Raw genomic sequence first — 576716 nt, forward strand, 5'->3', positions numbered from 1 at the left:
CTACCTCATAATCCGATCTCTCTGACACTCAGCGGGAATTAAGCACTTACAACAATACTATTGGGTTTTAAATCAATGGAACTGTTGCTTGTTGGTATTTGCTGTGTTGTGAAAATTTGAATTGCCTGTTTAATTGTTCTCTGAAAAGAAGGGTTTTGTTTCATATGTGATTTCCATAGTAACGGCCTCAGTCTCTCTGGACTTTGTCGTCATCACAGAATACTGAGGAAATTACTGATATGCCGACCGTGTTATCTCCCAAGAGAACTCTCCTCCGTTATTGTCACAGCCGTGTGACTCCCCTCCTATAGGCAAAAACTAAAACAGGAAGCGCCCATGCTTAGGTCTATCCAACGCTGGTCTGACCAATCGGATTCCACGCTTCAAGATTGCTTTGATCACGTGGACTGAGATATGTTCCGGGTAGCCTCAGGTAACAACATTGACGCAAACGCTGACTCGGTGAGCGGGTTTATAAGGAAGTGTATAGGATACAGTGGGGAGAACAAGTATTTGATACACTGCCGATTTTGCCGATTTTCCTACTTACAAAGCATGTAGAGGTCTGTAATTTTTATCATAGGTACACTTCAACTGTGAGAGACGGAATCTAAAACAAAAATCCCGAAAATCACATTGTATGATTTTTAAGTAATTAATTTGCATTTTCTTGCATGACATAAGTATTTGATACATCAGAAAAGCAGAACTTAATATTTGGTACAGAAACCTTTGTTTGCAATTACAGAGATCATACGTTTCCTGTAGTTCTTGACCAGGTTTGCACACACTGCAGCAGGCATTTTGGCCCACTCCTCCATACAGACCTTCTCCAGATCCTTCAGGTTTCGGGGCTGTCGCTGGGCAATACGGACTTTCAGCTCCCTCCAAAGATTTTCTATTGGGTTCAGGTCTGGAGACTGGCTAGGCCACTCCAGGACCTTGAGATACTTCTTACGGAGCCACTCCTTAGTTGCCCTGGCTGTGTGTTTCGGGTCGTTGTCATGCTGGAAGACCCAGCCACGACCCATCATCAATGCTCTTACTGAGGGAAGGAGGTTGTTGGCTAAGATCTCGCAATACATGGCCCCATCCATCCTCCCCTCAATACGGTGCAGTCGTCCTGTCCCCTTTGCAGAAAAGCATCCCCAAAGAATGATGTTTCCACCTCCATGCTTCATGGTTGGGATGGTGTTCTTGGGGTTGTACTCATCCTTCTTCTTCCTCCAAACACGGCGAGTGGAGTTTAGACCAAAAAGCTCTATTTTTGAATCATCAGACCACATGACCTTCTCCCATTCCTCCTCTGGATCATCCAGATGGTCATTGGCAAACTTCAGACGGGCCTGGACATGCGCCTGCTTGAGCAGGGGGACCTTGTGTGCGCTGCAGGATTTTAATCCATGACGGCGTAGTGTGTTACTAATGGTTTTCTTTGAGACTGTGGTCCCAGCTCTCTTCAGGTCATTGACCAGGTCCTGCCGTGTAGTTCTGGGCTGATCCCTCACCTTCCCCATGATCATTGATGCCCCACGAGGTGAGATCTTGCATGGAGCCCCAGACCGAGGGTGATTGACCATCATCTTGAACTTCTTCTATTTTCTTCTATTTTCTAATAATTGCGCCAACAGTTGTTGCCTTCTCACCAAGCTGCTTGCCTATTGTCCTGTAGCCCATCCCAGCCTTGTGCAGGTCTACAATTTTATCCCTGATGTCCTTACACAGCTCTCTGGTCTTGGCCATTGTGGAGAGGTTGGAGTCTGTTTGATTGAGTGTGTGGACAGGTGTCTTTTATACAGGTAACGAGTTCAAACAGGTGCAGTTAATACAGGTAATGAGTGGAGAACAGGAGGGCTTCTTAAAGAAAAACTAACAGGTCTGTGAGAGCCGGAATTCTTACTGGTTGGTAGGTGATCAAATACTTATGTCATGCAATAAAATGCAAATGAATTACTTAAAAATCATACAATGTGATTTTCTGGATTTTTGTTTTAGATTCCGTCTCTCACAGTTGAAGTGTACCTATGATAAAAATTACAGACCTCTACATGCTTTGTAAGTAGGAAAACCTGCAAAATCGGCAGTGTATCAAATACTTGTTCTCCCCACTGTATGTTGTACCCACTGTGACTATTAAAACCTTCCCTAACCAGAAACCGTGGATTGATGGCAGCATTCGTGCAAAACTGAAAGCATGTACCACCGTATTTAATTGTGGCAAGGCAACTGGGAATATGGCCGAATACAAACAGTGTAGTTATTCCCTCCGTAAGGCATTCAAAAAATCAAAGCGTCCAGTTAGAGACAATGTGGAGGTTCAATTCAATGGCTCAAAGACGAGACATATGTGGCAGGGTCTACAGACAATCACGGATTACAAAAAGAAAACCAGCCCCGTCAAGGACATCGACGTCTTGCTTCCAGACAAATTAATCAACTTCTTTGCGCACTTTGAGGACAATACAGTGCCACCGACGCGAACCGCTACCAAAGACTGTGGGCTCTCATTCTCCGTGACCGACGCGAGTAAAATATTTAAACATGTTAACCGTCGCAAGGCTGCCGGCCCAGACGGCATCCAGAGCCGTGTCCTCAGAGCATGCGCAGACCAGCTGGCTGGTGTGTTTACGCACATATTCAATCAATCCCTATCCCAGTCTGCTGTCCCCACATGATTCAAGATGGCCCCCATTGTTCCTGTTCCCAAGAAAGCCAAGGTAACTGAACTAAATGACTATCGCCCCGTAGCACTCACTTCTGTTATCATGAAGTGCATTCAGAGACTAGTCAAGGATCATATCACCTCCACCCTAGAACCACTTCAATTTGCTTACCACCCCAATAGGTCCACAGACAATGCAATCGCCATCACACTACACACTGCCCTGTGCCTTCTGGACAAGAGGAATACCTATGTAAGAATGCTGTTCATTGACTACAGCTCAGCATTCAACACCATAGTACCTTCCAAACTCCTCATTAAGCTTGAGTTCCTGGGTCTTGACCCCACCCTGTGCAATTGGGTCCTGGACTTCCTGACAGGCCGCCCCCAGGTGGTGAAGGTAGGAAACAACATCTCCACTCTGCTGATCCTCAACACTGGCGCCTCCAACTCAATCATCAAGTTTGCAGATGACATAACAGAGGTAGGCTTGATTACCAACAACAACGAGACAGCCTACAGGGAGGAGGTGAGGGCCCTCGGAGTGTGGTATAAGGAAAATAACCTCTCACTCAATGTCAGCAAAATAAAAGAGATGATCGTGGACTTCAAGAAACAGCAAAGGGAGCAACCCCCTAGCCACATCGACGGGACAGCAGTGGAGAAGGTGTGAAGTTTTAAGTTAGTTTGTGTACATACCACCGACAAACTGAAATGGTCCACGCACACAGACAGTGTGGTGAAGAAGGCACAACAGCGCCTCTTCAACCTCAGGTGGCTGAAAAAATGTGTCTTGTCACCGAAAACCCTCACTAACTTTTACAGATGCACAATCGAGTGCTGCCTGTCGGACTGTATCACCGCCTGGTATGGCAACTGCACCACACACAACCGCAGGGCTCTCCAGAGGGTGGTGCGGTCTGCACAACGCATCACCGTTGGCAAACTACCTGCCCTCCATCAAGGACAATAACCACCCGAGCCATTGCCTGTTAACCCTGTATCCATCCATCCATGCCACTTTAAGAATGTTTACATATCTCACATTACTTATCTCATTTGTAAATAATGTATACTGTATACTACACTATCTATTGCATCTTAGCTGCTCTGTCACTGCTCATCCATATATTTATATATTCTTATCCCATTCCTTGACTAGATGGTGTATATTAGGTTTTGTTGTGGAATTGTTAGATATTACCTGTTAGATACTGCTGTGCTGTCAGATCTAGAAACATAGGCATTTCGCTACACTCACACTAACATCTGCTAACCATCTGTATGTGACCAATTAAATTTGATTTCATTTCTTTCATTGGTCTACTTTGAGCCCGCCTACCTAGCTTTGATGCTATATCTGAACTACAAATCCACCACTTATCACTGGGAAAGTCCTTTTGATATGATTGATGTTTCATGAGAGCCTCTCAAACATCTCTCCTTCCTTAGAACATACATTACTTTCACATGTACAGAATGATGTTTTAATGGGGATAACTGGAAGAGGAAACCCATGGAAAAGGTTCAGACATTTGATCTGGAAAGTACTGACATATTTGCAGTAATGTGCAATTTGTTGGTAAGTATATAACTGTGTAGTCTGTGTGAATTTTCATACTCCAGTCACCCAAGTCATAGACGGCAAGCGGTACCAGAGCACCAAGTCTAGTACCAAAAGGCTCCTTAACAGCTTCTACCCCCAAGCCATAAGACTGCTGAACAATTAATCAAATGGCCACCCGGACTATTTACATTGAGCACCCCCCCCCCCCTTTGTTTTTACACTGCTGCTACTCGCTGTTTATTATCTATGCATAGTCACTTTACAAATTACCTCGACAAACCTGTAAGGACTGTAAGGAGGAGTGTCTTAAATAGGATGCATAAGAACTGTGACGTCTGAAATGTTTTGCTGTCTGATTTCAGCTGTACAGAACCTTTGGGAAGAAAAAACGTGGTTAAAGCTTCTCTAGTATCCGTGGGTTATTTTCTCTGAAAAATAAGAACCTAACAATATACAGTACCAGTCTAAAGATTGGACACACCTACTATTCCATGGTTTTTCTTTATTTCTACATTGTAGAATAATAGTGAAGACATCAAAACTACGAAATTACACATATGGAATCATGTAGTAACATGTAGTAATATTTGTTATATTTGAGATTCTTCAGAGTAGCCACCCTTGGCCTTATGACAGCTTTGCACACTCTTGGCATTCTCTCAACCAGCTTCATGAGGTAGTCGCCTGGAATGCATTTCAATTAACAGGTGTGCCTTGTTAAAAGTTCAGTTGTGGAATGAATGTGTTTGAACAGATCAGTTGTGTTGTGACAAGGTAGGGGTGGTATACAGAAGATAGAAAAAAACAAGTCCATATTATGGCAAGAACAGCTCAAATAAGAAAATAGAAACGACAGCCGTCATTACTTTAAGACATGAAGGTCAGTCAATACGGAAAGTTTCCAGAATTTCAAAAACCATCAAGCGCTATGATGAAACTGGCTTTCATGAAGACCGCCACAGGAAAGGAAGACCCAGTTACATCTGCTGCAGAGGATAAGTTCACTAGAGTTACCAGCCTCAGAATTTGCAACCCAAATAAATGCTTCACAATGACCAAGTAACAGACACATCTCAACATCAACTGTTCAGAGGAGACTGCATGAATCAGGCCTTCACGGTCGAATTGCTGCAAAGAAACCCCTACTAAAGGAAACCAAAAAGAAGGAGAGACTTGCTTGGGCCAAGAAACAAGAGCAACGGACATTAGACCGGTGGAAATCTGTCCTTTGGTCTGATGAGTTCAAATTTGAGATGTTTGGTTCCAACTGCCGTGTCTTTGTGAGACGCTGAGTAGGTGAATGGAGGATCTCCGCATGTGTGGTTCCCACCGTGAAGCATGGAGGAGGAGGTGTGATGTTGTAGGGGTGCTTTGCTGGTGACACTGTCAGTGATTTATTTAGAATTCAAAGCACACTTAACCAGCATGGCTACCACAACATTCTGCAGCGATACTCCATCCCATCTGGTTTGCGCTTAGTGGGACTATCATTTGTTTTTCAACAGGACAATGACCCAACATACCTCCAGGCTGTGTAAGAGCTATTTGACCAAGAAGGAGAGTGATGGAGTGCTGCATCAGATGACCTGGCCTCCACAATCACCTGACCTCCACCCAATTTAGATGGTTTGGGATGAGTTGAACCACAGAGTGAAGAAAAAGCAGCAAACAAGTGCCCAACATATGTGGAACTCCTTCAAGACTGTTGGAAAAGCATTCCAGGTGAAGCTGGTTGAGAGAATGCCAAGAGTGTGCAAAGCTGTCATCAAGGCCAAGTATGGCTACTTTGAAGAATCTCAAATATTAAAAATATTTTGATTTGTTTAACACTTTTTTGGTTACTACATGATTACATATGTGTTATTCTACAATATTGAAAATAGTAAAAATAAAGAAAAACCCTTGAATGAGTAGGTGTCCAAACTTTTGACTGGTACTGTACATTACACATTTATGATTGCTTTGATTGGTTTGGAATTATTGGTTTGATGACTTCTATAGCTTGATTTGAAAAGGATCACCATCCTTGTTTATTGTGCTTTGTGTACTGCTGTATCGCTATGTGCGGGTGTATTGGTATGTCTAGTTATGATGGTGAAAGTGTTTCTCTGCTGTCACTGTAGCTGGCCTGTCCTTGGGGAGTGTACCTGCCTGCAGGTGTTTCAGGAGGAAGCAAGGTTACATTGAAGAACCACTGGGTGACCGATCTGTCATCTCTCTGAAGATTGAAACACCTGCTGGGCCTAGGGAGGGAAAAGAGATCTTCAGCCACACGCACAGGCACAAACACAGGCACATGCACACGTGCACACACACACACATACATACCGGTTACCTCTATTGTGATAATCCTCAACACTACAACTTCAGAGATATTCACGCAAGTGAAATGAAACAAAATGGCACCCGAAATACATACATAGTGAGATGATGTAGCATGCTGGGCCTGATGGGGTGGAAGCAGGGCACAGTGGAGGGAGGAAAGTAACCTCTGACCGCAGCCCGAGGCGGGAGGCTGTATTTCAGTCTCTTCGCTCTGTTTCCTCCATCCCTTCTCTCAGCACTTTCTGTCTGTCCATCACTGAAGGGCAGGACCTGACTCTGGAATAGCTTCCCTCCGTGTGCTACCTACTGTCCACAGAGGGTAAAGTGTGTCGTATGATGTATGCACATGCAGCCACACAGACAGGGCCCAAAGCACACCTAAACTACAGGAGCTCACACCTATATCCTCCAGCCTCACAAAACCAATACATTTCCCCTCCAGCCATATGAGCCATGACCTACCAACATCAACCAACAACCAAACAACAACACATCCATTCAGAGCCACTACCAAGAAGCATTGCCACAAAGTCATGCTGTTAATGTAGCTAGATATCAGGGTGAGACTTATGAATCACATGATTCCACAAATAGCTTTGAAGTTATTTACTTAGCACATACACTCCTAGAAAAAGGGTTGTAGCAACTGATAATGTAATAACTGCCAATAAGGTAATAGCTGCTAATAATGTAATAATGTTTGCATTTATAATGTAATAAATACTGATAATGCAATAAATTGCTGAACGCCTAACGTAATAAAGTTTTCTGTATAATGTAATCATTATTACATTATGCATTGATTATTAACCACATTATGAAGTGGGTAAAACCTTTTTCATGAATATTGTAATAAATGTTACCAATAATGTAATAACAACCCCAAAAAAACAGATTTATTTTATTTTTATGCATATCAAGTGTCATGCTTCAGTAATACACATACTGACTTTACCAGTAATATCAAGACTTTCAATTGACACAATTAACACCCCAATGCCCATCCACAAACCCTCCCCCAATATAATCAAACAAATGCTTCACCTCCTAAGTTGCTGTTTACTGTTACTGTTAAGAGACAATAGCCTTTGAAACAATTCAATTGTTATGAAAAATCTATTATTTAATCAAATATGTTTCAACACCTAACAATCACAGTTTTATTCATCAAATTTGGCACTATTTTAACTTGCGCTCAAATCTTTAATGAATGAACAAAAATCTTTAATGAACAAAAATAGTAATCTTATAAAACACTTAACCAAACTTTGTGCCACAATTCTTACAATTAACTAAAACGTTATCCATTTGGGGATTTGGAAAAAACTAAAATGAACTAAAACGTTATCCATTTGGGATTTTAACAATCACTTAATAATCAGGTATTCTATTTTATTTTCTATCTTTTATTCTTATAGCAGTGTATCAAATAAAATATACTTTTTAATGAACTGGGCTGGAAAAATACAAACATTAAATGATGTGCAAGAAAAAATATCCATTTGAGGTTTTCTGTTCACTTCTTCCAATAGTCCATTACTTTGTATTGACCAAAGGCTATGTGCCTGAACACAATCCAGGCCTTCATCCAAGACTTCATTAGGTTGTCCCACCCAGACATTAGTCTGGTTCCATCTCCACTCTGTAAGGCAAAGTAGCTTGGTCAATCCTGGAATAATGAGTTAAACTCCTGTTGAATATTTTTGTGATCATTATAATTTTGCTTATCACATGACTGCAAGGTGTGTCTTCAAATCAAATTGAGTTTAATTTTCTCTGATGACACTGAATGTTTTCATGGTCAGAATGGAAGTACAATAGTAACCCCCCCCCCCCCCACACACACACACACACACACACACACACATTGCAATTCTATTGTGCCCATGGATGCAAATGCAAAGTGTTCTTCAAGTGTGTGAGACTTAAAAGGACCCCCCCAGAGGAAGTTGCCGCCACTATTTCAACATTGTCCTAGAGAGGAAATGCACGTTTAGGTTCCACCTCCGAAGAATGACGAAGGCTACTTATACATATTCACAAATTGGGTGTGGAAATTTCCACGTGGTGTTGATAAACAAATAGGGCACTGACAGCTGTCTTGCTAACCTTATGTAGCTGGCTAATATTATATGTTGTTGCTGTTGTTTTTTAACTACACTGTATTCAAAAGATTAGCCAGCTGGCTATGGAGCTGGATTGATTTAGGGAAATCTTCTCCACAGATGGAAACCACTGGCTAATTTTTGACTTCGCCATCAATTATTATTTTCTACAAAGTTTTGGCATCGTTCTCAAATTGCGGCCGTGAATCTGTCATAGAAATAGTTAAAAATAAGATGAATCTCCGGTAATATGTATAACTATTGAAATATAGCTGATATCCGTTTTTCTACATTGTAATGGACACTGCAACCTTTGGTAGGTAGATCATGCACGCTGCAAATGACATGCAACTAACTATAAGTTCCTTGAATTTTCATTATCTGGATAGACACTTGTGGTTTCTAGCTAACATTACACCAATCAAAGCAGTGGAGCCTGAAGTGAAGCAAAACTTTAGAGGTCCAAACCATTCACCTTGGGAGGTCGGGGGGAGGGGGTTTGCAAAATGCTATCATATCACGCAATTATACCATTTATCAAATTATCAGATGTATATATTTTGAATACAGACTAGCTAAAAACAATTATGGAATTATGAGAATTTTCTGGGGGGAAAAAGTGGAGGTGCAAAAACATAAGTTTTTAATTTGCTCCACGGCTTTTTGGCTCATCTCAATCGCAAAGAGGAATATCTTTGCTGCTCTTTTTGACGAATAAACAATGCCACGCAGGTGGGTGGTAACATTCAAATAAAACCAAGCCCTGAAACAAAACGTAGGCTGAAAATAATTTATAGGAAAAGACAACAAATTCACACGGATTTGCACTAAGTGGGCAGTTAGGATTTGTCACTTAAAGCCCAAATATATCATACTAAAACAATAATGGCCATCATCTTTCAGCTCAAATATTTTTTTCTACTGGTGTTTAATATGCATGCCATTGAAGAAAGAGAGTGATTTTAGGTTGTTGTTACACTGTTGGTTTAAGTTATTACACTATTAATGAAAAAAAAACTATTTACCCACTTTATAATGTAGTAATCAACACATAATGTAATAATTATTACATTATGCGCAAAAGCTTTATTCAGAATATTTATTATAAATCAATTCAATCCGACCTCAGTAGATGGACTAATATCCGATTTTCTTTAACCGGCAGAATATCTATTGTTATAATATTTCCACGGCAGAATTTGTAGTTCAATGCTTCCCATGTCTCCCCCGTCTGGCTATTGAGATAAAATCCATAGTGCGGTTTCAAAATGGCAAGGTAAGCGATCCCAAATCAAATTTACGAACTTACAAAGAGATAAAGACGTAGTAGGACTATCTGTACCAAACTTTCAATTGTATTTCCAGGAGCTAGCATTTCGCCCCATGCTAAATTGGTTCAGACATCATTCTTCCACCGCCTGGCTGAGAATAGAAAGTAATATGGTGTCTCCTATTGCCCTGGAAGGGCTGGTCTTCACTGATATATCCATATAAACAATGTAAACTACGCTTTGGTCCTATTATTACTTACACAATCTCTATTTGGCGCAAAATTGAAAACAATGTTATTGGTAATCAAAATGGCACACCCATACTTCAATATTTCCTTTTGCCATCCTCACAATCTGGAGGATGGCCTTTTACATCCCCAAATGTTGCAAATGTGGAATCTGTACCTTTGCCGATATCATGGATAGTAATGGTTTGAGAACATTCCAAGATTTGAAATACACATACACATTACCAGGCAACTCCTTGCTGTCCTATGGAGTCCCGTGGGAAACCCAACTACCGAACCATCCAATGATGGGATTTATTAATAAATTCTCTGGGCTCCCAAAAGGACTAATCTTTATAATATATAAACAACTTTTCAAAAGCTCATATTCTGAGCTAGCCATTAAAAAAGTTTGGTCCACAGATCTAAGTGAATCTGAACAATCCTTAATTGACATTTTTGTGTGAAAAATATGACCTTGGCATCCAGTAATCTGAACCATCAACTTATACATGTTAAGTTTGTTCACAGACTGTATTTAATACCAAGGAACTGTTTTACAATGAAATGAGCCCCAACTCCCAACTCTTCACTGTGTCCCCTAAGTCAGGTAGGCACGTTCCTTCATATGTGTGAGTGCCCTGCATTTAAATGCTTCTAGGACACAGTTACAAAATTCATTTCGAAATGCATGAATGTAAATATTCAATGCTTTTCATCTAGTGCCTTCAGAAAGTATTCACACCCCTTTATTTTTTCCACATTTTACACGTGTTACATTTTACACGTGTTACAAAATGGGATTAAACTAAATACTCTGTAATGTCAAGTGGAAGAATTTTGTATTTATTTATGGAAAATAAAACACTAATATATCTTAATTACAATAGTATTCAACCCCATGAGTCAATACATGTTAGAATCACCTTTGGCAGCGATTACACTGAGTCTCTCTGAGTAAGTCTCTAAGAGCTTTGCACACCTGGATTGTACAATATTTGTCCATTATTCAACTTGGTTGTTGATCATTGCTAGACACCCATTTTCAAGTCTTGCAATAGATGTTCAAGCCAATTTAAATCAAAATTGTAATTAGGCCACAGGAACATTCAATGTTGTCTCCATAGTAGAGTGCATTTGGAAAGTTTTCAGACCCCTTGACATTTTCCACATTTTGTTATGTTACTAAACTAACATAACAAACTATACTATACTATACTATACTAAACTATACTATACTGTACTATACTAAAATTGATTAAATAGTTGTTTCCCCTCATCAATCTACACTCAATACCCCATAACGACAAAGCAAAAACAGGTTTTTATAATTTTTTGCAAATGTAATAAACCAAGAAAAACTGAAATATCACATATACAGTTTTCGGACCCTTTACTCAGTACTTTGGTGAAGCACCTTTGGCAACAATTACAGCCTCGAGTCTTCTTGGGTACATCTATATTTGCAGATCTTCTCAAACTCTGTCAGGTTGAATGGGGAGCGTTGCTACACAGCTATTTTCAGGTCTCTCCAGAGATGTTCGATTGGGTTCAAGTTCGGGCTCTGGCTGGGCCACTCAAGGACATTCAGAGACATGTGCCGAAGCCACTCCTGCGTCGTCTTGGCTGTGTGCTTCGGGTCGTTGTCCTGTTGGAAGGTGAATCTTCACCCCCCAGTCTAAGGTCCTGAGCACTCTGCAGCAGATTTTCATCAAGGATCTCTCTGTACTTTGCTCCGTTCATCTTTCCCTCGATCATGGCTAGTCTAACAGTCCCTGCCACTATAAAACATCCCCACAGCATGATGCTGCCACCACCATGCTTCACTGTAGGGATGGTGCCAGGTTTACTCCAGACGTGATGCATGGCATTCAGGCCAAAGAGTTCAATCTTGGTTTCATCAGACCAGAGAATCTTGTTTTTCATGGTTTGAGAGTCCTTTACATGCCTTTTGGCAAACTCCAAGAGGGCTGTCATGTGCCTTTTACTAAGGGGTGGCTTTTGTTTAGCCACTCTACCATAAAAGCCTGATTGGTGCAGAGATGGTTGTGCTTCTGGAAGGTTATCCCATCTCCACAGAGGAATTTTGGAGCTCTGACCATCGGGTTCTTGGTCACCTCCCTGACCAAGGCCCTTCTCCCCCGATTGCTCAGTTTGGCCAAGCGGCCAGCTCAAGGAAGAGTCTTGGTGGTTCCAAACTTCTTCCATTTAAGAATGATGGATGCCACTGTGTTCTTGGGGACCTTCAGTGCTTCAGAAATGTTTTGGTACCTTTCCCCAAATCTGTGCCACGACACAATCCTGTCTTGAAGCTCTACGGACAATTCCATCAACCTCATGGCTTGGTTTTTGCTCTGACATGCACTGTCAACTGTGGGACCTTTTCAAATCATGTCCAATCAGTTGAATTTACCACAGGTGGACTCCATTCAAGTATGTTCAAGTCTCATAAAAAAAGGCACTGAATACTTACGTAAATAAGGTATTTCTGTTTCTTATTTTTAGTACATTTTCATCTCTAAAAACCTGTCATTATGGGGTTTTGTGTATAGATTGATGAGGAAAAAATTTTATTTAATCCCTTTTAGATTAAGGCTGAAGCGTAACATAATGTGGAAAAAGTCAAGGAGTCTGAATACTTTCCAAATGCACTGTATATTTGGAATTGTGTTTTAGGTAATTGTCCTGCTGAAAGGTCTCCCAGTGTCTGTGTAAAGCAGACTGATCTACGTTTTCCTCTAGGATTTTGCCTTTGCTTAGCTCTATTCCGTTTATTTTTATTAACAAAAAAAACCTCTCTGGTCCTCGCCGATGACAAGCAAACCTATAACATGATGCAGCCACCACCATGCTTGAAAATATGAAGAGTGGTACTCAGTGATGTGTTGTTTTGGATTTGCCCTAAACATAACACTTTGTTTTCAGGACAAAAAGTTAATTTCTTTGCCACATTTTTTGCAGTGTTACTTTACTGCTTTATTGCAAACAGGATGCATGTTTTGGAATATTTTTATTCTGTAAAGGCTTCCTTCTTTTCACTCCTTCAATTAGGTGACTTTTTTGGAGTAACTACAATGTTGTTGATCCATCCTCAGTTATCTCCTATCACAGCCGTTAAACTCTGTAACTGATTTAAAATCGCTACTGGCCTCATGGTGAAATCCCTGACCGGTTTCCTATCTCTCCATCAACTTAGTTTGGAAGGGCGCCTGTATCTTTGTAGGTACTGGGTGCATTGATACACCATCCAAAGTGTAATTAATATCTGCAACATGCTCAAAGGGATATTCAATGTCTGCTTTTGTTTTTATCCATCTACAAAATAGGTGCCCTTCTTTGCGAACCATTGGATGGTCTTTGTGGTTGCATCTGTACTTGAAATTCACTGCTCGATTGAGGGACCTTACAGATAATTGTATGTGTGGGGTACAGAGATGGGGCAGTCATTTAAAAATCATGTTAAATACTATTATTGCACACAGAGTGAGTCCGTGCTGTATCCAAGCTGTATCACAACCGGTCATGATTGGGAGTCCCATAGGACGGTGCACAATTAGCCCAGCATTGTCCGGGGTTGGCCGCTGTAGGCCGTCATTGTAAATAAGAATTTGTTCTTAACTGACTTGCCAAGTTAAAGGTTAAATAAAAATGTAAATAAATTAAATGCAACTTATGTGACTTGTTAAGCACATTTTTATTCTTGAACTTATTGATTTTCATTTTAAATTAATTTGTAAACATTTCTAAAAACATAATTCTACTTTGACATTATGGGGGTATGGTGTGTAGGCCAGTGACACAAAATCTCAACTTAATACATTTTAAATTCAGGATGTAACAACAAAATATAGAAAAAAAGTCAAGGGGTGGCATGTGAATACTTTCTGTACTATGTTACTTAATGATGATAGCACCTTGAATCTCTCAATTAATCAGACACGTTTACTGCTAGCAGGCAGCACTGCTGCAAAAAAAGATGTTGGCTCTTAGATAGCAATCACCTGACTCTCTCAGAATTCAGCAGTGGATACAGTCCTGGTGGGGGGTGGTTGTATGGAGACATGTTGGGGGAATGGGATGGGATGGGAGGTTGGGGTGGAGGCTCAATTTTTGTTTCTTTTGCATGCTGGGTTTACTGTTACTTTTTGATTCTCTAATACGATCATAATGATCAATACTTTATATTTATGTACCTTTTTTAAATGTTTTTTATTTTGAGTGGCAGCCAACATTAAAATGCGAACTGAGTATGAGATTGTATACGTTTCTGTAGCCCCCAAAAGAAATAGAGATGTAGTTTAAAAAAATGTATGTATTATATTATTGGCAATGTATTACATTATCAGCATTTATTACATTATAAATGTAAAAGTTATTACATTATTATCAGTTATTACATTATCAGTTGCTACAAAGGTTAAAAAAAATGTACATGGAACCCAAAATGGTTATACCTGGAACCAAAAGGGTTCTACCTGGAACCAAAAAGGGTTCTTCAATGGGGACAGCCAAAGAACCCTTTTGGATTCGAGATAGCACCTTTTTCTAAGAGTGTACAGTTCCATTCCCTCCCATAACAGATGAGAGGAGATGACAGAAAATGTCCATACGAAAGTCATGAATTGAAAGTGTATTCATTAAAGCATACACTAAGATAGATATCTTTCTTATGATAACATATGATATAGCCTTTGATAATATTATACCTTTCGAGAGTTATTGCGTGTGATGGCGATAAATGGGTTATTATACTCTACATTTGATAGACTATGTACATGAAATGTTCAGTTATGTCACATACTAAGAATGGAAGGTAGTAAACCGAGAGAGAGTATGGAGAATCCTTCTATAACCTGCATTTCCACTATTCTAAGATCTTGGTGCTGTAACTCAAACCATTCACACTAATATAACTTAAACTCAAAATGGAAACAGAGTGCCCATTTATCAGACTAGTTATCTTTTCATTTCAGATGTATTCTGGAAGAGAGGAGAGGGGCATACATTCTTAATATGTTCAGTGATGTAGCTAGCTAGTATCCTGTTGGAAACATTTAATGGGGGACCCAGTGAAGATGCTAATAGCTGGCTACTGTGTCTATATTGTGGTTCTTTCCTTAATGCCTCTCAGTCAAAGTGAAGATTCAAGCAGCAGGGAAAGCAATTAAATATCCAGTGGAAAATAAACGTCCCCTCTTGTGACTATTTGCATATCACTTACTTGACTATACTGCAAAGATATATCTCTCTCTTAAAGTACCACGGAAATCTCTCAGATACATGTTGCACTTGCCACCCAATTCCCGAAAGAGGGAATCAATTCTTTTGTTTTTCGAGTTAAGCCATTGTATCAAATCATTGGGTAAAGGTAAAAGCAGTCTTTTTAACACGGTTAGGGAACAATAACTGCTTCTCCGGTGCTATTGTCTGTTACATCTGAATTCCTCCTGTTATTGAGATCTGTGGCTGCTGAAGAGAGGCCAGAGGCAGAGAGAAAGAGCGGTGGTAGGTAGAGAAGGCCATTGTCTGAGCTCCAAACTTCCATTAAAACTTACAGTTGAAATGGATGTCCTCAAGCTTCTCAATAGGAGATTTTGCATATACAAGTAAGTTTAAAATCCTTCATTTAAATGACATTTCTTATGAAAGGAATCATCATATCCTGGAGTGATTCACTTCTGTCATGAAGAAGAAGTCAGTAACATGAGGCTCTGGGTTTGTACTGAGGACGTGAGATGAGAAAGTGCAATAGTGCCCCCTGTGTGTATTTTGCGGTACTGCTTCATGCATCGTCAATATGACTCAATGGTGGTTTATGATTAATGCAATACCCTTACTATTTATGCAATATCCACTGAGGAATACATATGTACTGCGGGAGAGAGAGCACTACAGGCCTATCTGGGCATTGTCTCTGTTCTGTGACCTTGTCTGTGATAAGATAGTTAGTCTGGCCCCAATATGACTACAGCAAGCTGGACTTGCCTACTCCAATATTCTAAGAGTCTGTGTGTAAACTGTGTACCATCTGGCCAGTAAGACTAGTGGGTAATTGGGCATCCAGCAGCAACACAATGTATCACTTTGACTTCAAGTGTGGTCTCCATGGGCAAACCTCAACTCACAACCCCTTACTAGTTCACCTGTGACAGCTTGGATAGATAGACACAGTTCAGTGTTGTTCATTTGTAATAGACATAACCTGAAGTGCACACTGAAACATAAGCCTCTAGGGTAAAGTCCTATTCCTCTAATAAGCAGCAACAGCATTGCTTTCTGTAAACATGTCAGCAGCATGGGTGCTTGGTGTAGAGGTTGTGACAACACTGCTGGAGGTAATGTCTTACGTCCGTGAAGATGCTCAGTGGGGGGGGCCTACCTCTTGGTATATTTGCACCAACAGACACCGCAGTGAGAACATGCATGTTTAGTATTTGTATGTGATCGCTGCGGAAATTGAACCCATAACCTTTGGCATTACTAACACCACCATCTTACCAACTAAACACACAGGACCATGGTGGTCGAGGTTTACATGGTGCTGGGCTTTAGTGTGAGAATGACAGAATGGAGATGGAATGTGTTTCAAGCTGCTGCTAACCTCTCTAACCTCTCCCTTGGTGACCCTGATGCCCCCCTGCTTCGCTACCAGACAGGGGTAAATTGATTCACAACAGCCTAAGAGGTGTCATTATAGATTACCATCGATGTTGAACAGTTCATGTTGTTGATGTTAGCTCAATCTGGGAAAAGGGGATAAAAGTTAAGGGAGGAGGGAGGGGGGGGGGGTCGATCGGGAAAGGGTGGTTCTACTGTCTCAGAGGTTGAGGCTATTTTCTGACGGCAGACTCAACGAGGTAGAACCTGACATAGCACCTGTCATACCAGGAGACAATTGTGGCATACTTAAGGGGCGATCAGCCTTACACTTTTGGCAGTTGATAGTACCCTGTTATAACCCTGTTATGACAGGTTATAATCCTTTTAAAACCCTGTTATGAAGCCTACCATGCTTCATATCCCCCCATAAATTGTGTATCATCATCATAGCTATAGCTTTGACTGACACACACATAGTGCCCGCCTACAGAGATCAACCACAATATTTTCTATGTATAGAATCACTATGCAGTAATGAGTTTTGCATCCACATGATTGAGAGTGGAACAGTTGGTGCGACAAATAATATTTTGTACAGACAAGATGTCATCCCTTCCTCTGGCAGTGTGTGTAAAAGCAAATTAAAGGATAAAGAAAAGCTCATCACTATAGGTCTTATCATGCTTGAGAGTTCTTACAGCGAGACACGCCAGCATCCCAGAAACAGGACTGACATACTCTCATTTAAGTGAGGTCCTGCGCCACTGCTTAAATGTCATTCAGCTCTTGGTTCTGTTTCAGCCCAGCATTTGGTCGGTCAGTGGGAGATAGTGTACAAAATAGCACCGGGATTCAAGCATTTAAATATTTAATCATTGTATTTCTCTCCGGTGCCCAATATGTTTCTGAAATAACATGTTTAAAACATGATTTTTTATAAATTATCACAGTAATTTATTGATATCCGGCTGTGCATCGAGGAGACCTATTTGTGTAACTATGAGCCACTCTCTCATAACCAAAACATTAAATACAGATGAATATTAGGACCTGCCAAGATAATACAGTTAATATATGTCTATATTATAAACAGAATGTCTATAAACCCACCATTATGCCATTGAATGTATTATATATTTTGACTAATAATATAAATGTTTATCCTGAGATATACTCACTAGTCTACCCTATCTGCCCCACAGACGAGAGGGGAAAACACACATTAAAAAACATTTAGAGAAAGAGGACAGCAAAGTCTAACTCCACTTCCCCTGGGACATGCATTCACTCTGTTTAGTTGGTTGGTTGATAAGTTGGACGTCTGTGTGATTGCTCCTTTGCTATACTGTAAGAGTGATTTCTAGTCTGATATACAGTCAGATATGTGCTGTATCATTGTGTCTAGTCCTTTGAAGACTCTGCATCACCTGAGACGTGTATTCAATCTGTTATAGGTTAGTTGATAAGTTGTTTGTTTAATCGTTCATTTTCTACCCACAAAAGTGATCAGATAATACAGGGACAGTAGGTGCGTTAGGTCCATTTGGAGTAATTTAATCACCTGAGACATGTATCCAATCTGTTATGTTGGTTGATGAGTTGTCTGTTTAATTGTTCATTTTCTACCCATGCAGTAAGAGTGATTACCAGTATGATACAGGTGCTCAGAGTGTGTTCTTCCAGGATAAGATGGATGTCTGGTCCATTTTGAGAACAGTTCATTTTTCATCTGCATATGATGCGACTATTCTGACTGTCCATCCATGCGTAATCCTCCTCACACACAAATAAATAACTTCCTACTTTGACAGGAAAACATTTGATGTGTCTTTGATGAAAAAGTAAAAAGTCAAATTTAGTTGGTATAAAAGGCATGGGTATGGTATGGGCCCTGATCAAAAGTAGTGCACTACATAGGGATTAGGGTTCCATTAGGGATGCATCCTGAGTCTGGCACAGGAAATTACATGTTCCTCCTCTCCCTCATTACAGCGTCAGCGACATCAGACGTAGGAAACCTGAATGTGTATCACGCTGCTAGCTTAATTACCCATCTTAATTAATGTGTCCTTTACTCTAAAGACATCTGGGCCAGAGTGACACTGAAATGAGAACTGTAAATTAAAATGCTGCTGCTATTCTATTCTCACCTAGCAAGGCTGTGGTGGGAAAGGACATTGGAGTGAAGTGTGGCCATGATATTTTATTCTGCATCATTATGATGAGTGATGCACACTGGACACTTTGACTAGATTGGTTTGAAATTAGAGGATTGTATTCAGCATGTAAATGCTGGGGCCTCCCGAGTTGCGCAGCGGTCTAAAGCACTGTATCGCAGTGCTAGAGGCATCACTACAGACCCGGGTTCGATCCCGGGCTGTATCACAACCAGCCGTGATCAGGAGTTCCATAGTGCGGCGTACAATTGGCCCAGCGTCGTCCGTGTTAGGGGAGAGTTTGGCCGGGGGGCTTTACTTGGCTCATCGCGCTCTAGCGACTCCTTGTGGTGGGCCATGCGCCTGCAGGCTGACCTCAGTCGTCAGTTGAACCGTGTTTCCTCCGACCCTTTGGCAGGTGTTAAGAAGCGTGGTTTGGCGGGTCATGTTTCGGAGGACGCATGACTCGACATTCGCCTCCCGAGACCATTGGGGAGAAAAAGGGGGTAAAAATATTAAATAATAAAGATAGAATGTAAATGGTGGATATAGGAAGATGTACTGTCATGATCAGTGGAATGACATGATTTTGACCTTATTGTCTGTAGGAACATGTCAAATTATATTTTCTTTCTTTTGTCAGGTCATAGGCCTGAAAGAAGAACTGTTCCTCCCTACCGTTAGCCTAAGCTCAAACGCTACATCCCAAACCGAGTACTCCGTTCTGCCACCTCTGATGTCTTGGCCCTCCCACCCAGCGTACTCCGTTCTGCCACCTCTGATGTCTTGGCCCTCCCACCCAGCGTACTCCGTTCTGCCACCTCTGATGTCTTGGCCCTCCCACCCAGCGTACTCCGTTCTGCCACCTCTGATGTCTTGGCCCTCCCACCCAGCGTACTCCGTTCTGCCACCTCTGATGTCTTGGCCCTCCCACCCAGCGTACTCCGTTCTGCCACCTCTGATGTCTTGGCCCTCCCACCCAGCGTACTCCGTTCTGCCACCTCTGATGTCTTGGCCCTCCTACCCAGCTTCCCCCTCAAGCTAGGACACTGACTTTGCTGATAGCTACTTTATTGAGGAAAAATTTACTTACTATGACTGAGATATGTGGCTGTCCCACCTAGCAGTGGCGAACCCCCCCTTCAGCGCCCCCCCACCACCATTCTGCACTAACTGTAATTTTTATTCAGACATTTAGAACACAGACAAATAATCATAACATTTAAAATTATATAAATATAAAAATATATTACAAAAATAAGACTCATAAATATCAAACAGAAGTACCAAAGACAAATAGAAACAAATGTGTTGATTTGGCACTCGAGCATCAATACATTACCCATCGCCCAACACTGTCAACCAAGAGTCAAGACTAAACCAACATGTTCCATCTCGGACTTCTGAGTGGGAGAACTTCCTAGGCAGTAGCCTGCCTAGCTCACAAACTAGAATCAGGGCACCCACTCCGACAAGGTTAATTGACCCACAGTCCCACGCAGTGACATGATATCATTGACGTGATATGCAAATGAGTGATAGAAAACCGATCGCGCAAATGTCACCATTCCAATTTTTTGGGTGCGGGCGCCCTGTGCCGCCTATACCTAAATCTGTCACCTAGCTATCTTAAGATGAATGCAGTGACTATGTCGCTCTGGATAAGAGTGTCTGCTAAATGACTAAAATGTTAAATGTAAATGGGTATGCATGGGGCTAATGTACGCCACACACTACACAGAGGCCTGGCAGTGGTAACAGATGAATAACTCCAATGCACTGGTTTCTTCCCATCCTCAGTAGGACCATATGCCTGTGATAGTGGAGAGCATGGCAGTATGTGAAGGGAGACATTTGAGAAAGATTATACGACAATGAATGGTTGCAGAGCTCTGACAGCATCCATGGTAATATGCCAACCAATCTAAACTTGTAAAGTGATGAAATATGTGCTTTGTTAGCTTGCCTCTTTACTTTGGTGTGTGTGCTCGTGTGTGTGCAGTGTTTGGTAGGTTACTTTCTAAATGTAATCCGTTACAGTTACCTGTCCAAAATGTTGGATTACCCAAACTCAGTAACGTAATCCGATTACTTTCCCTTAAAGAGGTGTAGGTTAACGTTTGTCATGAATCTTATTCTGGAGGCAGCTCTGCAGAGTGGGCATTGCCACAGTGGGCACTGCCACAAAGTCATAAAACCCTAACCTGCTAACCCTCAGAAATTTTTACAATACAGACAATTTTGACTTTGCAGCTGGCCCATCAAGCAGAAATCGCTGAGTTCTGCATCAAGGACAAAACTCATCCCAATAGACATCAACCTGGTTAAGAGGCATTAGAAGACAAAAAATGTATATACCAATTGAGGGACATATTGCAGGATAAATCAATGTTAGAGTTTACATAGCTGACCATAAATGGATGTTTTAATTTTAATTTATGGGTTGGTTATGTAGGCTTCTTCTAACCCATTACGTTCTACTACAGATAATATGATTAGATTAATCTTTACATAAAAATAAAAATGTCCGATTTCCAGTCATCCCAATTAATTTAATAACCCTTGATCTTCAAGAATAGGACTTGGAAATATAGATTAGCCAAATTGTTTTACCTGAGCATAACCTAAAAACTAAGGACTTACTTGCCTACTCTGTTGTTTATGATTTTGTTGACATGGAGGACTGATTGGGCTCATTGCTTCGAGTTGAGAAATAAATGCAGCTCTCGGAATGGCATGCTTTGAGCACTACCGAAAAGTGCTATTTGCATTTTAATCATTAATGCCATTATGCTACATTTGCTATAGGCCTTTTGTTTACATTTTGGTTGGTGACACTTTGATATCTTGATAATAGCTGTTTAAGTATCAAAAGTGATCGAGTGTGAGCATGTGTCCCTTAGGCCTATGGGCTTTTTGGTTTTATAAGCACAAATTAGATTGAGCAATAAAATCCCCTCTTGTGGACACTTAAATTAAACTTGTTTTTGACCGTATGGAGCACAATACCACGGGGGAGTTTAGAAGGTAGGAACTCGGTCAAACTTTTATTCCATAGGCTGGGATCCACACTATGCAGCTGTTGCAAGAGCGTATTTTTCACTGGCTGTCCGCTGGGGTGTATTCATTATGCTGGTTCTGTTGCAAAACATTTCATAGAGGGGAATTTCACTCTGGGGGAATCTGGGCTTGAGAGCCACTGGACATCTTTCAGCGATTCATTGCTAAATATATAAGTTGACACATTTTTTCCAGTCTCTGAAAACCTAGAACGTGTTTGGGCTGGTGCTTCGTGCTCTGGACACTAACATAATCCTTTGGGCAAAACTGAAAGAACTGACCAGACCGCACTGGGTTAAAGTGATTGATATCATCAACACGAATTCAACAATGGAGCATTTTCTATGTTCTATTAGCTATATGGTGACATTCAAACAGAATATAGTGAGGCGCATTCAAAACAAAGAGTTGGATTTAGCTAGAAGCTCAGCTACAGCCGATGCCAGCACCAAGAGGGCAGATGACAAATACGGTGGCTAGCTAAGTAAGTTATTTTTCCTGCAAGCCACCTTGCTAGCTAACTTTAGTTCATCTACTGAAACCCATATTGTGAATTCCTGGTTAACATACTACGTTCTGTTTGCTAATTTAAGTAACTAGGTAGCTAGATAATCTAGCTAAATTAGCTAAACAACTACAGGTAGCCATATCTATGACTATAAATAGAAGAGGTTTTATAATAGGAGATCTATTATATCTCCATTATAAAACATCTTCTTTTGTCATAGATATGGCTACATCTAACCACCTGTAACCCCATAACACAAACACTATCCAATCCATGTTTATGTCACGCTTAGTGTAAATGTAGTTATCTTAGCTATCACATTCATCATTGCTACCAACCAGTGGCGACCCATCATTCAGGGCCTGTTTTGCATATTATTTTGGCATTAATATGTGTCACATTTTAGTTTGCAAACAATGTAAAAAAAAAATATCATTGAGTTAATAAAGCTGCATCCAAACTTGGTCTCTTTTTTGCTTTCTTAAGGCAGCTCCAAAATGCAGGTGAATCAGGCTAGCTCGGAGCGTAGGGGTTGGTAATGTTCTCTAGTTGTGCCGTGATTGGCTCAGTGTTCTGTCACTCATGGGGACACTACGTCACTGCAAAATCTAAGGGTAGAGCTCGAAAACTCAAGCCCCTTGGGTGCTGGCATAGAGTTACATTAGAAGTGCCCATCCAAGAAGGCTCCGTCATTGGCCACAGATAAAATTATGTAAAATCACATTAAATCTACAGTAGCTTTGATTGGACGGATCATACCAACATCATACTTTCTAAATCTTAGCTAGAAAACTGGCAGTCATCATCATGAATCAAGTCGACAATCTAATGGCAAATTATTTTCAATCCTTGTCATATGAAGAGAAATAATGAAGAGATATTATAGATAAAACGTATTGTGCTCATCAGCCATTGGACATAAACATTACACAACAAGTTGGAAATCGCAAATTCAACAATGAGTGGTTTGGAAGGAATCAGTGGCTAACTGCAAGCATTGCAAAGTAATCACTAGCCTGCTATTCAGTGGAGTGGGTGTGTGGTCCCAAATCTGGGTTTAAGGGTCTCTTTTCCAAGTTTAAAAGGACAAACATTCAACATTGGCCATGCTGTCAATCCAGCATTATTTCTGCCATGCTCAAAACAACTGGAAAGTCAGAACTGGGAAATATGACTACAGTGCGTTCAAGACAACTGGGAACTCTGGGGGGAAAAAACTAGCTCCGACTGGGGAAAATATGTTTTTGACGGTCATCCAACTCGGAATTGCAAGTCAGGAACTTGGGCCTCGTATTTTACTTTTTTTTTGACAAAATGATCAACAACTTACATCCCTACATCAAACATGTCTAACAAAACAAAGGTATAAACAACCAAATACATATACATATATATACACATACAGTACCAGTCAAAAGTTTGGACACACTTACTCATCCAAGGCTTTTTCTCTATTTTTACTATTTTCTGCATTGTATAATCATGTAGTAACACAAAAAAAGTGTTAAACAAATCAAAATATATTAGATTTTAGATTCTTCAAAGTAGACACCCTTTGCCTTGATGGCAGCTTTGCACACTCTTGGCATTCTCTCAACCAGCTTCACTTGGAATGCTTTTCCGACAGTCTTGAAGGAGTTCCCACATATGCTGAGTACTTATTGGCTGCTTTTCCTTCACTCTGCGGACCAACTCATGCCAAACCATCTCATTTGGTTTGAGGTCGGGTGATTGTGGAGGCTAGGTCATCTGATGCAGCACTCCATCACTCTCCTTCTTGGTCAAATAGCCTTTACACAGCCTGGAGGTGTGTTGGGTCATTGTCCTGTTGAAAAACAAATGATAGTCCCACTAAGCGCAAACCAGATGGGAGGGCATATCGCTGCAGAATGCTGTGGTAGCCATGCTGGTTAAGTGTGCCTTGAATAGGGCCTCCCGGGTGGCGCAGTGGTCTAGAGCACTGCATCGCAGTGCTATGCTGCGCCACCAGAGTCTGGGTTCGCGCCCAGGCTCTGTCGCAGCCGGCCGCGACCGGGAGGTCCGTGGGGCGACGCACAATTGGCTTAGCGTCGTCCGGGTTAGGGAGGGTTTGGCCGGTAGGGATATCCTTGTCTCATCGCGCTCCAGCGACTCCTGTGGCGGGCCGGGCGCAGTGCGCGCTAACTGAGGGGGGCGGGTGCACGGTGTTTCCTCCGACACATTGGTGCGGCTGGCTTCCGGGTTGGAGGCGCGCTGTGTTAAGAAGCAGTGCGGCTTGGTTGGGTTGTGCTTCGGAGGACGCATGACTTTCGACCTTCGTCTCTCCCGAGCCCGTACGGGAGTTGTAGCGATGAGACAAGATAGTAATTACTAGCGATTGGATACCACGAAAATTGGGGAGAAAAGGGGATAAAATTTAAAAAAAATAAAATAAAAAAAAATAAAAAAAAGTGTGCCTTGAATTCTAAATAAATGACAGACAGTGTCACCAGCAAAGTACCCCCAAACCATCCCACCACCTCCTCCATGCTTCACGGAGATCATCCGTTCACCTACTCTGTGTCTCACAAAGACATGGCCAAAGACACTCATCAGACCAAAGGACAGATTTCCACCAGGCTAATGTCCATTGCTCGTGTTTCTTGGCCCAAGCAAGTCTCTTCTTCTTATTGGTGTCCTTTAGTAGTGGTTTCTTTGCAGCAATTTGACCATGAAGGCCTGATTCACGCAGTCTCCTCTGAACAGTTGATGTTGAGATGTCTGTTACTTGAACCCTGTGAAACATTTATTTGGGCTGCAATTTCTGAGGCTGGTAAATCTAATGATCTTATCCTCTGCAGCAGAGATAACTCTGGGTCTTCCTTTCCTGTGGTGGTCATCATGAGAGCCAGATTCATCATAGCGCTTGATGGTTATTGCGACTGCACTTGTTCTGCTTTGACTGACCTTCATGTCTTAAAGTAATGATGGACTGTCGTTTCTCTTTGCTTATTTGAGCTCTTTTTGACATAATATGGACTTGTTCTTTTATCAAATAGGGCTATCTTCAGTATACCACCCCTACCTTGTCACAAAACAACTGATTGGCTCAAACGCATCCAGAAGGAAAGAAATTTTCCTATTTAACTTTTATCAAGGCACACATTTTAATTGAAATGCATTCCAGGTGACTCCCTCATGAAGCTGGTTGAGAGAATGCCAAGACTGTGCAAAGCTGTCATCAAGGCAAAGGGTGGCTACTTTGAAGAATCTCAAAAATATTTTGATTTGTTTAACACTTTTTTGGTTACTACATGATTCCATTTTTGTTATTTCATCATACAATGTAGAAAATAGTAAAAATACAGAAAAACCCTTGAATGAGTAGGTGTGTCCAAACTTTTGACTGGTACTGTATATAAATAAAACAAAAAAATATTTACAAAGTAATTGTAAAACATTTTGAAATTCTTGCGCAATTGTATTCACTCAAAAAATTATAATGATTCAGGAAGATATTATTATTCACTGTGTATAATGTCTTAACAAGATTATTAAATTCAATCAAAAATATTTGTAATTTTGGTATAGAACTCTGGAAGTTTCTGGCAACAATAATAAAGTATAAAGTATTTGGCAACAAGAATAAAAAAATACACAATCATTTCAATGGTCTTGTTATTATTACAATAGTAACATATTAATATCCTTCATATAAAAAAACATGGGTAGTGTTCAAAAAGGTAAATAAGTATTCTGCAAGGTTTTTCCAAAAATCTATAATTAGAACAAGTGAGTCAGATTGTCACCTTTTTTCGCAGAAAACAAAGATATCAACAAATTGACAGCATAAAATTACATGGATATACAGTATCTTTTGTAGAATCTTAAAGTGCACTTCCTTCAATGTATTATGTATGCAATATTTGTAAGGCATCAACCAAGCTTTTTTCCAGACAATGTCAGGAATAAGCATGTTCCAGAAAAAAATTGGTTCCGTGAATGGAAAATGTGTCTTATGTATTTATTACAAGATTTTTCAAGTAAGCCCATGCCTTCCAAGTTGGGTTCTGGACAAGCTCTGTGATCATCACCAAAGCTAAGATGAGTTTTCATTAGTGTAGTTAGACCAGTGGGAAAGGCTTTGATCACAGAAATAAACTCTAAGTTATTGGAAACTCATTAAATGTTATAAATTGTTCATATGAAAGAATATTACCACTGTTGTCGAAAACATCAAGAACAAAGTCAATATTCCTCTCATGCCAGCTAGGGTAGACCAATTACTTATTCCTTACAATTATGTCTGAATTATTGCACAAAAGCTTTATGTGGGGAAAAGTTGTGCAGGAAACATATTTTCCAGGACATTAAAGCCTGTTGGTGAAACCTAGCCAATTTAGCGGGTAATCTTTCAAGAATATAATTACATTTCAGTAAAAATTGAAGACCTAACTTATTAAACACAATGTTTGGAATTAAATACCAATTGATATTGAAAGTGTTATTTACATCAACAAAATCCAACACTTCCAGGCCTCCGTCAGATATTTTATTTGAGAGGACTGACTTTATAAGGTTGTGAGAATAATTTTTCCAGATGAAGTCAAGAAAGGTCTTGTGGATCTCTTTACAGATAGAGGGATTTACAAATAAAGATAATGAGGGGTACACAAAGCGACAGTCCCTCTGCCTTGGACAGAAGCACTCTCCCAAGTATAGATAGATCCATTTGTAGCAAATTATTAAATATATTCTTGGTTCTTCTTAATGTTAGGAGAGAAATTCATATGCTGTCTGACTAATTGTTTTTTTGATAGATGTAGTCCTATTAACACAGTCCTTTACAGGAATATTTTACATTTCTTTATCATCAGAGTCATATAAGCATAAGATTTGACATTTAGAAATGTTCCTTTTTAATCCAGATGCAATAGAGAATGCAGTGATAGCATTAAGGGCATGGGTGACCTGGTCTTTGTTTTTTAAAGAGTAGTATCGTCAGCCAGTTGGGAAATTTAGATTTCTCTGTTAAAAATGGATAAGCCATGCAGATTTGCATTATTCAGAATATCTAAGGATTGAAGTTTCACTACCAAAATGAATAAAAAGTGCATAATTGGGCATCCCTGTCGTACACTTCTGTTGATACTGAATATTTTGGATGTATTAAGGTTTACTGTCACAGAACTATTTATATCTTTGTAAAACATGCGAATGACTTTGATAAAAATGTTCACAGAAACCAAAAAGTTTAAGAGGCCGAAAGAGAAATTCAGGTTCAATTGTGTCAAAGGCTTTACAGAAGTCCCAAAATAAAACAATTGTGTCAAAGGCTTTACAGAAGTCCCAAAATAAAACAATTGTGTCAAAGGCTTTACAGAAGTCCCAAAATAAAACAATTGTGTCAAAGGCTTTACAGAAGTCCCAAAATAAAACAATTGTGTCAAAGGCTTTACAGAAGTCCCAAAATAAAACAATTGTGTCAAAGGCTTTACAGAAGTCCCAAAATAAAACAATTGTGTCAAAGGCTTTACAGAAGTCCCAAAATAAAACAATTGTGTCAAAGGCTTTACAGAAGTCCCAAAATAAAACAATTGCATCTGAATAATCTAAAAGGTCCAAGACTAAACGAATGTTGGAATTTATGTGACGGCCCTTCATTAATCCTGTTTGAGTCTAATTTATGATGGCAGCTATTCCTTTCTTTAATATTTTGGCATAAACCAGAGCAATCAATTTGTAATCCATATTTAATAAAGTAATTGGTCTCCAATTATCAGGCTTCAGAATCAGTGAAATAAGGCCCTGTTTCATAGAGGAGACCATTTCACCATGTTCAATGCAATCTTGAAACATATTAAAAATAGCATATTCTAGTAACTCCCAAAACTGTCTATAGAATTCAACTGACAGGCCATATGGGCCAGGGGATTTCCCTTTTTTCATTGAATTCAGAGCCACTCTAATTTCTTCGATTGACACAGGTGAATTGCAAACTGAGTGGAAATTGTCCTCAATTACAGGGACATAATTCTGAATGTGGCAAATGTAGCTTTCACAACCATCTTCCTGAAATTGTGAGTTGTAAAGGTTTTCATAAAAGGAATTGACAAATGTTGATATTGTAATGGGATCTTTGCATAATACATCATTCATTTTGAGTGCCGTTATAGATTTTCTTTTGCAGTTTCTCTTTTCAAGTGCAAAGAAATAACTGGTGTCTTTCTCCTTCTTCAATCCATTTTGCTATTGATCTGACAAAGGCACCCTTTGCCAGATCTGTGTAAAACTGTTCTAATTCTAGTTTAAGTTTCTAAAGAAAGATAATCTGTCTTGTTCATCCATCTTTTTCTCTAAGGTGCTTCAGCTCTTTGCCACATTTACTGGCTACAACTCTGACTTAATATTTGAAGAATTTCCAACTACTTCCATGACCCAAGATCTTTTGTTGCAAAAATGTCTTTGGCTAACGATTTGACGTTTCCAATGAAAATAGGATATTTAAGAAGTGTGTTGTTTAATTTCCAATATCCTTGAATACCTTTCGATTTTTAGCAGCTTGTGAATTAATGGATATCGAATGATGATCAGAAAAGGGATCCAACTGATGATCTACATCTATAACAAATTGCAACAAAATCGGGGAAATTAGGAATGGATTAAGTTTTGATGGTCAAGATATAACCCTTTGCATCCGGATTGAAATAACGCCAGGCATCATCAACAGAGAGATCATTGCATAATGTTGTGATGATATTTCTATTTTGAGAGCTTTGAGAGGAAATAGATAAGCAGAGTCAGCAAGTGTTTCGTTAAAATCCCGAGAGAATTATTATTAGTATTTGTTGCATAAATCCTGTAATTTTCTGGTAAATTGGGCAAAAGGGTCTTATTTGGAGCATGTGAGTTATGTCCATACACATTACAGATGATGTTGATGTTGTCAAGTTGATGTTGTCAAGTTTAACAGTTACAAGGACCCATCTCCCATACTGTGAAGATGTGGATTCTAGAATGTCACCTTTAAACTTGTGGATAAGCGTCAAAACACCAGCAGAATGGTTTAATCCATGATTGAGATAGGCCCTGTCTCCCCACTGTGACTTCCAAAATGTCAAGTCACTTTCACACAAATTAGTTTCCAGGAGGACAAAATCTGCGTTACTGCGTTAACAATATACAAATAAGGCTTTCTTTTTTGTAAGATCTCTCAAACCCGTAGCATTCAGCGAGTTGTAATCAAACTCCTGCATAAAAAAGAAAGACACAAACTAGACAGATGTAGTAATGTGAACTATAAAACAAACGGTAAATCTTGAGATGGTTACTCCGACAGAAAACTACGCTCAGCTGAGGTAGCGGTGGTTAACAGTATAACAAATCCTTTCTTTTCTTTTTTTGGTTGGCAAGTGTTCATAAATTGTAGTTCGAACGACACATTTACTCGTGGCAGTACAGTAAACCTACTCTTGGCAGTACTCACAGTTCAAGTGTGGTTCATGTAATGTCACCAGAGTTAACCAGTAATCTTTCATCCTTCTTTCTTCCCTTGAACCCAGCCTTCTTTACCTCTTGTCGAGCCTTCTTTATAAGTGGCCACAGTTCCTCCCTGGCAGTCTGATCCTGCGGTATCAGAGCCTCTGATGCGGAGCTTCTCATCCAGAAATGTATTCCCGTTGGCCATTTTCCAGATGATGTCCCTGTAGTGGCGCATAATGAAGCACAGTGTTACGTGGGTGTACTGGATGCGAAGTCAGGTGCAGGAGAGCAGAGTATAGTAACAAGCGCACTTTAATAACGTTCCACATATAAAGCACTAAAAACATACAATGTGCTCAAAAACCGGAACATAGAAAATAAAGCGCGTAACTAAACCACATAACATCCAAACAATTACACACAAAGACATGATGTGAAACAGAGGGCTAAATACATGTAGATGATTAGGGGGAATGAAAACCAGGTGTGTATGGAACAAGACAAGTGTCACGTTCCTGACCTGTTTTCTTTTGTCTTGTATTTATTTAGTTGGTCAGGGCGTGAGTTGGGTGGGTTTGTCTATGTGTGATTTTCTATGTTGGGATGTTTGTGTTCGGCCGGGTATGATTCTCAATCAGAGGCAGCTGTCAATCGTTGTCCCTGATTGAGAATCATACTTAGGCAGCCTGGGTTTCACGTGTGTTTTGTGGGTGTTTGTTCCTGTGTCAGTGTTTGTGCCACACAGGACTGTTTCGGTTTTGTCACGTTTGTTGGTTGTTTTTATATTTTGAAGTGTTTTGTTGACTTTCATTAAATAATGAACACTAACCACTCTGCGTTTTGGTCCTCTCCTTCTGTCAGCGAGGACAGCCGTTACAGAAACACCCACCACCAAAGGACCAAGCGGAGTGGAAAAGGGCAGCGACGGCAGCAGAGACAGACACAGGAATGGACATGGGAAGACGTCTTGGACGGCAAGGGTTGCTACACATGGGAGGAGATCCTGGCTGGAAAGGATCGCCTCCCATGGGAACAGCTGGAGGCAGCGAGGAGAGCAGAGGCAACCGGAGAGAGGAACCGGCGGTATGAAGGTACGCGGCTAGCACGGAAGCCCGAGAGTCAGACCCCAACATTTCTTGGGGGGGGGGGGGCACACGCGGAGTGTGGTAAAGCCGGGTAGGATACCTGAGCCAACTCCCCGTGCTTACCGTGGAGTGAGAGGGCGTCGTACTGGTCAGACACCGTGTTATGCGGTAAAGCGCACGGTGTCCCCAGTACGCGTGCTTAGTCCAGTGCGGGCTATTCCACCTTGCCGCACTGGCCGGGCTAGGTTGGGCATCGAGCCGGGTAAATGTAGCTTTCACAACCATCTTCCTGAAATTGTGAGTTGTAAAGGTTTTCATAAAAGGAATTGACAAATGTTGATATTGTAATGGGATCTTTGCATAATACATCATTCATTTTGAGTGCCGTTATAGATTTTCTTTTGCAGTTTCTCTTTTCAAGTGCAAAGAAATAACTGGTGTCTTTCTCCTTCTTCAATCCATTTTGCTATTGATCTGACAAAGGCACCCTTTGCCAGATCTGTGTAAAACTGTTCTAATTCTAGTTTAAGTTTCTAAAGAAAGATAATCTGTCTTGTTCATCCATCTTTTTCTCTAAGGTGCTTCAGCTCTTTGCCACATTTACTGGCTACAACTCTGACTTAATATTTGAAGAATTTCCAACTACTTCCATGACCCAAGATCTTTTGTTGCAAAAATGTCTTTGGCTAACGATTTGACGTTTCCAATGAAAATAGGATATTTAAGAAGTGTGTTGTTTAATTTCCAATATCCTTGAATACCTTTCGATTTTTAGCAGCTTGTGAATTAATGGATATCGAATGATGATCAGAAAAGGGATCCAACTGATGATCTACATCTATAACAAATTGCAACAAAATCGGGGAAATTAGGAATGGATTAAGTTTTGATGGTCAAGATATAACCCTTTGCATCCGGATTGAAATAACGCCAGGCATCATCAACAGAGAGATCATTGCATAATGTTGTGATGATATTTCTATTTTGAGAGCTTTGAGAGGAAATAGATAAGCAGAGTCAGCAAGTGTTTCGTTAAAATCCCGAGAGAATTATTATTAGTATTTGTTGCATAAATCCTGTAATTTTCTGGTAAATTGGGCAAAAGGGTCTTATTTGGAGCATGTGAGTTATGTCCATACACATTACAGATGATGTTGATGTTGTCAAGTTGATGTTGTCAAGTTTAACAGTTACAAGGACCCATCTCCCATACTGTGAAGATGTGGATTCTAGAATGTCACCTTTAAACTTGTGGATAAGCGTCAAAACACCAGCAGAATGGTTTAATCCATGATTGAGATAGGCCCTGTCTCCCCACTGTGACTTCCAAAATGTCAAGTCACTTTCACACAAATTAGTTTCCAGGAGGACAAAATCTGCGTTACTGCGTTAACAATATACAAATAAGGCTTTCTTTTTTGTAAGATCTCTCAAACCCGTAGCATTCAGCGAGTTGTAATCAAACTCCTGCATAAAAAAGAAAGACACAAACTAGACAGATGTAGTAATGTGAACTATAAAACAAACGGTAAATCTTGAGATGGTTACTCCGACAGAAAACTACGCTCAGCTGAGGTAGCGGTGGTTAACAGTATAACAAATCCTTTCTTTTCTTTTTTTGGTTGGCAAGTGTTCATAAATTGTAGTTCGAACGACACATTTACTCGTGGCAGTACAGTAAACCTACTCTTGGCAGTACTCACAGTTCAAGTGTGGTTCATGTAATGTCACCAGAGTTAACCAGTAATCTTTCATCCTTCTTTCTTCCCTTGAACCCAGCCTTCTTTACCTCTTGTCGAGCCTTCTTTATAAGTGGCCACAGTTCCTCCCTGGCAGTCTGATCCTGCGGTATCAGAGCCTCTGATGCGGAGCTTCTCATCCAGAAATGTATTCCCGTTGGCCATTTTCCAGATGATGTCCCTGTAGTGGCGCATAATGAAGCACAGTGTTACGTGGGTGTACTGGATGCGAAGTCAGGTGCAGGAGAGCAGAGTATAGTAACAAGCGCACTTTAATAACGTTCCACATATAAAGCACTAAAAACATACAATGTGCTCAAAAACCGGAACATAGAAAATAAAGCGCGTAACTAAACCACATAACATCCAAACAATTACACACAAAGACATGATGTGAAACAGAGGGCTAAATACATGTAGATGATTAGGGGGAATGAAAACCAGGTGTGTATGGAACAAGACAAGTGTCACGTTCCTGACCTGTTTTCTTTTGTCTTGTATTTATTTAGTTGGTCAGGGCGTGAGTTGGGTGGGTTTGTCTATGTGTGATTTTCTATGTTGGGATGTTTGTGTTCGGCCGGGTATGATTCTCAATCAGAGGCAGCTGTCAATCGTTGTCCCTGATTGAGAATCATACTTAGGCAGCCTGGGTTTCACGTGTGTTTTGTGGGTGTTTGTTCCTGTGTCAGTGTTTGTGCCACACAGGACTGTTTCGGTTTTGTCACGTTTGTTGGTTGTTTTTATATTTTGAAGTGTTTTGTTGACTTTCATTAAATAATGAACACTAACCACTCTGCGTTTTGGTCCTCTCCTTCTGTCAGCGAGGACAGCCGTTACAGAAACACCCACCACCAAAGGACCAAGCGGAGTGGAAAAGGGCAGCGACGGCAGCAGAGACAGACACAGGAATGGACATGGGAAGACGTCTTGGACGGCAAGGGTTGCTACACATGGGAGGAGATCCTGGCTGGAAAGGATCGCCTCCCATGGGAACAGCTGGAGGCAGCGAGGAGAGCAGAGGCAACCGGAGAGAGGAACCGGCGGTATGAAGGTACGCGGCTAGCACGGAAGCCCGAGAGTCAGACCCCAACATTTCTTGGGGGGGGGGGGGCACACGCGGAGTGTGGTAAAGCCGGGTAGGATACCTGAGCCAACTCCCCGTGCTTACCGTGGAGTGAGAGGGCGTCGTACTGGTCAGACACCGTGTTATGCGGTAAAGCGCACGGTGTCCCCAGTACGCGTGCTTAGTCCAGTGCGGGCTATTCCACCTTGCCGCACTGGCCGGGCTAGGTTGGGCATCGAGCCGGGTGTCATGTACGCAGGCCCGAGGAGACGCACTGGAGGCCAGATGCGTTGGGCCGGCGTACATGACACCAGCCTTACAAATGGTGTCCCAGGTTCGCCAGCATAGCCCAGTGCGGGCTATTCCACCTCGCCGCACTGGCAGGGCTACGGGGGCCATTCAACCAGGTAAGGTTGGGTGGGCTCGGTGCTCAAGAGCACGTGTCCTCCTTCACGGTCCGGTTTTTCCGGTGCCACCTCCACGTACCAGTCCTCCGGTGGCAGTCCCCCGCACCAGGCTGTCTCTCCGTCTTCTCTATCCAGTTGCTCCCACCTGTCCAGCGCTGTCAGAGCCTTCCTCCTCTCCAGCGCAGCCAGTGTCTGAGCTGCCTGCCTGCCCAGCGCTGTCTGAACTGTCTGCCTGCCCAGCGCTGTCTGAACTGTCTGCCTGCCCAGCGCTGTCTGAGCTGCCCAGCGCTGTCTGAGCCGCCTGCCTGCCCAGCGCTGTCTGAGCCGCCTGCCTGCCCAGCGCTGTCTGAGCCGCCTGCCTGCCCAGCGCTGTCTGAGCTGCCTGCCTGCCCAGCGCTGTCTGAGCTGCCTGCCTGCCCAGCGCTGTCTGAGCTGCCTGCCTGCCCAGCGCTGTCTGAGCTGCCTGCCTGCCCAGCGCTGTCCGTCTGTCCCGAGCCGTCAGAGCTGCCCGTCTGTCCCGAGCCGTCAGAGCTGCCCGTCTGTCCCGAGCCGTCAGAGCTGCCCGTCTGTCCCGAGCCGTCAGAGCTGCCCGTCTGTCCCGAGCCGTCAGAGCCGCCCGCCAGACAGGAACAGCCAGAGCCGTCCGCCAGACAGGATCCGCCAGAGCCGTCCGCCAAACAGGATCCGCCAGAGCCGTCCGCCAAACAGGATCCGCCAGAGCCGTCCGCCAGACAGGATCCGCCAGAGCCGTCCGCCAGACAGGATCCGCCAGAGCCGTCCGCCAGACAGGATCCGCCAGAGCCGTCCGCCAGACAGGACCAGCCAGAGCCGTCCAGCCAGGATCCGCCAGAGCCGTCCAGCCAGGATCCGCCAGAGCCGTCCAACCAGGATCCGCCAGAGCCGTCCAGCCAGGATCCGCCAGAGCCGTCCAGCCAGGATCCGCCAGAGCCGTCCAGCCAGGATCCGCCAGAGCCGTCCAGCCAGGATCCGCCAGAGCCGTCCAGCCAGGATCCGCCAGAGCCGTCCAGCCAGGATCCGCCAGAGCCGGCCAGCCAGGATCCGCCAGAGCCAGCCAGCCAGGATCCGTCCCTCAATCCGGTGCTGCCCCTCAGTCCGGTGCTGCCCCTCAGTCCGGTGCTGCCCCTTAGTCCGGTGGGTTGGGTGGGTTTGTCTATGTGTGATTTTCTATGTTGGGATGTTTGTGTTCGGCCGGGTATGATTCTCAATCAGAGGCAGCTGTCAATCGTTGTCCTTGATTGAGAATCATACTTAGGCAGCCTGGGTTTCACGTGTGTTTTGTGGGTGTTTGTTCCTGTGTCAGTGTTTGTGCCACACAGGACTGTTTCGGTTTTGTCACGTTTGTTGGTTGTTTTGTATTTTGAAGTGTTTTGTTGACTTTCATTAAATAATGAACACTAACCACTCTGCGTTTTGGTCCTCTCCTTCTGTCAGCGAGGACAGCCGTTACAACAAGACATATGAAAAAGGGAGCGGCGATGGCTAGAAAGCCGGTGACGTCGATCGCAGAACGCCACCCGAACAAGGAGAGGAGCCGACTTCGGCGGAAGTTGTGACACACATGATGACATTGCGAGGGGTCCATCAGATCTTCATTTCCCAAGTCGATGTACCACGTCGATAACGTCTCTTAGCTTGTCTTTGATGCACGGAGCCACCTTTCCTAGGATATTGATGACGGCTTCCCTAATGTCCTCTCCCTCTACCTCTCTTACACCTTGGATTTTCAGATTCCACCTTTGAGAGTACCGTTGAAGTTCAGCTACATTCTCATAAAGCTCATTATTTTGGGATTGCAGTTTCTTCAGCTCGTTCTCTAGGAACATTATATTTTCCTTGTTCTCACTCACAACCGTGTGAAGCTGACGGACAGTCTCGGACAAATTATCGATCTGTTTCTTCCGTTGCCCGCTCTATGATGGACACTTTGGAGAACGTGGCGTCTTGTTTAGTAGTCAGGTGCTGGATTGCAGAGAGAAGTTCAGACATGGAAATGTCCTCTTTCACACGAGGTTGCAAGGATCTCGTCCTGGTCCGTCTTGTTCTTTCTGTTGCTTGAGCTTGCGGCATCTTGTTTATCCATGCTGCTCTGGATCTTGTCATAGCTAGCTAGCATGCCTGCTGTCTTCTGTGAGGCTTGGATATTCCGTTTTCTATTGTCTTTCTGTCGAGTTCTTCCCATTCAACTTGACAAAAACAAACTCTAAACTTGCCAACTGTAGCTTAAACAAGTTATTGTTAGTATTAGCTTTCAATGTAGCAAGAAACTAGACTGTTAACCACCTAACCCGCAAAGTTTATTGAACAAGCGAGAAAACACTCCCTCACACAGCGACACCATCTTGGCCTCCTCGGGCCTCTTTCACGAGGTCCAACCTGAAGATCACTGACGTCATCATGATTAAAGCTTCTTTTTTTTCCCAAGTTCCCAGTTGTCTTGAAAGCACCGTAAATCCAGAGAATGCCAGACTTTGACCATGAAGGACCGCCGCGCCACCTTCCTGTTCAAGTGAGCACAACAGGGTGATTCCAAAATCGTCTTGTGTGCTGCTGCATAAATTTTGTAATATGCCAGTGAGATATGTATACTGTAGCTAAGAAAGTAATAAGTGTATGTTGTGAAGTAAGCTGTTAGCTGTTGGTGGTGCACATGTAGCCTATAGCCTGTTTTAGAGAAGTACATGTACATTAATCATTGAATATTGTCCGCTTAATGCCCCTTTTATTTATCCTACGGTTCTGACTTGGTGTACAGGGAAAATACTGTAAGAACGGCCCATATTCTGTCGCTGTACATTTCAGAAGTGCTGAACAAACAGTTATATTGACTACGTCCGTCCTAGCTCGCTCATTAATGTCTCAATCGGAATTACAGATTCCCTCTTATCCGCTTGTCGTCTACTTATGCCATAGTTTGTACATCTCAATTGTCAGTAGAAACCACATTTGTTTAAGAAAGTCAGCCATTTCAGCATATTTTCTTAAAGGCATTAACTGAGTCTGAATGAACTGTTTCGCTGATAGCCAGGTGTAGCAGAGGTCAGGTGTTGGGACTCTGCTGATGAGACAGCTTTATGTAGAAAAAAAACTATGGTATCACATCACTTCTCCGCTGTCGTCGAAATGGATTCCACATCAAGTCAGCCAGAAAATCCCTCTGATAATCTTTGGTCACCATAAGCATCATTTTTGATAGCCACAAGTCACTGGCAGCATCGGGGTAAATCTGTGGTAGGTAGAACGGTGAAATAACAAATGTTCATGCTTATTTGTAATTAGCACAGCCAGTCACAGAACATCACACGGGCATGACAACAAACGTTAGTGAAAAACATTTTCAAAAAAATCGTGCCCACAGAAGTTCTGAGATTACTGTGTTGTTCGTTCGAAGTAAACAACGCCATTATCCAAGTTTGTGGGCACGCCCCATCTACCTAGCAGGGCGGTGTCTGCATTCACTATGAATGCTGGACTTTGTGGTTCACTATGAGCAGCTGAATACAAAGGAAGTCGAAACTTCCCTATTCTACCAGTGAAATGAAAATGCACTCGTTCTAGCTCGTGGTTTGGATAATTTTGATGTTTATGACAAAAACAATGTTGTTAATGCTGTATACTGTAGTAATGACTATATTTCGTGGCACAGCCAGGGTAAAATTTCCCTTTAAACGTAAGCAATCTGAATAAATCTGTGGGGGACCTACCTGAATTTGCTGTTATCCCTTTGGTTCTTAAATTGTAAATGCTTTCCGTAACTAATACACCCTTGGCCAGAAAAACAATGATTGATAGTCAGCCTAAACTTCTTAAATTTGACCATTACTGGTTTAAAATACACATAGACCTACATTTGTGACCAGCCATCCACAACAACTACAATCAGTAAGGCGCAAATAGCTAAATGAGAGAGCAGCAGTGTGATTCACATCAATGCGCTGTAGCCTAGATATCAATAATCAACTTGGACTCTGGAGTAGACGTGACATTGGAAATTCAGGACACTCCAATTAGTATGATATGTTAAGTTTCGTGTGGTACGTATTTGTGGATGTCCATCATCCATTTCATATGATATGTTACAAATTACCGTACAATATGTTATAAATTGCAATTCGTACAACATGTTACGAATTTGCTAAACTTATTATATTTTATGATTTCCAATTTGTTGCGGCTAACTTTGGCTAGGTGGCTAACATTAGCTAGGCTAGGGGTTAGAGTTATTGGTTAAGGTTAGGAGTTAAGTTAAAGGGTTAAGATGAAAGGTCCTCTGTTTGGTGGATCTGCATGGTTTTGGTACCGGTTCTGACCGACGTTTTCACTAATAAATCAATCTGTGGACACTGTAGATCAAAATGGCTTGCATTGAGCGATAGCCCTGGTTCCCACGGACACAGCAGTATATTTTCTGAGCATGTGTGATGTAGGATGCTTGTTCGTTTTGTTTGGTGAGTTTCTATTCATTAAAAGATGTGGAACTCTACGCACACTGCGCCTTGGTCCAATCATTATAACGATCGTGACAGAAGATCCCACCAAAAACGGACCAAGCAGCGTGGCCAGGAGGAGTGGACATGGGAGGACATCCTGGATGGAGAAGGACCCTGGACGTAGGCTATCGCCGTCCAAGGGAGCAGATGGAGGCAGCGAGAGAGGAACGGCAACGATACGAGGAGTTAAGTCAACAACGGAAGCCCGAGAGGCAGCTCCAAAAAATTATTGGGGCGGGGGGCACACGGGAAGATTGACAGAGTCAGGGTTTAGACCTGAGCCAACTCCCCGTGCTTCCCGTGGGGAGCGTGTGACCGGTCAGGCACCGTGTTATGCGGCCCGGTGCTTTCTGTGCCAGCTCCTCGCACTTGCCGTGCGAAAGGGAGCATCCAGCCAGGACGGATTGTGCCGGCTCAGCGCTCCTGGTCTCCAGTACGCCTCCTCGGACCAGGATATCCTGCACCGGCTCTACGCGCTGTATCCGCAGTGCGCCTTCACAGCCCAGTACGTCCTGTGCCACTTCCCCTCACTCGCCCTGAGGTGCGTGTCATCAGCCCAATGCCACCTGTACCGGTCCCACGCATCAGGTCTCCAGTGCGCCTCCACAGTCCAGTACGTCCTGTGCCTCTTCCCCGCACTCGCCCTGAGGTGCGTGTCATCAGCCCGGTACCACCAGTGCCGGCACCACGCATCAGGCCTCCAGTGCGCCTCCACAGTCCAGAACTTCCGGCGACAGTTCCCAGTCCAGAGCTTCCGGCGACAGTTCCCAGTCCAAAGCTTCCGGCGACAGTTCCCAGTCCAGAGCTTCCGGCGACAGTTCCCAGTCCAGAGCTTCCGGCGACAGTTCCCAGTCCAGAGCTTCCGGCGACAGTTCCCAGTCCAGAGCTTCCGGCGACAGTTCCCAGTCCAGAGCTTCCGGCGACAGTTCCGAGTCCAGAGCTTCCGACGACGGCCCACGGTCCGGAACCTCCAACGACGGCCCACGGTCCGGAACCTCCAACGACGGCCCACGGTCCGGAACCTCCTGAGACGGTCTACGGCCCGGAACCTCCTGAGACGGTCTATGGTCTAGAGTCTCCAGCAACGGTCGGCGGTCCAGAGTCTCCAGCGACGGTCTGCGGTCCAGAGCCTTCAGCAGGGGTTCACGGTCCGGAGCTTCCGGCGACGATTCCCGCATCAGAGCCGCCATGGAGGATGGCGTATCTGCTAGCGGAGTGGGTACTTCGCCCCGCACCGGAGCCGCCCCCGGCGGTTGATGCCCACCCGGACCGTCCCCTATTGAGTCAGGTTTTGCGGTCTGAGTCCGCACCTTTGGGGTGGGTACTGTCACGCCCTGACCATAGAGAGCTGTTTATTCTCTATGTTGGTTGGGGCGTGATAGTGTCTAGGGTGGGTCATCTAGGTGAATTGTATTTCTATGGTGGCCGATATGGTTCCCAATCAGAGGCAGCTGTTTATCGTTGTCTCTGATTGGGGATCATATTTAGCCATTTAGCCATTTCCTCATTGTGCTTTGTGGGATCTTGTCTACAGATAATTGCCTGTGTGCACACCAGTAGCTTCATGTTTCGTTTGTGCTTGTTCGTTTGTTTGGTGAGTTTCTATTTATTAAAATATGTGGAACTCTACGCACGCTGCGCCTTGGTCCAATCATTATGACGATCGTGACATCAACCCCTTGCTATGAAGCCCCTGGTGCAACCGATTACCTTCAGAAGTCACATAATTAGTTAAATAAAGTCCACCTGTGTGCAATCTAAGTGTCACATGATCTCAGTAGATATACACCTGTTCTGAAAGGCCCCAGAGTCTGCAACACCACTAAGCAAGGGGCACCATCAAGCAAGCGGCACCATGAAGACCAAGGTGCTCTCCAAACAGGTCAGGGACAAAGTTGTGGAGAAGTACAGATCAGGGTTGGGTTATAAAAAAATATCAGAAACTTTGAACATCCCACAGAGCACCATTAAAAACATTATTAAAAAATTGAAAGAATATGGCACCACAACAAACCTGCCAAGAGCGGGCCGCCCACCAAAACTCATGGACCAAGCAAAGAGGGCATTAATCAGAGAGGGAACAAAGAGACCAAAGAGATAACCCTGTAGGAGCTGCAAAGCTCCACAGCGGAGATTGGAGTATCTGTCCATAGGACCACTTTAAGCCGTACACTCCACAGAGTTGGGCTTTACGGAAGAGTGTCCAGAAAAAAAGCCATTGCTTAAAGAAAAAAATAAGCAAACATGTTTGGTGTTCGCCAAAAGGCATGTGGGAGACTCCCCAAACATATGGAAGAAGGTACTCTGGTTAGATGAGACTAAAATTGAGCTTTTTGGCCATCAAGGTAAACGCTATGTCTGGCGCAAACCCAACACCTCTCATCACCCTGAGAACACCATCCCCACAGTGAAACATGGTGGTGGCAGCATCATTCTGTGGGGATGTTTGTCATCGGCAGGGACTGGGAAACTGGTCAGAATTGAAGGAATGATGGATGGCGCTAAATACAGGAAAATTATTTTGTAAAACCTGTTTCAGTCTTCCAGAGATTTGAGACTGTGACGGAGGTTCACCTTCCAGCAGGACAATGACCCTAAGCATACTGCTAAAGCAACACTCGAGTGGTTTAAGGGGAAACATTTAAATGTCTTGGAATGGCCTAGTCAAAGCCCGGACCTCAATCCAATTGAGAATCTGTGGTATGACTTAAAGATTGCTGTACACCAGTGGAGCCCATCCAACTTGAAGGAGCTGGAGCAGTTTTGCCTTGAAGAATGGGTAACAATCCCAGTGGCTAGATGTGCCAAGCTTATAGAGATGTACCCCAAGAGACTTGCAGCTGTAATTGCTGCAAAAGGTGGCTCTACAAAGTATTGACGTTGGGGGGATGAATAGTTATGCACGCTCAAGTTTTCATTTTTTTTGTCTTATTTCTTGTTTGTTTCAATCCCCAAAATAGTTTGCATCTTCAAAGTGGTAGGCATGTCTTGTAAATCAAATGATACAACCCCCCCAAAAATCTATTTTAATTCCAGGTTGTAAGGCAACAAAATAGGAAAAATGCCAATTGGGTGAATACTTTCGCAAGCCACTGTACAAACAGCATGATCACTTTGATCGTTGTTGCTATAATTCCTTCTCCCATCTTCATGCTCTCCTCCTCTCACCTTTTCCCTTCGCTTGTGGACTTCAATACGCAACACATCAGCTGTCAGTGACCAGGCAAAAAAATCTTTCCAAGCCAAACCCTCATATCATAATCACTTTGAATATCAATATCACAAAAAGGTCTCCCCCCCCAAAAAAAATTCACATTTCCTTTCTGAATTTAAAAGGAATCCTAGAAGAAATCATCTAGTAATCTGATTACAATATTTTTTTTGCTAGTAATGTACCTAACGAATTACACCATTGTGACATAGCTACGCAGCTCTGAAGCCTCATTCACATTACCCATAAGCACTTAGTTACGTTGTGCCGGATGTTATGCATTTCAATGGGGACGTCCACAATGGAGTGGAATCGCAAAATCCCCTTTAGTCCAGCCGGAGTCCGTGGAAGAACAGGAAGTTACCAAACCACAGACGAAGATGAAAATATGTGGTTTTCGTTGATGGCTTTATGGGATTTGATTTTATTTGGATCTCTTTTAGTCCCCATTTGGACTAATCTTCCAAGAGTCCTTAAACATTAAAATACAATTTATAATACAAAAACATTTTCACATATAACACACTATTACAAACATACATAATATACTAACATAATGACCCAATAAATACTCAATCTAAAAAATATTGATTCTTCATCTACTCTAGTCCCACAACATTTCTATGTATTATATTTAAATATTTTTAAAATAATGTTTAAATTTATATATTGAAAGGTTTCTGGTTTGCTCAGTTGATTTATTCAATTTCTTTATTGCTCTAAATCGAAATGTTATTTTGCCTATTTCTCTTTTCTGTCTGGACAACGCATAGATGGTGGACAATCTATTCCTAGTATTTACAGAATGTCTGTCTCTTACCAACTGAATACTGTTGTGAATAGAACTTGGCCGTTTTAAATGATTTATATTATGAAATAAAATAAGCATGTTTTTTCCAATTATCTTGTCGATTGATAACCAACCAAGAACATTGCACATGACTGCAACAGAATTACCATATCTCCACCTTAAAACAATCCTTGCTGCTTTGTTCTGTGCAATCTGCAGCCTCCTAACTTCACTTGATGATGCATTTTCCCAGACCACAGAACAGTTCACCTGACTCTCAATTTTTCCTGGTAAATATTTAGCTATCCTTCTGATTATGCATGCTGTTTTAATAATTGTTTTACATAGATTAGTTATTCGAGACGACCATAATAAGCAGTTGTCTAGCTGCACTCCCAATAGTTTGGTTTCTGCCACTTCTTCAATTTGTACTCCTCCCATACTTAATTGTATCTTTGGTTCATAACTTTGGTTTTCTTGGTGTTTAAAACAAGTTTGTTCTGGCAAACCCACTCCCTGATATTCTCCAAATCTCCTTGTAAAGCTTGCTGTACCTGTTGAACTGATTGTCTTGCTGCATAAATTGTAGTATAATCTGCAAATATAGTAGCTTGAGTTTCAGCTAAGGCATAGGGAAGGTCATTGGTATATATTCAATAAAGAAGGGGCCCAAGGCAGCTGCCCTGCAGTATTCCACAGTTTAACACATGAAGGGTAGAAAATGAACCATTGATATAGGTGGACTGTTTCCTGTCAGTTAGATATGACTGTACCCAATTCAATGCTACCTCCTTAAAACCATAATGATAGCTAGCAACTTGTAAACAATTACCCATTCCTATAAGCGAGTATTATGTTAATAGTAACAGCCAAAAGCGCACCTCCTCAAAATTCCCAACCAACACATCTCCGGTATGCATTCTCAATTAATTTGAATGTGTTGACAGTTGGAGAAATTGCTTGTGCTGCACTCAGAATTCAAACAGATGAAAGTCATCTGTCCAATATTCTAGAACACTGCTGTGTATTGAAAGGAATTTCAAAATGGCACAAGACACCCAGAGAAACCGTTTCTCTTATCAGAACTCTGCCACATGCAATGATTGTATTCTAGATTAATGTTTTCCAACAGAGTGATTCTCAAGACATATTTCACAATCCAATGGGTGTTTTTGTAGACAAGTAAAAGTCTTTACATAGACTTTTTTGAGACGTTTCAACTAAGATAATGTTTTTAAAGCCATGCTCTGGTAGAGTGTTCTGGAGGGCCTTCTCTACTGGGATTCGAGTCTCTTCTTCCTAAAAATGTTCCACCACAGAGCAGAGAGTGTTTTTAGAGCCAAACTGCACTACAAAGAGTATTTCCAGAGTCTCGCAGATTGCCTGGAGCCTGTGAAGGGTCTCTCCCCCTCAAAGAGATTGGAGAGTGGCAAAATCTCTTCGGAGTCTATGACTGGGAGTTACAAGGTTATGTGAAGGAAAGGCTGTCAAAAACACAGGATATGATGTAGCATGATCTGTGTGTTTGATGTGTGTCACAATGATCAGAAGTCATGTACGTGACAGACTCTCTCCTCTCCTAGAGAGAGAACAAGAGAACGAGATCGAGTGTTGGACAGACAGACAGGCAGACAGACAGGTTGGAATTATCATCATCCATCTGTCTGAAGCCTCCCTCTCTTCCATTTTCCCTCCATCATCACTGAAGCATGTGTCATCTCAGATGCAGAATTTTGTACTTTCAGCTCTCTTCCCCCCCCCCCTCTACCACATACTACCAACTTCACTCCCCCAATGCCTCCCTCCATCTACTCCTCTAGTTAATTGTACAGTCGCTTCCCCCATCTTTCCCCTTTCTCCATATCCACCTGTTTCCACTTGTAGAGATGCTATTCACACATTCATGATAAATGATACACCTCTACGTCGATTCAATCACGTCTGAAGATGATTCAATCTACTGTTACATTCAAAACTGGCCTCTGAAAGAGCATCCTGTGTCTCAAATGGCACCCTATTCCCTACATAGTGTGCTACTTTTGACGAGTCATTTATGGGCCCTGGTCAAAAGTAGTGCACTATATAGGAAATAGGGTGCTATTTGGGATGCAACCATGTCTCTCTGCCAGGTTTTATGAACCAGTACCTGAGGGAGTTGGGTCTCATGTTCCAACCACTATTTAATGAGTTCATTAAAACAATCCTTCACTCAGTTCTGATACATAGCTTCTATCACTGTCAACACTTTCAAAATATTCATGTTGGTGTATTTGTCGTGTAGACTAGAGGTTTGTAATGATGTATCTTCTAGTAAATGCACATACCTGCTTTTAGTCTGTTTAATTTTAATTAGTGTGGCAGATTTGATGTCCTTCACACAGGCACTGAAAGAGAACTGGTAAACACAGCGCCAGTTCCCGAATTCAGATTTCTTTTTTTTAAGTACAGAGCAGAACCAGCAGGTTACTTTCCTCCCCAAAGTTGGAGAGAACTGTGAGGCTTGTTTGAATGCATGCACTGCATCACCGCTGCCTGGCCCTATCCCGTATCTGCTACAAATAATATTTACTCAGTTATGATACACTGCTTTGAAAATACCCTCCATAAGTCACTCTTGGCAGCACGTAGTTGTTTGCAGTGAGAGTCTGAATGTAGTTTATCGCTCGACTCATCAGCAGGCGTCCACTCTCCACTTTGCAGCTGGCATGGGACTGTTGTTGTGTGTGAGTGTATCGGTCTGACTCGCTCTCTGGGGTTGGTGTCAAAAGCGTTACAATGTGTTCAAATTCAGATAAGCATTTCTCTGGTACGGTTTACAGACCGTGGATGTTTTGAATCAGGTTGAAGATTTGTGTTCTTTCACGTTTCCATTTCTCAGGGTTTTGGGCAAGATGGAGAACGAGACCAGAGCTTGCAAAGGGTGTATAAAGAGGCCTGGAAGCCAAAACATCACCCGAGAGAAAGTAGGTTCAGCCTAAGTATCTTTGCAAATAAATATTGTATCATACTAATAAATCAGAAAGACTCTTATCTTTGTCTTTAGATTCAGTCTTTATCTTATCAGTTAAAACCAGTCTACAAACCACCCGAAATAAACGAGAGCCCAGTGTGAAAGCATTCTTATGAACCATTTCCTTGGAATGTCTCATTTTGAATAGACATCCCACTGGGCACAGATGTCAATTCAACGTATATTCCACGTTGGTTCAACTTAACTTCATTGAAATGATGTGGAAACAACGTTGATTCAACCAGTGTTTGCTTGGTGGGAAGATCCAACTGCCATAGTGGCAGTGCACAGATAGAGCAGTTTTGCTCTACTATGAAGAAATTGCCCTTTTGATTGGTGCCGTTTTTTTTATTTGCTAATTACTTTCTATTTTATTTTTAGTCTGTTTCTCTTTTGCTAATGCAACAAATTGTCCATCGAATTGCCCATCCAACTACACTGAACAAATATGTAAACGCAACATGCAACAATTTCTAAGATTTTACTGAGTTACAGTTCATATAAGGAAATCAGGTAATTTAAATAAATAAATTAGGCCCTAATCTATGGATTTCGCATGACTGGGAATACAGATATGGATATGTTGGTCACAGATACCTTTAAAAACAATAGTAGGGCGTGGATCAGAAAACCAGTCAGTATCTGGTGTGACCACCGTTTCAAGCAGACCACCATAGTCCCTGTGCCTAAGAACACAAAGGCAACCTGCCTAAATGACTACAGACCCGTAGCACTCACATCTGTAGCCATGAAGTGCTTTGAAAGGTTGGTAATGGCTCATATCAACACTATTATCCCAGAAACCCTAGACCCACTTCAATTTGCATACCGCCCAAACAGATCCACAGATGATGCAATCTCTATTGCACTCCACACTGCCCTTTCCCACCTGGACAAAAGGAACACTTATGTGAGAATGCTATTCATTGACTACAGCTCAGCATTCAACACCATAGTGCCCTCAAAGCTCATCAATAAGCTAAGGACCCTGGGACTAAACACCTCCCTCTGCAACTGGATCCTGGACTTCCTGACGGGCCGCTCCCAGGTGGTGAGGGTAGGTAGCAACACATCTGCCACACTGATCCTCAACACTGGAGCTCCCCAGGGGTGCGTGCTCAGTCCCCTCCTGTACTCCCTGTTCACCCACGACTGCATGGCCTGGCATGACTCCAACACCATCATTAAGTTTGCAGACGACACAACAGTGGCAGGCCTGATCAACGACGAGACAGCCTATAGGGAGGAAGTCAGAGACCTGGCCGGGTGGTGCCAGAATAACAACCTATCCCTCAACGTAACCAAGACTAAGGAGATTATTGTGGACTACAGGAAAAGGAGGACCAAGCACACCCCCATTCTCATCGACAGGGCTGTAGTGGAGCAGGTTGAGAGCTTCAAGTTCCTTGGTGTCCAAACACACCAAGACAGTCGTGAAGAGGGCACGACAAAGCCTATTCCCCCTCAAGGGGAACTAAAAAGATTTGGCATGGGTCCGGAGGTCCTCAAAAGGTTCTACAGCTGCAACATCGAGAGCATCCTGACTGGTTGTATCACTGCCTGGTACAGCAATTGCTCGGCCTCTGACCGCAAGGCACTACAGAGGGTAGTGCGTATGGCCCAGTACATCACTGGGGGCTAAGCTGCCTGCCATCCAGGACCTCTACACCTGGCGGTGTGAGAGGAAGGCCCTAAAAATTGTCAAAGACCCCAGCCACCCCAGTCATAGACTGTTCTCTCTACTACCGCACGGCAAGCAGTACCGGAGTTCCAAGTCTAGGACAAAAAGGATTCTCAACAGTTTTTACCCCCAAGCCATAAGACTCCTGAACAGGTAATCAAATGGCTACCTGGACTATTTGCATTGTGTGCCCCCCTCCAACCCCTTTTTTTACGCTGCTGCTACTCTCTGTTTATCATACACTGCTCAAAAAAATAAAGGGAACACTTAAACAACACAATGTAACTCCAAGTCAATCACACTTCTGTGAAATCAAACTATCCACTTAGGAAGCAACACTGATTGACAATAAATTTCACATGCTGTTGTGCAAATGGAATAGACAAAAGGTGGAAATTATAGGCAATTAGTAAGACACCCCCAAAAAAGGAATGGTTCTGCAGGTGGTGACCACAGACCACTTCTCAGTTCCTATGCTTCCTGGCTGATGTTTTGGTCACTTTTGAATGCTGGCGGGGCTTTCACTCTAGTGGTAGCATGAGACGGAGTCTACAACCCACACAAGTGGCTCAGGTAGTGCAGTTCATCCAGGATGGCACATCAATGCAAGCTGTGGCAAGAAGGTTTGCTGTGTCTGTCAGCGTAGTGTCCAGAGCATGGAGGCGCTACCAGGAGACAGGCCAGTACATCAGGAGACGTGGAGGAGGCCGTAGGAGGGCAACAACCCAGCAGCAGGACCGCTACCTCCGCCTTTGTGCAAGGGGGAGCACTGCCAGAGCCCTGCAAAATGACCTCCAGCAGGCCACAAATGTGCATGTGTCTGCTCAAACGGTCAGAAACAGACTCCATGAGGGTGTTATGAGGGCCCGACGTCCACAGGTGGGGGTTGTGCTTACAGCCCAACACTGTGCAGGACGTTTGGCATTTGCCAGAGAACACCAAGATTGGCAAATTCGCCACTGGCGCCCTGTGCTCTTCACAGATGAAAGCAGGTTCACACTGAGCACATGAGCACATGTGACAGACGTGACAGAGTCTGGAGACGCCGTGGAGAACGTTCTGCTGCCTGCAACATCCTCCAGCATGACCGGTTTGGCGGTGGGTCAGTCATGGTGTGGGGTGGCATTTCTTTGTGGAGCCGCACAGCCCTCCATGTGCTCGCCAGAGGTAGCCTGACTGCCATTAGGTACCGAGATGAGATCCTCAGAGCCCTTGTGAGACCATATGCTGACACATGCACATTTGTGGCCTGCTGGAGGTCATTTTGCAGGGCTCTGGCAGTGCTCCCCCTTGCACAAAGGCGGAGGTAGCGGTCCTGCTGCTGGGTTGTTGCCCTCCTACGGCCTCCTCCACGTCTCCTGATGTACTGGCCTGTCTCCTGGTAGCGCCTCCATGCTCTGGACACTACGCTGACAGACACAACAAACCTTCTTGCCACAGCTCGCATTGATGTGCCATCCTGGATGAACTGCACTACCTGAGCCACTTGTGTGGGTTGTAGACTCCGTCTCATGCTACCACTAGAGTGAGAGCACCGCCAGCATTCAAAAGTGACCAAAACATCAGCCAGGAAGCATAGGAACTGAGAAGTGGTCTGTGGTCACCACCTGCAGAATCACTCCTTTATTGGGGGTGTCTTGCTAATTGCCTATAATTTCCACCTTTTGTCTATTCCATTTGCACAACAGCATGTGAAATTTATTGTCAATCAGTGTTGCTTCCTAAGTAGACAGTTTGATTTCACAGAAGTGTGATTGACTTGGAGTTACATTGTGTTGTTTAAGTGTTCCCTTTATTTTTTTGAGCAGTGTATATGCATAGTCACTTTAACTATACATTCATGTACATAATACCTCAATTGGGCCGACCAACCAGTGCTCCCGCACATTGGCTAACCGGGCTATCTGCATCGTGTCCCACCCACCACCCGCCAACCCCTCTTTTACGCTACTGCTACTCTCTGTTCATCATATATGCATAGTCACTTTAACCATATCTACATGTACATACTACCTCAATCAACCTGACTAACCGGTGTCTGTATGTAGCCTCGCTACTTTTATAGCCTCGCTACTGTATATAGCCTGTCTTTTTACTGTTGTTTTATTTCTTTACCTACCTATTGTTCACCTAATACCTTTTTTGCACTATTGGTTAGAGCCTGTAAGTAAGCATTTCACTGTAAGGTCTACACCTGTTGTATTCAGCGCACGTGACAAATAAACTTTGATTTGATTTGCCTAATGCAGCGCGACACTCCTCCTTCGCATAGAGTTGATCAGGCTGTTGATTGTGGCCTGTGTAATGTTGTCCCACTCCTCTTCAATGGCTTTGCGAAGTTGCTGGATATTGGCAGGAACTGGAACACACTGTCGTACAAGCCGACCCAGAGTATCCCAAACATGCTCAATGGGTGACATACAGTATCTGGTGAGTATGCAGGCCATGGAAGAACTGGGACATTTTCAGCTTCCAGGAATTGTGCACAGATCCTTGCAACATGGGGCCATGCATTATCATGCAGAAACATCAGGTGATAGCGGTGGATGAATTGTACAACAATGGACCTCAGGATCCCGTCACGGTTTCTCTGTGCATCAAATTGCCATCGATAACTGCCCATACCATAACCCCACCTCCACCATGGGTAACTTGTTCACAACGTTGACATCAGCAAACCACTTGCCCACATGACGCCATGTCTGCCGGGTACAGTTGAAACCGGGATTCATCAGTGCCAGTGGCCATCGAAGGTAAGCATTTGCCCACTGAAGTCGGTTACAACGCCGAACTGCAGTTAGGTCAAAACCCTGGTGAGGACGAAGAGCACGCAGATGAGCTTCCCTGAGAAGTCTTCTGACAGTTTGTGCAGGAATTCTTTGGTTGTGCAAACCCACAGCTTCAGCAACTGTCCGAGAAGCCGGTCTCAGCCGATCCCGCAGGTGAAGAAGCCGGATGTGCCAATTGCACGCTCCCTCAAAACTTGAGACATCTGTGGCATTTTGTTGAGACAAAACTGCACATTTTAGAGTGGTCTTTTATTGTCCCCAGCACAAGGTGCACCTATGTAATGATCATGCTGTTTAATCAGCTTCTTGATATGCCGCACCTGTCAGGTGGATGGATTATTTTGGCAAAGGAGAAATGCTCACTAACAGGGATGTAAACAGCACACAAAATGTGAGAGAAATAAGCTTTAGGAGGACTGGCTAATTGTAAGGCTGGAATGGAATGGATGCCATGGAGTCATACATGTGGTTACCATATCTTTGATGTGTTTGATACCGTTCCATTTATTCCATTCCAGTCTTTACAATAAGCACATCCTCCTCCCACCAGCCTCCACTGCCCAATACACGTGTAAATATTGGACTTTAAATTTTGCCTTCCTATAATATACTTAAACTAAGCCATTTACTTTATGTTCGTATTCTTCTATTTTATTATTTATTATTGTTGTTGCATTGTCGAGAAGGAACCTGCAAGTAAGCATTTCGTTGCATGAACTTTTAACTTTTTCCACATTTTGTTACATTATAGCCTTATTCTGAAATTGATTAAATATTTTTTTCCCTCATCAATCTACACACAAAACCCAAGAATGACAAAGCCAAAACAGGTATTATTTACTTATTTACATAAATATTCAGACCATTTGCTATGAGAATCGAAATTGAGCTCAGGTGCATCCTGTTTCCATTGATCATCCGTGAGACATTTCTACAACTTAATTGGAGTCCACCTGTGGTAAATTCAATTGATTTGGAAAGGCACACACCTGTTTATATAAGGTCCCACAGTTGACAGTGCATGTTAGAACAATAACCAAGCCATGAGGTCGAAGGAATTGTCCGTAGAGCTCCGAGACAGGATTGTGTCGAGGCACAGATCTGGGGAAGGGTACCAAAACATTTCTGCAGCATTGAAGGTCCCCAAGAACACAGTGGCCTCCATCATTCTTAAATGGAAGAAGTTTGGAACCACCAAGACTCTTCCTAGAGCTTACCGCCCGGCCAAACTGAGCAATCGGGGGAGAAGGGCCTTGGTCAGGGAGTTGACCAAGAACCCGTTGGTCACTCTGACAGAGTTCCTCTGTGGAGATGGGAGAACCTTCCAGAAGGACAACCATCTCTGCAGCACCCCACCAATCAGGCCTTTATGGTAGAGTGGCAAGACGGAAGCCCCTCCTCAGTAAAAGGCACATGACAGCCCGCTTGGATGTTTGCCAAAATAAACTTAAAGAACTCATAGACCATGAGAAACAAGATTCTCTGGTCTGATGAAATCAAGATTGAACTCTTTGGCCTGAATGCCAAGCGTCACGTCTGGAGGAAAGCTGGCACCATCCCTACAGTGAAGCATGGTGGTGGCAGCATCATGCTGTGGGGATGGTTTTCAGCTGCAAGGAATGGTAGACTAGTCAAGATCGAGGGAAAGATGAACGGAGCAAAGTATAGAGAGATCTTTGATGAAAACCTGCTCCAGAATGCTTAGGACCTAGTAGTGTCATACCCAAGAAGAGTCTAGGCTGTAATCGCTGCCAAAGGTGCTTCAACAAAGTACTGAGTAAAGGGTCTGAATAGTTATGTAATGTGATATTTCAGTTTTTTTTTTTTTATACATTTGCAAAAAGAATCTAAAAACCTGTTTTTGCTTTCTCATTGTGGGTATTGTGTGTAGATCGATGAAGGATAAAAACAATTTGATCAATTTTAAAATAAGGCTGTAACGTAACAAAATATGGAAAAAGTCAAGGGGTTTGAATACTTTCCGAATGCACTGTATACAATGTGTATTCCATAAATACGACTTATAAAACTTCAAACATGTTGCCTCACTTTTTTTATTGTTGTTTAGGGAGAGCTTTTTCACTTTGAACACCTGCTCCATTAAAGGTCTGTGCATGGCCCTGCACAGTGATGACTCATGTTCGTCATCTGCCTCACAACAGAGAGAGCGAGAGAGAGAGAGAGGACAAGTTGAAAATGTAAAGCCTCTAAGCCATCAAGAGTCCATAAAGCCATGATTAGTATGGGGCAATAAAGTCAAGGCTCTCAAGGTTTTGCGTCAGTGACTCAAAGAGTGCTCTAACTTTAGTGCTCTAACCTAACTGTTATTTAGTGCTCTAACCTAACTGTTATTTAGTGCTCTAACCTAACTGTTATTTAGTGCTCTAACCTAACTGTTATTTAGTGCTCTAACCTAACTGTTATTTAGTGCTCTAACCTAACTGTTATTCAATAGTAATTTGCTACTTTGTGCTCAAACTTCCGTTGGTTTCACTGTGTCACACCATTAATTCCATCCTCAGGCAGTTTTACCATCTCTGAGAGCTGCATGATGCACATCCAGCATTACTACATTAGACTGCTGTTTCTGCTCTTCACTGAGCATGTGCATTCCCCTCTGGAACTCAATTACTGTCATTAACCACGTTTCCATCCACAGTTTTTATGCGAGTAAAGTCATACCGTAAAAAAAACAATCATGAAAGTTGCGATGGAAACAGGAAGTTTCAGAACAATTTTATGTTCGCCCCTCCCCCCCCCCTAAAGCAACATTCTGCACTAACTGTCATTTTTATTCAGACATTTGGAACAACACTAATACATAATCATAACATTTAAAACTATATAAATATAAAAATACAAAAATAAGACTCATAAATATCAAAAAGTAGTAACAGAGACAAATAGAAACAAATTTGTGTTGATTTGGCACTCGAGCATCAATACATTACCCATCCCCCAAGAGTCAAGACTAAACCAATTTACCTTTGTGGTGTGGAGACTGGTTTTATATTATTCTTAACCATTTCGCACAAACTAGAAAAAGGCCCACGCGGTGACATGATATCATTGACGTGATGTGCAAATGAGCGATAGAAAACCGATCGCACAAATGTCACCATTCCGATATTTTTCGTGCAGGCGCCCTGTTCTGCCCCCGGCAATATGCCTCCCTGGGTGGCTGCCCATGTCGCCTATACCTAAATCCGTCACTGTCGATGCTTGACTGCCATTTGACTAATGAAAATATTCTCGCTCTTATTCATAATAATCTCATCATGTAGACTAGCCTACCCAGTACTCACACAGCCTGCCCGCAGAGTATCTGCTAGGTGTTTGCTAAAGTGCATGTGTCAAGACCAGAGTTTAGGATCATTTGCTATTAAATGACAAAACTATCGGTAGAGTTGAAAATAATTTTTATCCGCAACATGTCTAATTTGTTTAAAAAAACACCACTGGTGGAAAAATGCACATACTTACTTTATGCGGATTTTAGAATATTGGCATGAAAATCTGTCCCCAATCGGATGGAAACCTAGCTGCTGTAACAAACACCTTGTGTGTCTATGTTGGTCTATGTGCTAGTGCATCTGTGTTGGTCTATGTGCTAGTGCATCTGTGTTGGTCTATGTGCTAGTGCATCTGTGTTGGTCTATGTGCTAGTGCATCTGTGTTGGTCTATGTGCTAGTGCATCTGTGTTGGGCTATGTGCTAGTGCATCTGTGTTGGTCTATGTGCTAGTGCATCTGTGTTGGGCTATGTGCTAGTGCATCTGTGTTGGTTTATGTGCTAGTGCATCTGTGTTGGTCTATGTGCTAGTGCATCTGTGTTGGGCTATGTGCTAGTGCATCTGTGTTGGTCTATGTGCTAGTGCATCTGTGTTTGGCTATGTGCTAGTGCATCTGTGTTGGTCTATGTGCTAGTGCATCTGTGTTGGTCTATGTGCTAGTGCGTCTGTGTTGGTCTATGTGCTTGTGCGTCTATGTTGGGCTATGTGCTAGTGCATCTGTGTTGGTCTATGTGCTAGTGCATCTGTGTTGGTCTATGTGCTAGTGCATCTGTGTTGGTCTATGTGATGTGTGTCTATGTTGGGCTATGTGCTAGTGTGTCTGTGTGCGTGCATGTCCTTCTATCTAAACCAAGAAGAGCGATTACGTTTTCAGAAATACAATTATGTCAGACACTTCCATTAATCTGGTCCATTGAATTTGAAACATTCTATAATTCAGTTGAGTGAGAGAGAGAGAAAGAGACGGACAGAGTAAGTGATGGGAGAATGGATGATTGTAACGATCTTCTTCATCTGAGGAACAGGAAATATCGGACCAAAACGCAGCGTGGTAAGTGTCGATGTTAATTTATTATAACCGAACACGAAAATACAAAATAACAAAGTGAATGTAAGAAACGAAAATCGAAACAGTCCTGAAAGGTGAAACAACTACCCACAAACCACAGGTGGGAAAAAGGGCTACCTAAGTATGGTTCTCAATCAGAGACAGCGATAGACAGCTGCCTCTGATTGGGAACCATACCAGGCCAAACACATAGAAATAGAAAACATCGGGGAAAAAACATAGAATGCCCACCCAAACTCACGCCCTGACCAAACCAAAATAGAGACATAAAAAAGGAACTAAGGTCAGGGCGTGACATTGATCTTGAGGAGGAAAACTATGTCAGAGGATATGAGGAGAGAGGAGCTTTTTTCCTCAATCCTTTATACAATATTGATATTACAAAGTAAAGTACATTGAAAAAATGTAAGTTCCACCTGAACTATTGAAAAAGCTTGGTAGAACTGGATCAGTGACAGTAAATCTGTCACAGCAGTTTCACAAGATGCAGATCATGTCTGAGTTTTCATATAACAGATGCAGAATGAAACAAGCAGAGTTAAATCTGCAGTGGCAGCATGCTGCAGTGGTGCAAACTGTGTGTAGGCTATCTGTAATTACTTTGTGGCATAGTAGTGCAATAATGAATGAGGTTCAGGTGTCCTCTCCACTCAAAACCCAGTTACATCCTAATCAAAACAAACCCAGTGTGTACCACTTGCTTGGGGGTAACTTTGTTGGCTCCTGCCCTCCTGTCTGTGCTGATGTTGTCGTGAACAACATCTTCCAAAATCTGAATTATCCATTCATCTGCATGTTTTAATGCCCGACAACTAGCCTAGCGGGGACACGCTAACGCAAACAAGCCTCCCCTCTGTTTCAGCTGGTTTATTTGGAACAGGATGCGATACGGTATTAATCCCTGACACACACAAACACACATAGGGGGCCTGCACTGCAGCTGTGGAAATGAGTTATGTATTTTTTGAGGTGGAAGGAATCAAAACTCAGCTACAAATTAATTCCACACACAAATTAATGACTGTGAACAGGAGGGAAGCGGGGAGAGCACATTCTCTCACTCAGTGTCACTTTCCTTACCCTTCCCTTCCAAAACACACACATTTACACAATGTACATATATTTACACACACACACACACACACACACACACACACACACACACACACACACACACACACACACACACACACACACACACACACACACACACACACACACACACACACACACACACACACACACACACACACAGTCAAACACCTCCAGGGTCCCAGCTCTCCAGCAGTGATACTCATAAACTACTCTGTTAAGAGAGCTAACTGACAAGCAGTCCATCTCTCTCTTTCTCTCCATCCCTCCCGCCCTACATTTCTCCACCCCCCCTCCTCTGTTTTTTTTCTCCATCCTTCCCTCCATCTCCCTGTGATCTGTGGGCTGTAGAGACGGGAGGACTGGCTGCTCCATTTGCTAGTCTTCTCTCCCTCTCTCTCCCCTCCCTCAATCTATCTCTCCATCCCTCCTTCCAATCCGTGGGCTGTAGAGACTGTGGACTGGCCGCTCTGCTTGCTACAGGCTTCTCTCTCTCTCCCTTCCCTCAATCTCTCTCCATCCCTCCATCTCCCCTGTGATCTGTGATCTGTAGAGAGGACTGGCCACTCTGCTTGCTACAGGCCTCTCTCTGTACCCTCCTCATTAATGAGAATCACTTCTCTCCTTCCCACAATCCCCCAGGAGTTTATCTATAAGGGTACAATTCATCCTGCAGCTTGTTACTGGACAGCCAGGATCTTAAAGCTACAGTCTGGGATTTGGGGAACTGTTCAGGGGTCTTTTCAATTCTTGATATTTACCCATTGATTCTTAAAGAATATGACTTAGAAATTCCTCATGAGCTTAGCACAAGTGTATGTCTTTATCACAACCCAAAATATAAATTATTACTCCATTGTTTACAAACAGCAAGAATGTCAACAAACAACGTATACAATGTATAGCTTCAAAATATGATCAAAACTGCCTCTTGGATGTCATGAACTGTCCCTCATTGCACCTACAGCGCTGTATATGGATTTGAGAGATGTTATATTTCCCTAGCCCCATCCTTCAGATGTATACCAAAAAAAGTGTCAGGGAACCCATTTTGTTGTTTTTTTCGAATCTAGGACTGTAGCTTTAAAGAAGATCTTTTCACAAACCACCAAACAGAGCGCTCAGCTCAGAGCACCACACAGACTGACTGTTGTCCACAGGGCTCCAGTTGTTCATTTCAGCCCTTCGGAGGTGCTCTTAGAGTGGGTCAAACTCCATCTTAATGTCAACTGCACAGCAAAGCCATTGGAGAAGAAACATTTGACTGAGGATCAGCGACTGAGATTGATCGGGCTAAACTAGATAATCTAATCAACTAGCAACTCTCTCTTGATAAAACACACATGTTGTTGTGCTCCATTGCATCTCCAATGAGGACATGCATTTTGCCTTGCCTGTGAAAACAATAGTAGTTACAATAGGGATTATATTTATTACTACAGCATCACCTGCAGACCGTATTGAGTAGTAAAGCACAATTTATAGTAGAGCGGCTAGTAGTCACCCCGCTCCTCCGCTCTCTCCACTGGCTTCCAGTTGAAGCTCGCATCCGCTACAAGACCATGGTGCTTGCCTACGGAGCTGTGAGGGGAACGGCACCTCCGTACCTTCAGGCTCTGATCAGGCCCTACACCCAAACAAGGGCACTGCGTTCATCCACCTCTGGCCTGCTCGCCTCCCTACCTCTGAGGAAGTACAGCTCCCGCTCAGCCCAGTCAAAACTGTTCGCTGCTCTGGCACCCCAATGGTGGAACAAACTCCCCCACGACGCCAGGTCAGCGGAGTCAATCACCACCTTCCGGAAACACCTGAAACACCACCTCTTTAAGGAATACCTAGGATAGGATAAAGTAATCCTTCTAACCCCCCCCCCCCCCCTTAAAAGAGTTAGATGCACTATTGTAAAGTGGTTGTTCCACTGGATATCATAAGGTGAATGCACCAATTTGTAAGTCGCTCTGGATAAGAGCGTCTGCTAAATGACTTAAATGTAAATGTAAATGTAGTAGGCAGATTTTAGCGGAATTTCACCCACAGCTAGGGTAAGCCTGACTAATATTTGGTATGTGAACAAGGACAATCTCTCAGACAAAAATGTTCAACCATATTAAGCAGTAAAGCCCCAGTGATTAGTCCTATTTAGCGTGTGATTGAGTTATTTAGATTTTAAAAAGTAATAATGGTAAAGGAAGTCTCAAGTGGCGGTGCAGGAGGAGTGAGACAACATGATGGCTGTGAAGTGACAGAACGACCGCCACGGGAAAATGACCAGCAACATGAACTTCACAGTGCATGCAGAAACACGAAAGAGGATCATTCGCTCTAATTATCCTACAGTCTTTAACAGAGGAGCTACATTTCATTATCTACGCAACAATTCATTATCTACGCTACAACAGGCAGCACACTACTTTATATTACAACCCTCCTCCTCTGTCAGAGTCAGACCACCACATATGGTGACCTTTATCTTAAAAAGAGGGCATGAAGTACTGTACTGTGGCTAAAACATCACAGCAGCTCAAGAAGCCAGCAGATGTTTTGGACAGACATGTTCTCATTTCTAAAACATCACAGGGGCTTAAGAAGCCAGCAGATGTTTTGGACAGACATGTTCTCATTTCTAAAACATCACAGGGGCTTAAGAAGCCAGCAGATGTTTTGGACAGACATGTTCTCATTTCTAAAACATCACAGGGGCTCAAGAAGCCAGCAGATGTTTTGGACAGACATGTTCTCATTTATTACTCACAAGTTATTACTCTGTTATTTACTCCATTACTAGTCACAGTGACTTTCTCACAATTTATTACTCTGTCATTTACTTCGTTACTACGCAGTGACTTTCTCACAATTTATTAGAAAATGTGAAAAAGTTCATACATTTTTCAAACACCGACAGACGTGAAAAATAAATAACAAATATACATTTCACCTTTATTTAACCAGATAGGCCAGTTGAGAACAAGTTCTCATTTATAACTGCGACCTGGCCAAGATAAAGCAAAGCAGTGCGACACAAACAACACAGAGTTACACATGGGATAAACAAACATACAGTCAATAACGCAATAGAAAAATCTATATACAGTGTGTACAAATGTAGTAAGATTAGGGAGGTAAGGCAATAAATACGTCATAGAGGCAAAATAATTACAATTTAGCAATTAAACACTGGAGTGATAGATGTGCAGAAGATGAATGTACAAGTAGAACACGTATGATTCTTGGTGATGGAATTCCCCCTGTTTTAAATTCGGTTCATGCTGAATGTATATTAAAGTAGGAATATATTAAACAAACAGGGCTTAGGCCAAACAGTCACAGAACACTCTGCATCCACCTTTATTCTGTAGCAGTGGCACTACTTCTTTATGCAGTGCTACGAAAAGCAAAACACTCACAGCCCTGGCCAGACAACACACTCTGGATCCAAACATCTGCTGTTTGAATGTGGGGAGAGAAAGGGAGGAGCAAGACAGAGAGAGAGAACATCACATCAGAAATCAGCTCAATGTAATTGAAGAATCCATAGACTTTAACCACTTCTGGGAAAATTGGAAAACACTAAACAAACAACAAAACGAAGAATTATCTATCCAAAATGGAGAGGTATGGGTAAACCACTTCTCCAATCTTTTTGGCTCTATAATCAAGTTAATTTTTTATATAGCCCTTCGTACATCAGCTAATATCTCGAAGTGCTGTACAGAAACCCAGCCTAAAACGCCAAACAGCAAGCAATGCAGGTGTAGAAGCACGGCAAAGAACAAAGAACAAACAGCCAAAACATATACATGATCAAATACAAATCTTAGAATCAACTTTTAAAGACTACCAGAGCCCATTGGATTCTCCAATTACCTTGAATGTGTACTACAGGACAAAATAAAAACCCTCCAACCCAAAAAGGCCTGTGGTGTTGATGGTATCCTCAATGAAATTATAAAATATACAGACAACAAATTCCAATTGGATATACTAAAACTATTTATCATCAGCCTTAGCTCTGGCATCTTCCCCAATATTTGGAACCAAGGACTGATTACCCCAATCTACAAAAGTGGAGACAAATTTGACCCCAATAACTACCGTGGGATATGTGTCAACAGCAACCTTGGGAAAATCCTCTGCATTATCATTAACTGCAGACTCGTACATTTCCTCAGTGAAAACAATGTACTGAGCAAATGTCAAATTGGCTTTTTACCAAATTATCATACGACAGACCACGTATTCACCCTGCACACCCTAATTGACAAACAAACAAACTGAAACAAAGGCAAAGACAAAGTCTTCTCATGCTTTGTTGATTTCAAAAAAGTATTTGACTCAATTTGGCATGAGGATCTGCTATACAAATTGATGGAAAGTGGTGTTGGGGGAAAAACATACGACATTATAAAATCCATGTACACAAACAACCGGTGTGCGGTTAAAATAAGCAAAAAACATACACATTTCTTCCCACAGGGCAGTGGGATGAGACAGGGATGCAGCTTAAGCTCGACCCTCTTCAACATGTATATCAACAAATTGGCGAGGGCACTAGAACAGTCTGCAGCACCCAACCTCACCCTACTAGAATCTTAAGTCAAATGTCTACTGTTTGCTGATGATCTGGTGCTTCTGTGACCAACCAAGGAGGACCTACAGCAGCACCTAGATCTGCTGCACAGATTCTGCCAGACCTGGGCCCTGACAGTAAATCTCAGTAAGACCAAAATAATGGTGTTCCAAAAAAGGTCCAGTCGCCAGGACCACAAATACAAATTCCATCTAGACACCGTTGCCCTAGAGCACACAAAAAACGATACATACCTTGGCCTAAACATCAGCGCCACAGGTAACTTCCACAAAGCTGTGAACGATCTCAGAGACAAGGCAAGAAGGGCATTCTATGCCATCAAAAGGAACATAAAATTCGACATCCCAATTAGGATCTGGCTAAAAATACTTGAATCAGTTATAGAGCCCATTGCCCTTTATGGTTGTGAGGTCTGGGGTCAGCTCACCAACCAAGAATTCACAAAATGGGACAAACACCAAATTGAGACTCTGCATGCAGAATTTTGCAAAAATATCCTCCGTGTGTCACGTTGTGTATGTAGGTGGCAGGGAAGTCAAGCGCAGGAGAATCAAACTTGGTATAAATGGAGTATTTTAATAACTTAAAACACAAACTCCAAAACCAAAGTCCATAATAAAATAAATGTGGGTACAAGAACCCGTCGTCGCACACCAATCCATAAAACATGAACATAACAAATAACAATCTCTGACAAGGACATGAGGGGAAACAGAGGGTTAAATACACAACATATAATGAATGGGATTGGAACCAGGTGTGTAAGAAGACCATAAAAAAACAATGGAAAATGAAACATAGATCAATGATGGCTGGAAGACCGGTGACGTCGATCGCCGAGCACCGCCCAAACAAGGAGAGGCATCGACTTCGGCAGAAGCCGCTACACCGTGTACAACGTAAAACACCAAATAATGCATGCAGAGCAGAATTAGGTCGATACCCGCTAATTATCAAAATTCATAAAAGAGCCGTTAAATTCTACAACCACCTAAAAGGAAGCGATTCCCAAACCTTCTATAACAAAGCCATCACCTACAGAGAGATGAACCTAGAGAAGAGTCTCCTAAGCAAGCTGGTCCTGGGGCTCTGTTCACAAACACAAACAGACCCCACAGAGCCCTAGGACAGCAACACAATTAGCCCCAACCAAACCATGAGAAAACAAAAAGAGAATTACTTGACACATTGGAAAGAATTAACAAAAAAACTGAGCAAACTAGAATGCTATTTGGCCCTAAACAGAGAGTACACAGTAGCAGAATACCTGACCACTGTGACTGACCCAAACTTAAGGAAAGCTTGGACTATGTTATGTACAGACTTCGTTGAGCACAGCCTTGCTATTGAGAAAGGCCGTCGTAGGCAGACCTGGCTCTCAAGAGAAGACAGGCTATGTGCACACTGCCCACAAAACGAGGTGAAAACGGAGCTGCACTTCCTAACCTCCTGCCAAATGTATGACCATATTAGAGACACATATTTCCCTCAGATTACACAGATCCACAAAGAATTTGAAAACAAACCCGATTTTGATAAACTCCCATATCTATGAAATATCAGTGTGTCACGCCTGCTCCTGCTTTCTCTCTCTGGCGCTCGAGGGCTGCCAGACTGCCCTTCATTACGCACACCTGTCACCATCATTACATGCAGCAGCGCTCATTGGACTCCTTCCCTTTGTTGATTGCCCCGTCTATAACTGTCTGCTCCCCCGTTTGTTCCCTGTGTCTGCATTAATGTTGTTATGTGTTCATATCTAGACGCTTTCCTGTCCTGAGAGAGAGAGAGAGAGAGAGAGAGAGAGAGAGAGAGAGAGAGAGAGAGAGAGAGTCAGAAGAAAAAAAAAAAAAATACATATTTTTTTTATTTTAGACTACCATTTTCATACAGTCAAAATGACCGTATTTTTGTTATTTTGTCAGCTCAGACCAGAGGGATGCACAACACAACAGATCCATCAAGTAGCTCATAACACCAACTGGGTCCGAATCTCCCTACTTCGGCTAAGGTAAATGAACAGACTAGAACAGACCCCACCGAATCAGCATAGGACCGTAATTAAGAAGGGAAGTACATTTTTCACCAGGTGACAGTGGAGCGATTAAGGCTGGCTGCCAGATAGTGCTTGAGGTGGCTGGCTTGTCGACCCCCGGCTGAGGCCATAATGGCTCCGAGAGCCTGGGAGCCGCAAACAAAGGTAGAGAGAGGATGAGGAACAGTTATGTGATTCAGTGCCACAACAAGAGTCTTACCACCAGAACAAAGTCTCCCTCCATAGACTATGGGGGAAGAGTGATCAATTGGCCTGAAAGGACAAGGTAAACAAAGTGAGGGTTAAAGGTTTGGAAAGCAAAGGCACTTCCGTTCAATAATCACTGTTGTTGGAGGAGCAGGGTGTTTTCAAGTGGTGATTTTTCACACGTTAACTAAATGCATGAACATAGTTGTTTGGGTCTATTCTATCTGGCTCTTTCTACAAACATTTTCCCAGCCTCACAGGTACTTCTCCACACTGCCTCGCAGTTTATAATAGGGGAACAGAGTACCGAGAACAGAGATCTATCCAAATCACATAATCTGCTTGTGGAGATCCATTCAAAAGCTATTTGATTTTATTTCACCTTTATTATAACAAGGTAGGGGGGTTGAGAATAAGTTTTCATTTACAACTGCGACCTGGCCAAGATAAAGCAAAGCAGTGAGACAAAAACAACAACACAGAGTTACACATAAAAAAACATACAGTCAATAACACAATAGAAAATTATATGTACAGTGTGTGCAAATGTAGAAGAGTAGGGAGGTAAGGTAATAAATAGACCATAGAGGCGAAATAATTACAATTTACCATTAACACTGGAGTGATAGATGTGCAGATGATGATGTGCAAGTAGAGATACTGGGGTGCAAAAGAGCAAGAGGGTAAGTAATACTATGGGGATGAGGTAGTTGGGTGTGCTATTTACAGATTGGCTGTGTACAGGTACAGTGATCGGTGAGCTGCTCTGACAGCTGGTGCTTAAAGTTAGAGAGGGAGATATAAGACTCCAGACTCAAGAATTTTTGCAATTCATTCCAGTCATTGGCAGCAGAGAACTGGAAGGAAAGGCAGCCAAAGGAAGTGTTGGCTTTGGGGATGACCAGTGAGATATACCTGCTGGAGCGCGTGCTACAGGTGGGTGCTGCTATGGTGACCAGTGAGCTGAGATAAGGCGGGGCTTTACCTAGCAAAGACTTATAGATGACCTGGAGCCAGTGGGTTTGGCGACGAATATGAAGCGATGGCCAGCCAACGAGAGCATACAGGTCGCAGTGGTGGGTAGTATATGGGGCTTTGGTGGCAAAACGGATGGCACTGTGATAGACTGCATCCAATTTGCTGAGTAGAGTGTTGGAGGCTATTTTGTAAATGACATCGCCGAAGTCAAGGATCGGTAGGATAGTCAGTTTTACGAGGGTATGTTTGGCAGCATGAGTGAAGGATGCTTTGTTGCTAAATAGGAGGCCGATTCTAGATAAAATTTTGGATTGGAGATGCTTAATGTGAGTCTGGAAGGAGAGTTTACAGTCTAACCAGACACCTAGGTATTTGTAGTTGACCACATATTCTAAGTCAGAACCGTCCAGAGTAGTGATGATAGTTGGGTGGGAGAGCGCGGGCAGCAATCTCTATAGGGCTAGATTGAACAATTTACACAATCCACAAAACTGAAATAGGAAGCCGATTCTAGATTACATTTTGGAAAGGAGATGCTTAATGTGAGTCTGGAAGGAGAGTTTACAGTCTAACCAGACACCTAGGTATTTGTAGTTGACCACATATTCTAAGTCCAGAGTAGTGATGCTAGTCGGGCGGGAGGGTGCGGGTAGAAATCTCTATAGGGCTAGATTGAACAATTTACACAATCCCCAAAACTGTACAAACAGATCATGAGTGACCTGCCCAGAACAAACAAGGAGAAAGAAAAAACAATGAAAATCAATTTTCAACCACTTAAAAAATCTCTACAGTGGGGTGTGATGTATAACTTAACGGTGGATTGGTTTCCAAGGCAACCAGCATTATCTGTCTCTTTGATAGGAGCTGGCTGGCTGGCTTCTGTCTATTTGGTACAGGAATGAAACTCACCTGAGGCTCTCGGCTGTTTAAAAATAGAACGCCATTAGAAACCGTATGCAGAACCTGCCGTGCGGGCGGGAGGTGCTCAGAAAAGAAAAACTGACGGCGCCACAGTCAGAACACCTTATCAGATGTTAACGTCAATACACTAGAGTCTCAGCTAGAGAAATAGGGTGATGACTCAAAAAATAATGGTCACTTTCTTCGAACAGCTGTGCTACTTTTCAGACCAAAAGGCAAAAGGCAGAAATAACAAAGTATAGGTATTATATTATATAAAACACAATTTAGACAGAAAAAGTAATGAGAGGTGCTGTACTGTACGAAAAACAATAGAAAAGTTATGTACAACTAACACTCACCTTGCAGCAATAAGATAACAGGGATTTGTTTGCCACTCACTGTTCTGATATGAGCAGGAAGTATCTGATAGACTGCCAATAGACCAATAGCTGTTAAGAAAACACTCCCATTCCTCAGAGGAGACCTGAGCTCAAAAACTTTATCCCTGGCCAACATTCCACAACAGCCCTCACCTCCACAAATGTAAATCCTCCCAAAATAACCCTTTCCTCTCTACATTTAAAACATTTTGCCTCACTGAAGAGAAGCATCATATTTTTCACCTAAAAGCCTTAAAACTCTCAAATTAAGATAAAGTAACCTGGGGAGTATGGTTACCTCCCAAATGGCACCCTATTCCATATGGGCTCTGGTCAAAAGTAGTGCACTATATACGGAATAGGTTGCCATTTGGCACCCTATTCCCTATGGGCTCTGGTCAAAAGTAGTGTACTATATAGGGAATAGGTTGCCATTTGTATTCTTCATGCAGCCCTCTGATGATGCCTGACATGAGACAGGGACATGGTCACAAGATTCAGATTAGAACCGCACACATTGACTGTTCTTATCCTAATATTAATCCTGTAACTGGCTGTGACACAGTACACAGTAGACCTGCAGTAGATTACCCAAGTGATCAACCCCCCACTGCCACGACACAAAATCCTTGCCCAAAATTAGTTAAGGATCAAGAAACTCAGGCATTTAAAACTGGTAGTTATTCTCTGTGACAAAACCCACAGACCCAACGAGACTTGCTAAACTCTATTCCAAGGTGAAAAGAGCACATGGTCTGGCAGCTCATCTTTTAACACTTTATGTCTCTCCAGCTACAGCACTGTGCACAACGCAGCTGTCTCCATCACTCACTATAGGATATTACTCTTTGGCTGATGATGTAGATCCATCACACATTGTACATAGCCTAATGTATGGATTCATTTAGTTAATATTTCAAAACACACTGAATGCAAACATGCAGATAGTGTTAAGCATTTGTAGCTTTCCCTGTCCTCCTCATTTCACATTGAGCACAGTGCTTTATTCATACAACTGTTATGCTTACCATTGTGTCTAAGTGCAAGATGGACATCAAATGGACATTGTTCTATGAAAAAGCTAGCAAAAACGACATCGTCAACTAGAGCTGAAAAAAGCAGTGTAGCAGCACAAAAGCACACAAGGGTTTTTCATTCTAACATCCCTCCCTGATACTGTATTTCAAATGGTAGCTCAGATTATCCACACTTTTCTCTGCTATCCAACTGCCACTATCCTGACTTGGTGTCTCAGCCCAAGTGGTCAGAGCAGAGGATAGGCTACAGTACCCCCGGATCACATGGCTCAGCCACTGTCTTTGAATCCCATCCAACCAGACAGACTCAGCCACTGGGTTGTAGCTGTGTTTGTATCCAGGCTGCTGGCTGCATGCGGGGACCAGTCAGGCCCAGGCTTTGTAGTAGGAACTGTCAGAAAGACAATGGGAACATGAGTAACTCCTACACTCTGCCTGTCTGGAGCTGCCCTTTGTGTAAAAGGGACAGTACTGCCAACCTACTTCAGCTGGCCAATACTACAAATGGAATAGGATATTCATGTCTCTCTTTCTCTCTTGGGTAATTGAAGGCCTGTGTGTATGCATGTGTAATGCTAAGAGAGAGGTAATAGACACAATTGAGAGTGGTGTGTGTGTGTGTGTGTGTGCGTGTGCGTGCGTGCGTGCGTGCGATGCTGGGTGTAAGTTATGCATGGGGAAAATGCACATTTGGAATATTAATGGGTTATATAAATTCACTGCCAAAACGTGTGGCCCAGGAATCCATTTTACTAAACACAGATAGCTGCAGTGCTTCAATACAGCACCATATGATGTGTGCACTTCATTGGAATGTTTGCTCGGCAAATAACATTATTTCTGGGAACACTTTGATACTCACAGGTAACATAAGACCATAATAGTGTTCCATACCTTACATCCACACTCTCTCTGCTAACATGTTGGTGCTGTAGCACTTTCCCACTTACAGCTGTAAGTGGAGCTGATCTGAGTGCCTCCGCACGCAAGGGAAGCCGGTTGGGTATAGTAAGGATGGATGATAATGGGTGGTACAAGTCGAGGAAACGGTAGCCTTTTATAGTCACAATCCTCCTGTTGCCATGGCACTGTCTGCAGGTGATGTCTTCATCGTTCTGTAAGGTCTCCAGGAGCGTGTAGCGCAAATCTGTTTTTATTCCTTTTAACCAGGGAAGTCACATTGATATTGATATATCCTTTTATGGTGAGCCCTAATTTGAAGTGTGACCTAACCCTATGGGCCCTGGTCAAAAGGAGTATGCTATAAAGCTAATAGGGCACAATATGGGACATAACAAAAATGAATGTGTGATGGATCCACCAATACATCAAATGGACATTGTTCTATGAAAAAGCTAGCAAAAACGACATCGTCAACTAGAGCTGAAAAAAGCAGTGTAGCAGCACAAAAGCACACAAGGGTTTTTCATTCTAACATCCCTCCCTGATACTGTATTTCAAATGGTAGCTCAGATTATCCACACTTTTCTCTGCTATCCAACTGCCACTATCCTGACTTGGTGTCTCAGCCCAAGTGGTCAGAGCAGAGGATAGGCTACAGTAGAGCTGAAAAAAGCAGTGTAGCAGCACAAAAGCACACAAGGGTTTTTCATTCTAACATCCCTCCCTGATACTGTTCAGCATATACAGTGCATTCGGAAAGTATTCAGATCCCTTGACTTTTTCCACATTTTGTTACGTTACAGCCTTATTCTAAAATGCTTTAAATAGTTTTTTCCCTCATCAATCTACAGTCGTGGCCAATAGTTTTGAGAATGATACAAATATTAATTTTCACAAAGTCTCCAGGCTCAGTTTGTATGATGCCAATTTGCATATACTCCAGAATGTTATGAAGAGTGATCAGATGAATTACAATTAATTGCAGTCGCTCTTTGCCATGCAAATGAACTGAATCCCCAAAAACATTTCCACTGCATTTCAGCCCTGCCACAAAAGGACCAGCTGACATCATGTCAGGGATTCTCTCGTTAACACAGGTGTGAGTGTTGACGAGGACAAGGCTGGAGATTACTCTGTCATGCTGATTGAGTTTGAATAACAGACTGAAAGCTTCAAAAGGAGGGTGGTCCTTGGAATCATTGTTCTTCTTCTGTCAACCATGGTTACATGCAAGGAAACACATGCCGTCATCATTGCTTTGCACAAAAAGGGCTTCACAGGCAAGGATATTGCTGCCAGTAAGATTGCACCTAAATCAACCATTTATCGGATCATCAAGAACTTCAAGGAGAGCGGTTCAATTGTTGTGAAGAAGGCTTCAGTGTAACGGCTTTCTTCTGTGGACGAAGGATCGGACCAAAGCGCAGCGTGGTTAGTGTTCATCATTTTTAATTAAAGCCAATAAACGTGAACACTACAAAATACAAAACAACAAAATGTGAAAAACCGAAACAGTTCTGTCTGGTGCAGACACACGAAGACATGAAGACAACCACCCACAAAACCCAACACAAAACAGGCTACCTAAATATGGTTCCCAATCAGAGACAATGACTAACACCTGCCTCTGATTGAGAACCATATCAGGCCAAACATATAAACGGAAAACTAGACACACAACATAGAATGCCCACTCAGTTCACGTCCTGACCAACACTAAAACAAAGAAAACACAAAAGAACTATGGTCAGAACGTGACATTCAGGGCGCCCAAGAAAGTCCAGCAAACGCCAGGACCGTCTCCTAAAGTTGATTCAGCTGCGGGATCTGGGCACCACCAGTACAGAGCTTGCTCAGGAATGGCAGCAGGCAGGTGTGAGTACATCTGCATGCACAGTGAGGCGAAGACTTTTGGAGGATTGCCTGGTGTCAAGAAGGGCAGCAAAAAAGCCACTTCTCTCCAGGAAAAACATCAGGGACAGACTGATATTCTGCAAAAGGTACAGGGATTGGACTGCTGAGGACTGGGGTAAAGTCATTTTCTCTGATGAATCCCCTTTCCAATTGTTTGGGGCATCCGGGAAAAAAGCTTGTCCGGAGAAGACAAGGTGAGCGCTACCATCAGTCCTGTGTTATGCCAACATGAAAGCATCCTGAGACCATTCATGTGTGGGGTTGCTTCTCAGCCAAGGGAGTGGGCTCACTCACAATTTTGCCTAAGAACACAGCCATGAATAAAGAATGGTACCAACACATCCTCCAAGAGCAACGTCTCCCAACCACAACCATCCAGGAACAGTTTGGTGACGAACAATGCCTTTTCCAGCATGATGGAGCACCTTGGCATAAGGCAAAAGTGATAACTAAATGGCACGGGGAACAAAACACCAATATTTTGGATCCATGGCCAGGGAACTCCCCAGACCTTAATCCCATTGAGAACTTGTGGTCAATCCTCAAGAGGCGGGTGGACAAACAAAAACCCACAAATTGTGACAAACTCCAAGCATTGATTATGCAAGAATGGGCTGCCATCAGTCAGGATGTGGCCCAGAAGTTAATTGACAGCATGCCAGGGCGGTCTACAGAGGTCTTGAAAAAGAAGGGTCAACACTGCAAATATTGACTCTTTCTCAAAACTTTTGGCCACGACTGTACACACAATACCCCATAATAACAAAGCAAAAACAGGTCTTTAGAAATTTTGGCTAATTTATTACAAATAAAAACCTAAAATATCACATTTACATAAGTATTCACACCCTTTACTCAGGACTTTGTTGAAGCACCTTTGACAGCGATTACAGCCTCGAGTCTTCTTGGGTATGACACTACAAGCGTGACACACCTGTATTTGGGGAGTTTCTCCCATTCTTCTCTGCAGATCCTCTCAAGCTCTGTCAGGTTGGATGGGGAGCGTCGCTATTTTGCGGCAAGCTCTAGGAAGAGTCTTGGTGGTTCCAAACTTCTTCCATTTAGGAATGATGGCCAACCTGTTCTTGGGGTCCGTCAATGCTGCAAACATTTTTTGGTACCTTTCCCCAGATCTGTGCCTCGACACAATTCTGTCTCTGAGCTCTACGGACAATTCCTTCGACCTCATGTCTTGGTTTTTGCTCTGACATGCACTGTCAACTGTGGGACCTTATATAGACAGGTGTGTTCCTTTCCAAATTATGTCCAATCAATTGAATTTACCACAGGAGGACTCCAAGCAAGTTGTAAAAACATCTCAAGGATGATCAATGTAAACAGGATGCACCTGAGCTCAATTTCGAGTCTCATAGCAATGGGTCTGAATACTTGTGTAAATAAGGTATCTGTTTTTTATTTTTAATGCATTTTGAAAAGTTTCTAAAAACCTGTTTTCACTTTGTCATTGTGGGGTATTGTGTGTAGATTGCTGAGGATTTTTATTTATTTAATCCATTTTAGAATAAGGATTTCCCAAAATGTGGGAAAAGTCAAGGGGTCTGAATACTTTCCAAAGGCACCGTATAGCTAGCAGCATATCTAGTGTGTTCCAGCTTCTTTGGGGTGGCTTTAAGGGACACGCAGCACCTTCTAAAGAGCCCTGTAGTCTCATTAAGCCCAGCTCAACCCCCCTGGCTTTGAAGCTTGAAGGGAAAAATCTCGCTATTGATCTGAAAATCGGACTACTCTCCCTAGAACAGCAAACCGCTGACCACTGAGAAAGTACTGCAGCAAAAAGAACACCTAAATGCAAGTCAGGAGGATTACATAATTCCGTTCCTCTGCATATGACAAAGGGCCAAGAAGAGAAGTATCATAACTTATTATTAACCTCTGAAATTACTGTTGACGTAGTTTTACCAATACGCAGCATACAGTCATTAGCTTACCTCTTTCACACAGTCACCTGAACATTTTGGCAAGTACTTGATTTTGTAGGAAGGCCGGGGAACCAAATACATAAAGTAAGTCATCAAAAGAGCATGTCTAACATATATTGTATCTAATGTGGTGGAATGTATACATACTTGGCATAAGTTGATGGTAACAGGCTTCTCCTCTCACTCACTGCCTCTAGTTTCGAACGCAGTGTACGCACATCCAATAACTTGCAGTTGCTTGGAACAAAAAAGATCACTGTCCCTCCCTCCCTGGCCCCAGCACCTCTCCGCACCGATGGGCAGCCCTCCAAGAACAATCCGTAAACCACTCCTGTTCCTCCCTCACACAGCATTTCTCTGCCCCTCTCCCGCAACACCCATCTCCTCCAGTGGGCAGCACTCCCAGAACAAACTCATTCCTTAGACTACTCTACTCCTGTACTATTCAGATCTGGGTTCAACTACTATTTCAAATCTTTCAAATACTTTGAGCGTTTGCTCTAGCCTGCCTGGAGTGGCGGGGTGCAGTTATTGGACTATTCTATTGGTTCCATTGTGCCAGGCAAGCTCAATCAAGCTCAGATAAAGTATAAGAAAAAATATCAAGTATTTGAACCCAGGTCTGGTAATGTTTATACAGCAGCTTTCCTCCGGTGGGTCAGTTGGTGGGCTGTTAGGTGGAGGGAGAGAGGGACGATGAGGATCAATGGAAGGGCTTCCTCATCCGGCCTCATCCGAGACGCAGGACGCTAATGAGCCGAGAGAAAGAACAGCTGACTACTCACTTTCCGTCCCGTATATACCCCGGTCGGACCACAGGGGACTCGGACTTACACACACACGCACACACTGTACTGTGGGACAAAGTGAAAGCAGATTGCAGGGTGATATGCAAATGAGTTGCTGCATGGATCATTGACTCATATCGGAGCGAACCATGGAGGAACAAAAAACATCATGCAGCCACATTCCTTTGTTTAACCTCTCACTACCCCACTCCACAATGTATAGCAGTAGCCTAGGAATACTATAAAGGTTTTAACACATTTAAAGGAATGCAGGCCTCTCATTAAAATGAAAGTTAGAAGACAGTTATTGTAAGAGTCTTGTTGATAAATAGAATTGAAACGTGTGTCTCAGTATGGTAATTGGTGATATAAATATAGCCAGTTATAATTGTAATGGCTTAGCAGATAATACAGTTTTTCTCAGTCGCTTTGGTGCATTTTTCACATCATCCCTAACATGTGCAAAATAATAAGTGCATTTCTCAGAACAATTTGTACAAACTGCAATATACAATATATATGTTTCTAAAGCTAGTCAGTCACTAAAAACCCTTAGTACATCTCTCAAAAGTAAATATTCATGCCAATGATCATGTCAGTGTCATCAGAATGATAAGTCATTGAGTCATTGTTCACGAACAAGGTCGTCAAAATGTTTAGGCATGTTGTAACTGTGTAACTGTGTACTTTGACAGTATTACCTGATGTAAACTTAGGCTACAGTTTGGATGACAGTTACTGTATTGAAAATGCACAAGGCTGCACTTCTATGGCATATATCAATTTCAACAGTACTATTTACATATTACTGTATGTGGGTTATTGGTTGAAAGAGACTGGACAACCCAAGGGGCACAAAGGAAAAAAAACTAAATTAGAAAGAAACACAGGAAACCACCCCTAAGGCACAACTTTGCCCGCAGCACTGTTGTGCTGTCTCTACACATCCACATTCCTGTCTGTCGGCCCACATATTCTCATCCACATCACACCGGATATTTTCCCTTCCAATGCAACGTGGAAAGAATCTTTTGGAATGCCTTATCCATCCTCTGCAGGCGTCTACTGTGATGTCCTCACATGCTGAATGCATTGCAGCCAGCAGGGTCATCTGTGTGTGTGGCTGACGATCGTACACCTTCCACCTCCATGCTGAAAATAACTCCTCAATTGGGTTAAGGAATGGTGAATAAGGTGGGAGGAATTCTATGAGCATCCTCGGGTGGGTCACAAACCATTGCCTTATGATGTTTGATCGATGGAAACTCACATTATCACAAATGACCACATACTTTGGCAAATCCTCTCTAAACAGACCCCTCTCATCATCAGGGATGAGAGCCCTGTAGAGAGTCTCTAAAAAGTTGAGTAGATGCTGGGTGTTGTATGGCCCTATAAGGGGGATATGGGTTAGGACACCATGCTCCGAAATAGCAGCACAAATGCTGATATTTCCTCCCCGTTGGCCTGGCAAATCCACAGTAGCTCTGTGACCGATGATATTCCGACCCCGCCTTCTGCATTTGGTCAGGTTGAAGCCAGCCTCATCCACGTATACAAAGTTGTGAGAGGGTTCACTTGATTCCAACTCCATTATACGCTATATCCCAGAACACACAGTTGAATTTGTTTTGGTAAGGAAGAGTGACATAAAATGTACATATATTGCATGTTCCTTCCACAGCAATGGAAATGTGTGCAGTTTATGCTTACTGTACTATGTATCACTATAAAATGTTGCTGTAAAGTAGTTACATAGATATATGTTTTACCTGTACATACTGGTACCGTAGCTCCTTAACTCTGTCCTCATTCCTTTGGAATGGTACACGGTACAGCTGTTTCATACTCATCTGGTTTCTATGATTGCTCAAAGGTGCATCTCATGAAGAATCAATTGGCAAGCATATATAGACAGACCACAACACAGAGTTGCAATTTTCCAATAATGGATGGACCAGGAAACGAACAGGGTCAACAGCCAAGAGGAGGAGGAAGAAGAGGAGCAAGGATGCGTGGTGGAAGGCAAAACAGAGGAAGAGGCAGAAGAGGACATAGGCGCATATCTGATGACATAAGGGCCACTATTGTAGACCATGTTGTCAATCATGGCCTTACAATGGCTGAGGCGGGTCGAAGGGTGCAGCCGAATATTGGGAGATCAACCGTGTCCTCAATAGTTCAAACGTTTCGAAGAGAGAACAGGTATGTCCACCAATGTACAGTGCACTGTTACTGTATATAAGCAGTATACTGTATACTTCCTACAATGCTTCATATTACAGTAGTCCACTTGTATTTCACAGCATACAGAAATATACTCTATACAGATACATACTGCACCTTACATGCACCCACCTGTATGTTTTACAGTAAAATGTGTGTTCGCATAGTTTTTGTCTATGTGAAAGTGTGCGATGTATCACTGCATTTTTCCCCACATAGGACTGCAAGATTACCTCAAACCGGTGGCAGAGGACGCCTTTTCACACCTCAACAGGAGGAGGCTATTTGCACCATGGTCGAGCAAACAATGCCATGAGACTCAGGGAAATACAAATTATAGAAGACAACGATGTCTTTGAAAACATCCATACGGTTAGCATCTCAACCATCGACAGGGTGCTGCATAGAAGACAACTGGTTGATTGTTGGTTGAACTAACACTTTACATTCCTTCATGAGTGAGGGTCAATTTCACCTGCACGATTCATCAATTCACGTTTTTGTACAAAAGGTCTAATAGAAATGTGTAAAACTATGCTTGACAGTTTATGACAAATAGTTCAACAATTTTGCATGTAATGGCTTATGCAAGGAACTAATGCCTAGATGTTTTGAGGGGTAAGACTATTCAACAGAGAACCATCTACTATATTTTGATCAACATGACATGAGCAATTGATAATGTGGAAAAAAGCTGACATTTGTACATTATCAATTGCAATTTCTTCAAAGGAATAAGAAATTGCTTTAATGATGTGCACAAGTGACTAGATGATTTGGAATTTGTACAAGTAGTATCAAGAATTGCACTTTTGATCTAAGAAATGCACCAAAGCGACTGAGAAAAACTGTAAGAAAAGACTATCAGTATTTACCTGGCTAAAAGAGAAGGAATATAAAATCTATTGTTTACAGGAAACTCATTTAACAATTTCAGATTAAGTTTTGTGGAAAAAGGACTGGGGGGGGGCAAAATATATTTCTTCCATGGGCAAAGAAATTCAAAAGGGGTGATGATATTAATTAACAGTAATTTTGATCCAAATGTGCAAATTGTCCAAACAGATCTTCAAGGTAGATGGATGATTTTAAATATGTTATTGGACCATAAACAGACATGGCTTATTAACCTATATGGTCCAAATAATAATTTATCAACTCTACAAGCAACACAATACTCTATTATTATGGTGGGAGATTATAATATGGTTTTAAATACCTCTATGGACCGTAGAGGAAATAAATGTCATGGATATATTGGAATTCGTGGATATATGGAGGCTTAAATACCCTGACCTAATGAGATATACATGGCGGAGGCTTAATCAAGCTAGTCGTCTTGATTACTTTCTTATGTCATTCTCTCTGGCACCAAAAGTTTAAAAAGTGTTGATAGGGGACAGAAAGCGGTTGGACCATCACATAATTGGCATATATATTACTCTTACAGAATTTCCACGTGGGCGAGGATATTGGAAATGTAATCAAAGCCTACTGGATGATAACTTGTTTTTAACTAGGACAGAATCATTTATAACGGACTTTTTCCAACATAACATAGGTACAGCAAATCCCCTTATTGTATGGGATACTTTTAAATGTGCCTTTTAAAGGCCATGCAATCCAGTACTCATCTATAAAACAAAAGCAATTTAGGTCAAAAGAGTCCATATTAACAAAGGATATTGAAGGACTAACAGTACAGATAGATAGCAAAAAAAACTGTACCATAGAGGCTCAGAGGAAGTTAGAGGAAGTTAGAGGAAAAGCAAAAAGAAATGGAGGAACTTATTCAAGAAAGATCCAGTGTAATATATTGTAAAAATAAAGCAAACTGGATGGAATATGGGGAAAAATGCACCAAATTATTTTTCAATCTTCAACATAGAAATGCTACCCCAAAAAATGTATTGAAACTTCTTACAAATGATGGAGTCACTCATGATTCACCAAACTATATTTTGAAAGAGGAAGTAAAGAACTTTAAGCATATGTTTTCGTTTCAGTCTCCTCCATCTCCACTAACCGAATTGCAAAAATCTCTGAAGTTGGAGACTTTTATCTCCCTCAACAACTTTAAACATCTGCTATCTGAGCAGCTAACCGATCGCTGCAGCTGTACATAGTCCATCGGTATATAGCCCACCCAATTTACCTACCTCACCCCCATACTGCTTTTATTTATTTACTTTATCTCTACTTGCACATGATCATCTGATGATTTATCACTCCAGTGTTAATCTGCTAAATTGTAATTATTCGATTTATTGCCTACCTCCTCATGCGTTTTGCACACATTGTATATAGATTCTCTTTTTTTCTACCATGTTATTGACTTGTTTATTGTTTACTCCATGTGTAACTCTGTGTTGTTGTCTGTTCACACTGCTATGCTTTATCTTGGCCAGGTCGCAGTTGCAAATGAGAACTTGTTCTCAACTAGCCTACCTGGTTAAATAAAAGTGAAATAAAAAAAATAAAAAATAAAAATAACCGAAGCTACTTATTTACTACTTACTTACTTATACTTATTTTCCACCATAATTTGCAAATAAATTCATTAAAAATCCTACAATGTGATTTTCTGGAGAAAAAAAATCTCATTTTGTCTGTCATAGTTGAAGTGTACCTATGATGAAAATTACAGGCCTCTCTCATCATTTTAAGTGGGACAACTTGCACAATTGGTGGCTGACTAAATACTTTTTTGCCCCACTATATATATGTGTGTATATGTATTATATATATATATATCAATATACAGTTGAAGTAAGAAGTTTACATACACCTTAGCCAAATACATTTAAACTCAGTTTTTCACGATTCCTGACATTTAATCCTAGTAAAAATTCCCTATCAGAAGTCAGACGTTTACATACACTCAATTAGTATTTGGTAGCATTGCCTGTAAATTGTTTAACTTGGGTCAAAAGTTTTGGGTATCCTTCCACAAGCTTCCCACAATAAATTTGGTGAATTTTGGCCCATTCCTCCTGACAGAGCTGGTGTAACTGAGTCAGGTTTGTAGGCCTCCTTGCTCACACACACTTTTCAGTTCTGCCCACACATGTTTTGTAGGATTGAGGTCAGGGCTTTGTGATGGCCACTCCAATACCTTGACTTTGTTGTCCTTAAGCCATTTTGCCACAACTTTGGAAGTATGCTTGGGGTCATTGTCCATTTGTAAGACCCATTTGCGACCAAGCTTTAACTTCCTGACTGATGTCTTGATGTTGCTTCAATATATCCACATAATTTTCCTGCCTCATGATGCAATCTATTTTGTGAAGTGCACCAGTCCCTCCTGCAGCAAAGCACCCCCACAACATGATGCTGCCATCCCCGTGCTTCACAGTTGGGATGGTGTTCTTTGGCTTGCAAGCCTCCCCTTTATCCTCCAAACATAATGAAGGTCATTGTGGCCAAACAGTTCTATTTTGTCCTCAGACCAGAGGACATTTCTCCAAAAGTACAATCTTTGTCCCCATGTGCAGTTGCAAACCGTAGCCTGGCTTTTTTATGGTGGTTTTGGAGCAGTGGCTTCTTCCTTGCTGAGCGGTATAGGACTCGTTTTACTGTGGATATAGATACTTTTGTACCTGTTTCCTCCAGCATCTTCACACGGTCCTTTGCTGTTGTTCTGGGATCGATTAGCACTTTTCGCACCAAAGTACGCTCATCTCTAGGAGACAGAACGCGTCTCCTTCCTGAGCAGTATGACGGCTTTATGGTCCCATGGTGTTTATACTTGCGTACTATTGTTTGTACAGATGAACATGGTACATTCAGGCATTTGGAAATTGCTCCCAAGGATGAACCAGACTTGTGGAGGTCTACTATTTTTTTTCTGAAGTCTTGGCTGATTTCTTTTGATTTTCCCATGATGTCAAGCAAAGAGGCACTGAGTTTGAAGGTAGGCCTTGAAATACATCCACAGGTACACCTCCAATTGACTCAAATGATGTCAATTAGCCTATCAGAAGCTTCTAAAGCCATGACATCATTTTCTGGAAATTTCCAAGCTGTTTAAAGGCACAGTCAACTTAGTGTATGTACACTTCTGACCCACTGGAATTGTGATACAGTGAATTATAAGTGAAATAATCTGTCTGTAAACAATTGTTGGAAAAATTACTTGTGTCATGCACAAAGTAGATGCCAAAACTATAGTTTGTTAACAAGAAATTAGTGGAGTGGTTGAAAAACAAGTTTTAATGACTCCAAATATATACATATATATTTACCCCAAAAATATATGGGGGATTGGAAATGATGCAGACAATTACATTGATGGAAGCAACAATCTATCCGCAATATTAAAGCTGATCCACCCCCCAAAAAAAATAAAAAATAAAAAAGACTTGTTCAGATGTATTGTATTATAGTCTAAACAGCACAGCATATATGGTTTCAACAAGAACAGAGCACAGGTTTGGTTAAAGAGAAATATCTGCCTGACTACATGGGTTCAGGGGAGAGATCTTGGGGCCACAATTAGACCTCACAGGGTTGGGGAGTTACAAGCTGGCCACACCGCGAGCGTTGCAAAATAAATGTACACATGCATGTTATTCAATCATTGCACCCACACTGCTCGCAAGCGCCAACGAGCATCTGCGTTGCCAGGCGCTAAAATATAAGTTGCTTCTATTTGTGACACCGAACGCGATGCAAGTCCTACCTCTCCCATCTCCTCATTGGCTTTTAGAAGCATATACCCACATGCCATCTCCTCAATGGTTATACCCACATGGGTGATTGAAATATAAACTGAGGTCGGTCGGTTGTGGTAATACACCTTACTATGAAAGTTAGTTGCCAATCGCCATATTGGGGCATGGTAAAGGATTACAAAAAAACGAACTTTAATCTGTTACGTTACCAGCAAAAATATTTTAAGCGGATTACAGATACTTTCGAAAAACTAGATGATTACTTCGAGGATTAATTTTAAATTCAGAAAGGATGTTTGCGAGAATTTTTTACACTTCTCTGTTTTCTCAATGACAGCATTGAACATTTTAATTTGTTCAATTTGAGCGTGTCTGACCATAAATCAGAGACCACTATGATGACACACCAAATGTGTTTGATGGATCGCGGGAAAAGAGCAGGAATAGCTGTTTCTAGGCTACAGTCCAAGCTATGTCTTCCAATGGTGTGACTGCTGTCGGCATCCAAAGATTTTTCCTATTTTGTTGCATTACAACCTGTAATTTAAATAGCTTTTTATTTGGATTTCATGTAATGGACATACACAAAATAGTCCAAACTGGTGAAGTGAAATGAAAAAAATAACTTGTTTTAAAAAATGCTAAAAAAAAATTAACGGAAAAGTGGTGCATGCATATGTATTCACCCTCTTTGCTATGAAGCCCCTAAATAAGATCTGGTGCAACCAATTACCTTCAGAAGTCACATAATTAATTAGATTGCACACGTGGACTTTATTTAAGTGTCACATGATCTGTCACATGATCTCAGTATATATACAAGGGGCACCACCAAGCAAGTGGCACCATGAAGACCAAGGAGCTCTCCAAATAGGTCAGGGACAAAGTTGTGGAGAAGTACAGATCAGGGTTGGGATATAAAAAAATGTCAGAAACTTTGAATATCCCACGGAGCACCATTAAAAACATTAAAAAATTGAAAGAATATGGCACCACAACAATCCTGCCAAGAGAGGGCCACCCACCAAAACTCACGGACCAGGCAAGGAGGGCATTAATCAGAGAGGCAACAAAGAGACTAAAGATAACCCTGAAGGAGCTCCACTGCGGAGATTGAAGTATCTGTCCATAGGATTACTTGAAGCCATACACTCCACAGACCTTGGCTTTACGGAAGAGTGGCCAGAAAAAAATAGGCAAACCTGTTTGGTGTTCGCCAAAAGGAATGTGGAAGACTCCCCAAACATATGGAAAAGGTATTCTGGTCAGATGAGACTAAAATTGAGCTTTTTGGCCATCAAGGTAAACGCTATGTCTGGCGCAAACCCAACACCTCTCATCACCCCGAGAACACCATCCCTACAGTGAAGCATGGTGGTGGCAGCATCATGCTGTGGGGATGTTTTTCATCGGCAGGGACTGGGAAACTGTTCAGAATTGAAGGAATGATGGATGGCACTAAATACTGGGAAATTCTTGAGGGAAACCTGTTTCAGTCTTCCAGAGATTTGAGACTGGGACGGAGGTTCACCTTCTAGCAGGACAATGACCCTAAGCATACTGCTAAAACAACACTCGAGTGGTTTAAACATTTAAATGGCTTGGAATGGCCTAGTCAAAGCCCAGACCTCAATCCAATTGAGAATCTGTGGTATGACTTAAATATTGCTGTACACCAGCAGAACCCATCCAACTTGAGGGTAGTGGAGCAGTTTTGCCTTGAAGAATAGGTCAAAATCCCAGTGGCTAGATGTGCCACGCTTATAGAGACATACCCCAAGAGACTTGCAGCTGTAATTGCTGCAAAAGGTGGCTCTACAAAGTATTGACTTTGGGGGGGTGAATAGTTATGCACACTCAAGTTTTCAGTTTTTTGTCTTCATTCTTGTTTGACAATTTTTTTTAAATTGCATCTTCAAAGTGGTAGGCATGTTGTGTAAATCAAATGATACAAACCCCCAAAAAATCTATTTTAATTCCAGGTTGTAAGGCAACTAAATAGGAAAAATGCCACGGGGGTGAATACTTTCGCAAGCCACTGTAAGGATGACAGCAGTGGTGGTCTACGGCGATATCAAAACTTAATGGTCACATACACATGGTTAGCAGATGTTAATGTGAGTGTAGCGAAATGCTTGTGCTTCTAGTTCCGACAGTGCAGTAATATCTAACAAGTAATCTAACAATTCCACAACAACTACCTTATACCGGGCCCAACGTTTTGTTATTGTTTCATCTGTGGATTTGCCCTTTAAACAGCTGCATATTATCAAGATATCAAAGTGTCACCAACAAAAAGGTAAATAATAGGCCTATTGCAAATGCAACATATGGCATTCATTTTTCACATGTAAATAGAACTTTTGAGTTGTGCTCAAAGCATGGCATTCCATGAGCGCAGCATTTCTTTTTCAACTCAAATCAATGAGCCCAATCAGTCCTCCATGACAACAAAATCATAAACAACCAAGAAGGGCTGGCTAATAAGTCCTTAATATTGTGGTCATACCCAGGTAAAACAATTTGGCTAATCTATACTTCCATATTTCCAAGTCCTATTCTTGAAGTTCAAGGGGTATAACATTTATTGGAATGACTGGAATTCTGAAAGACTTTCGTTTTTAATGTAAAGATATCATTTAATAGTATTCTTATATGTAGTAAAAAGCGTTGGGTTAGAAGAAGCCGACATAAAGTAAACGGAATGTAATCAGATTATGTTACTGAGTTTGGGTAAGCCAAAAATTTTGGACAGGTAACTAGTAACTGTAACAGATTACATTTAGAAAGTAACCTACCCAACCCTGAGACCTCACTCTCCATTAGTAGGCCCAGTAAACCATCTGTATCCTTGCACTGACCCCAAATCAAAAGTATATTTATTTTCTATACTATTAATGATAATGAAAAATGTTGCAGTTGGTTATACAGTCTAGCCTAGTAATTCTAGCAATAATATTGTTTGTCCATGAGTGCTTAGTGAGCAAGAGAAACACAGATGGGGCTTTGGGATTTATACCCCTGGGGCACTACTGTCACCAAGTGGACATTACAGCTACTGCACCTCTGGTATAATTAATCAAATCAAATTTAATTGGTCACATACACATGGTTAGCAGTTAATGCGAGTGTAGCAAAATGCTTGTGCTTCTAGTTCCGAAGGACTGCATAGAACCCTCAAACTCAACTCTGGACCTCGAAGCCAGTTCCACTGCATTTTTTTATTGTTCCCTGTGACACCAGGTGTGCAATTAATAATCAGGTAGAACAGAAAACCAGCAGGCTTCGGACCTCGTAGGGTAAGAGTTGAGTACCCCTTGCATAAAACATCCAAAACACCCGTCTTCAAAATTCTTGAATTTGACATTGGAGACACTGTGAAACCTTTTGTGTCCAATGTGATCAGCAGTACAGGTTCATTACTTTTTCATCCAGTCACTGTCCAACTGTCCTGTTATCATGAGCTTCATTGTGCATCACCTGTATATTTAGTACCGGACTCGTTCCAAGTCACTTGAGCAGAATATTATAATTAGCATTACCATTTGAGAACGACATGACTCTTTGCCTGCAGCATGTTCAAAACCGGACTACCTTCAATCAAGTAATTTTGCAGGGCGCAGTATATAAGGGATGGGCAGTATGGCAGTGAATGACATATTACAGGTTGAACATACAGTGCCTTCGGAATGTATCCAGACCCCTTGACTTTTCCACATTTTGTTAGGTTAAAGCCTTATTCTAAAATTGATTAAATTGTTTTTTCCCTCATCAATCTACACACAATACCCCATAATGACAAAGCAAAAAGTTTTTAAAAATAAAACTAAAATATTACATAAGTATTTGTCAGCGATTACAGCCTTGAGTCTTCTTGGGTATGACGCTACAAGCTTGGCACACCTGTATTTGGGGAGTTTCTCCCATTCTTCTCTGAAGATCATATCAAGTACTGTCAGGTTGGATGGGGGAGCATCGCTGCAGAGCTATTTTCAGGTCTCTCCCCAGCTGTTCGATCGGGTTCAAGTCCAGGCTCTGGCTGGGCCACTCAAGGACATTCAAAGACTTGTCTCGAAGCCACTCCTGTGTTGTCTTGGATGTGTGCTTAGGGTTGTTGTCCTGTTGGAAGGTGAATCTTTGCCCCAGTCTGAGGTCCTGGAGCAGGTTTTCAGCAAGGATCTCCCTGTTCTTTGCTCTGTTCTTCGCCTCAATCCTGACTAATCTCCCAGTCCCTGCCTCTAAAAAACATCCCCACAGCATGATGCTGCCACCAGTTCTTGTGCTGTTAGGGGAATACCCTGTGTGTAAATTGAATCTGTTGCTGTATTGTTTTGTGTAGTTTCTTAATCATTGTACCTAAAACTGTATGTGTTAAAATGTATATGCAGGGCCCAGCTGTAAGAGATCTTGGTCTGTATTCCTTGTTGAAATAAAGTTAATGTTTTTGCTTTGTCATCATGGGGTATTGTGTATAGATTGCTGATGAAATCGTTTTAATCATTTTAGAATATGGCTGTGAAAAAAGTCACGGGGTCTGAATATTTTCCAAAGGCACTATGTCTGGAGCATCATGTGTCACGTATACATTCTAAAAAGGGTACCGGTCTGCCAGAGGGTGTCCACCAATTATATAAAAAAATGCTTTTAAGTCAGTTACCCTAAAACAATATGCATGGGTTTCAGTAGTTCTGCATCCTAACCAAAAAGTAGCATTTAATGACCATTAGGCTATAAGAAATCATTAAGATGTGAGCCATTAATGACAAGAATATGACCCGTTTTTTTCTCTTTTAATTATAGATCCTTAAATTATAGATCCTTAAAAAAATATTACTTTCCAAAACAAGTGTCATGCACAATGCAGAGCTAGACATTGCACACAGTCTGAGGCTTTGGATGAATAAAAAAGCTGTATGTTAACATTACACTACTACCCCATAGCTTAACACTAGATTCAAAGAAAATACACCATCCTCTTCACATTGCACCTGTTTAGGAACAATTAAAAACCAAATAGAACAATCAAATAAAAGAAAACTAGGTAAAATGAGTCCAGACCCCGGCGCAGCAGGGCTGTCAACTGAATGGGGACTAGAGAAAGAAACATTTGATTTAAAAATCCACATTGTTCCAAGAAATACACTAAGGCAGTCAAGTTTCCCTACCCTGTGGAACTCCATTTAAAGAAATCCACAACATTTCACTTGTGAAACTAAGCATGACAGAAAAAACTACTTTAACGTCTTTTTTCCTTCCTAGCAGACTTGCGATCCCGGTCACTGCGAGAGGACATCTTCCCTGACCGGCAGCCCTCAGAGCTGGTCCTCTTCCTGTCAGACTTAGAGCCCTTGTCTTTGGAACCTTTGGATTCACGACCACTGCCCATGGACGACTTCTGGCTCTTGTCACCACCTCCCTTCTTCCTCTCCCCCTCGGACGGCTTCCTCCTATGCTTCCTGTCCTTCCTCCCCCGGCTGCGGCTCCTGCTAGAGGAGCTGGAAGAGGAGCTGCCGCTGGAGGAGCTGCTCCTGCTGGAGGAGCCACTAGAGGAGCCGGAACTCCCGCTGGACGAGGAGCCAGAGGAGCTGCTAGAGGAGCTACTGCTGCCACCACCTCCCTTCTTGTCCTTTGACTTGGGCTTTCCACGTCCCCTGCTTGATTCCTCGATCAGAGGCTCCAGCTCCTTGGGGGCAGCATCATACTGGGCAGGCTGGACATCAACGGTCTGCTTCATTGCGCCTTGATCAGCCTCTTGGCTCTGCTCTGTTGTGTGAGGCTCTGTTGCAGCCTCCAGCAGGGGGATCTGAACCTCAGGGGCTATAGATGCTCCATCAGAGACTTCCAGACTAGGGTTGGGCTCTAAGAGCAAGGCTATGGACACTTCTGTATGTGGCTCTTCATCTTCGGTTGGTTGCATTTCAAAGCTTTTCTCCTGGTCGCCTGACACAGCTGTGGGGTCCTGATTCTGAAGGGGCTTATTTTCCTTTTCTACCTTAACCTGTTGCTGTTCTGCTTCCTTCTCATTACCTACCTCTGCCCCACCTATCACCAAACTATCCTCCATCTTATTATCCTGATCCCCGACCTGCCACTCAGCCTCCCTCACCACTGCAGTAACCTCCATCTGCTCTTCCACCTCTCTGAACTCCACTATTCTAATGTCTTGACCATTTTCCTCATTCTCCCCCTTCTTAGGTGCCTGCTCCCTGACTTTCTCTGGCTTTTTCTTTCTGTCCTCCTTACGCTTTACACCCACATCCCCCTCTTCCTTCTCTAGTGTTGCCTCGTCCTCCATCTCCACATTAAACCGATTACCTGTCACTTTGACTACCTGACCCGTGGGCTTACCCTCCTCTTGTTCTTCTTTCTTCAGGTCCTTACCCAGAGCGTTGTCCCTCAGAGACTGGCGTTGAGGCCGAGCCTCCATCTTATTCAGATACTCGGCAAACGCATCGCGTCTCTCCTCAAACATAACTGGAAACAGGGATAAAACAAAAACAGATTCAGTGACAGACCACGCACACCAAGAACATGTATTGCCACTTGTCGAGCACAGAGGAATGGCTAAAGACAATTGCTTACCATTCATTTTTTTCTGCGACTCGTCAAAGAGCTTCTGAGTGGCTGAGCACATCCTCCCAGGCAGATAGAATATGGGTGGCTTGGTCTTTGTGCGGATGTAATTGACAATTTTTGTATTGTGCATATTCCACTCCTCTTGCTAGAATACAAAAAAGTTAATGAGCACAGAATCTCCTCATTGACATGTGGGGAAAACAAGGGTTTAATTTCATCTTACTGCAATGTTCCTACTGGTTTAACATTTCCTTCGTTTTTTTGTTTTTCTAAGGCAACACCATAACCAATAAGATTTAATATTGCTTTCAAGAAAGGTCATTACCAAGTGAGCAAGCTCCACTTTCTGTTCCAACAGTTTTAGCTCTGTCTGCTTGGCACGCCTCTCATCAAAGAGCTCTCGTCTTTCGCCCTCTACTTTCTTGCGTTCTTGTTCAGCTTGAACTTCCAATTTCTGTTCAATCTCAATGCGTTTCTTTTGCTAAGACGAGATAAAACATTAAACAAAAATGAATTTCCCATTGGAAAATATTCCAAACTATAGCCTAATGGCTGGAATCATTTTCACCAAGCATAAAGCTAAGGCAAATTTTTATGCATTTACAGTATTTGAACAGCAGTGATTAGTTTCATTGATGCACATATTGGAGTAAAGTGTTATCCCTACCCTATCTGTTGCCACATTAGATTCCTGCTTAAATTTCTGTAACGTTCCCATCAACAGGCCAAACATGCGTCGATTCCTATAGGGAAAAAGAAGCAAAAGCAATGACTAGTATGATAACAGTTACATGATTTCTTGGAAATAGAATAGTTAAATTATTTAGCACATGCTCTTACCCAGAGCAACTTAGAGGCGGAATTAGGGTAAAGTCTCTTACTCAAGGGCACAGATTAGCGCCTAGTCGGTCCAGGGATTCGAACCAGCGACCTTTCGGTTACTGGCACTCTTAATCACTAGGCTACCTACCTCCCACTTATTCCTTACGCATACGTAATGATGCATTACCTTTGTTTTCCTTTCTCATCCATGGTCTGATCCTGAATCAGGTCTCGACGCGTACGCTCCTTGGAGGTAGCTACTACTGATGACTGCAACGCTGGCTGTGTATGGAGAACGGCAAGCGGGGAGTTAAAACATTGAGGGAAAAGATTAAAGACATTCGGTGTACAATGATTTACCTTTTTGACATCGTCATCATCCTCAGCGTCACTGTCATGGCGCGAATCTCTCCTCGCTCGCTGGTCACCGGCCAGCCTATACAATAAAGACACGCAAGAGGACAAATGCGTGATATACCGGCCATATGAAATAGAAATCCATTTGAATACCACCAGGTGTAGGTAATGCCTTTTTAGGAGTGCCCACTGCCGATTCATTGACACCACATGGAAGTGACTGCAATAATTGTGTAAGGGGGAATGGCAGCCTACCAAGTTAAAGTTGGCTTCTTGCACATCTCCATCTATTTGGGCTCTATGTCTATTTTTTACTTGTCTCTGCATCCATCGTTGGTACAGTAGCTAACCGATTGCCACAGATTTTTTTTAAGCCAACTACTCGACCAGGCATTAGAGGGAGAGAAGCAAATATGACCTCATTTAAATACAGGGGAATTCTCTTTCAGGGATATTAATCCAGCAAAACATCCTAAAATACCACAACACTTCACCCATGCACACATACAGCTTATGCTGTCACGGAGCTGATGGCACGGGAAAGTTTGCGCCCAGAACCAGTTGATACAAAGTTCCAATTGACAGACCACTCAAGACAGTGTGGACAGGCAGAGGATTAAGATGACTCGATTGAAAGACAACCTGAACCAACTTCCACGCAAAGCAAATGTGATTGAGGATGTGTATTTTCCGACAATGTTTTCCTATTATTGTAATTATTTATTTAAAAATCTGCCAACAGCTGGCTAAAGGAAACGCAACTACACTCCCTAAACAAATCACAATCAGAAACACCAAGCTCTAAGGCCAGGGAGAAAGCCCCCTGCAGTAATGGATAGTAGATTCATGCTGAAAGCCAGGCCTAATTTGTTTGGTTATATACCCTACACTGCACGTGATTTTTTTGCTGTGAAGGTGTATCCAAGCATCCAAGCCTGAAAAACATTGATGCAATTCTCTGTCAAGGGTGAGATCTGAACCGCAGTCTTCCGCTCGGGAAACCAACCAAAACAGTAGTCAATTTATCACCCAATTTACTTGGAGGCACGTCAATAGAGCAACAATGATTTTGAAGTTGCAGGCAAAACCTTTCACTTGAGAACTCACTTCTGTCATCATTAAGTGCTTTGAGAGTAGTCAAGGATCATATCACCACCTTTCCAGCCACCCTAGACCCACTTCAGTTTGCATACTGCTCCAACAGGTCCACAGATGCAATTGCCATCACACTGCTCTTACCCATCTTGACAAAAGGATTCAACACCATAGTACCCTCCAAACTAATCAAGCTGGAGGCCCCGGTCTCAACCCCTCCCTGTGCAATTCAGTCATGGACTTCCTGACGGGCCACCCCCAGGTGGTGAAGGTAGGAAACAACATCTCCACTTCGCTGATCCTCAACACTGGGGCCCCACAAGGGTGCGTGCTCAGCCCCCTCCTGTACTCCCTGTTCACCCATGACTGTGGCCATGCACGCCTCCAACTCGATCATCAAGTTTCCAGACAACTATAGTGGCCTTGATCACCAACAACAACGCCGCGCGACAGCCTACAGGGAGGAGGTGAGGGCACTCGGAGTGTGGTGTCAGGAAAACAACCTCTCACTCAGTCAACCCAAGGAGATGATCCTGGACTATAGGAAACAGCAGAGGGAGCGCCCTCCTATCCACATCAAAGGGACAGCAGTGGTGAAGGTGGAAAGTTAAGTTCCTGGGCGTACACAGACAAACTGAAATGGTCCACCCAACAGCGCCTCAGCCTCAGGTGGCTGAAGAAATTTGGCTCGTCACCCAAAACCCGGACTAACTTTTACAGATCCACAATCAAGAGCATCCTGTTGGGCTGTATCACAGCCTGGTACGACAACTGCAAGGCTCTCCAGAGGGTGGTGCGGTCTGTACAACGCATCATCTGGGGGCAAACTACCTGCCCTCCATGACACCTTCAGCACCCGATGTCAAAGGAAGGTCGGAAATATCATCAAGGGCAATAACCACCCAAGCCACAGCCTGTTCACCCCACTATCATCCAGAAGGCAAAGTCAGTACAGCTGCATCAAAGCTGGGACAAAAAAAATATTTAGACCATCAGACTGCTAAATAGCATTCACTAACACAGAGGCTGCTGCCTATATTAAGACCCAATCACTGGCCACTTTATTAAGTGGATCACTAGTCACTTCATACAATGCACCTAAATGTTTACATATCTTACATTACTCATATCACATGTATATACACTATTTTGCACCTTGCCTATGCCTCAGCCATTGCTCATCCATATAGTTACATGTACATATTCTCATTCACCCCTTTAGATGTGTGTATTAGGTAGTTGTTGGGGAATTGTTCGATTACTTGTTACATATTACTGCACTGTCGGGAACTAGAAGCACAAGCATCTCGTTACACTCACATTGTCATCTGCTAACCAGGTGACAAATAATTTGATTTGAGCAGTGAGTACGACTCATTTTTGCTACAGCAGGAAAAGAGGCAGATCTATAGATTATTCTAACCTCAGAAGGGCCCCTTCAATGTCCCTCTGTTTAGCTGGGGGTCCTCCAGGTCCTCCACCAATGTCGGAGAGTCCACGTCTGTAGACAAATACGAATGTTACATAAAGCTCTGACAGAGGTATTCAAATCAAATGTATTTATATAGCCCTTCTTACATCAGATGATATCTCAAAGTGCTGTACAGAAACCCAGCCTAAAACCCCAAACAGCAAGCAATGCAGGTGTAGAAGCACAGCAAGCAATGCAGGTGTAGAAGTATTGACACCAACTGATGGAAAGTAAGGTAAAATGTTTTACCTCAACAAGTTGATTCCACGTCCCCTACCTCCAACGCCTGGGATGGTTGGCCTTCTAGCTTGGCCAGGTCTGTAAGGAAGGTAGAGAGATTAGCTACTTCTTGTGATTTAGCTGTAACATACATAGATGGACCAGAGCTGTAGTCATTGTTAGCGATTGATTTTAGAAAACCTAGCTAGCTAACGTTATATAGGGGTGTTGCTCCATTTGGAATGGAGATAGACAATAATAAATCAGTGTGGCAAAGCTAACTACCGTTACTTCTACTCCGATAAGTCAGTACATGAAACTGTATCAAACTAGCCAACAGCTAGTAACGTTACTGTTATTAATTAGTAAGCTAACGTTAATTGTAGAATAAAACGTAACTGACAAGGACTGAGCAAGTTAGCTTGCTAGCAGAGAAATATATATAATAATATTACTACTCTCGATAACTTAAATGTTACTTCGCCAATTCCACAATAATGAATGAGGAACGGCAACCACCCAACTGCCACCTACCGGTAAGTAAAAACTCCAGTAAGCAATTTAAGTATATATACTTCCATTTAACTAGACAACTAGCACAAAGCCGATTCGATTATACAGCACGCACCCTGGTTGTGCACGAGAATGGGAGATGCCATTTTTTTTCTTGGGACCTGCGTATATTGCTAGCTAACGTTAGACGAATAAAGGCTGAAAAATAGAATACAATGTTGCGTTTCAAAATGCAGTATGTCTTACCTCAATTCATTAGGATCCCGGCCAGTTAATTTACGAATATTCTCGTCTACATTTTTCAAACTCTCTTTAGCTTTCTCAAGCTGGGCTTGCAAAGAACCTACTACCACCGCCATCTTAGCTAAAAAACAAGCTTTCCTCTCACAGGTCGCTCGCCGTAATGCATCATGGGGGGTGATAAACGCGTTTCACTATCTTGATTGACAACTCAAATGCCCAATTGACAACTTCATTGGCGTAGTTAAACGTACACGTCCATATATTGTATGTTACTGCTTTCCGGAATCCTTAGGACATCCCTAACCCAACCATTTTCAATGTTAACTTCAATGGGGGTAAGGACGTCCCAAGGACTCCAGAAAGCAATGACCATAAATGTGAGCATTCTCCAATCGCCACATGTCCAGTATTTTCTTGACGATAATCAAATATTTTCTTTGGGCAAGATCGTTTTGCATGGCCCCGGGTAGGCGGAGTTTGTACATTTTAGACCATTCCATTGGTCCTGAAGTGAAATCTCCACCCGGGCACCGGCCCATGCAAAACGAACTCGACCATTGATTCTGACTAGGTCCTGTATATTGTTTAATCATGTCACATGACCTTGATTTGACGCTTTTTCATCAAACTGTCCCGTTTTCTTTTGGTCAGCAGCACCATCCTCAGACACTTGTTTTAATTTTTGGTTCAATTCTCATTTTTGTAAAATACTTAAAATAAAGGCTATAATTCAGGTCATGTCACATTATTAACCAAAACACAGGGCCCTAATGATGACAAATAATAATAGTAATTTGGTTGTTTTGATCCTAAAGTTACACCACAGAAAAGTGGCATTTAAAACATCTGGTTACTAAAACACTCCTTCAGAACAATGGATTTATGTGTATGTCTGATGTCTGTATGGCATACAGTTTTTCTTTATGGTACATAGATAGCAGTGGTGGGCTTGTAAAGATGAAAACACAACAATTGTGAAAGCAAACATTTTATTTAATTCCAACAATAGCAGAAGTTGAAAACAACCTATAATAGAAAAAAACAAAAAACGGTCAAATTTCACCATTGGGTACATTTTCTTCACAAATCGCCACAGTGCAACTTCCCATGGATCCCAAATCTGAGCATGATGATGGGTTCATAGAGCTACAGTTCATGGTGTGATCAGTTTCAGCCTCAAATCGTGGATTTCATCACATTAACCCATTTAGTCCTCCTTATCGGCCAAGTCGTTCTGATCAAAGTACCTATGTAAAAAATATATATATATATATGATTATCAAACGACAAGTTTTCCTGGCTGTGAGTGTTTGTGAAGTCAAATAACATAGCTTACCTAGCAACAAGGCAGATCATCAAGTTTAGAGGAGACAACCTTTCATCTTCCTGGCTTTCCTGTAATGGTAAAGAAAGAAAAAATGAAGAATGACTATCATACCCTGTTCATCCTTATCAAACATTATCATGCGAACATTTGAGCATCTGCTGTATTTGAACATGAATTTTACCCATAAGGAAGTTGGTTTGCAACCTCTCATCTCAACATCCATTAATACCAGCCACTATATCATCCTACCAGATTGGCCCGCACTTCAGAACTCCGTCTGGCCAGCTGTCTTATTAGGGAATGTGCTTCAGGGAGAAGAGGTTTCTCAAGGCAAGCCAGCAGTGCATACAGCCATCTTCCCTAGAAAAGTTGAACACATATTAGCCATGAAAGCATCATGGTTGGGGTCAATTCCATTTCAAATTCCAGTCATTTCAGAAAGTAAACTGAAATTCCAATGTCAATTCCAAATTCTCTTCAATGCTTTTTAATTAGGACAATTTGGAATTGGGTTTACTTTCTGACTTGACTGGCATAGATATGAAATTGACCCCAAACCTGGAAAGTATTAAAAATGCCAAATTGTGTTGATGACATTAAATAAATTGAATTTACCAACTGCGGGACAAACTCTCTCTCTTCAAACCAGTTTATCAAGTACTCCAAAACTGCAGAGATTGTGGCCTAGTAGGGAAGATATAATTGAGTGTCAAACACGAGTACCGTCATTGAAGTCATGATTAGAAGCATCAACTGATGAGGGAGGATTGCAGTGAGTGTCATGCCAATGCTGTGAAAACACTCACCTGATTTAATCTGCTCACTATACTAAGGAAAGGTGGAAAACCAACCTGGTGAAACAAGTGGTTAAATATCAGACACATGATTAATGGCAAACTCTTTATACAAAAAACTTACATGATGTATATTATCTATGGTCAGATATTTCCACTATAACAGGGGTTCTTAAAGGGTAACTCTCAATCCCAATTTCAGCATTTGCCCAAAACCTTCAAATAATAAAAAATAAAATGCATTCAGATGAGAAGTTGTGGGTGGGGGGGGATTGCTCATTGATATTCATTTTTGGGGTGGGTAAACATTATTGTACCGGAGCCAGACACTTTCTCACGAAAGCATAATAACTACATTATATGAATGCAAGCATATAAATGTATGGCTTTAGACAGTTAGCTTACAGTGTTAAGGCACTAAATTCCAGACATCTATTGCCACTTGCGGTGTAAGTTCGAATCCCCCATGGGGCGTTTTTTTTTTTTTTGTTGAAATGTGAACTCACATTTATTTCAGTATTGTGTTGGGAAGAAAAGTGCAATCATCACCTGGAAAATGAAAATTAGGGGCTGAATTCAATTCAAGCAGCATTGCAGTATTTAATCCAACTGTAAAATTAACTCACAGATTAGGTTTTTATACAGTACCCAAGACCACAACTACTACGAGGGCGAAGCCTCTCACAGGTAGGCGGTCACTTTTCAGAATTAGAAGTGTGGGCACGGAATGAATATTGTAAATAAAGCATATGAAGAAAAATATATATCTGCCCAATGTGGGATTAGAACTCACAACTATTGAACTAAGAGCCAAACTATCATGGTTCAAACACACCAAAACAGTCGTGAAGAGGGCATCACAACACCTTTTCCCCCTCAGGAGACTGAAAAGATTTAGCTTGGGTCTCCAGATCCTCAAAAAGTTCTACAGCTGCACATCGAGAGCATCCTGACCGGTTGCATAACCGCCTGCTATGACAACTGCTAGGCATCCGACCGTAAGGCGCTACAGAGGGTAGTGTGTACGGCCCAGTACATCACTGGGGCCAAGCTTCCTGCTATCCAGGACCTATTTAATTGGTGGTGTCAGAGGAAGGCCCAAAAAAGTGTCAAAGACTCCAATCAACCAAGCCATAGACTGTTCTCTCTGCTACCGCACAGCAAACGGTACCGGAGCGCCAAGTCTAGGTCCAAAAGGCTCTTTAACAGCTTCTACCCCAAGCCATAAGACTGCTGAACAATTAATACAATTATTTTACACTGCTGCTACTCACTGTTTATTATCTATGCATCGTCACTTTACCCCTACCTACATGTACAAATTACCTCGACTAACCTGTACTCCCGCACATTGACTCAGTACCGGTACCCCCTGTATATAGGCTCCCGAGTGGCACAGCGGTCTAAGGCACTGCCTCTCGGTGCAAGAGGCATCACTATAGTATCTGGTTCGATTCCAGGCTGTATCACATCTGGCCGTGATTGGGAGTCCCATAGGGCGGCGCACAATTGGCCCAGTGTCATCCGGAGTAGGCCGTCATTGGAAATAAGAATTTGTTCTTAACTGACTTGCCTAGTTCAATATATATATATTTTTTTATGTTTAAAAAAATATAGCCTGTAAGGTCAGTAGTTTAGTCATGGAAGTATCATTCAAAATATATTGGCACACTCCACTTAGCAAGACCATTGCCAAATTAGGCAAACTTTCACCTGCTTTTATTTTTATTTTATTGTGTTACTTTGTATTTTATTTTTTACTTTAGTTTATTTAGTAAATATTTTATTAACTATTTCTTGAACCACATTGTTGGTTAAGGGCTTATAAGTAAGAATTTCACGGTAAGGTCTACACCTGTTGTATTCGGCTCATGTGACAAATAAAATTAGATTTGAACTGTGTCATAGCAGACTGCACCACCACGTCATCACAACTGAGGGAAAAAAACAAATATTTTGACATGACCACCACTGTCATCTATTTCTTGTTACGATGGATGTAGACACGAATATAAACGTATAATCCTCATAGCTTACATGTTTTTTTCTCGTAAAAGCACAGTGTATGAAATGGTAAGCAAAAACATTGAATTTGGTCATGTGCAGAAATGTGCCTTACTGCATTTTGAATTTTTTAGTGTAAGGTCAGTAGTTTAGTCATGGAAGTATCATTCAAAATATATTAGCACACTCCACTTAGCAAGACCATTGCCAAATTAGGCAAACTTTCACCTGCTTTTATAGTAAGCCTTGAGGTGGGACCACCCAGCACATCTTGAAGGGAGTGTATTTCATACCAAACCCTCCCTTGAGATGATTTCAATGGTAGAGTTGAACCGCTACGGGAAAGAGCTAGAATTACTGCTAAACTATACCACTTTTGCAACAAACTGTCAAAATGAAGACAATAAATGACGTTTCACTATAACTTACTCAAAAACATCTGGTTTTCAATTAAATAAATGTTTTTTCATTAAAGTTACTCTTTAAACTTTTTTAGCTCGAGACCCAAATGAGAAATGTACCATCTTCCCATGACCCAAATCGTCCTCCCATGACCCAAATCGTCCTCCCATGACCAAAATTAAGAAAACAATAGTGTGAGACTATAGATGTAGTCTCATAACTCGTGACCCACTGCTCACATGCCCAGGGCCCACTTTGGGTCCGGACCCATAGTTTAAGAAACCCTGGTCTAAAAGATTACCTTCACATAATCAAGGCCTCGATCTTCAGCACCAGGGTCAATGGGAGGGGAGTTCAAATAAACATTTTCACCCAGGCAGAACTTTTTCCATTGTTCCTCCGCATCCTGTTTTGGCTGGAGATAGACAAAACACATAGTTAGAGAGGGTATGTTGTATTTTACAATTCACTTTTACCAATAACAACAACAAAAAATCATAATCTCATACTCACCATTAACACATTGTCATCTAATGCATGACCACTCCAGTGTTCTCTATGCTTACTGATACTCTGCAAGTAGTAAAACATGATCAAAATAACTCACTTCAACCCAACGTGACAAATAACTTGAAATGTATAGGGGATAATACACTCTATAGTTACCTGTCTTATTTCTGAGAAGTTGCTGACTTGCTGTCGCTGCCATTTTAAACTCGGTGAAAATCCTTGTGGAGCAGCTTGGCAACCTGTGAGCTACCAAATAGAAGTTGACAAGAAATTATACATACATAGTCAGACAGACTCTGTCTGTCTCTCGTGCGCTCTGTCTCTCTAGTTACATTTTATTTGTGGCAGTGGCCTATATGGTGAAACATACCGACACGTTAACTGATTGTTTCTTTCTCAATTTCTTTGGATCAATCTTCGCCACCACAACATCAGGACAGAGAGACGCCTCTAATCTGAAAAAAAGAGAAAAGCAGCGGGGGTTTTTTATTACATGAATGCGTGTTTCCTGGGAATATGCGTGAAAACTATGAAAAGACAGAGCTATGCGGGACTTACTGAACCTGTCTCAAATACTCCTGGGGATTTCTTGGAGGCTCGTTTAGATTGAAGTCTTCGCCAGTGTCGCATGTTTCCACAGGCAGAAGCCTGGGCATCAGTTCCTCCACGTCGGATTTCATGCTGAAACTTCAAACTATTTGCTCAGTGTCGGATTGATATACTGATAGATTAACAGGCAACTAATGAGACTTGCATTTATTACTGTACTTCTGTTATAAAGGTTGTTTTGTTGGATAAGGACACAAGTCTCACATCAAAATAAACTGTGACGCCATTTTGTTTCAAGTGCGAATCATGACGCGTTTAGAATGTGCCCGTTGCCATGGTGATTTAAAGATAACGCTACATGTGTATTTTGGCATTCCAAATTCCACAGGTCAAGGTCTACAACATAATTTTCCACGCGTTGCTTTCCAACATAATGACCAATAACATATTGTTTTAACAACAAAATATACACCGCCATAATTACTATACAAATAATTTAAATCACCTGAAGGGATATACTTCTCCAATAAACATTGATTGTTTGTATTGCTTATAGATCAGCCCTTGCCTTGGTCAATTAAATCGTTCTTGTTGCAAGCACTGTTGCCACGTTAATCATTACTCCTCAGTTACCTTGTATCTTGATTCCCTCCTCATTTAGCCATTGAAACATGTTTACTTGTTGAGATGTGACTGCAACAACTTGAAGGCAATGTCCATTTGGCACAATGGAATTCAACGCAACATGACTATTCATCTTGGAACACCGTTTCACCACAGTTTTTTTAACTACCCAGTTTCACTGTAGACCATTCTACATGACTGGACTTTCCAGGGTCGATATGGCTGCTTCACAGATATACATTTGGACATTTACTATTTTCATTTTTCCAATTCTAACTTGGGGATTGCTGTCTGACTTCAAAATTTGTGGCGACTCTGAATGTGAAAGTAAGTAGATAACAAGAAAATAAATAGTTAGGCTATGTGCAACACATGTATTACAAATTAATTATTCATACATTACCTTATGTGGCTTTTGTGTGTATAGGCTTGCTGAGTCGGGTCAGGGCCACAAGAGATCACAGAGGAAAGGATTGTAGATTCCTGAACTTCAAAAAAGGGGATGTGATATTTGTTTACCACAAACTCTCTGGCAAAAGAGATGATCTATGGGCAGGAAGTGTAAGTGTTTTTTTGTCACTGAAATTACATTGAATAACATATATTTTGTTGTATGTTTGTTATGCAATAATGTTTTGTGCCCTATGCTGTATTTCAGATTGACAGACGATTTGGTTATTTCCCAAAAGACGCTGTGAAAGTTGATGAAATTTATGCAAACACAGAGAAAGAAGTGGCCACACAGGTAATCTTTCCACTTTATTACTCTATGAATTTTAGTCCTACTGAATGTATGGTTATACATGTGTATTGAAGGGTGAATAAGCAGTGCTTTAAATAATTTTGTTAAACACATTCTGTTAATTAAAGGTACTCTTATGTTCCTTTTAGAAACAAGACTTCTTCTGCATAGATGAGTATGGCTCATTAATTGATAATGACTCCAGTGAGTGGGACAATGAAGAAAATCTAGTTTCAGAATTTCAGGAAATCGCAGCCAATGATGCTCAGGATTCTAAAACCTCCAAAGATGCCTTTCTATCCCAAAGTTTTGCACAGAGCAGTGATGAAACAGGAAACAAAGATGCCAATCAGGCTGTAATGGAATACTTCTCTGATGATACCAAACCTGCACCTAGCGAACAAGGTGGGTCTCAGTGGATTGGCTCTACAGTAACTGGATGGCTTAGTTTAGGTGGTGAAAGACCTGATGATAATCCCAAAGAAGACAACCCAGAACAAGAGTCTTTCAGGAGCAGGAAACTTGCTTTGGACATTGATGCGAACCAATTGAAGGAAGAGACGAAAAATACTGAAAACTCTGGCTGGTTTGGAGATGGACTGACTAGCGCCTTTGGTTTTGGTCATAAAGCTCCAGAGGAGGAGAAGCCCATTGAAAAAGAAGTGGAAGAGCAACCCCCACCCTCTAAATCCTGGCTGAATATTGGCATTAGAGATGTCTTACATTTTGGTCAATCTAATCAGGATAAAGTTGAAGAGAGAATAGAAGCAGCAGGCAGAGATGAATCGACAGGCACAATAGACCCACAGGACGTTGGCACAAGTCAGTCTCATCATGATGCCACAGTGGAGCAAATAAAAGAAACAGAGAACCAGAGAGATGATAACACTGGTAAGAAGGCAGAGAGAACAGAGACACACCCCTCAAAACCTGTTAAGGATTATAACCAAGAGGACCGTCATAGTCAGGAAGAAGATGGTGAGTTAAGAAAAGAGAAAGATGCAGGGTGGTATGGTAGCATATATAACAATATTGTAGGCCTTTATGGAGAACAGAGTGATGTTGAGGAGGAGGAGGATATACTTATAGCTGAGGATGAAGAGGATAAAGATATCAACCTTCAGTCAGAAACAGAAACAGAGTCACAGTCTGTGTTCTCATCCATGTTTGACACTCTGGTATCACCGTTTCAGGCCGATACAACTAACAATTATAAAAATGCCCAAAGTGATGAGGTAACAGATATAAAACCGGCAGAAGCAGATGGAGATACAGAGATCTCCCTTACTTCTCAGATGGCTATCCCATATGATTCTACTGAGGCTTCTGTAGGTAGGAAGGATGATAATGATGGTAATGACAGCAATGAGGCTCTACATCCCCCTCCATTAGAAATAGATAAGGTTCAGAGTGCCAATAAAATACTTGAAACTAGCAAGTATATGTCTTTGTCCCACGACCCTCAATTACAAGACACAACCGGAATAGTGAATCTTGAAGATGATGCTGAAAAATCTAGAGCTGATAGTGATGATAGTGATGAGAATGCCCTTAATCACCATCAAGAGAGTCCTGCTGCTGACCTTGCTGAAAATAACCTGGATGACTTTGAGACTGATCATTCAGTTGGTCAGGACGCTTTAGAAGGATCAGGGATTCCAAATCTCTTTGATTCGATTCCTATTCAGACAAAAGCAGGAACACTGGCAGAGGAGCTACCTGATGTATCAGAGGATACGTCTGTAATGCATGCTGAGGTGGAGGACATTGACATTGACACTACAGGTATTGAAGTGGTATCCTCCAATCAGAAAGGAGACGACAGTATTCTAGTGCCTCAGAGACCAGCAGAAGAGGACAGTGGGGACAGAGTAGGGATGCTATATGGTCAGACAAGCATGCCAGGTACAGAGGATGCTTCAGTGCTGGAGGAGGTCACACAGACACCTGACCCCCATCTGCATGATGCTCAGGACCCTCGCATAGCTGAACTTATCCTGAACCTATCTTTAGTTGAACCTGTCATAGTTGATCCAGTCATTGAAAATGTATCAGGAGAGGAAGGACATCATTTGATTACCTCAAGTGGGGATGGGAAAAGTAAGGACAAGAATAAGAATACATTAGAGGTACCAAATAAGAATGCTCATGTTGGAGACATAGATTCAGTTTTGCTGAAAGACTGGTTATCTTCTAACTATGAGGAAAGTAATTCCAATGTAATGGAAGTTGTTGATCAAGAGGAATTTTCCTCCTCTGATCATTTCAAGGAGTGGCACGTTGAGGCCGATCCTGTAGATAACATAGGGTTGATAAACATTACCCTTGACCCAGTGTTAGACTCAACTATACTAAATGCTGACACTACAAGTAACAATCTTCTATCTGATAAAGGTAATGATGATGGGGAACGTTATATTGTGGACAAAGCATCTGAGATAGAGGAAGCAGATTCAACTAATGAAGTTACTGAGATAGAGGGGCTAGAACCAGGGAAAATAGTTGAAGTTGAGAGAGACCATGGGGATCAAGCAACTCTCCCTACACATGTCTTTGAAAATACACAGAGCAGTTCCGGACCTGATGCTAAAATTGAAATGTATCCTGACAGCTCAGAGCTAGTTCCCCCTGAGACAGAAATAGGAAATGAACAACGACAGACAGAAATCCTTGAGGAGGCAGACACAGAAAACATGTCAGTAGAAGATTTCATTCATGTCCACAGGGAGTCCCATGAATCTCAAAAAGACAGTGATGAGAAAAACGTCCCGAATGATAGATCTGGGATGACGAGTGACCAGACGACAGCAATTGAGGACAATAATCTGCCGCTAGATAACAGGAATCACATCTCATCAGTCAGTAGCCAAGAAGTACATTCAAAAGGGACCAAAGGATTGTATAATGAGATCACTCTAGAAAACGAGAGAGCACAGGAATTAGGCCTACAGGATAGGGAAACCAATGATGGACGAAATAGCTTTGATCAGTCACATGCAGTTAGTCAGCTTTCCCCCACTGATGAAGCTTATGATGTCATTACTCAGTCAGAGAGAACAATAGACCATGATACATTGTGTTCAGGTGAGAATTTCCTCTCAGACAGTTGGTCTAATTATCAAGAAGCAACAGATGTAAAGAGCACAATTAGTGATGAAGATAGGCAGCAGGATTTTGAAAACGTGGACGTGATTGAGAAGGATGATTTTGAGAAAATCAGTTATCGGGATATTGAATCTATTCGCAATGTTGAAAGAGAGGGTGAGACTTCCACTTCTCACAGTGAACCCCCTGAAAAGCAAGACATGCCATCTGACCAGTATTCAGTAGGGCCCCCTCAAGAGGAAATCACGGACACATCAGTCAACAAGGGTACTAGGAGTTTCTTTGAAAATGCTATGGACTTTGTGATCCCAAGCACTGACTCCAAAGACTTAGAAGACCCAGAACCAAAGGGGCAAGAAGAGGAGGAACAAGAACCTCCACCTGTTCTTCCTTACCTGGACCTCCATGAACCAGAACCACAGTCTCAGTCAACCTCAGTAGAAGACTCGCTGAAAGCTACAGCATTTTTGAAAGAATACAAGAATATCCAAAAGCAAATCAGCGCAGATGAAATAACTACTTTGTTGGACATGTTTGGGAAGCACAAACTCCTGTGGCTTGACTACAGCCTAGGAAGCTCAGAGACATTGACTGATGGCCAAGATGGTAATAATGACCGAGCTATTATATCAGACTTTGAAAGGCTCCTGCAGTATCACATTGATGAGACAAAAACTCCATCTGGTGGAGTACTGGAGGATGAAGACCAATCCAGAAAATTTGTGTCATTACGAAAACTAGAAATACTCTTGTCAAACATAAAAAACAGATTCACCCAAGTGAAAGCACCTGTCAGTATAAAAGACAATCAAGGTACTACTCAAGTAGTATGAGAAACATTTATTGATTTTGGTTGCATGTCTCTTCCATGTCTCTTGCATGTCAATATTGAAAAGGTTAGCAGTTGTCAAAGTGTTATATCTGACAACCATTTATTGACAAGGTCTTACATGTTTTTAAAATTATTTGGTATCATAATGTCTATATGTTATCCAGCAGAAACAGACAAGACAAACTGCATCAACGATGATTGTTTCACTCGCAATGAAAATGAAGACCTAACCAACCTGAAAGGAGAACATTTCTCTGGGGAGGGAGACATCCAAACCCCAACACTAACAGACAAATGTAATGCATTTATGTCCATTCTTAAAAATAACATACTAATTATATAGATGAAAATGGTTCCATCTGTGGCTGGTAAAAATATATGATCAATTATTATGACACTCACTATTGTGTTATTTATACCTTTTAAATATATTTAACAGATAAACCTGAGCCTGCAGTGATGGAATATCTTTTTTCTTCTGCACGTCAAGTCACTGGTGATGCTGTTGCTCATATACTGACAGTTAAGGCTCTTCTAAAATGGCTCACTGTACAGGTAAGAAAGTTATTTTATTTATTTATTTATTTCACCTTTATTTAACCAGGTAGGCAAGTAGAGAACACGTTCTCATTTACAATTGCGACCTGGCCAAGATAAAGCAAAGCAGTTCGACACATACAACATCACATAGTTACACATGGAGTAAAACAAACATACAGTCAATAATACAGTGAAAAATAAGTATATTTACAATGTGAGCAAGTGAGGTGAGATAAGGGAGGTGAAGGCAAACAAAATATATATATAAATAAAAATATAAAAAAGCCCATGGTGGCGAAGTAAATACAATATAGCAAGTAAAAACACTGGAATGGTTGGTTATATGACTACTATATCCCCCTTGTAATCTATTGAGATTAAATTAGCTAAACAGCCCATACATTTAAAATGATTGGACTGCACTATGGATGCCTCCATCATCCTCAATAGAATGTAATATTTTTCCAAGAGAGGGAACTTCGGTTGTGGCATTGGACTTAGACAAATACATAACAGCACAATACACACATGACAATAATCATTGACTAGATAGCTGAAAAGGCTGGTCCTTTAAAACCTCTGGTATGTGTCTCTGGTATGCAACATGTCATCTGCACTGCCCCTATGAGTCATCCAACACTTTGAGGAGTTGTAGTTGGCTCTGGCTTCGGTGACAAGGCTTTTCCCCGCACTATGGTAGTGCAATAACATGAGGACTTTAAATTGAGAATACAGATGGAGGTTCAGGATGTTGACCAGGTGAGTAAAGGGTAGTGTTTTGGACACTGGGGAAAGCACTGAAAAGCTACATGAAAGGTCAAAACCCAACCAACAACAACAACTGGGCCTACTCTGATAGGGCAAGGCAGTTGACAGCAGAGGGACTTTGGTGACAATCTGTCTCAGCTGGAGAAAAATGTCAATTTTTCCTTGTTTATAGACTATTTGAGAATAGGGATGGAGGTTGACTAATATATGTTGTTTTCACACAATTTGCATGTTTCGTCAGCTTGTGTCACTTTAAATACGCCTCAGTCTGCCAGTGTGGCGTTCTACGATTGGTGACGTTGAGAATATACCAACTCAACGTTAGGCAGGAAGTGGGAGTGTTGTAACAATTACCAATAACTCTTTTGATTGAAAAGTCAGATAACATACATTATTGTGTAGGATTACAATTATATAAATCAATAAATATTCGTTTTAGGAAAAAATAAACGAAAGTGAGTCGTTTAAGTGAATTTAGCGTGCATAAAATAGCAACAACCTCCACCGTACGTTTCAGCGTCATGACGTTACCCGCTACCACTATCAGGTCCAAGTAACAGCTGAGCATTCGTTTTTTCTACGTTAGCTAACATAATCCTGAAAATAATATTTAAATGAAATATTCGACAAATGGAAGATCAAACAAGTGGCGAGACAGTCGCTACTCAAGTGACTGATTTCAAAATGACAGCAAGGACCTATTACACTCTTGCCTTGGAGAAAACGAAAGATGTGAGTCACGTGTCATTCTATCTAACGTTAACTTGGACCCATCGCTGCTAAAAACATCAACTGGTGTTATCACGCAAGCTAGCCAACTACCACATCATTTAATTTGTAGGGCTGTCAGATAAGGCTTATCTAGCCAGTGTCTTGTTGGCTATGAGAGCACTGTTGCCTGGTAAGCTAACGTAAGCTAGCTAACTACTTAGCTAGATAACTAGCTAACGGTTGTAGTTAGTTAGCTATCTATCTAAGTAGCTGGCTAGCTAGTTAGTTTGTTGAGGCTCCTTATAGCATTGACAATCACTTTACTTCTCAGTAACTCACAACAAATGGTCTCTGTGTTTAGAGGAAGTTGAACGTTTGAAGTGTCATGTATCCACAATCCAGGGCCTGAAACAAAATATCTATAGCAGATCTATAATGATTATAAGTCATTCATCTGATCTAATAATACTTAAAAAAAATATATATATTTTATTTCTACCCAGGTCCTGTCATCCTTTCCTGATGACATAAGGCCAGGTCCTGACCTGTATGGACTGCCATGGGAAGCTGTCATCGTCACTGCCTTACTAGGGTTGGGCACTCTCCTATTGTTCAGCTGCAGGTTCTACCAATGTGTAAGTTGTCTGATACTATTATCAGCATGCAAGTATAGGGATGAACAACCACATTCTTTATTTTGATTGGAGAGTGACCAAGCTCACAAAATTGTTCCATTGTTTCCACAGATAAAGAGCAGACTGTATTCAAGCAAAGAGAGGCGGATGGGCCTGAAGGTGGCTGAACTATTAGATGAAAAGTGCAAAGTCCTTGAGACTTTGAGTGAGGTTCAACAAAATGTGAGGCCTATGTCAAATAATCCTGTGTGTGTGTGTCTGACTGACTGGATTTGCAAACTATTCTATGCAATTCCCTTTGAAATTACATGTTTTGTATGGACCTGTGTGTTATGAATGCCTTTGCTACTGTTTATGTTTATTTATGTACCTTTTTAGTATGAAGAACTGGAAACTGCCCTGCGGAATAGTGGCGTTTTGGCTCATGTCGCAGAGAGAGAGAATCTGGAGGTAAGACAGAGATACTACACGGTATGATTGTTCTCAATACTGAAGAGACATTCCCATATATCACAGCTAAATAACACTGCCAAGTGGTATAAAAGGACTTGGTGTGTGTGTGTGACTTTCAAGTCCCAGTAAAACTATAATGGTGTCGTCCTCAGGTGATGTCCCAGAGGCTGAAACAGTCAAATACACAGCTTGGAAATGATATAGAAAAGTTAAAGGAGGACCTGAATATCCAAAGAGCGAGGAGGTTGCAGCAGGAGGAGACAGTGAGTTTGACTTTGGACTTTTTTCTCATCACCTTTTCCTGTGTTTTGATGGTTATGCGTTGACATGTTTCAGCTATTTTTTATTATTTTCCATTTTCTTCTTTGCTCTCATTTCAGTTTGTTTTTGAGATGTGATGTTGTGTGCAATTCTTCAGATTGCAGATATGCAGGAAACCTTGAAAACCTTAGAAGAAGAAACCAGAGACCTCAAGTCCCAGACAGAACAGGTAAAGTCTGATGTCCCTATTACAATGTTATATATTATGAACAACATGTTAATTGTAATTCCTTCCCATAATGCATTTTAAATCTGACCCAGTCAGAGCCAGGTTAGATGTAACTTATTCTGTTATCATTTCAGGCACAGACAACCCTGAAAATATTTGACATGAACAGTGAAAGGAATCAGAATAATCTGGAGGCAGCAAAAGAAGAGAAGGTGTTGCTCCAGGAGAAAAATGGCCAGGTATGTAACCTGACATTAAAAATGTACATTTTCATCTATATCTAGGCATCCTCACTAATCAGAGCCATAGATACAGTATCTATGTGTGTGGCTCTGTCACTAATAGTGGTATACTCCAGTTCCATATCAGCCGTTGTTGCCATTAATGCAAAACAAAGCATTTGAAGTTTATTTTTACACAAAAGAACCTGCATGGGTTGTCCTGAACAGAAAGCAGAAAGAGTCTAATAGTCTGGTGGGGTCCTCACCCTCTCCCCCTCTTCCCACAGCTGGTCCAGGAGGCAGAGGGCTGGGGGGAGCGGATGAGTGAGCTGGAGGAGGAGATGAGGATGTGTGAGAGCTCCTACACTGGAATGCTGCAGGATGCTACCAACAAAGATGAGCGCATCAAGGTTTGCATTCATTACTGCACTGGCAAAAACCACATACAGTAAGATGTCTAAAACAAATATTTGTGTACCTTGCCTTGTACTGGAAAAACCAGTCAACACCCACTAGGAAGATTATTTGGGGTTTCAAATGACCATAAGTTAAACACCCTAAATAGCTCAACCTATTTGAGGCTATGATAATCTTCATAATGGAAATCCTTTATTGCTTGTTATTTAATTATAAATTGTATGTACTGTGTTTTGTTGTGTGAAAAAAAAAAAATCGACAACAAAACACAGTACATACAATTTATAATTAAATAACAAGCAATAAAGAATTTCCATTATGAAGATTATCATAGCCTCAAATAGGTTGAGCTATTTAGGATATATGTATGTATGTATGTATGTATGTGTGTGTGTGTGTGTGTGCATGCGCAAACGTATGTGGACACCCCTTTTGAATTAGTGGATTTGGCTATTTCAGCAACACCTGTTGCTGACAGATGTATAAAATCGAGCACACCACCATGCAATCTCCATAGACAAACATTGGCAGTAGAATGGCCTTACTGAAGAGCTCAGTGACTTCCAACGTGGCAGCGTCATAGGATAGCACCTTTCCAACAAGTCAGTACGTCAAATGTCTGCCCTGCTAGAGCTTCCCCAGTAAGCTCTGTTATTGTGAAGTGGAAACGTCTAGGAGCAACAGTGGCAGGCCACACAAGCTTACAGAATGGGACCACTGAATTACTTAGCGTGTAAATATCGTCTGTCCTCGGTTTCAACACTCACAACCAAGTTCCAAACTGCCTCTGGACTCAACGTCAGCACAATAACTTTTTGTTTCCTTGGCTGAGCAGTCGCACACAAGCCTAAGATCACCATGCGCAATGCCAAGTGTTGGCTGGAGTGGTGTAAAGCTCGCCGCTATTGGACTCTGGAACAGTGGAAACGTGTTTTCTGGAGTGATGAATTACGCTTCACCATCTGGCAATCTGATGTATGAATCTGGGTTTGGGGCTGTTTTTCATGGTTCGGGTTAAGCCCCTTAGTTCCAGTAATGGGAAATCTTAATACTACAGCATACAATGACATTGTAGACAATTCTATGCTTCCATCTTTGTGGCAACAGTTTGGGGAAGGCCCTTTCCTGTCCAGCATAATGCCCCCGTGCACAAAGTGAGGTCCATACAGAAATGGTTTGTCAAGATCGGTGTGGAAGAACTTTACTGGCCTGTACAGAGCCCTGAGCTCAATCCCATCAAACACATTTTGGATGAATTGGAACAGAAGAGTGGAGGCTGTTAGAGCAGCAAAGGGGGGACCAACTCCATGTTAACGCCCATGATTTTGGAATGAGGTGTTCAACAAGCAGGTGTCAACGTACTTTTGGACATGTAGTGTATGTATGTGTTTTGTTGCATGTATACAACACAAGAAGTTTTCAAGAGTAAAATAAATTTGAGTTTGAATGGTAAAGCATTCTCTCTCCATCAGTCCTTGACAGACTGCCTGTTGAAGATGAAGGACTGGGACTCAGTGCTGGAGGACGGCGCCAACAGAGAGGAGAGGAGTGGGACACAAGGGACAGAGAATGGAGAAGGACAAGGTGAGATTCTCTTGATGTATACAAGGCTGACCCCATTTTTTATTTATTTTTATTTCACCTTTATTTAACCAGGTAGGCCAGTTGAGAACAAGTTCTCATTTACAACTGCAAACCTGGCCAAGATAAAGCAAAGCAGTGCGACATAAACAACACAGAGTTACACATGGAATAAACAAACGTATAGTCAATAACACAATAGAAAAAATCTATGTACAGTGTGTGCAAATGAGGTAAGGCAATAAATAGGCTGTAGTGGCGAAGTAATTACAATTTAGCAATTAAACACTGGAGTGATAGATGTGCAGAAGATGAGTGTGCAAGTAGAGATACTTGGGTGCAAAGGAGAAGAAAAAAAATAACAGTATGGGGATGAGGTAGTTGGATGGGCTATTTACAGATCGGCTATGATCTGTGAGCTGCTCTGACAGATGATGCTTAAAGTTAGTGAGGGAGATATGAGTCTCCAGCTTCAGTGATTTTTGTAATTTGTTCAAATCATTGGCAGCAGAGAACTGGAAGGAAAGGCGGCCAAATTAGGAATTTGCTTTGGGGGTGACCAGTGAAATAAACCTGCCGGAGCACATGCTACGGGTGGGTGCTGCTATGGTGACCAGTGAGCTGAGATAAGGCGGGGCTTTACCTAGCAAAGACCTTATAGATGACCTGGAGCCAGTGTGTTTGGTGACGAGTATGAAGCGAGGGCCAGCCAACGAGAGCATACAGATCGCAGTGGTGGGTAGAATATGGGGCTTTGGTGACAACGGATGTCACTGTGTTAGACTGCATCCAATTTGCTGAGTAGAGTGTTGAAGGCTATTTTGTAAATGACATGGCCGAAGTCAAGGATCGGTAGGATAGTCAGTTTTACGAGGGTATGTTTGGCAGCATGAGTGAAGGATGCTTTGTTGCGAAATAGGAAGCTGATTCTAGATTTAATTTTGGATTGGAGATGCTTAATGTGAGTCTGGAAGGAGAGTTTACAGTCTAACCAGACACCTAGGTAGATGTCCACATATTCTAAGTCAGAACCGTCCAGAGTAGTGATGCTGGACGAGCGGGCAGGTGCGGGCAGCGATCAGCTGAAGAGCATGCATTTAGGTTTACTTGCATTTAAGAGCAGTTGGAGGCCACGAAAGGAGAGTAAGGCATGGTCAGCAGGCTTTTGCTCACCATCTCTTTGGATCGTTATGCACAGCCATCATTGGATTTATTTTTTTATTTTTTTAAGGAGTCAAGATATTGACTGAGGGATGTGTCTACATATGTGTATGTGTCTTCCCAGATTTAACTTATTTGTTTGTATTTTTTGGTTCACAGATAACCATCAACGACAAAGAATACAGAAACTCATTCATGCAGCTAAGGTATGTCTTCTCTTCAACAACTGAAATTATGGCTTAAAAACAAAACTCTTATCAGCGATAAATGGAAGATATGAGGCTTTTTAAATGTTTTTATTCAGATGAATGCAGACTTGAAGTCGGTGGATGAAGACAAGGACAGGGTGTTTGCTAAGCTAGCAGATGAAGTCAAGGCCAAGGAGGATCTCCAAGGTAAGCAGAGTAGTCAGCTGTTCAATAGTAATTCCTCTGATCACGGTGGGTAACAAAACAACATTTGTTTTATAATGTACATAAAATGTAGGTCTATTGAAAGACACTTCAATAGCTGTTTTCATGATAACAGACCATTTTTAAATTTTTGTCATTTAGCAGATGCTCTTATCCAGAGCGACTTAGTTAGTGCATTAATATTAAAATATTTAGGTGAGAACCACATCGCAGTCATAGTAAGTACACGTTTTCCCCAATGAAGTAGCTATTAGCAAAGTCAGTGCAAGTAAGAAAAGCCAAATACTAGGGTTAGTTCAAGAAAAGCGAGGGTGTTTTGGGAATAATCAAGATGCAAAGACAAATGGTCGGTTTCCCAGACACAGATTAAAGGGATACTTAGCATTACGAGTAGATACCCATAGACTTCCAATTATTGTACTGAAGCTAGTTAGCATTGGTTTGTGAAACTACCTCTAACTTCCTTCATACTGGACAGAGATACATAAAACTGGTATCCACAAGTTCATCTGACTTTGGGGAAGTTGATTAAAGGGCCTCATTACCAAAGTATCCCTTTGAGCCTAGACCTGGACTAAACAGCTTTACTGTTGTGTTGTAGAGGGGATTAAGAACCTGGAGAATGAGAAGGCCTCTCTGCAGACAGACAGTGAGAAGTACACGAGCCAGGTGCAGAAACTCCAGCAGAAACTGCAGATCATGACAGAGATGTACCAGGAGAATGAGCTCAAACTACACAGGTACTGTACAGGAGCCACACCAACGCTGACCCAAATGCACAGCTTCATCTATAAACATACAAATCAAATAACATTTTATTGGTCACATACATGTGATTGTCAGATGTTATTGCGGGTGTAGTGAAATTCTTGTGCTTCTAGCGCTGACAGTGCAGTAATATGTAACAAGAAATATCTAACAAATAATATCTAATAAATTACACAAATCTAAGTAGGACTGAATTAAGACTATATACATATGGACGAGCGATGTCAGAGCGGAACGGACTTAGATACAGTAGAATAGTATAGAAAAACAGTATATACAGATGAGTAATACAAGATATGTAAGAATTAAGTGACTAAGATACCGTAGAACAGTATAGTATATACATATGAGATGTGTAATGCCAGGTATGTAAACATTATTCAAGTGACTCGTGTTCCATTCCTTAAAGTGGCCAGTGATTCCTAGTCTATGCCTATAGGCAGCAGTCTCTAATGTGCTAGTTATGGCTGTTTAACAGTTTGATGGCCTTGAGATAGAAGCTGTTTTTCAGTCTCTCGGCCCCAGTTTTGATGCACCTGTACTGACCTCGCCTTCTGGATGATAGCGGGGTGAACAGGCAGTGGCTCAGGTGGTTGATGTCCTTGATGATCCTTTTGGCCTTCCTTACTCCCCGTTCAAAAAATTTAGAACCAAGAAACAGATATAGCCCTTGGTTCACTCCAGACCTGACTGCCCTTGACCAGCACAAAAACATCCTGTGGCGTACTGCATTAGCATCGAATAGCCTCCGCGATATGCAACTTTTCAGGGAAGTTAGGAACCAATATACTCAGTCAGTTAGGAAAGCTAAAGCTAGCTTTTTCAAACAGAAATTTGCATCCTGTAGCACAAACGCCAAAAATTTCTGGGACACTAAAGTCCATGGAGAATAAGACCCCCTCCTCCCAGCTGCCCACTGCACTGAGGCTAGGAAACACTGTCACCACCAATAAATCCACTGTAATTGAGAATTTCAATAAGCATTTTTCTACGGCTGGCCATGCTTTCCACCTGGCTACCCCTACCCCGGTCAACAGCCCTGCACCCCCCACAGCAACTTGCCCAAGCCTCCCCCATTTCTCCTTCACCCAAATCCAGATAGCTGATGTTCTGAAAGAGCTGCAAAATCTGGACCCCTACAAATCAGCCGGGCTAGACAATCTGGACCCTCTCTTTCTAAAATTATCCGCAGAAATGGTTGCAACCCCTATTACTAGCCTGTTCATCCTCTTTCGTATCCTCTGAGATCCCCAAAGAGTGGAAAGCTGCTGCGGTCATCCCCCTCTTCAAAGGGGGGGACACTCTAGACCCAAACTGCTATAGACCTATATCTATCCTACCCTGCCTTTCTAAGGTCTTCGAAAGCCAAGTTAACAGATCACCGACCATTTCAAATCCCACCGTACCTTCTCCGCTATGCAATCTGGTTTCCGAACTGGTCATGGGTGCACCTCAGCCACGCTCAAGGTATTCTTCGACCTGGCCAAGGCTTTCGACTCTGTCAATCACCACATTCTTATCGGCAGACTCAACAGCCTTGGTTTCTCAAATGACTGCCTCGCCTGTTTCACCAACTACTTCTCAGATAATTTCAGTGTCAAATCGGAGGGCCTGTTGTCCGGACCTCTGGCAGTCTCTATGGGGGTGCCACAGAGTTAAATTCTCGGGCTGACTCTTTTTCTCTGTATACATCAATGATGTCGCTCTTGCTGCTGGTGATTCTCTGATCCACCTCTACGCAGATGACACCATTCTGTATACTTCTGGCCCTTCTTTGGACACTGTGTTAACTAACCTCCAGACGAGCTTCAATGCCATACAACTCTCCTTCCGTGGCCTCCAACTGCTCTTAAATGCAAGTAAACCTAAATGCATGCTCTTCAACCGATCGCTGCCCGCCCGTCCAGCATCACTACTCTGGATGGTTCTGACTTAGAATATGTGGACAACTACAAATACCTAGGTGTCTGGTTAGACTGTAAACTCTCCTTCCAGACTCACATTAAGCATCTCCAATCCAAAATTAAATCTAGAATCTGCTTCCTATTTCGCAACAAAGCATCCTTCACTCATGCTGCCAAAACATACCCTTGTAAAACTGACTATCCTACCGATCCTTGACTTCGGCCATGTCATTTACAAAATTGCCTTCAACACTCTACTCAGCAAATCAGATGCAGTCTAACACAGTGCCATCCGTTTTGTCATCAAAGCCTCATATACTACCCACCACTGCAACCTGTATGCTCTCGTTGGCTGGCCCTCGCTTCATATTCGTCACCAAACCCACTGGCTCCAGGTCATCTATAATGTCTTTGCTAGGTAAAGCCCCACCTTATCTCAGCTCACTGGTCACCATAGCAGCACCCACCAGTAGCACGCGCTCCAGCAGGTATATTTCACTGGTCACCTCCAAAGCAAATTCCTCCTTTGGCCGCCTTTCCTTCCAGTTCTCTGCTGCCAATGACTCGAACTAACTGCAAAAATCACTGAAGCTGGAGACTCATATCTCCCTCACTAACTTTAAGCACCAGCTGTCAGAGCAGATCACTGCACCTGTACACAGCCCATCTGTAAATAGCCCATCCAACTACCTCATCTCCATACTGTTATTTATTTTATTTATTTTGCACCCCAGTATCTCTACTTGCACACTCATCTTCTGCACATCTATCACTCCAGTGTTTAATTGCTCTAATGTAATTATTTTGCCACTACGGCCTATTTATTGACTTACCTCTCTTATCCTACCTCATTTGCACACACTGCATATAGACTTTTTCTATTGTATTACTGACTGTATGTTTGTTTATTCCATGTGTAACTCTGTGTTTGTTTTGTGTCGCACTGCTCTGCTTTATTTTGGCCAGGTCGCAGTTGTAAATGAACTTGTTCTCAACTAGCCTACCTGGTTAAATAAAGGTTAAATTAAAAAAATATGACATCGGGTGCTGTAGGTGTCATGGAGTTTGGGTAGTTTGCCCCTGGTAATGCGTTGGGCAGACCCCACCACCCTCTGGAGAGCCTTGCTGTTGCGGGCGGTGCAGTTGCCATACCAGGTGGTGATACAGCCCGACAGAATGCTCTCAATTGTGCATCTGTTAAAGTTTGTGGGTTTTAGGTGACAAGCCAAATTTCCTTAGCCTCCTCTTCAACAGAAGAGGCTCTGTTGCGCCTTCTTCACCACGCTGTCTGTGTGGGTGGACCATTTCAGTTTGTCTGTGGTGTGTACGCCAAGGAACTTGAAGCTTTCCACCTTCTCCACTACAGTCCCGTCGATGTAGATAGGGGGGTGCACCCTCTGCTGTTTCCTGAAGTCCACGATCATCTCCTTTTTGTTTTGTTGCCATTGAGTGAGAGGTTGTTTTTCTGGCACCACACTCCCAGAGCCCTCACCTCCTCCCTGAAGGCTGTCTCATCATCGTTGGTAATCAAGCCTACTACTGTTGTGTCATCTGCAAACTTGATGATTGAGTTGGAGGCATGCTTGGTCACGCGGTCATGGGTGAACACTTGGGGGCGGCCCATCAGGAAGTCCAGGACCCAGTTGCACAGGGCGGGGTTCAGACCCAGGGCCTCGAGCTTAATGATGAGCTTGGAGGGTACTATGGTGTTGAATGCTGAACTATAGTCAATAAACAGCATTCTTACATAGGTATTCGTCTTGTCCAGATGGGATAAGGCAGAGTGATGGAGACTGCATCCTCTGTGTATCTATTAGAATGGTAAGCAAACTGAAGTGGGTCTAGGGTGGCAGGTAAGGTAGAGATGATATGATCCTTGACTAGTCTCTCAAAGCACTTCATGATGACAGAAGTGCTACGGGGCAATAGTCATTAAGTTGTTACCTTTTGCCTTCTTGGGTACAGGAACAATGGTGGCCATCTTTAAGCATGTGGGGACAGAAGACTGGGATAGGAAGAGAGTGAATATATCCGTAAACACACCAGCCAGCTGGTCTGCGCATGCTCTGAGGACGCGGCTAGGGATGCCGTCTGGCCAGGCAGCCTTGCGAGGGTTTTACTCACATCGGCCACGGAGAAGGAAAGCTCACATTCCTTGGTAGCGGACCGCGTCGGTGGCACTGTTATCCTCAAAGCGTGCATAGAATGTGTTTAGCCTGTCCAAAGCAAGACGTCGGTCTCGGCAACGTGGCTGGTTTTCCTTTTGTAGTCCCTGCCACATACGTCTCATATCTGAGCCGTTGAATTGCGACTCCGCTTTATTTCTATACTGACGTTTAGCTTGTTTGATTGCCTTGCGGAGTGAATAACTACACTGTTATTAATATTGCCATATTACCAGTCGCCTTGTTAAATGTGGTGGTTCGCGGTTTCAGTTTTGCGCGAATGCTACAATCTATCCACGGTTTCTGGTTAGGGTAGGTTTTAAGACACAAAGCATTCTATACAGGCTAATCATAAATAGATACGTACGCTAATATAGGATTTATAACCAAATTTATAATGGCTTATGTATGAAAGTTATAATGAAGTGTAACCAAGGTTTCACTAATTGGAGTGGGGCTATTGAACTGTACTATGCCTGATAATGTCTGTCTGATACTGGGTGTTCTCCCCTCGTGCCAGGATGTTGACTGTGGAGGAGAGGGAGCGTCTGCAGAAGGACGAGAAGCTGACCAAGGCTGACAAGAGCATCACCCTGGCCGTGGAGGAGCTCAACAGCTACAGGTCAGTTTCTGCATGGTTTTTGCCTAAGCACTAGACCGCTGATTCCAGTAACTCATCAAACTTTGATTATTTGAATCAGCTGTGAAGTGCTAGGGCAAGAAACCAAAGCGTGCACCCCAGAGGGATAGATCAAATAGATCCAATGTATTCTATGAGACTCCACTTTGCGGGGTGTTTTTGTTGTGAGTGCTTGTCTCAGGGTGCAGTTTTCACACATACAGGCAAAGGGCACAAGACCTGGAGGATGAGCTGGAGAAGACTAACCAGGCCTACAAAACCCAGGTGGGAGATCTGACACTGTTGTATCATAAGAGACTGGGAGAGGGCAGAAACATTCACCACGTGCAATGATGATGTATGGCCAATAACGCATTTAATTCTCTTTCCATCTTTCAGATAACTTCTCAGGAAAAGAAGGCACACAATAACTGGGTAAGTACATAGTTGCATCATACATACAATATGGAGCACACCTCAGGCAACTCGTCTGTAATCTCTGTCTGCATTGTAGCTAGCAGCACGAGGTGCTGACCGTGACCTGGCTGAAGTTAAAAGAGAGAATGCACACCTCAGGCAGAAGTAAGTACTAAAGAATAATTTTCTATTGAAGTCAGTTTCTACTGACATAGCAGTTGTCACTACAAAATAGTATTTCCCTGTAGTGAAGTATTCTCCAGCTGTGGTATGTCTCCATGCAGATTGACTGATACTCAGTTCAAGCTGGAGGTTGTGGAGAAAGACCCCTATACTCTGGACAACATGGACAGACCTCTGTTCAGAGGTTAGTCTCTAATAAACCTCCCTAACTGGAAAAATATCTTCTGCTAAATCTCAGCTCGCCCGGTAACCCCTACTCCATACATTGAGAGGGTTGGATAGGGGGAAGCAATATGGCGGCAATCCAAATGCAAGATGAAGTTAACAACTGCTTATAGCATAAAACTGGTTATGGGCGACAGGTATCCTAGCGGTTAGGACAGTTGGACCAGTAATTGAAAGGTCGCTGGTCTAAATCCCCGAGCTGACTAGGTGAAACATCTGTCAATGTGCCTTTGAGCAAGGCACTTAACCCTAATTGCTCCAGCGTCACCGTCAATAATGGCTGATCCTTGGCTCTGACCCCACTCTCCGAGGGGTGTGTCAGGGGGAGTGTAATATGCAACAACAGAAAAACTTTTCCAATTCACACATGCACTTGTACATGTGTGAAATAGTTCAGATGTAAGCACCCACCTAATTATTATTTGTATAATATCCATCCTCTCAGATCTACAGGAGTGCGTCAAATCAAATATTATTTGTCACATGCTTCATAAACAACAGGTGTAGACTAAAAGTGAAATTCTTACTTACAGGCCCTTCCCAACAATGCAGAGAGAAAAATAATAACAAATACACAATGAGTAATGATAACTTGGCTATAATTTAAAATCTATATACACTGGGTACCAGTACTGTGTTGATGTGCAGGGGTACGAGGTAATTGAGGTAGATGTGTATCTGGAAACTATTCAGACCCCTTAACTTTTTCCGCATCTTGTTACGTTACAGCCTTATTCTGAAATTGATTGTTGAGGGGGAAAAACCTATTCAATCTACACACAATACTGCATAATGAGAAAGCACTTTTTTTTTTTTTTTTTTTTTGCAAATTCATGAATTTAAAACGGAAATATCACATTTTATATAAGTATTTAGAGTCTATACTCAGTACTTTGTTGAAGCACCTTTGGCAGCGATTACAGCCTTGAGTCTTTTTTGGGTATGAAGCTACAAGCTTGGCACACCTGTATTTGGGGGGTTTCTCCCATTCTTCTCTGCAGATCATATCAAGCTCTGTCAGGTTGGATGGGGAGCATCGCTGCAGAGCTATTTCCAGGTCTCTCCAGAGATGTTCGATCGGGTTCAAGTCCAGACTCTGGCTGGGTCACTCAAAGACATTGAGACTTGTCCCGAAGCCACTCGTGCATTGTCTTGGCTGTGTGCTTAGGGTCTTTGTACTGTTGGAAGGTGAACCTTTGCCCCAGTCTGAGGTCCTGAGCGCTCTGGAGCAGGTTTTCATCAAGCATCTCTCTGTACTTTGCTCCATTCATCTTTCCCTCCATCCTGACTACTCTCCCAGTCCCTGCCGCTAAAAAACATCCCCACAGCATGATACTGCCACCACAATGCTTCACCGTAGGGATGGTGCCAGGTTTCCTCGAGGCTTGGCATTCAGGCCAAAAATGTAAATCTTGGTTTCATCAGACCAAAGAATCTTGTTTCTCATGGTCTTGAGTCCTTTAGATGCCTTTTGGCAAACACCAAGCGGGCTGTCATGTGTCTTTTACTGAGGATTGGCTTCCGTCTGGCCACTCTACCATAAAGACCTGATTGGTGGAGTGCTGCAGAGAGGGTTGTCATTCTGGAAGTTTCTCTTATCTCCACAGAGGAACTCTGGAGCTCTGTCAGAGTGACCATCGGGTTCTTGGTCTCCTCCCTGACCAAGGCCATTCTCCCCCGATTGCCCGGCCAAACTTCTTCCATTTAAAGAATGATGGAGGCCACTGTGTCAATGGTGACCTTCACTGCTGCAGAAATGTTTTGGTGCCTCGACACAATCCTGTCTCAGAGCTCTACTGACAATTCCTTCGACCTCATGGCTTGGTTTTTGCTCTGACGCGCACTGTCAACTGTGGGAGCTTATAGACGGGTGTGTATCTTTCCAAATCATGTCCAATCAATTGAATTTACCACAGGTGGACTCAAATCAAGTTGTAGAAACATCCCAAGGATGATCAATGGAAACAGAAGGCACCTGAGCTCGATTTCGAGGCTCATAGCAAAGGGTCTGAATACTTATGTAAATTAGGTATTTCTGTTTATACATTTAAAAAAATTCTAGACCTGTTTTCGCTTTGTCATAATGGGGTATTGTGTGTAGATGAGAAATTGTAATGTAATCCATTTTAGAAAAAGGCTTTAATGTAACAAAATGTGGAAAAGATCAAGAGGTCTGAGTACTTTCCCAATGCACTGTACATGTAGGTAGGGGTAAAGTGACTAGGCAACAGGATAGATGGACAGTAGCAGTTAAGAGTTAGTGCAAAAAGGTTCAATGCAGATAGTTAGTCCTTGTAGCTACATCTGTCCCTCCCTGTCCTGCAGGTGAAAGGTCACCGTATGGCCCCTCCCCCCTACATCGCCCAGCCTCTGAGAACAGAGCCTTCCTGTCTCCGCCTACCCTGATGGATGGCCCGCCCCGCCTCTCTCCAAACTTCCCCCCCATGGGACCAGGAGGCAGAGGTGACCTCTCCAGTCCACGCCAATGCACTGCAGGCCTGGGTCATTCCGGTCATACAATAACACCACAGCTGAATTTACATGTCTTGTAACATGTGTGCCCTTTTACCATCAGTGCCATGTTATACTCTTTGAAATGGCGTGTTATGAGTTTATATGTAGCCTAAATATTTTTGCGTTTGTATTTAGTACCAATTTCCTATGTGCCATGACCTTGTAAAAATGACATTAAGAAAAATTATCTGCAGGATAAATTGATTATTTAATTCAATGAAATTAGAGTTTGGATTTTATAGTCTTTTTATTGACTAAAACAACGCTGAAAACCTGTTCTTAAGCACATAATACAAATGTGTACTAAGTCTTGATTGGCTAGAAGGTTGGCATAACATCTGTTAGAGATGCTTATCTTTATAGTCTAAATTGCCTTGGCAGTGAGCATGCACCAGCAAAATAGGAAATGCTATGCTGCTGCAGTATATCTATCACCTACAGTGAGAGGAGTGTTGTCTTTGCACATGTTTTGGTTTTGTCATCCATGCTTCATGAACTCATTGACATTATGCTGGCTCTCTCTTTCTCACTCACCAACCACTCCCACATATCTCGCCTCTCTTTCTCATATGCTCTTTGTCATGCTCTCTCTTTCTGCCCTCCCTCTTTCTCTCTCTCCCCCATAACCAGTATCCCGAGGCCTGTTAGATCCCCCTGGTGGGGTGGACTCTGATCGTAGTGGTGGTCCTCTCTCTGACAGCGGCTCGATATCTCCCACCTGGGAGAGGGATCGCAGGGGCCCACCTATACACCCTCCAGGTACAGTGATGACCACCCGCTATTGCCCCCCCTATGATCTCAGGCAGCAGTCGCTCCAATCACAATAGACAGAAGTTATTCTATCCTTCTGATATTCTAATCTTCTAGTCTACTCTTTGACACATTCATTAGTTTTTTTAGTATCAGCCCTAAAGGGTATGTGTTCTTTATTTATTTATTTCAGTATGTTTTACCATCTTTATACGTAAAGAGGCCCTGACTTTCTTTTGGGTTTTAGATAATTAGTAATCAGGTTAGAGTGAGTTATGTTTGTTAACCAACTGTCAGATTTGTTCACAGCAAAATATTTCCCCTCAGTTGGGTTACTATTTAAATTTCACGGTGAAGTCTACATCTGTTGTATTTGACACGTGACAAATACATTTTTATTTGATTGTGGTGCTGTAGTGTGGTCAGCCGGCCCTGTGAAAGGTTTGAGATTCTCTCTTTTGGTTGTCAGTCTGTGAGGCAAAGGTCAGTGAGTGTATGACTACTATTTGTCCAGTACTGATGTGGTCGGTTGTCGTAGTTCCAGCCTCACCTCTGAGTCACGTGACAGGACCACAGAGATGGGCAGAGTCAGCAGGTTGGACACACTGACTGCAGACTACTGCATTGAGGAGCCTGAGCCTCCACTGGTTTGTTCCAGAGTTTTCCCGCACCAACACTTTGGCCTTTGTCACCTGGGCCCCTACGCTACTCTAACCAAATTCTGGCCTCAGCCTGGTTTGAGATGTCTAATATTCACTGGAGTTAGGAACTATTATTTATTTAGTTGAGTTATCATGGGGGAGCAATTGGCATGTGGCATCACTGTATTTTGATTATACATTGACAATTCCATCATGCCCACCCTGCCTACTACTGTCACTGTTTTGATGTGTACTAACTCAATGCATCATGATTTAAATGTGTGCTTGTTTTTTGTTTCTGATATGATAGAGAGGTGTTTGCTTTTCGCTCCAATCCCCTTTGGACCAGTGGAGGCTGCTGAAGGGTGGATGGCTCATAATAATGGCTAGAATGGAGCGAATGGAATGGCATTAAACACATAGAAACCATGTGTTTGATATTATTCCGCTCCAGCCATTACCATGAGCCTTTCCAATTAAGGTGCCACCAACCTCCTGTGCTTTGTACACTTCTGACTGTGTGATCCCCTCCTTCAGCTCAGCTGGTCTAAATAAATCTGACGAAACAGTGCTTTCTCTCTCCTCTTTTTTTTCTTCTCATAAAGGGTATATGTATCTAGACCCAGGCCTTCCCTACAGGAGACCTCTGCCCGGAGCCCTTCCTATGGGCCCCCTACCACCCAGGGGCCCCGGTCCTGCTGAGTCCCACAGCTTTGGCCACCAACCTGGTGAGAACCTTCCTTTCTAACATCTATTACAGCACCATAGATTTAGTTTTTAAAATGTCTGAGATGATTTCTATGTCTGCACTATAGCCACTCTGTCAAATTAACTTCAAAAGGGTGTTTAGTGCTTGTGTATGTAACTAAAGTGATTAAATACATTTCAAAGACAGGATCTTTAATGCTGACGTGATTCAGACTGATCTCCGTCAGCAGTGAATAGTAGGAGTTTAGATGATTAGTATACCTCTGAAGAACAATCCAATGTTAGAGAATGGGCAGGATATTGTGCCTAATCTGGAAACTCCCTTGGTTTAATAGAGTTAAGCTAATAGCATTATCGAGGCATGAATGAGCCCTCTTCATCAAATAAACCCACCAAAGACGGAAGTGGATCTAGCTAGGTTATTACTGTGTTTTTCCTCTTGTGTTCTTGCAGACTCATCATTTATGGGAAACAGTATGGGTCCTGGTGAAAATGAAAGAGACGTAAGTTTTCTCACCCTTCTACTAACAATAGGGGTCCATTCATGCACTGTCTCTCTCTCTCTCTCATATTTATATATATACAACTAATTTCCCCATGGGGATAATAGTGTTGTACTACTACAGTGCCCTCCATCGTTATTGGGTATTTGAAATGTGTTCCCTCAGTCCCATCTGTCAGCACCTGGAGATCTGAGAGACATGAGGATGGGACCTCCTCTCTTAGTACCCCCTGGTATGGGTCCTCTCCCACCCATGGAGCACAGGGACCCTTACTTTGCACGCAAAGGCCCTTACGGACCTCCAGACTTTTTCTCCCCACGAGGTCCAGCCCCCATGGGCAGTAAGTATGCTGTTTTCCCTATATAATAAAGGCTCATATGTGCTTTTAAGTTATAATGCATTATGGGCCTTCCGTGTGGCGCAGTGATCTAAGGCACTGCATCACAGTGCTAGCTTTGCCACTAGAGATTCTGGGTTCGAGTCCAGGCTCTGTCGCTGCCGGCCGCGACCGGGAGACCCATCGGGCGGCGCACAATTGGCCCAGCGTCGTCCGGGTTAGGGGAGGGTTTGGCCTTGTCCCATCGCGCACTAGTGACTCCTGTGGCGGGCTGGGCGCAGAGCACACTGACACGGTCGCCAGGTGTACGGTGTTTCCTCCGACACATTGGTGTAGCTGGCTTCCGGGTTAAGTGGACATTGTGTCAAGAAGCAGTGCGGTTGGGTTGTGTTTCGGAGGATTCACGGCTCTCGACCTTCGTCTCACTCGAGTCCGTACAGGAGTTGCAGCTACGAGACAAGACTAACTACCAATTAGGGAGAGAAAGGGGTATTAAAAAAAAACATTGTTATAACGCATTAAAACTGCAGGTTTTAAGTAGTATTACATAATGTTTTTATGTAATTTGTTTCTATTAAACTAAGTTTTGGGTGGGAGATGAAGATTGTCATTCCATACATCATTTGCTACATCTTGCAGGTTAAATGTCTCTGCCTTCATACTGTTAGACTGACTAAATGTAATCCTTTCCCCCTTATTTCCCCTGTAGTGCGAGGACCACCTCCCCCGGGAATGTTTGGGCGAGTCCCCCCTCCACCGCCGCAGCACAGTTTTCTCCCTGGACCCCCTCCAAGGCCCTCCCCACCTGGCAGCGAAGTGTCTTCTGACCAGTCCCCCTCTCCACATGATGTTATCTGAGCCAGCTCTCTGTGTGGGAGAAACTCTCTCTCGGCCCGCTTCCTGTGTGAAACTTCACTTCCTGTTGTTGTGATAGTAGTGAGCGACTGAGCGTGTGTTCAGGGACTGTTTCCTGAAGTGTAACTTCAACATTCATGTGACTCTTTAAAAAAGGGAGAGAGTCTGGGAGTGGAATTGTTTCCCCCGCAGTCTGTTGCACACACAAACATAGATCACTGTGTCTTAGGACTTAATGAGAGAACAATACAGTACCACTAGGAGTTTTACACAACTGGAAGTACTGAGCGAACATTTATGTAACAGTTTTTTTGTAGATTCACATAGCTGTATGAGTCATAATACCCATAAAACCTAGCAGTCAAACAGGGAATTGTTTCCAATTGTTTTTCCAACCATTTTCCCATAGGGGATTTTAGAAACACTTAAAATGGATGAATTGAGGCAAAGGTAAGAATCTCTGTATTAACGATCTAATTTTCGCTAAATGTATCCTGAACAAAAATATAAACGCAACATGCAAGAATTTTTAGGATTTTACTGACAGTTCATATGAGGAAATCAGTCAATTGAAATTAATTAGATAATCTATGGATTTCACATGACTTGGAATACAGATATGCATCTGTTGGTCATAGATACCTTAAGAAAAGCGCTTCCCGATCATGTCACGGTATTTCTGTGCATTCAAATTGCAATTGATAAAATGCTATTTTGCTTATGCTTGCCCATACCAAAACCCCACCATGTTCACAATATAAACATCAGCAAACCGATCACCCACATGACACCATACACGTGGTCTGCGGATGCCAAATTCTCTAAAACGGCGGAGGCGGCTTACTGGCGAGAAATTATCTTGAAACAGCTTTGGTGGGCATTCCTGTAGTAAGCATGCCAATTGAACGCTCCCTCAAAACTGGAGATATCTGTGGCATGTGACAACTGCACATTTTAGAGTGGCATTTTATTGTCCCCAGCACAAGGGGCACGTGTGTAATGATAATGCTGTTTAATCAACTTCTTGATATGACACTCAGGTGGATGGATTATCTTGGCAGAGGAGAAATGCTCACTAACTGATGTAAACAAATTTGTGCAAAACAAGCTTTTTGTCCATATGGAGAATTTCAGGGGTCTTATTTCAGCTCGTGAAACATGGGACCAACACTTGTTGCGTTTTATATTTTTGTTCAGTAATAAATTGGCTACATTTCTGTAAACTGTCTTGAGCAAGTTTTAAGTTGACACATTACCTGTTGGCAAAGGTGTCACCTAGAGATGACGTGCAGGGGCTTGCAGGGATTTGTCTTTTTGCATGATGTATACTAATTAGCATTTCTGAATCTGAGTAAATAGAGCCGACTATATTTATAAGTCTCCTTTGCCCGAGAGTTAGATGGTTGTCACGCCAGGGTAAGCCTACACGAAGCACAGCCCTTAAGTGTTTCTGAAATCCCTACAGGAAAAGTGGAAAAACGATTGGAACAATTTCTGACCGCTAGGTGTTATGGGTATGATGACTATAGCTATGTGAATCTTCCTTGTTCTGAGTGGCGACTTGGACTAGCTTGAAGGGTGCGTTTGCTTGTATTGTTAAAGGCCTTTTAAATCAATCTTATGTCCCTTGCATTCTTGACATGGGTATATATTAGACATTGTGTCAATATTGTGAAGGAATTGTATATACCAGTCACATTTCCTGTCTAAATTGAGCTGAAAAATATAAAAAATTTAGCATTGAGGTCTTGACAGTCCATAGTTTGATCATTAAAGGTCATGGAATATGAAGAGATTTATTGTTAATGTAATGCTCAAGAAATTAAATTGCTGTTAATGTTCATAGTATCAAATGTTTAATTCAAAATGACATTGGTCCTATTCAGGTATAGCTGTAACCTCATGATCTGAACTGGACCATATAAGCTGTGCCAAGTCACAAACGTCCAATGACATGTTCCTGTAAGGTAAAATTACACCTGATGAATATTAAGGGTGAGATGTTGCACAAGATTAAAAACTAGGACAAAACTCAAATTAAACAATGAATAATACAAAAGACCATGTTTGTCTTTATAATGCTTTTATTCACTGATTAAAAGAAGCATTCAACATTCGGCTGGTTTACCCAATCTGTCAGTTAGGTTTTTTTTCATAGGATTTTCCTTTAGCTACCTTGAAACCTTGGATCACTTTTCTAAATCAATAAAATTCTCTCCACACCTGGCATTTTCACACATGCGCCAGTGGATTTCCCATTTGCAGATGTACATATAAAATCCAATGCTATGTGCTCACTTGAAACAGAACACACCTGTCCAAATATTTAAACATTTAAGATGGTAACAAACCGCTTACAAACTTTGTTCATAAATAGAACCCAGACATGTTGCATAAGAGTATATGTATTGATATATACAAATATGCAATGTGAGTTATTTTCTTCCCCGAAAGTTTATAAGGACGCAGTCCAGGTGTTCGCACTGCTCGTGCCCCCGTGGTTGCCACTTGTAATGTATGACTTATTTTATTGCAAACTGTCCTGATTTTAAACAAATGCACGACATTCGTACCACTTAACTGGGGCCTGCTGGCCAGTCTCATAGAGACCATGTCTGTAAACCACGGTTGCCTTTGAAACAGTTTGGCTTCCGAAGAATCAAGATCTTAAAACAATTGTAATAAGGCCAAGTATCGTAGCAAGTTATTTCCATTTGTAAGTGACAAAAAAAAAAAAAAAAAAAAGCCACTGGATTATATGCATTTCACTTGCATAGTTTGACTGCTGTAATGCAAGCCAGCCATTAAGAGATGGGGCTTGTTTTAAGCTCGCCTCCCTCCTGACCCTCACAACAGTGGACCTGTGGTATTACAGTGGTTCAGGTTTTTAATAATGGAATAAAACCAAAGACAGAAAGCATCAGTTCTCCTCAGGTCTCTAACTTCAAGCATTTACACTCTTAAGGCTGGCATGAGTTAATTTAGCTGTAAGGTACTGTAGCTTTCTGAGTGCAATACGCTTCTATAGGCAACAGTTAGAACTGCACTCCAAGCAGCTCACTGTAGCTACACAGCATCATCCTACTCAACAAGAGAGATTTGGATTGCAAATGCATATAAAAAGAGTTCAGAAATAATAAAACAATATCAAATAAAAAAAGGGGATCCAACCTCACAGTTGTAACCTACAAATAACCCAACTGGTCTTCTTTTTGTCCATAGTAACAAAATATCCCCAGTCTGCTGTGCTGTGCCTTTCAACATGCAGAAAGACTGGGCTACACAACCTCTATGCAAACAATTATTTTAATCAAAAGACCAGTTGTGACCTACCTACTGGATCCCGTTACCCTTCAAAACAAAGAATAAGAGTTAAAAAAAAAAAAAATCATCTCATGCAGACATTTGGCCATTTTGTTTGTTTTTAACTCCCCAGTGGAATGTTCCTTACACATTTCTTAGCAGCGTACTGGTCTGATAGAATCAACCAATCTTGATTTTATCTATACTTAAATTACATTCACTCTTCACAGTGAAACAGGTGCATTTGTAAAGAGAGAGCTCTACTGTTGTTGACCAAACCACAGCTCAGCTGTGCACCACATGTGGTCCAACTTCACCCCCTATTCAGTAAGTATATCATATTTCTAGAAGTATAGTAGTAGTTGTAAAGGAGTAGTCGTAGTAGTACATCACAGCTGATCAGCCATGGGCCCTGCCCTCTGCCAGCATGTGGGCACTTTATAAGAGTTGTTTCACACCGTGATCTTTGGCAGCTGACGCAGACGCGCTGACACAACGTTTTTAAAATCCAGTGACTTGTTGGAAAAAATATTGATCCTAACTTTCATTATGATGGTGAGGCCTGAGCGATGGAAATCATTTCCTCCTCTCCCCCAACTGACAGTAACCCTGAGAAAGGCTGTTTCCTGCTCACTGGTGAGAAAGTGGTACACCATGTTTTACTTCAAACACACCATACACCCCCTTCTCTGATGTATGCACTTTTGAAACTTTACACAAAACACACAAAAAACAAAAAAAACACTGATGTGTAAATGAGCTATGCTTCTGTAACGGTAGTCAAATGCGGTACTAGACAATGAACTGGAAACGAACGCAGAACAAATGGAACATTTGAAATTAAAGCTACTCTGGATTTAGGCACAGCATGAATGCAACATTAGGATGTTTTACACATTGTAACAATTGACTGGCATTCGTCATCCTCTTCCTCTAACAAGGTCTTACCCTACCCCTGTTCAGCACAAACAAGTTAACTCCAAATATAGAATATTATCTATCCTTTTTGGTGTGGTACTAAAAATTGACAGGACTTGGAACACTTTTAGAATCCCTCTTAACATGCATATAGTTTCAATATTACTTTTCCCCCATATTGATGCTTCTCATGCATAAACCGTAGATAGACTAAGTTTACTCCGAGTGGAACCTTGCATGCAGGCTCATATCTGACTGCAACAGCTAAACAGATTAGTAGTGGATTCCACAGGCTGATTGTGACATTGTTTGAAACATGGATCACACACACACTTCTTGCCATCTGATGTCAGATGTTTCTATACAAGATTATTTTTTCCTCAATATACAGTACTTTATCTCTTCTTTAACTGAAATGGCTGGCTTTGGTAGTACCAATGAAAGTCATGGGCACGGAGGAACGCAACAAGAAGCAATAGCCGACCGACGGCTTCATAACCACTCAAGGTCAAGAGATGTAGCCTACTCTCGTCTTCTCTGGAATGTTACAATATCTCAGCAGCACAGAACAAGCAGAGGCCTACCAGAGAGGTCACCTATTCCAGGCCCCACACACTGTACTGCCTTATCAGTCAAGACTGGTTCCCTAAGCTTTACAAGCGAGGATAAAGAAGATATTCGTACGTAGGGGGAATTCTGGATAGCAGACAACTTTACACATTAAAAAAAGGTTGTTAGCTTCACATTTACATTCTACCACTGAGCAACCAACTTCAGATTCCCTCTACTACTCTGAGCTCTAAAACAGCAAGTACACAACAATAGAAAACGTCATTAAAAGTCTTTTCACAGACAGACATCACGGATCTTAACCTTCTTAAAAGTTCAATCGAGGGAACGAGGCGGGGCTAGAAAAATAAAACCAACAACCTCTGGTGTGCGTTGTGTTGGAAGATTTCTTTCCCCAGTATTAGTATCCAGTATTCAGTCCCACCACCACGCACACTGGCCCTTAGAACAGATAGCTTTCCATTAAAATAAAGCCTTCATTGGAAAAAAGTACAGAAAGTGCAAAAATCCTGAGATATGGAACAAGCAAATATATGCCTCCCTCCATCCAACGCTCAGCAGGTGAAACACTGTGGCCCCGGAGTCAGTCAACACAGCAAGTACTTTGCCCTAAAACTGTGAACAAGAGAAATACGTGCAAGGAGTAATTTGCCATTCTTTAAGCTCTTTCAACACCTTAATCTTAAAACAAATGTACGACTAAGTTTGTTTACCCTGTGGTAAAATGGGCAGATTTGATGGCAAAAACGATTGAATCCAGAACACAAGGGGATTTCCAAGGCAACTGTGACTCAAGAAAAACTGGATTAAACTGACAGACTAGCTGATTGTTTCATAGTATACATCATCATCACCCCCACCACCATCTTCATCATCATGTTTTGCCTACCTGAGACAGACAGAGAGGATTTTTCTGAGAGCAAACTGCAGCACATGACTGTCAATGCTGACCCCTGACTAAAGTACTGCAGCTGTACGTAGGCAGCTCAAAGGGTCTCAGCATGAGTGTGTCAGTGTGGAACCCTTAGCAATTTGTTTCACCAGCAGAATTGTATCACATCCCACCTCTGGGCTGAGAAGAACCAGCAGGATCTTAGTCCCGTAACATAGCAATCATATTATCTCCAAAACACAAAAATAAAGAGCAGACAGGAAGTGAGGGGTTAGGGGGGCCTAACAGTCCACCAGCACTGTCCCTCCCTCTGCCGGAAGACCACTGGACTAATCTCCCCTTAAAAAGGTGAACAAACAATTACAAAGGATTCCGTCATTGCAAAAAGCCAAGGTGGATTAACTGATAAGTTAGTTTACGGTAACTCAGCACTCGCTAAGAGAAAAACAACAAACAGACAAAACCAAAAAGAAAACTTGCAATACAAGTAAGCTAGCTGTGTAAAAAAAAAGCCCCCTCCATACACCAATCGCTCAATTAGCTACTAATCAAATACCCGACTATACTCTCCTATTCATAAGCAGGATATATATAGATAGATATAAATATAGAGCTAATACTGATTAAACACAGCACATATAAAGGATTAGTTCATTCTACAAAGAAAGAAAATATACACTAAAAATAAAGTATGCAAATGAGATAGGACCCATAAGGTTTAGATTATATCATCATGACAAGCACTGAGCATGTGCAGCAGGCCAGACCAGGGTCGTGTTCTTTAGGGCACACAACAGAAAACGTTTCACAACAGAAAACAGAAGATGAGCGTTTCTTACTGGACAAGCCCGGGTAGTCCCTCCCTGTTTAGGTCTTGTTTTCTTCCGTTTGGTGCCTAATGAACACGACCCAGATGGAGGACCGGCCTGGCGGTTGTAGCTCTAGCCTACATGCCCAGGCTGAAGCTCTGCATCTCCCTGTGGAAGTGCTGGGTGGGCTCGCTGAGGACCGAGTTGGAGTCCATGGAGGGGTGCCAGATGCGCCCCAGGCCCTGGGACACCTCCTTCACCAGGTTGTGGACGGGGTCACCCTCCATGAAGACCCCCTGGTCCGGGTCGAAGTCGATACTCTCCTCGGACACAGCCAGGACCTTGAGGCTGGAGCCACGTAGACGGGAGATGGCCACCAGGTTGTGGGACCACACAGTGTAGCCTGTGGTGTTCAGACAGAGGAGAATCACATTGAACACCACTGTAGAAAAAACATACTGCATACTGAATGTAAACCAACTCCATTTGATCTGTGCTATACAAATCAACATGCTGCCAATATGACATCTACACTATACACACACTAGACATAACATTACTCCTATAGAAAATATGTATAACTGGTTATTTTATCTGAGCAACTAGAACCCATGATATTCGTAATCGAAATCACTCCCATTAAAATGTTAGGCTACACTAAAAGTGTTGAGCTACGTAATACTAGCTTTTGACCCAGGCTGACTCACCATGGATAACCAGGACAGAGAGGTGTACGCAGCGCCAGGCTAGTAGGACCAGCGGGTCTTCGTTGCGGTTGACGCTGAGGTCAGGGAAGCCGGTGTCATCCCTCATCAGGACGAAGTGGCTCAGGGTCTTGTTGTACTGCTGGGAAATGAGCTCCAGCGTGCCGTCTGTGACCAGGGTGGAGTAGCTGTCCAGGTGGATCCTCTCCAGGGGTAGGCTGGGCTTGAGCACCCTCAGCAGGTCCTGGCTGGACACATCCAGGGCCATCATGTAGACCCGCAGGTTAGCGCAGCGTCGGACCAGGGCCTTCCAGTCATCCTCACTGGCGGTGCAATCCAGCGGCTTGGCCTCCAGAGCGGCACCATTCACCATCAAGGAGAGGCGGTGTAGTGGAGCACGGTGTCCTCCAGCCAGCAGGCGGCACATCTCAGAGGTGAAGTCACAGAAGTCGAGGGCCAGGGAACGCAGGTGGACAAGGCGCTCCAGCTCCACAGGGGAGGACAGGCAGGGCAGCTGGTTGTCCAACAGGCTGAGGTGCTCCAGGGAGGCAGCGCTGGGGTTGGACAGAGAGGCCAGGGAGCAGGGGGTCACCACACCCAGCATGAAGGCTGAGGACAGCCACTTCATCTGCCTGCTGTTAGACAAAACTTCCACTAACAGCTGCTGGATCCTATTCCAGGCCAGAGGAATACAAACACAAAGACATAGAGAGAGAAAGTTAAAATCTTTGTCACGTCTTTGACTCTCATATATGCAAATAAGTCTACTCTAAATTAAAATGAATACAGGAAAAAAAAAAATAGGCAGAACATAAATCCTATTAGATTACCTGGGGCAGCAGGTAGCCTAGTGGTTAGAGCATTGGCCCAGTAACCTAAAGTTTGTTAGATCAATCCCCAAGCTGACAAGGTCAAAATCTGTCATTCTGCCCCTGAACAAGGCATTATTCTTAGGCCTTCATTGTAAATAAGAATTAGTTCTTAACTGACTTGCCTAATCAAATAATGGTTAAATAAATTTAAAAAATACCTAGTTATGTGTTCTATATGTAATTCTATGAGGCAGAATTTCAACTGAGGACTGTGATTGTGACCCATTTATGCCCTTTTGTCACCTTAAGCAAGATATAAAGCCACTCACTCTTTGATTTTCACTCCTCCTTGGTCAACCTGGTTGAGATAGGCACTGTCCAGAATGCCCTCATCCTGAAGAACGCAGGTATCCCCATACAGACTCAGCTTCTGGAGATTCCTAGAGCGAGAAAGTAGTATGAGCTTTAGACAAAACCGGACACAATCAGCCATAGTGGAGGTCAGTGACAGTATGTTCTAATTGTACTCTGCAACAAACACGACTGCAAACAACTCAAACAGTATGCACGTCCTCACCAATTTGCCAGAAGGCCTGTGACAATCAACACCTTTCAACATCACTGGTGTACACCACAAACCCAGCATTCCTCATTTGACTGTACAACCAACATCTCTAGAGCTCTCTTTCACAAGTGTGCCGTTATTGAATGAGTACTGGAATTAACTACCAACAAAGAAATGCCTCAAGACAGTTTTAAGTCTCCCTATGTGGCAGTGCAACTGGAACTTTTCAGGACAGTACGTGTCCAAAAGATATTGACATATTGCTAGTACAGGTTTGAGAAGCCGGACTTGCAAATGAAAGCATGCTGCCAATGTCATTGCTGACCTTAGTGGTTCCGTTTATAGATTACCTGAGCATGACCACCACTGCTGCAGCAATGTAGTTCAAATTATAAACATGCCCTAGCAACATTTGCATACCAGGCAGAAAAACAGACTTCAGACTGACATGTCCTATATACCAAGTAGCTAGATTATAGCTTGAATAGGCGAAAAACGACACCTCAATCAGGCAGGAAACGCAGAAATCCGTAGAGAACGACATGACCCGATTACGTAATGACATGGTGGGTTTGTTTATAGCTAGGCTAGCTAAAGGTTAGCTCGCTGACTACGCAGACCCAACACACTCAATTTGACGAGTATGGCGTAGCTGACGCACTTTGCATTAAACCTGATGTTGATGTATCCAACTACCTGTTGTTTCGAATACATCCGAGGACACACAACACCTGGTCCAAATAGGTGATAATTGCGTCTTTCCAGCGGCCAGGGAACTGAGGGTCGCTTTCGACAGATTCCATCCTGCCCTCCACGCCATTCAATGGCCTTAGATATCCTTCAACTGGGGCAAACTCGAGCTGTAGCTCGCGCACGAAGGAGCCAAACTTCCTCATGAGAAAGTCTAATCTTGGGGTCTGTTCGGAGCCATAGCCTCCCCCATTCGAGCCACCTCCGACACGCAACTTGAGCTCCGTCCAAAGCGATGGGTAAAACAGACACTCCCTCCAGCGAGAGCACACGGACGAGGCCCGAAGCTTGTCACGGTCGGACAAGAATGAAAATATGTGGACGATAAGCTCGCTTGGTAAAGCCATGGCTCCAACACCCCCGCACAGAGCCATGGCGCAGGCCACTAAACTATTATTCGCAAACAAAAGTGTAAATATAACCGTTGTAAGATTGTGCGACAACGGTACTGTTCCGCTACTCTCTGTGTGGAAAACAAACAACATTCAGCAGCTTTGTGTTCAATACTATTGGATGATACCACTTCTATGACTACGTGGGGATGAAAACAATACTCTGCAAAATCCCACTTATGAAACAGGCCGACATAGTTTGCTTTCCTTATGAAAATACATCTGTTTGATACAACTTTAGTTTCCCCTTAGTATGTTGTCCATTTAGTTGTACTGACGACATCTACAAATGTAGTATTATTTTATCAAGCCATTTGGGGAAATGGTTTGACCCAAGTGCTGTTATTTTTGCCATACCTCTCAAGTGCGCAAGGTGGAGTACTTTCATTGCAGTTGAGCCCCGCAATATTCTACTGGATTTATAAGAATAAAATAGTAAAATGGTCATTTTATTGAATTCTCTGCCCACGCCAAGACCACGTCGTTCAATCAATCAATCAAATGTATTTATAAAGCCCTTTTTACACCAGCCGATGTCACAAAGTGCTATATAGAAACCCAGCCTAAAACCCCAAACAGCAAGTAATTCAGATGTAGAAGCACTGTGGCCAGGAAAAGCACCGTAGAAAGGCGGGAACATAGGAAGAAACCTAGAGAGGAACCAGGCTCTGAGGGGTGGACAGTCCTCTTCTGGCTGTGCCGGGTGGAGATTATAACACTACATGGCCAACGTTCATAGATGACCAGCAGGGTCAAATAATAATAATCACAGTGGTTGTAGAGGGTGCAACAGGTCAGCACCTCAGGAGTAAATGTCAATTGGCTTTTCATAGCCGAGCATTCAGAGTTCGAGACAGCAGGTGCGGTAGAGAGAGAGAGTCGAAAACAGCAGGTCCAGGACAAGGTAGCACACCCGGTGAACAGGTCAGGGTTCCATAGCCGCAGACAGAGCAGTTGAAACTGGAGCAGCAGCACAACTAAGTGGACTGGGGACAGCAAGGAGTCATCAGGCCAGGTAGTCCTGAGGCATGGTCCTAGGCCTCAGGTCCTGCGGGAGGGAAGGGAGAGAGAATTAGAGGGAGAAAACTTAAATTCACACAGGACACTGGATAAGACAGGAGAATTACACCAGACATAACAGACTGACTCTAGCCCCCCGACACAAACTATTGCAGCATAGATACTGGAGGCTGAGACAGGAGGGGTCGGGAGACACTGCGGCCCCGTCCAACGATACCCCCGGACAGGGCCAACCAGGTAGGATATAACCCCACCCACTTTGCCAAAGCACAGCCCCCACACCACTAGAGGGATATCCGCAAACCACCAACTTACTACCCTGAGACAAGGCTGAGTATAATCCACAAAGATCTCCACCACGGCACGAACCTGAGGGGGCGCCAACCCGGACAGAAAGATCATGTCAGTGACTCAACCCACTCAAGTGACGCACCCCTCCTAGGGACGGCATGGAAGAGCACTAGTAAGCCAGTGACTCAGCACCCGTAATAGGTGGAGAGAGGGGAACCGGCCAGGCAGAGACAGCAAGGGTGGTGCGTCGCTCCAGTGCCTTTCTGTTCACCTTCGCACCCTTGGGCCAGACTACACTCAATCATAGGACCTACTGAAGAGATGAGTGTTCAATAAAGACTTAAAGGTTGAGTCTGCGTCTCTCACATGGATAGGCAGACCATTCCATAAAAATAGAGCTCTATAGGAGAAAGCCCTAGGGACAATAAGGAGACCTGCGTCTTGTGACCGTAGCGTACATGTAGGTATGTACGGCAGGACCAAATCGGAGAGATAGGTAGGAGCAAGCCCATGCAATGCTTTGTAGGTTAGCGGTAAAACCTTGAAATCAGCCCTAGCCTTCACAGGAAGCCAGTTTAGAGAGGCTAGTACTGGAGTAATATGATCACATTTTGGGGTTCTAGTCAAGATTCTAGCAGCCATGTTCAGCACTAACTGAAGTTTATTTAGTGCTTTATCCAGGTAGCCGGGAAGTAGAGCATTGCAGTAGTCTAATCTAGAAGTAACAAAAGCATGGATTAGATTTTCTGCATCATTTTTGGACAAAAAGTTTTAGAGTTTTGCAATGTTGTGAAAATGGAAAAAAGCTGTCCTTGAAACAGTCTTGATATGTTCATCAAAAGAGAGATCAGGGTCCAGAGTAACGCCGAGGTCCTTCACAGTTTTATTTGAGACGACGGTACAACCATCAAGATTAATTGTCAGATCCAACAGAAGATCTCTTTGTCTCTTGGGACCTAGAACTAGCATCTCTGTTTTGTCCGAGTTTAAAAGTAAAAAATATGCCGCTATCCACTCCCAGGGAGTGCAATTTTGGAGCTTCACCATATTTTATCGAAATGTAGAGCTGTGTATCGTCTGCATAGCAGTGAAAGTGAACATTATGTTTCCGAATGACATCACCAAGAGGTAAAATATATTGTGAAAACAATAGTGGTCCTAAAACGGAACCTCGAGGAACACCGAAACGTACAATTGATTTGTCAGAGGACAAACCATCCACAGAGACAAACTGATGTCTTTCCGACAGATAAGATCTAAACCAGGCCAAAACTTGTCTGTGTAGACCAGTTAGGGTTTCCAATCTCTCCAAAAGAATGTGGTGATCGATGGTGTCAAAAGCAGCACTAAGGTCTAGGAGTACGCGGACAGATGAAGAGCCTTGGTCTGACGCCATTAAAAAGTAATTTACCACCTTCATGAGTGCAGTCTCAGTTCTTTGATTGGGGTCTAAAACCAGACTGAAGCGTTTTGTATACATTGTTTGTCTTCAGGAAGGCAGTGACTTGCTGCACAACAGCTTTTCCCATTTTTTTGAGAGGAATGGGAGATTTGATATAGGCCGCTAGTTTTTTAATATTTTCTGGGTCAAGGTTTGGCTTTTTCAAGAGAGGCTTTATTACTGCCACTTTTAGTGAGTTTGGTACACATCCGGTGGATAGGGAGCCATTAATTATGTTCAACATATGAGAGCCAAGCACAAGAAGCAGCTCTTTCAGTAGTTTAGTTGGAATAGGGTCCAGTATGCAGCTTGAAGGTTTAGAAGCCATAACTATTTTCATGAATGCTTGAGTGTTTCCATTGATCCCAGGTCCTGGCAGTATTGTGCAGACTCAGGACAACTGAGCTTTGGAGAAATATGCAGATTCAAAGAGGAGTCCGTAATTTGCTTTCTAATGATTATGATATTTTCGTTGAAGAAGTTCATGAATTCATCACTGCTGGAGTGAAAGCCATCCTCTCTTGCTGCATTTTAGTTAGCTTTGCGACAGTATCATTTTTTAAATTTTGGATTGTTCTTATTCTACTCAATTAGTTTGGAAAAATAGGATGATTGAGCAGCAGTGAGGGCCCTTTGATATTGCACGGTACTGTCTTTCCAAGCTAGTCGGAAGTCTTCCAGTTTGGCAGAGTTAAATTTCCATTCCAATTTTCTGAAAGCTTGCTTCAGGCCTCTGGTATTTTCTGTATACCAGGGAGCTAGTTTCTTGTGACAAATGTTTTTTGATTTTAGGGGTGTGACTGCATCTCGGATATTACGCAAGGTTAAATTTAGTTCCTCAGTTAGGTGGTTAACCGTTTTTTGTACTCCGACGTCCTTGGGTAGGTAGAGGGAGTTTGGAAGGGCATCTAGGAATCTTTGGGTTGTCTGAGAATTCCTAGCACGGCTTTTGATGATCCTTGGTTGGGGTCTAAACAGATTATCTGTTGCGATTGTAAACGTAATAAGATGGTGGTCCGATAGTCCAGGATTATGAGGAAAAACATTAAGATCCACAATATTTATTCCACGAGACAAAACTAGGTCCAGGGTATGACTGGCAGTGAGTAGGTCCGGAGACAAAACCCACTGAGTCGGTGATTGCTCCGAAAGCCTTTTGGATCTGTCGACTTTTCCATGTGAATATTAAAGTCACCAAAAATGTGAATATTATCTGCCATGACTACAAGGTCCGATAAGAATTCAGGGAACTCGGTGAGGAACTCTATATATGGTCCTGGAGGTCTGTAAACAGTAGCTATAAAAAAGTGATTGAGTAGGCTGCATAGATTTCATGACTAGAAGCTCAAAAGATAAAAACGCAGTATTTTTTTTTAGGTAAATTGACATTTGCTATCATAAATGTTAGCAACACCTCCGCCTTTGCGGGATGCGCAGGGATATGGTCACTAGCGTAACCAGGAGGAGAGGCCTCATTTAACACAGTAAATTAATCAGGCTTAAGCCATGTTTCAGTCAAGCCAATCACATCAAGATGATGATCAGTGATTAGTTAATTGACTTTAACTGCCTTGGAAGTGAGGGATCTAACATTAAGTAGCCCTTTTTTGAGATATCATAATATTTTTCAATAATGACAGGAATGGAAGAGGTCTTTATTCCAGTGAGATTGCTAAAGTGAACACTAAAGTGATTAGTTTTGCCCAACCTAGATCGAGGCACAGACACGGTCTCAATGGGGATAGCTGAGCTGACTACACTGACTACACTAACTATGCTAGTCGCAGACTTCACTAAACTGGCAGGCTGCTGGTCTGCACCCTATCTCATTGTGGAGCTAGAGGAGTTAGAGCCCTGTCACTCCTCAGCAAGCAAAGCTTGGTCCTGTTTGTAGACACCCGATTAGATAACATGTTGTGGATGAGTCCCAGAAAGAGGGCATATTATCTACATTTTCTATCTTTTGGGAGGCACAGAAAACAGTTTTCAACCAGCGATTGAGTTGTGAGACTTTTGTAGAGCTCATCACTCCCCCTAACTGGGAGGGGGCCAGAGACAATTACTCAATGCTGACACATCTTTCTAGCTAATTTACACGCTGAAGCTATGTTGTGCTTGATGACCTCTGACTGTTTCATCCGAACATCGTTTGTGCCGACGTGGATAACAATATCCCTATACTCTCTACACTCGCCAGTTTTAGCCTTAGCCAGCCCCCTCTTCAGATTAGTTTTTACGTCGGTAGCCCTGCCCCCTGGTAACTTACTTATTATGCGTTACATTTATTGTCCTGTGTAAGTAAAAGCAGGAAATGCATCACCTATGCCTCTACTGCCATTCATTCCAATTTGACAGGTTTTGGATTTCTCCCTAACTATGCCTCTACTGCCATTCATTCCAATTAGACAGGTTTTGGATTTCTCCCTGACCAAGGGAGAAGGGTTTGTGAAAAATCCGTCTAGTAATTTAATAGGATCTCTATGACCAAACCCCTATCCACGTCACTTCCGAAATTTGAGAGAGAAGTGAGATGGCAGAGCTGTCGCTATATCTCACTAATGTCAACATCTCTTTGGGGAAAGCTATGGACGCTGAAAAGGTGCGATTGTGTCATAATTACAATTTTAGACCTGTTCTCATGAGTTTAGCCAATAAAAAACATTTTGTGTTGTGTTTGTTTTAGCTAGCGATCTAACCTTAATACTTCCTTGTAGCATCAGCAGCTAGCTATATATCTAGCTATCTATCTCGAACATTAATTAATAAATACGTGCATTCTGTAGGCTATTTGTTAACAATTATAACACAGACATAGCTGGCTATGAATCAATCACTCACAGAAACTGCTTGAAAAACCTGTTGGAATGTTTTTATTCAAATGGTGATTTACTAACCTCAAAATAACGAGACAAATGTAAACAGCCCTATAACGTAGCTGCTAAGTTTTCTAGTGCTAACATGATAGTAAAATCCTGTTTCTACCAGCTGTAACCAAACATGTTTTGAGAATAGACTGTTTTTGTTGTTGTTGGTGATGATGATTGACAGAGCTCCAATATGGTGAAGGAGTTTGAGAGTGTGGAGCTGGGAGACTTAGGGATGAAGAAGCAGAAGGTGCCCCGAAGAACGATTTACTTTGCCAGTGGAGAGACCATGGAGGAATACAGCACAGATGAAGAAGAAGAGGAGGAGGAAGTGCAAGCTTCTATAGCTGTTAAGACCTCAGCTGACCCTGTTGGTTTCTATGTCCTTATAAATTCAAATTGGACTTTACTCCATGACATGAATAGAATGAAATATTCCTGCATTTTGTTAACTTTGTTTTGTTATTGTGTCATATTTTTATTATAGTCCAGGTTGACTTGGGGTCCATATTTCTTGTTTCACATGTGGAGAGTGGCAACCTCCACTATTTCAGGTAAATGTGGTATTATGTATACTAGACTAAAGATACACACATATGATGAGTGTCAAAATATATAAATGTAATGTTCTGTGTCTTGGTAATACTGTGCCTCTGCCTTGTGCTTTCAGTTTGTGACTATCTTGGGGAGAGAATGGCCTCATTGTTTGGCATTACCTCACCTAAGTACCAGTATGCTATTGACGAGTACTACAGAATGAAAAAGGAGGTACGTTGTCTTGTCAATGGGGAAGCATCTACTGGCAGACCTTGGCATGCTTAATTACTATTAATGTGTTACCACTATTTTGTCACTACTTGTTACTACTCCAAGGTGTAGCTTAGTATCCCTAATCCTCATTCATGTTGTGACTGACAGGAGGAGGAGGAGGAGGAGGAGAACCGGCTGTCTGAGGAGGCAGAGCGTCGTTTTGAGGAGCGTGACCAGGAGATGCAGCAGCCAGCCATGGAGCAGCCGGAGGGTAAAGCCTCCTTCGTCAACGTCACCTTTGAGCTGGATCAAGATGCCACACCTGATGCCAACAGATTCCCTGCCCCCATCCCCACCTAACAGTTCAATTAAATGGACATCTTCACATTTCACGATGTAGCCTCCTCAGCATTTTTGCTATAGTGTAGTTCTTATTTTTGTATCATATTGATCATGTTCTATTAATACTGTAAGTCAGACATGAGACAGAATACATATTTTTTAGTTGCTGCGTTGTCAATATGCATTAACTTTTGTGTGCAATGAACATTGCTGTGCGTCAGTGAATGAGCACACACATTATAGATATGATGCTGATTTTAACTATTTGCGGGTTTAAGAGATCTGATTAAAAAAAATTCAGGTACTTAATAACATTGTTATACAATAAGTTAGCAGCGAGATAAGTGACCTTTCTAAAAACCATTCCAGAGGTGCATAATGTTATTGGAATAGTTGATTTATTTCAGTTGGAAATTGCTTTTTATATTCATTATCAACCATGACAATTTTCCCCTTAAAATACCCACAAATATCCTATTGTTTTACTATGACTAGTTCTCCAGTTCTTTTCAGAAAGTTCATCAAAATAATGTTGGGAACTGTCCTCCAGGCCTTTAACAAAACTTCACACGTTGCTTGTTGGCATCTGTGCTCACACTTCAGTCATTACTATTGTCCAGAACCATATATTTAGAAATAGCTCTGCTGAAGTTTACCTTATCTGCCATGATCCCTTCTGAGTGTATAAGGCTTGAGAAGGAAGCCCAAGGTAAAGTGAAACATGTTTAAAAAATATCTGCTGCTTTTCTTTTGAACAGCAATAATATGAAATGTCACTTTATTAGGGCTGGTTGTATAAGGAAAATATTTTCCCATCCTACGGTATTCACACTACACACCTTTACCCAAGGAAAGAAAAACTGAAAGGCCAACATAATTATGTAAAAACATTTTATAATGTGTTAATGGAAAAACAGTTTCATTTGAAGGCTTTTTATAGTCATTTTTAGAGTAAAATACATAGTATTTTAATTTTCTATACTTTGTACACTACATTAATAAACATTTAAACAGGTCATACAACTGTGTATTTCGAAGTCTTGACAAGTTATTTTTTAAACAACTGAGTTCCAGTGAGTGTGTCTAGAATCTTTACCATAACATTTATCATCTTCTTGCTGAGTCTAGTAGTCCCCAGTTTGACTGAAGATTCATGTATCGTCAAGGTCAGCTGTGTTGCTGTCGTTGTCGTTAGCAACCAGAACTTCCCTGTTTTCATAAGTCCAGAATCCGTTGAGATCAATGAGGATGCTGGTTACTGTGTCTCCTTGGCTGCTGTTCACTAGATCCTGCAACGTGATCTTGTAGGGATCCTTTGGCTTCACCATGTCAAAGATCTCATCCTGAAGGCACAACATTGCAACTTTTTTTTAAACGACTTATTAAAATCAATGAGTTAATTATTGAAATCATTATTAAAGATGGAATCCACAATGGGGAAAACAGCACCACTGTCCGCCCCACGGCCGTTGTTATTGTTTTTGTTTTGTTGAAGCAGAGCTGAGGAGCATCACACATCATGGTAAAAGAAATGTCAGTAGATATGCTGCTGTTCTATCACCCGCGCAATGACGTCTGAGGGAAAAAACTGTTCTTTGCAGTAACTTCTTGTAATATCGCAAACGGGCATATCACGATTAAAGATTACAGTTTTAAAAACAAAATCCCTACTAGTACAAATGAGAATGCAGTTTGAGACTGTAAAAAGCAGTCAGGGAACTTCGATTTTATGGCATGACAAATTTGCATCAATGTAAAATTTGTATAAACAAACTCAGAATAGAGCTTGGGGAAACACTGAACACCTACTGAGCACAATACCTTCTGGTTAACTCCATACAAATGCTTGACACCCACACTAACATGCTGACCAGAACACTCGCGTCGCGTGTGTTCCAAAATAAATGGACACATGTTATTCAATAATTTCACCCACACTGCTCGTGCGCGCCAACGAGCGTCTGCGTTGCCAAGCGCTAAAATAGAAGTCAGTTCTATTTGTGACAATGAACGCAATGCAAGTCCTGCCTCTCCCATCTCCTCATTGGTTTATAGAAGCATATACCCACGTGCCATCTCCTCATTGGTTATACTAACGTGGGTAACTGAAAAATGAACTGAAGTTGGTGGGTCAGTTGTGGTAATACACCTTATTATGAAAGCTAGATGCCAATCGCCATATAAAAAGTCCAAAGACAAACCCTGGAAGGAGGAGAGATGACTAGAAATGATTCGGTTGACCGTTTTATGTGTGGATTAATTGTCGGAGTAGATGACCTTGTGCATTTCAGGTAAAATAACAACTCAACGTTTATATCCCATGACAAATTAGCTAACAACAGCAAGCTTGCTAAATTGGACAAATTTGCTAGCAACTGCAAGCTAGCTAGCTAAATTGCCATACATTTTTCATACTTTTCTACCTCTCTTCAAATTAATATAATTGGTTCAGAGTTTGTTGTGATATTTCAACCTGCGAGTCGTGATCGCGTTTGATGTGGGGGGACAAAATCAATTTGCGCCCAATGGCTTTTGGGCATGGTGTAACCACACAATATTTCTGGAAGAAATGGATACTTCAAGCGGATTTACAGTAACCAGTAGTATACTTCAGAGTTACTTCCTCCATGGTGAATACGGTAACGGGACAAAGTCTATTTACCTTGACATCCTGGAAGGACACCGACTCCTGGCCATGGATTTTCATCTGCTCCTGAATGGCCTGGTGGAAAATACATGAAGCAAAAATACATGATGCAATGTTACAACAGTTTTCAGATGTAGATCAATTATTATTATTTTCATTGATTGTTTTGATAGTGACTTAATAAATAATAATTGTTCACAAAAAAAGTAGATAATTTATATATATAAATATATTTTTCCCCCCCAATTTCATGATATCCAATTGGTAGTTACAGTCTTGTCTCATCGCTGCAACTCCTCTCCGAAACACGACCCTGCCAAGCCCGGCCCACAAGGAGTCGCTAGAGCACGATGAGACAAGGACATCCCGGCCGGACAAACCCTCCCATAACCCGGATGACGCTGGGCCAATTGTGCGCAGCCTTATGGGTCTCCCGGGCACGGCCGGCTGTAACACAGCCTGGGATCGAACCCGAGTCTGTAGTGATGCCTCAGCACTGCCATGCAGTGCCTTAGACTGCTGCACCACTCGGGAGGCCCATGACAACACTTTTTGTTCAGTGGGCAGGATTTCAGATGGAGAGGTACCACTGTCTACTCTGCTCTCTCTATTTATCCCTCTGATGTCTCACCCTGAAGAAGTAGTTGAGTGCGAAGACATTGAGGTAGCCCTTATTCTCCATGTCCAGCAGCTTGAAGATGTACTGCAGCGCTGCAGGCTCCTTCCTGTTCTCCAGAGCCAGGACAAAGTCCAGGTACGTCTTATAGTCCTGGGAGAGACACAGAGTCAAGACCAGATTAAGCATCAAATCAGGTCATAACACATTTCACACTTACTGTGTCCTTTGATAAAATCTTAGAACAACTATGTGATAATGGTCTTATGCCATGTGGAATCTGAGCAATTCTGAGTAAGAGTGTGTTTTAGATGGTTTCGTACAGTTCAAAGTCATCGTATTTGGTTAAACTATTTTACATTTAGACAAAGAGCTATAAACCTGCAAGGAGAGTCTTTGCAACACACCGACATCAATCATCTATTTTAAGTACGCACATGTATAGTAAAATAGGTCAGAACAGCAGGCAAGGTTCTTACCATCTCTCCGTCGTAGGTGAGGCACTCCTGGTACACGCGGTCCAGAAAGATGCTGGTCAGAGTGCCAGTGCCGTAGCGAGACAGCTCCTCCTTACTGAGCATGCCGTTGTGGTCCTTGTCAAGATTCAGGTACTGACCTGCAAAAGGGAACACATGATCGACCATCTTACCAAGAGGACAAAGATAATCTAGAATCTCTTTTTTTATTTGAACATTCATGTGTTACCGGCTTCAGATTAGCCTAATGTCTATGAGGCATTTTTTTTAATCAAATAGCTGCTGCGTACCATAAACTCTAAGAGCAGAGGGTGCAGAGAACCAGTTGGATTCCTGGCTCTCCTTGGAAAGCTCCTCATCTCTCAGCTCAAGTAGATCATCCAAAAAGCTGCAGGCCAAGATGTCTTGAATCTTAATTTTCCCTGAGAATAAACATGAATAAATGGAACAAGATGTTATTTCGTCAGAGCAGGCACAGACAAACAAGTTATAGGCATGACAAAGAAGTTATAGGAATCTTACAGAAGTCTGCACATTTGACAAATATGTTTTTGGTTAGTTATCATAAGTAACAAACCAGTCCGTAGGGGATCCAGGAAGAAGAAAAACTTGCGGACAGCGGTGCAGACATAGAAGGAATAGAAGGACTTCTCCAGGCCATCCAGCTGAGGGAGTGTGGGAATCAGCTCTAAAATGTAGTTCTCCAAGTCCTATCACATTACAAAACACACACATATCATCTCAACAATAAGTCAAATCTGAATTCTAAACAGTCTGATGTTCAACTTATAGTGAATCTGGGGCAACTTGGACAATTTACACCCCAAAAGTCATAATATTTGTCGCTTTGCTGGAAAAAACAAATAAAATAAAATTGTATTAGTCACATGCAACGAATACAACAGGTGTAGACCTTACAATGGCAGGAAGCTTGGCCCCGGTGATGTACTGGGCTGTTCGCACTACCCACTGTAGTGCCTTGCGGTCGGAGGCCGAGCAGTTGCCATAACAGGCAGTGATGCAACCAGTCAGGATGCTCTCGATGGTGCAGCTGTTGAACCTTTTGAGTATCTGAGGACCCATGCCAAATCTTTTCAGTCTCCTGAGGGGGAATAGGTTTTGTCGTGCCCTCTTCACAATTGTCTTGGTGTGCTTAGACCATGTTAGTTTGTTGGTGATATGGACACCAAGGAACTTGAAGCTCTCAAACTGCTCCACTGCAACCCCGTCGATGAGAATGGGGGCATGCTTGGTCCTCTTTTTCCTGTAGTCCACAATCATTTCCTTTGTCTTGATCACATTGAGGGATAGGTAGTTGTCCTGGCACCACACGGCCAGGTCTCTTACCTCCTCCCTATAGGCTGTCTCGTCGTTGTCGGTGATCATTGGCAAACTTAATGATGGTGTTGAAGTCGTGCCTGGCCACACAGTCATGAGTGAACAGGGAGTACAGGAGGGGACTGAGCACACACCCCTGAGGGGCCCCTGTGTTGAGGATCAGCGTGGTGAATGTGTTGTTGCCTACTTTTACCACGTGGGTGCAGCCCGTCAGGAAGTCCAGGATCCAGTTGCAGAGAGAGGTGTTTAGTCCCAGGGTCCTTAGCTTATTGATGAGCTTTGAGGGCACTATGGTGTTGAACGCTGAGCTGTAGTCAATGAATAGCATTCTCACATAGGTGTTCCTTTTGTCCAGGTGGGAAAGGGCAGTGTGGAGTGCAATAGAGATTGCGTCATCTGTGGATCTGTTGGCGTTGGTATGTAAATTGGAGTGGGTCTAGGGTTTCTGGGATAATGTTGTTGATGTGAGTCATGACCAGCCTTTCAAAGCACTTCATGGCTACAGACGTGAAAGCTACGGGTCGGTAGTCATTTTGGCAGGTTACCTTAGTGTTCCGTGGCACAGGCACTATGGTGGTATGCTTAAAACATGTTGGTATTTTAGACTCGGACAGGGAGAGGTTGAAAATGTCAGTGAAGACACTTGCCAGTTGGTCAGCGCATGCTCGCAGTACACAACCTGGTAATCCGTCTGGCCCTGCAGCCTTGTGAATGTTGACCTGTTAAAAGGTCTTACTCACATTGGCTGCGAAGAACATGATCACACAGTCTTCTGGAACAGCTGGTGCTCTCATAAATGTTTCAGTGTTATTTGCCTCGAAGCGAGCATAGTAGTTTAGCTTGTCTGGTAGGATCGTGTCACTGGGCAGCTCTTGGCTGTGCTTCCCTTTGTAGTCTGTAATGGTTTGCAAGCCCTGCCACATCCGATGAGCGTCAGAGCCGGTGTAGTATGATTCAATCTTAGTCCTGTATTGACGCTTTGCCAGTTTGATGGTTCGTCGGAGGGCATGTCGGGATTTCTTATAAGCTTCCAGGTTAGAGTCCCGCTCCTTAAAAGCGGCAGCTCTACCCTTTAATTCAGTGCGGATGTTGCCTGTAATCCATGGCTTCTAGATTGGGTATGTATGTAAGGTCACTGTTGGGACGACGTCATCAATGCACTTATTGATGAAGCCAATGACTGATGTGGTGTACTACTCAATGCCATCGGAGGAATCCCGGAACATATTCCAGTCTGTGCTAGCAAAACAGTAATGTAGTTAAGCATCTGCTTCATCTGACCACTTTTTTATTGATCTAGTCACTGGTGCGTCCTGCTTAATTTTTTTGCTTGTAAGCAGGAATCAGGAGGATAGAATTATGATCAGATTTGCCAAATGGAGGGCGAGGGAGAGCTTGGTATGCATCTCTGTGTGTGGAGTAAAGGTGGTCCAGATTTAACATGCTGATAGAAATTTGGTAAAACGGATTTAAGTTTCCCTGCATTAATGTCCCTGGTTACTGGGAGCGCCGCCTCTGGGTGAGCGTTTTCTTGTTTGCTTATGGTGGAATACAGCTCATTCAATGCTGTCTTAGTGCCAGCTTCTGACTGTGGTGGTATGTAAACAGCTACAAAAAATACAGATGAAAACCCTCTAGGTAGATAGTGTGGTCTACAGCTTATCATGAGATAAGGCGAGCAATAGCTCGAGACAAAAATACCTGCAAGTACAGCGTATAACCAGACAACTGTATGTTGATAGTGTCGTCGTTCAGCCACGACTCCGTGAAGAATAAGATTTTACAGTTTTGAATGTCCTGTTGGTAGTTTAATCTTGCGCGTAGGTCATCAATTTTATTCACCAAAGATTGCACGTTTGCTTGCAGAACGGAAGGAAGTACGAATTCTCAGAATCCAGTCCAGCCTCTGGCCTCTTTTTCGCCACCTCCTCTTCATGCAAATCACGGGGATCTGGGCCTGTTCCCGAGAAAGCATTATATCGTTTGTGTCGGGCTCGTCAGACTCGTTAAAAGAAAAAAAATGATTCTGCCAGTCCGTGGTGAGTAATCGCAGTCCTGATGTCCAAAAGTTATTTTCGGTCATAAGAGATGGTAGCGGCAACATTATGTACAAAATAAGTTTAAAAAAAATCAGTTACGAACAACACAAATAAATGAACAAAAAAACACCATCGGTTGGTTAACCAAAGGCAAAAGGGTCACTGAGAAGAACATGTTACAGAGAAGAACAACACCCTGTAACCAGAGATGCTTCACAGGAGGGTGGTTCCTGCATCAAGGTCATAGTAAATATCATCTTTCACATCTCTGAAAAGCACAAATGGGTCTCAATAGGAATCATGAGAAAGTAGGGAGGGAAGGAATATCCCTATTTCACTAAGGAGCCACCAACACAAGATTTTGGTGTAAAAGTAAAGTAGTGAGAGTGCTTACAGACTCACGGAGGTAGCCCTGTCCAGCCACGTCATAGAGACTCAGTCCTATCCTCGTCTGGTGAAGCCACACTGGAAGAAGAGACATCAATATCAAAATCAGGACAAGGCACTTATCGAACACTGTTACAAAATACCAACTTCACTTTCCCACCAAACTCAACACATTTTCACTTAGGGCCCTCAAAAAGTATGGATGTGGGTTCGCAGACCCGCAAGCCACTCATGATGAGTTCCGATTTTTTGTGGCTCCCAAATTTTTTGTGGCTCCCAAAGTTGCCCATCCCTGATGTACAACATGCCATTACACCAGACTTAGTTAGATAGCACATTTTATGTGATAATTTTATTCTGTAGTCCCTAGGCAGAAAACAGCAATATAACACTAATATACAATAATAGATAATATAATGATAATATTTTGTTTAAAGGTATCTGACATCTTAAGAGTAGGAATGTCTTAATTTTCACACGACTGGTTTGCCTTTAGCCACCTTTTCAGGTTTGCCTTGATGCTAGTAAAGGTACTGCACTCTCTTGTTTGGCAGGGTGTTCCATTATCCAGATGTTCTGACTGAAAAAGTTGTCTGGCCAAATTTGTTGGACCTAAGTTATGGATGAAGGTTATGGATGCAAGACAATAGGAGACATGGATAAGAAACTGACCTTTTCTCATGACATAGTTAAAGAACTGCATAATTGATATCCTGCCATATGGATCGTTGTGGAGAAGTTTGGCATACACTCTGGCAGTGAAGAACTGCCTAGGAGCGAAAGGCAGGACAAAAAAACTGTTAGAAGAATTCCACGTTCCATTCCAAGATATGTCAAAAATGGTTAATTTGTAGACTGCAAATTGACAACAAGAAACTAATATAATATTAGACTAAAGCATAATATTTTCAAACCTTGCTTACATTTGTATACATCACATATCCTGTACCTCTCTATTATTCATGGAAATACTTTGGAGCAGATTTACAATATAAAAATGACTACGGTGCAAAACGTTTTGCTACGACTAATAAATCCACCCGTAGTTTACACATACAGTATGTGTCATTATAGTAGTCCTGTTGCCTTTTCACACCAGCTAAAAACATGCTTTCGGGCTAATATGAATGTAAACAGTGTTAATTCTGCCCAAGTGATTAGCACAAAAATTTGTGGCTCCAAAACGTAATATGCCGAGTACTCACATGCACTTAACTCCTGCTTTTTCTCCAACCTTCAGAAAACTGTCATAGCTTATCATTGCCTCCTCTCCTGTCATGGGTGGCACTTGATGTTTGTCCAGCAGAAACCACAGATTCTAGATAACAGAAAGAAGGTCTAGGTTAAATAATTAGGTTTGATTACTTTAATAGTGCCATGGACTTACCAGATTCCAGTGCTTGTAAATCTTTCTATTTGACTAAATAGTTGTTTGATTGAACCAGATGTCAGTCTCACCTGTAACTCTTCATTGTCCAGAAGCTCCCGGCTCTTCCTCTGCAGAAAGACGGCTCTGGACTCCTCCCGCAGCTTCTGCAGGAGAACTTCATCCTCTGCAGGAAGCTATAGGGATCACACAGATATATAAGACTTCAGAAACCATGATCCTTTCAGCCCCTCACAAAAGCACTTCAGTCCCGTTTTGGCTCAGTTGGTAGAGCTTGGTGCTTGCAACGCCAGGGTTCTGGGTTCCATTCCCAAGGGGGAAATGTATGCACTGATACTCTAAGTCGCTCTGAATAAGAGCGTCTGCTAAATGACCCTAAAAAAACATGTTGTGAATATCACAATTGCTATAAAGATGTCAAAACACCCCCAAAAATTATCTGATTAGTTAGCTAGAATGTTTCTGTCAGAATGTTCAATTGCCCTGTAGTAGAAGCGTGGGATGTTCCTGTAGTTCTCTCTGTTGCCTCCACCCCTCCACTCTGTGTAGTATTTGGTGAAGAGTGCTGTCTCTTCTGCTTTCTTCTCCTCCTCAGTCCTCTCATCTGAACAGAAATGAATACATGTTGACACAATAAGGCTTTGTGAAAGTTCAATAATTGAGTGGGTAGATTGCTAGTTATCTAGTTTTTCTTACACAAAAATAAATAAGTAGCTAACTAGCTATTCATAAATATGACTAGCTAGCTGAAATTAGCCTAACGTTAGCTAGCTAACTTGCTATCTAAATAAACACAACAGATCTAGCTATGGACGTAGAAAACCTTTCTTGGAGGATGCCAATCTTCTTTTCAAAAGTTCCTTCCAATGTACTACCGTATCGTTTGACATTTTAACTTCTGTTTATTCCTAATAACATGAAAACAAGCTAATCAATGTTATGATAAGTTACTCTTTTCAGCTTCTCTGAAATGTCTAAACAATCGTTAGCTCGCTTGGGATTGGTCGGATAGCAACTTCTTATTCGGTGGGGTTTATCGGCGCTTTACATCCAACGTGATGGTGCATTACCGCCACCTACTGTACTGGGGGTGTAGACCAGAGACGGAGAAACAAAATTCTACCTGCCCCGTTGCTCTTAAAAAATATTAAATATTTGAGACTATATCTAATGACGTTCTACTCAATATACTCTTTAAACTAATTTCCTGTATCCCCTTCTCCAGCGTCACTACAGACCCTGGTTAGATTCCAGGCTGTATCACAACCGACTGTGATTGGGAGTCACATAGGGCGGCGCACAATTGGCCCAGCGTCATCCGGGTTTGGCCGGGGAAGGCCGTCATTGTAAATAAGAATTTGTTCTGAACTGACTTGCCTAGTTAAATAAGGGTTAAATAAAATAAAATAATTACAATTCTCCCTCATACGTGATCTGCCCACACTGTAGCAATACATGCTCCGCCGTTTCTGTTTCCTGGCAATAATCACACTTTCCTGTTGGATGCTTTCCTATCACATTTAAGGACTACTGGCTGTGTCCTACCCTTAATCTTGTAAAAATAGCCTCCTCTCTTCTGTCCCTTCCTGCCGTACTCCGCTCCCAAGCTTTCCTCTGTACTTGAAATAAATGCCTGCCCTTAGTATCTCTATTCCACTGCTCCTGCCATCTCTGCAGCATCACTGTCCATATCAGGCGTTTTGCCTCTGCCTTGCTCATTGAAACTACAACATCAACATCCCAACCTCTAACGGGACGCAAGTAAATCTTCTCTGTATACCCATCTGTCTAATCCTGCAATGGGTTTGTCGGCTATCATGAAATTCAACTTTCTGATCACAGGCATTCATTCTCAATACTCCGTAAATTCTTCTTCAGCTATATTATTTAGTCAAATTATCAGCCAAAGAATAAAATAATTAAACCTGTTATTATCAGCTGTTAACTGGTTGTTACTTGTAGGAAATGACAACGGATGTGTCTTGACACTTCCAGCTAGCTAGCTAATGTTAGTTTGAACTTCACTTAACTGTTTTTGATACAACAGAGGCATGAGACCGCACAGCTGACACTGACAGTGTGTACAAAATAATATTGTTAAAGTAGTTGGTATCATCAAAATATTTTCTGTAAACAATGGACTCCTTCCTGATATCAAAACCAAGAAAACGTCAAATACATTAGCCCACACTCTCATCCCAGCACTCCTGGCTTTATTCCCCTAAATAATGTGATTAGCAAGCTATCAGGTTGCACCAGACTATTATGCATGAAAGGAGTGAGTAGACATGAAGGTACCAACAGGAAAGAAGACAGACAGAGGGACTTCAATATCAGAGAGAGGCCCCCTTTTCCCAAGTCAGTGTTTGCTGCTGGAACAGCTAAGATAACTGCTGAATACCAAAAGAAGAGGGCTGAGGCGGCCCTGTAGGAGGAAGAACCAGACTTCCCCAGAAAGAATAAGAGAGTGGAACCCCCAGACCACCCTCGCACTGCCTCAGAAAGGGAGAGACTCAAATTGACTTCACCGAACCCCGATCGCTTTGACGATGATGGCATCAATGCTGGCCGATGGGACAGACATTAGCGTGGCCAAGTCCCTATTTTGCAATGGATACCGGGACACTGTCTTACGAGCTGCTTCTTCAATACCTCACCCTGTGTGTCAGCAGTGGCCACCACTTGGAGGTGTTTAACAAGTATGACATCATGAGGAGCCAGATCATGACGTTAGACACCAGGGCCTCCAGCCTGCTCATAAAGGGCTTTAGCAGATCAGAACGCTGGAAGGAGGCGCTATCACACCCATCAAGAGGGCCATCACCGCGTAACTACGGCGATGCCATCGTGGGGGCAGTACTGCATGGTGATGGTGCCACTGCCGGGGCCCTGTATGCCGAACTGATGGAGAAGGGCCTCATTCCCAACCAGGAGACATGGCAGGCCCTATTCCAGTGTGGCCTCTCTCATCAGGGCCATGGGGACGGGCTGCAGTCCATCCTGCTTCATATAGAGACAACCAGATCTATCCCATGGAGACTCTGGCTAAAGATATCAAAGCTTGGTTTGAGAGGTAAATCCTGAGTATAGGTTACTGAATAGGCCTACAATCACACAAAATTATTGGAACAAAGCATGGGTTGTGCCTATTTTAGTTTGATGATATCTTCCTCTCTCCTGCCAATCTTCTAGACCAGAAGTGGAGTGGAAGCTGGTCCACCGTAGATCCCAGGTAACGACATAAACATTCTCCTCGTCATTAAACCATTAGACCTAATGAATTCAGAGTTTTAATCAGCACTTCATAGGCTACTTCTATAAGAAATCTAGATGGCTGGAAAAAAATTTTTTTTTTTTTACCTCTGGCCTCTTTACCCCCTGTAACCAGGGGATTGTGTCTGAGCTGTCAGGCAGAGCTGGAATTCATCACAGAGTCCGGAGGAGTACGCCCAGCTCAAGGACAGGGTTATGGGGGATGTGATCCAAGGCAGAGATGTCTTAAATGAGACCACTCCAGAGGTTTGGGAACCTCTTTTTCTTTCTTATTTGTCTCCCTCTTGTCTATCACCACACTGATAGTGTCCAAACACATTATGCAAACTGTCTGCACTACAGGTCAGCTTTATGTTTTTTTATCAGCCGATCCTTTTGAATACATTTGGTTGAACAAACACATCATGTAAAAGTAGATAGATACAATGGCCAGTAGATGGTGCTAGTGTCGTATTAAACCAAGTCTGCACGATGTGAATTTAATGGCAGAGGGTTGGTAATGTCAAGCAACTGTAGATTTCTCCTGCATTTCTCCAGATGCATGCAGTGAGATTTGCAAATTTTTGATTTTGCATTGAACTATTCATTTGGTGCTGGATGTTTGGGCAAACATTTTTTAAGTATTGGTCAAACTAATCAGCTGAGAAATGCATTATTGCGTGATACAGTGTTGTTCAGGGTGGATCTTGCTGATCAGGGGGGGATTTCCAGTTGCAGCACATTTAGCTCCCTGTGTCTCTCTATGTATCCCTCACTGAGCCCGCTATAGTCAGTCAGCTCAGTCCAGCCACACATTGCAGACACTAGCAAAGGCTGGTCAATATGTAGGTGACAAAATACATTTCAGCCTTTACTGGAAAAGACCTGTTGCACCTCATTGGCTTTGTTAGACAGGCAGCCCAAATCGGATAGTTTTTTCACTAATTGGTCTTTTGACCAATCAGATCAGCTCAGAAAAAGAGTTGATGTGGAAAGATCTAATGTGATTGGTCAAAAATATCCGAATTGGGCCGCCTGTCTAAATGCAGTGTTTGATGATAGCTGCTTGTAGGCTCTTCTCAGATCAAAATAATTGTGCAGTATCTAGCTTACCTCCATTTATCACTGTTCCTATATGTGGCCATTTATGTTTCTTCAATAAGAAATCTTCAGACGCATGGGAGGAAACATACAATTCTTAGAGACTGAGTCTTATCTTATGTACCTAATGCTTCTTAGGGCTCAGACACACCAATAGCATTTACAGTCTGAGAGTACTTAGCACCTCTGAACGTAATTTGCCCACCGATTTTACATGTAGAATTTTGTGAAAATGTTGGCAGCCAGACGTCTACCGCGGGTGGTACTTAAAACACAGCACGCTGAACGATCGGCAGACGAACGCTAGATACTCATTCATTGCGATGTGTGCAAGCCTTTATACACAATATAACCTACAGACTACTGTGGGGAAAACACCTTGTTAATTCTGTTTTGTCTTAATGGGAGCATGGGAATTCCTTTTTGTACCGATACACTACATGACCAAAAGTATGTGGACAGCTCCTCGTCGAACATCTCATTCCAAAATCATGTTCATTAATATGGAGTTGGTCCCCCTTTGGCTGCTATAACGGCCTTCCAATTCAATTCCAATTCATCCCAAAGGTGTTCGATGGGGTTGAGGTCAGGGCTCTGTGCAGGCAAGTCAAGTTCTTCCACACCGATCTCGACGAACGATTTCTGTATGGACCTCGCTTTGTGCACAGGGGCATTGTCATGCTGAAACAGGAAAGGGCCTTCCCCCAAACTGTTGCCACAAGGTTGGAAGCAAAGAATCATCTAAAATGTCATTGTATACAGTAGCATTAAGATTTCCCTTCACTGGAACTAAAGGGCCTAACCCGAACCATGAAAAACGAAGGATACGTATGTAACCGTGGTTATGTGAGCTATATGGATCACTCCAATATGTTGGTATTACTCCGCGGCAGAGGGATAAATCCGAAGTGAGGATTTATAGATTTACTCCCATGTACACCTGTGTCACGCCCCTATATATAGACCCCATGACCGTGACACATGTTCTCGACATCATTTTTGAGGTGCCTCTAGCACCCTAGAGGATTAGAGTGCTCCATATAGCTCACATAACTGTTGCTACATACGTAACCTTCGTTATGTTTCACTATATTGGATCACTCCAATATATTGGTATACCCGTACCAGATTTAGTCGGTGCTAGAGGGACCTAGCCAGCCTGCAGCGAAGTCTCAGCGAGGGATCGAGATACAGGGGCCGTCAAAGTGGAAGGGGGGTCACAGCACAGTCCCCGGAAGGGGAGGCGATGCCCAGGACCGCTGAACCAACAGCAGAGGGAGGTGCCACATTTACCCGATAGTACTTAGAAGAGTTGGAAGATGAAGCCCAGCTGGCCGCAGCACAGATATCAGCGAGGGGCACTCGTCTCAGTAGAGCCCAGGACGCAGCCACACCTCGTGTTGAATGTGCCACCTCAGATCCCAGCACTGGCCTGCCAGCCAGGCGGTATGCTGTCGTAATCGTGTCTATGATCCAGTGAGAGAGCCTCTGCTTTGATAGCCCAGCCCCCAGGACTCTCTCACCATAGCAGACAAATGCTGGTCTGTTGTTCTCACTGACCGTGTCCGCTCCACATAGGCAGCCAGTGCCCGCACAGGGCACAGCATGCCGGAGGGAGGCCCAGGCTCCCCCGCCACTGCCGGGGGGGTCATAAGCAGACAGGATTAAAGGGATGTTCACATGTTTGTCTGACAGAACCTTCGGGAGGAATGAAGGGTTGAGGCGGAGAGATATACTCCTCCCACCGGGGTCCATCCGGTAGCACATTGCGCCCTCCTGTAAATGGACCATTGGTGCCACAGACTGAGGCGGTGTGGTCTTGAATGCCACAGAGTTCCCCCAGCCTGAGACAGCAGGTTGGGTCTCAGGGGCAGTTGCCAAGGTGTCCCAGTCAACAGGGCAAGGAGAAGGCTGAACCAGGGTCGTCTGGGACAGTATGGGGCCACCAGCAGCATACGATGCTCCGCCATTCTGGTTCTGTCCAGCACAGCCTGGATCAGGGGAAAAGGGGGGAATGCGTAAAACTCCAGCCCTGGCCAATCATGAGCCAGAGCATCCAAGCCCAGAGGCCCTGGTGGCTCTGACATGGAGTACCACAGGAGGCAGTGTGCATTGTCCAGGGAGGCAAATGGGTCCACCTGCGACCTCCCGAACTTGTCCCACAGGTGCAACTCCAGTCCCATGGTGGCGGGCCCTCCCTTGAGAACATATCCACAGCTACATTCAGGATGCCAGGTATGTGTGCTGCGCGTAGAGACACTAGATGTCCCTGAGCCCAGAGAAGGAGCTCCCGTGACATAAGATGGAGGTGGTGGGACCTTAGTCCACCCTGATGGTTGATGTAAGCTACCACTGTGGTGTTGTTCGTTCTCACCAGAACATGTCTTCCCTTCAGATGTGGAAGGAAAGACTGCAGGGCCAGCAGTACATCTCGGAGCTCTAGTGTATTGATGTGCCTGCTGCTCCAAGGGGATAGCCAACAGCCGCTGGCCTACCTGCCCTTGGTCACACCCCCCCAGCCGATCTGGGAGGCGTCTGTGCTGACCAGCTCCCGACGGCATATACTCAGCATCTCCAACCCACCTGAGAGAAAGGAGTGACTGCGCCACCTCAAGAATGCTGTGCGGTCACCCACAGCTGGCGGTGACGGTGGCGCTTCGGGTGCGGCCGGTGGGAGTTGAACCATCGTTGAAGAGGCCGGAGATGGAGCTACCCCAGGGGAATCAGCAACGAGGCCGCCGTCAGCATGCCCAACAGGCGTTGGCAGGTCAGGGCGGATACCACCCGCTCCTGCCGAAAGTGGTCGAGACAAGATAAGATCGCCTGAACCCTTCTGGTGGGCAGGCGTGCTCTCATGAGAACTGAGTCCAGTTCCATGCCAATGAAGGCCATCCTCTGGGTGGGTGTCAGACCCAGCCCGCGATGTGGGTCAGGAGCATGTCTCTGTCTGACAGGACCTATGTCCTGGTCAGGGCACAAATCAGCTAATCGTCCAGGTAATTGAGGATAAACAATCCTCAGGACGTGAGAGGTGCCAGGACAGCGTCCATGCACTTTGTGAAAGTGCGTGTGCCAAGGAGAGGCCGAAGGGAAGAACCATGAATTCGTAAGCTGTCCCTTCGAAAACGAATCGGAGATACTGCCAATGAGCTGGGTGAAGGTCGGCCACCGTGGTGACACAAAGGTCCCTGAAGGATGAGGGCCGGCACCGGAATTGGAGTCGGTAGCCCTCGAGCATTGTGGACAACACCTAGTGGGACTCCACACCCTCCCCCCACTTTGCCCTTTGAGACCAGGAGAAGCGGCCGAGGCCGGGGAAGGGTGTGTCAGGGGTCCTGCCGTAGCCCGCCTCTCCTCTGGTGCCCCGTGCGCCTGGGTTCCCCAGGTACGTCCCTGTGGTGGTGACGGTTGACAGGTTGTTGCTCCACCGCACGCTGTGCCCCTCCCTGCTGTCGTCCCTCAGCATGAGGCGATGGGGCAGGAGAGGGACCCCACTATCGTTCGGGTGCAGGTGAGTGGCGACGGTCCGTCTGCCTTGGACCCGGGCCTGAAGAGGCGGCATGAACCGTCTCAGGGTCTCCCGGTCCCTACGAACCTTATCGGTCTGCTCCAGAATGTCATCAACCCCTGGGCCAAACGTCAGCCCTGGGGTGATTGGGAGAGTGGCAAATGTGCTCTGGAGAGCAGCTGACAGACGGGATTGGGCCAGCCAGAGATGGCGCCGCGAGGTAACCACCTGCGCCATGGCCCATCCATTGGCGCGGGCCACATCCCTCAAGAGCAGGGAAAGCAGGCGAGACACCTCCATCACTTCCCAGAGGAGCTCCTCTGTGCCCTCCTGCAGCCGGGGCAACAGAGTCTGCCGGTAGGCCTGCACCACTCTAAAATGTGAAGTTTTGTCACACAACACAATGCCACGTATGTCTCAAGTTTTGAGCTTGCATGCAATTGGCATGTTCAGTATAGATAAAGATATGCATATTGTATAATAAAGTAATAAGCTATTTTATGGCAGTTTATTTTACGGAAATGCAATTCGCTGCTGCTGCATGTCAGTTAAATCCCTGTTTTGAGCTGTAATCCCTCTCTGTTGCTTTAGGTAACACTAGCTTTTTGTGACATGTTTATTTCTGTGCACAGCTTGGACAGTTTTTAGCCCGCTGCAGTTGTAAGCTGCACAAAAGAGTTTCACATTTCAGCCCTCAATAGGCTCTTACATGAGTGACCCTGGAAAGTCCCTGCCTGCTCTGTGTGTGTGTGTGTGTGTGTGTGTGTGTGTGTGTGTGTGTGTGTGTGTGTGTGTGTGTGTGTGTGTGTGTGTGTGTGTGTGTGTGTGTGTGTGTGTGTGTGTGTGTGTGTGTGTGTGTGTGTGTGTGTGTGTGTGTGTGTGTGTGTGTGTGTGTGTGTGTGTGTGTGTGTGTGTGTTGTGTGTGTGTACTCTAACCCCCCATGTCTACATGAGTGAGTAGTTTATGTAGTGAAACCACTGTGGGGCACTGAAAACTAACGCCTTCAGTCCTGGGGCTGGAGCGTTGCTCCTTGCATGCTCCTATGCAGCATCAGTGATTTCTTTTCAAGGTTCAACTTTTGTTAAATCTGTCGCATGAAACAGTGCAAGAACAATGCATTCAGAACCAATTGAAAGCATCTGCATAATTTTTGTCTAGGATTCACAATACTGCTTTGTTTTAGCCAATTTCTCTTTCTGTCCCAATCAATACTTTTAGAGGTAAAGGCATAGCATAAACACAAAAATAATCTTACACTGACAAGAAAGAGTTTATGGTAACATTTTGAAACAAGTTGACAGGGTTTTTTAGAATATAGACCCAGCCATAGAACTTAAACAACCAGTTTATTTTGCTTTAGACTAGACACTATTAGGTCACAGACATGGGTGGAACAAATAGTTATCTACAACTTTTGTTTTGGGAGGTTGGGGGATTTTTGTAGAATAGTTGTGGAATGTCACTGTGTAGCCTAATGCATTTAATATGTAGGCTCCTCAGTGATTTTAGACATTTTATCTTGTTGATAAAATTGTTTCTCAGACTTCTGTCCTTTTTCCACATGGATAACTTAATTGTGCAAGAACAATGAAGAGCCATCAAATGTGAAATAATCTCTTCCTACTTGTCAAGTGTAGAGAGGAGTAGGCAGGAGGCGGTCTCAGGTTTAGAACTACTGAATTTATTAAAGCAGCATATATAAAAGCGGGATGAAACCCAAAATGCAAAATAATAAAACAAGCAACATTTACAATGACCGACAAAGACAAATGACAGAGGGAGTATATATGCAGTGATAGAGTGGGGATTGGAACCAGATGTGTGTAATGATGATGAGACAAGTACGGGGTTAATGAGTGAAGGGCGATTGCCAGCAGCAGGTTCGGCAGCAGCTAGACGGCCAGCGACGCCGAACACCTGAGCTGGACAGGAGGGGGAGCCAAAGCGAAGGCTGTGCCTTGCCAAACCCTTTCCCTCCACAATCAAATCAAACCAACTTTTATTTGTCACGTGCGCTGAATACAACAGGTGTAGACCTTACAGTGAAATGCTTACTTACCAATAGTGCAAAAAAGGTATTATGGAACTACACTGGAGATTCATTGTATCAGACTCCATCAAACAAACAACATCTAGGCACCAGTCACGTGACCCTACAACCTCTGAGAATTCCCAGTTCTTCTAGTCCCATTGTGCTACCTCAACTCTCCATGACAACTGCTTTTGCTGCAGGGAGTAGATAGCAACACAACAAGCTGTGTTAATAAGGTAGAGGTGAAGTAAATGTGAAAGTAACCTCGTCCCAAGCCTATTGGTCAACTAGATGTTAACATCCTGCTTTTATCACAGAGGCCTGTATATGGACACTTAATGAATATGAATGTCTATGGCCTGAAACAGGGCCTGAACATTTCTTGACTTCTGAATGTTATTTATTTCAGAACTTTCTCCCTTCTGCACAAAAGATGGATTCCCCAAATATTCTTCCCCTTTCCATTCTATACAGATGTCTCACTGCAATGCTGTTAAAATAAAAGTAATAATATTAATAATAATAATTTATGACATTTGCAAAGTGCTTTTTATTATACAGAATAATCTCGAAGTGCATAATATAAAAATTGGAAACCAAATGGAAAATATACAAAAATTGACACCACTAGACAGAGCAACTGACACAATTCACACAGCTGACGCTACAAGGGACAAGTTACTAGCTTTAGTCAAATAAGCTACAATTCTTTATAGAATTATTAGCTGCATTTTTTATTCTCAAAGGTACAGTACAATCAAGCAGTTGGAGCCACCTTGAAGAATGGTTAGTATTTTGCAAGGGTATACAGTACTGTTGTTCTGGTGGACTTTGAGGTTTGTGTTGGGGTGTGGCGGGGGATTTCTCAGGCTATTTGCATCGCAGAGACAAAGAAGTGAAAGTAGTGGCCTGTTCCCATGGCTACAGTATTGTATAATAGACACTTATACAACATGATTTGTTGAACAATGAATGGACTCTGCAGTGTCCTACTGTAATGTCCTGTGTGTAGGCTGCAGTTGGTCAGTCTCATTGCATTCTCTGGAAACATGAGGAACATATTTGCATATACATGTGATGAAATCCTATTTTTTAAAGAAACATTTTAGTTCAGCAAAATACTTTAGATTTAGACATGTATGACCAGTATTTACCAACCTCTTACCAATGAAATGTAAATGGATCTCTATTTCCAATGCAGCAGTGACGGCAACACGAGAGACCAATGCATGCATACATACAGTGTACAATGTACATGATAGACAGACATGTAGAGGTGTGGCCTGGAGTTGGCATGTGGTCCAGCCAGAAATTCCCCCACTGTACTGTGTACTGCCAGACTCATATCTGGAGCCAGTCCAGGTTCCCATTGAAATGGAAACAAGAAAAGAAAAACATGACAAAAAAAGGGAAGGTCTGGCTGTCAAGTTCAGTAAATATTGAGCAAGTCTTGCCCTGTTACTAAAATTCATCCTTGTTGTATACAGTCAGGCATGCAACGTGAGCTGGTGCTTGTGACTTTCAAGTCTGGTGTTGTCATGAAGTGATATTGTTCCAGCATGTGAATCCCCCCCAGCCCCTTTATATTTCACCTAAGATTTTGATATTTGATAGCTGTGAGACATTGAAATGCATCATAAAAATGCCAATATTACATATGATATGCACTTGACATGCACAAACATTTAAAATGGAAGCACATAGCATTTCACCAAATATTTAAACCAGTCGCTTGGGTAACCAAATGTTTCTCCCTCTCCCAGGAGCTGGAGAGCTTCAAGAACTTTGTCAAGTGGAAGCCGGCCTTTGACATGGTCATAGATAGTTTCAACATTGCCAACATGGGCATCAAAGGGAACCAGTCGCAGATGGTGAGTGCTCTGCCAGATCTCTCATATCTGGCGGTGTGAATCCAGAATATATAATTGTCATGAGTTAAGGCAAGGCCTTGTCTATTTTCTTAAGGCAGCGACCTGCCAAACTCAATGGAACAACAATCTGAGCAAGATGGTACGAAATGTTCCGAGCCTAGGTTGGCACTGTTGATCTGACCATAAGATCTGACACATAAGGTTGAGATGTGTTATTGATGTGGCTTCTGCAATGCAATTAGACTGCACCTGATGGAATCTCCAAGTCCCAGCCCTGCCCTCTCATGCCGTGCCGTGCCATGCCCTGCCCAGCCCTCTCCTACCATGCCTTCTCCTGCCCTTCTCTCTCCTTCCCTGCCCTCTCTACAGTAGCTATTAGAACATAATGAACACCCACAGTTGGTGTTACCATTTCCAGTTGGCAAGGCAACAGCTCATGTTAGTGTGCTTGAGGTTCATGCTGACTCACTGTTACTCTTCCTCTGTCTTCCAAACTAAGCAAACCACAGTCCGTGTCACTCAAAAAGAAATCTCCCAATGCAATGGGTGGATTTCCTTAATTTTCTACTACTTGAGTGGTCGAGCATCAGTCATCATCATTAAAACAAATACTCTCAAACATCCGTTTAGTTGAATCTGTGAGAGAAAAGTACTTGTTGATTTTCCAATATAATGACTAAGGCTGGAATCACTGTGAATATTACCTAATTCCTAGTTACAGAATTTAAAGGGTGCCTATTCTGTATTTGTGACTCAGTACAATTAAGTAATTCTGAATAGGATGTACTGTATGTACAGTATGTCTCCACCATCTCTCCTTTTGCCACTAGGGGGTAATATGGAGCACAGCCACACCAGCAGATATAGATTAATAGATTAACATTAAGATCACTTTATCGGTCAGTTGCACACCATGTCCAACCAAAATTTAATTTCCGCTTTTAACCTCTCAGGAAGACACACATACATATACAGGTTTAGAAGAGGTGCAGGTGGCTGCCTCACTGGACTCCCAAGGAGCTGTTGTTGTGGGGGGTTAAGTGCCTTGCTCAAGAGCACAACTGCAGGCAATAGCATTTAGGGTATCTAACCATTAGGCTACCTGCCTCCCCCTCGGATAGACCCCTCGGATAGAGCCAAATACAAATATCCTGAAAGGGAACGTCTTGAATTCCATTGAAGTGACTTAGTTGTAATGCCAGTCTTCCCCCACTTGAGACACAGTGGAGATTGCATTGTCACAGCTGCAGGGTGATGTGGGAGGCTGTTGTTTAGATTGGATCCTGTGGGAAAGATGGGTATATATTTTTTCATAGCCTAACCATACTCTGTGGGTTTCTATCTGTAAGCAGAACCCTCAGTCACCACAGAGTCTGACCACACAGTGTGAATAATAACATTCCTTTTCCTCCCTCCAACTCCCCACAATTGTGTGGCATTATTGTTTCTCTGACAGGTGAAGTGAGCAGGAGGGGCTGTGGCCTCAGGTCACTGACTGCATAGAGTAGATATTAATCCCCTGCTTTCAAATAAATAAATAAATAAATAATAAAAAATATATATTAAAAAATATAGGAGTTCTGTGTTTGTATAATCGCAGCACAGAGAGTATTGTTTCAGCACACCTACAGACCCTGATGCCTTATTGAGGGGGTTTCCTCTCCGGTTCTCACATGACTAACATCAGTATTTCAAGTGTGTGTGTGGGGTAAACTTCCATCCCAGTTATGAGCTAAAGGCCACATCTCCACAACCCACACGTCTGCAGCCTCAACCACATCGGACAACTAGACATGTAGGAGTTTTTTTGTGTGTAAAACCATGAATCTACTATTAACAGATATTTGCAATAAGCAATGACTTTTAATATAGAAATCGTTGTGTAATTAAATGATTATTCTGGGTTTATTTTTTTCCATCTTCCTCTTCTTGCTAGAAGAGAGAATGAGAAACTAAAACGGATACAACAATGAGGTGAGAAATATAAATTACTTCAGGTTACAGCTAAAAGTTCATGGCTCTTGTCTCACGCTTTACTTGGTAAACCTTACACCTGCTGCTCCAAGCTCACTTCCCCCATGATGAGTTAGCAGAAAACAGCCACATCCACCGGCTGTTCCCAGGTCAACACTTCCTCATCTAGAGTGGACAGAAAGAGAACAGGGTGTGATTAGGGCTGTTGCGGTGACCAAATTACTGCAACACCTGCAGTCCTGAGTCATGACACCAGTAAAATTGTAAGTGGCCGTTGAATCATTATCCACTCTGGACATGCATTAGTAGTACTCAACTCGCTAACGATCACCAGGTCCTAATGGCCTGGTACTCAGGGCTCTATTGTCCCTCTAACCACGCTGACATCAATGCAAACGCAATCGAAAATCACATCAAACACTTCCAGTTCCAGTCAAAAGTTTGGACACACCTACACATTCAAGGGTTTTTCTTTATTTTTACTATTTTCTACATTGTAGAATAATAGTGAAGACACCAAAACTATGAAATAACACATATGGAATCATGTAGTAACCAAAAATGTATATTTTATATATATTTTATATTTTTCAAAGTAGCCACCCTTTGCCTTGATGACAGCTTTGCACACTCTCAACCAGCTTCACTTGGAATGATTTTCCAACAGTTCTGAAGGAGTTCCCACATATGCTGAGCACTTTTTGCCTGCTTTTCCTTCACTCTGCGGTCCAACTCATCCCAAACTATGTCAATTGGGTTGAGGTCAGGTGATTGTGGAGGCCAGGTCATCTGATGCAGCACTCCATCACTCTCCTTCTTGGTCCATCACTCTCCTTCTTGGAGGTGTGTTGGGTCATTGTCCTGTTGAAAAACAAATGATAGTCCCACTAAGCGCAAACCAGATGGGAAGGCGTATCTCTATCACATCATCACACCTCCTCCTCCAAGCTTCATAGTGGGAACCAAACATGCGGAGATCATCTGTTCACCTACTCTGCATCTCACAAAGACTCGGTGATTGGAACCAAAAATCTCACATTTGGACTCATCAGACCAAAGGACAGCTTTCCACCGGTCTAATGTCCATTGCTCGTGTTTCTTGGCCCAAGCAAGTCTCTTCTTCTTATTGGTGTCCTTTAGTATTGGTTTCTTTGCAGCAATTCGACCATGAAGGCCTGATTCACACAGTCTCCTCTGAACAGTTGATGTTGAGATGTGTCTGTTAATTGAACTCTGTGAAGCATTTATTTGGGCTGCAATTTCTGCGGCTGGTAACTCTAGTGAACTTATCCTCTGCAGCAGACGTAACTCTGGGTCTTCCTTTCCTGTGGTGGTCATCATGAGAGCCAGTTTTATCATAGTGCTTGATGGTTTTTGAAATTCTGGAATTTTCCATATTGACTGACCTTTATGTCTTAAAAGTAATGATGGACTGTCATTTCTCTTTGTCTATTTGAGCTGTTCTTGCCATAATATGAGCTTGGTCTTTTACCAAATAGGGCTATCTTCTGTATACCAGCCCTACCTTGTCACAACACAACTGATTGGCTCAAATGCATTAAGAAGGAAAGAAATTCCACAAATTAACTTTTAACAAGGCACACCTGTTAATTGATATGCATTCCAGGTGACTAACTTGTGAAGCTGGTTGAGAGAATGCCAAGAGAGTGCAATGAAATGGACAGCACTTTCAGAGGTGATGATTAATTCCAAACACCCATATGCAAATTAGACCTTATACATAGGCCTAAAGTAATGATGGACTGAGTATATTCAGAAATGTTTGTCTTTTTCCACATTTTGTTACGTTACAGCCTTATTCTAAAATGTATTACATAATTTGTTCCCCTCATCAATCTACACACAATACCCAATAATGACAAAGCGAAAACAGGCTTTTAGAAAATTTAGCTAATTTATTAAAAATAAAAACTGAAATACCTTATTTACATAAGTATTCAGACCATTTGCTATGAGACTAGAAATTGAGCTCAGGTGCATCCTGTTTCCATTGACCATCCTTGGGATGTTTCTACAACTTGATTGGAGTCCACCTGGTGTAAATTAAATTGATTCAACATGATTTGGAAAGGCACACACCTATCTATGTAAGGTCCCACAGTTGACAGTGCATGTCAGAGCAAAAACCAAGCCATAAGGTCGAAGGAATTGTCCGTAGAGCTCCGAGACAAGATTGTGTCGAGGCACAGATCTGGGAAAGGGTATCAAAACATTTTTGCAGCATTGAATGTCATCATTCTTTTATTTATTATTTTTAGTTTACACCCCTTTTCTCCCCAATTTTGTGATATCCAATTGTGATCCAATTACGATCTTGTCTCATCGCTGCAACTCCCCAACGGGCTCGGGAGAAGCGAAGGTCGAGTCATGCGTCCTCCGAAACATGACCCGCCAAACCGCACTTCTTAACACCCCCCCACTTAACCCGGTAGTCAGCCCCACCAATGTGTTGGAGGAGGCACCGTCCAACTGACGACCGAAGCCAGCCTGCAGGTGCCCATCCAAACCCTTCCCTAACCCAGGCGAAGCTGGGCCAATTGTGCACCGCCCTATCGGACTCCCGGTCACAACCGGTTGTGACACAGCCTGGGATCGAACCCGGGTTTTTAGTGAGGTGAAGGTTCAACAGAATAGGTGGAATGAATACACCCCTAATCACACGCTAACAGTTCACTTTCATAGCAGCCACATAAAAACAGCATGATCACTTTGCTCGTTGTAGGCTTATACTGTATATAATTACTTCTCGCAACTATCTATTCAGTCTCCTCCTCACCTTTTCCCTTCGCTTGCACAACACATCAGCTGTCTGTGACCAGGTGAAAAAACCTTTCCTAGCCAAAACGTCATATCATGACCGCTAACCGCTACACACAGCCTACATCGTTGTCACATCATAGTCAACTAGAACTACTAATAAACCCGCTAAAATCATGCAGTACAGTGTACAGTCAGAAATCAGTTTAGCAGTTACACTGGCCGGCCCCGGTGGCAATACATTAATAAAAACAAATGCTTACCTTAACTTGGAAGAGTTCCAGTGACCAAAGCTTATGATTTCAGGACTAGATTAATTCTCTGATCCTTTGATTTGGTGGACAAAATGTCAGTTTATGCTGCAAGAGCTCTGATAGGTTGGAGGATGTCCTCCGGAAGTTGTCATAATCTCTATGTAAGTCTATGGAAGGGGGTGAGAACCATAAGCCTCCTAGGTTTTGTATTGAAGTCAATGTGACCAGAGGAGAACGGAGGCTAGCTGTCCTCCGGCTACACCATGGTGCTCCCCTACAGAATACTGAGGCAACTGTAGACAATTGCAAAACAGTTTTTTAAAATAAATTATTTGGTGACTTCAATATATTTAGTATAGTTTTATCTATACTGAACAAAAATATACACACAACATGCAACAATTTAAACGATTTTACTGAGTTACAGTTCATATAAATGTCGTCGGAAGAAATGGCAGCAGTTTTACGGGCACCGAACCAATTGTGCTATTATGTGGGGGGTTTTCGGGTTATTTGTAACTTATTTTGTACATAATGTTTCTGCCACCGTATCTTACGGCAAAAAATGGCTTCTGCATATCAGGACAGCAATCACTCACCTCGGATTAGACAAAGATTTTTTCTTCAACAAGCAGGACGAACAGGATGTACTGCTAACACCCGACAAGGCCAACATCCCCATTATTGGCAAGAGAAAGAGACACAGGTACAGAGGACACAGAGCGGGGTGCCTCATAAGGATCCACAGAAGGCGAGTGGGAAAGCTGCCATTACCGTCAGTATTACTCGCCAATGTACAATCATTAGACAATAAATTAGACGAGGTACAACCATGAATATCCTACAAGTGGGATATCAAAAACTGTAACATCTTATGTTTCACGGAATCGTGACTGAATGATGACATGGATATTCTGTTTATTTACCACCACAGGTGGATGCTGGCACTAAGACCGCACTAAGACCGCACTTATAAGGAAATAAGCAAACAGGAAATCGAGCACCCAGAGGCAGCGCTCCTAGTGGCCGGAGACTTTAATGCAGGGAAATTTAAATCAGTTTTACCTAATCTCTATCAACATGTTAAATGCGCAACCCGAGGGAAAAAAATCTAGATCACCTGTACTCCACACACAGAGATGCGTACAAAGCTCTCCCTCGCCCTCCATTTGGTAAATCTGACCACAATTCTATCCTCCTGATTCCTGCCTACAAGCAAAAATTAAAGCAGGAAGCACCAGTGACTCGGTCTATAAAAAAGTGGTCAGATGAAGCAGATGCGAAACTACAGGACTGTTTTGCTATCACAAACTGGAACATGTTCCGGGATTACTCCGATTGCATTGAGGAGTACACCACATCAGTCACTGGCTTTATCAATAAGTGCATCGAGGACATCGTCCCCACAGTGACTGTACGTACATACGCCAACCAGAAGCCATGGATTACAGGACACATTCGCACTGAGCTAAAAGGTAGAGCTGCCGCTTTCAAGGTGCGGGACTCATAAGCTTATAAGAAATCCTGCTATGCCCTCTGACGAACCATCAAACAGGCAAAGCACCAATACAGGGCTAGGATTGAATCGTGCTACACCGGCTCCGACGCTCGTCTTATGTGGCAGGGCTTGCAAACTATTACAGACTACAAAGGGAAGCACAGCCGCGAGAGCTGCCCAGTGACACAAGCCTACCAGATGAGCTAAATCACTTCTATGCTCGCTTCGAAGCAAGCAACACTGAGGCATGCATGAGAGCATCAGCTGTTCTGGATGACTGTGTGATCCCGCTCTCCGTAGCTGATTTGAGTAAGACCTTTAAACAGGTCAACATTCACAAGGCCGTGAGGATAGACTGATTAACAGGATGTGTGCTCCGGGCATGTGCTGACCAACTGGCAGGTGTCTTTACTTACTGACATTTTCAAAATGTCCCTGATTGAGTCTGAAATACCAACATGTTTAAAGCAGACCACCATAGTCCCTGTGCCCAAGAACACTAAGGCAACCTGCCTGAATGACTACAGACCCATAGCACTCACGTCTGTAGCCATGAAGTGCTTCCAAAGGCTGGTAATGGCTCACATAAACACTATTATCCCAGAAACCCTAGACCTACTCCAATTTGCATACCGCCCAAACAGATCCACAGATGATGCATGCTCTATTGCACTCCACGCGGCCCTTTCCCACCTGGACAAAAGGAACACCTATGTGAGAATGCTATTCATTGACTACAGCTCAGCGTTCAACACCATAGTACTCTCAAAGCTCATCACTAAGCTAAGGACCCTGGGACTAAACACCTCCCTCTGCAACTGGATCCTGGACTTCCTGACGGGCTGCCCCCATTTGGTGAGGGTAGGTAGCATCATATCTGTCACGCTGATCCTCAACACTGGAGCCCCCAGGGGTGCGTGCTCAGTCCCCTCCTGTACTCCCTGTTCACCCACGACTGCGTGGCCAGGCACGACTCCAACACCATCATTAAGTTTGCAGAAGACACAACAGTGGCAGGCCTGATCACCGACAACGAAGAGACAGCCATTAGGGAGGAGGTCAGAGACCTGGCCGGGTGGTGCCAGAATAACAACCTATCCCTCAACGTAACAAAGACTAAGGAGATGATTGAGGACTACAGGGAAAGGAGGACCGAGTACCCCCCATTCTCATCGACGGGGCTGTAGTGGAGCAGGTTGAGAGCTTCAAGTTCCTTGGTGTCCACATCACCAACAAACTAGAATGTACACCATGACAATAAATCCATTAAACACACCAAGACAGTCGTGAAGAGGGCACGACAAATCCTTTTCCCCCTCAGGAAACGAAAAAGATGTGGCATGGGTCCTGAGATCCTCAAAAGGTTCTACAGCTGCAATATCGAGAGCATCTTGACTGGTTGCATCACTGCCTGGTACGGCAACTGCTCGGCCTCTGACCGCAAGGCACTACAGAGGGTAGTGCGTACGTTCCAGTACTACACTGGGGCTAAGCTGCCTGCCAACCAGGACCTCTACACCAGGTGGTGTCAGAGGAAGGCCCTAAAAATTGTCAAAGACCCCAGCCACCCCAGTCATAGACTGTTCTCTCTACTACCGCACGGCAAGCGGTACCGGAGCACCAAGTCTAGGACCAAAAGGCTTCTCAACAGCTTTTACCCCCAAGCCATAAGACTCCTGAACAGGTAATCAAATGGCTACCCGGACTATTTGCATTGTGCCCCCCCAACCCCTCTTTTACGCTGCTGCTACACTCTGTTTAGCATATATGCATATCACTTTAACTATACATTCATGTACATACTACCTCAATTAGCCCGACTAACCAGTGCCTGTATATAGCATTTCACTGTAAGGTCTACACCTGTTGTATTCGGCGCACGTGACAAATAAAGTTTGATTTGATTTGACATAAGGATATCAGTCAATTGAAATAAATTCATGAGGCCCTAATTTCACCTGACTGGGCAGGGGCTGAGCCATGAGTGTTGCCTGGGAAGGCATATGCCTACCCACTCACTGGGGAGCCAGGCACAGCCAATCAGAATTCGTTTTTCCCCTCAAAAGGGCTTCATTACAGACAGAAATACTCCTCAGTTTCATCAGCTGTTTGGGTGGCTGGTCTCAGACGATCCCGAATGTGAAGAAGCTGGATGTGGAGGTCCTGGGCTGGCATGGTTACACGTGGTCTGCGGTTGTGAGGCAGGTTGGACCTACTGCCAAATTCTCAAAAACAACGTTGGAGGCGGCTTATGTAGAGAAATTAACATTCAATTCTCTGGCAACAGTTCTGGTGGACAGTCAGCATGCTAACAGCATGCTAATATGCAGTCAGCATGCTAATTGCACGCTCCCTCAAATCTTGAGACATCTGTAGCATTGTGTTATGTGACAAAACTGCACATTTTAGAGTGGCCTTTTATTGTCGCCAGCACAAAGTGCACCTGTGTAATGATCATGTTGTTTTATCAGCTTCTTGATATGTCACACCTGTCACTAACAGGAATGTAAAGACATTTGTGCTCAAAATTTGAGAAATTAGCTTTTTGTGTGTATGCAAAATTTCAGGGAATTTTTATTTCAGATCATGAAAAATAGGACCAACACTTTACATGTTGAGTTTATATTTTAGTTCAGTATAAAAATTCTAACTTTTTTTATGAAATTCACTAAAGAGGATGGTCCTCCCTTTCCTCTTATGAGGAGCCTCCACTGATAGTTAAATGTACAAGCCTACAGCCTATGGCGTGACGTATAGCCAGATAACATACAGTAGGCCAAAACATATTCTGTTCTTCTGAAATACATTTTCTTCATGTCATGTTTCTTTAGACCTGCCTAAAATAAATAATGGATTTATTGTCATGGTGTATATTAAATTGATTTATTCAACTTAAATGTAGATGTTCCAAAGGCGTGCATCACCAGCTTGTTGTAATGAATACTCAGAGAGAAAAAGGTGTAGATTCACACACACACACGGAGCACAGCAGATGTTTATTAAGCCTTCGCAGAAGGCAGGAACGTGGTCGCAGGCAATGGTCAAACACAGGTAGGCAGTCAAAAACAAACAATACCTCACTACCATTCAAACAGAAAGAACTGAACTAAATAGGGAGCTGATGAGACCAGGTGAGAAACGAACACAGGTGAAATCAATGAACAAAAATGAAAGACAGAACTACGTTCCAGAACACAAAGAAAAAGAACACAAGGTTGACTAAGAAAAGAAAAGCAGAACCTTACACTTGTATGCTGCTTGTATGTGTGGAGGCCTGGAGATGCTAAACATGTTTATGTTAATAAACTTTCGCATGACAATAACCGGCGGACAAAATTTCATGACTGCCACGGCCCTAGGTGTGATCTTTTTAAAAAGTGCTAAATAATGGCATGGTGTTTGCACAGGTCCTCTTTATTTAACCCTTATTTCACCATGTATGTTGACTGAGAACATATTCTCATTTGCAGCAAGGAACCTAGGGAAAAGTTGCAGAGAAGATGAGATGAATGAGACAAAAAAAGTAATTATCTCAGTCAAACAGGTGCAAATTGATAGCAAAGTAATATAAAGATTGCAATCAGCTTTTTAATTTCCCCTTTTTTTGTCAAAAGTGGAAAATATGCAATATCCTGTAGAAAATAACTCCCATCATCATCACCTCTGAGTAGGGTTGTCCAGGAACTCCAACTGGGTTTTCTGGAAAACCAGGGAAATTTGGGAAAGTTACTGGATTTTTGCAACCCTACCTGAGTAAACCAATAGTTAATACCAAAAAAAGCCAAAACAATGGTTAAGCATTGAGATAATTAATTTCTCTATAGCTGATGTAGGCCGTCATCGTAAATAAGAATTTGTTCTTAACTGACCTGCATAAAGGTTAAAAAAACAATATATAATATGTGTCAATTGTCTCAGACTCAACCAGGGAAATTCCCTACAGAGGAAGTGAATGAAGGTATTAACACATCACGGACTGAGTATTCATCCCAATGGGCGAATGCATTGTGTTCTTTCATTCATAAAAATCTTACATTGAAGGATAGGAGAATGTTCACCCTAAATGCAATGCATTATATTAGCTAACCTTTGTTGATCTTCTAAAAGCAAAATAATGTTTATTAAGGCTGGCATGCAATAAACATTTTGTTAAAATTTGCAAAGAAATTTGTAGTCCTTTTAAATACATTGTGTTCTGTTTGGTGCCTAATTAAAAGGACCGTGGTGTGACATAAGTGATGATGGCTAAATGTCTTTGTGTTTACATGCAGCTCCTGGTGGTGGTGTCAGAACTGGAGTGACAGAGCCTGGTCATTCTGGTCCTGTGGAGGAAGCACATGCAGCGGCCCTCACGCAGCTGGGACAGACATGACATGAGCCTGGTCCAGCAGAAGGCCCACTGCTTCTTCACTGACATGTTAATTCAGCTGTATACTCTGTCTTACAAAATCAGTCCTATGTCTTTACAAACCAAAGCTTTCTGGAGGATCATATTAGGCAACGCAGTATTAGAAAGGTGTTCTTAATGTTTTGTCCTCTCTGTGTATTTGTGTGCAATACATTGTGTATTCTTTGGGTTTGTTTGGATCTTGACACCTCTGGTTGTTTGACAGTTCTGAGGGTGACCCTTTCCTGCTGTATGCCACACTGCACTCTGGGAACCACTGTAACTTTGAGCCGGGACCTGATGCGGGACCACAAGGCCTGCCTGCCCGATGGTGCTACTTGACGCCTCTTCTTCAAGTGGCAGAGAGGGAACTAGCTGGTGCTGAGCAGTTACACTCCGGGAAAGAGTGTATGATTCCAGGTGAGAGTAAAAGAGAGATGGAGCTTGCTTATTTATTACAAATCAATGCATAAATTCATGTTGTCTATATGAGGATCAGGGTGTTTGTAGTGATGTCTCTAGCACTGAGATGCAGTGCCTTAGACTGCTGTGCCACTCGAGAGCCCCAAAGAAATAAATGCATGGCATATGTGTGTTTGAGGTTATTATAATTCTTGTGGTGTTTTGTTACTTTTTTTCAGAGGATATCAAGTTATGACACCATTGTCCAGACAAATAGAGGCTCCTGTCACATCCACTATGATGAGAATGGGGCAGAGAGATATACTTATTTAGTTCCCCAGAAGTGTCTTTGTCTCACCAGGGCAAAATAAGGCACCTGCTTCTGTTTGATCTTCACAAACTGTAAAATACAGTGTTCCTTAATGAAACTATATAACGTGAAAAAATTATAAAAGAAAGACTCAATCACTTTGAGTCCTAGATTATATATAAAAAAAAGCATTCATCAAACCAGTGTGAGTAAACCACGCCCCTTCTTCGCTTGACCCGAACATGAATCTACTGTTCCCGAGAACTACTTCCGGGGGTCATTGCCGTGCATCGTTTTTTCCCTGAGCTGTTCTATTTTCAGTTTCAACTTTTATACATATTTACCAACACAATGTCCCGAGGGTCGAGTGCAGGATTTGACCGACATATTACCATCTTCTCTCCAGAGGGCAGACTCTACCAAGTCGGTTAGTATGGGATCGTTATGAAGAAAATAAAAAATACTAACTTGCGCAGTCATCACCGGTAGCAAACTAACGTAAGCTAGTAACTTAGCTAGCTAGTAATGTTAAGGGACATGTTACTTAAGTTAAGCATATTATTAGCTGTTTAATTCTGTCAGTGAACGGATAAAGTATGTTAACATTGTCAGATCCTAACGCGTAAGAAATTGATTATGCTTGCTAACTAGTAGCTAATCAATTAGCTAGTTAGCCAGCTAAGTAGCTATCCTAGCTAACGTTCAAATTCAAATCTGTCAACAGTTCCTGCTGCGCTTGAAATTTGCTAACCTAAGAACTACTCGTGTAACGTTATTTGACAGAAGTTGCCGCTTTGAATCTGTTATCTCTCCCATAAACAACAGTCTGGAGTGATGCATAATGTTTTCCTGTTGTGTTTATTTCCCCAGAATATGCATTCAAGGCTATCAATCAAGGTGGCCTTACCTCATTAGCTATCCGAGGACAAGACTGTGCAGTTGTCGTCACACAGAAGAAAGTTCCAGTAAGAACATTCTTCATGACTTATTCATTGCTCTGTTATCAATATGCCTATGCGATGTTACAGGCTGTAATGAGATGTACTCTTCAATCTCTCCTACAGGACAAGCTTCTTGATGCCTCCACAGTCACACACCTATTCAAAATAACAGAAAACATTGGCTGTGTCATGTCCGGAATGACAGGTGGGAAATATTTTAAGGTTGAAATATCCAATACACACTGAATATTAACTTCATGGAGTGTATTAATTAATTTATGTAATAATGACAAATAATAACCGATTCTTTTGTGTTCAGCTGACAGCAAGTCTCAAGTCCAGAGAGCTCGCTACGAAGCAGCCAACTGGAAGTACAAGTACGGCTATGAGATCCCAGTGGACATGCTGTGTAAGAGGATGGCTGACATCTCTCAGGTGTACACACAGAACGCTGAGATGAGACCTCTGGGTTGCTGTAAGTGTTACAATTCTGTTTAAAAATAATAATAATAATCTTGGACTATAAGTGGTTTCAAATTATTGGAGGTGAACCAAACCTGCTGGTTTAAAATTAACAGTACGACTGTTCCTCACTAATAAAAACGTCAGGACAGCAGAGTCCCTGCCCATCTTATGAAAACGTCTGAAACCCTAGCTTTTCAAAGAGTATCTTAAATAAGACATCTGTCTTATTCCCCCCCCCCCCCCCCCTAAAAAACGGCACTTTTCCTACTTGCACTGACATTGCTGATAACTTCTTTATTGAAGAAAAATTGACTTACTATGACTGCGATATGTGGTTCTCACCTAGCTATCTTAAGATGAATGCACTAACTGTAAGTCACTCTGGATAAGAGCATCTGCTAAATGACAAAAATGTAAATGTATTTTTTGGGGGGAAATGCAGAGTAAGAAAGTTGCATTCTTAGCTAAGATGCTTTTAGTTTTGGCCTTTGGTCTCACTTAATTAATTGTTTTTTTTATCCATTGTTGCAGGCATGATAGTGATTGGCGTGGACGAGGAGTGTGGTCCCCAGGTGTATAAGTGTGACCCTGCAGGATACTACTGTGGCTTCAAGGCCACCGCTGCTGGGGTCAAACAGACAGAGGCCACCACCTTCCTGGAGAAAAAGGTCAAGAAGAAACTGGACTGGACCTTTGCGCAAACAATCGAGGTAAAATACCATACCCCTTGGTGTGTAGAATAATATAACCTAAATCAGCAAACTAGTCCCGATTTGAAATAGTTTGAGTTTCATCCTCTTTTGTTTACAGACTGCGATAACTTGTTTGTCTACGGTACTGTCCATTGACTTCAAGCCCTCCGAGCTAGAGATCGGTGTCATTACAACGGAAGACCCTAAATTCAGGTGGGTCTCCATGGGAATTGTTTAATAGTGATGGAACTTTTCGAAGCTTGGTGCAGAAAAGAACATAGGAAGTCATAAGTGTAAATAGAAATGTAATCTTTTTTTGTATGTTGTGTAAAAACCAAGTATACACTGAACAGATAGGTTATGTACAGAGAACCAGGCAGAATCAGTATTTGTCTCTCTCCATTTACAGGATCCTGACAGAGACCGAGATCGATGTCCACCTTGTGTCCCTGTCAGAGCGAGATTGAGTGTTTCCATGTGTTCCAGTCTAGAGGGGAGACTACCCTAGAAATATGACAGAGAACACTACCGCTGATCTTCAGAACAAAAGCGCTGACTTCTTTTTTGCTGTACATTTACGCTGTTCAATTAAAGAGAATGTTTTCGAGAAACTCAAATCCTGGTAGGTTTTCTTTCCCCATACAGATATGGTGCATAGATCCAAAGCCTTATGCTGAATGTTATTTGACACCATGATTGTGTGTGTGCTATAGAAATCCCTGAATGTCTTATTTTACTTAAAAACAAAGGCAAGTGGATTCAGATCTTTTGAAATAAATTGTCCACACAGCTCAGCACATTAGTGATGCAATACAATAATATTTGAAAGTTGAGCAATGAGATTGAAGATCCCCTTATTCCCTGTTCTAGACTGCTGGATGTACAGCATTCTTGAAGTGGTTGTAAGCATGTGTGCATTATAAACTTGATATTCACATCCACAAATGTCTTATCAAAGACAACTCTGATTTTTAGCAATCACCTAAAATGGAATTACCTCATCTTCAATGATGACATTTACATAAGTATTCACATTTTCATAAGTATGCATCCTGTTTCCATTCATCGTCCTTGCTGTTTCTACAAGTTGAATGGAGTCCACATGTGGTCAATTCAATTGATAGGGAAAGGCATACACCTGTCTATATAAGGTCTCACAGTTGACAGTGCATGTCAGAGCAAAAACCAAGACATGAGGTCGAAGGAATTGTTCGCGAAGGCACATGACGGCCTCCTTGGAGTTTGCCAAATGGCACCTAAATGACCCTCGGACCATGAGAAAAAATATCTGGTCTGATGAAACCAAGATTGAACTCATTGGCCTGAATACCAAGTGTCATGTCTGGAGGAAACCTGGCACCATCCCTACGGTGAAGCATGGTGGTGGCAGAATCATGCTGTGGGGATGTTTTTCAGGGACTGGGAGACTAGTCAGGTTCGAGGGAAAGATGAACGGCGCAAAGTACAGAGAGATCCTCGATGAAAACCTGCTCCAGAGCGTTCAGTACCTCGGACTGGGGCAAAGGTTCACCTTCCAACTGGACAATGACCTTAAGCACACAGCCAAGACAATGCAGAAGTGAGTTTGGGACAAGTCTCTGAATGTCCTTGAGTGGCCCAGCCAGAGCCCAGACTTGAACCCGATCGAACATCTCTGGAGAGACCTGAAAATAGCTGTGCAGCGACACTCCTCTGACAAAGCTTGAAGAGGATCTGCAGAGAAGAATGGGAGAAACTCCCCAAATACAGGTGTGCCAAGCTTGTAGCGTCATACCCAAGGAGACTCAAGGCTGTAATTGCTGCCAAAAGTGCTTTAACAAAGTACTGGGTAAAGGGTCTGAGTACTGAAGTAAATTCGATATTTCAGGGTTTTTTTATGTTTGAGAAAGTTCTAAAAACCTGTTTTTGCTTTGTCATGAGGTATTATGTGTAGGTTGATGACAAAATGTTATTTAATCAATTTTAGAATAAGTCTAATGTAATGTGGAAAAAGTCGAGGGGTCTGAATAATTTGCAAATGCACTGTATATTCCCCTTCATGAAGACGGTCTGGATTTTCCATCCGAAGGCTTTGTCATTTCTCCTTGTCATGCCGAGTCATATGAGCTTCTCTTATTCCCCCTCGGGACTCTTTTCTGAATGGCCTGGCTGTCCCTCTTGTGTTTCCTGATCACTTCGGGCTTTGAGGGAGCATGCTATGACTAAATAATTTGCCTTCACCTGCAGAGGTTTCTCTGAGAATGCACCACTGAAAAGTAGACCGACAAGGTAAAATTACTCATCTTTGTAGTATGAAAATCAGTAGCTCAGTGGTAGATTCTCATGAGCTGTTAAGCTTGTACTTATACGCATGACAATAACCACACTGACAAAAGTCTCGAAGTTCTACCAGACTGTTTGTACACGCACACACACAGGTAATCAAAGTTACTGTATATCCCTCATCACATGACCTTAATCACATTTAACATCTGAGAGTTCCTCATGTCTGTGAAGCTCTGACTCCCCAGGGAAATTGTTCACTGCTGCCAGTCTTGGCCCCACCCTTACAGGAAATGCAAGTGTACTCAGCTATAATAACAATACTAATTACCTATACAAGTCTATGGATAGATGGTACAGCTCATCATTTGGCTATAACTCATTCAGAAGCCTGATAGACCAGCAACTTGGAACTTGAGTCCCTTATTCTGTTCGGGCATTTGTGATGTGCCATTTTATCTGCATAATAGTGTGTTAGTCTTGAACACTGACCTTTTGGCATCTGTGTAATTTATTTAACATAATTGCATGATTCAGTCTCGTAAAGAGATATGACTTAAGTTCTGAAAAATTACCATCTTTTTTCATCAATCTCCAACAGATGGAAAAACACCAGAAATCAAGGCAATGTTAAATATGGATTGTTTTAATTTACTGGAGTGTGTGGCTTGCTTTACCTTTCCACAAACAATGGAAAGCATTTACAATAGTCAAACTTTATACATTTAAAAAATATAAATCTTTGTATTCACATCCATTTACAATATAATACATGTAGGTGTTATTACATCGTTGGTTGGATGTATGCTGTGATAATGAGTCTTTCAGAGCCATACAGACTTATTTATTGGCATCCATTTTGTTTATTTGGCATCTTCTCAGTGGTTCACATTGTCCATCATCACTTTGTCAGTCTGTTGTACCCCTGCTGTACCAGTCTTCTGCCATCCTCTACCTCTGAGGTTGGCACCACTTCGGCATGCGACTGTACCAAAGCGAAAGCCTGTGCACAGATGAGCTTCTGTCTCTGCCTGTACTACTGTTCTTTGGAGGTTCTGTGGTCTATTTTCTAATGGCACCCATTCCATTGAACGTCATCATACCAACATGTCACCTGCGAAAGGAGAAGGTGGATTAGAGCCAAAGTTCACTCATGACTATCTAAAACGTCTAATCTGCTGGGTTCACTCATGACATACAGCTAGATATGCTGAACCATTTTCACAGTTTAGTATCACTACAGAACTATATGGCAAAACCCTATACAAGCAATCACACACAGTAGCGATGTGTCACACACTCACAGTCCAAATAAACTCACATCAGAGTTAAGTCACACTCACCACTTCATCAGACTGTCCCTCCTCTTCCTCACTGTCCTCAGACTCACTGTCTGGCAGTTCTCTCAGCTCCTGGGCCGTCAGCTCATACAGTTCCCTTTCGATGGAGGCGTTCTGGCGTCCGTAGGTCAAGTGGTACGGCGTGTGACCGCCATAGGTCAGGCTGTTGACATTCGCCCCTTTACTGACCAGGAGCAGCACCAAGTCCAGGTTCTGTAGGTCAACAGCCAGGTGGAGAGGGCTGCGGCCATTGCACTGCTCCTGGAACACCAAGGGACAAACAAGTACCAAATAAGTTAACGGAAAATACATAGCATTTGGATGTTTTTTATTAAATGTGCATGACATAGTCAAATGAGTGGACTATTGTGAGGGTAGGGTTGAAGAAAGACTAAGTTTTTGCATGCATACCTGTGCATCGATGTCAGCTCCGAGATCAACAAGGCTCTCCACTAGCGAGAGGAAGCCATGGATAGAGACCAGATGCAAACAGTTCTGACCTGAAACAGAGAGCAGAGGAAGACCAATGGTCAGAGAAAAGGATAACACTTTACATTAAGCTGCCCTTATACCTGTGTAGTAACTGTAATTACTGCAGTTGTTAAACATTATTTAGTAGTTGCTTAGTTTCAGTATGGCCACAGGTTCCCTACCAGCTGAAACAAGTAACAGAAAATAGACTAGACCCTTCTTACCACTGTAGTTTGGCGTGGCCATGATGGCTGGGAGCTGGGTAGAGCAGCCCTGGGTCTGGGTGAGGACACTGAAGCAGGTGAGAGAGCCCTTCCTGCAGGCGATGTGAAGGGCTGTGTTGCCACTCTCGTCCACTAGCGTGGGGTCACAGCCAGCCTTCAGGAGACACTCCACTATCTCAGCCTGCTCTGTGATCACAGCCAGGTGGAGAGGACTCTATAGGGGAGGAGGGATTTGGTTAGGAACTGGAAGTATGGGTCTCACACAAAAAACGTTATTGTAAGTGTGCATATACTTCACTCTCTCGTACATACACATACACCTTGTATTCTACCTATGCATCTATTTGTGCAGGTTTTAGCTGTATTTACCTGTCTCTGGTAGTTATGTTGATTGAGGAAAGGCTCATTGCATGACAGCGCTATCATCTTCCTTGCACAGTCCTTGGCTTCATGGATAATGGCAAGGTGGAGAAGCCTGCATAGATTTAAAAAGAAATAAGAATGTATTATTTAACTGCTCAGATTACTCAACAAAAGAAAATAACATGAATATGACATGTAGGGGTTTAAAATGTAGAATGAGAAAACGGCAGCACTTCATAGACTTCACACTTTTTCCCCCTCAAGCTATTTCTACTAGTGGTGGCTTGACGCACTGGCGTACGTTGCAGCGCGTGGTTTCTGGCACGAGGCCTGGGACTTTCCCGGCTGGGGCAGAGTGTGAGCGCCGCCCATTTGACCCCCGGCCATAGTACATTCCGTTCTGATAGCCTTTTGTTTACGTACAGTCCACAATGACCATAATAATCACTCTGACTAACTCCCCCCAATACCTTCCTTGTGCATTGTTTAGAGGCTGCTTTGCATGCAAATGCTAACAATAACTGTTGCACACTGGAAGACACCCACAATTGCGAAAAATTACTCAACTACAAAAATAAGCGTACATTTGTTTTTATATTGTCACATTCACTGGATAGGTGCAGTGAAATGTATTGTTTTACAGAGTATGCCAGAGTAGTAAGGAGCCCCTGAAGCAAATTAGAGTTAAGTGCCTTGCTCAAGGGCACATCGATTGATTTACACCTTGTCGGCTCGGGTATTCGAACCAGGACCCTTAGGTGAATTGCCCAACGCGCTATCCGTTAGGTTACCTATATAGCCTAAAAATAACAATAATAATGCATTATTTATAGTAGACTTGGTGTAACTATCTTCTGACATGGAAAAAAACTTGAATGTCCACAGATGGTATTATAGTTTCTCAACGTACGTGTCTCCATCATCTGAAACTTGTTCCTTCCACAGTTCATTGCCGCATTCGTCTCTCTGCGGTGCGGGACAATCCACACGAAGACGCTCGAGCTCACAGGCGACAACTTTATATTCCTCATCTTTGAGAGAGTCGAGGCCACTGTCCAGCCGCTCTTCATTGAAAGATTTAACTTTCCCATCCTTAGAATGTCGACCATCAGTGTTACAATCCATGTGTTTGAGGATTCTCGCTCGATGAAGGTCCATTGACACTGGCTTCTGTGTTGGTTGTAATTCAGAACTTTACATACACCAGCATTAAATTCTAGTAGTGCCAGAGGGGGAGGAGTCAACACAGGGTGGGGGATTTCCAGGCGGATTGCACTGTCACATTTAAATTCTGCATTTTCATTATTGTGGCCGTTTATCCAACATGAAACGAACCCCCTTAAAAAAAAAACAGATTAGGTTTATGTTAGAACATTGCAGAGGGCATTTGAAGTTTTGAGAAATGTGCATAATCCTACATAAATGCAAATGATAGCCGAAATAAAATCAAGACAATTCACTCAGTTGATTAAAAGTAAGCAAAATATATTTTGCCTGATTATAGTGCATATAGTTGGCTACTTGCAGAATAGATGTCACGTTCGCTGAAATAAATGTCGGACCAAGGCGCAGCGGATGTTGAGTTCCACATTATTTATTAGAAAGTGAAACTAAGCAAAGACAAAAACAAATAAAAAATAAACTAACAACGAACCGTGACTACAGAGTTGCTACGTGCACTAACTCAAAACAATATCCCATAAACACAGGTGGGGAAAACAGCTACTTAAATATGATCCCCAATTAGAGACAACGATTACCAGCTGCCTCTAATTGGGAATCATACAAAAAACCAACATAGAAAATAAACTAGAACACCACATAGAAATAAATAAACTAGATCACCCCCAGTCACGCTGTGGTCAGGGCGTGACAATAGATTATATTGGCTGAGTAGGCCTGTCAATACATTTTATTTTGTCAAATATTTCATCCCTCTGTACAATGATAGGCCTAATGAGACAGAACTGCATTACAATTAGGAAACTCCTGTCTGCTTACAGTGCATCCAGAAAGTATTCAGACCACTTGACTTTTTCCACATTTTATTACGTTACAGCCTTATTCTAAAATTGATTGTTGTTTTTTTGTCTCCTCATCAATCTACTCAATACCCCATTATGACAAAGCAAAAACAGGTTTTTAGAAATGTTTGCATGTATTAAAAACAAAACTGAAATACCATTCATATAAGTATTCAGACCCTTTACTCAGTACTTTGTTGAAGCACCTCTTCTCTGCAGATCCTCTCAAGCCCTGTCAGGTTGGATGGGGAGCGTCGCTGCACAGCTATTTTCAGGTCTCCCCAGAGATGTTCGATCGGGTTCCAGTACAGGCACTGGCTGGGCCACTCAAGGACATCCAGAGACTTGTCCCGAAGCCACTCCTGCTTTGTCTTGGCTGTGTGCTTAGGTTCGTTGTCCTGTTGGAAGGTGAACCTTCGCCCCCAGTCTGAGGTACTGAGTGATCTGGTGCAGGTTCTCTCTAAGGATCTCTCTGTACTTTGCTCTGTTCATCTTTACCTCGATCCTGACTAGTCTCCCAGTCCCTGAGGCTGAAAAACATCCCCACAGCATGATGCTGCCACCACCATGCTTCACCGTAGGGATGGTGCCAGGTTTCCCCCAGACATGACACTTGGTGAGTCCAAAATGCTTCCATTTAAGAATGATGGAGGCCACTGTGCTCTTGGGGACCTTCACTGCTGCAGACATTTTTTGGTACCCTTCCCAGATCTGTCCCTCGACACAATCCTGTCTCGGCGCTCTACGGACAATTCCTTCGACCTCATGGCTTCGTCTTTGCTCTGACATGCACTGTCAACTATGGGACCTTAAATAGACAGGTGTGTGCCTTTCCAAATCATGTCCAATCATTTGAATTTACCACAGATGTGGACTCCAATCGGGCTGAGCGGGCTGAGTTCCCGCTCAGCCCGCTCAGCCCAGTCAAAACTGTTCGCTGCTCTGGCACCCCAATGGTGGAACAAACTCCCTCACGACGCCAGGTCAGCGGAGTCAATCACCACCTTCCGGAGACACCTGAAACCCCACCTCTTTAAGGAATACCTAGGATAGGATAAAGTAATCCTTCTAACCCCCCCCCCCTTAAAAGAGTTAGATGCACTATTGTAAAGTGGTTGTTCCACTGGATATCATAAGGTGAATGCACCAATTTGTAAGTCGCTCTGGATAAGAGCGTCTGCTAAATGACTTAAATGTTAAATGTTAAATGTGTAGAAACATCAAGGGTGATCAATGGAAACAGGATGTACCTGAGCTCAATTTTGAGTCTCATAGCAAAGGGTCTGAATACTTATGTAAATAAATATTTTATTTTTAATACATTTGCAAATAAAAACCTGTTTTCGCTTTGTCATTATGGGGTATTGTGTGAAGATTGATGAGGGGAAAAAAATATTTTCTTCCATTTCAGAATAAGGTTGTAACGTAACAAAATGTGGAAGAAGGGAAGGGGTCTGAATAGTTTCCGAATACACTGTATTTATCCTTGATGCCAATCGACTATTGTTTAATGTGTGTGGTGTGAACAACACAGTGAAATCCAGCGGTCTTTCTATTTGCACAACATGGGAAGAAACACAATCATACACATCAAGGTACATTTCTCCTCAAATGAAAGCAAAAGAAACATAGCAACTATCTCCATGTGTTACCAGACCACACTGACAGGAACATACACACTAGTGGTGGTAACCACCGTTTATCTGACCTTACTGACAGAACATGACTAATGACTGACACGTCTGAAATGACCCAGCTGAACTTGAAAAGAAGACCAGTTTGTTGCCATTTTGAGTCTGTCTGTATGGGTGAACCATGATCTGATCAATAACCTGTATAGCAAGACAATTAATCCTTTGACGAGGCCAGTGGCAAGTATTACCTGAAGTGCTATAAAATAAATGTTTATTCCACTGTGGCACAAGACAGTATGATTAATCTGACTTTAATTCAAGTCTAGGTATGTAAGGTCATTACTTTCTTTTATCTTATGTTATGATAGTCCTTTTTTGACATGTCCTCTTTAGATGTTCTATGGAGTCACATGACTGAGTGGACCGGACGTGGTAGGAAACTCCTGGCACATGAAGTACATTTTGAGGAACAACAACGTCTGTGCATGGAAAGATGGGAGACCGTGTTATTACACAACCCTGGGTTATCTGCACTTAAATAGTAATATTGAGTGTGCGTGCAGAAAAGACACACACATACAGGTTTCAGCCTGAGAATATTTTCATTTTCACAACAAAGAGAACAGCAAATCTCCATTAGCTATCTTCTGCAAAAAATGTCTCATAACATTGGAATATAAACTTTTTCACAACACTAGTGCTGCAGTTAGATTATGCCTGTTGGGTGAATGGGAGTTTCAGGGAAAACTCAACTTTAAAGCCCATAATCTGCATCTTACTTGGGGAAGGGAGGAGGACAGGGTGGAGGGAGGGCATGTATGGGAATCCCTAAAACTCCACAGGGCAGGAGTTTTGGAAACACAAACACGGAGCAATGGGCATGAGCAGACAAGAATGGACATGTCTACGTTACAGCCTTATTCTGACATCATAATTAATACTAGTGAATCACTGAATCAAAATGTAAATGTAAGTAAATGTAAGTGATGAGTATTCTGCCTTGTCAAACAACCAGTCCAACCCAATGGAAAACAGTAGTGTGTGTTAATCGAATTGATGACATTGTGCATTTTGTGTGCAACTTTGTCTTTACAGTTGGCATTTTGTTGTGACATCTTATCCAGGCAAGGTGACTGTATGAATCATGACTTCTTTCTTTGGATTCCTCCGGACTTCCCAGTGAGTTAATGAGTAAAGCATACCAGGTGAGGTGAGTCAGGTGTGTGTGTGTGTGTGTGTGTGTGTGTGCGCGTGCTTGAGAGAGAGGGAAATAGAAAGATCATGCTCCTTCCCCATGGTTTAGCGAACATTTGAACAATGTGGGGAATGCAGTTTCCTTTCAGTTTCTTGTCCAGAGAAGATAAATGGTTGGCAGATAGGATAACAGGCATATGTATAGATCCTTCAGCTAAAATGACTCATTTATCTAAAAAGTCAATATTTACTAGAATCATTTACAGTATCCTGTTTAAACTACCTCAACATTGTCCTTGTTAAAGTGGGGCAAAAAAGTATTTAGTCAGCCACCAATTGTGCAAGTTCTCCCACTTAAAAAGATGAGAGAGGCCTGTAATTTTCATCATAGGTACACTTCAACTATGACAGACAAAAATATTTTTTTTTTCTCCAGAAAATCACATTGTAGGATTTTTAATGAATTTATTTGCAAATTATGGTGGAAAATAAGTATTTGGTCACCTACAAACAAGTAAGATTTCTGGCTCTTACAGACCTGTAACTTCTTCTTTAAGAGGCTCCTCTGTCCTCCACTCGTTACCTGTATTAATGGCACCTGTTTGAACTTGTTATCAGTATAAAAGACACCTGTCCACAACCTCAAACAGTCACACTCCAAACTCCACTATGGCCAAGACCAAAGAGCTGTCAAAGGACACCAGAAACAAAATTGTAGACCTGCACCAGGCTGGGAAGACTGAATCTGCAATAGGTAAGCAGCTTGGTTTGAAGAAATCAACTGTGGGAGCAATTATTAGGAAATGGAAGACATACAAGACCACTGATAATCTCCCTCGATCTGGGGCTCCACGCAAGATCTCACCCCGTGGGGTCAAAATGATCACAAGAACGGTGAGCAAAAATCCCAGAACCACACGGGGGGACCTAGTGAATGACCTGCAGAGAGCTGGGACCAAAGTAACAAAGCCTACCATCAGTAACACACTACACCGCCAGGGACTCAAATCCTGCAGTGCTAGATGTGTCCCCCTGCTTAAGCCAGTACATGTCCAGGCCCGTCTGAAGTTTGCTAGAGAGCATTTGGATGATCCAGAAGAAGATTGGGAGAATGTCATATGGTCAGATGAAACCAAAATATAACTTTTTGGTAAAAACTCAACTCGTCGTGTTTGGAGGACAAAGAATGCTGAGTTGCATCCAAAGAACACCATACCTACTGTGAAGCACGGGGGTGGAAACATCATGCTTTGGGGCTGTTTTTCTGCAAAGGGACCAGGACGACTGATCCGTGTAAAGGACAGAATGAATGGGGCCATGTATCATGAGATTTTGAGTGAAAACCTCCTTCCATCAGCAAGGGCATTGAAGATGAAACGTGGCTGGGTCTTTCAGCATGACAATGATCAAAAAACCCACCGCCCGGGCAACGAAGGAGTGGCTACGTAAGAAGCATTTCAAGGTCCTGGAGTGGCCTAGCCAGTCTCCAGATCTCAACCCCATAGAAAATCTTTGGAGGGAGTTGAAAGTCTGTGTTGCCCAGCAACAGCCCCAAAACATCACTGCTCTAGAGGAGATCTGCATGGAGGAATGGGCCAAAATACCAGCAACAGTGTGTGAAAACCTTGTGAAGACTTACAGAAAACGTTTGACCTCTGTTATTGCCAACAAAGGGTATATAACAAAGTATTGAGATAAACTTTTGTTATTGACCAAATACTTATTTTCCACCATAATTTGCAAATAAATTCATTAAAAATCCTACAATGTGATTTTCTGGATTTTTTAAAATCATTTTGTCTGTCATAGTTGAAGTGTACCTATGATGAAAATTACAGGCCTCTCTCATCTTTTTAACTTGCACAATTGGTGGCTGACTAAATACTTTTTTGCCCCACTGTATATTATGGCGTTTATTAGTCACATGCACAAGGTTGCAGATTTAATTGCAGGGTACAGTAAAATTCCCCTAACACTGCAGGTCAAAAAGAGAAGTGAATTATAGTAAATGCATGGAAATAAGCCAAAGTATTATCATATAGGCTAGCTGAAAATAACACAATCTTTGTTCTCTGATGATATGCTGTGGCATGTTAATACTGTGAGCAAACATTTTCATACCATTAGCCCTACTCAGACATGTAGGGGAATATAAGGGAATGCTTTATTTTCTTATTTAAAGGCAGACTGAAAACGCCTGATTTGGATGCATTTCATGTCTTGGGATGAGAAGATATCACTATCTACACAACAGCAAAATATCAGTTCAAGCTCAATAACATAAGAACAGGGCTACCAACTTTTGAAGAAAGCTTGGGGTGAGATTTTCTATGAGAATTTCATTCCCCCCCAGTACAATCCCTAGACAGGGAAAATTGTAGCCTACTGTTTCAAAGCTCATTTCCTGCAATTCTAGGCATTTTGACATTAGGCCTATGACCAGAGTGGATTTAAATGTTTTAATAAAAACACAGGTAAGGTGTATTCAGTATGCTTTGAACATTAAATGAACACTCAAAATTGGACGACTTTGTTACTTTGCGATATTTGGGGGATGAAATTTAAAGTATAATAGTATTTTTTTGTGCATATTTTTTGGTGGTTTGACAGTTTATTCTGACAGTAATGAAATGAGATCGGAAGACAGGCAAATACCAGAAAGAGTGCGAAGGTTGGAAGCAGGGATTGATCCCTGTTGTCAGGTAGAAAGTTGTATGCCACGTGCCGGCAGACTGTTACCACTACACCAAGGCTCTGCACAGGAAATATTAATGGTTAATGGCAGAGGGTAACCAAATCATAGATTGAGGTCTCCTTGTCCATAGACTGCTTTCAAGGTAAGGACACAAACATTTCGTATTTTGTCATTTGGGTGAACTATCTCTTTAAAATGAGGCTGGAAGAAACTTCTGCTTGCTCTCCAGGAGGGTTGGCCACTCCTGATCTATGTTTCCCAAGTGATGGGTGTTTGAAAATGTTCTTGTTATAACCATTAATTTCTCAAAATTACCAAACCTTCAAGAAAAATCGAATGAATATCAATATTCAGGTGGTTTAAGCCTACTAGTTGAAGATCCTTGTCATCACCATACTCTACATAGACAACATATGACACGTTTTTGAGCTGCCTAGTATGTGCACAATACTAAAATGGCAAAAATGATATTTGATTCCTGGAGCATTTAATATCCTGTGCTTATTTGTATAACTTATTAAAAACTGTCCATGAATGGCTGCACAAATACATTGCCTCACATAATTCATTTTCAAAGAAACAAGTAGGCATATGAGATTTAAAATATGTGATTACAATGGCAAAATTGGGAAGAAGTGGAATAATAAAATATGTTTGGGGAATAACAGTAGTGTCCTTGCTGACAAGCACAGTAATTAGGCTATATTTTAGCCAATTGTTAAGAATGATAATTGTTCCACTGATCAAACTAAGTAAATAGATAATAACATCTCCTAGACAAGATTACATAAATCTGCCCCTACACTCCAACCAAATTATTTGTATTTTTATTGTCCCCTCTCTAGAATATAAATTACAATTTTGGGTTCACAATCTGTTTGACAAAATTATTTTCATAATTACAATAAGGTTACCTAACCAAACTTCCCTGCTAAAACATATTGTAGGTCTGTCTGATGCATTTTCGTTGTCACAGCCTAAATGCCAATCACCAAACGAGGAGACTAATGCAAATGTGGATAAAAGTTGGCATTAGTACATGCTGTGTCAAAAGGCTGCATTCTGCAATAGGGACGGGTGTAAAAGCAACCTAATTTTGTTGAAAATATTATACATAAAACACTATTTTTACAGTTTTATAAACTCAGCGGAGAACTTCTCGCTCTCCATTCAGCTCCACTCTCTTGTGGGGCATTTATTTAAAACATGCATCCAATCCCCTTAATCCCTTACATTTTATTTTTATTTAACCTTTATTTAACTAAGCTATTCAGTTAAGAACAAATTCTTATTTACAACGACGAGAGACAACACAACACTACATAGAGACCTAAAACAACAACATAGCAAGGCAGCAACACATGACAACACAGCATGGTAGCAACACAACATGACAACAACATGTTAGCAACACAACATGGTAGCAGCACAACACATGGTACAAACATTATTGGGCACAGACAACAGCAGAAAGGGCAAGAAGGTAGAGACAACAATACATCACGCAAAGCTGCCACAACTGTCAGTAAGAGTATCCATGGCTGAGTCTTTGAATTAAGAGATTGAGATAAAACTGTACAGTTTGATTGTTAGTTGCAGCTCGTTCCAGTCACTAGCTGCAGCAAACTGAAAAGACAAGCGACAAAGGGATGTGTGTGCTTTGGGGACCTTTAACAGAAGAATGTGACTGGCAGAATGGGTGTTGTATGTGGGGGATGAGGGTTGCAGTAGATATCTCAGATAGGGGGGAGTGAGGCCTAAGTGGGTTTTATAAATACGCATCAACCAGTGTTGCGCCTGGTATGCAGAGAGGACCAGTTTACAGAGGAACATAAATAGACAAATCATATGCTTTAATCATATGCTTCAATGTGCCGCGATTCACAGTGCTGTGGCAAGACAGCACAATGATAGAGGTTCAGGTCGTGATGTTAAATTGCAGGCACAGCTGCTCTGATTTCAAAAGGATTTGGAGAACAGTTGAACAGTTAACGAGCTGACTATACAATGGACGAATTAGACAAATAAAAGCAGTACTTTTCATTGCGTGAGATATAAGAGGTGTGCGGTGAGAGCGTAAGAAGATGGTCAAATGCCTGTGTCTCACGGCCAATGCGTGAGAGTTGGCAGCTCTGTAAGAATCAGACATTCTGAAATACAGTGAGAAATCTAATGCGCATGTAGTACCCATATGACAGCATATGCACACACTAATCACAAGAAACCAGAAGATGGCGACAGAGGACAACAAATAAAAAATAAAGTCTACTGGATGTTCTAAAGCCTTTTTGATTCACCAGTCGACTTAAAAAAAAGTATTTTATTTATTTGACCTTTATTTAACTAGGCAAGTCAGTTAAGAACAAATTCTTATTACAATGACGGCCTACCCCGGCCAAACCCGGACGACGCTGGGCCAATTGTGCGCTGCCCTATGGGAAACCCAATCATGGTGTGACGCAGCTTGGATTTTAGGCCTACAGCAGTACGCCTATATTCTCTACTCTAGCTAGATACATGGAGACAGGGAGAAAGAAAGACAAGGTCAAATAAAGAAAAGTTTCCATTTAACTATATAGACCTAAACATAAAGACTGTCCATGTCTTCTTACTAACGGGCAGAATGCGCAGACCAACTGGCTGGTATGTTTACGGAGATATTCAATCACTCCCTATCCCAGTCTGCTGTCCCCACATGCTTCAAGATGGCCACCATTGTTCCTGTACCCAAGAAGGCAAAGCTAACTGAACTAAACTCAGCAAATAAAGAAACATCCTCTCACTGTCAACTGTGTTTGTTTTCAGCAAACTTAACATGTTTGTATGAACATAAGATTCAACAACTGAGACATAAACTGAACAAGTTCCACAGACATGTGACTAACAGCAATGGAATAATGTGTCCCTGAACAAAGGGGGGGGGTCAAAATCAAAAGTAACAGTCAGTATCTGGTGTTAAGTACTGCAGTGCATCTCCTCCTCATGTACTGCACCAGATTTGCCAGTTCTTGCTGTGAGATGTTACCCCACTCTTCCACCAAGGCACCTGCAAGTTCCCGGACATTTTTGGGGGGAATGGCACTAGCCCTCACCCTCCGATCCAACAGGTCCCAGACGTGCTCAATGGGATTGAGATCCGGGCTCTTCGCTGGCCATGGCATAACACTGACATTCATGTCTTGCAGGAAATCACGCACAGAACGAGCAGTATGGCTGGTGGCATTGTCATGCTGGAGGGTCATGTCAGGATGAGCCTGCAGGAAGGGTACCACATGAGGGAGGAGGAGGTCTTCCCTGTAACGCACAGTGTTGAGATTGCCTGCAATGACAACAAGCTCAGTCCGATGATGCTGTGACACACCGCCCCAGACCATGACGAACCCTCCACCTCCAAATCGATCCTGTTCCAGAGTACAGGCCTCAGTGTAACGCTCATTCCTTCAACGATAAATGCAAATCCGACCATCACCCCTGGTGAGACAAAACACTGACGAGTCGCGGAAGAGCACTTTTTGCCAGTCCCGTCTGGTCCAGCGACAGTGGGTTTGTGCCCATAGGCGACGTTGTTGCCGGTGATGTCTGGTGAGGACCTGCCTTACAACAGGCCTACAAGCCCTCAGTCCAGCCTCTCTCATCCATTGTGGACAGTCTGAGCATTGATGGAGGGATTGTGCGTTCCTGGTGTAACTCGGGCAGTTGTTGTTGCCATCCTGTACCTGTCCCGCAGGTGTGATGTTCAGATGTACTGATCCTGTGCAGGTGTTGTTACACGTGGGCTGCCACTGCGAGGACGATCAGCTGTCTGTCCTGTCTCCCCGTAGCGCTGTCTTAGGCGTCTCAATGTACGGACATTGCAATTTATTTCCCTGGCCACATCTGCAGTCCTCATGCCTCCTTGCAGCATGTCTAAGGCACCTTCACACAGATGAGCAGGGACCCTGGGCATCTTTCTTTTGGTGTATTTCAGTCAGTAGAAAGGCCTCTTTAGTGCCCTAAGTTATCATAACTGTGACCTTAATTGCCTACTGTCTGTAAGCTGTTATTGTCTTAACGACCGTTCCACAGGTGCATATTCATTCATTGTTTTTGGTTCATTGAACAAGCATGGGAAACAGTGATTAAACCCTTTACAATGAAGATCTGTGAAGTTATTTGGATTTTTACTAATTATCTTTGAAAGACAGGGTCCTGAAAAAGGGACGTTTCTTTTTTTGCTGAGTTTAAATGACTACTGCACCGTAGCACTCACTTCTGTCATCATGAAGTGCTTTGAGAGACAAGTCAAGGATCATATCACCTCCACCTTACCGGCCACCCTAGACCCACTTCAGTTTGCATACCGCCCTAACAGGTCCACAGACGATGCAATCGCCATCACACTGCACAATCCGATCTGGACAAGAGGAATACCTATGTAAGAATGCTGTTCATTGACTACAGCTCAGCATTCAACACCATAGTACCCTCCAAGCTAATCATCAAGCTGGAGGCCCTGGGCCTCAACCCCGCCCTGTGCAATTGGGTCCCGGACATTCTGACGGACCTCCCCCATGTGGTGAAAGTAGAAACAACATCTCCACCTCACTGACACTCAACACTGGGGCCCCACAAGGGTGAGTGCGGTCTACACAACGCATCACCGGAGGCAAACTACCTGTCCTCCATGACACCTATAGCACCCGATGTCACAGGAAGGCAAAAAAGATCAGCAAAGACAACAACCACCCGATCCACTGCCTGTTCACACCGCTACCATCCAGAAGTCGAGGTCAGTACAGGTGCACAAAGCTGTGACCGAGAGACTGAACAGCTTCTATCTGAAGGCCATCAGACTGCTAAACAGCAATCACTAACACAGAGAGGCTGCTGCCTACATGGAGACCCAATCACTGGCCACTTTAACAAATGGATCACTAGTCACTTTAAACAATGCCACTTTAATAATGTTTACATCTCTTACATTACTCATATCATATGTATATACTGTATTTTATACCATCTATTGCATCTTCCCTATGCCGCTCAGCCATCGCTCATCCATATATTTATATGTACATATTCTTATTCACCCTTTAGATGTGTGTATTATGTAGTTGTTGGGGAACTGTTAGATTACTTGTTAGATATTACTGCACTGTCGGGAACAGAAGCACAAGCATTTCGCTATACTCGCATTAACATCTACTAACCATGTGTATGTGACAAATACAATTTTTAACAACAATCTAAATGTAATTATTGAGCAAGCTGTCGGCCACAGAGCTGCCATATCTAGAAGGGCGCAGGACTGGAGCTGAGACGTCAGAGCCGTCCGCTGAGCTGAAACTAAGAAGTGAGCCAACCTTGAATCCAATACATTTAATTATCATATAATGCTTAATCATCCGAGGTCCCCAACGGCGATTAAGCAAGAACATGGAGCATCAGAATACAGGCAAAGTAGGATACTATAAGGCTTAAGCAATTAGGGCACGGTTTGAATTACAAAGTCCAAGTTGTTTGGGCCTCGACGTAATACTTTAAAATGGATGAAAAATAAATATCAGTTAATTCATTTTCAGTAGTCTGTGGGATTAGAGGAGGGCATTGATCACAACTGTAACATCTCGGTATTCTGATTTCGGGAGTAGGCAAATCTTGTCAAATCAGTAGGGTAGTCTAGCAAGAACACATATTTAAAATAGGCCACATTTTAACAGTGAAAACATATTTCAAAAGTTACATTTCTGAACCTAGTAGCCTATGCCTATGAGTTCCATGAACAAAAACTATAAAATGTATTTTTTTTTTTTAACCATTATAAAAATGTTGTTACCCTAATAATGATAAGATATCAATTTACTCAAACAAACCCTTGTCCCCGCCTACCAATATGCTATATAGTCTAGAATAAATAATGCAAACATAGGTATAAAATAAAAATATTTTAGATGTTTTACTAATACATTACTGATTAATAAATAGCATAACTGTGACTCAATTTGTCTCGGGCTTTTAACACTCCACAGACACCTCTTAATTCCCAAGGTGGCCCTTGTCAAGCGCGCATCAAAAAGGACGCGCCAGTTCTCACTCTAATACGCTTTGATTAGTTTCCAGGGACTCTCCCCAAACCGCGAACCAACTTCGCACGACGTAAACCACTAGGGTCAGCGCGATAGTCTTCCCCAGGGATAAAAGTGATTAGCGTCTCTGATCTCTTATCTGCGTTCCCAGCTTCCCGTGGAGGGCAGGAGGACCCCCCTCTTTCCCGCTATGGGCGGGTTGGGTCTCCGCCACCAACTCTCGTCTCTTCTCAAATTCGTGAGCATCACCGCCCTTCTGCCGCGGAGATAAGGCGTTGGTCTCACCAGGGAAAACCGACACCGAGATATTCCCATCGTTTGCGTAACAAAGACCGAGAGGAATAGATAGCCAGTGGAGATAGGGTCCTGCATCCCTAAATAAAAGCAATAGTATCCCTCTCATTAGCTTATGACCTTAACTGATAAAATAGCCTACAGGATTATATGGTCTGATTCTAAATGTTGATAAATTATGGCCTTTTGTAAAAGCACAGTAGGGATCCTATTGATGAAGGTAAATGCCCACATGTACCTCACCTAGCCACAGTGGCGACCCGTCATTCAGGGCAAGTAGAGCAGAGCCTCAACTATTTTGAGCCCCACCTGTTGCCTGTTTTGCATGTTATTTTGGCATTAATACATGTCACATATCTACAGGGAGAGCTCGGAAATTCAAGCCCCTTGGGAGCTGCCAAAGAGTTACATTAGAAATGTGCATCCAAGAAGGCTGAAGGTCATTGGCCACAGATAAAATGATATCAAATCAGTTACATCTACCCTAGCTTTGATTGGACTGATCATGTCAACATTATCCTTTCAAAATCTTAGCTAGCAAGCTAGACAAGCATTCCTCATTGTGAATCACCTCGACAATCTATTGGCAAATCCATTTCAATTCTTGTCATATGAAGAGAAATTATAGATAAAACGTATTTGTGCTCATCAGCCGTTGGGCATAAACATCATACAACAAGTTGGAAATCACAAGTTCAACAATGAATGGTTTGGAAGGAATCAGTGGCGGTTAACTGCAAGTGTTATGAAGTGTAACAGTGTCGCTTCCGTCCCTCACCTCGCCCCAGCCTGGGCCCGAACCAGGGACCCTCTGCATACATCAACAACTGACACCCTCGAAGCATCGTTAACCATCGCTCCACAAAAGCCGCGGCCATTGCAGAGCAAGGGAAACAACTACTTCAAGGTCTCAGAGCGAGTGACGTCACCGATTGAAACGCTAGTAGCATGCACCCCGCTAACTAGCTAGCCATTTCACACCGGTTACACTCACCCCCCTTTTGACCTCCTCCTTTTCCACAGCAACCAGTGATCCGGGTCCCGGAAGCAATGTAACAGTGTTGCTTCCATCCGTCTCCTTGACCACAACCTGGGCTCGAACCAGGGACCCTCTCCATACATCAACAACTGACACCCTCGAAGCATCGTTACCTATCGCTGCACAAGGGAAACAACTACTTCAAGGTCTCAGAGCGAGTGACCTCACAGATTGAAATGCTATTAGCATGCACCCCGCTAACTACCTAGCCATTTCACACCGGTTACAGAAGCAATCACTAGCGTGCTATTCAGTGGAGTGGGTGTGTGGTCCTAGTCTGGGTTTAAGGGTCTCTTTTCCAAGCTTAAAATGATAGGCATTCATGGTGTCAATCAATCATGACTTCTGCCAGGTCCAAAACAACTGGAAATTCGGAACTGGAAAATCTCAGACTTCAGTGAGTTCAAGACAACTGGGAACTCAGGAAAAAAACGAGCACAGACTGGGAAAAAAAACTTTTGAACGGTCATCCAACTCGGAATTCCAAGTCGGGAACTCAGGCCTCTTTCTAGAGCTCCGACCTGAAGATCACCGACGTCATGATTCAACTTTGTTTTTTTATGAGTTCCCATTTGTCTTGAAAGCACCATAAATCCAGAGAATGTCAGACCTTGATGACAAAATTTGCTCACAAGGACCACCACGCCACCTTCCTATTCAAGTGAGCACAGCACAACAAGGTGAGTCCAAAAATGTGTATGTAATATGCCAGGGAGATAGTATTACTTTCTTAGCTACAGTATACATAAGTGTATGTTGTGTAGTAAGCTGTTAGTGTGCCTCACCCTAATAATGTGGTCCCTCTCCCCTTATAGCCTGTTTTAGAGAAATGTAATCATCGAATATTGTAATTGCTTTCATTGTCTAGTTATATATCCCCTTTATTTATCCTACTGTTCTAACTTGGTGTATAGGGAGAATACTGTAAGAACCATCCATGTTCTGAATTCTGTCGCAGTACATGTCAAAAGTGCTTTTCAAATAGTTATATTGACTATGTCCGTCCTAGCTTGCTCAATAATGTCTTAATCAAAATTATGGATTGCCTCTTATCCGCTCGTTGTCCCCTTATGCCATAGTTTGTACATCTCAATTGTCAGTAGAAACCACATGTTTAAGTCAGCCATATCAGCATGTTTTTTTAAAGGCAGTAAATGAGGGTGAATTAACTGTTTTGCTGCCAGACAAGGCTCCGCTGATAACCAGGTATAGCAGTGGTAAGGATTCACTCCTTTTTGCTGAAAGGAAAGCTCTGCTGTTGGGACAGCTTTATTTATATTTAATTCATTAAAATGCCTTTATTTGTATGGCATGTTCAATGGAAACAACGTTTAAAAACTCTGACACGTTTCGGCAGCACGGCCTTCGTCAGGGAGTACAAAGAAATTATAATACAATGTCCTCTTTTGAACAGCTTTTCCAATCAGCCCTGATTTAAAGAGGGAGTGGTTACAGAATTCATTGTACAACACCTAGTAAGCAATACTATACACATAAAAAGTGAAATACTGTAGATACAGTTGAAGGCAGAAGTTTACATACACCTTAGCCAAATACATTTAAACTCAGTTTTTCACAATTCCTGACATTTAATCAGAGTAAAAATTCCCTGTTTTAGGTCAGTTAGGATCACCACTTTATTTTAAGAATGTGAAATGTCAGAATAATTGTAGAGAGAATGATTTATTTCAGCTTTTATTTCTTTCATCATATTCCCAGTGGGTCAGAAGTTTACATACACTCAATTAGTATTTGGTAGCATTGCCTTTAAATTGTTTAACTTGGGTCAAATGTTTCAGGTAGCCTTCCACAAGCTTCCCACAATAAGTTGGGTGAATTTTGGCCCATTCCTCCTGATAGAGCTGGTGCAACTGAGTTAGGTGTGTAGGCCTCCTTGCTCGCACACGCTTTTTCAGTTCTGCCCACACATTTTCTATAGGATTGAGGTCAGGGCTTTGTGATAGCCACTCCAATACCTTGACTTTGTTGTTCTTAAGCCATTTTGCCACAACTTTGGAATTAATGCTTGGGGTCATTGTCCATTTGGAAGACCCATTTGCGACCAAGCTTTAACTTCCTGACTGATGTCTTGAGATGTTGCTTCAATATATCCACATTATTTTCCTACCTCATGATGCCATTTATTTTGTGAAGTGCACAAGTCCCTCCTGCAGCAAAGCACCCCCACAACATGATGCAAGCCTCCCCCTTTTTCCTCCAAACATAACAATAGTCATCATGGTCAAACAGTTCTATTTTTTTTTCCATCAGACCAGAGGACATTTCTCCAAAAGTACGATCTTTGTCCCCATGTGCAGTTGCGAACCGTAGTCTGTCTTTTTATGGCGGTTTTGGAGCAGTGGCTTCTTCCTTGCTGAGCGGCCTTTCAGGTTATGCCGATATAGGACTCGTTTTACTGTGGATATAGATACTTTTGTACTTGTTTCCTCCAGCATCTTCACAAGGTAATTTGCTGTTGTTCTGGGATTGATTTGCACTTCTCGCACCAAAGTACGTTCATCTCTAGGAGACAGAACGTGTCTCCTTCCTGAGTGGTATGACGGCTGCATGGTCCCACGGTGTTTATACTTGCGTACTATTGTTTGTACAGATGAACGTGATACCTTCAGACGTTTGGAAATTGCTCCCAAGGATGAACCAGACTTGTGGAGGTCTACCATTTTTCTTCTGAGGTCTTGGCTGATTTCTTTTGATTTTCCCATGATGCCAAGCAAAGAGGCACAGAGTTTGAAGTTAGGCCTTGAAATACATCCAAAGGTACACCTCCAATTGACTCAAATTATGTCAATTAGCCTATCAGAAGCTTCTAAAGCCATGACATCATTTTCTGGAATTTTCCAAGCTGTTTAAAGGCACAGTCAACTTAGTGTATGTAAACTTCTGACCCACTGGAATTGTGATACAGTGTCATGTAAGTCAAATAATCTGTCTGTAAACAATTGTTGGAAAAATTACTTGTCATACACAAAGTAGATGACCTAACCAACTTGCCAAAACTATAGTCTGTTAACAAGAAATTTGTGTTGTTGAAAAACGAGTTTTAATGACTCCAACCTAAGTGTATGTAAACTTCCAACTTAATTTGTATGTTATCAAAAAATTCTACTCAAAGCTAGAAGCATCAGAACACCTTGAAAAGGTAGTTCTAACCTTAAATAAGACTGGGCAAAGTGCCAAGAATAGTACACTAGAACACTGTTCATGTCCAGCAAACATGGACATGAACAGTCTGAACATAGCTGAGGGCAATAGAGCAAAATGTCCATGTCTAGATGACAGCAAATGGACCTATCACGACCCTACAGGAAGGGTGAGAAATCCATATCTTCATTTAAACCAGGGTACTTAGTGGCCTGTGGTTTGTAAATCCCAACACTTTGGCCGGAACATGATCAATACCCATAGCTTGTAGGGAGGCAGGGTTGCCATGGCGTAAGGACTTGTAGTGCCTTGCCATGGGGTAGTGCCTTGCCATGGGGTAGTCTTCATGGCCTACTGGAATGGAGATCTTGAGTTTCGCTAAGCGGTCTTGAAAACGTTTCTTTGTCCGTCTAATGTAATACACCTTGCACTGTGGACATTCCAATCTGTAGATGATATGAGTGAATTTGCAGTTAATGAAATGCTTGACTTAATACTCCATTTTAGAAGCGCTGTCAACAAAATACTTTTTCTGTGCAATATTTCTGTAATGGTTGCACTGGTTGTATATAAAAGAGCCCTTGGGTTTGTGGTCTGGTCAAGTTTTTTGAGAGTCACCAGGAAGATAGTTGTGGACTAATTTGTCATTTAGGGTAGGACATGACTGGTGGCTCTGGGAAGACTTTGCTTAGTAGCATATCATGTATTGTTTTGTTGTGTAATGGCTTTGCTGGCATGCATCTAAAACACACTTTTTTTTGGAGTTTGCCCCACCAATATTTGCATGCTAAAATCGCCACTGCCTAGCCATATTATTCGGATAAGGGGATATTTTTTTTAAATAAAACATGGACTAATGAAAACAAATTGTTTTGAATTCATAGGATTCAGTTAAGTTAGATTCAGGCTACACATCGGAGGTGCGGAGAGACCGCATTTGTGTTTTCTTGTAGATAATGTGCGCTAGATTATGGGTCCTTATTTTGCCCATCCGAGTCACTGTAACCAGTTGAATTGACAAAGTTGGTAAAAATAAATAAATCCAAATGGTAAAAAAGGGGAGCCATACTCAAGGGGAGCCTTCGTAAGCCTATTCTATTGGATATTGGTGAAACATTGTCGACACAGGTTACATGGAGACTAATTGGTGGTTGAATAGAAGAAGAGCTGCCTCTCAAATTAAACAGCTTAATCGAGCGGTTAACATTCATTACTGCGCGCACAGCTTGCAGCCCCACAAAACAAATGAGAGAGAAGGTAAAGTGCATCAAATGGACAGATTAAGGCAACAGCTTTCTTCTCATAAATGCTAAATTACGCGACATGCCAACAGAACAGAACGCCAAAAGTATAATTAAAATCCGAATAAAGGATTCTCAGAAAGGTTAGGCGTGTGGGGATACAAATAATTCATTAATTACGAGTTGCACTTCGCAACTTTGCCTGCACTGGGAGTCACTCTGTTCTTAATAAACATGCTTTAGAATATTGACATAACTGTTGTATTTATAGCATATTCATATTCAATGACATTATTAGGATTAAGCAAAAGTGTTATGGGAAATTACTTATCTTGCCATTTTCAACAATATTTGATCAAATTCTGTAGCCTATCCATAAGGGTATGTAGCCTAACCTGGAGGTCAATGTGCTTTTGACTAGTTTATTAAACACATCGTGTTCCTAAATGACAGTCATTTATTTCATTTGCAGAAACAGTCTACGAGAGTTTACGCAACTCAGTATCACAGAGAAAATGTATTGAAAAATCACGAACCATATCTTAATTGCATGGTCAGTGTTTTTTGTGACATCTTCTGATCCGATTTTGCAAATCCTGAAGCACTAGGCTAGATGTAGTCTAACGATCGGCTATAAAGGAGAACATGTAAAGTGTGTGAGCGACTCATAATAATTAACTCGACATTAGTAATATTACTGGATAGCCTCATTAACGCTCGCGCGTCACCCGACCTCCCCACTGTTGGAGCTGATTGGACAGGGCTTGGCCACAAACTCTTGACTTCACAAAAAAAACTGAAGGCGACCCCAAAGATAAAAAACAATGCAAGCTCATTGATGTGACAGAGTCCTCCGTCCCTCTCTCCTGTCAGCAGTCACCTCGCCCGTGCGCCTTTCATCTGAAAGGGACCGCGAGCGCTCCTTCACTTCAAAGTGGACACGGGAACCGTTCCATTCCGGCATAAAGATGCCCAGAGGATTTTTAGTGAAGAGGAGCAAACGCGGCTCAGCTGCTTCTTACAGAACGCGTAACGACGACAACTTAATGCCAAAAGCGGACCTGCCTGTGAATGCACCGGAGTGGCCAACTGGTGTGCCAACTGCGTGCCCAATTGTGCCGTTATCCGAGGACGGTACATTTGAAGAACCATGGACCAGTGCCCCTGCTGAAGCGGACCAGGCGCAGCTGCCAGAGAGCGCAGACAAGGTGGAGATTAGAGAGGACTTTGGGAAATACCCACCACACCATCCCCGCACTGAGCCCGACCACGACGGATCTCCGGGGCGGGCTGACCTCTCCTATAGCCCGATAAAACCAGTTGGCGCTGTAGTGGAAAAATTATCCCTTGACCGGTGTATGAGTTCACCAACAGCGACAGAGCCGTACGCAATGAGCACGCCCGTGTCTTCAATAGAGAGACTTCTTCTAAATCACGCGCCCTTTGGACACTCTGATATGAAATTCGACCCACCTGTGCACCTCTACCAGTCTTTCCATCATGCTATGAAACGCACGTACATGGAGCAGGAGCGCAAGATCAAGCCAGCAGCCAAAAAGCCTAAAGTAATCCGGAAACTCAGTTTCCAGGACGAAATCTCCACCTCACCCGTGCTTGGGCTGAGAATTAAGAAGGAGACCCCCGAATTTAAAGCAGCTACAGCATCTTCTGCTAATAAGAAACCGCTGGGAGAATTCATCTGCCAGCTCTGCAAGGAGGAATACCCTGACCCGTTCTCCCTCGCACAACACAAGTGCTCCAGAATTGTGCGCGTAGAGTACCGCTGTCCCGAGTGCGACAAAGTTTTCAGCTGTCCTGCCAACCTGGCCTCTCATCGCAGGTGGCATAAGCCTCGTCCGGTAAACCACAGAGAGGCACAGAGCGCCAAAAAGTCACAGCCGGAGGCACGGCTGCATGAGAGGACTTTCGTGGAAGGGAAAGAGAACGCGAGCGAGTTGAGAGTTAACAATCAGCACCACGTCTCTCTGGACAGCTCCGCGTGTCAGCGGGCCGTCACCGTGGACAGCTCCCACAGACAAGAGCAGCTGCGCAGGAGGGCACAGGAGAGCCCGCCGCCCTTCGATCCGCGCTACCGGGACCCAGATAAAACTATGGACCTGCACATCAGAGCGGGTGACAGCCCAGGCATAATGCATTGTCCGGAGACCACCGACGTGGCACTGCCCACCCCTTCCTTCTTAAAGACCTCCGGGACAGTAGAGGAGATTTACGAATGTCACTATTGCAGCAAGAAGTTCCGAAGACAAGCCTATCTGAGAAAACATCTTGCGGCGCATGAGACAATCAAAGCCTCGACATATAACCAGATAGAGAGTGGGCAAATCACGTTTCCCTGTCACCTGTGCGGTGCCCATTTCCCATCCACTGAAATTTGGGACAAGCACAGAGTTTGGCATGCAATGAGAGATGACATTCTGATGAATCCAGGGAAGATTGCGGGTAGACCAGACTTGGTAAGACCAGAATTAATAAGACCAGACCTCACACAGGGAGACCAACAGATATTCACCTGTAAGCACTGCCCATCTACCTTCTTCAGTTCTCCCGGGCTTATCAGGCATATCAACAAGTCTCACCCCACAGAGATCCGGCAGGTGATGCTTCTACCGATGGCAGTCAGACCCGACTGCTAGTAGCCTAGTTTAGGCAAGTCTAGGCCAGGGATTCCCAAACTCAGTCCTTGGGTCACGTTTAGTTTTTTGCCCTAGCACTACACAGCTGATTCAAATAATCAAAACATGATGAGTTGGTTATTTGAATCAGCTGTGTAGTGCTAGGGCAAAATACAAAATGTGCAGGGGACGGGACCGAGTTTGGATAACCCTGGTCTAGGCTACAGACTTACTGGAACACTGAAACCACTGAAAAACAAGTGGATGAATTAAATACATATGAAAGTATGAATGTGTTCTTTTTACTACATGTGTGATTGTATTGTAACTTATTATACTACCTGATCAGGTCAAAAACAATAATAGCATTTTCTATTTTCATGACAAGAGAAACGTTTTTTTGCAATGACAGATTACAGCACACTAATAGCTGAATAGAGCCACATTGTAACACTTGCTTTTGGCCTACATTCACTAATGTACATTATTGATTGATTTACAGTGTTATGATTGTTAAAACATTTAACAGTAAAAATGGGCATATCAAAAGTTTCAAATATTTTAGAGCTGTCATTTTAAGCATGTAATGAAAATAAGAGGGTGATCCTGTGAATATTACAAGAGTATCAGACCTCACTGCCTTTATCTTAATGTAGTTCCTATGGAAATTGAATGTGCTTGTTCAGTATAGTTGTGGAATTTATTTCTAAACCAGCAAGGCTATCAATATGTATTTTCATACAGAAAATCAAGTTTACCTGTTAGAGTATAAAACTGTTTGAGTTAAAAAAAAATCTATTTATTCTCTGAAATGTACTTGCTAAAAAAATGCCTTCATGATGATGATTGTGTTACAATTCTGATGTTGTATTTTGATATGTAGTGAATAACATTTACATTGATTGTCAATAAACACAAGTCTATGTGCATACCAGTGATGGCCACTATACAGTATTTTACGATATTGTCTAGGATTGGGCAGTATGGAGATTTTCATATCATCATACTGTTCTTCTCTAATCCCGGGATTTACGGTATTATCGTTTTAATACACAATGGGGCGCTAAAAAGTAGAAAAAAAAGCCCATTGGTCATTATTACCAGAATGCTAACAAAATTAGCACAAGTAATAGCGAATTTCCATAGAGACTGCTAGCTAAATATGCTTACGAGCACAAATGAAAGTAAACTAATTGCAAAGAGGCAATCCAGCTCAGAAAGTTATACATATATAGGTAGTAGCTACCGAATTTCCTTTTTGGTGAGTTTGGATATTTACAAGAAAATGTGAATGAGAGACATTGTGCAAATGAACGTTTGGTTGCATGCTTGTCTGAAGGAAGAACATAACTGGATCTGGAGCAGCATGTGTACACGCTGTGTCTGTATGGAGTCTGAAGAAGCTAGGGCAACAGGCCTGCCTGCTCTGCTTGGAGAAGAGGGTGGAGGAGCAGTCTAAATGAAGCCTCAACTGAGAGGAGAAAATAACGCAAGGAAATCAAGATGGCAGTGGCAGCTGTACAGATAACTCATCCAAAGTGCTTTGACTTCTCAAAACAAGGCAAAAAGCTACCACTATATGATGCCCCATCTCCTTATTAATTTAGTCACTTACTTAGCTAACTAGCAAGTTAAAACAAATACACAGCTGGACTCACCTGCTCCTGCTTTCTGCCCTTGTGCTATTGACAAACAAACACGTTACTGGCGCAAAGGTTCTGGGGAACTACTGTAAGCTTCATAATGTAAAATGTGACGGTGAAATTAAGAACGCTTTCTGCTTTATCTCCTAACATATTACGCAAGTTGACTGCAGGTATTTACTTAAACATTTGCTACAAATACAGTATTAAAATTGATTGGACAACTTCAAATAAATAGTTTCAAGGTATTGATGGTATTGAAAAACAACCCCGTGGCTATTTCCAAATACCCCGGTATACCCCCCAATCCAAATATTGTCGCATAGATGTTCAAAGAACAAGCTTGTGGTAAGAATGTTTTATTGTCAAATTCCATTCCACAGCCACTCTCCTCCTGGAACAACCAGTACAAATGTGTAGATACTACAAGTTTGACAATACTATTTTAATTGTGTGTGCATGTTGTGTAGCTGTTATATCAACACATGCAATTAGTATTGGCATCATGCAGCATTTGGTCAGCAGTAACATACAGTATAAACTCACTTTACAGTATGCACAGGTTTCAGTCACTTCTGAGTGCAGGGAGAGAGCTAACCAATCTCATCAGCCTAAAGTAAGGATGCAGCATGATTTTCTCGCTCTCTCTGGCAAGTTTTTAGTTTTCATCCTCTGCCATTTAAAAAAATTATTTAAAAAATAAATCGGAACTGACCTCACTCATATATTCAAACATAACACAAAAATAACGTGGATTTGACCTTAGACATGGTAGCAGTTTTTAAAAGATATAACAGTTCAACCGAAAGGTCCAAAACAGGCATCTACAGTCCCTTTCCTCTCTGGTAGAGAACCTATAGCTGAAAGCAAATAATGATACAAAAAATTGAAATGCAGCGTTTGCTCTGTGCTAGTGTGTCTTATAGATGGACACTGAGTTGGGAACTGGAGTGAAGACCTGCTTGATGCTCTTGTCTTTCCATCCTCATTTGTGTTGTTGCAGACAGACACTGAACCGTAACATAAATTAGTTTGTTCTAGCTGTGGATAAAGCTACAGTACAGCGTTATTTGTATTGGCCAACTTCAGCAGGAAAGCTTTGTGAAGAGGTCCAATGCAGCAGACCTCTCATATGAAATAAGCAGAAGATTTGATCACACCTTCAACTGTTGGTCTATGTGGCTTGAGGGTAATATAGGTTTGGTATTTTTTAGCAGCTATATTCAAATATGTACACAGTTCAGGTATTGTCCTCAACACTATATTTATACCACAGCATTGTTGAATACTCAGATATGATTGGCTAGAAGGGCATTCTAGAATGGCCATTAAAACCAGATAACGGGACAGTTGGAAAAGATATCGGACACCTTGCAATCATGACACAATATGCGCCTTATTACATTCTAAATCACTACACATTTATGAATGAAAACTATTTATGAATGAAAACATCACGTGACCTAGACTAGTAACAAGAGCCAACATATTTACAACTGACAGTGAAACAAAGTAGCTACTTTACAACGATTAGCCTACACCTAGCTACAAGCCTAAAACATGGAGAAAAGATGGAGGAATTATGATTAAAAAAAATTATAAAGTCGAACAGTTATCCTAAGCCCGAATGGTGGAAATAAAGTCCCTTTATCAATATAAAAAGAAAACGCACAGAGAGCCGACAGTTACGGACGTGACGCTCACCAAAATTGAAGTGGAGCGACATGAAGAAAAACAATTAATGAGAAAAACAATAGAATGGGCAGTTAAAACAGAAAAGGATTGGCTCAAGGAGAATAAGGACATTTGACAGCTACCGGCCAGAAGAGCTAAACAATATCCTTCGTACCTTTTATGCTTCTGTCTGCGCAACAAATGGACAGGAGTACTCGGTACCTAATTTTGTGTAGCCGGAATAAATCGTGCAATGCGGCACAACATCATGACCAATGACAGCTTCAAAACAAGCAAGGACGTCTTCAAGTCTCTTGTGAAGAGGTATCGGATCGAGGAAAGTCCTCAGTACCCCCCCCCCCCCCATAACTATTGCTGACTTTGAACTGCTACGAGAGTCCCCTGCGGTTTCCCCCGACACAGCTACAGGTCTAGTGAGGAAGGTCTGGCTGGATATCCAGCTGTATCTCGCTAAGCGTGGGGCGAGAGGGAAATCGAGACCTGAGACCTTCCTCTTTCCAGGTCAAGACGGACGAGAATGGAGTGGAGTCGGCCACCTCCGTCTCTTCCACAATGCAGAGACGAAAAACCACCAACAGGCGAACGAGCCGAATGAGGAGAACCACAAAGGGTTAATATTTACTTTGCCCGGCAACCCAAACCGCCCACTGGCAAGTTTGAAAACATACCTCTCCAAGTGTCCCCAAGACGCTACATCCCTTTACCGCCACCCACTGAGGTCCCCACAAGTTGAACAAAGAAAGACATTTGGTAGGCTACTCTAAGAGCCGATGGGGGTACACTACCTCGGCAACCTGTTACCGTGTCTCAGAGAATAGGCCGGGTTGTCAATGCACTACACGAACCACAGCCTCCGGAGCACAGCCGTGGAGCTGCTATCAAATGCCGGTATGGTGTACAGAAAAATTATAAGTGTAACCAGGCACAGGTGCGAGAGCAGTTTGAGGAGCTACTGGGCGCCTTCTGTGACAGAGAGGAAGCGGTGGATTCACCTCCTCTCATCCGAGGTAGAGAGCCCACAAAGCCCCACCACAAGCAGCAGTAACTACAACAATACAAACAGATGGAAATGGTACCAAGCGAGTGAGTCATTCGACGTACCCCGCGGCTTGAAGATGTCCCATTTCACCATTAATGACAGCATCCAATTAAATTTGAACAAGTAGCTGGCAAGACAGCTAGCTCCGAAGAACCTAACAAGCTGGTTAACCCCTGACATCAAAACAACTTATTGCATTATTTGAATCTTATTTTTTTAATTTTATTTAGGCTGTCTTTGTGTTTCTTTAAAAAAACGTTTCATATTGATTAGTTTTTTGATGCCATTATTAAATTGAAAAAAGCACTTCAACATCTGAGTTATTTTCTTGTGTTGGAAACAATCCAATAACCTCAAAGGACATATATCTGCACACGGCCTTTATATTGATGAAATATGTATTTTTAAGCCATTAAATATATAGCTAAACCTTAGCCTTTTTAGCCTACAAACCGTGCTGTCAAATAGCCCACATGTGCAATCACGGGATAAACTAGCTATGCTACATGACGAGAGAAGAACGTTGCCAGCCTGCATAGTGATCGAACTAAAGTAACGAGATATAGTACTAATCGAACGAACGACTGGGTCGCGTCTCTGGCAACCACAAGATGAGGAAGTATAAATTAACTTATAAAAATATAAAACAAAACCATGTTATTTCTACAGGGAAATGTGTGCTTTAGTATTGTTTTCTTTGGCAACTGTGGTATGAGTGGGATAAACGCTGACGTTCTGTACATTACCTTGGATCCATTATTTCCAAGGTAACGTACATAACGTTTGCGTTGATCCCTTACATATAATATATTCATTGTGAGTGAAAAAAAGGGGTGGTTCAATGCAACGCATTGTATATGAACAAAACAACCTAATCTGCAACATTCTTTATCAGGTGAAAAACAAATTTACAATCATAATAAAAATGTTATGTGACCCCTAAAAAGGCAAACAGTAGTGAATATTATACTCAGAAAGTCAATCAGTTCCACAGTTTAGTGTGAAAATCAAAACAAAATGTAACAAGAAATGCTTCACTTTAACCAAACAATTTCCATCTTACAAACTTATTTCAACCTCAAAACGTTTATCTCCTTATCATCAAACACTAGCCAACATTGCTTCAGTCCAAGCATAAAGAAAGTGGCAACACTTCTGTATATACAGAGTATAGTACAAATATATAAATGTCTCATGGTGGACACAGTGACCAAATATGAAAAATAAGATTTTTCTTACTTTGTGTTTCTTTGTTCTTTCTTACAAACTCAAGTTCTTACAATCACTTTCCTAGTGGGTCAGAGGCCCAGAGAGCCAGGGGGATGGGATACTAGATATTGATCACTCTGCTCAGGGACAACAACAGCTACAACCACAGCAGAGATAACACTCTAGCTCCTCCTCTCAGTCAAATATCAAGTGATTTCAACCATCAACAATCCTAATCACATTGAAAATACACATCTGTCATGTTGCCTTTACGCTTTCTGTACACAACGGAACCGATGCTGCTTCTTAAATATATCTATATCTAAATATATTATATTTTGCTCTCTTTCCACATTTCTCTGGAGTGAAAAGTTTGTGGTGGTGAGCATAGTTAGAAAACCTTGCCCAAGAGACATGTTAATTCTGTTGGAGCTTTGCTAGCACAAGCTCAGTCCTGGGGGACCCTAGGCTGGCCCCCAAGGGCCTGACTCTGTTCAAGGGCCTAATCCTGCATCTTGGAAGGGTTGTACAGTAGGGGAGATGCGGAGTGAGACCATGCAGGGCAGGTGTGTCCATGTCCATGTAGTTGGAGTACATAACATGCAATGCATCGCTGTTAGCAGGTAAAGGCTGGTAGTTGCAGTGTAGTGCAGTCCTAGCTGTACGGGACAGAGAGAGAGAGTCAGTCTCTTCGTCTGAAGGCTGTGAACTCTCGCTGGGTGTGGCGTGGAGGAGGGTCAGCGGAGGGAAAGTCCGATCAGGTCTTGTTGGCCGAGCCGGAGGAACGTCGGAGCTTCATGGACATACGGCTCTTGCTAGTACGAGGGGACATTGGCAAGGCTGACTGGTCGGCCCCGTCTAGAAGCGCTGCTGCTGGACTTTCTCCCTGCTGACTCTCGAGGCATGAGCCTGTGGAAGGAGGGAGGGGGGGAAAGGGAGCACAGGTGTTAGAGTCCCCCCTACTGTGACAGTCAATGGTAAACAGTAATGTAGAAGGCAGGGCTAGCTGCTAGGTGTAAATGTTGATTGTATTATAATAAATGTTGACACATTTTAGTATAGTTACGGGTAGCTTTCTTTAGCTGTAATGTATCAAGACATCAATGTTCATGAAATAAATCTAAACAACCAATCCCAAAAGGTATGATGGTGGTGGTACTATAAAACACAACTGAAATCTAGAACGTCAGAGAATAATAAACAGGAAACTAAAGGAGGAAACAGGGTAAGAAGGAACAGAGAGAAAAAAAGTATTTTGCCGTGTTAATGTTTTAGCATACCATTCACAGCTAGCGTGAAAGACCTTCCGTTTCAAGTCTTTGCCTTTTACCTTGCTGAGCCCAATGTTTTCTAGTGGAGTTTTGGGAAGGAGCTGAAATATCAAGCTCTCTTTGGTTGGAAAGGTGAAGACAAGCCACAAAGCCACAGGTGAGAGAAAGGGGAGGAGAGGAAGAGGGGAGGGGAGGAGAGGAGGAGGAGAAGAGAGGAGGAAGAAGAGGGGAGTAGAGGAAATGGGAGGGGAGGAGAGGAGGAAATGGGAGGGGAGGAGAAGAAGAGGATACAACAGGATAAAGGAGGTCAGTAGCACAGAAGAAGGAAAATGGGACAGGAGAGAGGAGGAAGAAATGAAGGATTAGGCAGGGGAGGAGCGGTACAGCGGGGTAGAGCGAGCAAGGAAACGATTGGGAAAAAGCAAAAAGAAGACAAAGACAACAGGAGAGAGAGAAGAGATAAGAGGTGTGAGCAGTGACAAGGCTAAGAGGGAATCCATAGAAGGTGCGCACAGAACAGACAGAAGCACCATCTAAACACATCATCACACACACTCAATACAGTCAGGTCTCTCACACACACTTAACAGTCAGGTCTCTCACACACACACTTAACAGTCCGGTCGCACACGCACACACACGCACACGCACACGCACACACACACACTGGCACATTAATGCAATGATTCCACTTTCTTACCGACATTTACACTGTTACTTTAAATATTGATCTTCAGGGCCATAGTTGTCATCTATAGTTACATACCTTGTGTGTGTCTATGCCATCCATGAATACAGAGTGCAACTGTACTGTGCTCTGACTGGACTCATAAAAGACTTAAATGACCCAAAAAATCTACTGAACATTCCAGATGTACTGAACACATCAAGGAGGTAAAGAACCCGTGTTACAATAAGTTAGTGCTCAGGAACACACAGAGGAAGATTCTGGTTAGAACAAACCAAATCATTTAGAGTGTTAGTGAAAAGGCTTGAGCCTGTCTGGCCTGCTATGGTGGAAGCATGCAAGGACTGAGGTTCACGTTAATGTTAGATAGACGTTCAACTGACAACATGATGGAGCAGATACAAGAAACAGGGAAAAAGTGAGAGAAGCAGATTTGGTCAGTGGAGAGAGAGACATACAGAGACACACAGAGAGGTATCGTGAGAAGTAGAGTGGTCATAACATTGTTACAAGTCAATCAGAACGAAGCGGCAGCAGAGGCAGCCTCAGTTTGTTAGCTGCGGGGTTTCCAGGAGTCTTACCTTTAGATATACACAAGTGATAGATTATGATCTACAGGGGGAAACATAAGACAAAGGAAAATAAAACAAAAAATGAAATGAAATTAAAATTAAAATGGCAAACCAAAAAAAGAAAGAGAAATAAAATGAAAATAACAAAAAAGAAGCATAACAGAAATATGATCATTTGCGGTTTGGAGGAGCAGAAAGTCCATGGTGGACTGGTGTTATCAACACGGGCAATAATTAATCAAGACAAGGTTTTGGGGCTGAAAAACACTAATCATTTCATTCCGTACTAGGAGAACTAAAGTTCGGTAAAGCACATGCCAGTGCTACTATAATTACATTACTACATTACCATAATAATATCAGGTATTTTTCAGTCAAAAAACATGTTTATTTTTCTCATTATGTGGAGAAAAGAACATGCACAGTGCACAGGCATGCATCTTTCTATAAATGAAAGGGTCCCAAATTCAAACTGTCAAAAAGCAACGTCTGATGGACAGATTCAAAATTCAAAAGGCACTCGCACATCTGAGCTATCTTTGTTGCAGGTGCATGGTAACAGTTGAATAACCCGAGAAAAAAATAAGAAACCCGCACACACTTACTAAGCTTTACATATCGGCCTCAAGGCCTTCGTCAGAGCTTTTGTGAGTATTTTTAATTTGCACTTTTATGTAGACATTGCTCCACCCACATCCGTTCAATGCATCGAATGGGGTTGGAGTCGAGGGAAAATAAAACACGTGTTACCAAATATAACAATGCGCAGTTCATAAGTATTCTAATAAAGTGTGTACATAAAACGTATTAAACACATCTGTAAAACCACAATGAGGACATCAACATATCAAGTAAGTTTTCATAAATCATTGGGTACAGTGCAAGAAATGTACAGATACCAAATATTTGTAGATATTTACAGTATCAGTCAAAAGTTTGAAGACACCTATTCATTCAAGGGTTTTTCTTTACTTTGACTGTTTTCTACATTGTAGAATAAACTATGAAATAACACATATGGGATCATGTAGTAACAAAAAAGTTATGTTAAACAAATCAAAATATATTTTAGATTCTTCAAAGTAGCCACCCTTTGCCTTGACAGCTTTGCACACTTTTGACATTCTCTCAACCAGTTTAATGAGGAATGCTTTTACAACAGTCTTGAAGGAGTTCCCACATATGCTGAGCACTTGTTCCTGCTTTTCATTCACTCTGTGGTCCAACTCATCCCAAACCATCTCAATTGGATTGAGGTCGGGTGATTGTGGTATTTTATATTTTTATAATTTTATTAGGATCCCCATTAGCTGTTGCAAAAGCAGCAGCTACTCTTCCTGGGGTCCACACAAAACAGGAAACATGACATAATACAGAACACCAATAGACAAGAACAGCACAAGGACAGAACTACATACATTTTGGAGGCCAGGTCATCTGATGCAGCACTCCATCACTCTCCTTCTTTGTCAAATAGCCCTTACACAGCCTGGAGGTGTGTTGGGTCATTGTCCTGTTGAAAAACAAATGATAGTCCCACTAAGCGCCAACCAGATGGAATGGCGTATCGCTGCAGAATGCTGTGGTAGCTATGCTGGTTAAGTGTGCCTTGAATTATAAATAAATCACAGACAGTGTCACCAGTAAAGCACCCCCACACCATCACACCTCCTCCTCCATGCTTTACGGTGGGAAACACACATGCAGAGATCATCCGTTCACCTACTCTGCGTCTCACAAAGACATGGCGGTTGGAACCAAAAATCTCAAATCTTCTTCGTATTGATGTCCTTTAGTAGTGGTTTCTTTGCAGCAATTCGACCATGAAGGCCGGATTTCACGCAGTCTCCTCTGAACAGTTGATGTTGAGATGTGTCTGTTACTTGAACTCTGTGAAACATTTATTTCAGCTGCAATTTCTGAGGCTGGTAACTCTAAATGAACTTATCCTCTGCAGCAGAGGTAACTCTGGGTCTTCCTTTCCTGTGGGGGTCCTCATCAGAGCCAGTTTCATCATAGCACTTGATGGTTTTTGCAACTGCACTCGAAGAAACTTTCACATTTTTTGAGAATGTCCAGATTGACTGACCTTCATGTCTTAAAGTAATGATGGACTGTTATTTCTCTTTGCTTATTTGAGCTGTTTTTGCCATAATATGGACTTGGTATTTTACCAAATAGGGCTACCTTCTGTATACCACCCCTACCTTGTCATGAACACAACTGATTGGCTCAAACTCATTAAGAAGGAAAAAAATTCCACAAATGAACTTAAACAAATCAAAATATATTTTAACACTTTTTTGGTTACTACATGATTCCATATGTGTTATTTCATAGTTTTGATGTCTTCACTATTACTCTACAATGTAGAACATAGTCAAAATAAAGAAAAACTCTGGAATGAGTAGGTGTGTCCTGACCTTTTCCTGGTACTGGATATATTGTTTTAAGTGTATACATTTGATTCTCTTACTGTAATTTACTGCTTTATGAGCACACATCATCTTCCATCTGTGACTAACATTAGAAATATGACAACAGAGAGAGAGAACAGCTCTGTGTCACAGTATAGTCATCACCTTAAAGATTAGGTTGACTAGTCTTCTGGTTGGGTGACCTTTCATTTTCTGCATGTGTGTACTGTAGCATGTAGCCACTGAGCAGAGACAATGAGGCTGGAGAGAGAATCAATGTGATGTGAGACCATGGGAAGACCAAAAATGCCCTGGACCTGGCAGAACACTTATCACCCCAGGAGAGAGAGGGGGATAGACGTGGCTAACTGTTCTATGTAGGGGAAACACTGTATTCAGTGTGCATTTTACAATACTTAAAAAATACTGTGGAGGTGTATAGAAGACAGTACTAGTGTGGTTAAGGTTATTATGGCAAGTAGCGTGGTTAAGGTTATTATGGCAAGTAGTGTGGTTAAGGTTATTATGGCAAGTAGTGTGGTTAAGGTTATTATGGCAAGTAGTGTGGTTAAGGTTATTATGGCAACTAGTGTGGTTAAGGTTATTATGGCAACTAGTGTGGTTAAGATTATTATGGCAAGTAGTGTGGTTAAGATTATTATGGCAAGTAGTGTGGTTAAGGTTATTATGGCAAGTAGTGTGGTTAAGATTATTATGGCAAGTAGTGTGGTTAAGGTTATTATGGCAACTAGTGTGGTTAAGATTATTTTGGCAACTAGTGTGGTTAAGGTTATTATGGCAACTAGTGTGGTTAAAGTAATTATGGCAAGTAGTGTGGTTAAGGTTATTATGGCAACTAGTGTGGTTAAGGTTATTATGGCAACTAGTGTGGTTAAGGTTATTATGGCAACTAGTGTGGTTAAAGTAATTATGACAACTAGTGTGGTTAAAGTAATTATGGCAACTAGTGTGGTTAAAGTGATTATGGCCACTAGTGTGGTTAAGGTTATTATGGCAACTAGTGTGGTTAAGGTTATTATGGCAACTAGTGTGGTTAAGGTTATTATGCAACTAGTGTGGTTAAGGTTATTATGGCAAGTGAAGGAGATTTTAGAGGCCAACACCTCCTAACTAAAAACACAAAAGAATTTGGAGAAACTTTGGGATAATTTCCCAATTAGTACAAACTTCTCTACCGCCAACTAATGCTACAAAATTGCACTACAGATATGGCAAAAAATCCTAGTTAAATCCTAGTATTTTCTGCTCTCCAAAACCATTGCCCCATTGTGGAGATGCTTTGTTTGTAAAGCTGGTCCAGAACTGAGAACTGTCCAGTAGGGTGTGACGGTGCCTCTCTGGACTGCAGTATATGAGAGATGTGAGATGGGCTGGCTGTGAATGGCTAGAAACAGACAGACTGAGTATACAGTGATCTTACCTGGGTCTGACGGGAGATGGTGGTAGGGGGCGGGGCAGAAGACCCTTGCTGCATAGTCCTCGAAGGTGGTTAGCTCCAGGTGGTGCTGTACGATGGTCTCCAGGTAACGCGCTCTCTCCTCGTAGCTGGGCCAAAGGTCAAGGGTCATTCAGCATGAGACACAAAACACATAAGGATCACAGGAACTCTCTCAAAGGGAGATAATAAAATAAAATAGAAATTAGAGACTGGGAGGAAAAAACAACGCCCTTTGGTACGGCATTACCTGGTGCAGCACTGTACCCACCTACCTACTCTACAGTCTAGATCAAATCTCAGCCTCTCATCTATTACCCCCCCCCCGCCTCTCTCTTCTCTCTGTCAACCAAATAAGTCTCCCTAATCAGAGACTCTCTGGCTATAATGACAACTATCCACTCCCATTAGGTGCTCCTAGGTAAAAAGAGACGAAAGACACACAACCATCTCTGTCCGACCCATAATATCAAAAGTGTATTAGGAACCTATCATTGGCTTTTGAATATCATGACATTTGGCAACAGTGGCCTTTTTACTGTCTCTATTATCCAGTTAAGTAAAAATGATGGTATTCTGTTAATGGATTGGATTGGATTAGAGTTGGGATGTTGCATATGGGTTTTCTACATGAATTCGGCAGGCAGAGAGGAGAGAGAAGCGGAGAGAGAGGAACAGAGAAGCAGACAGAGAGAGTATAGGAGAAAGCGAGAAAACGCAATGGAGAGAGAAAGGGTGATGCTCTCCTCTCCTGCTGGGGTGAGGAAGGGGAGAGGATATTTTGGGAGCAGCCCTATGCGCTGTGTATCTAGGGGTGAAGAGCTGCTTGGCGTGAGCTGACACGAGGAACAACAGCCAAACAGACTCTCTCTCACACACAAGGAAATGTAAGAGGCTGCACAGCAGGGAGAGAACAGCACTCCAGTGGATCTGCCGCCTGCCTTTTCCTGTTTCCCAGCACCCCACTTCCTGCTCGCTGTTAGAGCTACCAAAAATGCTGCTCAGACAGGGCGATGGCTGTGAGAAGCAGGGAGTGTGTGTGTTGTGTGTGTATATATGTGTGACTGTGTGTGTCACAGTAATAATGATCAAGTTAATGCACGTCTGTCAGCAGGTACCAGATCAGACTCCTTAAAACCTCTCCCATTTCATGCCACTTGCAGAGAAAAAAGACGCCCCACACGCCTCCGACACAGAGAGACAACATGTCACACTGACACCAGGGCACTAACACTGGGAGGAAAACAACATCAAAAACCAATCACCTCTCTTGATGGATGTTGGAGATGGAGTTAGAGTCAATGAGTGCCTCATCAAGCCAACAGGTTTTCTATTGTTTACCTGCTCCATTTAATTCAAACATCTCACAAGAACATACGTCTATTGAGTCTTGATATCAGTATCTCAGCCTTTCACTACACCCATGTTACTGTGTGAGGTTCCAACCCAATAACAGAGCCTGGCAGTGTTTCTTATGGACCGATAGGTGTAGAGTATCAGTACTGTATATCAGCCTTATTCACTTATTCACATGTAAGTCACTGTGTGAGGTGCGGTGTCTGGCGGCCCTCTAGGTAGGTAAACAGACACATGTCTGGTCAGACCAGGGCAGCTGTGCCTGACATCAGCTTGGAGAGGAGCAGAGAGGAGAAGTGAGGAGGAGCAGCTCCACTGCTGTGTTATTTAATGGTAATCATCATTTCAGCCTCCTTATCCTTTCTCTTCCATCTTGTTCTCGTTCTCCCCCTGTCCCTGCCCTGCGTGATGCGCTGCTAATGCCACCCTGTCAGCACGACAACTAATCCCTTCGCACTGTTGACTTGAGATGCTCTTTTGTGCGTCTGTAGAAAAACGAGGTGAAGAAAATAAAGTATTTTTTCAACCATCAAATAGGCCCTGGCCTCAGCTCTGTCTGCTAATATACTGGAATTGAATTTTTGATGTGTATTTCTTTTAACAGCTTGTTAAAGAAGAAAAGTGTCTTTAGGTTCCTCTCTCCAGCCTTACAGCATCTCGAGTGGGGATAGGAGCAGTAGAGGAGAGAGGAGAGGAGTGAGGGGGAAGGAGGGGTCTTTTGTGTATTACCAGAAACTAATTTTCCCTGTGGATGAAAGGAAAAAAGAGAAAATGCTCCTGCCCCCCCCACCAAGCTTTTCATTGTCACTGTGCTCAACTCCCGGCTCTCGGAGGAAAGAGGACAAATTGCTAGTGAAGAGACACCAGAAGCGAGCTTGTTAGCACATTATGGGTGGTGGAGGGTGTGTGCTTGCGTGTGTGGTGGAGGCTGTGTGTCTTAATGTGTGTGTGTTGGATGGTGTATGTCTGTGTGTGTGTGTTGGATAGTGTCTGTCTCTCTGTCTGTCTCTGTGTGTGTGTGTGTGTGTGTGTGTGTTGGATAGTGTCTGTCTCTCTGTCTGTCTCTGTGTGTGTGTGTGTGTGTGTGTTGGATAGTGTCTGTCTGTCTGTCTGTCTGTCTGTCTGTCTGTCTGTCTGTCTGTCTGTCTGTCTGTCTGTCTGTCTGTCTGTCTGTCTGTCTGTCTGTCTGTCTGTCTGTCTGTCTGTCTGTCTGTGTGTGTGTGTGTGTGTGTGTGTGTGTGTCTGTGTGTGTGTGTGTGTGTGTGTGTGTGTGAAGGGGACCATGGTGGGCTACAGGACAGTTCCCTGGCGTCGTGTTAATTCAGCACATAGAACATACTGCTGCTGATAGCCTCCAAATGTATGCCTTTTCTCCTTTCTTTCCCTGTGCCCAACCTCCCTCCTTCCCTCCCTCTCTGTGCTGAAGGAGTGAGTGTGCCAGGAGAAGGAGAGAGCTGCCAGGCCTCCAGAGGAGGAGGGAGAGAGCGCTGTGTTGCTCTAAACAAGACATTGCTCGCCTCTCTATTTGGAGGAGATTCAGGACCAAGAGCGTCTCGCCACTGAGCAGAGCTCACAGAGAGAACACAGGCCCAACATCGACCTGTGCACTTCAGAGCTCACAGAGAGAACACAGGCCCAACATTGACCTGTGCACTTCAGAGCTCACAGAGAGAACACAGGCCCAACATCAACCTGTACACTTCAGAGCTCACAGAGAGAACACAGGCCCAACATCAACCTGTACACTTCAGAGCTCACAGAGAGAACACAGGCCCAACATCAACCTGTACACTTCAGAGCTCACAGAGAGAACACAGGCCCAACATCAACCTGTACACTTCAGAGCTCACAGAGAGAACACAGGCCCAACATCGACCTGTACACTTCAGAGCTCACACACAATGACATGGATGAGGACAAGGATGACAGGAAAAGAGGGAGAAGTGACCTGTGAGATAAAGCAGACAATATGAATGTACTGTACAGAGAGCACATATCAGGCTTTTGTGCCCAGTGATCCAAATAGCATTTCCTTTTTTAAACGCGCCACAATTGAAAACAGTATGGCCCACTGGTAATTACAACTGCAAATGAGAGGGGAGAGGTGTATACCTAGCTAGGGGTTCAAACTGACACCTACAGGATGTCACACCCCCCCCCCCCTCGTTTAAAAAAAATTGTACACTTGCTCATTCCCCCTTCACATCAATTTCTATTATTGGAACCTAACAGGCCTCCGTGGGGTGTTGGATTGCTGGCATCTTCAAAAAGAAAACGCAGTAAGAATGTGGAGAGCCCGGAAGAGCCTACTGTTCTAATGTGAGACGAGAGCAGAGCATAGCTACAGAGAGAAAGAGTGGGGACATGTTTCCCAATGTCTCAGTAACTGTCCCTCTACACTGCTTCAACACAGCTGTGCAATCTGCCAGTCAGGCCCCACTACCAAACAGAGACACAATCTGCCAGTCAGGCCCCACTACCAAACAGAGAGCCAATCTGCCAGTCAAGCCCCACTACCAAACAGAGAGCCAATCTGACAGTCAAGCCCCACTACCAAACAGAGACACAATCTGCCAGTCAGGCCCCACTACCAAACAGAGACACAATCTGCCAGTCAGGCCCCACTACCAAACAGAGAGCCAATCTGCCAGTCAAGCCCCACTACCAAACAGAGAGCCAATCTGCCAGTCAAGCCCCACTACCAAACAGAGACACAATCTGCCAGTCAGGCCCCACTACCAAACAGAGAGCCAATCTGCCAGTCAAGCCCCACTACCAAACAGAGACACAATCTGCCAGTCAGGCCCCACTACCAAACAGAGAGCCAATCTGCCAGTCAGGCCCCACTACCAAACAGAGAGCCAATCTGCCAGTCAGGCCCCACTACCAAACAGAGACACAATCTGCCAGTCAGGCCCCACTACCAAACAGAGACACAATCTGCCAGTCAGGCCCCACTACCAAACAGAGACACAATCTGCCAGTCAGGCCCCACTACCAAACAGAGAGCCAATCTGCCAGTCAGGCCCCACTACCAAACAGAGAGCCAATCTGCCAGTCAGGCCCCACTACCAAACAGAGACACAATCTGCCAGTCAGGCCCCACTACCAAACAGAGAGCCAATCTGCCAGTCAAGCCCCACTACCAAACAGAGAGCCAATCTGCCAGTCAGGCCCCACTACCTAACAGAGAACAGAGAGACAATCTGCCAGTCAGGCCCCACTACCAAACAGAGAGCCAATCTGCCAGTCAGGCCCCACTACCAAACAGAGAGCCAATCTGCCAGTCAGGCCCCACTACCAAACAGAGAGCCAATCTGCCAGTCAGGCCCCACTACCTAACAGAGAGCCAATCTGCCAGTCAGGCCCCACTACCAAACAGAGAGCCAATCTGCCAGTCAGGCCCCACTACCAAACAGAGAGCCAATCTGCCAGTCAGGCCCCACTACCAAACAGAGAGCCAATCTGCCAGTCAGGCCCCACTACCTAACAGAGAGCCAATCTGCCAGTCAGGCCCCACTACCAAACAGAGAGCCAATCTGCCAGTCAGGCCCCACTACCAAACAGAGAGCCAATCTGCCAGTCAGGCCCCACTACCAAACAGAGAGCCAATCTGCCAGTCAGGCCCCACTACCAAACAGAGAGCCAATCTGCCAGTCAGGCCCCACTACCAAACAGAGAGCCAATCTGCCAGTCAGGCCCCACTACCAAACAGAGAGCCAATCTGCCAGTCAGGCCCCACTACCAAACAGAGAGCCAATCTGCCAGTCAGGCCCCACTACCAAACAGAGAGCCAATCTGCCAGTCAGGCCCCACTACCAAACAGAGAGCCAATCTGCCAGTCAGGCCCCACTACCAAACAGAGAGCCAATCTGCCAGTCAGGCCCCACTACCAAACAGAGAGCCAATCTGCCAGTCAGGCCCCACTACCAAACAGAGAGCCAATCTGCCAGTCAGGCCCCACTACCAAACAGAGAGCCAATCTGCCAGTCAGGCCCCACTACCAAACAGAGAGCCAATCTGCCAGTCAGGCCCCACTACCAAACAGAGAGCCAATCTGCCAGTCAGGCCCCACTACCAAACAGAGAGCCAATCTGCCAGTCAGGCCCCACTACCAAACAGAGAGCCAATCTGCCAGTCAGGCCCCACTACCAAACAGAGAGCCAATCTGCCAGTCAGGCCCCACTACCAAACAGAGAGCCAATCTGCCAGTCAGGCCCCACTACCAAACAGAGAGCCAATCTGCCAGTCAGGCCCCACTACCTAACAGAGAGCCAATATGGACACGATCATCAACCCAGTTAGAACGGGAGAATACACATTACATTCAACATCTCCTGACAATTATGCCCATCCACTGCAGCATCCGATGCATGTATAACTGATATTCTTTAAGAATCAATGTGTATATGGTTTATTTAAAATGATCATAAACAGCTGTACATATTACAGAGTGGGCCTTTGGATGAAGGTCAGGGGTTTTGACACTACATTTCTCCTGCCCTTTGAAATAAGCCCAGATCAGACACATGGCTAGCATCAGTCAACGGACCAGCGACTACAAGAATCCCAGGGCTCCACATTGCTCATCTCACAGCCCAAGAATGATCAAATTGAATTTTGATGAAAATATGGGGCAGCAGAAACGGACCCAATATCAGTGATTCTAACTGGCAGTGTTCGTACAGCTACCTGCTTTATTCTGCACCACAGGGCAATGGGAGAAAGAACAGAGCAGAGAGAGAAAGAGAGGGGGAGAAAAAACATCACATAAATAATTGAATTTGACGAGTTTTACAGACTATGATTACAGAAATCTATGTGTGCCCTGAAGTGCAGGGTAATCGGTTTATTCCCCCATCTGATGGCTGCGATATAGAGGATCTAACAGTGATTTTATTACTGTGAGGAGGACGGAGGGAGCTGCGGCTGACTGCCATAGCCCTCCTTGTCATTACAGCCAATGTCCCCCTCGCTCCCTCCATCGCCAGCCCCCAGATGGGAGGAGAAATAGCCCAGCTAATGCTCCTCCGCCTGGGGCCACAGTCACAGATCTGGGGCCCTCTGGAGTCAGATCCACTCCTATTAATCTCCTACCAAACCGAATTGGAGGGCTGCCTATGAAATATGGCTCCCGGACTTGAAGCCCTGATTTATCTCTCAACCATTCTGCCCCCCCCCAGGGGATGGGGAGATGGTGCTCACTGCTCACACTGCCTGCTGACACAAATTCAACATTTACTTCATGTTTAAAGGCGAAGCGGAGGGAGTGCTAATGTTATCACGGGCAGGAGGAAACACATACATGGGAATAATGATTCATAAATTAGAGGAGGGAAGTTAACATGCACACATGTATGTCAATTGTTTTTCTCTGAACTGTGATCTGTTCATTTAGCGAATACATGTATTCAGAGCATACATTCATTTTAACCATACATCCACAGATGACACATTTCCTTATTGTAGTGCAGTTCTCATTGGTTTAAAAGTACATTATGAAGAAGGACGCCACAGTGAGGTGGTAACACCATCACATTAACCGCTTGAATTATATATTTTCGGGCAATGATTGTATACATTGCATCTCTCGTAATGTATAGCATTGTGTAACACTGAAAGGCACTTAGAGGAGATGTGTTCTCTGTTCTGATGTGGTTCTAGTGTGTTTATCCAGGCTGCTGGTGGTCGTTGGCCTGGACAGGTCACAGGTAGTTTACATTCCTTCAGTCTGTAGCCTTCTAATCAGACAACTCATCACTGAGCATACAGCATGCAACCAACCCACGGGACACAAACACATACAAACACACAGCTCATCTCAGAGCCTGTAGCTGACCCGTAGCGAACCCCCCCCCCCTCAGCTCTGACGCTGGGGCACAATAAGTCATTAGAAGTTGAGTCAACAAGTTTGAAGACGTTACATACAGTTGAAGTCAGAAGTTTACATACACCTTAGCCAAATACATTTAAACTCAGTTTTTCACAATTCCTGACATTTAATCAGAGTAAAAATTCCCCGTCTTAGGTCAGTTAGGATAACCACTTTATTTTAAGAATGTGAAATGTCAAAATAATAGTAGAGAGAATGATTTATTTCAGCTTTTATTTCTTTCATCACATTCCCTCCCCCCTTTTCCTACAAACATAACGATGATCATTATGGCCAAACAGTTCTATTTTTGTTTCATCAGACCAGAGGACATTTCTCCAAAAAGTGCAATCTTTGTACCCATGTGCAGTTGCAAAAAGTAGTCTGGCTTTTTGATGACGGTTTTGGAGCAGTGGCTTCTCGGCCTTTCAGGTTATGGCGATATAGGACTCGTTTTACTGTGGATATAGATACTTTTGTACCCGTTTCCTCCAGCATCTTCACAAGGTTCTTTGCTGTTGTTCTGGGATTAATTTGCACTTTTCGCACCAAAGTACGTTCATCTCTAGGAGACAGAACGTGTCTTCTTTCTGAGCGGTATGACAGCTGCGTGGTCCCATGGTGTTTATACTTACATACTATTGTTTGTACAGATGAACATGGTACCTTCAGGCATTTGGAAATTGCTCCCAAGGATGAACCAGACTTGTGGAGGTCTACAATTCTTTTTCTGAGGTCTTGGCTGATTTCTTTTGATTTTCCCATGAAGTCAAGCAAAGAGGCACTGAGTTTGAAGGTAGGCCTTGAAATACATCCAAAGGTACACCTCCAATTGACTCAAATGATGTCAATTAGCCTATCAGAAGCTTCTAAAGCCATGACATCATTTTCTGGAATTTTCCAAGCTGTTTAAAGGCACAGTCAACTTAGTGTATGTAAACTTCTGACCCACTGGAATTGTGATACAGTGAATGATAAGTGAAATAATCTGTCTGTAAACAATTGTTGGAAAAATTACTTGTGTCATGCACAAAGTAGATGTCCTAACCGATTTGCCAAAACTATAGTTTGTTAACAAGAATTTAGTGGAGTGGTTGAAAAACAAGTTTTAATGACACTAACCTAAGTGTATGTAAACTTCCGACTTCAACTGTATACACTAACTGTTATCAGCTGTATAAATAGGCATAAATACGGCATTAGGAAAAATAATTATGCATAGGAAAAGAATGTGCTCGTCAATGTATCTTGATTTCATTTTACATTAGAACGCAATTAGACTGATAACTAGATCTAATATTTCTTAACTAAACTGAATTGACTGCTTCATGAGAGAGCACGGCAGTAGAGTGATACATCTGAATTAGTGTACAGATGAGGTCCATGCTAAAGAAATACATCTGAGTCATCAGCATCACAGTGGTCAGGAGGACAGAGCAGCTAGGGTCAGAGCCAGTCAGAACAAACAGAGAGAAGAAGAGTGGGAGAGCGAGATTAGTTGTGAGCCTGCCTCCCCTTTCTTTACTCCCACCTTCTTTGACAGGAAACAATTAGCTAAGCACCCCGCCTCTCACTGTCTCTCTCTCTCTCTCTCTCTCTCTCTCTCACACACACACAAGGCTGCCGCAGTACTGGAACACAATGGGGCCCATTGTGGGAGCTGGCAGTGTGTGGCTGTGCTGTCTGTTAGGCGTTTGGCTGCGCCTGGCTGTGTGTGTGTGTGTGTGTGAGGGGGTGAGTGGAGGGACAAAAGGAGCCCATGCCCAAACCTTTAATCAGCTCAGTTAGGGAGGGAGGGAGGCACTGACCTAACCCTCTCTCTCTCCCTGCCTCCCCCCACCCCCCTCCCCCTGCCTCTCTGCCCCTGCCTCCCTTCTCATCTCTCTCCTCACCTCCCTCCCCCTACCCCCCTACCTCTCTCTCTCCCCCTGCCACCCCCCTCCCTCTGCCTCTCCCCCCCACTATCATGCTTCACCATATGAATGTGTGTGATAAAGCGAGTGAGAGAGGCTGCCCCTACTGCCAGTCTCTTACTGGCTCACATTCACACACCACTGGACTGGCAGGGCCAATGGTGAAATCGCTTAGCAACTCTCCTCTCTCCCCTTCATCCTCCTCCTCAACCAACATTGTTTCTCCGGCTCCACAATCGGCCATTGACAGATGGCTGTGGTGGCTGTGGCTCACAGTTACATTTGACTCTGCCTTCCAAACAGCTTGAGAGCAGTCCCTCATCCCCAGCCTCGAGTCAGACAGATCAGATGGGCAAAATAGAGGGAGACGTGTGTGTGTGAGGGGGGTGAGTGAGACCGGAGGTGGTTGAATGTTATCAGGGGGCCTCAGCTCGGATGGACCACATGGTCCAACAGCTGTAGAGGGGGTCCTGTAGAGGGGGTGGATGGTCGAGCCCCTGGCCCCAAGGCCAGAGAGGTCAACCTAGCTTTAATCACCCCCAAACATTCTAACACTAACTAAACAGTGTGGTAACAGCTAACCTGTCCTGTGCTGATCTAGCAAACATCTTTCTCCCAGCCGTGACCGTCACTACACTAAAAACATTTAAATCACACAGCCCCCAAATGCACTGGGAGGCAGTGGGAAGGAGGGCTGAGGATCTAGAGGGTGTGTGACTGCTGCAAAACAGATCCCCAAACTGGCTGGTTGGTGTGAATGCAAGCGCACAACAAGGTTTCTGTTACGAAAATGTGGCGATGGACAATGTGACTGGGAAGATTTTAATTTACCAGCCATTTGAGGGAGTCTACCCACAATGATCAGAATGACAGAAATCACATTTAGATTATGGTTATACATATTATCAGAACATGCAACTCATGCAATGAAGCAGCCAATAAAACATAATAAAATAAAAAAAAGTGCCAAAATTCAATTAGCAGGAAAACACCATTCTAAACCGCGTACCTGATAGCGGTTCCATATGTGACAGAGATGAAAATCTCTACTAGAAACTTAGAAAGAGGGGGAATCTAACGATCCAACAACTAGAATGGGTTGCGAATATGATTACAATCTGCCTTTGGCTTCTGGACAACGAAAGAAAGTTGATATGAAAACCAATAGAACAGGAGAGAAATGGTATAGCGGTGGGTCCAATAGGGAAGTAAATGAAATCGAGGATAATTAGCCTCTTCAAAAAGAAATGCTGTGTATTGTTTCAAATCACAAGCTCGTAGGCCTAAACTTATTTGGGAATCCCGCAATTTGGGCAGCGTGCGTGGCAATAGGCGTAGCTCATTACTGAGTTGCGGCTGTCAGTGAAAAGCATCTAAAATATGTGTCTTGAGTATAATTTTAAATGTTGAGACAAGAAGGGGAGGGGTGTGTGGTGAAAATGAACTCAAGGCGTCGAAAGCATTCCACAGGGATGCTGGCCCATGTTGACTCCAATGCTTCTCACAGTTGTCAAGTTGGCTGGATGTGCCTTGGGTGGTGGACCATTCTTAACGGGAAACTGTTGACCGTGAAAAACCCAAATGAAACTGTTCCAGTACTTGACAAACCGGTACGCCTGGTACCTACTACCATACTCTGTTCAAAAGCACTTCAATCTTTTGTCTTTCCCATTCACCATATGAATGGCACACATACACAATCCACGTCTCAATTGTCTCATGGCTAAAAATCCTTATTTAACCTGTCTCCTCCCCTTCATCTGCACTGATTGAAGTGGATTTAACATGTGACGTCACTAAGGAATCATAGCTTTCGCCTGGATTCACCGGGTCAGTCTATGTCATGGAAAGAGCAGGCATTTACCGTTCTCAATCTCTGAGGGGAAACGTTGTTTGCAGAGTTGACAACCTGCAACACTTGTAAGAAACAAGTTTTGGTTTAATTCATAACCATCATTTACGAGATTTGTACATTTGTTCATCTTCTTTTGTTTGGAGTGCTCCATGTGAACAATTAGCATGTGTCTGGTTTCTCTGTCCTGCTCGGGAAATGTAGAAAATTGTTTAACATCCATTGCGAATGATAATATATTAAAAACTATAGTTCCTCACAGTAAGCTATTTGAAAAATCTCTCCAACAATCTCCCCCTCGTTAATCACCAATCCTCGTCGTGAAAGAGCAATGGGAGTTATAGGCCTACTGCTGCATTGGTCTATAGGCTATGAGTTCAATGCGCTCATTTCTTTAGCCGCCAATGGATCACGGTGCATCAATGTGTCCATATGGCAGAGGCTGGTGATCTCGCATTAGTTGACTTTTAACTTTGAGATTTTTATCATTTTAATTCACATTTTTTATGATTAACCAGGTGACAATAATTTAAAAAACGAAAACGTTATTATTTAAATGAAACCTTTCTATGAAAATGCGCATATGAAAATCAGAACTGGCACGCAGAATGGTAGAAATGTTACGCTTCTCAAACTTGAAACTCACGCGCCGCCTATGAAGTCTTTATAAAATAATTGCCTCCACGTTCCCATGGACGGATTTTGCCTTTAGGCTACTTTAGAGTAAGGTAAGACATGAATCATAATATGAAATAAAACATACAGGTTTCAAACTATCAAGTATGTTTTCAAAATGCACACTGCCTCCAGCTCACATTGTAAAGTGGTGGGTGACCCGCTGATAGCCTGTTGCCTGCAGTAGAATGGTGAGAATGGGCGGCGCGCTTCAATTACCAGTTGAGAAATAGAAATAGTAGCTTGACGGTCAAATGTATTTACATTGATTCATTTTGGCCAGCAATAGTTTTATTAATTGGCTTTCATTATTATATATATATATTTTTTAAATCGGCCAAAAGCTGGCAATTGAAGGCTAATTGGAAACTCTGACACACACACTGGTTTGGGAAGTAGCAACGGTGCATTCGGAAAGTATTCAGACCCCTTCACTTTCCCCAAATTTTCTTATGTTACAGCCTTATTCTAAAATGGATTAAATTGTTTTTTCCCCCTCATCAATCTGTGTTTGGACCCCAGGAAGTGTAGCTGTAATGGGGATCCCTAATAAATACAAATACACAATATCCCATAATGACAAAGAAAAAAACTGTTTCTTAGAAATCTTTGCAAATGTATGTGAATATATATATATATAACAACTGAAATATGACATTTACGTAAGTATTCAGACCCTTCACTCAGTACTTTGTTGAAGCACCTTTGGCAACGACTACAGCCTCGAGTCTTCTTGGGTATGACGCTACAAGCGTGGCACACCTGTATGTGGGGAGCTTCTCCCATTATTCCCTGCAGATCCTCTCAAGCTCTTTCAGGTTGAATGGGGAGTGTCGCTGCACAGCTATTTTCAGGTCTCCGTACTTTGCTCCATTCATCTTTCACCCGAACCGAACTTGTCTCCCAGTCTCTGCCGCTGAAAAACATCCCCACAGCATGATGCTGCCAACACCATGCTTCACTGTAGGGATGGTGCCAGGTTTCCTCCAGATGTGACGATTGGCATTCAGCCAAAATAGTTCAATCTTGGTTTCATCAGACCAGAGAATATTGTTTTTTTTGAGGAGTGGCTTCCGAGGCTCTCTCGCTCTCTTTCTTCCTCTCTGGCTGTGTTCGCCCAGCAGCTCCATGATGTGCCATGATTCTTAGCACTGCCTGATGCCAGGTACTGTAGCAGCTTTCTGCCATTTGAGTCCACCATACATTAAGACCAGCAGCAGAAAAAGGGGGCCATTTTCTCCCTTTCAAGCACTGATTTCACAGTCATGGCAAATGAGGGATCAGTGAGTGTAGGAGGCAGATGGACGAGCCCCAGGGCCAAGAGGAGGAACTTAGTGTGGAGAAGAGAGAGAGGTCGGCGGGCACGTGCAGGAGAGAGGTACAAGGTGTCAGTGGACAGAGAGAGAGGTCGGCGGGCACGTGCAGGAGAGAGGTACAAGGTGTCAGTGGACAGAGAGAGTGGTACAGGCTGGATGGTGGAGACAGACAGACAGACAGACAGACAGACAGACAGACAGACAGGCAGGCAGGTACAGGTACAGGTACAGGTACAGGGTGGATGGTGGACAGAGAGAGATGTCATGAGCAGATTAGTGGCAGAATTTTTTTCAGTGCATGCTTTTACAAAAATATAGATTTAGAGTTTATTTAGATTTTTTCACAAGGACTTATAAAGGATACTACCCTCCACAACATAACCTTTACTCCAAATCAAAACTCGAAACCTACAACCTGATTTTGGATCAAATTAGATTCTTATTCCCAAGGACTATACAGCAAATACTCGGGCAAACCAATGACCAGCAAAAGTAGTACAACAGAAACATGAAAACACCATCCAACCTGGAACTGAGTGAGTAACGTTTAGCCTGAAGTTACTTTTAAAGCCAAGAAGAAAAACAAAAATAGATTATTGTAATTTATTTGATAAGGACTGAATGCTAAGTTAAGGCTACCAAGCTTGCTAGGACAGAACAGATCCGGATGCAACTTCAATTATCACTGAGGTGTGAAGTAAGGGTGTCAAAGCCCTTGAGCCCAACAATGAGAGTTTCACAGCCTCCCCTACCCAAATGCAGAGGCATTTGAGGCCCCCTTCTTCATAGCTTCCTTCTGTGCAGAGGTCATCACAATACAGTAACCCTTGGATGTAAAAAATGAGAAGGCACAGAAAGATTTAAGATTTAAGCTCCTCATGGACAATCCAAAGAAATGTTTTGCTAATGTCAACCTGAACAAGTCTGGAACAGTACAGGGCAACCCTAAACAGTTTCAGATGGACTTCCACAGAATCAAAGAGGGAGCACAGCAGGACAAGCGCTCTCTTGAGGAAGACTCCCCCACCTCGAGCGAGTCAAACCAGAACTCTTCTTTAAACAACCCCACAGACGAGCAACCCCAAGCGGAAAGTCAACTTCCCAGCACAGAGCACTACCTCACTGAAATGAAGGATGAATTCACCCAGCTGGAGGTAAGGCAGAACAGCAGAGGTGAAGCTGGAACAGCAGGTGAACACACTTCAGTCAGCACAGACCCAGACAACAGTCCAGCACAACAACACCCCCTCAACCAGACCCGGAGGGGGAGAAAGAAATGTCTGCACTTTGGACTGTGGTGAGACAACTTCAATAGGAGAAAGAGCAGGAGTGGCAGAAGGAGATGATGAGAGCACTAGAGGAGAAGGTGAGCGTGCTGGAGGAGAAGGTGAGAAAGATGACGTGTGACAGAGAACAACCCATTAGACATCTGGCCATCCCCGCCGAGAAGCCAGCAGAACAGCCCACCTCAGATCCTGACCAAAGTCTTAACACCACAGCAGGACAGATAAATGAAGAATCCCAAGCCCAGGGGACCCCCCCCCCACCCCCACCCACTGAGAACACACAAGCCACAGATTATACTCCTTATAGTTTACATACACTTAGGTTGGAGACATTAAAACCCGTTTTTCAACCACTCCAAACATTTCTTGTTAACAAACTATAGTTTTGGCAAGTCGGTTAGGACATCTACTTCGTGCATGACACAAGTCACTTTTCCAACAATTGTTTACAGACAGATTATTTCACTTATAATTCACTGTATCACAATTCCAGTGGGTCAGAAGTAGAGGTCGACTGATTAATCGGAATGGTGAACGCTGAGCTGTAGTCAATGAACAGTATTCTTAGATAAGTGTGCCTCTTGTCCAGGTGGAAAAGGGCAGTGTGGAGTGTGATTGAGATTGCGTCATCTGTGGATCTGTTGGGGCGGTATGCGAACTGGAGTGGGTCTAGGGTTTTGATGTGGGTCATGACCAGCCTTTCAAAGCACTTCATGGCTACCGGCGTGAGTGCTACGGGGCGGTTGTCATTTAGGCAGGTTACCTTTGCTTTCTTGGGCACAGGGACTATGGTGGTCTGCATGAAACATGTAGGTATTACAGACTCGGTCAGGGAGAGGTTGAAAATGTCAGTGAAGACACCTGCCAGTTGATCCGCGCATGCTGTGAGTACACGTCCTGGTAATCCGTCTGGCCCCGCGGCCTTGTGTTTAAAGGTCTTGCTCACATCGGCTACGGAGAGCGTGATCACAGTCGTCCGGAACAGCAGCTGCTCTCATGTATGCTTTAGTGTTGCTTGCCTCGAAGTGAGCATAAAAAAGGCATTTAGCTTGTCTGATAGGCTCGTGGATGGTGGACAAAGAGAGAGAAAGATACAGGGTGGATGGTGGACAGAGAGAGAGAGAAAGATACAGGGTGTTCGGTGGACAAAGACAGAGAGAGAGGTATAGCGATACAGGGGTGGAAAGAGAGAGAGGTACAGGGGTGGTGGCAGGTAGGCAGATAGGTAGGTAGGCAGGCAGGCAGGCAGGTAGGCAGGCAGGCAGGTAAGCAGGCAGTTAGGTAGGCAGGCAGGTAGTTAGGTAGGCAGGTAGGTAGTTAGGCAGGCAGGCAGGCAGACTCTGGAAGAGAGAAAGACCCTAGTGTTCTTCTACTTTATGATCAGGCTCAATTAGCTGCTCCAGGGTTTGGCTCTGCTGCGCTCCAGGGGGATTGTGAGGGAACTGACCTACGTCACTCCCTCTCCACACGCTCCAGTTTGCTGCTGTAACTGTTGACTGACTCCAGCAGTTTGACCTGATTTTACAGTTCTCTCTAGGCAAGAACTTCCTGAAATAAGTCCACTTACAGAGAACAATACATTTAATAAATAGGGATTCAATATGTAATTCTATCAATACTTTATCGGTAAACTGTACAATAGCTTCCCAAGAACTAAAACAGCAGAACATAGGAAATAACCCATCATCCTTAGAGGAAGACAGGACATTGTTTCTTCCAGTGGATTTCACTAATAATGCATTACAATTATAATAATCAATAATGCTGTTTGTTCACATTGTTCTGTGTACAATTACGAGCTGTCCGAGGTGCTCTATCAACAGGTAACCACACACACACACACACACACACACACACACACACACACACACACACACACACACACACACACACACACACACACACACACACACACACACACACACACACACACACACACACACACACACACACAAATGGCTGTGCTCTGCTGCGCTATCAATAGGTAACTAGGTACTGCTCAGTGTTTCAGTGTTGCTGGTCCTCTGGGACAGCTCAGTTCATTCTGCTGCAGCGCTTGCTAAAAGCCCCTGAGTCGAAGGCATTTAGAGAACAGCTTCCTTAAAGGAGAAGTTAACTATTTTACAACTTGATGTTAGATGGTTCCTCACCCTGAAAATAGTCTATAGGCCAGGAAAAACGTATACATGGTAACTTCAGCTAACTTTAACCACCGCTAGCTAAACATCTATGGAACTGATGGAGGCATTTAAGTAACATCAAACTCAATATGGAGCTGATTTCAGAGGATTTGGACATTTTTATTAAACATGCTCTCATGTCCCCATCACTTCCATAGATTTTTAGCTGGCGGTGGCTAAAGTTAGCTGAAGTTAGGTACCGCTCAGTGTCGATAAAAGACAATACTGTGCAGCCGTATTCATCGACCTGGCCAAGGCTTTCGACTCTGTCAATCACCACATTCTTATCGGCAGACTCAACAGCCTTGATTTCTCAAATGACTGCCTCGCCTGGTTCGCCAACTACTTCTCAGATAGAGTTCAGTGTGTCAAATCGGAGGGCCTGTTTTCCAGACCTCTGGCAGTCTCTATGGGGTGCCACAGGGTTCAATTCTCGGGCCGACTCTTTTCTCTATATACATCAATGATGTCGCTCTCGCTGCTGGTGATTCTCTGATCCACCTCTACGCAGACGACACCATTCTGTATACTTCTGGCCCTTCTTTGGACACTGTGTTAACAAACCCCCAGACGAGCTTCAATGCCATACAACACTCCGTCCGTGTCCTCCAACTGCTCTTAAATGCAAGCAAAACTAAATGCATGCTCTTCAACCGATTGCTGCCCGCACCCGCCCGCCTGTCCAGCATCACTACTCTGGATGGTTCTGACTTAGAATATGTGGGCAACTACAAATACCTAGGTGTCTGGTTAGACTGTAAACTCTCCTTCCAGACTCACATTAAGCATCTCAAATCCAAAATTAAATCTAGAATCGGCTTCCTATTTCGCAACAAAGCATCCTTCACTCATGCTGCCAAACATACCCTCGTAAAACTGACTATCCTACCGATCCTTGACTTCGGCGATGCCATTTACAAAATAGCCTCCAACACTCTATTCAGCAAATTGGATGCAGTCTATCACAGTGCCATCCGTTTTGTCACCAAAGCCCCATATACTACCCACCACTGTGACCTGTATGCTCTCGTTGGCTGGCCCGCGCTTCATATTCGTCGCCATACCCATTGGCTCCAGGTCATCTATAAGTCTTTGCTAGGTAAAGCCCCGCCTTATCTCAGCTCACTGGTCACCATAGCAACACCCACCCCGTAGCACGCGCTCCAGCAGGTATATTTCACTGGTCACCCCCAAAGCCAATTCCTCCTTTGGCCGCCTTTCTTTACAGTTCTCTGCTGCCAATGACTGGAATAAATTGCAAAAATCACTGAAGCTGGAGACTTGTATCTCCCTCACTAACTTTAAGCATCAGCTGTCAGAGCAGCTTACCAATCATTGCACCTGTACATAGCCCATCTGTAAATAGCCCACCCAACAACCTCATCCCTAGTTATTTATTTTTTTGCACTCCAGTATTTTTGCACCCCATTATTTTTGCACCCCAGTATCTCTACTTGAACATTCATCTTCATCACATCTATCACTCCAGTGTTTAATTGCTAAATTGTAATTATTTCGCCACTATGGACTATTTATTGCCTTACCTCACTAATCTTACTACATTTGAACATACTGTATATAGACTTTTCTATTGTGTTATCGACTGTACGTTTGTTTATCTATGTGTAACTCTGTGTGGTTTGTGTCGCACTGCTTTGCTCTATCTTGGCCAGGTTTACCTGGTTAAATAAAGGTTAAATATTTTTTGTTTAGAAAAATCTAAATTTGTAATGCTGTTTAAAGAGAACTGAACCATGAATGACAGTTTCTCCCGTAGACTGTATTCAGGGAGACGAACCATCTAACGTCAAGTTGTAAAATAATGATCCTCTCCTTTAACACGCACCCATGCATGGCTTAAAGCATTTCTATGAATCATTCCTTAAAAAGACTTCAATTAGCTGCCAGCTGGAAGACTAGACAAGACTTCTCTATTTCTGAAGTAAAAGAAAAGAGAAGGAAAAGAAACAAACAAACAAAAGGAGAGGGGGATGGAGACGGAGAGGCAGATAGAGAAAGATGGAGTCTGGAAAGACATCAGTCGATATTGACAGATTACTGTAATTCTGGCTGTCAGGCCCATCGACCGGTGCAACTCACGCCAATCAATAGCTCAGTCCAGTATCGAACCACGCTGTGCTCCACGCTGTGCGCATGCACGCACACACACACGAGATTGGACATGGCAGATGAGAATCGCTTTTCAGCCCCCTATATTTTGCTTTGTTTCGAGCATTATTATATATATATTTTTAAACAGGGGTTAGAGGGTTGATAGAGTATTTAAAGGGTAGATAGAGAATTTAGAGGTGGGGATTTGGAGCATGTGAGCTTGAGTGGTCGCCAGAGTCTCACTTTCCAGGAAGATATAAAATAATAATGACTGAAATGAGGAGAAAAGCATAGGTGAAATTACAAATCATTAGGTAGAAGAAAACTGGACTAGAGGGAAAAGTGGTGCTTTTGTACAGATTTGATTTCTACATGGCATAGAAACTGATGGATGGTTTTTCTACTGACTCCAGGCATAAAATACTGAATCATTAACATTCATATTAACATTATGTTAATTTTGTAACATCGTTACAAACGGCATTACTATCATTGGACAATATTGAAACAATTTGGCAAAAATAAAGCTACTTACTCCCCCCCAACATGAGTTTACTATTCAAAATGATCAACATTAGTGCTAGACAGAGTTCAAAAGCCATGCTATTGGCGATGGTGTGAGTCACCCAAGTGGGGCGAGAGATTAATCACTACTGAAGCAAATCGCTCTGAATCACTGTGAGGAGACGATGGGCAATGATCGCCGTTTCTCTGCTGGAGAAAAATGCGGTCACCTCTTTGCACCGAGCAGAATGTGATGCTCTACATGTTGAGAAAATGAGCACGGGACGGGATGAGACATCGATAATCATCGAGCGAGAAGGACGCCGTTCTACCATTATGCCTTGTGAGCCTGTAGTGCAGTGAGGAGCTGGTCTGTGTGGCAATCTATCGCACTCCTCAGAACAGACAGGACAGGAGCAAGTCAACACGACGGGAGCTATAGCCGGATTAATTCTTCATGCCTTCCACAGCAAGGTGACACACACACACACACACACACACACACACACACACACACACACACACACACACACACACACACACACACACACACTCTTTAATACACTTCTACTGATCTCCCTTGCTAGTGCAAAATAACAATTAACGTGACAGCCATGGCCATAGGTGAGGAGAGGCATAACAGATCAGTTAGCGAGTGTGTTGTGGCTTTATCTACCCCCCTACAGGCAGGGTGCTGGACAGGGCTGTGGTTTGGAGAGTGCTGCCAGGCCATGGCAGGGAGATGGACAGATGGAGAAGGATACAAGTTCTGGTAAAGGGGGATGAGGGATTTAAGAGCCCTGCTGGCGTTGAGAGCCGTGGCCCGGACCATGGTGGGAAGGATCTTCTCATTCACTATGGCTCCATCGAACAGGGGCCCGAAAAACGGTACCTAGAGGGAGAGAGGGGGGTAGAGTGAGGGAGAGAAGGGGGAGAAGAGAAAGAGGGTGGAGGGAGGAGAGAGAAAACAACTCTGTAAGTTACTATTGATTAGATAAAGCCATAACAATAAGAAACTTTATAAAACTATAACAAGTGGTTTTCGTCTATCAGATCCCAGGGAATGCAATGTTCAATGCAACATTAGTTAATTTGATAAAATAACAAAAACATTATTGTTTCAGTGCCATAATTGACTTTCATAAAAGCCAGACCTCTTTTTTGTCCTTATCTGGCCATCTTTCCACATTTCCCCAGACTCTGAAGGGACAGACCCATCTTCTAGCCATATCCATACCGCAATTTAATTCTAAGAATCCTGTTGATCCGATTAGGCCGGACATAACTGAGCAGGAAGTAGGAGTACCACGAGACATTTGTTTTGATTTGGTTTATTTATATATTAAAATATAACACTGCAGCAGGGATAGCTGTGATATTGTCAATCGTAATTTTTCAAAACACAGAAATTTGTCTTTTTAGCTTTTAATAAACTCACAAAAATATCTAGAGGGATTGGAAGCCAGGGTCAGCCACGGTGCGGTGCCCCTATTGCAGTTTAGGAGTTAGGCCTAAGTGCCTTGCTCAAGGCAACAATGGCAGGAAATGGAATCTAGGATACCTTAACGTCAACGTGATGATTAAAACCGATGTAAAACTGTATTTTTTTGTGTGAACCCACCTCTGGCTTCTTGAGGATCTGGATGCTGTACATGTGGTTCTTCATGGGGTAGATGATGATGAGGACGTCTCCAAACTCCGTAGGGATGATGCCTCTCCTGTAGTCCCGCGAGTGCTCAGACCACACAATGTGCACCTCGTCATTCCCAAGATGCCTTAGCTAGAGGGACAGAGGTGAGGGAGGAGAGGAGGTGGGAGGGGAGAGGAGGAAAGAGCGAGAGAGCAAGAGGGTGAGTGTCCCTGTACAGTAGTCAACGTAGATTTTTTATTGTGTTTAAAAATTCAAGTTCATGTCACTCATTCACATGGCAGAGGATGATTAAACATAGTCACACATTAAAGTAACTGCCTAATGTTTCCAGATTTCTATGAAATATGACATATAATTACTAACAATATGACTGCAATAGTTTTCCTTTCCAATCTTTTTTTTATTATGCATGTTAAAAAGCATATTTTCTGTGTTGGAATGGTGTTGGCGTATGCCACAACAGAATGGTGTGGGCGTGGCCATTAAAAGTATGGAAGTAGACCGGTGATTGGCCAGCTCATCCTCCTCTACACCGCTGATTGGCCAGCTCATCCTCCTCAGGAAGATGACATGTTCTATGAGGAAATAGCAAACATTTCTGAAACTGTCTATTTGAGATACAAGTTTGAGGTGGGGTTTTTGACGTGTTTTTTCTCCAATTTATGCTTTGGCCACAAATAATCTACATGACCAAAATCATGGGCATTAATATGGAGTTGGTCGCCCCCTTTGCTGCTATAACAGCGTCCACTCTTCCAGGAAGGTTTTCCACTAGATGTTGGAACATTGCTGCAGGGACTTGCTTCCATTCAGTCACAAGCGCATTAGTGAGGTCGGGCACTGACGTTAGGCGATTAGGCCTGGCTCGCAGTCGGCATTCCAATTCATCCCAAAGGTGTTCGATGGGGTTGAGGTCAGGGCTCTGTGCAGGCCAGTCAAGTTCTTCCACACCGATCTCAGCAAACCATTTCTGTATGGACCTGACTTTGTCCATGGGCCAACTTCTCGGCTGAGCCGTTGTTGCTCCTAGACGTTTCCACTTCAAAATAACAGCACTTACAGTTGACCGGGGCAGCTCTAGCAGGGCAGAAATTTGATGAACTGACTTGTTGGAAAAGTGGCATCCTATGACAGTGCCACGTTAAAAGTCACTGAGCTCTTCAGTAAAGCCATTCTACTGCCAATGTTTGTCTATGGAGATTGCATGGTTGTGTGCTCGATTTTATACACCTGTCAGCAACGGATGTGACTGAAATAGCTGAATCCACTCATTTGAAGGGGTGTCCTCATACTTTTGTATATATAGTGTATGTAGCCAAGTGGTAAAAGCACATAACTGTATTCATTTATAGCCACTAGATGACAGTGTCCCTTTAAGAGAACAGTAAATAATGACGAGTCAACAACTTTATTTGGATATGAGTAACAGAATATGAACTTTTAAAAAGTGAGATATTCATTGGGCAGTTACTTTAAGTGAGAGCCTTGAGCTTGGTGTCCCTGATGGAAATTCACTGTCAAAACTAAGGCTGTCTGGGGCGGATTCTCATTCTCTCAGGGCCTGTATTAAAAAAAAGAATCTCAGAGTAGGAGTGCTGATCTAGGATCAGTTCTCCCCATCCATATAATCTGTGTCATTGTGATCTTATACCAGAACTTATACCAAAACTGATCCTATACTGATCCTATACCAGAACTACTACTCTGAGACTCTTTGTGAATACACTGTCCCAGGACTTCTCCATTCATCCAGGACCATCTAACACTGTCACTGTGTCCTGTGTGGGGCAGGTAGCACGAGTTGGCTGTCTAGGACTACTCCATCCAGGGCCATCCAGCACCGTGTCATTAACCTTGAAGAGTAACAGGCGAGAGGAGCCGCCACCGCCACACGCCGCCTCAGACCACAGCACTCATCCATCTTCTCACACTCACTCCATCTTTCTAATGTTCTCTCCATCTTCACATGTTCACTCAATCACTCCGAGGGCCACAGAGAGCCAGGCTGTCACAGGCAGTCCCACAAAGGCCACGTCACACTGTCCTGGCCTGGGTCGTGTTCATTAGGTGCAAAACTGAAGAAAACTTTCTCAAAACAGGAGGGACTACCTGACTTGTCTAATAAAAAAAAAAATCATTTACTTTTCCCGTTGTGTGCCCTAGTGAACATGAACCTTGCCTGTATAGAGAGTTCCATTTGGTAAATCGCTCTGCGCATGCATACTCAGGCTGACTGGCTGTCGTTCAGGCAAATGAGAAATAAGTGCACTCAAGCTATCCGGAAGGCCCAAGTTAGTTACTTTGAGGAGCAGTTCTCTCTCTGCGGGTCTAAGCCCAAGAAGTTCTGGAAAATGGTTAAAGACCTGGAGAATAAACTCTCCTCATAGCTCCTCATGTCCCTTAATGTTGATGATGTGGTTGTTACTGACAAGGAGCACATGGCTGAGCTCTTTAATCACCACTTCATTAAGTCAGGATTCCTATTTGACTCAGCCATGCCTCCTTGCCCGTCCAACATTTCCTCATCTCCCACCCCTTCTAATGCGACTATCCCCGATGCTCCTCCCTCTTTTCCCATGTCCCGCTACAAAGTTTCTCCCTGCAGGCGGTCACTGAGACCGAGGTACTAAAGGAGATCCTTAAACTTGACCCCCAAAAAACATCTGGTTCAGATGGTTTAGACCCTTCTTTAAGGTTGCTGCCCCTATCATCGCCAAGCCTATCTCCAACCTTTTTAACTTGTCTCTCCTCTCTGGGGAGGTTCCTATTGCTTGGAAGGCAGTCACAGTGCGTATTTTATTTAAAGGGGGAGATCAAACTGATCCTAACTGTTATAGGCCCATTCCTATTTTGCCGTTTATCAAAAGTGTTGGAAAAACGTATCAATAATCAACGGACTGGCTTTCTTGATGTCTATAGTATTCTCTTGGGTATGCAATCTGGTTTCCGCTCAGGTTTTGGATGTGTCACTGCAAACTTAAAGGTCCTAAATGATGTCACCATTGCCCTTGATTCTAAGCAATGTTGTGCTGCTATTCTTTTCAGTTTGCTGCAGCTAGCAACTGGAACGAGCTGCAAAAAAAACCTCAATTTCCATCTCTTCATTCAAAGACTCGATCATGGACACTTTTACTGACAGTTGTGGCTGCTTCGTGTGATATATTGTTGTCTCTAACTTCTTGCCCTTTGTGCTGTTGTCTGTGCCCAATAATGTTTGTACCATGTTTTGTGCTGCTACCATGTTGTGTTGCTGCCATGTTGTGTTGCTACCATGCTGTGTTGTCATGTGATGCTGCTTTGCTATGTTGTCGTCTTAGGCCTCTCTTTATGTAGTGTTGTGTGTTTTGTCCTATATTTTTTTATCCCAGCCCCCGTGCCCGCAGGAGGCCTTTTGCCTTCTGGTAGGCCGCATTGTAAATAAGAATTTGTTCTTAACTGACTTGCCTAGTTAAGGTTAAATAAAAAAATAGCACCTCATTCTCATCCTCCGCTCTCAACCAATAGGAAACTATTATTATTTTCTCCCAGCCAGTCACAAAATCTAATCCTCATCCATTGCCGAGCAGATAGTGGCTAGCTGCTGCTTGAGCCATCTTTCCTTTAACATTTCACATCAGCAGCCCTCATTCATAAATCCTTGGTCCATAAGACCCCGAGGGTGTGTACGTATTCTCAGCCTTCAACCTTCAGTACGCCTGTCACTGTCTGTTACGAGGTGGGCTGAGGGGAGATGGGGAAAACAACAAACAAATAAATATGCAGAGTGTGTGTGTTTGAGTGTGACTATGTGTGTGCGCGTGCTTCCCTATGTGTGTGTGCCTGCTGGCTGAGCTGACACGCTTTAGTGTCTGGTTAACATGGTTTAGTGTCTATCTGCAGATCGCTCTGTTGGATAGCGTCTCCTCCAGCCTCTCCAAATCCAATCAGCTGCTGAGGAGTCATGGTAGGAGTTTAACCAGGGGGACAGCGACGGCCAGATCTAATTTGGCTACATTATGGCCATGTGCAGCACGGACCGCCGGGTGAGGGGGGAGCGGGTGCAACGCTCCAGGTGATGAGTCTCAAATGGCACCCTGTTCTCTATATAGTGCACTACTGAGCTCTGGTCAAAGGTAGTGCACTATATAGGGAATAGGGTGTAATTTGGGATGAACAAGGGGGTTTGGGGGGGGCACAAACATCACTTTGTTGCTATACATACACACCTAAATTGGAGCAATGAGTTATGAACAGAGTGGTGAGCGCAGATGCAGAACATGAAGACAGAAAGGCCTTTCGGTGGGCTGGAGGGCTGGATGAGTGATTTCAGACATGAGATAGGAGATGGTTATGTGAAATACGGCGGTTAGAATTTTTTCCCCATCTTACACTCATATCAAGATGGCGCCGACAGAGATAGTCGCCTCACTTCAAATCCTTATGAAACTATGCAGTATTTAAAAAAAAAAAAGTATTATTTCTTACATGATTTCCCGAGGAAATCTTAAGTCTAATTACATACAGCCGGGAAGAACTATTGGATATAAGAGCGACGTCAACTTACCAACATTATGACCAGGAATACGACTTTCCCGATGCGGATCCTCTGTTCGGACCACCACCCAGGACAATGGATCTAATTCCCAAAAGCCGACCCAAGACAACGGCGCCGCAGAAGGGGCAGACAGAGCGGCCTCCTGGTCAGGCTCCGTAGACGTGCACATCGCCCACCGCTCCCGAGTATACTACTCGCCAATGTCCAGTCTCTTGACAACAAGGTAGACGAAATTCGAGCAAGGGTTGCCTTCCAGAGAGACATCAGAGATCGTAACATTCTCTGTTTCACGGAAACATGGCTCACTCGGGATATGATATCACGGGCTTCTCCATGCATCACACCAACGGAGATAAACATCTCTCTGGGAAGAGGAAGGGCGGGGGTGTATGCTTCATGATTAACGACTCATGGTGTAATCATAACAACATACAGTAACTCAAATCCTTCTGCTCACCCGACCTAGAATTCCTCACAATCAAATGCTGGCCATATTACCTTCCAAGAGAATTCTCGTCAGTTATCGTCAAAGCTGTGTACATTCCTCCTCAAGCAGACACCAAGCGGGCCCTAAAGGAACTTCACTATGTAAACTGGAAACCATATATCCTGAGGCTGCATTTATTGTAGCTGGGGACTTTAACAAAGCAAATTTGAGAACAAGGCTACCTAAATTCTATCAGCATTTTGATTGCACTACGCGCGGGGGTAATACACTCGACCACTGCTACTCTAACTTCCTCGATGCATACAAAGCCCTCCCCTGCCCTCCCTTCGGCAAATCCGACCACGACACTATCTTGCTCCTACCATCTTATAGGCAGAAACTCAAACAGGATGTACCAGTGACTGGTCTGACCAATCGGAATCCACGCTTCAAGATTGTTTTGATCACAAGGACTGGGATATGTTCCAGTCAGCCTCAGGGAATAACATCGACCTATACGCTGATTCGGTGAGTGAATTTATAAGAAAGTGCATTGGAGATGTTGTACCCACTGTGACTATTAAAACCTACCCTAACCAGAAACCGTGGATGGATGGCGGCATTCGCGGAAAACTGAAAGCGTAAACCACCGCATTTAACCATGGAAAGAGGTCTGGGAATATGGCTGAATATAAACAGTGTAGTTATTCCCGCGGCAAGGCAATCAAACAAGTGAAATGCCGGTACAAGGACAAAGTGGAGTCACAATTCAACGGCTCAGACACGAGACGTATATGGCAGGGTCTACAGGAAATCACGCTACAAAAAGAAAACCAGCCATGTCACGGACACCGACGTCACGCTTCCAGAAAAACTAAAAACACCAGCTTTGCCCGCTTTGAGGATAATACAGTGCGACCGTCGCGGCCCGCTAACAAGAACTGTGCCCCCTTCTCCGTGGCCGACGTGAGTAAAACATTTAAACGTGTTAACCCTCGCAAGGCTGTGGACCCAGACGGCATCCCTAGCTGCGTCCTCAGAGCATGCGCAGACCAGCTGGCTGGTGTGTTTACAGACATATTCAATTGTTCCCCAACCCAGTCTGCTGTCCCCACATGCTTCAAGATGGCCACCATTGTTAATGTACACAAGAAGGCATAGATAACGGAACTAAATGACTACCGCCCGTAGCACTCACTTCTGTCATAGTCAAGGATCATATCACCTCACCGGCCACCCTAGACCCACTTCAGTTTGCATACTGCCTAACCGGTCCACAGACGATGCAATCGCCATCACACTGCACACTGCCCTATCCCATCTGGACAAGATGAATACCTATGTAAGAATGCTGTTCATTGACTACAGCTCAGCATTCAACACCATAGTACCCTCCAAGCTAATCATCAAGCTGGAGGCCCTGGGCCTCAACCCCGCCCTGTGCAACTGGGTCCTGGACTTTGACGGGCCGCACTCAGGTGGTGAAGGTAGGAAACAACATTTCCACCTCACTGACCTTCAACACTGGAGCCCCACAAGGGTGCGTGCTCAGCAGCCTTCTGTATTCCTTGTTCACCCACGACTGCGTCGCCATGCACGCCTAACAGCTCAATCATCAAGTTTGCAGACGACACAACAGTAGTGGGCTTGATTACCAACAACGACGAGACAGCCTACAGGGAGGAGGTGAGGGCACTTGGAGTGTGGTGTCAGGAAAACAAACTCTTTCTCAAAAAGTCAACAAAACAAAGGAGATGATCGTGGACTTCAGGAAACAGCAGAGGGAGCACCCTCCTATCCACATTTAAGGGACAGCAGTGGAGATATGTGTACATATCAAGGACAAACTGATATGGTCCACCCACACAAACAGTGTGGTGAAGAAAGCGCAACAGTGCCTCTTCAACCTCAGGAAGCAGAAGAAATGTGACTTTTCACCCCAAACCCTGACTAACTTTACAGATGCACAATTGAGAGCATCCTGTCGGGCTGTATCACAGCCTGGTACGGCAACTTCACCAACCTCAACCGCAAGGCTCTCCAGAGGGTGGCGCAGTCTGCACAACGCATCACCGGGGGCAAATTACCTGCCCTCCATGACACCTATAGCACCCGATGTCACAGGAAAGGTGCTTCTACACCTGCATTGCTTGCTGTTTGGGGTTTTAGGCTGGATTTCTGTACAGCACTTTGTAACATCAGCTGATGTAAGAAGGGCTTTATAAATACAGTGGGGAGAACAAGTATTTGATAACCTGCAAAATCGGCAGTGTTTCCTACTTACAAAGCATGTAGAGGTCTGTAATCTTTTATCATAGGTACACTTCAACTGTGAGAGACGGCATCTAAAACAAAAATCCAGAAGATCACATTGTATGATTTTTAAGTAATTAATTTGCATTTTATTGCATGACATAAGTATTTGATCACCTACCAACCAGTAAGAATTCCAGCTCTCACAGACCTGTTCGTTTTTCTTTAAGAAGCCCTCCTGTTCTCCACTCATTACCTGTATTAACTGCACCTGTTTGAACTCGTTACCTGTATAAAAGACAACTGTCCACACACTCAATCAAACAAACTCCAACCTCTCCACAATGGCCAAGACCAGAGAGCTGTGTAAGGACATCAGGGATAATATTGTAGACCTGCACAAGGCTGGGATGGGCCACAGGACAATAGGCAAGCAGCTTGGTGAGAAGGCAACAACTGTTGGCGCAATTATTAGAAAATGGAAGAAGTTCAAGATGACGGTCAATCACCCTCGGTCTGGGGCTCCATGCAAGATCTCACCTCGTGGGGCATCAATGATCATGAGGAAGGTGAGGGATCAGCCCAGAACTACACGACAGCACCTGGTCAATGACCTGAAGAGAGCTGGGACCACAGTCTCAAAGAAAACCATTAGTAACACACTACGCCATCATGGATTAAAATCCTGCAGCGCACGCAAGGTCCCCCTGCTCAAGCCAGCGCATGTCCAGGCCCGTCTGAAGTTTGCCAATGACCATCTGGATGATCCAGAGGAGGAATGGGAGAAGGTCATGTGGTCTGATGAGACAAAAATAGAGCTTTTTGGTCTAAACTCCACTCGCCGTGTTTGGAGGAAGAAGAAGGATGAGTACAACCCCAAGAACACCATCCCAACCGTGAAGCATGGAGGTGGAAACATCATTCTTTGTGGATGCTTTTCTGCAAAGGGGACAGGACGACTGCACCGTATTGAGGGGAGGATGGATGGGGCCATGTATCGCGAGATCTTGGCCAACAACCTCCTTCCCTCAGTAAGAGAATTGAAGATGGGTTGTGGCTGGATCTTCCAGCATGACAACGACCCAAAACACACAGCCAGGGCAACTAAGGAGTGGCTCCGTAAGAAGCATCTCAAGGTCCTGGAGTGGCCTAGCCAGTCTCCAGACCTGAACCCAATAGAAAATCTTTGGAGGGAGCTGAAAGTCCGTATTGCCCAGCGACAGCCCCGAAACCTGAAGGATCTGGAGAAGGTCTGTATGGAGGAGTGGGCCAAAATCCTTGCTGCAGTGTGTGCAAACCTGGTCAAGAACTACAGGAAACGTATGATCTCTGTAATTGCAAACAAAGGTTTCTGTACCAAATATTAAGTTCTGCTTTTCTGATGTATCAAATATTTATGTCATGCAATAAAATGCAAATTAATTACTTAAAAATCATACAATGTGATTTTCTGGATTTTTGTTTTAGATTCCGTCTCTCACAGTTGAAGTGTACCTATGATAAAAATTACAGACCTCTACATGCTTTGTAAGTAGGAAAACCTGCAAAATTGGCAGTGTATCAAATACTTGATCTCCCCACTGTACATTTGATTGATCTTTTTTGCTTTCAATCAATCAAAGACAACAACCACCCCAGCCACTGCCTGTTCACACCGCTACCATCCAGAAGGCGAGGTCAGTACAGGTGCATCAAAGCTGGGACCGAGAGACTGAAGACCAGCTTCTATCTCAAGGCCACCAGACTGCTAACCAGCAATCACTAACCCAGAGGCTGCTGCCTACATGGAGACCCAATCACTGGCCACTTTAACAAATGGATCATGAGGCATTTAAATAATGCCACTTTAAATAATGCCACTTTAATAATGTTTACATACCTTACATTACTCATATCATACGTATATACTGTATTTTATACCATCTATTACACCTTGCCTATGCCGCTCGGCCATCACTCATCCATATATTTATATGTACATATTCTTATTCACCCTTTAGATGTGTGTATTATGTAGTTGTTGGGGAACCGTTAGATTACTTGTTAGATATTACTGCACTGTCGGGAACAGAAGCACAAGCATTTCGCTATACTCGCATTAACATCTGCTAACCATGTGTATGTGACAAATAAAATGTCATATCTTAGAGGTTATCTGATGGATTGGATGCCTGTTAGTTCACATTATCAGCAGTGTGAGTGAGTAACCACAAGCAAGCTATCAGTGGCGTTTCAGCTCTTGTTATTAAACTCATCAAATCAGACTGCGATAAAAGACACCCCTCCTCCTCTCTCTAGCCTTCTCACCCAAGCCACTGCAGAACAAGGGGAAGAAAATTAAAACTCACAGCTAATGATCTGTCTGATTATTACTGGTCATTAGACACCACAATGTTTCTCTGGTACATTTACATTTTTATCATTTAGCAGGTGCTCTTATCCAGAGCGACTTACAGTTAATGCATTCATCTTAAGATAGCTAGGTGGGTCCATAGAGATCCTGGGTGAGACAACTACATATCACAATACCCTCCTCTACTACACTACCGTTACAACGAAATGACTACTGCGGCCATTGGCCTACTAAGAAACTGTGTGTGTGTATTATTGGCCATCACACATGCACAACCAGCCACTTCAATATTCCCCTCCTGTCTGTATGCGTTCATTAATGAGTATGTTATTAGTATTAGCAGCACCTTGGCATCCGGTCAGGGCTGTGTGTGTGTGTGTGTGTGTGTGTGTGTGTGTGTGTGTGTGTGTGTGTGTGTGTATCGCCCCTGTTGAAGACGTATGCCAGGGGAAGTGAGGGGACAGCTCTAATGATACTTCATTGTTCATTCTGCATCGCCGCGGCGATCTATAGCTACAGGCCCTCTGTATCATCGGCCACCCCGGCCTCACAGCCAAACTCATTACAGCTAATGCCCTCTGTTCTCTAATTACATTTCTGCCTGCTGAAAAATAATACCAAGACAGACGGATATTTGTAGAAGAGGAGAAAAACAAGGGAGAGGTGATGTCTATTTTAGGTTAAGAGTGACAGAGAGAGGTAGGGTGAAAGAGAGAGAGAGAGAGATGCTAGCATGTTCCAAAGGAAAAGAGAGAGATGCTAGCATGTTCAAAAGGGAAAAAGTACAGAGGCAGAATGAGGTGAGAGAGATAAAGAAGAGATAGAAGGAGAAAGGGCTTCATGAGAGAGGAATAAAGGGAACCATTTAAGGTGAGAATATATTTTCTCCCTCATTGCCACTGTAGCTGGAGGGAGATGGAAGTTCCTCTCGTCTTCTGTAGCAACCCATTGCCACTGTAGCTGGAGGGAGATGGAAGTTCCTCTCGTCTTCTGTAGCAACCCATTGCCCCTGTAGCTGGAGGGAGATGGAAGTTCCTCTCGTCTTCTGTAGCAACCCATTGCCCCTGTAGCTGGAGGGAGATGGAAGTTCCTCTCGTCTTCTGTAGCAACCCATTGCCACTGTAGCTGGAGGGAGATGGAAGTTCCTCTCGTCTTCTGTAGCAACCCATTGCCCCTGTAGCTGGAGGGAGATGGAAGTTCCTCTCGTCTTCTGTAGCAACCCATTGCCCCTGTAGCTGGAGGGAAATTGAAGCTCCTCTCGTCTACATTAGCAAAACATGTCATGTTTCTCTGTGGGGCTCAAGTCCACACAAAAACAGCTCTCTGCAGGTAGAAATGTGACCCATCTAAGAGAGCTCGACATATAATGGTTTAGTAGTGGACTGAACAGAAAGGTCAGTGTGTTTTTGTTCCGCATTGTATGAGTTGGGGGATACAGAGAATCACTACAGAGTGGTGTGTGTGAGAGAGAGAGAGGTGTGTGAGAGTGGTGTGTGTGAGAGAGAGAGAGGTGTGTGAGAGTGGTGTGTGAGAGAGAGAGAGAGAGAGAGAGAGAGAGAGAGAGAGAGAGAGAGAGAGAGAGAGAGAGAGAGAGAGAGAGAGAGAGAGAGAGAGAGAGAGAGAGAAGACATTGGGTCTCTGCAGGGGAGCAGTGAGAGCATCTAAAAAAGCAACACAGAATAACCCACCCCCTGCTGACTGGATGAAAGGGAGTGAGAGGGACACAGACAGACATGGCTGCGGTCCAAACACTTAAAAGACACACCCTATCCCCTCGGCCCTCAAGTATACACTTGCAGGGCGAGGGAGGAAGGAATGATTTTTAAATGGACCGCCCTTGGCCGGAAATTCACCAATTGTTCATCCCGCGATGATTGTGTTTTCAGCCTGAGGTAGCTTATGGGTGCTTTATATGCGCTACAGTCAATTATGAGAATTATGTCTACTTATATTAAATATATCATCCTTAATATACGCCTAATGTACGATAGCTAGCAAATTAATTTGCTAACTAATGTTAGCCTGCCTAGCTGGAACTTCTGGAGGAGAAAAATGTTTGTCTACAATTTCCAAAAGATAACCAAACAAAAACATATTTACTTTTTACGAGACGTGTTTGTGCCGTCATGTGCATTAGTAGTACAATTTCTAACTTATTTGCATTTGTTGTTACTTACACTTGTATGTTGACTTCTCCATTGATGTTGTTTTTAAGTTTTCGCAGACTTTTCTTAGCGGATGTACAATCGTCGTGAATTGAATTTTGGGGAGTTTCGGCCCTGGAGTGAACATAATTATACACTCGCAAAGCTGACTAAAAACGAGGGCTGAGGGGCTTACGTTGCAAACTTCCCTTGCTTGGCTAATCATTTGGACCAGCCTCCAAGATCATGAAGGGATTCCCGCAATGGCATAAGGCGAGGGTAAGTGGATGAGGGTGAGTCTTAAGTGTTTGGACCGCAGCCCTAGTGTGTGCATCTCAATAAAAGTTCATAACAGGGTTGCAGTCAGACATGATCTTTTTCACACAGACACCAACTGCCGTTCATAGAACACCATAAGACCTTTTTGGTGAGTGAGTCGTCTGAGTCGGGGGGCATCCGTGTGGAGACGTGGAACATGACCTCAACGGTGGAGGTGGCGAAGTAAGGCGTGGTCAGACCAGTGCTCTTGTTCCTCTGAAGACCTCCCATAAAGCCACAGTGACTGGTTAAGTTCACCTGGTATACAGGAAAAGAGATCATCAAACTTCCATAAGATACACTAAAGCAAGAAGTGAGCCATCAAAGTGTTTTCAGTGTTCTAAATCAGGCACAGAAAAATATAAATCAATAGTAATATAACTCGACAATAACCCGCTAATGAATAAAATAAAATAAAAACAGGTAACCACGTTAAGAAAACCTACTCTTTCCATGACATTGACTGACCAGGTGAATCCAGGTGAAAGCTATGATCCCTTATTGATGTCACCTGTTAAATCCACTTCAAATCAGTGTAGATGAAGGGGAGGAGACAGGTGAAAGAACGATTTTAAGCCTTGAGACAATTGAGAAATGGATTGTGTACATGTGCCATTCAGAGGGTGAATGGTCAAGATTACATCATTTAAGTGCCTTTGAACAGGGTACGGTAGTACAGTGGTTGCTCAACTAAAGGTTTTGAGATTATGCTGCGGGACTTAGAAGTAATTTGTGGTTTAGTACGGTACCCTGCGTCACTGCTTCATTGCTCCAGAACAGGGCAAGGGGAGCACTGATTATGCTTACTGGAAAATACTCTTTCAAAATTAATGGAAGAGGCAAGTGGAAGGGGGAAAAGACAGTGCTGCTCTGAGACAAGCATGGGGACTGGTCTTGATAAATCAATGAGATTTCTATTTTCACTGAATCTCCGTTTGGGTATTGGTTATGCTACAATTAGGGTGTGGAAATGTTATGCTCTTAGTACTGTAGCCTACTCCCGACTGGTCACGTTGTACAGCGCCATATTTTCCTAACGGAAACACTGAGGGTTTCTTTGTTCTTGGAATAGAAACATATTATTAATCAAATTAATTAAGCAACATTTCTTAAAATCAATCCCATATACTATGTTCTTACAAAAAAAGGTTTTAAATTCTCTAGTACAGCCAATATTGCAGACTGTCAAATGCTTCTCAAAGATGTTAGTGCTAGTTTGACCACCAGAGGACTAGCATTAATGGCTGACAATTAAATAACGTGCCATAGAATTCTGAGGTAGCCCGCAAGGTGGGCTCCAGTATGATGCAACTTTTACAGGAAATAACACTGTAAATGTCAAGAACTGCAACACTGCTGGGTTTTTCACACTCAACAGTTTCCTGTATCAAGAATGGTCCACCACCCAAAGGACATCCAGCTAACTTGACACAACTGTGGGAAACATTGGAGTCAACATGGGCCAGTGTCCCTGTGAAATGCTATCGACACCTTGTAGAGTCCATGACCCGACGAATTGAAGGGGTTGCAACTCAATATTAGGAAGGTGTTCCTAATGTTTTGTGCACTCAGCGTACAGAGATGCTGAAAGGTTGTAATGGAGAGAGAGGGGTCTGTCTTACCTCCCAGCCCAGCCCAGAGACAAAGTCCTCGTAGGCCTGACTCCCCCTGGTATTACACAGGATAGAGTGCTTGTCCTCCTGCCCCTCCGCCACGTAAAACACGGCTATTTTGTGCGTCTCTCGACTACAGGAAAAGATGTCAAATGAAAGGAAAGATAAGGAATAAGAAAAAATATATAAGAAACATAAGGAAACATTTTTGTTGTTCCCTAAAAGTAAAACAGTCTGAGGAAGAAGAACTACAAACATACCACTGTCTGGAGTCGAGGTTCTTAAGCTCTCTAAGCAGCTTCTCGTTCTTCTTCAGGAGATGGAAGTTGCTCCTATAACAGAGAACAACAAGTGTATAAGCCATTGGCATAAAGAATTGTGACATAGCCTACAGATTCTATGTAGAATCTATTTACAACACAGTGATGTCTTGGAAAATATTCTAAAGTATTCGGAAGCTTGACAGCAACAAGACACTGAGAATGGACAATAAAGTATAACTTTTATTCTATTCACAACAACATTAGCCAGGCCTGTCCTCACTCCCTACAGGCAGACAGTGATCAGGTGATTAGGTCTATACTGCACAGATATTCACTAAGTAGCCTTCAGACTTCTCCCTCCGCCTGCCGCAGACTACCTCTCCATCATTAGCAGGCCCACATGTCTAATTGGCCTCCTCTTTGTTTTTGTCACAGCATTTCCTGGAACATCAGACCAATCGAGTCAAACCACAGCCAAACAAGTGGTGACAGGAATTCTGGGAAATAAATACAAAATCCTTATCACAGTACTTATCACAGCTAAAAACACGAATACACTGCAACTTTATAGCAAGCGATGGACAGCTCGAGATCCTGAGAAATCAATACGTTTAGATCTTAGTTACCACCCCGGTGTAACAACACGTGAGATCTGGAGCTTTAAAACCTTGCCTTATTTCCCCCAATCTGGAGTTTGAACATTAGCTGCTTATGCCTGGTCAAGTTCGAACAGAGGGGGGGAACAATGACGGCTCATGTAAAAGCCACGACTACTTTTTAAAAAATGACTTTGTTTCGTGGTGTTTTTCCTCCTCCCTCTCACCATTTGAGTATGGGCCTATTTATTAGCTTGTTATAATGTAACAGTCTTAATTATTTCCATTGAAAGTGAGCCATTTCAAAGGCGGCAATCAGGAACAGCACACTCGCTCGCCCACGCACCGGGGTATGAATGCCAGGAGAGAGAGTGAGAGAGAAATAAAGAGAAAAAGAAAGCGCGAGCAGGACAATGGCTCATTAAAGGCTATCTCCTCCTGACTCCTTTCTGCTCCCTCAGTAATTGAGGAAAAATGTACTTACTACGACTGTGATGTGGTTGTGTCACCGAGCTATCTTAAGATGAAAGCACAAATGGTTAGTCTCTCTGTATAAGACCATCTGCTAAATTGCTTAAAATGTCAAATATAGTCCATCCAGGGTTTCGCAGGAATACATTTTTATAACATTTGGCCACAAAAATGCTTGATTTTGCTGTGGCAATTCGGACATTTTGCAAGGCAATATGAGATGATTTTGTAAAATCTGTCGCAAAAAAGGCGCTGAAGAGGGAAGACATTTGTTGACCTGAGGCTTGAATGAACCATAATATAATGTGCAGTGATTGGTTGAAATGGCAAGCCCTCGCTTTGTGCTGTGGTGATGGGTCAGTTCTATGCAACAAAATCGCGATGATTTGACAGTTTTTTGTGGAAATATTGCGGTGACTGGTCAAATTTGCATGCCCTGCGATCGCAGAATTACGGAATCCTGGAGGGACTGAAAATGTAAAATGTTTGGTATATTTTACATTTTCAGTCCCTCCAGGATTCCGTAATTCTGCGTTCGCTACAGTTGCAGGGCTCTGAAAAGTCTCTGTGTTTGTGTGTCTTTGTATTCTCTCTTTGCATGATGTGAGTAGGCTAATATACTGAACACAAATATAAAATGCAACATGCAACAATTTCAAAGATTTTACTGAGTTACAGTTCAAATAAGAAAATCAGTCAACTGAAATAAATGTATTAGACCCTAATCTATGGATTTCACATGACTGGGAATACAGATATGCATATGTTGGTCACAGATACCTTAAAAAAAGTCTGTATCTGGTGTGACCACCAACTGCCTCATGCAGCGCGACACTTCTCATTCGCATAGGGCTGATCAGTCTGTTGACTGTGGCCTGTAGAATATTGTCCCACTCCTCTTCAAATGGCGGTGCGAAGTTGCTGGATATTGGTGGGAACTGGAACACGCTCTGTCGTACACGTCGATCCAGAACATCCCAAACATGCTCAACTGGTGACATGTTTGGAGAGTATGCAGGCCATGGAAGAACATTTTCAGCTTCCAGGAATTGTGTACAGATCCTTGTGACATGGGGCCGTGCATGATCACGCTGAAACATGAGGTGATGGCGGTAGATGATTGGCATCACAATGGGCCTCAGGATCTCGTCACGGTATCTCTGTGCAATCAAATTGCCATTGATAAAATGCAATTGTGTTCGATGTCCGTAGCTTATGCCTGCCCATACCATAACCCCACTACCACCATGGGACACTCTGTTGACATCAGCAAACCGCTCGCCCACATGACGCCATACACGAGGTCTGAGGTTGAGGCCGGTTGGACATACTACCAAATTCTCTAAAGCGACGTTGGAGGCGGCTTATGGTAGAGAAATTAACATTCAATTCATGCCAATTGCATGCTTCCTCAAAACTTGAGACATCTGTGTCATTGTGTTGTGTGACAAAACTGCACATTTTAGAGTGGCCTTATTGTTCCCAGCACAAGGTGCATCTGTATAATGATTATGTTGTCAGGTGGATGGATTATCTTGGCAAAGGAGAAATGCTCACTAACAGGGATGTAATCAAATTTGTGCACAAAATGTGAGAGTGAAGCCGTTTGTGCTTATGGAACATTTCCTGGATCTTTAATTTCAGCTCATGAAACATGGGACCAACACTTTACATGTTATGTTTATATTTTTGTTCAGTATAAATTAATGTTCTAGTCCCTCTCCCTCCATTCTACTGATAAGATGACCTCTCATATACATAAATCTGTTAAAGATATATTTTGTGAAAGAGTAACGAATGGGATAAATTAACAGAAGGGGCTATTTTTATGTCCATCATTGCTCCTGGATAGATGTATGTGTTCGCTGATAAACACAGCCATTAGTGCTCAATGTGACGCGCCATTTCCATTTAGCCCAATTAGTTCTCATCATTAAAGATCCAGCCTCCATCTCTAGTAATACAATAGATAATACTTCAAAGACATCAATGAAAAAAGCCACCAGAAATAGCTGCTTAAGGAAATGGATCTATGTAAAGTAATATATGTGAAGTGTGGTGATAATGAGGTGGATGAGATGACCATGTGAATAAGTGAGCGAGAGAGAAAGAAATAGAGAGAAAGAGATGCGGACAGACAAGCTACTCTAATCTGACTATACTAAATCTCAGTGACGGGCTGAGAGACAAACAAGGCTGGCAGTAGCAGTGACACATGGTGCATTTTTTCACACCCATCTGAATATAGCACAGCACCTAGAACAAGTTGAAGTTCCATCATCACATACCCATTTTCTACAAGAGTCTACTGGATCTCTCCAAATGTGCCAGTTCTGTAAACAATAGGCTACCTGCAGAATAAAGTTATTTTGCCATAACAACTTTGAATTGTTGCTTTTTTTTTGTAGACTATGATGTTGGTCATGTTCAGTAGGGCACACCGTAATAAAGCATTTCCAAACTGAAAAAGGGCTTTTCAAATTGAACTAGTTTGGGTAATACAGTGCCTTCAGAAAATATTCAACCCCCTCTACTTTTTCCACATTTTGTTGTTTTATAGCCTGAATCTAAAATTGATTCAATTGAGATTTTGTGTCACTGGCCTACACACAATACCCCACAATGTCAAAGTAGAATTATGTTTTTGCTCACTGTGTGCAATAATAGTGTTAAACATGATTTTTTTTAAAATCCCTACCTCATCTCTGTACCCCACACATACAATTATCTGTAAGGTCCCTCAGTCGAGCAGTGAATTTCAAACACAGATTCAACCACAAAGACCAGGTTTTCCAATGCCTCGCAAAAAGGGGTACATATTGGTAGATAGATAACATTCTTAAAAAGCAGACATTGAATATCACTTTGAGCAGAGTGAAGTTATTAATGACATTTTGGATGGTGTATCAATACACCCAGTGACTACAAAGATACAGTGCATTCGGAAAGTATTCAGACCCCTTGCTTTTTTCCACAGTTACAGCCTTATTCTAAAATTGATAAAAATGCTTTTTTCCCCCTCATCAATCTACACACAATACCACGTAATGACAAAGCATTATAAAAAAATATTTATATTTACATAAGTATTCAAGCCACTCCTGCATTGTTTTGGCTATGTGCTTAGGGTCGTTGTCCTGTTGGAAGGTGAACCTTCGCCCCAGTCTGAGGTCCAAAGCACTCTGGAGCAGGTTTTCATCAAGGATCTCTCTGTACTTTGCTCTGTTCATCTTCCCTCGATCCTGACTAGTCTCCCAGTCCCTTCCGCTGAAAAAACATCCCAACAGCATGATGCTGCCAACACCATGCTTCACCGTAGGGATGGTGCCAGGTTTCCTCCAGACGTGACGCCCTAGACGTGGATCTTGGTCACCTCCCTGAGCAATCTCCCCCGATTGCTCAGTTTGGCCGGGCGGCCAGCTCTAGGAAGAGTCTTGGTGGTTCCAAACTTCTTCCATTTCCAAATCATGTCCAATCAATTTAATACATTTTTTTTTATATCTGAGAATTAACCAATGATATCAGGCCACACCCGGCCATGATTACAGACACCTGTGTGTGTCCTTTGACACAATATAAACTAGTCACCCCGCAGTGTTTGTCATTATACCCTGATTAAGACAGCTTGTCTGTCGAAACGTTGGTTATTAGGTTATTAATTTATTGCATCGGAGCTCCTAGAGTGTGCGGCTCTCGTTAATTTTTGAAGTGTTCCACTCCACTAGCCAGCACCTCGCCTAAATAGGTGTGCGTTTCTTTTGCCTCTAGATCAATCAATTTAATATACCACAGGTGGACTCCAATCAAGTTGTAGAAACATCAAGGATGATCAATAGAAACAGGATGCACCTGAGCTTAATTTCGAGTCGCATAGCAGAGGGTCTGAATACTTTTGTAAATAATGTATTTCTGTTTTTATGTAAAATATTTTTGCAAAGATTTCTAAAACCTGTTTTCGCATAGTCATTATGGGGTATTGTGTGTAGATAGATTTTTATTTATTTAATCCATTTTAGAATAAGGCTGTAACGTATCAAAATGTGGAAAAAGGGAAAGGGTCTGAATACTTTCCGAATGCACTGTATACAGGCGTCCTTCCTAACTCAGTTGCCGGAGAGGAAGGAAACCGCTCAGGGATTTCACCATGAGGCAATTGTAACTTTAAAACAGTTACAGAGTTTAATGGCTGTGATAGGAGAAAACTGAGGATGGATCAACAACATTGTAGTTACTCCACAATACTAACCTAAATGACAGAGTGAAAAGAAGGAAGCCTGTACAGAATATATATATTCCAAAACATGCATCCTGTTTGCATTAAGGCACTAAAGTAAAACTGCCAAAAAAATTCCTGAATACAAAGCTTTATGTTCTGGGCAAATCTAATAAAACACATCACGGAGTACCACTCTTCATATTTCCAAGCATTGTGGTGGCTGCATCATGTTATGGGTATGCTCGTCATCGGCAAGGACCAAGGAGTTTTTTAAGGATAAAAATAAACAGAATAGAGCTAAGCACAGGCAAAATCCTAGGAAGAAAACCTGGTTTAGTCTGCTTTCCAACAGACACTGGGAGACAGAATCACCTTCCAGCAGAACAATAACCTAAAATGCAAGGCCAAATATACACTGGAGTTGCTTACCAAGCCTAGATTCAATGTTCCTGAGTGGCCTAGTTACAGTATTTAATTAAAAATCATCTTGAAAATATATGGCAATGATCGACAACCAACTTGACAGAACTTGAAGAATTTTGAAAACAATAAATGGGCAAATGTTGCACAATCCAGGGGTGGACAGCTCTTAAACTTACCCAGAAAGACTCACAGCTGTAATCGCTGCAAAAGTTGATTCTGACTTGTATTGACTCAGTGGTGTGAATACTTACAGTATGTAAATGAGATATTTCTGTATTTCATTTTCAATAAATGTGCAAACATTTCTAAAAACATGTTTAGAAACATACTTTAGAAACATACTTTCTGAAGGCACTGCACCTCCCAGTTTCAAAAGGTTTTCTCCTGTTGTGTGCCCCACTGAACAGGACCCTGGTTTGTGGTGTGGTGTGTCTCTCTCACCTCTTCTCCCAGGAGTTCATGCCCAGGATGTTGAGTAGCAGCCTGCAGTAGTAGAAGGCTGACTGGGGCCTCTGAGGCCCTGGCTCCCCTTGCTCCATGGCCCTCATGTTCAGCCCATTCCCCCTGTAAACCGCAAAGTCCCTCTCCTCTGCACACTGCTTCAGGATGGAGTTGATCACGTCGTTCTCCTGCTTCTCCGACACGCAGACAGGGGGTGGGGCGGGGATGTTAAGGGGGCCTCCGGCACGCTGAAGGCACTCGGGGCTGGAGTAACCCAGGTACTGCAGCATCTCATCTAGAACATCTTCTTCTCGCAGGGAGTTCCAGGACGGGACCGCCTCGCGACACACACGCTTAGCTTGCGGGGCCATGAGCTCCAACACACCTTCCACTTCCTCCTCTTCTTCCTCTCCTTCCTCCTCCACAGCCTCCCCCTGCTCCTCCTCTCCCAGCACCACCACCTCCTCCTCTTCCTCCAGTGCTGCCCCCTCTTGCCTCTCCTCTTCTTCCTTCTCTATAGGGTCTCCAACCCAGTTCTTCTCCTTCTCCCCTTCTGTAGTCCTTCTCTCTGTTGGTGTGTTACTGTAGAGGTGCAGGGGCTGATTGGGAACACCACAGTGAGGTGGCCCGTACAGCACAGCCGAATCCCACGAGTGTTTTCCGGAGATGTCTCGGACGATAACCCTCACACAGGCACTGGTGGTGGTGAGGCCTGCAGACATTCCTCCACCAGGCACACCGTCCTCAGCACGGACCTGCAGACAGGATAGGAGGGTGGTGCCGTTCAGGACAAAGAACTGTAGGTTTGGCCCATCGAAGAGCTCTGGGGCCAGGTCAGGGCTATCGCTGTAGGGGTTGTCCATGTTCTCACACACCTGGCTGGTCAGGGTAGCAGGGCCTCCAGACATGGGGTAGTGCCCAAGGTGGTTGACCAGGTGGGTGATGACTGTCCTGGCCGCGATGGAGATCAGACCATGCTGGATACGGCTCCGCACTACAGGGGGAGAGGAAGAGGTAAATAATAAGGAGATATTAAGAGCTCTAAAACAAGAACAAAGGGATATAATGGACACTGTTTAATGTTGACATTGCAGCATTTCTCAAGACCAGTTCCAATAAACAGGAGAAAAGACAGAAAAAGCCAGCCAGCCAGTCAGTAGATAACATGTGGGTATCAGCTCAACCCAGTGGGACCAGGTATTTCTAGTGTTACCCTCCAACAGAGGGTAAAGGGATGAAGGAATCTAGCCAATCAAAAGTAAAATGCTAGATACCAGTAACAACAACGCCAGACACCAGTTACAACAACGCCAGACACCAGTTACAACAACGCCAGACACCAGTTACAATAACGCCAGACACCAGTTACAACAACGCCAGACACCAGTTACAACAACGCCAGACACCAGTTACAACAACGCCAGACACCAGTAACAACAACGCCAGACACCAGTAACAACAACGCCAGACACCAGTAACAACAACGCCAGACACCAGTAACAACAACGCCAGACACCAGTAACAACAACGCCAGACACCAGTTACAACAACGCCAGACACCAGTTACAACAACGCCAGACACCAGTAACAACAACGCCAGACACCAGTAACAACAACGCCAGACACCAGTTACAACAACGCCAGACACCAGTTACAACAACGCCAGACACCAGTTACAACAACGCCAGACACCAGTAACAACAACGCCAGACACCAGTTACAACAACGCCAGACACCAGTTACAACAACGACAGACACCAGTTACAACAACGCCAGACACCAGTAACAACAACGCCAGACACCAGTAACAACAACGCCAGACACCAGTAACAACAACGCCAGACACCAGTTACAACAACGCCAGACACCAGTTACAACAACGCCAGACACCAGTAACAACAACGCCAGACACCAGTTACAACAACGCCAGACACCAGTTACAACAACGCCAGACACCAGTTACAACAACGCCAGACACCAGTAACAACAACGCCAGACACCAGTAACAACAACGACAGACACCAGTAACAACAACTTCAGACACCAGTTACAACAACGCCAGACACCAGTTACAATAACGCCAGACACCAGTTACAATAACGCCAGACACCAGTTACAATAACGCCAGACACCAGTTACAACAACGCCAGACACCAGTTACAACAACGCCAGACACCAGTTACAACAACGACAGACACCAGTAACAACAACTTCAGACACCAGTAACAACAACGCCAGACACCAGTTACAATAACGCCAGACACCAGTTACAACAACGCCAGACACCAGTTACAACAACGCCAGACACCAGTAACAACAACGCCAGACACCAGTTACAATAACGCCAGACACCAGTTACAACAACGCCAGACACCAGTAACAACAACGGCAGACACCAGTAACAACAACGCCAGACACCAGTTACAACAACGCCAGACACCAGTTACAACAACGCCAGACACCAGTTACAACAACGCCAGACACCAGTTACAACAACGCCAGACACCAGTTACAACAACGCCAGACACCAGTTACAACAACGCCAGACACCAGTTACAACAACGCCAGACACAAGTTACAACAACGCCAGACACCAGTTACAACAACGCCAGACACCAGTTACAACAACGACAGACACCAGTAACAACAACTTCAGACACCAGTAACAACAACGCCAGACACCAGTTACAACAACGCCAGACACCAGTTACAACAACGCCAGACACCAGTTACAATAACGCCAGACACCAGTTACAATAACGCCAGACACCAGTTACAACAACGCCAGACACCAGTAACAACAACGACAGACACCAGTTACAACAACGACAGACACCAGTTACAACAACGCCAGACACCAGTTACAACAACGCCAGACACCAGTAACAACAACGCCAGACACCAGTAACAACAACGACAGACACCAGTTACAACAACGCCAGACACCAGTAACAACAACGACAGACACCAGTAACAACAACGCCAGACACCAGTAACAACAACGCCAGACACCAGTTACAACAACGACAGACACCAGTAACAACAACGCCAGACACCAGTAACAACAACTTCAGACACCAGTAACAACAACGCCAGACACCAGTTACAATAACGCCAGACACCAGTTACAACAACGACAGACACCAGTAACAACAACTTCAGACACCAGTAACAACAACGACAGACACCAGTAACAACAACTTCAGACACCAGTAACAACAACGCCAGACACCAGTTACAACAACGCCAGACACCAGTTACAATAACGCCAGACACCAGTTACAACAACGCCAGACACCAGTTACAACAACGCCAGACACCAGTAACAACAACGCCAGACACCAGTTACAACAACGACAGACACCAGTAACAACAACTTCAGAAACCAGTAACAACAACGCCAGACACCAGTTACAACAACGCCAGACACCAGTAACAACAACGCCAGACACCAGTTACAACAACGCCAGACACCAGTAACAACAACGCCAGACACCAGTAACAACAACTTCAGACACCAGTAACAACAACGCCAGACACCAGTTACAACAACGCCAGACACCAGTAACAACAACGCCAGACACCAGTTACAACAACTTCAGACACCAGTTACAACAACGCCAGACACCAGTAACAACAACGCCAGACACCAGTTACAACAACGCCAGACACCAGTTACCACAACGACAGACACCAGTAACAACAACTTCAGACACCAGTAACAACAACGCCAGACACCAGTTACAATAACGCCAGACACCAGTTACAACAACGCCAGACACCAGTTACAACAACGCCAGACACCAGTTACAACAACGCCAGACACCAGTTACAACAACGACAGACACCAGTAACAACAACTTCAGACACCAGTAACAACAACGCCAGACACCAGTTACAATAACGCCAGACACCAGTTACAACAACGCCAGACACCAGTAACAACAACGCCAGACACCAGTAACAACAACGACAGACACCAGTAACAACAACTTCAGACACCAGTAACAACAACGCCAGACACCAGTTACAATAACGCCAGACACCAGTTACAACAACGCCAGACACCAGTTACAACAACGCCAGACACCAGTTACAACAACGACAGACACCAGTAACAACAACGCCAGACACCAGTAACAACAACGCCAGACACCAGTTACAACAACGCCAGACACCAGTAACAACAACGCCAGACACCAGTTACAACAACGCCAGACACCAGTTACAACAACGCCAGACACCAGTAACAACAACGCCAGACACCAGTTACAACAACGCCAGACACCAGTTACAACAACTTCAGACACCAGTTACAACAACGCCAGACACCAGTTACAACAACGCCAGACACCAGTAACAACAACGCCAGACACCAGTAACAACAACGCCAGACACCAGTAACAACAACACCAGACACCAGTTACAATAACGCCAGACACCAGTTACAACAACGCCAGACACCAGTTACAATAACGCCAGACACCAGTTACAACAACGCCAGACACCAGTTACAACAACGCCAGACACCAGTTACAACAACGCCAGACACCAGTTACAACAACGCCAGACACCAGTTACAATAACGCTAGATACCAGTTACAACGCTAGATACCTCAATGGTTCCAATGGAGAATCTTTTTACATTTCTGGGTGGCACCACGCAGAGAACAATCTGATGCCATGACACAATTACAGCCCTACAGAGCTAGATAAACCCGGAGTGAGCCATTACAGGGAAAAGGAATGTGACTATTGACAGGACAGGAGGACAGGTTTCTCTCTCGCTCTCTCTCTCCAATTAAATCTAGGGGGGCCTTTAAGGCACAGATCTTTCTTGGAAAAGCATTTTTTATCTCAATGAGACAAACCTATGTAAATAAATGTTAAATCTCTCCCTCCCTCCATCTTTCCTCCGATACCCCAAAAGAAAAGGAAAGGAATGAAATGAACAAATAAATTGATAGATCGAGGACCGGAGGGAAAAGGGGAGTTAGTTGCTAAGGAAGGAAGCATGCCTCACAAAGTGCTCCAATGATTAGTCATTATCCCCTGCTGGGAAAAGCTGCAGGTGTCCCCTGCTGCTCTGAATCTAACACAGGACACATAGGAGCCTAGCTGCATTCACATCACATCCAGTCTATAGGAGAAGGAATCAGAGTAGGGGAGAGGTAGAGATTAAGACAGAGGACGAGGAGGAGAAGAAGAGGGCGTTATGTTCTTACCCTCAGTGACAGGCTGTAGTTTGGAGGAGCGTTCTGAGTCAGGGGAGTGGAGGGGCTCTGGTTCCTTCAGACTCTCCAGTAGCAGGAAGGGGTCGTAGTCTGGACTGGTCAGGTCTGACAGGTTCATAGGAAAATACCTAGGGCTGTTGAAGTTCTGGGCCCCATACACACAGCCATGCAGCACCTGGGAGGAGAAGAGGGAGAGTGGGAAAGAAGAGTAAGACCCAAGAAAACAATCAATGAACACTACTGCACTATTTCACATGACTGTAATTTTCTATAGAGAGAAATAAAATGAGAGAGAAGAGAGAGAGCGCCAAAGAATGAGAGACAGAGAGAGAAAGGAGAGAGAGAAAATAGAAAGAAACTTGAGAGGTGGAATCCTTATCGGAAATAAGTAATTAAATTATCTGCTGATCCCGTCACAGTGCGTTTCCGTGGAGAGAGAGAGAGAAAGGGTGGTAATGGGAAAAGAGGATGCTGTGATTGAGTGCTGACAACTGAGGGAGTGAGTGAGTGAGTCTGGGTGTGCTCAGTGCCAGCTGTAGCATGCATTAGGAAGGAGGCCCCCCAGTCTGTATTAAAGGTGTAACGCTGCAGTCCTGAACTCCATTAGGAAATGAAAGAACACTCAACACAAAATAAGTGCTACTCCATGGGTCAGGTTCCACACTCCACTGAATGCTTTGGTCAATGCTAAGCAAAGTAAAGACGGATATGTCGGCATCAAATACTGTCTTGAAGTATATCAATTCACAAAGCTACTACATAAAGCTACTATTCACAAAGCAACTACTACTACAAAAGTATGGGCAAGGGTTCTACTGGGCATACCTTGTAGATACAGCTGAGGACAGACTTGTCTGGCTTCTCCTGGTCAGGGCTGAGGGTTTGGACAGGCTGCAGCAGAGTTTTAGGAGGCAGAGCCATCACCCAGTCCAGCAGGCACAACAGCAGAGACACCACCAACTAGGGACAGGAAAGCAAAAACACAGTTTGATTTCATAAATAAAGCAGAGAACAAAATACTGTATTATGATGAGGAAAATGTTCTTCATTGAGCTTCTGCAAGAAACATGTCAGGCCGGTATACTGTAAATAGAAAAGCAACAGTTGTGATCTTGTATTATTACCAGCTCTCCATGTGACTAGGAGAGTTGTGTATGAGAAGTGACATACCCTCTTGTCCAGTTCATGAGGCGAGGATTCTGTAGCGGGAAGCAGGTGAGTGATAGTCGCTATGAGGATCTGAAACAAGAGTTAACATGTCACTGTCATTCAAAAAGGATACTCTTCAAAAACTCCAAGAATAGTTGACATACTTCATTATTAAAATGGACATGCCAATTTACCTCAACTATTTTCTTTGGAGTGTCGAGGGGGAATTTCTGAAGGTCATCGACATAGTTTATGAGCAAGTGCAGAATGTCGGAGGCCACCAGCGCGACAGTTTTATTTGGAAACTGAAAAACAATGAGACACAAACACGCACGCAATTGAGAAAAGTGTAAGGGGCTCAGGGAGACGACCCTCCACCTCCTCCTCCCTCCCTCCTCCTCCTCCTCCTCTCACTGTGACCCTGCCTCAGGAAGAGTGCAGAGTGCTTTCCAGTGCAGCAGGCCAGGGCCAAGACGCACACAAAACAATGGTCCGGATCACCAGCCATCCCATTTGATTGGATAACAATATGGAGAGGAGTTAGAGAAGGGGCGGTGGGGAGGGGGGTCAGTTGACGAGCACCCTTATTTCAGAAGACTGAAAAATAACAATTCCTTGAGGTGGGTGTTGTATGTATTCTTCATGGGATTAGCCTTCGCCTTCTGTCTGAGCAGAGTGGAGAGCACACAGAAGCCAAAATGTTGAGTCAGGCCAGATTTAGCTGGGTTGGAGTTGTGTGAGGTGGGCCAGACCAAACCAGCCGGTACTGTCTGTAAGCTTCTTCTGGCTACTCAGAGCAGAACATCTTTCTCCCACTCCAGGCAGACTGACACTGCTGTAACTGTGCCAGTCAACAACACACAGACCAGGGCAGGCCACAGGGAGATACTGCTTCTGCGCTACTGCTAACCAGGGACTGCTACAGTACAATTCCCATGGGAAGGGATGAAGGCAAGGCAACACATTTCAAAATTCTAATCACTGTGCATGGCAGATGACTCCAACAGCATCAATAACACCAGGGTTGTGTGTTCAATTCCCATAGAGATCACATATACACTACCATTCAAAAGTTTGGGTCACTTTTTAATTTTTTTTAAATAACATCAAATTGATCAGAAATACAGTGTAGACATTGTTAACGTTGTAAATTACTATTGTAGCTGGAAATGGCTGATTTTAAATGGAATATCTATATAGGTGTACAGAGGCCCATTATCAACAACCATCAATCCTGTGTTCCAATGGCACGTTGTGTTAGCTAATCCAAGTTAATCATTTTAAAAGACTAATTGATCATTAGAAAACCCTTTTGCAATTATGTTAACACAGCTGAAAACTGTTGTTCTGATTAAAGAAGCAATAAAACTGGCCTTCTTTAGACTAGTTCAGTATCTAGAGCATCAGCATTTGTGGATTCGATTACAGGCTCAAAATGGCTAGAAACAAAGAACTTTCTTCTGAAACTTGTCAGTATATTCTTGTTCTGAGAAATTAAGGCTATTCCATGCGAGAAATTGGCAAGAAACTGAAGATCTCGTACAAAGCTGTGTACTACTCTCTTCACAGAACAGCGCAATCTGTCTCTAACCAGAATAGAAAGAGGAGTGGGAGGCCCCGGTGCACAACTGAGCAAGAGGACAAGTACATTAGAGTGTCTAGTTCGAGAAACAGACGCCTCACAAGTCCTCAACTGGCAGCTTCATGAAATAGTACCCGCAAAACACCAGTCTCAACGTCAACAGTGAAGAGGCGACTGGGATGCTGGCCTTTTTTTTGCAAAGAAAAAGCCATATCTCAGACTGGATAATAAAAAGAAAAGATTAAGATGGGCAAAAGAACACAGACACTGGACAGAGGAACTCTGCCTAGAAGGCCAGCATCCTGGAGTCACTTCTTCACTGTTGACATTGAGACTGGTGTTTTGCAGGTAGTATTTCATGAAGCTGACCATTTTTTAAATCCATCTGATATTGACTAAATTATAGCACAGAAAACATTTTGGTGGGAATTCAGGTATTCAATTTATTTTAAAATGTAATTTGTCTTAGAATGCAGTCATACATACATTTTGTAATATTATCAGGTATTTTGTAAAAACAATATGTTAAAATAAAGAAATGATATGTGCACTTATCTATACATAATAATCAGACATAATATCACTATTAATGAGTGTTCATTTTCAGAAGTTGCTTTCATTTCAGCGTATCTAATTTGTAAACATTTCAACTGTATTAAATTATAACTTTTGTCTATTACCCAAAAAATGAACACCCATCAAAATAAAGTTCTTTCTTCTCTTTCTTGTGATGCAAGTGTCAAGGCGATGCGTTATACCCCAGACGAAGCTTTATCGCCGTTATAGATGCCCAATTCAGCCATTACCGGAGTGTGTTTGACAGGTCATTACAAAAATGGTTGTAACGTTAACAGGAAAAAACGACAGGCACAATTAAGATGATGAAAGAGTCACAGGGGTAAAATAAACGCAATCAATCCAGTACGCTTTAAGTGACTAGTGGATTTTGCAGCTCAAACATAGGAAGTAGATGGCTGAAAATGACAGCTCCTCAGTGAGGCATGGGCATTGTTAACAATATATTCCATTTAGCAGAAGTGGCATATTACTATATCATATATAGCTAGTTACCTTTAGAGTGACACAGATGACATTGAGGGCTTCTTTGATCTGAGGGTGCTGAGTGCCGTGGACCAACTCCTCACACAGCCAGATACCCAGACTGCACAGGGCCACACACCTGACGGGGCCAAACACAACATAACACAACTCCCGTTCATTTTCCATTGGGCTGTTTTTTATTTAACGGACCCAAATGACACACATTAGCCCATTATAAATAGCTTTAATATTTTGAGTCACAGTTGGTAACCAATAAACACAAATACACATACATAAATGTATAATCAACTAACAATACCAATGTCAGTGTGATATTGAATGAGACTAACATGGACAATACACAGGGAAGACTACAGTATAACCAAGGCCAGCTTATATTAGTCACCAGAGCCCATACAGTGACACCCTCCTCCCCATTCCCTCGTCTCATTCTTCTTACAATAATCTGCTGCTTGGCAGATGTCTTCCTCCAGTCAGGGACAGGCAAAGACTGTGTCCTTTATGGTACCCTATTCTCTATACAGGGCGCTGGTCAGAAGTAGTGCACAATGTCGGGAATAGGGTATCATTTGGTTGTTTGGTTTGTGGGGATGGGTGGTTGTGGTTTGTTGGTGGGGATGGGTGGTTGGTTGGTTGGTGGGGGTGGTTGGTTGGTGGGGTGGGTGGTTGGTTGGTTGGTGGGGGTGGTTGGTTGGTGGGGTGGGTGGTTGGTTGGTTGGTGGGGGTGGTTAATTGGTGGGGGTGGTTGGTTAGTGGGGGTGGCTGGTTGGTGGGGATGGGTGGTTGGTTGGTTGGTGGGGGTGGTTGGTTGGTTGGTGGGGTGGGTGGTTGGTTGGTTGGTGGGGGTGGTTAATTGGTGGGGGTGGTTGGTTGGTTAGTGGGGGTGGCTGGTTGGTGGGGTGGGTGGGTGGTTATTTGGTGGGGGTGGTTGGTTGGTTGGTGGGGGTGGTTATTTGGTGGGGGTGGTTGGTTGGTTAGTGGGGGTGGTTATTTGGTGGGGGTGGTTGGTTGGTTAGTGGGGGTGGCTGGTTGGTGGGGTGGGTGGGTGGTTATTTGGTGGGGGTGGTTGGTTGGTTAGTGGGGGTGGTTGGTTGGTCTTCATACCTGGCTGGGGCTGAAGGCTCATCTATGGCTGAACTCAGGATGTGTTTGATGATGTGTTCCTGAAACGAAGGACAGGGTCTATCAATAAATGATCAATCAATCAATAATTAACTGATTGAGAGATTAACGCACCCATCAGCCTGTTTTATTCTCCATTGAACAACAGGTGTGCTGCTAAATCACACGCACACACACAAAACAGACTCCCTACTGGCTGAATTAACCAGTGTATTGTCATTCACAGCCAGACCCAGGCTATCATATGCCATAATGTGAAATTCTCTGTCCAAATATGAAACACTCTCATGCATGAAATTAGCTCTTTAACTAGCAATCAACAACAACATGCGGCACAATAACAACAAGGTCCTGTGAATGGGCGCCTGTGACATAGCTGATCACCCACTAGAGAGTTAGATAACCAAGCACTACTGCTCCCTCAGTACCACAGGGGGAAGAAATTAAAAGGTAATTGGGTTTAATGTGGGTTTGATACAACATCAAACAATAGGTGGCTTGTGTGGTCTAATGGTTACCAGTGATCAAGTGGTCTAATGGTTACTAGTGGTTACTAATGGTTACTAGTGGTCTAGTGGTTACTAGTGGTCTTGTGGTTACTAGTAGTCACTAATGGTCTAGTGGTTACTAATGGTCTAGTGGTTACTAGTGGTCACTAATGGTCACTAATGGTCTAGTGGTTACTAGTGGTCACTAATGGTCTAGTGGTTACTAATGGTCACTAATGGTCTAGTGGTTACTAATGGTCTAGTGGTTACTAGTGGTCTAGTGGTTACTAATGGTCTAGTGGTTACTAGTGGTCACTAATGGTCTAGTGGTTACTAGTGGTTACTAATGATCTAGTGGTTACTAATGGTCTAGTGGTTACTAATGGTCACTAATGGTCTAGTGGTTACTAATGGTCTAGTGGTTACTAATGGTCTAGTGGTTACTAATGGTCTAGTGGTTACTAGTGGTCACTAATGGTCTAGTGGTTACTAATGGTCACTAATGGTCTAGTGGTTACTAATGGTCTAGTGGTTACTAGTGGTCTAGTGGTTACTAGTGGTCTAGTGGTTACTAATGGTCTAGTGGTTACTAGTGGTCACTAATGGTCTAGTGGTTACTAGTGGTCTAGTGGTTACTAATGGTCTAGTGGTTACTAATGGTCTAGTGGTTACTAATGGTCACTAATGGTCTAGTGGTTACTAATGGTCTAGTGGTTACTAATGGTCTAGTGGTTACTAGTGGTCACTAATGGTCTAGTGGTTACTAGTGGTCTAGTGGTTACTAATGGTCTAGTGGTTACTAATGGTCTAGTGGTTACTAATGGTCACTAATGGTCTAGTGGTTACTAATGGTCTAGTGGTTACTAATGGTCACTAATGGTCTAGTGGTTACTAATGGTCTAGTGGTTACTAGTAGTCACTAATGGTCACTAGTGGTTACTAGTGGTCTAGTGGTTACTAGTAGTCACTAATGTGGTCTAGTGGTTACTAGTGGTTACTAGTGGTCTAGTGGTTACTAATGGTCTAGTGGTTACTAATGGTATAGTGGTTACTAGTGGTCTAGTGGTTACTAGTGGTCTAGTGGTTACTAGTGGTCACTAGTGGTTACTAGTGGTCTAGTGGTTACTAATGGTCTAGTGGTCACTAGTGGTTACTAATGGTCTAGTGGTTACTAGTGGTCTAGTGGTTACTAGTAGTCACTAATGGTCTAGTGGTTACTAATGGTCTAGTGGTTACTAGTGGTCACTAGTGGTCTAGTGGTTACTAGTGGTCTAGTGGTTACTAGTGGTTACTAATGGTCACTAGTGGTCTCGTGGTTACTAGTGGACTCGTGGTTACTAGTGGTTACTAATGGTCACTAGTGGTCTCTGGTTACTAGTGGTCTCGTGGTTACTAGTGGTTACTAATGGTCACTAGTGGTCTCGTGGTTACTAGTGGTCTCGTGGTTACTAGTGGTTACTAGTGGTCTCGTGGTTACTAGTGGTTACTAGTGGTCTCGTGGTTACTAGTGGTTGGTGCCGCCACCTCCAGTATATTAATACCGGTGTGAATATGGGTAATAACCTCAAACCCCACTGCCATTTGACACACTGTGTCCCCCTCCTATCTTTCCAATATACCTCTCTCTCTGACCATCTGTTCAATAAAATCACACAAACTACCACGTCTTTAAAAAAATATAAAACAATCAAAAAGCAATAGGGGCAATCAATAAATGTTCAATACCCAAACGTGGAGCGGTTCCTACAGGTTGCAGCAATATAATAAAGCAGGTTGAAAATGTAGAGTTAACCGCCCACCCCACATGAGGACAGTTACCTTAACGTCTCTGAACTTGGTCATGACCACATCAGCGCTGGTGGGGTGTAGGGCAGGCAGCTCCTCGTATAGGTTAGGGAAACACACCAGAGAACCCAGCAGGATCTGAGCCTCCACCCGTGGGGCCTGACAGAGAGACAAACAGGGGGGCAAACTCAGAGGACTACAGTGTTGAAACAGATCATTTAACTGTACTGGGGGGAGGTGTTGTGTGGTGCATCCAGAAGTATGTGTACAGTATATTGAAGCAAGTTTTCTGATTCAAAATGAGGGGAGAATTAAAACACCTCAAAATGTAAAGTGAATCTGCACTTATGAGAATAAACATCAGTCAGCCAATAAGTCAGTCAGTCCTAACAGACAGCTATTCCAGTGCATTACGATCATAATCAGAGAGATAGTGAATTGCAGCAGTGTTGTTCTCACATTGAGGGAGGAGCAGGCTGTGACTCTGCTGGCTGCGATGATGAAATCCAGGATAAGCATGGTGGCTCCAGGCAGCCCGATGGAGAAGAACCGAGGAGAACAGTGCTTAATGATAGTGTTCACTATGTCCTGAGGAACACAGAGGGAACAGTATTTAACAGAGGGTAGTGATAACTGCAGCCTCTCTCAGAAACACACATGCGCACGAAAACACACACACCTGGTCGACGTGCATAAGGCCACAGTGCATGATGTTGTAGAAGTGTGTGAGGAAGTCTGAGTTGGGCGAAACGTCCTGCCTCCTCTTCATGATCTTACAGATGAGCTTGTAGGCGTGTAGCTTCCCCTGTTTGTACCTCTCTGTCAGCATGGTCGCCTGTACAGGGGACAAGCAGTTGTGACACAGTCACAGATACAAGGGTAGAAGTGTTATGTTATTCACTTCAGTGTAATGTTAAGAATAAGGCTCTCCTGTATCTGTACATACTGTACCAGTCAAAAGTTGGGACACATCTACTCATTCAAGGGGTTTTCTTTATTTTTTACTATTTTAGACAATGTAGAATAATAGTGAAGACATCAAAACTATGAAATAACACATATGGAATCATGTAGTAACCCAAAAAGTGTTAAACAAAATACATTTTATATTTGAGATTCTTCAAAGTAGCCACCCTTTGCCTTGATGACAGCTTTGCACACTCTTGGCATTCTCTCAACCAGCTTCATGAGGTAGTCACCTGGAATGCATTTCAATTAATAGGTGTGCCTTACTAAAAAAAGTTAATTTGTGGAATTTCTTTCCTTCTTAATGCATTTGAGCCAATCAGTTGTGTTGTGACATGGTAGTGGTGGTATACAGAAGATAGCCCTATTTGGTAAAAGACCAAGTCCATATTATGGCAAGAACAGCTCAAATAAGCAAAGAAAAACGACAGTCCATCATTAATTTAAGACATGAAGGTCAGTCAATCAGGAAAATTTCAATATCTTTCAATAACTAAGTGCAGTTGCAAAAACCATCAAGCGCTATGATGAAACTGGCTCTCATGAGGACTGCCACAGGAAAGGAAGACTCATAGTTAACTCTGCTGCAGAGGATAAGTTCATTCGAGATAACTGCACCTCAGATTACAACACGAATAAATAACAGACACATCTCAACATCAAACGTTCAGAGGAGACTACGTGAATCAGGCCTTCATGGTCGAATTGCTGCAAAGAAACCACTACTAAAGGACACCAATAATAAGAAGAGACTTGCTTGGGCCAAGAAACACGAGCAATGGACATTAGACCAGTGTAAATCTGTCCTTTGGTCTGATGAGTCCAAATTTGAGATTTTTGGTTCCAACCGCCGTGTCTTTGTGAGACGCAGAGTAGATGAACGGGTGATATCCGCATGTGTGGTTCCCACCGTGAAGCATGGAGGAGGTGGAGGGATGGTGTGGGGGTGCTTTGCTGGTAACACTGTCTGTCATTTATTTAGAATTCAAGGCACACTTAACCAGCATGGCTACCACAGCCTTCTACAGTGACAAGCCATCCCATCTGGTTTGCGCTTAGTGGGACTATCATTTGTTTTTCAACAGGACAATAACCCAACACACCTCCAGGCTGTGTAAGGGCTATTTGACTAAGAAGGAGAGTGATGGAGTGCTGCATCAGATGACCTGGCCTCCACAATCACCCGACCTCAACCCAATTGAGATGATTTGGGATGAGTTGGAACGCAGAGCGAAGGAAAAGCAGGAACAAGTGCTCAGCATATGTGGGAACTCCTTCAAGACTGTTGGAAAAGGATTCCAGGTGAAGCTGGTTGAAAGAATGCCAAGAGTGTGCAAAGCTGTCAAAGGCAAAGGGTGGCTACTTTGAAGAATGTAAAATCTATTTTGATTTGTTTAACACTTTTTTGGTAACTACATGATTCCATATGTGTTATTTCATAGTTTTGATGCCTTCGCTATTATTCGACAATGTAGAAAAGAGTAAAAATAAAGAAAAACCCTTGAATGAGTAGGTGTGTCCAAACTTTTGACTGGTACTGTATGTTACCCTCAAAGTACATGTATTTTATAACGTAATGGAACAGTGAGAGGTAATACTTACTTTGAAGAGCCAGGGGGTGAGGATCCGGAGGGGAGGGATGAGGACCGGGGGAGGAGGAGATGACTGGTTGTCCAGAGAGATGCCAAGATTATCTCTGATCTGATGAGAGAGGGAGGAAGGAGAAAGAAGAAAGAAAAGAGAGATTGAGAGAGAGAAGATAGGAGAAAAAGAAAGAAAGGAGAGAGAAAGAGAGAGAGAGAGACAGAAAGAGTAAATTAATGTCGTGAATGAGTGTCTTACATACATTGATCCAGTAACTTCCATTCTTGTATTGAGTACAGTCTGATTCCTGTATGGTTCCTCACCTTGGCCAGGTTCTGCCACAGCTCACAAAGGTAGTCAAAGACCTGCGCGTGGATCTCTGGGTCCTTAATGGTGTTCACATCACCCAGAATGCCTAGCATCCTCCGCCACATCACCGTGGCAACATCAGCGTGCCAACCGGTCAGGGAGCCACCGGCCATCACACTGCAGTCCTCTGTAGGAAACTCACTGGTTTCTGAGAGGAGGGAGAAGGGGGACAACACTTTTGAGTACACTGTTAGTATGTAAATAAGGCTGAGTGTGTAGTGTGTTTGTGTTGTGTGACAAATAGGTGAGGGACCGTTTAAGTTTGGGTAGTGACTAGATAAGCCAGTTACTATGGAGAGCAGTGTGGGTGTGTGTGTGTATTACCCAGGTCATCAGGAGTGTGTAGTACAGAGTGATGTAGTTTCTCATCCAGCTGCAGGTCCTCGTGCTGCATCCCTATGTGTTCAGCGGTCAGGGTGGCTGGAGACGGGCTCTGTGAGCAGGAACCACCCAGGGAATGCATCGGGGACGCACTCTCTGAACCTGGATGGAGGCACACAGAGATTGATGTAATGAATTAGGTAGACATTGTATAATAATAATTTATTGGATTGAATCCATATTTTATCATGGATTTCTATGAGCTTTCCCAGATGATCAAAGTTCTTTAATGTGGGAAAGTCACTAAGATGTATAAAAGGATGAGTGATGTGGACATTGAAAGCCGATGTGTTCTGATTTGTGAATCTGCAATTCTGACCTGTGATGGTGTCTGCAGACAGGCCTTGCTGGCTCAGACTGCTGGTCTCTGAGTCTGTGTGTGTGTGTGTGTGTGTGTGTGTGTGTGTCTCTCTCTCTGACCTGTGATGGTGATGGCGTCTGCAGACAGGCCGTGATGGCTCAGACTGCTGGTCTCTGAATCTATGTGCAGGGTCGTGAGGCTGGACAGCTCCTGTTCCTCTGCAGTCTGGGGAACCCCTCCAAGGCTAGCGTTATCCTGGTCCAAAGACCCCGCACCACAGCCATCCGGACCAAAGCTGAAATCTAACAGCATAGTGCCACCCAGTGGTCAGTACAAGTAGTAGTCCTCCAGCATGTCAAGCGCAATGTACAATTCACGCCCCCTCCGATCTACTCCCACTCCGATCTACTCCCACTCCGATCCACTCACACTCTGATCCACTCCCACTCTGATCCACTCCCACTCCGATCCACTCCCACTCCGATCCACCACGATCCACTCCACTACTATGTTACTTAGTTACAGAACCAGATTTTTTACACAACCAATATGCATGCAAAGCAAGAGTGAGCTATCATGATATCATGATTTATAACCTGATTTAACGAGATGTGACGTCAGCTGTGGTGATGTCACTTACTTTCCAACTTGCAGTTGGCGTACTGGAAGGCGTTGAAGGAGTCTGATTGGCTGTCGGAGCTGATGACGTCGCTGCTGCTGGCGGGGGAGGTCCACTCAGAGGGCACACCGGGGTCGTCCATGGGTTGTGTGACGTTCTGACGGTCCAGGAGCTCCGGCAGGTCTTTGGGGATCTCCAGACTACCGGGGCTACTGCCACGCCTCGTCATGCCCTGCAGAGAGAGGTAGAGAGGAGAAGTTAGTACTCTAATGTTTGGACTAAACATATAGAGAGCATGAGCTGAGAACAGTCACTTATTCACTCAGCTCAGAAATTGTGTGTGTGTGTGCACGCGCGTGCATGAGAAATGGAAAAAGAAAATTGAAAGGTGACTTACAGAGGTGCCTCTCGCTCGCAGACGCTCTTGGATAAATTTGTCCATCAGGTCTCCAAAGTTTTGGTTGCCGTTATCACTGGACACAGCACGCATCGTCTGACAAGGGTCCTCTTTGTTGCCTGTGTCCAGGCAGAGAGCAAAGGACATACACGTCACCCCACTGTCAGAAGATACAGACACACACAGCTACAAGCATCTTCACATCTTTATCATACAGACCTCCTCAACACAATACAAGACCATTGGACTAAAATATTGAATGCATGTCATTCCTATAGGCAGTGGATCATTTTAAGTTCAGAAATGTATGCCTGTGTAAAAGTATCAGTCAATAAAGTAAGGTAACTGTGGTGTTGTATGTGCTGTTAAATAGAGATTAAGAATTAAGGTAACTGCTACACAATTCTCAACGAAACAACCTTAAAGAAAATCCAACCAACACAACTGAGTCCAACCAGTAAAGCGATGCAGGAGTTACTCACATGCATGCAGTCCGAGAGAGAGGGAGAGAAAGAGAACCTTGTCTTGTCTAAGCCATGAGTACAGCACACCACAGAACAGAGATTAGTCTAGCTATGTAAACTGCACTGTGGTTGGGTGAGGGAGCGGTCAGTCAGTTAGTCTAGCTATGTAAACTGCACTGTGGTTGGGCGAGGGAGCGGTCAGTCAGTTAGTCTAGCTATGTAAACTGCACTGTGGTTGGGTGAGGGAGCGGTCAGTCAGTTAGTCTAGCTATGTAAACTGCACTGTGGTTGGGTGAGGGAGCGGTCAGTCAGTTAGTCTAGCTATGTAAACTGCACTGTGGTTGGGTGAGGGAGTGGCCAGTCAGTTAGTCTAGCTATGTAAACTGCACTGTGGTTGGGTGAGGGAGCGGTCAGTCAGTTAGTCTAGCTATGTAAACTGCACTGTGGTTGGGCGAGGGAGCGGTCAGTCAGTTAGTCTAGCTATGTAAACTGCACTGTGGTTGGGTGAGGGAGCGGTCAGTCAGTTAGTCTAGCTATGTAAACTGCACTGTGGTTGGGTGAGGGAGCGGTCAGTCAGTTAGTCTAGCTATGTAAACTGCACTGTGGTTGGGTGAGGGAGCGGTCAGTCAGTTAGTCTAGCTATGTAAACTGCACTGTGGTTGGGTGAGGGAGTGGCCAGTCAGTTAGTCTAGCTATGTAAACTGCACTGTGGTTGGGTGAGGGAGCGGTCAGTCAGTTAGTCTAGCTATGTAAACTGCACTGTGGTTGGGTGAGGGAGCGGTCAGTCAGTTAGTCTAGCTATGTAAACTGCACTGTGGTTGGGTGAGGGAGCGGCCAGTCAGTTAGTCTAGCTATGTAAACTGCACTGTGGTTGGGTGAGGGAGTGGTCAGTCAGTTAGTCTAGCTATGTAAACTGCACTGTGGTTGGGCGAGGGAGTGGTCAGTCAGTTAGTGTGTTAACTGGGTAGCCAAGGGAAACTGAAAGATGAGGCAGCATACATATGAAGGCCATGATACATTAATTAATAGTTATTGTATTCACTTAAATGTTGAGCTGGATTGTCAAAGAGAAGCAGAGGGCATAGAGTATGTCCCCATCCCGTGACATTTCTCTGGTTAGTTTGAACTTTCAACTGTGTTTAAGTTCTAAACTAGTGACCTGCCATTAAAAATGTGTGTTTCTACTGCCCTAAGAAGCCACTACTGCATGTTCTGCTAACCCAAAGATTATGGCAAGCTGTGTCAACTGCCAATGTTAAAATAGTATCTAGCTACGCCAGTGAAATTTAGTGGAAGAAAAAATAAGAGACATTGGACTTTGTGGTAGAGTGTCATTGAAGTGACTCAAGAGGGCCCAGCTCAATGCGTGGTGCTGAAATCCTATTCTCCATCAGAAGGGTTATACTGCCCCCACCTGTTTGGAGGTATATTGACATGTTATTAGAGCATCAGCTTAGACTAGAGGACACAGATACATTTCCCAGTTTCATACATGGAAGAAATGGACTTCATAGACCAGTATCATGCTACACTATGTGTTCTGTGTCAATTTATCAATGTAAGTGAGTTAGATAGCCAGTTTTGGCCTGTAGATTTGCCCTCAGTGTGAGCAGTGAATGTGTTGTACGGTGTTGAGCTGCTATGATAGAGAAGGCGGAGGGGGAGGTGTGAGGCCGCATGCATCATTCAGGGAAGGAAGAGGAGGGGCAGAAGAGATTTAGTCCAAGAAATGTAGGAGGAGGAGGGGAGAGCCATCCCAGGAGGAGGGGCCTTTGGCCAGGCTTTGGTTCTTTTTTGGGATCGTGTCTGCTACTTTAAAACAGAAAATAAAAAAAAGCTTCAATTCAATCCGCATTCAGCAAAAACAGTTAATAAAAATAACTGAAAAAGATGGAGGAGATAGAACGGTGGTGCTTTGTGTTTTTGTTTCATTTTGTAGTTTTGTTTTTCCATGTTGTGGTAGTGCCTTGGAGCACAGCGATGCTCCTCAAGTCTCTCACCTGGTGCTTTCTTTCCGAAATAGCCCAATACATGAGTGTACAGGTCCCTCAGGGGCGCCTCTGTGGCCCCGCCGGGGGCTTTGCTGTGCCGCTGGGGAGACGCGGAGCCGGAGGCGTGGGCCTTGGGCTTGGAGAGAGCATGGACCACAGATTTATACACACCGCCCAACAGAGCCCCCTGCTGCTGCCGAGAAGGACTGATCCCTGACTCCGCATCCTGGGACCTGGACCGGGTCCCACGAGGCCGAAGGGAGGAGCGCCCCAGACGGACACGTCCTGGCTCTGTCGCATGACCCCCCACTCCACTGGCCTCCCGTTCTGGCTGCTCCCCGCTTCCGCTCACCCCCTCCCCTCCTGACCTCTCTTTACCCTTTGACCCCCCCAACCCTGCCCCAGCCCCTCCAGATCCCACCCCTCCTACAGAGTGGCTGCTGAAGTGGCTGAGGCGGCGCAGCCTGATCCTCCAGTGGGCCTCCTTGGAGTCTAGAGGGTTGTGGAACTGGACAGACTCTGTGGAGGGCCGGAAGCTGACGTGTACCCCTCCCCCTGCCCCATGGCGCTTTTTGGGGCTACCCCGGACCAGCCTGGGCTTCAGGGAGTGGTGGAGGTTGAGGGAGAAGGACTGCTGCTGGGGCTGAGGGGTCTGTTGGCCTGAACCTCCTGTTTCATTATTATACTCACACTCTGTGGCGTCTTGCCTGACCAAGTGGGGCTCTTCCCTATTCTCTGTTCCCCGAGTAGTTACCTGCTGGTCAAGACTAGAGCTCCCCCTGCTGATCAGCTCCGAGTCATCACTCTGTTCCAAACACTCATAGATGCTCTTCTCAGCAGGCTGCTGCTCTGCCTCTGTACTGTTCTCTTCTGCTGATTTTAAGATGCTATGCTGCCTTACCTGGACCTGTCTCCTGACCTGCTGTGACCCTGACTGTACCATCACAGTGCGACCCTCCACAGCATCACTAGGGCCACCCCTCTCCCCCCCTTCACCTCCCTCCTCCAGGCTTATGTGCATCACGTACTCCCTGAGAGAGCTAAGTAGGTCCTCCTCCCTCTGCATCTCCCCCTCCTCATCTCTCTCAGAGGACTGGGTGAGGGTGGAGGAGAAGGAGGCTCCACCACATGTCCAGTCAGGGGCAGGGGGGCGGGGGCCTATCACCTGCCACAGGTAGTCATAGATGCTATCCCCTATCCCCACTTCCAGAGGGGCCACCCTGCTACCTGGGGCTGTGTGGGGGTTGGGGGGGTGCAGGGAGTGGCTGCGGGAGGAGCAAGGGGGGTGGTGGGCGTCGTGGGGGGCAAAGACAACGGTGATGGTGGAGTGAGAGGGGGGACAGTCGGGGACAGGAAGTGCACCTTTGACCCTCTCAGCGATGAAGGGCTCCATGATGTCAGAAGCGCTGCTGCTGCGGGGGAGCGGAGGTCCCTGGGGTTCCAGGTCACTGGATGCTGAGAACACGTCAGAGGCCGGGTTATTCTCGCTCTGGGAGCAGTGGCGGATCCTGGGTGCCCGAGAGGCCATGGCCATGGGGGGGTCCTCCATATCTGGACAAAGGGGATACACAGGGCACAGCTCACTGGAGGGGTCCTACCAACTCTACGTGCAGGAAAACACAGCGAAGGGAATGGATCAGTAACATACACCACACCGTGGTGCAACAATATGATCATATACAGTCATACATTTTCCACATTTTGTTAATTTACAGCCTCATTCTAAAATGGATTAAATAGTTGTTGTTATTTCATCAATCTACACACAACACCCCAGAATGACAAAGCGGTTTAGAAATTTTAGCAAATGTATTATAAATAAAAAACAGAAATACCTTATTTACATACAGTACCAGGTAAAATTTTGGACACACCTACTTATTCAAGGGGTTTTCTTTATTTTGACTATTTTCTACATTGTAGAATATTAGCGAAGGGATCAAAACTATGAAATAACACATATGGAGTCATTTGATTCTTCAAAGTAGCCACCCTTTGCCTTGATGATAGACTTGCACACTCTTGGCATTCTCTCAACCAGCTTCACCTGGAATTCTTTTACAACAGTCTTGAAGAGTTCCCACATATGCTGAGCACTTGTTGGCTGCTTTTCCTTCACTCCGGAGTTCAACTCATCCCAAACCATCACAATAGGGTAGAGGTCGGGTGATTGTGGCGGCCAGGTCATCTGATGTAGCACTCCATTGCTCTCCTTCTTGGTCAAACAGCCCTTACACAGTCTGGAGGTGTGTTGGGTTATTGTCCTGTTGAAAAACAAATGATAGTCCCACTAAGCGCCAACCAGATGGGATGGCGTATTGCTGCAGAATGCTGTGGTAGCCATGCTGGTTAAGTGTGCCTTGAATTATAAATAAATCACTGACAGTGTCACCAGCAAAGCACCCCCAAACCATTACACCTCCTCCTCCATGCTTCACGGTGGGAACCACACATGCGGAGAATGAGATCATCTGTTCACCTACTCTGCGTCTCACAAATCTCAAATTTGGACAAATTTGGAAATTTGGACCAAAGAACAGATTTCCACCGGTCTAATGTCCACTGCTCGTGTTTCTTGGCCCAAGCAAGTCTCTTCTTATTATTGGTGTCCTTTAGTAGTGGTTTCTTTGCAGCAATTTGACCATGACGGCCTGATTCACGCAGTCTCCTCTGAACAGTTGATGTTGAGATGTGTCTGTTACTTGAACTCTGAGAAGCATGTATTTGGGCTGCATTTTCTGAGGCCGGTAACTCTAATGAACTTAACCTCTGCAGTAGAGGTAACTCTGGGTCTTCCTTTCCTGTGGCGGTCCTCATGAGAGCCAGTTTCATCATAGAGCTTCATGGTTTTCGCGACTGCACTTGAAGAAAGTCCTTAAAATGTTCTGCTTTGATTGACCTTCATGTCTTAAAGAAATTATGGACTGTCATTTCTCTTTGCTTATTTGAGCTGTTCTTGCCATAATATGGACTTGGTCTTTTACCAAATAGGGCGATCTTCTGTACACCACCCCTACCATGTCACAACACAACTGATTGGCTCAAACGCATTAAGAAGGAAAGAAATTCCACAAATTAACTTTAACAAGGCACACCTGTTAATTTAAATGCATTCCAGGTGACTACCTCATGAAGCTGGATGAGAGAATGCCAAGAGTGTGCAAAGCTGTCATCAAGGCAAAGGGTGGCTACTTTGAAGAATCTCAAATATAAAATATATTTTGATTTTCTTAACACCTTTTTAGTTACTACATGATTACACATCTATTATTTCATAGTTTTGATGTCTTCACTATTATTCTACAATGTAGAAAATAGTAAAAATAAAGAAAAACCCTTGAATAAGTAGGTGTCTCCAAACTTTTGACTGGTACTGTAAGTATTCAGACCCTTTGCTGTGAGACTCGAAATTGAGGTCAGGTGCATCCTGTTTCCATTGAACATCCTTGAGATATTTCTACAACTTGTTTGGAGTCCACCTGTGGTAAATTCAATTGATGGGACACGATTTGGAAAGGCACACACCTGTCTATATAAAGGTCCCACAGTCGACAGTGCATGTCCGAGTAAAGACGAAGCCATGAGTTCGAAGGAATTGTCCGTAGAGCTCCGAGACAGGATTGTGTCGATGCACAGATCTGGGAAGGGTACCAAAAAAATGTCTGCAGTGTTTAAGGTCCCCAAGAATACAGTAGCCTCTTAAATAGAAGTTTGGAACCACCAAGACTCTTCCTAGAGCTGGCCGCCCAGCCAAACTGAGCAATCTGGGGAGAAGGGCCTTGATCAGGGAGGTGACCAAGAACCCAATGGTCACTCTGACAGAGCTCCAGAATTCCTCTGTGGAGATGGGAGAACCTTCCAGAAGGACAACCATCTCTGCAGCACTCCACCGATCAGGCCTTTATGGTAGAGTGGCCAGACGGAAGCCACTCCTCAGTAAAAGGCACATGACAGCCCGCTTGGAGTTTGCCAAAAGGCACCTATAGGACTCTGACCATGAGAAACAAGGTTCTCTGGTCTGATGAAACCAAGATTGAACTATTTGGCCTGAATGCCAAGCGTCACATCTGGAGGAAACCTGGCACTATCCCTAAGGTGAAACATGGTTGTGGCAGGATCATGCTGTGGGGATGTTTATCAGCGTCAGGGACTGGGAGACTAGTCAGGATTTAGGGAAAGATGAACGAAGCAAAGTACAGAGAGATCCTTGATGAAAACCTACTCCAGAGAGCTCAGGACCTCAAACTGGGGACAAAGGAGGGATCAATTTTGTTTTAAGTTCCTCGGCGTACACATCACAGACAAACTGAAATGGTCCACCCACACAGACAGTGGTAAGAAGGCGAAACGGCGCCTTTGGCTTGTCACCCAAAACCCTGACAAACTTTTACAGAAGCACAAACGAGAGCATCCTGTCGGGCTGTATCACAGCCTGGTACAGCAACTGCACCGCCCACAACCACAAGGCTCTCTAGAGGGTAGTGAGGTCTGCACAACGCATCACCGGGGGCAAACTACCTGCCCTCCATGACAGCTACAACACCCGATGTCACAGGAAGGCAAAAAAGACAATCTAGGAAAATAACCACTTGAGCCACTCCCTGTTCACACCGCTACCATCCAGAAGGCGAGGTATGTACAGGTGCATCAAAGCTGCGACCAAGAGACTGAACAGCTTCTATCTGAAGGCCATCAAACTGCTAAACAGCAATCACTAACACAGAGAGGCTGCTGCCTAACATGGAGACCCAATCACTAACACAGAGAGGCTGCTGCCTAACATTGAGACCCAATCACTGGCCACTTTAACAAATGGATCACTAGTCACTTTAAACAATGCCACTTTAACAATCTTTATATATCTTACATTACTCATATCATATGTATATACTGTATTTTATACCATCTATTGCACCTTGCCTATGCCGCTCGGCCATCGCTCATCCATATATTTATATGTACAGTTGAAGTCAGAAGTTTACATACACTTAGGTTGGAGTCATTAAAACTCGTTTTTCAACCACTCCACAAATTCCTTGTTAACAAACTATAGTTTTGGAAAGTCGGTTAGGACATCTACTTTGTGCATGACACAAGTTATTTTTCCAACAATTGTTTACAGACAGATTATTTCACTTATAATTCACTGTATCACAATTCCAGTGGGTCAGAAGTTTACATACACTAACTTGACTGTGCCTTCAAACAGCTTGGAAAATTCCAGAAAATGATGTCATGGCTTTAGAAGCTTCTGACAGGCTAATTGACACAATTTGAGTCAATTTGAGGTGTACCTGTGGATGTATTTCAAGGCCTACCTTCAAACTCAGTGCCTCTTTACTTGACATCATGGGAAAATCAAAAGAAATCAGTCAAGACCTCAGAAAAACAATTGTAGACCTCCACAAGTCTGGTTCATCCTTGGGAACAATTTCCAAATACAAACAATAGTACGCAAGTATAAACACCGTGGGACCACGCAGCCGACATACCGCTCAGGAAGGAGACACGTTCTGTCTCCTAGAGATGAACGTACTTTGGTGTGAGAAGTGCAAATCAATCCCAGAACAACAGCAAAGGACCTTGTGAAGATGCTGGAGGAAACAGGTACAAAAGTATCTATATCCACAGTAAAACGAGTCCTATAATTGGCATAACCTGAAAGGCCGCTCAGCAAGGAAGAAGCCACTACTCCAAAACCGCCATAAAAAAGCCAAACTACGGTTTGCAACTGCACATGGGGACAAATATCGTACGTTTTGGAGAAAAGTCCTCTGGGCTGATGAAACAAAAATAGAACTGTTTGACCATTATGACCATCGTTATGTTAGGAGGAAAAAGGGGGAGGCTTGCAAGCCGAAAAACACCATCCCAACCGTGAAGCACGGGGATGCAGCATCATGTTGTGGGGGTGCTTTGCTGCAGGAGGGACTGGTGCACTTCACAAAGTAGATGGCATCATGAGGCAGAAAAATTATGTGGATATATTGAAGCAACATCTCAAGACATCAGGCAGGTTAGTTTAAGTTAAAGCTTGGTCGCAAATGGGTCTTCCAAATGGACAATGACCCCAAGCATACTTCCAAAGTTGTGGCAAAATGGCTTAAGGACAACAAAGTCAAGGTATTGGAGTGGCCATCACAAAGCCCTGAGCTCAATCCTACAGGAAATCTGTGGGTAGAACTGAAAAAGTGTGTGTGAGCAAGGTGGCCTACAAACCTGACTCAGTTACACCAGCTCTGTCAGGAGGAATGGGCCAAAATTCACCCACTTATTGTGGGAAGCTTGTGGAAGGCTACCCAAAATGTTTGACCCAAGTTAAACAATTTAAAGGCAATGCTACCAAATACTAATTGAGTGTATGTAAACTTCTGACCCACTGGGAATGTGATGAAAGAAATAAAAGCTGAAATAAATCATTCGCTCTACTATTATTCTGACATTTCACATTCTTAAAATAAAGTGGTGATCCTAACTGACCTAAGACAGGCCATTTTTACTAGGATTAAATGTCAGGAATTGTGAAAAACTGAGTTTAAATCTATTTGGCTAACGTGCATGTAAACTTCCGACTTAAACTGTACATATTCTCACTCACCCCTTTAGATTTGTGTGTATTAGGTAGTTGTTGGGGAATTGTTAGATTACTTGATAGATATTACTGCACTGTCGGAATTAGAAGCACAAGCAGTTCGCTACACTCACATTAACATCTGCTAAACATGTATATGTGACCAATACAATTTGATTTGATTTGAAAGGTTCACCTTCCAACAGGACAATGACCCTAAGCATACAGCGAAGACAACACAGGAGTGGCTTCGGGGGCAAGTCTCAATGTTCTTGAGTGGCCCAGCCAGAACCCAGACTTGAACCCGATCAAACATCTCTGGAGAGACCTGAAAATACCTGTGCAGCGACGCTCCCCATCCAACCTGACAGAGCTTGAGAGGATCAATTTCGAGTCTCATAGCAAAGGGTCTGAATACTTATCCAAATAAGGTATCTGTTTAACATGTTTAATACATTTGCAAAAACCCCTAAAAACTTGCTTTCGCTTCGTCACTATGGGGTATTGTGTGTAGATTGATGAGGGAAAAAAATCTATTTAATCAATTTCAGAATAAGGCTGTGTAACGTAAAACAAAAATGAAAAAGGGGAAGGAGTCTGAATACTTTCTGAATGCATTGTACATCTGTGTAAAGGATGAAATGATCAGGTGGTTGAATTTAGTCAGCCCAATAGGCAAGTTTGTATTAATGGTTTACTCTAACCCAATATCACTTCACCCAAGAGCACCAACCAAGTCCATGCAATAACATGTTGTTTTCTTATGTATGCATGTTCTCATATACAAAAACAATGGCAGACAAAACATGGCAAAAACTGCATTCCTACATGGTTAATATAAATTTAAGCTGCATCCAATCATATCCATATCATTAAAGCCAAAACAGCTGCAGTAGAGGAAACAGACAAATTACAATACATCAATAAGAACAAATGAGAATTCATCCCAAAAAAATCATTTAAAAAATGGGTTGACAACATGTCATATTTTAGCAGAAGCCATCAAATCAGCAGAAGCCATCAAATCATAAATTGATAGGGACTAGGGGTGCACACCAAACCACATGCAGGGAAAACTGTTTGTATCTGAGAAGGATATTAAATAGTGATTCAGAAACAACAACAGCCTAAAAACACAACACACCCCAAGAGTCTAGGCCTGAGAGAAATATCCTCAAACAAGAGCTCACAAACACACCAAGACAAGCAGGCTGTGTGGAATCACAAGCAAAGGCAAGCATAGAAACAATATGCAGAGACGGACAAGAACATACAGATAGTGAGTGAAGAAGTGAAGTGGCTGGAGGGGGGTACAGATAGACACACAGGTACAGATAGAGGTACAGGTACAGGCGTAGAGTAGTGGTCTCTACCTGCCAGCTCGTCAGCTAGGGAAGTGAGGACAGAGTCAGACAGGAGAGGGTTGAGAGGATGGATCAGGACAGGGGCACTTTTAGCGCTGCGGATAAAGGCTTGGGACAGGAAGCTGTCGCCCGTAGAGCAGCTACGCAGGGCTGAGGGACGGACGGACGCCACACAGAGAGGAGAGAGAAGGGAGTAGAAGGAGAGAAAGGAGGAGGGGAGGTGAAAGAAGGAAAGGGGAGAGGGAAGAGAAAATAGAGAAGAGTAGGGGTCATGGAATAGAGGGACAGAGAGGAAATGGATAGAAAAGGAGTTTAGAAAGAAGAGGAAGGTAAAAACGGGAGAGGAGGAAGGTGAGAAAGTGAAAGGAGAAAGTGAGGACTGTGAGCGTAAGGCAGAGAGCAGTGACCTTCAGAGAGGAGGACTAGGAAAAGGCAAAGCTGCTGTCTGTACCTCAGGAGCCAGGTCACAGAGCCCTCCGTGATTACGACTGTAGGTTACGACTGTAACCCCGGTTCTCTGATAGTATGAGTGAAGTATTTCACTACGGGATACGCACCCAGCGTATTCGTCAGAAGCCTTATTACAGTACGCCAGCCATGATTGGCTGGACGTCGAGACGTGTGCGTCGGGGAAGGGTGTCCCTCCTACCATATAAAGGACCCGACGCAGCATCTCTGAGTCATTCAAGAATAAGCCACACCACGGGCCGGGCGCAGTGCGCGCTAACCGAGGGGGCGGGTGCACGGTGTTTCCTCCGACACATTGGTGCGACTGGCTTCCGGGTTGGAGGCGCGCTGTGTTAAGAAGCAGTGCGGCTAGGTTGGGTTGTGCTTCGGAGGACGCATGACTTTCGACCTTCGTCTCTCCCGAGCCCGTACGGGAGTTGTAGCGATGAGACAAGATAGTAATTACTAGCGATTGGATACCACGAAAATTGGGGAGAAAAGGGGATAAAAATTTAAAAAAAAAAAAAAAAAAAAAGAATAAGCCACACCTCTTCCTCGCTCATGCAAGGAGGGTGGTCTGGTGAAATACCTCACTCATACTATCAGAGAACCGGGGTCGCGAGCTTGCTGGTGTCCTCCAGCAACGGTGCCATGGCGTCGAGCTGGTTGCCCCAGGTAGTGCTAGCCGTTGCTCCACAATCTCCCGTGGGGATATCCATCACCTCCGGTGCGCCGGTCCCCATGTTAGGATCCTGTTGACTCAAGCTAGCTTGGCGTGCTAGCCTGCGATGGAGGCTCTTCATGGTGAAGAAGGCACAGTGTGGACAGGAGCCAAGGGAGGCTAATGCTTCCTGGGCATGTTGCAGCCCAAGGCAAGCGGAGCACACCGAGTGGGTGTCCTTGGCCGATATCTTATTTCCACAGGAGCAGATTCGTAGTGGGAGCTTCTCCTCGTTTGAGGTGGGAGATGCCTTTGTCGCATAGCTTGGATGCTATGTTTTTAGCTGCCAGAAAAAAATAGCATGGTAGGCTAGTCCGATAGCTAGCTATTAGAGTGGGTTATCTCCGACGGTGGCACTCGGTGTGAAGGCCAGGTACCGTTTCCGAAAGGACAGGTTAGAAAAGATAGCTTGATGTAGCTAGTAAACTTTTCTTGCCAAAGTAAAAAAAGAAAAGCTAGCTAGCGTGGTGGCTAGTTTGCCGACGACTAATCACTGTTCGGATACAGCTAACTTGGTTGTGAACGAGTTAGCCGTGTCACAGCTGTACCCGTTACTCCCTCAAATAATTTTCCTCTAGCTATGGTGAAGGGAATCCCAAGAAAAGCACCCGGCGAGCGAGTTGTAAGCTCACGTCTGTGGACAGTTTAGCTATTTCAGGAAAATGCAGTCGTGTCGAGGTAAGCGTTCTGATGAAAAGCGAGAAGAAGTGTTACAATGACTCAGAAACGCTGAATAGGGTAGGAAGGACACCCTTCCCCGACGCACATGTCTCGATGTCCAGCCAATTATGGCTGGCGTAGTGTAATAAGGCTTCTGATGTATATGCTGGAGGCGTATCCCATAGTGAAATACCGAAACGAATACTTGATAGAAAACCCACACAACCCTTATGCTCAGTTGAAACCTTCTTCACTGGAGGACTTCCACACGGTACTGTTTTCCTATTTCATTGATTATGTATAAATGGCTAAAATAATTTAATGACAGTTAACAGCAGTATAGCAGCATTATAGCAGCATTGACCATTACCCCAAAACCTTACTCAAATGTGCCACGTACATAGATCTACTGAAACCATTACATAAAGCATTTTAAATAATCCATGAAAATATATCTTAAACACCTTGCCATAAGGTTCAAACAACCACCCTTCCCATATGTAGACATGTAGTTTCCTCTGATAAATATGACGGCTGTGACACTAACCCACAGTCTTCTGGCGTATGATGTTCCTGGCCTTCTCCATGCCCGGGGAGCCAGCGGTGGTGGCACTGCGCTGCCTCATGGCTGCTGCTTGACCGCTCCCAGGCTGGTCCCTGCTCCAGCCCTTAGAGAACGAATGGTCCACAGCCATCTTCTGGCCCTCGTGAGCGGCCCCTAGTGACCAACACAGAGAGGGAAAGATTGGGTACAAGTTGGAACGTCTCTGTGGTGTTAAAAAATAGAAAGGGAGGGAGGGAGGGAGGGGGAACGGGAGAGACAGACAGAGAGAGTGATGGAGAGAGCAGTGGTGTAGTGGTCCAATTGCACAGGCACCTAGCACTGTTGTTTGGTTAGCAGTGTTTCTGTAGCACATGAATTGGAGTTTGAAAAATAAATGGTTACTGAATTGATGCAATAAAATAAGGTTTTGGGAAAGCATTTCCATCTACCAGAAGATGGTTAGGCCTATCATTATCATCGCTATATTTTTTATATTTCTTAATTGTTTTAAACCTGGACATTTTACTTCATATTATGAGGAATGTCTTACCTTACTTTAAAGTAGCCTATAGCCAAAATCCCACCATAGAAACGTGGAGGCAATTATTTTTAAATTGACTTAGTCATATGCTTTCTCCTGTTCTATTGGCTTTCCTTCAATTTTCTTCCATTGTCAAGCAGCCAAAAGCATTATCTTCGTCAAATTAGCAATCCATGATGGTTGTTGCATATTTAAATCCCCTCTCTTTCTAAATTTCTAACGGATATTTCCATCTCTGTCCATGAAACCGCTCGTATCTGCGGTGCACATTTTAGAATGCCGGTTTCCTGCAAATTGCAATGTGGTACATTCACGCGAAGGCCTACCACCGTCGGTACATTGCTGCGCCTAAATGTGAAGAATTAATTGTTTATCAAAATTGATTTGAAAAGCCATAGTCAATCAATCAATAATATAATAATTATTTTAGCAAAAATGTTTATTTTTAATTTACAATCTGTAGAAGCTATGAGAATAGGAAGGTTCAATTATTTTGTGAAGCATCACAGCACAGTTGAAAATATATGGCAAATAGAAATCCGAAATGGATGATGTTGAGAGAGAGATGGGAGGGGTTGAATGGAGCTGAAGGGTGGGACTAATAACAAGAGAAACAATGTGAAGCATACGGGATCTGTAAAATGTATATAGGTTCGGAACTTTTGTGAAATAGTACAGTTACAAATAGAAATCAAACTGGATGGACATCAGAAATAGAGGAAGGACTAAGAACAAACAAGAGAGAAAGTTTGTAAAGTAGACTGTAAAATGTGTATCTGATGTATAAATTGAAGGTAGAAGCCGAAGTGTTTATTAGTTTACTCCAATTGGGGGATCGGTGGTAGGGTTTGCGGGGAATAATAATAAAGGTATATTCTTTAAAAAAGTATGTATGTCTATATAGGTATGTGTATGTATATATGTGTATATGTATGCATGCGTGTATGGATATATATATTGACCCAAAAAATATATGGGGGATTAGAAATGATGCAGACAATTACATTGATGTAAGCAACATTCTTTCCGCAATATTAAGCTGATCCACCCCTTAATTTCAAATAAATAAATAAAACATTTATCAAAATTCTAAGCTAAACATTCTGATCTGTTCCATCAGCCTTATTAATTGAAATGGCGTATTCCTCCACTACACTACTTTGGTACGTATCAGTGGGTATTAAGAAGTGAGTACATGCAATGCCCACAAAAAAATAAGTGGTTATATGGCGTATACCTGCCTATACCCTCCAGTACACCACTGAGAGAGTGATAGAGAGAGGAAGCAGTGTGTGTCCATCAGAGTGAGTACCTTTTCCCTTGTGTTTCTTCTGTTTCTGTTCGCTCAGCTTGTCCAGGGGCAGCTCGTTGAGGTCCAGACTGTACAGGTTATGGAACAAAATAAAACATTTAAAAAAGGGGCCAGCCCTCACTTAGATTCCATCACAAATTGAACCTCTGTTTAATACTACCGTACAACTTCAATTAAAACGCAGTCTCAAATAGCCGCCGGTCCCTTTTAATAGTCAGGCAACGGCACACATTTCAGCAAATAAATGCCTGTCTCAAATAAACGGCAGGTCTAAATTAATTGTTTACGAGGTTATCATGAATTACCATCAATTGTTTACGAGGTTTAATGTTTGATTTATTCATTAAATAAATAAACATTAAATAATTCAGTAATGACTTGAAAAAATGGCAATCATCTGTTTTTATCGGCAGTAAGAAACTGCTAGCCACTAGCAAGCACAAAAACAGTCAACAACTTCGGGAGTACAGACCCCCAGAAATCATCATATCGCCCTCTATTGGCGAATGTAAGAACTCCCGAAAGTCACAGTCATTATTCTGTCAAGGATCTTTAAAAAAAATACATAATTGAAGCATACTAAGACAAAATAAACTTGACAGTGTGTAACAGATAACACATTAGTGCAGGAAATAATATAATACATTTATTAAAATGCTGGAAGTGAATGCTGGAATTAAACAATTAACTATGACAATTAACAAAAGCTGTGTGCATTAAGGAAAGACTCCTGGCTCGAATAGAAGCCTGTCTCTAATAAGCACCTGTTGTGTTCAGGGATTTAATCAAATATTTGCCCGGGCTATTAATTGAAGTTTTACTGTATTTTCTTTACATGTCTTAACAAAATGCTTGGACTTGTGCCTTCTACAGTATGTGTGTTTAGCACGTTCTCTCCTGTCGTTACCTGTACAGGTTGCGGGCCAGAACTTTGGTGAGCGTCTCCATGGTGAGGGACCACTCTGTGACCAACTCCTCCCAGCAGGTGAGCGAGGACAGCACGTCCAGCAGGTCGTCCCACAGCTCCCTGGAGATGTACACGTTCAGGTTCCCTTTGATCCAGGCCACTATCAAGGTCTACCAGAGGAGGAGGAGAGTCAGAGACAGACAGAGTAGCATGACAAGTAGAAACGTCCCTTAGAAACATCCCTTAGTTAGGTCTCATGCAGAGGAAGGTTATGGAGGCACCATGGCTCTCTCAAAAGTCTTTGCCTCGATTCCTTGTGTCCTCTCCCAAACTTATTTTCAAAATTTCAGTGGGAAGCGAGGAGAGGATTCAAGGAGAGGACATGAGGAATCATGAAAATACTATTAAGAAAAAGCCCTTGTGGTTAGTCACAGTAGGTGTCCCAAATGGCATCCTCTTCCCTATATAGTACAGCGCTTTTAACTCATGGGCCCAGGTCAAAAGCAGTGCATTATATAGGGAACAGGGTGCTGTTTGGGACACAACAACTGTATGTTGTGAGTACTACGCTGGGTACCTGAAAGATGGCCCCGGCCAGCCTCCCAGAGAGTGTGATGTTCTTCTTGCCATGGGGCATGATGGAGGGAGGTCTCCTCATCACACACTCAGTCACCCTCAACAGCACCAGCAAGATCTGCTCCCTGCAGACGCACAGACAGACACCAGAAGAGTAGCTGTCACATAGGATCCCTCATGTGAAAGAGTGAAAGTTCCTACCCCTCCACCTTGACCCTAACCTAACATACCAGGCATAAAATAAACGCCTGAGCAGGGTCTCTGCATCCAGTTTTAAGGGGGAAAGGAAGCTAGGTTGAAGATACTGTATCCCTGAAAATCGTATGTGGACACCCCATCAAATAAGTGGATTCGGCTATTTCAGTCACACCCGTTGCTGACAGGTATATAAAATTGTGCACACAGCCATGCAATCTCCACAGACAAACATTGGCAGTAGAACGGCCTTACTGAAGAGCTCAGTGACTTTCAACGTGGCACTAACATAGAATGCCACCTTTCCAACAAGTCAGTTCGTCAAAATTCTGCCCTGCTAGGAGCTGCCCCTGTCAACTGTAAGTGCTGTTATTGTGAATTGGAAATGTCTAGGAGCAATAATGGCTCAGCCTCGAAGTGGTAGGCCACACAAACTCACAGAATGGGACCGCAGAGTGCTGAAGCACATAGCTCGTAAAAATCGTCTGTCCTCGGTTCCAAAACTCACTACCGAGTTCCAAACTGCCTCTGGAAACAACGTCAGCAAAATAACTGTTCGTTGGGAGCTTTATGAAATGTGTTCCATGACCGAGCAGCCGCACACAAGCCTAAGATCACCATGAGCAATGCCAAGCGTTGACTGGAGTGATGTAAAGCTCGCCGTCATTGGACTCTGTAGCAGTGGAAACACTTTATCTGGAGTATTTAATCACGCTTCAGGTTCTGGCAGTCCGACGAACGAATCTGGGTTTGGCGGATGTCAGGAGTACGCTACCTGCCCCAATGCATTGCGCCAACTGTAAAGTTTGGTGGAGGAGGAATAATGGTCTGGGGATGTTTTTCATCGTTTGGCCTAGGCCCCTTAGTTCCAGTGAAGATAAATCTTAACACTACAGCATACAATGACATTCTAGACGATTCTGTGCTTCCAACTTTGTGGCAACAGTTTGAGACACCTGTTTGAGCATGACAATGGCCCCGTGCACAAAGCGAAGTCCATACAGAAATGGTTTGTCAAGATGGGTGTGGAAGAACTTGACTGGCCTGCACAGAGCCCTGACCTCAACCCCATCAAACACCTTCGGGAGGAATTGGAATGCCGATTGCGAGCCAGGCCTAATCGCCCATCATCAGTACCCAACCTCACTAATTCTCTTGTGGCTGAATGGAAGCAAGTCCCCACAGCAATGCTCCAGCATCTAGTGGAAAGCCTTCCCAGAAGAGTGGAGGCTTTTATAGCAGCAAATGGGGACCAACTCCATATTAATGCCCATGATTTTGGAATGAGATGTTCACCGAGCAGGTGTCCACATACTTTTGGTCATGTAGATTACCTAACCAGACCCTTCAGATCTGCAAACATAGAAGGGTTCGGGCTAATGGGAGTGGTAAGTAGCAAATTGGGTCTGGCCATAAATGTATGCTATGCTTCCCCATTAGAACCAATACGCTGCTCAGTGTTAGAGTGTAGTGTTGTGGTGCTGTACCATGTCTTCTGGTCCATGGTTTCATGCATGACCAGGCTGCGGTAGATGTTGAGGACTCTCTTGCACATGTCAATATGTTCATCCAGCAACACCTTGAGCTCGTTGGCTGGCTCCAGCAGAAAAACGTTGGCAGAGTTGGTGACAAACACCTGGGGTGAAAGAGAGCGAGGGGTAGATGATGGTGGTGAAGAAAGGCATGGAACTGGACAGTATCGGATGGAAGTTAGTGATCATTACAGAATAAGACTTTATGTGGTTGCCGATTTAGCATAATGTGTGTATGTGTTGGGCAATAGAAAATACCTGTAGAGTGGGCTGAACACCGGCATGCACACTGTACTCCAGCAGCTCTTTTTCAGACACTTTATTCACCCCCTGAGGACACAGAAAGACATACACAAGAAGTGTTAGACTGAGAGACCATGAAGACAGGCTCCATCATGTGTACTTACTTGTCTTTGTTGAGGGTTGTGTTCATTAGACACCAAATGTAAGAAAACAGACTGAAACAAGGAGTCATTTTCCATTGCAAAATGTTTTCCTTAGTGAACCCTGGTGCTTCCATCCATCCTCCCCCACACAAAGCCCCAGCTCTCACCTCCTCCTCCTTCTCCTTCTCAGTGTCCTGCTGGGGTACAGGCTCTAGGTTGATCCCTCCAGCCGTGGTAAAGAACCTCTCTTCCTCCGGCTCCCTCATAAACACAGGCTTGTCCTCCTGGGCGAACCATTCCTGGTACACCCGCACCACCTTCCTCATGGCTGCAGCCTCACACATCGGCAACAGGAAGGCCTGAGAAAAGAGGACAACACATCAATGTCACTGTGCTGTATTCAAATGGAGCAGACTTGTTTATCTTCTCTGCTCTCTTTGGGGCATACAGCCACACAATACCAGACTTTTACAGGGGTATTCAGACTTTTATAGGAGTATTCAGACTTTTACAGGAGTATTCAGACTTTTACAGGAGTATTCAGACTTTTACAGGAGTATTCAGACTTTTACAGGGGTATTCAAAACATAGTAGTAGTAGTAATATAACTTTATTGATCCAAGAAGGGAAACTTATTTATCACAACCAGAACCAGCAATACACAATGTACTGTGCATGTGAGTAAGTGTGCTGTACCTGTCTGAAGACCTCAGTGATGAAGTTGACGTTAGTCCTGGAAGAACAGAGGACTCGTCTCACCACCTTCTTGTCAGTGAGGTGCTCCTCGTCCATACTACACAGGCTGGAGGAGCTGGGCTCCCTCTCCGTCAGGGTGGAGGTGTTGGAGTGGGACTGCTCCTGCTCACACCCAATCGCTCTGTCCAGGCTGTCTGCCCTGGGGCCCAGGTCCTCCCCCAGGCCATGTCCCCGCGCTGCCAGCCCTGCTGCTGCCCTCTGGAACACAACCAGAGAAACACAACCACCATTAATGCTTCCATAAGGACTGGAAATGTATGTAACACAATACATGAGTTGGAGTTTCACTAGTATATCGCACAGACAGAGAAATATCACAACTCAAAAGCTGTCCCAGAGGCTTTGTTTAATGTAAAGATAGTTATACTAACCCTGCATACTTCTGCCCTTCAGATGTGCTGCCTGCATGGCCAACCTGGATGTTTTTTGCCACGCTCTCTCTATGATTCCTAGATATAATATATACATTGTGCTAACCCAGGAAAACTCTCCCCTCGGGTATGTATACGGTGATTACCTGGATGTTCTTTGGAATGCTCTCCCTCTCTCCGTCCACCCCGGGGATGTGTGTTCCAGTGTTGGAGCGTGGCTCCAACCAGAAGGACACCAGCCAGCGGATGAAGATAACCCGGGCATTGAGGAGGCTCTCCTTGGTACAGTACACTGTGTCGTTGGTCTCTGGGTCTCTCTTCACCACACTGTAGTAAGGCTTTGGTCTCATCGAAGGAACCTCTGGAGGGGGGACAGACGGAGAGAGGTTGAATAGAGAATTCAGATGTATCACTATTCCCCTTTTCACACCATTGTGTTGACCCAACCCATACTGTGCTGGCTCTGATGTATAACCATGCCAGCTCAGCTCGGCTCAGTAGTACCAAAAGGGTATCAATGTACTTCTATGCACACTGCACCACTATAGTAAAATGCAAAGCTAAGAATCAGCTTTAGAATGTATATAAACAAAGAACTATCTGTTTCTTTAGCTCATACTAATTCAAATTAGTGTCCTCACCCAGTATGGGATGGTACAAACTGGTCTCCTTGGAGAAGTTGGGGAATATGTGCGGCAGGTAATATTTCTTGAAGTTTACAAACAGGAATGCAAAGCCCTTCTCGTGGTTGTCTTTACACTTCCACTCCAGACTTTTGGCCTGCAGGGGGAAAGACAACAAGAGACTACTGTTAACAAAGAGCATTACAGAAACAGGACCAGAGACAGGGAGTGAGAGGAGGCACTGTCTGCGGCAGGGAGAGAGAGAACAGCGCAGTGGTTAACTCAGTGTGTTTGTGTGTGAGCATACAGTACACTGCAGCAAAAGCATGCCGATGCAACTCAGCGTTAATAATGTGTTTGAGCTATACATATGAGCTATGTTGTTGATCCCGTTTCATTTTGAACGGAAGTACTGCTTGAGTTCATTGTGGGTGACTTAACATGATGTAAGGAACTTTTCAGGGGGTTACGGTCATTTGCACTTCTCAGCATGCAGACAGACAGACGTCCATCTCAAAAGGCTCGCTGGTAGGTTGTAGGTAATATTGCATCCACGCCAAGCATGATAGCGGTGTTAGTAATTAAGGGAAGAGTACCTGGTTTACCATGTATTTCAGAAGAGCCTCTAGAAAGTATCCTGTGAGGTCTTCCTGGGCTTTATCCCCTGCCTGAGGAGGGACCAGGGGACTGATCTCTTCTGGAGTCACTTGAGCTGGAGGAATGGAAGAAGAAGGGAAAGAAACGAAGGAGGAGATAAAAAGGATGAATAGCAAAAGAATCAGCCTAATGGGCTTGGCTGATAATTAGGTTTGACATTGGCCATAGGAGTTTGAATCTGAAATATGTTTAGGCTGCAGAACAGCAGACCTGCCAACCCTGTCCAACTTTTTAGAGTACCAGAAGCGCACGGCAAATTAGAGATAACTATCCATAACGTTTTTCTTAGCACATGCTCCCAAGTTTAGTCTCTAAAGTAGAGGAACGCTTGTCACCTCTCAAACAGGGCCAATCACAAGGGCGAGCTCACAAGTATTGGCTTTTTAGACACGGTTCCTAAGCAATAGTAAAAGCAAAATCATTTTGAAAACATAAAAACAAAACAGGAATGATCGCGTCGACAGACCGCAAACTGGTTACACAAAGCTTAAGTAGGCTACCGCAAAGAGAATCTGAACGCTGTTTGCTAGAAGAGTCCGCTGTTTCAGCCTATGTAGAGGTGCCTATTGGATCTTTGCAGCACATAAATAATTTCAGATTTTCAAAATGTATAAAATCTCAAATCTAGTGCAAAGGCATTTTAGAAGCATTGCTTCTATAGCTAATACCGGACACTCATTCATTCTCCATCACACAGTCTTCTAAACTCACGACTCCATTTAATGCCAAGATGTTTATATTTATTTTTGATTATACTTTTGTCATGCTTTTTGTGACGTGGATCATAATTACAGTTACAGTCCATCAGGTTGCGTGATCCTCGTAATGTTACGTGGAAAATACAACTAATGGGACGCAGAATAAAATGTATATCACACTCGCACAAATGCGACATTTGCATTTCATTTCTTTCACTAGAAAATGCGAGTGAACTACTGGCACTTTAGAGCCCACTGAATGTCCATCTTATGTTCGCTAACGTTAGCTTGAACCAATGTGTTTACCTTTCCACAACACACGGAGTCGAAAAGGGATTTGTCCATGTGTTTACGTACGGCTGACAGTCGGCAAACTCAACACGTAACTACGTCCAATAATGATGTATTAATCTCCATGTCCATTGACACAAATTCCGTACATGTCTGTATGTTGCATCCGTACATGTCTGTATGTTGCAGCTTGATAATCGGGATGTTAGATTTACTCAGTGGATTCATTTTTTATTAAAATGTAATTACATTATTATTTATATATATATATATTTTTTAAATCAGGCCCTATTCATTTCTGCGTACTTTTAACATTGGATCTCGAACCTGCGTACATGGACAGACAATTGCGTAGTTGGTACGCAAAATGCGTGCATGTTGGCAGGTCTGGAACAGTCAACCTCAAAATGTTTCCTTATAACTACAGTCACTAGCAAGGTGATAGGTGTAGAGATACTAACTCTCCTGGAGGCTGAGAGGGGGGTTGACCAGGTTGTCCAGGGTTCGAGGGCCCAGCTCTGACTGGGGAGATGGAAAGCCAGGGATCAGACAGGCAAAAATCCATAGCTGCTCTCTCAGTGCGTTGCCCTGCAAGGCCTGCATCCATAGCAGGAACAGACGTACACCCTCCCTTCGGATCTACAGGGGAGAGAGACACAGTCAGGAACATGCTCAGAAATATAATCGAGCCTTTCTATATTTATGAGCATACTATTACCAAATACCCATAGCAGTCAACACCATTGCGAAAGACGAAGACAACAGCAAAAACAGAAGTACTGCATGTACAGAGGCAGGTTGGCTACTGGCGATGCTACTGACGAATGAAGGACCACTCTGATGTACCTTTAAAGAGTTCCCAGTGTGCAATAACTTCTTCAGAATGAGGCCTGTGAGGACACAACAAAACGCATCACATGGAATATCAACAACTGGACTGCCACTCCCCCAGCCCTTACCACACCCAACCAGCCCCGCCCCCAATACTACAGCACATGTCAGAGTTCTCGGTCAGACCTGGGAGACCCTCATCCCCAGGTCCTTGGCTTTCTCTGGGTGGGCTTTGTATCCAACTGCACAGTGGTCTCAGTGCAGTGGAAAAGGAGAGACCACCTAGTGGAGGGGTGAGGAGAGGGCAGTGGAAAAGGAGAGACCACTTAGTGGAGGGGTGAGGAGAGGGCAGTGGAAAAGGAGAGACCACCTAGTGGAGGGGTGAGGAGAGGGCAGTGGAAAAGGAGAGACCACCTAGTGGAGGGGTGAGGAGAGGGCAGTGGAAAAGGAGAGACCACCTAGTGGAGGGGTGAGGTGAGGGCAGTGGAAAAGGAAAGACCACCTAGTGGAGGGGTGAGGAGAGGGCAGTGGAAAAGGAGAGACCACCTAGTGGAGGGGTGAGGAGAGGGCAGTGGAAAAGGAGAGACCACCTAGTGGAGGGGTGAGGAGAGGGCAGTGGAAAAGGAGAGACCACCTAGTGGAGGGGTGAGGAGAGGGCAGTGGAAAAGGAGAGACCACCTAGTGGAGGGGTGAGGAGAAGGCAGTGGAAAAGGAGAGACCACCTAGTGGAGGGGTGAGGAGAGGGCAGTGCACTAATATGCTTCACTCTCACTCCAAATGCATGTTATAAATCATGTAGCTACAGTCAGTACTAATACAGACATTGGTAAGGGAGGAGCGTGTGAGCCTGATACGCACTTAACTGGCTTAACCTGCTTTTCAAACACATGATGGGACCAAATGTCTGATCATGAGGTAAAATCTTGAAAAGGGATGGGCAACTGGCAAAATGTGTAGAATTGCAGGAAATTAACTCTCTACTGTCAAGAGGGGGGCTGCTAAAATGATGAGTTCACCTACATTAAAATGTTGCCCATCCCTGATCTAGAGAAAAAAAACACATTCCCACTCATCTGATGAAGATGTCCACACTCAATGGCAGCACAACATGTACAAAGGCCTAGTACAAATGTACCTATGCTGTGGAACTGCCATCGTCCTTGTATTCGCTCTGGTAGGAGTTGCAGAATTTTCTGTTAACAGAACATAGAATACAACAGTCAGGAGTGGTATGAAAGCCAGTGTCAGTATTACTACTGGGTTGAAACAAATGAATCCATCTTCATTGGAGAATATAATGTCAATTGTCCAAAGACTGTCAGTGGTCTAGCCTCTCTGTTGTGGATGAGCTACAGTGGGGAGAACAAGTATTTGATACACTGCCGATTTTGCAGGTTTTCCTACTTACAAAGCATGTAGAGGTCTGTAATTTTTATCATAGGTACACTTCAAATGTGAGAGACGGAATCTAAAACAAAAATCCAGAAAATCACATTGTATGATTTTTAAGTAATTCATTAGCATTTTATTGCATGACATAAGTATTTGATCACCTACTAACCAGTAAGAATTCCGGCTCTCACAGACCTGTTAGTTTTTCTTTAAGAAGCCCTCCTGTTCTCCACTCATTACCTGTATTAACTGCACCTGTTTGAACTCGTTACCTGTATAAAAGACACCTGTCCACACACTCAATCAAACAGACTCCAACCTCTCCACAATGGCCAAGACCAGAGAGCTGTGTAAGTACATCAGGGATACAATTGTAGACCTGCACAAGGCTGGGATGGGCTACAGGACAATAGGCAAGCAGCTTGGGGAGAAGGCAACAACTGTTGGCGCAATTATTAGAAAATGGAAGAAGTTGAAGATGACGGTCAATCACCCTCGGTCTGGGGCTCCATGCAAGATCTCACCTCGTGGGGCATCAATGATCATGAGGAAGGTGAGGGATCAGCCCAGAACTACCCGGCAGGACCTGGTCAATGACCTGAAGAGAGCTGGGACCACAGTCTCAAAGAAAACCATTAGTAACACACTACGCCGTCATGGATTAAAATCCTGCAGTGTACACAAGGTCCCCCTGCTCAAGCCAGCGCATGTCCAGGCCCGTCTGAAGTTTGCCAATGACCATCTGGATGATCCAGAGGAGGAATGGGAGAAGGTCATGTGGTCTGATGAGACAAAAATAGAGCTTTTTGGTCTAAACTCCACTCGCCGTGTTTGGAAGAAGAAGAAGGATGAGTACAACCCCAAGAACACCATCCCAACCGTGAAGCATGGAGGTGGAAACATCATTCTTTGGGGATGCTTTTCTGCAAAGGGGACAGGACGACTGCACCGTATTGAGGGGAGGATGGATGGGGCCATGTATCGCGAGATCTTGGCCAACAACCTCCTTCCCTCAGTAAGAGCATTGAAGATGGGTCGTAGCTGGGTCTTCCAGCATGACAACGACCCGAAACACACAGCCAGGGCAACTAAGGAGTGGCTCCGTAAGAAGCATCTCATGGTCCTGGAGTGGCCTAGCCAGTCTCCAGATCTGAACCCAATAGAAAATCTTTGGAGGGAGCTGAAAGTCCGTATTGCCCAGCGACAGCCCCGAAACCTGAAGGATCTGGAGAAGGTCTGTATGGAGGAGTGGGCCAAAATCCCTGCTGCAGTGTGTACAAACCTGGTCAAGAACTACAGGAAACGTAGGATCTCTGTAATTGCAAACAAAGGTTTCTGTACCAAATATTAAGTTCTGCTTTTCTGATGTATCAAATACTTATGTCATGCAATAAAATGCAAATTAATTACTTAAAAATCATACAATGTGATTTTCTGTATTTTTGTTTTAGATTCCGTCTCTCACAGTTGAAGTGTACCTATGATAAAAATGACAGACCTCTACATGCTTTGTAAGTAGGAAAACCTGCAAAATCGGCAGTGTATCAAATACTTGTTCTCCCCACTGTATATCATCAGCCGAGTGGTAGAAGTCTCTGACTCCATACGAAGAAGACCATGAGGCAACAAGGGACAGGTGAGGTGAAGACACCTTTCCAGGGAAATCTTTGAAAGGAAGACTAGTGAGACTAGTTTGACTAATCTCACACATTTCAACACCTGCAACGACTTAATCCATGTCACCTCGTCTGACACACAAGGAGAGGAAAGGCAGTTCTCTCAGGGAAACTTTTTAAATATCACTGGCCTTAGATGTGAGGTCAACTGCAGCAGGAGGACTAGGCCCTACCTGTAAGGAGACTATGAAGATGTAATGCCACATAACTCATTCACACCCATGTGAACTGGTAAAAGGCCACTAGCTGTTTGGCAAACAGACACCCATTTTTTTTTTTTTTTTGACCTAGACAGTGAGCCTCTCAGCTCACTGTCTAGGTCTATAAATATGACACAAGACAAGACAATGCCTACAGTATGTGTGTGTGCATGTTGGCAGGATCATTTTGATCCTTGTAATCTAAATGGAACATTTTGCCACGGTCTTCAGGCCTCACTGAGCCTTGCCTCCAGTCCATTCCAATACCCTCCCGTGGGTGGTCACCAGGCACACGCCTGTATGCGTGTGTGTGTGCGTGTGCGTGCTGGGGGATATTTCACACATGGGGATTGAGGAGTTGTCAAGCAAACACATAGAAAGAAGCACTCCACTTTCTGATTTACAGTAGCCTACACATTAACCTGCTTGGGGGGAAATGTTAGGCCAACTCTCTGTTACACCTACTCCATTCTGCTTTCTATGCATTCAGAATCCATCCCTCTCAAAATAATTGGGACACTCATTTAAAACAACTCCTCAATATTGCAGAAGTAACGGTCTTACCTCGAATATGAAAAGAATGGAGTCAAGTTCTTCCCTTTGTGATTTGTGACCTGCAAAGAGAAGAGAATGTGAGGAAGTGTCTGAAACAATACCAGTGTCACCATGACTAGCGACTGTAAAACATCCTGTAATAATAATGTGAAAATAATATTCACGCCAACCAACCAGACTATTCTCAAACTTTTATTCTCACCTTTTTGTTTGAGACTGACTTCAATGATAACAAAGTTCTCAAAGAACACATAGTAGATGTGAGAGTAGTACTGGTCAAAGAAATGCTTCAGGTCCCCCGACTCTGCATTTTCTGCAGAGAAAGAAAGAGAAGAGAGAGATAGAAAGAAAGAGAGGAGAGAAAGAGGAGAGAGGAGAAAGATGTACTGTTAATCACACAGCAATGCAAACAAGCAGACATAATGATTCAGAGTTAAGGCTGCTATCTGAGAAGAATAATCAATGTCATACAGGCTTTGAATGCCCTGGATTTCAACTACACTTACAATGACTAGGGGCCAGGAGGTTTTCCTGGTCAGGTCACACGAAAGCTACAGTAAAGCCTGGAGGTTATAACTGAACTTCAAAGACTCAGTCACTGCTCAACTGCAGTCATTTCCCCACCTGTTATCATTCACCAAAGAGCTACTATGAATAGCTTGGAGGGGCTATTCATAGAAATAGAATGAATAGAATGGGCTTGGAAGCTCTAACTCTGGCAATTAGACTGGTAAACGTTTGGGTTGCAACAATTTCCATGGTATACTGAACAAAAATATAAAATCAACAAATTCAAAGATTTGACTGAGTTACAGTTCATAGAAGGAAATCAGTCAATTTCTGGGATCAGCTCATGAAAAATGGGACCAACACTTTACAAGGCCTGCATACTTTCCAGACGTCACACATGAGCATGCTCTAGATCGACGAGTATGAAACGTGTTACAGTTGCCACAACTTCGCACAGCCATTGAAGAGGAGTGTGACATCATTCCACAATCAACAGCCTTATCCCCTCTATGCGAAGGAGATGTGTCATGCTGCATGAGGCAAATGGTGGTCACACCAGATACTAACTGGTTTTCTGGTCCACGCCCCAACCTTCTTTATAAGGTATCTGTGACCAACAGATGCAAATCTGTATTCCCAGTCATGTCAAATCCATAGACTAGGGCCTAATTAATTAATTTAAATTGACTGACTTCCTTACATGAACTATAATGCAGTAAAATCTTTGAAATTGTTGCATGTTGCGTTTATATTTTTGTTCAGTGTAGCTTTAAAACAGTTTTCTCTCTCTCTCAGACACATGAAAAAATTTGTAGAATTGCAGGAAAATTGTTTCAAAACTGTAAAATTCAGGCCTCCCGACGGTCTAACGGCACTGCATCGCAGTGGTAGAGGCGTCACTACAGACCCGGGTTCGATCCCAGTCTGCATAACAACCGGCCGTGATCGGGAGTCCCATAGGGCGGGTTAGGGGAGGGTTTGGCCGGGGGGGCTTTACTTGGCTCATCGCGCTCTAGCAACTCCTTGTGGCGGGCCAGGTAACTGCAGGCTGACTTCGGTAGTCAGTTGAACGGCGTTTCCTTCGACACATTGGTGCGGCTGGCTTCCGGGATAAGCGGGCGGGTGTTAAGAAGCACGGTTTGGGCGGGTCATGTTTTGGAGGACGCATGACTCGACCTTTGCCTCCCGAGCACATTTGGGAATTGCAGCAATGAAACTAGATTGGAATTCTCCAACCCATGGTAAAATGCTTCAAACAGCAGGAAACTGTTTTAAGATGGTCATACCAATAATCATTTAGACATTTTATTTAGAATTTTAGGTATAAAAAAATATATACACATTTTAAACATTGAATTTGGTTTTACTCCTATTAGCCCATAGAAACACATTGAATAACAGATTCATACATGGAAAAAATGTCAAAAAATACATAAAAAGGAAGTTAGTTTTTAAGAAAGATGAGGAAATAATAAAAAAAAATGTTTTACCCATATTTAACCCCTTTTTTCCCGGCTCTATACTACTTCCATATAATTTTTTTTTACTGGTACACGGGCTACCTTCAAACGAGTCTTGTGAGCGTTCTAGACCAAAACCGACAAGTACGTATTCGTGAGTCTCACCTTTCCATAGAGAGGTCAGGTAGCCTAGTGGTTAGAGCCTAGGGCCAGTATCCGAAAGGTTGATGGATCGAATCCCCGAGCTGAAAAGGTAAAAATCTGTCGTTCTGACCCTGGGCAAGGCAGTTAACCCACTGTTCCCCAGGCGCCAAAGACGTGGATGTCAATTATGGCAGCACCTCTCGTTCAGAGGGGTTGGGTTAAATGCGGAAGATGCATTCAGTTGTACAACTGACTAGGTATCCCCCTTTCCCCATTAGTGTGTAGCCAAAACTGTTCGGACGCTACAGACAGAAGTTGCCAGATGGTACTGACAAGTCCCGTGTGGGTTGTAGAGCAAAACGGAGAATACCATTGTGTCCGTGAGAGTCTCATCTTTCCATAGAGAGGTCATAATAGTTTGCCAAAAGGTTCGGACACTACAGCTGTAGCTCTGCCACCTTCAACTGCAGATGTGGAAGGCAGACATTGGCGGATGCGGTGGATTGAGACGCAGCCCATACTAAAAGCATATCTCTAGCTTAAGGGGTCTACAGACAATACGCCGACAGAGTGCAGTGCTGCAATGTAATTTTTCATCACAAAAGTCACGGCTCCTTGTAATACACGCAGTCATTCAACGCAGTTTTTTTGAGACCGACATGTCATTCCTTGCAAAGACAGTATTGAGTGAGTTTTCTGCAAGCTTGCTTTTTTGTGCTTTTATTTCGAGATTTGCTAAGCACAATTATGTCTATGTCCAGTTTTGAGGAGTGCCTGTGCAAGCTGGTGAGAACACGAGAATCTTTACAACCCTTCAATGAGGTCGTATTCCGACAAGCACGCAAAAAAACAACAGCTGGAGGGAGAACTCACGAAATTTGAACAGGGATACTGATATCAAAGAAACATGAAGAAAGATTCGGGACCAGTATGTTTGCAATCTGAAAAGGGTGAGGAGACTAGGAGTGGGGCTGCCACTAGGGTGTCCCCCCCACCGATTGTCTGACAACTGGATTGGCTTTGTGTTAACGTGAAACATTCTCAGATAGACACCAATATGCCAGATACAGTGTGTACTCGTCATTGTGTGTGTTTGTGATCTTATGTTTCATAGACCTAGTTAGAACATGTGAAATCAGATCTTTTCTGTCTAGAAGAAATTGTGACTGGGGAATATTCCGTGCCTGTGTAGTCAAATTATAATTATTAACAGGCTAGTTCAAACATCTGAAAACAGACAGTGTGTGTGCTAATTAAATTGAGATGTTCATGAATTCAGTTATTTTGGGTAAACATTTTAACTCAAAAGGAGCCCATGGAGATGTTTTAAGATTGCATGCATTGTATTATAATGTATTTTTGCCATCTGCTTGTAGATTTTGGAAGGTAGGGGTGTTTTGGACAGCTCAGAGACAGAGCAGAGCCCTGAGGGTCCATTGATTCATCTCCTCCTGGGCCCCTTTCCCCAACGCCTGGCCCTTCTCACCAACACTCAATGCACCATCCAGGTGCACCGTTGCCCTCTGCCCTGCAACTCCATCAACCTCCGCCCCATCTCCCCACCCAGGTCCAATGGCCGGAAGAGGAAGACAGCTGAGGATCATTTTGGACACTGACATTATGCAGCAGATGGACGACTTAAAGAAACTGAGTTACAGAAACGGAACAAAAGGCTGTCTACGACGTCATGGTACAATGGATTGTGTCTAATCCTGCTGATCAATGTCTCCCGTTTCTCAGGGACATGATGTGTGTCTGCTCCGTCCGCTCTCCAGTGAGACAGAGCCCTCTGTCTCACCCCAGAAACTGTTGTGTTTTTTTTTTTTATTGACTTATTTCCTCATTCACATGTTACTGGTGGTTACTTTGTGTCTTTTCTCTTATTTCCCCTTTCATCACTTTTCACATGTGTATTACATTGTACTACATATCACTATTTTCCTCTTGTGATAGTAAATATCTACTAAGGTCTGCAAATGTATTTGCCTGGTTATTACTGTTTTCAATCAATCAGTCACTCAGTAAACTTGTACTTCTTTGTACATGAGCTATGTAGATGAGGTTAATGTCTTGGGGGGTCTTTATTGTCTACAGCTGGACACTCACCCATGTACCATAGCAGGACGGACTCCATTGAAAGACAACTACATGACCATGTACAACCTTGTTATGTAGATGATGTTAATGTCTTGAGGGTCTATCCCTATTGTCTTCAGCTAGACAGTCAGTCTCAACCATGTACCATAGCAGGAAAGTATTAAATCAAATCAAATCAAATTTTATTTGTCACATACACATGGTTAGCAGATGTTAATGCGAGTGTAGCGAAATGCTTGTGCTTCTAGTTCCGACAATGCAGTAATAACCAACAAGTAATCTAACCTAACAATTCCACAACTACTACCTTATACACACAAGTGTAAAGGGATAAAGAATATGTACATAAAGATATATGAATGAGTGATGGTACAGAACGGCATAGGCAAGATGCAGTAGATGGTATAGAGTACAGTATATACATATGAGATGAGTAATGTAGGGTATGTAAACATAAAGTGGCATAGTTTAAAGTGGCTAGTGATACATGTATTACATAAAGATGGCAAGATGCAGTAGATGATATAAAGTACAGTATATACATATACATATGAGATGAGTAATGTAGGGTATGTAAACATTATATTAAGTGGCATTGTTTAAAGTGGCTAGTGGTACATTTTTACATAATTTCCATCAATTCCCATTATTAAAGTGGCTGGAGTTGAGTCAGTATGTTGGCAGCGGCCACTAAATGTTAGTGGTGGCTGTTTAACAGTCTGATGGCCTTGAGATAGAAGCTGTTTTTCAGTCTCTCGGTCCCTGCTTTGATGCACCTGTACTGACCTCGCCTTCTGGATGATAGCGGGGTGAACAGGCAGTGGCTTGGGTGGTTGTTGTCCTTGATGATCTTTATGGCCTTCCTGTGACATCGGGTGGTGTAGGTGTCCTGGAGGGCAGGTAGTTTGCCCCCGGTGATGCGTTGTGCAGACCACACTACCCTCTGGAGAGCCTTACGGTTGTGGGCGGAGCAGTTGCCGTACCAGGCGGTGATACAGCCCGACAGGATGCTCTCGATTGTGCATCTGTAGAAGTTTGTGAGTGCTTTTGGTGACAAGCCGAATTTCTTCAGCCTCCTGAGGTTGAAGAGGCGCTGCTGCGCCTTCTTCACAACGCTGTCTGTGTGGGTGGACCAATTCAGTTTGTCCGTGATGTGTACACCGAGGAACTTAAAACGTTCCACCTTCTCCACTACTGTCCCGTCGATGTGGATAGGGGGGTGCTCCCTCTGCTGTTTCCTGAAGTCCACAATCATCTCCTTTGTTTTGTTGACATTGAGTGTGAGGTTATTTTCCTGACACCATATTAGATGAAAGGCCACTACACATGACACAAGGTTAGGTAAATGTCTTAAGGGTCTAGCCTCCAAAATATATGAAAAACTAAAACAAGGATGAAGTGACTGTCATGGTGGTACTTTGTGAGAAAAACAGCTAAATCCAAACAGAAAAACCAAGCGTGTAGGCCCACATCATAAACAGACATCGAAGAAAACGTATGTGTGGACATGTTTTCCAAAGCACACTCCAACGTTTACATGTTTCTTCGGTCCAGGAAACTGTCTCCACTCTCCTGTACGCAGGTCCCCAGTGGTTGTGGAGTGATGACTGTGTTGTCAATGATTAGTGTATGTGGTGCAAAGCTAATTGTGTAGGGCCATGCAGGCCTCCACAATGGTCTCTGGGGCAACATCAACATCTTGCAGCAAGGATCCCAAAGCAGTTCTCTGAAATTCGTATAGCTTGAGTGGAGGTAGTTGTAGATCTTCTTGGTGTCATCAAGGCCAGAAGAACCTTTGAATAAAATAAGCATTTCCATTAGTATTGAACAGGAACATGAAGGTTATGAAATATGTACTGTAACAACTGTGTAGCATATGCTTTGGACATAGGCCCCTATTCTCTTACTAAGATGCCTGTTCACTTTTATGCATATCATTTCAATGTCTATATTGATATAATTTTCACATCCTATGTATATAGTCACATGTATTTAGCGTATCTTACCCGGATATGGTTCCATCAGGTTTACCCTCAGATGGAAGGCCTCGTATCCCACGAAGACATACAGGCTCAGTGTTTGGGTCCCCAAAACAGCTGGCCTGCAATGAGTTGGGAGCCAAACTTGCTTTGTGAGAAGATTCCCGCATCTCGCTCCCGACCATACGCGCCCACGGCGATGACGATGAAGTGGTAACCTTGCATCGCAGACTGCCGTCAGGACCATTTGAGAAAAGCCCTTGTAGTTGTAGTCCTCCCTGCCTGAGTTTGCCGAAGCTCGGATCCAATAATGTTATCCGCACAAAACGGATAATTTAAATGATCCCCAAAATCCCTGGAGATTTCTGCCCATTTTACAGCAATTGAAATTCAAAAAGAGACATGCTTGCTTCTGCTCCTGTGGCTAAAAAGGAGTGTTGTAAAGCACATAACACCAGACTAGGCTAACAAGTAGCTAGCTAGTATTTGTAAACAGGCATTACACCGGATCGGAAGGTCAAATGTTGTCACTAACTAGAGTCAAAAAGAGTGCCTCGGCCCCTCTTGCTTGGTAAGCTACTCTGGCTCCCAAGCCCCTAGCGGTTATACACTACACAAGGCGGACTTCCTCTCTGCATGGAACACAACGAAAAGAGTCTGCTGCCCCCCAAAAAACGACTCCACCCATGTGCACACACAGAGCGGAGATTGTAGCCGTCTCTAAACAGCCAGATTTATATAGGGATTTTCTTATTATGCTAATTAGATTTCCACAGGGGCACTGACATCAACTCTAGTGGGTTAAAAGAGCAAAGAAATCTCTGCGTCCCCCTTACGCTAACTTTGCCACCGCTACTGGAAAAAATCAGAGGGGAAACACTGCACACACACACACAGATAATAGTTGTTGAATTAGCCTTGAGGGTCTGCTGCCCAGAGCCCACCATATTCATTTACACACTAATCAGCCTGGGAGGGTCTTGTGAAGGACACCGCCAGGATAGTGTTGAGAAGCCTGCCAGAGGGAAAACAGAACAGGAAAAGACAGGCACATGGAAGCATGCATGTCTTCCTATCTTGTCCAGTCTCCCTGAAGCCTGGAGAATCTCAGGGAAGAGGCTTTTAAATCCCGTGACATCATTTAGGCAGCTCCTGTAATCCTGAACAGAGTAGTGGTCGACCGATTAAATCGGAATGGCCGATTAATTAGGGCCGATTTCAAGTTTTCGTAACAATCGGAAATCGGTAATTTGGACCCCAATTTTTTTTTTTACACCTTTATTTAACTAGGCAAGTCAGTTAAGAACACATTCTTATTTTCAATGACGGCCTAGGAACGGTGGGTTAACTGCTTTGTTCAGGGGCAGAATGACAGATTTTTACCTTGTCAGCTCAGGGATTCAATCTTGCAACCTTACGGTTAACTAGTCCAACGCTCTAACCACCTGCCTCACGAGGAGCCCGCCTGTTATGCGAATGCAGTAAGAAGCCAAGGTAAGTTGCTAGCTAGCATTAAACTTATCTTATAAAAAACTATCAATCAATCAATCATAATCACTAGTTATAACTACACATGGTTGATGATATTACTAGTTTATCTAGCGTGTCCTGCGTTGCATATAATCGATGCAGTGCGCATTAGCGAAAAAGGACTGTCGTTGCTCCAACGTGTACCTAACCATAAACATCAATTCCTTTCTTAAAATCAATACACAGAAGTATATATTTTTAAACCTGCATATTTAGCTAAAAGAAATCCAGGTTAGCAGGCAATATTAACCAGGTGAAATTGTGTCACTTCTCTTGCGTTCATTGCACGCAGAGTCAGGGTATATGCAACAGTTTGGGCCGCCTGGCTCATTGCGAACTAATTTGCCAGAATTCTACGTAATTATGACATAACATTGAAGGTTGTGCAATGTAACAGGAATATTTAGACTGATGGATCCCACCCGTTAGATAAAATACGGAACGGTTCCGTATTTCACTGAAAGAATAAATGTTTTGTTTTCGAGATGATAGTTTCCGGATTCGACCATATTAATGACCTACGGCTCGTATTTCTGTGTGTTATTATGTTATAATTAAGTCTATGATTTGATATTTGATAGAGCAGTCTGACTGAGCGATGGTAGGCAGCAGCATGCTCGTAAGCATTCATTCAAACAGCACTTTTGTGCGTTTGCCAGCAGCTCTTCGCAGTTCTTCAAGCATTGCGCTGTTTATGACTTCAAGCCTATCAACTCCTGAGATTAAGCTGGTGTAACCGATGTGAAATGGCTAGCTAGTTAGCGGGGTGCGCGCTAATAGCGTTTAAAACATCACCCGCTCTGAGACTTGGAGTGGTTGTTCCCCTTGCTTTGCATGGGTAACGCTGCTTCGAGGGTGGCTGTTGTCGATGTGTTCCTGGTTCGAGCCCAGGTAGGAGCGAGGAGAGGGACGGAAGCTATACTGTTACACTGGCAATACTAAAGTGCCTATAATAACATCCAATAGTCAAAGGTATATGAAATACAAATCGTATAGAGCGAAATAGTCCTATAATTCCTATAATAACTACAACCTAAAACTTCTTACCTGGGAATATTGAAGACTCATGTTAAAAGGAACCACCAGCTTTCATATGTTCTCATGTTCTGAGCAAGGAACTTAACGTTAGCTTTTTTACATGGCACATATTGCACTTTTACTTTCTTCTCCAACACTTTGTTTTTGCATTATTTAAACCAAATTGAACATGTTTCATTATTTATTTGAGGCTAAATTGATATTATTGATGTATTATATTAAGTTAAAATAAGTGTTCATTCAGTATTGTTGTAATTGTCATTATTACAAATATAAATAAAATAAAAATCGGTATCGGCTTTTTTGGTCCTCCAATAATCGGTATCGGCGTTGAAAAATCATAATCGGTCGACCTCTAAAAGGTACTAACTAATCCTAACTAATTTTGACATGGCTTGGCTGAAGAACTACACTTGTCAACAGGTAATATTAATATCTGCCAAACAGTACACACACACATCCAAAGAATCCTAAAACAGAACACCTCTTTCATAATCCAGCTTCCTCAGTTTGCCCAGTTAAGGGCCAGCCCAGAACTGCTCTCTCCTAAACAATAGCCTAGCTCGGGGAATGGGGGCATGTTCTTGTTGACTTACTCTGCTGAGATAGCAGCAAGCCAAGCAGCAGTATTGCAGTTCAAAAATAGAACACAAGAGTCTCTTTATCAGAAAGAGGCAGCATGCATCTGAAATGGCACCCTATATACAGTGCCGTGAAAAAGTATTTGCCCCCTTTCTGATTTTCTCTATTTTTACACATTTGATACGGAATGTTATCAGATATTCAACCAAAACCTAATATTAGATAAAGGGAACCTGAGCTAAAAAATGTATACTTATTTTATTTATGCAAATCCCAATTACACTGTGTGAAAAATAATTGCCCCCTTACACATAACTGGTTGTGCCACCTTCAGCTGTAATGACTGCAACTAAATGCTTCCTGTAGTTGTTGATGCTTCCAGTCTCTCACATCGCTGTGGAGGAATTTTGGTTCACTCTTGTATGCAGAACTGCTTTAACTCTGCAAGATTTGCGGGTTTTTAAGCATGACCTGCTTGTTTCAAGTCCTGCCACAACATCTCAATTAGGACTTTGACTAGGCCATTTCAAAACATCAAATTTGTTGCTTTTTAATAATTTTCATGTAGGCTTGATTGTGTGTTTTGGATCATTGTCTGGTTGCATGACCCAGCTGCACTTCAGCTTACAGACAGATGGCCTGACATTCTCCTGTAGAATTATTTGATACAGAGCAAAATTCATGGTTCCTTCTATTAAGACAAGTTGTCCAGATCCTGAGGCAGCAAAGCATCCCCAAACCATCACACTACCACCACCATGCTTGATCGTTGGTATGAGGTTCTTACTGTGGAATGCAGTGTTTGGTTTTCGCCAGACTTAATGGGACCCATCTCATCCAAAAAGTTGAGTCAAGTTTGCCAAAAAGCACCTGGAAGCACCTGGATGATCATCAAGACTTTTGGAAGAATGTTTTATGGACAGATTAGTAAAAAGTATAACTTTTCGGACGACATGGGTCCCATAACGCCTGGCAAAAACCGAAATTGTAAAGCGTGTGTTTTTCCATATTTAGACACACCCTGTGTTTTAATAAAATCAACTATATGTACTGAGCTTGTCTGACACTTAATGAACGTTGTTTGATTCAATAATTAAGACACACAAATGACTCAAGAGGGAGCCATAGATCAAGATAGCCAAACTAGAAGAAAAATACCCAGCCCTCCTCCTCCCACTGCAGGCCTTCTCAGATCCTGCCTTTACACTCCTGAAGTTGCCGGTAATAGGCTACACCAGGCGTCGGCACCCTTTTCCATTTGGAGTGCCAATTTATATCTTACCATTTCTACCAATCTGCATATCAGTTATGATTTTCATATGCACATTTTTGTGCAACAGTTACATTTCATTTATAATAGTCATTGTAACTCAAAATCATTGTCATGTGGTTAATCTGAATTCAATCTAAAAGAAAATTATACAAATCTAAAAGTAACTTCTATTGCCAACTATGTAAAAACATCCTACATAAACCTAACAAATCAAAAAAATTGCGGCCTGCAGGTCAAAAATACCCTGATAAAAAAATACCCTAGAAATCCAATTGGCTGGGCATGGCTGTCTGCAACCAACTTGAAACATTGTATCAACTAATCAACTGTATCTGTCCTGAAGCTCCAGCTAGCAAACTTGCAACAACAATATTCTGGGCCCTGGGACAGACACAACTGTAGGCTATTTGTGCAAGAGATAAGAATTAAATCAGGTATTTTATGATTATTCCACTGGATTAGAGCATTTCATGTTTCCCTTTCATACCGACTGGTTATCGAAAGGGAGATAGCTGGAAATAATTGTAAAATACATTGAGTAACTATTGTCATTCTCAATGGATTCTAAAAACAGACTGTTTACTTGCTGTTTGATGTGATATTTGTAATCTTTCTTTCTTTTCTTTTTTAAGCTCCAAAACTCATTACTGGTGGTGAGATAAGACAATCAGAAATACTACCAGAGGTCCCCAAATGGACACATTTATAGGCGTACATTTGCACACAGGTCAGGTAGCCTAGGCCTACATTTATATGCAAAATCAGGTGCGTGTCCTTACTCAACATTGAAAGATGCGCTCCAAACAAAAGACAATGAATAAATTGACAAAACTCATGAATTGGAATGAAATAAACCAAAACGTTGGATGGTGAGCTCTGCAAACAACATGTCCACTCCAACAATGAGAACGGTACACGACTAATAATAATAATAATAATATATTGAATGCATTTACAGAAAGAAATTTGGTCGACCAACAGCCTATCGACCAGTCGACTAAATGGGGTAAGCCCTAGTCTGCTTTGTGTTTTCATTTTTGCTATGGAAAAAATACTGGGAAACTGGCCCTACTTTTTAACCCAAATATTTGGCCAAAAGTAGTGCGCTACATAGAGAATAGGGTCACATTTGGGAAGCAACCCTAGTGTGTGGAGAGGCTGGGCCTCTCCCTGGTCATGTTAACATGAAGACTGTAGTCAACAACACTGAATTCTGCCAAGTCTTTGTCTACAGCACATGATCACACTACTGTGATTGGGAACACTGACTGGGTCCAACCATACACATTGCCTGTATGAGTTGGTTCTTTTGACCTAGGTATGGGCATTGGTGCCATGGGCCATTTAAAGTTGTCGCCACTATTTCAATGTAATTTCCTGTCCTAGAGAGGAAATGCACCTTTAGGTTCCACCTATGAAGAATGACGAAGGCTACTTATACATGTACACGAATTGGGTGTGGGAATTTCCACAGAGTTGATAAACATCAACAAATAGGGCACTGACAGCTGTCAGTGTAGCTAGCTAGCATGTTAACTTTATCTAGCTAGCTTGCTATCCTGCTAACCTTATCGAGCTAGCTAATGTTAACTGTTGTTGCTGTTTTTTTTTACTATACTGTACTTTTTTTTACTATACTGTATACAAAAGATTAGCCAGCTGGTTCTATGGCTGGTTCCGGAGCTTGATTTATCAGAAGTATTGATTTAGGGAAAACGTATTTGAATTAGCCATCAATTGTCATCTCCTAAGTTTTGGCATGTTCCATAAATTGCAGCCACTTAGCCGCCTTAGAAAGAGTTACAAAGAATAATATGAAACTCCGGTAATATGGGTAACTATTGAAAGACAGTTAACAATATTCTCTCATAGTGAGAGAGCATCTGGCCATCGCGGTAGTGGCACAGGGCTACTCATTTCTCCTAAGTGGAGATTCTCTTTTCTCCCTCTCCCCATTTGAATTCCATGACGTCACTGTCACTTGTCCACTCAAGCTTAACATTGGAGTGTGGTGTCAGGAAAATAATCTCACACTCAACGTCAACAAAACAAAGGAGATGATCGTAGACTTCCGGAAACAGCAGAGGGAGCACCCCCCTATCTACATCGACGGGACAGTAGTGGAGAGGGTAGTAAGTTTTATGTTCCTCGGTGTACACATCACGGACAAACTGAATTGGTCCACCCACACAGACCGCGTGGTGAAGAAGGTGCAGCAGCGCCTCTTCAACCTCAGGAGGCTGAAGAAATTCGGCTTGTCACCAAAAGCACTCACAAACTTTTACAGATGCACAATCGAGCGCATCCTGTCGGGCTGTATCACCGGCTGGTACGGCAACTGCTCCGCCAACAACTGTAAGGCTCTCCAGAGGGTAGTGAGGTCTGCACAACGCATCGCCGGGGGCAAACTACATGCCCTCCAGGACACCTACACCACCCGATTTTCACAGGAAGGCCATAAAGATCATCAAGGACAACAACCACCCGAGCCACTGCCTGTTCACCCCGCTATCATCCAGAAGGCGAGGTCAGTACAGGTGCATCAAAGCAGGGACCGAGAGACTGAAAAACAGCTTCTATCTCAAGGCCATCAGACTGTTAAACAGCCACCACTAACATTGAGTGGCTGCTGCCAACATACTGACTCAACTCCAGCCACTTTAATAATGTAAACATTTATGAAAAATGTATCACTAGCCACTTTAAACAATGCCACTTCATATACTGTTTACATACCCTACATTACTCATCTCATATGTATATACTGTATTCGATACCATCTACTGCATCTTGCCTATGCTGTTCTGTACCATCACTCATTCATATATTTTTATGTACATATTCTTCATTCCTTTACACTTGTGTGTATTAGGTAGTTGTTGTGAAATTGTTAGGTTAGATTACTCGTTGGTTATTACTGCATTGTCGGAACTAGAAGCACAAGCATTTCGCTACACTCGCATTAACATCTGCTAACCATGTGTATTTGACAAATAACATTTGATTTGATCTACAAGACCATAGTGCTTGCCTACGGAGCAGCAATAGGAACTGCCCCTCCCTACCTTCAAGCTATGCTCAAACCCTATACCCCAACCCAAGTACTCCATTCTGCCACCTCTAGTCTCTTGGCCGTCCCACACCTACAGGAGGCCAGCTCCCACTCAGCCCAGTACAAGATCTTCTCTTTCCTGGCACCCTAATGGTGGAACCAGCTTCCCCCTGAAGCTAGGACAGCAGAGTTCCTGACCATTTTCTGAAATCATCTGAAACCCTACCTCTTCAAAGAGTATCTTAAATAATCCCACAGCACCCCCCCCCCTCGCATCCCCTTCTCACCTAGACACCCCCCCAAAAAGTATATATTTTTTAACTAAGTGTCTGCTAAATGACTAAAAATGTGAAATGTAAATATGTGTTTTTCTACATTTCCATGGACACGGTGCAACCTTTGGTAGGTAGGCTGCTGGCAGACTTTGGCTGCAGTACAGCAAAACCAAGTCAGTGAAATGATAGGCTACAATCAGGGATAACACAAAAGACATACATCTATAAATTCTTTGAATTTTCTTTCGCGAGTGCCTTTTCATTATCTGGATAGACTAACATTACACCAATCAAAGCAGTGGAGCGTGTAGTGAAGCAAAACTTTAGCGGTCAAAACCATTCATTTTGGTGAAACGGGGGAAGCGAGTTGTTTCAATAAAAAAATAAAATCATTTATTTAACTTATTGTACATAAATTCTTATGTACAATAACGGCCTACCCCGGCCAAACCCGGACAACGCTGGGCCAATTGTACGCCACCCTATGGGACTCCCAATCACGGCTGAATGTGCTACAGCCTGGATTCGACCCAGGGACTGTAGTGACGCTTCTTGCACTGAGATTCAGTGCCTTAGACCACTGTGTCCATGTGTGCGTGTGTGAACTATTTAACTGTACTAGAATGCTTAAAAGGCCGCTAAATTTTTTTATATCGGTATCGTTTTTTGGCAAGGAAAATATTGGATATCGGTATCGGCCAAATATGTCATATCGGTGCATGCCTAATATGTACCCACTGATTCTTGAAGAATATAACTTATAAACGCCTCATGAGGTTAGTTCAACAATCATACCCTATCAGAACCCAAAATATAAGTTTGTTCCACTCCAAGGTTTGTAAAAAGAAAATGTACAAACACCATGTAGCTTCAAAACATGGTTAAAACTAGGGATGCACCGATATGACATTTTTGGCTGATACTGATATTCGATATTTTCCTTGCCAAAAAGAACAATACCGATAATAACAATTTTAAGCATTCTTGTACAGTTTTAAGCATTCTTATACAGTTAAATAGTTACACACACACAAATGACCAAAATGTTATTTTGTTGGCATTTATGTATGCCCCCATTACCAGTGAAACATAATCAAAACCTATTTCTTTCACTTAATTGCTGTGCTGTTTCGTTGTTCATTTGTTCAGTCTCAACCAGGATTTCATCATACACGTCAAGCAGTGGAGTTTCAGCTCTGTCTGTCCGTGGCCTCTCTTCCTTGGTGTGCACTGTCGCTGTGTCCATTTCCATCTTGTCCAGCTGTGTCTAACATTTCCTGTAAACCTTGTTTCTTGTCTGCATCAAAGTAGTGGTCCTTGTACCTAGCATTGAGCATAGTGGCGCCACAGTAAAGAGGCTCATAGAGAATGCCACCGAATCGCTTGTTCACAGCCTCTTGTAGAGTACTTTTGCAAGTTTTAACCCCACGGTATGTGTCGGCAGTTCTGTTGAGCAGGCGTTTCAATGCCATGACAGAGGGTATCACGTCTGCTGCAGACGCAGTTGGGATTATTTCTCAGTCAGTTGTTCGAAAGGAGCTAGGAGTGTGTTCATGTTTCCAAGTTTCAAACATGTTCTCAAATGCCATTGAAATGGCAGCAGCGGTATGAGAACAGCACATTCTTGAGCATGCAATACGGCTTTCCTCAGTACGAAATCCTCGTCGACCCACTGTGTTGTCAGACTCAGCATGCTCATGGGGCGGACAGCGCTGGTCCAAATGTCAGTCGTGAAGCTAATAGCAGTGACACCCATAGCAAGTAGCTCATAGATGTGCGTTTCAACAATACTGTGTAACTCCGGTAGGGCAACATTTGAAAAATAGCACCTACTTGGTAGAGTGTACCGGAGCTCGAGGTGCTCGACCAGTCGACAAAAGCCAACATCATCCACGACAGAGAACGGTTGATTGTTAAGGGCAATGAATTTCATTATCTTTGCGTTAATGGATTTCGCCTTTGACTTGTCTCGCTGAAATGTTCTTACTCTTTCAAATGACTGTTCGACTTCGACTTGGTTAGTTGTTGGAAGTGTGTGATTTGTATTTTTCTGCTTTTGTTCTGTGTAGCTCTGCGTCATTACTAGAGGTCGACTGATTATGATTTTTCAACGCCGATACCGATTATTGAAAGACCAAAAAAAGCCGATACCGATTAATCGACCGATTTAAAAAATATATATATTTGTAATAATGACAATTACAACAATACTGAATGAACACTATTATTTTAACTTAATATAATACATAAATAAAAATCTGTTTAGTCTCAAATAAATAATGAAACATGTTCAATTTGGTTTAAATAATGCAAAAACACAGTGTTGGAGAAGTAAAAGTGCAATATGTGCCGTGTAAAAAAGCTAACGTTTAAGTTCCTTGCTGAGAACATGAGAACATATGAAAGCTGGTGGTTCCTTTTAACATGAGTCTTCAATATTCCCAGTTAAGAAGTTTTAGGTTGTAGTTATTATAGGACTATTTCTCTCTATACCATTTGTATTTCATATACCTTTGACTATTGGATGTTCTTATAGGCACTATAGTATTGCCAGCCTAATCTTGGGAGTTGATAGGCTTGAAGTCATAAACAGCACTGTGGCAAACGCAGGAAAGTGCTGTTTGAATGAATGCCTACCACCGCTCAGTCAGACTGCTCTATCAAATATCAAATCATATACTTAATTATAACATAATAACACACAGAAATACGAGCCTTAGGTCATTAATATGGTCAAATCCGGAAACTATCATTTCGAAAACAAAACGTTTATTCTTTCAGTGAAATACGGAACCGTTTATCGAAATATTGCTGTTACATTGCACAACCTTCAATGTTACCTCATAATTATGTAAAATTCTGTCAAATTAATTACGGTCTTTGTTAGGAACAAATGGTCTTCACACAGTTCGCAACGAGCCAGGCGGCCCAAACTGCTGCATATACCCTGACTCTGCTTGCACAGAATGCAAGAGAAGTGACACAATTTCCCTAGTTAATATTGCCTGCTAACATGAATTTCTTTTAACTAAATAAACTAGTAATATCATCAACCATGTGTAGTTAACTAGTGATTATGTGAAGATTGATTGTTTTTTATAAGATTAGTTTAATGCTAGCTAGCAACTTACCGTGGCTCCTTGCTGCACTCGTCCAAAAATGCCGATTACCCATTGTTATGAAAACTTGAAATCGGCCATGCCAATTTAAATCGGTCGACCTCTAGTCATTACGTCATCTACCTACGTTATATAGGTATGCATGTCAGCATTGACACCGGTGTTAAACTAGACATCGGAGCGATGCCGATGTTGGCATTTTTAGCTAATATCGGTTGATTCTGATATGCTTACCGATATATCGCGCATCCCTAGTTAAAACTATAATTTTGATATCATGGATGGTCAATCCTTGCATCCATAGCTCTGTCTATACATTTCAGAGTGATTACATTTCTCCAGCCCAATCTCTCAGCTTTTTACTAAACCAGGGTGGGAAGGCAGCTTTGTTATTGTTTCTACTGTTGATTGCCACTTTAAATGGGTAACTACACTAAAAAAAAGAAATCGCCAAGCCCTGCCCTGTCACTCAAGGAGAGAGAGCACTAGCTTGCTGTTCACTAGTGATGGAAAGTTCGGTTCTTTTTTCTCACTCAGATCTTTAACTCATTCAGTCAAAAGAACAAATCTTTCGACTCATTTCGTTCATTTGAGTCAGTAATGCCTAGAGCACGCAGGAACTCCCTATTGGCAAACTATGATTTGAAAACTTAAGAGTCATAATTCTACAAGCCTTTCGTTCACCATAAGCAGAGAGAGGAAGACGCGAAGCGAGAGGTTTTACTCTGTCCAAAATAAGCCCAATGCGTTTCTATGGACTTATTTTGGACCTAAGCTTGACGCCTGCCTTCCCACCTTTGGGACAACAATTCCCATTGTTCGGACGGAGACATGAGCATCTCGTCATTATATACACACTGGTGGAAAGAGTAAAATTAAAGATACCTTAATAGAAAATCACTTAAGTAAAAGTGAGTCACCCAGTAAAATACTGGTTTGAAATATCAAAAGTAAATGTAATTGCTAAAATGTACTTTAGTATCAAAAGTAAAAGTAGAAATAATTTCTAATTCCTTATATTAAGCAAGCCAGACGGCACTATTTTCTTGTTTTCTTTTATATATATTTAAGGATAGCCAGGGGCTCCCCAACACTCAGACATAATTTACAAATTACGGATGTGTTTAGTGAGTCCACCAGAGGCAGTAGGGATGACAAGGGATGTTCTCTTAAGTGTGTGAATTGGACCATTTTCCTGTCCTGCTAAGCATTCAAAATGTAACGAGTACTTTTGGGTGTCAGGGAAAATGTATGCAGTAAAAATTACAATATTTTCTTTAGGAATATAGTGAACTGGAAACCACATATCCTGAGGCTGCTTTTATGGTAGCTGGGGAATTTAACAAAGCAAATTTGAGGAAAAGGCTGCCGAAGTTCAATCAACACATCAACTGTAGTACTCGCGCTGCTAAAAACACTCAACCACTGCTACTCCAACTTCCGGGATGCCTGCAAGGCCCTCCCCCGCAGTCCTTTCAGCTAATCTGACCACGACTCCATTTTGCTCCTTCCTTCCTATAAGCAGGAGCTCAAAGAGGAAGTACCCGTCCTAAAGACTATTCAACGCTAGTCTGACCAATCAGAATCGATGCTTCAAGGTTGTTTTGATCACGCGGACTGGGATATGTTCCGGGTAGCTTCCGAGAATATTATAGACAAATATACTGATACAGTGACTGATTTTATCAGGAAATGTATAGGAGATGTTGTACCCACAGTGACTATTAAAACCTACCCTAACCAGAAACCGCAGCATTCGCACAAAACTGAAAGCGCGAACCACCGCATTTAACCATGGCAAAGTGACTGGGAATATGGCAGAATAACAACTAAAATGAACGAGTCACTCAGAAAAATTAAACATGACTCGAGTCAGTAAATAGACTCGTTCAAAAGGAACGAATCGTTTGCAAACTGCACATTACAACCTTTCACTCTGCATGGTCAGATGGATGCAACACATATTGGTTACATGCTACTTCCCACAAGTGTTCTATAATTACACTATTAGTTTGTGCTTCTTACTGTCTGCAAACTACTGTCTGCTAGTTTATCTTTTCTTAGCAAGTTGTTGCGAAAATAAATTGTGTTAGCCGCTAATGTTAATCGCTAGTTAGCTGGCTAGCTATCTTGCTAAATGTACTAAGAGTCAGAGCAAACATAGGCAGCTAGCTAATACAGCCTGGTACCAGAGCTGGTGTAGTCCTAGATAAGCATGTTGTTTGTGCAACGATATCTTCTAAGTAAAAAAAAAAATAGGCGAAGCATGAATATGTTAGCTAGCTAGACAGCTACATGAGCTAAGAAAACATGTAACGTTTCACCTGGAAACACTAACCAACACTTCAGTTTCTACCCTGTCAATAATTCCTCCCTGGCTTATTCATTTGTTGTCACGCCAAACAACAATGTATTCAAGATGCTGCCCACGATATTCCAAGTATAGCATTTGAATAATCATTAAATTTTTCATGATTCCAACAGGTTACGAATGAACTATGCCTAGATTTGTTGCCAATTTCATGCAGCCCTCTGTGGCACAGTGTGGAAATAATTTTTTTAATGTATAGATAATTATTTTTGTTTGGAGATGGATGAAACAGTATAAAACAATCAGAAAAGAAAGACCCACTTTTATTATTCAAAAACATAAAATACAGTCAAAAAAAATTAATATACACTGCTCAAAAAAATAAAGGGAACACTTAAACAACACAATGTAACTCCAAGTCAATCACACTTCTGTGAAATCAAACTGTCCACTTAGGAAGCAACACTGATTGACAATAAATTTCACATGCTGTTGTGCAAATGGAATAGACAAAAGGTGGAAATTATAGGCAATTAGCAAGACACCCCCAATAAAGGAGTGATTCTGCAGGTGGTGACCACAGACCACTTCTCAGTTCCTATGCTTCCTGGCTGATGTTTTGGTCACTTTGCAATGCTGGCGGTGCTCTCACACTAGTGGTAGCATGAGACGGAGTCTACAACCCACACAAGTGGCTCAGGTAGTGCAGCTCATCCAGGATGGCACATCAATGCGAGCTGTGGCAAGAAGGTTTGCTGTGTCTGTCAGCGTAGTGTCCAGAGCATGGAGGCGCTACCAGGAGACAGGCCAGTACATCAGGAGACGTGGAGGAGGCCGTAAGGAGGGCAACAACCCAGCAGCAGGACCGCTACCTCCGCCTTTGAGCAGGAGGAGCACTGCCAGAGCCCTGCAAAATGACCTCCAGCAGGCCACAAATGTGCATGTGTCAGCATATGGTCTCACAAGGGCTCTGAGGATCTCATCTCGGTACCTAATGGCAGTCAGGCTACCTCTGGCGAGCACATGGAGGGCTGTGCGGCCCCACAAAGAAATGCCACCCCACACCTTGTGTTGCATTGTGTTGTTTAAGTGTTCCCTTTATTTTTTTGAGCAGTGTATAATAATTTGATATTTTGGCTATATCGCCCAGCCTTATGAAGTGGGCAGTTCAAATGTCACCTCAAGGACAAATATATCATACTTTGACTAAAACAATAACTTGACTTAAATCGTTGTGCAACATCATGGGTATGCTCTGGCCATCGTCGTTCAGCTCAAAAAAGCGGATTTCTACCGGTGTGGGCATTTAAAGCTAAAGATGCATCCAGACCAGTGCCTGGCTCCAACACACCACACTTTGTCTACATCCCAAATGGCACCCTATTCCCTTTATAGTGCACTACTTTTGACCAAGCCCATTGCCTCTGGTCAACTGTAGTACACTATATAAGGAATAGGGTGCCATTTGGGACAAACATTATGGTAGTTCCATACACAACAGAACAACAACACATTCATTTAACGAAATAACGAACTTCCAGATATCCTAATAATCTCAAGAGCATTGGATAGTTATACACTAATTTTGGTAGCGTGATGTCTACTGATGTCTAGAGCTGCTCTCTGATAGGCTAATAGAATTAAGCAGCATCTGACTGTAAATAAAGGACAGGGTGTTGACTTGACGTCATCAACTTTTCATTCCCAAAGACACAGAGAGGCAGATATTGTTGTGAGTCAGTCTACCAATTGCCAGTTGCCACAATGTTTAGCCTACAGCTGCTTGAAATGATCCACATTTGACAATAACTAGATCCCCCACCCCTCTATTTGTACCTCTGCACATCAACTCAGTACTGGAAACCCTTGTCTCTATTATTATTATTATGTACAGTTGAAGTCGGAAGTTTACATACACTTAGGTTGGAGTCATTAAAACGTGTTTTTCAACCACTCCACAAATTTCTTGTTAACAAACTATAGTTTTGGCAAGTCGGTTAGGACATCTACTTTGTGCATGACACAAGTAATTTTTCCAACAATTGTTTACAGACAGAATATTTCACTTATCATTCACTGTATCACAATTCCAGTGGGTCAGAAGTTTACATACACTAAGTTGACTGTGCCTTTAAACAGCTTGGAAAATTCCAGAAAATTATGTCGACTTTAGAAGATTCTGATAGGCTAATTGACATAATTTGAGTCAATTTGAGGTGTACCTTTGGATGTATTTCAAGGCCTACCTTCAAGCTCAGTGCCTCTTTGCTTGACATCATGGGAAAATCAAAAGAAATCAGCCAGGACCTCCACAAAAAAATTGTAGACCTCCACAAGTCTGGTTCATCCTTGGGAGCAATTTCCAAACGCCTGAAGGTACCACGTTCATCTGTACAAACAATAGTATGCAAGTATAAACACCGTGGGACCACGCAGCTGTCATACCGCTCAGGAAGGAGACACGTTCTGTCTCCCAGAGAAGAACGTACTTTGGTGAGAAAAGTGCAAATCAATCCCAGAACAACAGCAAAGGACCTTGTGAAGATGCTGAAGAAAACAGGTACAAAATGATCTATATGCACAGTAAAACGAGTCCTATATTGACATAACCTGAAAGGCTGCTCATCAAGGAAGAAGCCACTGCTCCAAACCCACCATAAAAAGCCAGACTACAGTTTGCAACTGCACATGGGGACAAAGATTGTACTTTTTGGAGAAATGTCTTCTGGTCTGATGAAACAAAAATAGAACTGTTTGGCCATAATGACCATCGTTATGTTTGGAGAAAAAAGGGGGAGGCTTGCAAGCTGAAGAACACCATCCCAATCGTGAAGCACGGGGGTGGCAGCATGATGTTGTGGGGGTGCTTTGCTGCAGGAGGGACTGGTGCACTTCACAAAATAGATGGCATCATGAAAGAGGGAAAATTATGTGGATATATTGAAGCAACATCTCAAGACATCAGTCAGGAAGTTAAAGCTTGGTCGCAAATGGGTCTTCCAAATGGACAATGACCCCAAGCATACTTCCAAAGTTGTGGCAAAATGGCTTAAGGACAACAAAGTCAAAGTATTGGAGTGGTCATCACAAAGCCCTGACCTCAATCCCATAGAAAATTTGTGGGTAGAACTGAAAAAGTGTGTGCGCGCAAGGAGGCCTACAAACCTGACTCAGTTACCCCAGCTCTGTCAGAAGGTATGGGCCAAAATTCACAACTTATTGTGGAAAGCTTGTGGAAGGCTACCCGAAACGTTTGACTTAAACAATTTAAAGGCAATACTACCAAATGCTAATTGAGTGTATGTAAACTTCTGACCCACTGGGAATGTGATGAAAGAAAGAAATGCTGAAATAAATAATTCGCTCTACTATTATTCTGACATTTCACATTCTTAAAATAAAGTGGTGATCCTAACTGACCCAAGACAGGGAAATTTTACTCTGATTAATGTCAGGAATTGTCAAAAACTGGGTTTAAAATGTATTTGGCTAAGGTGTATGTAAACTTCTGACTTCAACTGCATGTTTTACTTTTATATTATTTCTCTCTGCATTATTGGGAAGGGCCCATAAGTAAGCATTTAACTGCCTGTTGTTTACAAAGAATACATTTGATTTTATGTTTTTCAATTGAAGATTATTTTTTTTAAAGGAGCCATGGATGTTGATTAAGCCATGGGAAACACTTACTGAGCTTAGGTTACACATCCCGTGTGGCGCATGCCTGAAGCTTGTTATCCGTTGCTCAGCTGCCATTACGGTCAGGCAGTGCCACACCACAGCCACACAACTCTCTACTAGGCCTGGCCTATATCCCCAACATGATTGTTATCTTGGGCCTGAAATTCCCCATGGAGTGAGCTGGCCACGGCACACCCATCCAATTTCCACAGAGCGCAGTTCCTAACCTACTCCCTGGCATACTGAAGCCACTCTAGGTGTACACCATGTGTGCAGCACTTTTGAAATAAAAGTAGCTTCTACAGTTAGCTAAGGCACAGCCATAAAATCATGTTTTTACACTGTCACAATTAGCCTATTTTTTGCTATACTAAAGTTATATTATTAGCTTATAGTTTTAAATGAATTAGCCTAGATTATTTTTTCAACAACCAATAAGACGAAATGCTAGGCTTAACACATCACATTTAAACACATTACATTATTATTACACAGTATGTGGCTATGCTGTTTCTCAGTAGCACACACACCTCTCCAACCTCATGCTGCATCCAAAACAACTGAGAACTCAGAAATATCAGACTTCATACAGTGCGTTCAAGACAGCTGGGAACTCTGTTCAAAACCAGATGGACCCTGTTTTTTTCAGTCACCCAAGTCGGAAACTCAGGCATCCTTCTAGAGCTCCGGCTTTCCAATCTGAACATCAATGATGTCATGATTTCCATTGTTTTTTTTTGTTGTCTTAAATGCTCCATCAGCTACTGGCACATATGCACAATGGGATGATGACAGTCTGTGTTCCTACACCAGTTGCTGTACTGGGGGACATTGGAAACAGGAAATTTGGTATGTGCCTTGAACACAATAGGGGAAATGGGTTCATGAGATGGAGCAACAATGTTTCACTCACAAGTCACAATGCCATGAAGTTTTTATGTTTTTCATAGCTTCTACAAATACAACAGAATTTAACCATCTCCAGTCCATTTCCTCTCAAGATCATATTTTTAAAGCCTTGGAACAGACCATGCAACAAGAGGGCTTTTGGCTTTAAACTCAGGACACTTTGATGAAACAGTAGGACTCTGTTCTCTCTAGGACTGACTTTCCTGACAAATCCCAAAGGAAGCCCCGGTTTACATCTTCTGTTTTTTCACAGGGTCCACCCAGTGCCGCCCACAGGCCCAATCCCATCCTCCAGACAGACTCCGTTTTGCAGGCAGTTCTTGATAAACTCCTCCAATTAGCTAATTGCCTGACATCTCAAATCTGTCTCTAGTATATGTTGCATCTTCAGTCCACAAATTGTGCAGAAGGCAAGACAGAGATAAATCACTGAAGACATATATTGACAAATGGGACGGTATATCATTCTTGGGACGTCCCTACCCATTGAAGTTGAAATGTAAAATGGTTAAAGTTCGGTTTAGGTTAAGCACGTCCCAAGGACCCCGGAAACACTGACCAAATCAAAACATGGTTGCCATCTCGAATTATTTGCAGAATAGAATAAACTAGATATGGACCAGCTTGAGCCACTGTGAATACAATCAGTATGCAACCAGCACATCAAATTCATTTTAAGCATTGCAATTATACAAACATGTTATAATGGCTAGCAACAACTGTATGCTTCCAATCCGTCCAGTGACGGAGTAGCAACAATTAGGCACGTTAGCTAGCTACTCCGCATCAAAAGCAGATCAAAGTCGCGAGCTCACTTCAGCTAGGATAGCTTTGGTTTAGCTGTAGCATCAAGCTATAACTAGTCCAGCAAGATAGCCGACAAAATGTCTAATTTCAACTTACCTATAACGATCCGCAGGTGTTTTAGGCGGGTCAGTACATCTTTTTTGGGATCCAACACTTTAGGTGTTGATTTTTTGACGTCCCCATGAGGCTTTTTTGAGAACATCCCGAAAGAAGGAGACGAACGAATCTGTGTAAGAGGCAGCAAGCCCCTGTTAATCTTCTTCAAAAGATTGCTAACCACAAGAGAGCTGGAGGTCCGTTATCGTTTGATTATGTACTGCGACCTAACAGCCTTCAAGGGCGATAACATGTATACAAATAAATTAAAATCGGCGAGAGGTGTGCATTTTGCAGATAAGAGTTTATGTAAAATGTTGCTAGCAATCCAAACAACACACCTCTCCCCAAAATCTCAAAACATGGCGGAGCTTGATATATGAAAAACAAGTTAATGGAAATCAGAGCAATTGAACGCTCCAGTCTGGTAGAATTTTTACAAATATATATTTTAATGTAGTGTCTGGTTTGATTCTTTGAAACATTTTAGATGACAGTCAGATCCTAATGAATGGCATGTTTCCCAAGCAAGCAAGCAATCTGGAATTTTCATTTCAAAGACCACTACTTGTGGGTGCACCATTTAATAAAAAATCAAGTTTCACATTCAATGGAAAAGTGAAAGTGCACTGTATTAGTCTACATTTATCATACTGTGTTCTGTGACTGTCAAACAAGAGGCAGAGTGAGAGGGGAGAAAGAGATAAACGTTTTGTGTGTGTAATGTTTACTCTGATAGTTTTTTCTTTGTTTTGTTTAATTCGCTTTGTTGGTTTTTGTCATTATTTTTATGTTTATTGTTTATTTCACTTGTTTTAGCAATCTAAACAAGTTTCCATGCCAATAAAGAAAACATTTATTTGCGGCACTACAGATGGCTATATCAGTTTGCTAATACAGGACAAGTGCGGGTACTTTTGTGTGAGAAAGAAATTATCATGATTTTTTAAATGTAACCTTTATTTAACTAGGCAAATCAGTTAAGAACAAATTATTATTTACAATGACAGCCAAGGAACAGTGGTTAACTGCCTTGTTCAGGGGCAGAATGACAGATTTTTACCTTGTCAGCTCAGGGATTCAATCTAGCAACCTTTCGGTTAGTGGCCCAACACTCTAACCACGAGGCTACCTGCCACTAGGCAAAATTCTTTAATATATATATATTTTTTTTTTTTGTATTATTATCAGGGCTGAGCACCCCTACTTCCCGCGACTATGCCTGTCTTCCTTCCTCCAAATGCACTGATTTGATTGGAACTGGACAGGTAACAGCAAAATACCTGAAGCCAGACACCACATTGCTTACCCCAGTTTTGTCATGTCAGTTGAGATCTAGATCTGAAAGCGAAGTGAAAATACCGACAGTATTTACTGAAATATCTAGTTACAGTAGTACTGTAACTACATATTGACTTACATAAGGGTTCACGCATGCTTTAATTATCAGCATATTAACTTTTAAAAAATCGAGACAGTTACAGTACTACTGTAACTACATATTGACTTACATAAGGTTTAACGCATGCTTTAATTATCAGCATATTAATTGAAAATTCGAGACAATGTTCTCATTCTCAATTTATCTTGATTTGATTTGTATGGTCTAACGAGATGGTGCGCTGCTTTGTCAAACCCTGGGGAATGTAGTTTAAGTTCTAACCCTTTTGTACAATTACTACACGGTGAAATTGTTGTGAAACAACTACAATTCCCTGGCATCGAAATGTACGTCAATTACGCGCCATTGAACCGCTGCGATTTATCGTTTGTTTTTAGCTTGGACGCCTGCTTGCTGGCTAGCTAGCTAACGTTAGCTAGCTTTCCATCAATGCTTACCGCTTATTCAATCGGACATACAACGAGATTATTTATCTTTCTGTTTTTTAATTTTACTATTGCTAAAAAAAATTATACGAATCTTACCGACATATTCATGTCATCCGATGAACTGTGTAGTTTTCGAAAGATTGCTTCACTTGCTAGCTAGCAAGCGAGCTATCTTAATTTCCGGTGTTTTTTGTTGTTGTTTTATTCGCTAACTAACGTTAACTTTACAACGATTTTGGAAGCTATTTCTAAAGTAGATATATATCTATTTTTTTTGTTGGAGGTACAAAATACAATTACTCTGTTAGTAGTTGAAGGTAAGTTCAAGCTTTGAACTAGCATTATGACTAGTTAATTTATTTGGCATTGTGATACAAGCATTCTGATTAAAATCCAGGTAAGGAAGTCAACATGCCGGTACATTCTCGAGAAAATAAAGAAAGTAACCACGAGGAGATGGAAGTCGACTATCCCGAACAAGATGGGAGCAGTTCAGACGAGGATGACACTGAGAGCTCGTCCGTGTCAGAGGATGGGGACAGCTCGGGTAAGAATTGTTTTACCAACCCAGTTTGTTTGTAAACTACAAGTGATTTGCTACACATGTTACATGAATGTGCCTGTTTCATTGGTATTTTGGGCATCATGCATGTATTGTAGAGATGGATGATGAGGACTGTGAAAGGAGAAGGGTGGCGTGCCTTGATGAAATGACAAATCTGGAGAAACAATTTGGAGACCTGAAAGACCAGTAAGTCTCTGACTGCATTTACTGATTGGATTTACATTATACATATGTCTCAATTCCATCACAGTGTGTCAAACAGATGAATGTATCTAAGGTTAACCAATTGTAGCCAATGCTGTTTTTGTTCAGGTTGTACAAGGAGAGGTTGAGTCAGGTGGATGCCAAACTCCAGGAGGTGATTGCAGGCAAGGCTTCGGAGTACCTGGACCCCCTGGCAAGTCTGCAGGAGAACATGCAGATCAGAACAAAGGTTGCTGGTAAGTCTGTCGCAAGCTAATCTTTGGATTACATTATTTATGTAGCTTTAAACTGATTTCACAAATTGCTGCGGCACTGAACACCAGATTAATAAATTAAGGTTTCCTAATTGTCATCCAGAAGTTGACAAAGTAAATCTGATGAAGAAAATTGAATGAACAGTATGCTGGCATGTCTCACTGTCAAATTGTTTTCCTTCTCAGGGATCTACCGGGAGCTCTGTATCGAGTCTGTAAAAAACAAGTACGACTGTGAAATCCAAGCAGCTTTCCAGCACTGGGAGGTGAGCATTGTTGTTGGGAAGTCCACATATCATAGCTCTACCCATGTCCGTCTTCAAACCTCTGATGACGAATTAATTTATTTGTATAGTGTCTTAATTGATTATCATTTGTAACCATTGATTCCTATTTGTTTGTCTTAGAGTGAGAAGTTGCTATTGTTTGATACAGTGCAGAGTGAACTTGTGGAAAAGATCAGGCGACTGGAGGAGGACAGGCACAGTATAGACATAACCTCAGGTATCGTCAAGTCATTGCGCGAGCCACTAACGTAGCATGCATAACCCAGCTCTCATATGGCTAGTTCCCCAGACAGTTGCAAGCCTAGTCCTGGACTTAAAAGCTATTTTAATGGAGCATGCTTTTTAGTCCAGGACTAGGCTCAGTCTGTGTCCAGGAAACTGTCCGATAGTGGCATGTCTTAATATTCCCTTTCCTCATTGACCCTTCTTTTCTCAGAGCTCTGGAAAGATGAGCTGCACTCAAGGAAGAACAAGAGGAAAGATCCATTTAGTCCAGACAAAAAGAAGAAGCCAGTTGTTGTGTCAGATATCCTCTTTCATCATCTGAGTCTCAACAGAAATGAGTCTTAAATACATATATATATTTTTTATTACAATCTTGGTCTGTGTTATGTGTCTACTTGTCCCACACACTCACACTTGCCTTTTATATACCAGTATTTCTTTAACATCCGTACGACCATATATTGTCTACATGCTACAAGACTTGGATATACTGGAGGATTGGACAGCAATCAGAAAGGTACCTTGCCTCGTAGATGCATAGTATGGTCCTCTAGCTCAGTTGGTAGAGCCAGGATAGTGGGTTCGATTCCTGACACCACCCATACATGCATGTGTGACTGTAAGTCGATTTGGATAAAAGCTTCTGCTAAATGTAATTTATTATTATATTGGTATGTTTTGGATTTATATGATGATTATGATCATATTCTAACAATTTTAATATCTTAAAGGCTGTGGCTACTTTGGGACCTCACAGAGGTAACACTGATGGTAAGACTCAACTTCCATTTTGAATTAACGAATTGTGCTGTAAATTGTTTCCTCACTCTATTCTGTTATTGTGAGATCCTGTCCCTCATCTCTTTTTGGTTTTCTGGACCAAACTATGAATGAACACCATGCATAATAAACACAATTTAATGTCAGCAAGTTGAAATTATACTTTATAAGAAGTTACTATACCAACTTGGAGTGTGTGCTTTTGTGACTAAATCTTTTTTTTGTTTCCACCAAACATTAAATTCCAGTCTCCACCAATAAGAATGAAAAGTATCAGCATAACGCTCGATCAGAAGAGGGAAAGTTGAGTTATGACGGAGAATGGTACTGCCGTGGACAGACGATATGCATCGACAAGAAAGATGAATTTCCCACAAGGTGAGGATACTGGCATCCTTGGGGAAATACATTTTTTTGGAAGCAAAGTATTTTATGTCCTTTTTCTAACAATTTCAATGTTTAATCTTCTCTTGCCCCCCTCTGTCCAAAGAGCCATAATTACCACAATCAACCACGATGAGGTTTGGTTCAAACGACTAGACGGCAGTAAATCCAAGCTGTACATCTCTCAGCTCCAGAAAGGCAAATACACTATCAAACACTCCTAATTATCAGGTCAACTTGCACCACTCCCTCTCCAAAGCTCAGGAGTTATTCAAAGATCCCCATGGTGCCATCTTCTGCCTATTTCAAGTTTTCTAATGAATTCTGAATTAAATACTTAAAATACAATTTATATGAAATACAATTTTTTGTTAATTTCATGAGATGGGTGTGGGTCCTCTTAATAGTATTGTGTGTGACTGTAGGTGTGAATATGACCATGTTCCAATGGCATTTATATTGGGCAAGACAGACGGATATGGAGAACATGAGTTTCCAGACTCTTTTTCTACAGGTTTGCCTTAACAATAGCTCAAAGCATTCAGATGAGAAAATGTACAGTATAATGGACTAGCACTGCAAGATCTATAGAAAGTTACATGGGACATCAGTATAGATCAGTATATTAGCCTCTCATGTACATTGACAAGTATCCATTATCTCTTGCCATACCCATCTCTGCCAGTTGTACTTTTTGTAATTTATGATCAATTCTTTGTTAGTGGTACGGTACTGGTGATGACTGTCTGTTTAACTTTAACACTTATGTCTTACATCTTCCAATGCAGTATTCATTTGTTTCTTGCTGTCTGTCTTAATGACATTCCTACATAGGGTTTTAAAATTCTAGTAATGTTCCCAAAATTCCCAGGTTTTCCAGATAACCCGGTTGAAAGTGTCCCAGAATCAGAAGCGAATAAGCAGGAAATCCGCCGTAGATTTCTGGAAAACCGGTGAATTTTGGGAAAGTTACCAGAGCTCTGCAACCCTACCTGTACCTCACTTTGAGATGCTGTGGGTTTGCTAGAAAGGAACCACTGTCTTAATGTACAGAATAAAATGGGCCTGCATGTTTTATATAAATAAAGGGGAAAATCTGTCTATAAAATTTCTGTATTTTTTAGAGCCAATACATTTTCTGAGAAGATCCAGTGAAATGCACATTACTTTTCTACACTTAGCTTTTCCATAATCTCATGTCATGTGTGCTTGAGGTCAGCATCTATGTCCATATTTCTACAACAGAGTAAAAAACATATCTTAAGCTGTTTTACTTGGGATAAAGATATGCCCCTAAATCACAGAACAGTTTGTAGATTCCTGTCTTGTTTCATGTATAAAAGTTGCTGCAATACCATAATTTGCCACAGCCAATTTCTCCTACCTAAACAGCCAAGTGTTTTATGAAAGCTTTTTTTTTACTTGCCCAACACTACTGCCAAGACTAAGATCAATATTTGAAATGTGTATTGAACTGTACTAATGTGAATGTTGGTGTGAAAATAATATGAACTGTTTTGTTAAAAAAATAACAAATGACTTGTATGTTGTATGCAAGGTTGCAGCAAGGAGTAGTCTGTTCTTGCCTTTTGGGAGAGTATCAATATGAATGTGGTGTTAAGTATTTAGATTTCATCATGACTGCCTGTATGTTCATAAACATGAGAACATTTGACTAAACAAAAAGTAAACATAGTGAAACAATACATAGCTATGTGATTATGTCCTTGCATGCAGTTTGGGAAATGGCAATAAAACATTAATTAATAGTTTCACATCTGACAGATGTGAGAGTGTCAGCTACCAGTGGGTATCGCTGTTTCCCTTCCGATGAACTTTTCCAACCCGTGTCGCAGCTGACGCTTCGTGGCTGTTGTGTTTTGGTCTCTACTAGTGTGAACTGAAAATGACAGCGAGAAAGTCTGGGTCACGACTCGAGACAGAGATAGAACGAAGCCGTTCGGAAGGGCAATGGGACAAGATACCGGCGCGCTATCGACTGTGTCGCAAAAGCATGCTCGTGCAGCACAGTCGATTTCCGCGCTTATAAACCCAGGTACGTTACACTATATCCACTGTGCATACTTGTTGAAAGTTCTCACTCATTAAATAGTTCTAAATTATTTTACTGAGCTAGCTATCTTACCACTTGCATAGGTAGACTTCATATAAATAGTTTAAGAATATTTAGTCCTGTATATCAATGGCCTAATCATACACAGTGGAGCGGCTTACAGAAATCAACATAAACAAAATTGAAATCTGTGCGCAATAGAAAGCTTCAAGGAGGGGGAAATTGTGTTCTTGACAGATTTCAGTTCTATTGATGTCTGTAAACGGGAAGTCGCCTTGCTGGAATGATGATGTAATTTAACTGCACCTTTAATGCCGCGTTCAAAATAATTGGGAACTTGGAACTCTCCGCATCTTTCTAGAGTTCCGGTCACTGACGTGATGATTTGACAACGTTTTCTCCGTGTTCCCAGTTGTTTTGAACGCGGCATAAATGTATTTTGGCATGCAACCATGTTTTGTTGACATAAACTGACATGCCTTCTTATGTCAGTCAGACCAGAGCATAGGCGGGTAGTTAACAAACGGTTAACAAACTGGATTAGCCTACAAATTGCTTTAAAATCCAACATAGCATGAAGGATTTTTTTAAATCGACATGAATTAGATTGAGCAATAAAAGCGCCACTTTTATTCCATAGGCTGGGATCCGCACTATGCAGCTGTTGCAAGAGCACATTTTTCACTGGCAGTCCACTGGTTTAAAAAACAATGATCGATAGGCATCCTCTAAGCGTTTATTTAAGTTTGATAATATTTGGATGCCAACAGCAGTCACACCATTGGAAGATATAGCTTGGACTGTAGCCTACAAAAGCCTATTCCTGCTCTTTTCCCGTGATCCATCAAACACATTTGATGTGTCATAGTGGTCTCTGACTCGTGGTTAGACTCGCTCAGGTGGAACAAACTTTAACTTTTTTTCAATGCTGATTTGAATGTAATTGAGAACAGAGAAGTGTCAGTCTATGGAAGGGGGTGAGAACCATGAGCCTGTATTGAAGTCAATGTAGCCAGAGGAGGATGGAAACTAGCTGTCCTCCTTCTACAGTGGCGCTACCGTACAGAGTGCTGCTGAGGCTACTGTAGACCTTCATTGCAAAACAGTGTGTTTTAATAAATTATTTGGTGATGTGAATATATTTAGTATAGTTTTATCTAAAAAGTGGAACTTTTTTAATGTTTCACTATTTTTATTTTTATGAAATTCACTGAGGTAGGTCCTCCCCTTCCTCCTCTGAGGAGCCTCCACTGCTGGAGGTATAGACTAAACTCTGTTTGTGTTTCAGATGACCTGGGGGATCTGCTGCAGGGGGAAGCCAAGCTCCAGCAGTACCTCAAGGAGAACCCCATCAAGCAGGGGGCCAGCCCAAGGGGCCCAAGACCCCAGCTTGTAGAGGTCCGCAAGCACCTGACCGCTGCCCTGGACCGAGGGAACCTCAAGGTAGATGTTAATGATATAACACCTATAGCCATTACTATTTGTCATATGTCCAGTCTCCAGTCTAGTTTAGTCTTGTAAGTGTTATAACAGTGTAGTCCAGTCTTATAACAGTATTATAATACTGCAAAAGGGTAATACTGGTTTAATCAGGATCTGGCTGTACACTCACTGCTTTCCCAAATTGAGAGAATCCCCTTTGAATTGTATAACCTCATATTACTGCCTCACTCCCTCATGCTGCTTGTATGCACCCTTTTTATCTGAAATATGAACATATCTTTTTGTGTTCAGGAGAAAACATATGGCTACACAGTAACTGTCTCTTCTCTTTCCTTTTGTGCCTAGCCGGACTACATTCAAGAGACTAGTATGTTGATGGCCAAGCTGTCCTATGTGGAGGGAGACTATAGTGAGGCCTTCAACCAGTATGGCAAAGTGACCCTGGACGAGCTGGCGCTGGTGGGAGCCCCCGTCTACCGTCTCTCCATGATTGCCGAAGCATACGCTACCAAAGGTAGCTTGGCTTCCCCCTGCAGCAGATCCCCCAGGTCATCTGAAACACAAAGGTTGCTGCAAATGAGAACGTGTTCTCAGTCAACTTACCTGGTAAAATAACGGATAAATAAAAATAAAAAGGTAAGAGCTTTGGGTACCATAATGCCCTCACATTACACCAGTCAGGGTTTTTCCTGGCTCAAAAAGGGGCTTAGGTGGTGGCAGTGGCCACGAAAAAATCCTGTGCTGGAAAAACCTGCCAGTATTTCCCAATTCGAAATCTATGCAACAAAATTGTCCAGGTGAACAGATCTATGGTAGGGGAAACACTGCATAACCCTACCGTCTATTCTACTACTAAATTTCAGCTTCAATCTCAACTCTGCTTCAGTACTCGACACATTCATTCTAGTAATTTGGTGAATTTGTCTATTCTAAAGGACATTGAGCCTAATCTATGGTGCTGAAGCCCTCTGTTCTTCCACTGCCTCAGTCATGTATTGAGAAAGTGCTGAGGTTGAGGCTGGGGTGAATGTATTACCTAACTCTGCTGGTCGGGTCAGTCCGAGTCTTAACCTGGTGCCCGCCCTGCCGGTGCACCCCTGAACTCTGTCACTGTATGCTTGCCAGGGGGACGATTAGCCTAGCTGATGAGAACACAATGTGACCTACCTCATTACGCAGTTCCTGTTTGTGGAGGCTTGCTTAGGCTTTCCCCTCAGAATTCTGCACTAATACAGGGGGATGTTTGATTGACCTGCTGTAAAATGGAGATGGTTTTGATGGATAATTAGTGGCGTTTTAAATGTCCTATAATAGAGTCAGTTGCTGTATCTAAATCTAGTGTGTATATTAAAATGGACATGACATGGAGGAAAAATACGTTGTCTTTGAAAAGAGGAAATTGACACAGCAGCACCAGTCCTCTGTTTGAGCTAGTATCCCCTGCAATGTGTTGTTGGGCCATATGGTGGCAGTAGAGGTTCACTGTTCACTATGCTTATGTTTGATCATGCAGAGAGGAGTCCACACACACACACACACACACACACACACACACACACACACACACACACACACACACACACACACACACACACACACACACACACACACACACACACTCTCTCTCTCTCTCTCTCTCTCTCTCTCTCTCTCTCTCTCTCTCTCTCTCTCTCTCTCTCTCTCTCTCTCTATCTATCTATCTATCTATCTATCTATCTATCTATCTATCTATCTATCTATCTATCTATCTATCTATCTATCTATTCTATTCAATTCAATTCAATTCAATTCAATTCAAGGGGCTTTATTGGCATGGGAAACATGTGTTAACATTGCCAAAGCAAGTGAGGTAGATAATATCTATCTATCTATCTATCTATCTATCTATCTATCTATCTATCTATCTATCTATCTATCTATCTATCTATCTATCTATCTATCTATCTATCTATCAATTCAATTTCAATTCAAGGGGCTTTATTGGCATGGGAAACATGTGTTAACATTGCCAAAGCAAGTGAGGTAGGTAATATACAAAAGTCAAATAAACAATAAAAATGAACAGTAAACATTACACATACAGAAGTTTCAAAACAATAAAGACATTACAAATGTCATATTATATATATGCAGTGTTGTAACAATGTACAAATGGTTAAAGCACACAAGTTAAAATAAATAAACATAAATATGGGTTGTATTTACAGTGGTGTTTGTTCTTCACTGGTTGCCCTTTTCTTGTGGCAACAGGTCACAAATCTTGCTGCTGTGATGGCACACTGTGGAATTTCACCCAGTAGATATGGGAGTTTATCAAAATTGGATTTGTTTTCGAATTCTTTGTGGATCTGTGTAATCTGAGGGAAATATGTCTCTCTAATATGGTCATACATTGGGCAGGAGGTTAGGAAGTGCAGCTCAGTTTCCACCTCATTTTGTGGGCAGTGTGCACATAGCCTGTCTTCTCTTGAGAGCCATGTCTGCCTACGGCGGCCTTTCTCAATAGCAAGGCTATGCTCACTGAGTCTGTACATAGTCAAAGCTTTCCTTAAGTTTGGGTCAGTCACAGTGGTCAGGTATTCTGCCACTGTGTACTCTCTGTTTAGGGCCAAATAGCATTCTAGTTTGCTCTGTTTTTTTGTTAATTCTTTCCAATGTGTCAAGTAATTATCTTTTTGTTTTCTCATGATTTGGTTGGGTCTAATTGTGCTGTTGTCCTGGGGCTCTGTGGGGTGTGTTTGTGTTTGTGAACAGAGCCCTAGGACCAGCTTGCTTAGGGGACTCTTCTCCAGGTTCATCTCTCTGTAGGTGATGGCTTTGTTATGGAAGGTTTGGGAATCGCTTCCTTTTAGGTGGTTGTAGAATTTAACGGCTCTTTTCTGGATTTTGATAATTAGTGGGTATCGGCCTAATTCTGCTCTGCATGCATTATTTGGTGTTCTACGTTGTACACGGAGGATATTTTTGCAGAATTCTGCATGCAGAGTCTCAATTTGGTGTTTGTCCCATTTTGTGAAATCTTGGTTGGTGAGCGGACCCCAGACCTCACAACCATAAAGGGCAATGGGCTCTATGACTGATTCAAGTATTTTTAGCCAGATCCTAATTGGTATGTTGAAATTTATGTTCCTTTTGATGGCATAGAAGGCCCTTCTTGCCTTGTCTCTCAGATCGTTCACAGCTTTGTGGAAGTTACCTGTGGTGCTGATGTTTAGGCCGAGGTATGTATAGTTTTTTGTGTGCTCTAGGGCAACGGTGTCTAGATGGAATTTGTGGTCCTGGTGACTGGACCTTTTTTGGAACACCATTATTTTGGTCTTACTGAGATTTACTGTCAGGGCCCAGGTCTGACAGAATCTGTGCAGAAGATCTAGGTGCTGCTGTAGGCCCTCCTTGGTTGGTGACAGAAGCACCAGATCATCAGCAAACAGTAGACATTTGACTTCGGATTCTAGTAGGGTGAGACCGGGTGCTGCAGACTGTTCTAGTGCCCGCGCCAATTCGTTGATATATATGTTGAAGAGGGTGGGGCTTAAGCTGCATCCCTGTCTCACCCCACGACCCTGTGTGAAGAAATGTGTGTGTTTTTTGCCAATTTTAACCGCACACTTGTTGTTTGTGTACATGGATTTTATAATGTCGTATGTTTTACCCCCAACACCACTTTCCATCAATTTGTATAGCAGACCCTCATGCCAAATTGAGTCGAAGGCTTTTTTGAAATCAACAAAGCATGAGAAGACTTTGCCTTTGTTTTGGTTTGTTTGGTTGTCAATTAGGGTGTGTAGGGTGAATACATGGTCTGTTGTACGGTAATTTGGTAAAAAGCCAATTTGACATTTGCTCAGTACATTGTTTTCATTGAGGAAATGTACGAGTCTGCTGTTAATGATAATGCAGAGTATTTTCCCAAGGTTACTGTTGACGCATATTCCACGGTAGTTATTGGGGTCAAATTTGTCTCCACTTTTGTGGATTGGGGTGATCAGTCCTTGGTTCCAAATATTGGGGAAGATGCCAGAGCTAAGGACGATGTTAAAGAGTTTTAGTATAGCCAATTGGAATTTGTTGTCTGTATATTTGATCATTTCATTAAGGATACCATCAACACCACAGGTCTTTTTGGGTTTGAGGGTTTTTATTTTGTCCTGTAACTCATTCAAGGTAATTGGAGAATCCAATGGGTTCTGGTAGTCTTTAATAGTTGATTCTAGGATTTGTATTTGATCATGTATATGTTTTTGTTCTTTATTCTTTGTTATAGAGCCAAAAAGATTGGAGAAGTGGTTTACCCATACATCTCCATTTTGGATAGATAATTCTTCGTGTTGTTGTTTGTTTAGTGTTTTCCAATTTTCCCAGAATTGGTTAGAGTCTATGGAGTCTTCAATTACATTGAGCTGATTTCTGACGTGCTGTTCCTTCTTTTTCCGTAGTGTATTTCTGTATTGTTTTAGTGATTCGCCATAGTGAAGGCGTAGACTCAGGTTTTCCGGGTCTCTATGTTTTTGGTTGGACAGGTTCCTCAATTTATTTCTTAGATTTTTGCATTCTTTATCAAACCATTTGTCATTGTTGTTCATTTTCTTCGGTTTTCTATTTGAGATTTTTAGATTTGATAGGGAAGCTGAGAGGTCAAATATACTGTTAAGATTTTCTACTGCCAAGTTTACACCTTCACTATTGCAGTGGAACATTTTACCCAGGAAGTTGTCTAAAAGGGATTGAATTTGCTGTTGCCTAATTGTTTTTTGGTAGGTTTCCAAACTGCATTCCTTCCATCTATAGCATTTCTTAATGTTACTCAGTTCCTTTGGCTTTGATGCCTCATGATTGAGTATTGCTCTGTTCAAGTAGACTGTGATTTTGCTGTGGTCTGATAGGGGTGTCAGTGGGCTGACTGTGAACGCTCTGAGAGACTCTGGGTTGAGGTCAGTGATAAAGTAGTCTACAGTGCTACTGCCAAGAGATGAGCTATAGGTGAACCTACCATAGGAGTCCCCTCGAAGCCTACCATTGACTATGTACATACCCAGCGTGCGACAGAGCTGCAGGAGTTGTGACCCGTTTTTGTTGGTTATGTTGTCATAGTTGTGCCTAGGGGGGCATATGGGGGAGGGAATGCTGTCACCTGCAGGCAGGTGTTTGTCCCCCTGTGTGCTGAGGGTGTCAGGTTCTTGTCCAGTTCTGGCATTTAGGTCGCCACAGACTAATACATGTCCCTGGGCCTGGAAATTATTGATTTCCCCCTCCAGGATGGAGAAGCTGTCTTTATTAAAGTATGGGGATTCTAGTGGGGGGATATAGGTAGCACACAGGAGGACATTTTTCTCTGTTAAGATAATTTCCTTTTGAATTTCTAGCCAAATGTAAAATGTTCCTGTTTTGATTAATTTAATGGAGTGAGTTAGGTCTGCTCTATACCAAATTAGCATTCCCCCTGAGTCCCTTCCCTGTTTCACACCTGGTAGTTTGGTGGATGGGACTACCAGCTCTCTGTAACCTAGAGGGCAACCAGTGGGTCCGTCTCCGCTATACCATGTTTCTTGCAGGATGACAATGTCTGCATTACCGATTTCTTTGGTGAAGTCCGTGTTCCTGCTCTTTAGGCCAAAGGCAGATGACCTCAGGCCTTGGATATTCCAGGATGATATAGTGAAGGCTTTTTGTTCCATAAAGTGTCCAATGTTGTTGGCCGTGTGGTTTGGCCTCAGGCCAGTAAGTGTGAGCAGAGCCTGCTGAGCATCTGGTACATGCCGTTGGCTTGGGCGAGTGTAAGAGTGGGGGTTGGGCCTGTTTGCCCGCTCACTACCTGGGCGTATGTGTGACTTCCATGTTGATGCTCTCTTTGCGGGGGTGGGGTGCATGGGGTGGGCAGGAGTGGCATAGGTCTGATCTGAGGGGGCCTAAATGGGGTGTGGGCATGGTTGATGTGGGGGGGTGTTGATTGGTTGGGGTGGGGGTGTGGATGTGTCTGGGGGTGCTGTGGTCTGGATGTAAGTCCTCTTGGCGTGGGTCCTCTATGTTATCTATCTATCTATCTATCTATCTATCTATCTATCTATCTATTCAATTCAATTCAATTCAAGGGGCTTTATTGGCATGGGAAACATGTGTTAACATTGCCAAAGCAAGTGAGGTAGGTAATATACAAAAGTCAAATAAACAATAAAAATGAACAGTAAACATTACACATACAGAAGTTTCAAAACAATAAAGACATTACAAATGTCATATTATATATATGCAGTGTTGTAACAATGTACAAATGGTTAAAGCACACAAGTTAAAATAAATAAACATAAATATGGGTTGTATTTACAGTGGTGTTTGTTCTTCACTGGTTGCCCTTTTCTTGTGGCAACAGGTCACAAATCTTGCTGCTGTGATGGCACACTGTGGAATTTCACCCAGTAGATATGGGAGTTTATCAAAATTGGATTTGTTTTCGAATTCTTTGTGGATCTGTGTAATCTGAGGGAAATATGTCTCTCTAATATGGTCATACATTGGGCAGGAGGTTAGGAAGTGCAGCTCAGTTTCCACCTCATTTTGTGAGCAGTGTGCACATAGCCTGTCTTCTCTTGAGAGCCATGTCTGCCTACGGCGGCCTTTCTCAATAGCAAGGCTATGCTCACTGAGTCTGTACATAGTCAACGCTTTCCTTAAGTTTGGGTCAGTCACAGTGGTCAGGTATTCTGCCACTGTGTACTCTCTGTTTAGGGCCAAATAGCATTCTAGTTTGCTCTGTTTTTTTGTTAATTCTTTCCAATGTGTCAAGTAATTATCTTTTTGTTTTCTCATGATTTGGTTGGGTCTAATTGTGCTGTTGTCCTGGGGCTCTGTGGGGTGTGTTTGTGTTTGTGAACAGAGCCCTAGGACCAGCTTGCTTAGGGGACTCTTCTCCAGGTTCATCTCTCTGTAGGTGATGGCTTTGTTATGGAAGGTTTGGGAATCGCTTCCTTTTAGGTGGTTGTAGAATTTAACGGCTCTTTTCTGGATTTTGATAATTAGTGGGTATCGGCCTAATTCTGCTCTGCATGCATTATTTGGTGTTCTACGTTGTACACGGAGGATATTTTTGCAGAATTCTGCATGCAGAGTCTCAATTTGGTGTTTGTCCCATTTTGTGAAATCTTGGTTGGTGAGCGGACCCCAGACCTCACAACCATAAAGGGCAATGGGCTCTATGACTGATTCAAGTATTTTTAGCCAGATCCTAATTGGTATGTTGAAATTTATGTTCCTTTTGATGGCATAGAAGGCCCTTCTTGCCTTGTCTCTCAGATCGTTCACAGCTTTGTGGAAGTTACCTGTGGTGCTGATGTTTAGGCCGAGGTATGTATAGTTTTTTGTGTGCTCTAGGGCAACGGTGTCTAGATGGAATTTGTGGTCCTGGTGACTGGACCTTTTTTGGAACACCATTATTTTGGTCTTACTGAGATTTACTGTCAGGGCCCAGGTCTGACAGAATCTGTGCAGAAGATCTAGGTGCTGCTGTAGGCCCTCCTTGGTTGGTGACAGAAGCACCAGATCATCAGCAAACAGTAGACATTTGACTTCGGATTCTAGTAGGGTGAGACCGGGTGCTGCAGACTGTTCTAGTGCCCGCGCCAATTCGTTGATATATATGTTGAAGAGGGTGGGGCTTAAGCTGCATCCCTGTCTCATCCCACGACCCTGTGTGAAGAAATGTGTGTGTTTTTTGCCAATTTTAACCGCACACTTGTTGTTTGTGTACATGGATTTTATAATGTCGTATGTTTTACCCCCAACACCACTTTCCATCAATTTGTATAGCAGACCCTCATGCCAAATTGAGTCGAAGGCTTTTTTGAAATCAACAAAGCATGAGAAGACTTTGCCTTTGTTTTGGTTTGTTTGGTTGTCAATTAGGGTGTGTAAGGTGAATACATGGTCTGTTGTACGGTAATTTGGTAAAAAGCCAATTTGACATTTGCTCAGTACATTGTTTTCATTGAGGAAATGTACGAGTCTGCTGTTAATGATAATGCAGAGTATTTTCCCAAGGTTACTGTTGACGCATATTCCACGGTAGTTATTGGGGTCAAATTTGTCTCCACTTTTGTGGATTGGGGTGATCAGTCCTTGGTTCCAAATATTGGGGAAGATGCCAGAGCTAAGGACGATGTTAAAGAGTTTTAGTATAGCCAATTGGAATTTGTTGTCTGTATATTTGATCATTTCATTAAGGATACCATCAACACCACAGGCCTTTTTGGGTTTGAGGGTTTTTATTTTGTCCTGTAACTCATTCAAGGTAATTGGAGAATCCAATGGGTTCTGGTAGTCTTTAATAGTTGATTCTAGGATTTGTATTTGATCATGTATATGTTTTTGTTCTTTATTCTTTGTTATAGAGCCAAAAAGATTGGAGAAGTGGTTTACCCATACATCTCCATTTTGGATAGATAATTCTTCGTGTTGTTGTTTGTTTAGTGTTTTCCAATTTTCCCAGAATTGGTTAGAGTCTATGGAGTCTTCAATTACATTGAGCTGATTTCTGACGTGCTGTTCCTTCTTTTTCCGTAGTGTATTTCTGTATTGTTTTAGTGATTCACCATAGTGAAGGCGTAGACTCAGGTTTTCCGGGTCTCTATGTTTTTGGTTGGACAGGTTCCTCAATTTATTTCTTAGATTTTTGCATTCTTTATCAAACCATTTGTCATTGTTGTTCATTTTCTTCGGTTTTCTATTTGAGATTTTTAGATTTGATAGGGAAGCTGAGAGGTCAAATATACTGTTAAGATTTTCTACTGCCAAGTTTACACCTTCACTATTGCAGTGGAACATTTTACCCAGGAAGTTGTCTAAAAGGGATTGAATTTGCTGTTGCCTAATTGTTTTTTGGTAGGTTTCCAAACTGCATTCCTTCCATCTATAGCATTTCTTAATGTTACTCAGTTCCTTTGGCTTTGATGCCTCATGATTGAGTATTGCTCTGTTCAAGTAGACTGTGATTTTGCTGTGGTCTGATAGGGGTGTCAGTGGGCTGACTGTGAACGCTCTGAGAGACTCTGGGTTGAGGTCAGTGATAAAGTAGTCTACAGTGCTACTGCCAAGAGATGAGCTATAGGTGAACCTACCATAGGAGTCCCCTCGAAGCCTACCATTGACTATGTACATACCCAGCGTGCGACAGAGCTGCAGGAGTTGTGACCCGTTTTTGTTGGTTATGTTGTCATAGTTGTGCCTAGGGGGGCATATGGGGGAGGGAATGCTGTCACCTGCAGGCAGGTGTTTGTCCCCCTGTGTGCTGAGGGTGTCAGGTTCTTGTCCAGTTCTGGCATTTAGGTCGCCACAGACTAATACATGTCCCTGGGCCTGGAAATTATTGATTTCCCCCTCCAGGATGGAGAAGCTGTCTTTATTAAAGTATGGGGATTCTAGTGGGGGGATATAGGTAGCACACAGGAGGACATTTTTCTCTGTTAAGATAATTTCCTTTTGAATTTCTAGCCAAATGTAAAATGTTCCTGTTTTGATTAATTTAATGGAGTGAGTTAGGTCTGCTCTATACCAAATTAGCATTCCCCCTGAGTCCCTTCCCTGTTTCACACCTGGTAGTTTGGTGGATGGGACTACCAGCTCTCTGTAACCTAGAGGGCAACCAGTGGGTCCGTCTCCGCTATACCATGTTTCTTGCAGGATGACAATGTCTGCATTACCGATTTCTTTGGTGAAGTCCGTGTTCCTGCTCTTTAGGCCAAAGGCAGATGACCTCAGGCCTTGGATATTCCAGGATGATATAGTGAAGGCTTTTTGTTCCATAAAGTGTCCAATGTTGTTGGCCGTGTGGTTTGGCCTCAGGCCAGTAAGTGTGAGCAGAGCCTGCTGAGCATCTGGTACATGCCGTTGGCTTGGGCGAGTGTAAGAGTGGGGGTTGGGCCTGTTTGCCCGCTCACTACCTGGGCGTATGTGTGACTTCCATGTTGATGCTCTCTTTGCGGGGGTGGGGTGCATGGGGTGGGCAGGAGTGGCATAGGTCTGATCTGAGGGGGCCTAAATGGGGTGTGGGCATGGTTGATGTGGGGGGGTGTTGATTGGTTGGGGTGGGGGTGTGGATGTGTCTGGGGGTGCTGTGGTCTGGATGTAAGTCCTCTTGGCGTGGGTCCTCTATGTTATCTATCTATCTATCTATCTATCTATCTATCTATCTATCTATCTATCTATCTATCTATCTATCTATCTATCTATCTATCTATTCAATTCAATTCAATTCAAGGGGCTTTATTGGCATGGGAAACATGTGTTAACATTGCCAAAGCAAGTGAGGTAGGTAATATACAAAAGTCAAATAAACAATAAAAATGAACAGTAAACATTACACATACAGAAGTTTCAAAACAATAAAGACATTACAAATGTCATATTATATATATGCAGTGTTGTAACAATGTACAAATGGTTAAAGCACACAAGTTAAAATAAATAAACATAAATATGGGTTGTATTTACAGTGGTGTTTGTTCTTCACTGGTTGCCCTTTTCTTGTGGCAACAGGTCACAAATCTTGCTGCTGTGATGGCACACTGTGGAATTTCACCCAGTAGATATGGGAGTTTATCAAAATTGGATTTGTTTTCGAATTCTTTGTGGATCTGTGTAATCTGAGGGAAATATGTCTCTCTAATATGGTCATACATTGGGCAGGAGGTTAGGAAGTGCAGCTCAGTTTCCACCTCATTTTGTGGGCAGTGTGCACATAGCCTGTCTTCTCTTGAGAGCCATGTCTGCCTACGGCGGCCTTTCTCAATAGCAAGGCTATGCTCACTGAGTCTGTACATAGTCAACGCTTTCCTTAAGTTTGGGTCAGTCACAGTGGTCAGGTATTCTGCCACTGTGTACTCTCTGTTTAGGGCCAAATAGCATTCTAGTTTGCTCTGTTTTTTTGTTAATTCTTTCCAATGTGTCAAGTAATTATCTTTTTGTTTTCTCATGATTTGGTTGGGTCTAATTGTGCTGTTGTCCTGGGGCTCTGTGGGGTGTGTTTGTGTTTGTGAACAGAGCCCTAGGACCAGCTTGCTTAGGGGACTCTTCTCCAGGTTCATCTCTCTGTAGGTGATGGCTTTGTTATGGAAGGTTTGGGAATCGCTTCCTTTTAGGTGGTTGTAGAATTTAACGGCTCTTTTCTGGATTTTGATAATTAGTGGGTATCGGCCTAATTCTGCTCTGCATGCATTATTTGGTGTTCTACGTTGTACACGGAGGATATTTTTGCAGAATTCTGCATGCAGAGTCTCAATTTGGTGTTTGTCCCATTTTGTGAAATCTTGGTTGGTGAGCGGACCCCAGACCTCACAACCATAAAGGGCAATGGGCTCTATGACTGATTCAAGTATTTTTAGCCAGATCCTAATTGGTATGTTGAAATTTATGTTCCTTTTGATGGCATAGAAGGCCCTTCTTGCCTTGTCTCTCAGATCGTTCACAGCTTTGTGGAAGTTACCTGTGGTGCTGATGTTTAGGCCGAGGTATGTATAGTTTTTTGTGTGCTCTAGGGCAACGGTGTCTAGATGGAATTTGTGGTCCTGGTGACTGGACCTTTTTTGGAACACCATTATTTTGGTCTTACTGAGATTTACTGTCAGGGCCCAGGTCTGACAGAATCTGTGCAGAAGATCTAGGTGCTGCTGTAGGCCCTCCTTGGTTGGTGACAGAAGCACCAGATCATCAGCAAACAGTAGACATTTGACTTCGGATTCTAGTAGGGTGAGACCGGGTGCTGCAGACTGTTCTAGTGCCCGCGCCAATTCGTTGATATATATGTTGAAGAGGGTGGGGCTTAAGCTGCATCCCTGTCTCACCCCACGACCCTGTGTGAAGAAATGTGTGTGTTTTTTGCCAATTTTAACCGCACACTTGTTGTTTGTGTACATGGATTTTATAATGTCGTATGTTTTACCCCCAACACCACTTTCCATCAATTTGTATAGCAGACCCTCATGCCAAATTGAGTCGAAGGCTTTTTTGAAATCAACAAAGCATGAGAAGACTTTGCCTTTGTTTTGGTTTGTTTGGTTGTCAATTAGGGTGTGTAAGGTGAATACATGGTCTGTTGTACGGTAATTTGGTAAAAAGCCAATTTGACATTTGCTCAGTACATTGTTTTCATTGAGGAAATGTACGAGTCTGCTGTTAATGATAATGCAGAGTATTTTCCCAAGGTTACTGTTGACGCATATTCCACGGTAGTTATTGGGGTCAAATTTGTCTCCACTTTTGTGGATTGGGGTGATCAGTCCTTGGTTCCAAATATTGGGGAAGATGCCAGAGCTAAGGACGATGTTAAAGAGTTTTAGTATAGCCAATTGGAATTTGTTGTCTGTATATTTGATCATTTCATTAAGGATACCATCAACACCACAGGCCTTTTTGGGTTTGAGGGTTTTTATTTTGTCCTGTAACTCATTCAAGGTAATTGGAGAATCCAATGGGTTCTGGTAGTCTTTAATAGTTGATTCTAGGATTTGTATTTGATCATGTATATGTTTTTGTTCTTTATTCTTTGTTATAGAGCCAAAAAGATTGGAGAAGTGGTTTACCCATACATCTCCATTTTGGATAGATAATTCTTCGTGTTGTTGTTTGTTTAGTGTTTTCCAATTTTCCCAGAATTGGTTAGAGTCTATGGAGTCTTCAATTACATTGAGCTGATTTCTGACGTGCTGTTCCTTCTTTTTCCGTAGTGTATTTCTGTATTGTTTTAGTGATTCACCATAGTGAAGGCGTAGACTCAGGTTTTCCGGGTCTCTATGTTTTTGGTTGGACAGGTTCCTCAATTTATTTCTTAGATTTTTGCATTCTTTATCAAACCATTTGTCATTGTTGTTCATTTTCTTCGGTTTTCTATTTGAGATTTTTAGATTTGATAGGGAAGCTGAGAGGTCAAATATACTGTTAAGATTTTCTACTGCCAAGTTTACACCTTCACTATTGCAGTGGAACATTTTACCCAGGAAGTTGTCTAAAAGGGATTGAATTTGCTGTTGCCTAATTGTTTTTTGGTAGGTTTCCAAACTGCATTCCTTCCATCTATAGCATTTCTTAATGTTACTCAGTTCCTTTGGCTTTGATGCCTCATGATTGAGTATTGCTCTGTTCAAGTAGACTGTGATTTTGCTGTGGTCTGATAGGGGTGTCAGTGGGCTGACTGTGAACGCTCTGAGAGACTCTGGGTTGAGGTCAGTGATAAAGTAGTCTACAGTGCTACTGCCAAGAGATGAGCTATAGGTGAACCTACCATAGGAGTCCCCTCGAAGCCTACCATTGACTATGTACATACCCAGCGTGCGACAGAGCTGCAGGAGTTGTGACCCGTTTTTGTTGGTTATGTTGTCATAGTTGTGCCTAGGGGGGCATATGGGGGAGGGAATGCTGTCACCTGCAGGCAGGTGTTTGTCCCCCTGTGTGCTGAGGGTGTCAGGTTCTTGTCCAGTTCTGGCATTTAGGTCGCCACAGACTAATACATGTCCCTGGGCCTGGAAATTATTGATTTCCCCCTCCAGGATGGAGAAGCTGTCTTTATTAAAGTATGGGGATTCTAGTGGGGGGATATAGGTAGCACACAGGAGGACATTTTTCTCTGTTAAGATAATTTCCTTTTGAATTTCTAGCCAAATGTAAAATGTTCCTGTTTTGATTAATTTAATGGAGTGAGTTAGGTCTGCTCTATACCAAATTAGCATTCCCCCTGAGTCCCTTCCCTGTTTCACACCTGGTAGTTTGGTGGATGGGACTACCAGCTCTCTGTAACCTAGAGGGCAACCAGTGGGTCCGTCTCCGCTATACCATGTTTCTTGCAGGATGACAATGTCTGCATTACCGATTTCTTTGGTGAAGTCCGTGTTCCTGCTCTTTAGGCCAAAGGCAGATGACCTCAGGCCTTGGATATTCCAGGATGATATAGTGAAGGCTTTTTGTTCCATAAAGTGTCCAATGTTGTTGGCCGTGTGGTTTGGCCTCAGGCCAGTAAGTGTGAGCAGAGCCTGCTGAGCATCTGGTACATGCCGTTGGCTTGGGCGAGTGTAAGAGTGGGGGTTGGGCCTGTTTGCCCGCTCACTACCTGGGCGTATGTGTGACTTCCATGTTGATGCTCTCTTTGCGGGGGTGGGGTGCATGGGGTGGGCAGGAGTGGCATAGGTCTGATCTGAGGGGGCCTAAATGGGGTGTGGGCATGGTTGATGTGGGGGGGTGTTGATTGGTTGGGGTGGGGGTGTGGATGTGTCTGGGGGTGCTGTGGTCTGGATGTAAGTCCTCTTGGCGTGGGTCCTCTATGTGTAGGTCCACGGGGGGGTCCTGCAGGTCTTGGAGGGTGTCTCGCTGGTCTGGGTTATCTATCTATCTATCTATCTATCTATCTATCTATCTATCTATCTATCTATCTATCTATCTATCTATCTAATTCAATTTCAATTCAAGGGGCTTTATTGGCATGGGAAACATGTGTTAACATTGCCAAAGCAAGTGAGGTAGGTAATATACAAAAGTCAAATAAACAATAAAAATGAACAGTAAACATTACACATACAGAAGTTTCAAAACAATAAAGACATTACAAATGTCATATTATATATATGCAGTGTTGTAACAATGTACAAATGGTTAAAGCACACAAGTTAAAATAAATAAACATAAATATGGGTTGTATTTACAGTGGTGTTTGTTCTTCACTGGTTGCCCTTTTCTTGTGGCAACAGGTCACAAATCTTGCTGCTGTGATGGCACACTGTGGAATTTCACCCAGTAGATATGGGAGTTTATCAAAATTGGATTTGTTTTCGAATTCTTTGTGGATCTGTGTAATCTGAGGGAAATATGTCTCTCTAATATGGTCATACATTGGGCAGGAGGTTAGGAAGTGCAGCTCAGTTTCCACCTCATTTTGTGGGCAGTGTGCACATAGCCTGTCTTCTCTTGAGAGCCATGTCTGCCTACGGCGGCCTTTCTCAATAGCAAGGCTATGCTCACTGAGTCTGTACATAGTCAAAGCTTTCCTTAAGTTTGGGTCAGTCACAGTGGTCAGGTATTCTGCCACTGTGTACTCTCTGTTTAGGGCCAAATAGCATTCTAGTTTGCTCTGTTTTTTTGTTAATTCTTTCCAATGTGTCAAGTAATTATCTTTTTGTTTTCTCATGATTTGGTTGGGTCTAATTGTGCTGTTGTCCTGGGGCTCTGTGGGGTGTGTTTGTGTTTGTGAACAGAGCCCTAGGACCAGCTTGCTTAGGGGACTCTTCTCCAGGTTCATCTCTCTGTAGGTGATGGCTTTGTTATGGAAGGTTTGGGAATCGCTTCCTTTTAGGTGGTTGTAGAATTTAACGGCTCTTTTCTGGATTTTGATAATTAGTGGGTATCGGCCTAATTCTGCTCTGCATGCATTATTTGGTGTTCTACGTTGTACACGGAGGATATTTTTGCAGAATTCTGCATGCAGAGTCTCAATTTGGTGTTTGTCCCATTTTGTGAAATCTTGGTTGGTGAGCGGACCCCAGACCTCACAACCATAAAGGGCAATGGGCTCTATGACTGATTCAAGTATTTTTAGCCAGATCCTAATTGGTATGTTGAAATTTATGTTCCTTTTGATGGCATAGAAGGCCCTTCTTGCCTTGTCTCTCAGATCGTTCACAGCTTTGTGGAAGTTACCTGTGGTGCTGATGTTTAGGCCGAGGTATGTATAGTTTTTTGTGTGCTCTAGGGCAACGGTGTCTAGATGGAATTTGTGGTCCTGGTGACTGGACCTTTTTTGGAACTATCTATCTATCTATCTATCTATCTATCTATCTATCTATCTATCTATCTATCTATCTATCTATCTATCTAATTCAATTTCAATTCAAGGGGCTTTATTGGCATGGGAAACATGTGTTAACATTGCCAAAGCAAGTGAGGTAGGTAATATACAAAAGTCAAATAAACAATAAAAATGAACAGTAAACATTACACATACAGAAGTTTCAAAACAATAAAGACATTACAAATGTCATATTATATATATGCAGTGTTGTAACAATGTACAAATGGTTAAAGCACACAAGTTAAAATAAATAAACATAAATATGGGTTGTATTTACAGTGGTGTTTGTTCTTCACTGGTTGCCCTTTTCTTGTGGCAACAGGTCACAAATCTTGCTGCTGTGATGGCACACTGTGGAATTTCACCCAGTAGATATGGGAGTTTATCAAAATTGGATTTGTTTTCGAATTCTTTGTGGATCTGTGTAATCTGAGGGAAATATGTCTCTCTAATATGGTCATACATTGGGCAGGAGGTTAGGAAGTGCAGCTCAGTTTCCACCTCATTTTGTGGGCAGTGTGCACATAGCCTGTCTTCTCTTGAGAGCCATGTCTGCCTACGGCGGCCTTTCTCAATATCAAGGCTATGCTCACTGAGTCTGTACATAGTCAAAGCTTTCCTTAAGTTTGGGTCAGTCACAGTGGTCAGGTATTCTGCCACTGTGTACTCTCTGTTTAGGGCCAAATAGCATTCTAGTTTGCTCTGTTTTTTTGTTAATTCTTTCCAATGTGTCAAGTAATTATCTTTTTGTTTTCTCATGATTTGGTTGGGTCTAATTGTGCTGTTGTCCTGGGGCTCTGTGGGGTGTGTTTGTGTTTGTGAACAGAGCCCTAGGACCAGCTTGCTTAGGGGACTCTTCTCCAGGTTCATCTCTCTGTAGGTGATGGCTTTGTTATGGAAGGTTTGGGAATCGCTTCCTTTTAGGTGGTTGTAGAATTTAACGGCTCTTTTCTGGATTTTGATAATTAGTGGGTATCGGCCTAATTCTGCTCTGCATGCATTATTTGGTGTTCTACGTTGTACACGGAGGATATTTTTGCAGAATTCTGCATGCAGAGTCTCAATTTGGTGTTTGTCCCATTTTGTGAAATCTTGGTTGGTGAGCGGACCCCAGACCTCACAACCATAAAGGGCAATGGGCTCTATGACTGATTCAAGTATTTTTAGCCAGATCCTAATTGGTATGTTGAAATTTATGTTCCTTTTGATGGCATAGAAGGCCCTTCTTGCCTTGTCTCTCAGATCGTTCACAGCTTTGTGGAAGTTACCTGTGGTGCTGATGTTTAGGCCGAGGTATGTATAGTTTTTTGTGTGCTCTAGGGCAACGGTGTCTAGATGGAATTTGTGGTCCTGGTGACTGGACCTTTTTTGGAACTATCTATCTATCTATCTATCTATCTATCTATCTATCTATCTATCTATCTATCTATCTATCTATCTATCTATTCAATTCAATTCAATTCAAGGGGCTTTATTGGCATGGGAAACATGTGTTAACATTGCCAAAGCAAGTGAGGTAGGTAATATACAAAAGTCAAATAAACAATAAAAATGAACAGTAAACATTACACATACAGAAGTTTCAAAACAATAAAGACATTACAAATGTCATATTATATATATGCAGTGTTGTAACAATGTACAAATGGTTAAAGCACACAAGTTAAAATAAATAAACATAAATATGGGTTGTATTTACAGTGGTGTTTGTTCTTCACTGGTTGCCCTTTTCTTGTGGCAACAGGTCACAAATCTTGCTGCTGTGATGGCACACTGTGGAATTTCACCCAGTAGATATGGGAGTTTATCAAAATTGGATTTGTTTTCGAATTCTTTGTGGATCTGTGTAATCTGAGGGAAATATGTCTCTCTAATATGGTCATACATTGGGCAGGAGGTTAGGAAGTGCAGCTCAGTTTCCACCTCATTTTGTGGGCAGTGTGCACATAGCCTGTCTTCTCTTGAGAGCCATGTCTGCCTACGGCGGCCTTTCTCAATAGCAAGGCTATGCTCACTGAGTCTGTACATAGTCAAAGCTTTCCTTAAGTTTGGGTCAGTCACAGTGGTCAGGTATTCTGCCACTGTGTACTCTCTGTTTAGGGCCAAATAGCATTCTAGTTTGCTCTGTTTTTTTGTTAATTCTTTCCAATGTGTCAAGTAATTATCTTTTTGTTTTCTCATGATTTGGTTGGGTCTAATTGTGCTGTTGTCCTGGGGCTCTGTGGGGTGTGTTTGTGTTTGTGAACAGAGCCCTAGGACCAGCTTGCTTAGGGGACTCTTCTCCAAGTTCATCTCTCTGTAGGTGATGGCTTTGTTATGGAAGGTTTGGGAATCGCTTCCTTTTAGGTGGTTGTAGAATTTAACGGCTCTTTTCTGGATTTTGATAATTAGTGGGTATCGGCCTAATTCTGCTCTGCATGCATTATTTGGTGTTCTACGTTGTACACGGAGGATATTTTTGCAGAATTCTGCATGCAGAGTCTCAATTTGGTGTTTGTCCCATTTTGTGAAATCTTGGTTGGTGAGCGGACCCCAGACCTCACAACCATAAAGGGCAATGGGCTCTATGACTGATTCAAGTATTTTTAGCCAGATCCTAATTGGTATGTTGAAATTTATGTTCCTTTTGATGGCATAGAAGGCCCTTCTTGCCTTGTCTCTCAGATCGTTTACAGCTTTGTGGAAGTTACCTGTGGTGCTGATGTTTAGGCCGAGGTATGTATAGTTTTTTGTGTGCTCTAGGGCAACGGTGTCTAGATGGAATTTGTGGTCCTGGTGACTGGACCTTTTTTGGAACACCATTATTTTGGTCTTACTGAGATTTACTGTCAGGGCCCAGGTCTGACAGAATCTGTGCAGAAGATCTAGGTGCTGCTGTAGGCCCTCCTTGGTTGGTGACAGAAGCACCAGATCATCAGCAAACAGTAGACATTTGACTTCGGATTCTAGTAGGGTGAGACCGGGTGCTGCAGACTGTTCTAGTGCCCGCGCCAATTCGTTGATATATATGTTGAAGAGGGTGGGGCTTAAGCTGCATCCCTGTCTCACCCCACGACCCTGTGTGAAGAAATGTGTGTGTTTTTTGCCAATTTTAACCGCACACTTGTTGTTTGTGTACATGGATTTTATAATGTCGTATGTTTTACCCCCAACACCACTTTCCATCAATTTGTATAGCAGACCCTCATGCCAAATTGAGTCGAAGGCTTTTTTGAAATCAACAAAGCATGAGAAGACTTTGCCTTTGTTTTGGTTTGTTTGGTTGTCAATTAGGGTGTGTAGGGTGAATACATGGTCTGTTGTACGGTAATTTGGTAAAAAGCCAATTTGACATTTGCTCAGTACATTGTTTTCATTGAGGAAATGTACGAGTCTGCTGTTAATGATAATGCAGAGTATTTTCCCAAGGTTACTGTTGACGCATATTCCACGGTAGTTATTGGGGTCAAATTTGTCTCCACTTTTGTGGATTGTGGTGATCAGTCCTTGGTTCCAAATATTGGGGAAGATGCCAGAGCTAAGGACGATGTTAAAGAGTTTTAGTATAGCCAATTGGAATTTGTTGTCTGTATATTTGATCATTTCATTAAGGATACCATCAACACCACAGGCCTTTTTGGGTTGGAGGGTTTTTATTTTGTCCTGTAACTCATTCAAGGTAATTGGAGAATCCAGTGGGTTCTGGTAGTCTTTAATAGTTGATTCTAGGATTTGTATTTGATCATGTATATGTTTTTGTTCTTTATTCTTTGTTATAGAGCCAAAAAGATTGGAGAAGTGGTTTACCCATACATCTCCATTTTGGATAGATAATTCTTCGTGTTGTTGTTTGTTTAGTGTTTTCCAATTTTCCCAGAATTGGTTAGAGTCTATGGAGTCTTCAATTACATTGAGCTGATTTCTGACGTGCTGTTCCTTCTTTTTCCGTAGTGTATTTCTGTATTGTTTTAGTGATTCACCATAGTGAAGGCGTAGACTCAGGTTTTCCGGGTCTCTATGTTTTTGGTTGGACAGGTTCCTCAATTTATTTCTTAGATTTTTGCATTCTTTATCAAACCATTTGTCATTGTTGTTCATTTTCTTCGGTTTTCTATTTGAAATTTTTAGATTTGATAGGGAAGCTGAGAGGTCAAATATACTGTTAAGATTTTCTACTGCCAAGTTTACACCTTCACTATTGCAGTGGAACATTTTACCCAGGAAGTTGTCTAAAAGAGATTGAATTTGCTGTTGCCTAATTGTTTTTTGGTAGGTTTCCAAACTGCATTCCTTCCATCTATAGCATTTCTTAATGTTACTCAGTTCCTTTGGCTTTGATGCCTCATGATTGAGTATTGCTCTGTTCAAGTAGACTGTGATTTTGCTGTGGTCTGATAGGGGTGTCAGTGGGCTGACTGTGAACGCTCTGAGAGACTCTGGGTTGAGGTCAGTGATAAAGTAGTCTACAGTGCTACTGCCAAGAGATGAGCTATAGGTGAACCTACCATAGGAGTCCCCTCGAAGCCTACCATTGACTATGTACATACCCAGCGTGCGACAGAGCTGCAGGAGTTGTGACCCGTTTTTGTTGGTTATGTTGTCATAGTTGTGCCTAGGGGGGCATATGGGGGAGGGAATGCTGTCACCTGCAGGCAGGTGTTTGTCCCCCTGTGTGCTGAGGGTGTCTATCTATCTATCTATCTATCTATCTATCTATCTATCTATCTATCTATCTATCTATCTATCTATCTATCTATCTATCTATCTATCTATCTATCTATCTATCTATCTATCTATCTATCTATCTATCTATCTATCTATCTATCTATCTATCTATCTATCTATCTATCTATCTATCTATCTAGAAGCTCTACCGTAGTGTGGAGCCCCTCAATACAGCAGCCTAGTATACACACAGGGCACACACACACAAATCTGTCCCCCTCTATATATACAGCAGCCTATCCTAGGATTTACACAGACCGACCGATGATGCAAGCCAAGCAGTTGCCCATACAGCATACATCACTGTGGAGCGACTGCATTGCGTAGGCAACCCCACCCCCACATAGGCACACACACGTCTCCTCCCCGGGCCGTATTGCCTGCAATCATACTGTGTATATGGAGTGAAGCATTGAAACATTAGGGCTTGACCTGAATGTAGGCAAGCTGACTTTATAGCTGGAAACATCTAGAATGGAAGGAAGTCTCTTCAGATGAAGCTCTCTTTTATGTTACACAGCATAATTTCTTATATAGTCCTTTGTTGGCTGTGTAAGGCAGTGTTGATAGATAGCATAACCTGACTTCATTAGTCATTTTGTGTGACTTTGTCTGGACCAGCCATCTTGTTTGTCCGATGGCGGGAATGGGAAGACATTACTGCTGTTTTAATTTTAATGAGCGTCCTAATCGAGAGGAGTGGAGGGGAGGAGGAGGTCAGGCCGGCCTGTTTAGAGTAACACAGGAGCCTATTAGGCTGTGAAAGTGCCACAGGGGTATGAATAAGTTATCTGGCACGGCAGCAGAGAGAGCAGAGCCATACAATGACAACAGAATCCCCCGGCTCCAGTCATTAACATACCCGCATCTCCACCACGGGAAATCTTTATAAGGCAAAGACAAGCATGGCTGCATACATCCATCTTTGCAGATCTCTATCTCTCTCGCTCTCTCCATCTTTCCATCCATCCATCCATCCATGGTGGGGGTCCGTCCATCTGTGACAGAGCATGTTTATCTCTCCATCTGTTTGTCTCTGCCTCCTTCTCTGTCTTTCTGTTTCTTTGCTTATCTATAACTCCCTCTCCTCCTCTCTCTCTCTCTCTACCTCATCCCTCTGTCTTTCTGTTTCTTTATCTATGTATAGCTCTCTCTCTCCTACCCTCTCTACCTCAATCCCTCTCTGTCTTTCTCTCTTGCATCAGTATTCATGTTCCAGTCATGTCCTATAAAGAGAAGACATCTACACCTCTATGGTACTGGAGGTTTCAGGGTGTGTAAATTAATCATGTGGGGTTGATGGATGAACCATTTGGCTTGTATTGTTTGGACCCTTTTAGTGAATGGCTCTATTTGAGCATCACACAGTTGGAGTAGTCTTGCGTAATTCCAGAGGCTAGAGCTATTTATAATGAATTAGTTATTAAGGCTATTATCTATTATTAATGCGTTGTTTGAAAAGGGTGTTTTGGGAACTGCAGATTCGGTTTCATAACAACGAGGTGTGTGTAGCCACGATGGAAGTGTTGTTCTTTTCTACATATTGTCTTGTTACAAACAGAATGGTCTGGTGATTGACAGAACCGGCCCACACAAAACAAGATACAGTTTACCCAAGGTCAGACAGGGATACTTTTCTCATAGGATCCTTTTAGGGCCCGGAGTTATTCCTTCCCACGTGAGTTTACATGGAAAAACTCTGCCTTTAATAACAAGGGGCGCAGACTACAACAAAGGCCCAGAGTTTTTCCTTGCCAGGTCACAAAATCAGGGAAACTCAGGGCCATACATGAGGGACAAGAGTGAGGGCCTTAATTTGTAGAAGAGTGAGAGTCAGAAGTAGAAGGGGATTGTTGTCCTAATCTCCTCTATAGAAGAAAAGAAGGCTGTAAAAGAAGGTATCTTCTTCAGTCCTTGGCTGACGTGAGGTGAGGCTGGTGGCTGTCCTTGACTCCGATGATTGTACACTATGCACACGCATCCACGCACGCACAAAACACAAACACACACAGACACTAAAGCTTGAGCATGAACTTTAACCCCTGGTGGGCTGCATTGTGTACTCTTATCCAGAGGCAAGGCCACAGTACTGTATGTGTAGTGTAGAGTATACAGCCGTTTTTAAAAGTTCCTTTCTTTATTTCTTCTCGCCAGGTCTGTGTCTAGAGAAAGTCCCGGGTGCATCTCCGTCCCTGTCCAATTATAACGTGGACAAAGACCAGGAAGTGATTACCTGCTATGAGAAGTCTGGAGACATTGCCCTGCTCTACCTACAGGAAGTAGAGAAGGTAACCTAGCAACCAGCTAACATTGGCTTTACAAGTGGATGTGTTGATGGGAGGGAGAATATGGGGATGCTTTAATCACTGTGACAAAACCAAATCATTTTCAGGTGATCTAGGCTAATACTAACAAAATAATTAACCTTCTTTTAAATGACAGTTTAAGGTAGACTCGGCTAGATGACGTTGCCATGAGCAGCACTGCAGATATTAAGATGAGCGGGATGCAAGACCGCAACGTGATAGCAACGGGACCAAAACAGCGGAGAAGTTTAGTCTCGAGCTTCAACACTCTTAGTTGTTTACTGCTGTTTACTTTGTGCATCTACGTCATCTTGCTGAGTCGATTTTTAAGTTACAATTACAAATAGCCAAGACTAAGGGCCAGTCACCAGTAACTTAACTTTTGTTCTCGGATAGTTGCTGTTTGACATTTTAAAGGGAAGTTTGCAGAATGAGGTTGCTGTTAAACATTCAGATTTGGGTGGCCTCCCGCAGCCGGCCGCGACCGGGAGACACATGAGGCGGCGCACAATTGGCCCAGCGTTGTCCGGGTTAGGGGGGGGTTTGGCCTGCAGGGATGTCCTTGTCCCATCGCGCACTAGTAACTCCTGTGGCGGGCCGGGCACAGTGCACACTGACACGGTCGCCAGGTGTACTGTGTTTCCTCCGACACATTGGTGTGGCTGGCTTCCGGGTTAAGTGGGCATTGTGTCAAGAAGCAGTGCGGCTTGGTTGGGTCGTGTTTCGGAGGACGCACGGCTCTCGACCTTCGCCTCTCCCGAGTCCATACGGGAGTTGCAGCGTTGAGACAAGACTGTAACTACCAATTGGATACCATGAAATTGGGGAGAAAAAGGGGTGAAAAAAAACCGTTCAAAAGTTTGGGGTCGCTTAGAAATGTCCTTGTTTTTGACATAAAAGCACATTTCTGTCAATTAAAATAACATGAAATACAGTGTAGACATTGTTAATGTTGTAAATGACGATTGTAGCTGGAAACGGCAGATTTTTTTATGGTATATCTACATAGGCATACAGAGGCCCATTATCAGCAACCATCACTCCTGTGTTCCAATGGAACGATGTGTTAGCTAATCCAAGTTTATCATTTTAAAAGGATAATTGATCATTAGAAAACCCTTTTGCAATTATGTTAGCACAGCTGAAAACTGTTGTTCTGATTAAAGAAGCAATAAAACTGGCCTTCTTTAGACTAGTTGAGTATCTTGACCATCAGCATTTGTGGGTTCGATTACAGGCTTCAAATGGCCAGAAACAAAGAACTTTCTTCTGAAACTCGTCAGTGTATTCTTGTTCTGAGAAATGAAGGCTATTCCATGTGAGAAATTGCCAAGAAACTGAAGATCTCATACAACGCTGTGTCCTACTCCCTTCACAGAACAGCGCAAACTGTGGGAGGCCCCGGTGCACAACTGAGAGGACAAGTACATTAGAGTGTCTAGTTTGAGAAACAGACGCCTCACAAGTCCTCAACTGGCAGCTTCATTAAATAGTACCCGCAAAACACCAGTCTCAACGTTAACAGTTTATGAGGCGACTCCGGGATGCTGGCCTTCTAGCCATAGTTACAAAGAAAAAGCCATATTTCAGACTGGCCAATAATAATAAAATATTAAGATGGGAAAAAGAACACAGAACACAGACACTGTGTTCTTCACTGTTGACATTCAGACTGGTGTTTTGCGAGTACTATTTAATGAAGCTGCCAGTTGAGGACTTGTGAGGCGTCTGTTTCTCCAACTAGTGTTACAGTATGTTTGGGGTAAATCCAATACAGCACATTACTGATTACCACTCTCTATTTTTTCAATCATAGTGGTGGCTGCATCATGTTATGGGTATGTGTAACGGATGTGAAATGGCTAGCTAGTTAGCGGGTACACGCTAATAGCGTTTCAATCAGTTACGTCACTTGCTCTGAAACCTAGAAGTAGTGTTTCCCCTTGCTCTGCAAGGGCCGCGGCTTTTGTGGAGTGATGGGTAACGACGCTTCGTTGGTGACTGTTGTTGATGTGTGCAGAGGGTCCCTGGTTCGCGCCCGTGTCGGGGCGAGGGGACGGTCTAAAGTTATACTGTTACATATGCTTGTAATCGTTAAGGACTGGGGAGTATTTCAGGATCAAAAAATCAACAGAATGGAGCTAAGCAACAGGCAACATCCTAGAGAAAAACCTGTTTCAGTCTACTTAACACCAGACACTTGGAGATTAATTCACCTTTCAGCAGGACAATCACCTGAAACACAAGGCCAAATCTACAATGGAGTTGCTTACCAAGAAGACAGTGAATGTTTCTGGGTGGCAGAGTTTCAGATTTGACTTAAATCTGCTTGAAAATCTGTGGCAAAACTTGAAGACGGTTATCTAGCAATGATCAACAACCAATTTGACAGAGCTTGAATAATTTTGAAAATTATAAATGGGAAAATATTTTATAATCCAGAGTGTGCAAAACTCTTAGACGTACCCAGAAAGACTCACAGGTGTAATCGTTACCAAAGGTGATTCTAACATGTGTTGACTCAAGTGTAACGGATTTCCTCTTTGTCTGAGGAGGAGTAGCAAGGATCGGACCAATGTGCAGCGTGGTAAGTGTCCATAATGAGATATTTAATAAATCCACAGAACACTGAACAAAATAACCAAAGTACAAACAAACAACCGAAACAGTCCCGTATGGTGCAAACACTAACACAGGAAACAATCACCCACAAAACACAATAGAAAACCGGCTACCTAAATATGGCTCCCAATCAGAGGCAACGACTGACACCTGCCTCTGATTGAGAACCATACTAGGCCAAACACATAGAAATATAACAACAGAACAAAACATAGAAAAACAACATAGAATGCCCACCCCAACTCACACCCTGACCAACTAAAATAAAGACATAAAAAAGGAACTAAGGTCAGAACGTGACAGTACCCCCCCCCCCCCAAAGGTGCGGACTCTGGCCGCAAAACCTGAACCTATAGGGGAGGGTCTGGGTGGGCATTTCACCGCAGTGGCGGCTCTGGTGCGGGACGTGGACCCCCCTCCACCATAGTCTTGGCCCACTTATGTGGCGCCTTTGGAGCGGCGACCCTCGCCGCCGACCTCGGACTGGGGACCCTTTCAGCGGGCCCCGAATAGACGGGAGACTCCGGCAGCGCCTGAGTGACGGGCAGCTCCTGACTGACGGATGGCTCAGGCAGCTCCTGACTGACGGATGGCTCAGGCAGCTCCTGACTGACGGACGGCTCTGGCTGCTCCGGACAGGAGGGAGACTCTGGCTGCTCCGGACAGGAGGGAAACTCTGGCTGCTCCGGACAGGAGGGAGACTCTGGCTGCTCCGGACAGGAGGGAGACTCTGGCTGCTCCGGACAGGAGGGAGACTCTGGCTGCTCCTGACTGAAGCCCGTCGCTGGAGGCTCCGGACTAGAGGGCGTCGCTGGAGGCTCCGGACTAGAGGGCGACGCTGGAGGCTCCGGACTAGAGGGCGTCGCTGGAGGCTCCGGACTAGAGGGCGACGCTGGAGGCTCCGGACTAGAGGGCGACGCTGGAGGATCCGGACTAGAGGGCGACGCTAGAGGCTCCGGACTAGAGGGCGTCGCTGGAGGCTCCGGACTAGAGGGCGACGCTGGAGGCTCCGGACTAGAGAGCGACGCTGGAGGCTCCGGACTAGAGGGCGACGCTGGAGGCTCCGGACTAGAGGGCGTCGCTGGAGGCTCCGGACTAGAGGGCAACGCTGGAGGCTCCGGACTAGAGGGCGACGCTAGAGGCTCCAGACTAGCTTCCTACGTTGGAGGCCTCGTGCCATAACTCCTCACTGGAGGTTTCGTGCCATGGATCCTCACTGGAGGCTTCGTGCCATGGATCCTCACTGGAGGCTTCGTGCCATGGATCATCACAGGAGGCTTCGTGCCATGGATCATCACAGGAGGCTTCGTGCCATGGATCATCACAGGAGGCTTCTTGCCATGGATCATCACTGGAGGCTTCTTGCCATGGATCATCACTGGAGGCTTCGTGCCATGGACCATCACTGGAGGCTTCCTGCCATGGATCATCACTGGAGGCTTCGTGCCATGGATCACAACTGGAGGCTTCGTGCCATGGATCATCACTGGAGGCTTCTTACCATGGAGCATCACTGGAGGCTTCGTGCCATGGATCACCACTGGAGGCTTCGTGCCATGGATCCCCACTGGAGGCTTCGTGCCATGGATCACCACTGGAGGCTTCGTGCCCATAGATCATCACTGGTATGGAGAGACACACAGGAGGCCTGGCTCTGGGAGAAGGCCCAGGACTCACCAGGCTGGGGAGACATGCAGGAGGGTTAGTGCTTAGCACAGGCACAGAACTCACCAGGCTGGGGAGACATGCAGGAGGCCTTGTCCTTGGCCGAGGCACCGGATGCACTGGACCGTGGAGGCGCACTGGCAGTTTCGAGCGCAGAGCTAGCACCACTCGTCCTGGCTGTATTCCCCCTGTATCCTCCCCGCAAGTGCGGGGAGTTGGAACAGGCCGCACTGGGCTGTGCTGGCAAACTGGGGACACCGTGCGTAGGGCTGGTGCAGTATATCCCGGGCCGAGGTTACGCATTGGAGACCAGATGCGCTGAGCCGGCATCATCCCTCCTGGCTCGATGCCCACTCTAGCCCGGCCGATTCGAGGAGCTGCGACGTAGCGCACCGGGCTATGCGTGCGCCTTGCGCTTCCCCGCATAACACGGTGCCTGCCCAGTCACTCTCTCGCCACGGTAAGCACGGGGAGTTGGCTCAGGTCTCCTACCTGAGTCCGCCAATCTCCCCGTGTGTCCCCCCCCAAAAAAATTCTGGGGCTGCCTCTCGTCCCCGTTACCTCGCGCCAATTCCTCGTCGTGTCGCCGCTCCGCTTTTGCTGCCTCCAGCTCCTTTTTTCCCCTCCCATGTCCAGGAGTCCATTTTCCCACGCTGCTTGGTCCTTTGTTGGTTGGTGGTTCTGTAACGATCGTCGTCTGGAGAAGGAGAAGAGGACCAAGGTGCAGCGTGGTAAGTGTTCATACTATTTAATTAAGATATGAAACACTTGACAAAACAACAAACACAACAAACGAACAGTCCTGAAAAGTGAAACAAACACTAAACAGGAAACAACCCACCCACAAACACAGGTGGGAACAGGCTACCTAAGTATGATTCTCAATCAGAGAACGAAAGACAGCTGCCTCTGATTGAGAACCATACCAGGCCAAACACACAGAAATACAAAACAAGGACAACATAGAACACCAGACATAGAATGCCCACCCAAACTCACGCCCTGACCAACCAAAATAGAGACATAAAAAGGATCTCTACGGTCAGGGCGTGACAGGCCTTTTATTGTCCCGAGCACAAGGTGCACATGTCTAATGATCATGCTGTTTAATCAGCTTCTTGATATGCCACACCTGTCCGGTGGATGGATTATCTTGGCAAAGGAGAAATGCTAACTAACTGGGATGTAAACAAATTGTACACAAAATTTGAGAGAAACATTATTTTTGTACGTATGTAAAATTCCTGGGATCTTTTATTTCAACTCATGAAACATGGAACCAACACTTCACATGTTGCATTTATATTTTTGTTCAGTGTATAAACCATTATTCACCCAAGCTTAATAGGTTTACAATTTTGTTAAAGAAAAAAAAGCACCGTTAAATGATAAAAAACATATGTTTTTCAATATGAACCGTTTGTGAACCCATTTTTGCCATTGAGCCTGGGCATCAGACTCCACATCTGTATTGCAGAGTTGTCAATGATGTGGTCGGTTTTCAATTGGCTTACGCTTATCACATGGTTTGTAAAGGCTGAAATATTGTGCGTTGGGATGCTATCGGAAGCGTTAACATTTGTAACAAGCACGCTATCAAACATCCGTTGTTACACCCCTGTAATTAATAAGTTAGTCATAAATGTTTCCAAAACTAAAAGCATTGTATTTGGGACAAATCATTCACTAACCTCAACTACATCTCGTAATGAATAATGTGGAAATTGAGCAAGTTGAGGTGACTAAACTGCTTGGAGTTACCCTGGATTGTAAACTGTCATGGTCAAAACATATTGATACAACAGTAGCTAAGATGGGGCGAAGTCTGTCCATAATAAAGCACTGCTCTGCATTCTTAACAACACTATCAACAAGGCAGGTCCTACAGGCCCTGGTTGTGTCACACCTGGACTACTTCCCAGTCATATGGTCAAGTGCCACAAAGAGGGACATAGGAAAATTACAGTTGGCTCAGAACAGGGCAGCACGACTGGCCCTTAAAAGTACACGGAGCGCTAACATTAATGACATGCATGTCAATCTCTAATGGCTCAAAGTGGAAGAGAGATTGACATCATCATGACTTGTTTTCGTAAGAGGTGTTGACAAGCTGAAGGTACCAAGCTGTCTGTTTTAAAATACTAGCACACAGCTCTGACACCCATGTATACCCCACAAGACCTGCCACCAGAGGTCTCTTCACAGTCCCCAAGTCCAGAACAGACTATGGGAGGCACACAGTACCACATAGAGCCATGACTACATTGAACTCTATCCCACATCAGATAACTGATGCAAGCAGTAGAATCAGATTTAAAAAGCAGGTAAATATACACCTTATAGAACAGTGGGGACTGTGAAGTAACACAAACATAGGCACAGACACATGCATACACACACATGATAACATACACACTATACACAGACGTACACATGGATTTTGTGTTGTAGATATGTGGTAGTAGAGTATGGGCCTGAGTGCACACACTTAGTGTGTTGTGAATTCTGTAATGAATGTATTTAAAATTGTATAACTGCCTTAATTCTGCTGGACCCCAGGAAGAGTAGTTGCTGCCTTGGCAGGAACTAATGGGGATCCTGAATAAATACAAATTACAGACTGCAATTACCACCAGTTACATGTTGTTATTACCGTGTAACTATGCATTATTACAATTAATTACAATTCTTGTTACAGTGTAATTGCATAAATACCAACATTACCAACATTTTATAGAAACTTTTGCATAAAGACCGTTCAGATGGAATATCATCAATCTACATTGTTAGATTTGTGGAAATATATCATGCAACCTGACCTTTAATGATTCGCTATCCTTCCTTGGTTTCCCCAATAAGTGGATTGGACTTGCCTGTAATTAACTCGTTCATTAATTGATTGGATTTGTATATGGCTTTTCCAGTGCTCAAAGCGGCAACCATTTCGTGCCAGAACGCTCACCACACATCAGCTAATGTTTGGGAGTTGGACCTGCCTGTGTGCTAGTGTATTAGACAGTGCAGTAGGCCTATACCCCATCAGAAGTGCTGGTGTCTGTACTATTAGTACCATAGTGGTCAAAGGGGGCCTGGTCCATCAGCAGATCGATGCGGCATTGACAGACTGGCCCAGGGTTTGATGTTCCTGTTTCTGACCTTGGCTACTGTTTCAACCAGCAACTTTTTTCTCCACTCTGACTTGTTCTGCCAACAGGGTTTTCCCTTGCATTTTATTTTCTCTCTCTTTCTGTCTACTCTCTGTTTCTCTCTCTCTCTCTCTGTTTCTCTCTCTTTGTTTTTTCCATCTCTTCCTTTCTTTCTCTCTATCTCTCTGTCTCTGCTCTCTCTCGCTCTCTATTTTTGTAACGGCTTTCGTCTTCCTCCTCGTCTGAGGAGGAGAAGTTAGAAGGATCGGAGGACCAATGTGCAGCGTGGTAATTGTTCATCTTTTTTTGGGTGGTTTGTCTTCAGTCTTCGTGTGTCTGCACCAGACAGAACTGTTTCGGTTTTTCACATTTGTTGTTTTTTTGTATTTTGAGTGTTGAAATACTTATTTTCCACCATAATTTGCAAATAAATTCATAAAGAATCCTACAATGTGATTTTCTGGATTTTTTTTCTCATTTTGTCTGTCATAGTTGAAGTGTACCTATGATGAAAATTACAGGCCTCTCTCATCTTTTTAAGTGGGAGAACTTGCACAATTGGTGGCTGACTAAATACTTTTTTGCCCCACTGTATATGCTAGCATGTGGGAACTCACTCAATAACATTCTCCCATCCCGAGTGCTAGCCTGTCTGGTGCTATTCTGGCCCTGAGGCCTTTGGTGTGACTACTCTGTTGAGTTATGGTGTTCACAGTGCAGAGATAGTGAATGGTGTTCAGACCTTCTATTTTGTGCAAGTGTCCTTAAGTGTCCTTAGTTGAAGAGCAATGATGCAAATACTAATTTGGCCCATTTTTTGGGCTCATAGTGTCATTTTAGTTACCAAGCCTCAGGATAGAGCTGTGTTGTTGCTCCAAAATGTCATAACTATATGTGCTATTTGAATTCAATATTTAAACTAATCTAGTGGCATCACTCCCCCAAAAAGCCACAGGCTTTACCCCTGCATTTTCTTTCTTCTGTATCGGCTGTTAGAATTCAATATTGAAATTCTAATTTAGTGCAACTGATTCACATTGGAGTGGCACTTCCCCAAATAGCTCCCTCCCCACCTCCAGCACACGCCTTTCCCTTCCCCACCTACATTCCCAGCCCACCCACACATCCAGAACACCAGGTCGGAGAGAGCTGCCCCCCTGTAATTGAATCGGCAGCTGATTCCATACAGCATACAGAGAGACACTGATACAATACCCAGGAGATTAATGGGGCAACAGCACTACAGCGAGGTATCTATCTATCTCTCTCAGTGTATCATGTGCCAGACAGGCAGCACAAGGTGTAAGGACACAAGCTACCTGCTGCTGAATGAAAGAATTTCATATTTTTGACAGACTGAGAGAGAGGAGAGTGGGAACACAATGGGGACCTTCTGGTTGGACTGATGCAGAGAAAATAGGGAGAGGAGGGGAAGAGAGGGTTAGGAGGGGAAGGAGAGGAGGAGGAGGGGAAGGAGAGGAGAAGAGAGTAGCAGCCATGGTTCTTCAATCTTCCCCCTGTCCTCTCCTCTTATCTCTTCCTTTCCTTCTAGGTCTACTATTATCTGATGTTATCTAGGTTGTGTTTTCTTATCTCTCTGATTACCGATCTGGTTTTGGAAGTACAATATTGTGGTTTCTGAATTAAAACGTTTGGCTGATTTGCGTATGTACAGTGTACCAGTCTATTGCTGATGCAGAATGTGAACACTAAGCTGACTTTGTTCTCTGCATCTTCAAGCATTGCATTGTGGTGCAAGAGGTGGCTCCAATGCTCCAGCCTCTGTTCTCTGGTCAATTTGATGTGTTTCAGGCCCTCAGTGCGGGGTTGCAGAACCGCAGTCCAAAGCCAGGTCCAGTGGCCCAGGAGCAGGAGCTGGGATACTTCCTGGAGACGGGACTTCAGAGGGCACATGTCATCCACTTCAAAAATGGGTAAGAGAGTGAGAGCGTGTGTGTAGAATAATCCTACACTGACATCCAGCCTTGTTATGAATTCATCCCTAACCCACTGTGTGTGTTGCTGCTTCCTGTCACTCTTCCCTCTCTCCACTGTCACTCTTTCCTCTCTCCAATGTCGCTTTTCCCTCTCTCCAATGTCGCTTTTCCCTCTCTCCAATGTCGCTTTTCCCTCTCTCCAATGTCACTCTTCCCTCTCTCCAATGTCGCTTTTCCCTCTCTCCAATGTCGCTTTTCCCTCTCTCCAATGTCGCTTTTCCCTCTCTCCAATGTCACTCTTCCCTCTCTCCAATGTCACTCTTCCCTCTCTCCAATGTCACTCTTCCCTCTCTCTACTGTCACTCATCCCTCTCTCCACTGTCACTATTTCTTCCAATCCAAGGGTCCGTTTGTCTCAGGACGCATAGTAGGTATTCCTCCACTCCTCTCTGCCCTAGAATAAATCAAATCAAATCAAATCAAATTTTATTAGTCACATACACATGGTTAGCAGATGTTAATGCGAGTGTAGCGAAATGCTTGTGCTTCTAGTTCCGACAATGCAGTAATAACCAACAGTAATCTAACCTAACAATTCCACACTACTACCTTACACACACACACAAGTGTAAAGGGATAAAGAATATGTACATAAAGATATATGGATGAGTGGTGGTACAGAACGGCATGGCAGATGCAGTAGATGGTATAGAGTACGGTATATACATATGAGATGAGTACTGTAGGGTATGTAAACATAAAGTGGCATAGTTTAAAGTGGCTAGTGGTACATGTATTGCATAAAGATGGCAAGATGCAGTAGATGATATAGAGTACAGTATATATACATATGAGATGGGTAATGTAGGGTATGTAAACATTGTATTAAGTGGCATTGCTTAAAGTGGCTAGTGGTACATTTTTACATAATTTCCATCAATTCCCATTTTTAAAGTGGCTGGAGTTGAGTCAGTATGTTGGCAGCGGCCGCTAAATGTTAGTGGTGGCTGTTTAACAGTCTGATGGCCTTGAGATAGAAGCTGTTTTTCAGTCTCTCGGTCCCTGCTTTGATGCACCTGTACTGACCTCGCCTTCTGGATGATAGCGGGGTGAACAGGCAGTGGCTTGGGTGGTTGTTGTCCTTGATGATCTTTATGGCCTTCCTGTGACATCGGGTGGTGTAGGTGTCCTGGAGGGCAGGTAGTTTGCCCCTGGTGATGCGTTCTGCAGACCTCACTACCCTCTGGAGAGCCTTACGGTTGTGGGCGGAGCAGTTGCCGTACCAGGCGGTGATACAGCCCGACAGGATGCTCTCGATTGTGCATCTGTAGAAGTTTGTGAGTGCTTTTGGTGACAAGCCGAATTTCTTCAGCCTCCTGAGGTTGAAGAGGCGCTGCTGCGCCTTCTTCACAACGCTGTCTGTGTGGGTGGACCAGTTCAGTTTGTCCGTGATGTGTACACCGAGGAACTTAAAACTTTCCACCTTCTCCACTACTGACCCGTCGATGTGGATAGGGGGGTGCTCCCTCTGCTGTTTCCTGAAGTCCACAATCATCTCCTTTGTTTTGTTGACGTTGAGTATGAGGTTATTTTCCTGACACCACACTCCGAGGGCCCTCACCTCCTCCCTGTAGGCCGTCTCGTCGTTGTTGGTGATCAAGCCTACCACTGTAGTGTCATCCGCAAACTTGATGATTGAGTTGGAGGCGTGCATGGCCACGCAGTCGTGGGTGAACAGGGAGTACAGGAGAGGGCTCAGAACGCACCCTTGTGGGGCCCCAGTGTTGAGGATCAGCGGGGTGGAGATGTTGTTACCTACCCTCACCACCTGGGGGCGGCCCGTCAGGAAGTCCAGGACCCAGTTGCACAGGGCGGGGTCGAGACCCAGGGTCTCGACCCCGGGTCGAGACCCTGGGTCTCTGTGTTTGACTTACAATCACTGTGTTTGACTTACAATCCCCCCCAGAGAGAACAATGCTCTTGTATTACCATAGAGACTCAGGTTGACTTGCAACTCAAAGCCAAGATGCCAAGCCCAGACCTGCCCCAACCTGCATGTATTTTGCGTACCATGCACACAATTTGAGGTGAAAGTACGCGGTATGAAAAACGACCATAAAATACAAAAAAATAGGCTTGTAGTTGGCACTTTGTGGTTTTTGACTCAACCGTCTGAAGTTGAAACTCAGCCAATCAGAGTACTAGGGCGAGGAGGAAATATCTCTTCGCCCTCCAGCTGGATGGCAGCTCCCTACTTTGTCCATTGATACCACTGATGTGTGATGAAAAAGGGAAAATGGAGAACGAACTGTTTGTCAAATACATTTTCCATAATTGTATGTGTTAGTAAAGCTCATAACCATTATAATGTTGTAGTTAGCTCCTTAGCTAAGGCAAGATTACGAAAAAGGTAGTTAGTTACAGCGTTTAGTCAACTAAGCGAGAACACTTTATTGCCCACACCTGCTTTGATCTCCTCAAAAGTAGTAGGCGTGAGCGCATTGATGATGAAGGAAACATGTGCAGTGTTAAGGTAGTTCTTCAGTGTGCGTCTCTGAGTGGATGGAAACAAACATGGCAGAGAGATCTGTTCCGCTTATACCGTCCTTCACAGAAAGTTATGCTAGACTTTTAAGATTAGTAGGCCAATGTTAATTAATCAGTTCTTGATCTGTCCTCTTTATATACAGTTGAAGTCGGACGTTTACATACACCTTAGCCAAATACATTTAAACTCAGTTTTTCAAAACTCCTGACATTTAATCTTTGTAAAGATTCCCTATCTTAGGTCAGTTAGGATCACCACTTTATGTTAAGAATGTGAAATGTCAGAATAATAGTAGAGAGAATGATTTATTTCAGTTTTTATTTCTTTCATCACATTCCCAGTGGGTCAGTAGTTTACATACACTCAATTGGTATTTGGAAGCATTGCCTTTAAATTGTTTATCATGGGTCAAATGTTTTGGGTAGCCTTCCACAAGCTTTTGGCCCATTCCTCCTGACAGAGCTGGTGTAACTGAGTCAGGTTTGTAGGCCTCCTTGCTCGCACACGCTTTTTCAGTTCTGCCCACAAATTTTCTATGGGATTGAGGACAGGGCTTTGTGATGGCCACTCCAATACCTTGACTTTGTTGTCCTTAAGCCATTTTGCCACAACTTTGGAAGTATGCTTGGGGTCATTGTCCATTTGGAAGACCCATTTGTGACTAAGTTTTAACTTCCTGACTGATGTCTTGAGATGTTGCTTCAATATATCCACATAATTTTTCTGCCTCATGATGCCATCTATTTTGTGAAGTGCACCAGTCCCTTCTGCAGCAAAGCACCCCCACAACATGATGCTGCCACCCCCGTGCTTCACGGTTGGGATGGTGTTCTTCGGCTTGCAAGCCTCCCCCTTTTCCTCCAAACATAACGATAATCATTATGGCCAAAGAGTTCTATTTTTGTTTAATCAGACCAGAGGACATTTCTCCATGTGCAGTTGCAAACCGTAGTCTGGCTTTTTTACAGCGGTTTTGGAGCAGTGGCTTCTTCCTTGCTGAGCGGTCTTTCAGGTTATGTTGATATAGGACTCGTTTTACTGTAGATATAGATACTTTTGTACCTGTTTCCTCCAGCATCTTCACAAGGTGTTTTTTAGTCCAAGAATGGCGTAGCAGTCGGATGTGTCTTTGTCCTGTCTTGTCCCGTGTAAATAGTATTCGTATTTTTCGTATACATTTCGTATTTATTTTAATTTCACTTTCCATCTAGGAACTGAATATACATTCCTACATTCCGCCTCACCCAATGTGGTACGGACCTGCTATTTTTTATATACTTTTGAACCGTAACCCCAATCAGAAGCTAGCCAGATAACTAGCTACTAGCTAGTAGTCAGTTAGCCACTGCTGCGGTCTTCGCCCTTAACTCGGACACAGCCAGCTTCAATACCGGGCCGATACCTGCCAGTCTGCAAGCGCGATATCAACCCAGAGCATATAGGACTGCTTTTTCTCTACCACATCACCGGATTCCTGACGCAAGCTCTGGACAATTACACCGTATTATCACAGCTAGCTAGCTGCAACCGAGTGGCTACTACTGGCTAACACCTCTGTCCCGAAGCAAGCACCAGTTAGCCTTGAGCTAGCCTCGAGCTAGGCCCATCTGCCGGCTAGCTGCAGCGCGATATCAACCCAGAGCATATAGGACTGCTTTTTCTCTACCACATCACCGGATTCCTGACGCAAGCTCTGGACAATTACACCGTATCATCACAGCTAGCTAGCTGCAACCGAGTGGCTACTACTGGCTAACACCTCTGTCCCGAAGCAAGCACCAGTTAGCCTTGAGCTAGCCTCGAGCTAGGCCCATCTGCCGGCTAGCTGCAAGCGCGATATCAACCCAGAGCATATAGGACTGCTTTTTCTCTACCACATCACCGGATTCCTGACGCAAGCTCTGGACAATTACACCGTATCATCACAGCTAGCTAGCTGCAACCGAGTGGCTACTACTGGCTAACACCTCTGTCCCGAAGCAAGCACCAGTTAGCCTTGAGCTAGCCTCGAGCTAGGCCCATCTGCCGGCTAGCTGAAGAGCTAGTGCCACTGCCACTGCCACGAAGCTAGCACCAGTTAGCAAACACTATTCTACAATTCACAACCTCTCTTTCGCCATCGCCATCTGGCTTGGATTCTCTGTCGACACAACCACGTCTGAGCAGACCCCCTCCGTCTGAGCAGACCACCCCCCGGGCTACTAACTTTACACGCCGCGTGCTAGCTTAGTGGAGGCCTCCTCTGCTCCATCTACGGCTGCCCCCTGGACACTATGATCACTTGGCTACATAGCTGATGCATGCTTGACTGTCCATTAATTCACGGTACTCCATTCTGTTTATTTGTGTCTTATCTGTCGGCTCTGTGCTTTAACTCAGGATCTGTGTGTAGTTAATCCGACCCTCTCTGCCTAGTCATTGCCATTTTTTACCTGTTGTTGCTGTGTCAGACTAGCACCCTGTTATTGCTGCTGTTATCTTACCTGTTGTTTTAGCTAGCTCTCCCAATCAAGACCTGCAATCACTTTATGCCTTATTGTATGTCTCTCTCAAATATCAATATGCCTTGCATACTGTTGTTCAGGCTAGTTTTCATTGTCATTGTTTTGGTTTGCAATGGACCCTGTAGTTCCACTCTCCGTACCTCTGATACCCCCTTTGTCCCACCCCCCACACATGCGGTGACCTCACCCATTGAGACCAGCATGTCCAGAGATACAACCTCTCTTATCATCACCCAGTGCCTGGGCTTGCCTCCGCTGTACCCGCGCCCCTCCATACCCCTGTCTGCACATTATGCCCAGAATCTATTCTACCACGCCCATAAATCTGCTCCTTTTATTCTTTGTCCCCAACGCTCTAGGCGACCAGTTTTGATAGCCTTTAGCCGCACCCTCATCCTACTACTCCTCTGTTCCTCGGGTGATGTGGAGGTAAACCCAGGCCCTGCATGTCCCCAGTCACCCTCATTTGTTGACTTCTGCGATCGAAAAAGCCTTGGCCTCATGCATGTCAACATCAGAAGCCTCCTCCCTAAGTTTGCCTTACTCACCGCTTTAGCACACTCTGCCAATCCTGATGTCCTTGCCGTGTCCGAATCCTGGCTTAGGAAGGCCACCAAAAATTCTGAGATTTCCATACCCAACTATAACACTTTCCGTCAAGATAGAACTGCCAAAGGGGGAGGAGTTGCAATCTACTGCAGAGATAGCCTGCAAAGTTCTGTCATACTTTCCAGGTCTATGCCCAAACAGTTCGAACTTCTAATTTTAAAAATTAATCTCTCCAGAAATAAGTCTCTCACTGTTGCCGCCTGCTACCGACCCCCCTCAGCTCCCAGCTGTGCCCTGGACACCATCTGTGAATTGATCGCTCCCCATCTAGCTTCAGAGTTTGTTCTGTTAGGTGACCTAAACTGGGATATGCTTAACACCCCGGCAGTCCTACAATCCAAGCTTGATGCCCTCAATCTCACACAAATCATCAAGGAACCCACCAGGTACAACCCTAAATCCGTAAACATGGGCACCCTAATAGACATTATCCTGACCAACCTGCCCTCCAAATACACCTCTGCTGTCTTCAATCAAGATCTCAGCGATCACTGCCTCATTGCCTGTATCCGCCACGGGTCTGCGGTCAAACGACCACCCCTCATCACTGTCAAACGCTCCCTAAAACACTTCTGCGAGCAGGCCTTTCTAATCGACCTGGCCCGGGTACCCTGGAAGGATATTGACCTCATCCCGTCAGTTGAGGATGCCTGGTCATTCTTTAAATGTTACTTCCTCACCATATTAGACAAGCATGCTCCGTTCAAAAAATGCAGAACCAAGAACAGATATAGCCCTTGGTTCACTCCAGACCTGACTGCCCTCGACCAGCACAAAAACATCCTGTGGCGAACTGCAATAGCATCGAAGAGCCCCCGCGATATGCAACTGTTCAGGGAAGTCAGGAACCAATACACGCAGTCAGTCAGGAAAGCAAAGGCCAGCTTTTTCAAGCAGAAATTCGCATCCTGTAGCTCTAACTCCAAAAAGTTCTGGGATACTGTAAAGTCCATGGAGAACAAGAGCACCTCCTCCCAGCTGCCCACTGCACTGAGGCTAGGTAACACGGTCACCACCGATAAATCCGTGATAATCGAAGACTTCAACAAGCATTTCTCAATGGCTGGCCATGCCTTCTTCCTGGCGACTCCAACCTTGGCCAACAGCCCCGCCCCCCCCGCTGCTACTCGCCCAAGCCTCCCCAGCTTCTCCTTTACCCAAATCCAGATAGCAGATGTTCTGAAAGAGCTGGAAAACCTGGACCCATACAAATCAGCTGGGCTTGACAATCTGGACCCCCTATTTCTGAAACTGTCCGCCGCCATTGTCGCACCCCCTATTACCAGCCTGTTCAACCTCTCCTTCGTATCATCTGAGATCCCCAAGGATTGGAAAGCTGCCGCGGTCATCCCCCTCTTCAAAGGGGGAGACACCCTGGACCCAAACTGTTACAGACCTATATCCATCCTGCCCTGCCTATCTAAGGTCTTCGAAAGCCAAGTCAACAAACAGATCACTGACCATCTCGAATCCCACCGTACCTTCTCCGCTGTGCAATCCGGTTTCCGAGCCGGTCACGGATGCACCTCAGCCACGCTCAAGGTACTAAACGACATCATAACCGCCATCGATAAAAGACATTACTGTGCAGCCGTCTTCATCGACCTGGCCAAGGCTTTCGACTCTGTCAATCACCATATTCTTATCGGCAGACTCAGTAGCCTCGGTTTTTCTAATGACTGCCTTGCCTGGTTCACCAACTACTTTGCAGACAGAGTTCAGTGTGTCAAATCGGAGGGCATGTTGTCCGGTCCTCTGGCAGTCTCTATGGGGGTACCACAGGGTTCAATTCCCGGGCCGACTCTTTTCTCTGTATACATCAATGATGTTGCTCTTGCTGCGGGCGATTCCCTGATCCACCTCTACGCAGACGACACCATTCTATATACTTCCGGCCCTTCCTTGGACACTGTGCTATCTAACCTCCAAACGAGCTTCAATGCCATACAACACTCCTTCCGTGGCCTCCAACTGCTCTTAAACGCTAGTAAAACCAAATGCATGCTTTTCAACCGTTCGCTGCCTGCACCCGCACGCCCGACTAGCATCACCACCCTGGACGGTTCCGACCTAGAATATGTGGACATCTATAAGTACCTAGGTGTCTGGCTAGACTGCAAACTCTCCTTCCAGACTCATATCAAACATCTCCGATCCAAAATCAAATCAAGAATCGGCTTTCTATTCCGCAACAAAGCCTCCTTCACTCACGCCGCCAAACTTACCCTAGTAAAACTGACTATCCTGCCGATCCTCGACTTCGGCGATGTCATCTACAAAATAGCTTCCAACACTCTACTCAGCAAACTGGATGCAGTTTATCACAGTGCCATTCGTTTTGTTACTAAAGCACCTTATACGACCCACCACTGCGACCTGTATGCCCTAGTCGGCTGGCCCTCGCTACATGTTCGTCGTCAGACCCACTGGCTCCAGGTCATCTACAAGGCTATGCTAGGTAAAGTGCCGCCTTATCTCAGTTCACTGGTCACGATGGCTACACCCACCCGCAGCACGCGCTCCAGCAGGTGTATCTCACTGATCATCCCTAAAGCTAAAACCTCATTTGGACGCCTTTCCTTCCAGTTCTCTGCTGCCTGCGACTGGAACGAATTGCAAAAATCTCTGAAGTTGGAGACTTTTATCTCCCTCAACAACTTTAAAAATCTGCTATCCGAGCAGCTAACCGATCGCTGCAGCTGTACATAGTCCATCTGTAAACTACCCACCCAATTTACCTACCTCACCCCCCATACTGCTTTTATTTATTTACTTTTCTGCTCTTTTGCACACCAGTACCAATATCTCTTCTTGCACATGATCATCTGATGATTTATCACTCCAGTGTTAATCTGCTAAATTGTAATTATTTGATTTATTGCCTACCTCATGCCTTTTGCACACATTGTATATAGATTCTCTTTTTTTCTACCATGTTATTGACTTGTTTATTGTTTACTCCATGTGTAACTCTGTGTTGTCTGTTCACACTGCTATGCTTTATCTTGGCCAGGTCGCAGTTGCAAATGAGAACTTGTTCTCAACTAGCCTACCTGGTTAAATAAAGGTGAAATAAAGGTGAAATAAAAAAATAAATAAAAAATAAAAGGTCCTTTGCTGTTGTTCTGGGATTGATTTGCACTTTTCGCACCAAAGTACATTAATCTCTAGGAGACAGAACGCGTCTCATTCCTGAGCGGTATGACGGCTGCGTGGTCCCATGGTGTTTATACTTGCATACTATTGTTTGTACAAATGAACCTGGTACCTTCAGGCGTTTGGAAATTGCTCCCAAGGATGAATCAGACTTGTGGAGGTCTACAATTTTTTTTCTGCCTGATTTCTTTTGATTTTCCCATGATGTCAAGCAAAGAGGCACTGAGCTTGAAGGTAGGCCTTGAAATACATCCACAGGTATACCTCCAATTAACTCAAATGATGTCAATTAGCCTATCAGAAGCTTCTAAAGCCATGACATCGTTTTCTGGAATTTTCTAAGCTGTTTAAAGGCACAGTCAACTTAGTGTATGTAAACGTCTGACCCACTGGAATTGTGATACAGTGAATTATAAGTGAAATAATCTGTCTGTAAACAATTGTTGGAAAAATTACTTGTGTCATGCACAAAGTAGATGACCTAACCAACTTGCCAAAACTATAGTTTGTTAACAAGAAATTTGTGGAGTGGTTGAAAAACAAGTTTTAATGACTCCAATCTAAGTGTATGTAAACTTCCGACTTCAACTGTAGCTGTATGTCAACAGTAGGCTACTAATGATGTGATAGTCAGTTCTACAGTTACATTTATTTCTAGGGCCTCCAGAGAAATAAGGCACTGCATCGCAGTGTTGCGGTGTCACTAGAGCCTGGGGTTTGATCCCAGGCTGCGTCACAATCGGTCGTGACCGGGAGTCCCATAGGGCGGCGCACAATTAGCCCAGCGTCATCCGAGTTAAGGGAGGGTTCGGCCGGGGGGGCTTAGCTTGGCTCATCGCGGGCCGGGCGCCTGCAGGCTGACTTCGGTCGTCAGTTGAACAGTGTTTCCTCCGACACATTGGTGCAGCTGGTTTCTGGGTAAAGCGAGTGGGTGTTAAGAAGTGCGGCTTGGTGGGTCATGTTTCGGAGGATGCATGACTCGACCTTCACCTCCCGAGCCCGTTGGGGAGTTGCAACGAAGAGACAAGATCGTAATCATAAAATTGGGGAGAAAAAGGGGATAAACATTACAACAAAACATTCTAGTTAGCTACTGAAGAACAGCCAAGTACCCATATTATTAACAGTCAATAGTTACCATTCTTACCATTCCTACTGAGGCAGTCTTCTGCAAAAATCATTATTAGGCAAAAAAAAGTGCATTTTCCTATGATTTGAGCAATATGGATGTCGCAAGTGTGCCATCAGTGGTACTCTACTTCAAGGTTGGCAGGTCTGCAAGCCTCAAGCCTGCCAGTGGAAAAGTGATTGGACTCAGCAGGCCCAATGGCTTGAATTGGAGACGGTGTGGGATGGATTCCTATGTCCATAGCTGCTGTGCTTTGATCTAGTTAGCCATAGTTGGTACCTGCCGGCTAGCTCCCCTGTAGGTTAGAGCAGTAGTGTGTGTGAGTAGCTAGTTATGGGTGTTGATATGGAGATTATGCTCCCTTATCTCCTGGTAGGGGTGTGGTGGTAAAGCTCTGTCGGAGTGTGCATGTGATTTTGTGAGCATGCTGGCTGTGTTTCAGTCAGACATGAAGATGGATGATAGCCTCCTATCTCTCTTAGCCCCGCCCCCATACTGACATTATGACTATCCCAGCATGCTTAGAGCTCATCTCACAACCACACCATTTGGGATGCACACCACTGACATGATTAGGGCTCACAGGAATGTTAACAGACACAGCTGTAGCAGCCACATGGCTTCTCTAACGTTCACAGTACACATCTATGTGACACGCTTCAAAAAAACAACTCTCAACACTCCTTTTGCTATTGCCCAATGCCCATAAATGCATTCTTCATCTCTCACGGAAGTTATACTGAATTGATGGTGTCTTGATCAAATAAATCCTCCTCAAGCACCCCTCTGTACTGTCTGGTTCTCCTGGGGGGAACCATCCATACCACAGTCTGCCTGGGAAGCACTGGTTGTGTCCCAAATGGCAACCTATTCCCATAGGGCTCTAATCTAAAGTAGTGCACGATATGGAATAGGGACATACCCACTGTATAGGGCAAGGTGGATTTTTCACATGGAAAATGGAGGAAACCACTTAAAAACCAGAGAGGAGTAGAGATAAAGAGAGGAGGCTGCCACTACTGCTGCTGCTGAAGATAATAGTTCATAGATGATGCAACACAGTGTCTCGTTCATGTCAACCTGCACCCAGCCTCCCTCCCTACCTCCACACGTCTCTCTCTCTCACTAATAACACACCGGAGGACACACACACTGGTATAGTGGTGCAAATACATTAATACAAAACACACACTACATACAAATCACGCACACACACAGCATTTCCAGTGGGAAGGTGCTTTTTCTATCCTCGAGAATGCCAACGCTAAGAAGGACACGTCTTCAGTAAATAGCCAGCTGCATACATGGCTAATGTGTAAGCTGTGAGTAGCGGTAATTATCTGTCGTTAAGGGTGTCTGCTAAACTCATGAATAATGCAGCAGTGTGCCTGCCTGTGAATCTCGTGATGCTCTCTCTGCTCATAGATATTTAAAGTTGAGCGTTGCGATAAAAACATCTGCCAGCATTCTTTTTGTATAATTATTTTCCCCCTTTGTAAAGTGGTCAATCATGGTTGCAGTGAATTAGGAGGAGGCCTTTGGTACTGAGCAGGAAATGGATCTTACAAAAAAAACAGCAGGACCAAGGCAATTCTTCATAATATGCCTTTATTGAAGTGGCTTGTTAAATAGAGCAGAGGAAAATGCTTGGTTGGTTAAGAGATTTCTAGTGTACACACTAACTGGATCGATGCAAGGAGTGCATCCAAAATAGTACCCTATTCCCTACTGTTATATAGTGCACTACTTTAGACCAAATGCCTATGGGCCCTGGTCAAAAGTAGTGCACTACATAGGGAATAGGTTGCCATTTGGGATGCATTGTCTATGCTTCCTCTAGCTGTTAGGCATCTGAAAAACCAGGTCACTTCTCATTAGCAAATCAAGTCTTAGAATGCTGCCTGCTGCAGTCTTGTATTTACTGTAGCCCTGCCAACACACACACCACACACACACACACACACACACAGATTCCTTACTGTCAGTGCTGTATCGGTTTGAGCTGATTTATGAAAATGAGGCCTAACAGCAAATACGTATTAAGTCTTTTGATGAAACCCTCATTTGCAAACGGATACGCACCACCACGTTATACACATAGACAGACACACAGACAGACAGACACAGACAGACGGATGGACACGGGGGAGAGGAGCAGGCCGCTCACTCGTTTGGTATAACCGGGCAGTTTAGCTCTCTGAGCTGAACCCTAGTCAACATTTCTCCAAAGTTACAGTGTGACGCATCGATAACATAACAAATGCTCACACACTTATGAGATACTTTCTTGCATTAAGCACATAAACACATGCAGTCAGAGAAGGCGTGTGTTTGTGTGGTTAGTTCGTTCAGTGGGAGACTGTTAGCTGTGTAGGTGTGGGAACATTGCAGTGTGTCTGATCCATAGAGAAGTGTTGAGCTAGGGTATTGACACCTATCAACTGACAACCTTACACACAAATGACCATACCAGCTCTCACACACACACACACACACACACACACACACGGACGGATGGACGGACGGGCGGACGGACGGGCGGACGGACGGACGGACGGACAGACATGCACGCACATATGCACATATGCACCATTGAGGTGAGGTTCTCACCCAAGATTTGATGGTACATGGCCCCGTCCATCGTCCCTTTGATGTGGTGAAGTTGTCCTGTTCCCTAAGCAGACAAACACCCCCAAAGCATAATGTTTCCACCTCCATGTTTGACGGTGGGGATGGTGTTCTTGAGGTCATAGGCAGCATTCCTCCTCCTCCAAACACGGCGAGTTGAGTTGATGCCAAAGAGCTCCATTTTGGTCTCATCTGACCACAACACTTTCACCCAGTTGTCCTCTGAATCATTCAGATTTTCATTGGCAAACTTCAGACGGGCATGTATATGTGCTTTCTTGAGCAGGGGGACCTTGCGGGCGCTGCAGGATTTCAGTCCTTCACGGCGTAGTGTGTTACCAATTGTTTTCTTTGTGACTATGGTCCCAGCTGCCTTGAGATCATTGACAAGATCCTCCTGTGTAGTTCTGGGCTGATTCCTCACCGTTCTCATGATCATTGCAACTCCACGAGGTGAGATCTTGCATGGAGCCCCAGGCCAAGGGAGATTGACAGTTCTTTTGTGTTTCTTCCATTTGCGAATAATCGCACCAACTGTAGTCACCTTCTCACCAAGCTGCTTGGCGATGGTCTTGTAGCCCATTCCAGCCTTGTGTAGGTCTATAATCTTGTCCCTGACATCATTGGAGAGCTCTTTGGTCTTGGCCATGGTGGAGAGTTTGGAATCTGATTGATCGATTGCTTCTGTGGACAGGTGTCTTTTATACAGGTAACAAACTAAGATTAGGAGCACTCCCTTTAAGACTGTGCTCCTAATCTCAGCTCGTTACCTGTATAAATGACACCTGGGAGCCAGAAATCTTTCTGATTGAGAGGGGGTCAAATACTTATTTCCCTCATTAAAATGCAAATCAATTTATAACATTTTTGACATGTGTTTTTCTGGATTTTTTTGTTGTTATTCTGTCTCTCACTGTTCAAATAAACCTACCATTAAAATTATAGACTGATCATTTCTTTGTCAGTGGGCAAACGTACAAAATCAGCAGGGGATCAAATACTTTTTTCCCTCACTGTAAATATATTATTTTTATTTTTATTTTTTTCACCTTTATTTAACCAAGTAGGCAAGTTGAGAACAAGTTCTCATTTACAGCTGCGACCTGGCCAAGATAAAGCAAAGCAGTGCTACACAAACAACAACACAGAGTTACACATGGAATAAACAAATGTACAGTCAATAACACAAAATAAAAAATCTATATACAGTGTGTGCAAATGAGGTAAGATTGGGGAGGTAAGGCAATAAATAGGCCGTAGTGGGGAAGTAAATACAATTTAGCAATTAAACACTGGAATGATAGATGTGCAGAATATGAATGTGCAAGTAGAGATACAGGGGTGCAAAGGAGCAAAAAATAAAATAACAATATGGAGATGGGGTAGTTTGGTGGGATATTAACAGATGGGCTATGTACAGGTGCAGTGATCTGTGAGCTGCTCTGACAGCTGATGCTTAAAGTTAGTGAGGGAGATATGAGTCTCCAGCTTCAGTGATTTTTGCAATTCGTTCCAGTCATTGGCAGCAGAGAACTGGAAGGAAAGGCGGCTAATAGGAATAGGCTTTGGGGGTGACCAGTGAAATATACCTGCTGGAGCACGTGCTACGGGTGGGTGCTGCTATGGTGACCAGTGAGCCGAGATAAGGTGGGGCTTTACCTATCAAAGACTTATAGATGACCTGGAACCAGTGGGTTTAGCGACGAATATGAAGCGAGGGCCAGCCAACGAGAGCATACAGGTTGCAGTGGTGGGTAGTATATGGGGCTTTGGTGGCAAAACGGATGGCACTGTGATAGACTGCATCCAATTTGCTGAGTAGAGTGTTGGAGGCTATTTTGTAAATGACATCGTCGAAGTTAAGTATCGGTAGGATAGTCAGTTTTACGAGGGTATGTTTGGCAGCATGAGTGAAGGATACTTTGTTGCAAAATAGGAAGCCGATTCTAGATTTAATTTTGGATTGGAGATGCTTAATATGAGTCTGGAAGGAGAGTTTACAGTCTAACCAGACACCTAGGTATTTGTAATCGTCCACATATTCTAAGTCAGAACTGTCCAGAGTAGTCCTGCTGGACGGGTGGGCAGGTGCGGGCAGCGATCGGTTGAAGAGCATGCATTTTGTTTTACTTGCATTTAAGAGCAGTTGGAGGCCACGGAAGGAGAGGTGTATGGCATTCCAGCTCGTCTGGAGGTTAGTTAACACAGTGATCAAAGAACGGCCAGAAGTATTCAGAAATCCACTATCTATAAAATGTATCCACTCTTTATAAAATGTATCCACTATCAACCACTATATAAAATGTATCCACTATATATAATATGTATCCACTATCCACCACTATATATAAAATGTATCCACTATATATAATATGTATCCACTATCCACCACTCTATATAAAATGTATCCGAGAGAATAAAGTAGACGGCACGGGTCAAACGTCTGATTTATGACCCTATGTCCGGATGACGTGTACATGCCCAAATATGGGCATCCGGCCAGGACATCCTGTTCCTGTTGTCACGTGTTAGAGGGTGTGTTATTTTATATCTATATTGCACCTATTCCTTTGAAGTTGTCATGATGATTGATGTGTAGGGACCTGGTTGAACTGGGGGAGGGGGGGTGGGGGGGATGTGTTTGAACGTTTCATAGAGGATGACCCCACATCCACCCTATTTTATTGCCCTTAGGGTTGTTGTCTATGAAGTAGGAATGTCTGGGGGGGTTGTATTTGCGGGAGACGCATTATAAATAAAGCCCAGAACAAGACATGAGGCCCCAGAACACTAAACAAGATTTTAAAAATAAAACCCTGAACATTAAACAGAAAATTAGTCAAATTCTCGGGGTGCTATGCGTCTCTTGTCACGAACCCAATGATAAAAGCATCGAGGACGTTTTGGGTGAGGCCCCTGAATGTTTTAAAGGAGTTTTGTCTACGAGTGATGGAAATATGTTTTACATATTCCAACCTGAGGATTCTACTGTTAAGATATTCACAGACAGCGGCCCCAAACCCCTTTATCATGCAAAACCCGGGAGTTTTTCTCCTGCGCTGCGTATGAGGGAATGGCTTAAGATAAGGCTAGCGCTGTGTCAAATTGAACAGGCCCTGAGTGGTACAACCCTGCCAGGATATGCAATGGAAGAACTTGTGTGCGGACGCAGTGATTTGAAGGCCCTAAGAATCGCTTCAATGGCGTATAGCCCCGACTCCAAAGTGACAATTTTAGCATGTGAACAATATGACAGTACAAATGCGACGAAGTCTGTCAGTTCATATGTCTTTTCCAAAGCCTGCAAGGATGTAAACTTTTTTATGCCAGTGTTTAGCTTTAAATGGATTGATTACCCTATATTCGTAACCCTGATGAATAAGCTGGACAGTCTTTTCAAAAATCGTGAACAATTACGGCGCTGGCCGCGTCTATCCTTAAGACATACCCAGGATCTACATGCCAGACGTTTGATCTATCCCTGGAGTGAAAACTTACGGAGCCTTGACGGATCGTATGTGGGATATCCTGCGAGCAAGAGAGCCTGTCTTGACGCGGGTGAATTGGAGACAGATGGGGGTCAGGGCTAACCAGGCCCTTTATCTGTAATAAATGAATAGTAAAAATGTTTAATTAATTATAACATGTTTAAACTGTATGTACTAAAGATTTAGAATTAAAGGGGATTAATGCTATATCTCAACCCTTAAGGAACGGGGAAGCTGTCTTTTCTCTCTAGCCCCGGTCTGTCGCGGAGAATTTTATACAAATACAGTCTTTCTTACAACGTTATGTTATAAACATTAAAGGTTATTAAAAGTTTAGTACTGTCTGGTAATGATGTATAACTGTTGTACAACCACTGTTTATAAATAAAACATCCGTGCATGTTTCAATATTGAGCAGTAAAATTGTTTTGGATTAATTATAAGATGTTTTAAAAAGGTCTGTACTAAATATTATGTATTAAATAAATGGTTTTAAAGAGGTATCTCGCCATTTAACGAAAGGAATATCACGCGCCCTCTCTCTCCCAATCGGTCCCTGAGAAAAAAGGCTTTCCGTAAATACGTGTGCGCGTGTGTGTGCGGGCGTGTGTGTGCGGATGTAGGTGTGTGTGTGTTTCAAAAACAAAAGGGGAGGGGTGTGTGTCTCTGCATGGGGCGTTTGAAACCAAAAAAGATGTGCGTCTCTTCAAATGGGCACTTTCAATTCATTTACCACACATGCCTTTCAAATACGTATTTATCTCACCCCCAAGGACGTGAGGGGCTAAAAAGTCAAACAACCCCTGCAGAATATATCTTGTCTAGACAAACTCCTACGGTTTAAACCATATGTTATTTATAATCAGCCCATATACAAACGACCCCCACCCTTAAATTTATATCGGACACCCCCCAAGCTGCTACCCATGATGTTGTAGGAAATCAAAAGGAAATACAGACAGCCACCTGTGGTTTTGGGGACTCTAAACATTCAGAGGTCCTGCCGCCCGAAAAAAACGGCACCCCTGCTCTGTAAGATCATTACAGAATATCTCTCCTTTGAGCCAAGACCGCAGAGCGAGTGACAACAGATACTATCCCCTCTGTACGAACGACCAAAAGCGCAACTCCAGACAAGGCCAACAGCCCAGAAGAGTTATCTGCCCAAAACAGCTAAAAGATAATCCGTGAATCCGTCCCAATGGAGCTTTCTGAAGGTGAGTTAGTGAAAATAACTCAGTGAAAATAATATATTAGATTTGAAGGCGGGGAATGGTATGGATATTATTGTAATATTAAACCGGCGTTATATGTTTTTTTAAACGGGGGGGCAATGATTTTTTTTAGGTAATATGACAAATGCACGTATTCTTATAATTTAAAATGTATATATATATATCGGATAAATACAGTGGGGAGAACAAGTATTTGATACACTGCCGATTTTGCAGGTTTTCCTACTTACAAAGCATGTAGAGGTCTGTAATTTTTATCATAGGTACACTTCAACTGTGAGAGACGGAATCTAAAACAAAAATCCAGAAAATCACATTGTATGATTTTTAAGTAATTAATTTGCATTTTATTGCATGACATAAGTATTTGATCACCTACCAACCAGTAAGAATTCCGGCTCTCACAGACCTGTTAGTTTTTCTTTAAGAAGCCCTCCTGTTCTCCACTCATTACCTGTATTAACTGCACCTGTTTGAACTCGTTACCTGTATAAAAGACACCTGTCCACACACAATCAAACAGACTCCAACCTCTCCACAATGGCCAAGACCAGAGAGCTGTGTAAGGACATCAGGGATAAATTGTAGACCTGTACAAGGCTGGGATGGGCTACAGGACAATAGGCAAGCAGCTTGGTGAGAAGGCAACAACTGTTGGCACAATTATTAGAAAATGGAAGAAGTTCAAGATGACGGTCAATCACCCTCGGTCTGGGGCTCCATGCAAGATCTCACCTCGTGGGGCATCAATGATCATGAGGAATGTGAGGGATCAGCCCAGAACTACACGGCAGGACCTGGTCAATGACCTGAAGAGAGCTGGGACCACAGTCTCAAAGAAAACCATTAGTAACACACTACGCCGTCATGGATTAAAATCCTGCAGCGCACGCAAGGTCCCCCTGCTCAAGCCAGCGCATGTCCAGGCCCGTCTGAAGTTTGCCAATGACCATCTGGATGATCCAGAGGAGGAATGGGAGAAGGTCATGTGGTCTGATGAGACAAAAATAGAGCTTTTTGCTCTAAACTCCACTCGCCGTGTTTGGAGGAATAGAAGGATGAGTACAACCCCAAGAACACCATCCCAACCGTGAAGCATGGAGGTGGAAACATCATTCTTTGGGGATGCTTTTCTGCAAAGGGGACAGGACGACTGCACCGTATTGAGGGGAGGATGGATGGGGCCATGTATCGCGAGATCTTGACCAACAACCTCCTTCCCTCAGTAAGAGCATTGAAGATGGGTCGTGGCTGGGTCTTCCAGCATGACAACGACCCAAAACACACAGCCAGGGCAACTAAGGAGTGGCTCCGTAAGAAGCATCTCAAGGTCCTGGAGTGGTCTAGCCAGTCTCCAGACCTGAATCCAATAGAAAATCTTTGGAGGGAGCTGAAATTCCGTATTGCCCAGCGACAGCCCCGAAACCTGAAGGATCTGGAGAAGGTCTGTATGGAGGAGTGGGCCAAAATCCCTGCTGCAGTGTGTGCAAACCTGGTCAAGAACTACAGGAAACGTATGATCTCTGTAATTGCAAACAAAGGTTTCTGTACCAAATATTAAGTTCTGCTTTTCTGATGTATCAAATACTTATGTCATGCAATAAAATGCAAATTAATTACTTAAAAATCATACAATGTGATTTTCTGGATTTTTGTTTTAGATTCCGTCTCTCACAGTTGAAGTGTACCTATGATAAAAATTACAGACCTCTACATGCTTTGTAAGTAGGAAAACCTGCAAAATCGGCAGTGTATCAAATACTTGTTCTCCCCACTGTATGTGTTAATATTATCTAACGTTTGTAGGGTATCCATCCTTTATGCAGTTGCTCAGGGGAATAAAATGATCTGGAACAGAATTCCTTAGAAGGGGGTTCAGAGGAGCAAAATGCATGCAGCCAGTCCCCATCACATTATTGTAGATGTAAGTCCAAGAATAAAATACATAAGAATATTTATACATTAAAAACAAAAAGTGTGCACCCTATATTAAAAGCTATTTTTGTGTTTTCAGCTGACATACCGCCAAGAAGGATAACGGCCTCCTTATGGACCCTGAACGACTTCGGAGGAGAAGATGACACAGATGCTTTTCTCCCATTCTGTATGAAAGTCTTTTCAAACACACCGAGAACCGAGGATTTAAAGTCCCTCAACTCCCCCTTGAACCTCCACCCGCTCACAACGCACAACTCGTGCGCAAGTACATTGCGCAGAATCATCCCCTTACGAAAAGTGCTACTGGGCAGGGAATTTACTGCTTCAAGAAACGGCGCTCCATGGACACAGTATGAAGCCATTATATATACACTGCTCAAAAAAATAAAGGGAACACTAAAATAACACATCCTAGATCTGAATGAATGAACTATTCTTATTAAATACTTTTTTCTTTACATAGTTGAATGTGCTGACAACAAAATCACACAAAACTTATCAATGGAAATCAAATTTATCAACCCATGGAGATCTGGATTTGGAGTCACACTCAAAATTAAAGTGGAAAACCATACTACAGGCTGATCCAACTTTGATGTAATGTCCTTAAAACAAGTCAAAATGAGGCTCAGTAGTGTGTGTGGCCTCCACGTGCCTGTATACCCTCCCTACAATGCCTGGGCATGCTCCTGATGAGGTGGCGGATGGTCTCCTGAGGGATCTCCTCCCAGACCTGGACTAAAGCATCCGCCAACTCCTGGACAGTCTGTGGTGCAACGTGGCGTTGGTGGATGGAGCGAGACATGATGTCCCAGATGTGCTCAATTGGATTCAGGTCTGGGGAACGGGCGGGCCAGTCCATAGCATCAATGCCTTCCTCTTGCAGGAACTGCTGACACACTCCAGCCACATGAGGTCTAGCATTGTCTTGCATTAGGAGGAACCCAGGGCCAACCGCACCAGCATATGGTCTCACAAGGGGTCTGAGGATCTCATCTCGGTACCTAATGGCAGTCAGGCTACCTCTGGCGAGCCCATGGAGGGCTGTGCGGCCCCCCAAAGAAATGCCACCCCACACCATGACTGACCCACCGCCAAACCGGTCATGCTGGAGGATGTTGCAGGTAGCAGAACGTTCTCCACGGCGTCTCCAGACTGTCACGTCTGTCACATGTGCTCAGTGTGAACCTGCTTTCATCTGTGAAGAGCACAGGGCGCCAGTGGCGAATTTGCCAATCTTGGTGTTCTCTGGCAAATGCCAAACGTCCTGCACGGTGTTGGGCTGTAAGCACAACCCCCACCTGTGGACGTCGGGCCCTCATACCACCCTCATGGAGTCTGTTTCTGACCGTTTGAGCAGACACATGCACATTTGTGGCCTGCTGGAGGTAATTTTGCAGGGCTCTGGCAGTGCTCCTCCTGCTCCTTCTTGCACAAAGGCGGAGGCAGCGGTCCTGCTGCTGGGTTGTTGCCCTCCTACGGCCTCCTCCACGTCTCCTGATGTACTGGCCTGTCTCCTGGTAGCGCCTCCATGCTCTGGACACTACGCTGACAGACACAGCAAACCTTCTTGCCAGAGCTCGCATTGATGTGCCATCCTGGATGAGCTGCACTACCTGAGCCACTTGTGTGGGTTGTAGACTCCATCTCATGCTACCACTAGAGTGAAAGCACCGCCAGCATTCAAAAGTGACCAAAACATCAGCCAGGAAGCATAGGAACTGAGAAGTGGTCTGTGGTCACCACCTGCAGAACCACTCCTTTATTGGGGGTGTCTTGCTAATTGCCTATAATTTCCACCTGTTGTCTATTCCATTTGCACAACAGCATATGAAATTTATTGTCAATCAGTGTTGCTTCCTAAGTGGACAGTTTGATTTCACAGAAGTGTGATTGACTTGGAGTTACATTGTGTTGTTTAAGTGTTCCCTTTATTTTTTTGAGCAGTGTATATATATATATATTATTAGTTATACATATTTTATTATTTATAATTTTTTTTGATGATTGAATATGTTAAAACAATGACAAATAATGTTTTTTCAGACTCCAACGAGACATGCCTGGCAGAATCTGGAATACCTGGTGAAAAAAGTCAAGAGCCCCCGGTTTCCGCGATTCGTCAGAACAGCCTGCGTCAAAAAAGCCGAGGTAATTTAATTATGTATTGTTAATATATAGTATTATACCTGAAATGTATTTGAAATTTTTTATCTAACATATTTTATGTTTAATAACCTATTTTGTATGTATTATTTTCTTTCAGACTCCTCCCCGGCGCATACACCTAGAGCAAGCGGAGGATTTCGGCTCACCGGACATCCACAATGAAACAACGAAACCGGAGGATTTCACCATTTTAAATTACATTTCAGAGGTAGACGACCTGCTATTATGGGAAGCGGCCAACCTTCTTGATTCAGACAATTCTTTGGTGGAAACACCCGAACCTGAAATAGAACAAGCTAGGTTTTTCACAGCCTTTTCCAGGGCTCTAAAATCCCGAAAGGTTTTGCTCCACAAACGAATGGGGGCTTTACTCAAGCGACAATACCGTCAGGATCTTTCCTTCTGGCATAAAACAATGCCACGTTTGTTAAACAGCAATCCGATTAAAAAACGCAAATACAGGCGCTAAAAACATATATGTAACATGTATCCTTCCAGAATACCACAAGAACACACATCATTAATTATCCAACTTGCTGAGCCAACAGACATAATTGAGACAGTTGAAACCCTGTTATCCCAGATACCGTCCGAACTCCAAGATATAATTAACCAGCTGAATGAGACTGGGGTAACAGACATAATACCGATAGATGAAAACATAATATCCCAGATACCGCCCGAACTCATAGAAATAATTAATCGTATGAATGAGTCAGGGGCGACCGATGAAAACCTGTTAGCCCACATCCCCGACGCCCTCATATCGTTAATTAACCAGATGAATGAGAGCATAAGATCTTCTACAACGGACACCCCACAGACCCCGCCATTAACGACCATGTCCGAAGAGTCTGAAATGCAATACGATGTTTTTGAGGAATTGGAAAATTGTCTAATAAATCAGGAGGGAGATGGTATTGATAGAAGTGTCCGGGTTGTGTACCGAAATAAATTCAGCAATACAAAGATTCGACAGTTTTTCAATTTCACATGGGTGAATCAGAATCTTGACTATGCTGTGTTTTATGTGATGATATTGGATACTCTAAATGAGCTGTTAGACAGGGCAAGGGATTATGGCGAACCTCGTGATGTCTTACAGTTGGAAATTTGTGGAGATATACAGTGTTATGCAGGCTCTCTTATTTTACTCAATGGTGAAGCAGATTTTCAACAATTTATAGCCCTGCTGGAACGACTAGTTCAGTCAAATGTATCCGTCATAGCCGATAGGACCCTCGAGCTTGTAGTGCAAATAATACTTCAACCCCTGGGTGGCGGGGGTCAGAGAAGGAAACTAGATAGCCTAATGCAATCAGAAATCATAAGCAATAAAAGCACTTACCTCATAAACGTTCACAATCCTGGTAATAAGCTATGCTTTGCAATAGGCCTAGCACATTTACTCAACCCTGGGTGTACAGATCTAGCGGCATTACACAAGGCTAGAGAGCTCCAAACGGCCGTGGGTCTAGGTATACAGGATGCGGTGGCTTTCTCGGACATAGTCAAATTTGAAAACTTTCTGAACATCAAGATTGTGGTTTTGTACCACAGTAGAGCTAATGCAGCTCTCTTGAAATTCCAAAACAACCCACAACCTCATCCTCAGATTCTGTACTTTTATGTGCAAAACGCCCACTATTATGCTATTACTAACATCACAGCGTTTTTAGGCGCACCATATGTGTGTCCATCCTACCATACCGGCTACACCCGAAAGGGGGGGCACTCGTGCCGTTATAACTGTTCAGTGTGTCTGGATGAAAATTGTCCGATGCAGCCCTTAAACCTGACACCCTGTGTGGATTGTCACCGCACATGTCGTTCGGGCTACTGTTACGAAAAACACAAAATTGGAACATGGCACCCCAAGGCCTGTAAATCTGTAAGCAGTTGTGACATTAACAAGAAATGTCCAAAATGCCATTGCAATTACAACCTTAAAATAGACAGCCCTAAACCTCATGTGTGTGGAATCATACATTGCCCAATCTGTAAAGGGCCTTTGAAAAGCAGAGACGCTGAAGTGGTTCAAGAAGTGCCACACGAGTGTTATATTCAGCCCTTGCCTGAAGATGAACATTCAGAGAAATACGTGTTCTATGATTTTGAGACAAAATCAGTAATCAGGGGTTCATTTGCCTATTTTTGTATCTACCATGACTTTCAAGGGTGAAAAGTGGTCGGCAGAGGGGCCCAATTGTGCACTGCTCTTTCTAAAACACTTTAGAAAACCCCAGTATAGAAACTTCACGTTTATAGCGCACAATTCTCGAGCCTATGACTCCTACCTTCTTCTGAACCCCTTGATACAGCAAGGCGTTGCACCCAGTGTCATAGCTTAAGGTAGTAAAATCTTGTGTTTTGTAGACCCCGCCTTCAACCAGAGATACATTGACAGTTTAAGCTTCTTACCCATGAGATTGGCTCAAATGCCAGAGGCCTTGGGTTTTGAAAACTCTGTGAAAGGCTGGTTTCCCCACTTCTTCACATCTGAGGAGAATCTACATTATATCGGATCTTATCCCAGCCCCGAAATGTACGGGTGTGACCAAATGTCTCCCAAAGAGCGTGAGAGATTCATGACATGGTACGAGACAGTAAGACATAGCACCTTTGATTTCCATAAAGAGGTTGAATCATACTGTGACAATGATGTGGTTATACTTCGTGAAGGATACCTCAGATTCAGAGAAGAGGTAATCAAAGATGCAGGCATTGACCCCTGGAGTTGTACAACTATTGCATCGGCATGCATGAAAACCTATCGTACACACTTTCTACCTACAGCATCTATAGCTATCCCCTCGCCTGACAACTACCGACACCAGTTCAAGTCATACTCTAGTGGGTCCATTCAATGGTTGGAGTACTTGGCCCAGGATAAAGACATTTTTATTCAACATGCTTTGAATAGGGGTGAGAAGGCATTTGGGTCTTATCATGTAGATGGATACACACAGATTGACGGTGTTGAGACCGTGTTTGAGTACAACGGTTGTTTGGAAACATTGATCATTGACAAGATCCTCCCGTGTAGTTACAGTTGTAAATCTTGCTTTGTGCCCCAGGCCATGTGTGTCCTAACCCAAAAGACTTTTGGGGAAATGTACCAAGAGTTTGAAGACAAATTGGATTCTTTACAGGCTACTTACGGGTTAAAAGTGGATGTGATGTGGGAGCATGAATGGATTGCACTCCAAAAGTCTGATCCTCATATTCGAGCCTTCCTTTCCAGCTTTAACACACCAGAACCCGTGGAACCACAACAGGCCTTGTATGGAGGCTGTACCAATGCTTTGACATTGAGGTATGTAGAGGCAATAGGATATGTAGATTTTACATCCCCTTTATCCTCATGCTATCCTATGGGGCATCCTGAAATTATTCACCGCGACTTTGACTTACCCCAAAACTATTTTGGTCTGATCCAAGCAACTGTCTACCCTCCTAGGGGTTTGTTTATACCAGTGTTGCCTTACAAGGGACCTCAAGGAAAACTTTTATTTCCCCTTTGTCGCACCTGCAGTGAAAACAACAACCAGGAAAACCCTTGTGATCACTCAGATCAAGAAAGAGCCCTGACAGGTGTATGGGTCACAGTTGAATTCTCTAAGGCTCAAGAGATGGGGTATCGTGTGGCCAAAATCTCTGAAGTGTGGAACTTTTCCAGGAAATCAGACACTCTTTTTAACTTCTCTGCGCTACGGATCCCTTTAGCGGGATCATTTTCCTAAACAACCGCTGAATTGCAGGGCGCAAAATATGACAAAAAATATTTATAATCATGCAATCACAAGTGAAATATACCAAAACACAGCTTAGCTTGTTGTTAATCCACCTATCGTATCAGATTTTGAAAATATGCTTTGCAGCGAAAGCAATCCAAGCTTTTGTGAGTGTATCAATCAATGCTAGGACAGCTAGCCACGAAAGTCAGAAAAGCAATAAAATTAATCGCTTACCTTTGATAATCTTCGGATGTTTGCACTCACGAGACTCCCAGTTACACAATAAATGTTATTTTTGTTCGATAAATATTACTTTTATAACAAAAAAACGCCATTTGGGTTGCGCGTTATGTTCAGAAAACTACAGCCTCGTTCCGGTCCTGAAAGGCAGAAGAAAATTCCCAAACGTATCAGATTCAAAAATATTACTAACAATATTTATAATCATGCAATTACAAGTGTAATATACCAAAATACAGCTTAGCTTGTTGTTAATCCACCTATCGTGTCAGATTTTGAAAATATGCTTTGCAGCGAAAGCAATCCAAGCTTTTGTGAGTGTATCAATCAATGCTAGAACAGCTAGCCCCAAATTAGCATGGTCACGAAAGTCAGAAAAGCAATAAAATTAATCGCTTACCTTTGATAATCTTCGGATGTTTGCACTCACGAGACTCCCAGTTACACAATACATTTTCTTTTTGTTCGATAAATATTACTTTTATAACAAAAAAACGCCATTTGGGTTGCGCTTTATGTTCAGAAAACCAAAGCCTCGTTCCGTTCGACGAAAATTCCCAAAAGTATCCGTAATGTTCGTAGAAACATGTCAAATGTTTTTTATAATCAATCCTCAGGTTGTTTTTAACAAACATAATCGATAATATTTCAACCGGACCGTAACCTATTCAATAAAAGAGAGAAAGAAAATGGAGGGCTACCCCTCTCGCGCGCAGGAACTAATCAAAGGACACCTGACTACTTTTGAAAAATCTCGCTCATTTTTCAAAATAAAAGCCTGAAGGAAAAGGAAACCGCACACTGCTCTTGATAGTATCACCGATATTTAATAAGCTTACGTATCGGCCACACGGCCTTCGTCAGAGCTTTTGGGATTTTTTGAAAGTTGCACCCTTATGTAGACCTGGCTCCACCCACATCCGTTCTACACATCGAAGGGGGTTGGAGGCAAAGGAAAATAAATAAGTGCTACCAAATATAACAATGTGCAATTCATAAATATTACAAAAGTGTATAAATAAGGCGTATTGAACACTTCTGTATAATCTCAATGAGGACATAGCAAGTTCATTAGTCATTGGGTACATCATATGAAAAACGTCAGAATAATCTACAAGAGACACACAACCACCCGCTCTCTCAAACAGAGAATTAGTGAACATAAAAGTTCAATCAGGAGAAACGACAGGGATTATCCAGTCGCTGTACATTTCAATGACATGAAGCATGACATTTCCACCTTTAGATTTTGTGGCATAGAGAAAGTTAAGATATCAGACAGGGGAGGTGATATTAATAATACTCTGAGTAAAAGAGAATGTTTTTGGATTTTCACCCTCCAGACATTGTTTCCAAAAGGACTTAATGATGAAATGCCTTTGTATGTTATGCTGTGAATTGGAACATGAAATGTGTGTCTCTTGTAGATTATTCTGACGTTTTTCATATGATGTACCCAATGACTAATGAACTTGCTATGTCCTCATTGAGATTATACAGAAGTGTTCAATACGCCTTATTTATACACTTTTGTAATATTTATGAATTGCACATTGTTATATTTGGTAGCACTTATTTATTTTCCTTTGCCTCCAACCCCCTTCGATGTGTAGAACGGATGTGGGTGGAGCCAGGTCTACATAAGGGTGCAACTTTCAAAAAATCCCAAAAGCTCTGACGAAGGCCGTGTGGCCGATACGTAAGCTTATTAAATATCGGTGATACTATCAAGAGCAGTGTGCGGTTTCCTTTTCCTTCATCTTGTTCAATTGATGCCATGCACCTGCAAATAAGATTGCTCAGATGTGCGAGTGCCTTTTTGTATTTCAAAATAAAAGCCTGAAACTATGTCTAAAGCCTGGTCACAGCCTGAGGAAGCCATTGGAAAAGGAATCTGGTTGATACCCCTTTAAATGGAAGAAAGACGGGCAAGGAAACACAGATTTAAAAAAACAAATAATCACTTCCAGGTTAGATTTCCTCAGGTTTTCGCCTGCAGAATCATTTTTGTTATACTCACAGACAATATTTTGACAGTTTTGGAAACTTTGGAGTGTTTTCTATCCTAATCTGTAAATTATATGCATATTCTACAATCTGGACCTGAGAAATAGTCCGTTTACCTTGAGAACGTTATTTAGAAAAATTTAAAAAAATCTGACCCCTATCGTCAAGAGGTTTAAAGAGTACATCAAGACCTTCTTGAGATGCAAGCAAATGGCTTCAGGCTATCCTGCATCGGTCACAGATCAAGAGAGCAAAGACAGGTACATTCAAGACTATCACGACAGAGAAGGCATTCTTCTTGACCCTGACAGAATAGAGGTCAACAAAACCAAAAGAAATGTGTCGAAATTGTACTTGAACTCACTTTGGGGTAAGCTTCCGCAGAGATGCAATATGCTAACAACGTCGATCATTAAAGACCCCGAAGAATTTGGGGGATTTGTTTTTTCGGACCAATACGAAATTTCACATTTTTCATTCTTGAGTCAAGACATTGCCCTGGTGCAATGGAGGCGTAACAAGAAGTGGGTTCTACCCCCGGGTAATGTAAATGTGTTTCTTGCAGCATTTACCACGGCCTATGGCCGACTTGAACTGTGCACCCTCATGGAGCAGCTTCAGAGGCGGGTTCTTTACCACGACACAGACTCTGTGGTCTATGTAAGCAAACAGGGTGATTGGAACTCCCCACTTAGCAACTATCTGGGTGGTTTAACGAGTGAACTCAAAGATGGTGACCATATCACAGAATGGTCCTCCTGTGGTACCAAAAGCTATGCTTTTAGGACTAAAGACAATCACGTGGTGTTGAAAGCCAAAGGCGTGACACAAAACTATGAAAATGCCCCGCGTGTAAACTTGGAATCAAGTTGTTAGGGATAAAAAGGGCTTCCATCTAAGGAAGGCTCCACTTACTAAAATATTATTGTCTATGACAAGAGACTGCTTTTACCTGACGGGACCACATTTCCCTTTGGCTACTGACTTATGCTACAAGCCACAGTGTGTCTTAAAGCTTAAGATATGATGACTGCTGTAGAAGGTTTTGACCCCCGTTTGCAACTACCATTTTCAGCCTTAATCGCAGGCCCATCCAATAGTGGTAAAACTTGTTTTGTAAAAAGTATTTTAGAGAATTCTGAACATGTGTTATCTCAAAAGCCTGATAATATTGTGTGGTGTTATTCGTGTTATCAACCTTTGTATGATGAATTGTTGAAGAAAATAAAAATCAAGTTTGTTGAAGGAATTGCTGAATCCCTGTCTGATGATGAACTTCTCCCTCCTCATAAAAACAATCTGCTGGTTTTGGACGATATGCTATTTGCAGGTAGGGAACATCCCGAAATTGCACAAGCTTTTACCCAATATACTCATCAAAAAAACATGTCCGTGCTTTACTTGGTGCAGAATGTGTTTCACCAAGGTAAAAATAGTCGTATCATTAGTTTGAACGCCAATTACATGGTTTTGTTCAAAAACCCTAGAGACAAACTACAAATTAACACATAAAGAAGGAAATCCTACTTTATGGAGAGCTATGAGGACGCTACCAAAGCGCCATTTTCTTATTTAATTGTGGATTTAAAAGCAAATACTCCAGAACACCTGAGGCTACGAACCGGTCTGTTCCCATGGGAGTGGCCGGCAGCGTACATTCCTAAAAAGTAACCGCTATGTCTCTGCGTTTAAAAAGAAACCTGCCCCTCTTGAGAAGCCTAGTTGGGGCTACAGCTAAAGAACGGAAGGCCATCTTGGGTCACTGTTCTTCAGATCTCATATTATCCCTATGTGAGATTGCTTTGAATCTTCTCAAAGGACGCATTCCACTCACCCTGACCCAATTGCAACAATTAAAGAGACAAAAGACCGCGATCAAACTCTTTGCCAGTCTTCAAAAGAAAAGACATAGCATACAACAGTCTGGGGGTTTTCTTCTACCTACTAAGTATAGCCGTTCCCTTCATCACCAGCCTTATTGCTGCCAGACGTGGGGGTTGAACACAGAGTGTGATGGCCCATAAAATGTACTTGGTGCCACAACAAGAGTTGGATAGACTTAAAAAACAAATGCAGGGTCCTGAAAATATCAGACAAACAGCGGGAAATTATTTGGATACGGCCATGAAGGATATTTTGAACCGAAAAGGATTGAACCCCTATGATAAGGTCCAAAAATACACAATCCTCTTGCAAAGGTATTTGGCCTTGGTAAAACAAGGTAAGAGAGAGGACAACCATTTAACGCTTTCCCTACTGGACTCTTTAAAAGATGACGAGCCTAGCGAGAGCCAAGCCCCTGTAATGCCTGTACCTGCGATCTTACCGGCTGAAGATCAAATGTCTGTTGAAGATAAAGTTATGCAGGACATGTTGACACATGTTCCGGCACGTAACAGAACATTTTTTATATACATTATGAACAAGATAAAAGCCTCAAAGGGGACCGCTACTTGGCATGACAAAGGAGAGTTTATCCTTCAGGGCTCTATTGTCAGGGGTTCACATATGCTTGACTTGCTTAAAAGTACCACGGCTGCCCACAAGGTTGCTGATGACAGAAGACCTCCCGGGTGGCGTCAGTTTCTTAAGGCCTTGGCAATCCTCAACATTCCCCTCTCGGGTGTACCCAACTATAAGCTTCGTCAACAGATTCAAGCTTTAAAACAAAAACCTTCAACGAGTTACAGCACCCCTAAAGATGTCCCAACAACCACTCCCCCCTATGAAAGGGATGATGATAACTCATTTACCCCCCTGAACGTCTCCGGACCTTTTCCTAATCCCGATCTCTCAGGGTGGTTAGACTTTTGAATGACTTTTGAATGACTATGATTAAATTCAATTAATTTTATTTGAAAAAATAAGCAGTTTAACATTTGTGGCATTCTTGAAACATTTGACGTAAGCATACGCCTTGATTACACGGTCTTAAAGGACACATATTTTAACACTTTTGATATTTTATAACAAAACAAGCTACAACGTTATCATTACTTCTTAAATCATCATTATAAAGAGACATAACATCTTCAAAAGAAACTCCCCGGGCTTTTTGGCATAGGTAGAATACACAGTGTTGACCACATGTAGTGGAAAGGTTATCTTGCACTTGTTTGATGCTGTAGTATGTCTTTGATCTGTTTTTGGTCAAAAACTCTTTAATAGATTTGGGGAAATGTGAAAAACCGGGGGGAAAGCCATAGGAATCAAAATAAGTTGAGATTTTTCTTCCTCCTTCGTCTTCTAATGTCACAGCTAGCCAATGTTCCCCCGGCATGTGTTTAGGATGGGTATTGACAATAAACATGGCCGGCCGCTCCGGCCATTTCTCAATAGGTAATTCATCCCAAGCCAACACTCCACAAAATAGTTTTCCAATCAATCGGCTCATGAGCCCTTCCAACTGTTGGTATTCATGTCTTTGCTCAACGATCCTTAATAATAATCCACTAAGACCTGTCTTCGGGCATTCACTTCCAAGATTGAATCAGAGCATGCATAAACAATCATGCTAACTGTACAGGCTAAAGGTGTACGGAAACGCATTTCCTTGGGACACCACCGACAGATTTTCTGAGGTGTCATCATCAGGTGATAAATTGAAAGCATACAAGAAAGCATACAATGTGTAACCCTCTGCAAAATCATTTCTGTCAATAGGTAAAGAGAGATCTTTGATATGCCTCCCTGTAGCCAGGAATAGATTGTAAAATTCTCGCACAGATATGTTGTTATTAAATTGCGGTTGGAAAGCCTTAGCAGGGACCTGACGTCCGTCCTGACAGAGAGCTACATACTCTGCATTGAAGTGTTGAAAATTAAATGGGTTTTTATCTAAGCTGCCCGAATTAGAGGCGTGATCAACCAAACCTATAACCACGTATCGGGGTAAAAGGCCTAGAAAAAGTTTTTCTTGACTGCAGATTCTACTGCCCACAGGTATGCTAAAGGTTTTCATGGTAATTCTTTGGAGAGGGTAAAGGGCATTTCCTTTCATCAAAGCCTGTGAGTGACCCAGACGAACTTCCGGAGATACAGACACTTTTTAAATAAAAAGCGTTGCCCCCAACACTTTTAAACTAAATTCACCGTCCTGGGCAGACATCAGACAAATCTCATCCTTGGCCTTGGTTAATTTTAGTCTTAAATCAACCGAATTTAAGAGTAAACATTCTTGAAAGAAAATGTCAGAGTGTATAGGCCCTAGCAGATGAAACTCTCGAGATTCGGCACAGTAGCGAGCGCGTGCCTCCAGTCCTTTGTTTGCACCGGTGGAAGGGTCTGTCGATTCCATAGAGACTCCTGCAGTATCCTTGCTAAACAACCCGGCGCTGAATTGTGTCTTGAGAGACACAATTCCATGATTCCATGATTCCATGATGGCCCTATAAGGGTATGTGGCACTGCTTTGACTGATTAGGCGTTCACCCAAAGTCACATCCACTTGGGAGAAGATGGTGGCCACTGGGTAATTAATGAGACTCACTTTGGCATCGTCTGCAATATTAGTACCATCTCTTTTGGTCACTTTTAGACGTAAATGCACCAAGGTGTCCAGATAGTTGTCACGTGGTCTGGTATGAAAGGACCGTTGTATAGGACCGTAGGACCGTTGTCTGTAATGGCAGAGAGTGGGGCTATCTCCACATAACTGGATCTATCTATTGAATGTTGGGTTAAGGGGGCCGTGAAAAGATCGAGCTCTGTCTTTATAGCTTCAGAGGACATGCGGTGTAAAAGAGCCATGTTGCTTGTTCTTTTAGAAAATACTTCAGATTATTATTTTTGTCGTTTTTGGTCCAGACCTCCTCACTTTACCACGTCTTTGACTTACTGAGTTTCTTTTAACGGTTAACCTCTGCTTTTTAGGGGCAGGCCTGCGCCTTATACCCGGAGGTCTCTTTTTTGGTCTTCGAGACAACATCATAAGCCCCGAGCCTTCTTGATGCTCGGTATCTGGTGATGCCCTTCTGGTCATAGCATTGGCTACAACCTCATTTACTATATTTTTAGCCGCTGATTTTAAATGTCGTTCGGCTATGCTGAGGCCTCTCTTCATAAACGGTAAAACCATCCTAAAGAGGTTGCGAAATATACCTCCTATCCCCGAACCGTACATGGTCGGGGATCCATAATAGCCGGGTAACCCATTACCCACTTAAGCAACATAGTATGAGACATAGCGGTTAGGGTCGAGATGTTGGTGGTCCATAACCCTTTTAATTTATTTGTATTATGTTTATAAAAATATATAATACTAATATTATATATGTAGAGAGGTTTTGGTGGGTCTAAAGTGGAGTTTTACAATCGTTTTACCATAAGTAAATTCAATGTTTTCGTTCTGATCCGTTTTAAGCTCAACCAGAATGTTTTCAATATATTTCTTGCTTATAGGTACGTAGTGTGGCTTGTCGTAGGTAACAGTGACTATTTCTCCATCCTTTCCGTCTATATGAACTGTTCTCAGGAGGGGCACACAACTGTCTCCGACCCTTTGATAGGATATGATGTCGGTATACACAAATATGTTGTAAAACCCTGCATGTATATCCGCAGGGAATGGGAATAATTTATCTTTCACATACGTCCATTTATTGGGACCCATCCCCAACATGTAGGCTAAATTACCGCTGGTCTTTATACCCCCAACAGCATCCCCTGAGATTTGTACATGTTTATGTATAGGGTTGTTCTGGGTTAGGAGTTCATTCAACTCTGAGACGATCCTGTCGACGGTTCTATAGAATCCTTTTTTAAGCTTAATAAGTTTCACAGGTTCCGATATCCTTTTGCAATAAAAATCACGGTCCTTATCTTTGATATTATACCAACTATGGGGGTATGTAATCTCGCTGAGACCTAATTCCCAGGCCTCTGATAACTCTATAGGCTTTGGAAAATTGGTTGTGTAATTCGAACTTTGGTTATTATGATATATATGTGCAGACGCATTACTGGGGAGAGTCAGGTAGAAGCCGCTGTGTCCCATGATGCACTCCTGTGTACACGCAAATTATGTTGTATTTATCATGCATGAGGGTTTAAGTTAACCCCCGATGCCTCCACCACATCGTGCTCTAATACCCAACTGTTAAACTTTTGGGGCCAGTTTTTCCAGTGGACCAGCACCCATTTTTTACCCTTTTCTCTCTTTTGATCTAGAATCTCCTCCACGTGAAAGACTTTGTCTTTATCCAACTGTACCTTCTGTAATTCCTTCTCATAAAAAGGTCCCTCTACAAGCTCCCCGTCATAATCTTTTAACTTGTAGACAGGGGGTACGCGCGGTAGACATTCGGCAACGGTGAACACCTCATTGCTGTAACCTTGCTCATATTTTTTGTTGAAAACACCCCTCAACTTGGATATACGCACCAAGTCCCCCACTATGAATTTAAAATCAATTATTTTCTTACGTTGAAGGGGGAACAAACCATACAGATTTTTAAAGACTTGAAAAGAGTTTTCAGAAGAGACCTCGGAGGGCTTCATCCGTATACTCTTATGGTAGCTGTTGTTGTACCCCTTTAATAAATCTTGAACTATATCGATATATCTATGCGTGTTGTGATCTGTAAAATATCGCCACATCTGCTCCTTCAGAGTTCTGTTAAAGTGTTCAACAACTTAAGCTTTCAAATCTGAGCCTGTAGCAAAATGTACTATATTGTGCTTCTTCATGAGTTTCTGAAAAGTATTATTAAAAAATTATTTTTGCCATCAGTCTGCACTTTCTTGGGGGCTCCTCCTTCCTCCAAGATAGAGTCAAAGGCCCGGGTCACCTCTGCCCCGCTCTTATTTTTTAAGACCCTTACAAATGCTATTTTAGAGAAAATATCTACAACCGTTAGCATCTAGCGATTTCCATCATTTTTATCTGCAAGGGCCTGCATGTCACATAGATCCGCCTGAAATTGGGACAAGGGATGAGTAGAAAAAACTATATTTCTTGGAAATTGTTTTCGTACAGGTTTATGTAGAGTATGAGCATCCTGCTCGGCTAACCAGTCATTCACTTTAGCAGCGCTTAACCGGCTACCTGTTTCTTCGGCTATAGCTCTCTGTAAACGCTCCTTACCCCCATAAGACCCGGGGTTAGAGGAGTTATAATAAATGTTTTTCAACATCTGCTCCGCCATCCTTCTTGCCTCTCTGAGGTACAATAATATTAATGAGCCACTTTCAAATAACAACAACATTTCATTATTATTTTTGAATTTGTATTTTTTGCAAACATCAAGTATTACGTATACAGACAATTCAGGATTCGTTGCAGGATACTTGTCCCCGTTTTCTCAACGATCCCAGCATGCAACACCCTGTATATTTGGTTTAGATTTACAGGCTTGTGTCGCTGAATTTTTAAAACACACACATCCGCTATATAAGTATATAAACAACAAATATGATACATGTTACAATTAAATGGTGTTTCAAACAAATAAAGTAAAATCTTAGACAAAGTTGTTTCAAGTTCTTCAGAATCATCCACAAGACGGGATACCATTTGTGTCCATTGTAGACTCTCGCCCGTATGTCGTACATGATTCATGATTTGCTCCATTCTTAGCACACGCTCTACATTAGCCCAGGCATTGTGTGTTGTGTAGAACGATACATTGTTCACTTTATTTTCAATAATTTGATGCATAAGATTTGTAAGTTCTCTCAAAAGAAAAAATGTATTTATTCTCTCTAACATCGTATGCATATAGTTGCCCATTGCTTTACATCTAAATAACAAATAGGTATTGTCACTCGGTCTCTTGGGGTTTATTGAGCCAGAAAGTCATCACATCAGCCACTACAGCTTCCCTGTATTTGTTGTCGTCCACCAGGGTGTGTCGGATTTCTTTGAGTTTCTCGTTGATGTAGATTGCCTCCTTCAGTTCATGTAGGAAAGCCTCGGTTACCCCGTAAACTCTGGGAATAGACGGCACAAGACCCATAGACTCCAGGGCTCTGACCAGCGAAGGTATAAACCTGCAGGACCACGGTCTTTTCACCAGTTCCTAAAAATGGTTGAAGAAGTAGTATCTTGGGGGCTCGTATAGGCAGAGATGACGGCGCTGGCTGGGGTGATTGATCTCACAACCGATTAATTTTTCTCTTATATACTCTCCAATCACCACGTGGCTACAGATGGTGTCCACAAAAATAGTACTGACCACCCCATCAAACACATCCTCAGGCTGTGTACATGTAGGTGATGTCGTGGGTCTTGCCTGGGGGGAGTAGAATGGTGGGCTGCGAGGCATAGAGTCCTTAGGGTCTGGCCCCCATGACGTATCGGAGTCCTGGTATGTTGTATGAATATCCATGGTATATGCTGAAATGAAGAACTGGAGGCTTTAAGGGCACTCCTTTTATTGTTGAACCAGTCCTTTGGGTATCAGGGCGTGGTTAACACAGCCGCGTACTTAGTTTTCTTCGGGGGCTGACCCTTCAGAGGATGTACCTTCTTGGGGATCCTTTGAATCATAATCCTCAGGATTCGTATATATTATGCACTTCCTTAGCTTAACAATGCTCTGCCACTGTTGGCTCTGTACAAAAAGAGCATCCAACAACTCTAACATTTTCAATTCCATTAGATCCCAACTTTTAAAAGGAATAAGCATGCGCAACCTAAAATCCCCAGTCAGGCCGCCATCACAAATGTTTTGGTTGCGGGTTTCCTCGTTGCTGATATAGAACTCCACGCATCCACATGGAAGTCCATTCTTTCTTTGTATTTTCACCCTGTGAAATACTCTTCCTGAGGAGTCAGGGGCACCTTCCCAACGGGTCTCGTAGCCCGTGAACACGCTATACCCCTTTATGATAACTCTCAGTTCGGGACACACAACCTTGCGAAAAACCGACCATTCTTCAAGCCCGTAGTCCACTCCTAAAGTCCGGTCTGTATATTCTTCTCCTTCGGCTACGGTATAGAGCTTCACTCTACAGGCCTGGTAATCAAACCGATACCCCCATTGATGTCCATTAGACATCATCACTTGATCTTTCAGCGCAGTTGCGGGCAGTATTTGGGTTCCATACACACTTAGAAACCGCTTTTTTGGCGCATCGTATATTGTGGCTTTATACTTGGCCCTTTCTCTATGTTTCAACCGCGGTCCTGCTTCCGGTGTTACAGTCATCACTGCTTTGCCACTGCTCATAAAATCCATGCTTATTTTTAAAATCTTGTTTAGTGTTCTGGGGCCGCATGTCTTGTTCTGGGCTTTATTTATAATGCGTCTGCCGCAAATACAACCCCCCCCCCCCCCGGACATTCCTACTTCATAGACAACAATCCTAAGGGCAATAAAATAGGGTGGGTGTGGGGTCATCCTCTATGAAATGTTCAACCCCCCCCCCCCCCCCCGCCCCCAGTTCAACCAGGTCCCTACACATCAATCATCATGACAACTTCAAAGGAATAGATGCAATATAGATATAACATAACACACCCTCTAACACGTGACAACAGGAACAGGATGTCCTGGCCGGATACCCATATTTGGGCATGTACGCAATCATCCGGACATAGGGTCATAAATCAGACGTTTGACCCGTGCCATCTACTTTATTCTCTCTTGTATCCACCACTATATATAATATGTCTCCACTATCCACCACTATATGTAATATGTATCCAGTATATATAATATGTATCCACTATCCACCACTATATACAGTGCATTCTGAAAGTATTCAGACCCCTTTACTTTTTCCACATTTTGTTACGTTACAGCCTTATTCTAAAATAACAAAGCAAAAACAGGTCTTTAGGAATGTTTGCTAATTTATTAAAAATAAAAAACTGAAATATGACATTTACGTAAGTATTCAGACCCTTTACTCAGTACTTTGTTGAAGCACCTTTGGCAGTGATCACAGCCTCAAGTCTTCTTGGGTTTGACGCTACAAGCTTGGCACATCTGTATTTGGGGAGTGTCTCCCATTCTTCTCTGCAGATCCTCTGTCAGGTTGGACGGGGAGCGTCGCTATTTTCAGGTCTCCAGAGATGTTCAATTGGCTTGAAGTCCGGGCTCTGGCAGGGCCACTCAAGGACATTCAGAGACTTGCCCCAAAGCCACTCCTGTGTTGTCTTGGCTGTGTGCTTAGGATTGTTGTCCTGTTTGGAAGGTGAACCTTCACCCCAGTCTGAGGTCCTGAGCGCTCTGGAGCAGATTTCGTCAAAGATCTGTCTGTACTTTTCTCTTTTCATCTTTCCCTTGATCCTGGCTAGTCTCCCAGTCCCTGCCGCTGAAAAACATCCCCACAGCATGATGCTGCCACCACCGTGCTTCACCATAGGGATAGTGCCAGGTTTCCTCCAGACGTGATGCTTGGCATTCAGGCCAAAGAGTTCAATCTTGGCTTCATCATACCAGAGATCTTGTTTCTCATGGTCTGGGAGTCTTTAGGTGCCTTTCGACAAACTCCAAGCGGGCTGTCATGTGCCTTTTACTAAGGAGTGGCTTCCGTCTGGCCACTCTACCATAAAGACCTGGTTGGTGGAGTGCTGCAGAGATGGTTGTCCTTCTGGAAGGTTCCCCACAGAGGAACTCTGGAGCTCAGTCAGAGTGACCATCGGATTCTTGGTCACCTCCCTCACCAATGCCTTTCTTCCACGATTGCCCAGTTTGTCCGGGCGGCCAGTTCTAGGAAGAGTTTCCACTATCCTCCATTATATGCACTACCGTTAAAAAGTTTGGGGTCACTTAGAAATGTCCTTGTTTTTTAAAGAGAAGCCCACAAATGCTGACGCTCCAGATACTCAAGTAGTCTAAAGAAGGCCAGTTTTATTGCTTCTTTAATCAGAACAACAGTTTTCAGCTGTTCTAACATAATTGCAAAAGGGTTTTTTAATGACCAAATAGCCTTTTAAAATGATGAATTTGGATTAGCTAACACAATGTGCCATTTGAACACAGGAGTGATGGTTGCTGATAATGGGCCTCTGTACGCCTATGTAGATATTCCATTAAAAATCTGCTGTTTCCAGCTACAATAGTCATTTTCAACATTAACAATGTCTACACTGTATTTCTTATTAATTTGATGTTATTTTAATGTAATTTTTTTTTGCTTTTCTTTCAAAACAAGGACATTTCTAAGTGACCTCAAACTTTTGAACGATAGTGTATATGTATCCACTATCCACCATTATATATATAATGTATCCACTATCCTCCCCTGTATATCATATGTATCCAATTTCCTCCACTGTATATAATATGTACCCACTATCCACCATTATATATATAATGTATCCACTATCCTCCCCTGTATATCACATGTATCCACTATCCACCACTGTATATCATATGTATCCACTGTCCACCACTGTATATAATATGTATCCACTATCCTCCACTATATATAATAATATGTATCCACATCGGCTGGGCGATATGACGATATATATTGTGTGACGATAGACGCAAATCACACTGTTTACGGCAATATTTTTTGTCAATTGGACGACGCTTTGCGTCACGTGTGGAAGGAAATTTGCAACACAAACAAATATGGAGGAGAGTGAACGTGACACAGAGCACGGAGACACGGAGCTCGTACCTAAAAGAGGGGCTACTTCGGTCGCGTGGACGTGGTTTGGGTATGAAAAGTCTGACATGGACCAGAAAACCGTCCACTGCAAAATATGCCGCAGGCCGCTCCCGACAACATTTACATTTACATTTAAGTCATTTAGCAGACGCTCTTATCCAGAGCGACTTACAAATTGGTGCATTCACCTTATGATATCCAGTGGAACAACCACTTTACAATAGTGCATCTAACTCTTTTAAGGGGCGGGTTAGAAGGATTACTTTATCCTATCCTAGGTATTCCTTAAAGAGGTGGGGTTTCAGGTGTCTCCGGACAACAGACTCAAACACCACTAACCTATTTTACCACCTACGCAAGTATCATTTGAAACAGTACGGAGAGAGTCTACGGATGAGACCCAAAAGTACAGTCGAGTGCTCAGAACTAAACCCCGACTCAGACGTAGCAAGAGGCTTTTGCCCGCGGCACACCAAGGAAGGAAGGAGGATGTAAGGAGATAACAGCTGCTGTTACAACTTACATCTGCAAAGACATGGCCCCAATTTACACGGCCGAGAAACGGGGGTTTTGTGAGTTGGTGCTAACACTCGACCCAAGTTACCAAATGCACATTGATATGTGACACGTATTAATGCAAAAATAACATGCAAAACAGGCAAGCCCCCCAAAAAATATATAAAGGCCTATATTTATTTTGTTTGTAACTAAAGTTGTGTGGTTTCTATGTACCTTTTTATATGTTATACATACATATTTTATATTTTACATAATTAATTGAAAGTTTGCACAAAGGTTCTAAATAAAAGGAGAAATAATCAAACATGAGTGAGTACCTTTTATTTGTTGAGTATAATTGAACATGTAATAAGAAATAGACCTTTACATGTGGTCATTTTGTATAAACTATTTATTCATTGAATTCACATAAAATGTGCTGTATCGTGATATGTATCATTATCGGGATATGAAATGACCTATATCGGGATATGAGATTTTGGCCATATCGCCCAGCCCTAGTATCTACTATCCACCACTATATATAAATGTATCCACTATCCTCCACTGTATATCATATGTATCCACTATCCTCCACTGTATATAATATGTATCCACTATCCTCCACTGTATATAATATGTGTCCACTATCCTCCACTGTATATCATATGTGTCCACTATCCTCCACTATATATAATATGTATCCACTATCTTCCACTGTATATAATATGTATCCACTATCCTCCACTGTATATCATATGTATCCACTATCCTCCACTGTATATCATATGTGTCCACTATCCTCCACTATATATAATATGTATCCACTATCCTCCACTGTATATCATATGTATAAACTATCCTCCACTATATATAATATGTATCCACTATACAGTTGAAATCGGAAGTTTATATACACCTTAGCCAAATATATTTAAACTCAGTATTTCACAATTCCTGACATTTAATCAGAGTAAACATTCCCTGTCTTAGGTCAGTTAGGATCACCACTTTATTTTTAGAATGTGAAATGTCAGAATAATAGTGGAGAGAATGATTTATTTCAGCTTATATTTCTTACATCACATTCCCAGTGGGTCAGAAGTTTACATACACTCAATTAGTATTTGGAAGCATTGCCTATAAATTGTTTAACATGGGTCAAACATTTAGGGTAGCCTTCCACAAGCTTCCCACAATAAGTTGGGTGAATTTTGGCCCATTCCTCCTGACAGAGCTGGTGTAACTGAGTCAGGTTTGTAGGCCTCCTTATCGCACACGCTTTTTCAGTTCTGCCCACAAATTTTCTATGGGATTGAGGTCAGGGCTTTGTGATGGCCACTCCAATACCTTGACTTTGTGGCCCTTAAGCCATTTTGCCACAACTTTGGAAGTATGCTTGGGGTCATTGTCCATTTGGAAGACCTATTTGCAACCAAGCTTTAACTTCCTGACTGATGTCTTGAGATGTTGCTTCAGTATATCCACATAATTTTCCTGCCCCATGATGCCATCTATTTTGTGAAGTGCACCAGTCCCTCCTGCAGCAAAGCAGCCCCACAACATGATGCTGCCACCCCCGTGCTTCGCGGTTGGGATGGTGTTCTTTGGCTGGCAAGCCTCTCCTCTTGAAATCTATATTATTCAATTATTGCACCCACACTGCTCGCGTGGGCCAACGAGCGTCTGCGTTGCCAAGGGCTAAAATAGAAGTCAATTCTATTTGTGACACAGATCGTGCTGCAAGTCCTGCCTCTCCCATCTCCTCATTGGTTTATAGAAGCAGGTACCCACGTGCTATCTCCTCATTGGTTATACCCACGTGGGTGACTGAAAGACGAACGAGGTCGGTGGCGGTAATGCACCTAATTTATGAAAGTTGTCAATCGCAATATAAAGTTCAGAGAAGAAAAAGCCGTTTTATGTGTGGATTAATTGTCGGAGTAGAGTACCTTGTGCATTTCAGGTAAAATAACAACTCAATGTTTTTATCCCAGGACAAATTAGCTAGCAACAGCAAGCTAGCTAAATAGGGCAAATTAGCTAGCAAGTGCAAGCTAGCTAGCTAAATTGCCATAACTGTTTAATGCTTTTCGACCTGTCCCCAAATTAATGTAATTGTTTCAGTTTGTTTTTTGATATTTTAACCTGCGTGTCGTGATCGCGTTTGGTGTGGGGGGACAAAATAAATTTATGCACGATGGCGCACGTGCGCAGCTGGTTTGGGTTCCGTGTAACTCTCATTCCTTCGACAATAAACGCGAATCCGACCATCACCCCTGGTGAGACAAAATCCAGCGACGGTGGGTTTGTGCCCATAGGCAACGTTGTTGCTGGTGATGTCTGGTGAGGACCTGCCTTACAACAGGCTTACAAGCCCTGAGTCCAGCCTCTCAGCCTATTGCGGATAGTCTGAGATCTGATGGAGGGATTGTGGGTTCCTGGTGTAACTCGGGCTGTTGTTGCCATCCTGTACCTGTCCCGCAGGTGTGATGTTCGGATGTACCGATCCTGTGCAGGTGCTGCTACACGTGGTCTGCCACTGCAAGGATGATCAGCTGTCTGTCCTGTCTCCCTGTAGCGCTGTCTAACACGGAACCCAAACCGGCTGCGCACATGCGCCATCGTGCATACATTTATTTTGTTCCCCTACACCAAACGCGACCACGACTCACAGGTTAAAATATCAAAACAAACTCTGAACCAATGACATTAATTTGGGGACAGGTCGAAAAGCATGAAACATTTATGGCAATTTAGCTTGCACTTGCTAGCTAATTTGTCCTATTTAGCTAGCTTGCTGTTGCTAGCTAATTTGTCCTGGGATATAAACATTAGGTTGTTATTTTACCTGCACAAGGTCCTCTACTCCAACAATTAATCCACACAGTAAAACGGTCAACCGAATCGTTTCTAGTCATCTCTCCTCCTTCCAGGCTTTTTCAACGTTTAACTTATATGGTGATTGGCATCTAAACTGTCATTGTATTACCATGACAACCGAATAAAGTTTGTCTTTCAATCACCCACGTGAGGAGATGGCACGTGGGTCCCTGCTTCTTTTAACCAATGAGGAGATGGGAGAGGCAGGACTTGCAGGGCGATCTGCATCACAAATAGAAATGACTTCTATTTTAGCCCTTGGCAACACAGACGCTCGTTGACACGCGCGAGCAGTGTGGGTGCAATAATTGAATAACATAGATTCCTAAATTTATTTTGCAATGCTCGCGATGTCAGGGTATTAGGCGTCTCACAGTATGGACATTGCAATTTATTGCCTCCTTGCAGCATGCCTAATGCACATTCACGCACATGAGCAGGGACTCTGGGCATCTTTCTTTTGGTGTTTTTCAGAGTCAGTAGAAAGGCCTCTTTAGTGTCCTAAGTTTTCATAACTGTGACCTTAATTGCCTACCGTCTGTAAGCTGTTAGTGTCTTAATGACCGTTCCACAGGTGCATGTTCATTAATTGTTTATGGTTCATTGAACAAGCATGGGAAACAATGTTTAAACCCTTTACAATTAAGATCTGTGAAGTTATTTGGATTTTTACAAATTATCTTTGAAAGACAGGGTCCTGAAAAGGGGACGTTTCTTTTGCTGTGTTTATGTATAATATGTATCCACTGCCACCACTATATATAATATGTATCCACCACTATATATAATATGTATCCACTATCCCCCGTATGTTTCCTCTATCCACCACTATATAAAATTTGTTTCCGCTATCCACAACTATATATAATATGTTTCCACCACAACTATATATAATATGTTTCCGCTATCCACAACTATATATATCATATGTATCCACTATATATAATATGTATCCACTATCCACCACTATATATAATATGTATCCACTCTCCACCACTATATATAATATGTATACACTATCCACCGCTATATATAATATGTATCCACTATCCACCGCTATATATAATATGTATCCACTATCCACCGCTATATATAATATGTATACAATATCCTCCACTATATATAATCTGTGGCCTCAGATGTCCAGTGCTTTCCCCCATACTTTAGAGACAGATGATGACATAATAATATTTGTTGTTGCCACAGTAACCTGACCCAGGGAGTGGGCTGCTTCCGGGAGATCCTCCAAGCTGTAGAGACCAGGACCACACAGAACCTACGAATGGTGGGTTCTAGTGTGTGTGCACCTGCCTGTGTGTGTGTGAGTGTGTGCTTGCCCGCACACGCACACCTGCGCTGTAACACAGTGTTTCCCTTTGTAGACCATAGCCAGACAGCAGAGATCCTGCTGAGGGGGATGTGTGAGCAGAGCTACTGGTCTTCTCCGGAGGACCCTCCTAGCCAGTCCCACCTGGACGACCCCCTGCTACGCCAGGGAGCCACCTACATCAAGGACTACGCCCTCAGCTGCAGGCCACGCGTCTACTCCGGAGAGAAGTACGGACCAACCTGTCTATCTCTCTTCTCTCCCTTCTCTTCTCTCCTCTATCTTCTCTCTCTCTCACCTTCTCTCTCTCAATACTAGTATCTGCCTGTATACAGACCTGAGATGTTTATTTATTTATTTATTTTATTTTACCGTTATTTTACCAGGTAAGTTGACTGAGAACACGTTCTCATTTGCAGCAACGACCTGGGGAATAGTTACAGGGGAGAGGAGGGGGATGAATGAGCCAATTGTAAACTGGGGATTATTAGGTGACCGTGATGGTTGAGGGCCAGATTGGGAATTTAGCCAGGACACCGGGGTTAACACCCCTACTCTTACGATAAGTGCCATGGGATCTTTAATGACCTCAGAGAGTCAGGACACCCGTTTAACGTCCCATCCGAAAGACGGCACCCTACACAGAGCAGTGTCCCCAATCACTGCCCTGGGGCATTGGGATCTTTGTTTAGACCAGAGGAAAGAGTGCCTCCTACTGGCCCTCCAACACCACTTCCAGCAGCACCTGGTCTCCCATCCAGGGACTGACCAGGACCAACCCTGCTTAGCTTCAGAAGCAAGCCAGCAGTGGTATGCATGTGTATGTATCTACATTGGCACAATCTGACACTCCTAGGCAGCTTACCTACACATGAGAATCCCAATGGGAATCCGCTACGCTGGCTTGTTCATCAAGCTGAGCTGACTGTGGTGGTTTGCAGGCTCTGTCTCTACACTCATTTGATAACTATCTCTCTCTGTGTCTCTCTATTGCCCTCTCTTTCCCTCTTGCCTCCTTTTCTCTCTCTCTCTATCTCGCTCTCTCTCTCTCTCCCCCCCCTCACTTTCTTTCTCTCTTCCTCTCTCTCCCCCCTCACTTTCTTTCTCTCTTTCTCTCTCTCTCTTTCCCCTCACTTTCTTTCTCTCTCTTTCTCTCTACCCCCACTATCTTTCCCTCTCTCGCTTTCTCTTTCCCTCTCATTGCCCCCCTCCCTCTCTTCCTCTCCTTCTCTTCAGTCTGTTTTGTCCACAGGAGAACACAGAGGAGGCTCTGCTCCTGTTGCTGATTAGTGAATCTATGGTAAGAATATCCCTCTGTTCTTCCCGGGCAGGTAGATTCATCTTTCAGGTCGTGCACCTTTTCAACAATAACAGCAACTGAACTCCCCTGGTTCTAATGTTGACAAGTTCATTTTTTCTCTCAGCCACATCAACTGTTTCATCCAGTACAGTTTCCCCATCACACTCCCAAAGCAAGGCATTAAAGGCATTGTTTGGTAGGTCTGACTCTGAACTTCCAGTAACAATTGTCCTAGTTCTCTCTCTTTTTTTCAGTTGATCCATTAGTTAAAAGGGTGTTAGATTTCCATTCTGTTTGTTTTTCCTTCTAATGGGTGTTTTTAAAAGCAGGGCCCCCAGTCATCCATCAAACACAACACTCCTCTTTCCATTCTTCCACTCACCACACACTGCAATGTTCCCACAGCTACTCTGCTAATACTCTCCCACTGAACTAGCTAACTAACACACACACAAGCTCCTCTTTCTACTCGTCTCCATCTGTGTGCGTGTACGTGGTATGATGATGATGAGTGTACGTGTGTTCTCCCTGCAGGCCAACCGAGATACGGTGCTGAGCAGGATCCCAGAGCATAACAGTTGATCATTAGCCTGCAGAGTGCCTCTGTGGTCTACGACTTGCTGACCATCGCCCTGGGGCGACGGGGACAGTACGAGATGCTCTCTGAGGTGAGGACATACACATACTGGATGTATACACACACACACCCTTATCCTACACCAACACACACCTAACCGCCCAATCAGTAACTGTGGGAACACCCGAGAAGAACCACGGAGACCAATCATGGCCTATAGTTGCCCCGGTAACCGAAGCTGCCACTCCGTCTCTGGAGCCAGTAGCCTTCCTGCAGTCCGGTCGATGGCTGAATGGATCTGATCTCATTGATCTGGAGATCTTAAGTTCATCCCTCCATCCCCCAGCGCTGCTCTCTCTCTCTCTCTCTCTCTCTCTCTCTCTCTCTCTCTCTCTCTCTCTCTAAACAAGAGATAAAGCACAAAGTCTCAGTCACAACAGAGACTCCAAGACACTGCTACTGTTAGTGCAGTCATCATAAACACTAGTCCAAAACACTTTAAAAATTGCCTTGTCGTTCTCCTTGAGAGAGAGAATTGTGTTGATCTTGGTTTTGATAGCAGAAAGAGATAATGCTTTGGCTTGTGAATACAACAAGTAGTCTAGGGTAGTCTTGTGTGCCACGGTTCTGTAAACTATGGTCTTGAATATTCAACATTTGGCCTTGTTTGTCGGTCTCACTTGAAAGTTTTATATCACAAAATTTCCATCTGAAATATGTTGGACATCAGAGGGAATCCTATTTGAGTCAAAAAATTATATTTATATGATGGGTAAGATATACAAAACCTTGCAGATAGCCTATCCAACTGACAATATCTAAACTGTTGGAACCAAGACTTAACTGATATTGGCACGATATGGAGAGAGTGTTGGAACATAACCAACGAAATTACAGGTAACAAAAGTGTACGCTTAATCCAGTATAAACTAAAGTATAGATTTTATTACACAAGAGACTAAATTCACAAATTCTACAGCACAACGGCAGAGTCATGTCCCGAGTGGCGCGGCGGCCTAAGGCACTGCATCTCAGTGCTAGAGGCGTCATTACAGACCCTGGTTCGATTCCAGGCTGTATCACAATTGGGAGTCCCATAGGGCGGTGCGCAATTGGCCCAGCGTCGTCCAGGTTAGGGTTTGGCCGGTGTAGGCTGTCATTGTAAATAAGAATTTGTTCTTAACTGACTTGCCTAGTTAAATAAAAATTCTAAAATAAGCAATGATTCTGTAATTCATGCCTTCTTGGAGTGCTATATAGTCCAAAAGTTGTGGCCAGAGTTAGAAAGTTGGCTGTCAGAAATGTTACAATTGAAATTATTTTTATCCATCTATCTGCATATTTCAAGACATAGCATATGAAGGTGTGTGAGATACTCAATGGGTTGGACCATATTTTCTCGAAGTCAAATGATCCTCCATCGTTAAGACAGTGGAAGAATCAAATGCATTATTATTTAAATCTTGAAAAGGTGTGGGCGACAGAGAAAAGCAGAATAGCGCAATTTGAAGCCATATGGCATAGAGTCTTACAAGCACTGGAAATAGATGCTGTGGGAACATGTGGGTCTGGGCAGGTGGGATGTCCTTGATGTTTGTGTGCGTCTGTCTGTTGTCTTTTGTCTGTATATGTTTATATTGAAAGAGAGTGATCCGGCTCTACGTATTTTTCCTGGTTTGTGACTCACTGACACTGCCCCCAGTTAGACAGGAATAAAGCAGCCCAAGAGTTAACACAGACAGTAACTTTATTTGAACACACTGAGGAAGATGAACATGGGGATGTACATGGGATGAAAAGTGGGAGAAGTAGTGGAATGGTAGTGTGGTGCTGATAAGTCACCAGCAGGAAATTTGTTACATATAAAATGCATTCGGAAAGTATTCAGACCCCTTGACTTTTTCTAAATTTTGTTACGTTACAGCCTTGTTCTAAAATGTATTAAATCGTTTTTTTATTCTTCAATCTACACCCCATAACTACAAAGCGAAAACAGGTTTTTTAGAAATTTTAGCAAATGTATTAAAAATAAAAAACTTAAATATGACATTTACATAAGTATTCAGACACTTTACTCAGTACTTTGTTGAAGCACCTTTAGCAGCGATTACAACCTCGAGGCTTCTTGGGTATGACGCTACAAGCTTGGCACACCTGTATTTTGGGAGTTTCTCCCATTCTCCTCTGGAGATCCTCTTAAGCTCTGTCAGGTTGGATGGGGAGTGTCGCTGCACAGCTATTTTCAAGTCTCTCCAGAGATGCTTGATCGGGTTCAAATCCGGGCTCTGGCTGGGCCACTCGAGGACATTCAGAGACTTATCCCAAAGCCACCCCTGGCTGTGTGCTTAGGGTCGTTGTCCTGTTTGAAGGTGAACCTTGCCCCCAGTCTGAGGTCCTTAGCACTCTGGAGCCGTTTTTCATCAAGGAGCTCTCTGTACTTTGCTCCGTTCATCTTTCCCTTGATCCTGACTAGTCTCCCAGTCCCTGCCGCTGAAAAACATCCCCACACCATGATGCTGCCACCACCATGCTTCACCGTAGGGATTGTTTTTCATGGTCTGAAAGTCCTTTAGGTGCCTATTGGCAAACTCCAAGCGTGCTGTCATGTGCCTTTTACTGAGGAGTGGCTTCCTCCTGGCCACTCTACCACAAAGGCCTGATTGGTGGAGTTCTGCAGAGATGGTTGTCCTTCTGCAAGTTTCTCCCATCTCCACAGAGGAACTCTGGAGCTCTGTTAGAATGACCTAAGGGTTCTTGGTCACCTCCCTGACCAAGGCCCTTCTCCCCCGATTGCTCAGTTTGGCCGGACGGCCAGCTCTAGGGAGTCTGGGTAGTTCAAAACTTCTCCAATTTAGGAATGATGGATGCCACTGTGTTATTGGGAAACTTCAATGCTGTAGAAATATTTTGGTACCCTTCCCCAGATCTGTGCCTCGGCACAATCCTGTCTCCGAGCTCTACGGACAATTCCTTCAGCTTTATGGCTTGGTTTTTGCTCTGACATGCACTGTCAACTGTGGGACCTTATATAGACAGGTGTGTGCCTTTCCAAATGATGTCCAATCAATTGAATTTACCACAGGTGGACTCAAAGATTGTAAAAACATCTCAAGGATGATCAATGGAAACAGGATGAACCTGAGCTCAATTTCGAGTATTAAAGCAAAGGGTCTGAATACTTATATAAATAATGTATTTCTGTTTTTTATTTTTAATACATTTGCAAAAATTCAAAACCTGTTTTCGCTTTGTCATTATGGAATATTGTGTGTAGATTGATGAGGAAACATTTTTATTTAATACATATTAGTATAAGGCTGTAATGTAACAAAATGTGGAAAAAGTCAAGGGGTCTGAATACTTTCTGAATACACTGTATTGTTTGAAAAATCTTACAAAAATAAGAATGCTGCTCTTACATGCAGTCATCCGCCCGTACTGAAACACACCTGGAGCATGATACAGGACCTCCTCCCCCCTTGCGTGTCTTCCTGTTGGCTCAGGCTATCCTCAGTGTGTCTGTGTATTGTGTGTCTGTGTGAGTTGTGTGTGTATTATTACACTAACTTTTCATCTGCCTTTGATTGTTCTGCCTGGGCCACTCTGCCACCCTGTTCAATTAAAGTGTCCCCAGTAAGCTCGGTGTCTGTGATTAGTCCTAATACCCCACCAACTGCCTGGAAATGCTCTCAGTTAAGCTCCCTGCTCCACTCCTGCAGACATGGCCTTCTGCAGCCACCGCCTCCTGCAGCCACAACCTACTGCAGCCACTGCAACCTGCAGCCACTGCCACCTGCAGCCACAACCTACTGCAGCCACTGCCACCTGCAGCCACATCCTACTGCAGCCACATCCTCCTGCGGCCACAACCTCCTGCAGCCACAGCCTCCTGCAGCCACAACCTACTGCAGCCACAGCCTCCTGCTGCCACAGCCTCCTGCTGCCACAACCTTCCACAGCTCCTGCAGCCACAGCCTCCTGCAGACATACACACACTATCTGTTATCTCCCCAGTGTGAATAGAGAAGCATGTTCATGAGAGCAATGGATTTATGGACCAACCTATTCGACGAAAGGACTTCACTTGGGAGGTGTTGGCAGGAAGTGGCAGAGCGTTGTAATTGGTTCTCGGCTGGAGCTGTGAGCCACTGATTTGGATTTGCTGGCTCCTGAGGGTTGATCTAAATATGGCTCCCCGTCTGTCACTTGGCCTTGTTCCTCGAGGTGATGGTGTTTTCAATGTGTTAAGGAAGGAAGGATGTGCTTCTTTTTAGCACATTCTGGTGTCTTGCTCTGCTCTGCTGTCTGCTCTGCTCACAACTAAGAACTCTCAGCTCTCCCATTGTAATTTAAATAAAGAGTTGTTTAAGGCCTTTCATGGTTTTGACTTAGAAGTCTGACACCGTGACATCACTACTAGTGGTGCGCAGGTCAGCTATTTGTTCACCCGTACCCGCCTGCAATTGCTAATCCATCTGCGACCTTCCCACTATATGTGATAATTTTAAAATCTGAGGCCCTCAGTCAACCCTAACCCGCTAATATAGAAAATGCGCTGTAGGCTACAGTCAGAGACAGCTGAACTATTTATTGACAAGGGGTGCAGGATTATTTTGGGCCTGATTTAGATACAGCATGTTTCTGCTTATAATTTGACATTTTAGTTGTTTGTCAACTTGTCTATAATTACATACATGCAGCTTCTTTTCTGTCATTATATGTTGCCCTAGAATACTAAATAAACCCTGGTTCACCAGAATAATGTAATTGTCACGATCGTCGTTTGGTGGAAGAGAGGAGGACCAAAGCGCAGCGTGGTTAGAATACTTTCTTCTCGTTTAATGACACGAAACGAAGAACACTTTACAAACTAAACAAAACAACAAACCGACGACCGTGAAGCTACTGTATACAAACAATGTGCTAACATGCAACATAGACATAGAGAATAACCCACGAACTACCCAATGAATATGGCTGCCTAAATATGGTTCCCAATCAGAGACAACGATAGACAGCTGTCTCTAATTGAGAACCAATCTAGGCAACCATAGACATACATACACCTAGACTAGACACTGCCCCATAAACATACAAAACCCCTAGACAATACAAAACACATACATCCCCATGTCACACCCTGACCTAACTAAAATAATAAAGAAAACAAAGATAACTAAGGCCAGGGCGTGACAGTAATAGATCAATTGAATCAATGCATAAATCTAGTTGACTTCGGGTAAAGTTTTCTCTGCCATCTCTGCTTCTTTTGCGGAGCAAAGACGTTTAGGGACCGGGGAGAAAATGCAATAACTCAACAATCAAAAAACTGTAAAGATTATCTGTGCAAAATTTTCAAATTTCATTAATTTGACTGGTTGTAAGGAAATCGAAAGCTGTAAAAACTACCCAACATGTTTCTGATAAGATTTCATTTTAGCTTGGATGCATATTTTATTTGGAAATACTATCAGCTTTTATGATGGTGATAAGAATAGCACCTCTACAGATGGTATCTAACTGTGCATTCGTATACTCTCAAGATGCTGAAAGAAAGAAATTATGTTTCTCCACTCTTGTTCCTGAGTAAACATTTTGCCTTATACATATTTGGTGTATAATTTTACTGCAAGAAATGCTTAATTCTGCAGGAGTTCATATTAAGGCTATGTGAGAGGTTATAGATCTACAGTCAGTGTCCACATTTCAGTTTCCATTTAACCCATCTGAACAGTAGGCTACAGTTTCCTTGCAGTGCCATAGGCCTATTTAAAGTCCCTGTGTTGTGACTGTCGAATTTGAATAGCACCTTACAATCATCATACATAATAGCTGGCACTGCCATCATCCTCTTTTTACCACTTCACCAAATCTTTCCCAAACATTACTTTTCTGGTCCTCCCTTTTTTATTTTCAACTCTCCATTTCACAGCTTTTCTCTTATTGAATTAAACTCTGACATTGTCCTTTTGCTTCCATGGATCGACGTTAACTTTTTCTGCCCATTCCCAAAAGCAGTTGGTGATTGGCATGTAGGTTACTTGGCGTGTGTACAGTTAGGTCCTAAAGCTTAGGCTTATGCACTAATGCCTGATAGCCTAAAATAATGAAAGAAAAACCTCAAAAAAAAAATTATGGATTTTTTAAGTTGTTGTTTTCTCTTTATTAAACCCGCCAGCCACCCACCTCCCATTCATCCACACAATATTGCATGACCCTAAACCCGCCCGCGCGGATATAACCGCGGTGACTGCGGGTTATGAGTCAGCCCGCGCATCACTGATCACTACTGTGACATCATGCTTATTTTATCAATGTACACTACAGCGTTACTTTGTGCTTCACCTAGTGTGTGTGTGCGCAGTCGGCCAGGGCGGTGAAGGTATTGAACTAGTGTATCCGTCTGAAGCCAGATGACCCCACCATCCCCTTACTAGCTGTCAAGCTGTGCATTGGAGCACTCCATTGGGTGAGAATGGCAACAAGCCCTGCGATTGTCCCTCAGAGATCTCTGATATAAATCACTATATTATTTGTCCTTCATGATTCATGATTCCTTCATGATTTCTGTACATTATAATATTCTACTAATCTTTCTTTCTCTTTCTTTCTCTCGCTCACTGTCTAGCTGGAGGAAGGAGAGTGTTTTGCTAAGATGGTGGTGGACATGGGGGAGAAGGCCTCAGTTCCGAGCTAAAGGTTACCTAGCCATCGGCCTGGTGTACAGCCTCAAGGCCACAGACGGTGAAGGATAGCTCCCACTTTCAGCCACAGACCTCGTACAGCATTGCACCTAGGGCCAGTGCTCTGTCTCAACTGCTTTAAAACATGTCCTCTCCTCGTCTCTTCCCTTTCATTTGCCCTGATTGGACAGGTAAAAACAATGGTGGAATCTCAGTAGGATAGCTTTCACCTGCTCAGTTCTTTTAAATCAGAGTGAGGTAAGGAGAGGAAGGATTTTCAAGGATTTTTTATGTGACATGACCAGGAAAAGCTCCTGGCTCTAGATTCTACCCTCTCTCTCGCCCCACAGTTATCATTCACACCCAGACACACTAACAGCAAATGCCTAACTGATGTATGACAGTCCCACTGTACATTGCTCTCCTCTCACTACCACATTCAGCTTATCTCCACTGGAACATATGGTGTAGACAAGCTGAATTTTTATGACATAATGTGAGCATCCTTCCCTCCCTTCTTCCTGAACATAATCACTCTCCTCTGGCTTCTCATTCTCTCCCTTTCTCTCAATCTCCTTTCTCTGCTCCCATCTGTTGTTCACTTTATTCCACTCACTCTTAAATTCTTTCTCAATTGGCTCTCGCTCTTAAATGCTTTCCCGTGACTCTCGCATATGCTTCCTTCTCTCTTCTCTCCTATTCTTTTTACTACTTTCTTTCCCTTCATCTGGCCACTCTTTCTATTCTCATTTTATCCTTCATCTCTCATATCTCCTCTCCCACACTGCTCAATCCCCCTCCTGTCTCTCTCTCTCTCTCCCTCCCTTCCTACAGCTTCCCTATGGGGGATGCAGGAGGAGTATCAGTAGAAGGCCCTGGGTGCGTTCCAGAGGTGAGTCAGTTTTGTAAGAATTTGGCGATGTAGATGTCACTGTGTCTCCCCTATCCCTGTCTCTGTCTCTCCCCTGTCTGTGTCTCCCCCTGTCTCTGTCTCCGTCTCCCCCCTGTCTCTGTCTCCCCCGTCTCTGTCTCCCCTGTCTGTGTGTTTCCCCTCTCCCTGTGTCTCCCTTGTCTCCCTGTCTCTGTGTCTCCCCTGTCCCCATCTCTGCGTCTCCCCCATCTCTGTCTCCCCTGTCTGTGTGTTTCCCCTCTCCCTGTGTCTCCCTTGTCTCTGTGTGTCCCCATCTCTGTGTCTCCCCCGGCCCTGTGTCTCCCTTGTCTCTGTGTCTCCCCTGTCTTCTGTGTCTCCCCTGTCTTCTGTGTGTTCCTGGGGCCCACCTGTCCCTGGTTTACCTAATGGAGGCAGAATCATCCTCAGTGTCACACCACTCTCCTTGTCCCCTGTCCCCCATCCCCCCTCCCTGTGTTTCCCCTCCCTGTCCCTTTCTCTGTGCCTGTCCCTGGCTCCCCTAATGGAGGCAGAATCATCCTCACTCTCACACCACTCTCTTGACACATTAACTATGCAGTGGTGTAAGAGAGTCCATTTAAGCCTCTGACACAGAGAGTGTTTGGGAAGAACCATGTAAGCCTCTTAGATACTCTGTGTCTCTCAAGTGGTTAGGACAGGACAGGGCTGGGCGAGGCTTGTTCAGTAGGGGATGGATGGATACCTCACTCGAGGTTAGTCCCCTGGTGGTCCCAGTGTAATAGGACCTGATACTCTGTAGGATAGTGGTTAAAGAAATCCCACTGAGTTCTTTCATTTCCCTGCTTTATGATATGACACTACAAGCAAGCAGCATTCTCGGTAGCAGTCATGCAAGTAAAAAAAAAAGAAGGTATTTGAAGGACACTTTTCCTCCTCACTCATTTCTCCTCATCTCTCTGTTTCAGGGCCCAGAGCTCCCCCCCACAGACCACCTGGCTGCCTTCTACCTGGCCCTGCAGCTGGCTGTGTCAGGACAGGTAAGGTCTAGAAACACACACACACACAGTGGCTCAGAGAGTCATGATGGGACTAATCTGTGTGTGAAAGCTGGTCACGGAGCACTGATACTCTCCGTAGATAGAGGTGTGTGTGGTCAGTGCTCTCTGTGGGTCTAACCCCAAGAAGTTCTGGAAAATGGTTAAAGACCTGGAGAATAAACTCTCCTCATAGCTACACATGTCCCTTAATATTGATGATGTGGTTGTTACCGACAAGGAGCACATGGCTGAGCTCTTTAATCACCACTTGATTAAGTCAGGATTCCTATTTGACCCAGCCATGCCTCGATACTCATCGGTCAACAGTCCCACAGCTTCACCTTAACCTGGTAAACAGTCTCACAGCTTCACCTTGACCAGGTAAACAGTCTCACAGTTTCACCTTGACCTGGTAAACAGTCTCACAGCTTCACCTTAACCTGGTAAACAGTCTCACAGCTTCACCTTAACCTGGTAAACAGTCTCACAGCTTCACCTTGACCTGGTAAACAGTCTCACAGCTTCACCTTGACCTGGTAAACAGTCTCACAGCTTCACCTTGACCTGGTAAACAGTCTCACAGCTTCACCTTAACCTGGTAAACAGTCCCACAGCTTCACCTTAATTTGTTCACTTTATATTCCACAATAAGTGAGCTGCATTTAGAGAGACGTTAGTTACCAATACTAGTTACCATGACTTGGTAACTAGTATTAGGGCAACACGATGTCAATTAACAGGATAATGGCGGACGGAAGACAGGGTGGTGCGGCAGGTGCCGCTTCTCATACGAATGCTGTTATTATATCTAAAACATCAGGTGTACGCCGACCCCAGCTAAGTAACTCATGTAAAGAGTTAAAGCGCAATTATGTGTTTTAAAATATCAAAACAAACTCTGAACCAATGACATTAATTTGGGGACAGATCGAAAAGCATGAAACATTTATGGCAATTTAGCTTGCACTTGCTAGCTAATTTGTCCTATTTAGCTAGCTTGCTGTTGCTAGCTAATTTGTCCAGGGATAAAAACACTGAGTTGTTATTTTACCTGAAATGCACAAGGACCTCTACTCCGACAATTAATCCACACATAAAACGGCCAACCGAATCGTTTCTAGTCATCTCTCCTCCTTCCAGGCTTTTTCATCTTTGAATTTATATGGTGATCGCATCTAAACTTTCATTGTATTACCACGACAACCGGCAACAAAGTTTGTCTTTCAGTCACCCACGTGGGTATAACCAATGAGGAGATGGCACGTGGGTACCTGCTTCTATAAACCAATGAGGAGATGACTTTCAGCGCGATCTGCGTCAGAAATAGGAACGACTTCTATTTTAGCCCTTTGGCGCGCGCAAGCAGTGTGGGTGCAATAATTGAATAACATGGATTTCAAAGTTTATTTAGCGACGCTCGCGCATGCGACGTGTCCGGTCTGGTCAGCATGTTAGGTGGTGGGCCTGGCAACTATTTTGAAAATGCAATTAAGGGAATTAACTGTAATGATCTCTTGTCCTATACAGACGTGGAAGCTGATAGTCAGGTTTTTCTATCCACAATCCAGACTACAATAAATGGTTTCCTAAAGAAAATCAAATCCAAACCTGGCCAAAAGAGTACTCTTCCTTGGCTAAATAGAGAAATCTGGAAATTGATGAAAGAACTAGATTATGCTTTAAAAATAGCCCTGAGATCCAAATTAGAGCATGACAGACATAGGTTTACCATGTTGAGAAATAAGGTGATGAAAGAAATCAGACAGGCCAAGGCAAACTTTTTTATTAACATAATTGGTGAAATTCTAAATTGATCTGGGAGAATCTAAAAAAGTTAACAGGGAAAGACCATAGTAACACTGCAAAAAGACTAGAAATCATGGTCAATAACAATCTAACACAGGATGCAGTCGAAATAGCAATAGCCTTCAATTCCTACTTTATTGACTGTCAGGGTACTGACACAGAACCCCTCCACTGGTTTCTTGGGCTCAGTGCTAGTAAATGACACTCAACCTGTCTTCATCATAAGGGAGGTTTCTGAGTCAAAGGTGAACAAGGTGATTAGCTCACTAAAGAACTCTAAAGCCAAAGATGTGTTTGGGCTGGACTCTACCTTTCTTAAAAACCTCAAAGAGTCACTCATTGGCCCCATTACTAAGGTCACCAACACATCTATTGGTCTCGGGGTGTTTCCAAGGGTATGGAAGTCGGCCATAATAACGGCCATCTTTAAATCGGGCGACCCTGCTGACGTGAGTAACTACAGGCCCATTAGTATACTACCTGTGGTGTCAAAGGTTGTTGAAAAGTGTGTAGCAGAACAACTGTTTGCCCACCTCAACAACAGCCCCTTCACATTACACTCCATGCAGTTTGGCTTCAGAGCGAAACACTCCACAGAAACGGCCAACTGCTTTCTTCTGGAAAATGTGAAGTCCAAGATGGACAAAGGGGGCGTTGTTGGGGCTGTGTTTCTGGACCTAAGGAAAGCTTTTGATACTGTTAACGATGAGGATCTCATCACAAAACTGTCCAAGTTCAACTTTCCCCCGATGCCTTGAGATGGATGAAATCATACCTTGAAGGCAGAACCCAGTGTGTCAGAGTGAGCAATGAGCTGTCGCCCACTCTCAGCTATGATGTGGGTGTGCCCCATGGGTCAATACTGGGGTCCCTCCTGTACAGCCAGTACATTAATGATCTACTGGGTTTGTAGTTCAAATGCATGCAGATGATACAGTGATATATGTGCATGCAAAGAGCAAACAACAAGCTGCACAAGAACTACCTACTGTAATGGTCCATGTTACAAAGTGGCTCAGTGACTCGTGTTTGCATCTCAATGTGAAAAAAACTGTTTGCATGTTCTTCACAAAGAGGGCAACAGATGCTACTGAGCCAGATGTCTATGTGTCATGGGAGAAGCTCCAGGTGGTATCTGATTTTAAGTACCTTGGCATCATACTTAATTCCAACCTCTCTTTTAAAAAGCACGTGAAAAAGGTCATTCAGATAACCAAATTCAACCTAGCTAATTTCCGATTTATACGAAATTGTTTGACTACAGAGGTAGCAAAACTGTACTTCAAATCTATGATACTCCCCCACTTAACATACTGCTTGACTAGTTGGGCCCAAGCTTGCTGTACAAACAGGCTCTCAAAGTGCTTGATAGGAAGCCCAATAGTCATCATCACTGTTACATCCTCAGAAAGCATGAGCTCCTGAGTTGGGAAAATCTTGTGCAATACACCGACGCATGTCTTGTATTCAAGATCCTAAATGGCCTGGCTCCCCCTCCACTCAGTATTTTTGTTAAACATAAAACCCAAACATATGGCAGCAGATCCACAAGGTCTGCCATGAGAGGTGACTGTATAGTTCCCTTAAGGAAAAGCACCTTTAGTAAATCTGCTTTCTCTGTGAGAGCTTCCCATGTCTGGAATACACTGCCATCAGACACACATAACTGCACCACATATCACACTTTCACAAAATGCATGAAGGCATTCACAGTGGGACAGAAGTTTACATACTTTCAATTAGTATTTGGTAGCATTGCCTTTAAATTGTTTAACTTTGGTCAAATGTTTCGGGTAGCCTTCTACAAGCTTCCCACAATAAGTTGGGTGAATTTTGGCCCATTCCTCCTGACAGAGCTGGTGTAACTGAGTCAGGTTTGTAGGCCTCCTTGCTCGCACACACTTTTTCAGTTCTGCCCACAAATCTTCTATGGGATTGAGGTCAGGGCTTTGTGATGGCCACTCCAATACCTTGACTTTGTTGTCCTTAAGCCATTTTGCCACAACTTTGGAAGTATGTTTGGGGTCATTGTCCATTTGGAAGACCCATTTGCGACCAAGTTTTAACTTCATGATTGATGTCTTGAGATGTTGCTTCAATATATCCACATACTTTTCCTGCCTCATGATGCCATCTATTTTGTGAAGTGCACCAGTCCCTCCTGCAACAAAGCACCCCCACAACATGATGCTGCCACTCCCGTGCTTCACGGTTGAGACAGCGTTCTTCGGCTTGCAAGCCTCCCTCTTTTTCCTCCAAACGTAACGATGGTCATTAAGGCCAAACAGTTCTATTTTTGTTTCATCAGACCAGAGGACGTTTCTCCAAAAAGTATGACCTTTGTCTCCGTGTGCAGTTGCAAACCGTAGTCTGCCTTTTTTATGGCGGTTTTGGAGCAGTGGCTTCTTCCTTGCTGAGCGGCCTTTCACGTTATGTCGATATAGGACTCGTTTTACTGTGGATATAGATACTTTTGTACCTGTTTCCTCCAGCATCTTCACACGGTCCTTTGCTGTTGTTCTGGGATTGATTTGCACTTTTCGCACCAAAGTACGTTCATTTCTAGGAGACAGAACGTGTCTCCTTCCATGACATCATTTTCTGGAATATTCCAAGCTGTTTTACAGCACAGTCAACTTAGTGTTATGTAAACTTCTGACCCACTGGAATTGTGATACAGTGAAATAATCTGTCTGTAAACAATTGTTGTAAAAATTACTTGTGTCATGCACAAAGTAGATGTCCTAACCGACTTGCCAAAACTTTAGTTTGTTAACAAGAAATTTGTGGTTGAAAAAGCTGAGTTTTAATGACTCCAACCTAAGTGTATGTTAACTTCCGATTTCAACTGTATAAGGTGCTACTTACTGATGGCTATTTAACATTCCGATGGCCTTGAGATAGAAGCTGTTTTTCAGTCTCTCGGTCCCAGCTTTGATGCACCTGTATTGACCTTGCCTTCTGGACGATAGCGGGGTGAACAGGCAGTGGCTCGGGTGGTTGTTGTCCTTGATGATCTTTTTGGCCTTCCTGCGACATCGGGTGGTGTAGGTGTCCTGGAGGGCAGGTAATTTTCCCCTGGTGATGCGTTGGGCAGACCGCACCACCCTCTGGAGAGGGAGTGGAGAGGGAGGTGAGGAGCATAGAGGAGAAGGAGAGTTGGGAGAAAAGAGAAGAGAAGGTTGAGGAGGAGAGGGATAGGAGAGCAGAATGGAGAGAGAGGGATTGTGAATCATAAATTATATTCAATAACAACCATTATAATATAAAACTCCCAGGTGACTCTTACTACCAAATACTGTCTCCGATGAGATTCATCTGCTGGACAGTATTGATACAGTATTGATACTCTCCTCCTCAACCTTCTCTTCTCTTTTCTCCCAACTCTCATTTTCCTCTATGCTCCTCACCTCCCTCTCCACTCCCTCTCCAGAGGGTGGTGTGGTCTGCCCAACACACACAACCACCCACACAAACACACACCGCTAACATACGCTACAAAAGTATGTGGACACCTGCTATTCAAACATATCATGGTCCCCCCTTTGCTGCCATAGCAGCCTCCACTCTTCTGGGAAGGCTTTCCACTAGATGTTGGAACATTACTGCGGGGACTTGCTTCCATTCAGCCACGAGCATTAGTGAGGTCGGGCACTGATGTTGGGCGATTAGGCCTGGCTCGCAGTTGGTGTTCCAATTCATCCCAAAGGTGTTCGATGGGGTTGAGGTCAGGGCTCTGTGCGGGCCAGTCAAGTTCTTCCCCACCGATCTCGACAAACCATTTCTATATGCACCTTGCTTTGTGCATGGGGGCTTTGCTGAAAAAATGACATTTTATACACCTGTCAGCAATGGGTGTGGCTGAAATTGCCAAATCCACTAATTTGAATGCTTTTGGCCATGTAGTGTATACCATTGATTTCCGGCAGCAGTAGACTAATGAAAAGCACCTGATATTGGTCATGACCTGGTAGATTTAAGCAGGTGTTAACAACTAAGTTGTGTCTGATCATGTGTCTACTCCATCAGAGATCTGAATGGCTGAGCTGGGAGAGACATTAGCATAGATATAATAACCCTGTTATATCTGTGATTGGTTGTCACAAGATAGGCATGTATGGGGGGAAAATCCATAAACACTGATGAGCAAGTACATGAGCTATTTGCCTTTAATTAATGTCAAGGGTAAAGGTTAGGGATTAGTGATTCAAATAAAATTGTTCTGAAAGGGCTTGCTACCGTAACATTGTAGCCAGATGTGTTCAGATGTAATAAGGGTTAAGGTTAGGGTCCTCTCCAGCATGGCCAGATATCAGCACCCCTTGCTGTGGATGTCTGGTGGGGATCTGACCCGTGTCCTCTGTGCTATAGATCCCGGAGGCGCTTGGGTACGTGCGCCAGGCTCTGCAGCTGCAGGGAGACGACGTGCACTCACTCCACCTGCTGGCCCGGCTGCTGTCGGCTCAGAAACACTACCACGACGCTCTCAACATCATCGAGATGGCCCTCAGCGAGTACCCTGAGAACTTCATGTTAGTCTGGAGTCTGGCCTTTCTCCACAACAGACTCAATGTTATACCCTCTTATTTTGTATATATTAGGATCCTTATTAGCTGTTGCCAAGGCAACCGCTACTCTTCCTGGGGTCCAGGAACAAAACAACACATCACAAGAAAACAATAGTCTACATCGGGGGTATTCCACTCTTACCCTACGAGGTCCGGAGCCTGCTGGTTTTTTGTTCTACCTGATTAATTGCACACACCTGGTGTCCCAGGTCTAAATCAGTCCCTGATTAGTGGAACTGGCTTAGAGGTCCAATACATAACAGAAGACACTGTGCACTATACACATGTACACTGCTCCACCATTACAGATTTACAATATAACATTTACAATATTACAACAAAACAATATTACTGTGTGTGTGTGTGTGTGTGTCTCTCCACAGTGTTGTTTTATCTTATACAACTCATGTATGCTATCACAGAGGCATTCTACAACATTGGTGTTAGCATTTAGACAGACACATTAACCAAAGGATCAGTCAATGTGCCTCTGCTCAAAGCCAGCCATCCACACACACACAAAGATCCACTTGGTTATTTTGGCGGCAGAGAGAGAAAGAGATTTCTAATTAATTGTATTTTTCGAGTATTTGTTACAGATAGAAATCACAGTGCTAGCTATACAGAATATATCTTTTCTCCTCCCCATCTCCTCTCCTCCTCCCCATCTCCTCCTCCCCATCTCCTCTCCTCCTCCCCATCTCCTCCTCCCCATCTCCTCTCCTCTTCTCAATTGCCTCTCCTCTTCTCAATTGCCTCTCCTCCTCCCCATCTCCTCATCCCCATCTCCTTTGCCCCCTCCCCATCTCCTCTCCTCCTCCATCTACTCTCCTCTTCTCAATCTCCTCATCCCCATCTCCTTTGTCCCCTCCCAATCTCCTCTCCTCCTTCCTATCTCCTCTTCTCAATCTCCTCCTCCCCATCTCCTCTCCTCCTCTACGGTGTCTGGTGGTTAATTTGTATACAAACACTTCCCCTCTCACACATCTGTCTCTGCGTAATCCTGAGATACTTTTTATTTTATTTTCCCTGCTCTGTTTGTTTCCAGTGTTTTGAATTTCTCAATTTATAATAGATTTAGCCTGCTGTACCCTCAGGGCACCACAGTGTTGGCTTCTGTACCCTCAAGGCACCACAGTGTTGGCTGCTGCACCCTCAGGGCACCACAGTGTTGGCTGCTGTACCCTCAGGACACCACAGTGTTGGCTGCTGCACCCTCAGGGCACCACAGTGTTGGCTGCTGCACCCTCAGGGCACCACAGTGTTGGCTGCTGTACCCTCAGGACACCACAGTGTTGGCTGCTGTACCCTCATGACACCACAGTGTTGGCTGCTGTACCCTCAGGGCACCACAGTGTTGGCTGCTGTACCCTCAGGACACCACAGTGTTGGCTGCTGTACCCTCAGGACACCACAGTGTTGGCTGCTGCACCCTCAGGGCACCACAGTGTTGGCTGCTGTACCCTCAGGACACCACAGTGTTGGCTACTGTACCCTCATGACACCACAGTGTTGGCTGCTGTACCCTCAGGACACCACAGTGTTGGCTGCTGTACCCTCAGGACACCACAGTGTTGGCTGCTGTACCCTCAGGACACCACAGTGTTGGCTGCTGTACCCTCAGGACACCACAGTGTTGGCTGCTGTACCCTCAGGACACCACAGTGTTGGCTGCTGTACCCTCAGGACACCACAGTGTTGGCTGCTGTACCCTCATGACACCACAGTGTTGGCTGCTGTACCCTCAGGACACCACAGTGTTGGCTGCTGTACCCTCAGGACACCACAGTGTTGGCTGCTGTACCCTCAGGACACCACAGTGTTGGCTGCTGTACCCTCAGGACACCACAGTGTTGGCTGCTGTACCCTCATGACACCACAGTGTTGGCTGCTGTACCCTCAGGACACCACAGTGTTGGCTGCTGTGCCTCTTTCTCTGCCTCAGCCACTTACACAACGTGAAAAATAACAAGGTTTTTTTCACAAGCTTGATTGAGCTTCAGCTTTCCCTGTGGGAGAGTGGTGTGTGTGTGTGTGTGTGTGTGTGTGTGTGTGTGTGTGTGTGTGTGTGTGTGTGTGTGTGTGTGTGTGTGTGTGTGTGTGTGTGTGTGTGTGTGTGTGTGTGTGTGTGTGTGTGTGTGTGCACTTGTAAAAACATGAGGCTGAGGGTGAATGCTGTGAATATGTGTGTAAAAAGAGTGTACTGTTATTATTTGTTTGAGAACATTGCAGAGAAGATTCAAGGCATGCGGTTTGTGTCCATGATCTCAATCTCCTGTGTGAACAGTAAGCTCCAACTTTAGCCTCATCTCCTAAAAAAGGCTGGTATTAACTATGGCGAGAGAGCGCAGCACTGCTTCCCTGATTATATCCATGGCTTTTTAATATGCTTTAAAGAATCCACTGAAGCTATACTGTACATAAAGAATCACAGGCCTGAGACCAGAGAACTGTACAGTCATGGCCAAAAGTTTTGAGAATGACACAAATATGAATTTTCACAAAGTCTGCTGCCTCAGTTTGTATGATGGCAAATTGCATATACTCCAGAATATTATGAAGAGTGATCAGATGAATTGCAATTAATTGCAAAGTCCCTCTTTGCCATGCAAATGAACTGAATCCCCCAAAAACATTTCCATTGCATTTCAGCCCTGCCACAAAAGGACCAGTGATTCTCTCGTTAACACAGGTGTGAGTGTTGACGAGGCCAATGCTAGAGACCACTCTGTCATGCTGATTGAGTTCGAATAACAGACTGGAAGCTTCAAAAGGAGGGTGGTGCTTGGAATCATTGTTCTTCCTCTGTCAACCATGGTTACCTGCAAGGAAACACGTGCCGTCATCATTGCTTTGCACAAAAAGGGCTTCACAGGCAAGGATATTGCTGCCATTAAGATTGCAACGAAATCAACCATTTATCGGATCATCAAGAACTTCAAGGAGAGCGGTTCAATTGTTGTGAAGAAGGCTTCAGGGTGCCCAAGAAAGTCCAGCAAGCACCAGGACGTCTCCTAAAGTTGATTCAGCTGCGGGATCGGGGCATCACCAGTACAGAGCTTGCTCAGGAATGGCAGCAGGCAGGTGTGCATCTGCACGCACAGTGAGGCGAAGACTTTTGGAGGATGGCCTGGTGTCAAGAAGGTCAGCAAAAAAGCCACTTCTCTCCAGGAAAAACATGAGGGACAGACTGATATTCTGCAAAAGGTACAGGGATTGCTGCTGAGGACTGGGGTAAAGTCATTTTCTCTGATGAATCCCCTTTCCCGATTGTTTGGGGCATCCGGAAAAAAGCTTGTCTGGAGAAGACAAGGTGAGCGCTACCATCAGTCCTGTGTCATTTCAACAGTAAAGCATCCTGAGACCATTTATGTGTGGGGTTGCTTCTCAACCAAGGGAGTGGGCTCACTCATAATTTTGCCTAAGAACACTGATAATCTCCCTCGATCATATAATTTGCAAATAAATTCATTAAAAATCCTACAATGTGATTTTCTGGATTTTTTTTTCTCATTTTGTCTGTCATAGTTGAACTGTACCTATGATGAAATTTACAGGCCTCTCTCATCTTTTTAAGTGGGAGAACCTGCACAATTGGTGGCTGACTAAATACTTTTTTGCCCCACTGTACATATACTGAACAAAAATATAAACCCAACATGCAACAATTTCAATGGTTTTACTGAGTTACAGATCAGTTACAGGCCCTAATCTATGGATTTCTCATGACTGGGCAGGGGCGCAGCCATGGGTGGGTGGGCCCTTGGGTGTGTGGTTCCTTGGGTGGGTGGGCCGGATGTGGAGGTCTTGGGCTGGTGTGGTTACATACACGTGGTCTGCGGTTGTGAGGCTGGTTGGATGTACTGCCAAATTCTCTAAAACGACATTATGGTAGAGAAATTAACATAAAATTCCCTGGCAACCCCTCTAGTGGACATTCCTGCAGTCAGCATGCAATTGCACACTCCCTCAAAACTTGAGACGTCTGTGGCATTGTATTGTGTGACAAAACTGCACATTTTAGAGTGGCCTTTTATTTTCCCCAGCACAAGGTGCACCTGTGTAATGATGATGCCGTTTAATCAGCTTCTTGTAATGCCACACCTGTCAAGTGGATGGATTATCTTGACAAAGGAGAAATGCTCACTAACAGGGATGTTAAGACAATTGTGCACAACATTTTAGAGTAATAAGGTTAAGAATGGCAAGAGTGTGCAAAGCTGTCATCAGGGCAAACGGAGGCTACTTTGAAGAATCTCAATTAAAAATATATTTTGATTTGTTTAACACTTTTTTGGTTAATGCATGATTCCATATGTGTTATTTCATATTTTTGATGTCTTCACTATTATTCTACAATGTAGGAAATAGTAAAAAGAAAGAAAAACACTTTAATGAGTAGGTGTGTCCAAACTTTTGACTGGTACTGTATTTCCCCTTCCGTTCCTGTCAGCAGTGTTAAGACACACCCTGCATCCTGTCAAAGTATGAGCTTTGGTTTTAGACTTTCATTTTGTCATAATGAAGGTATTTTTTACTGCAGTGTTCAATGTCCAACAGTTTTTCTTTCCTACCACAATAAAGGCTTTTATATCTGTGTTACCCCATTCAGTATTACATTTTGTCACTGATCAACTGAAAGGTTTCTCTAAGTCAGCTTTGCCATTTTTCTCTTCTTTCAGTGAGATGTTGCTAAGGGAACGACTACAGTTCTGTGTTTTCTATATATCTGTGTCATCGCTTACTTTTCTGTTGTTTCTAAGTCTCTGGCTCCTTCTCTCTCTCGGGGTCTTCCGCTCTCTTTCACACCGGCCTCTCCCTACACCCTCCTCCACTCCTCCACATCCCAAGGCCGACCGCCCACCACCATGTGCGGCCAATGGCATGGTTTGGTGTGCGTGACTCACAGCCCAATCACAGTAATGCTTGCTGAGTGTGCATTTTTAACTCACTGGGATTGTGTCCAAAATGGCACCATATTCCCTATATAGTGCACTCCAATTGACCCTGGCATAGTGCACTATATAGGTGATAGGTTGCCATTTGGGACGCATCCTGGGTCTGTGCTCCACTGCTTATTAGAGCAACCCGTAGATACACAGTAGCTGTTGTGTTGTAGTGGTCTAGGCTGTGGTGTGTGTTGTATGTACACTGAGTGTACAAAACATTAGGAACACCTTCCAAATATTGAGTTGCACCCCCTTTGGCCCTCAAGGTGTCGAAAGCGTTCCACAGGGATGCTGGCCATGTTGACTCCAATGCTTCCCACAGTTGTTAAGTTGGCTGGATGTCCTTTTGGTGGTGGACCATTCTTGATACACACAGGAAACTGTTGAGTGTGAAAAACCCAGCAGCGTTGCAGCTCTTGACTCACTCAAACCGGTGTGCCTGGCACCTACTACCATACCTTGTTCAAAGGCACTTCAATATTTTGTTTTGCCCACCCTCTGAATGGCACACATACACAATCCATGTCTTACTGATTTGAAGTGGATTTAAAAGGTGACATCAATAAAGGATCACCTGGATTCACCTGGTCAGTCTATGTCATGGAAAGAGCAGGTGTTCCTAATGTGTTGTACACTCAGTGTATAGTTCCTTAACAGTGCTGAAAACCATGCTGGAAAGGACAAGTTGAAAACAATACCCAGGCAGCACCATACTATTCAGGTCGGCCTAACAGAATGATTCAGGTCGGCCTAACAGAATGATTCAGGTCGGCCTAACAGAATGATTCAGGTCGGCCTAACAGAATGATTCAGGTCGGCCTAACAGAATGATTCAGGTCGGCCTAACAGAATGACTCAGGTCGGCCTAACAGAATGATTCAGGTCGGCCTAACAGAATGATTCAGGTCGGCCTAACAGTATGATTCAGGTCAGCCTAACTGTATGAATCAGGTCGGCCTAACAGTATGAATCAGGTTGGTCTATCAATATGAGTCAGGCCAGAGTGTCCTGTCCTGCAGGCCTAACAGGATTCTGTCAGCCTGTCACCATCTCATTGAAAGGGTGACGTTAAGTCCTTATTCTGCCTGATAGGCCGTCCCGTCCGGTTTAGACAATGAGTCAGCAGCCACTGAGGATATGAGAAGGAAAGAGAGAACAATGGAAAGAAAGAGAGGTGAACTCAGGGCACCGTATCTATATGTCTGACCGACTGGGTCTTAAGACAGATGGGTTATTTTCTATAATCGTATCTGTCACTGAGGACAAAAGAATAAAACGACAACGTCAGACAAATAAGATGTCAGTTCAGTTGGCATGGAGGTTGTTTGGGGTTAACAGAGGTAGTACAGTATACAACGTGTGAGGAATTTCCAGTCAGGCACTTGTACTACAGGTTTGTCTACAGGTTGAACCCATCCACGTTAGCTCAAGCATGCTCCCTCTCTCCACACACGTCACTCTACTACCTATTCTCTCCTTTATCTACCTCTCTTTGTCCCCTGGCTTTCTCTTTCTAGTAATTACTTTGTCCTTTGGTGTTCCACAATCTCTCTCCCCTCTGCCTTCCGTTGTACCGTTTTATGGTTTACTGCTAGATAAAGGGTTAGATTGGGGCACTTCAAATAACCATTGTGTATTTAGACATGCACTAGAGGCCCAAGGTTTTTGTGTTTGCCATAATAATGTAATTGATCTTTAAATAAGGAACATGATATTTATGATTAGGGAAGGAAAAACTTGCAGCTTCAACCTTTGTCAAGGATGGCAATATGGCAACCACAGAAACCTGCAGTGGTGAAGCACAGTTTAGGATGGATTGGATTTGCGCAATGATAGTGTATTTATGTGGATAAAATTTCCTAATTTCATTAGCAGTTAGTAACAATAGAATAAATAACATGAATAAAAGTGTTAAGTATTCCCTGAAGTTAAAAATGACCTTTAAAATGTTTGACTCCAAAGTCTGCTACAGTTTTCTTGTTTAGTGAAAATGATTCTCCTGGCTGTATCTCTTTAATTACTCCTCTTTAATTTATTTTCTCTTTTCAGTAATCCTCCTTCTTTGTCTGTTTGTTTTTGATTTGTTATTTTAAAGGTAGCCCTCCGGATGCTAACTCATCAGTATCATGGTTTTTACTCCATGTTTTCAGTTTGTAAGTAGCGCTTTTCTCCCTCCGCTCCCTCTCTCTTTGCCTACTAAGACGCTGGACTTCTGGCCTTGGCCTGATATCTCCTCCACAGTCAGAATCTGTGCAGATCTAAAGAAATATCTGCCCTGTGCCCTCTGCCCTGTGCAGGGTGCCATCTTTCGGATGGGACGTTAAACGGGTGTCCTGACTCTCTGAGGTCACTTATCGTAAGAGTAGGGGTGTTAACCCCGGTGTCCTGGCTAAATTCCCAATCTGGCCCTCAAACCATCACGGTCACCTAATAATCCCCAGTTTACAATTGGCTCATTCATCCCCCTCCTGTCCCCTGTAACTATTCCCCAGGTCGTTGCTGTAAATGAGAACGTGTTCTCAGTCAACTTACCTGGTAAAATAACGGATAAATAAAATAAAGAATCTATCCATCTGCCACCACCAACCACCTGCCTGTCTCTCTGTCTGTCTGTGCTCCTGAAATCAGTCAGTCACCCACCATGTGTAGACTGTACTGGAGGCTGTCCTGTTCGCTACTCGCTAGTTCACCTTTTGTTCCGTTTTGTTTAATTTTTAAATTGTTTTCCTCAGGCCCTTTGTGCTACACCTAAACAATTAGCTCACTGACTCGCTGGGCCAGCTATGGAGTAGGCAGCTCCATAATTAAAGAGGCAGTATCGTTTCCCCCGGCTGGATGCTCTATTCTGTTCACCAGATATGCAGCCTTATCGTAGACACTCCCTCCACCTGACCATACAATGTAGAGCTCATTAGCCAGACCAGCCCCAGTCGGACCAGCTGTTTTTTTTCTCATTTTCTTTGTGGTTTATTTGCCTTAGTTATAGGGCTGTCAGATGGAGCCTGTCAGTCAAAAGGACTACTTTGTCCATGACTGCTGACGCCTGGCTATTGTATTGTGGAGACCAGTCAGTTTCGCTGCTGGGCATCTTGGCTTTCACAGATTATTAACAGTTTTCCTTTGAGCTTCTCTGACACTGAACACGCACTGGCCACTTTCTTTTCATGCTGCCGGCCCGGTGTTCTTTGACATGCACTTGGACTTCACTAGAAACAAAACAAAAAGAGTGGATGAGTACTGCCTCTTGTAGTGGAGGAGGTACATAAAGATGTCTGAATTCAGATATGATGGAATTGTTTTACCACTATCCATGGAGTTTTTAAACTATGGCGCCAATAAATCAACACAATCTACTTTTGTGTTTTATCAAATTGCCTGCGTCTTGGAGCTTAAATTGGGATCATGTGCTAATGACGATAAATAAATAAAAAAGAGCAACAGGGCAATGTACTATACAGCAAACTTGGTAAACAAGTGCTTGGAGGTCGCCATCTTTATGCATCTTCCCCATTCCTGCTGCCGCTCTGTGCTCTCAAGCCCCAGTGAAATGAATACTGTTTCTTTAAGAACGTGAAGATTCTTTCTGTGCTGCTGTGAACTGAAGCCCCACCCTCCACATCGCTCTCCATCAATGCCTTGCACTTTGTACCCTGCATGAAGGCCCTTTTAGCTAACATTTTAGGCCGCTGTGTGTGTGTGTGTGCGCGTGAGAGTTTGCGCTATTTTTTCCTAACTGCATGGATCACAATTGTCACTCATCCAGGTAAAGAGTATACCAGTTTAATCCAGGCTTAGTTTGACTCGTTCACCTGAAGTGTGTGCCATTTCTCGATATAACTGGATAACAACAGTATCTACAGCCTGCTTGGTGATACAGCCGTATCATATGTCTTGATGGTACAGCTCCTGGTGCTCTTTCTCTATCTATTCAGGGACCTTTTAAAACAGTCAATCCCACCACTCATCTGGGTGTTCCTTCCTTCTGTGATAAACCTTATTAACCTTCTTCAGCCATATCATATTGTTGTGGTCATAGAAATAGAATGGCTGGAACAGAAACATCTCTTTAGTCCGTGACATCACACTCAGTACGCTGAGTGTTACGCTGGCTGCATCCCAAATGACAGCCTATTCCCTATATGGGTCAGGACGTTTGAACAGAGCAGGTGTCTCCGGTCTGTAGCTGTGCTAAATGTGGGAGCTGGAGCTGAGGCGGGTTGACCAGTCAAAAGTAGTGCACTATATAGACAATAGGAAGCCATTTGGGACGCAGCCAGGGTTGGTTTTCAGAAGCACACTGTGTGCCTTGCCCATCGCTTCAGTCAATAACCAGGGAGCCAGAGAGAAAGCAAAGAGTTCTATTTATGATAGCCTGCCTGCCTGTAATCCTGTGTACAGTGGTGTGGGTGTTCAGGGAGATAGATTGAAGGAGGAGGATGTGTAGAGGTAGGAGAGAGAGTGCTTAGAGTAGCTACTGTGTTCATAAAAATTGTTCTAACATCTAGATTAGATTATATTTTTCTGGTTTAGATTGTGTTCATTACTAGTGTGTTGAGATAATAAGAGGAGCCTTTACAGTGTTCAGATGTTGTGCAGCATCGATGGCTGGTGTGTTTCAGTGATGTAGAGCTAGTGTAGAGTATAACACCAGTCTATAGTGTAACGTAAAGGGGATTTCAGGATCAGTGTTTAGTTTTATGGGCAGCCAGTCAGTAAAGGTGAGTGAAGTGTGTTGAGAAGAGTAGGTTGTTAATGGGTTCATATGGACACTGGAGGTGTTTTATGGATGTTACTGGTTGTTAAAGTGTCTATAGCTTAATAGAATCACTTACGCAGAAAGTTTGTGTGAGCGCATGTGTGTGCACGCCCCAGCCTGCCTCTGCTGCAGGCCTGTTATGTTTTAACGGGACGTGTCCGTGCGAGCGAGTGTGTGTTTGAAGTGGCCTTGTGTGCCTCACCAGAGGCTGTTCCCTATTCCCATTTCACTAAATCCTCTTAGCACAATTTCAGTTTAAACGCAAGTCAAATCTCTACTCTCAACTCACAAGACTTTATCAAAAACATCTCTCTGTAGCCAGGGGTATTTTCTCCCCCCCCTAAATTCATCACAGGCATGCTCTTTGCCCTGCCCCTTTCACCAAATTTTGTGCAGCTTATGTCCTTAAAGTGGAGAAACGTTAGCCTGCAGTTGCATCTTTTACCATGAGGAGGTGCTGCCTTGCTGACCCCCTCTCCTCCCATGTCCTTCTCACTCTCTCTCTCTCTGTGTCTCTCTGTCTCTGTCTCTCTCTCTCTCTCTCTCTCTCTCTGTGTCGCTGTCTCTCTGTCTCTGTCTCTCTCTCTGTATGTCGCTGTCTCTCTGTCTCTGTCTCTCTCTCTGTATCTGTGTGCAGGCTCGGTCCACGCCACATCCATGGCGGCGTCGCGGGTGGAAGAGGCCCTGTCAGAGGTGGCCTCCTCCATGCAGAGCAGCGCCCCCAAACAAGGACCCCTACACCCCTGGATGACTCTGGCTCAGATCTGGCTCCATGCAGGTATAATTGTACACTACACCACTAACACACAGCTATGGTAGTATACTACACCACTATAACACACAGCTATGGTAGTACACTACACCACTATAACACACAGCTATGGTGGTACACTACACCACTATAACACAGCTATGGTGGTACACTACACCACTATAACACACAGCTATGGTAGTACACTACACCACTATAACACACAGCTATGGTAGTACACTACACCACTATAACACACAGCTATGGTAGTACACTACACCACTATAACACACAGCTATGGTAGTACACTACACCACTATAGCACACAACAATGGTAGTACACTACACCACTATAACACACAGCTATGGTAGTACACTACACCACTATAACACAGCTATGGTAGTACACTACACCACTATAACACACAGCTATGGTGGTACACTACACCACTATAACACACAGCTATGGTAGTACACTACACCACTATAACACAGCTATGGTGGTACACTACACCACTATAACACACAGCTATGGTAGTACACTACACCACTATAACACACAGCTATGGTGGTACACTACACCACTATAACACACAGCTATGGTAGTACACTACACCACTATAACACACAGCTATGGTAGTACACTACACCACTATAACACACAGCTATGGTGGTACACTACACCACTATAACACACAGCTATGGTAGTACACTACACCACTATAACACACAGCTATGGTAGTACACTACACCACTATAACACACAGCTATGGTAGTACACTACACCACTATAACACACAGCTATGGTAGTACACTACACCACTATAACACACAGCTATGGTAGTACACTACACCACTATAACACACAGCTATGGTAGTACACTACACCACTATAACACACAGCTATGGTAGTACACTACACCACTATAACACACAGCTATGGTAGAACACTACACCACTATAACACAGCAATGGTGGTACACTACACCACTATAACACACAGCTATGGTAGTACACTACACCACTATAACACACAGCTATGGTAGTACACTACACCACTATAACACAGCTATGGTGGTACACTACACCACTATAACACAGCTATGGTAGAACACTACACCACTATAACACACAGCTATGGTAGTACACTACACCACTATAACACAGCTATGGTGGTACACTACACCACTATAACACAGCTATGGTAGTACACTACACCACTATAACACACAGCTATGGTAGTACACTACACCACTATAACACAGCTATGGTGGTACACTACACCACTATAACACAGCTATGGTAGAACACTACACCACTATAACACACAGCTATGGTGGTACACTACACCACTATAACACACAGCTATGGTGGTACACTACACCACTATAACACACAGCTATGGTAGAACACTACACCACTATAACACACAGCTATGGTAGTACACTACACCACTATAACACACAGCTATGGTAGAACACTACACCACTATAACACACAGCTATGGTAGTACACTACACCACTATAACACACAGCTATGGTAGTACACTACACCACTATAACACACAGCTATGGTAGTACACTACACCACTATAACACACAGCTATGGTAGTACACTACACCACTATAACACACAGCTATGGTAGTACACTACACCACTATAACACACAGCTATGGTAGTACACTACACCACTATAACACACAGCTATGGTAGAACACTACACCACTATAACACACAGCTATGGTAGTACACTACACCACTATAACACACAGCTATGGTAGTACACTACACCACTATAACACACAGCTATGGTAGTACACTACACCACTATAACACACAGCTATGGTAGTACACTACACCACTATAACACACAGCTATGGTAGTACACTACACCACTATAACACACAGCTATGGTAGTACACTACACCACTATAACACACAGCTATGGTAGTACACTACACCACTATAACACACAGCTATGGTAGTACACTACACCACTATAACACACAGCTATGGTGGTACACTACACCACTATAACACACAGCTATGGTAGTACACTACACCACTATAACACACAGCTATGGTAGAACACTACACCACTATAACACACAGCTATGGTAGTACACTACACCACTATAACACAGCAATGGTGGTACACTACACCACTATAACACACAGCTATGGTAGTACACTACACCACTATAACACACAGCTATGGTAGTACACTACACCACTATAACACACAGCTATGGTGGTACACTACACCACTATAACACACAGCTATGGTAGTACACTACACCACTATAACACACAGCTATGGTAGTACACTACACCACTATAACACACAGCTATGGTAGTACACTACACCACTATAACACACAGCTATGGTAGTACACTACACCACTATAACACACAGCTATGGTAGTACACTACACCACTATAACACACAGCTATGGTGGTACACTACACCACTATAACACACAGCTATGGTAGTACACTACACCACTATAACACACAGCTATGGTAGTACACTACACCACTATAACACACAGCTATGGTGGTACACTACACCACTATAACACACAGCTATGGTAGTACACTACACCACTATAACACAGCTATGGTAGTACACTACACCACTATAACACAGCTATGGTGGTACACTACACCACTATAACACACAGCTATGGTAGTACACTACACCACTATAACACACAGCTATGGTGGTACACTACACCACTATAACACACAGCTATGGTAGTACACTACACCACTATAACACAGCTATGGTGGTACACTACACCACTATAACACACAGCTATGGTAGTACACTACACCACTATAACACACAGCTATGGTAGTACACTACACCACTATAACACACAGCTATGGTGGTACACTACACCACTATAACACACAGCTATGGTAGTACACTACACCACTATAACACACAGCTATGGTAGTACACTACACCACTATAACACACAGCTATGGTAGTACACTACACCACTATAACACACAGCTATGGTAGTACACTACACCACTATAACACACAGCTATGGTAGTACACTACACCACTATAACACACAGCTATGGTAGTACACTACACCACTATAACACACAGCTATGGTAGTACACTACACCACTATAACACACAGCTATGGTAGTACACTACACCACTATAACACACAGCTATGGTAGAACACTACACCACTATAACACAGCAATGGTGGTACACTACACCACTATAACACACAGCTATGGTGGTACACTACACCACTATAACACACAGCTATGGTAGTACACTACACCACTATAACACACAGCTATGGTGGTACACTACACCACTATAACACACAGCTATGGTAGTACACTACACCACTATAACACACAGCTATGGTAGTACACTACACCACTATAACACAGCAATGGTGGTACACTACACCACTATAACACACAGCTATGGTAGTACACTACACCACTATAACACAGCTATGGTAGTACACTACACCACTATAACACACAGCTATGGTAGAACACTACACCACTATAACACACAGCTATGGTAGTACACTACACCACTATAACACACAGCTATGGTAGTACACTACACCACTATAACACACAGCTATGGTAGTACACTACACCACTATAACACACAGCTATGGTAGTACACTACACCACCAACACACAGCTATGGTAGTACACTACACCACTATAACACAGCTATGGTAGTACACTACACCACTATAACACACAGCTATGGTGGTACACTACACCACTATAACACACAGCTATGGTAGAACACTACACCACTATAACACACAGCTATGGTAGTACACTACACCACCAACACACAGCTATGGTAGTACACTACACCACTATAACACACAGCTATGGTAGTACACTACACCACTATAACACACAGCTATGGTGGTACACTACACCACTATAACACACAGCTATGGTAGTACACTACACCACTATAACACACAGCTATGGTAGAACACTACACCACTATAACACACAGCTATGGTAGTACACTACACCACTATAACACACAGCTATGGTAGAACACTACACCACTATAACACAGCTATGGTGGTACACTACACCACTATAACACACAGCTATGGTAGTACACTACACCACTATAACACACAGCTATGGTAGTACACACCATAGCTGTGTGTTACCCAGTCTGGACAGACAGGGGAGTTTGTTAGTATAATGCCGCTGTATTAACCAGCTCTTATTGTATAATACTCCTATCCTACTGTCTTTAATGATGTATACCATTTTTTAAAATATATTATCCAAAGTGCAAGAGGCGTCACTGCAGTACCTGGTTCAAATCCAGGCTGCATCACATCCGGCCGTGATTGGGAGTTCCATAGAGCGGCGCACAATTGGCCCAGCATTGTCCGGGGTAGGCCGTCATTGTTCCAAATTTGTTCTGAACTGACTTGCCTAGTTAAATAAATATTTAAAAAAATGATATCCTGGAGTAGGGAGTGTTTGTGTGTCCGTGTGTTGTTAGTGATTGGCAGGGTGTGCGGGAGTGGTAAACCATGAATTCAGGGGAGGTGGGGTTGTGGTGGGAGGAGGGTGGTGGACTACTAGCAGACAGCAGCTTAATGGAATCAAAATATGTTGCTGGGAGGTGATCTGACTGTGGACCATTATCATAATCCAGGCAGGGCGATAGGTGGGAAGGAATCTACTAGGGATGAAAGGGTTATCGGTTTCACGATAAATACGGTAAAATTCCAGACGGTTAGTATTTCCATTTAAATTTGAATTATCATTAAAACCGTGTTTGATTACCACAGTTTGAAAAACTCACAGTAAATACTGTCCAGCATCAACAAAAGTTAGCAGTCTGACGCAGGTGCAACGTGGGTTTTGTTTTGTGTGAAAACATGGCGGAAGGCAGTGACAGTGCTCGTGAGATTTTTCAGCCTTCTAGGAGGACCAAATCTGAAGAATCGAAGAAAGGGGGCAACAATTTAAATCTCTTGAGTCATCTTCGTGACCACCACCCACTACTTTATTGCGAATGCAAGGTAAGCTAACGTTTAGCTCAATGCATGATGTGGGGGCTTTGGAATGGGGGAAAATGTCATGGTTTATCTAACTCTTATCTAACTTGCTAATATTTTGTCAATCCTGCAAAAACACTACACGTTGTTCTGCTGCTGTATGGGTCGTGTGTCTGCAGACTCTATTCTCCCATTGCACACGATAACACGCTATGTAGTTTAGTCACCCAACCAACACATTTTGTTCATTTAAAATCCGTCAGTTGTCAACTTGGTTGTAAAAGTGTTCCAACAGGAGAAACACTATAGACTCCTATACAAGACTCCTGTATTTATGTCAATTGTTGGGCTCATTGCAATTACTATCACTGTCTTCTTAAGACTCATTTTGTATTTATGTAAATTGTGCATGGGGTCATTGCATATACTCAAATGCAATGCAGAAGATAGACTGTGTGTGTGTCAGTGAGTGAATAATAATAATTATTATTATAATGTAACAACACCAATAATAATAATAATACATTTGCTATTCCCTTGTTTACAGAGTGGGCGTGCAGCAGGCAAACCCAGTGATGCTACTAGTCCCTCCTCGTCTACAGTTGTGACACAGACACTCAAGCATTTAAAAGGCAGGCTGCTTATGTACCCACATCAAAACATGCTCAACACCTCACTGCAGCCCTTTCATATTACATTGCAAAGGACATGATGCCATTTCAAATTGTTGAGAGGCCTGGCTTTCTGAGGCTGATGAAGGTTGCCGTGCCTCACTACAAAGTGCCATCACAAACTATATTTTCCAAGACTGAAATCCCAAACCTGTACAACCAGGTTAAAACTGATGTTGGATAAAGTTTGGCTCAAGACACATGGTTTGCTGCAACTACTGACCTCTGGACCAGTGAAAGCAGGGGGTGGTCAACCCTACACCAGCTTCACTATCCATTACCTCACACCAGACTGGCAAATGGAATCAAACTGCCTGGAAACACAGTTCTTCCCAGAAGATCACTCAGCTCACAACAGAGAGGTTTTTGAGAATATGCTGGACGAGTGGGGGATCAACAAGAAAGACCTGGTCTGCATAACCACAGACAACGCAACCAACATGATCAAGGCTTTTGAAGGGTTCCCAGATCTGTGGCTTGGGTGCTTTGGCCATCATTTGAACCTGGTCATCTCAAAGGCTCTGAAAATTCAGAGAGTTGACACAGCAGTCAAGGCCTGTCGTCATCTGGTCCAAGGCTTCTCACGGAGCTGGAAGAGATTGAGAGAAAAGCAAGCTGCCCTCAACATGCCACAGAAGGCTCTGATCCATGATGTGGTGACCCGATGGGGATCTACACACAAGATGCTTGAGCGTTTCCTCAGCCAACAGCAGCCAGTCGGTGCAACACTGACTGGAGAAAGAGGAACATGGCATCTGATGCCCAAGGATGCCGACATAAGTGTCATGGAGCAACTATGCCAGCTTCTTGAACCTCTGAGCAAGTTTACAGATGCACTTGCCTCAGAGACACGAGTGACACCGTCAGCCATCAAGCCTGTCCTGGACCACATCACCCGTGATGTTCTGGTGGAAAAGGATACGGAGCCATCCCTGACCAAGGAGATGAAAAGGGTAATGAGAGAAGACCTTAACAACAGATACACAGAGAAGGAAAGAGAGTCATCCACATGGCTTGTTTCATTGACCCCCGCTTCAAAAGGAGCTTTTTAGATGAGACTGAGGCTGCAAAAGTTGACACTGACAGCTGTGTCCAGGAGGCCTTGAAGCTGGCAGCTGCACAAGTCAGGGAAGAACCACAAAGCACCAGCAGCACCTCCACCACCAACACCCCCACAGTGGCATCGGAGGGGAAAGGCCTGGCTGGGTTGCTGAGAAAGATTACCTCAACAAGGCAGCAGAGAGGTGAAGAGGGTCAGATTCCGACCTCCCCAGAAGACAGAGTGAAAGAAGAGATCAAGGTCTACCCGTCTCTGCCACCCATTCCAGCAGAAGAGGATCCACTGGTGTGGTGGAGGGGCCATGCATCAGAGCTGCCTCACCTTACCAGGGTTGCCAGGAAGCTTTTGTGCATCCCAGCAACCAGCGTGCCATCAGAGAGTGTTCAGTGCCAGCGGGCACATTGTCTCCCCTCGCAGATCACTACTTAAACCTGACAAAGTAAATATGCTGACATTTTTACATTTCAATCTCAAGTGAACAAAGATGCATACATACATGATGTTAGACCAGCAGCACCTTGTTTCTTTATGAAGGAGAGAACAGACATACAATCAGTGCTGTTCATTTGATTTGTTTACATATTTTATGTTATCTTAATGTCAACACCTGCACATTTGATTTGCTTAAGGTTGTGTTCATTTAAACCTGCACTAAGGAAACTTTTACCTCTCATGGCCACATGGTGCCATCTTTAATGTTAGTGTTATTATTTTTGTGTTTATGCACACAAAAAGTGTATAGTGCTGCTAATTTTATTTGTTGTTTGTTGGTTTTCAATATAAAACCTGGTGAAATTATTTCAGTGTGTCAGTACTTTCTGAACATTTGAACAATACCACGATAATACTGATAACCGTGATCATTTTGGTCACTATAATCATCTCTAGAATCTACACACACTACTTTATGGGGTGAATATCCTTATTGCCCGCCTTGCATAGATACTCACAGGTAGAGGGAAGAAGAGAGAGGGAGAAGCAGTGGGATGCAGGGAGAGAGGGAGAAAAATCCACTCCTGCTATCAGAGGCTAGAGCAGAGCATGGTCCCCTCCCTCAACCAGCTGCTGCTGCCTGCCTGCCTGCCTGCCTAGTGCTACTGAGGCTGAGTGAACCAACCCCAAACAATCTCTTACACACACGCACATACACACACACACACTACTACTGGAGGCCGTGCAGAGCTTTGGCGCTCCCATGAAAAGGACAAAATGCCAGAGAATGGGGAGATGTCCTAGATATAACATCCTTTCTTTCTCTAGGACCAACAAATGAGGACAGCACAGCTGTCTGCTCAGAGCACAGCCTGCCTGGACACACACACACACACACACACAGGGAGACACACACACAACCAGGGAGACACACACACAACCAGGGAGACACACGCACACCCAGGGGGAGACACACACACACAGGGAGACACACACACACCCAGGGAGACACACACACACAGGGAGACACACACACACACAGGGAGACACACACACACAGGGAGACACACACAGGGAGACACACACACACACGGAGACACAGAGAGTTTCACACAATTAAACTTGTGCGCACACACATTGTATGACTTTAAGTTAATGTTTTCTCATATCATTAGCTATTTCCCCCAAAGGGAAGATGATGATGAAACAAATGATATGATCTTTGGATAGTTTTTATTGCTTTGGAAAACTAAGACAGTCACTCAAATCTCTGTATATTATCTATGGACTTTATTTAAGAAAGGTAGGGACAAAGCAATAAGGTGTGTGTGTGTTTATCAGTCTGGCTGCCACCTGCTAGATGCTCTCATTTCCTCTCTGCCTGCACATCAAATGAAATCATTAAGTAAGAAGACAGCAATCAGCCCTCTGGTCTGCTGCATCTCCCATTACCACAGGAAGTGTGTGCGCGTGTGCTTCTGTGTCTATCTGATTGTGTGAAGCGGTCTCTGTGTCCGTATGTCTACTGTCAGTCAGTCAGTGTATCTCCAAGTTTATTGTTTATGTCTGTGTCACTTTACTGTCCTCTCTCTACTCTCTCTCTACCTCTTTACTCTCTCTACTCTCTACCTCTACTCTCTCTACTCTCTCTACCTCTCTACTCTCTCTCTACCTCTACTCTCTCTACCTCTCTACTCTCTCTCTACCTCTACTCTCTCTACTCTCTCTACCTCTCTACTCTCCCTCTACCCTCTCTACCTCTACTCTCTCTACTCTCTACCTTTACTCGTTCTACCTCTCTAGTCTCTCTCTACCTCTCTACTCTCTCTCTATCCTCTCTACTCTCTCTCTACCTCTCTACTCTCTCTCTACCTCTCTACTCTCTATACTCTCTCTCTCTACCTCTCTACTCTTTACCTCTCTACTCTTTACCTCTCTACTCTTTCTCTATCCTCTCTACTCTCTCTCTACATCTACTCTCTCTACTCTCTCTCTCTAACTCTCTATCTACTCTCTCTACCTCTCTACTCTCTACTCTTTACCTCTCTACTCTCTCTAACTCTCTCTCTCTCTACCTCTCTACTCTTTACCTCTCTACTCTTTACCTCTCTACACTCTATCTACTCTCTCTAACTCTCTCTCTCTACCTCTCTACTCTCTCTCTACCGCTCTACTCTCTCTCTACCGCTCTACTCTCTCTCTACCTCTACTCTCGCTTTACTCTCTCTCTACTCTGCTCTCTTTCTAGCGGATGTGTACATTGGCATGGGAAAGCCTGCGGAGGCTACGGCCTTTATACAGGAGGCTGCCAACCTGTTCCCCATGTCCCACAACGTGCTGTTCACGCGGGGCCAGGTGGCTGAGCTGCGGGGTAATGTGGACGAGGCCAAACGCTGGTATGAGGAGGCCCTATCCATCAGCCCCACCCACGTCAAGACCATGCAGAGACTGGTGAGTCTCTCTCCTCTTCTGTTCTGTTCTCCTCTCGTCTTCTCTTCTATCTCTCTCTCTCCATCAGCCCAACCCACGTAAAGACCATTCATAGACTTGGTGAGTCCTGACTCATGACTCGACTCCAACTCGACCAGCAGTCACTTGAACATGGACTCAGAAAGTCTTCTTCCTTTGCATAATTCAACATGTTAGCTACAACAGCAAATTTTAGATAGCTACTGTATTAGCGGTTTAGCCTTACTTAGCTTTATACCTTAACGTAATATAACTTCAAAGATTGCTGAACTGCAGCTTTTTGCACTACCGAGACTGGACTTGGGGCTACAGTATAAAGGACTCAGACTTGAACTTGGACTCGAATTCTATGGCCTTTGGACTCAACTTGAATAGATCACTGCCTCCCAGTCCCATAGCTCCCATAGAGGGAGTCTCAGTCATATAGTGAAGTGGTGCAGACAAAGAGGGGAAGCTTATTGTAACAGTGTAAACCTCCATGGACCTGGAAAGAGAAGTGAGAGAGGGAGACGATAAAGAAAGCAGTAGAAGTCCTTGCCCCCATTACCTGCTGCATTAACACCATTAAGAGTTTGCTGGCTGCTACTGCTGCTTTGTAGTTTTTATTACAAAGGAGACACTTTGAGGATGACAAGGCTGCATTAAGCCAAATTAGAAACTAAATTATGGAAATTGTAAGTGGGAGCTTGTGATTGGTTGGTGGTGAATACAGCATGGTAAACTGACTAATGGAAGAAATCCAGAAGAACCCATCACATTCTGCTGTGTCAGCACTACAAGCAGGGGAATTTCCTATCGTTTTTTTAACTCTTACTCCAACACATACACACACAAACTGACACACACGGGTTGGAGGAAAAGTGAAAAGGTTAGAGGTCCTTTAACCCCTTGGGACTATAGACGCTACTGTAAGGTTGGTTGATGTATGTGTCTGTTCACTCAATGTGTGTGCAGTGTGCACGTCGTCTACATACGTGTGTGTATGTGTGTGTCTGTGTCCTTGCTGCTCCAGGATGAGGTGTTGCTCCTCCCTCACTGCTCCCTCCCATCCTCCCATAGCCTGAGACAGGAAGAGGAGTAGTCCTCCAGCAGCAGAGAATGGTAAGAAGTGTGTGTGCCTCTACTGAGCTGAATCGTGGAATAGTCACTGCCTATACTAGATTATGTTGTGACTGGTGTGTGGTGGGATGGTGACTGTACTAGTTTGTGACTGGTGGGATGGTGACTGTACTTGTTTGTGACTGGTGGGATGGTGACTGTACTAGTTTGTGACTGGTGCGTGGTGGGATGGTGACTGTACCAGTTTGTGATAGGTGCGTGGTGAGATGGGGACTCTACTAGTTTGTGATTGGTGGGATGGTGACTGTACTAGTTTGTGATAGGTGCGTGGTGGGATGGATGGCGGTATCTGTAGTGTTTGATGGCTGTTGGGTGGTGTGATTGTTCTGGCATGCGTCACATTGGCTTCGGGTCTGGGATGCAGAGTGTCGTTTGTCAGTCAGCCTGTTTGTCAGAGCTGATAAAGCGAAGTGGTAATGGGTCTGGCACACTGTACAGCACAATTATAGACTTCCATCTCTCACTCCCCTCTTTCTCCACCCTTCCATCCATCCATCCCTCCATCCCTCTGCCCTGATAGGCCAGTTAGTGGAGGGCCATGCATGCACCACTCCACCACTCTGACTCTCTGAGAGAGAGGGAGGGGAGAGAGAGGGATGGATGGACAGAGGGATAGAGGGAGAGAGGGATGGAGAGAGAGAGGGGAGAGAGACGGATGGATGGACAGAGGGATGGAGAGAGAGAGGGGAGAGAGAGGGATGAATGGACAGAGGGATGGAGAGAGAGGGGAGGAGAGAGAGGGGTGGATGGACAGAGAGATGGAGAGAGAGAGAATTCTGCTGATATAGCTGTGACTTCTAGACGGAAGAAACCCAGAAGAACCCACCACATTCTGCTAGCCTGAGCCTTGTCTTCTTACCTCTCCTCTCATTTGTTGTGTTAGCCTGTGTGTTAACCCAGCAAACCGGGAACATTCCCAGAACATTAGCTACGATTCACATTCATTCTAGTCAGGGTTTTATTTAACATTAGGATGATAACGTCCTAAAAACATTCAAATGTTTTTGATAACAAAATCTTTTTTTTTTCTTCACATTTAAAAAAAATGGAATATCCTTGCAATGTTATCCTAACATTCACTAAAATCTGTAACAACCACCACAGACATTCCCCAAAAGTTATAATTTGGGTTTTCAGGTAATTTAATAACACTATGTACCAGTAATGGGTCTTTCTATAAATAAGGGGGCCAATGTGTAACATTGGGATCAAAATGTCAAAATGGTTTGAAACAAAAATGATTGATTTGAAACAAAAAAAGTATTTTTATGCAGTTCCACGTGTCTACTTAGAGGAATATAGTTGAAGTTGGAAGTTTACATACACCTTAGCCAAATACATTTAAACTCAGTTTTTCACAATTCCTGACATATATTCCTAGAAAAAATGTCCTGTCTTAGGTCAGTTAGAATCACCACTTTATTTTAAGAATGTGTAATGTCAGAATAATAGTAGAGAGAATTATTTATTTCCGTTTTTATTTCTTTCATCACATTCCGAGTGGGTCAGAAGTTTACATACACTCAATTAGTATTTGGTAGCATTGCCTTTAACTTGGGTCAAACGTTTTGGGTAGCCTTCGACAAGCTTCCCACAATAAGTTGGGTGAATTTTGGCCATTTCCTCCTGACAGAGCTGGTGTAACTGAGTCAGGTTTGTAGGCCTCCTTGCTCGAACACGCTTTTTCAGTTCTGCCCACAAATGTTCTATGGGTTTGAGGTCAGGGCTTTGTGATGGCCACTCCAATACCTTGACTTTGTTGTCCTTAAGCCATTTTGCCACAACTTTGGAAGTATGCTTGGGGTCATTGTCCATTTGGAAGACCCATTTGCGACCAAGCTTTAACTTCCTGACTGATGTCTTGAGATGTTGCTTCAATATATCCACATACTTTTCCTGCCTCATGATGCCATCTATTTTGTGAAGTGCACCAGTCCCTCCTGCAGCAAAGCACCCCCACAACATGATGCTGCCACCCCGTGCTTCATGATTGGGATGGTATTCTTCAGCTTGCAAGCCTCCCCCTTTTTCCTCCAAACATAACGATGGTCATTATGGCCAAACAGTTCTATTTTTGTTTCATCAGACCAGAGGACATTTCTACAAAAAGTACGATATTTGTCCCCATGTGCAGTTGCAAACCATAGTCTTGGCTTTTTTATAGAGGTTTTGGAGCAGTGGCTTCTTCCTTGCTGAGCGGCCTTTCAGGTTATGTTGATATAGGTCTCGTTTTACTGTGGATATAGATACTTTTCAAATCAAATCGAAGTTTATTTGTCACGTCCTCCGAATACAACAGGTGTAGACCTTACAGTGAAATGCTTACTTACAGGCTCTAACCAATAGTGCAAAAAAGGTGTTAGGTGAACAATAGGTCGGTAAAGAAATAAAAACAACAGTAAAAAGAAAGGGGAAAATAACAGTAGCGAGGCTATATACAGTAGCAAGGCTATAAAAGTAGTGAGGCTACATACAGACACCGGTTAGTCAGGCTGATTGAGGTAGCCTGTACATGTAGATATGGTTAAAGTGACTATGCATATATGATGAACAGAGAGTAGCAGTAGCGTAAAGAGGGCTTGGCGGGTGGTGGGTGGCGGGACACAATGCAGATAGCCCGGTTAGCCAATGTGCGGGAGCACTGGTTGGTCGGCCCAATTGAGGTAGTATGTACATGAATGTATAGTTAAAGTGACTATGCATGTATGATAAACAGAGAGTAGCAGCAGCTACTCCAGCATTTTCACAAAGTCCTTTGCTGTTGTTCTGGGATTGATTTGCACTTTTCACACCAAAGTATGTTCATCTCTAGGAGACAGAACGCGCCTCCTTCCTGAGCGGTATGACGGCTGTGTGGTCTCATGGTGTTTATACCATGAACGTGGTACCTTCAGGCATTTGGAAATTGCTCCCAAGGATGAACCAGACTTCTTGGCTGATTTCTTTTGATTTTCCAATGATTTCAAGCAAAGAGGCACTGAGTTTGAAGGTAGGCCTTGAAATACATCCACAGGTACACCTCCAATTGACTCAAATGATGTCAATTAGCCTATCAGAAGCTTCTAAAGCCATGACATAATTTTCTGGAATTTTCCAAGTTGTTTAAAGGCACAGTCAACTTAGTGTATGTAAACTTCTGACCCACTGGAATTGTGATACAGTGAATTATAAGTGAAATAACCTGTCTGTAAACAATTGTTGTATAAATGACCTGTGTCATACACAAAGTAGATGTCCTAACCGATTTGCCAAAACTATAGTTTGTTAGCAAGAAATTTGTGGAGTTGTGGAAAAATGAGTTTTAATGACTTCCAATCTAAGTGTATGTAAACTTCTGACAACTGTATATGCAAATTGGCCCTCCACAACAACATACAGTAGGACTAGGACTATACATTGTTTAATCGGCATTGGCAACATTGGCAAGTCAAATTCAAGGACTTTCAGGGACTTTTTCAAGCACTTAATTGTAATTTTCAAGGACCTCAATGTTGTATAATTTATATAATTGTACATATACTGTAGGGCCTAATATAGACCCCCCCACAATAAAAATAAATAATAATGCTTTTTGTGGCATTGTCAATGTATTGATATTCAAATTATTATTAATTTCTAGAACAGTGTTTCCAAACCCTGGTCCTCCAGTACCCCCAACAGTACACCAACCCTGGTCCTCCAGTACCCCCAACAGTACACCAACCCTGGTCCTCCAGTACCCCCAACAGTACACCAACCCTGGTCCTCCAGTACCCCCAACAGTACACCAACCCTGGTCCTCCAGTACCCCCAACAGTACACCAACCCTGGTCCTCCAGTACCCCCAACAGTACACAAACCCTGGTCCTCCAGTACCCCCAACAGGACACAAACCCTGGTCCTCCAGTACCCCCAACAGTACACCAACCCTGGTCCTCCAGTACCCCCAACAGTACACCAACCCTGGTCCTCCAGTACCCCCAACAGTACACCAACCCTGGTCCTCCAGTACCCCCAACAGTACACAAACCCTGGTCCTCCAGTACCCCCAACAGTACACCAACCCTGGTCCTCCAGTACCCCCAACAGTACACAAACCCTGGTCCTCCAGTACCCCCAACAGTACACCAACCCTGGTCCTCCAGTACCCCCAACAGTACACAAACCCTGGTCCTCCAGTACCCCCAACAGTACACCAACCCTGGTCCTCCAGTACCCCCAACAGTACACCAACCCTGGTCCTCCAGTACCCCCAACAGTACACAAACCCTGGTCCTCCAGTACCCCCAACAGTACACAAACCCTGGTCCTCCAGTACCCCCAACAGTACACAAACCCTGGTCCTCCAGTACCCCCAACAGTACACAAACTCTGGTCCTCCAGTACCCCCAACAGTACACCAACCCTGGTCCTCCAGTACCCCCAACAGTACACAAACCCTGGTCCTCCAGTACCCCCAACAGTACACCAACCCTGGTCCTCCAGTACCCCCAACAGTACACCAACCCTGGTCCTCCAGTACCCCCAACAGTACACCAACCCTGGTCCTCCAGTACCCCCAACAGTACACCAACCCTGGTCCTCCAGTACCCCCAACAGTACACAAACCCTGGTCCTCCAGTACCCCCAACAGTACACCAACCCTGGTCCTCCAGTACCCCCAACAGTACACAAACCCTGGTCCTCCAGTACCCCCAACAGTACACAAACCCTGGTCCTCCAGTACCCCCAACAGTACACATTGCCGTTGTAGCCCTGGACGTGGACTTGCCTGACTAAATAAATTAGATGCATGCATGGCGATTTTTCTGTAGCCTATGTGGCCAAAGCAGGCACACATAATAACGCAATCTCACCATTTCTATTTTTATAATGAGAAAGTGACCAAAAAACAGGTTCCTTTTGTAATGAAATGATTTGTATGGAAAGCCAAGTTGAAGCCAGCATTAGCCAGCATTATACAGTATGTTGTCATTCTCATAACAACCACGTGTGGTTTTACCACAACAGAGTATCGCAACTCCCTTCAATTGAAGCAGTGGGAAACAAACGAAAGTGGCCACATCTCTCATAAAAACAGATAAAAATGAAATCAGTTTTTTGCTCCCTAAAAACATTGTAGACTCATTCGCACAACTGGACAGTTTTTGTGTTTTGGGAACATTTCTTTAGACAGTGATTTGGTGATTCCCGGAATGGAAAAGCTTGGGTACCGCTGCTGTAGTACCTGCGGCCCCATTGATGGTCGCTAGCTAGCTGGGTTTATGTGGTAGGTAGGCATGCAGGCTAGGCATGGAACCAACCACCACTTGACAGATATGGTTGCAGTGGTATCAGTTGAGCTGTTGGCTCCAGCAGCGCAGTCAAATGTTTTAGGTTTTTGGGACCAGACCAGTGGTTTGATGCCGTTGTAGTGGTGTCAGTTCTTTGATGCCGTTGTACTAGATGGGACGATAAACCGAAAATGATCCACACCGATCACTTATCGCAGGCATTTTGCTGATATCGTTCATTACGATAAGTAGCCTATACTAGAGAATTGTGAAGTTTGAAATGAAATAAGTTTGCTAATATGGGTGACCGTGCTTCTACACCTGCATTGCTTGCTGTTTGGGGTTTTAGGCTGGGTTTCTGTACAGCACTTTGTGACATCAGCTGGTGTAAGAAGGGCTTTATAAATACATTTGATTGATTGTTAGTAGGATAATTGATGGCTACAAACATCAAATTAGTTTTAGTAGTTTAAAGGATCATTTTTAAATGATGTGTTGCACGTTAATGTTAGAAGCTTATAATGTTCCGGCACAGCCAGAAGAGGACTGGCCACCCGTCAGAGCCTGGTTCCTCTCTAGGTTTCTTCCTAGGTTCTGGTATTTCTAGGGAGTTTTTCCTAGCCACCGTGCTTCTACATCTGCATTGCTTGCTGTTTGGGGTTTAGACTGGGTTTCTGTACAGCACTTTGTGACATCGGCTGATGTAAAAAGGGCTTTATAAATACATTTGATTGATTGATATAAACTTAAAGTTCTATTTATCGCTATCCATCAATTCAGGCAATTTATCACAATATGATTGTTTGTCCATATCACCTAGCTTTACTGAGAAGGTACCGACGACACAACACACTGGCAGCAGCAGTAGCAGTCAGCAACCTCTTAATGGTGTTAATGCAGCAGGTAATGGGGCAAGGACTTCTACTGCTTTCTTTATCGTCTCCCTCTCCCTCTCTCACTTATCTCTCCTGGTCCCCTTGAATGGAGTTGTTGTTAATGCACCAAGGGCAGGACCCAGACTTCTCCTGCTCCTACTTCTGTATTTATCCTCTCTCTCTCTCTCCTAGTAGTGTGACTCATCCTTCTATAGTCTCTCTTTCCTTCTCTCTCCATATATCTTTCTCCATCTCTTCTTGTGGCGTGTCCCAGGGGTGTCAGCCAGAGTTAGGTATCAGACAGACTACCTGGAATATTCACCAGCTAGTCAAATAATGCGTACAGGATCAAGTAATCATTGAGTGAAAGCTGATACTTGTATGAGTATGCACACTGGCTGCATGTCTAAGCAGTGTAAAAAGTGTTTTGCTCCCGTGGAGCAGTTTGCCTATATTGCTCCTCTACTGTAAATACATTGTTGAAACCCTTTCTCAAACCTTAGAGAAAACCAACAGTATGAATCAGAGTGTAGGTCTAACCTTTATGCACCTCAAAGTAACCCTGCCGGTCTGTCTGTGTCTGTCTCTGGCTGCAGTGAAAGGCCAGTCCTGCTTTTCTTTACACACACACTTTTGGGTATTTAAGCATCGTAGCAGCTCACAGTAGCATGCTGCGGCCGGGGCCACAGCCACACATCACTTTGTGTCAGTTCTGCTGTATCTGAGCTTTTGATTTTTGATTTTATTCTGATGTCTGTCTCGTTGGTCTCAGTAATAAGCAGGCTTGTCACATCTCATCAACAGCATGTCAGCTCTGCGATCGGGGGAGCAAGGGGGGCACACACACCCCTCTGTCTGTTTTTCTGCCAATCGTTCAGAGCACTGTGGAGAGGTGCAGAAGCACAGGGTGGGACCCTTACCCCAAACAGAAGAGGGCTCTCCCTGGCCCCTAACTGTGCTGACTGGGCTCTCTCTCTCTCTCTCTGTTTGTCTCTGTATCTGTCTTTTTTTCTCTCTCTCGCTCTCTCTCTCTCTCTCTGTTTGTCTTTCTCTCTCTTTCTCCTTCTCTCCCTCTGTTTGTCTCCGTCTCTGTTTGTCTCGGTCTCTCTCAATTCAGTTCAAAGGTTTATTGGCATGAGAAACGTGTTCACATCGTAAATGAAATAATAAACAAAAGTGAGAAGACACTAAACAACATCAATAAAAAACTATATGAATTGAACTGTAAATATTTTACTCAAAAAGGTTTCAAAAAGATAAAAACATTTCAAGTGTTATATTATCAGCTATGCAAAGTGTTTTAGCAATGTGCAAATACACTGAGCAAAAATATAAACACAACATGTAAAGTGTTGTTCCCATGTTTCATGAACTGAAATAAAAGATCCCAGAAATGTTTCATACACACAGAAAGCTTATTTCTCTAAAATGTGGTGCACAAATTAGTTTGAGAAACAGATGCCTCACAAGTCCTCAACTGGCAGCTGCATTAAATAGTACCCACAAAACACCAGTCTCAGCGTCAACAGTGAAGAGGTGACTCCGGGATGCTGGCCTTCTAGGCAGAGTTGCAAAGAAAAACCCATATCTCAGACTGGACAATAAAAAGAAAAGATTAAGATGGGCAAAAGAACACAGACACTGGACAGAGGAACTCTGCCTAGAAGGCCAGCATCCCGGAGTCGCCTCGTCACTGGCGTTACTAGTTAACTGAGCAAGAGGACAAGTACATTAAAGTGTCTAGTTTGAGGAACAGATGCCTCACAAGTCTTCAACTGGCAGCTTCATTAAATAGTACCCGATCCTCTTTCTATTCTGGTTAGAGCCAGTTTGCGCTGTTCTGTGAAGGGAGTAGGACACAGTTTTGTACGAGATCTTCAGTTTCTTGGCAATTTCTCACATGGAATAGCCTTAATTTCTCATAACAAGAATAGACTGAGGTGTTTCAGAAAAAAGTCCTTTGTTTCTGGCCATTTTGAGCCTGTAATCGAACCCACAAATGCTGATGCTCCAGATTCTCAACTAGTCTAAAGAAGGCCAGTTGTATTGCTTCTTTAATCAGAACAACAGTTTTCAGATGTGCTAACATAATTGCAAAATGGTTTTCTAATGATCAACCAGCCTTTTAAAATTATAAACTTGGATTAGTTAACACAATGTGCCATTTGAACACAGGATTGATGGTTGCTGATTATGGGCCTCTGTACGCCTATGTAGATATTACATAAAAAATCATCAGTTTCCAGCTACAATAGTCATTTACAACATTAGCAATGTCTACACTGTATTTTTGATCAATTTGATGTTATTTTAATGGACAAAAAATGTGCTTTGCTTTCAAAAACAAGGACATTTCTAAGTGACCCCAAACTTTTGAACGGTAGTGTACTGTATTTATGTATGTGTATATGTATGTATGTATATATATATGTATGTACTGTATGTATGTATGTACTGTATATATGTATGTACTGTATGTATGTACTTTATGTATGTACTTTATGTATGTACTGTATGTATGTATGTACTGTATGTATATATGTATGTACTGTATGTACTCTATGTATGTACTGTATGTATTTACTGTATGTACTGTATGTATGTATGTATGCATATGTATGTCTGTCCCTCTTCCTACAGTCTGATTCATACTGTTTGCTTTCTCGCAGGATTGACGTAAGCTCTCTCGGCCCCTCCCTCACCCTCTCCCTCTGTCATCTCCTACTGTCTCTCTGTCTACGATTCAAAATATCTTCCTCTGACTTTGCTCTCACTCGATCTCTCTCTCTCTCCATCTCTCTCTCTTCCCCCCTCTCTCTCTCTCTCTCTCTCTTTTCCCCGCTCTCTCTCGCTCTCTCTCTATGCTAGGGTCTGATCCTGCACCAGCTGCAGCGTTACAGCCTGGCAGAGAAGATCCTTCGGGACGCGGTGCAGGTGAACTCCACGGCCCACGACGTGTGGAACAGCCTGGGGGAGGTGTTGCAGCCTCAGGGCCACACTGGCGCGGCTACAGAGTGTTTTCACACCACCCTGGAGCTAGAGGCCTCCAGCCCCATTCTGCCCTTCACCATCATACCACGACAACTCTGACCTGGGAGGGAGACGGACACATACGCACACACACATACATGTGCACGCATGCACACACCTACACATATACGTATAAACACACATATACACACTTTATATACACTAGCCAGACACTGACCTACCTGGGATATATGCCCCACAAACAGACACACGATACATTCCAGTGTCCCTTCTAGGATACCACTTAGAATGCATGCCCAATACATTGCGTCTTTCTGAGTAGTATGCTGGTGTGGACTTAAGAACACACACATACTGTACATATATCCATCAGCCACAGACAAATATAAATATATATACACTCCTCACCCACACCGACTGACCAAGCCGCTCTACCCCCCCAGGGTTAGGGTGCCAACAACCTTCCACCTACCTACCACCTCCTGCTTCAGGCCTCTCTGCTGTCAGAACCAGCACCACCACAACCCTATGATGCCTTGCACTCAGCTCTTTCACCCCATATGATCAGACAACCACCCCTCTCCTCTTGAACCCAGTCATATGCCTAGCTAGATGAGCTGGAGAGACGGAGGGACTGACCAATGGACACACACCCAACTGACAGAACAGAGCTCTCTATCTGGTCCAATCATGTACAATAACTGTTGTAGCCATGCCAACACCACTGTGCTGTCCCCGCCCCCTAGTCTCTGCTGTGACCACCGTATCGTATCCCACAATCCCTTGATGTTCCTGACTGTGACTCCTGCACTCCTGTCTTTATCATATCTACATGGTGGAAATCAGATCTACGCTCAAGGCTGCAGTACTATTTTTCCCATGATCCTAACAATGAAGTCAGCTGTAGTAACCCAAACATTTCTAGCCACTGCCAGGCAGTTACTGGCGACTTTGTCCACCGTGTATTGTGTTGCGAGAACAGAATTGAAAGGACGTCAGGGTAGAGAGAGAGAGTTGGCCGTACAGGTGGGTCACTCACTGGTCTGTCTCTCTTTTCTCGGGCTGTTGATTGATGGGAGAGGAGAGGGACAGAGCAGAGGTGTTTTTCAGACAGACAGAGTTGCAGAAGTTTGCATTGCAGATGACAGACAATGTTGTGCTGAGCAGTGGACAATGGCTGGCCACCGTGGTGCTTGCCATCACCAGACCCCCCACCCTGTCCTAGCTTTCAACTCCAATGTGTCCGTGCACATTTGTGTATACAGTTGAAGTCAGACATTTACATACACCTTAGCCAAATACATTTAAAGTCAGTTTTTCACATTTCCTGACATTTAATCCTAGTAAAAAGTCCCTGTCTTAGGTCAGTTAGGATCACCACCTTATTTTAAGAATGTGAAATGTCAGAATAATAGTAGAGAGAATGATTTATTTCAGCTTTTATTTCTTTCATCACATTCCGAGTGGGTCAGAAGTTTACATACACTCAATTAGTATTTGGTAGCATTGCCTTTAAATGTTTAACTTGGGTCAAACATTTAGGGTAGCCTTCCACAAGCTTCCCACAATAAGTTGGGTGAATTTTGGCCCATTCCTCCTGACAGAGCTGGTTTGTAGGCCTCCTTGCTCGCACACGCTTTTTCAGTTCTGCCCACAAATTTTCTATGGGATTGAGGTCAGGACTTTGTGATGGCCACTCCAATACCTTGTCTTTAAGCCATTTTGCCACAACTTTGGAAGTATGCTTGGGGTCATTGTCCATTTGGAAGACCCATTTGTGACCAAGCTTTAACTTCCTGACTGATGTCTTGAGATGTTGCTTCAATATATCCACATAATTTTCCTACCTCATGATGCCATCTATTTTGTGAAGTGCACCAGTCCCTCCTGCAGCAAAGCACCCCCACAACATGATGCTGCCACCGCCGTGCTTCACGGTTGGGATGGTGTTCTTCAGCTTGCAGCCTCCCCCTTTTTCCTCCAAACATAACGATGGTCACTATGGCCAAACAGTTCTATTTTTGTATCATCAGACATGAGGACATTTCTCCAAAAAGTACGATCTTTGTCCCCATGTGCAGTTGCAAACCGTAGTCGTGCTTTTTTATGGCGGTTTTGGAGCAGTGGCTTCTTCTTTTCTGAGCGGCCTTTCAGGATATGCCGATATAGAACTCGTTTTACTGTGGATATAGATACTTTTGTACCTGTTTCCTCCAGCATCTTCACAAGGTCCTTTGCTGTTGTTCTGGGATTGATTTGCAGTTTTCGCACCAAAGTACGTTCATCTCTAGGAGACAGAACACGTCTCCTTCCTGTGCGGTATGATGGCTATGTGGTCCCATGGTGTTTATACTTGCGTACTATTGTTTGTACAGATGAATGTGGTACATTCAGGCGTTTGGAAATTGCTCCCAAGGATGAACCACACTTGTGGAGGTCTACAATTTTTTTTTCTGAGGTCTTGGCTGATTTCTTTTGATTTTCCCATGATGTCAAGCAAAGAGGCACTGAGTTTGAAGGTAGGCCTTGAAATACATCCACAGGTACACCTCCAATTTACTCAAATGATGTCAATTAGCCTATCAGAAGCTTCTAAAGCCATGCCATCATTTTCTGGAATCTTCCAAGCTGTTTAAAGGCACAGTCAACTTAGTGTTATGAAAACTTCTGACCCACTGGAATTGTGATACAGTGAATTATAAGTGAAATAATCTGTAAACAATTGTTGTAAAAATGTATTGTGTCATGCACAAAGTAGATATCCTAAGACTTGCCAAAACTATTGTTGGTTAACAAGAAATTTGTGGAGTGGTGGAAAAACGAGTTTTAATGACTCCAACCTAGTGTATGTAAAATTCCGACTTCAACTGTATATGTGCTTGTTTGTATGTGAGTTTGTACATTTGTGTGCTTTGAAGGCTAGTGGTTATTTGCTCATGATGAAAACCGGTTAAAGAATGGCACTATCACTTGAAAGATGTATATTTTATGGTGAAACTATAGTTTACATGATATCCCACACTCTGAGTGTGGGAGGAGTTACTCACACGCTTGTCGTGAGGTTGTGTTCTCTTTCTTTTACTCTGCATCCCAAAATGCAACAGTGTAAAAACGGGTGATGCTGCTGTATGTTTGAAATGAGCTCCTCCTTGCTAAACATCATCAGATGTAGTTATTATTTCAGTCACTGTAACCTTAGATCAGTTAGTTAGGTCACAAACTCAATAACGCGAATGCCAAAAAGGTGATTCTGAAACACTTAATGTTTTGTCTATTTCTGTTTTCTTTCTGTCCAAGTCAAAGAAGATTAATATTGTTTTTTTGTTTTTCACATTATCTTTGATTACAAGTGCAAATTATTATTATTGTTTTTATTATTTCTGACTGATAATTATGAGATATTTATTATTTTAGATGTTTAAATGATATTTTACAGTGAATGACGTTACTGAGATGCAATATACATTTTCTTTGAGTAGGTTGTACTTGAAATAACAGTGGAGAGGATGTGACTGTTTCAGTTCAGATATAGGGTAATATATACATGGTTTTAGTCTGCTGTAGAACCTCTCTGAATGCAGGATCTACCTAGCAACTGCAATAGGAGCCTGCATGGCATGTCCCTTTGTGAATGGCCAGTATGCCACAGGCCTCTGGTTTAATATGGTCCAACCAACGGCAGCATTGAGACAGAGCCCGTCTGTCTGGGCCTATACTACACAACCCTGTATGAAACAACTGGACAAACTGTATAATGATGTCAATAAAAAGTGATTGGAATAAATACACTGTAATGTGATTAGGTATGTGTCAGAGACACAGGTATGTATCAGAATGCCTTGCCATTTGAAATACATCAGAGTGCACTACACCACTAGTTTCAATTGATACAGTGTTGGGCTGTGTTGTTGGAATAAGAAGACGAGGGGGATATAGTGGCAGCCTTTCTGTAATCTGTTCTCTACTAGAAAGATGAGAGCTGTCTGGAAAAGTCAGTCCAGAATGGGGATAGTGTTAGATGATGACTGCAGGGTGAGTTTCTTGTCTTCCCTCTCCTTTAATTTCCCCTTATCTTTTCTCTTCTATTTTTTCATCTCAAGAAGAGAAGCTTCATCGCCATTCATGAATATTGGATGAGTTCCGGGTCTCCCTGCCTTGTTGCTGGTGTGTGTCTGTGTGTGTGCACCTTTTTTCTAAGTTCTTAAAAAGAACAACAAACATTGATGAAGGCATTCCAGGAGTTCAAAACTCAAACATATTAAAAGGAGTGAGGGAGAAGAGGGGGAAACACCTCCAGAAAACAACAACAGAGGAGGAAAATAAATTAACTAGGGAGGGTTATAAAAAGAGAAGGGGTGACAGGAGAAAGGAGGAGAGGGAGGGAAGTGGATAATTTAATGCACAACAGTCCTGCCTTGAACGAAATTAGAGTTCCCCGCCATGCTCGACTCTACTCAGGATGAAGAGTGCTATACGGCGCGAGCCATGTGTTAAATCTCCAGGGGAATGACGGGGCTGTGTTCTGTAATTGAACATTTATAGAAGTGATTGAGCAGGTTATTAAAAACATTGAAAGAGGGCTGTGGTGACGGTGAGAACAGCAGCGTTATTACAGCGCCAAGGTCCCTGGGAGACCCACCGCCGGGCTGTTTGCTGAAATCTGAGACGGTGACACACACACACACACACACACACACGGAGAAGTGCAACACTCCTGTCAGCCCTGAATCACCTGTGACTTCAAAACCAGTCACCTCACAGCTCAACTCACACTGAAATAGAATCAGTTGTCTGGCTCAAAACAGCAGGAGCCTAAACCATACAGACAGGACATTTAGTACCATTCATCCCAGTTTAGCACCACTGAGTCTGTCCTCTCCTCACTGGCTGGTCTTGCTAGGTGAGAAGACACACCCATGTCCCTGTCTGTCTCATAGTTCCCTCATCAGCTATAGTCTGTCTGGTATGAGGAAGACTCACACGAGGAATTGTGGTTGAGCTGGACACTCCTGTTTTTTCATCTGTTCGTTTCTCTCCAAGGAAGGAAAGGAGGAACTTAGAGTAGTGACGTGGTGTGCCCAGTGGCTAGTGACCTTGGGTTTATGCTGAAGTAACAACCTAGAAACACAAGGAAGGAGAGAGAGTGACAGTGAGAGGGGAGAGGTTAGGAAAGAGAGACTGACAGAATGAGAGGCTCTGCTGCAGTGCCCACCTCTAATGCTCACCTCCTCCTACCCCCACAGGTCACTGCTGCTAGGGATGGTGAGTGACACGTCAACCTTACACTCCTCCTCCCCCCTGAACCCCACACCCGCAACACACACACACCCCTACTCTTCCCACCCTGCAGTCCAGTCCACATCACTTCTGCTTAGCTCATCTATTTCTGTCAGCAGCCACTGTCCGCCTCCCTCCCTGCCTGCCTGCCAATCTGCTGGACCAGCGCTAATGCGTAATGGCGGTCTCGTCCAGCCACACAGCCAATTACACACACTCACGCATGCACAACCTATGCACACACACACACACACACACACACACACACACACACACACACACACACACACACACACACACACACACACACACACACACACACACACACACACACACACACACACACACACACACACACACACACACACACACACACACACACACACACACATTCGTACTAACGCACTCAAACACATCACTCCCTCCATCGTCTGTCCCTGACCTGGGCACCTGCCAACTACCTCTATCTGAACTGCCTACCCACCAATCACAGCCCTTCCACGCTCTGCTGCATTACGTCTCAACCAATCATAGTGATTTCTTGTAGTCCTGGAATGTTTACTGGTGCACCACTGCTCAGTCTCGTGAGTTTGCCAGCCAATCACAGCGTTCCACACTGTGGCAGTGGCACGCGAAACAAAACCCTAGTCCAATCACATTGCTCCATGGCTATACTGTAGTGAACTGGGTTAACAGTGCACCGTGACAGGCTGCTCTACATACAAACCCGCTGGAATATGTTCATTACAGATACTTAGAAAGAGAGAAGTCTGTTCCAATTACACTGAATGGAGAAATCTGTCATGAAAGACTGAGGAAATCACATTGAAATATGTCACACACAGAGCCATAGTATATCCAGTCATAATTTACTGTATATCTCTATATATGTCTCTGAATACCCTCTCATCGTGATGTTTGTGGAATGTCAGAGCTACACATCATAGTGATTTATGGGTGTTTGTGTGCACCAGGGCCTTGAGATGGTGTGCTCTGTATGTGTACCATCTTGGGAATTCCCATCTGTATGTATGGAGCAACTCACCACCACCCTTCCTCCACATTGGTCCTCCTCTGTTTGCTTGTTGGTGATCTCAGAGGGCCAGGTCTGCATGGAGAGAGGGACTGGAGGGGTCTAGTATGTTTTGGCAGGGGTTGGTGCTGTGTTGGAGGTGCAAGGGGCACCCTGAGATACGGAGTGGGCAGCTCGGGGGACTTGTCAGCTGTCTCGTGATCACTCCATAGCAGTCTGTTTCTACTACCCCCTCAAAAACACACTAATGATTAGATCACAGCAACAACACATCCTGGCTGCTGAAAATAAACTAGATTTGATCACACAAAAGCTAAACCTGCCCTTGACACTGACAGTAGGCTGTCTTACATCAAGGGCTTTTATCTAGCGTACGAGAAGCTACTTTCTGTTTTATGGTGATGTTCTGTGTCAAGCTGTAATAAAGACATTGAGATCCTGTCTGTCGAAACAAGTGATGTCCTTGTGAAAGTCGTCAAAGTAATTGATTTGCTGTCTGTGTGTGTGTTTACCAACAGAGAGCGTTGCCTGCAGGCTTCACTAAATTAAACATGATCAATGTCCTGACACAATTATGGAATCAATCTTCAAGCTGCTAAAATATTCCTACAGAGGCCCCTCTCTTCTCCCTCTCTTTTCTCCCTCTCTCTCCTTGTTCTCTCTTCTCCCTTTCTCTTCTTGTTCTCTTTTCTCCCTCTCTCTCCTTGTTCTCTCTTCTCCCTTTCTCTTCTCCCTCTCTCTCCTTGTTCTCTCTTCTCCCTTTCTCTTCTTGTTCTCTCTTCTCCCTTTCTCTTCCTGTTCTCTCTTCTCCCTTTCTCTTCTTGTTCTCTCTTCTCCCTTTCTCTTATTGTTCTCTCTTCTTCCTCTCTCTTCTCCCTTTCTCTTCTTGTTCTCTCTTCTCCCTTTCTCTTCTTGTTCTCTCTTCTCCCTTTCTCTTCTTGTTCTCTCTTCTCCCTTTCTCTTCTTGTTCTCTCTTCTCCCTCTCTTCTTGTTCTGTCTTCTCCCTCTCTCTCCTTGTTCTCTCTTCTCCCTCTCTCTTGTTCTCTTCTCCCTCTCCTTGTTCTCTCTTCTCCCTTTCTCTTCTTGTTCTCTCTTCTCCCTCTCTCTCCTTGTTCTCTCTTCTCCCTTTCTCTTCTTGTTCTCTCTTCTCCCTTTCTCTCCTTGTTCTCTCTTCTCCCTTTCTCTTCTTGTTCGCTCTTCTCCCTCTCTCTCCTTGTTCTCTCTTCTCCCTTTCTCTTCTTGTTCTCTCTTCTCCCTTTCTCTTCTTGTTCTGTCTTCTCCCTCTCTCTCTCTTGTTCTCTCTTGTTCTCTTCTCCCTCTCCTTGTTCTCTCTTCTCCCTTTCTCTTCTTGTTCTCTCTTCTCCCTCTCTCTTCTTGTTCTGTCTTCTCCCTCTCTCTTCTTGTTCTGTCTTCTCCCTCTTCTCCCTTTCTCTTCTTGTTCTCTCTTCTCTGTCTTCTTCTCTCTTCTGTCTTCTCCCTCTCTCTCCTTGTTCTCTCTTCTCCCTCTCTCTTGTTCTCTTCTCCCTCTCCTTGTTCTCTCTTCTCCCTTTCTCTTCTTGTTCTCTCTTCTCCCTCTCTCTCCTTGTTCTCTCTTCTCCCTTTCTCTTCTTGTTCTCTCTTCTCCCTCTCTCTTCTTGTTCTCTCTTCTCCCTTTCTCTTCTTGTTCTCTCTTCTCCCTCTCTCTCCTTGTTCTCTCTTCTCCCTTTCTCTTCTTGTTCTCTCTTCTCCCTTTCTCTTCTTGTTCTGTCTTCTCCCTCTCTCTCTCTTGTTCTCTCTTGTTCTCTTCTCCCTCTCCTTGTTCTCTCTTCTCCCTTTCTCTTCTTGTTCTCTCTTCTCCCTCTCTCTTCTTGTTCTCTCTTCTCCCTCTCTCTTCTTGTTCTGTCTTCTCCCTCTCTCTTCTTGTTCTGTCTTCTCCCTCTTCTCCCTTTCTCTTCTTGTTCTCTCTTCTCCCTTTCTCTTCTTGTTCTCTCTTCTCCCTCTCTTCTTGTTCTGTCTTCTCCCTCTCTCTCCTTGTTCTCTCTTCTCCCTCTCTCTTGTTCTCTTCTCCCTCTCCTTGTTCTCTCTTCTCCCTTTCTCTTCTTGTTCTCTCTTCTCCCTCTCTCTCCTTGTTCTCTCTTCTCCCTTTCTCTTCTTGTTCTCTCTTCTCCCTCTCTCTTCTTGTTCTCTCTTCTCCCTTTCTCTCCTTGTTCTCTCTTCTCCCTTTCTCTTCTTGTTCTCTCTTCTCCCTCTCTCTCCTTGTTCTCTCTTCTCCCTTTCTCTTCTTGTTCTCTCTTCTCCCTTTCTCTTCTTGTTCTGTCTTCTCCCTCTCTCTCCTTGTTCTCTCTTCTCCCTCTCTCTTGTTCTCTTCTCCCTCTCCTTGTTCTCTCTTCTCCCTTTCTCTTCTTGTTCTCTCTTCTCCCTCTCTCTTCTTGTTCTCTCTTCTCCCTCTCTCTTCTTGTTCTGTCTTCTCCCTCTCTCTTCTTGTTCTGTCTTCTCCCTTTCTCTTCTTGTTCTGTCTTCTCCCTCTCTCTTCTTGTTCTGTCTTCTCCCTCTCTCTTCTTGTTCTGTCTTCTCCCTCTCCTTGTTCTCTCTTCATGTTCTCTCTTCTTGTTCTCTCTTCTCCCTCTCTCTTGTTGTTCTCTCTTCTCCCTCTCTCTTCTTGTTCTCCCTTCTCCCTCTTTTCTTTGGTTATAAAGCTCCCTACAGTATGTACTTTAATTGAATGACAATCAAAGGGGCATCGTCTTGGCCTTGTAATATGAACCGTCTTCACAAAATGGTTCAACAGGGAAATGGCCTTGTACAGTTTATCTTCCTGAGGGGCAGATGGTGTGTGTGTGTGTGTGAGAGAGAGCTCAGCCATAGCAGTGCTAGTACTGTGTGTCACTGATCGCCTACTGCTCAGATCCCATAACTGTGTTGAAAGGGAATTTCTGATCAATATGTTCTCTCCTGTGAACCCCATACTGCCTTTGAGTAAATGTCTCAACGGCCAGAACGGTGTGTGCGTGTGTGAGTATGTGGATGTGTACGATGTGCATAATCTCTGCTTGGGACCACTGTAGTGTAGCACTACTGTACTGATGCCTCAACGTTTCACTACTGCCATCAAGACAGGTATTACAATTTCACTATCCTAGTTAGATATATGGATAAAACCAATATGAAATATAAACAAACAAGCATTTAGACAATTGCATGTAGATTGAAATATAAAAGTACACACTTAGCAATCAAAGTATAGACTTCTACAGAGAAAATGTGTTTTATGATTTGTGGCCTGTGAAATGGTGGAGAGAGGAGCTAGCTAACAACAGATGGACAGTTTGTGGGTTTTGGGAGAATAAAAGCCAGGCTCTAATATAATCTCCGTGTGAAGCCAGAGGTGAACTAAGAATAGAGCTGAGACAAGTATTAATAGACCTTTTCTATCTGGGCTTCTCAGAGCAGCTAGCTGCAAAACCAGGAGTATCCATGAGAGACCCCTCTCTCTCTCTCTATATATATATATATATATATATATACACTGCTCAAAAAAATAAAGGGAACACTTAAACAACACAATGTAACTCCAAGTCAATCACACTTCTATGAAATCAAACTGCCCACTTAGGAAGCAACACTGATTGACAATAAATTTCACATGCTGTTGTGCAAATGGAATAGACAAAAGGTGGAAATTATAGGCAATTAGCAAGACACCCCCAAAAAAGGAGTGATTCTGCAGGTGGTGACCACAGACCACTTCTCAGTTCCTATGCTTCCTGGCTGATGTTTTGGTCACTTTTGAATGCTGGCGGTGCTTTCACTCTAGTGGTAGCATGAGACGGAGTCTACAACCTACACAAGTGGCTCAGGTAGTGCAGTTCATCCAGGATGGCACATCAATGCGAGCTGTGGCAAAAAGGTTTGCTGTGTCTGTCAGCGTAGTGTCCAGAGCATGGAGGCGCTACCAGGAGACAGGCCAGTACATCAGGAGACGTGGAGGAAGCCGTAGGAGGGCAACAACCCAGCAGCAGGACCGCTACCTCCGCCTTTGTGCAAGGAGGTGCACTGCCAGAGCCCTGCAAAATGACCTCCAGCAGGCCACAAATGTGCATGTGTCAGCATATGGTCTCACAAGGGGTCTGAGGATCTCATCTCGGTACCTAATGGCAGTCAGGCTACCTCTGGCGAGCACATGGAGGGCTGTGCGGCCCCACAAAGAAATGCCACCCCACACCATGACTGACCCACCGCCAAACCGGTCATGCTGGAGGATGTTGCAGGCAGCAGAACGTTCTCCACGGCGTCTCCAGACTCTGTCACGTCTGTCACATGTGCTCATGTGCTCAGTGTGAACCTGCTTTCATCTGTGAAGAGCACAGGGCGCCAGTGGCGAATTTGCCAATCTTGGTGTTCTCTGGCAAATGCCAAACGTCCTGCACGGTGCTGGGCTGTAAGCACAACCCCCACCTGTGGACGTCGGGCCCTCATACCACCCTCATGGAGTCTGTTTCTGACCGTTTGAGCAGACACATGCACATTTGTGGCCTGCTGGAGGTCATTTTGCAGGGCTCTGGCAGTGCACCTCCTTGCACAAAGGCGGAGGTAGCGGTCCTGCTGCTGGGTTGTTGCCCTCCTACGGCCTCCTCCACGTCTCCTGATGTACTGGCCTGTCTCCTGGTAGCGCCTCCATGCTCTGGACACTACGCTGACAGACACAGCAAACCTTTTTGCCACAGCTCGCATTGATGTGCCATACTGGATGAACTGCACTACCTGAGCCACTTGTGTGGGTTGTAGACTCCGTCTCATGCTACCACTAGAGTGAGAGCACCGCCAGCATTCAAAAGTGACCAAAACATCAGCCAGGAAGCATAGGAACTGAGAAGTTGTCTGTGGTCACCACCTGCAGAATCACTCCTTTTTTGGGGGTGTCTTGCTAATTGCCTATAATTTCCACCTTTTGTCTATTCCATTTGCACAACAGCATGTGAAATTTATTGTCAATCAGTGTTGCTTCCTAAGTGGACAGTTTGATTTCACAGAAATGTGATTGACTTGGAGTTACATTGTGTTGTTTAAGTGTTCCCTTTATTTTTTTGAGCAGTGTATATACACAGTATATCACAATTTGGACATTTTCACTTAGGGGTGTACTCACTTTTGTTGCCAGCGGTTTAGACATTAATGGCTGTGTGTTGAGTTATTTTGAGGGGACAGCAAATTTACATTGTTATACAAGCTGTACACTCACTACTTTACATTGTAGCAAAGTGTCATTTCTTCAGTGTTGTCACATGAAAAGATATACTCAAATATTTACAAAAATGTGAGGGGTGTACTCACTTTTGTGATATACTGTATATACACTCTTTTGTTCTCTATCCTTCTCTTTCTTTTCTTTCTCTCTCACTCTCTCCCATTTTCTCTCCCACTCTCTCTCTGTCTCTCTCACCTCCCTTAAGTGCTGCTTCTGAGATATTTGACAAAGTGGTTGCCTAGCAACATCACCCCCGGATGGACAACTATACTTTTCTCAGAATGAAAGTTCAATGAAAACCAGGTTAATTATTAGGCCAACTTAATTACCAGTAAATTACAGTTATCTAGTTTGGAAAATGTCGGCAGCCTCTTCTTCAAAAGAGTTGGCAGGCTCTTCTTTTAGGTGATAATAGATATTGTGCCCTGTTGACCACAGAGCAGTGTTTGTGTGTGCTAGTTGCTGATGTGTGTTGCCCCTTGTTTAGATTACTGCATCTTATGAGCAGCAGAAGGTGAACACTGCAGGCATACTGTTTGTGCTTTTGTGTGCTTGTGTGTACGCATATGGGCTAGTTGATCTGGACAGTTCTTAGAAGTTATAAACAGCTCTCTAAGGTATTCAATGACTAACATGACAAGAGGAACTGATAATGCAGTACCTAATGTGTGTTCTACTATTACAACTTTCAAGAGTAAGTTTAAAGCCGAACTGAGTTCCTTTTTTTTTTTGGAGGGCGATCCCCTGCCTACCACTTAGTTTACGTGTGTGTGTGTGAGAGAGAGAGAGAGAGAGAGAGAGAGAGAGAGAGAGAGAGAGAGAGAGAGAGAGAGAGAGAGAGAGAGAGAGAGAGAGAGAGAGAGAGAGAGAGAGAGAGAGAGAGAGAGAGAGAGAGAGAGAGAGAGAGAGAGAGAGAGAGAGAGAGAGAGAGAGAGAGAGAGAGACTACAGCAGCACCTAGATCTTCTGCACAGATTCTGTCAGACCTGGGCCCTGACAGTAAATCTCAGTAAGACCAAAATAATGGTGTTCCAAAAAAGGTCCAGTCACCAGGACCACAAATTCCATCTAGACACCGTTGCCCTAGAGCACACAAAAAACGATACATACCTCGGCCTAAACATCAGCACCACAGGTAACTTCCACAAAGCTGTGAACGATCTGAGAGACAAGGCAAGAAGGGCCTTCTATGCCATCAAAAGGAACATAAATTTCAACATACCAATTAGGATCTGGCTAAAAATACTTGAATCAGTTATAGAGCCCATTGCCCTTTATGGTTGTGAGGTCTGGGGTCCGCTCACCAACCAAGATTTCACAAAATGGGACAAACACCAAATTGAGACTCTGCATGCAGAATTCTGCAAAAATATCCTCCGTGTACAACGTAGAACACCAAATAATGGATGCAGAGCAGAATTAGGCCGATACCCACTAATTATCAAAATCCAGAAAAGAGCCGTTAAATTCTACAACCACCTAAAAGGAAGCGATTCCCAAACCTTCCATAACAAAGCCATCACCTACAGAGAGATGAACCTGGAGAAGAGTCCCCTAAGCAAGCTGGTCCTAGGGCTCTGTTCACAAACACAAACACACCCCACAGAGCCCCAGGACAACAGCACAATTAGACCCAACCAAATCATGAGAAAACAAAAAGATAATTACTTGACACATTGGAAAGAATTAACAAAAAAACAGAGCAAACTAGAATGCTATTTGGCCCTAAACAGAGAGTACACAGTGGCAGAATACCTGACCACTGTGACTGACCCAAACTTAAGGAAAGCTTTGACTATGTACAGACTCAGTGAGCATAGCCTTGCTATTGAGAAAGGCCGCCGTAGGCAGACATGGCTCTCAAGAGAAGACAGGCTATGTGCACACTGCCCACAAAATGAGGTGGAAACTGAGCTGCACTTCCTAACCTCCTGCCCAATGTATGACCATATTAGAGAGACATATTTCCCTCAGATTACACAGATCCACAAAGAATTTGAAAACAAATCCAATTTTGATAAACTCCCATATCTACTGGGAGAAATTCCACAGTGTGCCATCACAGCAGCAAGATTTGTGACCTGTTGCCACAAGAAAAGGGCAACCAGTGAAGAACAAACACCATTGTAAATACAACCCATATTTATGCTTATTTATTTTAACTTGTGTGCTTTAACCATTTGTACTGTCACGTTCCTGACCTGTTTTCTGTTGTTTTGTATGTGTGTGATGGTCAGGGCGTGAGTTTTGGGTGGGCATTCTATGTTGTGTGTTTCTATGTTGGTTTAGGGTTGCCTGGTATGGCTCTTAATTAGAGGCAGGTGTTTTGCGTTCCTCTAATTAAGAGTCATATTTAGGTAGGTTGTTTCACTGTGTTCGTTGTGGGTGGTTGTTACCTGTCTCCTGTGTTTGTGTCTGCGCACCACACGGGATTGTTTCGGTTGTATTTCGTTTTGATGTAGTCTGTTTCCTGCTCGTGTGTTCTTCGTGTCGTTATGTAAGTTCCATGTTCAGGTTTCGTCTACGTTGTCCGTTTGTTATTTTGTAATCATTTCAAGTATAGTTCGTTTTTGTTCTTGTTTAAATAAATTCATTATGTCCACATACCTCGCTGCGTATTGGTCCACCGATCCTTCTCTCCTCTCCTCGTCCGAGGAAGAGGAGGACGACACCCGTTACAGAATCACCCACCAACCTAGGACCAAGCGGCGGGGGAGAGCTCAACAGAGCAACCAGGACTCGTGGACTTGGGACGAAGTATTGGAGGGAAAAGGACACTGGGCGCACATTGGGGAATATCGCCGCGCTCGTGAGGAGATGGAGGCAGCGAGAGCCCAACAGCGGTGGTATGAGGAGGCAGCAAGGAGACGTGGCTGGAAGCCTGAAAAGCCCGTGAGTACTACCCAAAAATTTCTTGGGGGAGGCTAAGAGGTAGTGGGCCAAGGGCAGGTAGGAGACCTGCGCCCACTTCCCAGGCTAACCGTGGAGAGCGGAAGTACGGGCAGACACCGTGTTACGCAGTAGAGCGCACGGTGTCTCCTGTACGTGTGCATAGCCCGGTGCGGGTTATTCCACCTCCCCGCACTGGTAGGGCTAGATTGGGCATTGAGCCAGGTGTCATGAGGCCGGCTCAACGCGTCTGGTCTCCAGTGCGTCTCCTCGGGCCGGCATACATGGCACCTGCCTTACGCATGGTTTCCCCGGTTCGCCTACATAGCCCGGTGCGGGTTATTCCACCTCCCCGCACTGGTCGGGCGACCGGGAGCATTCAACCAGGTAAGGTTGGGCAGGCTCAATGCTCAAGAGAGCCAGTACGCCTGCACGGTCCGGTATTTCCGGTGCCACCTCCCCGCCCCAGCCTAGTACCAACAGTGCCTACACCACGCACCAGGCTTCCAGTGCGTTTTCAGAGCCCTGTTCCTCCTCCACGCACTCTGCCTATGGTGCGTGTCTCCAGCCCAGTGCCTCCAGTTCCGGCACCACGCACTAAGCCACCTGTGCGTCTCCAGAGCCCTGTACACACTGTTTCTTCTCCCCGTACTAATCCTGATGTGCGTGCCCTCAGCCCGGTGCCACCAGTTCCGGTACCACGCACCAGGCCTAGAGTGCGCCACGAGAGTCCAGTGTGCCCTGTTGTTGTTCCCCGCACTAGCCTGAAGGTGCGTGTCCTTAGCCCGGTACCTCCAGTTCCGGTACCACGCACCAGGCCTATAGTGCGTCTCATCCGGCCAGAGTCTGCCGTCTGCCCAGCGGCGCCTGAACTGCCCGTCTGCCCAGCGGCGCCTGAACTGCCCGTCTGCCCAGCGGCGCCTGAACTGCCCGTCTGCCCAGCGGCGCCTGAACTGCCCGTCTGCCATACGCCGTCTGAACTGTCCGTCTGCCATGAGCCTGCAAAGCCGCCCGTCTGCCATGAGCCTGCAAAGCCGCCCGTCTGCCATGAGCCTACAGAGCCATCCGCCAGACAGGAGCCGCTAGAGCCGTCCGCCAGACAGGAGCCGCTAGAGCCTTCCGCCAGACCGGATCAGCCAGAGCCTTCCGCCAGACCGGATCAGCCAGAGCCTTCCGCCAGACCGGATCAGCCAGAGCCTTCCGCCAGACCGGATCAGCCAGAGCCTTCCGCCAGACCGGATCAGCCAGAGCCTTCCGCCAGACCGGATCAGCCAGAGCCTTCCGCCAGACCGGATCAGCCAGAGCCTTCCGCCAGACCGGATCAGCCAGAGCCTTCCGCCAGACCGGATCAGCCAGAGCCTTCCGCCAGACCGGATCAGCCAGAGCCTTCAGCCAGCCATGACCGTCCAGAGCCGTCAGCGAGCCATGACCGTCCAGAGCCGTCAGCGAGCCATGACCGTCCAGAGCCGTCAGCGAGCCATGACCGTCCAGAGCCGTCAGCGAGCCATGACCGTCCAGAGCCGTCAGCGAGCCATGACCGTCCAGAGCCGTCAGCGAGCCATGACCGTCCAGAGCCGTCAGCGAGCCATGACCGTCCAGAGCCGTCAGCGAGCCATGACCGTCCAGAGCCGTCAGCGAGCCATGACCGTCCAGAGCCGTCAGCGAGCCATGACCGTCCAGAGCCTTCCGCCAGCCAAGAGCGTCCAGAGCCAGCCAGCCAGGATCCGCCAGTCATTCTGGTGTTGCCCCTCATTCTGGTGTTGCCCCTCATTCTGGTGTTGCCCCTCATTCTGGTGTTGCCCCTCATTCCGGTGTTGCCCCTCATTCCGGTGCTGCTCCTTATCCTGATGATGCCCCTTAATTTAGGTGGGGTTATTTGGAGGGTGGGCATTGTGAGGGGGATAAAAAAGTGGGGATGTATTATGGTGGGATGGGAACCACGCCCAGAGCCTGAGCCACCACCGTGGACAGATGCCCACCCAGACCCTCCCCTAGACTTTTGGTGGTGCGTCCGGAGTTCGCACCTTGAGGGGGGGGTTCTGTCACGTTCCTGACCTGTTTTCTGTTGTTTTGTATGTGTGTGATGGTCAGGGCGTGAGTTTTGGGTGGGCATTCTATGTTGTGTGTTTCTATGTTGGTTTAGGGTTGCCTGGTATGGCTCTTAATTAGAGGCAGGTGTTTTGCGTTCCTCTAATTAAGAGTCATATTTAGGTAGGTTGTTTCACTGTGTTCGTTGTGGGTGGTTGTTACCTGTCTCCTGTGTTTGTGTCTGCGCACCACACGGGATTGTTTCGGTTGTATTTCGTTTTGATGTAGTCTGTTTCCTGCTCGTGTGTTCTTCGTGTCGTTATGTAAGTTCCATGTTCAGGTTTCGTCTACGTTGTCCGTTTGTTATTTTGTAATCATTTCAAGTATAGTTCGTTTTTGTTCTTGTTTAAATAAATTCATTATGTCCACATACCTCGCTGCGTATTGGTCCACCGATCCTTCTCTCCTCTCCTCGTCCGAGGAAGAGGAGGACGACACCCGTTACATGTACATTGTTACAACACTGTATATATATAATATAACATTTGTAATGTCTTTATTGTTTTGAAACTTCTGTATGTGTAATGTTTACTGTTAATTTGTATTGTTTATTTCACTTTTGTATAATATCTACCTCACTTGCTTTGGCAATGTTAACACATGTTTCCCATGCCAATAAAGCCCCTTGAATTGAATTGAAAGAGAGAGAGAGAGAGAGAGAGAGAGAGAGAGAGAGAGAGAGAGAGAGAGAGAGAGAGAGAGAGAGAGAGAGAGAGAGAGAGAGAGAGAGAGAGAGAGAGAGAGAGAGAGAGAGAGAGAGAGAGAGAGAGAGAGAGAGAGAGAGAGAGACTACAGCAGCACCTAGATCTTCTGCACAGATTCTGTCAGACCTGGGCCCTGACAGTAAATCTCAGTAAGACCAAAATAATGGTGTTCCAAAAAAGGTCCAGTCACCAGGACCACAAATTCCATCTAGACACCGTTGCCCTAGAGCACACAAAAAACGATACATACCTCGGCCTAAACATCAGCACCACAGGTAACTTCCACAAAGCTGTGAACGATCTGAGAGACAAGGCAAGAAGGGCCTTCTATGCCATCAAAAGGAACATAAATTTCAACATACCAATTAGGATCTGGCTAAAAATACTTGAATCAGTTATAGAGCCCATTGCCCTTTATGGTTGTGAGGTCTGGGGTCCGCTCACCAACCAAGATTTCACAAAATGGGACAAACACCAAATTGAGACTCTGCATGCAGAATTCTGCAAAAATATCCTCCGTGTACAACGTAGAACACCAAATAATGGATGCAGAGCAGAATTAGGCCGATACCCACTAATTATCAAAATCCAGAAAAGAGCCGTTAAATTCTACAACCACCTAAAAGGAAGCGATTCCCAAACCTTCCATAACAAAGCCATCACCTACAGAGAGATGAACCTGGAGAAGAGTCCCCTAAGCAAGCTGGTCCTAGGGCTCTGTTCACAAACACAAACACACCCCACAGAGCCCCAGGACAACAGCACAATTAGACCCAACCAAATCATGAGAAAACAAAAAGATAATTACTTGACACATTGGAAAGAATTAACAAAAAAACAGAGCAAACTAGAATGCTATTTGGCCCTAAACAGAGAGTACACAGTGGCAGAATACCTGACCACTGTGACTGACCCAAACTTAAGGAAAGCTTTGACTATGTACAGACTCTGTCACGTTCCTGACCTGTTTTCTGTTGTTTTGTATGTGTGTGATGGTCAGGGCGTGAGTTTTGGGTGGGCATTCTATGTTGTGTGTTTCTATGTTGGTTTAGGGTTGCCTGGTATGGCTCTTAATTAGAGGCAGGTGTTTTGCGTTCCTCTAATTAAGAGTCATATTTAGGTAGGTTGTTTCACTGTGTTCGTTGTGGGTGGTTGTTACCTGTCTCCTGTGTTTGTGTCTGCGCACCACACGGGATTGTTTCGGTTGTATTTCGTTTTGATGTAGTCTGTTTCCTGCTCGTGTGTTCTTCGTGTCGTTATGTAAGTTCCATGTTCAGGTTTCGTCTACGTTGTCCGTTTGTTATTTTGTAATCATTTCAAGTATAGTTCGTTTTTGTTCTTGTTTAAATAAATTCATTATGTCCACATACCTCGCTGCGTATCGGTCCACCGATCCTTCTCTCCTCTCCTCGTCCGAGGAAGAGGAGGACGACACCCGTTACATGTACATTGTTACAACACTGTATATATATAATATAACATTTGTAATGTCTTTATTGTTTTGAAACATCTGTATGTGTAATGTTTACTGTTAATTTGTATTGTTTATTTCACTTTTGTATAATATCTACCTCACTTGCTTTGGCAATGTTAACACATGTTTCCCATGCCAATAAAGCCCCTTGAATTGAATTGAATTGAGAGACAGAGACAGAGACAGAGACAGAGACCATAGATCCCCCAGAGTTCATGGCCCCGGCTGCATCTGTCATCGGGGGATTACCACACTGTGTGTGACGGTGCTGACGTGACGTCTATTGACATGCCGGCCCCGCTGGCTGGTCCACCTGCCTCATCAGGGAGGCAGGATCAAGCTGGGGCCACAGCCGTCTGGGCTACACACGCCTGCCCTGACCTGGCCTGGGAGAGGGAGCCTGAGGGGGGAGTCTGTGCATGCATGTGTGCCAAAGCCCTGACCACCAAGCCCAGGTTTCATGTTTTCCCCTGAGGACAGGCCTGGGGGCCATGAGCTTTTCACACCAACCAACCCTGAATCCGCTTATATAGTCACATCCTTCCACCCTTCCACCTCTGGAGACTGATGACAGACATTGAGATGTACTGGATATATGTACTGTATGTTTGGTCTTTGAGCTTTTCCTGTAGCTTCACAGTCTTTTCCTGTGACTTCCCTGCTTTTTCATGTAGCTTCAGTCTTTTCCTGTAGCTTCAGTCTTTTCCTGTAGCTTCAGTCTTTTTCTGTATCTTCAATCTCTCTTCTTTCTGCAGTGCAAGCAAATTTGTGTCAGAAAGGCAATGAATTGTTCATTACATTTTCATATGGTCCATCAATTGGTATGCCTGTGCTTGTACACTTGTATATTGCGGTCAGATGTCAACAGACAAGTTTTATTATTGTAGAAGTGAGTTAAGGACACTGACACTCATGTATGTTACAAGATACAAGATACATTATTGCCATGCAACCAGTGTTGGTGGTGTGTGTTTACGGTACAGCATGGTAGCTCTGACGTGACTAATACACATATATACCCCAGCCTCACCTCATACAACAAATATTCACCCACATGAATTTAACGTGTACAGAGTTTAGTCACTAATTCATGCCAAGCCGCAAGAATAGCATCGCCACACAAATATCAACAATCCATAGAGTCCATAAAGTGTGGGATCCCTGGAGCAGTTATGGGGGATGGGGATACAGAGAGCTCACAGAGTGAAGGTCCCAGCCAGTGACCTTTGAGGCTTTCGACACAACCCTCTAGTCTCTTCTTAGTGTGACGGTCCATGTTCCCATACCAAACTGTAATGGATGATGTGAGAATGCTCTGTATGATGGCTGTGTAAAACTGAACCAGCAGCTGTTGTTTAACCCTGCACTTTTCAGTTGCCTTAAAAATTACAGTCACTGCTGGGCCTTCTTGATGATGTGGTTGGAGTTGATGACCCATTTCAATGAGTTGTAAGTACAGAGGAATTTGAAAGAATCTGTCAGGGTTATTGGTTGGCCAGTGATTATTACGGGGGCCATGGGGTTCTTTCTTGATCCTGTAGTCTACGGCTATCTGTGTGGTTTTTGGATGGACCCATCTGAGCCCTGTTTGATCCCACATCTGCTGGGTGTGGGACCACTCTCCAGGCATATGTGGGATTGTTTATGTGGTGCGACGCAAGCCCTTGTGCCTAACCCGGATGGACGCCGAGGGACAGGGGAGGGGATGAGCAGATGGAGGAGTAGGGGGAGGGAGGAGAGGGAGGAGGGCAGGGAGGGAGGGAGGAGAGGGAGGAAGAGAGGGCAGGGAGGGAGGGAGAAGAGGGAGGAGTAGGGGGAGGGAGGAGAGGGAGGAGGGCAGGGAGGGAGGGAGGAGAGGGAGGAAGAGAGGGCAGGGAGGGAGGGAGAAGAGGGAGGAGTAGGGGGAGGGAGGAGAGGGAGGAGGGCAGGGAGGGAGGGAGGAGAGGGAGGAAGAGAGGGCAGGGAGGGAGGGAGAAGAGGGAGGAGGAGAGGGCAGGGAGGGAGGGCGGCTAGGGAATCTTATCAAAGCAGACTAAGAGAGAAAGGAGAGAGAGCAGAAAAAAAGACAAACTAGAGTAGAGAGAACAAGGAAGAAAGCTGAGCAGATGGACCGAAACTCTGATGCTCCACTGCTCAATAGTATTCTGACGTTCCTTGGCTGCCCACATGGCTGGGCTGCTCATTCCAGGTACTATAGCTTCCGGAAGACATGATTCGTCGTGTAAGTTGTACCTAGCTAGTGTAGGGACATTGTAATACCGTTCTAGGGTTAGGGTTGAGCCGGATGTGGACATGAAGCTAACCCTAACCCTATCCCCAGAATGTCATTAGAATGTCCCTACCCGAGTTAGGTACAACTTACATGACATACCATGTCTCATGTCTTCCAGAAGCTGCAAACTAACCCTAACCATAGTTTCCCTCATCAGGTTGACCCATTTTGGTGTGGTCGTAGGGGGGTGGGAGGGCAGGGTAAAGGGGCGTGTTGAGGAGGGACAGGGCTATGTGCATGTGCAGGGGCGTGGCAGGCGGAGCAGGTGGTGTTAAATAAAGCTGTCAGCTGGTATTCCTGAAATCTGCCCTCTCTTTCTCCCTGATCTATGATCAGTTTGTCTACATGCAGTTAGTCGACCTCCTTCCCTCCCTCCCACCCACCATCATCATTCTCATGACATGAAGTCATGCAGTGTGGCAGTGATGTGCGTGCGTGTGTGTGTGCGTACGTTGGCTAACAAGAGGGGGAACCCGTGCTCAGGGGTCAGAGGTCAAAGAGTGTCAGAAACAACCAGACAGCTACAGTAGTGGACAGTTATGAGATAGGGAAATAGGAGGACCCTGTAACCTCTGTTTCCTCTGTCTCCCTTTAATTTCCCATGAGCCTCTTCAACCCTTCTTATTGTTAGAAATGAAATAATGAATCTGCTGCTCTCCACTGAGGATCACTAATGTAATGTACTCTGCAACCCCAGCAAACTCATGCCCCCTCTCAAGTTGGCACAGAGTAGCTAATTTGTTAATCAAATACATAATTCAGTATGAGCGAGACTGATGAACTAGAGAGTTTACGAGATAGAAAAGGAGAATGACTTTACCCATTTTGCCCCTAGCAGCTCGGCTCAGGCTAACTACATGCAATTTGTTAATCAGAGATGCAGTTGATGAACTTAAAAAGGAAGACTAAGTGTACCCTGTTTGTCCTAGTTTTCATGGTGTAAATAATGGATGATACAGTTAGGCCTGGTGTATGGCCCTAAGGAATGGGTTTCTGCATGTAAAGCTCAGAGGTTTTGTTCTACCACGTGTTGATAGCTTGCACTTATTTTGTGGTCAACATATGAACTGAAGTTGCTCAGTAAATGTGCTGTGTCTATAAAATAGCTTGCAGTTGTTTTAGCCACTTGTTCCACCTGAGCGAGTCTGACCACAAGTCAGAGAGCACTATGATGACACACAAAATGCGTTTGATGGATCCTTTTTGTCTTCTTCTAATGCATGTTAAGGGGAAAGTAATCCAAAAGTAACAGAAAGTAATCAGATTACGTTACTGAGTTTTGGTAATCCAAAAATTACATTACTGATGAAAAATGTGGACAGGTTACTAGTAACTGAAACGGATTACATTTCGAAAGTAACCTACCCAACCCTGTGTGGCAGCCAGGTCACTCGAGATCCAAGGCGCTAATCAACGATCCAGGTCCCCAGGACGTCGGGAAATGCATTCAAGGGGCAATGTTGAGCGCTATTACCTGTCAAGTAGGCCCTGTCGGCTTGCTAGGGTGTTGTGGATGGGCGTAAACCGCGAGCTCCAGCTCCGAGGGTTGTGTGTTCAATTCCTGTGCTAGGCACTTGTTTATATTTTGGGTGGTTTTAACCCTATCCCGAACCATAACCCTTACCTTAACTGTCGAAATTTGACATTTATCCCCCCGCCCCCGGACAAACGTTGAATACTGAAGTCAAACCGTGAGATCTTGTTGACTGTGCACTGCTGCTCACACACACACACACACCTCTTCCCTTACTGCCCCCACTGCACTGTGCACCTCTACCCTACATGTAAAATATTGATGTCTCTCCACCAGGCTTAATTTAACCCTGGGAGGGAGGTGGGCTGTCACTCATCCAACAGGCCCCGCCTCCTTCCACTGGAATCTAAGCAGCAGCCTTTCTTGGACTGACTGACTCTCTTTACACGTAACTCCAAGAAATGGACAGGTTACTGGCCAGCTGAATTATATAGTACCTCTAAATACTCTGTCTCTGTTGGTTCTAATTACTTGGCTGTCGCTGTGTGTTTGTGCACCACACAACAACCATTGTTTTCCACTTCCCAGCTTGGCCATATAGTGGGAACCAAGTGGATGGCTCTCTGCCACACAAGATTTATCCTTGTTTCTATGAATAATCCAGCAGGGAGGGTTTGTCCCAACATGAAAGAGTCGGTTAGGATGTTCCTTAAGCAATCTAAACTCTGCCTGACTCCTATAGGTTATAGAGTCAGACTCCTTGAGAAAGTATTATAAAAGGGAGGGGGGGAGCAGCCCAATCTGATGAGTAAAGTATTTTGCAAAACTTTTTAACTGGAATAAATGCTGCATTTATTAAGAATGACCAACACAATTCTAGTGAAAATTGAATATTGTAGCCTACCACTACTATATCCAACCCAAGTCCATGTGTTGCCACTATGTATCCCAGTGGTTTGCAAACTTTTTGACCCCGGACCCCTAAAAAGGAGTGGTACAAAACTTGAGACCCCCGCGCACTCACATGCACGTGTGCAAACGCGAACATGCACGCAGCCATAAATGGTAATGCATTTACAAAATAAACTGCGTTTTACACCTGGATTTGGAGCTGAAAGTCATTCATGTTAGCAGCCAATATCAACTAGCGATTTATCATGTCACTTCTCTGGAGTCCAGAAGAAGCTCAATCATATGGCCTACTTGTAGCAGAGGTCGCAGGATCGGAGGGAAGGATGTTCTGTCTGCACCTCACCATCATTTGGGGGGGGCAGCGTGCCTTCATAGATGCTCGTTGCCAGCGGTGTAGCCCTGTTCTCTCATACAAACATAATACATTCACCAGAATATGTTACATCTTCATCCCATAATATTGAAGTCAGTGCGATGTTACAGCTGCTTATATTTTTTGAAATATATCCAGTAGGCACACAAACTAGGCCTATCTGAAATGATGACAAGGATCAATCAAATCACCAGGTGGCCTATTGTTATAGCTAAGATGAGTCAGTAGTAGAATGCTAAACTGTATATGGATGATAAACGTAGCCCTACTCTGTTTTTACCAGGCAAAATTTAAGGAGATCAAACAAGTTGTTTCTGGTCACTAATCTGGATTTGCGCGCCCGCCTTTTCGCGCCAACGCTGATGACTGGTCATTGGTCAACCATCAAGACGCACAACTTCTGGCCCTGAAGCATAAATGAGAATTTAACGACGACTTGCAGGCAGCGGGTTCAGAACAATCACAACCAATGGGGGGTGAATCTACCAGCAAAAAGGGCACTTTGGGGACTGGAAGGGCAAAGGAATAGCGGCCATTTTATGGCTCCTGACCACTTCTGCAATTTGTCAGTTTTTTTGCTCTGATTTTAACTTTTTTTTGTACATTATGTTTCCGACATCATTTCCTATGACCGCAAGGAGCTTCTGGGCATCATAACAGCGATCACTAAGCTTGATTTGGATGAAGATTTCTAGTTCAATGAGTCGGCGCACAGGGCATACTGCTCACCCCAGACCAGGTCCTATCCCCGACTCTTGGAAGAGAAAGAGATAGCACTATAGAGTCCGAGGTGCGTGTACCCTGATTAAACTACAGTGGCGAGTAAATAAACTGCCTCTACCCTCTGTTCTATTGGTGAATGAACAATCACTGGAGAACAAACAGGACTAGCTCCATTCGAGATCTTATCAACGGGACCTGAAGAACTGTTATGTACTATGTTTCTCAGAAACTTGTCTGAATAAGGACATGGATAATATTATAGCTTGTTTTTCTATGTGACTGCAGGACAGAACAGGCAGCTTCGGGTAAGCTCCTGGGGGGTGGTGTGTGTCTCTTTAATAACAACAGCTGGTGCGCAGACTCTAATATTAAGGAAGTCTCTAAATTCTGCTCGCCTGAGATAGAATACCTCATGATAAGCTGTAGACCATACTATTTACTAACAGTTTTCATCTATATTTTTCGTAGCTGTCTATTTACCACCACAAACCGATGCTGGCACAAAGACTGCACTCAACGAGCTGTACAGGGCCATAAGCAAACAGGAAAATGCTCATCCAGAGGCAGCGCTCCTAGTGGCCGGTGACTTAAATGCAGGAAAACTGAAGTCCGTTTTACCTAATTTCTACCAGCATGTCACCAGTGCAACTAGAGGGGAAAAAAACTCTAGATCACTTTTACTCCTCAAACAGAGTCACAAAGGCTAGAGCTGCCACTTTCAAGGAGGACACTAACCCAGACGCTTATAAGAAATCCCGCTATACCCTCCGACAAACCATCAAACAGGCAAAGCGTCAATACATGACTAAGATCGAATCTCACTACACCGGCTCTGAGACTCGTCAGATGTGGCAGGGCTTGCAAACTATAACTACAAAGGGAAACCCAGCCACGAGCTGCCCAATGACTCGAGCCTACCAGACGAGCTAAATGCCTTCTATGCTCGTTTCGAGTCAAGCAACACGGAACAATGCGTAAGAGCACCAGCTGTCCTGGATGACTGTGTAATCACGCTCTCCATAGCCGATGTGAGTAAGACCTTTAAACAGGTTAACATTCCCAAGGCCGCAGGGCCAGACGGATTACTAGGACGTGTACTCAGAGCATGCGCTAACCAGCTGGCAAGTGTCTTCAATGATATTTTCAACCTCTCCCTGACCCAGTCTGTAATATCTACATGTTTCAAGCAGACCAGCAAAGTCTCTGTGCCCAAGAACGCCATAGTAACATGTCTAAATGACTATCGCCCCGTAGCACTCACATCTGTAGCCATGAAATGCTTTGAAAGGCTGGTCACATCAACACCATCATCCCAGACCCACTCCAATTCGCAAACTGACCGAACAGATCCACAGACGATGCGATCTCTATTGCACTCCACACTGCCCATTTGCACTTGAACAAAAGGAACACCCATGTGAGAATGCTGTTCATTCCTCTGCAACTGGATCTTGGACTTCCTGACGGGACGCCCCCAAATGGTGTGGGTAGGCAACAACACATCTGCCACACTGACTCTTAACACCGGGGCCCTCTGGAGTGTGTGCTTAGTCCCCTCTTGTGCTCCCTGTTCACCCACGACTGCGTGGCTAAGCACGACTCCAACACCATCATTAAGTTTCCCAACGACACGATGGTGATAGGCCTGATCACTGACGACGAGGATGCTGCCTACAGGGAGGAAGTCAGAGCTCTGGCAGTGTGGTGCCCGGACAACAACCTCTTGCTCAAAGTCAACAAGACAAAGGAGCTGATCGTGTACTACAGGAAACTGAGGGCAGAGCACATCCCATTCACATCAACGGGGCTGTAGTGGATCGGGTTGAGAGCTTCAAGTTCTTTAGTGTCCACATCACTAAGGATCTATCATGGTCCAAACACACCAACACAGTCGTGAAGAGGGCATGACAATGCCTCTTCCCTCTCAGGAGGCTGAAAAGATTTGGCATGGGCCCTCAGATCCTCAAAAAGTTCTACAGCTGCACCATTGAGAGCATCTTGACTGGCTGCATCAAAACTTGGTATGGCAACTACTTGGCATCTGTACATCACTGGGGCTGAGCTCCCTGCCATCCAGGACCTCTATACCAGGCGGTGTCAGAGGAAAGCCCTAAAAATTGTCAAAGACTCCAGCCACCCAAGTCATAGACTGTTCTCTCTGCTACCACATGGCAAGAAGTACAGATGCACCAAGTCTGGAACCAACAGGACCCTGAACAGCTTCTACTCCCAAGCCATAAGACTGATAAATAGCAAAATAGTTAACCAAATAGCTACCCGGACTATCTGCATTGACCCCTGCATTGGCACTTTTTTGATTCATCACATATGCAGCTATTGTTTACGATCTGTCACTTTATTATACATGTCTACCTCAATTACATTTTACCCCTGCACATCGACTCGCTACTGGTATCCCTTGCATATAGCAATAGTTCTAGTTACTCATTGTGTATTTATTATTACTTTTATTAAGTGTTTTACTTTTCTATTATTTCTCTATTTTCTTTCTCTCTGCATTGTTGGGAAGGGCCCATAAGTAAGCATTCCACTATTAGTCCACACCTGTTGTTTACGAAGCATGTGACAAACACATTTTATTTTATTTGGAAATAAACCCTCCTACCACAAGCACACTCATACACACTGCATATACAGTATATAGTATAGGCCTAGTCTATATACTGTATGTATCATCATTAGGAGAATTGGCAAGGTGTCAAGCAGCAGAGAGATGGATATTCCATCCTTCCCCCACCATGCACTATGCTCTTCCGCTCCGCTGGACACCAACACACAGAGATCTTTACATAATGATTTAGCATGGTCCGCTGCCTGCGCCTCGCCTCACATCCAGGAGAGAGGAGATAGAAAAGAGACAGAGAACAACAGAGAGAGAGAGACAGAGACATAGACAAAGGGAGAGAGAGAGCTTTAATTGTCCAGTGCGCTCCATCGGCTCGAATATGAGAGGGGTGTTAAGGGATCGCAACCTTCAATCATTTATGAATTAAATAGGCCCTCGAAGCACACTGTCATGTACGCACACACACACAGAGTTCATTCAGGAGCCAATGGTATCAAGTGCCATATTTAAGCATTGTGGTGTTAGGGAGGGAGACAGTGACAGGGTCATTCACCCATAACCACCGAGGTGACACACCCAGGACCTGCATCCCAAATGGCACCTTATTCCCTTTATAGTGCGTTACTTTTCACCAGGGCTCTGGTAAACATTACTGCACTTTACAGGGATTAGCCATTTAAGTCACTGCCCAGGTCTTAGGAAGGTCCGGTCAACAATAAGCTTCCCTACCTCTACCAGGCTAGAACAAGAACTAAACCCTCTCAAGCCTGTCATTTCTCTGACTGCATCGCTCACTGTGTTTGGTGCCTATTTTTTTTTTTAAAAACAAAGCACCTCTGTCATTGTGGGTGACGGTTTCATCTCCTTGGCTGGGTTAGTGCTGGGCAGATGCAGAGGGATGGGGGGTGAAAGGATGGAGAGAGGCAGAAGGACAGCGGGAGGGAGGCAAAGAGAGAGAGAGGGAAGCAGATGAGGGAGGCAGTAGTCCATGAAGTCTCCTCCAGCGCTGAAAGCCAACTCGGGCGCATCTGATTGGTGAAATCAGTCAGTCAGTCTCGGCTAGGCTCAGCTCCAGGTTCTGCTGTCTTCTGAGCATGCTGTCACCCAAGCACCATAGACTGGCTGGGGATAGGGGATGAGATGATGTGGGGGTGGGATTGAGTTGGAGGATAAAAGTGGGGGGCCTACAGGTCCCGTGAAATGGGGCAGTTCCCCTCCTTGCCCCCAGTAAAGGAAAATTGGACAGGTCCCCTCCTTGCCCCCAGTAAAGGAAAATGGGACAGGTCCCCTCCTTGCCCCCAGTAAAGGAAAATGGGACAGGTCCCCTCCTTGCCCCCAGTAAAGGAAAATGGGACAGGTCCCCTCCTTGCCCCCAGTAAAGGAAAATGGGACAGGTCCCCTCCTTGCCCCCAGTGAAGGAAATGGGACAGATCTCCTCCTTGCCCCCAGTGAAGAAAAATGGGACAGGTCCCTTCCTTGCCCCCAGTGAATGAAATGGGACAGGTCTCCTCCTTGCCCCCAGTGAAGGAAAATGGGACAGGTCTCCTCCTTGCCCCCAGTGAAGGAAAATGGGACAGGTCTCCTCCTTGCCCCAGTGAAGGAAAATGGGACAGGTCTCCTCCTTGCCCCCAGTGAAGGAAAATGGGACAGGTCTCCTCCTTGCCCCCAGTGAAGGAAAATGGGACAGGTCTCCTCCTTGCCCCCAGTGAAGGAAAATGGGACAGGTCCCCTCCTTGCCCCCAGTGAAGGAAATGAGACAGGTCCCCTCCTTGCCCCCAGTAAAGGAAAATGAGACAGATCCCCTCCTTGCCCCCAGTGAAGGAAATGGGACAGGTCCCCTCCTTGCCCCCAGTAAAGGAAAATGGGACAGGTCCCCTCCTTGCCCCCAGTAAAGGAAAATGGGACAGGTCCCCTCCTTGCCCCCAGTAAAGGAAAATGGGACAGGTCCCCTCCTTGCCTCCAGTAAAGGAAAATGGGACAGGTCCCCTCCTTGCCCCCAGTAAATAAAAATGGGACAGGTCCCCTCCTTGCCCCCAGTAAAGGAAAATGGGACAGGTCCCCTCCTTTCCCCCAGTGAAGGAAATGGGACAGGTCCCCTCCTTGCCCCCAGTAAAGAAAAATGGAACAGGTCCCCTCCTTGCTCCCAGTGAAGGAAATGGGACAGGTCCCCTCCTTGCCCCCAGTAAAGAAAAATGGGACAGGTCCCCTCCTTGCCTCCAGTAAAGGAAAATGGGACAGGTCCCCTCCTTGCCCCCAGTAAAGAAAAATGGGACAGGTCCCCTCCTTGCCCCCAGTAAAGAAAAATGGGACAGGTCCCCTCCTTGCCCCCAGTGAAGGAAATGGGACAGGTCCCCTCCTTGCACCCAGTAAAGGAAAATGGGACAGGTCCTTACCTTGCCCCCAGTAAAGAAAAATGGGACAGGTCCCCTCCTTGCCCCCAGTAAAGGAAATGGGACAGGTCCCCCCTTGCCCCCAGTGAAGGAAAATGGGACAGGTCCCCTCCTTGCCCCCATTAAAGGAAAATGGAACAGGTCCCCTCCTTGCCCCCAGTGAAGGAAATGGGACAGGTCCCCTCCTTGCCCCCAGTGAAGGTCCCAAATGGGACAGGTCCCCTCCTTGCCCCCAGTGAAGGAAATGGGACAGGTCCCCTCCTTGCCCCCAGTGAAGGAAATGGGACAGGTCCCCTCCTTGCCCCCAGTAAAGAAAAATGGAACAGGTCCCCTCCTTGCTCCCAGTGAAGGAAATGGGACAGGTCCCCTCCTTGCCCCCAGTGAAGGAAATGGGAAAGGTCCCCTCCTTGCCCCCAGTGAAGGAAATGGGACAGGTCCCCTCCTTGCCCCCAGTAAAGGAAAATGGAACAGGTCCCCTCCTTGCTCCCAGTGAAGGAAATGGGACAGGTCCCCTCCTTGCCCCCAGTGAAGGAAATGGGACAGGTCCCCTCCTTGCCCCCAGTAAAGAAAAATGGAACAGGTCCCCTCCTTGCTCCCAGTGAAGGAAATGGGACAGGTCCCCTCCTTGCCCCCAGTGAAGGAAATGGGAAAGGTCCCCTCCTTGCCCCCAGTGAAGGAAATGGTAGTGTTAGGGTTACCTTTGGGTCAAAACCTTGCACAAAAAACTACGGGAGCATATCTGCTTGTCAGTTCTGAATTCTATCCCTGGGTTTGGTTTGTGAGTGCTAGTGTGCCTTAAACAGGGAAGCTCAAATTATCAGTTGATACATACACACAGCGGGCAACATGCGGCTTGTCTGCCAGAGAGGCCAGGAGGCGTGGGCTGCTGGCACACCACGCTACGCTGAGCCTCTCTCCTCCCCTCTCTTCTTCCCACGCGCCTGTCACTGCGCTCTGTTCCCCACCACTCTACAGCACAGCTCCAGTGAACACACGCACGGCAGAGAAATGCTCATCCATGGTTGTCTACAGCATCCCTAATTGGCCAACCGTGTGTAGCCATCTTGAAGCTTTTGAAGCCTTTGCAGCATATTGAGGAATGATGACTGGGGTTTAGCATATTAAAACAAGTCCCATTGCATAAGCATCACTTCTGAAAAGGAGGAAGTCAAGTCGTTCTGACTCTAAAACACTAGAAGCTGAGACACACCTCCCTACATCACTTCGAGGGGGTGGGGTGAGAAATCAATTGATGCTGTGGCTTTGTGAGCGGAGGGCCCTGCAGAACAGCAGATAGATATTCTCCCGCTCCCTTTCCCTCCCGTCATCCCAGCATGCGCCTGCGGTTGCTTGGCAACCCACGGTCGCTCGCTCCCTCTGAAAGCAGACGTTCTCGACGACCAACTGCTCGGCTTGGGAGAGAAGTCCTCATGAAACATAACACACATAATCATATTGAGTAACACGGTTCCCAAAAAATACATGTGTTGCTATGGTGATCCCAGTCTCTCTCTCTGCTGTAAGTGGTTCCTAGAGTGTAGGCAGGAGTGGGCGGTAGAGAGGGTTGGCCGGGAAGCGAAGCATGCTCCGCTCAGGATCGTTGGGTTGGCCGGGAAGGGAAGCGTGCTCCGCTCAGGATCGTTGGGTTGACTGGGAAGGGAAGCGTGCTCTGCTCAGGATCGTTGGGTTGACTGGGAAGGGAAGCATGCTCTGCTCAGGATCGTTGGGTTGACTGGGAAGGGAAGCATGCTCCGCTCAGGATCGTTGGGTTGACTGGGAAGGGAAGCATGCTCCGCTCAGGATCGTTGGGTGGACTGGGAAGGGAAGCATGCTCCGCTCAGGATCGTTGGGTTGACTGGGAAGGGAAGCATGCTCCGCTCAGGATCGTTGGGTTGACTGGGAGGGAAGCATGCTCCGCTCAGGATCGTTGGTTTGACTGGGAAGGTAAGCATGCTCCGCTCAGGATCGTTGCTAGACTTTGAGCACAGCCATTAGTTTCAAGCTAACGTGTCACCATCTGGTATAGGATGGAGGGGGACGAGGGGGTTCACACCAATCCATTCAGCCACTGTTAACTGCCTGGATAGTGATCTCCTTCTGGTATAACACGATGAAACGTGGGCTGTATCTTTTTATCTAAAATTAGATGAGTCATCAAATCATAGGCCTGGCAATTATCCGAATGGGGTAATTAAATATCAGTGAAGAGGTAGGTTGAGCATTAATCCCGAGTGGTGCAGCGGTCTAAGGCACTGCATCTCAATGCTAGAGGTGTCACTACAGACCCTGGTTCGATCTCGGGCTGTATCACACCTGGCCGTGATTGGGAATCCCATAGGGCGGCGCACAATTCGCCCAGCGTCTTCCGGGTGAGGGGAGGGTTTGGCCAGGGTTGGCCGTCATCGTAAAATATTGAATTTGTTCTTAACGGACTTTCCTAGTTAAATAAAGGTTAAATAAAAATAAATCCCTAAGAGTCTATTGAATCTAAGTAACATAAAAAAAAAAAAATTATCTTCAGTTTAATGTTTTTTTGTTGCATCTCAATCCACCGCATCTGCCCACGTCGGCCTTCCGCATCTGTGGTGGAAGGTGGCCGAGCGGTTCCACTGGACTCGTCTGAAGCCCGTAACGCTGATGTGCCAACTTCTGTCTGTAGCATCCGAATCGTTTGGGCTACAAACTAATATCACCCCACTCAGTTTTGCTCTACGACCCCCACAAGTGTCACGGGACTCATCTGAAGGTAACCCATACAAAACAAATGGAAGTATGGAGGTAGGTTTATCCCAACAAAAATAAGGGTTAAATAGGTGTCAAAAAATAATAATAACAACATTTCCTGAGCTTTCTTAGATCTCCTAGATATAGGCCAGACACCTCAAAACCTTATGATACATTTTTGACATTAAAGAATCTGTTATTCAATGCGTTTCTATGGAATCTTCAAGGAGAGACATTTGGATTATCAAACCTGTCCTATTCTAATGTAATACAAATTCACTCAGTATCGCAACCAACAGATGTGCATGCACAAAGCACACAAAGTAAAGGGTGGGAGGGTTAAGTTCATGGTATTTTATTGAAAAAAAAATTATAATCAAAGACTAGCATGTACAACTTGGAATGAAGGTAAACTGAACTCAAGATGAACAGTCTAGAGAAGACTCTGGTGTTGAAGACCCTATGATGCGCTGTAGGTCACTCAAAACCCACACACAACCATGGACAGAGTCGAGGAACATTGACAGTACATCCGCATTCCCTTGCCAAAAAACAAAGACTTCCCCTAGCAGGTAAAAAGATCTCCAGCCCGCCTCCCACCCTTGAATCCTACCCAAAGTTTCACGCACAACAAGGAAACAGAACTCCAAATATTCCCAACATGCCAAACATAGTTCTAAATGTATTTATTTTGTAAATGTTCATCATCTTAAAAATATTTTTTGTAATGAATTAAGCAAACTGCAAAGGTCCCATTAATTCCATCTCTATGTGAGTTTAGTACAGTGGAGGCTGCTGAGGGGAGGACGGCCCATAATAATGGCTGGAATGGAGTGAATGGAATGGCATCAAAGACATGGAAACCACGTGTTTGAGCCATTTGATACCATTCCACATATCCCGGTCCAGCCATTATCACAAGCCCATCCTCCCCAATTAAGGTACACCAACCTCCGGTGGTTTAGTATGACTCCCCATCCCTATCTCTTGTGAGCTCGTCTCGCAATATAGACTGCACCAAAACCCACCAACGGTACCCACGGCACCGCTGTGGAATCAGAGTGAACCCATTGGCCAGACTGCGGCACCAGTCTCAAGCTGCATGCATGAAGAACAGAAACAGAGAAAAATATAAAATGGCCAGCCCAAACATTACCACTAGCAACTGGAAACAATAGGCAGTTCACCAAGTGCTTTCTTTAGTTGTTGACATTTTGTTTACAGGTATTATTTATCTTATTACTGATGTCTAAACTCATCTTTGGGGACAGGACCACTAACCAGTACATGCAGATCATTTGTTTTTGCTTAATTTTTTAAACTTATTTTATGTGGACAGATTTGTCATTTTTCAACATTCAGTTATGTTTTCTATACAGAAACAGTATGATTTTTGCAAGAGGTAAGTAAAACATGTGACTGATTTTTTTTTTGTCTTCTAAGGAGGCCAGGAGAAGGGTAGGAGAGCTTCATTTTGCTGTCATCATTTGTACAAATTCTGTGGACAAAAGAGCAAAGCAAAAACAAAATAGACATGAGAACGAACAGAAACCAACCAACCACTGATCAAACCAGCAATTACACTTCACAGATCCAGACATAATTAAATAAAACATGTCTGTCACAGACAAATCAAGACATACAGATCATAAAACAAATTAAACTGTTATCGGTCATGGAGACTGTTTACGTAAGTCCAATATCCCATTACAGAGAGATGGACCAATTATATAAGAAAGAACAGGGGGCTCAGGATGGTAGAAAGGGATGAGAGTGAAGAGGGGGATCAGGCAGTACAAAGTGATGAGAGAAGAGGTGGATTGGAGCTATAGAGAAGGGATGCGGGGAGCAGTAGAAACAAAAGACTGGCTCTACTGTACAGTAGCATGGTGAAGATGACTGAGTGGGTGACAGCTGTCCTGAATCAAGGCCCCCAATAGGGACACTGCTGAGAACTACTGTACACTCCCTCACAGCAGAACAAGATAGGGAGAGAGAAAAGTTCCATTGTCCTCTTCTTACCTTCATAGTTGACCTGTCCGTCTCCGTCGATGTCGGCTTCTCTGATCATCTCATCGACCTCCTCGTCTGTTAACTTCTCTCCCAGGTTTGTCATGACATGACGGAGCTCTGCTGCACTAATGTAACCATTCCCATCCTGCAGGGGAGACGATGTGAGGTGTGTGAGTGTGTGACCTCACAGTAAACACACCTGCCTTTTACAAAGGGACTATCACTGACCATATACTGCTTGACAAACAAAGTGGCAATGTATACATGAGGTGAATAAATAAAATAAAAATCACACACACACACACTCCTTACCTTGTCGAATACCCGGAACGCCTCGCGAATCTCCTCCTCGCTGTCTGTGTCCTTCATTTTCCTGGCCATCATTGTAAGGAACTCTGGGAAGTCAATGGTTCCATTGCCTGGGAGATGGAGAGAGGAAGTGGAGAGAGAGGGTTTAGCTTGCTTTTTGTAGACCGTTGGAAAGGGGGAGACCAGTAGAAGTGGATAGGCAGAATTGATAGTTACTTATCTGGGATTAAAACCCCAGTTGCAATGGGCCATGCGTTGTCTAGAGTGGGCTGTGTACTGTAGACCACTACAACAGTGTAATAGGAGGGTCTCCAGGTACAGTCGAGGGATTTTTCTGGATAACTTTATTATTTTTTTAAAGGGGCGTAGGAAGGGTTTTTTATTGATCAAAAAGGGGCTTAGGTGGTGGGCGTGGCAGGGGGCATGCCAATGGGCGCAGTCAGCGCGGCAGAATTTGAGAACATTTGAGGCCCCCCCATCTTGGTAGTGTAGAGACATTTAGGCATGTTTAAGCAAATTTCCTGCAATTCTATGCATTTTGCCATGGCTAATGCGGTGTTATTTTGCTCAAACATAAAAATCAATACTTCTAAATTCATTGTTTTTGGAATTTTTCTAATTCTCACTGACTAGATTTTATTTAAGTGATTGTTACTTCTCAAAGGTTATATTATAAAAAACTAAGTCCATTATCTTTTCTACATACTTTATATCTGGTTTTAGCCGTTTACATTGAAACGTTTTTCTATCCCCCCCCCCACTTTTAATTTTTTTTTATACATTGTTTCGACTTAAGCGTCCCAAAACAAAACTATTAGGCCCAAGTATTCCAATGGCTGAAAAATCCCTGCAGCCCTCAGCTGTTTAAGTGTGTGATCATGTGTGTGATTCCTGGGGAAGATTGATCTCCTGAGCACACAGCTGTCCCCTCCCCTGGTGGTACATGGCTGACATACAGTTCCCCAGTGAATCAATGCAAGTCTGTTCTGTTCTGTTCTGTTCTCCACTCTGCATGTCCCTAGTATGTGTGTGTGACTATTCCATTACATATACAGGGCAATACCCCAGTATATGGTATTTACACGTAAACAGTATGATTATCAATACTGTAAAAAAAAATAATGATTATAATATTTTGAGTTTGGGGGACTCCCTCGCCTTGCGGAGGCTGCGGGATGCGTGCGACGCCACTGCTTATAACTCTAAGTTAACTACCTTAAGATGTGCCAAATAACTTATACTCAGCTCAGGGCACTAGCTATGCAGTTGGTTTGCTAACTTGCTAGCCAAGTGGCTAGATGGCATGATCAAGCTTCTTAGTTACAGCAGAGACAATCAATTTCCCGTTTGCATCGAGATCCATGCTGCCTAAATTGTTTTGTGTGAAACCCCCCCCCCCAGAAAAATAGCACACCTTGTGTGTATTTCCAGGGCCTGGCTAAACCCTTTGGAGAAGACACTCACACCGATCATAATTAACCTGGATTAGTCTGGGCTCGTCAGGAGGGTGTGTGTGTGTAACCAAGAGGTCTCCAGGTACAGCCCTCAGCTGTTTAAGTGTGAGACCATGTGTGTGATTCCTGGGGAAGACTGATCTCCTGAGCACACAGCTGTCCCCTCCCCTGGTGGTACATGGCTGACATACAGTTCCCCAGTGAATCAATGCACGTCTGTTCTGTTCTCCACTCTGCATGTCCCTAGTGTGTGTGTGTCTGACTATTCCATTACTTACATACGGCCGTATAATGCACAGACTGGCTGTTCCACCTTCCCCAGTGTGTGAATAAATGGACTGCTACTGTTGTTTGTGTGTAGGCAGGGTCTACCACAGCTGATGTGAACTATTTCCCTGGGCCGTGGGGCCTCAGAGAATGTACAGCCCAGCAGAGCAGAGCTCAGAGTGGATTATGTCATGGATTTCACTAGGCCATTATTACCTACTGCGGTTATTTAACTGGCTTTGTTGCAGCCAGTCGCTCGGTCTGCCTGACCTAGATAGTGACAGACAGTCAGAGAGGAGACATGGTGTTCAATGAGAACACTTCCAGTCCAAGCACTAACACAGGTTAGGCCGTGGATAAACGCATCAAGAACTCTATCAATAACTGCTCAATAAGAATCACTACTCATCACCATCAGGTTGACTTCCAGAAGGGATAGTAGTATAGAGAGCAATAGTAATGACATCTTTTTGTAGGCACCAACTCCACCATGGTTTGTTGGATAAAACCTATGGGAAAGTTTAGTTTTTGTAGGGTTTTTGGATACACTGCGAAAATAAGGTCTGTGTTAATCACAGGCTTAGGAGAGCTTATAAAATTTGATCAATGAGATAATCTTCATCAGCTAAAGTAACTTAGTGAATTTTGAAAGATTTATGTAATCAAAAAAAGCACATAAAAGGCCTCATAATTCATAAAAGGTCATGTTGACTGATATCTCAGAGAAAAACGTATAAGATCTCCTAAGCCTGTGTTAACCTCAGACCTTATTTTCAGCGTTTAACCCAAAACCCTATTCTTTCACCATAGGAATGGCTGAACGAACCAGAGGTTATGTTTTTTTTTAGGACTACATGCTGGTTAACTCTATAGTGACTGAACCGACACACAGCCCAAGGAAATAGAGTAGTACTTCTGCCACTCCTTACTTACATTCCCAGCTTCTCCAGAAATCCCAGTTGGAGGATTCCCACCCTATTCCAGGAATCCACCACCTAGGATTTCTGTAAAACCTAATAACTTTACAACCCTAGTTGGACACACTCCAGGGTGAAGTTTCCCCATAGGTATAGACTTAGGATCAGCTTCCCCTCCCCCAATCCTAACCATTACAGGTGAAAATGATAAATTGAACCAAGATCAGCATCTGGGGCAACTTCACCCTACACTGCTGGACCCCAGCAGGCGGAACTCACCATCAGCATCGACCTCGTTGATCATGTCCTGCAGCTCAGCCTCTGTGGGGTTCTGTCCCAGCGACCTCATCACAGTGCCCAGCTCTTTGGTTGTGATGGTGCCGTCGCCGTCCTTATCGAACAAGGAGAATGCCTCCTTGAACTCTGCAGAAAATAAGATAGCAACAGTTAGCCTATTTGTGTGTCCAAAATAAATACAAGGAAAAATATCACATCTGAGCTACAGTAAAAACTTGATTAGACAATTAGTCACCGGCCCGTAGCACTCACGTCTGTAGCCATGAAGTGCTTTGAAAGGCTGGTCATTGCTCACATCAACATCATTATCCCAGAAACCCTAGACCCACTCCAATTTGCATACCGCCCCAACAGATCCACAGATGATGCAGTCTCTATTGCACTCCACACTGCCCTTTCCCACCTGGACAAAAGGAACACCTACGTGAGAGTGCTTTTCATTGACTACAGCTCAGCATTCAACACCATAGTGCCCTCAAAGCACATCACTAAGCTAAGGACCCTGGGACTATACACCTCCCTCTGCAACTGGATCCTGGACTTCCCGTCGGGCCGCCCCCAGGTGGTAAGGGTAGGCAACAACACATCCGCCACACTGATCTTCAACACGAGGGTCCCTCAGGGGTGCGTGCTCAGTCTCCTCCTGTACTCCCTGTTCACGCATGACTGCACAGCCAGGCACGACTCCAACACCATCATTAAGTTTGCCGATGACACAAGTGGTAGGCCTGATCACCGACAACAATGAGACAGCCTAAAGGGAGGTCAGAGACCTGGCCGTGTGATGCCAGGACAACAACCTCTCCCTCGACGTGATCAAGACAAAGGAGATGATTGTGGACTACAGGAAAAGGAGGACCGAGCACACCCCATTCTCATCGACGAAGCTGTAGTGGAGCAAGTTGAGAGCTTCACGTTCCTTGGTGTCCACATCACCAACAAACTAATCATGGTCCAAACACTGATCCAAGACTGAAAAGGCTTGGCATGGGTCCCCAGATCCTCAAAAGGTTTTACAGCTGCACCATCGAGAGCATCCTAACTGGTTGCATCACTGCCTGGTATGGCAACTGCTCGGCCTCCGACCGCGAGGCACTACAGAGGGTAGTGCGTACGGCCCAGTACATCACTGGGGCCAAGCTTCCTGCCATCCAGGACCTCTATACCAGACAGTGTCAGAGGAAGGCCCTAAAAATTGTCAAAGACTCCAGCCACCCTAGTTCTCTCTGCTACCGCACAGCAAGTGGTACCGGAGGGCCAAGTCTAGGTCCAAAAGGCTTCTTAACAGCTTCTACCCCCAAGCTTTAAGACAACTAATCAAATGGCTTCCCAGACTATTTGCATTGCCTGTCCCCCTTTTTTATGCTGCTGCTACTCTGTTTATTATCTATGCATAATCACTTTAACACTACCTACATGTACATATTATCTCAATTACCTTGACTAAATAGTGCCCCTGTACCTCCTGTATATAGCCTCGCTATTGTTATTGTTCTGCTGCTCTTTAATCATTTGTTACTTTACACATATTTTTCTGAAAACTGCATTCTTGGTTAAGGGCTTGTAAGTAAGCATACCTGTTGTATTTGGCGCATGTGCATTTTGATTTGACTTTTATCTTATCTATACTCTGAAAAAAAGGGTTCTTTGGGGTTGTACAGTGCACTTGGAAAGTATTCAGACCACGTCACATTTTTTCACATTTTGTTAGGTTACAGCCTTATTCTAAAATGGATTAAATAGTTTTGTTCCATCAATCTACACACAATACCCCATAATGACAAATCAAAATCGGAATTTTAGACATTTTTTCAAATTTGACAAACTGAGCTCTTCAGTAAGGCCATTCCAATGCCAATGTTTTTCTATGGACATTGCATGGCTGTGAAATCAATTGTCTACACCTGTCAGCAACGGGTGTGGCTGAAATAGCCAAATCCACTAATTTGAAGGGGTGTCCACATTCTAGATGATTCTGTGCTTTCAACTTTGTGGCAACAGTATGGGGAAGGCCCTTTCTCATTTCAGCATGACAATGCCCCCATGCACAAAGCGAGGTCCATACAGAGATGGTTTGTCAAGATCAGTGTGAAAGAACTTGACTGGCCTGCACAGAGCCTTGACCTCAACCCCATCAAACACCTTTGGGATGAATTGGAATGCCGACTGCGAGCCAGGCCTTGTGGATGAATGGAAGCAAGTCCCCAACATCTACTGGAAAGCATTCCTAGAAGAGTGGAGGCTGTTATAGCAGCAAAAGGGGGGGGGGGACCAACGCCATATCAATGCCTACGATATTGGAATGAGATTTTTGATGAGTGTCCACATACTTTCGGTCATGTAGTGTAGCTTACAAATAAGCACATTATTTTTTACATTTATTAAAAAGGGTAAGCAAAGTTTATGATTTCATTCAAATACATGAAGCTTAAGTCACATGATAAGCTATAGCTAGATAACTAAAGTTATTAGAATTTGAGCACTGTATGTAAGCTAGCCATCTAGCCAGACAGGAAAAAGCTAGGCTACTTTTATTAGCCACTTTACAAGCTAGCGAGCTAACGCTTGCAAATAAACATTATGGAATAAGCCAAATAGAGCTACAGACCTAGCCTGACATTGGCAATTAGCTAAATGTTACTTTATTTCAGTATGGAGTCAAATGAGGGGACTGTGTTTCATGAAGCCATCTGAAGACTGCTGATGACCCTTGTTGAATGCAGGTGATGGGCTGTGGGCTGACTGAGAAGAGGTATGTATCTAAATTATTTATAATAAGTCTTGGTGATTCAATAGCCTAGTTAATCATGACATGACTTTTAACACACCATGTTTTGCTCTTTTGCTGCTGCTGACAACTGCATGTAAATTGTTCTTCTAATCTACATCAGAAAAATTATGTCTGCATAGCATTTTGTCTACATTTTGGTAGATTAACTCATGTTTTTGCTACTTTTTTCTTCTTCCCAGGAGCCCGCCAGGCAACAACCAATACATATTGTGCTGTTCCATAAAGGAGTCAGCTAAAGTTGGTACCAAGACTGACGTGGGCAATCGTTCAAACAAAGAGACTGGCTACCAGTGCATATTTCCAAAGTATGTTTGCATATAACGACAAAATCTAAAAATTATGCTGGTCTTTTGTCCATTATTTAATTGTTTATTATATTATATTCTTAGCTAAAATTATTACCATTTACAAGTAGTAGCCATAATTGTCACCATACAGGGTTCTGTATTCCAATTTTGGTTCAGTCAAGAAGAACCCGTCGGGTTACGATCAAAGAACCCTATAAAAGGGTTCTATGTATATACACTTTTAGGGGTTCCATAGATGAAAGCAACAGAACCCTTTTTGGTTCCAAAATATATATTTTTTTCCTAAGAGTGTATTTTTTCCTAAGAGTGTAGGCTACTTAATTAGGTTAAGGTTTCAACCAGTAATAATCACACCTAAGCTTGACCTCCTGGGCTATGGAATGACTTGAAAGGATTACATGTGTTAATTGTAAAGGTGAGCGGATAAAAGTCTTGTCAACAACAGGTATGTCTGCTAGGTCTCTGTCTGCCATTGGTGAGGCATCTGCCCATTATTAGGGCCGTATAAAATCTGCGTTGTGGAGAACGCGGCTGGAATCATGAAATCCAGACATTAAAACGCAATTCAACAATGTTAAAAAATGTCTTTAACTTGGTAGGAAATTAACTAAATGTATTGAACTTATTACAAAATAATTACCATAAGATATGAACAAAATGCATAAGTGATTTGTATATTCCGTCAACTTTTTGAAGAGGCAACAGCACAGGAATGTCCCTCTGTGTGCGCGCGTTGGTCTACCACTGTGTAGCCGTTAGTGATGATGCTAATGTCATGTTTTCATCAGTGGTCAGGAGCTAGCAGACATGCCTCACTCACATTAAATATTCATACACAGCTCAAATGTGTGTGTGCTGAACTGCTTACCGGCAATCTGCTCCTCTGTTAGTTGGTCGGCCTGAGGACAGAAAGAGGGAGAGGGGGGAAAAAAGATCAATGCCATTGTATTTTGGCTAACGACTGAACACAAGCAGCACTACAGAAAACTGCCCAATTTCTTCCTTTTTCCATTCTAGCCCACCTCTGAGCAGCAGATATTAGCCAGTGAACTCTGAGCAACAGATCAGATATTATGTAGCCAAGGTAACGATCCAGCTAAGGCAGAGCAGAGAATACAGTAACCTGATGGAGAAGACACCCTGTCTGTCTGTGCTGTTAAGTTACAGTGCACAACAATGCAACGGAGGAGAGGCCAGGCCAATCATTGCACAGCAGTTTAACATGCATGTTGATTGGTTCCTCTGCCGCTCTGCTCATCCCTAGAAAACAACCAATGGCAATTTTTGCGGGTCAAGGAGGTCCATGGACAATACTTTATGCCGATAATAAATAATAAAATGTTTACACTAACTTTTTCCAGAGACAACCATGTATGCAATAACAAATCAATTATACAACCATGCAATGTATTTGACTTTATTTTTTAACAACAACAACAACTACATAACGGTAATCTATTTAAAATGATCAATCTCTTGATAAACTGGGTAAATCAAGATGGGTCAGGTGAAATCATATTCAATAGGAGTGTATGCATGCATTGAGTTATTGAGCTTGTTTTGGCTGATTCCAGTGGTCTTTGAGGCTACACATGACAAACAGTTTCCCTTTCATTTGGGTCCATGTTAGGCCTACTGAACATTATACCCTGATGAAGACAGCTTGTCGGTCAAAACATTGGTTATTAAATTATTGCTTCTGAGCTCCTAGTGTGCGGCTCTCCTTTTCTTTTTCAAGTGTTCTACTCCGCTAGCCAGCACCTCGCCTAAACAGGTGTGCGTTTGTTTCGCCTCCAGATAGGCCTACTTGCAGGAGTTTCACGAGAGAACAGTGTGCTCGCGCTATAATGGGGAAATCGTCCGTGCCGATATTATCGGTTGTTCTCTACGAGTCACCACACATTGGATCTCATATTTACATTTCAGCAACACGACTCATCTGCTGACGAGATATGAATGCAATGATCACATCGGGATGAAACCTCCTCACCTCCCTCTACGGAGGTATGCCGGACACATTTCCCACTTTAATTTAATATATGCCTACAGTAAACACACACAATGAATGAGGACAGTAAAGACACTGGTAGTCACATTTAGAGAACACTTCACACCCAACCAGCCATGTTCCCCACAAAATCTGCTCTCACTCTACACGTCTACTAAAGAGAACTGTCCAAAATTAGAGCCTGTTCTACTATCTTCGTTCCCACCACCACTCATACAGTAACCGGAGCACACCACAGCAGCTACCCCATCAGATCACTCATACAGTATTCAACCAATTTCAGCTTCCCCATCACTCATAGAGAAGGCATAGCAGAGCATTGGGACCTGAAACTCGTCAAAATGCAGGTCGGTCAGGTCGGCCACCAGCCTCTTTGCCTTAGGCTGGTCCTGCCAGGTATCTGCTGGCTTGCTGTCCAGAAGTAGATTACCCTTCTTGGGCTTCCCATTGGACCCCCCGGCCTTGGAGGGGACGACATCCATGGCCTCTCGCACCATCACAAGCCCCTCGGCCAGGCACTCCGCACGCTTGGTGTTCATGTTGCCCTGGCGCCTGACGTCCCCCAGCTCGGTCTTGGTGATCTGCAAACCATTCTTCATGTCCTGTACCTCTTTGACCACGCTATCGATGCGACTATTGGTAAAGTCCACCAGCATCTGCAGGAAGGACTTGTAGTTCCTCTCCTGCTGCTCAATCAACTCTTTATAGAAGAACTGCTGCTGGTCCAGAAGCTCATATACCATGGACAGAGAAACCAGGTCATCGTCCTGGTAGCAGGGTGCCTTCTTGGGCAACATGGTTCTCCTCGGGCTCCTCAGCCTGCCTGTCGATGACTGGAGCTGTGCAGGTCAGGTCTCTGGCTGCTAGCCGTGGGGAGCTGTGTCAAGTCTCTGTGAGTGGGGCTCAGCTGGCTGAACTAAGCACCAGACAGAGAGGAGGACTAGACTGATAAAGAAGCAGGGTTTACCTGACCTGAAGCCTGAGGTACTGTGGCAGTGATGGAGTGATGTGACTGACTGGCTACCTCCCCTGTACTGTAGCAGCAATCGAACATTGGGGCTGCTGTCTGTATTGGATATCTTTGGGAATCCTAACTTCCACATGGGACGTTTCATCAGAAGCTCTGGGGTTAATGTATCGTGTTTTGCTTTTCGCCACCCCGCCGACCACAATACGGACTGTCAGCGCAGTGGTACAGTTACAAAAACCAACGAGGGGGTCTGAAGGATAATTTCCGTGATTAGGGCCTGGTCACATGATGCTTAGGGTCCCCTGCCAGGCTAGTTGGACAGACGACAGAGCCAGAGCATCCAGGGTCAGAGAGGCTAGATGCTTAAGCTGACGGCTAAGTGCCCCACAAGATGAACCAATCCGCTGCATACCCCTTTGCTGTTGAAGAAAATCCTAGTGGAAACACGGTACCTCACTGTGATACATTGGCTTTCATTTAGGGCTAAGCTATACAATGGCTTTGTTTTTCTCTGAACCATCCTTAGGCCCTTAGCCTCTTTCTCTCTCCCTGAACCTGTAGGCCTTCACCCATCTTTACTTTGGCATTATCGGTTTGTCTTTACTTGCATGTTTGTTTCTCTGGTATTACCTACACCTCTCTTTACCTCTGTATGTTTGTACTCTCTTTCCCGGTCCTGTACTGTACTTTTTGTCTTGTCTGTGGCTCCCTCTATCTCTCTCCCTCCCTCTCCCTCTGATGGGTTCCTTGAGCAGTGGCAGCAGCAGCATTCTCTGGCAGTGTGCCCAGAAGGGAGGTCCTCCTCCTGCTCCTCACCCTACTGGATCCTCAGGGCCAGCCCACTGTAACCCCAGCCTATAGCATGAGGCACTGCTGAAACACAGCCAGGACCTCCCTCTCTCTGGCCCCTCGGGCAGGGAACGAGACCCCAACACACATGGCTGCCAGAAATCTGGCCTGGATTTGCAAGAAATGCACAACCTCGGTATGAGAGAGCACCGCTTGCTGCCATAGCTGCAGCTATCCTATCCTGGCCCAGAGACCTAAAAACACCATAGCTGCAGCTATCCTATCCTGGCCCAGAGACCTAAAAACACCATAGCTGCAGCTATCCTATCCTGGCCCAGAGACCTAAAAACACCATAGCTGCAGCTATCCTATCCTGGCCCAGAGACCTAAAAACAACATAGCTGCAGCTATCCTATCCTGGCCCAGAGACCTAAAAACACCATAGCTGCTGATATGCTATCCTGGCCCAGAGACCTAAAAACACCATAGCTGCTGATATGCTATCCTGGCCCAGAGACCTAAAAACACCATAGCTGCAGCTATCCTATCCTGGCCCAGAGACCTAAAAACACCATAGCTGCAGCTATCCTATCCTGGCCCAGAGACCTAAAAACACCATAGCTGCTGATATGCTATCCTGGCCCAGAGACCTAAAAACACCATAGCTGCTGATATCTGCTGAGGCATTACTACAGACGAGAGCAGGGGAGTGGAGTCGACACAACCTTTTAGTACACGCCTTCACAGCACAGCAACACACATCTAAAAAGATTCCTTCTTATGATTGTCCACCACAACCAATCAAACATTCGAGTGAGGGCCGAAACAGTGGACACACTGATTCAGAGACTACAATCCATAGCTTTGTAATCCCCACATTGGTGGAGACATTACTTCCATGCTTTTGGAGAAACAATGTGTGCATTGAGCACAAGAACATAACTTACTTTGAGATTCATGTTTTAACGCTGTTCTCCCGCTGCTATACAACCCAATCCCTCCCATAGAGACAGGCGATAGAAAAGTATCTTGGAGGTTGAACCTCCTGTGACAATGGTAATTACTAACTGAAAAACAACATGATATATGGAACAATGTAGATCATCTGTGTATAAAAAGTGGTAAGACCAAGGCATAAATCAAACATGCCAGAGATAGGGCGGCTACAGTTAGTCCAAGAGTACCATATCACTTTCGACCTGACAAATAGTATACAAGAATGTCACAGAGATAACATTTTCGATCAAATTGAAGCCATTAGTGTTTAGAAATCCTATAACAAGTCTATAAATTATTTGTAATTACCATAGAAAAAAAAGTGGCAGACAGCATGAATCAAACTCCATTAATATTGCAAAGATGTAGACTTTAATTCCATAGATGTGGTTTCTCCCTAATGTCTCCTGAGGCAGAAAAATAAATGAAACTATGCATTCTACATCATACAACTGTAATAGAACCTGAAAAAGACTGATCATAGTAAAAATGATACACGATCTGGTGAAGTGCTGGGTCATAGTGGCCTAATATAAACGCAATATCTTGTCAAATTCCTGGAATATTGTATATAATTCTGAATTACAGTGATTTTAAGGGGGCGGGTGTACGGTAGGTACAGCGGTAGATCGTATGCACTGCTCCCTCGAACCGCATCAACAGATATTTGTTCGCTGCATTGAGCGGTCCGCTTGTACATGTGGAAAAGATATAAATCTCAATGGTTTTTCAGCTTTATTTTGATCAAAATTGGAATGCCCACATTCTATATTACACATATATTATGTTACAGAATCTTAACACGTTCCATTACCGGCTCAGTACACGGGTTTTGTTTAACATTAAAACCGTAAAATGCTACTGTTTCACGGGCGCATGGAGTCAGGTCTGGCTCGCTGACATGAAGTAATTGCCTCGATCATCAGACAAAGATATACTTTGAGTTATCATCATTCGTCTTAAATATCGGTCCATCAAAAACACAATCAGCAATGCATATGAATTGTAGGAAGGATCCTATAATCAATAATGTAACACCCAAAAATCTGACAAGCTAGCGTCGACGCACGATCACTCCGACCGTCACTCAACGGTTCACGCGAATCTTCCTCTGCAGGAAAAGCATGCATTCATGCAACGAGGAAACCTTACCATTGCTTGCTTAAATTACATTTCATTAAAAATAATATTTCCAACGTAGCACATGATATAATACTCACCATGTCTGTCGGCGCTGAATGTGTTAGTTTTCTAAAACTAGACTACGAGATTGACCAGTTCCCGGGACCTCTACTGATGGGTTGAAGGTGTGTATCTCTCGCGATCTCTGTCTATATAGCTCGGTGTATTCCTCCGCCGCTGAAAACCCTCCTCACTCACTTCCGCATTTTCCCACTGCAGGACAGGCAGCATGTATCCCTCCCACCCTCCCTTCTCAGAAAACTTGCCTGACGGAGTTGTTATTTTTTGTATTTAAAAAAAGCCTTTATTTAACTACACAAGTCAGTTAAGAACACATTCTTATTAACAATGACGGCTTCCTGCGGGGAAGGGGGGTGGGATTAAAAATAAAAAATCTATTAAATAAAAAAATAGGACAAAACACACATCATGACAAGAGAAACAACACAACACTACAAAAAGAGAGACCTAAGACAACAACATAGCATGGCAGCAACACATGACAACACAGCATGAAAGCAACACAATATGACAACAACATGGTAGCAACACAAAACAAGGTACACACATTTTTGGGCACAGACAACAGCACAAAGGTAGAAACAACAATACATCACACAAAGCAGCCACAACTGTCAGTAAGAGTGTCCATGATTGAGTCTTTGAATGAAGAGATTGAGATAGAACTGTCCAGTTTGAGTGTTTGTTGCATCTCGTTCCAGTCGCTAGCTGCAGTGAAGTGAAAAGACGAGCGACCCAGAGATGTGTGTGCTTTGGGGACCTTTAACAGAATGTGACTGGCAGAACGGGTGTTGTATGTGGAGGATGAGGGCTGTAGTAGATATCTCAGATAGGGGGGGTGAGGCCTAAGTGGGTTTTATTAATACGCATCAACCAGTGGGTCTTGCGATGGGTACACAGAGATGACCAGTTTACAGAAGAGTATAGAGTGTCGTGATGTGTCCTACAAGGAGCATTGGTGGCAAATCAGATGGCCGAATGGTAAATGACATCTAGTCGCTCGAGAGCACCCTTACCTGCCGATCTATAAATTACTTCTCCGTAATCTAGCATGCGTAAAATGGCAATCTGAATTAAGGTTAGTTCGGCAGCTGGGGTGAAAGAGGAGCGATTACGATAGAGGAAACCAAGTCTAGATTTTACTTTAGCCTGCAGCTTTGATATGTGCTGAGAGGACAGTGTACAGTGCAGTGGCACAAAAACCTAAAGCCACACACATAGAACAACACAGACCAGTGACAATTTGCCTTTGGCGGCAGGAAGCCTAGCGGTAAGAGCATTGGGCCAGTAACCAAAGGGTCACTAGTTTGAATCCCAGAGCCGACAATGTGAACAAACTGCCAAGGCACTTAACCCTAATTGCTCCAGGGTAGCTGTTGATATACTCTCCAAGAGTGTCTCATGGGAGTTGGGATATACAAAAAAAAGAAACATTTCCAATTCACATATGCATATAATACACACTTGTAGCCTACATATGTGAAATAGGACAAATATAAGCACTCACCAAATGTGTTTATTTATTATTTCATACAGACAGTATCTGACACTTACTGGTACAAGTACTCCTACTCATATGTTAATACATTTGCATTTGACCAGCCATTCCTTGAGTTATTGTTGCATTGGAGATAAGCAACACCAGACAAAGTATTAAAAATAAAAAGCGCACATAAGATGTTGTTGGTAGAATAGCTGGCATTCAATCATCACTTCATGATATTTGAAGCTATGAAATGTGCATTACATTATTACTTTAAAAAAAATAGGCCGATGGTGATAATAAGAGATTTATTTAGGCTAGCCTATTTGTCATATTGAATTAATATTCATTACCCAAGTCATTCATTGACAAAAATGACCAATAATGCAGTTTTGTAGTTGGCCTGTTTGGCTATAAAACTGATGAAAATGTCATATTTATTTCCAATGTTTTTTCAAACTCAGAATCAACTTGTTTTCAGCATTTGTCATAATATCCGAAATATATAATTTCTTCTAATAATGAAATTACAAGGAGCATGCCTTCAGGGGATCACTATTCAATATCTATAGCCTATATTTTATTATTCTCAAATAAAGTGAAAAGCATATATTCAGTTCATGCATTTGTAAATTGATCAGGTTATGAAAATAATTACTAGGTTGATTATCCAAATTCTGCATGCTGTTTTGTGATTATAAAAAAACTCAAACCTAATAAGGTGTCATATTTACAAACGAAACAGTAAATACAAAAATCTGTAAATGATTGACATACATAGGCACACAATAAGTTGTGACATTGGCTTTGGTCATGTGGCCAACAGTGCAGCTGTAGTATAATTCGACACATTCCGGTCTGTCCAGTGACTACTCACTGCATCCCGTGCCTATGTATTTAACGGTTTCTGATGCGCTCGAGCTGGAACATGGCGCTCTACTTTATGCAACGCACTGTTTTATCTCTGCGGAAGAATACTCAAATACACTGGCCAGTGTCTGTTGACGCTGGAGAAATTGCAGTTGTTTTTGAGACGGCGCTTCTCATTGGATACAGTGGACCTGCAATATTCTGCTCATTGTACGGGAGCCCAGGATTGGCTACGTTGGATCTGCAATGCGTCAAGCAATGGCGCCTAATATTACCCGAGTGGTTTAGGAAAACGGTATGGCCGGACAGTCTACTTTGTATCACAGATCATTTTGTAATACTATAATTATTGCTGTCGACAAGACGTTTTTTTCAGTCTGTCTAGTTCCTCAAAATCATACATCCTCATCTGGCAGGGGCTCGATTCGTTTTTTGGGAGGAATGGTGGTGATCGGAGATTGGTCACCGCAAGCATACACGGAACTATTTACTTTTAGTCGCGGAATTGAAAATGACAGGTGTATCAATGAGGGAATATATAATTAAAATATTAGAAATCCTGTGCTGATTGAGTCTATTTTGTGAATTAAACTACTGCATTCAAACTAAGATTTACTTTTAGGCAATAATATCGCAGTCTGCAAAAATTAATATGTCCCAGGCATATTCACGGTTTAATCAGTCTATGGAAGTGAGTTTGTGTGCCCATGCTCAAGAATAAATAAGCCAAACTAAATCATACAATTTGCATTCAATAGAACAGGATTTTAGCAGCCTAAAATTATGCGATTCCTAAAATTCTACCTCTCCAACAAACCACAGGCGCGTTCGAGATGACGTCATATTCATGCGACTGTTTACACGCAGAGCTATCAACATGGCACTATTTCCAGCTTTTGCAGGATTATCAAATACAAAAGCTGAGAATGCACCTAAAGGTAAGACCCACAAATGTTTATTTATGTTTAGTGGATGTGTCAACCAGTTAGCCACCGTTCTGTGACGGCTTTTCAAAGAGAGATCTAGTGAAATTAAACCTAAGTGTAACGTTCCTGCTTGAAAGTGTCCGTGTCCTAGTTTTGCTAGCTTGTTAGCTTCATTGGTCACAACACAATTATACTATAGCTAGCTAAGTGTCTTTGCTCGTAACATAACATCCCCCAAAATATGCATCCGTAGCTATAATTTGATAAACATTAACGTTAGTTACTCAGTGGTTCTACACCTGCATTGCTTGCTGTTTGGGGTTTTAGGCTGGGTTTCTGTACAGCACTTTGAGATATCAGCTGATGTAAGAAGGGCTATATAAATACATTTGATTTGGTGTGGCCAAGTGAGTAAGCATGATAAACAATGTACCTACACTCACTTACTGTAGGTCAGCAGTGCATTGGCCCATCGGGCCCTCACCATAACCTTAATCTAACTGTACTATATAATGTCCTTATAAAATTCAACTCTAAACCCATTGGCACAATGCGATATGACAACTCTTTGACATAGAACTATTTTATCTTTAGTGCATTTACTGTATCAGTGGGCTTCCTTCTGAAAAAAGCTGTCGCCAAACCTGATTAATTCCTGTGCTTAAAAGCTCTAGAGAACTGATTGCGATTGATTTGACATTCCTCTTCTCTCTCCTCAGAACTAGAATGGCTGAGCAATCAAAGTTTCCGCACTGACGACGCTCTTTCTCTTCACCAACGAGCCACTGTGAAAGCCAACGAAACACAATCGGCAGAAACAAGGTGTTATTATCATACGTGTTTAATCGTTATTCAATTATTTCCCTTTCACTGTGACTCAATAGTATTACATGCTCCATTGTACAGGAGACAGGATAAGGCATTCTGCCCCTTTGAGAAGCACTGGAGGTTTTATTGAGTAGCTTTGAATTTTACTACACAATTATAAGAAGTTTACCTCCAAATATCTTATACTTTTGTGGGAACATATGATCTGTAGTTTCACCCCAAAATCAACAGCTTGTGATATTTGTACTTAAATGTATACTACTAACATTTCTCAGCAGACTCGTTATACCAGAGAGGGAGGATAAGAATGACGTCCAATCCAACAAGAAGAAAAAGAAGGAGAAGAAGAAGAAGAAAAAGAAGAAGCACAAGAAGAAGAGTGGAGAACCCTCTCCAGCAAGCAGTGGCTCAGATTCAGATACTATCTACCCCAGTGACCTCTTAAAAAAGGCTGAGAGCACTCCTCCCAGGTATGACCTCACTAATTTTGTTCCCAGTGACACCCAGGATACATGCTCTAGTAGGAATATATATGATCAGTTTTGCAATTTATATCATAATGAATAAGAGTGTTTGGACAGGGGGGGATTGATCCTAGACCAGCACTCCTACCGTAAGATGCTTTTTTAAATACTTGCCCATGGCTGGTATTACTGTAGTAGTTGTTCTGTTTTAGGGTGTAAGTGTTGCCAGGTAGGAGGGAGATTCATTGTCTGTGGCTCAATGGATTAGGGGAATTATACTCTGGGGGTCTTGGCTGACTGCCAGTTGGAGTAGCTCTTCTTGCCTCAAACTCTGAATTCAACTGCGACAGCAAGCCTGGCTAGTCTCTGAGCTGCCAATGAAATTACCCCCCACCCGTACTCTTACCCTAACCCTAACTTTAACCCTAAAACTAACCCTTAACATAATTCTAACACTAATTCTAACCTTGACCCTAAACCCCCTAGAAATAGCATTTGACCTCGTGGGGACTAACAAAATGTCCCCAGTTGGTCAAATTTTTGTTCGGCTTACTATTCTTGTGGAGAGTTCTGGTCCCCACAAGAATAGTTAAACACGTCCACACACACACACACACACACACACACACACACACACACACACACACACACACACACACACACACACACACACACACACACACACACACACACACACACACACACACACACACACACACACACACACACACACACACACACACACCTGTCTCTCTTCCTTCAATTCAAGGACTGGCTCCTCCAAATTATCCTAATGTTGCCATTATTTTTTATCTGTACTGTACTGGCAATATGTAACGACTAATCTGTTACTGTACTGTCAATGTTTAACGATTATGTGTGTTTTATGAAAAGCTTTCTTATCAATTTCCATTATGGCATCATGTTTGTGTGAGGTAGCACCACTAACCCTATATTGTCTTTTGTTCCAATCATGAAAACGCTGGCTCGCTACGTCACCCACCCCTCTTTAGAGGTGTGGCCTATACTCTGCATTGATCCTGACTATCTCTGTCTGTAGTGAGGAGGCGCAGTTTCAGGTGGAGGGGTCTTTTGTGTGGTTGGATGACCTCCAGACCCCCACCGATCGGCCCTTCTGCGTGGACAGGAGAGCAGACCGTGCCAACTGGGAGTACAAATCACTTTACAGAGGAGATATCGCTAGGTAGGTAATCTTCCTTCCACCTCCGCTGCACCACCTTCCACCCTCCGCCTCCCCACTCTAACACCCCTCACCTCTGCACCACCACCATTACTGCCATCTCAGCTCTGGTGTAGCTGTCCGTCAGCCATCATCAACGCACTCTTACCCTGTCCACACCATTGAGCTGGACAGAGCTGAGCTATACTGCACTGGCCTGGCTGCGCATCCACCACTGTTGCTGGACGCGCGCTGGAAAGGACAATGCGAAAATAACCATACGGTTCAAGTTGGCACGATAGTGTTGAAAGGGTATCTGTTGGCCAGCAGTGTTTAGTTTACCCCCCAGCCTGGTTCTGCTCCCAACGCAAGGTCAGTCAGAGAGGGAGTCAGTCAGCTCCATTACAGTACACATCATCACACGGGGGTTTGGGTGGCCAGAGGGTGGGGGCGGGGTTGGGGGGGTGATAATAAAAGCTGCACAGAGTTTTCTGTCTGCAGTGCTGCAGTAATCCATCTCTCACAGGTGGTTTTACTACTTCAGCCCTCTGACTGCCCTCAGCCCGCAGTCACAGTCAGGGTGCTGAAATCAAAGCTTTTAACTGCTGTAAATTCCTTCCTTCCTGTCAGAGCGTACTCTATGCCCTACATACTTAGTGAGTTGAATAATGACGTGCCTAGGATGTACGCTCGCCGTGGGGTATATATTGTTGCCATACGTACAGTGCATTCGGGAAAGTATTCAGACCCCTTTTCCACATTTTGTTACATTTCAGCCTTATTCTAAAATTGATTAAATAGTTTTTCCCCCTCATCAATCTACACACAAATCCCCCAAAATTATTTTGTGCAAATTTATTATAAAACCACCCCAGAAATATCAAATTTCAGACCCTCAGTATTCAGACCCTTTACTCTGTACTTTGTTGAAGCACCTTTGGCAGTGATTACAGCCTTGAGTCTTCTTGGGTATGACGGTACAAGCTTGGCACACCTGTATTTGTGGAGTTTCTCACATTCTTCTCTGCAGATCTTCTCAAGCTCTGTCAGGTTGGATGGGGAGCATTGCTGCACAGCTATTTTCAGTTGGCTCTGGCTGGGCCACTCAAGGACATTTAAAGACTTGTCCCGAAGCCACTCCTGCATTGTCTTGTTTGTGTGCTTAGGGTCGTTTTCCTGTTGGAAGGTGAATCTTCACCCCAGTCTGAGGTCTTGATCACTCTGGAGCAGGTTTTCATCAAGGCTCTCTGTACTTTGCTCCGTTCATCTTTCCCTCGATCCTGACTAGTCTCCCAGTCCCTGCCGCTGAAAAACATCCCCACAGCATGATGATGCTGCTACCACCATGCTTCACCATAGGGATGGTGCCAAGTTTCCTCCAGATGTGACACTTGGCATTCAGGCCAAAGAGTTGAATCTTAGTTTCATCAGACCAGAGAATCTTATTTCTCATGGTCAGAGTCCTTTAGGTGCCTTTTGCTAAACTCCAAGCAGGCTGTCATGAGCCTTTTACTGAGTGGTTTCCGTCTGGCCACTGTACCATAAAGGCCTGATTGGTGGAGTGCTGCAGAAATGGTTGTCCTTCTGGAAGGTTCTCCCATCTCCACAGAAGAACTCTGGAGCTCCATCAGAGTGATCATCGGGTTCAAGGCCCTTTTCCCCCGATTGCTCAGTTTGGCCGGGCGGCCAGCTCTCGGAAGAGTCTTGGTGGTCCCAAAGTTCTTCCATTTAAGAATAATGGAGGCCACTGTGTTTTTGGGGACCTTCAATGCCACAGACATTTTTTTGGTACCCTTCCCCAGATCTGTGCCTCCACACAATCCTGTCTTGGAGCTCTACGGACAATTCCTTTGACCTCATGACTTGGTTTTTGCTCTGACATGCACTGTCAATTTTAGAATAAGGCTGTAACAAAACAAAATGTGGAAAAAGGGATGGGGTCTGAATACTTTCCGAATGCACTGTACACTATATGTACACCCCTTCATATTAGTGGATTTGGCTATTTCAGCCACACCAGGTGTATAAATCGAGCACACAGCCATGCAATCTCCATAAACAAACATTGGCAGTAGAATGGCCTCACTGAAGAGCTCAGTGACTTTCAACATGGCACTGTCATAGGATGCCACCTTTTCCAACAAGTCAGTCAAATTTCTGCTCTGCTAGAGCTGTCCCGGTCACCCGTAAGTGCTGTTATTGTGAAGTGGAAAAGTCTAGGAGCAAACACGGCTCAGCCGCGAAGTAGTAGGCCACACAAACTCACAGAACGGCACTGGCGGCACGTAGCGTTTAAAAATCGTCTGTCCTCAGTTGCAACACTCACTACCGAGTTCCAAACTGCCTCTGGAAGCAACGTCAGCACAATGACTGTTTGTCGGGAGCTTCATGAAATGGGTTTCCATGGCCGAGCAGCCGCACACACGCCTCTGATCACCATGCGCAATAACAAGCGTCGGCTGGAGTGGTGTATAGCTCGCAGCCATTGGACTCTGGAGCAGTGGAAGCGCGTTCTCTGGAGTGATGAATCACGCCATGTGCCAGTCCGATGGACGAATCTGGGTTTGGCGGATGCCAGGAGAACGCTACCTGCCGAATGCGTAGTGGCATAGTGAATCATGGTTTGGGGCTGTTTTTCATGGTTCGGACTAGGCCCCTTAGTTCCAGTGACGGGAAATCTTGACTCTTCAGCATACATGACATTCTTGACAATTCTGTGCTTCCAATTTTGTGGCAATAGTTGGGGAAATGCCCTTTCCTGTTTCAGCATGACAATGCCCTGTGCACAAAGCGAGGTCTATACAGAGACGGTTTGTCGAGATCGGTGTGGAAGAGCTTGACTGGCCTGCACAGAGCCCTGACCTCAAGCCCATCTAACACCTTTGGGATGAATTGGAACGCTGACTGCGAGCCAGGCCTAATCGCCCAATATCAGTGCCCGACATCCCTATTGCTCTTGTGGCTGAATGGAAGCAAGTCCCTGCAGCAATGTTCCAATATCAAGTGGAAAGCCTTCCCAGAAGAGTGGAGGCTGTTATAGCAGCATATGGGGACCAACTCCATATTAACACCCATGAGTTTGGAATGAGATGTTCAACGAGGAGGTGTCCACATACTTTTGGCCATGTAGTGTCTTCTTTTAACTCCGTTTGCTTCTGAGTATAGTTGTCTTCATTAGCATATTTCTAAGTATGTGTCTATATAGGTATGCATGTCCACAGAAGCGGTGTAGTAGGACCCACTGATCTTTTTATTAACTACACAAGGGCAACAAATTGAGTTTCAGATGATATCGGGTTTAATGTGTAGTCAATACACACACACCACAGCAAGTTAAGTGAAATGTGATCAATATAGCCATGATTGGACTGGTGCTTGGTGTATTGCTGCAGAGGGACTTCCTTTTTGGAGGAGGTCAGGTGACGCAGACAATTCTGTTTATTTCTTCTTTTCTCTCTCTTTCTCTCCCTGCCCTCCCTTACTGAGCTGCACCCCAGTTCAAAACGCTCTCAATACATTGCTGTTTCTCTTTACAGGGATTCTACATATGACTGTAATGATTGTAATGTCTTTAAAGGTACAAAAGGAAAGGCTCTTCCTCTCTGGGTTTGGACCTGCGGTCTCAGGCCGTGAGCTGGGCTGAGTCTGGCCCAGAGAAGAAGAGAGTGGACAGGAGACAGAGACCCAACCGCTACTTCTCCCCCACCGTCCGCCAGCTGCTGATGTCTGATGGCAAACCCACACTGCCCAGACCTCCACAAGAGTGCACCACCACCACCTTACCCTTCATCCCTGTGCCCTCCTGTCTGGAAGGTGAGGCAGAGGGGGGTGCCTCTGCCAAAGGCCAGGGCTCCTGGGTCAACCCCCTGGGGGTGTATGACTCCTCCACCTCCCTGTGGCTCCAGGGGAAGGGGAAGGCGGAGCATGGCAGGGCAGAGGAACAACCTTCTACTCCCAGGGACAATGCTGCCGTCATGCTGGCTGAACGGGTGGAGGACTTCAACAGGAGGCTGAGGGAAACCCCCACAGACACACACACCTGGCTTCAGTTTGTCCTCTTCCAGGTATACTCAATGTTAAAATGCCATAATTACACACCACACCAATCAGTCCCTTCAAATCACATTACATTTTAGTAGGGCCAAGAGTTTTTCCGGGACAAAATTCCAGTCCCTGGCATGTATCTTGATACAACAAATCACATAATAACGTCCAGAACTGTATTATAGGACGAGGTAGCTGGGGCGCCTGGGGTGTTTGGTGACATCTCTGAGAACGAGACCGAGCGGCGGAAGAGGTCAGTGAGGGCGACGCTGGAGAAGAAGGTAGCCATTTTGGATCGAGCAGTGGAGAATAACCCGAGCTGCGTGGAACTGAAGCTGGAGCGACTGCGGCTCTGTAGGGAGCTGTGGGAGCCGGCAGCCCTGCTGAAGGAGTGGAAAAAGCTGGTGTTCCTGCACCCCAACAGCGCCCCCCTGTGGAGGAAGTACCTGCTGTTCATGCAGAGCCACTTCAGTACCTTCTCCGTGTCAAAGGTCAATACGGTATACGGGAAGTGTCTGAGCACGCTGGCGGCGGTGCAGGATGGGAGCATGGTTTCTCACCAGGTGCTGCCGGGCACTGATGAACACATGCTGGGTAATGGTCCAAGCCACATACTATATACTTTATATATAATAATGTTTGTATGAATAACTTATTAAGGACTTTTCCCCAGAGATAGCTTCTACATTATAGACAGAGGACTACTGAAATGTGCACTAACTCACAAACTTGTTCTGTTTGGTTGTGATGGAAAGTCATTGGTTTTTGCTTTCTCATCTTTTATTCACTGGCACATGGCTCGCAGAGGGTCTGAAACTTGAGAAGCATTAGCCAATGTAAATATTTGTAGAGGCGAGCAGAGAGCGAGTATTATGGTTCAGGTTTCCCCTTGTCATTGTGTCCTGTCCTGCTGCTGTATTGAACTGTATGTGGTTCATTATGCATGTTTGGACTGTGTCTGTGACCATAAGAGTTGAAGAGAAGAGTGGATTAGTTGTCATTCTATTGGAAGTGAAAGGTGCTGTTGTCTCTGCTGGAGTGTGTGTGTGCTTATGTATAGTGTTGTGAAAAAGTATTTGCCCCATTTCTGATTTTCCCTATTTTTGCATATTTTTCAAACTTAATTATCAGATCTTTAACCAAAACCTAATATTAGATAAAGGGAACCTGAGTTTGCAAATAACAAAAAAAGTGCTACTTATTTTATGTATCACATAACAAAGTTATGCAACACCCAATTCCCTGTGTGAAAAAGTAATTGACCCCGTACACCCAAAAAGTTACACTATTAATCATCTGGCCATAGAACATTCTTCCAAGAGTCTTGATGATCATTCAAGTGCTTCCAGGTGTTTTTTGGCAAACTTGACTCAACTTTTTGGATGAGATGGATCCCATTTAAGTCTGACGAAAACCAAACACTGCATTCCACAGTAAGAACCTCATACCAACGGTCAAGCATGGTGGTGGTAGTGTGATGGTTTGGAGATGCTTTGCTGCCTCAGGTTCTGGACGACTTGCCTTAATAGAAGGAACCATGAATTCTGCTCTGTATCAGATAATTCTACAGGAGAATGTCAGGCAATCCGTCTGTGAGCTGAAGCGCAGCTGGGTGATGTAGGAAGACAATGATCCAAAACACAAAATTAAGTCTACATGAAAATGGTTAAAAAGCAACACATTTGAAGTTTTGGAATGGCCTAGTCAAAGTCCCGACCTAATCCCAATTGAGATGTTGTGGCAGGATTTTAAACGAATAGTTCATGCTTGAAAACTCACAAATGTCGCTGAGTTAAAGCAGCTCTACATGCAAGAATGGGCCAAAATTCCTCCACAGCCATGCGAGAGACTGATCAACAACTACAGAAAGCATTTGGTTGCAGTCATTGCAGCTAAAGATGGCACAACCAGTTATTGAGTGTAAGGTGGCAATTACCTTTTCACACAGGGGAATTGAGTGTTGCATAATATTGTTAATTAAATAAATAAATAAGTATACATTTTTTGGGGTGTTATTTGTAAACTCTGTTCCCTTGATCTAATATTAGATATTGGTTTAAGATAGCATTCAGTATAAAAAATATAGAAAATCAGAAAGGGGACAATACTTTTTCACGGCACTGTATCTCCTTTAAACTCCTTTCAGAAGTCTTTGGTATGGATTTGATGTGGTTATAATCTGTCGTGACAGACTAAATTTAATTAGCTGGCTAGCTAACTGGTTATATGTATCATGATGTCATTGCCAGATGTCTGTGGGTGTGGCACAGGGCCTCGTTCAGTAGGCAAATGTGGAATTTTGCAGCTAGAACTGTCATAAATAGAACTGACAAGATTCCTTTTCCCCAATGACTGACAATTATATCTGTTTTACACAGTACACATCTATCTGCAATGTTCTATAACATCTTTCATTCTCCTGAACAGACCCCTAAACAGGTTTGTGCTGCGTAATGTTTCTGACCACTGACAGGAGATGAGGAACAGATGGACTAGGGGAGAAGGAGGGTGAGAAAGGGAGAGAGGATCATGGATGTCCACTCCAGTGTCCATGCTGCTGAGCCATGATATGAGTACTACAGTCCTGGACTAGCCTCCTGGCCCTCTGGCATCTGCCCCTCAATTAGCCTAATGAATCTATCATCTAGTTAGACTAGCTGGCCAGTGGTCAGTCTGGGCTGCTGGGCTGGACATGGAACTGTCTTGTCAGGGCTTTAGCCTGCTGAACAATGATAAGGATGGGATGCACTCCAGGAGCATTTAGAGTACAGCCTTAATTTAATGAAAAATAATGGTAAGGTAATGAGAAGGTTTAAACAATCAGAAACAGAAGCGAGTGCCTCACATTCTTTAGCCCAGGGTTTCCCAAACTCGGTCCCAGGACCTTGCTTTAGCCCACTCAAACAGTCCTATCTGTTGACCACAGCTAAGTGTTATGTAAGGGTAGAAAAATCTGTTATGGATTTGATGTTATCCAGTGATTCTTCGCTTATTGAAATCACCTGGAATTTTATTGAACATACTGGAACTATTTAGGTTTATAGCTCAGCTACTGCAACTCATAGAAAATAGGCTAGCTGTTTCAGGTTCAACCATAGAAAATAGGCTAGCTGATTTATGTTCAACCATAGAAAATAGGCTAGCTGTTTCAGGTTCAATCCATGTATGTCATCACTCATGACATCTTTTGTATTCTCAACTCGACCTAATAGATACAGAAGCTCTTCAATTTTTGTGTGATTTTACTGTTATAAGATGATGGTCCCAGACTCCCTCTTGTGGTTGAATAGTACATATTTCTTGCATATCTGAAGCTGCACTGTGGACGGATCAAACAGTGTGGGAGATGTACGCCGTATGTACTAAAATTTGACCATAGCCTCTGCTTACATTGCAGTGTTGAGCATATATCTCCACCTGACCTCTGAGGGAGACTGTTGGTCTTTTTGACTGTTTGGTTCCTTTTAGAAAATGCAGACGGTCTCTGTACTGGCAGTACAAGGCATGTAGCCTGGTCCCAGATCTGTTTGTGCTGTCTTGCAAACTCCTATGGCCATTGACAGCACAAACAGATCTGGGACCAGGTTACAAGTCAGGGCAATGTAACCCCAAATTAAAGGGAACATCTGCAGGAGACGGCTGCATTAATTATAACTTGATAATTATTCAGAATAATGAAGACTACTGTGAGGGGCAATAAACAGCTTTTGAGAAGCTGACATATCATGTGACCTCAGGGATGTGCAGCTTTAATTCGCCTGCTGAATTTTTCATTCAGGGAAGATTATCTATCTGTTATTACTTTAAAAAAAGATATCTCTCACTTTCTTCCTAATCATACTATTTGAGGATCTTTCAATGAATTAATCTTTAAGAGCTCATACTAAACTAATGCACACTTGCTGGTTCTAATAGGTGGAACTGAACTGGGTGCTCTGTGTGAGGAATTATAATTAATGATGTGGTATTGTATGCTCTCTCCTCTCTCTCTGCAGCCATCTTCCTCCAGCAGTGTCATTTCCTCAGGCAGGCTGGCCACTCAGAGAAAGCTGTGTGTCTGTTCCAGGGCCTACTGGACTTCACCTTCTTCAAGCCAGACACTGTCAAGGACCTACCCACCAGACAACAGGTACACACACACACACAGTCATTCCCCAAGTTCCTCTGCAAAGAACACACATGTTCCAACACTTGTACTCATATACAGCTGGTAGCTCCCTCCAGAATAGACTGACGATGAATTGGTGTTACTGTATTGGCTGTTTATCCAAAGCCAGTGCACCAATGCTGTTTGTTTTTTGTCACTGGCATTAAAGCAGTGCTGGGGCCCTCCAGAGAGTGCCCTTCAGACTGGTCTGGGCCTTGTCACTTTACACACTACATGGAAACTTTGCTAAGGGGGTCGTTTTAAAATGCATGACCAGGTTTTAATAGAGACATTTTTCCAGCAGTGGGACATTCTAATTCGAGAGAACACATAATGGCCTGTTGCTCTTCTGTCAGAAATGCTGCAGTGGCTCACAGCTCACTGTCCTCCCAGCACCAGCAACATTACATAATGGAGAAATAATTCTAAATGTATAATACCTCAAATGAAGCAAGGGCATGTTGCTATGTGTGTGTCCGCATGGTAAACACAGCATTAGCTTTCATTAACTGTTTTAATTGATCAGGGTTGTATTTGTTGATGAGAGACCGTCCCTTAACACTACGTCTCTGTTCCAAGGCCTATACTAGCGTAGCGCTATAATGAAGCAATATGTATTGGCTATGCATTTCAAGTGGTATGGATAGTGTGGCTATTGGAAAATAGTCTAGGTCAATTGAGCTTTGTATTGTTAAGATATCACACCATACAGGATTTCTCTACCGAATTTGGAAGTACACATGCCCAAAGCTCTGTCTGTCTTTTGTCTCAGAGACAGTGATATTTAATAAGAATGTAAATAGGTTGGATCCCAACGCTGCCACTAAATCTAACATTACTATATGGATATATAAAATCCTTCAGCTTTTGGATTCGTCACCAAGTAATTAGAAGATCTCCTTTTCAGGCAAAATAAATTAATCTTAACGATGACGAGAGAGACTCCATGTGGCTGTACTCTGTAATCATCTGATTATTAGAAAATGATCCAAGCAATGTGTCCTCCAGAAACGAATGCAGTATTAAACAGGACCACCTTTTATTCCACACTGTAATGAGTTTCTGCTGTTCTCCATGGAGGTCTGGTCTGCTGATCACTCCAGCACTGTGTTGACAGCAGAGAGAGGCATGCACTACCATGGAGGGACTAATTCATTCCATCTAGTTATTGTCCTGCAGGCTGTCCTGCAGTTCAGTCTGTTGTTCTTCCTGTCAGGGGAACTGCTGACCTCAGCGCAGATGGAGACAACTGCCCATCAACCCATGAAACATGATATGTTTACAAATTATTACATTGTTGAAATACCCAACATTCCCTCTCCTCCACCCTCTGTGTGATTGTACAGTATTAATTACTGTAGTATTGAGGGATTGATATAAATATCTGTGTTGTATTAAACCATCCCTTTGGCCTTTGCCCTTTGTGGTCCTCCAGGTGGAGTTCTTTGAGCCATTCTGGGACAGTGGGGAGCCCCGTGTCGGGGAGAGAGGGGCCAGGGGATGGAGAGCCTGGATGACCCAGCAGGAGAGAGGGGGCTGGCTCCAACCCAGTGAACAAGGTTAACAACTTTATAGCCTTGTCTGTACTAAAACCTGTGCTAACACTTTACATGGTTGCTCTTATTTCTGTGTTATAACACTGTAATTACGCTAGTAGCAGCATAACATTAGGATGTTTTGATGACGTAAGTCATAGTGTTGTAATGTTAACCTTTGGAACCTCTGTGTGACAGATGATGGAGATGAAGAAGATCAGGAGGAATTGGAGGTGAAGGATAAAACCTGGCCCAAGTGGAGGATCTGGTTGGATGTGGAGACGTCACGTGAGGCCATCCATTGGCTGCCGTGGAGGCCGGACAAAACCAAGGGCCAATCGGTGGAGGACTGTGAGGACCCGGACCGACAGGTATTGGCTGTGATTACTGGTGATAGCGGTGCCAAAACTGGGATATATCTACCATTACAAAATGGGTTCCTACTGTTGCTATTTATGTCTTACCACTTGCCTGCATGTGTGTGTTCTATGTAGGTGCTGTTTGATGACATTGGGCCGTCTATGATCCGGCTTGTCCGCCCAGAACTCCAGCTATGTCTTCTTCTGTCCTTCCTGCACTTCCTGGGTCTGCCTGCTGACACTTCCTGTTACAGTGCCCCCTCCTGTAGCCTGCTGCTGGATGATCAGGCTCTACTGGGGGATGTTCACCACCCTGACTCACCACTGACCTCCTATGCCCTCCCTGTTCCTGGGGTCAGCCCCGTGGGTCACATGACCTCCCTGCAGGGTGCCAGGAGGGGGGTGGGGCTGTGTAAGCAGGGGGAGGAGTTTGTAGACAACGTGTTCCAGATGGTTCTGCCTCTGTTCTCTGCTCAGGAGAGAGCTGTCCTCTCACTACACTGGATCCAGTATGAGAAGCTCAAGGTAAACCCAGGTTACCCCAGCTATAAGCTTTAGAGCCAGGCAAGCATATGCTCAGCCAAGTTCAATTACTTTGGTAATCGTGAAGGAATTTTAAGTTAATTGTAGTCAGGATGAAATGTACGTATTTTCATTCCATTTTATTGCTGAACTTTGTGTCCTTCCCCCTCTCATTCTCCATTGAGATTCTTCCACTAATGCTCATGTCTCTCCTGTCCTTCCTCTGTATGTAACATTAAGGTGCTGAGGTGCGTGCGCGGCAGGAACAAGAAGCGTGTGAAATCCCAGGGGAAGAGGAGCAAGCGCTTGGCCAAGCGGCTGCTGAAGGAGCCAGAGAACCGGGGCCGCCTCAGCCTGTGGAGGGAGTACGCCCACTTGGAGTGGCTGCTAGGGAATTTGGACGAAGCCCACAAGGTGTTCGACACAGCCCTGGGACTGGGCGTGGCAGGAGGGCTGGCAGACCCTGCCCTGTGTGACCTCTGCCTGCTCTACGCCCAGCTGGAGGTGGAGGAGGCCTGGCGAAGGGATACGGGCGGGGCAGGGACGATTGTTAGGACCGCCATGTCTTCACCAGCGGTCTATATCCTCACCAAGCTAGCAGAGGGTAGTTCGTATGCCCCCTTCTTGGGACAGTTGGCTCCAGTGGCCGTGCTGAAGGCCAGGAAGGCCTATGAGCAGGCTGTGGTGAGCTCCCTGCCTGGGCTGGAGGAGGGGGCCGCGGGGCAGGGGCAATCCAAGAACTCCAGGCGGGTCAAAGGTTTGGTGGGGTGTTACGCCCTATTCCAGTACCTGACTGTGGGGGTCGATGCTGCTGATGCTGTCTACAACCTGGCCAGGAAGAGGCTGGAGCAACACTCCAGTATGTCAGCCCAGGAGTCAGCTAGCAGTGAAGTTATGTGTGACATACAGACACTGAGCTCTGTCTCAGAGTGTGAGGCCCTGGCTGTCCAGCAGGTGGCGCTGCTGCGCTACCACACCAGCACCAACGTGTACCCACTTAGCCATATCAGACTGGCGCTGACTTCGGCCCTGGCCCACTTTGCCTCCAGCACTTCTCTGTGGCAGTTGTATGTGCAGGTGGAGAACCGCTACCACAGCGCCGGCAGGGCTCGCCGCTTCTTCCACAGCGTGACCAAGGCTAGTGCCAGTGTCGTGCCACGCCTGTTCGCCATCAGCGCAGAGCAGCAAAGGAAGCAGCTAGTGGACTCTGTTCAGAGGTGAGAACACTGAAGATGAAGGCTCTAATCAGTATCACTTAATCTAATGTCAATAACAGAACACACAAACACAAAAAAGGAATAGAACTACTGTAGTAGCTCACATTTAAATTCATTTTGTGGAAGTTTTTTCATGAGTTATTGTTTTCTTCTTGGCAGGTCTGGTTGTTATGGCGACACCCTCTCCACCCTGCCAGAGAACGGCCTGAGCAATCGTATCCGCACGCTGTTTGAGAATGCCATAGCAACAGAGCACGGGGTCCACTGTCCGTTGCTGTGGAGGATGTACATGAACTTCCTGGTAAAAAAGACGCCTCTTTAAAACATGAACTTCCTGTTAAGACACCTCTTTAACACACCCTTAAATCATTGCAGTTATCAGAACCTCAGGTTTGTTCCAACAGCCGAGGGATGAAGGAGACTTGGAAGTATGGCTGAAGCTGGCGTCTGGTGTTTTGTTCTGTTGTAGCTGACGTCTGGTGTGTTGTAGCTGACGTCTGGTGTTTTATTGTGTGTTGAAGCTGACGTCTGGTGTTTTATTGTGTGCTGAAGCTGACGTCTGGTGTTTTGTTGTGTTGTAGCTAACGTCAGGTGTTTTATTGTGTGTTGAAGCTGACGTCAGGTGTTTTATTGTGTGTTGTAGCTGACGTCTGGTGTTTTGTTGTGTTGTAGCTGACGTAAGGTGTTTTATTGTGTGTTGAAGCTGACGTCTGGTGTGTTATTGTGTGTTGTCGCTGACGTCTGGTGTTTTATTGTGTGTTGTAGCTGACGTCTGGTGTTTTATTGTGTGTTGTAGCTGACGTCTGGTGTTTTGTTGTGTGTTGTAGCTGACGTCTGGTGTTTTGTTGTGTTGTAGCTGACGTCTGGTGTTTTGTTGTGTTGTAGCTGACGTCTGGTGTTTTGTTGTGTATTGTAGCTGGCGTCTGGTGTTTTGTTGTGTGTTGTAGCTGACGTCTGGTGTTTTGTTGTGTTGTAGCTGACGTCTGGTGTTTTATTGTGTATTGTAGCTGGCGTCTGGTGTTTTGTTGTGTGTTGTAGCTGACGTCTGGTGTTGTAGCTGACGTCTGGTGTTTTGTTGTGTTGTAGCTGACGTCTGGTGTTTTGTTGTGTGTTGTAGCTGACGTCTGGTGTTTTATTGTGTGTTGTAGCTGACGTCTGGTGTTTTATTGTGTGTTGAAGCTGACGTCTGGTGTTTTATTGTGTGTTGTAGCTGACGTCTGGTGTTTTATTGTGTTGTAGCTGACGTCTGGTGTTTTACTGTGTGTTGAAGCTGACGTCTGGTGTTTTATTGTGTGTTGAAGCTGACGTCTGGTGTTTTATTGTGTGTTGAAGCTGACGTCTGGTGTTTTATTGTGTGTTGTAGCTGACGTCTGGTGTTTTATTGTGTTGTAGCTGACGTCTGGTGTTTTATTGTGTGTTGAAGCTGACGTCTGGTGTTTTATTGTGTGTTGAAGCTGACGTCTGGTGTTTTATTGTGTGTTGTAGCTGACGTCTGGTGTTTTATGTGTGTTGTAGCTGACGTCTGGTGTTTTATTGTGTGTTGTAGCTGACGTCTGGTGTTTTATTGTGTGTTGTAGCTGACGTCTGGTGTTTTATTGTGTGTTGAAGCTGACGTCTGGTGTTTTGTTGTGTATTCTAGCTGACGTCTGGTGTTTTGTTGTGTATTGTAGCTGACGTCTGGTGTTTTGTTGTGTATTGTAGCTGACGTCTGGTGTTTTGTTGTGTATTGTAGCTGACGTCTGGTGTTTTGTTGTGTATTGTAGCTGACGTCTGGTGTTTTGTTGTGTATTGTAGCTGACGTCTGGTGTTTTGTTGTGTGTTGTAGCTGACGTCTGGTGTTTTGTTTGTGTTGTAGCTGACGTCTGGTGTTTTGTGTTGTAGCTGACGTCTGGTGTTTTGTGTTGTAGCTGACGTCAGGTGTTTTATTGTGTGTTGTAGCTGACGTCTGGTGTTTTGTTGTGTGTTGTAGCTGACGTCTGGTGTTTTGTTGTGTTGTAGCTGACGTCTGGTGTTTTGTGTTTTAGCTGACGTCAGGTGTTTTATTGTGTGTTGTAGCTGACGTCTGGTGTTTTGTTGTGTGTTGTAGCTGACGTCTGGTGTTGTAGCTGACGTCTGGTGTTTTGTTATGTTGTAGCTGACGTCTGGTGTTTTGTTGTGTTGTAGCTGACGTCTGGTGTTTTGTTGTGTGTTGTAGCTGACGTCTGGTGTTGTAGCTGACGTCTGGTGTTTTGTTATGTTGTAGCTGACGTCTGGTGTTTTGTTGTGTGCTGTAGGTGTCAGAGGGGAAGGTGGAGAAGGGAAGAGGGATCTTCTACAAGGCTCTACAGGACGTCCCATGGGCCAAGGTGAGCACAGTGACTGATGAAATTATGAAACGGTGATAATTAGTTAGCTCTTTGGTGTGTTTTGGTCAAAATATATGACATGGTTTCTGACGTGTGTGTGTGTGTGCGCTCACGCGTGTCCATCCAAAGGGTTTATACATGGACGCGGTGCAACTCTTCCCTGAGCACGTGCAGGAGTTCCTGGACCTGATGACAGAGAAGGAGCTCAGACTGAGGGTTCCCATGGAGGAGGTGGACATACTGCTGGAGGACTGAGGCTCTAAAACCCTTCCCACAGTGGGCCTGGCTTCCTCAGACTCTCCACTGTGGATACCCGAAGTTGTGCAGTGACCAATAGAACAACCAAGTGTCCTCATGAAGAAGACCATTTTACTTTTCAAACAGACGTGTGAATAAATGATGTTACACTTATTAGTGTTAATTCAATATTTTGATGGATTGCAAATCCATATTTTTATATTTCCAGCTTTTTATGGATTCTTAATCCATATTTTGATGGATATAATATCCTATTTTTATGTCAAAGATTTGTTTTGAAACATATATTTTTTGAATGGACTGAAATAAACGTTTTGTTTCCTAATACTGGCCTATCAACCAGAAGGAGCTCTGAGCTTTCAGCCAATGTGAACCCTGAGGGATGCTTGTGTGCATTTCCTGCGTGGATAACGACATCATCACAGCTTAACAGTGTGGAAAGGAGCACACCTGAGTGTACACTTCAGAGCCGGGAAGAAGAGAGGAAACACACGAGGGTAGAGGAGCTTTGTATAGTCTTTTTAATGATTGTCCTTCAGAGTAGTAGAGCATCTACTCTGGCTGTCTCGGGTGAGTGATGCTTCTGATGACCTTTAACCTATGATGATGTTCCTCTGTCAGTTTACTGGATTGGCCTCTATCTACTACATACTACTCAGGCTATGATGTAATATTTCATTAGTGAAATATACAACGCCTTCGGAAAGTATTAAGACCCCTCGAATTTTTCCACATTTTGTTCGGTTACAGTCTTATTCTAAAATTGATTGAATAGTTTTTTTCCCTCATCAATTTACACACAATATCCCATAATGACAAAGCAAAAACAGGCTTTTATACATTTTGGCATATAAAAAACTGAAATCACATTTACATAAGTATTCAGACCCTTTACTCAGTACTTTGTTGAAGCACCTTTGGCTGCAATTACAGCCTCAAGTCTTCTTAGGTATGATGCTACAAGCTTGGCACATCTGTATTTGGGGAGTTTCTCCCATTCTTCTCAGATCCTCTCAAGCTCTGTCCGGTTGGATGGGGAGTGTTGCTGCACAGCTATTTTCAGGTCTCTCCAGAGATGTTCGATCGTGTTCAAGTACAGGCTCTGGCTGGGCCACTCAAGGGAATTCAGAGACTTGTCCCGAAGCCACTCCTGCATTGGCTGTGTGCTTAGGGTCGTTGTCTTGTTGGAAGGTGAACCTTCGCCCCAGTCTGAGGTCCTGAGCAGGTTTTCATCAAGGAGCTCTGTGCTTTGTTCCGTTCATCTTTGCCTCCATCTTGACTTGTCTCCCAGTCCCTGCCGCTGAAAAACATCCCCACAGTATGATGCTGCCACAACCATGCTACACCGTAGGGATGGTGCCAGGTTACTCCAGAACTGACGCTTGGCATTCAGGCCAAAGAGTTCAATCTTGGTTTCATCAGACCAGAGAATCTTGTTTCTCATGGTCTGAGAGTCCTTTAGATGCCTTTTGGCAAACTCCAAGCGGGCTGTCATGTGCCTTTTACTGAGGAGTGGCTTCCGTCTGGCCACTACCATAAAGGCCTGATTGGTAGAGTGCTGCAGAGATGGTTGTCCTCCTGTAAGGTACTCTCATCTCCACAGAGGAACACTGGTGCTCTGTCCGAGTGACCATCGGGTTCTTGGTCCCCTCTCTGACCAAGGCCCTTCTTCCCCGACTGCTGAGTTTGGCCGGGCAGCCAGCTCTCGGGAAGAGTCTTGGTGGTTCCAAACTTCTTCCATTTAAGAATGATGGAGGCCACTGTGTTCTTGGGAACCTTCAATACTGCACAATCTTGTCTTGGAACTCTACGGACAATTCCTTCGACCTCATTGCTTGGTTTTGGCTCTGACGTGCACTGTCAACTGTGGGACCTTATATAGACCGGTGTGTGCCTTTCCAAATCATGTCCAATCAATTGAATTTACCACAGGTGGACTCCAATCAAGTTGTAGAAACATCTCAAGGATGATCAATGGAAACAGGATGCACCTGAGCTCATTTTCGAATCTCATAGCAAAGGGTCTGAATACTTACAGTACCAGTCAAAAGTTTTAGAAAACATACTCATTCAAGGGTTTTTCTTTAATTTTTACTATTTTCTACATTGTAGAATAATAGTGAAGACATAACTATGAAATAACATATGGAATCATATAGTTACCAAAAACGTATTAAACATATTTTATATTTGAGATTCTTTAAAATAGCCACCCTTTGCCTTGATGACAGCTTTGCACACACTTGGCAATCTCTCAACCAGCTTCACCTGGAATGCTTTTCCAACAGTCTTGAAAGAGTTCCCACATATGGTAAGCACTTGTTGGCTGATTTTCCTTCACTCTGCGTTCAAACACATCCCAAACTATCTCAATTGGGTTGAGGTCGGGGTAATTGTGGAGGCCAGGTCATCTGATGCATCACTCTCCTTATTGATCAAATAGCCCTTACACAGCCTGGAGGTGTGTTGGGTCATTATCCTGTTGAAAATCAAATGATAGTCCCACGAAGCGCCAAACAGATGGGATGGCGTATTGCTGCAGAATGCTGTGGTAGCCATGCTGGTTAAGTGTGCGTTTAATTATAAATAAATCACAGACAGTGTCACAAGCAAAGCACCCCCACACAATCACACCTCCTCTTCAATGCTTCATGGTGGGAACCACACATGCGGAGATCATCCGTTCACCAACTCTGCGTCTCACAATGACATGGCGGTTGGAACAAAATCTCAAATTTGGACTCATTAGACCAAAGGACAGATTTTCACCGGTCTAATGTCCATTGCTCATGTTTCTAGGCCCAAGCAAGTCTCTTCTTCTTATTGGTGTCCTTTAGTAGTGGTTTCCTTGCAGCAATTCGACCATGAAGGCCTGATTCACACAGTCTCCTCTGAACAGTTGATGTTGAGATGTGTCTGTTACTTTAACTCTGTGAAGCATTTATTTGGGCTGCAATTTCTGAGGCCGGTAACTCTAATGAACTTATTCTCTGCAGCAGAGGTAACTCTGGATCTTCTTTTCCTGTGGCGGTCCTCATGAGAGCCAGTTTCATCATAACGCTTGATGGTTTTGCGATTGCACTTGAAACTTTCAAAGTTTTTGAAATTTTCTGTATTGACTGACCTTCATGTCTTAAAGTAATGATGGACTGTCATTTCTCTATGCTAATTTGCACTGTTCTTGCCATAATCATTTTACCAAATAGGGCTGTCTTCTGTATACCCCCCCTACCTTGTCACAACACAACCGATTGGCTCAAACGCATTAAGAAGGAAAGAAGAAGGAAAGAAACTCCACAAATTTACTTTTAAGAAGGCACACCTGTTAATTGAACTACATTCCAGGTGACTACGTCATGAAGCTGGTTGAGAGAATGCCAAGAGTTTGGAAAGCTGTCATCAAGGCAAAGGGTGGGTACTTTGAAGAATCTAAAATATTTAGATTTGTTTAACACTTTATTGGTTACTACAGTTGAAGTCGGAAGTTTACATACACCTTAGCCAAATATATTTAAACTCAGTTTTTCAAAATTCCTGACATTTAATCCTAGTAAACATTCCCTGTCTTAGGTCAGTTAGGATCACCACTTTATTTTAAGAATGTGAAATGTCAGAATAATAGTAGAGTGAATGATTTATTTCAGCTTTTATTTCTTTCATCACATTCCCAGTGCGTCAGAAGTTTACATACACTCAATTAGTATTTGGTAGCATTGCCTTTAAATTGTTTAACTTGGGTCAAACGTTTCATGTAGCCTTCCACAAGCTTCCCACAAAAAGTTGGGTGAATTTTGGCCCATTCCTCCTGACAGAGCTGATCTAACTGAGTCAGGTTTTTAGGCCACCTTGCTCACAAACACTTTTTCAGTTCTGCCCACACATTTTCTATAGGATTGAGGTCAGGGCTTTGTGATGGCCACTCCAATACCTTGACATTGTTGTCCTTAAGCCATTTTGCCACAACTTTGGAAGTATGCTTGGGGTCATTGTCCATTTGGAAGACCCATTTGCGACCAAGCTTTAACTTCCTGACTGATGTCTTGAGATGTTGCTTCAATATATCCACATAATTTTCCCTCTTTCATGATGCCATATATTTTGTGAAGTACACCAGTCCCTCCTGCAGCAAAGCAGCCCCACAACATGATGCTGCCACCCCCGTGCTTCACGGTTGGGATGGTGTTCTTCGACTTGCAAGCTTTGCCTTTTTCCTCCAAACATAACGATGGTCATTATGGCCAAACAGTTCCATTTTTGTTTCATCAGACCAGAGGACGTTTCTCCAAAAAGTCCAATCTTTGTCCCCATGTGCAGTTGCAAACCGTAGGCTTTTTTATGGTGGTTTTGGAGCAGTGGCTTCTTCCTTGCTGAGCGGCCTTTCAGGTTATGTCGATATAGGACTCGTTTTACTGTGGATATAGATACTTTTGTACCTGTTTCCTCCAGCATCTTCACAAGGTCCTTTGCTGTTGTTCTGGGATTGATTTGCAGTTTTCGCACCAAAGTACGTTCATCTCTAGGAGACAGAACACGTCTCCTTCCTGAGCGGTATGACAGCTGCGTGGTCCCATGTTTATACTTGCGTACTATTGTTTGTACAGATGAACTTGGTACATTCAGGCATTTGGAAATTGTTCCCAAGGACGAACCAGACTTGTGGAGGTCTACAATGTTTTGAGGTCTTGGCTGATTTCCCATGATGTCAAGCAAAGAGGCACGGAGTTTGAAGGTAGGCCTTGAAATACATCCACAGGTACACCTCCAATTGACTCAAATGATGTTAATTAGCCTATCAGAAGCTTCTAAAGCCATGACATCATTTTCTGGAATTTTCTAATCTGTTTAAAGGCACAGTCAACTTAGTCTATGTAAACTTCTGACCCACTGGAATTGTGATACAGTGAATTATAAGTGAAATAATCTGTCTGTAAACTGTAAACAATTGTTGGAAAAATGACTTGTGTCATGCACAAAGTAGATGTCCTAACCGACTTGCCAAAACTATTGTTTGTTAACAAGAAATGTGTGGAGTGGTTGAAAAACAAGTTTTAATGGCTCCAACCTAAGTGTTTGTAAACTTACGACTTCAACTGTACATGATTCCATCTGTTAATTCATATTTTTGATGTCTTCACTATTATTCTACAATGTAGAAAATAGTACAAATAAAGAAAAACCCTTGAATGAGTAGGTGTTCTAAATCTTTTGACCGGTAGTGTATGTGTGAGTAAGCAGGCACGCTTTCTAATACATTATTGTTTGGGATTGTGTGTGTGTGAGAGAGATGTATTTATGAATGTGTGCCAGTCAGCCCCCTCAAGTGCAGGAGCTGTACCAGGAAGTGTCCATCCGCCTGACTGACAACAGGACAGACAAAGAGCTGTTGAACATAGCAACTGTGGCCTACTAAATTGAGAGAGATGTGAGACATTTTATTGTAAGAGCTTTATCTGCTTTCAGAACCTTCGAAAAGGTTCTCTGTTTTATTGTAAAGTCATTGAATATCTCTTTGTAGCGTTCTATTCAAGGGCTTCATATTTTAAGAAATAATTCAACGTAATATTTTTGTACATCGGTCTGGTCAAGCTGGTTTGGCTGGTGATATTTTCGTTTAACTACGCTGTGAAATGTAACCATGTTGCCATCCCGTCTATTTGAAAAGCAAAACATTTGGGCTCGAGACGGATGGTCGGAGACTAGAGGTGGCGAGGGACTCCATCAAGGTCCTATTCTTTCACTATGAGCACCCACACATGGACATGAAGACCATCAATCCAGGCTTTGTTGCCCTCATCCTCTCTGGCCATTATTATTGGTGTTTCTGTGTGTCTAAACGCATTAAAGCAAAACTCCTTTTACACTAGATTCAGTACAATATCACTGCTACCCTCTCATCATAACTTTTCCCTATCTCTTGGTCCATCACTATTGCTAGGAAAGAAAGTTCAGCTGGAGAAAAGGAGATTCCAGTTTGAAGTCATTGAGGCAGTTGTTGGGAAGAAACAATGACTGATACAGTAAATCTGACCTCTTATAATGTAATGTCCTCTATGGTACTCTCATTTTATAAATGCAGGTTCAAGGGCAGGACAACCACCTGGAGCAGCAAGAAGCTACCATGACACACTATGTGGCATTGTACTTTAATAGTTTTGTTGGTTGTAGTAGTTTTGTTAATTGTCTAAGTGTTTATTAGTTATCGCTCAGTTTATTTACATGCAAAGTTGTTATCCACTTATCTCCTTCCTCCCTGATTGAAACAACAGCTGTCAGCTGCACATTATGGAAATATTCAAATTGTTTTTCTTAACATGAATTCTAACTTGTTCCTTTAATCAAATAGTAAAACAAGAATTGACCATGGTTAACTAAAAAAAGATCAATATATACTTTACTTAAAATAAAAATCTGAAATACAGAACAGTTTCCCAAATGGTTTATTTGTTATTATTGTACTTCAAGAGGTAATACTTAGAAGGTTATGGTAACAGACAATAATACAGTTCATTCATTTGTTCAGAAATCCAACTTTTATTTAATAGCTGCAGAATTAACTACCAAACAGCTGGCTACATCTAGACACAACGATACAATGAACACATATGGAAAGTTTTACTAGAAGATAATAACAGTTTCGAAGCAGTAAGTGAAAGACTAGAATGTTGCCGAGGTGAGTTCTGTCCATGTTTAGAGGTACAAGCCCTCTGGTGTCCCTTCCTGTTTCTTGTACAGCACATTCTCCTTTGACTTCTTAAAGTCCTCATTAGTCACCTTCATCCTGCGCTCTCTCAGAGCCATCAGCCCTGCCTCTGTACAAATGGCCTGAGAGAGAGAGAGAGAGAAAAAGTTACAAACACTAACAGTGAAAATGCATTGAGGTACCACAGGATGACAGCAAAACCAGAAGGTGAAAGTAAAATAAAAATAGGTTTATTCAAAGAGAACAAATCATAGTTATGCTGAGAAGTAGATGGTAGATGTTCATTCTTCCCTGTCCTCAGTGATTCTCCACAGAACAAAGAGACAGGATGTAATTTATAACCCCCAATGCAGTGCGTTGCGCCACTCAGGAGGCCCCTACACAGATTCTAACCAGATGTTGGAACTGAAAAACAACTATTTCCATTGATCATTAATTCCCTATTGACCCCTAGTCCTCTGCGTTGTGTATTATCTTAAAATATTCTTACAATTTCCAGAAAGAGGTATATACAGTAGGCTGCCTTTTTACAGTTAGTCCAATTACTATGCCCCAGCTGGTTGCTGTAACGTCAGTATTGCACCTTGATGTCAGCTCCGGAGAGGTCATCCTTGGCTAGGATCAGGTCGTCCAGAATCACATCGTCTGCCACAGTCATCCTGCTGGTGTGGATCTGGAAGATCCTTCGCTTGGTCTTCTCATCCGGCAGGGGGAACTCTATCTTTCGGTCAATACGGCCTGAGGAGTAGGGGACACACACAAAGATATATCAAAATCAGAGGAGATGCTACATGGGGCAATCACATAACATCTCTCCAATCATTACTTCATTTAGGTGGGCATAGCCAGTATTGTATTTTCTGTTGAAGATTCATAGCCATATGATCATGTTATTGTGTACCTGGTCTGATGAGTGCAGGGTCCAGGGTCTCTATCCTGTTGGTGGCCATAATGACCTTAACATCTCCTCTGGAGTCAAAGCCATCCAGCTGGTTGAGAAGCTCCAGCAAAGTCCTTTGGATCTCCCGCTCCCCTCCTGAGTTAGAGTCATATCTGCAGAGGACACGGCACTCAGCACAGCCTCAACCACTGAGACACACCATACTATTGTAGAGATGTCCTCCTATACATGGAAGTTCATCGAAATATACAAAACGTACTGTAATCACAGTGTTCACTGTACTGCTAATTTAATACCTAAGCAATAGTGAAGCTAGTAAGCCTTGTCCAAGCCAGAAGTGCCGTTAGGAGCCTGTCTCCTGTTTCTGTAGAGATAGGCAACGTGATTTCAGCCTACCAGTACACCCCCTGGACGGGACGCTTCCCCCCAACCCAACAATGCTGAGTGCCATACAGAGAGGCATTGGAGTCTTTGGTATGACTCTACCGGGGATTGAACCCCCAACCTGCCAATATCAAGGCGGACACTAATAAGGCCACTGAGTTTGTGCAATAGCATTGTTTTCTTATTTTGACATAGGTTGCGTTTAGACAGGAAGTCAAATTCTGATATTTTCCACTAAACTGGTCTTTTGACCAATCACATCAGATCTTTTAGTGAAAAAAAATATCAGAATTGGGCAGCCTGTCTAAACGCAGTCATAACCTCAAGATAATGTAAAACACTTACTGACAACTGTTGTATTGGGGGGGATGGCATGGCGGTTGGAATGTGGGTTAGTGTGTACTTTCTCCCTATGTGCAATAATGTAGCAAAGTAGTCTATAGATGATTTTTTGCATGAAATGAGCCTACTGTATTTTTTTCACTATAACTAATTTACTCCTCGTCAACAAATTACACACACTCTGCACACGACCTCAATGACCACGGCCTGACTAAAGAACAGCTAGCCTTGCCTCTTAGTCCCGATAGCGTCGATCTCGTCGATGAAGACGATGGAGGGTGCGTGTTCCTCAGCCACCCTGAACAGCTCTCGGACCAGCTTGGGCCCATCCCCTAGGTACTTCTGAATCAACTCAGAGCCCACCACACGCAGGAAGGTCGCCGACGTCTGGTTAGCCACTGCTTTGGCCAGTAGGGTCTTCCCTAACACACCATAGGAACAGTGTCAATCTATGGCACGTTTAGAGGCGGTTTCTCTAATTAGTTTTGGACTACAAAGCAAGCTCAATGGAAAATCTCCATTTAAAATGCTTTTCAGTCCAGGATTAAGCTTAATCTGTGCATGGGAAACCACCCCTTTGAGTATTACCAGAGAAAATAAAGATATCCAAATTCTGTTCTGTCTTTATTTTTGTCCATCATTGTTTCAGTTGTCTTACCTGTCCCTGGTGCTCCATACAGAATGACTCCTTTAGGAGGCTTGATGCCCATCTCTTCATAGTACTCTGGATGGGTCAGAGGGAGCTCCACAGACTCCTGAGAGGGACATAGGGAACCACAAGTACAGTTGTCAATCAGTAGAAATGGTTACCATGTGTTGGATATCGTTCCAATCCAGCCATTCCAGTCTTCTGATTTAAAGGGATAGTTCGAGATTTGTCAATTTACTAGCATTAGTGCTATGACTGGAAGTCTACAGGAGCAGCTAGCAAAATCTCTCTCACTCAGTGACACCAACCTCAACTGACCCAGCTGTATCCATTTACATTAACATTGTGCATACAGAACAGTTAGTTTGGAAAGATCTTGGGAGTCTCACGCAATAAAACAATGTGCTTAAGTAGAGCATTAACAATAAAGTTTGCCGTGTATTCTACTTCTCTACGATCTCTATGTCTGAAAATGTCACCTTAATTTCCTGGATCTGCTGGTCCAGTCCACCAATGTCAGCGTATGTTTCCTGTGGAGCCTTCTCCACCTTCATCACGGTCACCAGAGGATCGGTGTCATCCATCAGGACGCCAATGACGGCATGGACCTGTGAACACACGCATGTTACGTTCTTCTATCCTTGTGTGGACCTAAAATGTCTTCCCATTAAAAATCCTATTTTCCCTAACCTTAACCATAATTGTAACCGTAACCCCTATGCCTAAAATAGCCTTTGTCCTCATGGGGATGTGGGAAATGTCCCCACGAGGGAGAATTTTCCTTGTGGGGACTTTGAGATTTTAGAACTAAACCACGCATGCACACACATGTCACTCAATGGCATTGCACAGTAAAGATGAGCTCTTCAATTAATGCTAATGACAGTAAGGCAACAACTAAACACAGCAAATTCACTTGACTGAAACACGATCGGTCAATGAACTGAGGATTCAATTCACTTAATGGCAGACTCAGTCAGTACTTTGTGGTTGAGAAGGACGGAACAGCCCGGCTCCAGCAGATCTTTGTCTACGAAGGAGAGGATGCTGACATAGTGCTCAGAGCCCACAGACGTGGAAACGATGGCGTGGTTGTCATCAATGATCTCCTCCAGGTTCCCCACTGACATGGGAGTCCCTCTCAGATCATCTACCTTAGACCTCTCCTCCTGCAGGACAACAGAAGGCAGAGCGGATGGGTGTATTAATTCATATTTAGATGAAAAGGTGCAGTGTGAAGGTTTTATAGTGCTATGTTTTATAGTGATGCAAAGAGATCGACTGATATATTATATTTTACTGATAGGATACAAACTGTTCATATAGCCTATGGTCCTGTGTTTATTTTTATGTTTCCTTACATTTACATTTTAGTCATTTAGCAGACGCTCTTATCCAGAGCGACTTACAGTAGTGAGCGGGTATATTTTTTATTATTTTTTATGTACTGGGAATCGAACCCACAAACCTGGCATTGCAAGCGCCATGCTCTACCGACTGTGCCACACAGGACTTACGCTGCCTGCACATGAAGTGTCCTTCGGGAAACAATAAATATCTAAGCATTTGAATTTATTTTCTGTCACGTGATGAGTACCTCCTGTTTCTCCTCCAGGGGTTTCATCTGTTCCTGGTTCCTGATAAACTCCTCCTCCATCAGCAAGTAGTCTTTGATCCTCTCCTGCTTCAGCAGTTTCAGCCTGCAGTGTGTGTGGGGAGTTACTGAAAGAGAAAGAGAGAGAGAGTTAGAGCAGTCAGTTCTATGCAATGGGTAACTTTCCAGGAAAAACAGCAGTTGTAAAATTGTAAACAACTTTCTGTCATGGTTTACAATTCAACATCAGTAGATAGAAAGGAACTCTGCCATGACATAGTGAAAAGTCTAAGGTTAATAGTAGCCCAACTAAACTTACCAAGAGGTAGCTTGCTGGCAGCATCAGGTCCCTTGCTCTTCTTCTTCCTCTTCCCAACCCTGGTGGGGATTGGTGGTTCATATTTCTTTTTCTTATCCTGGAAAATGCAGCAAAAGTTACAGAACACTGTGATCACCTATCCAACAGGAAGGGTCGGTGTGTACCAAACTGGTAAGATGAATATTAAAGTTTTCAGAAGGTTAGTATTATTAACTAGCAACATTAGCTACTAGACTTGAGACATAGTAGCTAGTTAGCTAGTATAGATTGTTTACCTTGTCGTCTTTCTTTCCTCCTCCGGGTCCATGTCCTCCACTCTGACTTTGACCCTGTCAAATAAATCACGTTGGACAGACAGTGATGATACACTCAAAGGCATTTGGTAACAGTAACTTGATTGGAGTCCAAAACAATAACAATTTACTAGACATCAAGCTAGTTAGCAGTGCTAACACGCTAGCTAACAGCTTTCTACTGTCTACAAATGGCAGATTGTAGTTGAAATGCAGTAAACACGTTCAACAAAATACGACAGTCCGTAATATGATCATCAATTAAGGTTAAATAGTCATTAAATCCTTTAAAATTATAGAAATATTGATTTTGATAAACTGCTGCCTCACTTACCATAGCTGCTTGCTATCAGACAGTCTATCAGCGTCGCTCACGTAATACGTCACAGTACGGCAAGTGAAGCGTTTCAAAATGAAGAAAAACGCAGATGAAAACCCTGTTGTGGCTGTTCTGTGAGGACCAAATCACCGGTGAAGACACTATAACCAAGATATATGAAGCTATCAATAAGTTGTTCTTCATGGAGACTAATTTAAATTTTACACCAATTCCAACACATCAACTAGGTCTATAAAACTGTTTAGGCGCTACATTCAATCGGCTCATGAAGCCTATCATAGGATTAGGAATTTTAGAAAGGACATGAAAGGTCTGACAGAATAAAAGGTCAGCCATTTTGGTCTGGGAGTTAGTCAACCTTGGTCAGCCAGTGTGCTGTGATAAGATGCATTTGAAGATTCTCTTCACAGTGTATTAGCTAGCCAGCCAGTTTGTGTAATGTTACCCGTAATGGTCCCCTGATGTTTGTGTCCAGTTTACCGTTAGTTACGGAAACATTCTATGTACGTATGTTAACAAAAACCTCCTAAGAACCTATTCAGAATATTTTGGCATTAGATAACATTCCTTTAATGTCAAACAGAACTCACCATGTTCTCAGAATTGACACGTTTCATTGAAAGAACATTCACGTGTCCAGTTTTCTGAGGATTAGGAGAATATTCTATCAACGTCACACCAAACATACATAGAACATGGTTGCCATGTTCTCAGAATATAGCCTAAGATATTAATGTTCTATAAAACTTCAAGGGAATGTTGCAAGAACATTCATGTGTCAAGTTTTCTGATGGTTAGGCAAATATTTCATCAACGTCACACCAAACATACACAGAACATGGTTCTCAGAATATAAGATATTGATGTTCTAGACACGTTTCATTGGAACAGTAGAGTATATACTATGATGCTCCTGCCCCGTGCCAAAAACAATAGATGTGCCTGGGCCAGTGGTACTGTTTCACCTTATGCGGATATCAGCTTTAAATATGTGTGTTATAGCACAATCAGTGTCAATCCTGTAGTATGCAAGTGCAAGTTAATTAAAATATGAAGGGTATCTCTATGCTCATGGCACATGTACTTATTTTTTACCTCTCTATTTTTTACCACAAGTGCCTCTCCACCTTGTGAAACTGGGAGATTTGTTGAAAGCATTAGCATTTCATAATGAGAGTCTGTCAGTGAGACGCGGCAGCATCACATTTATCTTTTCAAAAGCCTTAAGGGACATAAAACCTAATAATGCTCTACGATACGGTAAGTAGGTACACCTCCAAACTGATGAAATATGGAAATGCCTCGTTTGTTCAGTGAGGTCTGCGTTTGCTGCAGACATTTCCCAACATTAAGCCACTGCAAGCCTATTAATCTGAGGGACATTTAAAATGAAAACTTCTGTGAAAGATAAATAAGCTTTTTGGGAGTCATATACCTGCTATCCAACCCACCCTTTTTCTTTTATGAGGACATATGGATGTTCATACATTATAATAGACCATGTACAGGCTAGGGGGAGAATTGGTCTAGACAGATGCACTTTGTCATATTCTCATTAGGAAGTAACTCATTAACTGGAAGACATTTTCACACCTGTTCTTCTGCTGTCTTGTCCTGCAGCTTGGAGCAAAGTACAGAGGGATGAGAAAATATGTAGGGGAGAGAGCTTCTTTTAAACAATGTAATCATCTGAGAATTGAGGTCGGCAACAGGGGAGAGAATTCTATAAACGTCCTGGTTTGGTTTGTATATCTCACTCCCCCATCATACACAGATTAGATGTGAGGAACTAACATGTTGTGCTAAATCATTTCTCCAGTAGATGGGGATGTGTTACTGTAAAAATATTTATAATTTGCCCATCTATACACGTGACGTGTCTAGGACTGCTCAGTGGTATTTTTCCATTCTCTAACACAGCATTCCAAGGCCAGACAACATTCTGAAGGTCAGACAGTTCCCTGAACACTTGCCCCATAACTGCACATGACGATAACAAAGATACCTAGAAATACCTAACAGCTCCCATATGCCTTTATCCTTTGACTGGGAGAAGATTTAGCAAGCCATGGCAAGACCTATGATATCACAATTAGCTATGTGGTAAAGTTTGCATAGTCTTCGCTGACAGATAAATTACAATTGGCAATTATGTGCTATCTTTCATTGAGACTCTATTGCTGATCGCATTTGTGATGAGGCCTTATGTCATTCTACTGGTAGTTCACCAGTTTAGTGACCCACCATTGCAACCAACACAGTATCACAGTATCTCCCAGTAACATTAAAATAATTTGATTGGTGCCTCTGATAGGGCATGCATGCTCACAGTTTTATAGTATTTAAAGAAAATAACCTTTTCATGACTGTCAGAGGATCGTTTTTGTTTCTCTGACAGCCCCTTTGTGTCTGGTGGTCCTGATGCCAGCAGGGACCGGAGAGCAGAAGATAAGGCATTAGCACTTTTGACACAGTATACCTTCCCAACCTCAGCCCCATCCCTATCACCTGCAGCTATAGGCATTTCACTAGCCTTTGCCAAGTCAGCCTCAAAAAATACAGACTACTTGGACGGTGGTGTTCCTTTCAGAATAGAGTCGTTCTCTGCATTGAAAAGGGTTTCTTTTTTCAAGGTTTCACCTATTTATTGAGCGTGCCAAGAATGGGAATGAGCGGAGTTCACGTACTTGGCTGGCACTGGAATTACACTTAGTTTTACATGTGCCTATATACTCTTCTTTGGATATTATGATTGTGCATTCACATGGGTATCTTTAATATATGCATCATCAATTAAGTAACTAGACAGTATATATAGGTACTGTAGCAGGTGTGTAGCAGCTTTCCCAACCTTTTACAGTTGGTCTCCAGTCCATCATTATGTGTCTAAGATTCTATTAATTAAAGCAGTGAATCAGTAACCTAGGATCCTAGACAACAGTACTTCCATTCTAAACCAGACTTTGGGGGAGAAACCTGGAGAGATCATGTAAGATGTATGAGGCTCTTCACCTCTGTCACCCTACTCTGCAATTACTGAGGATCCCATGCCTCAACCCCTCAAATAGAAGGGCAGAGAGGGCCTGACTTGTCCTATTAAAAACTAGTGCCCAGAGATTCTGGGTTCGCGCCCAGGCTCTGTCGCAGCCGGCCGCGACCGCGAGGTCCATGGGGCGACGCACAATCGGCCTAGCGTCGTCCTGGTTAGGGAGGGTTTGGCCGGTAGGGATATCCTTGTCCCATCGCGCACCAGCGACTCCTGTGGCGGGCCGGGCGCAGTGCACGCTAACCAAGGTCGCCAGGTGCACGGTGTTTCCTCCGACACATTGGTGCGGCTTCCGGGTTGGATGCGCACTGTGTTAAGAAGCAGTGCGGCTTGGTTGGGTTGTGTTTTGGAGGACGCATGGCTTTCGACCTTCGTCTCTCCCGAGCCCGTACGGGAGTTGTAACGATGAGACAAGATAGTAATTACTAACAATTGGATACCACGAAATTGGGGAGAAAAAGGGGGTAAAAAAAATTAAAAATTAAAAAATTAAAACTAGTGCACCACAGACAGGTTAATAACCATTTGGATATCCCCATCAACTCAATTACTCACATGAATCTAGTTACTCTCACTCTGTAGAGATGTATGGAGGACACACTTGCCACAAAGTTTGCTTTAGCATTGGCAACACCATTGAATGTGTTTACCATTTTAAAGTAATCAACTGAGATGCTAGGTGTTTTTCTTCTTTCCATCTTTATGTCTCGCTCGCTGCGTCTGTCGTTGGACGTACAAGATGTACTGTCAGGAGCTGGAGAGATTCGCGTAGTTGAACTTCCGTTGCCAATGACAGCTGAACTAGCTGAGATCTATCTTTGATGTGAGGAAGCTGTCAGGTTATTAGAGTCATCAAAAGCGACTGGTTATGCATAATACGGCTGACCTGGCAGTCAGGGGAAATGGAGCCACTCTCCTTCATCAAGTCCTTATATGCTGTACGATAGTACAGTAAGATTGGCTATTTGTAGAACATGGTTTGAAATGTATACTGGAAATGCACACAGCATATTGTTTTTCATATTGACTTTCTTAGAGAAGGGTTAAATAGTTGATCATGGATGCTCAGTATTTATCATTCATTTCCCCAAAGATAAACATGCAATATTTCCGACTGAAAATGCCACTCTAAAACCATGTGAACTGAAAACATAACCTTGAGGTTATATTGTCATGTTTTTCAACATGGTTTTCCTTAATGAAAATCCACAGAGGCAGAATAAAAAATACTTATGAAAAAAAAACACATTGTAAAAGTCAGTAACAGCTTTGTAAATCTGCCACAGTGTAAGGGTCGATGCTGGTAGAGACAAGAAGCAGGTACAGGGAGGGAACATTTAATGGCGACGAACATGGAACAGGACAGGACAGCGTCTGGATGTGAACACATAACATTAATGCAGACACAGGGAACAAACGGGAGAGCAGGGCAATCAAAGGGATTGTCCAGGTGAGTCCAGGTGAGTCCCATGAGCGCTGCTGCGCATAATGATGGTGACAGGTGTGCGTAATGAAGGGCAGCCTGGCGCCCTTGAGTACCAGAGAGGGAGAGCGGGAGCAGGCACCCTCTCCTCTAGGGGAGCCACCCGGCGTCCCACCTGAGCGAGCCTGACAGGCCGGCCGAGGCATGGGCGCCTGACAAGCTGGCTGGGCCCTAGAAGCCGGACGATCCGGCTCAGGCGTGGGAGCCCGACGATCCGGCTCAGGCGTGGGAGCCCGACGATCCGGCTCAGGCGTGGGAGCCTGATGGGCCGGCTGAAGCATTACGTGGGGTGGGCGCCTACCGAGCCCAACAAGGCAAGACAACCTCTCGAGCCAGCTAAGACGTGGAAGCCCGACGAGCTAGCTGAGGCACCCTGCTTCCCTCTGAGATAGCCCCCGGACCCGATGTCACCAACTAACACTCCCTGATGCTTATTTTCGTGGTTTCTGCATTCTGTAAGGGTCGGCGCTGGTAGAGATGAGAAGCAGGTACAGGGAGTGAACATTTGATGGCGCCGGACATGGAACAGGACAGTTTCTGGCCGTGAACACATAACAACATTAATGCTGACATAGGGAACAAATGGCGGAGTGATGGGGACAGCTGTGCGTAATGAAGGGCAGCCTGGCGCCCTCAAGCACCAGAGAGGGAGAGCGGGAGCAGGCGTGACACACAAATATAATCAACACCTTTTTCAGCAGCCCTGTATAAAACTTTACACTTTTTTTAAAAACAAACTGCAATTACTTTGTTAATTTACAGTTTGTACTATACATCCAGAGGTAGAGCTGAAAAGAGTATCAGAACAATATCTCTAAACTTCAATTTATTGGGCTACCTCCCTCTCACCCCCATTTAACAGCTGATTGGTTGACATACTGTCACGCCCTGATCTGTTTCAGCTGTTCCTGGGATTGTCTCCACCCCCTCCAGGTGTCGCTTATTTTCCCCAGTGTATTTATAACTGTGTTTCCTGTCTCTCTGTGCCAGTTTGTCTTGTATGTTAGTCAAGTCAACCAGCGTGTTTTAACCGTTTTCCTTTTGCTATTCTCTTTTTGATAATCTTCCTGGTTTTGACCCATGCCTGACTCTGGACTACTTTCCCGCCTGCCTGATCATCCTTCCTGCCCTGACCTTGATTTTGCCTGCCCTTCGGTACCTTTTGGACTCTGAACTGGTTTTGACCTTTTTGCCTGTCCATGACCATTCTCTTGCCTTACCCTATTGGATTAATAAATATTGTAAGTTTCCAACCATCTGCCTTCTGTGTCTGCATCTGGGTCTCGCCTTGTGTCATGATACATACATTTTCTTGGCTAATTCTATGTGGGATAGGAAGTCATTGCTTTGGTCGATCCATCGCCTCATATTCATCAATGACATCGTCAGCCTAATTTGTTGCATGTTATTTCACTTGGTGCACTTCATCTTCATTAAAGGGAAATGAACAGGGCATTGGGAAAGAAGCTACAGCTTCTTTAAGATTATAAACTGGAAACATTTTAAATTTAGGCCTGGAGAATCTTAACTGTCAATCTGAGTTTGGTATAGAGCTAATATAAATATCAGTCTATGTATTAATAGGCATATATTGTTTCAACTCTTGCCATGTAAGTTTGAAACCTTGAAAAAGTTATTACCACATAATTAACATTTTACAGTGTAATTTCTTCATAAATACCTGGTCATTTCGGTAGAATAAAGTGCTACCTGTCTAGTATGTCTGACGGTCATTGAATTGCATTAGACTTTACAGAGTGAAGGGTAGAGCACCACCTGAGCTCTCTCTTCCTCTGGGATTACCCCTACAGAAAATCACATGATTTGGCATATATGGTTTAATGTTATCACATTATCTTCACATTAGATCACATAAAAAAAAATGTTTGTGGTCATATATGAAATGTATGTGGTTTTTCTGTAAGGGCAGATGGGTAATGCTGGCAGCATCAGGTCAGTGGTGGCAAGAAGCTGACTGTGCCACCTGTCCTGCCTTGTCCTTTACCGCGGTGCTTTTCTCTCCTCACCCACGCATCAGTAGATCCCTGTACCCTGGGAGGGGTTGTGATGAGAGGGAATTGGATCAGTCAGCCAGGAAAGATGACTAGAGAACGGAGGGCAATCTGACAGAGCTATGACAAGGGAGAGAACGGTGCACTTTGGAAATGGCCACAGCTTTGGCCTGAACACCTGTGTGCAACAATAAATCCATTGCATCTTCTCTGTCAGTCAATAGGAATTTGTATGTTGTCTCCTAATACCCACATACTACTATTACCATCCATATTACCACCCCTATTATCCCCCCATTACCACCCCTATTACCCCCCATTTTCCTCTGCTATTACCACCCCTATTACCCCCCATTATCCTCTCCTATTACCACCCCTATTACCCCGCCATTATCCTCTCCTATAACCCCATCCATCAGGCCTGCATTACCCCCCCATTGCCACCCTATTACCCCCCATTACCATCCCTAGCACAACCCCCTTACCTACATCCCTATTACCACCCTATTATCCCCATTACCCCCCCATTCCCGCCATTACACCCACTATTTCCCCCCCATTAGCCCCCACCCCCCATTACCACCACTATTACCCCCCACCCCCATTCCCCCACAATTACACCCCCCCATTACCCCCCATGTTCCGCCCATTACGCCTCCCTATTATCCCCCCGCATTACTCCCTCTATTACCCCCTCTATTACTCCCTCTATTACCCCCTATATTGCCATTCCTATGACCCTCCCCTGTTCCATTTTTAATATGTGTGTGTGATCCCTGCTGTATTTGAACCCATGACCTTGGCTCTGCTAACGTCACTCTCCCTTTCTGAGCCACGTGGATCATCCTGTATGAGCTGTATGGATCATCCTGTATGAGCTGTATGGATCATCCTGTATGAGCTGTATGGATCATCCTTGTGAGTAGTAGCACTGCTTTCCTGTATTGTACGTGGCATCATGTTCAGGGGATTGGGGCTGCACTGCCTTAATTACTGGATTCATTACAGTTGAAGCGTTACCTTGTGGAAAGCAGGAGGCTCTAATAGTCTAATTCCAACTGTACATTGGGAACAGGGGGCTCAGTCAGAACACAACCTGCTGAACCCATTAATATCCAAACATGAAGAGAGAAAATGATTGGTTGGAAGTCCATAGGCTGTTGATACTGAACAAAGACAGTACATGGGGATGTATTACTTTGGTTAGTTCAGAATGGTGGTCGTTGGAATGAGAATTGGTGAAATTAAAAGGTGGTTGTTAAAAGGAGAATCGTTGTACTGACTTGCATTTTATATATCAATTTTTGAAATTTAGAGGACACTCTTATCCAGTATGACTTACAGTCAGCATTTCATGGTAATAGTCAATAGTGAGTGGATCCCTGGCGTTGAACCTTCACCTAGCATTATAGTTTTTTGATATAGTACCAGAGAGCTAGAACATCTCAGTATTAAGACCTCCAACGGTAACACAAACACTGTGTTAGACATGTACATTGCTATAAACTGTCCACAGGTTTTGATTTCAAGAGGTGATTTCAAATCAGTTATTATAGTCTTCATTGTCCTCTCTTTGTCCTTTCTTGCTTCCATCTCTGTCTCCACCTCAATCATTTATTTGGATTCCACTGTGGCAATGATGAGTGTGTTAGGCCTGTTTTTCCCTCAATATCAATGACTATTTCATCCCTGTGTTCTTAGGCTGTTGAATAAGCAATCATGATTTATAATTTTCATGGGGAGTTGCAAGGTCACGTGTCAAGGCCAGAATGTAATTATCATAATAGACAGCTGGCAATCCAGTCCTTTTGTGTTAGGTGAACCCGAGAGCCACACATTACAAAAGCCAAGGTGATTTTTTCTGCATGTCCTCATCTATTTTACAAGATGAAAATGGCAGATGACGAAGAACGAGAGAGATAGAAAGGAAGAGAGAGAATGAGAGAGAGCGCAAGAGGAAAAAAGTGGGAGAGTAGGTGTTAGAGAAAGGAAAATATAAAAATATTGTGTCCTTGACGTCTGTACAGCTTGGCAGCACTGACAAACTGCGAGCTATTCTGACTAAATGTGATTCCATCCTTCTCGGGTGTGTCTTACTGGTTTACCTTAGTAAGGGACAATACAAATGATAAAGACATAGCCACATTAGACTCACAGAGCTGTTGGCTGAAGTGCAGCCAGAAATCCTTTCCTAGAAGCATCATTATTTTTGTAAACGTAACAATTATTAAACCGCACCCCTCCCTCATGTACACACATACCGTACCAGCCCCCCATTAATCCACATGGACACAGAACACTTCAATCCCACTGGAGATAAGATGCCAGCTTTACATTCGTCAATCAAACCAAACACAAGAGCTTTACAGACCATGGGTGCTCACTAACAATCTGTTTTTCCTTGAGCGACAGGAAAATATTTTCTGGATGTTTCACAGAGCCCTTGCTCACGTCAAGGGTATCAAACAGCTAGTCCACACACAGTGGGGTATTTCTCTGGCTGCATGCCTGAAGGGATACTGGAGTTCCTAATAGCAAACTGGCTGGGGATAAGAGACTAAAGCCTCCATCTACATGGGGAAAAGAAGGCTAGGATGCAAGGGATTGGGATGGGATGGGGAAGCACAGCTTCAAGTGTTGTTGGGTCTTTAATGCTGCTGGCTACAATACATGCAATATCTAGCAGTTACAGAGGTATTTTAAAATGTGTAAAAATTGTTTTAAATGTAATCTTTATTTAACTAAGCAAGTCAGTTAAGAACAAATTGTTATTTACAATGACGGCCTGCTCCGGCCAAAGCCGGACGATGCTGGGCCAATTGTGCGCCGCCCTATGGGACTCCCAATCACGGCCGGATGGGATACAGCCTGGATTCAAATCAGGGACTGTAGTGACGCCTCTTGCACTGAGATGCAGTGACTTAGACCGCTGCGCCACTCGGGAGCCCATATTTTATATCGTTACCTACTTATGTTGATCTTGACAACGCAGGGTTTAGCGGCAAACATCACACTGTGTTGACTGGCTGGCAGGGCAGAGAGTTAGAGCTAAGGAAGGAAATTAGTTAGCTTCTAGTGGTGTCACTGCCTTGAGTCTGAGCAATCCTTCAAACAAATAGAGGCCTACGGCGCACACTGTGAGAGCGCACACTGTGAGAGCGTGAGAGATTTAACTGACAAGCCTGACACAGTGGCGAAGTCTTTTACTGCTGCTTTATTTGCATGTGGAGTAGAGAGATTACTGTCGTCATGCAGACAGAACCCCTTCCACCCACCTCTCAACACGACATATTTGCATATTTCTCGTCATTCTTCTTTCCAACCTTCAAAAAACCTCAATCCATTTCTGACCCGCAGGTTTAGCCAGCCAATCCCAGCATGCATTGCACCACAACGAGTTTAGTTTAGCCACCTGGGAGGTGGCTAAACAAGTTCTGATAATTTATTTGAATGCTTTAAACTTTCTTCTTCTTCTTGCCTTCCATTTTAACCTCTTGTGCTCATGCTACCTACTTAGAGGAGGAGGAGCTGTAGTTCTTCAGAGTCAGTGTGTCCTCGGGGTCTGATTCACCCAGCTGTGGTAGACGGACAGACAGACTGCCTTCTGGGGGAGACTAGAACTGTATTATACTGACTGGCTCTTCTTTTCGTCATCCCTTCATCATGCCAGAAGAAAGAAGTGCTTTATTCAGTTCATTGTTTCCCTTAATACGATTTTTGACTCTCAATTGATTGAGCGATTGCTTTAAACACATATAATGGGGTCAAGTGCAACATTCTTCTCCTGATAAAGAAAAGAAGACAGCTTAATTAATTACAGAGCCATGGCGAGGAGACTTCTGATTGGAGATAATACCGCACTGGATTATGGATAGACAAGACAGAATGTATTCTAGTAGTTCTGGAGCTATATAATGTGAGCTTGCGTAAGTACAGATGTAGGATCTTAATTCGAGCCAGTTTGCTACAGCAGGAAAATAATCCTGCAGCAACAGGAAATGTGAATTATTATGTGGATTATAATTAATGGACATTTTTGTAGGGGTTGATACATTTTTCAAGCCTGAAATGTCAAAGTGGAAATTACAATCTTCAGAAGCCTTTTTAAACCTCAAATGCACTACAAGTTTAAAATGTCCTGCATAGCAGGAAAGTTCTCTTGCAATGGGGTGATCAAATTAAGATCCTACATGTATAGGTGACAGAATACAATTATATTTCGCAGGTCATTATGGTGATGTATCTGTTGAATAAATAGCAAGTGAATGTTCATGTGTGTAAGTACAGAATAACAGAAAATGTGTGTGTGTGTGTGTGTGTGTGTGTGGGTGCGCACAGGTGTGTGTGCATACACGTGTATCCGATTGTGTTGGTGGAGTCTTGTTCTCATACAGGATTTTGCAGTCATGTTGGAGATGATTACAGGAGTTGTCCAGGGATGTTTTGAGAGCTGCCATGTGAGCAGGAGTGATAGAGTCACTGTGACATCATCCAACCCATGGGAGTTAGTTCTACCAGTATACCCTTGCGCATACACACACACACACGCACACGCACACGCACACGCACACGCACACGCACGCGCACGCGCACACACTTATTTATATTTCTTGTCAGTTTTTGTTCTACTTAATAGTAATACTGATATTGATTACAGCATTGTTGGGAAAGAGCTGGTAAGAAAGGCATTTCACTGTGCACATGACAATCAAACTTGAAACACACACACACACACACACACACACACACACACACACACACACACACACACACACACACACACACACACACACACACACACACACACACACACACACACACACACACACACACACACACACACACGAGATCCAAGGGGAATGATGGGAGAAACATACAAAGGAACCAGATGTCTGATCCAATCATCCAATCAGATCATTTACTTTCCCCTCTTCTCCCTGAAGACATAAATTCCACATCAGTAAGAAAACATCAGGAACATTGTTCCTCTTACTAATGAGCTACTGGGAGACACCAAACCACTGATCAGCCATACCTAGCACGCACACACAGACATGGGCGCCTGACTTTGTCTGAAAGTAGGGGTGCAAAAGCTTGGCGCCGTTGTTTGAAGTGCTGTCACCATGATTTTTTTCTAAATTAACTTGTCTCATTATTGATGCAAAGAGGGTAGAAATTGCTTATTTGGTCGATATTACTTACTAAGCCAAGCAGCCAGACTCGACGCCAGGATAAAGTGACTAAGGCGGCAGTTGAAATCGGTGAGGGGGCACAATTTTGGGGGGCTCTTGCATTGGAATTATATTGAATTCTGCTTACATTACGCTATACCACAATAAACATAAAGTTCAAATGCTGAGACTCAGACCATTAAGTGCTTTTGAAGTGACAGGTTGGTGTGAAATCTGTAGTCCATCTCCGCTGAACCGTATCAGCACAATGGACAGCACCCTACACACTAAAGCAAGGCCTATTTAGTTGAAAGATGGTGCCGAAGAACATGGCTCACGTTTTACATTCTCCCAAAGAATTGTACTATTTTGTTCGTTTTTTTTTGCGTTTTGTGTAACTCATTTTTTATTTATTATGTACATAATGTTTCTGCTACCGTCTCTTATGTTCGAAAAGAATATAGAGCTAGCAGGATTCTCCATACATCGGCAGAACAGAGACAGGGTGGGGTGGGGGTTGAAAGGAGTTCACCTAGGGGTCATGATAGGGGCTGTACCAAATGTTTGATATATTATAATAATTGATTATGCTTATGTTGTATTAACAGAAGGGGAGGGGTTATAAGACCCTGCCCTCCTTACATTTATAGGGTCCTAGACTACAGATTAACAATATATATTCATTATAGAGGTTTAGTATTGTTCCACAGTTGTTTTCTGGTCTCTTTGCTCTTATTAAAGAGACCCCTCTGAGAAATGTGTGACTGTGAAGGCAGAACTCTGCAGGGGAGTGTAAGAGATAAGAGATTAGTCAGACATTCCACTATAAATCAACTTGGACATTTACTGCTAAGCTTTTAGATAGCTATATAAACAAGAGTTTTAGTGTAGAATAGGCATTGTTTTGGTCTCATGAGTAAAAGATAATGACGTAGGCAGTGACATCACTAGGGCTGGACTTCGGGTTTAATAAATAACTTGGGACTTTTTCTTTGATGCAGAACTGACTCGGAAACATGCATTATGTTCCTGTTGTCAACTTCTGTCTGCAATTGCATTAATAAAGGTTTTTGAATGATTTAATTAAAGATATTATCATAATGCTAATTTCACCAACGAGCCAATGATTGACAAGGAACAAGGAAACGAACCCCAACAGGGTGTGTGTCTATTTGTCAATAACAGCTGGTGCGCGATGTCTAATATTAAAGAAGTCTCGAGGTATTGCTCGCCTGAGGTAGACTACCTTATGATAAGCTGTAGACCACACTATCTACCAAGAGAGTTCTCATCTATATTATTTGTAGCCGTCTATTTACCACCACAGAAGGATGCTGGCACTAAGACCGCTCTCAACCAACTCTATAAGGCTATAAGCAAAGAAGAAAATGCTCACCCAGAAGCGGCACTCCTAGTGGCCATGGACTTTAACGCAGGCAAACAAATCAGTTTTACCAAATTTTTACCAGGATGTCACATGTGCAACCAGAGAAAAATAAATCCTAGACCACCTTTACTCCACACACAGAGATGCATACAAAGCTCTCCCCCGCCCTCCATTTTGCAAATCTGACCATAATTCTATCCTCCTGATTCCTGCTAACAAGCAAATACCAAAGCAGGAAGTACCAGTGACTCACTCAACACAGAGGTGGTCAGATGATGTGGATGCTACACTACAGGACTGTTTTGCTAGCACAGACTGGAATATGTTCCGGGAATCATCCAATGGCATTGAGGAGTACACCAGCCCAGTCATCGGCTTCATCAATAAGTGCATCGACGATGTCATCCCCACAGTGACTGTACGTACATATCCCAACCAGAAGTCATGGATTACAGGCAACATCCGCATCGAGCTAAAGGCTAGAGCTGCCACTTTCAATGAGCGGGAGACTAATCCGGATGATTATAAAAAATCCCGCTATGCCCTAACTATCAAACAAGCAAACAAGCAAAGCGTCAAGACAGGATTAAGATTGAATCCTACTACACCGGCTCTGACGCTCGTCGGATGTGGCAGGGCTTGAAAACTATTTCGGATTACAAAGGGAAACCCAGACGCGAGCTGCCCAGTGATGCAAACCAAGCAGACAAGCTAAATGCCTTTTATGCTCACTTCGAGGCAAGCAACACTGAAGCATGCATGAGAGCACCAGCTGTTCTGGATGACTGTGTGATAACGCTCTCGGTAGCCGATGTCAACAAAACCTTTAAAAAGATCAACATTCACAAAGCAGCTGAGCCAGATGGATTACCAGGACATGTACTCAAAGCATGCGCGGACCAACTGTCAAGTGTCTTCAATGACATTTTCAACCTCTCCCTGACCGAGTCTGTAATACCTACATGTTTCAAGCAGACCACCATAGTCCCTGTCCCCAAGGAAGCGAAGGTAACCTGCCTAAATGATTACCGCCCCGTGGTACTCACGTCTGTAGCCATGAAGTGCTTTGATAGACTGGTCATAGTTCACATCAACATCATCCTCCCGGACAGCCTAGAACCACTCCAATTCGCATACCGCCCCAACAGATCCACAGATGACGCAATCTCAATCGCACTCCACACTGCCCTTTGTCACCTGGACAAAAGGAACAACTATGTGAGAATGCTGTTCATTGACTACAGCTCAGCGATCAACACCATAGCGCCCACAAAGCTCATCACTAAGCTAAGAACTCTGGCACTAAACACCTCCCTCTGCAACTGGATTCTGGACTTCCTGACGAGCCGCCCCCAGGTGGTAAGAGTAGGCAACAACACGTCTGCCACGCTGATCCTTAACACTGGGGCCCCTCGGGGGTGTGTACTTAGTCCCCTCCTGTATTCCCTGTTCATCCACGACTGCGTGGCCAAACACGACTCCAACACCATCATTAAGTTTGCTGACGACACAACAGTGGTAGGCCTGATCACCGACAACAATGAGACAGCCTATAGGGAGGAGGTAAACAGGCCCGGCGGCGGTCCAGAGCCTCCAGCGACGGGCGGCGGTCCAGAGCCTTCAGCAGGGGTTCTCAGTCCAGAGCCTCCTGCGACGATCTACGGTCCGGTTCCTCCGGCGACGATCCACAGTTCGGATTCTCCGGCGACGATCCACGGTCCGGTGACTCCAGCGACGACCCACGGTCCGGAGCTTCCGGCAACGATCCCCTGCACCAGAGCCGCAATGGAGGATGAAGTATCTGCGAGCGGAGTGGGTACTTCGCCCCGCACCGGAGCCGCCGCCGACGTCCTGTGTCATTCATCGTAGATGCCCACCCGGACCCTCCCCTATTGAGTCAGGGTACTGTCACGCCCTGACCATAGAGAGCTGTTTATTCTCTATGTTGGTTGGGGTGTAATAGTGGCTAGGGTAGGTCATCTAGGTGATTAATGGTTTATGTTGGCCTGGTATGCTTCCCAATCAGAGACAGCTGTTTATCGTTGTCTCTGATTGGGGATCATATTTAGGCAGCCATTTCCTAATTGTGCGTTGTGGGATCTTGTCTACAGTTAGTTGCCTGTGTGCACACCAGTAGCTTCATGTTTCGTTTGCGCTTTATTGTTTTGTTTGGTGAGTTTCAATTTATTAAAATATGTGGAACTCTACGCACGCTGCGCCTTGGTCTACTCATTATGACGAACGTGACAAATGTGTACACGGTCGGGGAAGAATCCAGCTACGACCGGTCCATTTCGTTTAATGTTTGTGAAACTCATGAGAGACAATACAGCCACATTACCATAACTCTGTTTATACAAGAGTCTCAGTTGTGAAGCTTGCATCTAATTGTTGTATAAAATGAATGAGTAAAGATGAAACTATTTGTGAAATTATGTAATGTGATTTTAAACTGTTTAATGAAGGAAACTCCAATTCCCTTTGGAGTTTAACTTCTTTGGGCTGCAAGCCCGAAGCCGGGCACAATATGACAACAGCCACTTCAAGTGCAGGGCGCGAAATTCAAAATATATTTTTTAGAAATATTTAACTTTCACACATTAACAAGTCCAATACAGCATATGAAAGATAAACATCTTGTGAATCCAGCCAACATGTCTGATTTTTAAAATGTTTTACAGCGAAAACACCACGTATATTTATGTTAGCTCACCACCAAATACAAAAAAGGACAGACATCTTTCACAGCACAGGTAGCATGCACAAAACCAACCTAACTAACCAAGAACCAACCAAACTAACCAAGAAACAACTTCATCAGATGACAGTCTTATAACATGTTATTCAATAAATCTATGTTTTGTTCGAAAAATGTGCATATTTGAGCTATGAATCAGTTTTACATTGCAGCTACCATCACAGCTACCGTCAGAAATAGCACCGAAGCAGCCAGAGTAATTACAGACACCAACGTCAAATACCTAAATACTCATCATAAAACATTTCTGAAAAATACATGGTGTACAGCAAATGAAAGACAGGCATCTTGTGATTCCAGCCAATATTTCCGATTTCTTAAGTGTTTTACAGCGAAAACACAATATAGCATTATATTAGCTTACCACAATAGCCAGAAACACAAGCCATTTACCAGCAGCAAAAGTTAGCGATCGTAACAAACCAGCAAAAGATATATCATTTTTGACTAACCTTGATAAGCTTCATCAGATGACAGTCCTATAACATCAGGTTATACATACACTTATGTTTTGTTCGAAAATGTGCATATTTAGAGCTGAAATCAGTGGTTATACATTGTGCTAACGTAGCATCTTTTTCCCACAACGTCCGGATATTTTTCTGACACTCACATATTCTGACCAAATAACTATTCATAAACATTACTAAAAAATACATGTTGTATAGGAAATGATAGATACACTAGTTCTTAATGCAATCGCCGTGTTAGAATTCTAAAAATAACTTCATTACGACATCCAGCTTAGTTATAGCGAGAGAGTGCCCAAAATCTGGGCGCAAACTACTAGTACAACATGTTCGACAGATAAATGAAATAGCATCATAAAATGGGTCCTACTTTTGATGATCTTCCATCAGAATGTTGTACAAGGGGTCCTTTGTCCAGAACAATCGTTGTTTGGATTTAGAATGTCCTCTTCTCCAGTCAATTAGCACGGAAAGCTAGCAAAGTGGCGCGAAGCTCTCCTTCCTGAACATACGCAAACAAAGCAACACGCCTAACGTCCCGAAAAAATTTCAATAATCTAATAAAACTATATTGAAAAAACATACTTTACGATGATATTGTCACATGTATCAAATAAAATCAAAGCCGGAGATATTAGTCGTCTATAACGACAGCTTTACAGAAGGCAATACCAGGTCCCTTCTCGCGCGTTCCAGGAAACAGGAAATTGGGGTCACGTCATGCCAAGAGCTTTTATTCGACCCCAGATCAAGTAATACACTCCATTTCTTCTCTCACTCCCTGTTGACATCTAGTGGAAGGTGTATGAAGTGCATGTATACTGATATATATGAAGGCCATTTATAGGCAGGCCCTAGAACAGAGCATCGATTTCAGATTTTCCACTTCCTGTCAGGAAGTTTGCTGCAAAATGAGTTCTGTTTTACTCACAGATACAATTCAAACGGTTTTAGAAACGAGAGAGTGTTTTCTATCCAATAGTAATAATAATATGCATATTGTACGAGCAAGAATTGAGTACGAGGCCGTTTGAAATGGGCACCTTTTTCCAAGTTACTCAATACTGCCCCTGCAGCCATAAGAAGTTAACTAAGTCATAGGCACAGACATTGATATGGCATCATGGGACAGCCTTTTCTATGGTTCTGGATATAACCCCCACCATGGGAATTTCCCTTGAGACCAGCTTACCTCGATTACCACGAGAGGGCTAAGGGTTGAGTAGAGACCAGTACCTCATCACAGAGGGAGCTAAGGTTTGAGTAGATTGCTGAATTGCTGAATCTACCACGTGGTTAAACTCTGAGACTATCGATCCGACAGAATAAGAGCTACTCTTCGATACTAATTACTAGTCTGCAGATAAGAAATTATGTACGCGTAAATGCAAGGACCGACAACCGTCGAAACATCTATTCTATAAAAATATTTCTGAATGTTACTCTGAAGTAGCCATTTTAACCAAAGACTCCAGGGACGCAGAGAGAGGGGCGGATGAACTTCCAACAGAGATCACGACGACACACTGAATGTAAATATATATATTGATTGCAATTATTCCCGAATGAGTGAGCGTTCATGTGCAAAGGATTAGCATTTCAATGGTTATAATTATCAACTTTTTAGTGTCTTTTATCTTTCGCGCCCTTCTCAGTCCCTTTGTCTACCAAGACGCGATACCGGTCTAGCCCACTAGGGCACATCCCCTATCATTTCCCTGTAACCATTATAACTTTGTTTGTTTATGCATTTCTGTGATTATTTAGTTAGTTAACTTCTTATGAGCAGGTAGCGTCCCACCTGGCCAACATCCGGTGAAATTGCAGAGCGCGAAATTCAAACTACAGAATTATAAATATTTAACTTTCATAAAATCACAAGTGTAATACATCACAATAAAGCTTAACTTCTTGTTAATCCAGCCGCCTTGTCAGATTTCAAAAAGGCTTTACGGCGAAAGCACACCATGCAATTATCTGAGGACAGCGCCCTGCGTACAAAAGCATGAAAAACATATTTCAACCAGGAAGCTGCGCCACGAAAGTCAGAAATAGCAATATAATACATGCCTTACCTTTGATGATCTTCTTCTGTTGGCAGTCCAAAAGGTCCCAGTTACATCACAAATGGTCCTTTTGTTCGATAATGTCCTTTATATCCATAAAAACTCAGTTTAGCTGGCGCGCTTCAGTCAATAATCCACCCAGTTTCCCTCCATAAAAATGCATACAAAATGAATCCCAAACATTACTAATAAACTTTTCCAAACAAGTCAAACACCGTTTATAATCAAACCTTAGGTACCCTAATACGTAAATAAATGATACAATTTAAGACGGAGAATCGTTATTGTCTTTACTGGAGAAAAATACCAAAGAACGCGCTTGGAAACACTACACCCAAAATGGGAACCACCTAGAAAAACTAAAATTTTTCCAAAAAACAGCATGAAACTCTTTCTAAAGACTGTTGACATCTAGTGAAAAACATGAAAGCCATTGAAAACAGTGTTAGGCTGAAGTAATTTTTTGGGGGGATGGTTTGTCCTCGGGTTTCGCCATATCAGTTTTGTTATACTCACTGACATAATTTTAACAGTTTTAGAAACTTTAGAGTGTTTTCTATTTAAATGTACCAATTATATGCATATCCTAGCTTCTGGGCCTGAGTAACAGGCAGTTTACGTTGGGCACGCTTTTCATCCGGACGTGAAAATACTGCACCCTACCCAAGAGAGATGAATAAATAAGTGATTGAGACAATTGATGTATGGATGATTCATAGTGAAGACTGGGTTCGTGCAGATAACCAACAATTTACGACGTTTGGAATGAGACTAACATGAGGTAAAGAATAATTCATTAATTAGAAGACTAATTGATCAGATATTAAAATATCTGAAAAGTTGTATTAGGAAAATTATAACTTTGTAATCTGAATATTTTCCTTGGTGCCCCGACTTCCTAGTTAATTACATTTACCTGATTAGTTAATCACGTAATAATAATTACAGAGAATTGATTTGATAAACTAACAGTCTTTAGTTTAATGATGCCAAAGACACGACAGCAGGCAAGGCCTTCACCCAAGGCAGGTATTCTAACTGGAAGCATGCAATTGATAAAATCAACGGCACTCAGCAAGCAAGGAGCACACTCTTCCTATGAACCAGTTGCTATTAAATTAACATTTTTGGACAGGAAACCTGAGGTTATTGTAAGATTCTATGCTAACCTAGCTGGTTCCTCTCTTCCAAGATCATCAGGAACAGGACAGGGCTGTGGAGCCATTATCCTGGCGACACTTGTGGAAGGGGTGGTAAGCTCTTCACGTGTAGCCAGCTGGAGTTCGGCAGCATCATTGCTGTCTCTGTGATTTGATTTCTGATATCCATCATGGCAGTGGCATATTAGCTGGTTAGAGCTAAATAGGCTAATAACACTAATGACTTTTACAGCTAGCTAAGAAGCTAACTAAACTCTGTAGTGGTGGGACGTGAGGCAGAGTTGAGTGAAGCAGTTTCATCCTTACACATCAAAATAAAATATCACTGCCGGAGGCGTACCGTGTTATTCACATAGCCTATGTCACAGATGTCCTGCGTTTTTTCACGCTTTTTATGGAAACGGGAACTAAACATAACCGCCCAGTGGCTTTCCATAGCCCCCCTACACACTCCGCGGCGCGCTCTATCTATGGTGCTGATACAGCGCAGCGGAGATACAGATTTCACGCCAACCTGTCACTCAATAATTTGAACTTTTTGGCACAAGTTTCAACTGAGGTGGCTAAGTCCCCTTTTGCCCCCTCGTGGAACCAGGCCCAGAAGCAGTGTTTTATCTAGACACAAATATCCTGTGCTTTTTCATTTGATGCATAGGCGCATACAGACACAGCGTGGTTACATTGTAACTGCGAAGCGGCCATATGTGGCTCAGCCAGGATTGTTACTTTTATAACTTAATGAAAACATTTTTTAAATGTGATTTAACCGATTGAAGTTAGGAAAATAGATGGTGAAAATGCAGAATGGTGTTAAATGCGTGTAAATTATTTCACAGATTGAATCATGTAATATTACTGATTATTATTTCTTACTATCTACTTGTGAACTACTCATTGACAGCAGGTGAACTACTGGACATGCAGTTTCCTGCTAAGGTGCAACCATTGGTAGGCTGATGGAAGGCTACTCAGTCAGCTCAAATGATATGTAACAACAACATTGGACCAACACCATCGTACATAAAACAACGATACAAATATAATAACAGCACAACAAAATAAATAACCAATTTTATTTTGCAGGTGCCGTTTCATTTTAAACATCAGTGGTGCAACTAATGCTTTCTAATTGCACTGAACCAAAACATTGGGTGCAGGAGCAAAGCAAAACTTGAGAGTGGTCAAAGCCATTAATCTTGAGGCAGCAGGGAAGGGGGTGAAAAATGCAAACTGTTCATTATAATATCATATATAAAATGGACATATCCATTTTAATACAGACTAGCTCAAAACATTACTAATCATTAAAAATGACAAATTACTAAGTGGATCATCATTTTCTTGTAAAAAAGTTGGGGTGCATAAACATATGTTTGCAACCCTATTTTGAAAGTGAGGGTGAAGCTGCTCAGTTTGCTCCATTTCTTAGGCACCTATGCACACAGACAAGCATGTGAATGTAAGCGTGTGTGTGAGCGTGTGCGTTACATGAGCAAACGTGTGTGTGTGTAGCATGATTGAGGATCATTTCTCACCTTGGCATAATGTACAGGGCATGCAGGGAGATTTTAATTTCATTTTCAGCCAGTGCTATTCCTCTCCTGATCCCGACTGACCAGTGGAGAATCCCCAGAGGAGGAAGGGGTGTTTGTTTGGGTTGTATTTCAATGGTGTCTGTTACTCTCTCTCAGTCTCTCTCGATCTGTCTCTCCATCTGCTCTCCTTCGCGCTCTCTGCTCTCTCCACTACTCTCTGCCTCTATTTCTTTCTCATGTCTTCTCTAAGCATCGTGATTCATGTCTCTATATTCACATGCTGCAGTGTAAGGTTATGAAGAAACTCAGTGTCCCACCATAAAGCTCCATGCAGTTGCCAGAGTCTACTTAAGCTTCTTAATGGCGGATTCATCAAGTCTATGCTTGTCAGGATTTGTGTGAGGATTTGCAGTGTTGTCATTTGTTGACTTTTAAATCTATTTAAATCATACTGCATACAGACATGGTCTGCTTTCCAACTTGGATGTGGTTTTGTATCCTTTCGAGATGTTAAATACAGACAGAATTGAGAGACGCCATTTTGTTAGATGACTGTCCGAGTCATCTCAGTCCACAGCACTGCTGGTTTTCATATTCCTTCTCTAATAAGGGACTGACTTAAAACTGAAACTAGGTGAGTCAACGTTAAGTACCAGGGAGAATAAAAAATGTTTACCAGTAGTGCAGCAACAGTATAATATCAACTGACACTGTAAAGTTCATGTACAGTGCAGCAACAGTATAATATCAACTGACACTGTAAAGTTCATGTACAGTGCAGCAACAGTATAATATCAACTGACACTGTAAAGTTCATGTACAGTGCAGCAACAGTATAATATCAACTGACACTGTAAAGTTCATGTACAGTGCAGCAACAGTATAATATCAACTGACACTGTAAAGTTCATGTACAGTGCAGCAACAGTATAATATCAACTGACACTGTAAAGTTCATGTACAGTGCAGCAACAGTATAATATCAACTGACACTGTAAAGTTCATGTACAGTGCAGCAACAGTATAATATCAACTGACACTGTAAAGTTCATGTACAGTGCATTCAGATATTATTCAGACGCCTTGACTTTTTCCACATTTTACTAAGTTACAGACTTATTCTAAAATTGATTAAATTGTTGCTTTTCCCGCATCTACACACAATACCCCATAATGACAAAGCAAAAACAGGTTATACATTTTTGCAAATTTATTAAAGATAAGAAACTGAAATATCAAATTTACATAAGTATTCAGACCCTTTACTCAGTACTTTGTTGAAGCAGCTTTGGCAGCGATTAGAGCCGCGAGTCTTCTTGCGTATGACGCTACAAGCTTGGCACACCTGGATTTGGGGAGTTTCTCCCATTCTTCTCTGCAGAACCTCTCAAGCTCTGTCAGGTTGGACGGGGAGCGTCGCTGCACAGCTATTTTCAGGTCTCTCCAGAGATGTTTGATTGGGTTCAAGTTCAGGCTCTGGCTGGGCCACTCAAGGACATTCAGAGACTTGCCCCAAAGCGACTCCTGCATTGTCTTGGCTGTGTGCTTAGGGTCGTTGTCCTGTTGGAAGGTGAACCTTTGCCCCAGTCTGAGGTCCTGAATGCTCTGGAGCAGGGTTTCATCAAGCATCTCTCTGTACTTTGCTCTTTTCAACTTTCCCTCGATCCTGACTAGTCTCCCAGTCCCTGCCGCTGAAAAACCATCCCCACAGCATGATGCTGCCACAACCATGCTTCACCATAGGGATGGTGCCAGGTTTCCTACAGACGTGATGCTTGGCATTCAGGTCAAAGAGTTCAATCTTGGTTTCATCAGACCAGAGAATCTGGTTTCTCATGGTCTGAGAGTCCTTTCAAATCAAATCAAATGTATTTATAAAGCCCTTCTTGCATCAGCTGATATCTCAAAGTGCTGTACAGAAACCCAGCCTAAAACCCCAAACAGCAAGCAATGCAGGTGTAGAAGCATGATGGCTAGGAAAAACTCCCTAGAAAGGCCAGAACCTAGGAAGAGGAACCAGGCTATGAGGGGTGGCCCTCCTCTTCTGACTGTGCCGGGTGTAGATTATAACAGAACATGGCCAAGATGTTCATGGATGACCAGCAGGGTCAAATAATAATAATCACAGTGGTTGTCGAGGGTGCAACAGGTCAGGACCTCAGGAGTAAATGTCAGTTGGCTTTCTCATTCAGAGTATCTCTACCGCTCCTGCTGTCTCTAGAGAGTTGAAAACAGCAGGTCTGGGACAGGTAGCATGTCCGGTGAACAGGTCAGGGTTCTATAGCTGCAGGCAGAACAGTTGAAACTGGAACAGCAGCACGGCCAGGTGGACTGGGAACAGCAAGGAGTCATCAGGCCAGGTAGTCCTGAGGCATGGTGCCTTTTGCCAAACTCCAAGCATGCTGTCATGTACCTTTTACTGAGGAGTGGCTTTGTCATCATGGGGTATTGTGTGTAGATTGATGAGAAGAAAAATATTGAATCAATTTTAGAATAAGGGTGTAACGTAACAACATGTGGAAGTCTATGGGTCTGAATACTTTCTGAATGCACTGTAAATGTGTAGGGCTATTAGATGATGAAATATTTCTCTCTCTCTCGCTCTCTCTCTCTTTCTCTCTCAATTAAATTCAATGGGTTTTATTGGCATGGGAAACATATGTTTACATTGCCAAAGCAAGTGAAATAGATAAACGTAGGTGAAATAATCAATTAGAAATTAACAGTAAACATTACACTCACAAAAGTTTCAAAGGAATATAGACCTTTCAAATGTCATATTATAGCTATGTACAGGGTTGTAACAATGTGCAAATAGTCGAAGTACAAAAGGGAAAATAAATAAACATAAATATGGGCTGTATTTACAATGGCGCTTGCTCTTCAGTGGTTGGCCTTTTCTTGTGGCAGGAGGTCACAAATCTTGCTACTGTGATGGCAGACTGTGATATTTCACGTAATACTGTAGATATGGCAGTTTATCAAAATTGGATTTGATTTCGAATTCTTTGTGGGTCTGTGTAATCTGAGGGAAATATGTGTCTCTAATATGGTCATACATTTGGCAGGAGGTTAGGAAGTGCAGCTCAGTTTCCACTTCATTGTGGGCAGTGTGCACATAGCATGTCTTCTCTTGAGAGGCCTCTCTGAATAGCAAAGCTTTCCTTAGTTTTGGATCAGTCACAGTGGTCAAGTTTTCTGCAACTGTGCACTCTCTGTTTAGGGACTAATATCATTCCAGTTTGCTCAGTTTTTTGGTTAATTATTTCCAATGAGTCAAGTAATTATGTTTTTGTTTTCTCATGATTTGTCCTGGGGCTCTGTGGGGTCTGTTTGTGTTTGTGAATAGTCTCTCTCTCGCGCTCTCTCGCTCTTTTGTTTCTCTCTCTCTCACTCACTCTTTTGTTCCTCTCTCTCTCTTTTGATTTTATCTCTCTGTTTGTGAACACAGTCTCTTTCTCTCTCTCCCGATATCCCCCAAGTGCAAAACGAAACACCACAGAGTGCTTGATCTTATATGCTCTCTTTCAAGTCAGGACTTTCTGAGCTTGGAGACACAACATCGGCATGACAAGTCGGACAGTCGCCGCTTGAGAGTGCCAGCTTAGTGCAGCAGTGAATAGAGGAGGGCAGAAAAAGAAGGGAGAGAAAGAGGGAAGGGGAGAGAGAAAAAGAGAGAAAGGGGGAGTGAGAGAGGGGGAGAGAGTGTGTGTCTGTGTGTGTGTGAGCGAGAGAGAAAGGTAAAAGCAGCTCTGACTGAGGGTTCTATGAGTGACACTGAGTTCCCTGTGTGCTCCTCTCCTCCTCCTGTGGAAGGTCAGGAGTGAGCAAGAGCCCTTCTACTCCTCCAACACCATATGGAGGAAGATAGGGGATATAACATATATAGGTGTGTGTACTGTTGGTGTGTGTACCAGTGGAGGCTCCTCAGAGGAGGAAGGGGAGGACCATCCTCCTCAGTGAAATTTAATAAAAATAAAAATAGTGAAACAGTAAAAAAGTTATCCTTTTTAGATAAAACTATATTAAATATATTCATATGTCACCAAATAATTGATTCAAATACACTGTTTTGCAATGAAGGTCTACAGTAACTTCAAGAGCATTGTCTGGGGTAACACCGTGGTGTAGCCGGAGGCCAGCTAGCTTCTGTCCTCCTCTGGCTGCATTGACTTCAATACAAAACCTTGGAGGCTCGTAGGCCTCACCTCCTTGCATAGACATACATGGTAAATATGACCACTTCCGGAGGACATCCTCCAACCAATCAAAGCTTTTGCTGTATGAACTGACATGTTGTCCATCCAATCATAGAATCCGGATCAGAGAATGAACCTAGTTAGTTGTATTGGGATTGTGCCACAGAGCTTTATGGGGGTTCTATGTGTTGAGAAGCTTGGTGACATTGTTGGATAGAGATTATGTTGGATAGAGATTATGAGTGAAAAGTGATAGTTGAGCAATTTTAGAATATTATTCAATTCAAATTACCTTTTTCAAATTACAGAAGACTGAGGAGGTATATTATATTATAAATTATTTTCTTGGTTTCAGAACTTTATTTTTGTGTCCAGTTTGTGCAATTTATTTAAATTTGCCTTGCTAACTTTAGTAGATAGCTAGCTACTAGCGCGAGTGTGCAGTTTTCTCTGCCAGAATGGTAGAATGGCCGACGCTGCCGAAAATGTTGTGGACTTTTTGTTGAAGAACCCCTTTCATTCTCTGGAGTACATGGAAAAAGTGCGAATTAAAAGTGAGAGTCGACCTCTGCCTGAGATCAGTTCCATGAAGAAGGACGAAAAGGTGAGGGCGTTCAAAACCAAATGGTATCAAAAGTATAGCTGGTTAACAGGGAGCCTTTCATCAAGACGCCTGTATCGCTGGCCTTGCCTGCTTTTTGGAAAGTTTGAGCCTTGGTCGAAAGGTGGGTACAGTGACCCGAAGAACATCGATCGTTCAGCTAAACAGCAAATCAAAAGCAGGGAGCATATAAGTACCCACATCAGAGTCAAGCTTCTGCAAAAAAGCTGCATCGTTTAGGACGAAGGTCTGCGTATTCAAACTGCGGAACATAATGAGAAAGTGTCACGCCTGCTCCTGCTCTCCCTCTCTGGCACTTGAGGGTGCCAGACTGCCTTCATTACGCACACATGTCACCATCGTTACGCGCACCTGTGCTTCATCACCGGTCACCATCACGCGCAGCAGTGCATCATTGGACTCACCTGGACTCCTGTAATTTGTTGATTGCCTTCCCAATTTCTGTCTGCTTCCCCGTGTGTTCCCTGTATCAGCATTGTTGTCGTTTCCCCTGTCCAGATGCCGTCCGTATTCTGTTATTTCATAAAATGTTCACTCCCTGTACCTGCGTCTCTTCCCTGGTGTCTGTCCTTACAGAATGCTGATACCACTAAAGAAGCATCAGGGAGTGTTTTGTTGTTGTTGTTGTTTTGGTTGGTGACGTCAGGTCCGGGTGCCATCGCCAAGGGAACCAGGGTGCTTCAGCTGGATCGTCAGGCTCCCAAGCCTCAGCCGGATCGTCAGGCTCCCGCACTTGAGCCGGCTCCCCAGGCTCCCACGCCTCTGCCGGATCATCGGGCTTCTAGGGCCCAGCCAGCTTGTCCAGTGCCCATGCCTCGGCCAGCCCATCGGGCTCACCCAGGTGGGATGCCGTGGGGGGGGGTATTCCGTTCATGTTCTGTTTCATGTCTGTTATTTCCTTAAATGTTCACTCCATGTACCTGCTTCTTGTCCCTGGCATCTGTCCTTACAGTCAGAAGAAACAGCGATGTTCTCAAGCAGCTTATCAAGCACCACTGCGTTTTTGGGCATGCAAGAATTTTCTATTAGAGGACACGACGAGAGGGAAAGTTACGCCAACAAGTGCAACTACAAGGAGCTTGCAGAGGTAATTGCACATTACGATGCTTTACTTCTGGGATGTCGAAAATAATTCAGAATGATTTGATAGCTTCCATCGCATTATCCATTAAAAGATTAAAGAGGTTGACATAGTGCATTTTAATCGCAGGCGCGCTCAAGTAGGCTTTCCACTTTCCTCCGGTATTTATTTAGCAAAGATGATAACACATAATCACTCCGGACAGACACAAGTAAAAACTCATGATATAAATGTTGCAGTACCGTAGGTTACACCTGAACATTAGAAATCTGACATGCTGTATGGGATGAAAACAAGACTATTTTTCAGTCTGATCAACTGTAGGCTACTAATAAGAGCAGCTGCATACAGCCTATGCGCCCTGTCCATCTGGTCAGGGTAAACTAATTGGTAACGTTATGTATTTATAGTCCATTTATGTGTCAGGAGAAAATGTGAATGTGATCAAATTGAGTTTATATTCAAAATTGGGCTGGCTAGGCTCCCTGTACATTTTTAACCCAAAATTATTAACTGTAATTAATGAATCAACATAATAGTTTGTAAGGTCTACAGTTGCATAGGCCTGCATGATGCAAACATGCATAAAGCAAGCTAAGCCCTGTGAGTTCTGTTGTTGTCTACGTGTCTGGGTAGAGGAAATCTCCCTCCTAATCTAGTCTAAATATAATTTATTTGACCAAATATAAGGTAGCTGCAGTTTACAGGCTTTTCATCCCCCCCAGGGCCAGGAGTTTTTTTTAGGAGTTTTTGAAAACCATGTGACCTGATTAGGAAAACCTGGTCCCAACAGCCCATAAAAAGCCTTTTTACAACTGATTAATCACTGTCATACCTTATAGGGTCCAGAGGTTTCCTAGTTAGGTTAACATATAGGGAAAAACTCAGTGAAATAATCTGTCTGTAAACAATTTTTGGGAAAATGACTTGTGTCATGCACAAAATGGATGTCCTAACCGACTTGCCAAAACTAGTTTGTTTTCAAGAAATTTGTGGAGTGGTTGAAAAATGAGTTTTAATGACTCCGACCAAAGTTGACTGTGCCTTTAAGCAGCTTGGAAAATCCCAGTAAATGATGTCATGGCTTTAGAAGCTTCTGATAGGCTAATTGACATCATTTGAGTCAATTGGAGGTGTACCTGTGGATGTATTTCAAGGCCTACCTTCAAACTCCGTGCCTCTTTGCTTGACATCATGGGAAAATCAAAAGAAATCAGCCAAGCCAATCAGACCTGTAGACCTCCACAAGTCTGGTTCATCCTTGGGAGCAATTTCCAAATGCCTGAAGGTACCACGTTCATCTGTACAAACAATAGTACGCAAGTATAAACACCATGTGACCACACTGCCGTCATACCGTTCAGGAAGGAGACGCGTTCTGTCTCCTAGAGATGAATGTACTTTGGTGCGAAAAATGCAAATCAATCCCAGAACAACAGCAAAGGATGTTATGAAGATGATGGAGGAAACAGGTACAAAAGTATCTATATCCACAGTAAAACGAGTCCTATATCGACATAATTTGAAAGGCTACTCAGCAAGGAAGAAGCCACTGCTCCAAAACCACCATAAAAAAGCCAGACTACGGTTTGCAACTGCACATGGGGACAAAGATCGTACTTTTGGGGAAAGGTCCTCTGGTCTGATGAAACAAAAATAGAACTGTTTGGCCATAATGACCATCTTTATGTTTGGATGAAAAAGGGGAAGGCTTGCAAGCCGAAGAACACCATCCCAACCATGAAGCACGGGGGTGGCAGCATCATGTTGTGGGGGTGCATTGCTGCAGGAGGGACTGGTGCACGTCAAAAAATAGATGGCATCATGAGGCAGGAAGATTATGTGGATATATAGAAGCAACATTTCAAGACACCAGTCAGGAAGGTAAAGCTTGGTCGCAAATGGGTCTTCCAAATGGACAAAATGGCTTAAGGACAACAAAGTCAAGGTATTGGGAGTGGCCATCACAAAGCCCTGACCTCAATCCTATAGAAAATTTGTGGGCAGAACTGAAAAAGCGTGTGAGACTTAGGAGGCCTACAAACCTGACTCAGTTACACCAGCTCTGTCAGCAAGAATGGGCCAAAATTCACCCAATTTATTGTGGGAAGCTTGTGGAAGGCTACCCGGAACGTTTGACACAAGTTAAACAATTTAAAGGCAATGCTACCAAATACTAAATGAGTGTATGTAAACTTCTGACCCACTGGGAATGTGATGAAAGAAATAAAAGCTGAAATAAATAATTACTGCTAGTATTATTCTGACATTCCACATTCTTAAAATAAAGTGGTGTCATGACATTGCCCTCTTTGGGTACAGCGAGCACCATCCCCCTCTCTCTGCACCATCCCCTTCTCTCTCTCTCTCTCCTACACCCAGGCTGCTGTTAGGCAGGTCATAAATTCCTGGAGGAGATTCTTCCTCATGGCCAGAGAGTATAGAGAGAGAGTGAGTTTTCATAGAGAGAACAAAGGAATTTCTTCCACCTCACAGAACTTGAGAACTGAACAATATTCATGTTCTGGAGAATGTATAAAAGGTCGGTGAAGAAGCCAGCTACGAACTGGTCCTTTTGGTACAATTTTGTGAAACTCATGAGACAATACAGCCACATTACGATAACCCTGTTTATACAAGAGTCTCAGTTGTGAGGCTTGCATCTAATTGTGGTATAAAATGAATGAGTAAAGATGAAACTATTTGTGAAATGATGTGATGCTATGTAATGATGTTAATGTGAGAGAATTGTATTTCTGTTTAAAGTTTCACTAAGTCATTGGCCCGCTCCCAGGAGCACAGACATGACCTGGCGTCATGGGACAGCCCTTTTCTATGTTCCGAATGAAACCACCACCTGGGTTTTCCCACTTCAGACCAAGCTTACCTCCATTATCAAGAGGACTAAGGTTTGAGTATAGACCATGCTTCTCTCAATTACGAGAGGGCTAAGGTTTGAGCCCATTGCTGAATTCTTAACCATACCACATGGTTAAACTCTGAGACTATCTAACCAACAGAATAAGAACAAATCTTTGATACTAATTACTAGTCTGCAGCTAGGAATTCGGTATCATTGAACGCGGAGACCGATAACCGCCGAAACATCTATTCTATAACAACATTGCTGAATGTTACTCTGAACTATCCATTCTAACCATGGCAGAGAGAGAGAGAGAGGGCGGACAAACTCTCCAACAGAAACAAACTTTCCAACAGAGATCAAGACGACCCACTGAGCGTAAATATATATATTGATCGCAATTATTCCCGAATGAGTGAGCGTTCATGTGCAAAGGATTAGCATTTCAATTGTTATAATTATCAACTTTGTAGTGTCTTTTATCTCAGTCGATTCCCACTTCCCTTTGTCCACCAAGCCGCCAAGCCGGTTTAGCCCACTAGGACACATTCCCCTATAATTTCCTTGTAACCATATCTACTTGTTTGTTTGTGCATTTCTGTGATTATTTAGTTAGTTAATAAATAAATTATTTAAGACAATTGATGTATGGATGACTCATAGTGAAGACTGGGTTCGTGCAGATAACCAACAATTTACTACGTTTGGAATGAGACTAACGTGAGGTAAAGAATCATTAATCATTAATTAGAAGACTAATTGATCAGATATTAAAATATCTGAAAGTTATTTTAGGAACATTTTTACTTTGTAATCTGAATATTTTCCTTGGTGCCCCGACTTCCTAGTTTATTACATCTACCTGATTAGTTAATCACGTAATAATAATTACAGAGAATTGATTTGATAAACTACAAATAAGTCTTCAGTTTAATGATGCCAAAGACACGACAGTGGTGATCCTAACTGACCTAAAACAGGGCATTTTTACAAGGATTAAATGTCAGGAATTGTGAAAAACTGAGTTTAAATGTATTTGGCTAAGGTGTATGTAATCTTCCAACTTCAACTGTATCTACATAGCACATCATTTAGCTATTTGCACCTAATGGATTGTGGTTGTTGTGGATTGCTGTTCACAAATCTAAATGTTTTTATTTGAACCCAATAATGGCTAAATTGAAGAAGTCTAAGCTGTCGATCAATCACTGTTTTTGAAACCAGTGGACAGCCAGTGAAAAATGTGCTCTTGTTAACGTCTGCATGGTGCGGATTCCAGCCGATGGAATAAAAATGGGGCTTTTATTGCTCAATTTAATTCATGCTGATAAATAAATGCATAGGCCTAATGGACACCTGCCCAAACTCGCACACTTTTAATAGACGTAAAGGTTGCTCCATCCACATCCATAATAGTGGCTACATCCATTTTTGGACATATATACAGTGGGGAGAACAAGTATTTGATACACTGCCGATTTTGCAGGTTTTCCTACTTACAAAGCATGTAGAGGTCTGTCATTTTTATCATAGGTACACTTCAACTGTGAGAGACGGAATCTAAAACAAAAATCCAGAAAATTACATTTTATGATTTTCTAATAATTAATTTGCATTTTATTGCATGACATAAGTATTTGATCACCTACCAACCAGTAAGAATTCCGGCTCTCACAGACCTGTTAGTTTTTCTTTAAGAAGCCCTCCTGTTCTCCACTCATTACCTGTGTTAACTGCACCTGTTTGAACTCGTTACCTGTATAAAAGACACCTGTCCACACACTCAATCAAACAGACTCCAACATCTCCGCAATGGCCAAGACCAGAGAGCTGTGTAAGGACATCAGGGATAAAATTGTAGACCTGCACAAGGCTGGGATGGGCTACAGGACAATAGGCAAGCAGCTTGGTGAGAAGTCAACAACTGTTGGCGCAATTATTAGAAAATGGAAGAAGTTCAAGATGACGGTCAATCATCCTCGGTCTGGGGCTCCATGCAAGATCTCACCTCGTGGGGCATCAATGATCATGAGGAAGGTGAGGGATCAGCCCAGAACTACACGGCAGGACCTGGTCAATGACCTGAAGAGAGCTGGGACCACAGTCTCAAAGAAAACCATTAGTAACACACTACGCCGTCATGGATTAAAATCCTGCAGTGCACGCAAGGTCCCCCTGCTCAAGCCAGCGCATGTCTAGGCCCGTCTGAAGTTTGCCAATGACCATCTGGATGATCCAAAGGAGGAATGGGAGAAGGTCATGTGGTCTGATGAGACAGAAATTGAGCTTTTTGGTCTAAACTCCACTCACCGTGTTTGGAGGAAGAAGAAGGATGAGTACAACCCCAAGAACACCATCCCAACCGTGAAGCATGGAGGTGGAAACATAATTCTTTGGGGATGCTTTTCTGCAAAGGGGACAGGACGACTGCACCGTATTGAGGGGAGGATGGATGGGGCCATGTATCGTGAGATCTTGGCCAACAACCTCCTTCCCTCAGTAAGAGCATTGAAGATGGGTCGTGGCTGGGTCTTCCAGCATGACAACAACCCAAAACACACAGCCAGGGCAACTAAGGAGTGGCTCCGTAAGAAGCATCTCAAGGTCCTGGAGTGGCCTAGCCAGTCTCCAGACCTGAACCCAATAGAAAATCTTTGGAGGGAGCTGAAAGTCCGTATTGCCCAGCGACAGCCCCGAAACCTGAAGGATCTGGAGAAGGTCTGTATGGAGGAGTGGGCCAAAATCCCTGCTGCAGTGTGTGCAAACCTGGTCAAGAACTACAGGAAACGTATGATCTCTGTAATTGCAAACAAAGGTTTCTGTACCAAATATTAAGTTCTGCTTCTCTGATGTATCAAATACTTATGTCATGCAATAAAATGCAAATGAATTACTTAAAAATCATACAATGTGATTTTCTGGATTTTTGTTTTAGATTCCGTCTCTCACAGTTGAAGTGTACCTATGATAAAAATGACAGACCTCTACATGCTTTGTAAGTAGGAAAACCTGCAAAATCGGCAGTGTATCAAATACTTGTTCTCCCCACTGTATATATACACTGCTCAAAAAAATAAAGGGAACACTTAAACAACACAATGTAACTCCAAGTCAATCACACTTCTGTGAAATCAAACTGTCCACTTAGGAAGCAACAGTGATTGACAATACATTTCACATGCTGTTGTGCAAATGGAATAGACAAAAGGTGGAAATTATAGGCAATTAGCAAGACACCCCCAATAAAGGAGTGGTTCTGCAGGTGGTGACCACAGACCACTTCTCAGTTCCTATGCTTCCTGGCTGATGTTTTGGTCACTTTTGAATGCTGGAGGTGCTTTCACTCTAGTGGTAGCATGAGACGGAGTCTACAACCCACACAAGTGGCTCAGGTAGTGCAGCTCATCCAGGATGGCACATCAATGCGAGCTGTGGCAAGAAGGTTTGCTGTGTCTGTCAGCGTAGTGTCCAGAGCATGGAGGCGCTACCAGGAGACAGGCCAGTACATCAGGAGACATGGAGGAGGCCGTAGGAGGGCAACAACCCAGCAGCAGGACCGCTACCTCCGCCTTTGTGCAAGGAGGAGCACTGCCAGTGCCCTGCAAAATGACCTCCAGCAGGCCACAAATGTGCATGTGTCAGCATATGGTCTCACAAGGGGTCTGAGGATCTCATCTTGGTACCTAATGGCAGTCAGGCTACCTGGACATGCACATGGAGGGCTGTGCGGCCCCACAAAGAAATGCCACCCCACACCATGACTGACCCACCGCCAAACCGGTCATGCTGGAGGATGTTGCAGGCAGCAGAACGTTCTCCACGGCGTCTCCAGACTCTGTCACGTCTGTCACATGTGCTCATGTGCTCAGTGTGAACCTGCTTTCATCTGTGAAGAGCACAGGGCGCCAGTGGCGAATTTGCCAATCTTGGTGTTCTCTGGCAAATGCCAAACGTCCTGCACGGTGCTGAGCTGTAAGCACAACCCCCACCTGTGGACGTCGGGCCCTCATACCACCCTCATGGAGTCTGTTTCTGACAGTTTGAGCAGACACATGCACATTTGTGGCCTGCTGGAGGTCATTTTGCAGGGCTCTGGCAGTGCTCCTCCTTGCACAAAGGCGGAGGTAGCGGTCCTGCTGCTAGGTTGTTGCCCTCCTACGGCCTCCTCCACGTCTCCTGATGTACTGGCCTGTCTCCTGGTAGCGCCTCCATGCTCTGGACACTACGCTGACAGACACAGCAAACCTTCTTGCCACAGCTCGCATTGATGTGCCATCCTGGATGAGCTGCACTACCTGAGCCACTTGTGTGGGTTGTAGACTCCGTCTCATGCTACCACTAGAGTGAAAGCACCGCCAGCATTCAAAAGTGACCAAAACATCAGCCAGGAAGCATAGGAAATGAGAAGTGGTCTGTGGTCACCACCTGCAGAACCACTCCTTTATTGGGGGTGTCTTGCTAATTGCCTATAATTTCCACCTTTTGTCTATTCCATTTGCACAACAGCATGTGAAATTTATTGTCAATCACTGTTGCTTCCTAAGTGGACAGTTTTGATTTCACAGAAGTGTGATTGACTTGGAGTTACATTGTGTTGTTTAAGTGTTCCCTTTATTTTTTTGAGCAGTGTATATATATATATATTATATAAACGCAGTTAAAAAAGAAACGTCCCTTTTTCAGGACTCTGTCTTTCAAAGATAATTCATAAAAATCAAAATATCTTCACTGATCTTAATTGTAAAGGGTTTAAACACTGTTTCCCATGCTTGTTCAATGAACCATAAACAATTAATGAACATGCACCTGTGAAACGGTCATTAAGACACTAACAGCTTACAGACGGTAGGCAATTAATTAAGGTCACAGTTATGAAAACGTAGGGCACTAAAGAGGCCTTTCTACTGACTCTGAAAAACACCAAAAGAAAGATGCCCAGGGTCCCTGCTCATCTGCATGAATGTGCCTTAGGCATGCTGCAAGGAGGCATGAGGACTGCAGATGTGGCCAGGGTAATATATTGCAATGTCCATACTGCGAGACGCCTAAGACAGCACTACAAGAAGACAAGGCGGACAGCTGATCGTCCTCACAGTGGTAGACCATGTGTAACAACACCTGCACAGGATCGGTACATCCGAACATCACACCTGCGAGACAGGTACAGGATGGCAACAACAACTGCCCGAGTTACACCAGGAATGCACAATCCCTCCATCAGTGCTCAGACTGCCCGCAATATGCTGAGAGAGGCTGGACTGAGGGCTTGTAGGCCTGTTGTAAGGCAGGTCCTCACCAGACATCACCGGCAACAACATCGCCTATGGGCACAAACCCACATCGCTTGACCAGACAGGACTGGCAAAAAGTGCTCTTCACTGACGAGTCGCGGTTTTGTCTCACCAGGGGTGATGGTCAGATTCACGTTTATCGTCGAAGGAATGAGCATAACACCGAGGCCTGTACTCTGGAGCGGGATCGATTTGGAGGTGGAGGGTCCGTCATGGTCTGGGGCGGTGTGTCACAGCATTATCGGACTGAGCTTGTTGTCATTGCAGGCAATCTCAACGCTGTGCGTTACAGGGAAGACATCCTCCTCCCTCATGTGGTACCTTGCAATAATGGCCCTATATAATACTATACATTTTCTTGAATTTGATCTGGATTTGACTATGAATTTAACTATGAATAGACCCCTGTTGGCATGTCGGGTGGGGTAAGTGTGTGTGTCAGAGCTGTGCGTAATTTGACTATGCAAACAATTTGGAATTTTCAACACGTTAATTTCTCTCTCTTTTTTGTTGCTTGAAAGGGTTTCCAAATGACATGGTTAAAGAGAAAGAAAAACATAATCAACAACAACAACAGTAACAGAGTTTCACATGTATTTTTCTGTCTTTCTTTTAAACCTTAATTGCTTTCAAAAGCATTTTGAATTATAGATGAGTTAGATGAGTAATGGCCAATAAAGAACAGAGGCCTGAGTGAGAGACTGCTCCCAACCACCCCCCAACCCACGCATGTAGACACTACTCTCCTCTACCTCTACCCTCTACCCTCCACCGCCTCTACCCTCCACTGCCTTACTTCACAGCCCCTGTATTCTCCTTCTTCCCTCTCCTTCATGAGGATGCCCTCCTCTAGTGGAATTCTAGCCACAGTTGAGGGGTGGGGTGGGGGGGATCTGTCGGTCTCTCTCTCACTCTCTTTTTTTTCTCTCCAAACGACATGTGTAAAGAAAGAAAAACATAATCAACAACAACAGTAACTCAGCCTCAGAAAAATAAAATGTGAAACACTCCCTGTCTTTCCTTTAAACCGTAATTGCTTTCAGAAGCGTTTCGAATTATAGATGAGTTAGATGAGTAATGGCCAATAAAGAACAGAGGCCTGAGTGAGAGACAGCGGGACACTGTCCCCCTCCCCATCCTCCTGCTCCCAACCACCCCCCAACACAGACGCGCACACACTCTCTTCCTCAGAAGAGTTAATGACGTTTGACTGCACAGGAAATTGCCATTCATCTTTCCCATGCTTAATTTCAACGCATAAAAGCCACCTAACAAATGCCGTTTTCGGTCCTCACACTACAAAAAATAGCTCCACCCTTCATTTGTAGCCTTTTATCAAACCTTAATTACCGTCTCTCTGCCAAACAAACACACTTTATGCCCAATCTTCTGCCTCTGCTGCTGCTTGGTTTATCTGGGCAAGATAGCCCATAAAGGAAGTTAATTTCTCAGTGAATATGCACCCCACTGTTGTTGGTTATGTATCTTTATTTCATTTTGATTGTTGTTTGTTTTTGTATCCTCATAATGAAGGCCTTTGATAGTTCTGATGCTGTTGTTTTGATTTTGGCTGGTTAATTGACCCTGTGTAATGCTTAGCTAGATATCCCCCTATTGGATTTGTTTGTTTATAAAACTCTAAAGTTTTCTGTGAGAATGTTTATCTTTTCATTGTTTAAACAATAGTGTACTAACTATTCATTTTTATCTTATCAATATGAGAACTGACATATCCCCGAGCAATAAACTGATCTTATTAATCAGCTAAATAAGAGATTAAACTTTAGCCTTCTGAATGTTGGCCTGCCTAGCATCTCAACTGAGCAGCAACATATCAAATAAGAAATGCAATGTTTGGCCTCATCAGGCTGCTCTCTATTCACTACTCAGCTCCACTTTGGGAGACATCATCCATTCAATTCAGATCATTTGAGGCAACCAAATAACTGTCAGTCATCTCACTAAAGGATTTATATTGGTATGATGGAAAGTTAATTAATAAACTCATACAATTCTCATTCAGGCACACCACGGCTCTAAAAACAGCCTCCAATGCACACTGAGTGGAACAAATGACTTCAGAGAACATGATAATTGCTGACTTGTATTAGCTCTGATTAACACTACTGTCTGCTGCTTGCTGATATGAATGCTGTATTAAAGCTCATAAATGAACTTTTGTTTGTGTGTGTCTGCGCGTGTGTGCCCGCCCGTGCGTGCGTGTGAGTGTGGCCACAACACAAGTTTTCCCCCATGCTAACCAGATGAAACCAAGACCGAGGAAGTTGTCGTGCCAAAGGAGAAATTATTTACATTTACTATGCTAAATTCTGTTTTCTATATCATTCAATTATCAGGGATGAATAAATGTCTCTGATATTAAGAAATAAAGAATGCCTTCATTTATAAGACAACAGGGTTTCTGTCGGTAAGCGTCATGCTCCAGCTCAACTCTATACACTATGCAATTATACTGTGATAGAGGGAGGGAGTCAACATTGATTACAAACCTGCGTTGATCTCAGCTGGCATTTAATCCCCAACACATACTGTACACATACACACGCACGCACGCGCACACACACACACACACACACACACACACACACACACACACACACACACACTCTACACATATCTGTTGATGAGTAACTGACTACAATATCCCCCCCCCCCCCCCCCCCCCCACAATGGACACAGCCTCTCCACAGCACTACCATCTATGACAATGTTTTTGTTTAGAATTCATGGCTTTAATGACCTCTTTCCTGTTCAGTGTCTTCTTTGACCAACTATCAGAGGACCTCATTTATCAAACGAAACATGCACACGTATGCACTCACTGCTCAGGAGCATAAAAATGTCAAGATCTTCCAAAGCAATCTGCTTCTCATGCATCATTAAAATAACCTGTAGGTTCAGAATCTATTATTCTTGATTTAGCTGTTATCTATTTTTGTTTGTTTATCAATTAGTCAGTCAACGGGAGAGCCTTTACTTTATGCTCAATAATAGAAACCGCCATTACAAAACATCTGCCATTTTCCTTTCCTTTCACCGCCGGCCAGCCAGCCAGCCCATCGTTGTCATACAAATAAATTGACCCAGTTCGCTTGTCGGCTCCATGGAGATTTACTGTTGTCAATTAACACAAGTGCACCTTCAGATAAGTGAGGTAATGAATACATCTATCCTACAAGAAACAGTGTTTTTGGCCTCTGCGCCACTGGGCATGTGGCGAGGCTGAGCCCTGACACACACAGTCTTCAGGCATCAGCTTCTCTTCCTGGAGTCCAAACACACCAAAGCACCCACATTACATATAAAACAGTGAACTATGTTTGTACTGAATGAGCTAAAGATAAAACAGTACATCATATAAATCCCTACACCACCACATATCCACAACACAAAATGTTCAATACAACAATATCACAGTGTGTGCTTATGCATGTGTCTGAACCTTTGTGTCTTTCTTCACAGTCCCCGTTGTGTATTTTTACCTGCTTTTAAATCTGATTATACTGCTTGCATCAGTTACCTGTTGTGGAATAGAGTTCCATGTCATCATGGCTCTATGTACTGTAGTACTGTGCGCCTCCCATGGTTTGTTCTGGACTTGGGGACTGTGAAGAGACCTCTGGTGGCATGTCTTGTGGGGTATGCATGGGTGTCCAAGCTGTTTGCTAGTATTTTAAACAGACAGCTTGGTACCTTCAGCTTGTCAACACCTCTTACGAAAACAAGTAATGATGATATCAATCTCTCTTCCACTTTGAGCCATGAGAGATTGACATGCATGTCATTAATGTTAGCTCTCCGTGTACTTTTAAGGGCCAGTCGTGCTGCCCTGTTCTGAGCCAACTGCAAATTTCAAAAGTCCCTCTTTGTGGCACCTGAACACACTACTGAACAGTAGTCCAGGTGTGACAAATCTAGGGCCTGTAGGACTTGCCTTGTTGATAGTGTTGTTAAGAAGGCAGAGCATCGCTTTATTATAGATAGACTTCTCCCCATCTTAGCTACTGTTGTATCAATAGGTTTTGACCATGACAGTTTACAATCTAGGGTTACTCCAAGCAGTTTAGTCACCTCAACTTGCTCAATATCCACATTATTCATTACGAGACGTAGTTGAGGTTTAGGGTTTAGTGAATGATTTGTCCCAAATACAATGCTTAAAATTGAAATATTTAGGACTAACTGCAGCTCTTGGTTAAGTGTTGCAGTAATTTCAGTCGCAGTAGTAGCTGACATGTATAGTGTTGAGTCATCCGCATACATAGACACACTGGCCTTACTCAAAGCCAGTGGCATATCGTTAGTAAAGATTTTAAAAAGCAAGGGGCCTAAACAGCTACCCTGGTGAATTCCTGATTCTACCTGGATTATGTTTGAGAGGCTTAAAGAACACCCTCTGTGTTCTGTTTCTGTGTTCTGTTTCTGTTAGACAAGTAACAATTTATCCACATTATAGCAGGGGGTGTAAAGCCATAACACAAGTTTTTACAGCAGCAGACTATGATCGATAATGTCAAAAGCTGCACTGAAGTCTAACAAGTCAGCCCCCACAATAATTTTATCATACATTTCCCTCAGCCAATCATCAGTCATTTGTGTAAATGCTGTGCTCGTTGAGTGTCCTTTCCTATAAGCGTGCTGAAAGTCTGTCAATTTGTTTACTGTGAAATAGCATTGTATCTGGTCAAACACCATTATTTCCAGAAGTTTACTAAGGGTTGGTAACAGGCTGATTGGTCGGCTATTTGAGCCAGTAAAGGGGGCTGACTATTCTTGGGTAGCGGAATGACTTTAGCTTCCCTCCAGGCCTGAGGTCACACACTTTCTAGTACGCTTAAATTGAAGAAGTGGCAAATAGGAGTGGCAATATTGTCCGCTATTATCCTCAGTAATTTTCCATCCAGATTGTCAGAACCCGGTGGCTTGTCATTGTTCATAGACAACAATCATTTTTTCACCTCTTCCACACTGACTTTACGGAATTCAAAAGTACAATTCTTGTCTTTCATAGGTGTGAGTAACCTGCCGGGAGTAGAGATAAGTGGATTGGATAGGAGAGCTTTGACTCAGAACCTACCCCCGCCCCCCCCCAACCACTCCACAACCACAAGAGATCGGATAGAGAGCTTTGCCTGTGTACCCACCTCCAACATCTCTCCAACCAAACACGGAATGATTGACACATCAGGAGAGGATCCACTGTAAGCTATGAGAGGTCAGCGTCCAGTTTCAAATCCCATATGAGAATGTATTTACTACATATACCTACAGAAAAACTAAATCCATTCGACATTGAATCTTCGGAGTAATTTTTTTTTTCATACATTAAGTTATAGGAAAGTCAACCACTCATTCATTTTTGGGTTGCTGAATGGCTCTGTATTACGTTGACCTCCCAATCTATATGTAGAGTAGCCCATTTAAGACCGGCACTAACCATGGCTCTGACTCCACTCTGAGAGGAGAAGGGTTATTCTTCAAAGGTCCACCACACGCCTCAGCCTCTGTCAGGATGATTTCACAAGCCACAGAACTTTTATTTGTATTTTTTTATTTCACCTTTATTTAACCAGGTAGGCCAGTTGAGAACAAGTTCTCATTTACAACTGCAACCTGGCCAAGATAAAGCAAAGCAATGCGACACAAACAACAACAGAGTTACACATGGAATAAACAAATGTACAGTCAATAACACAATAGAAAAAAATCTATATACAACACACTCCCCTTTAACGGCTAACAGCTATTATAACCCTGCTGATGTGCTATTTTCAAGATGGCTCCATACTGTAAGGTTGGCATCTTGCGAGCTCCGACCCAACTTTGCTATTTTGTGATTTATTTTGGTGTTTATCTTAGTTTCTTTTACAGAATGTGTCCGCTATAATCTCTTATGACCGACAAGCACTTTTGGACATCAGATCATCAGTTACTAACCTTACTTTTGACTTTAACTTTGACTCCTCAGCCCTGGACTATTTGTTTACCTCTGACCAGGTCCCCATCTTTGGGCTACCAAAGAAGCACTAGCAAAAAAGGGGCAGGATAGCGGGCATCCTGGTGAGACTAAGGCAAATATGATATTGAAAAAAACACTGATATTTGTAGGGGCTGATATATTTTTAGTTAGGGCAAAGCAAGTCTGACATTTTAAAGTGGAAATTACAAACGTAAGTATCCCTTTTAAACCTTGAATACACTATAAGTTTGCATTTCCTGCTGTGAAGGAAAATTCTCAGGAACAAAAGTGATCAAATTAAGACCCTATATCTGTAGAGATGGCAATGTACTCTGCCTCAAGGAAACATGGCTCCCGATACCCCCATGGCAGTTCAACTAGATGGATTCTCCATTCACCGAGGGGACCAAGCAAAGGATTTGGGTATGTTTCTTCATCAATAATGGTGTGCAGACTCAAGTGCAGAGACAGTCGCGTCATATTGTTCAACCGACCTGGAATACCTGATGGTTAAATGCAGACCCTTTTATCTCCCGAGAGAGTTCTTATCTGGTATCATCACTGGTGTCTACATCTCACCTCAGGCAAACGCCATTCCTCAAGGAACTGTGCAAGGCTCTGATCAAACAGGAAACCACACACCCAGAGGCTGTGTTTTTTGTGATCGGCAACTTTAACTATGCATCACCAAAACATGTGATGCCTAACTTTTACCAGCGTGTCTCCTGTGCCACTAGGGGCGCTAAAACGTTTTATGCACGTGTCAATGAAAACAAGAATGGCCATTGCATTAGGGCTCCCGCTGTTCTGATGGACTGGGTGATCACGTTCTCCGAGGCCGACGTGAGTAAGATTATTAAACGGGTCAACACTCGCAAGGCCGCAGTGCCAGATGGAATACCAGGGCATTTCCTCAGAGCATGCGGAGACCAGCTGGCAGGCATCTTTATGGACATTTTCAACCTCTCCTTGTCCCAATCTGTAATCCCCACATGCTGACCACAATCTTTACTGTTCCAAAAGACTCTAAGGTGTCCTGCCACAATAACTACCGCCTAGTAGCACTCAAATATGTAATCATGAAGCGCTTTAAAAAGCTGGACGTGGCACACATCAACTCTGTCATCCCAGACACCCTGCACACACTCTAATTTGCATACCACCCCAAAAGATCCACAGATGAGGCAATCTCAATTGCACTCATCACTGCCCTCTAACACCTAGACAAGAGGAATACCTATGAGAATGCTATTCATCAACACCATAGTGCCCTCCAAGCTCGTCATCATGCTCGGGACCCTGGGACTTAACACCTCTCTCTGCAACTGGATTCTGGACCCTTCCTGACTGGCCGACCCCAGGTGGTGAGGGTAGGCAACAACACCTCCGCCACACTGCCCCTTAACACTGCCCCCCCTTCCTCCCCAGGGATGTCTGCTTATCCCCTCCTACACTCCCTGTTTAGCCACAACTGCGTGGCCACACATGACTCCAACTATTGTGGACTACAGGAAACAGGGGGGGGGGGGGGGGGGGAACACCCCCATCCACATCAACGAGGCCACAGTGGAGAGGGTCAAGAGCTTCAAGTTCCTTGATGTCCATATCACTGAGGACTTAACATGGTCCTCTCACACCAGCACAGTCGTGAAGAAGGCTGAAGAGATTTGGCAAGGCCCCTCAGATCCTCAATAACTGGTTGCATCACCACCTGGTATGGCAACTGCACAGCCCTCGATGCAAGGCCCTACAGAGGGTGGTGCGGATGTCCCCGTGTTTTACTGGAGGTGAGCTCCCAACCAATCAGGACATTCATACCAGGCAGTGTCTGAGGAAGGCCCCAAAAATTGCCAAAGACTCCAGTCACCCCAGCCATGGACTATTCTCTCTGCTACCGTCCGGCAGGCATCGGGTCAGACCAACAGGGTCTGAGACAGCTTCTTTCCCCAAGCTATAAGACTGCTGAACAGCTAAACCACAGTTGCCCACCCTCTCCCACGGTCTATCTGCACATCTGCACTGACTCTATGCTCACCCACAGGTCTCTACCCACACATTCTCACACACACTGGCACTCCTGCACCCACACGCATACACGCATACTCACACACACTCACTACTGACACCACACAAATACAGACACACACGCACACACGCACACGCACACACACACACACACACACACACACACACACACACACACACACACACACACACACACACACACACACACACACACACACACACACACACACACACACACACATATCACCATGCACATACCCACTCACCACTTACACTGCTGTTATATTAATTATTATTACCATTAGTATTTATCCTGCTACCAGTCACATTTTACCCCTGTTTACATGTACATACACTATGTATACAAAAGTATGTGGACACCCCTTCAAATGATTGGATTTGGCTATTTCAGCCACAGACAAACATGTGCAGTAGAATGGCCTTACTGAAGAGATCAGTTACTTTCAACGTGGCACCGTCATAGGATGCCACCTTTCCAACAAGTCAGTTCGTAAAATTTCTGCCCAAGAGCTGCCCCAATCATCTGTTAGTGCAGTTATTGTGAAGTGGAAACATCTAGGAGCAACAACGGCTCAGCCGCGAAGTGGTAGGCAACACAAGCTCACAGAACGGGACCGGGGAATGCTGAAGTGTGTAGCGCGTAACAATCGTCTGTCCTCAGTTTTAACAGAGTTCCAAACTGCCTCAAAGCAACTTCAGCACAAGAACAGTTCATCGGGAGCTTCATGAAATGGGTTTCCTTGGTCGAGAAGCATCACACAACTCTAAGATCACCATGTGCAATGCCAAGTGTCGGCTGGAGTGATGTAAAGCTTGTCACCATTGGACTCTGGAGCAGTAGAAACGAGTTCTCTGGAGTAATGAATCATGCTTCACCATCTGGAAGTCCGATGGACGAATCTGGGTTTGGTGGATGGCAGGAGTAACCTACCTGCCCGAATGCATAGTGCCAACTGTAAAGTTTGGTGGAGGAGGACTAATGGTTCTGGGGCTGTTTTTCATGGTTCAGGCTCGTTCCCTTAGTTCCAGTGAAGAGAAATCTACAGCATACAATTACATTCTGGAAATTCTGTGCTTCCAACTTTGTGGCAACTGTTTGGGGAAGGTCCTTTCAAAGTTTCAGCATGACAATGCCCCCATGCGCAAAGCGAGGTCCATACAGAAAAGTTTTGATGAGATCAGTGTGGAAGAACTTGACTGGCCTGCACAGAGCCCTGACCTCAAGCCCATCGAACACTTTTGGGATGAATTGGAACGGAGACTGCGAGCCAGGCCTAATCGCCCAACATCAGTGCTCGACCTCACTAATGCGCTTGTGGCTGAATGGAAGCAAGTCCCTGCAGCAATGTTTCACCATCTAGTGGAAATCTTTCCCAGAAGAGTGGATGCTGTTATAGCAGCAAAGGGGGGACCAACTCCATTAATGCCCATGATTTTTGAATATTTGTTTTTGCAAAAATCTACCAATTTTTCATTTTGAGAAAATGGCAAGAAATTACCATTTAAACCGCAAGTGCTATCTAAAAGCATATAATACAGCAAATAAAAATCGTACAAGATTATACCACTCTAAATGGAGTAATATACACACAAATCTAATTTGTTGCTATTTAATCAAGTTAAACTTGTCTTATGCACCACACTATTTCGTTGATGTAGCCTAGTTTTAATGTCGGCCAATGAAGCACTGTTTGCCGACTTAAAATATTATGAGGTTATTACAGTCAAATTACATCCATTTTAGCCTACCTTCGACTGAAAGATGTCAGACAGCTTGATCCTTTTCTCTCCCCTTGCACCTGGCTATCGTGGGAAATGTGGAAGTTTGTGCCTGTTTTTATTTCATTTGTGGTGACTTTGTCACAGGGAACACATTCGATTCTCCACTATTCAAACAGATAATAAGGTAGTAGCAGAGATTAAGCACCATAGATAGCACTATGGTGATTAATTGCCCTCAAATCTAAACGCGCAGTGCTCTCACATTTGTTAGCGTTACATCATGAAACAATTTAGCCTATAAGCCGTTTTGTGAGGAGACAGTGTATATTTTGAGCTGATGCTAGTGCCACACTTGAATGTGAGATGGAGATTGGAGTTTGTCTACCGTATCTGCGTCGAGAGGTCACGTGTAGCCTGCACATGATAGTTAGCAATTCAATTGATAGAAGCCATCCAAGTAAGTGATGCTTCGCTGATGCTCCCTCTGCACTTAACTCACTATATTGGGTGTGGAGGCCTGCATGTCAGATCAATCCACTTGTCAAACCGCCTGCACATTTTATTGTGTGTATGCAGATTGTGCATTCTGCCTCGGTGGCATTTATTTTAGTGAAGCTTTGCCACACAGAAGTGTAAGCCAACATTTTTGAATGATTAAAAGCAGGTAGGCCTACCTACCGGTAGCTCAACAGCTCATTTTCTCACTGTATTAGCTGCATTTCAAGGTCACGTTGTTATGTCCGTTGAAAGATGAATTAGACCAAGGTGCAGCGTGGTAGGTGAACATCTTACTTTTATTTAAAATGAACACCAAAAACCAACAAAATACAAAACAAACGTAAAGTTCTGCAGGCTAAACAGCAACTAACAAAATCAAGATCCCACAAACTAAGGTGGAAGACAGGCTGCCTAAGTATGATCCCCAATCAGAGACAGCGATAGACAGCTGCCTCTGATTGGGAACCATACCCGGCCAACAAAGAAATAGAACACATAGATTGCCCACCCTAGTCACACCCTGACCTAACCAAAATAGAGAATAAAAAGGATCACTAAGGTCAGGGCGTGACACACGTGTACAGTTTCAGCATAAGCAATGCGTGTGCTTTGAATTCATGGCAACTTTGTGTAAATATGGTAGGCTACAACAGCGGGATGTCTAATGTTCTCCAAACGCTGTCAAAGGCTGCTGCCGAAAAGTGTTTGTTTTGACCTCTGCTGTTAAAAAATAAGACGTTAAAATGTAAAAAATATTTCAGTGAGTGCAGGTTTTTCCTTTTTTCCAGTATATGCCTTTTGTATCCTTTTGTAGCACGCCAATTTCTCTTTGTAGGCTACAAAAGCGCTCACTCACTCACTCACTCACTCACTCATTCACTCACTCACTCACTCACTCACTCACTCACTCACTCACTCACTCACTCACTCACTCACTCACTCACTCACTCACTCACTCACACACTCACACACTCACATACACATATTGAGTGTTGATGACTAGCAGAGCAGAGAGGGCTGTAGAGAAGCCAGCTTTGAGCAGGAAATCTCGGTAACCCGGTTCCCACTATTAAACCCTACTTACAAGTAAGCATTGCACAGTACTGTTTTACACCACGTGACAAATAAACTTTGAAACTTGCTTTCACACGTCACACGGTTAGTCCTGCCAGAAAGACAGACAGCATTGGAGACAAGTGCTCCCTCAAGCCTGTTTATTCAGTCTTTCATACTCTCTCTCACTCTTTTTCTCGCTCCCTTTAGGGTTTTTATCTCCTTGTACTCAGACTCTAACCTGACTCCTCCTCCCATTCAGTGTTAAGAAAGAAAGGCTGTCAATGTATCCTATCATTTATTAAGTGAGCTTTGATCTGTGGAATGTCACTGGGTCCTGCAGACACACACACGCACATGCACAATGTCACCGGGCCACAGCAGCAGGTCAAGCTGCCTCATTTAGTCCACAGGCAGCCAGCCCTCTCAGCACCACAGGCAGACAGGCCTCTCAGCACCACAGGCAGCCAGGCCTCTCAGCACCACAGGCAGCTAAGCCTCTCAGCACCACAGGCAGCCAGGCCTCTCAGCACCACAGGCAGCCAGGCCTCTCAGCACCACAGGCAGCCAGGCAGCATCCTGGGAACATTATATGAACATTACTGTGGCTAAAGACATGCAGGGGGAGTAAATACAGGAATTAATATACGTGTTGCTAAATAATTTACACCCTCCAGGCTGACAGTCAGGTTTAAGAAAATATGAACTGACAATGACAATGGAACACTTTAATGTAATACCACCACCAGAATGGATCTGGATTCCAAAATGACACCGTTTTATTTAGTTCTGTCGGCCCTCCATTTTTGGTTTATTCTGTCTCAACACATTTTAGAGCAAAATGCAATTCCTTTTCATCAGCAGCTAAATACTGCATTACTGCCTATTCATTCTTGTAGTAATATAAAATGGAAGTGTATCTCTCTCTACAAACCTGTACACTTTATATATTCATGCCCATTCTCTGTGAACTGCAAATAACTTGCAGCCATCACCAATCAGAATCAATATTAACAGGCTCTTTGTCTAAGTAGCACTGAATAATTCAAGCAGGTTATTTAAAACCAAAACAATTACAGTGCATCTCAGAGCAGAGCTGGGAGTCAGAACAGAAAGCCATGCTGGTTCTATCCTGCTGATGAAGAAAAAACATAACAGAAGCTGTTTTAGGACTGTCTCATTGTATTACTCCAGTATGTTCTCCAGTATTTTCCTATTCCACTCAAGTCCTTAAGAAGAAAAGCTAAATAAGACATGACATACTTAGATTAACAACCTATACTCCCTCCTGCCCATGCCTACCACCTCCACACTGCTGTCTCTCTCATCTGTCTCTCACACTCACTGTTCTCCCCTTTCTCTCTCTCCCCCTCCCTATAGTCTCTCTCTCATCTGTCTCTCACACTCACTGTGCTCCCCTTTCTCTCTCTCACCCTCCCTCTAGTCTCTCTCTCATCTGTCTCTCACACTCACTGTGCTCCCCTTTCTCTCTCTCCCCCTCCCTATAGTCTCTCTCTTATCTGTCTCTCACACTCACTGTTCTCCCCTTTCTCTCTCTCACCCTCCCTCTAGTCTCTCTCTCATCTGTCTCTCACACTCACTGTGCTCCCCTTTCTCTCTCTCCCCCTCCCTATAGTCTCTCTCTTATCTGTCTCTCACACTCACTGTTCTCCCCTTTCTCTCTCTCACCCTCCCTCTAGTCTCTCTCTCGCTCTTATTTGTCTCTCACAATCACTGTTCTCCCCTTTCTCTCTCTCTCATCTCTCACACTCACTGTTCTCCCCTTTCTCTCTTTCCCTCCCCCTCTCTCTCTTATCTGTCTCTTACACTCACTGTTCTCCCCTTTCTCTCTCTTATCTGTCTCTCACACTCACTGTTCTCCCCTTTCTCTCTCCCCCTTCTCATCTCTCTCACACTCACTATTCTCACCTTTCTCTCTCCCCCCTCTCATCTCTCTCACACTCACTGTTCTACCCTTCTCTCTCTCTCTCTCTCCCTCCCTCTAGTCTCTCTCTCTCTCTGAACACTTACCATGACTTGTTCAATGTTTCAGTTTTAACAAGTTATCTAACCATTCAGAGTAAGCTCCCAAAGGAACATGAGAGGTTCAGAGAGAGAGAGTGATTGAGGCAGAAGTATGTGCAACAGAGTATGTTGTATGGTATGTGCAACAGAGAGAGAGAGAGAGTACTCATGTGGTACATGACTTTTAGCAGATTGAGTTTTCCCTTATTCTTGCACCTGTGCCGTCCT

The 576716-nt window shown here is 43.6% G+C and overlaps 15 protein-coding genes, 1 long non-coding RNA gene and 1 pseudogene across 34 annotated transcripts; 9 read left to right on the top strand and 8 right to left on the bottom strand.

The window, feature by feature from the left end:
- Window positions 1–83005: 83005 nt before the first annotated feature.
- pnn (pinin, desmosome associated protein) lies at window positions 83006–89754 on the bottom strand. The gene is made up of 9 exons (XM_071382553.1): window positions 89532–89754; window positions 88803–88871; window positions 88506–88583; window positions 85991–86066; window positions 85818–85912; window positions 85476–85551; window positions 85134–85289; window positions 84815–84953; window positions 83006–84706 (listed from the first exon to the last, which is right to left on the bottom strand). Exons 1-9 carry the CDS (start codon window positions 89642–89644, stop codon window positions 83469–83471), a joined length of 2040 nt encoding a protein of 679 aa, XP_071238654.1. The 5' UTR covers window positions 89645–89754; the 3' UTR covers window positions 83006–83468.
- Window positions 89755–90500: 746 nt separating this feature from the next.
- On the bottom strand, window positions 90501–96195 carry gemin2 (gem (nuclear organelle) associated protein 2). Of its 3 annotated transcripts, none has more exons than XM_071382314.1 (11): window positions 96142–96195; window positions 95124–95252; window positions 94936–95020; window positions 94722–94811; window positions 94569–94628; window positions 94357–94470; window positions 91662–91706; window positions 91471–91539; window positions 91105–91215; window positions 90865–90923; window positions 90501–90775 (listed from the first exon to the last, which is right to left on the bottom strand). In XM_071382314.1, exons 2-11 carry the CDS (start codon window positions 95243–95245, stop codon window positions 90736–90738), a joined length of 795 nt encoding a protein of 264 aa, XP_071238415.1. In that variant the 5' UTR covers window positions 95246–95252; window positions 96142–96195; the 3' UTR covers window positions 90501–90735. The 3 variants fall into 3 exon arrangements, with proteins under 3 accessions (XP_071238415.1, XP_071238413.1, XP_071238414.1); XM_071382312.1 differs by lacking the exon at window positions 96142–96195 and adding an exon at window positions 95748–95853; XM_071382313.1 differs by lacking the exon at window positions 96142–96195 and adding an exon at window positions 95620–95724.
- mia2 (MIA SH3 domain ER export factor 2) lies at window positions 95778–121158 on the top strand. Of its 10 annotated transcripts, none has more exons than XM_071382300.1 (28): window positions 95778–96065; window positions 96166–96299; window positions 96397–96483; window positions 96630–100398; window positions 100582–100713; window positions 100857–100972; window positions 102940–103071; window positions 103183–103293; window positions 103450–103521; window positions 103677–103787; window positions 103943–104014; window positions 104149–104253; window positions 104523–104645; window positions 106125–106236; window positions 107554–107600; window positions 107699–107789; window positions 108409–108547; window positions 113165–113266; window positions 113488–113548; window positions 113663–113698; window positions 113778–113845; window positions 113965–114047; window positions 116414–116551; window positions 117233–117361; window positions 118599–118721; window positions 119155–119204; window positions 119370–119544; window positions 120251–121158. In XM_071382300.1, exons 1-28 carry the CDS (start codon window positions 95933–95935, stop codon window positions 120397–120399), a joined length of 6600 nt encoding a protein of 2199 aa, XP_071238401.1. In that variant the 5' UTR covers window positions 95778–95932; the 3' UTR covers window positions 120400–121158. The 10 variants fall into 10 exon arrangements, with proteins under 10 accessions (XP_071238401.1, XP_071238402.1, XP_071238405.1 ...); XM_071382301.1 differs by having other exon boundaries at window positions 100585–100713; XM_071382304.1 differs by having other exon boundaries at window positions 96630–97458.
- Window positions 121159–126002: 4844 nt separating this feature from the next.
- LOC139563548 (F-box only protein 33-like) lies at window positions 126003–130220 on the bottom strand. Its single transcript, XM_071382311.1, has 4 exons — window positions 129666–130220; window positions 128734–128844; window positions 127596–128263; window positions 126003–127291 (listed from the first exon to the last, which is right to left on the bottom strand). The coding sequence occupies exons 1-4, from the start codon at window positions 130202–130204 to the stop codon at window positions 127026–127028; spliced, it is 1584 nt and encodes a 527-aa protein (XP_071238412.1). The 5' UTR covers window positions 130205–130220; the 3' UTR covers window positions 126003–127025.
- A 5090-nt stretch (window positions 130221–135310) lies between these two features.
- Window positions 135311–137847, top strand: fam177a1 (family with sequence similarity 177 member A1). The gene is made up of 5 exons (XM_071382859.1): window positions 135311–135462; window positions 135912–136097; window positions 136215–136281; window positions 136398–136495; window positions 136646–137847. The coding sequence occupies exons 1-5, from the start codon at window positions 135394–135396 to the stop codon at window positions 136835–136837; spliced, it is 612 nt and encodes a 203-aa protein (XP_071238960.1). The 5' UTR covers window positions 135311–135393; the 3' UTR covers window positions 136838–137847.
- On the bottom strand, window positions 137694–146725 carry ppp2r3c (protein phosphatase 2, regulatory subunit B'', gamma). Its single transcript, XM_071382858.1, has 12 exons — window positions 146533–146725; window positions 146192–146313; window positions 145781–145885; window positions 145528–145640; window positions 144995–145092; window positions 144330–144400; window positions 141136–141268; window positions 140849–140980; window positions 140562–140698; window positions 140098–140235; window positions 139482–139541; window positions 137694–138162 (listed from the first exon to the last, which is right to left on the bottom strand). The coding sequence occupies exons 1-12, from the start codon at window positions 146597–146599 to the stop codon at window positions 137971–137973; spliced, it is 1368 nt and encodes a 455-aa protein (XP_071238959.1). The 5' UTR covers window positions 146600–146725; the 3' UTR covers window positions 137694–137970.
- A 783-nt stretch (window positions 146726–147508) lies between these two features.
- Window positions 147509–169192, top strand: LOC139563760 (mitochondrial ribonuclease P catalytic subunit-like; annotated as a pseudogene).
- A 95-nt stretch (window positions 169193–169287) lies between these two features.
- On the top strand, window positions 169288–171792 carry LOC139563905 (proteasome subunit alpha type-6-like). Its single transcript, XM_071382919.1, has 7 exons — window positions 169288–169504; window positions 169948–170042; window positions 170142–170223; window positions 170338–170493; window positions 171015–171193; window positions 171294–171388; window positions 171585–171792. Exons 1-7 carry the CDS (start codon window positions 169429–169431, stop codon window positions 171640–171642), a joined length of 741 nt encoding a protein of 246 aa, XP_071239020.1. The 5' UTR covers window positions 169288–169428; the 3' UTR covers window positions 171643–171792.
- Window positions 171793–174062: 2270 nt separating this feature from the next.
- Window positions 174063–177087, bottom strand: LOC139563904 (NF-kappa-B inhibitor alpha-like). The gene is made up of 6 exons (XM_071382917.1): window positions 176746–177087; window positions 175842–175947; window positions 175473–175686; window positions 175189–175277; window positions 174781–175038; window positions 174063–174551 (listed from the first exon to the last, which is right to left on the bottom strand). The coding sequence occupies exons 1-6, from the start codon at window positions 176991–176993 to the stop codon at window positions 174507–174509; spliced, it is 960 nt and encodes a 319-aa protein (XP_071239018.1). The 5' UTR covers window positions 176994–177087; the 3' UTR covers window positions 174063–174506.
- Window positions 177088–195990: 18903 nt separating this feature from the next.
- LOC139563906 (insulinoma-associated protein 2-like) lies at window positions 195991–198750 on the top strand. Its single transcript, XM_071382920.1, has one exon. It carries the CDS (start codon window positions 196152–196154, stop codon window positions 197835–197837), a length of 1686 nt encoding a protein of 561 aa, XP_071239021.1. The 5' UTR covers window positions 195991–196151; the 3' UTR covers window positions 197838–198750.
- A 1052-nt stretch (window positions 198751–199802) lies between these two features.
- LOC139563695 (ral GTPase-activating protein subunit alpha-1-like) lies at window positions 199803–319153 on the bottom strand. 7 transcript variants are annotated; one of them, XR_011672621.1, is made up of 44 exons: window positions 318739–319153; window positions 294078–294188; window positions 293885–293934; window positions 291188–291245; window positions 290068–290111; window positions 289683–289860; window positions 288172–288287; window positions 287594–287732; window positions 287099–287313; window positions 286522–286779; window positions 285993–286184; window positions 285698–285769; window positions 285395–285543; window positions 283714–283837; window positions 283137–283306; window positions 282230–282297; window positions 280380–280550; window positions 278014–278154; window positions 271432–271620; window positions 267615–267733; window positions 267239–267449; window positions 266718–266900; window positions 266241–266399; window positions 265871–266064; window positions 265566–265664; window positions 263677–263832; window positions 263457–263585; window positions 263031–263156; window positions 260707–260765; window positions 259612–259720; window positions 257153–257263; window positions 256980–257048; window positions 256635–256769; window positions 255801–255984; window positions 250576–251569; window positions 244426–244497; window positions 244175–244298; window positions 242655–242810; window positions 230494–230652; window positions 229637–229764; window positions 209792–209916; window positions 207352–207446; window positions 205943–205973; window positions 204207–204311 (listed from the first exon to the last, which is right to left on the bottom strand). XR_011672621.1 is itself a non-coding variant. In XM_071382554.1 (43 exons), the coding sequence occupies exons 1-43, from the start codon at window positions 318842–318844 to the stop codon at window positions 204218–204220; spliced, it is 7908 nt and encodes a 2635-aa protein (XP_071238655.1). In that variant the 5' UTR covers window positions 318845–319153; the 3' UTR covers window positions 199803–204217. The 7 variants fall into 7 exon arrangements, 6 of the variants coding, with proteins under 6 accessions (XP_071238655.1, XP_071238656.1, XP_071238659.1 ...); XM_071382554.1 differs by lacking the exons at window positions 205943–205973; window positions 207352–207446 and adding an exon at window positions 204683–204791 and having other exon boundaries at window positions 199803–204311; window positions 270079–271620; XM_071382556.1 differs by lacking the exon at window positions 207352–207446 and having other exon boundaries at window positions 204174–204311.
- A 1336-nt stretch (window positions 319154–320489) lies between these two features.
- On the top strand, window positions 320490–324973 carry brms1la (BRMS1 like transcriptional repressor a). The gene is made up of 11 exons (XM_071382560.1): window positions 320490–320885; window positions 320966–321115; window positions 321229–321319; window positions 321446–321573; window positions 321778–321857; window positions 321999–322095; window positions 322315–322404; window positions 322556–322620; window positions 322835–322874; window positions 323132–323261; window positions 323374–324973. The coding sequence occupies exons 2-11, from the start codon at window positions 320980–320982 to the stop codon at window positions 323489–323491; spliced, it is 975 nt and encodes a 324-aa protein (XP_071238661.1). The 5' UTR covers window positions 320490–320885; window positions 320966–320979; the 3' UTR covers window positions 323492–324973.
- A 160-nt stretch (window positions 324974–325133) lies between these two features.
- On the top strand, window positions 325134–453633 carry LOC139563761 (tetratricopeptide repeat protein 7B-like). The gene is given in 20 exon segments (XM_071382679.1): window positions 325134–325323; window positions 326630–326784; window positions 327130–327298; window positions 349460–349593; window positions 358857–358978; window positions 402525–402607; window positions 402701–402875; window positions 403882–403945; window positions 404480–404522; window positions 404525–404676; window positions 408242–408535; window positions 411828–412097; window positions 413042–413113; window positions 419291–419601; window positions 420595–421445; window positions 429830–429970; window positions 435892–436610; window positions 436754–437002; window positions 439301–439600; window positions 449733–453633. Coding segments are annotated over 20 exon segments (4611 nt in total). The 5' UTR covers window positions 325134–325238; the 3' UTR covers window positions 449955–453633.
- Window positions 379693–386093, top strand: LOC139563697 (uncharacterized). The gene is made up of 2 exons (XR_011672622.1): window positions 379693–380367; window positions 380483–386093. It is a non-coding gene; the product is annotated as an uncharacterized lncRNA (long non-coding RNA).
- Window positions 453634–482332: 28699 nt separating the features above from the next.
- LOC139563817 (calmodulin-1) lies at window positions 482333–496486 on the bottom strand. Its single transcript, XM_071382744.1, has 6 exons — window positions 496338–496486; window positions 491223–491253; window positions 487238–487381; window positions 484324–484430; window positions 484021–484156; window positions 482333–483496 (listed from the first exon to the last, which is right to left on the bottom strand). The coding sequence occupies exons 1-6, from the start codon at window positions 496338–496340 to the stop codon at window positions 483468–483470; spliced, it is 450 nt and encodes a 149-aa protein (XP_071238845.1). The 5' UTR covers window positions 496341–496486; the 3' UTR covers window positions 482333–483467.
- Window positions 496487–498812: 2326 nt separating this feature from the next.
- Window positions 498813–516651, top strand: nrde2 (NRDE-2, necessary for RNA interference, domain containing). Of its 2 annotated transcripts, none has more exons than XM_071382737.1 (15): window positions 498813–498968; window positions 499496–499611; window positions 500319–500421; window positions 500703–500897; window positions 501952–502095; window positions 505649–506135; window positions 506301–506709; window positions 510111–510244; window positions 511698–511821; window positions 511996–512168; window positions 512292–512681; window positions 512919–513895; window positions 514055–514196; window positions 516169–516240; window positions 516370–516651. In XM_071382737.1, exons 2-15 carry the CDS (start codon window positions 499521–499523, stop codon window positions 516493–516495), a joined length of 3567 nt encoding a protein of 1188 aa, XP_071238838.1. In that variant the 5' UTR covers window positions 498813–498968; window positions 499496–499520; the 3' UTR covers window positions 516496–516651. The 2 variants fall into 2 exon arrangements, with proteins under 2 accessions (XP_071238838.1, XP_071238839.1); XM_071382738.1 differs by having other exon boundaries at window positions 500706–500897.
- Window positions 516652–522919: 6268 nt separating this feature from the next.
- Window positions 522920–528147, bottom strand: LOC139563813 (26S proteasome regulatory subunit 4-like). Its single transcript, XM_071382740.1, has 11 exons — window positions 528015–528147; window positions 527663–527716; window positions 527388–527484; window positions 527072–527196; window positions 526458–526643; window positions 525954–526082; window positions 525484–525580; window positions 525058–525247; window positions 524100–524251; window positions 523782–523936; window positions 522920–523320 (listed from the first exon to the last, which is right to left on the bottom strand). Exons 1-11 carry the CDS (start codon window positions 528015–528017, stop codon window positions 523186–523188), a joined length of 1323 nt encoding a protein of 440 aa, XP_071238841.1. The 5' UTR covers window positions 528018–528147; the 3' UTR covers window positions 522920–523185.
- Between the last annotated feature and the right edge of the window lie 48569 nt (window positions 528148–576716).

Source organism: Salvelinus alpinus, chromosome 34, assembly GCF_045679555.1.
Source record: "Salvelinus alpinus chromosome 34, SLU_Salpinus.1, whole genome shotgun sequence".
NCBI classification, from domain to species: Eukaryota; Metazoa; Chordata; class Actinopteri; order Salmoniformes; family Salmonidae; genus Salvelinus; species Salvelinus alpinus.

What these genes read in the sequence shown, in the direction of transcription:
- LOC139563813 (XM_071382740.1), bottom strand. An exon ending in CCCTGGAGGAGAAACAGGAG is followed by an intron (nt 526,644 to 527,071) that starts GTACTCATCACG and finishes GTTGTCCTGCAG; the next exon opens with GAGGAGAGGTCTAAGGTAGA. An exon ending in CCCTGCACTCATCAGACCAG is followed by an intron (nt 523,937 to 524,099) that starts GTACACAATAAC and finishes CCTACTCCTCAG; the next exon opens with GCCGTATTGACCGAAAGATA.
- brms1la (XM_071382560.1), top strand. Translation starts at nt 320,980, where the DNA reads ATGCCGGTACATTCTCGAGAAAATAAAGAAAGTAACCACGAGGAGATG. An exon ending in GATCAGAACAAAGGTTGCTG is followed by an intron (nt 321,574 to 321,777) that starts GTAAGTCTGTCG and finishes TTTCCTTCTCAG; the next exon opens with GGATCTACCGGGAGCTCTGT. An exon ending in AAAGATGAATTTCCCACAAG is followed by an intron (nt 323,262 to 323,373) that starts GTGAGGATACTG and finishes CTCTGTCCAAAG; the next exon opens with AGCCATAATTACCACAATCA.
- LOC139563548 (XM_071382311.1), bottom strand. Translation starts at nt 130,204, where the DNA reads ATGTTGTTTGTTTTCCACACAGAGAGTAGCGGAACAGTACCGTTGTCG. An exon ending in GGATGTATTCGAAACAACAG is followed by an intron (nt 128,845 to 129,665) that starts GTAGTTGGATAC and finishes TTCTCGCTCTAG; the next exon opens with GAATCTCCAGAAGCTGAGTC. An exon ending in GGAGGAGTGAAAATCAAAGA is followed by an intron (nt 128,264 to 128,733) that starts GTGAGTGGCTTT and finishes GGCCTGGAATAG; the next exon opens with GATCCAGCAGCTGTTAGTGG.
- LOC139563817 (XM_071382744.1), bottom strand. An exon ending in CAACGAGGTCGATGCTGATG is followed by an intron (nt 484,431 to 487,237) that starts GTGAGTTCCGCC and finishes TCCATCTCCCAG; the next exon opens with GCAATGGAACCATTGACTTC. An exon ending in CGTTCCGGGTATTCGACAAG is followed by an intron (nt 484,157 to 484,323) that starts GTAAGGAGTGTG and finishes TCTCCCCTGCAG; the next exon opens with GATGGGAATGGTTACATTAG.
- LOC139563904 (XM_071382917.1), bottom strand. Translation starts at nt 176,993, where the DNA reads ATGGACCTTCATCGAGCGAGAATCCTCAAACACATGGATTGTAACACT. An exon ending in GGCCACGCCAAACTACAGTG is followed by an intron (nt 175,278 to 175,472) that starts GTAAGAAGGGTC and finishes TCTCTGTTTCAG; the next exon opens with GTCAGAACTGTTTGCATCTG. An exon ending in GAGCTGACATCGATGCACAG is followed by an intron (nt 175,039 to 175,188) that starts GTATGCATGCAA and finishes TTGGTGTTCCAG; the next exon opens with GAGCAGTGCAATGGCCGCAG.
- mia2 (XM_071382300.1), top strand. Translation starts at nt 95,933, where the DNA reads ATGACTGGACTTTCCAGGGTCGATATGGCTGCTTCACAGATATACATT. An exon ending in CAGAGAGAGAGAATCTGGAG is followed by an intron (nt 103,522 to 103,676) that starts GTAAGACAGAGA and finishes TGTCGTCCTCAG; the next exon opens with GTGATGTCCCAGAGGCTGAA. An exon ending in AATGCACACCTCAGGCAGAA is followed by an intron (nt 113,846 to 113,964) that starts GTAAGTACTAAA and finishes GTCTCCATGCAG; the next exon opens with ATTGACTGATACTCAGTTCA.
- nrde2 (XM_071382737.1), top strand. Translation starts at nt 499,521, where the DNA reads ATGCGACTGTTTACACGCAGAGCTATCAACATGGCACTATTTCCAGCT. An exon ending in AGCTGAGAATGCACCTAAAG is followed by an intron (nt 499,612 to 500,318) that starts GTAAGACCCACA and finishes CTCTCTCCTCAG; the next exon opens with AACTAGAATGGCTGAGCAAT. An exon ending in TCCAGTATGAGAAGCTCAAG is followed by an intron (nt 512,682 to 512,918) that starts GTAAACCCAGGT and finishes TGTAACATTAAG; the next exon opens with GTGCTGAGGTGCGTGCGCGG.
- LOC139563906 (XM_071382920.1), top strand. Translation starts at nt 196,152, where the DNA reads ATGCCCAGAGGATTTTTAGTGAAGAGGAGCAAACGCGGCTCAGCTGCT.
- fam177a1 (XM_071382859.1), top strand. Translation starts at nt 135,394, where the DNA reads ATGGCAGAGCTGTCGCTATATCTCACTAATGTCAACATCTCTTTGGGG. An exon ending in AAGCTATGGACGCTGAAAAG is followed by an intron (nt 135,463 to 135,911) that starts GTGCGATTGTGT and finishes GATGATTGACAG; the next exon opens with AGCTCCAATATGGTGAAGGA. An exon ending in TTAAGACCTCAGCTGACCCT is followed by an intron (nt 136,098 to 136,214) that starts GTTGGTTTCTAT and finishes TTTTTATTATAG; the next exon opens with TCCAGGTTGACTTGGGGTCC.
- ppp2r3c (XM_071382858.1), bottom strand. Translation starts at nt 146,599, where the DNA reads ATGTCAAACGATACGGTAGTACATTGGAAGGAACTTTTGAAAAGAAGA. An exon ending in TGGACAATGAAGAGTTACAG is followed by an intron (nt 145,641 to 145,780) that starts GTGAGACTGACA and finishes TCTGTTATCTAG; the next exon opens with AATCTGTGGTTTCTGCTGGA. An exon ending in CTCTGCTCTTAGAGTTTATG is followed by an intron (nt 140,699 to 140,848) that starts GTACGCAGCAGC and finishes TCCCTTTTGCAG; the next exon opens with GTCAGTACCTGAATCTTGAC.
- LOC139563905 (XM_071382919.1), top strand. Translation starts at nt 169,429, where the DNA reads ATGTCCCGAGGGTCGAGTGCAGGATTTGACCGACATATTACCATCTTC. An exon ending in TGTCATGTCCGGAATGACAG is followed by an intron (nt 170,224 to 170,337) that starts GTGGGAAATATT and finishes TTTTGTGTTCAG; the next exon opens with CTGACAGCAAGTCTCAAGTC. An exon ending in GATGAGACCTCTGGGTTGCT is followed by an intron (nt 170,494 to 171,014) that starts GTAAGTGTTACA and finishes CCATTGTTGCAG; the next exon opens with GCATGATAGTGATTGGCGTG.
- pnn (XM_071382553.1), bottom strand. Translation starts at nt 89,644, where the DNA reads ATGGCGGTGGTAGTAGGTTCTTTGCAAGCCCAGCTTGAGAAAGCTAAA. An exon ending in CGGGATCCTAATGAATTGAG is followed by an intron (nt 88,872 to 89,531) that starts GTAAGACATACT and finishes CCTTCCTTACAG; the next exon opens with ACCTGGCCAAGCTAGAAGGC. An exon ending in GTCGCAGAAAAAAATGAATG is followed by an intron (nt 84,707 to 84,814) that starts GTAAGCAATTGT and finishes CCCTGTTTCCAG; the next exon opens with TTATGTTTGAGGAGAGACGC.
- LOC139563695 (XM_071382554.1), bottom strand. Translation starts at nt 318,844, where the DNA reads ATGTTCTCAAAAAAGCCTCATGGGGACGTCAAAAAATCAACACCTAAA. An exon ending in ATGGCAGTTCCACAGCATAG is followed by an intron (nt 290,112 to 291,187) that starts GTACATTTGTAC and finishes GTGTCCTCACAG; the next exon opens with GCCTCATTCTGAAGAAGTTA. An exon ending in TGGCCGGGGCCATCTTTCAG is followed by an intron (nt 283,307 to 283,713) that starts GTACCCAGCGTA and finishes CTCCTCTGGTAG; the next exon opens with ACCTTGATAGTGGCCTGGAT.
- gemin2 (XM_071382313.1), bottom strand. Translation starts at nt 95,648, where the DNA reads ATGTTTATTGGAGAAGTATATCCCTTCAG. An exon ending in TAGTGAGCAGATTAAATCAG is followed by an intron (nt 91,540 to 91,661) that starts GTGAGTGTTTTC and finishes CTTCCCTACTAG; the next exon opens with GCCACAATCTCTGCAGTTTT. An exon ending in CTGAAGTGCGGGCCAATCTG is followed by an intron (nt 90,924 to 91,104) that starts GTAGGATGATAT and finishes TTACCATTACAG; the next exon opens with GAAAGCCAGGAAGATGAAAG.